Source organism: Macaca thibetana, chromosome 6 (assembly GCF_024542745.1).
Source record: "Macaca thibetana thibetana isolate TM-01 chromosome 6, ASM2454274v1, whole genome shotgun sequence".
Taxonomy (NCBI): Eukaryota; Metazoa; Chordata; class Mammalia; order Primates; family Cercopithecidae; genus Macaca; species Macaca thibetana.
This window is the reverse complement of record NC_065583.1, coordinates 22,553,778-22,995,060: the sequence shown is the minus strand read 5'-3', so window position 1 is coordinate 22,995,060 and position 441,283 is coordinate 22,553,778. Positions and strand designations below refer to the sequence as shown.

The 441,283-nt window shown below is 40.1% G+C and overlaps 1 protein-coding gene across 11 annotated transcripts; it reads right to left on the bottom strand.

Annotated features, from left to right (window-relative positions):
• Nucleotides 1–29,556: 29,556 nt before the first annotated feature.
• On the bottom strand, nucleotides 29,557–441,037 carry EBF1 (EBF transcription factor 1). 11 transcript variants are annotated; one of them, XM_050794789.1, is made up of 16 exons: nucleotides 440,027–441,037; nucleotides 437,660–437,816; nucleotides 437,034–437,097; nucleotides 436,309–436,364; nucleotides 425,534–425,607; nucleotides 414,216–414,284; nucleotides 181,295–181,376; nucleotides 158,891–159,032; nucleotides 131,610–131,743; nucleotides 111,166–111,292; nucleotides 64,590–64,678; nucleotides 47,733–47,798; nucleotides 46,594–46,771; nucleotides 45,759–45,938; nucleotides 41,716–41,910; nucleotides 29,557–32,759 (listed from the first exon to the last, which is right to left on the bottom strand). In XM_050794789.1, exons 1-16 carry the CDS (start codon nucleotides 440,158–440,160, stop codon nucleotides 32,728–32,730), a joined length of 1,779 nt encoding a protein of 592 aa, XP_050650746.1. In that variant the 5' UTR covers nucleotides 440,161–441,037; the 3' UTR covers nucleotides 29,557–32,727. The 11 variants fall into 11 exon arrangements, with proteins under 11 accessions (XP_050650746.1, XP_050650751.1, XP_050650748.1 ...); XM_050794794.1 differs by having other exon boundaries at nucleotides 158,915–159,032; XM_050794791.1 differs by having other exon boundaries at nucleotides 131,610–131,740; nucleotides 440,027–441,036.
• Nucleotides 441,038–441,283: the final 246 nt, after the last annotated feature.

The window sequence follows — 441,283 nt, the reverse complement described above, 5'->3', positions numbered from 1 at the left end:
TGGTGGAGAATAAATTGAAGGTGGTGTCAGGGTGGGTGGCATACAATGTAGCAGCAGGAAGACCACTTTGGAGGCTTTTTTGGTTGTCCAAGCAAGAGGAGATGGTGACTTGAATTAGAATTGTGCCAGTGAAATACAAAAAGTGTGGGCTGATCCAAGATTTAGTTTCTAAGAAACACTAGATACTGGTGATAAATTGGAGTGGATTAGAAAATAAGTGGAGAAATCAACGATTTTGATTTCAGCTTGAGCATTTCAGACACTCATAATGCCATTTGCTGTGATTGGGATGACTGAAGGAGCCACTTGGTAGCAGGAGGGGGCCATGCATTTTAATTTTTTAGGACATGTTACTTTTTAAATGTCTGAGATATCCAAGTTGACATACATAGCAGGTAGTTTTTATAAATGTCTAAAATCAGAGACAGAATTTTTGTAGTTACCATAACTTAGATGGTACTTAAAGAATTTAAAATGGATGTGATCACTATGGAGGAGATTGATAGAGGACAAAAGAAAACCCTGGACCAAATGATGCTAACATTTAGAGTGTCAAGTAGAGGAAGCCAGTGAAGTTGAAGAAAACTAGGAAAATACAGAGAAATGGAAGTTAAGAGACATGTTCAAAAAAAGGCCCAGTCAACTAAGATAAATGCTTCTAAGATGTTTCACTCTTCATGATCCAAAGTGTCACAAGATTGCAAAATATAGTGGTATTTAGCAAATCATGAGTGTGAGGAACCTAATATATATTGAATGTCCACTATGTGCTTTGTATAAATCATTCTTATAGTAATTGCAAAGGAAGTAGTTTCAGAATGAGAAACAGATTCCAAGAAGCTATATAATTTGCTTAGGATCCTACTCTAAGTTTCAGAGAATTCCAACCAAATCCTGTCTATCAAGCTAATACTTTTTTAAAAAACAAAGCATACCGCCCTTCTAAATTGTATTTTACAGTGTACTACTGTCAATTGATTGGTCAATTGTTTCTAGAGAAGCAAATACAGGGATAGCTTTTAACATGCAAAAGAGTTCATTATTTTAATTACAAATTAATGCATACTAGTCACAGAGAAATGCAAATTGCAATCACATTGTAATACCACTACACGTTAACTAGAAGTGCTAAAATGAAAACAATAGAGAAGATCAAGTGTTGATAGAGATATAGAGCAACTGGAACTCTCTTAGGCTAATGTTAGAAAAGAACATTGTTATAACCACTTAAAAGAACTATTTACAGTGTATATTATAGCTGAATGTCCACATAGATTATGGCACAGCAATTCCATTCCTACATATATAACCAACAAATATGAGTACATATATTCACAAAGATGGGTTCTATACTATTTATAACTACAACATTTATTGTAGCCCCAAACAGAACTATACAAATCTCCATCAACATTAAAATGCATAAATAAATTGTGGTATGTTTACCCAATATAGCAGTGAGAAATTGTGGTATGTTTATGCAATACTCTACAACAGTGAGAAAGAATAAATGATAGCTAAAGATAATAAATTGGATTTATCTTATAAACACAATGTTACATGAAAGAAGCTAGGCCCAAAAAATATATACTATACAACATCATTGATTAAAAATATTAAAAACGAAGCAAAAGCATTCTACACTTTCAGAAATCATAGTAGTGACTGCTCTTGGAAGAATTAGTGTCTAGAAGGAGAAAAAAGAGAAATTCTGGGGTACTGATAATTCTGTTTCTTGACCTGAGTGCTGGTTACATAGATTTGATTAATTTCTGAAAATGCATCATGCTGTATACATACATGTGTGCTTTTCTGTATATATGTTATGTATAAATACTTCATTCAAAACCTTTAAAAATAAAAAAGACAAAGAAAATACATATTCTCCCGAAGCTGTTAACCCAAAATTATTATGGTCAATATTTTAGACTATGCTCTTTTATTCAATTTTTTTTTTTTTTTTTTTTTTTTTTTTTGAGACGGAGTCTCACTCTGTCGCCCAGGCTGGAGTGCAGTGGCCGGATCTCAGCTCACTGCAAGCTCCGCCTCCCGGGTTCACGCCATTCTCCGGCCTCAGCCTCCCGAGTAGCTGGGACTACAGGCGCCCGCCACCTCGCCCGGCTAGTTTTTTTTTGTATTTCTTAATAGAGACGGGGTTTCACCGTGTTAGCCAGGATGGTTTCGATCTCCTGACCTCGTGATCCGCCCGTCTCGGCCTCCCAAAGTGCTGGGATTACAGGCTTGAGCCACCGCGCCCGGCCTTATTCAATATTTATATGTATTTGAATACATATATTTTTTCAACAAAAATGTATTGCACTATATTCTCCACTTCATCTGATTCTTTCTTAGCAATATACTATGACCATCTTCCCATATCAGTATACAATGCTCTATTACTTATCATTGGAACAATTCAATCTTGTGAATATAATTTACATAACTAAACCCCTATTGTTGGGCATGAAGGTTGGCTCTAATTTGACCTTTTCTGTGAATTGTTGTAACATGAATCACGGTACTCATCTCTACATTTTTTAAACCTAGGAGTAGAATAGCTGATCAGGAGAAATGCAACTGTAAGCTTTTAGAAATCATCCTCCAAAAATAAAATTGTTCCAAAACTGTACTCCCATCAAATTTGATGGAAGGACCCATTACCCTTGCCACGATTGGGGATTATGATTCTTGTTCATATTTTCCATTTGACTGGGACAAATACATTATATCTTTATTTATTTTGTGTTTTTTTATTACTGCAAGAGTTAAACATTGTTTTCATATGTGCCTCAGCCATTTATATTTCTTCTTTTGTGAATTAGATGTTCATACGTTTTATACACATTTAGAATAGCAGCCCTTTGTCCATTTTATATTTCAGGTATGATTTCTCAGTTTGTTGTTTGCTTGTTGGTTTCTTCATACCATTTTGAGGATACAAGTCAAATCTATCACAATTTTCCTGTAAATCATTTATTTAACTATATTTTCTTAAGTGTTGTTTTTCATTTAAATTGTTATGTCTCGAATTTAACTTGGTATGTAAAATAAGATTCTTTTTATTTCTTATTAACCATTTTTCTTCATATTGAATAATACCTTTTAGGATTAATGTAGTATAAAAAGCATTTGCTTTTTTCAAGGGCCAAGGAATAGAAGTTTTAATACAAGATTTTAGCAAATCCTAAAATTCAAAGAAGTGGGTCTCTAGGAGGATTTAATATTTTATTCAACATACTTGAAACAAAATTTTGCTTATCAGTATTCTAAGTTGCTTACACACTTCTTAGTCCCTTTAAAGTCTTTATCTGTTCAGAAGATAATGTTAACATTGTCTTCCAAGATATGCATCAAACTGTGTTTCAGCTGATTTCTCTCTTCCTGTTTGAGGAATAGTAAATGATTGACAACATTGGTTGGATCTGAGTGTAGCTAAATTTGAACATGCCAAAAGCAAATATAAGAAGTCCTATTGTTCCTTTCCTTCCCAAGTGGAATATCAGCCATGTGCCAAGTATGGTGCTGGATGCTGGGAATACAGTGCTAAAGAAGGTGTATTTCATCCTGCCCTCCCTGAGTTTGCACTTAGATAGGCATACTGGTATAGTGATTGAGTTTTATTTGTAGCTATTGTTATTATGTGAGATCAGGTATATGATGTCCATATGTATATACATATGTCTATGAAGTACTTAAAACAAAGTATACAAACTGAATTCATAACGAATTACTTTGTAACATAATTAATATGTTGCCCATCAAACATTCACTGGACTTAGGAATATGTTTGAGTGTAGCCTTAAAAGTGATTATTATATGCACAGCTTTTTAATTTGTTGCTTATGAACCATGGTCACCAGCCGTTTCTTCATATCAGTCAATATACCACTGTTCTAGGCTTGGCTTCTTTATTGTTAGGTTGGTAATGAAGAAGAGGAAGAGGAAGAAGAGGAAGAGGGAAGATCTCATACTGGATGAGCATAAAAGAAGTTTTATTAACTACTATAGGTGAAAAGTTCATCATGGTCAAACTCATGTACTCAAATAATGCCAGGAACCTATCTCTGTAGTTTTTATCCCTGTTTTCTTTGCTCTTAGATTTTCTTTCAGAGAAAACCTCATTACATGGTAGCAAAGGTGGCTAACAGCTACTCCAGGATTGTAGCTTTCTAGTTTAGCCATCTTCGCAGGAAGTAACAGCACCTCTCTCCTGCTCGTTCTGGGAAATGCCCAGTAGTTCCCCCATCCATCTCCCCGAACTAATGACAATGGCTAGAGAAAAGAGGAATGTTACCCATGGGCGGGTCTGTGTCATATGTCCTTGACAAGGACTGAGAGCAGAAGTGATGTTGTTTCTGTTGTCAGTGTCTGTTCCCAGAATGAGGAAGATGTGTGCAAGCAAAACAGATACTCTAGAAACATCTGAATAGCTGACTTGGACAATCTTGCTTCCCTGTCCACCAACAAAGGAGTGTGCTGCCTATGGTCAAAAATAACAGCCCTCCTATAAAGGAATTTTAGAAAGGGACTTATTTTTAAGTGCTTCTTTTTAAAGAGGAGAGTCATGCCTTCAACTTCCTCCTTAGCTACTAACATTGGAAAACTTGTAACACTGTTTTCTTGCACTCATTTTGTTTTGCCATCTGCCATTGACTGTCACATTTCACAAGTTAAGAAACATGTTATTTCTTTGTTTATTTTGTCAGTCTTTGGTATTCTCTGGAGAGAAATTATGTATCTGTGTTTCAGTGGAATAGATTTAATCTGTTTGTTTTATCTCTAGACTCACCTAACTCCTTGTCTTTCAGTCAAAGGTTTTCTTTTTTTCTCACTTGGTGAACAGGTAAATTTATCCCAGATTCTGGAAAACACAGATTTCTAAGCACATCATGGTGATGGCTGGAAAATACAGATTCCTAAGTAAACCATCTTGAGGAGTTTCCAAAGTAGAAAGAAGTTGGTTTAAAACTTTGTCTCTTACTCCAATCTTTTTTGAAATTGCTGTCATTACAATTATTCAACAACTCTAAAGGAGCCAAGACTTTATACTTTTGACTTTTCGATCATTCCCATTATCCCTTTTCTGCGGCTCCTTTTGTTAACTCTCCCATACATCAAACATCCAGTCTTATAAATTATGTCATATATGTGTATATTGTACCTCTGAGCTTGAGATTCGAGGCAAATCCTTAAAATGTTTGCCTTCCCTAGTAATTTGCCTGATGTTATGGGTTGCCTCCTCCTCAATAATGGGAATTTATTGGGGTATCCTGGTTATATTACAAAAGAGAAAAGCAATTGACCAGTTGGAAGCTTTACTAGATGTGTCACTGATGTGTTTTCCCTGAAAACATTTGATTTCTATCATTCAAAGTCTAAGAAATATTTAGGTGCTCTTCATTAGGCTTAAGTTATTCTTAACTTCAAGTTGCCTAATTATTTATTTGCAGTTTATACCCTATGTATTGGACGTTCTTCTCAGCCAACTACATATAAACATATTATATAGGTATATATTATGTTCAATAGAACATCATTAGAGAAATTAGCACATAAATTTCTTATCACTAATAATTAAATACATTAGCACTTTCACTAGCTGTCTTCAAATTATCTGGCTTCCTTCCCCCTTTTTCTTGTCTTCCAAAGCGTCATTCTCCAAGCACATTCCATGGAGCACTAGTTCTGGAGGATGCTAATGAGTGTTACCAAAAAGAAGTTGGGGTTTCTCATTCAGTTATATTTGGAAAAGACTGGATGACACACATTAAGCCTTTATTACGTCAAGCACACATTGTTATCCTCCAGACAAGTGACTATGTTTCCCACACCAATGGGAAAGTGAGGCAGGTCTGACAATCTCCTAAGACTAATAATCCACCAAATACAAATTGGAAAGTGCATTTTTGAAGCTATATAACCAATGTCAACATTCCCTTGGTTTAATATTTCCATTCTTATCTCTTCTTATTCTGGAAGGGCTAGGAGCTGCCCCTTCAGGATTCACCAAAGGACGTCATGCAGGCTATCAGTGGAGCAAACATTGAGTCCCCTGATTCATAATCTCATAGCTTTTTACCAGGAAATTGCCTGTTTTGGCTCCTATTAAATTCTCCTGGAGTTCATCTAAAAGTACAAAATGATAAGGGCATACACTAGTGGGAAAGAATTTATGGGATATTTAAACCTCACTACTTATACAATTAAATCTAACTTAGTATATTGGAGCACTCTGGAGAAATCCAGTTCTTTGTTTCACCTGTAAGTCATGGTCAAATGGCGTAACAAAATCAGTTATGATGTCTGCCACAAATATGTAGTTATTAATCTCATATTATGGTAGGAGGTCCTTAGAATATTGGTATATAGTGAATTCTTAATACATTATTACTGAGAATAGGTGCTCACATGCACTGAGTTGAGACAGGTGTTGGGAAAAAAAGACAAAAATATGTAAGACATGATTCCTGTCCTCAGGGGAAGATAAGACTAACACAAACAAATGCTTGATATATAAGATAGTATATTGTTAACTGAATACAGAGTAGGCTGTTGACATTCAAAAGGGGCAAGTTCAGAGACCACTTGAATCCCCCAGTATGTACAATGTTATTACAAAATGCATGGGATGAAAACAACAACAACACTGAGTTGAAATGTGAATGCTGATGAGAAGGTTCGGCTCATTCATCAGGTAAAAGAGAGATTCATTCACAGGAGCCCTACTGATTTCCAGCTCAAAGTCTCTGCCTTGGTCAAATGGCCAGTAATTCTGAATTGGACATTTTGGAAAACTAGCAAGTGGTTAAACCAGAATGTAAAACACATGAACGCCGTCGAAAGGGGAAAATTTCCCTTGTCCCATTGCAGGGTGTGCGATGAGAGCATGACTGGCTTCTTCAGTGCCCCACTGCTGGAACCTCTAGGGGAGCATACAGATGGCCAGGCTGTGGGGCTACAACCCCACAGCATGTCTAGGGGTGAATGTTTATAGCTCCTGAAGCCCCAGGGGGCATGTGTTACAGGGTGCTCTTTTGGTTTGCTGTCTATAAGTGGCTTGTGTTAGCTCAATTAGACCCTCTACCTTGTCGCAAGGACATAGGGCTTTTGGTATCTCGGGTTCTTGCCTTGGTGTACTGGAAGAATTGGATCACGTGTGGGCTTGGAGAATGAGTGCAAGGTTTTATTGAGTGGGAGTAGCTCTCAGCCAATGAGAGATCCAGAAGGAAGATGATCTTCCCTTGGAGTTGGACCCCTCCCCAGCCCAGGCTCTCCTCCGATGGCCTGGGCCAAACTCCACTTTGTCCCGCCTCTCAATGACCTGCCAGTGTGACAGTGCCTAGTTGGTGTGCCCTTCTGCCAGCGTGCCTCTTTCGACTACCAGCCACTTGCATCTTCTTCCGCTGATGTGTTTGTTCCTCACGATGTCCAGTCACTTGTGTGTCTGCCTGCTAGGATGTCAGGTTTTTATAGGCACAGGATGGGGGTGTGGCAGGCCAGGGTGATCTTGGGAAATGCAATATTTGGGCAGGAAATGCCTGTCCTCACCTAGGTCCATTGGGGTGGATCCCTAGCCAGGGATCATGCGCTTTTCTACCCAGCACTTCCCTTCCCTGCTTCTGTATTATTTAAAGGGACCACACTCTTCCCTTCCCAGCCACTTCCATATCACCAGCAATCCACTGCAATCATGGCAATGTGTATCTTATGCGTAAGAAATATTTTGAATAGCTTAAAATGGGAGATGGTCATTTGAGGGTAGAAGTATGTGGCTTAAATCATGAAGAACTGAAGTCAGAATGGATAATGAAATATTAGTAGAATTAGGAAATCAGAAGAAAGGTATTTCAGAATAGGATCAAAAGAAAATAGGGCAGGTCTGAGCTCTACCTTAGGCTACAGGCAGTCCTTAGGAATGCACTTATAATAATACAGTTAATCCATGTCCTCTCAAGCTGGAGCCTCTCCTTCGACCTCAGGCCAATTGTATATAGTCTTCTTCCCCATGACAGCTAATCTCCGTATCTTTGTGTCCCATTCATATTCTTCCCCTGGGTACAACACCAGCATATTAATTGTGCAGATTGCATACTGCACAGTATGTCCTATCTAAGGGAACACAGTTCACATAATAGATCTCCTAGATTGGTTAAACTATCATGGCAACTTTTCTGCAGGTGGCAGTAAAGTATCCACTCCAAGTCAATGTGTTATAGTCATTTTCTGATTTATGGAAATAAAGTGTCTTGAAAGAAGAGGTGTCATTTTCTAATTGGCACACGGGTACTGTAAGGGCAATTGGCAGTCTTCAGTATGTTCTTGAATGGTCAGAAATATGGACATGTTAGGGAGGGAAAAGTAGCCTAGACTCTCCAGGCTTGTCAAAGAATATGAAGAAAAGGGAGAACAGCCCTTTGCTTTTACGGATGAGTTAAGACTATTTCCTAATTTTGTGTTTTTAGCAAAAAGGCTAAGAAGGTCAAGCAGCTTGTATAATCATCTTTGCATAAACTTCTATTTTTATATCACAGATAAATATCATGTATTATCTGATCCACTAACATTTTCTGTTGTATAAATTGTATCCAAATGTGTATCTTTTTCTTTTAAATTTAGTACAACTTTGGAATTCCTCTATTCTTTGCTTAGAAGGTATGAAACTTCATAGTGAGGCCGGCTTGTAAAGATCAGCCATATTTTGTTGCTTGCACACCTTTAAAAGAGATGTTACTGGTTACCCTTAACTTATGCTGGTCATCTGTGTTCACCATGGTACACAGATGCATTACATGTCCACTGAGCAGGGTCTAGGTCAGTTTTTCAAATGATTTACTCAGTGACCAATCTGACCAGTTATCAAGTCACTAAAAACTGCCAGTCACATACCTTAACCCAGGTTTATGACAGCCACAGGCGTTTGGCAAGGCCAGTCAAAGTCAGTGTAGTCTATGTTGTCCTGTTCGTTGGGGCCTCTGAATTTTCAGAAGAAAACTCCTTTTCTATTCTAAATTAAAGGCAGGGTGTTTGTTGTTAGTCTAGGTTTTATAAATATTAGGATGGGGTTCTCGTCCAAAACTTCTTTTGTGTGTAGTTTACTGAGTTCCCATCATCTCTTAGTTTGATAATTTGTCAAGGTAGCTTGATTAAATGTGTATTTTGTGAAGTATCCATACTTCAAAAGTCTCACCTATTCATGTACAAAAGGATACAATGCCTTTTATGTGCAGATCTATGCTAATTTGCATCTATTTTTTAAATTTTCATGGCCTTGATTTCCAAATGGTGAGTGTATATGCATGCCAATTTCACCTATCTAGGACTTTCCCTAATTGTTGAAGCTAAAACTTTGAAAAAGCAAATCCTCAAAGACTGTAGAAATCATCTCATGCAATGTGAATTCTGTAAACCTTATAATTTGGCAAATTGGTTATTCCAAATTGCTCATTTAGCAAATTGGGTTTTTTCCCATGAAGAATTTCCCAGAGATTTTTCCAGCCTCTGTATCTCTATCCTAGAACACACATCCTAGTGCCTTCATATGAAAACAAGGCCCTTCCTGGTAAGAGCACTGCAATGTGATACTGGAGGGGACAGCCACAACATGGGTCACTCCGTGTTTACTCTGTGGCTCACCACTCATGTGCCCAATGGTCCCTGACACAATTCTAGTTCCTTTCCTGTGCTTTCCTTGTGTCCTTCCTAGCACCAGCTCCTTCCCAGGTGTTTCTCAGTTCTTGAAAGTTTGAGGGATCCCTGCAGCAAGTTGCAGCTCCTTTAATTCACTTCATAATGAAACAGCTTGTTATAGTGCTTTGTGTCCATTACAATCCTTTATTGCTGGGTGTGCAAGGGCTGAGTTTTCTTTTGACTTCTTTGTCTACATGGGAGTTTGTAACTGTAACAAAGTAACAAAGGAGTCCCAGTAAGCTTGTCTCCACACCAGCTGAAGAATTAATGTGCAATAAAGCCTCTGATGTCTGGTGCTACTGGAGTCATGCTCACTAATCTAGGATTCTGGCTATTTCAGAGTCACCGTAACTATTACCTGTGGATTATCACTCTTCCAAGGCATAAAGAGACAACATGTAATTTCTAGTAAAATTAGATTTAATAATTGCACCTTTTATAGTCCAGAACACGCTTCAAGAATTTATGAGACTTCAAAGTCCTTTTTGCCTCCATCAATTTTGAGTTGACCATAGATGTACAGAAATTGTTAAGAGAGAGTTTTAACTAGTAAGATATTGAGTGATAGAGATTTGCAATACACAGCTTTTCTAAAGGTATCTGATTCTTTAAAATCGCTGGTCTATTTTGTTTGGGAGAAGGACAATGATTAAGGTAGAAATGGAGTGAAAAGGTAGATTTTCTGATTTTTCGCAAGAGTATAAACATGATTACAGTTTCAGGGCCTTTGCTTTGCCTTATTGGGTCACATTCATAAAGGTAGTTATTTTACCTGATACATTTGAAGGTACTCCTATCTTCTGAAGGTAAAAAATTGCAGTCATCTTTCTGGAAGAAGAGTACATGTTTAAGGAAATTCCTGAGATCCTCTGGAAGAAGCCCACACTGGGTAGTTCTTAAAAATTAGATCTTAGCTGGCTTGACTCTTTCTAGAAACTGCACTTTCTCAACCATTGACAGAAACCTGGAGACCCTTTCCCCACCCTTTGGGTGTAACTCCAGCAAAGCTCACTGTGCCTGGGTCTCTCAATGGGCAATCTAGGTTATGTTGCTGTCAGAAATGGCTCGCAGGAAGTGGGGGGCGTGATTAGCTTTAAATGAAGTTCTAAGCCACTGGTACATGAAATGAAACTATTTTTTTTTTTCTCTCTCTCTCTCTCTCCTTCCCCTTCCTTTAACCTGAGTTGCTGATGTAAGTGACTCTAATTTACTTTCCCCTAGAAAACAAAGCAAAATAAAACAGAGAAAGGCGAAAAAGATCCTTTTGTGAAGCGTAGTGCTTCTGCTCCTGATGAAAGGGAGTCATTTGCTGCTTTCATGGTGTCAGTATTAATTTCCAAGCAGTCAAAGCCACCGCTAATTTATTTACAGAACAATCTCCTTGCCCAGGAGCTAGGCTGGTGAGGCAGTGGTTTCCAGCCTCCAGCTTTGTTTGTTGACAGGCTGATTTCCCACAAGGCCGTTTCCACCTGTGTTTCTGTTGTTTTTAGTGTGTGTCTCCCTTTCTTCTCCCCACCGCCACCGCCTCCGCCTCCCCAATGGCTGTTGAAGGCCCTTCTCATCTCCGGTCTCTCTCATCCACTTCCTCCCTCCTGCCCCAAGGACTCCTGGCAGGCCTTTGCAGTCACGCTGCACTTAGAGTCTCTGCTGGTAAAGTCCCAGGGGGCACTGCATTTCTTTCTTTCTTTTTCCCCCCCTTTTTTTGTTTCAAGGACAAGATTCAAAAGAGCCTGCTCCACACAGGTTGTAAGGTGCACCTTCAGATGTGCCTTCAAATAGGGGCTGAGCAATTTGAATATTTGTGCTCCTGGAAATCAGTCTGTAAAATCGTCCCCCAACGCCCATTAAATTCTGCAAAATTGCTCAGCTTTGAGGGCTTCATGGTGGGGTCCAATTTGGGGCCCTGGCACCTCATTGCCAAAGCACTCATCCCCAAAGACACCTATAATGGAAATGGACGGAGTGGCTGATTTAGCCCTAGCTCCTTGCATATCAAAGGCAGGAGGGCGGGAGGGAAGCATCCGCAGAGCAGTCGGGATGCACCCGGTGTGCCAGGTAATATATTGAGATGTTTGTTTAAAGCACACTGCTCGGTATGCACATGTGCCTGTCTCTCTGCTATTTTATACATTATCTGCAGGGTGGCAGGTACAAGAACAAGGCATGTTTTGAAGTCAGTGGCAGTGCCACATGGGCATGGAGTGGGAAATAGGCATTATATAGCCTTTTTTCGTATTACTTATTTGCTATCTCCATAAGGAATACTGTGAGACCAGAAAAGAGGTCACTGCAGTGACATAACCCGCACCAAATCTTGCCACATTGGACCTAGGATGTATTTACTGATTTAAAAAATACCAGAGGTATAATCTTGTCCAGAAAATGTGCCTCGACCCTAACTCCTCAACCACTTCGTAGTATGCACAAATTGTTTTTCTGCATGTTCTTTTACAAATGTTGTCTGTCTGGATTCAGAGATTTTTTATCAGTGTGTTTGTGTTTAAGGGGGCTGTGTTTAAAATACCCCCTCATCTCCAAAGGAAGGCGAAGGGGGAAAAAAAAAGCAGAGAGCTTTGTCCATTTGGAATTGGAGGGTAATCTGGAAAATTACAAAGAACCACAAGCCTGGCAAAGAGAATTTTGTTCTTTTCAGTGGTTAAAAAGAAGTGTAAAAAGGTTAAGACATGGCCTGTGGTTTCCGTCCCTCAGTAATGATACAATTAAACTGAAATAGGTTAACTTGGTTAACAGAATCCACTTTACCTTTCCTCCCATCCACAGACTCCTACATCTTCTCTCTTCTCCCAGTCTCTGAGGTTTGCTTACCAGGGATGTGGGACTCCTAGAGTCTAAGGGTTCAGTCATTTTTTAGTTCTTTTTCCTGAACTCTGTCACCAAACACTCTTCTATTTATTTTGAAAGTGGAAACAATGTCATTTCATTGCCTGCATGTGTAACTCCAAGCTGCCTGAAACAATTCTGCTCAAACTTCCTACCAACTCACCTTTGGGCTGAGACAAAATAGAGAAAGTTTGGGCCCCAAAGGACAATTTTTCAGCGAAGTTGGGAGCAGGTAGAGGCAAAACCGAGTGATGAAACTCATCTGACAATTGTCATCTGCCCTCTTTGCATCTCCGGCCTCATTCTTCCCTGTCTCCTGGGGATGCCTTCCTTTCCTTTCTTTATAATGTTAGCAGTCCCCCATTCCTTTCCCCTAGCCTACTTGTCCTCTGGGATGAAGAAAAGGCTTTAAACCTATAAACTGTATACATTTTCTCCAAAATCAACTTGAAACTCAGTCTAAATTGAATGGAGATGATTTGCCTATGGAAGGAGCAGCTGTGCACCCACACACTGATAGAGAAATCCCTGCTCTCAGAGGGGTTATGATTATGTGGGCTAAAACGCTTCGATGTCTGAAGACTGGAGTTTCTTGTGTATATTTCTATGAAGACTGTTCCCCTACAGAACCATGAGGATGTGGAATGAAGCTGTTTTTCATTCCCCAACCAGTGGCTAATGCAGCTCAGAGACTGTATTTGGGAGCTGAGCCTGCATGTAGCGAATCGTCAGGAGCCCTGTGGAAATGGGCAAAACAGGTGCAGCTTTAAGACCACATTCTCAGAGGTGCAAGAAGCTGAGCTTTCCCTTTCTCTAAGCTCAGTTTTGGTTTCAAGACTGATCCCCACTGATGAGGCAGAAACCTAATGTCTGTCAAAAGGAGGTTTTTTTTTTTTTTTTTTTTTTTTTTTTCCCCAGTTCCTTTTCCCTAAGGGTGAACTTTAATTCCAGACAATCCACATGGTTCCCAGACCTTTGGAAGATCAGCTCTCTGATCCTCCAGACAACCTTTCCTGAGCTGGATGTAGCCTGGCCATCCTTAGTTGCAATCCATGCTGGCTGCTGCTGAGACATTTCTGATTCCATCTTATCCCTCCAGCCCTGGCAATTGACTTGTCTGCTTCTGCACCACCTGTGGGCAGGAGTGCTATTCTGTCACCAGGTTTCTCCCTTGGATATGGATCTCCCGGCTGTCTGTATGCATGATCTTCCCTCATTCCCTGCTGGCCTTGGGGCACTCTGAGGCTCTGCCCCAGGAAGCAGAGAACAGAGCCCTTATCTGAGACCCTTGGTGTTCCTGCCTCACCACCTCTTCTCCACCTCTCTCCTCCTTGAGTCCAGAAGATCTGACTTCCATAGGAAGCCCAACTCTTCCTAAGCCTCCTTGTTGTAGTCCTGATTCCTTTCCCAAACATTTTGTTATTGCCCGCAATCCTCTTTTTTCCCCCAAGGGCACACAAGCCTGAAAGGAACTCCTTTTTTCTCAACTTTGCATCCTCTTGCAGCCATTTTTAAAATATGTGGCACAGAGCACTGTGGGAAACGTTTTGCAGAAGAGAAAATCTGGAAGAAAAAGCATGCACAGATACCATTGAACCAACTATCCATGCTTTTTTGGATTAGCTGCAAAATCCCAGCTTACTTAACCTGTCTTTTGCCCAGAGACTGTTGAAATAACTTTTCTATAGCAGCCAATGAGAACAGTGTACATAGTTAATGCTGGCAATTAGTATTTTTTTACTAAGCAATTCCTTTTAACAGTTTTTTAGATCATGTACACAGGCAGTTGTAGTCTGTGAATTAGCACTGTGATTAAAAACACGAGCTTTGGAATCAGACCCAGTTCTGCTCTCACCTAACAGCTTAGTGGCCTTAGACAAATTAAAGAACTTCTCTAAGCTTCCGGGCCCCTCATGTGTGAACTGCTTTAGTGCTGTTAGAAAGTGTAGATGAACGAATGTGTGCAAAACACCTAGCACCTAGTAAATATTGTGTTTCCTTTACTTGTCTCTTTGACGTTAGCATTCAGCTTGTATTTCCATGAACTGCCACTAGCACATGTTTCTTCTTATGAGAAGAAGTCTGTAACATTACTGCTCAGAAAATGAAGTGGAATGGTCTGAAGTGATAGTTTATAGCCAAAATTAAAAGGTGGCAGAGAGAGAAATTCTTCTGGTCATCTCACTGGAGGAGCAGAACAATTGAGAGGAGAAACAATAGATACATTTTAAGTTAATTTTTCTTTTTCTTTCTTTTCTTTCTTTCTTTCTTTTTTTTTTTTTTTTTTTGAGATGGAGTCTCGCTGTGTCACCAGGCTGGAGTGCAGTGGCATCATCTCAGCTCACTGCAACCTCCACCTCCCAGGTTCAAGAGATTCTCTTGCCTCAGCCTCCTGAGTAGCTGGGACTACAGGCACACACCACCACACCCAGCTAATTTTTGTATTTTTAGCAGAGAAGGGGTTTTACCATGTTGGCCAGGATGGTCTCGATCTCTTGACCTCGTGATCTGCCTGCCTTGGCCTCCCAAAGTGATGGGATTACAGCCACTGCATCCTACCTTTTAAGTTAATTTTTCTATAACTTATATCCAATATATTTTTAAAATTTAAGACAGTTCCCAGTATAGCATATTAATAGGTGTAAGAAGATAAATAAGATAAAGTTTGGAATTATGTGAATTGACAGTGAAGAGGAGATGCTGTTTGCTCAAATTTTGTGGTTAAACTTCAGACTTTCTCCTGAGCTCCCTAGAGGCCAAAGTAAAAAGGAAAACATAATGTGTAGTTTGTATTATTGAAAGGGAGAGGCACATCAAAGAAGGTCAGAATGATATCAGGGAAATGAGAACTTCTTCCTCTTCTTCTTGACCTTGTTATTATGTTGTCAATCTGTGGACTGGAGACACTAAGAGAAATCAGATAGGAAGTGGTATAGAAGACAGACTAGAGAATTAAGTTTCTCTCTATAAATGAACAAAGACTCACTCAGAAAAACTCTCCCTAGATCACTTAAAAGGAAGAGAAAAGAAAAGGAAGTTGCCGGCTTGACAGAGCCTCAGAATATCCCCTGAAAGCTCTGGAGGCCCTATCTGGCATCACGACCTCCATAGCAGCCCTTGCCACTGCCTTTGCATTAGAGGTGCAGCCTCTGGGAAAACCCTGCCAATCACCTTGCAGTACCAGCCAGTCCTGGGAAATTAAATTACAGCTCTTGATCCACCTGGGCAAGTGGTAAGTCTCAATTCCTCTGTGTAATGTAATAATCACAGTCCCTGCTCTTCTCTACTCCCAGAGTAGGTGTTCACACATAGGATCCAGAAACTTAGAGAAGTCTAATTTGCATAAGGCCACTGAGCTGTCAGGTGAGAACAGAATTGTGTCTGATTCCAAAACTCATGTTTTTTTTTGTTGTTGTTTGTTTGTTTTTTGAGACAAGATCTCACACTGTCACCCAGGCTGGAGTGCAGTGGTGCAATCTTGGCTCACTGCAACCTCCATCTCCCAGGTTCAAGTGATTCTCCTGCCTCAGCCTCCCATGTAGCTGAGATTACAGGCATTCACCACCACACTTGTCTAATTTTTTTTTCTTTTGTATTTTCAGTAGAGATGGGGTCTCACAATATTGGCCAGGCTGGTCTTGAACTCCTGGCCTCAAGTGATCCACCCATCTCGGCCTCTCAGAGTGCTGGGATTACAGGCGTGAGCTACCGTGCCCAGTCCAAAGCTCATGTTTTCAATCACAGTGCTAATTTACAGAGTATAACTGGTCATGTAAATGATCTAATAGACTGTTAAAAGGCACTGTTTAGTATGAAAGCACTAATCTTCAGCGTCATTATTCCCCCAAATACTTCCTAAATATCTGTGTCATACCAGGCACTGTATTATGCACTGAGGATATAACTGTGAACAGTATAAACATTGTTTCTACCTTTATCATTACCTGAGTTCTAGCGGGAAGTACAAGTAAACAAGTAAATGGAAAAATAAAATTATCAGAGCTAGAGATAAGTACTAGAAGAAAGAAACACAGGTCTTAGGGTAGAGAATATCTGGATCAGGAAAGGATTTGTGTTTGGGAGATTCAGGAATTGTTCATTTGAGAAACTGACATGTGAGCCAAGACCTGAAGGAGAAGTTACCAGACATACAAAAAAAAGAATAGACCCTTCCGGACAGAGGAAAGAGCATGTGCAAAGGTCCTGAAGTGGGAAAGATCAGGGCATACAGAGGGGACATGAGTAGGTGGGAGAGCGGTATAAGACGTGCTTGGAAAGATAAGCAGGGCTCTTATCATTGAAGGCTTTGTGGCTATGAGGAATGGCAGGTTCTTCATTCTAAGTGTGATGGGAAGCTATTGAAGGAGATGGAGCATTACATAATCTTATTTGTGATTTAGGAAGACCACACTTGCTGATAATGGAGAACAGAACAAGAGATGCAAAGAGGCAGTTAGCAAATGCCATCACCATTTGTGTTTGCTGAGATGGAGGTATTTCCTAGCTTCCAAATTCCTGCAGGACATCTCATTTCATCAGATGGGGAGAATACTAAAAAGAAGGAGTCTAGGTTTGACTGTTTGCTGGTTGCTTTCTCCTAATCCCTCCAGGAAATTCCATACATATATTGCTGGGTGAACCATGAAGTTGACCTCACAAATGAGGAATTACATGAGCTTTCTTAAGATGACATATGCTAATATTTCTTTGCTGTTATTGTAGGAGTACCCCTCAATGAGAAGAGGACATTTGCCTTTTTATTCCACCTCTCAACTTTAAAAATTGCCTTTGCCGATCTTTATTTGCACTGACCCAGAAACTAGAGAAGTACAGAGAGAGAGAAACAGTCAACTCTTGTGCTGGGAATGGGGGTGCTGAGACTTGTGCAAGCTCTGCTCTTGCTGCGTGATGTTAGGCAAGATGCTTCCCCTCCCTGAGTCTGCCTTTTCATCGTGTACGTGAGGGCGTTCGAAAATAATCTCTAAGCTTATACCTTTATCTCCTAAGAGTCTGTAACTCTTTAGTGTTGGGTTAGAGCAACACAGAAGAGGTCAATCATTAGCTGCTGATTTTTCCGAGTGGCAGCCTGGTAGGAAATAGTATTGTGATCCTTTTACTACGTTTTGTGGTTCCTTTACCTGTAAATGCATTTTTCAGTTTAACATGTTGAAAACTCCATTTGGAAGCAGGCAGTTTTCATCTGCTTCCTCTCCACCCCCAGATGGACCGAGCTAAGGTGTCAGAGGGTGATGGCACAGGCCACAGTCACTGCTTGGGTTGCTGCATGGCCTGGCATTCTGAGGCTAAGCATGTCGTTGTGCTGGCTCTCCCCAACACCACATTAGAGTACAGATATCTCTTCAATATACCAATTTCCTTTCTTTTGAGTATATGCCCAGTAGGGGGATTGCTGGGATCATATGGGAACTCAATTGTTAGATTTTGAAGAACCTCTAAACTGTTCTCCATAGTGATTGAACTAATTTACATTCCCACCATTCTGTGTGGGTTGCTGGTTTCTCCGTTCTGCTGGATACCTCCTGGATAATGTGATCAATGGCATGGGTTCTCTTGCTGTTCCCACTGCCCACAAATCAAGCTCTTAATAGCCCAATAAAATCATGAGATTCGGGCTAAAAAAGTGGTTGCATTGCTCAGATGCTAATGAGACACATATATCTGAAACAACTGATTAAAGACTGTGGAAAGGAGGTCTCGGCACAACATGTGGGGTGGCTAATTTACAAAGGCGAGGAGCATTCCAGATAACAGAATGTCAGCCACCTTTACTTCCTAGGAGACGTATTTAAAATAGGCTGATTTTTCTTACATATTTTCCCATGAATGATTGGGACACCAGTGCGGTGAGTAAAAGCAAGATGGCTGAGTGATTCTCCCATCAGGGTCCTTCTGTCTGCCAGGCTATAGCCAACAAATGTTCCAACTTGGCAGGTCAAATGTCTCCAATACATTTCTAGAATGTGTTGTGCAGTCGATAATAAATAAATGCTAAGATGTGTGATTACATAATAATAGCCACATTCATTCACCTGTCTATCAAAGGAGCCATATTTGAGTTTGAGTTCCCTTCCCCTGGGCCCGTGGAGTGAAGATGGAGCATTAGCTTGTCGTCTTCAAGATTCCTAGCAACGCTGGGCTAAGTGCACTGGGGTGGAATGCAGTCCCTTTTGCTTAGTAATCCATTAGCTAATGGGTGTGAGCCCGTCAATTTTCTATTTATTCCTTAAACCATTAAGGTTTACCTGCTGTGTGTGAGACTACACTTGACAAAAAAGAGTGATAGTTGAAATAAAATAAATATCAAGCCTTATGAGGTCTGACGAGTATTGCTTCCACCATAGCAGGCTTCATGGAAAGGTAAAGGTGAACCAATCTCACAAGTTGACACATGGCATTCTGGGCAAAAGGAGGCAAACAGAACTCTGCTATGTTTCAGTCCAGAGGCATTCGCCAGTGGAGAGGTGTTGTTTGAGAACTGCCATCCAAGTGCCCTCAGTATTTGTCAACAATGCCTGCCTGAGTCTCTTGGAAGCTGGTATCTTTCCCCTCTAGATAAAACTCAAACTCCTGACCAGCCTACACAAGGCTCTGCATAGTCTGGGCCTTGCCACGTGTCTGGCTTTATCTTTCACCTCTCTTTCCCTTGCTATACCCACACTGATCTTTTTCAGGTCCTTTGTGTATGATATTCAATCTCCCATTAGTGTTTTTCTTGCCTAACTCATCCTCCAGATCTCAGCTTGAACTCCATTTTCTCCAGGGAAGACATCCTTGATCACCCAAGCAGGGTCAGTCTCTAACTCGATACTCTCTTGGTTTCCTGTCCTCCAAACTAGCCCTCAAAACACCTTAATATACTGTAGTTACGTAAATGTCTGATCAATGTTTGGCTGTCTCACTAGGTGGAAAGTTCCTTGAGGGCAAAATCCACCTCTGGCTTTGCTAGCTATGGTTTTCCCAGCACTTACCATAATACCTGTTGAGTGAAGAAAGGAATCAATCTTGAGAGAGCTCCATGTTGAGGACAAATGTGGAGGGACAATGAGGGCTCCTGAGAACTAAACCTTGGCATTTATTGGGTTTTATTCCTTATAGGTGAGGTTTACTGTGTCGTATTTCCATGATTATTTACAATAAATTTTATTTTACTTGATATAGACAGCATTATCCACAGTGAAAACATTTAAGATAGGTATACTGGAAATAATACTGTAGTACTGCTCATCATAACTCAGGCAGAAAGTATTTTCTGTCTCCTGGATTACTTGGTTACTTAGAGTTACTAAGTTACTCTGAGTTACTCAGAAATGGCTCCACTTGCTGATCTTATTCAGATATAATTAATTGGAGCACATATAGTTTTCCCAATGAGTTGTAACTATCCCAGGTCAAGATGCCCTTTACACAAATTATATCAGTGTTTTGAGGCACTATTGAACGTAAAAATCAAACATTTTCATAATATCCCCAGTACAACCTGTGATTACAAAAATTATAGAATCCTTGAGAGGGAAATCAAAGGGCATCTATTCAGTATTACTAGGTGCAAGAAACAGTTCCAGGTGCTCAGATATGGCAATAAATAAGAATGCTTGCAGATAAGCAAATATGCATATAAAATAATTCCAGAGAGGGAAAAGGGCCATGAAGAAAATAGAAAATGGTGACGTTAAAGAAGGTGACATGAAAGGGACTGTTTTAATTGGGTGTTCAGAGCCAATTATGTTCAGATGGTCCAAATTCTGTCCTAGAGGAAGAATCAGTATGTCAGCTATTACCACAATAATGCTGCCATACCAAAGCCATACTAAGCAAGTCACATGGCTTCCATTCACAGTATATCCATTTTCATTCCATTGGTCCAAGTAAGTCACGTGGCTAGCCTGACATCAGTGGAGTGGGGAACTACATGCTTCACCATAATTCTGCTTCTTTGAAGTGGATCCTTACACAGTTGTTTTCCACAGGTCTTGGCTCTGCCCTCTGGGGACCCTTTCTTTATTTTACCCTTGAGTGAAATAAAATTTTAATTTAGGTACCTCAGGCTCCTACGTGATCTTTCTAGGATCCCTTTGTCCATTTGGAAGAATCGACTAGGCTCTACTTCAGTCCTTTCAGAGGTCTTACCAAAGGGCGTGATGGCCATACTTTTTATTTGGAATATGTTCCTAGGCTGTATCTGAAGGGCCATGTCCTTGTTTTGGTCATTGCCCACAGACTGTATTTTCTTTAAGGATATTTCACTGGATGAAAAGTCTGGAGAGGAGAAACATTATCATTTGCAGGTGTAGTATGTCCCAGATTTTCTGAGTTCTCTATGTACTTTCTAAACTATATTCGTAAACTGGACAGCTCTTTTCTGAGCTCATCTCTTTTATGTAGTACCTTATCAAGTGTGGCTACCTACAGCCAGTTCAGGCTTTTAATATTCCATGTCCAAGTTCAATAGGTACATGTCTTCCTTTCCAGATGAGCACAGGTACTACTTTTACTAAATGTTTCACCATTGAGTGACACAACTCACAATTTTTCTAAACTACTATTGTTTCCTCAACACTCACCACTGAGTTTGAAAACATCTTTTCAGGTTTTTCTTAACAACCATGCCTACTTCTAGGTTTCTATTTCAGTCTCAGTCAGCTATTGCCACAATTATGGCATGCAATATGTCACCTCATAGCTCAAGAATTAACAGTAAGTGTTAATTCTCCAGCTTGCGGATTTGCAGGGCAGTAGGTCTGAGAAATGGCTGATATTGCAGGCATGGCTGGATGATTGCTCCCAGTTGAGGGGCAGCAGAGCTTAGCTCCAGGATGTCACTGTGCTCATATCTGTTTTATGTGTGGACATTTCAGATCTCAGGTTGGAGTTTCAATAGCTTCCATGGGGAAGCCCTTCTCGTGGCTGATCTCTGGAGTGTAAGAACCAGGACAGACTTCACAGTCACATCTAAGACTTTTGTCAGTATCTTACCACCTAGTCCCACAGGCTATAGCAAGTCCATGGCCAATCCCAGCATCAGTAAGATGAGATGTCCAATATCTTGCCAGTTTCTCTCACAGGACTCTTCCCCATGTGTAATTACATGCGAAGTTACTAATTTGCTTTTGGTTTTATACTGGATGATTGTGTACATCCAATGGCTCTCACACTAGCTCCTAAGTCAACAACTGGCAGATAGTAGCCACTTAACTATCTGGGTAAGTGATAAGTTATTTCATGAGATTTTGCATTCTGAATGCAAATGTTGACTCCTAGCAGTCCAACTTGTAAATGAATTCATCATACCTAAATTACACCTAATCTCATTTCACTGAAACCTGTTACATTTATATTTTTTAATTCCGAAGGGGCTTAGTAGGATCTTGCTACTAAGTGATGTTGGCGCATATGAAATATTTCTTTTTTTTTCTCCTTCCCTGTGCCCCTACATTACCCACCTCTCATCTTTATCCTCTTTCCCAACAGCAGTGCTAAGCCTTTGCCCTGCAAATTTATTGCCTAGAATCTGCTTCCTTCAGCACATGACAATATTCAGACTGATTCTTTATTTTATTTTTATTTTTCTTTTGTCTGGAGTTCCCGGGTACCTTCCCTAGTACTATGCAATATAGAAATATAATAAAAATAAATGATTTGAAGGAGAACTGTTGTTTTGCCTGTGCTTATGACAAGCGTCAGCCACAAACCATCTTTTGGATCCATGTGGAAAGTATTGGGCACGTCTCCTCCCCGTGTTAAAGGAGGAGTCTGATCTGATCTTCAGGGTGGCACCGTGAATGTTAGGGATACTATACAGTTAACTTTCAAGAAGCATCAAGAATTTGCAAGAGTTTTTTTTTTTTTAATCAAGAAGTCCATCATAATGTTGAGTACAATATCAAAAAATATGAGACAACCTAATGTCTATTGGTTTGAGATCAGCTGAATGTGTTAGGATACACACACACATGACTTGGAGTTGTGGAATGGAATAACAATTTCTGATATTGACAGAGTGGTTAATATGTCCTGGGCACTGAATCACTCCATATGTGACTTATTTAACATCATCTTCTTAGATACCTTTCCACATAAATACTCTTGTTGTCACTTAAAAAAACGAGATGAGTAACTGAGGGCTATAGAATTTGAGTGATGTAAGTCATTTCCATAGATACAAATTATTGGATCAATGCATTCCATAGATATACTAACTACTGTATTTATAGGCATTAAATAAATGACCTTTAAGTTCCAGCGGGGATCCTCTGTTCTTACGCAGGGTTGGTGAGCAATTCTATTTCAGCAGGAGATGATTTCTCCCATATCACATGGCTACTGTGAGAAGTTAACAAACACGTTTCCATAGTTAATAGTATATCCGCTCATCTAAAAGTAGCTGAGTGTGGTGGCTCATGCCTGTAATCCCAGCACTTTGGGAAGCTGAGGTGGGAAGATCACTTGAGCCCAGGGGTTTGAGACTAGCCTGGCAATATTGTGAGACTCCATCTCCACAAAAAAAAATTGCTTTTTTAATTGCCTGGATATGGTGGTACATGCCGGCAATCCCAGCTACTTAGGGAGCTGAGGTGGGAGGATTGATTGAGCCTGACAGGTTGAGGCTGAAGTGAGACATGATTGTATCATTGCCACTTCAGCCTGGGAGACAGAGTAAGACCCTGTCTCAAAAAATAAAAATAAAATAAATAATAATAATACATAAAAGTAAGCCCTCAATAAGGGATGATAATTGCCATTAGTATTGATTTCCTGCTTAGTTTTACTCTTCTTCTGGGCTCACCTTAAGTTTGATAAAGCGAATTGTCATTGTACTGGACACAAAGATGTTCTATAATATTCTGTGTTTGTGGAGAATAGGAGGCTCACTGTTGCCCTTTTCAGTTGGGCACTTTGAGCTGTAGTGGTTTGTAGGGCATGTGGTTGTGGGGTAGGAATGTTTTCCTTTGGATTCTAAAGAAGCATGTCGGGAGCCCCAACCTTTCCTCTGATTATGGCTATCTAAAGGGTTGAAGAGAAGCTGACTATGTCCCTAAAATTCCATACAATAGATTTATGGGTCAGGTAGGCATTGGGGGAAATGGAAGGAGAGGGGCATTGGAAGAACTAGGATGCTGGCTCTGCTTTGAGAGCTACCAGTGAGCACAATACTCTTCAGCACTGACGCAGAGACAAAAGTGAAGGAAGTGATGATTGAAAGCAGAAAAAGAGGAAATGAGAGAAGGAAGGAGATGAACTGAGAAGGAGAAGAATTCCCCAGGGGAAAATAGATGGTGCCAGCCCTCTAGCCTTCTTTATGTTCTTCCCCTGTGGAGTGACCTGTCATCTCTATCCGGAATACTTGCTCCTCTTCACTCCCAACTTTTCCTTGCTGACTTGACTCACTTTCTCCAGGTCTTCTCTCAAACATAACCAAATCAATGTATTTGCTGTATGTGCTCATGGTTCCCTGTGCTTGCCTCTCAAAGTAGAACAGATCTGGGGTTATTGGTATTACTTATTTTTAGAGACAGGATCTTATTCTGTTGCCCAGGCTGGAGTGCAGTGGCATGATCATAGCTCACTGCATAGCTCAATCAAACTCCTGGACTCAAGTGATCCTCCTGCCTCTGCCTCCTGAGTATCAACAAGGGAATGGACTCTCCCTCCCACAGCCTGCCAAAAGGAATCACAGTTAACCAGTACTGTATCTACCTTTTTTTTCCCCTGCTCTGCTAAAGAGGAAAGATGTTCTTGCTGGGAAAGAGACTTGCTAATGTTGGAGCATAGAGAATGATCCCCCAGAGTATGGTGCTTTGGCATGCTGAACAGGATTTTTAAAATTGTGAAGGCCTTAGAAGCTGCCTCAGAAGCCAAAAGTTTCTAACTTTATCTATTTGTTCCCCTCCCACCCCACATCCCCTACAAGCACAGAGAGGGATTTTCTCTAGAATTTTCTTATCTGACTAAGGAAACTTCTTTCCAAAAGAAATGCAATTGTCTTAAGACCCACCTGTCTAGGAATCTCATCAAATAACCAGGAAAGATTAACCACCAGAGAAGAGAAGAGGCTAAAAGTCATCACCATGCCCAGGCAGATCTTTATCTCCTCTTCTGAGGGCAGCTCAGAGAGATTATCTGGGAGACCTTATCTGCACAGTAAGGCAACCTTTGTTCACAATGCAGTTTTGCCCCTCACCTTCCAGTAAATTGCAGTTTTATAAGACAATCAGTTACAAGATAATGTCTGCCTCCCCAGTCTATTCATTTTCCCTAAAAATTATTTACTGTCCTCATAAGATTACCCATAGTCCTTCATTTCCCTATCCCCTATGAAGAGGGTATTTAAGCTACAGCCATCTGGCCCTTCTTTGAGCCTCATATTTGCAGAGCTCCAGGGTCCCTGTGCAAGTAACTAAGTTTATATGTCTTTTCTCCTATTTGTCTGTCTGTGGTCGGTCATTTCAATGAACCTTCAGAGAAGGTGGAAGAGAAGTTTTCTCTCTGCCCTTACAGTAAAAAATAAAACAATAAGAGAGATGGAAGAAGAGGGAGAAGGCAGAAAGAAAAATCATAGAAACTTGGAATAGAGCAGGGGTTTTTTGGTCAGATGGATTGGAGAAAGTAGTATCTGGCTAAGATGAGAAGTGAGGGAAAAGATAACAGAGGAAAGATCACTTTACTAGGTATTACTGTGGGCTTTATATTTAGATTCCTTTAAGAACTTTTGATGGGTCTAAATAAGGAATTTGGTTCCCTTTTAATTAATTTTGGCTGTTGAGCTAGGCTCGACTTTATGCAGAGATAGAGTCACATGCTCACTCAGATATGTTAGGGTTACAGAGCATTTTATCATAGTATGTAATTATATGTTTGTGCGATTGAGTCATGTCTCTATCCTCCTTAGGCGTAACAATAAAGGAAATAGGTCTATTTAAGACATAAATCATATTCCCAGCCCTTAGCACAGAACTTGACACAAAGATGTTCAGTAAGGAGATACAGTGTAAATAAATGCTTTGGAGAAGGCCATGGGTAATGCCTGTTTCTCATTCATTTCTCCTTGCTTTCCTGGCAGAATCCCATCCATATCAATGTTATTGAATGAATCGCCCTCAATGGGTCTCCTTCCTTTGTGTTGACATTTCATCAGGGTCTTTGTGGAGTACTAAATTTTCCTTATAAGATAATTCCCAGTGCAGGATATTTCCTACAGAAGGCCAACCACCAGGCCTGTGGTTAATGCCAGGGCCCAGAACGTTTGTTCTTAATATAGAATGTGAAAATTCTACAATCAGTGGGAAAAATGTATGCTAAGTAGATAAAAATCAGTCCCACTGCAGCATAACTCTCCAGAGAGAAGAGATAAAACTGCTTGATGCTTAAGTTAAAAAAAAAAAAAAAAAAAAGTAACAAAGTGTTTCCAGCTCCGGAAACTGAATTTCATTCCTAATGTAAATACAGAAGCCTCTGGAGAAGAGGATTATATTTGGAAGAGGGAAGGGAAGCAAAGGCAATTCGAGGAAGGGACTTCTTTATTGAGCGCCAGAGCAAGGAAACAGCTCAAACAGAGACATCAACCATTTCTTTACCAGCAGTCACAAAACTGAGCTTTATCTTGACTTTTTCATCTCCCTCAAACCCAACATTGAATCAGTCACCAAAGCCTGATGGTTCTATTGCCTAAATATTTTTTAATCCTATTTTCCTCCTTTTTCTTCTCCTACTCCAAGCTGTTCATTCCTTGCATGCACAACTGCAATGGCCTCCTAGTGTCCTCTATTTTCCCTCTGTCTCCCTCCGACTTGTTCTTTTTGTAGCAACCAAGACGATACTTCTAAAATATAAATTGAGATCCCTTGTTTACAACATGGAAGACTCTCCACTCTTCATCATTACAATAAACATATATTGTAATATGAATAATGAGAAAGTATAAATGAAGAAGAGAAGATAGCAGACGTAGACAACTCTTTTGAGATTTGCTATTAACAGGAGCAGGAGGACTGTGGCTAGCTTACAAGCCAAGTGAGGTCAAATCTTTTTTTCCTCAATGGGATCACATTTGTAAGCTGGTCTGAATGTAACATTGAGGAAAGAGAATGTAATGGTTCTGGAGAGAGGAGATAATCTTGGGAGCAAAATTCTTGATGACATGAGTGATTTTGGAGCATGCTAGGGCAGGTGTGGCTCTGAGCATGGTGTGTTGGAAAGGGTCCACTTCACTGAAAGTATACTTAAAAATGGATTCATTCATAAGGGTCTTTCTGCAAGGCAAACAGAGTTGTTGTTGTTGTTGTTTTTAAAAACTGACCTATACTTGCACATTGAATACAGCTACTGCAGAAGACGGGATTTTTTTTCACAAGCACACGATTCCAATTTTCCATATTCCTATTTGGATATATGGTAATAATTTTTTTTCTCATAGAGTCAGCTGCCAGGGCATTGACCAGCACCTGCCATGACCTACTTTCCCTTATATGTTTGGAGAACTCTTATCCTGTAGACCACCACTGGAGCATCCTCTTCTTTGCAGTCTTCCTTGATCTTCAGGGAGAGGACACATCATTATGACTCTCAAATCAGGCTGTGTGAACATCACCGTTCGTAACGTATCTTTTGGTCAGAAGTCTGAAACTGACACCCTAGGGGATTCTGGACTTTGGCCAAGCCAGTGTTTTCAAAACACTGTTTTTAGATAAGTTGCCAACATTTTAAAAATGAAAATTTTATGCCAAATTTTTAAATAATCTGGTAACATATCTGGCATTCTTGAGAAATGAAAGATGGGCAACACTGGGTCCGTCCACATTCTCACATGGGAGCAATCGCCTGGAGCAAGTGGGATTCTCACTTTGGACAGAGCATGCACTTGCCAGTGGCCCCAGCCCTCCCACTGTCCAGTTGTTTTTACCTCTAGTTCACTCCCTTGTTTTGTTTTGGTTTTGTTTTTGTTTTTTTTGAGATGGAGTCTCACTCTGTCGCCCAGGCTGGAGTGCAGTGGCACTGTCTCGGCTCACTGCAGGCTCCGCCTCCTGGGTTCACGCCGTTCTCCTATCTCAGCCTCCCCAGTAGCTGGGACTACAGGCGGCTGCCACCACGCCCAGCTAATTTTTTTTGTATTTTTAGTAAAGACGGGTTTTACCCTGTTAGCCAGGATGGTCTCGATCTTCTGAGCTCGTGATCCACCCGCCTCGGCCTCCCTAAGTGGATTACAGGCATGAGCCGCTGCGCCTGGCCCACCCCCTCATTTTTGCGTAGCCCCTATGAACAAATACGGGGCTGTGAGTTTGTAAGCCTCAACAGAGGCCCTACAGGCAGGAACTATGGCCCGTTTGCTTAGTGTACCTGGTAGCTAGTACAGTATCAAGCACATGGTAGGTGCTCAGGACATGTTCTGAATTGAACTCCCAAGCCCCACAAGTCTCATTGTGTACATCCGCACACTCCACTCACATAGTCTTTTTGTTCCTAAATGTACCTTATGTGCCCCAAAGCTCAGTGTTCTTACGCCTCCCTCCTTTCCTCTGCCTAAGGTGCCAGGCCCACCAGGTTAGCTCCTGCTGAGCTTATATACCTCAGCTCAAATGTCACTTTCTCTAGGAGCCTTTCCCAGCACTTCAGGTTAAATCAGATCCTGCTGCAATGTACCTTCAGAGCATTCTAGACACTTTCTTCATTACCATTATTAGTTTGTTACAGGTATTTGAGTGGTTGCTTAACGTTCATTTGCCCCACTCAAGTATGAGCTCCAGGTGGGTATAACATCACCGTGGCCCACTGATGTATCCACCATGTCTTGCCTAGTACCAGAGGCATAGGAACACACAAAGTTTACAGGCATGAGTGAATACATGAACGATCGAGTGAATGAGCACTTCCAAGAGGTAGCCCCTAAAGATCGTAGAGGCCAGCGTGTCAGAGGTATGGACGTCAGCTGTGCTCTGTGGAGCACTGTGGCACACCTGTCACAGCCTGGCCAACCATTCTAGCACAATTTGAATATTAAGTGTGTGTTTTCTGAGATGGTGTGCATCCTGAGGAGAGGGGCCTCTTCAATCTTTATCTTCTGCATCTAATATAGGAAACTATATCAAACACAGAATTCAAAAGAAACATATATTGAATGGCCAAACTTTTCAGCAAGAATTCTGTTTCTTTAAAAATGATGGCAGCTTCTCTAACTTATATATCACACTCTTTCATTACTCAAATCGGGCTTTATTCCAAAGCCGAAACAGTGCTCACCACACTTGACTGTGTTGCTGCCATCCTATCAGCTCTGGCCATCAAGTTTCTGTTGGTCTACAGCCTATTTGCTGAGTTTTTGAGGCATTTTACAAGTATCATTAACCTCATCATGTTCAAAAACTGTAAAAGTAGGAAAATCATTGAGTGTGCATTTAAAGAGATTCATGATTATGATGGAATTCAAAGTGAAACAATTTTACATGAGTATGTACCTATCTGGTATTTGTGGAATGTTTCACTCCTGTCCAATAGGAGAAGTACCTTATTCATGTGGGGTTAAAAAATATTGATCACAGAAGGCTCAGTTCACACATGCCTCCTCCTCAATGAGCCAGGGCACATAATTAGTTGACCAGAAGACTTGCTGGGATTAATTAGCACTGTGTGTGAAAAGCTTGGTTCAGACTTGTAGCACAAAGGATAGGGGTTCTAGAATGGCCGCTTCCTGGATTCACAATTCAATCACGCAGGAGGATCTCAGTGCTTGGCTGCTGAAGTTGGGGGCTCTTGGCTCCTCTGTGGACCAGTGCGGGCATGTGCACGTCCAGCTACCGCCGGCAGAGGGCAGCAGTACGCTGCGCGTGTTTAATTTGCATCCCAGATTAGCAAATCCCCAAGGACCTACATAAGAAAGAGGGTGTCCCAGGACTACCCTAATTCCTTTTCACTGGGTGTCAAGACTGATCTGAGTCATTGCAAACACAGACCTTTTATATTATGTTGGACTTTGGCTCATCTGAAATAGAGAAATGAATACACAACTAGGAGCTGCCATCACAGACAGGAAGTAACTTTAATTAAATATTGTGAAAGTTGAAAAGTTTTTACAGCTTGAATTTTTGCAAAAAAAAAAAAAAAATTATAACAATCTCTACAGTAGTTAGGTTCTCTAACAATTGAACTGTACAGTGTGTGTCTATTCAAAAACTTTTGATAAGAAGGTGAAAGGTTAGTAGATTTAGAGATGACTTCATTTAAGCTGCATCCTAGTACAATGTGAGGCCAGGGCAATGTTATGCAATCCAGTCATCCAGAAGCTGTATTTTTCCCCCAACACTGAAATCTTAATTTAATTCTTCATTTCATTTTCTTCTTAAAGCCATATTCTGTATTTAGGGGAACATCTTTTATTTGTGAAACTTTTCTGGAGAAGAAAGAGGATCAGAGGGCCAGAATGTCTTTTCATCTAATCAATAGAAATAGAAGCAACAAAACACAAATTATACACATTTTAAAGGCTCTTTGGACTTTCAAGAAGAGTTCTAACCACTTCACATGGCTGACAGATGGGTAGCGTCTGTTGTCAAGGTCTAAGCCGGACACCTTCCCGACTGACCGTTCATTCCTTCAGAAACAGCTAAGGGGCTCACCAGACAAAATATGGCTTTAACTTGTGTACATCTTCAGGCCAGCGCTTACTACGCAAATTCAGATAACCTTTCTGAGTACCGAGAAGCAATGCGTCCACCTTGCTTACGTTTTCCAGTTTTTTAATTATTATTAGTCATCATTATTATTTCTCACCATGAAAAATCAGCTTTCCTCCCTCCCTTACCCTCCCACAACTCCCCTCCCCCACCCACCCCAACCCATAAAAATCGCACTCTGACAGTCTAGTGAAAACCATTGCAAAATCCATATGGGGGCATGCACAGTTGCAGCATTGTTGTAAATGATTTCTTGCTCTACTAGAAAAAGTTACATTGTCTTAAGGTAACAAAACAGTTCTTTTGTGCTTTTCGATTTGTTTTTTTTTTTTTTTTTTTTTCTTTTTCTTTTTTCTTAGAATGTTCGTGATGACTGACAGTTCTGGTGCACAGTTACAATGTACAAGTGAAATGAATATGATTTGCATTGTTAAGGCATCCAATCTGCTGGTTTATATTTATGTGAAAGACAGAGGAAATATACAAGCAGACTTAAGAACGAAAGTATGTTCATTGATTTCTATGAAGTTTCTCCCTAGAATTTAATGCACAAAATGCGTCACTCCAAAGGGAGATATTCCATGCATATTAATAGAGTAAAACAGCATTAGGGTTGTTTTGTAAGCTTCCAAAGCAAAGGATACATTTTTTTTTTTAAATCTACTGAACTAAATACTACAAGAATAATATGCTACTATTTTTTTTTTGCCATATATTGGAAAAAACTTCTTAACTTACAAATAATACAAAAATAGACAATGACTTTTGGGTGGAAATTAAAAAAAACTGAAGCATGGTTTATAACAATACTAAAAATAACTATAAATGAAATGTTTAAAAATCACATTGAAACAGCTAATACAAGTGTAGGTGACCAAACAAATACGCACTTTTCACATAGCAAACATACACAATAAAATAAATTGGGGGTGGGAGGAAGAGGAAGAAGGGTAAAGCAATGTACAAATTCGAAAGATAAATACATTATTTATATGGATATTTTACAAAATCCCCTTTAAAACAAAAAGCCTTTTAATTAACTTTGCAAGTATGTGCAAGCTAAAGGTAGTGAGCTTTTTTTTTCTTTGCAAAATATGCAGTAAAATCTTTTTGTGATATTGAAAAAAATGTCTTAAGACATTAAAATGTATAAATAGAACAACAACTTTGGCAAAAAAAAATCACAAAAAAAAATCTACAGTATTTATAACTACATACAAAAACACAAGAGCAAAGAAAAAAATATCAGGCAAATGCATCCTCAGAGCTTTGCTGCATCTTTGCTATTAATTGTTATTTTTAAGAACACTTCCCAGATAACGAGAGCAAAAATTCCCATAGAACAGAAAACTATGTTTTGGAGGTCTCAACCTTCCTTTCCTTTCCCCCGTTCCCTTTAACTCTTAATTCCAAAGCACTTAACCTGTTGTTTTAATCTATTATTTTACAAATGGTAAGGGTCGACTGATAGAGACCGTATCTTGAATGGGAAAATCGAAATACCTGCCACGTTGCTTTTGTCAACTTTTGGAAGATAGGTATGAAGTCGGCATTTAGGAAGAGTAAACTTTAAACTTGCAAATGGGGGAGTGTACATGAGGTTTTGGCTTGTTAACTGGAGGGCAGAGTGTGGAATTCTGTGCCTGGACCCTGTTCCATGAAGTCTCAAAGGAGATTCTCACACAGTATGTGTGCCACCAAGCTCTCAAGAGGCCATCGGCTTCAGAAGAAACTGACTTAAGTAAAAGGAGAGAATGAGATCAGATTTAAATATGCAGTTTTAACAATCTGTCTAGAGGCACTGGATTTTCGAGTAGAGGGAAAAATGTGATCACTTACATCGTGTTTTAACTTTCCAGGCTGCATTTATTTACACAGTTAATTAAGACAACAATACAAAAGAGAGAAATAAGCTTGCACTGCTAAGGGGTGGCATGTTAAGTTAGATATTGAAAATGCACTGTCTGAGCTAACTACCATTTGATATGCTTTAAGGCGCAAAAGCCGACCCTTAGTTTTTCTAAAAAATCTAACTGGCATTCCTATTCTGTCCCATACAAGCTTTTTTTTTTTCTTTTTTTCTTTTCTTTTTTTTACTTTTTTGTAAATATCACCACTTCATTCTTCCTTTACACAGCTTTAAAAACATCATAAATTAAAACATGAAGTCTTATTTATAGTGTCCCTTGTATACAGCTTTATGGTTTATAAAAGACAAATGATTGCAGAATTAAGCTTAAAAAAAAAAGAGAAAAAAGTGGATTTGCTTTTGTCAATACAGAATAAATATATCCCCCAAATACTTGGGAGGTACAACTTTAACCAACACTCTGCACTTGCAGATCCCTCTTCCAATTTCAGTATTTGCAAGGTCGGTGATTTTGTTTAAAAATCTGCAGTTATTGTGATTCCTCTTAAAAAGGCCTGAGTTAAAAGTTCCACTCTGGGACTTGTATCAGATTACTCTCTGTAGCAGAATCCAACCTCTTCATTAATACAATTCTTCAAGGCAATTCTTTCACATAGGAGGAACAATCATGCCAGATATCGCTATGGAAAGAGAAGACAGAAGTCAATGGTTTTTTTTTTTTGCATCCAAACTTCTCACTGAGAAAAGTAATAAAGATTAAAAAAAACAAAACAAACCCCACACACAACTATGTTGTTTAAATATTAACCACAAATTTGCTCTCATCTTCTCTGGAATGAGTTTTCGTTATAAAATATACGTGTGCTTTATTAAAAATTATAATAAATCAGCATGGGCATGTGTCTTTAAAAGAACAAAATATCCTAAACATCCCTCCAAATCTGATTTCAATTTTAAGGCATAACTGGAAAGTTGCATAGTTTGAATACCACTGCGAAAGTTGCAGCTTCGAACCTTGCAAAGTAGTGAGAATTTTCAGTTTGTCATTCTTTTTTCCCTCCCCTTCACATCCAAAATAGAAAGAAGTGGTCCATCCGAACTGCATGCAATTTCTACAAAAAATATGGCTCTCCCTGTCCTCTGTATTAGCACAAAAACTGAGCCACAAAGCAGAAATCTTGAATGCCTTTGCTTAGGTCCTTGAGCTGGGAGAAGGAAATGCCAGCGACAGCAGGCCTTGTTCACTGGGAATATAAAGTTGGGAGAAAGCATAGCTGGGAGGAGAAGACAGGTTTGCATGAAACTACAGAATGTCTTCCATATCACGGCTTCACTCAACGTTTTGGGAATGATCTGACCATATTTCCTAGAAAATTGTAGCCTGGGAAAGCTGGAATGAGATCCTGGGGGAAAAAAAAGGCTGTTTGAGGTAACCAAAAATTGTTGAAAGCATTCAGAGCTAGGAGGTCGCAGATGGTGGTATTTAGAGAACACAGAATCAGATAGGCCTGAGTCCCACCTCTGGTTTTTCTGCTATGAAGCTCAGCTTCTGTAGCTAGAATCACAGCAACACTTAGGGTTATTGGAGAGGTGAATAAAATGATATATGCAAAGTGCTTAGCCTGGGTTCAGCTCCTAGTGAGGACCTGATAGAGGTTAGCTGCTGGGATTTTTAACCCACCACTTCTGCTGCTAAACTAGCTGTGTGACCCTGTGTTAATTGCTTAACTTCTCTGGGCTGTATGTGCTCTTATATCAAATAGGCACCATCCCATGTGGCACACTTTGTGTGATTAGTGGGAAGAATAAAAGGATAACTAAGAAAATTAAAACAGGGTGGCAACTTTGAAACATGTCAAGGTGAGAGAGATGCTGCCATTATAAGCAAGGGGCAGGCGTCCCAATGACGGTTGAGTGTCTTGTCAGGCAGAGTCATTGTTTTCTTTTTATGGCAAATCTAAATGTAAATTAATGTTGTTTTCAGTGATGACTGCGTCTAGGAAGTGGCCCTCTTCGTTTACTAATGATCATGTCTGGAAGAATGTGCCTTTTAAAAACAAAAAACAAAACAAAACAAAACCCCACGAATCCCAGTACCACAAATCCTGCAAGTGGATACAGGGAGGCCACCCGGGGCTCTTAGCCCTGAGACCCCCACGTTCCTCCGGCTTCCCTACCCCCACCCCTGGCATTTTAGATTCAATTAAAACAAAAACCAAAAAGTATTTTGCCAAACACTTTTTCCGTTAATTTTTAAACCCATCTGTATTCACAAGGAAATTCAATCCACATGTTTCTGATTCATTTACACGTAAATCATCCAAATGTTGTTTTGCAAGAGCCGTTTTGCAGCCCAAAAGCTCCTGGAGTCCTTTCCGTAAGCCCTCATAAGCCTTTTTTTCTTAGAAACAGGAAGTTGTCTTTTGCCAAATGCCGACCAACTTAAACCCCCGAAGACTTGGGATCAGTTGGAAATGCAGTCCCCCTAAGATTCAAGTGAGCCCTAGGTTTGACTGAAACCAGGAGCTCAGTATTTCAATCCAAGCCTTAACTGGAGAATTCGAGATGCTGTCGCTCCAAAGACAAGGAGGCGCAAGGGGGGATCTTTGCTGTGGGACAGCCCAGCATGGCTCTGCCTCCCCAGGGATCTTTTCATCCGGGCTGCAGGTAGGTCCAGGCAACTTTACTAAAGGCAGCAGGAGTTTTAAGCCTGTAGCAAAAGGTGCAAGTCTACATTTGCTTTCCACCAAAATCTATTCTGCATGCCTGGCATTGAAGAGCAGTTCCCTATAGTATAGTCACACAACTCAGGCAGTATCAATATGATTCAAAGCAAAGGAAAAAGCTAATTTGGTTGGTGGGTCCAGCCAACATTTATCAGCTGGACTGTGAAAACATCCCATTTGAATGACCAGAATTTAAAAAAAAAAAAAATCAAAGCAGTCTTTTGGTACCCAAATAAGTGTTAGATCAACTAGATTAAGCCTCCACTTAGGGCCACATTAAAAGTTCTAAAGCAAAGCTAACTGATGTGCCAGTTCATAGCTAACAGCACTTTTTATTTTGGACTACTGGGGCTGCAAACTCCAGCACCCCAAGAGCCCAGGCTGTGAACAGGAGTGAGCGAATCCCCTGGGTGGGGAAGTGAGGATGGAGGTGATGATGCCAAGGGCATGCCTGGGCAGTGACTCAGCTCCCACCAAATGCCACTGGGCAGGAATGCCTGCTTGCAGCCACTGATATTCTCAACCGTTTCAAGAGAAGCTGGAGATATAGAATTTGTTTTTTGTTTTTTGTTTTTTTTTTTAATGAAATAGTCAAGTTTATACATGATAGCAAAAAATTGAAATTAATGATATATGGGTCTAGTGGGTGGGTTTGGCCCTCTCCTACTTTCCTACTTCACCTTCATCGGCCCACAGACTTCTCTGAGCATCTGATGGGAGCTATGGAAACTCTCTTCAAAAGAAGTTGTGATGTCTTAGTACAAGGTGCTAAGTGTCCTCATGAGGAATTTTCATGTACCCCACTTGAGCAAGACAGCATGCCACAGCATTTCTGGAACATTCTCAGACCAATGTTGTCCACACCCAGAATTTTGCATGTAACATCAAAGCGTTACGGTTCTCTGAATCCCAATCATGACTTTCTAAACTCCAAGGGCAGAACCCTTGCTGTTGAGTAAATTATGGGAAAAGGTCCCTGCCTGTGGCTTCTAAGCCTAGATACTGCCAAAGAGGCCCTTTTAATAGAGAAACTCACTGCACAACTGCCTGAAGATCTTGAGTTTTAGGAGTTGTTTTTCTTATATCTGTGCTGCAATCTGAAGATTCATTATGTGGGTGAGAGGGATGGGTGTCTGGAGCTTGGAATGTTCCAGAAATGCCATTGGCATGCTTACTTGCCCAAGCGGAGTGCATAAAGATTACCATGAGGACACCACCCTCTCAACACCATGTGCCAGGACATCACAAGACCATGGTGGCTCTGCCATTTTCCCCAGCAGCTGGATGATCATGTTCTCTGACGGAAGCTCGGAAAACTATTGCTTTGAGAGGCAATGCATTTTTCATTACCGTTTCTACATTTTTGATAAAAACAAAGACAAAACAAAGTTCTGCAGAGCTGGGAGGGTTTGGAGAGGGTGGAATGTAGTCTTCCCCAAACCACCACATGTGTAAGAATTATGAGCTAATCACTCGGGAGGCTGAGGCAGGAGAATGGCATGAACCTGGTAGGCGGAGCTTGCAGTGAGCCGAGATCGTGCCACCGCACTCCAGCCTGGGCTACAGAGGGAGACTCCGTCTCAAAAAAAAAAATTATGAGCTAATCAGGAACAGCGGGGTAAGTGAGTGGGTAAATCTTGCACTGACTGAATATGTGCATGGAAAAAATGACAATTCCATAGGATTTGGTCCTGGGCTGCATGATATCTAGGGTTGAGAAGAGCCAACCTGAGCTTCAGCAAGGTGGAAAAGAAAAACATCAGTATATGGATACTATTTTTGTGAAATTACTCTGGCCTTTTTGTTAATTTTTCATGCATAGACTATCCAGGACATGGCTAGGGTTTGGAATCACTACATCAGCGGGGGTTCCAATGGCATGGGACAGCCTTCTTGGGGATGCCTCTCTCTTGAATAATGAAGTCCTTTGAGGCCTCAATTGCCTGAAACCCAAGCTCTAAGCAGCATAAGCTTCAGGAGAAGGGAACAGGACATCTCCATGGACAAAGACTGAGCATAGTTGGTGACTCAAGTCTTTGGCTCTGGAAAACAGACACAGTTAGGTAGTCTGGGACCAGGATTTACCAATTGCTTCACCTGCATAAGAGCAGAAAGAGGTATCTCTGCATTTTTCTTTTTAAATCTAAAATATAGTTGCATTTTCCAAAGTTTTTCATATGACATTAAGTGTTCTTAACATGCAGAAGAGGACTCTGTATGTCAAAATAAGTTTGGCAAACTAAATGAAATAGTCATTTTTATTTAACTGCAGGATGCCCCAGAGACTTTAATTGTGGATGTCCAAGATAGTGATCCAGGGAGCACCACATTCCAAATTGTTTTGACTACCATATTTTTATTTTTTAACAGGACATTTTGTGAGTCTCCAGAAGTCGACACTAGAGTTGCTTTAAAAACAAAAACAAAAACAAAAACAGAAACAAAAACAAACAAACAAAAAAAACCCACAACTCAGATATATGGTAACTTTTTCAAACGTTTTATCTACCTGGGAGAGAAAGCCAGCTGGAATCATGATAGTATCTGTGAATCCTACTGTTCACACCACACGTTATCCAGGACACGTCTGCCTCTGCTTCTTGGCTAAGGTTGTCTTCAGTCCTTCTGCTGAAAGTGCTCCTTGCCCCCATCTCCCTGGGCCTGAATCCCACTTGCTCCTCATGGAGGCAACCTGTTCTGAATTCTCCTTCATCTTTCCTTCCTCTGTACTTCCACAGCTGGGTGCCCAGCCTTTCCCAGACAGATCTTCCTTATTTACTTTGGTGTCATGTCTCCCCTAATACAGGGAAAGATTTTATGGGCAGAATTTTGTAGCCCTTATGGGCCTAACCTAGTGGCTTGAATATAGAAACGTAATATAGCATAGTGGCTTAACATAGTCCAGTCAATCTGTCTGGGCTTAAATCCCAGGCTTCCTTGTTTGCTAGTTGTGTAAATGGGGACAAGCCAACTTAGCTTCAGTCTCAGTTTCCACATCTGTATAAGAGGGACAATAGACAGGCTACCTTAAGGGTGGTTGGGAGCCAGGCTGGGAATAAGCCCTCCTAGTTGGTGGCTGTGTTCACCATTATCACCACCATGTGACATTGCAGTGCTTAGTTCTTGGGGAATAAACATGCATGTAGTAACCACAGGAGACTAAGGGAGCACTGATGGGGAAGAGGTCTTTTAGGAGTCGGCTTTAGAAAAAAGAACCATGTACAATTAACAGAGTGGCAGTTGGAGGTAAATAGGCCTTGAAAACATTTAAATGGCCTAAATGTGGCACCTCTAATCTTGTTTACATGGGCAATTTGCTTAACCAAGACTTCCTAGTCACTTGCCCTGTCTTAATGATCACAATTCTGAACTAGGTGGGTCCCAATGAAGTAGGTGTTACTGTAACATTGAAAAGGAAAAAGGTGGAATAAAACACTTCAGGGATCCTTACACCGATTCCATAACCTGCCTACATCCATTTTTTTTCCTGGTAGAAATAGAGTTTGGAAAGTTAAAGATGAAGTAATTCTCTGAATGTCACCATTCTCAGGGAAAACTTCTGTGGCGCAAGCAAGAGTGCCCTGAAAAACTGGTGCTGTTCATCTAAGACTGGGTCCTCTTTGCCCTGCTGGAGATTGTGTGCAGAGGGTAAAGAGGCAAGTCCCAGAGTGTGAGCCCCACCTGCCAGCCCAGCACCTGGGGTCACAGTGGGCAGAAAGAAGAGCTTAAAGTGAGATGTTTACATTAATTTAACCATTCATATGTCTGTCACTGACATCTCAAAAGTAGTAATATTTGGTATACGACAGTATGAGCAAAACATACTGTAAATATGTTTTTTTCTTTTTTTTCTCACCATGAAAAATCAGCTTTCCTCCCTCCCTTACCCTCCCCCACCCACCCCATTTTTTTTTTCCTTTTTTTCTTTCTTTCTTTTTTTTTTTTTTAAATAGAGTCTTGCTCTGGAGTGCAGTGGCGTGATCTCGGCTCGCTGCAACCTGTGTCCCAGGTTCAAGCGATTCTCCTCCCTCAGTCTCCCTAGTAGCTGGGACTACAGGCCACACCACCAGGCCCGGCTAATTTTTGTATTTTTAGTAGAGACAAGGTTTCGCCATGTTGGCCAGGCTGGTCTCAAACACCTGACCTCAGGTGATCCACCCACCTCCGCCTCCCAAAGTACTGAGACTACAGGTGTGAGCCACCACGCCCAGCCCATTCTTTTTATAATTGTTGTTTCATCATGCTCAATAGTCAGGGCATGGGATAGGGGAAAATTCAGAAAAGTCCCCTTGACATTTGTTCAATCAGAAGGAAAGGGCAATGTCGTCCACAACAGTGAATCCAGCAAGAGGTGTGTCCCTGAGTCAGACCTCAAACCTCCCACGCTGTGGCCTTGTGTTAGGAAAGGTGACCGAGAGGCACAGACTCGGCGGTTATTCAGAGAAATGGGGACAGTCTCTGTACTTTGGGGATCTGTAATTGGGTAAGAAGTGGGTTAGAAAATCCCTGGGAGAACAAATGTACAAACTTTGTCTGAGTCGCTGTCCTGAAGCCACTTCATCATTACTTAAACATGCACATACCCTCATCCAGATCCTGGCTTTCAGGTGATAACCAGATCTCCTGAAACCCGGGAAGTCATAAGATCTGGGCCCAGCCCCTGTTTCCAACCACTTCCTGCTTCCTCCTAGGACCACAGGGCATGAGAAGACATCGGGCCTCCTGGGAGCTGCCCACTTCTGTCACTGTTGGCCTGTGATACAGCCACTGACCTTCCAAGAGCGGGGGCCTGTTCTTCTCTAGTGCTTCCCCTCAACTGCTGATTATAAACCCCATCATATCTGGTTCTGATGTCAAATCTATGTTTAGCAAGGGCTGAGATTGGCAGCTCAAGAATGGTAAATTTCTGCTTTCCATATGTATGATCATTATTTAAACCTATTATAAGTTATGTTCGCTCAAGCATTATATCCCTAGTTTGCCAGCTGGAGGTGTACTGAGGGTGACAAAGCATTATTTTTAGCTGAAAGAGAATCAGATTTGCAGGAATGGGTGGCTCTACTTTGTGGGGGTGGGCATTTTCTATCATGAGTAATATTGCCTGAAATGTAGTTGCACAGGCAGGCTTTTTTTTTTTTTTTTCCTCTTTCCTCTAAGAAGATGGATTTGCCACTGTGTGTCAGAGTGGGGAAGAGCAGCGTGCTCTGTGGGGCACTGAGTCTGGCTGTGCTGGGAAGATTTGCAAGCAGGGTTCTGGGGAGTATTTTGAAGAGTCCTTCTGGAGGCAGAAAGACAATGTGATCGGGTGCTCAGGCTCTGGGGTCACATGGCTTGGGTTCCAGTTTAGCTGTACTATTTACTAGCCATGTGACCTGGATCAAATTGAGCCTCAAGTTTCCCATCTGTACAATGGGACTAGTGCTGACATCATAGGGTCTTCAGGAGAATCACTATATGCTTCCCACAGTGTAAAGCATCCAGCACACAGTATGTGTAGACAAGTGTAAATATGCATGTACTTTTACATAAGAAACAGGGCTGAGACATCCCAGATATGTGCACTGCCGTCCTCACCCCTCCCTGACTTCCAGGCTGACCTCCATCAGTGAGGTGCCGGCCACCAAGGGAAGGCACTGTGGGAACCTTTGTATGGCTGGGCTTAAGGGCACAGACTCTGATGGGACTTACATTCATCTCCACCGTTTAACCGACTATGTCTGTGGTCAGATATTTACCCTCTTTAAGCTTCCATTTTGTCATCTGCACAATGAAGACCATAATAGCTCTCATACTTTAGGAAGATGTGAGGATTAAATGGTATAAAATCTGCTCCGTGCATAGGATGGCTCCAGATACACTGTTCAGTGCTCAATAAATGGTGGTCGACGAGTTTATTAATCTTATCTCCCTACCAGCTGCCTTAGGAATCCTAACTATGTCTCTTTTACCACCACTGAGTAATAAAGTATTTAGGAGATGAATGTTTGAGTCTGAGTTTGAAGCCAGCTTCTGCCGTGTATCAGCTGTTAAAAGTCAGGCAATTTCATGACCTCTCTAACCTTTAGTTTTCTCATCTGTCAAGTAGGAGATATGAGTACCTACCACACAATCCTGCTGGGGGCAATGAATGGGGTTGTGCAGGTCTCAACATATGACACACAACACAGTGCTGAGCTCATAAGAAAAATGTTAGAAATGGTGTGCTCAGTTTTAAAAGGTGGGTAACTTTTTATTCTTAATGAATGAAAAGGCCATCTCAACTCTTAGCAACTATTTTATTTTCCATATGCAATGGTGGGAAAGTGATTTAACAATTTTAGTATGAACCAGAATACTCTAGTGGTATTCTGGGGTTTCTTAATCCCAGTAGGAAGTCTTTGACCTTTGGTTTATGATGCTCTAACTTCAGGGCTCTGATCAAGTTATGGCTCACCCCCTCCCTGTTATCAGCCCCGCACACGTTCACTCTGACACAGGCAACAGGAAGGGAAGGTTGAGCGACCTACTTCAGGAGAAGGCCAGTCCCGGGAGAGACCCTGCACTGGAGAACTTGCTAGAGTCCACAAAAGACTGATCTGATAATGGCGACCACAGGGAGTGAAAGAGGAGAAAAGAGAAATGATGCTGTTAGTCAGTAGAAACAGTATTCCCAAGCAAATCCCGGGCCTGAGCTGAATTGCTGAAGTTGGAAAGAGGACTTCTTGAGCACCTCCAGCAGAGGAGAGATGAGTATGGCCAAGGGCCAGGGCTGAGGAGAGCAAACACAAAGGAACAGAAGAGATGAGGGCAGAGAGAATCAGGCAGGGTCCAAGGCTGATTCCCTCGGCAATGGTGATGTATCTGCTTCAGGCCCTGGGAGGGTGAAGTTAGGGCACTGGATCTGGATTGGCAGGTGGGGCCTGGGGCTTACCTTGCAGGCTGTTCCCGTTGGTGCTGGTGCAGGTGGGAGGCGGGGAGGTCTGGGGTCTGACGACTGGTGCAAAAGCACTCTTCTGTTTCACGGCTGAGACCATGTTGGCTGGTGAAAAGGAGAAGATGCCCGAGGAGCTGCTGCAGTTGGAGGGGAGACTTGTGGAGGAGGCCATGGTGGGGCTGGATGGCACTACTGAGAGGGTCAATGAGAAAGGAGAAATCAGTGCCTCTCATGGCATCCTGAAGCAAAGAAGCTCAGATCCATCCCTCACCCAGCCACCTTGCTCTGTCCTGCTCAGACAATGCTTCCAGCACAAACTTTCCCTGAATTCGCAGGCTCTTGTCTACTTTCGCTATACAGAACTTAGCATGTGCTACCTTTCATTACTGGGGATCTTTTATGTGTTTATTGTGGGGCCACTGTATGCCAGGCAGTGTGCTAGGCACTGGGTCATCAGCAGCAATTGCCACTAAGGGAAAATGACCCCTGGTCATCAGCCCAAGGCACTAACCAATCCACCAAGTGCCTTTATGGGGCAGAACACAGAGCCACCATCCTTAGAGTATTCCAGGCCAGGAAACAAAAGTGCAACACCCTGTTATGAGGGTGAGAGTAGCACAAAACAGTGACAAAGGTGAACGTAGCCATCTCAGTGGAGGCAGGGAAGGGAAATCAGAGAAGGCTTCATAGAAGAGGTGTCAAGGGATGCATCCCAGGTAGAGCCTAAACTAAGGTTCTAGGAAAGGGTCTGGGGTAGGGGGAACAGGAAGAGGCCAGCTTGAGAGGATGGCCACCAGACTGCCACATGCAGCATTTGTGAAAAATGAAGAAAAGTTCCAAATTCTTTATATCTGCCATGGGATATATGTGAATGTTTGGGAATTAATAAGCAGTAGGATCAGAGCCTTACATAAATACTCACAGTTTGGTAGTAGTAGGGATGCAGATAACCAATGATGGGAGAACTCTGGCAACTCAGAGAAAACCCAGCAGTTTGGGGATATGAAAGAGCTTGGTAGATGTACATTCTCTACCGACCAGGATCCTCTTGGCCTGGCCTCTCATCTTTTGCTCCAGGCTAATAATCTCTGGGTTACTTTAGGAGACAGAGATTTCACATACGCTAAGTCAAGACTAATATTTTCATACACTCACTTTCTATTTCCTCCATTTCCTGCAGGAAAGTATGTATCCTAGATATTTCTTCTATTTTATTATTTTTTCACACAACTTAATAAAACATCAGATATTGTTTTATCATTCACAAGAATCTTCACGTCTTTTTCATCTTGTCATGGGCAATGCAATCTTAAGTCGGGGCCCATCACATACTTTTTTTTTTTTTTTTTTTTTTTTTTACAACCGAGGAAGTGAAGCAAGCTGGGACTCACAAAGTAGTGTAGCAGCTAGCCCAAGGGCCATAGCTAGAATGCGCTGAAGCAAGGAATCACGGCCAAATTCAGAGCTCTTTCTGCTAAACTACCCTGCAAAGGAAAAAGATCTCCAGGGGGAAAAGCCTCGTTCCCACAAGCCCACCAGGGTCCAAAGAGCTGTTTGGGTGGCCTTATCCTTTGGAAAGTGGGAATCCAATTGGTCATAGGCAACAGTTGCCATCAGGGGAAAATGACCCCTTCTAATCAGCCTGAGGCACTACCCAATCCACACGCACTCAGAACGCAGAGCCGCCATCCTCAGTTTTCACAAACATTTTCGAAACTGTACTTTTTCTTTTAATGAGGCCAGCATTTTTATACATCTCTTAGGATTTGTAAATGTGAAAATACACTCAATAATAACACCCATTTAAATTGCAAAACTCCTGCACTGGAGGTTTGATTTTTAAATATTCGTAGACTTGAAATCCTGCTGGTTCACTGAGGAAGGCAATTAATCTCATTGGCAAATGCGATCATTATGTGTATTTAGAGGTGGGGAGTTTTGGGGCGGGGAGGGGGAGGTGCAGTTAACAGAGGAAGGGGTAAAATATAGTCAAGCAGCTCCATTTGTTATAACATTATTAGTTATCAGCCACCACACCAGAAAGTGTGTTCACCGGTGAAATGTCTTATTTTTTTATTCCATTGGAATTTTTCAACATGAGTGCTTTATGAATAATTAAATATTACAGAGGCAAAAATTCAAATCAGCTGGGCTTTGTGTTTATTGTTTTATTTGCATTTGTGCAGATAAAACCATCCCATCTGAGAGCCTATTTGAGAATTTAATACTATATTTGTGAGCACTGAGAAAATCAATTAATGGAAATTAAATGTTCAAAGTTTCACAGTCTGACAGATGCAATCTCAGGCTGAAGCGGCTGAGTGTCTGCACAGGCTTGAGGAGAGCAATCCAAGCCCCTAAATTGAATTGCTACCATATAGCAATTAGTTTATTGATTTAATTAAGAATGCCACCTTTTAATTTTCAGGTCATGATCAAAACATTTTCTGATTGAATAAATGGGAGAACACTGAAATGATAGATCTCTATGAGAAACAATCTTTTGATAAATCAAAATCTAATGTGAAACTGATCCTAAACATTGACTCGTGAGTAGACAGACATAACATATGCAGCTTATTTGAGGAGTTGTAAATGTTCAACAAACTGCTGATTCCAAACTAAGTAGAAATGTGTAATTTTGTGGACTTTGAGCAGAAAAATTCACCCAGACAGTAAAAGTCTGTAAGTACATTTTCAGAAATAACTTCTCTTAAAGGGCAAGAATGATCTTTCCTCTTTCAAAGCACTAGAACAATCCATATTTTCACTATGAGAGAGGGCATCATTTGTAGTATTTTTAGCCAAGACTCCGTAAGAAATCATGAATATTCTTTTATTTAATGGCACATCTATCTGTCCTTCTACAAATATCTAAGAGTTTGGCCACATTTTGCACATCAGAAGAGTCACTCGCAATGCCCAAGATGAACTTCAAAGTCAGAGAGAGATCAAGAGATTGTAAGGACATGGGTTATGACACTTTATAGATAAGGAGGGCAGTTCTCTGAGGTTCTTTAGAAGCATATAAACGTACCAACATTTTTTTGTAGGCAAACTTCTTTAAGGCAGGGACAAGGCACCAAAGAATATTTTTTGTATGTGTATGTGGTTTTCTTTTCTTTTTTTAAAATCTTTCCAGATTTCTGGAAAAAAAGTGTTTTAATGTGTTGTTGTTTTAAGTATACACCAAATGCAAACGAAGGGGAAAACTCCAAGCATTAAAAAATAAAGGAGTCATATAACTGAAGGGAGAGAGGTTAAGTTTTAGACTATTGTTACTATGTTATACCACCACCACCACGTGTTATTATCTTTGCATTATTATGATTATTAGATTTACTAAATGTGCCTCCATGTATCAGGAATCAGGACAAGCTCACTGTATGCATTATCTATGTCTTACAACACTGGATGGGGTCGGTGCTAGTTCCTTCTCCATTTTACAGATGAGAAAATTGAGGCTTGGAGAGGAAATGAACTTGCCTCCTTTTATGTAGCTAAAATAATCAGATGAAGTAAGACAAAACTAATAGATGTTTTGGGCTTACGTAGATGACAAATATGGTGTCCTCATTGTTTATAGGGTTTTTTTGGTTTGTTTTTTTCTCTGAGACAGGGTCTTGCTGTCACCCAGGCACTGGAGTGCAGTGGCACAATCATGGCTCACTGTAACCTTGAACTCCTGGGCTCAAGCAAACCTCCTGCCTCAGTTTCCTGAGTAGCTGATGGTAACTGGTAAAAGTGGGAGTTAGTAACTGGTAGAAGTGGGAGTCAACCCATCTTCACCTGACTCGGAGCGTGGGTTCCTGAAGCGACCTCATACAGCTGCTTTGGATGGTAGCAACATTCTGACTGTTAGGGAGACTTTGTAGGAAGGAAGGTGAGCACTGGAGAACGGAGATTCCTGCTGGAGATGGTGCCTTGCAGGATGGAAAGATAGGGGCCCTCAGACTGAGAAGCCCTGCCCACTGGGCCACATGGCACGATGCCAAGTTCTTCTAGCAAAACATGAACACGGGACACACATCTCTACTTACTGGCATAGGGCGAGTTGGCAGCTGAGCCGTTGAGGAAGGTGGGGGAGCCGCCCAAATTGGACATGGCGGCAGAGCCGTATCCATTCATGCTCGTGGTGACGGAGTTATAGTTGGTCTGCTGGGGAGTGGTGCTCGGCACGTACCCGTGTGGTGACACACTGCTTGAGTTGCGGGTGAAACCTAAGGGGTGGGGGCAAAACCAGGGGTGAGGGTGGCATTCGGATGGTGGCAATCCTGGAAGACTCGGGGAAAGAAGGTCTCTGTTTCTGGCCCCATCGCGGCAACCCAGAGGGAAGGGACTGGGTGATTCATGTGCGTGGGTTGGTGGTGCTAGCTCTGTGATTAAAATGGGAAGCGAGCAAAAGACACATTTCTTAGGAGATCATAAATACTTAGCAGGGCCATGAGAAGTGGCAACGCTGGGCCTATAAATTATCATTTTAGAGCAGAAATAAATCCCGATCTAAGAGATGTACCCTGGAGTTAACAGGTTCCTATTCCCTGGGCAAGAATGATGTGCTTTGGGCCCTCAAAACTTTAATTCCATCCCTCTTTGCGATCTGTCATTCATGGTTTATGATGAAAAGTTAAATGTAGAGAGATGGCTAAATGCATGCATCCTTTCTAGTCCCCTATATTAGATTACCAGAATGATAGCTAGGACCAACATTGTACAATAATATCTTATACACACAAACTAAGAATCTCCCTTTTGGGATGAAAATAATTCTTTAAGGTAAAAATTGTTCATGACCAATAAATGAGGAGATGGGGTGCTTAAGGTTGGGGAGGGAGAGGGAAAACGTGTGAGGGAAGAGAAAAGCAAGCTTCTGACCCTGATTGGTGGCTTGTGATGCCTCAGAGACATTCACAGCCAGTTGTCCACTGAACGAATTCACACCCATCATCCCTGCGTGGACCGAGGTGTTAGCAAGGGCCGGGAGTTGGTTGTGGTTGCGGGGAACACTGTACAGGGCCTCGGCAATGTCGGCCGCTCTCTTCAGAATGATTTCCTGAAAAGTCAAAGGAATATCCCCTTTAGCTGTCCCCAGTCATATTCCCAACAATACCATTTTTTCCAGTGCCAGGCACTGTACTCAGGGTTTTCAATGGTCAGCTGCATTAACTTCTGCGACCCTCCTGACAAACCTGTTATATTAGTCTCACCATCATCATGCCATGGGGAAACTGAGGCTTGGAAAGTCAAAAACCTCACCTAAGGACACTCACCTATTTAAGAACAGAGCTGAGATTCATAAGCCCATTTGTCTGATTTTGAAAGTCCATTATCTTAACATGCCTTCATACTACCCTACAGTCCATACAGGTCAGTACCATGAGGTTTTCTATCCTTCCCAATAACGTGTAGGAAGTCTGAGGTTACCCAGGGGGAGACGGAGAGAGGCTGCAATTCATCTCCCCTGTTGATGTTAAGGGAAGGTTGTAGATGACTACCTGCATTCCTGAGTATTAATGGGACTGTGTCCCCCAGACATTGACTCAGGTTACATGAAAAAGGAGTGAATGGTTTGTCGGACTCAGTTTCCTAAGCTATGTGAATCTTATACATGGAGTTCTATGAAATAGAAGCAGGCAGTACTATTCACGCCTTGTTATACTTTTTGGAGAAAAAATTAAACCCTCTTTCTCTTCCTAAATTTGCTTGAAAACCTGAGAGAAATAAAATAAAGCACCAGTAACTCTCCTCTTCAATTAGGAAGTATGTTTCCACTAAAGATTAGTTTTAAATGAACCACCTTTTCTCATACAGACAATGATTCAGTGGAAAGGGCAATAAAAGGTTTACAAAAGAGAGGATTGAAGAGTCTTGCAACATGTTATATCTGAATTACTTATACTCTTAACTCATGCACATGGCTTTAATATTTTCTGTGCTTTCTCATTACGATATGGAATCTGAGATCTTTAATTGCATGTGGCAGTCCACACAGGCTAGAAACCCACAGCGCTCACCTGGTTGTTGTGTGGCATCCCATACAGAGCTTCTACCAGATCCGCAGCCCTTTTAAGTATTACTTCCTGTCAAGAGAAAAGCAGATACAATCCTTTGAGCGAAGGCAGGTTGTCGTTATCTTTAGACATGATCACTTTCCAGTCCCTCTGGCCATACTTTGCCAAGGCACTGCTATAAAGGCCATAGCTTGGGGAACCCCAGAATGGCGTTAAATCACCAATTTGTCCCTGTTCACATACACACTTAATTGAGTCAAAAGGTGAGCATCATTGGTACTGCAAGATAAAATACATCACTCAATAGTCTGCCATAGGCATGATAAAGCACTCATATGTTTATTGCTGAATACAATTCCTAGGTCATTTACTAGATTACTACAATCGATGTCATTCAGTGCGTGGTACGAATCCCTAAGACGTGTTTATTTTGCACTTAATTGCTTATTCCAGGAACCATGACCTTATCAGACAGGTCATTTTCGAGGGATTTCCAATCAATCTTCAGCTACTAGAAGCATGTAGTATTAAACTTCTTTTGTTTATCTCTCTTGGATGGCAAAGCCATAATATAAGCGGGTGATGTAGGAAACCCACATACTGAGGCAATGCACTGTTTGTCAAAAACTCTTATGGAAGGACTCTACTGTCCTCAGAAGCCCCCTCTGCACCAATTTTCATTACTGGCAGTATCTATTTCTTTTACAGCAATTATTTGCTATTTCAGTATTGTTTGTCCCATTTGCTCATTCATTCTCATCCTAGATATATATTTGGCTGCTCATTCCAGTTGAAGAAAAAATATCTCCCTCTTTTTACTTAGGTGGACTTCCATATTTAGCCTGCATGCTTGGTTCTAATAATAGGGAGTACTCTACAAAAGTGAGTATGGTGCTGATATTTTTGGTTCTAACTAAATTTCTTCAAATTCATTTCCACTAGAATGTGAAAAGGAAAGCAAAGTTAAGCTTGATCTATGCAAAAGATAGGCGCTTGTCAGACAACCAAACCTAAGGGTGAGGTATGATCATCAGAGGTGATTTACAGGAAGATATGGTTACCATTTTTGGCTGTGGGTAAAGTTTCAAACAGAAGTATAACTTTAAATGTTTTACACAATAGATTTCTACATGGAGAAGCAGTGCTGTTCAATTTTCATAGACTGCAGTCGCTGATCAGAAAATAGGGAGATAATCGCATTCATTTTGCTGTCACCATAGCCTCTTCAAAAATCCTTGAACAACTCTTGAAATGACAAGCTTTTAGATACATATTAGCATTTTTCAATTTTAAATTCTCTATAATATAAGATAAAGTAGTTGTCATACTACAGTAACTACTTATGACATATCTAATGTCCTAAATTCAAAAATAAGATAGAGGGGTTTTCAGTTCTCAATAAACATTTATGCTTGCCTTAAGCTGATAGACCCCCTTTATAAAACAGTTGTTATTTTTAAAGTAGGGAGTAAAAAATATTATATAATCAAAGGGGTTTGAAACAATACATCTGAAATCATTTCTTTATTTTTTAATGTAAGCTACAAGCTAATTTACCACTTTTTGTTCACTGTATTGTCTGACCAGAGCAGTTAATAATTTACTATGGTACGGGCACACTAAACCCTATCCCCAGATCAAATTCAGCCTGTATTGCCTTCACTAAAACCTCATGGCTTTAAAACAAAACAGGATCAAGTGAGTTTATTTACTAAGATTTGACTTCGCTAGGCCTATGCTCATTTATTTCTCCAAATAAATATTTACGTCAGTGTTAGGGCTTGGCAGGGAAGGTATTTTCCTTTCTTTGCATTTTAGGGGGAAAAAAGCAAGTCTCCTGTTTGTCAAAAGCATGATGAGGCACAGAAAGAAACTACACTTATGAACTTCACTCTTGTAACACTATAATTGGGGACTTAGAACAGTGTACCTTATTTTAATTAATTTCACAGAAGCAGGGAGGAGGGATGTTCGAAATTAAACTCCAAGATCTTTGAAGTTTTCATAAGCCTGAAAAAATACCATCTATCAGTATATATTGTATATCCTTGGTGTTAAGAGTTTTTCAATGACATAATCTACTTTTTTTTTCTCCTTATATCGCTATCCAGAGCTCTCATCCCCATTTAATCCTTTGAAAATAAAACACGTGGATCTTGTTTCCTAAAGGAGCATCCTTCTTTGATCCATGATGCTGTCTTCTTTGATCCACCATGCTGGGGCATGTTTTCCCATTGAGTACATTGCCATAGGTAGGTCATCAGCACAGCATCATTTCAGGCCAGCAGTCTTGGATTTAAGGAGTGTGAACCTGGATTTCTTGTCCTGTGAGGGACACCCTTAAATAATATCTAGCCCATCAAAAAATATCCTTCACTGTAGTATCAACTTGTAAGGATTTAAGAAAGACTTGGTTCAGCTTTGCCCATGTGATTTGGCTTCTATTAGTTATTTCTGCAAATGGGAAGGAGAAAGAAAATTTCTGGGTCGTCTATGAGTTAGTACAATGGACCTGCAAGGTGCTTGGATTTCGGTGACCAGAAAATTGCTCTCACCTCCATGTCATTACGCTCCCAGTGAACTAGCCCCCAAGCGTGTTTGTGTTGGGGATCTAATATATTGCCTTTCAATCAGAGCTGAGAGCCACTGAACACACAGACAGAACATGACGAGCAGGTCAGGAAAGCAATAAAGATTTTACAGAGCTGTCCAAGGTGCTAAATTTACTCAATAATGGGTTTGGCACCATAGTGTTAACCTCTCATTTACTACCAGTTTGAGGGACTAAATTGAAGTAGCTGACTTCATTTACCTTGAAATGTATATTTTATGACATTATGTAAGTAGATTGAAAGGGCACTGCAGTTTTAACAATTTAAAGGCTAAAGCATGTTTAAGATGAAACTTGAATATTTATTGTATATTGCACTTAAAGTATATAGAATGTTAAAATGTATTGATTAAATTTGTAAAAGGCATTATAAAAATGACAGGTAGTATAAAAGATGTATGCCTTTTAAAATCAAATTGATAGTGTATGCCATCTCTTCTGTGGTCACAAGTGTAATTTTTTTGCAGTTTTATATGGTAATTTGAAAAATCTGTAATTTCACATTAGGAAATGATTGAGCCTTGGATGTTAAAAAAAGAAATTTCCCATAAGGGGAAGTGCTGGATGTTTCATATAATCTTTTGTCTCTCAAATTGTTCTTAAATTCTTATTTTTTGTGGCATTAGGCAGGAGCACAGTCTAAGAATCCTTTCATTTTAATATGCAATTTTAATATTTCTGAAAAGAACAAGCACTTGACTAGTACTAATATCTAATGTTTCAAGGAATTTGTCAGGGGAGATTTTCTCTTCTTTTCATAATGTTTAAAACGTCTCCCTGCTTGCAGTTTCAAACGTAAGAGTGGATATTAGACAATTCCAAGATAATTAATTCTATCCTTAGGTTTTTTTTTTTTTTAAAAAAAAAAAAAACCCTTTTGGGAATTAAAAAGACATATACTAGTATCCTAAATATTGAAAAGCCCCAGAGTCTCCTTGTAGAGGTAATGCTTATTCTCCAATCTACATCCTGAGTCAGACAATTTTTCTGTTCATGGCCTTGGATTTCTTCTCTTAAAGATTTAAAAAAAAAAAAAAAAAAAAAAGCTTTACTCCTTAAAAACAACAACTACTTTTCACTGATTGATTTCATCTCACAATCAAAACCTGGCTTCACCTGTCTTGCTATGACCATAGGTTGATGGTTGTGTGAGTAGGGGTCTATGGAGAAAAATGTGGATACATTATTCTTACTCTATTTAGAGTCTACAGAAATGTTAGGGAGACTGAAGGAGGAATGGGGTTCCAAGAAACAGTTCAAATGTAGCTGGCATGAGTTTTACTTATATTTTAGAAGCTTTGTAATAAAAATGCTGAATGGACTACAAATATAAAGGGAAGATTCAGCTTTACTTTCTACTTTGCAACCCAATCAATTAGCAAATATTGTTTGAGCTTTTTGTTGCCCTGTCATCATATGTGGATCTTATTCTCCAGCAACTTTCAGGGCACATTATCTTCCCAGCACTGACCTACAAGGTTTGATGAGAGTCACAAAAGATCGTCACCATCATTTTGTCCTACCATCTTTATCCAATCATCTCTCCCTATGTGTTTGAAGAACTGCTCTCTATGCCTGTCCTCCCCAGCCTAGTAGTAAAACATTTGGCTCCTTTCTATCTCCATACCTTTGCTCCTTTTGCCTTCCCCTTTTTTGGGGGGGGGAATGCTGGCTTCAGTCTGTGCCCATTGACAATGCCTCTCTCCATCCTCTGAAGCCTGGTACCGAAGGGGATTGTGATGGTGCGGTAATGAAGGAGATAACTCTCATTTATTGAAAGTGGAACAAGAATTTATTCAACCTTCATAGAAAGCCTTTTAAGGTATTCTTTCTATTACCCTCTGACAGATGACGAAACTGACACTCAGCGAGGTCAGCTAACTTTCCCAAAGTTTCCACCGCTGACTAGTGGCTGAGCATGGATTCAACCCCAGGCCTGTTAGACATCAGAGCCTGGCTCTTGAAAATCACACTGTTCTATCAGAAATAATTCCTGATACCTCAGCTCCTAATCTGATACCCCAGTTCAGATTCCCCAGCTCCTAATCTCTCTAATTTCTCTGAAAAAGAGTGCTGACCATCTGTGTCACCCAGCACAGCACAGAAGTACATACTGAGAGGTCATTGTACTCTGATCTGAAGCGTGTTAGTCTTCATTCTCCATAGCTAGACTGCAGAGTTTTTGAGGCCAGTGGTAGGTCTTAATCTCCTTCTCTAAGCTCCTACCATAATGTTTAGCAAACCACAAGTCTTGAGAAATTCATGTTGATGTGTTAATCTAAGATATAGTTACTGATTTTTAAAAGTACACAATTTGTATGATGAAATGACAAAAGTCATATTTGGCATGGTTTATAAAAGTAGAAGACTTAAGTTTGTTGTTCCATTTAGCTACAGACTTTTACGTCCAATATATAAATTCCCAAAGGTCAAGTTTTGATCACTGTGAGTTTTTTTTATGTCACTTTTTTATGAATTTGCTCTTTCATTCCTGCTGGCTTGGACTTACACATTTTAATTTTGTGATTAATACAATGAATCATGTCTAGTACAGACAGTATCTCAAGTTATAGGCTGCTAGCAACATGAGGTTGGTCCTTATGTCCTCAGTCTTTTATTAGCTATACTCTTAGGCCCTTGGAAATAGTTAGGTATTTGCACATTCATAGAAAGACACATTGGGAACCAGGCATATCATGACAAATATGCAGACATAGTTAACTCATCTTCTATTTTATGAGTTAAAAATCTTAGGATTATTCACCATCTGTGGGAGTCTTCTCTTTAGCATTTGACCTGAAATCTATAGCTAATAAGCTCAAGTTCACTGGCCAATACTGGGCCGATTTATAAACCCAGTTCAATGTTTTGGGTGACGCAACCCTAGATGAGCAGGAAAGATAGTCTGAACTTTCTTGTGTTCATAGCATGTGTAGGTCAACTCATAAAGCCAATAGATACCCATACATGAACACAACATTAATTTTCATATTTCAGCATTAGATTTTGAGACTCTGGGAACTCCACCCATAAAATTAAAGCCCAGGGATACTTCAGTAATTTGGGAGGATAATCTGTGCTTGGCTTTATGCTTACCCAAATAGGAAATAATGTTTTCAGGGATGTAGATGGAAACAGAAAAAAAAAGAAAAGAAAACTACAAGCATCAATAATCTAAGTCAAGTTGAGTTGGGTGATTTCTGAGAAAGAAGCACAATACTTCTCTGTTGCTGCACATTTCCCTGATACCCATTTATCACCAATCTACTTTGCCTTATCAGGGGATTCAAAATGTAGTGGCCAAATATCAGCAAGATAAAATGAAGTGAAATGACAAAATCACTCTTGATGTAGCGATGATAAGTACCTATCAATGAAATCAGCATTGATTTCACTGCCTTCCTTCATACAGGCTTTACTGCAGGACCCAGATTTTGATGTGTGCATTCAGCTCCTAGACTTTAAGTCCTGGATCTTTCCCCACTGGCTTCTGAAAGCCTGGGTGACATTACTGATTGGAAAGGCTGAATGCTGAAAAATTGATTGGAAGTTTCTTGCAGCCCATTTCTTGCAGAGCTGGATGTACAATGCAATAAATACTAGTTGTCCTGAGATGTATTTCTTTGGAGGGTAGTTTTATGTCCCAACTTCCTTTGTGTTTATTCAGCCAAATGGAAAATTCCACAATGGCAGACTTTGCATTCTAAAACATCAGTATAATGAAGGCAGTGAGGGAAAGAGTAAAACAAACCAAAATAACGCTTGGGCACCGTTTAGTTTCCCATCCTCTGAGACATTCCTCAAATTTTTCATTTTTCTTTTAATATAAACTTCTTAAAATAGAGCTTACTGCAGATCATTAGAAGCCTTTAGTGTCACACTTTAAACACTCTTTACTTAGCAGCCCTATGACTGAGAAGAGTCACTTACATTTAGCATGGATATAATTAAACATGTTTCTGTTGAAAGGGGCATTCTCATTATAGCTAAGGACCACTTTAGAGTAAATTGAAATGGAAAGGAGGAACATAAATGAGGTATAGGTAGCAAGTAGTTATTTCCAGGGAGGCATAAAATGCCAAATGTATAACAATTATATTTTACAACCCCGCATTCTAAAGGCTTCATAGTATCTTAGTATATAAGAAGATTCAGCTGAAGCTTCGACTGCCCCACAGAATATTCTAGCGCATACTTTTTGCCCAGAGTCTTTTTAAAAAATGAAATTCAAACCACAGTAAAAATCTCTAGACATTTCCAGAACAAAGGAATTAAACATTTTGAAAGAGTCTACTGCTATTAATACCAGAGGCCAAGGCACCAAAAGTATTCTAGTCTGGAGAAAATGCAGCAGGAGGACCTCTTCTGAACCTCCTCTAATTTTAAAGTTGATTTTATGTTCAGATTAGATGACAGCCCTCTTACTTCTCAAACATATTATTATGAACCAGCATGCGGTGTGGTTGGAGGAAAACCAGAGAGCCTTGCCTTTGTTAAAAACATGGTGTAGGAGACTCTGAATCATATGAAATTAAACTAGGTTGTAAGCTAACGCCGCTATATCAACGTAAGACATAGTAACTTACGTGATTGACTTTTACAGTGGAAAGAAAAAGGCTGTTTTCAAGCAACTGTTATTGCCTCAATGGAAAAAAAAAAATCAATGAAAGTGAAATGAACAAGAGATTTTGTCTGAGTTGCAGTTAATACCACTGAAGAGCTATGGATATTAAAAGGTCAACAAATAAATTAGCCAGAGTGTTATGAAATGAATGATTTGGCTCATAATTTTATTGAGTGAAAATTGTTCGCTGCCTATTAGACCAGGTAATTTTTATCTGGTGCCTCAATTACTGTCCCGTAAGCAATAATATAGTTGTAAGAGCTGTTGGTTCGATCGTGTGACCTCTGAGAAGCTGGCTAGGACAGCTGACTTTACTATGATGGATAACTAAGCTTGGGCTCCATGAGGTGCCAAGCTTCCCTTTCCTGCAAGGGGATCTCATAAAAGAAACATTACAGCTTGATTCATTTTACCAAAATGTTCAACTTTTCAAGTGTCAGCAGTTAAGTATAAATTGTGAAACCAGGTATTTCTGAGAAGAGTTATGACAATGGCTTTCCCCTCCCTTTTTTTTTGGTCTCCTGGCATTTTCTTCTAAATGGTGTCATGGTAATTGGTGAATGGGAGCCTGGGGTGCTTCCCGCCACAAATACAGTGAAAAATGGTGTCTGCACCCTTGTGACTATGACCTGCTTGGAGGTACAGAGCTGAACTTGGTAACCTCTGGCGGGATCTTCTTATTCCAATTCATTGTACTGGTTTAAGACCAACGCTGTGGGTTAGGTCCTGCTGAGTGCCTTGGAAATCGACTTTCTGATCAGGATAAAAGTCTCTGCTTAAAGAGAAAGCTCTGGACAGAGGTGCCTTTTTCAGGGGTAGGTTGTAAAGTCAGCACATGAAACAAAAACGGCCTAGAGTCAAAATTACCCTTGAAAATCTTTTAAGTCACCTTTAAGTCGCCAAGGCCTGGGCTTTTAGAAAACACAAAAAGCCAAAAATTAACTACTTCTGTTTCTCTTTGTCTTTTGACTGTGGCTTCTCTTTCCCTAGGCCAAGGCTGAATAAATACCGAGCTTAAAAGAAAAAGGACTGCTCAGTAAACAAAGAGATGTATTTGTCATGCACATACGTGGATGTGTTTGTATGTATGTTTGGTGTGTGTGTATACAAATGCATGTGTATATTTCTATTTTTGGATGCATACTATAGGGAAACTTGAGTGATATGTTTCCGTACTATATAGATACATAAAGGAGGCAAAAATATAATTTGCTTTTGCTTCTTAAACTGTTGAGCATGAACATCATCGGTTATTATGTGTATCTCCAGACAAACGATATCTGTAAATGATAATTCTCAAGGCTTTACAGATGGTCCTGAGTATAACTGCAATTAGAATCCACTGCTTCAAGACTGTTGGGGCTTGGTACTTATTACTCCAATGCTCCACTGAAGTGTTACTCAGGGCTGAAAATAGTGAGCAAGACTTAAGACCTCCAAGCATCTCTGTTCCGAAGGGCTTCAGTCTTTAAGGGGAGGATGTTGGGTGGCTGGAGGTAGAAATGAGTTCACCCCTTGGTTCTCCTGTCACCTACCCTTGAACTAATGAGTAATTATGTTCAATGCCCCTGTATGCAGGGTGTGATATGAAGTAGGTTAAACTTAATCCTCCCCATCAAGAACTCAGTGCTAAAAAAGAACTTGAAAGAGTTCCAGCACTGAGCTATTGGATAACGGTTATTGCAAGTCCCTCCCATAATGACTCTGCAGCTAAAAAGGGAAAGCATGGTACCCAGGGTTTGTTTGCATTTACAGGTGAGTTCTTCCTGCCACTTCCACCTAGCTCAGCCCTTTGTGAGCTAACCTCAGGTGTAGGCCACCACTTGCCTCCTTCTCTAACCAGGCTGGAAGGGTTTTAAGATTGATATTGTAAGTTGGCTTTTTTCCTTAAAATTTCTTAATTCTGGGAGGCACTGCTTAGGGATATAGGCTCTGGATCTGGAGTCCAATAGACTTGGCTCAAATCCATGTTCTGCTATGTATTAGCAGTGTAAACACATGCCTCTGTGTTCTCATCTGTAAAACAGCGTTAATACCAACACCTGGTTCAGTAGATTATATTTAGTTAGTGCTTATCAGGCAATAACCAGCAATATTATTAATAATTCCCATTTATTTTCCAAGGAACTCTGGCAAAAATATATGCATTCTTACAGTCAATGTGTATTGAGTGCTATGTTTGAGATGTAATCCTATTTTCAAAACTCTATAAAAGACTCTAAATGGACCACTGGTTAGGAAGTATGGGAAGTTAGGAAACCTCCACTTACTAGCTGCATAAGCTTGAGCAGGTTACTTGTCCTCTATGAACCTCAGTTTCCTCATCTCTAAAATGGGAAGGAAACAATAATGACAAGCAGAAGAATTTGCCACAAAATAAGTCAGCTCAAGATAAATAACCTAAAGAGGTGAGAATTACAATTTTCATGAGGGCCATCGGCCTTTTAAGTGAAGCTACAACTTCTAGCCCTAGGTAAATTACATGTGTAGGCATTTGTGTGTGCATATTCATCACGCACACATGCACGCACACACAGCAATTCTAAATGCAATTTCAGGGGTACACAGATCCAGGCTAAACTCCCTGGATAAAAGAAATATCAGTAGTAGGGGATACCAACCCCCTAAACTGAGCATGTTATCAAATGGGGAAATGGAATCTGCCTGTAAGTTTTCCGGTAGATACAGGGGGAATTGGACCGCATTCCATAGCTTGTGTTTTTGACAAGAGAATACAGAGACAAAATGTTTCCTGGAATCAAACTCAAGCATGTTTTTTTCTAAGAGCTGAATATACCATAAGTTTCGCCATTTGTTTCTGTGTTTTTGTCTGAGGAGGGTCACTTTCACTTCAGGATATAATGTTAATCGAGTTTCCTCAAATTAAAAAAGTAAATAAATGAGAAAGAGAAAGAGAGATAGTGAAAGCGAGAGAGACGCTAGTGTCAGTGTGGAAGATGAAGATGTTAAGTTTTTCTTTATCCCTTGCTGAATCCCTTAGTCATCCCCTTTCTGCTAGGAGGCAATGTGGTTATGCAAAGATTTCTTATTTGTATTTTCACTGATGCAACTGCAGGTTTTGAATTACTGGTAGTCTTTGCATAAAGACTAAAACAATAAAAGCATAATTAGAATACATTGTATACAGCCAACTCCAGTTTTATTTTGCCCCAGCTCTGTATTTATGATAAATCACTAAACATGAACGCTCTTTAGGGAGGGTGATTTTAGGTCTCATCTCTCCACTGAGCAAAAACAGTGCCTGTGACTGGAGCCTGAATTTCAATTTTGCAAGTGTACAGTTGAAGTGAATAATATTTGGCACAATGCAGTGCACAACTGAGCCACTAAATGGCTGATTTACTAAATTATTATTAGATGAGCCCTTGCTGTTCGAAATGAAAGTGCAGTCACTGTCTTCCTTCATGGTGTGTTCAAATTGTTCTGTGTTTAAATATTCAGCATGAGGCTAATGTGAACTGATGAACTGAGACTATAAACATTCACTTTCAATACAGATAGAGCGACAGAGATGCAACATATCATGTGGCCCGCAGAGGTGAAAATGATTTATATTTAAGGATGTTGCTGCCGACTTCCATTACTTTAAGGTACTCTTAATTAGCCTGGTGTTTGAAATGACTAATTCACGTGTACAGGGAGAGCCGCTTCATCTCAGAGGCTGAGATTTTCGAATGCCAGTGAAGGAGTAGCTACCATGAGGATTTGCTACCTCTGTATTTCCAAGGAAGCCTTGAGTTCCTTCATGGCGGGCTGGCCACACAGCACCAGCAGACGAGCATGTCTGCCAGAGATACTATGGGGCTTTGACATTCAATGAGCTTTTGGAGACCCATCAAAAGAGTCCACAATCCTTCCTTCCCACCATCCACCCTCCTGGTGTTCACCTCCCTTATAATCCCAACCTACTACACAGCCAGCCACACTGATATTTCAATCCCCATGTCACCAGCTTCTTTACTGACACCTGCTGGAATGAACAACAACCTTTTGCTCCTTGGACAAATAGGACCCTCCTCTCTCTTCCCCTTTGAGGGCAGTTATAGGCAAGCACTTAAAATACTGTGATCACTTACAGTAGATTAGAATTTTTTATTGGTGCTGTGTTGCCATAACAACATGAAGACAGCAGATGACTTAAGCTAAGCTTGCAAAGCAAAAGGCTGCTCATCTGGCAGTTAAAATGAATACAGTTCATTTCACAAGTTTCCCATATGGACGCTTAGTGTATGGTAATGAGGAGACCATATGGTGAGAGAAAATGCACTGAGAACAATTGGGTTCCACTGGCTGAGTGGGAAGTTGGGAGAGAAAACCCGGGTGAGAGATTCTGGTGTGCTCTCTGGGTTCAAGGTTTGGCGGAGGTTTGTTTGGGACTGTTGTTTTCCACAGGGGTTTCGCGTTTCTTAATCCGTTCCTTAATATGTCGGCTGTGTGAAATGACAAACATCTTGCAAATTTTGCAATATCATTCATCACAAACTGTCAGCAGTGTTTGCAAATCTGACTTGCAAGATCTTTTAAATGTGTTGTTCTTAAAAGGCAACAGTACTAAGTTTTTAGACAAAGTGCAGGAAAATTTAAGCACTTCTGACAAGCAGAAACATTAACAGTAATCATTTTAAAAACACTCGCATCTTTTGCCTGCATGTTTAGCTGTAAATAATGCTAGAATGTATAAAAGCTTTAAAGTAAAAATGTAATAAATACTTTTTATTATGTTTCATAAAGGATAAAAAATGCTTTGAGCTATGTCTACGTGTTATCTATACATGCAGACGTATAGAGATGGATGACTCCCATTCTCCTTACTACTAACCAGATTGGGGACCTGGGAGGACAGCTTGAAAAAGGCTCTGAAGTCAATTCTGTACTATACATGCTTCATAAAAGATGAATATAAATGCATTAGTTAGACACGGTGAGCTAAATTAGAAGGTCAGGCAGGGCTGGGAGGGCTGAAAAATCACACAACCAATGAGTGTAATTACTCTTTTTTAAGTCTATTAAGTGGTGTTGTTCTATCAAGGCTCAGGGGTATAGGACATGAAGAACAAGATAAAGTAATGTGTATTTATTACTCCCACTGGATCAATTTACCAGATATTTTCAGCTCCATAAAGCAAAATACACAAATGCAGCCTTTGTTACTTTCCCCAAACTGCTTTATTTTCTCTAAAAGAGGGGCTGGCTCTTGGAGAAAAGACTCATTTGCCCTGAGAAGGTCCCCAGGCCAAGCCTTCTCAGTAGGGAAATGAGAGAAAGCTGGTGAGAATCTGCATAAGGTTGGGGGCCAGGTGTCTGCAGAGGAGACACCTCAAGGCAGAATTATTGGGGTCTTCATATCTGCAGGAGAACTGGGAACTCAACATAGTGAAGACAGTGAGGCTACCGACCCTGAGGGCCTGAGTTTGAATCGTAGTTTTCCCACTTGCTAGCTGTGACGTCGTAGCAAGTCATTCAGACCTCTGGGCACTCTAACTCCTCATCTGTAAAATGGGGAACACCCATGGTGAGGGGATTAGTGGCCCCCATTTACTGGAGTCTCACTAGATGCCAGGGATGCCGCTTGGCATAAATTATCTCATTAACACCTAACAACAACACCGTGAGGCAGCTGCTTTACAGAGGAGAAACCTGAAGCGTGGGAGGTTGAGTCGTGTGCACCAAGTAGTGGATCTCGTTTCCAAAACGCACATCTTTCTGACTTGAGAGCCCACTCTCTTGGCCTCTGTGCTCTTCGAAAACCTTAATAATGCAGTGCTGGGCTCACAGTAGGCATAAAGTAAACATTCCTTGCTTCCTAGGGTTCACAGCTGACACGCCTGACGCCAGTTAAACTCAGGGTGTGCTCTCACTGCCTTAGGGCTAAGGCTCACTGACCACTCATGAAGGCAACTAACATACTGCAAGGGGGCGGAGATACCTCTGACCTTGAACACAGAGAGCGCTCCTTGCTCAGTGTATCTGGATTGCATCACTGCAGCCATCAGCATCTCAGAATTTCTGATCGACCACGTTCCCCATCCCCTCCACCTCTAAATTACAAGAAGAGTCAACCTTGACCCCAAAGTTGGTCACATGTTCCTCCCCTTCCTGCCAGGATCCAGAGAGAAAGGCGAAACTGTATGAAACAGAACAGAATGCTGTGATTTAAAAACCTTAGCCTGCCCTTTTCTCCCTGTGTATATGAAAAAGGAAACCAAAAAACATCTGGGGTTAGCATAATTACAGTATTTTAAATTTGTGTGTACAGCAACTATCACTGATGGTGACTTTCAGGGACAAAATAATTTACAGAGCAGGATTCCGCCTGCTCCCGTTTTCCTATTTGGTAAATGGGAAAGATGTCTGCTGCCCCAGCTTCTCTCGCAGGAGGGACTCCAATAAAACAAAGCACGTCCAAATTTTTTTGAAAAAGAACAAGCCTGTATACAAAGGCATATTATTATGGAAAGCTGTCTGCTTGGTCTTTGGAGCAGTTTCATTTGACAGAATATGTGGGTGGTTGTATGAATCTAGCTTTGTCTATTCACAAACACATGGGTTTAATAAAGAGGAGTTTGTTTTTTAAGGTGTGTGGTCCATAGCTCACTGAAACACTCCTGTTTGACAAACACTGACCATGATCCTAAGAAAGGCGCAGCCCATTTTTATGCCCCTAACAATGGACAGCAGGAGTATAAATCTCCCCAGTCCACAGGAATACCTTGTGCTGGCTCCATCCGCCGCTTCCTGACCCTGTCCTTGAACTCTCTCCACTTTAACATTCAAAGCCAAGAGGACAGCCACTTGGCTCTGAGTCACACTGAGAGCTTCCTGGGGTGGGCTCCGGCCAGGCCTTGCACGATCAAGTGGCTAGATGCAAGCCGTGGAGTGTTTCCTTAACACACAAATCCATTGTGTCCTTGATTACTCTTTCCAAACCCAGGAAACAAGGGTTGGGAATTTTACCATCAGGGACAAAGTGACACGTGCCTATGCTATTTGTTCAACATTCCTGAACATAACATGCAACCATAAAAGTGTTTTCAAAAGTAAGTACGCAAACTCAACCCTAGATTCCATTTCTCTCCTTTCCTTTCTAATCAGAAAAAGGACTGTCTGGTTTCTGTAGACCTCAACCATTAAACCAGATTTGTCTTCTAGTTCTGTTACGCAGGCTGGAGTGCAGTGGTGGGTATGTCTCACTGCAGCCTTGACCTCCTAGGCTTAAGCAGTCCTCTCACCTCAGCCTCCCAAGTAGCTGGGACTACATGCACACACCACCATACCTGGCTAACTTTTTTCATTTTGCAGAGGTAGGGTCTTGTGATGGTGCCCAGGCTAGTATCGAATTCCTGGCCTCAAGCAATTCTCCCACCTCTGCTTCCCAAATTGCTGGGAATACTGGCATGAGCCACAGCTCACTAAGTATTTTTAAAGTGGCAACTATGGGCCAGATGCTATGCCAAGGACACCCATGAGATGACCTCTCTTTATCCTCACATGATCCTATGATCCCCTATGAGCTAGCATGATTAATTATTCCCATTTTATCAATGAAGAAACTGAGGCACAAAGGAGAAATCACATGTTCAACTGCTCACCAGGATTAGGATTTCCTGTTCTGCCGAGATTGGGTGGAAGAGCTCTCAGAAGCAAGGGTCCCATTGTCACTCAACTGGCAAATCATCATAGCTACCTTTTGTTAGCTCTAAATAAGTCATTGAAATGTAACTTGAAAAGGTACAACATAGCACCGTCCCCATTTAACAGAGGAAGACACTGAGGCACAGAGAGGTAAACAATTTTGACCTAGGATGCATAGCTAGAAAGTGGCCAATGTCTGAATTCCACCTTGTCCAACCTGACTCTCCTCAATACCTCCAGTGGACTCAAGAGATCAAATGGTAAAGCAAGTGCTAAAGTGAATATAGTGCCCAAATGGGAACAATGGGAAGAATCTGGCATGGTACCCCTGCCTTTGTTCTAACACTAAGACAGCTAAGGCACCTACCATTAGTCAGACCCACATCATTTATATCATCGTGCTATAAAATTACCAGTTGTCCCATAGGAAATTCATGGGACCATGTTCTTGCTAGACAGAGGAACCTAATGGTAAATCTCTCCATAGACCATCTATGCCATGGGTGGAGACTGCTGTTTATTATTATATTATTTAATCTACTAAATAATAAACAACCTGTAGATGATGTAATTGCTTATCAAGAATAAATTGGGTTGGAAAAGGAAAGGGAAGGACAGCACTTCAGTGGAAGTGAGGTTGTTCTGGGAAATTGAAGGTTGAAACTGAAGGCATCATCTCTGAAAACTGAAGGTGTTTTCCCCCCTCAGTTAAGATGCAGGACACATGCCCTTGCTCATCACAGTCCTTCCTCTCTTGGAGCAGTTAGCACCCCTCCTCCCCATGCGCCTCACATCTGTGTAGTGACCTGAGGGGTGGGTTTCTCCCGTACAGGGCCAGTTCTGACAGGTGGCCCTGCATACAAGGGCAGCCAGCACAGGTAGGATTTGATGACGAACTGGTCCCCCAAGGAGGTTCACCCAGCTAAGAAGGATGGCAACTTCATTTTCACAAGTGTTTTACAAGGATACCTAGACCTGGAAATGGCATATCTCTAGATTTACTGTGGCAAGAAAGAGTCCTTGAAACTATTTCAATTTAATGCTAATAGTTTTTACCTGTGTGGTAAATGAAGCTTTTTGCTGTCAGTAAACAGTGAATGGAAGCTCAATGAATTCTGTACTTTGAGCTTCCTTCACATTTAACTGCCTGCTTTTGAGTCCTCACAGAATGTTGGTTGCACTTTTCTTTAATGTGCTATTATTTTTGGTTATGATTAGTTGTGTTTGGGACTCTCTCCCACATACAACCCAAGTTCCTGAGGTACAGGGATGGGGACATCCCAAACATTCACAACAGGTATGCAATAGTCAATAAAGGTCAGTTTCCTTCTGTCTGCACTGGCAGTTAATGATGTATTGGTGACATATATGACTCTGTCTTGAATTTTTGTCTAATGTCTCTCATATTTGTGCCTATTTTCCCAACTAGGTAGAATGCCTTAGGAGAAGAGAGGTTGTCTTTGCCCAGTCTCAGGATCTACCAATACATTTGGAGCTCTAACTATTCTCCTCTTGCCAGGACTAAGTACGGATCCTCATAGACAGAAATCTGGTGTTCCTTTTTCTTTTGAGAATTGGTAAGATGTAGCAATTAAGTAGCTCAGACTCTAGGGTCATGCTGCATAGGTTGGAATATCAGTTTAGCAATTTACATGCTATGTGACCTTGGGCAAATTATTATTTAATCTCTCTTTGCTTCATTATTTTCTCTTCTAATATAGGAATGGTAATACTACCAACATCAGAGCGTTGTTGAGAAGATAAAATGGCATAGCAGATATAAAAGTAAGCACGGTGTTGCCTGGCACATAAGTGCTTGCTACTTTTATTATTGCTTACTTTATAGCACCAAACACACAAAACACAAAAATATGAGTTGTTTACCTATGAACTAATTTTTATCAGCAGCAGAGTTTTCTGCAAATCACTCAAGTCTAAATTTTCAGAGACTACAAAAAGGCAGTATCCTCACCTTTGGCAAACGCTCAGGGTCACCAGGGTGCCGAGGAATGACCTTCTGTAACCTCTGGAAACCATAATCGATGGTGGGTTCGTTGAGCGCTGCAATAAAGAAGTCACACGATTAGTACATTTTCAAGAAATAAAGCAGAACATGGCTTGCAACACTAATGGTATGGAAATAACCAGGAAGTCCAAAGTTTAATTGATACTTTTGAACTGGATCAGAAGATGATTACGTGAGTGATCTCTTTGCTGAAATTTCCACCATCTGCTTTATACCACGATGGGGAGTGACCTGGCCAAAAGAACATTAGGAGTAGGTCTTGAACAGTGTTCTTTGGCCAAATTCTACACTCCTTATGTGATCATAAATAGAAAGTAAAATGGTATTTGATGTGAGATTTTTAGGATTCACTTTAATTCAGTTGCTCAGGTAAAAACACTCAAGGGCTTGCCTGGCAGTATCTATATCCTGTAAACAGCAGGAGAATTAAAAGTATCTGCTTAACTGCAAAATCCCTAGCGGACCTCAGCTGATACAATATCTTAGCACAATTAAGCATGCAAGAGGCTGGTGAGAGCAGAGGAGAGTGAATAGAAGTGAATCTTCCAGGTATGGAAAGCCGGTGCCACCCTTGAGAGAGTCTGCAAAGGGGATGGGTATTGAAAATGCCCTGATTCAAAACCCTCACATCTGAAATGATAGATCCTTTCACCAACATTGATATTATTTGGAACCAGCGTCTGAAGTACTAGCTTAGAGCAGCCGAGTCTCCAAAAATAATCCTTGAAAAGACCAAAAGAAGAGCAAATCTGGAATAACATTTGGAGACCATGGACCTTGCTGTGTGCACACTGACCACACACTCTTCAAAGCATGCTTAAATTAAACACAATATTAAGTGGACTCTGGTCTATCATTTTCAAAATTTCTCCCTGGTATATGAAATATCTTCAGGCTGTCTCACGTGAAATAGTGGAGATGCAAAACATGGCAGCTCCTATCCATAGCCTCCACCTCCCTATATTCTCTAAGTAAGGGGTAAGTGGGTGTTTTTAAAATTTCTTTTCTTTTTTAGTGTAATCAAAGTGTTCAACCACATATTTTCTCACATGCTGAATAAAAAAGACAGTCTGTGTAGTTCTGACATTTAGCTATACATTAAAAAACAAGTTGCCACACGCTTTACTTAAAATGCATTTCCATTAACCTAAATTTTAAAAGTAAGATTCATACTAGTACTAACTTTAAAAAAACTGTATTAAATTCAAATAGGTCCCAAGGCTAATGGAAGCAATTTGTATACCAACCCAAACTGACTGGCCCACTTTTCAAAATACAGGTATGATAATCTTGTGGTTTTAAAAGGACATTTAAATTGAAAGACTGTGAATTTAGTACATAATTATACCAATAGAACCCTTTAACTTGTCAACTTGTAAATCTAAAAGGCTATCAATCATTTCTAAAGAGGAAATAAACCTTAAAATTCCTTGATTGACAGTGCTTACTTTTTATGTAAGGAAAAAAAGAAAGGAAAAAAAGGCTGCATAAAGTGGCCAGAAATCCATTTACAAAAGTACATTGTTTTACATAGGTGAGTAAAAAGCCAATAATTACACCTCCAAAAGCACATAAATCAGAGTAAGTACTTTTTCTTCACTTGTATATTTTAAGTTAGATGAACTTTAGGTAACTTTTTATTAAAAAGATTTTTTCCCCAAATGCAATGCTTATTGAAGTCATTAATAGAGTGGCATTTTCATTTAAGATAATGTAATCATTTTTGCAAATATGAGATTTAGTCAACCCTCCCCCCCATTTCCAAACAGTAAACTTTCAACCTGTCTCTTGTGGAAATTAACTAAAATTACACCCAGGTGTACCAAATCTTTCTATCTATACTAGTATATGAGTTAGGACACAATATTTATTATTCTTTCCATTTTATGAATTTCTAAACCCTTGAGAAGAATTCTTTTTTCAAATTAGACTTGTAGAGAAATACCATAGAATTCTTTATTCAGGGAAGCTGTTACTTGTAAAATCCACAGTATTTAATCAAGAAATGCATGAGAGAGACAGGAATCAGCACCAAGGTTTATTTATCATATCCACCCCCCACCCATAATGCTACTTGCCAACAAAAATGTTTAACCATAAATAGTAGCTTTAGACAATTAAATGCATCATTTTAGTATCTGAAAACATAATTCAGCATCCTGAAAATTCTAATTCTTGGTTTTACTTTTCAGTCTAAGTTACCAATAAAATTGGAATTGTTGCCCCACCTCTTCAATCATTAGCATAATGAATTCCTATTGTGTCTAGAAATTCATGGTTGTTAGCTGAATGACTGTCTGATGTATGGCGGGGAGGGATATGTTTCTCCGGCTATATGGCCAACTCACAGAGGAATGACCGACAATATCAGCAATTAAAAGAACCAATTCAAATATCATATGGAACTAATAGCTAAAGAGCTGAGGAGAAGTCATTCTGCTGTCACAGAGTAATTGAATTAGACATATTAAACTCATTATTCAAAGACAAATAAGGATTTACTCCATGGACGTGTACTATGAGAGAGGAAATATTTAAAGAGTAAGGCAAGGGTTTTTAACTTATGTCCCATGCCTTTATGATTTGCTGTCTGTTCATAGTTTTAAACAAGTTAACCGGCCCTCAACACAGGTATTGAATATTACAATGGAATTGTCCAGGGCTGCAGACAAAGCTAACATTAAAGATGCTAGACAAAGCTCACTGTCCTAGATCCAAAGGAACCTGATGATTTATCTGATTGCACTGACTAGAGAAAAAAATTAAACCAATTACTGAGTGCGGGGGAGCCATCTGACAAAGACTGTTATTTTAATTGCCCCCACAAAAAATATATTAAATATCTGGGAAGTGAGGGATGGCTAATTTAAGACACCCTCATGGAATGGAATATGATGCAATCCTCAAAAGCAATGACATAGGAAAAAATATTTACTGATATATTGCTTGGTTAAAAAGTAGATTACAGGAGCACGTATACAATATAGTTACTTTTTTAAACAAGCATATATAGAATAAAGAAAATGTGTCTGTATAAACTGCCAAATAGTAGTTGTTTCTAAGTAGTGGGTCTTAAAGTGCTTTTCTTCCTGCTCTTTTTGCTGTGAATTTTCTAAATTTTCCACAATGAACATGTATTACTTTTATAACCAGAGAAAAAGGTTAAGAGCAAGAGATTGTTGCTGAGATGGAATCTGACCTGCTTGTATAAAGTAATGACATAAGAAACTATGCATTAAAAGGGGTCTGTATACCCTTTAATAACCTTGCATAGGTTATTACAGACCATAAGAAAAATAAGTAGTATACTTTTGGCCAGTTGTATAAATATGTGACTATTCATAAACTCTCTGAAAATCAACAGAGAGAGTAACAGGGAGGAATCATAAAGAATGGTATATTTATTTCATCAGTGGGGGTAGTCATACCTTAGGGACATACATCTACTCTGCAAGAATGTAATATAAAGTTAATCCTTCAACAAAGTGACCTCATTGTACTCAAGCGCAGGTCTTAGGAGGCACCAGAAGAAATGGGACTAACCAATTTTTTTTCCCCTCAAACTTGGGACAATTCCGAGAATCTGGTAGAGCAAGAAAAAAAAAAAACAAAAAAAAAAACTTAATTGGACACAATTAACCACAAATAAAGAAGCATGAGCATCTTAGATTGAAAAAAGAAAAACAGATGAAGCTGTAAACTGCAAGAGGAATGGAATGATGAGAACAGCTTGTGTGGCCCTGCTTCCAAATACCCAGTCCACACACTCTCTGAAAAGGGTTTGAGAGGGCGTCACCCTAAACCAGTTAGGAACGGTAACTGAATAAGAAAGGATCGTAGGTTTAGAAGAATCCGTTATCCCAAATAGAAAAGCCTCAATGTTTATATCATGAGAATAAAATGGGGCCAATGTATGCATTTTAAAAATTCCAGAAGACATTATACATTTATTCAGTAATCATTTTTAGCGCTTACCATATGCTCAAGGAGAGGGGGTGGCATTCGTAGGAATGAACTGTTTAGTGTCACAATACCATCAGCCCTTAAAAACAAACTTTCTGAAAGGTACACATAATCCATCCCCCAAAGACAAATGAAATCCTCTACTTGCAGAGCTGGGACGCAGCTCAGCATCTCACAGTCGGGTCCTCCTCATAGTCACCACCTCTGCTCTGCTCTTCTTTCTGACAAAGTCTAGGGTCACAATACACTTAATGGGGATACATTAAAGAACCATCAGGTTATTGAGGGGCCACAGCAATTGAATTCAAGCTGTCTTCCCCTGACCCCTTCAAACTCATTTACTGGTAGATATTTACTGAACCCACATAGTAGGACTTTGTGGGGTTGTATACAGCTTATGGAGGGGTACATCTGAAACATTTCCTGCAAATGCATAAAAAGCAAGATCAAATGCTCCTGAACAGGAGAGCAAGCTTGCAGGGTGATGTCTCAGCTGAGATTTCAGAAGGATCCCCTCACCCACAGCTATGATGTGATATTGTGGAATGGATATTGGTGGGATGTATCTGTTGTATGCACCAGGATGCCATTTCAACTGTATCAACATTACTACTTTTGAAAAAAAAAGTTTATGAAATGGTTCAAAGAATCAAACTGTTTTATTCTGGCTTTATGTTGGGACTGCTTATAGAGGGGCTTTAGGTTCCTTCCGGATCTCATCATCTAGAGGGCTTTAGGTTCCTTCCAGATCTCATCATCTCAGACCCCTAAAGGCAACCAGTAACTTTTATTCCAACCAGCCTCTCAGCCTTTCTCTTTATGGGCTTCAATCCAGGTGGTGGTCAAGACAGAACAGCTCTGGTTCTACAAAGTTACAATCTCTAATGTCCAAATGTGCATGCAGCATGAAATGCTATACGCAAAGAAAATCGAGATAACACAATTTTTTATGCACTCATACTAATCACCAACTTTACTCTTAATAATGAGTGAATTCTAACCAAACATATATGTGGCCTTTTTTATGCCTATAGTCTCTTTTTCTTTTTTAAAGAAATCCACTTCACAAACACATCAAATAAAGGAAATTCTCTGTAAGGGGGTTTGTTTGCAAATTAAAATCATATAGTCAAGCCAGATGCATTCTCAGTTATGAAAATTGATTTTTCTCTTTTTGGAGTTTCCTTTTAAAGAAGTCACTCCTCTGTCCCCCTTAACTTCTTGAATACTTATTCTTGGAAACAATGGAAATGAGAGGCTGCAGAGTTCTGTTCAGAAACACCAGGGGAAAAGTGCTTTGGGTGCCATTCCAACATTGGCTCACAGAGTTCCCTGCTTTTATAGCTTAGCGACTCACTGCCGTGCTTTCACATATTTCTGGGGTTTTAATTTCCTTTTTTTAATGGTTGTGTGACATGATGTCATTTTGACTGGAAATAAAAAGAAATGCAGATATTAGGAAGGCAATATTAATATTCTATTGCCATTTAATGTCCAAACAAATATCTAGACTCTATGCCAAGTAATAAATAAAACCTCATAGCAGAGGCAATGATAAAACTAGCACCTGGGTCTCCAAGCTTCCCTGGTGACTACTCTATATTTGAACTAAAGGAGTAACAGCAGAGCATTTCCCTCCAAGGCAGATCCATTCTGGGCATGAGAGTTATTACATATGTGTTAGGCAGAGACTTTTTGTTCCATAATGGCCTCATTTTTCCCTCAGTCACTAAATTAACAACCAGAGGTAAACAATAAAACAGCAAGTTATCTTCATGAATCTATCTTTAAGACTGAGTTTAAAATATATAAACCAAAAAATCAACCAGAAACCTAAACAAGGCCAGAAATATTGTTCATGAGGAAATTTGTTGCACTTCCAGCCATTTGGATATTTCATTACCTGCCTAGATGTTTGATGCACAAACGGCACACCAGGTCACCTCTTCGGTGGAAGCGATACACTTCCTAAGAAACCTAACACCAAATTCCTTGCAAGTAGAGCTCCTGCTTTCCCCGTGAAATGCTTTTACAGCTGGGTGCCCCTGCCTCTGGAGCGAGTGAGGCTCAGAAGGGCTTCAGGGGAGGACTCACTGAACCACAGAAAGCTGTAACTTTCTGCAACAAGGGTGTCAAGACGAAGCCAACATAGGCAGACTTCACCAATATAGAAGCCAGAGGAAAATTTCCAAACTGCCTCTGAACACGCCCTGATGTCTTATTTGTAGTCTTCGGGTCTCTTGATGTGTGACAACAACTTTGAGATTCAAAAATCAATCAAAGGAAGCAATACCTCTCTCTACCACAGGCACAATCAGAGATATTAGGTGGCTTGAGTGGCTAAGTCCTTTTTACAAAGAGTATAGCCAGGGCAACATGCAAAGCAAAGGCTGAAGACAGAAGGTCAACTGAAAAGCAAAGAGCCTAGGAGGATGAAACAAAGCAGGGGCACTCGGAGGAAGACTGATGAGGGAAGATCCTCAGGACTGTAGCTTGGAGTGCAAAGAACTTGCATGTGCTTGAAAATTAACAACTCTTGGAGAAGTAAAAGCAATCAAGAAGTGGAACAAAGAATTAGGAGACTTGCTTTTGTTTTTCAAAATGAAATCACCTTACTGGTTTTCTAAAGCTAAAAGTAATGTTTACATAATTATTATATTTAAGAAAATGTTTAAAGGCAGGGAAACCCCCATAATATCCCCATTCATGTAGAAGCATGATTGATATTTTAGTATGCTTTCAAACATTTTCATGATACTATTTTATATATTTTATAAAAATATAGATTATATACATGCTTATACCTATCTCTTTCTTTTTGATGTTTGTAGCTTACCGTATTATACAGATAGACATAATTTATGTAACAAATCCTCCACAAACTAGAATGTAGGGTTTTTTCCCCAAAATTTTCACTGACTTAAGAAGCATTATAATGAGCACTTCTCAGGATAAAATAATATGCACATTTCAAGTCTTTCAGTATACATATCTCCTAACTATCCTTCGTAAAATTTATGCCAATTTACATTTTGACAGGTTACTTTCAAAGGCATCTGCAAAAGAAAACTAATTTTTAGGATTTTGCATCTCGAAGTCAATTATTCTCTAAGTTATAAGAACCTCTGAAGATTGTAGTTGTTAATAGGCAGTCACTATGATTCCTTGTAGAGGTGCCATTTTATTTTATTTTTTTGAGACGGAGTCTCGGTCTGTCGCCCAGGCTGGAGTTCAGTGGCGCAATCTCGGCTCACTGCAAGCTCCGCCTCCCGGGTTCCGCCATTCTCCTGCCTCAGCCTCCCAAGTAGCTGGGACTACAGGCGCCCGCCACCGCGCCCGGCTAATTTTTTCTATTTTTAGTAGAGACGGGGTTTCACCATGGTCTCGATCTCCTGACCTTGTGATCCACCCGCCTCGGCCTCCCAAAGTGCTGGGATTATAGGCGTGAGCCACCGCGCCCGGCCAGAGGTGCCATTTTAAACATACCCTGAGGTCATATAAGACTCTTTTCAGTAATAACAAAGTACTTTCTAGAAATTATCTCCTTGGTTCCTACAATGTGCCTTTGACGTAAATGTTAAAAATTACTCCTAATTCAAAGGTGGGAAACTGAGGCACAGAAAGAGTTGGTTGCATAAATTAGCACAGAAGCCTCATTGTTTATATTTTTGCAGTCCTTTATTCCAAGATGACTATTTTATGTTAATATTGATGAACCTCAATTTGCAGCACATTAACAAGTCCTGATACCAAATAAATTAAACTGCTGTTTTTGCTAAATATCTGTGAAACAAAATCCCAGCACTAACAGGAATCTGTGTGCCTCAGCTCCTGACATTTTACACATGAACAAGCCATTTCGTGGCCTGATTTTATTACGTAAGGCTCACCATGTCAACCAACACAAACCTTTCAGGGAGGCCGCCCTAGTATTTTAAATTTGCCCCCAAATGCTCAAGAAACTGTTTTCTGTCTCATCAAGTTCTTCTTATAGGTCTAAGCCTACAAGGAGCTCTCAAATGCTGATTTGACTTTAGAGAGAGAGAGACACAAATGCTGTCTCTGAGATACATTAAACCAATTTATACTACAACCGGTTGGCATTTTCTGGATGTATGTGAGAAGTTACTGGCAGCAGTGGAGCATCTCTTCATGAACAGACCCCTTTCTTGCCCTGGAGGGCTAACACTCTGTCTAAAATGGGAAGTAGGTGAATCTCCAATAATTAGGAAAAATTGTACTGCTCTCTAAGTGTACTACAGTTGATGAGAAAACCTGCCTGTTACTGTGTATGATGTGCTCTGAACAGCATAGCCTTCCAGGAGCCTTAATTTAGATTCTCAAATTTGATCCAAGTTTAAAACTAAAATTAAATCCCTCGAGTAAACAGAAGTTTAATGTACACAGTTTTTTTTTTTTTTTTTTTTTTGGCCTTCCAATCTTTTTTCATTTTGGTTGTTTTTTTTATTTGGATCATTTATGATTAGGTTTCAAAGCCAAATTTGCTTCTTTAAATGAGAAGAGAAGAATAATTTCCACTGTGTAATGGATGATGGCATTTAAATATTGGAGACCAACATACTCTGTCTTTCTTAACATTTAAGGATACGTCCATAATTCTCTTCCCTACTGGCATAGTTTCTGATATAACTAGAGTAATATTACTTCTATAATTGTTCTTCAGATTTCTTCCCAAGGAGTTTTGACATTAGCTGTTATCGAGGAGGTAAAATCACCCAGCCTGTCTGATAAACATGTTTTCTTACATCCCCACCCCGGCAAGTGCTGTGACACTATACTTTTATCATCCCGTGTGTGTTCAGAATGAGCTTAGAACAGCAATTGCCGGGAATAGGCAGGCGATAAACCGCATTGATTTAACACATCTTGTTTTCAATCATGCTTGGATTTTCTGAGCACGCATTTTTCCTGTACTCTGGCTTGTAGCTTTTATCTGACGAGCTGATCCCTTTTCACTGGAAAATGAAAAGGTCGCACAATAAGACACGGTTTACTGGAACTTGAACACGCACCAGGGAAAGTATTTTAGATAAATACTGTCAGACATAGTGGAGCTGAATTTCAACAACACAATTGCTAAACAACAATACTTATTACTCTCCTAGAACAAGCCTACCAGCGACTTATGGCTCTCAGCAGGGGACAGCACCGAGTCAGGCTCCAAGGCGAAGAAACCCTTCCCTGAGCCTTGTGCTAACCGAACGCGGAGTTCTGGGCTGAAGTACTACTTGTGATTGTTAATATCATGGTTTTATGAGACAACTCAGCAAATGACTCCCACTGTTCACAGAGTCGTTTCCTCCGAACCAGTGGACAGGTTTCAGAAGAGTTGTAACGAAGTTACAACAGAGCTCTGCAGACGGTCCCACTGGGAAGGAAAAAACAAATCCCAAGAATGGTGATAAAAAAGTGACTCCAAATCATCCACTAATTCCACTAATAAGACAGGAAAGTACTTGTAACTGGAAGATATTAGAAGATTAAGTGATTATTTGGTAACATTTTAATGGAATTAAAGAGAACTTATAACAAGTATGCCATGGGGAAGAGCTACAATGGCCTTGCAGATAAGCCTGGAAGTTTTTATCAGCCAAAGCTCCAACTTAAATAGCATCTTGATTTAAAAATAAATGAAATCAGTTTTCTTCAGTATTGACCCAATGTAAGTGATTATTTTTGCTGAGCATCTTGATCCTAAGAAGTCTCCTCCCCCTGACTATTACAGTCTAGAACCCTTTTCTTTTAATACACATTTTGTTTATACATTTATTGTCTACTTTAGAGCTCCTCAAACTTCCTCTGTTCACAATACCCCGAGTATCACAGCAATCTCTTCAAAGCATCCCTAAGCCAAAAGCAATGCCCAACAGTTCTGTTATTAACTACTTAGATGCGAACAGTTTAACCTTTATGCGTTAGCAACTTAGTAGGACATACATATTTGAAAAAATTGACAGAAAAATATAACATTTTGTTTCATTTTAAAATAATCACAATTTACTAGTGAAACGTGTTCCTGGTGGGCACCACACAGCTTTGCACACCTCAGAATCAGACTAAACACAGCCACCCTCATTTTCGATTCCATATTGGTTTTCACATGGCCCTTTTTTTTTAACCATAGTAAATGCTGAAAACCAGCTTTGCAAAGGTATGACACCATCAAAAGAATGCACTATAAGGCTGGGCACAGTGGTTCACACCTGTAATCCTAGCACATTGGGAGATTGAGGCAGAAGGATAGCTGCAGCCCAGGAGTTTGAAACCAGCCTGGTCAATATAGTGAGACCTCATCTCTACAAAAGATTAAAAAATTAGTCAAGCATGGTGGTGTATGAGTGTGGTTCCAGCTACTTGGGAGGCTGAAGTGGGAGAAGAACTTGAGCTGGACAGGTTGAAGCCACTGTGAGCCATGATTTCACTACTGCACTCTAGCCCGGGTGACAGAGCAAGACCTTGTCAAAAAAAAAAAAAAAAAAAAAAAGGCAGTATAATGTAATATTGAGTTTTTAACTACCTTTAGACTGGTAGTTTATCCAGTATCTATCTGATGTACTTGAAGAATCACTGTTTCCCTCAAGTTTCAAATATCTCATAGCATCCCAATAAGTTTGTAGGGACACCTTGGTTGATAAGTTTAGAAAACATGGATTCACTCAGAAGAATAATATGAAGTGCCACAATGAATTACATTCATTCATGTGTATCTCGTCTTCTTTTAATAATTACAACAGCAGAAGCAGCAGCTCACACTTCCTAAGGACTTACTGTGTGCCAAGCACTTTATATGGATTAACATATCCTTCACAACAACTCTACAAGGAGGTACTATCATTATTCCCATTAGACACAGAAGAAAACTGAAGCTTGGGGAGTTAAGACTTTGCCTAAATCCACAGAGCTAATCAATGTAGGGGCTGGGATTCAAACCCAGGCAGTCTGCCTTGATAGCCCTACTCTGAACCTGTTAATTAGAGCAGCAAGTTAGGCCAACCAAGGGCTCTTCAGAGCAGATCTCTAATAATTTTGGCTTCTAGGACTTTTGTGATACTGTTTTTGCTCTTCAGGTATCCTTCTATCTATAATGTTTTAGTCCTTTCCTTTGTCTCAATTAATATTCCATGAAAACACTCTAGAACTCATTTGACTTCCAGTTTCCTAATAACACACTCTTCTTCCCTTTGCCCCAACCCTTTTGGAGTAAGACTGAGCTAGATTGCAGCCAGGCTACATAATTGACCGGATATATGTTCCTTTTGGAAAAGTCACTTACATTCTTTAAGTCTTCCTCAACTATAAAGTAAAGGTTTAATGTGCTATTATTTGTACAGTGATTAGCACATAAATACTCAACAGGCAGTTGTTATTACTATTAATAGAATACAGGCCATGTGTTAGAAACAGGGGCAGGTGCAACGAATACAAGACTAATTAGACATATTTACATATTCTCCACTCTCAAGGAACTCCAGAGTCTAGAGGGGCAGAAAGACACAAACAGAATCCTAAAACAGTGTGGCAAATACAACAGCAGGAAGATGCGGGGTTCTAGAACAGCGGGTGTGTTATACTTGTCTCTGGGACTCAACCTTCCCCCTTCCTTTACGCTAACTTGGAATTACAGTTCAAAGAATTCTACCACCTCTGGTTCTCAAATATTACCCTGAAAATGAGTTCCATCTGGAATAGGACACAACCATTTCAAAACAATGTAAGTTCTGTGAACAAAGAAAAAAATAGGTAGGAGACACTTAATTAAGAAGGGATTCATTTCCAGACTTGGGATGTTTTATACTGTTTAATTAATTAAATAAAATTACAGGCTTGCTGTATATAAGGCCCTATGCTTAAGAAGATAAAAAGAAAAAGATGTACAGCATGCAAGTCCAGTGCCCTGTGCATCCCCAGCTGGAAATGATTCTATTTGAAAAACTCTTCTAGGCACTGTGCCATACCCTTGAGAAGAATATAATCCAGTGGGGAGACAGGCCTGTATTTGGTGAACCAAAAAGATACAAAACTGTAGCATTACTAATATAAAATAGTACACTGCACCCAAGGAGGAAAAACTAATTCTCTGTAGTAGAGTCAGGAAAATACTTAGCTCAGATATCTGAGTTGGGTATGGAAAGATAAATAGGATTTTTCTACTGAAAAGGACAGGAAAAGCATTCCAGGCAATAGGAATAGAACAAGCAAAGGGAAAGAGTTATAGAAAAGATGTGTTCAAGTAGGGTTGGATGCTCCAGTTTGGGGAGAGTACAGCTTAACATGTTGAGAGTGAGGTGTTAAAGGTTAACCATGAGTAACAGTATTGGCCTTGGTGCCTTGCTAAGAGCAGGTAGACAACAAGGAGACATTTAAGATTTTTGAGATCATAGGAGCAACACGATGTGATCAACATTTTAAAGAGCCAAAGAAGTAAAATGAAGGCTGACTCTTAAAGGCAGCATTATTGCAATAATCCAAATGGAAAATAAAAGACCAACTAATGATGGGGTGGTCATGGAGGAAAAAGTAGATTTCAGAGATATTTTAGAATAAAATCTACATGAATTCAGTAATATGCCAGATGTAAGGGGATAGGAAGAATGGGGGATGACTGACATTTCTAATTTATCTGACTGGAAACAGTGGCCATTTTGCAGAAAGAAAACTATATACAGGAGGGAAAAAAATCATGAGTTCAATTTCAGACATGCTGGAATTTAGGTGCCAGAAGAACATCTAGGTAAAAATATTTAGTAGACAGTTGAGAATAAAGAACAGAAGCTCAGACTGGGCACGGTGGCTCACGCCTGCAATCCCAGCACTTTGGGAGGCTAAGGTGGGTGGATCACTTGAGGCCAGGAGTTCAAGACCAGCCTGGCTAACATGGTGAAACCCTGTCTCTACTAAAAATGCAAAAATCAGCCAGGTGTGGTAGTGCTTACTTGTAGTCCCAGCTACTTGGGAGGCTGAGGCAGGAGAATTGCTTGAATCTGGGAGGTGGAGGTCGCAGTGAGCACTACAGCCTGGGCAACAGAGTGAGACACCGTCACAAAAAAACAAAACCCAGAAGCTCAGGAAAAATATCAGTGATGGAGTTAATTCTATAGGGAACACCAAGATATAGGTAATAGCAAAAACCACATGTGAAAAGAGAACCCAGGACAGACAACACTATGGTGAACACAAGCAGGTAAGGAATGGTTAGAGAGAGATTGAGACACAAAACAGGACAAATGCAGGTCAAAAAGGTAGAACACCAGGAGAGAATAGTGTCACTGAAATCAAATGAGGAACTCAGAATATAAGGGGTTGTCAACACCATTTAGTGCAGTCAAGTAACCAACCAGAAGAGGTCTGAGGAGAGGTTGTAAATGTAAGCAAATTTGTAAATTACTATATTTGGAAGTTGTAAATGTTATACTAATATCATTAGCATAAATGGCACACACAGTTTCAGACAACTTGTGGATGCTTTAACCCTAAAGTTCTGGTTTTCTTCAGACTCACTCTGTAACTCCCAGTAAAAAGATATGAACCTAAATGAGTAAGGGTTGGCTAACTTGTTTGCCCAATTGTAGCTTAGCTTATCATAAGAGCCATACAAGAAAGCGTGGAGGACATTCAGTCCCAGATCAGTTCCCAGTCCTAAAGAAAACTGTAGAACTTCAGGTGCCTCAAGACAAAAGCTATGACATTTACCTGAAACAACTATGATGATAAACCTTGAGTTGACTTTTAGATTTGGTTAATCCCTGTTAATATATTTGGAGGAGTGAACATGAGGGGATTTCCATAGTTCTTGATGTTTTCTGCTCACACTCTTAATGCCTGTCTTTTAAGAAGGGAATGGAACTACATTAATGACTTAAGGTATCCAATGAAGTTCTACTTCTTCTAATCTACCCTAGATTTGGGCTTGTGATCTGTCTCCTCACCACAAAATATTGACAAAATACAGTGTACACATAACTAGAATTTAATCTTCCCCTTTGGATGTTGGTGGTCTTAATATTGGTCCCCAGCGTCTCACAATCAATAGATGTTTAGTTAAGCAGTTCACTTGTTTTGGAGTAACAGTTATTGTGTGGGCAATGGGTATGTGGCCACTTCCGCAATAACCCCAGGTCTCCTGACGGAGTGAACATTACAACCACATATTTGTTGCTATTAGCTTGTGAGATGGTGGAAACCAATTTTGAAAAGCAAGTAATAAGGCACCACATAAAAAATAATGGTGTAATTACTTCTTGGTCAGGTAATACCTACTGTGACGATAAAAACCAAAGGGAACACCAAGCATCATAAGTGGGTTTGCTGTAAATTTGACACTGGTTCTGACCTTCAGCAAGGAAAAGGTTTGAACCCACCCACCTCAACCAGGTACACAGAAGACTCTTTGTGTTGTGTATCTTTACCAAGTCTCCGTGTAAAAGCATTTTAATGAATTTGTCTCATTAGTGCCTATGTCAATTCTCAAGAGCTGAAGAGACTGGACCAGTCGCTACATTACTGACCCAAAGGCTTTTATAATCTCATTTGAATTTAGGCCCCAAAGAAAGAGGTCTGGTAACTGCATTAGAAAGAAATTGCCATGTGGATATAATTTGTTGTCTAAATGTAGAGGATAAAGAGGGAGGGTGGGGGTTCTAATTGGAATATGGACTACACTGTCCAGGAGGAAATGAAAATAATGTTGGCCGTTGCTGTTGATTTATAAGCAAACAGCCCGGTAATCCACTAACCTAAGCAGAAGAAACCAATCAGCCTCCATCTTCAGGCTCTGATTCTTTCTTTCGTGTGCCATCCCAAGTGCTAGAGAGGCTTCCCTAATTTCCATGGAATAATGTGGGTGGGTGTAGGGAGTGAAAGAGAGGCTTAGCCAAAGTTATGCCCTGAACTTTTAAGGATAGGATAGCACAGTCCATGTTTCAGGACATCATGATTCAGTTTTTATTACTACTGCTTTGGGTTATTTCCAGCTTGGGGGAAGACTCATAGTTAATATTTCTCTTTAGCTTGTCTAAGAGCTGCAAATGGTTCTCCGAAGGTACACGCATCATTAGAAGACTTTATGACAGGATGCTATTAGAGTATAGCATTTGTCACAGCACAGGATGAAACAAAAGTAGGTTAGCTTTTACTAATAAAAGTGACAATAGGTTAAATTCTCAATGCAGCAACTTGAATGGAGATAATGAGAACTCTTAGACCTGGATGGTTGGTTAGAAATGGGTACAAGCTTTCTGGAGGGCAAATTGACTATTTTGGGTGGGGAGGATGAAATAATTTTAAGCTTAGAGACTGAATCTTTATTAAGTTCAGAGGCATCCCCAAAAGTAGTCCCGGTGGCCACACAAATGATTTTTTGAAGTGGGCAAAGGCCTTTAGAAATGCCATCTAGTGTCACCAAAAGCCCTTGTTCTTGCTAAGATTCCTCTGGACCTCTTTTTCCTTCTAACTGGAATTAAGAGACTAAAGTTCCCCAAACTGAATCTTGCATTTCTCTCTATATTGATGGGTGGAATGGACCTGCTTAAAACCAACAAGGAGAAACAAAGTGACCTTCCTTCTATACTGTCTCTATAATCTTCCTGCTCCTATTGAAGCCTGGTGAATTTAGAGGAAATAAAAATACATATTTAGCTCCATCTGTGGAATTCACTTTGCCTGAGACCAACATGTCAGATATTGTTGCTGGCTTTTTCAGAGGGCTGGGACATATCTACAGGAGCAGAGATCAGCTTGATAAACTGCTGACCTGTTCTCAAATGGAAAATTTTTGTGATTATATTGGGACAATAGGTATTGTGACCCTTTAAGGACATAAATCAAACATACTGGATTGCATTTTTCAAAAGCTACCAAAACAACTTTTAGATACAAATGCATTCTTCTAAGTCTCCTTTCTAACTCTAGATTTAACAGTGTGATCTTGATGTGGTCAGGTAGAGAGGGGCAAAGGCACATCTACTCAATCAACTTCAGAACTTTATTACTGCAAAAATCTTCCTTCAGCAAACACAACCAGGCTTGGAGAGCCTAAGTGACTAGTGCAAAATCAACAGCTAGTCAACAGCTGAATCACAACTAAAACTCAAATGTTGGAACCGAACCCACCCCAGTTCCTCTGCATCATTCCTCCATGTAAGCCTGACTTAAACAGGATCATTTGTTGAGAAGCGGTTCTGAGCATTTCACTTTTGCGAACTTGTTTTTTTCCTTCGGACACCCCAAAAGGTAGGTAATTCCTATTTCACAGATGAGAAAGTGTGACTGCTAGTCTTGGGTGAAGGATTGGTAGGTAAAGAAATGAAATGTGATTGAACTGCACCTATGGAAAAAGATAACATCAAATCTGTCATTCAGATGACATCTTCATATAGATGATCTATCTCCTACTACTGCTGGCCATTTCAAAACCAAATGGACCTGCCATTTTGTAAAACAAACACCAACTAAAAGGAAGACAACAAACGTTCCCAGGACCCTGAAAGTATCCTGGACCATGTCTACAAAGCATCCACATGTTTTAAAGCCATTGCCAAGTTGTCCTTTAAAGGCTGTTTTGCAAAAACCTCCAAGACTAAAAACAACATGCTGTGACTTTACCTACATTCTTGTAATGGAAATGAGATAAGAATAGTAGTTCATAGTAATTGATGCACAATGACCATGTGCCAGCGACCGTGCTAAGCACTATCTTACAAATCGCCAACTCTTAGCTGTCTCTGTGAAGTCTATACTGATATCATCACCATTTTACAGGACAAAGACCTTTAGGACAACAGAGAGATGACGGATCTTGCCCAAGTTGCACAGCAGTAAGAGCTGAACCAGGGCAGGCTGTCACTGTTGTTCACTGGCTCCTCTATGATGGACTGCCCCTGTGGAAGGATTTAGCTAATACATTGGAAGCAATGGTATTATCTTTCCCTTCGGGGCAACACAGGAGAAAACAAATAGTAAAAGATGCCTACAGCAAAAATATCTGTCTTCGACTTGAAAAATATAACTGTATATCCACATATGCTATATAAAGACTTGACTCAGTTAAGACATACGTTTTAAAAGGGAAAGTTGCCAGAATGGATCACACTTAAATACAAAACCACTTTCTATGAGGTGCGTGGTGGTGATGTCACCCACAAAAAGATGGGAAGTGACGCGTGCTTCTCCATGACCATCTTCCAGCTTGTTTAATCTCACCTGGCAAGTTTCCCCTCATCAAGTAAGTTGAAAATGGTTATGGAACCCAGAGGCAACTCTGGATAACATGGGTGGAATTCTGGTATGCCTTCTTCATTAACTGCTCATACCCCAGAAATGAGAAGAAAGCCGCTCTTCCTGGGGAGTCTTTTAACTGAAAAACTAATCTTAATTGAATGCACATATCAGTTAACTATCTTTGGATTCACAAACCATTAATGCCCCATTTTCACAGAGTGTCTTCTTTCTGGCTTGTCTGAAGGCTGACATTCTCAGGGCTGTGCTTAGAGGAATGTGAGATTCAGCAGGAATATGGAAGGGACAGGAGAGAAAAGAAGAGAGCATATTAAGTGCTCATCTTCACAACCAAATGAGCGTTCTGCGGCTGAGCAGCAAGAGCATCAAATAATGCTGCCCTTGCAAAATTGACATCCTCCCATCACCGCTCCAAGTCAGTGGCAAAGGAATCACAAATAATGCCATTCTGCCCTCTGCATACCAGTTAAGCAGGCTTCAAATGTGCCTACTGAGGGAACACGAAGCTTGCAAATAGAGCCTGGCAGATGTAAAAGGATGGTATAATGATCAAAGGAGGGGGGAAGAAAACTAATTGCAGATTTCTCTCTTGAAATATTTGGCCTGTTCGAAAGTTCCATTTTGTCTCCCCAGAGCAGAAAAACCTAAGTAAGAGTTTGAGGTGTGTCCCCAAAGCAATCTTGTCAAGTCGTGACCCATAGCATGGCAATTCCCTATGGAAGAGGGCCTAGATTGACTGCCCTTCTATGCCAGGAGAAGCAAGCTTCTTGAGGAAATACATACCTCTTCCCGAGTACGTGGCCTCTTAAAGTCACAAGGGTGTGAGAGTATGTATCTCTGCTAATAAAGACATCATTTACAATCGGACTTTGTGAAAGATAGAAGCATATTTAAGTTCTTTTGGAATTTGAAACTACTTGGGTCCTATGAAAAACAATTTTCTAATTGTCAAATTGTCATTAAAATATTGGAAATCATGAAGAAGATCCACCTCCCAAAATATGCAATGCCATCTCTTTAGATTTCCTGCTTTTGCTTTGGAAATAAACTCAGAATCTAATAGTCTTCCCCTTGGCCAAGATTCTAAAACCAACAGTGACTATAATCCTCTAATCACAGAAAGAGATTCCTGACTCACTATATTCCTGGCCTTGAAACTTTGTTGTGGAAGGCACCACCAAACCAGGTCACGAGTCTAGGATCAACCATGCTACAGTGAAGTCAACACTTAGTAGAAAACTGTGAAAGTGGGCTCTAGTATACCTCCTAGGAATGGCATTAGTTGTGACATAAGTCAATAAGCTCCTATAGAGTTTAGGATTGGGGGAAAACAGGTAATACTTTTATATTACATGAGGGAGGTGAATATACACTGACTAATAGCAGTGATGAGTTTCTTTTACATAGCAGGAATATTTTCTTGGCTGTGCAATTTAGCATATCAACAAGGGAAGCTGGGCATGCCTTTTCTCAGAGTTTCATTAGCCTGCTAGAATATTTAGAGGTCTGGGCAAGGTAAACTAACTCTCCCATGTTTGTGCTAAAGTAGAGGTACAGGTCCCATTCTGAGTATTGAATTATTTTTTCTCATGATGACATCAACATTGAAACTACAGAGAGCCTCTTTTGTAGTCAACAACACGGGACACTGGATTTTTATCTCCCTTTGGACAATGAGATTGTGGTTAGCATAACACTGGTAAACCTAACATTAATGCTCTGTCAAAAATTGTTTTATGAAGGCTAAAGAGAGGTTGGAGAGAAAGGAGGTTCACCCAGTAATAGACACAAAAACATTGAAAGAGAAACTGAAATCGATTCTGTAAACAGCAGAAGTCAAAGCATCGTAGTTGTCATTAAGTACCTACCATTTTAATATTCAAACAATAAGATACTTCCTGAAATATCAGATCAATTCTTAAAGGAGAGCTGTTCCCAATGGGGTTTACATGTGGTCCTCTGACATCCATTAGACAGGGTCCCTGTCTTTCGTAGCGTGAGTTCAAACAAATGGTAAGAGAGGAAATACATTCCATTTTCTCTGTTTACTTTATTACTATTGATTTCTGAATTCCCTCCAATCTATTTCCTAACTGGGCAGATAATATACATTTAGTACCAAAGGTAATTATCCAAAATGAATCTAGTTTGCAACTGGGTGATAAAAAAAAAGAGGACACTGATAGATTAAATACTTATCATTAAAAAGTATGGCTGATTGTATTAATATATATACAAGAGCTTTAATATTCTCACTTTACGGCTAGATATAATTTCCTAGACTAATCGTCAGTTCATGTGTACACTTGGGCATATTTTATTTCTACTCTATATTTTATAGCATCATTTTATAGTGCAAATAATAAAAGCACTATATGAAAAAATTATTTCAAAAGTTTTTTTAAAAAATCTACCACTTGCAAAAAAAATAGGGCATTAAAAAAAAATCTTCATAAAGGGATAGAACATTTAGTTACCACAAATTACAATGGTTTTTAAAGCATCAAAGTTAGAGAAAACAGCAAACAAATTTCTAGCAATAGTGAATGGATAAATAAATATAGTGAATCCACACCATGGGAGATGATGCAGCCTTTTAACATTATGTTTATGAAGAAATTTTAATGCGTGGGAAAATGCTTATTAGGCTATGTAAAAAAAACAGGATATAAAATTGTGTGTGTAAACACATATACAGTATAACCACAAATATGAAGAAAATGTTCATATATATTACATATAGAAAAATATGAAAGAAATACACAAAAATGTTTTTAGCGGTTATCTCTGGGTGATGGGTATTGGATGATTTTAACTCTTTAAATTCTATCCTGTTTTTCTCTAAATTTTCTAAATTAGCACATATTATTTTTATATCTAAGCAAGTATTAGAGAGATGGGTGAATGAACAACTTAGAATGAATGGAAGGTAGGACACATGTTTCGTTTGCCCCTGGCTCATAATGACCTGAGGGCCTTCACATGCCAGGGACTCCTGTACTGATGCCTCTTTGGAACCTGCCCACTTACAGGCAGAGTAAGCTGTCTGCAGAATCCTACCAGATATGTCTAAGCATCATACACTCAGGGATCATCACACTTTTAAAAGACATACGTAGTTATAGAAATACTGAAGTACTGAGGAAAGAGTACAATGGAGCAGTTAAGAGAATGAATTCTGGAGTCAGACGGTCTGGCTAGGCTCCTCCACTCACTACTTGAGTAACTCTGGCAAATGTCTTAATCTATGTCTCAGTTTCCTTACCTGTTCAATCAGGACAGTCAGGTGCCTTCCTTATAGAAGATGTTCAGGGATTCAATGGGCTAAATATTTGTAAAACACTTAGAAGACTGTGTTATACAATAAGTACTTATCCATTAAATGAATACGTTTTTAAAATTCTGATATATTGATCAGAATAAACTTACAAATCAAGAAATGGACATGGCCAAAATATTTATAAAACATTTGAGCATTTGTAAGTTGCTGCGGCAAGGGTACAATTTCAGTTGAGCTTAAGTCGAGACTCAGGATTGTAGTGGTTTTAGACGGTTTTTTTGTACTGCCAAAGATCTGTCCATCGATACATTTTTATCCAGAATGATGTTGATCATGCTAAGGTTCAAGGGAGTAATTACTATGTGCGGTATTATTTGTAGTGTTTTGTTCCGCACTCTATATTTAGATTCTAACAGAAGACATGAAACTAAATAGATACTCAGTAAACATTTACTGAATGAAAACACAAATGACTTCACCACAGCTGCATCAAGTTGTCTAAATATGAGCATATTTCCACAAAGGAGTCATTGTTAAATGAACTTTCCCTCTATTAAGAACTAGGATTGAAGTACCAAATTTCTTATAATAGTAAAAAGTTTTAGATTCTAACTTAGAAACAATTAGATGGCAAGATTAAAAGGGGAAAAATTATTTATTCCAAGAGAAAAAAATCACAGCTTAGGACTTGAATGTCTTCAAGGATCCATTTCTCAGGAAATCTATAAGGATGCAGACAGCTTTAGAAGTGGAGATACCAAAACAACAATGGCACCACCAATAAACAGAAATAGTTCATCTCGCTAATTCTGTGGTTTTTCTCCTACCTGGTAGAGCGTGACAAGAGAATGTTAAAGTAACTGAAATCAAGAACAATACTGGAAATAAGAACAGTCTACAATGGCAAATTTTTACTGTAATACATTTCATTATTGAGTGAGGGAGGAAAACAACTGTTTTTAGATACTATCCATTGTTTTCTATACATTTCAAAACTCCTCTTCACCCATGTAACTTTTAAACGTTTGACAGTGTAACTTTTAGCATTTTGTGGAGATCTTGGCTCCAATGCAGCAAATAAGAAGTAAAATGTCCCATGGTTGTAAAATCTTGATAAGTTATCCATGTCACTTTTTTCAAATGTGGAACTGCTCACACCACACAGATAATTATAGATGACCAGACTGTAACTGTTTTAGTGCTTCTTTTTCCTCATAAATTTTAATTTTGGAAAGTTAAGTGAAAAATGTGGTTTCAATTTCCTACAAATTGCACACAATTTGGTTTTAACAAGAAAATAGAAAGAAAGGGTATGTTCTTTAGAGTGAATTATGAACTAGAGTTTGTTTTCGTTCGCTCAACACCGCAAAAATAATAAAGCACAAAATTTAGAAAAGATGCCTTACAAAATGGAAATCATGAACTGTAGTAAGAAAGCAGAAAGTAATTTTTTTTTTTTTTTTTTGTCTAAACATGATTTAAGCAATCTAACAGGATAATACAATTGAGCTAGTCTTTCTCCCTCTGGTGAAACAAGCGAAAGCTTAAAAAAAAAAAAAGAGAGAGAGAGAGAGAAAGAAGGAAACAGGAGTAGAAGCCGACAATCTTAATACATGTATAACAGGAAATCTGTTAATAAGAAAAGGCTGTGTGTATCTCCGTCTTACTATCTTCACAACTGTCAGCAACAACAAAAGAACTATTAAAAGCAATCAATTTTGAAACCATTTAAACATATACCTGGAAACAGGACAAAACACAAGAATTTATAAAGGAACTTTTAGTGGAAAGAAATTCTAGCCTTCTGATGGGTTCTGGCTCTAATCTTAGACCAACATGCTTTCTTGATTCAAGGTAGTGGTCTGCTACAACTAGCATAACTAAAGGCAGGAACCCCATGAAGTGTCTCTACCACACCAAAACCACCAGCTGGAAAGCAAATTAAGGAAATCAATCAACTAGATATTTTTTTCTCCTTTCTGCCAAAAACTTCGAGTGAATGCACTTTTCTTCATTAAATTGACCACGGCTTTCACCTTTTTAGCAATGTAGACTGTTAGGCAAAATAAATTATTCATTATTCAGGTAAAAACTATTTCATCAAAGTTGTTGATCTTCATTGATCAAATTCTCCACGGCCTATGTTACTTAATAGCACCACCATAGCTTTCTCAAATTTCTACTTCCAAAAAATGTTTCCTTTCAGACATATTGTGACAACCACAAAGCTTACCTGCATGAGTATCCTATAAACAAAGTTGTTGTAGACCAAATGTTAACATGAGTCCCTGGTAAAATGTTATAGCCCTAGATTTTCTTTTCTGGCCAAAATATAGTATTTGCTAATTTTTTTTTTCTAACTAGGGTTTAAAGTTGCTAGTCTAGAGTGCTTCTGACTGTTAGAACATGAGGCTGGCTTATGAAGGTCCAGTTATAAACTGGGACTTGGCAAACTTGAAGTATTACTCATTGACTAATAATTCTATTAGTCAAAACTGTAAACTTCTGGTCAACTACATATTTTACATATTACTGCATGAAGCTCTAGCAGAAGTTCACCATCCTAAATAGACTTTGAAGGCTTCACGATTAACAAGAGGTGATTTACTCTCTTGAAATATAAAAGCTGACTTTTCCCACACAAAAGTCAATAAATCTTTGGTGTTGGTGAAAGGCCATTCCCTACCTGTAGCAGTCAAGTTATGTAACCCTCAGGCAATGACTTTTCATTGAGCTCAGACCTGGCTGACCACAGCATTCACACACATCTCAGTCCCCAGTGCTCAAATGACAGTGCAGCCTGATTGCCACAATGTTGCAATAGAAAGAAAGGATTTCCTAGCAAAATGCTCCAAAGCTTCAATAATCTAAGAATCCACAGGAGGCCATCTTGAGAGGGAAGCAAGGGATACGGTTTACTCTTAAATCCAGGCTGTAGTATTCTTCATTCATTCATTTATTCTTTCAATATCTTTTCCAACAGAGCGTCTTCAACCTATGCCACCCACCAGCCTTGATTCCAAATCTATGATACCAGATTTGGATTTTTTCTAGTTAGAAAATGTATTAGCATATACTACATTTTGGCCAGATCAAAAGCACCATCCTGACTTGACAAAGACTCCCGAATATTTGACTCATTGTAATAAGCACCTTATTTTGCTCTAAACAAAAGTGTTTAGGTGACAATGGATGAATATTGGAAACGCTACTCAATTCAATGCAAACAATTATAATTGCAAGGAATTTTTCTTACTCAAAATTGAATTCAAGCGAGTGCTCAGGATTTTCCATAGCATGATAAAGAAAATAAAACTATCCTAAGTAACTTCAAATCTCTCATGAGAGGTCAGGGAGATAAGGAATTAAGAGGACAGAGAGGGACAATGCCAACAATGAGTTTGGGAAATCATTTCTATAAGGTCCTGGACTATTGTAGAACATATTATGGCTGAGAAGTAAAATTAAAAGGGGATAGATGATGATGATTATTATTTCTTATAATACCTACTTTTCTTATAAACTAATGGTTTTTTTTCCCACATATAAAGGCTGCACATTGCCCATTTTTAAGAAGATGGAGCTCAGTAATTAGGGAAAAAGTAGAAAACACACATTGAAAGTAATCTTTCCTACTCTGAGCCCCGTGGCCGTATCCCCTCCCCACTTCTCTAGTTCCCTGGACTCCCAGGTCGGGCTGTCTTCTCCCTAGCCATTTACCCAGATTTCTACCAGAGCATTTTGTCACTTTGATTTGCATCATATGCCAGCACAGCCTGCCTCCTGTTCATCCTTGCTCTGCACCTGTCTCCTATTTTAGCGTTTTGCACCACACTTTGCACATAGTTGACATTCAATAAAAGACAGAGAATGAAATTCAAGAGACCAATCGACTTACTTCTACTTTAGGAAGTTCATTTTATTTTCAAGCTCCTAAATCTTTATTGGGATTAACTAGCTGAAGGCCTAAAAGTGGAAAGAAAGACAGGGATTGTGAAGGCATTTTGAGATATTTGATGGACTTGGAACTCCCACAGAATTTTAAAAAAGAAAACAAAGGCTGAGGCCTGCAAGGGCCTTGGTACGAGGCCCTTGGAGGGAGAGGGGCTTTGTGGAAAATGGTTGCCATGAGAGGATTTTGCGAGAACCTCTGTGTTTGAGGGAATTTGGGACAGGGCCTATCAGTGGAAGCGAACACTAGCACCCAAATATTCAAAACGTAATTTGGTGAAAGATCACCTATGATTCTGAATGAAATAGGGTAAAGACATCTGGTAGTTTTCCTATTGAAATAAGCAAAGTGTGAAATCAGATATTTTTGTTTTTAAGGCTCCCTTTCTAAAATTTCCTAACTTGGCCAAAATGTCAGTGGTACTTCAGCAGCTCAAGAGCTCAGCAGCAAACCTTAGTAAGTTCTGTAGTTGGCCCTGAGTGCTAACTTCCTGAATGCGTTGGGCTCTTGAGGTGAGTTCTACTGGCATCTTGGTTGAGCCCCCCAGATTCCAGGCTCTCATTCTGTCAGGCATTTTCCCTCTGGCCAAATCTCAACCACAGATCAACTTTCCCAGCCTCTGGAGATGAAGTGTTTGGGCTGCCTTCTGACCAAGTGTGAGATTTTTTTTTTTTTTTTTTTTCTGTTTATGAGATAGTCTATAGCGCCTTTCCCAGGGTAATCAGTCATCTTGACTGGTGATCACAGGAAGAGGTAGACAAAACTAGGAGAGTCTAGATCAATGGATTTGTTTTGTAAAATCACTGAATCCTGTTGGGACAAATATGATTTTTTCTTTTGCCCCCTTTATTTTTTTTAAATTGAGTAACTTACTCATTCTTCAAAAATTACTTAGAATATTTTACTTGAATCCATTCCTGATTAAAAATAACCTCTTGAAGTATAAATGTAATGGTTTTCGAATTCCCCTTTTATTCCTTCATCAATCCACTTATCTGACAACCATTACAGGACTTTAACTCTCTGCCAGTCATTGTGCTTGTGGTGCTTAACTTGCAAACTCTATCCTTGCAGCTGCCATTTTTTTTTAATTTCCCAGTAAACATTTAATAAAGAAATAGATGAATGAATGAAAGAATGAACAAATGAATTAACTAAATAATGAAGAGGGCAAATTCAAACTGGAGAGACAAGCAGAGCAGTGTGAAATTTATGCATGTGCCATGGTTTGTGTGTGCCTATGGATTTAGGACATTCTGCCACAAATTTAAAATGGGGACACATAGGCACTAATTCCTGTAGCCTTGAAGTTGAGGCACTGAACATAAAGTTAGTGGAGCCTTTCTGTAAAAAAACATGACTTCTGACCCTCATGCTGAAAAAAAAAAAAGACAAAGTGGGCTCATTCCAAATACCCCAACACCCTTCACAGGCTGAGCCACGAGCTTGCCTCCTTGTGGCTAAATTGGAGCAATGCTTTGCTCAGTTTGGACCCGGATGTCCGTGTGGTGGTACAGACGGCAAGACCACACATCTGCTTACAAAATTTGAGAGGGGAAAAGGGCTTCGGTAGCATCCAGGGCTTCAAAAGGCATGTTACATGCATACATCCTATATACTCTAAAGGGAAGGTGGGCTGTATGCTGGGTATCCCGTAATGATTAGTACAATACCACCCTAACTGTCTCCCTTCTAGGCTTACCCCTGCACTCTCCTTCCTGCAAATGTTTATAGCCTCCCTTCTTCTGCATCAAATCAGACTTTAACTGTCTCTCATCACAAGAGTCACTGAGGAAAGTATGGAACAAATTGAAACTTGAGGAAATCAGACCTGTTAGACTATAATTTCTATGAGGGCAGGGATTATGCACATCTTTGCTCATTATGCACATTATGTACGTGGTATCTCCAGTAACTAACATACTGAGGATGATTAATAAATATTTGTTGAATGAATAAATGGGGCAGAGTGCAACATTTCCATTACCTTTGTGCCTAAATACTGAAGATCGTGTTATACGCACAAGAGCCTAGACTCTGAAGCCAGTCTGCCTGTGTAAAAGAACTGCCTCTACCACTTTCTTGTTGCATGACCTTGAGCAAATGCTGAACACCTCTTTGACTCAGTTTCTTCATTTGTAATACAGTGATAATAGTACCTGCCTGGTAGTGTTGCTTTTAAGATTAGATGTCTAAAAGTATGTTGAGTACTTAAAACAGTATGTGGTAGAGTAAGTGCTTTGTGAGTGTTAGCAGCAGTAGCTGTTTGTTATTTATTAATAAGAATCGGGGGCTTTGTTCATTCAGCAAGCACTTTTTGAGCATCTTCTAGACCAGGCATAGTACAAGGCACTGGAAATACACCTGCAAACCAAGTGGAAGTAAACTCTGAGATAATCACAGATTGAGAACTACTTGAAGTCTTTAATAATAACTACCATTTTTTGAGTTCTTCATATGTACCATTTATAATGTGCCAAGTACTTTACTTGTATTATTTCAATCGTCACAACAAACTAGTGAAGAAGATATGCTTATTTATTTTCTCCATTATTGAGGTAAGAAAATAGAGGTTTATGTGATAATGTAATGTGTCTATGGCCAGAGGGCAAGGTCTTGACTCTTGATCCATTCATTGCTCAATATCTACTGGGTACTGCTGAATACAAAGCTCTGGGCTGATGAGAGAGGACTCATACACGTAAGAAAATCACAGTGACGGTCACAAGTTTGTATTTCAATAATCGGCCTGTCTCAAATTAAAGGAAGCACACAACAGAGAAGGATTACAATAGATTAGCTAGGATATGACATTTATCTTCATGAATTTGAGACTACACTATGAAACAACCAGCAGAATGGCCAACAGTTAATTTTTGACAATCTGCCCACAAGGGAAAAACTAGTATTTTAGAACAATTCAAATGTACCTGCCCTTTATAAAACATCAATGATTTAAAAAAAAAAAAACATATGAACTATTAGAAAAGTAATCTTAATGTTCTTTTTAATTCAGGCACTACAGAAACTAAGTAATAATTGTTGCGATTAATTGCTTTCTTGTTGCTTGCCACTTTCTTTTCATTATGAGAAATTAAAAGACAGAAGCAAATTATACAATATATATTTATTCAAACTGAGCTGACTTGACATCATTTATTGTATTTGTACTTCCCAAACATTGCATGGTTATTCTTTTAAAACTAAAATTTCTCTAGCTCCAAACTGACTTAGCATACTCCCCGCAGTGATACACTTGATAATCATGACTCAAAAATGTGGAGCTAGAGAAGGCTGAGATAATATGTTGTCACTCCCATATTTATCACCACATTTTCTGAATCATCCAGCTTCATAATGATGATTTCTTTTCATTCTTTGCACTGTTTGGCAACTACATGTTTTGTGAATACCTAAAACGTTTATAAATATTCTCTTCCCTTGGAACCAATAAATCTTGAAAATTAAAAGACGAAGTTAAAATGACTTGTGCACTTCACCAACGTCTCCACTAAATGTACCATACATCTCACAATTTCAATATTCACAGTTTAAGACTCAGTGATGACTTTCAATCTTACTATGTGGATAAAGAAGGAGGGGTGTGCTTTGCAGTTTATTGAAAGCTGCTTTGGGAGTTAGTCTTGATAGTTAGATGTCTTATTCTTTCTGCTTCTCCATCCTTCCCCCTCTATTCACCTTTATTGACACCAGGTATAAGCCTCTTGTTCCATGGAACTATTTTTTTTTCTTTTAGAGTCAGAAATGGAGAGACAGATATTACAGAAACAACAATTTCAAGGATCTGCTACAATGACATGAATCAATGCTTATTGAAATTTCAGGAAGCTTGATCTGCTGAGAACATAGTCAGCTGGTACAGCTCATATTTCTAGATAATGATCACAGAGTGGCTGGGGGATGGGATAGGGAGAGTGAATCTTCTGGGCAAATGATAGCATAGCATGAGCACTGGGGAAAGTCCACAGATGCTTGGAAATAAAAACAAGTATACCCGGGTGATGCTGTGAGGGCTTACAGTGCTATCCATTTGTATACTGTACAAATTCTAAGGTACACAAGGCTGTCTAAAGAAGTCCTCTAGCTCCTTTCATTGCACTGTACCAGATCATCCTCCCTATTTCTTTCTTAACACTTTTGCCAATCTGATTATTATCTTCTCTGCCTCTTGTGTATTGCCTTCCTTCTCTCACTGGAATATAGGTGTTTTGGGGACAAGAACCTCACCTTTCTGGGTCACAGAACATAGAAAATGCCTGGAACATAATAGCTATGCAAAATGTTTTAAATTGGAATTTGAATATTATTGCACCCTCCCCTCAAAAAAAAAAAAAGTGAGAGCAAAATATTCCTGTTTCTTCAATACTACTTGCAAGAGCATCTTAAAGTCTGAAAAGAACCTAGAATTTTTCGGGAATGAAATAATCTGCCGTTTTAAGGCCTCACTGTGATGATAGTACATTGCCAAGTAGATTTGTTCTTTAAGACTTTAGAAATTATGGGTGAATTAATAAATTCACGTTTATCACAAATCAGAAATTCATGACTTATGAACTTGAATTTCGAAGTTTGAGGCCAAATTTATTTAAATATTTCTCTCAGGAACCATCATAGTCCTGCCGAGTCCAAAAATTGTCTTAAAATGTAAAACAATGCCGCATTAAAGCAAACGCCAACATTTTCCGTGGCCCGAAGTGGCATAAATGTATTGTTTTCAATTTAGTGACTTAACAAGAAATACAACAGCCAAGACAGGAATTCCTTCCAAACACAAGAACCCATTATATAAGATGAAGATCTGTTCAGCCCCTAAATGAACCACACAACATAGGAATTGTCATTAGCTACTGTAAGGCAATGAAGAACTTATAAAACCAGAGCCAATGTGTTATTAAGACCAGGCACGGTGGCTTTAAGGCAATATAGATTTCTGAGCTATTTATTTATTTATTATTATTATTGCAGGTCCCACTCTCCCAGCCGCAACTATTCCAACTCTGCAGGACCCATGTAACAAGGCGATAGTATCTAAGAAATAATGAGCGAAGGAATGCTGTTCTTTCTTTCAGAGCAATCTCAGGTGCGATCTTATACCGTAAAGGACTGGATCAATACTCCCAGCAGCAAGCCGCTCGATACCCCCTGAATTATTGCTTCATTTTTCTTCTTATTATAGATGAGTTGTGTTATTATTTTCCTCAAATCGATATTTTACAACCTTTTTTATCCGTTTCTCCATAAATTTTGTGATTACTTTAAACTGGGAATTCCGGTACACTAAATAAGATGCAGTATCTGAAAGGGACAGAATGTACTGACATGTTTTTTGTTTTTGCTTTTGTTTTACTCTTTTAGACACAATGCCTTGTTTAAAGCACGTCATAATCAATAGCCAAAGAAAAGTTTAACATAACCCTGTGCTTGCAAAATAAAAGTGCAAATCCTTTAAAATAGCAACAGCCCAAACAGCACAAAGCTGAAAAACACAAAAGGAGGCAGGATTGATCAGCACTTTGCATCTGAAATTTCATTCCTAATGCTTTTTCTCCCCTCAGTTAAAGGGCCAATGCAATTCCCTTAAATTGTTTCTCACAAAGGAGATAACTCTATGCACCTTGGAGAGATTTAATTGGCTTCTATAGCTGTCTCCTGCTAAGTGTTTAAAACATCAGCAAATCAAATCATGTAAACTCATATCCTGTTCTGCTGTCGGTTTGCTCCAAGCTTGATTATTTAGATGTTAACATTAGCAGTGCCTACACTCAATGAAAGAGATCAGGAATATACTCTCTCCCTGAGTTCCGGGATGACTTGAGTTAATTCTACGCTTCCTATGAAATAATGTGTGTTATTTGGCAGAGAATGCTCAGTGGTAACTAAATAATCATTACAGTGCAGCCAGTGGTAATTACATGGTAATTCACATTAACTTCATAATAAGCACTGTATTTTTCACTATATCCATCTGAGAATGAGGCAGAATCATAGTCTTTCATTTCTTTTTAATGCCACCCAAAATAAAAATAAAGTAAAATCATTTTAAGGGCAGGAGGACAAGGAGTATAATCCTGGTGAGTTAAGCTAGAGATTTCATTAAAGAAATACTTAAATCCATTAAGTCTAATTAGACATGACATCCCAGGATTCACAAACAGTAGTTCTAATAAACTCATTAAAATTTTTTGGTGATTTCTTCAGAAAATGGGAGAATATTATAGGCTATTTTATTACATTAAGGTTTTATAATTTTATATGGGCTCTTCTCTTTTTATGTAAAAGCCTATGGAACTTTATAAGAATAGTTCTACTTAAATCAATGAGTCTTAAACAACAATGTGCTTCTTGTAACATATATTTAATAATGCAATAAACTATTCTAAGTAGTACAGAATAAAATGGGGAGCACTTGATTCTGATTGGCTGAAAGATAGCAGGATATAGGGGCTCAATTCCTTGTAGCATTGCAGTGCACAATTTATACCCCAATCTCCGTTTACATACATATTATTTAATTTGGGCAATTAGGAAGTCCTGAAAGCACTTTCCTATTACCACCTGGATCCTTAGAAGGATTCACACCATAAATGCATCATATATAAATGTATAAAGCAGCCTTCTGAGAAGAAAGCAGTGGGAACAACTTTAATTGAATACTTATATTAGAGATTAAATTAGGTCTGTTTTTAAATGAGCTACCCTTAATTAGCTGCAGTTGGAAAAGGGGAATAGATATAGTTTAGTTTTTACTCACTACCTGTAGCATCAATGGACAACTGATCCTTTTTGGCTTTTCACCAATAATTGAGTGCCTTTTCAGGAAGGCCTGAAAACAAAATCTTTTATTTGAATCCCAACACAAGCCCCAAATAAGGTTTAGAGCAGAAATCCCTTATGTAATACAATCTTGATTTTTTTTTATGAATTGGGATATGCCACGGATACATTGAATGATACCCTCCTCACCTCTAACTGCAGTACAAGCCTAACAACACTTTCTGGACTCATTCATCGTCAGCCAGTCAACCTGCCTGTCAGGCATCAAACAGTAACCAACACACTTCACTGAGCCAGGCACACAGCACAGATCTCTTCTCAGGCAGGTTTTAATCTTATCCCTGATGACCATCATCTCCAAGTAGTTCTCTCTCATTGGCCCTTGATGGTTTGCTTCTAAACCCACTAAGCAGAAGATCACCAAATAAAGGCTTTTACATCTTATCTCCTCAAGGACCACCAAGGGACTGAGGCACAAAGGAGGGTCCACAGACATTTTGTGGCCAAGAGGGAATTTCACCAAAAGTCTCCACTGGGCATTAGATTATAAAAGTGCAGCAGGGACAGTATATTTGGGTGGACCCCACTAAGTCCTTCCCCAAATGGACCCAGGGAATATGATCCACCAGTTCCAATGAGGTCTTCCAACAATGTGCTGGTGTCCGACATGCCCTGCTCTTAAGCTGGGCTCCCACAAAAAGATGAGATAAAGGACATGCCCTTAAATTGCATAATTCCACTTCACCCACGGTGAAAATGGCACTTGGCTTTTCTGCGGGGCTTTGATTTACTCAGAGATCAAGAAAAGCCCCTTCCTTTTTGTCAACAGACAGAACAGCATGTAAACAGATCAGAATAATGATGTCCATGACACCCTTTATGTAAACATATCACATATTGGAAGGCCCAAGGAATTAAGCATCTATACCACCTCACCCTTTCCTTGAGAGTTTACTCAAAGATTCATGAACTTAGAGAATTTAAGAGAGTTTATCAAATGACCATGGTGATGTTTGCTGATTGATTTTCATATACATTCAAAAATGTTATGTCTTTATATATTTGCATACTTGGGAATTATTCACAAAATAATTAGTAAATCCATTTATATGTTATCTGCTCTGGTTTTTTAAGCAAATTCATCCTGTGTTGGTTTGGGAAAGACCCTTCCCTTATCTAGGCCTCAGTTACCTCCTCTACAAAACGTTAGGGTTGGTCCAGGCTATCTCTGAGGACCTTTCCATTTCTAAAACTCAGAATTACAGGACAATGTTCTCTTGGATACTATTTTGATAAGATCCACCATTAATCAGGCACTTACTATATGCCATACACTGTACTAAGCTTTTTATATGCATGACCTTATCAAATCCTCACAGCAGTCCTGTGATATATTCTCATTCCCATTTTGCAGATGAGAAAACGGAGTCTCAGAATAGTTAAGAAACTAGTAAGAATTTGGGCCAGGATTCAAATTGGGATCTGTCATGATTCTAGAGATCTATAGTCATACAGTTTCTTTATAACTAGTTGAGTCTAAGGAAAATACACGTAGTGTGGACACAAGCTCTTGGCTGATAGGTGGAAGAAAAGGAATCTGGTGTAAATATCTACCACTAACTGAGGGACTTTAGCCAAGTCTCTAAAACTCTTGAAGCCTTGTTTTCACCATATATAAAGACATCAATAATTTGGACAACTAGATTATCTTGAAGACTCACATCCCATATATTTATGGTCAGATTTGTCAATCATTCCTTCACACATTTTTTATGCATTGATTTGACTAATATTTATTGTGTCTCACTCCATGCTGGGCATTGTGAATACATTGGTTGAGAAAGACAAGGAACCGCCTTCAGGAAGCTTATATTCTAGTGAGAGACACAGGCTACATACAATGAAGGAAAGAAATAATTCAGATTGTATCAGCTGGTGATAGTGCTGTCAATAAAATAAAAGAACTACATGTACTCAAAGTGTCAATGCTGGGAAGGTAGCTTGGGGTTCTAGAAGCCCCCAGTCTAATTAGTGAATTATGTTCATAGAAAACTAAAAAGTGGAGTAAAACTGGGGTAAGTCCATTTAGTAGGTGTAAAAATCTAAGATATTGAAAGGTATAATCAACTACCTGGAGGAATACAGATCTGATATCAGACCCATCACTAGATGGCTTAAATGACCATAAATGAACCACTTCACTTCTTTCTACACCTCATTTTTACACCTGAAAATGGGGCTAAAAATACCTGTCTTTCCTCATAAAGAACAAAAAAGAACTGATGAATGAGAAAGGCTTGGTCAACTATAAAAATGCATTTAAGTAAATTTACTTGTTTCTACAAAAATTAAGATGAAGAAGAGACACATAGTGTCAGTAGTCAGGCCTGTACTTTGACCCCCAATATAGAACATTCCAGTAAATCACAATTTTTTTGCTTTGATGCTAGTAATTTTATTAAGGAAAATTTCTAAACCTTTAGATAACCCTCCTATGTCTTCTGAACTAACGAGTGCAAATGTTTCATTTTTCTAGTCTTAAAAAAGTAGAGGCCGGGCGCGGTGGCTCAAGCCTGTAATCCCAGCACTTTGGGAGGCCGAGACGGGCGGATCACGAGTTCAGGAGATCGAGACCATCCTGGCTAACACGGTGAAACCCCGTCTCTACTAAAATACAAAAAAAAAATTAGCCGGGCGAGGTGGCGGGCGCCTGTACTCCCAGCTACTCGGGAGGCTGAGGCAGGAGAATGGCGTGAACCCGGGAGGCGGGGCTTGCAGTGAGCTGAGATCCGGCCACTGCACTCCAGCCTGGGCGACAGAGCTAGACTCCGTCTCAAAAAAAAAAAAAAAAAGTAGAGAATTATAAGCTTGCTGAAAACAGATTATTCAGAGACACCCCTTCATCTAAACCTCCCTACAAGCTCAAAGAGTCATCCTGGCCTCATTGACTATTTTAAAAATCAATTAAAACTAAAAGGAAATGATGAACATGTGTAGAATGGGAAGGCCATATTCTGTGCAGATACTTAAATGTGAATATATTTTTGGCATTAAACAAAGATCTAAATTAATTCCATATTGAATGGGAGTTGGTGCTTCCTGCAGCTAACCACCGAGGTTGATCCCAGGTGGCTCTGCCCAGCAAGTGAGGCCTTCCACCCGTGATGTAAAGAAGTTAACCACAGTTGATGTTAACAGGAAAAAGATGAACAATTACATGTGCCAGGTCAAACAGCAGTGGGTATGAGGGGAAGTCTGCTCTTCTGTTGTTGTTTCTGCTCATGATTTAGGGAGTGCCAGTTTCTGTCTACCTCTCACCATTGAGAGATACTGCAGAAAACCTCAGGTCTGATATTAATGGGATGGTTTCCACCTGCACTTTCAGTACCTTGAATAATATGAGGCCCACGTAAAAGGGTGAGCATACTTTACTCAAGTCAAAAATACTATGTGGTACAGATAATTGAACTCACACCAAGGATTGCACAGGGCTGAGGACCCAGCAACAGGAAAGAAATATCAACATGCTGAACTACATATGGGCAGATCCCCTGCCCTCCAAAAAAGTTCTCTCATTAAATATTTGAGTATTTTTAAATCTCTCCTTTGGCAAGATGCTTTCTCAATTATGTTACTTTAAATTGGTGGGGGCATGAAATAATCATCATCAATGGTGGTTTAATAATGTTTACAGAGGTGCAGGAGTCAGTCAAGACAAAAAGGAGTAGAAAGTTAATATAAATTTAGTAGCTTTTTAAGGAGACTGACCTCTCATCATTATAAATATTCCGCAAAACAAGCCTTTTAAATATCGGTTTTTAAAATATTGCTAATGGTTACGGCTTAGAAAAAAATTTCCAGTGAAAGCACCATGCGTAGATTTAAAAAGAGGTGTATCACAAACAACTTAGAAGAGACTATAATGGGAGAAAAATGGCTCTGACTTTGATTTAAAAAAAAACTGATGGAAAAAATGAGTAGAAAAAGTTTGATTAATGGTGGAAACCCAAAATGCAGAAGTTATATTTGTAAATGTTGTAAATTATGTGATAGTAGATATGTACAAGTAACAAAACTTACATGTGAAATACTGTAAGTAGACATTTGATAATATATTGTTATCTATAAATATGTATATGGTTAACTTGCCCTGGAAGCTCAAAACTTCACTAGAAAAAAGGGAGAACACCTTATATTTAGAATCACACTATATTCTGGCATAAATGATGTTAAAAATTCTTTAAAAAGAAAAGATATGGCTGTCCAATGATAGACGAATGAGGAAGCAAATTATGGTGCAGCCATCAGATGGACTATTATACACCCACTAAAATGCATTCAGGGAGAATTTGAACTAACAGAGGAAATGTTTAGTGTATAATATAAACAACAAAGCAGGATGCAAAACTATATAAACCTATTTTGACTCACTGATAAAAATGTAGGAGTATTATTTAGTACCTTCTCTGAATACCCTTGAATACTTCCAAATAGTTTATTGGCTTTGAAAACCAAATCATGTTATATCATACTAAAAAGATTAGAGGTTCAAAACTTTACAGTGTTGCATTACATTGGCAAGAATACATATACAGCTCAGTTCCTACCTTTATTGTTAATAGTTTTCCAATCCCTTACCAGAAATTTATAGTTTAGAAATGACAACACATCTTAAAGATTAAAGCCATGTGACAAATAGTTCATGTCCTTTAATAACCAAATCTCATGCCTTAGATTGTGAGAGCTTATCTGCCTCTTCCTTCTATATGGTTTCTATATTAGAAGTAAGTACTCAAAAACATTAACAGTGATTATCCCTGAGGGATAGAATAATGGATAATCATTATTTCATACGTTTTTGTATTTTAAAAATCTTCCATATAAGTATGCATTATGTTCACAATTATATAATTTGGTTAAAATATTTAAGGCTCCAGTTCCTGTCAGAACTCAATGTGTCCTATAAATAACCCCCCCTCTCCCATCACCAACAACCTAATTTCAGGGAATCAGGTAATTCCATAAATTAACAAGGTAAAGTAGCATGCCAGGAGGCTTACTCAGCGCAGGCTCTGGTACCCTTCACCAGGGTCCAAGTCCTGGCTCCTCCACTTACTAAATAACCCAGGAAGTCACTTCACCTGAGATTTTTGGTCTTAAAAATAGGCTAATAATAGAGCTTGTCTTTACAGATTCTCAGGGGTGGCACAGGGGGTGGGGGTGGGGAATTCCTTTACATTTAGCAATTGTAGAGAACAAGAAGACTGAGAGAAAAGATAGAGTTCGTGTGAAAAAAAAAGGTGTGGAATAGGAGAGAATAACAGGAGAAAAGTCAACAAATGTCAAAAGCCCACTGAAGTGGAAAACCAGAAGAGCGGGGAGAGAAAGGAGGAACTCAAAGCTCTAGCAGGAAATGCTGCTAGCCACAGAGGATCAGAGAGGGACTTACATTTACCTACATTTTGTTACAATTTTGGATTTGATTACGTTTCAGATATCATTAGGGTTTTAGATGAGTTCCATTTTAACTTATAAAAAGCACAGCACGTGGTGGGTCCCAGGAAGCGGGGCAGCGTGATTATGGAATCCACTTACCTTGGAGGTTGTTCAGCTCGAAAACAGAAGCAGTGCCACACTATATAGCTAAATTCTTTTGGGAGGTGGTCCCAAGCTCTCAGGACATCGGGTCCTTGGAGCAACACACACCCACTCAGTTGGGGATGGCTGATAAATTTCAGATCCTGACCCCAGATAATCCATGTGTAGGACTTATTGACCCTGTGCTGTGGGTTTTTCAGAAAGAAAAAGAGAGGAGAACTCAAATTCCAGGTGGCTATGCTTTAACATGAAGATAATGATATATCTCATTATAAGGTTCTGCTGGGGCATAAGAGGATTATCAATGACTAAAAGTTGTTTTAAATTCATAACTCCCTAATATTTATGTATTTTCAAATGAAAAAACTATGATATAAGATGTAACTCTATTATGGTAATAAGTCAGATATATGCATAGGAAAAATACCGCAAAATATATATCATTAAACAATATTAATAGCTCATGTTTACTGAGTGTTTATGTAGAATAAACTGGTAGGAAGGTAGGCAATTTCAATAATATTTTAATTATGTTTTATTGGTGCTTCCTAAATGATCTGAAATCAATATGTATAACTTTGCAATAAAGACTGAAAAACAAGAGTGAATGCCCTAGTGGGTTCCACGTCTCTCGGTTAACTTTAACAATGAACAGGACTGGCATCCACATCACTGCAAACACAGATAAGAAAAACGAATAGGCCGGGCGCGGTGGCTCAAGCCTGTAATCCCAGCACTTTGGGAGGCCGAGACGGGCGGATCACGAGGTCAGGAGATCAAGACCATCCTGGCTAACACGGTGAAACCCCGTCTCTACTAAAAAAAAATACAAAAAATCTAGCAGGGCGAGGTGGCGGGCGCCTGTAGTCCCAGCTACTCGGGAGGCTGAGGCAGGAGAATGGCGTAAACCCGGGAGGCAGAGCTTGCAGTGAGCTGAGATCCGGCCACTGCACTCCAGCCTGGGCGACAGAGTGAGACTCCGCCTCAAAAAAAAAAAAAAAAAAAAAAAAAAAAAAAAAAAAAGAAAAACGAATAATCCTCCATCAAACATTTGGAATACATCTTAGGAAAAGAGGAAAAGAAATTTAGAGTTCCGCTTCCTCCTCCTATTCCACAATATTAGAGGAAGTTTCAAGATATATAGTCAAACGCTGAAGGGTTAATTTATCATGATGCTCGGTTTAAAAAAAAAAAAAAAAAGCTTGAATACTTCCAAGTAGTTTATTGGCTTTGAAAACCAAATCATGTTATATCATACTAAAAAGATTAGAGGTTCAAAACTTTACAGTGTTGCATTACATTGGCAAGAATACATATACAGCTCAGTTCCTACCTTTATTGTTAATAGCTTTCTAATCCCTTACCAGAAATTTATAGTTTAGAAATGGCAACACATCTTAAAGATTAAAGCCATGTGACAAATAGTTCATGTTCCTTAATAACCAAATCTCATGCCTTAGATTGGGCGAGCTTATCTGCCTCTTCCTACTATACGGTTTCATTGGTAGGAAATACTTTATATCCCTATTACATGAATGATGAATGGCACCGTTGGTTATGGTCTGTTATTTGCTTGGCTGTAGTCAATATGTTTTCTTTGGACAGGGATTTCTGTGATTTATCTCTCTCCTGGCCTTATCACTTATTAACTCTGGGTAGACAGGAAAAAGCCAAGGTTGTATATAAGGCCTCGTGGCTATTTAGACCTCTAATGTCAGTGAAAATATCCCTTTTAATGATCCTGTTATACTAGCTACTCAAGTCCTGATTACACTCCACTCCAAATAGGAAATAAAGGTCATATTTCTTGGAAAGTATATATGTAAAATATGCAAAATAATATGCTTCCTTCAGACCAGCTTTATTCTTTGCAGAAACGGCTCTCATTCTATAGCTGTCACAGAAGTACAATGGTTACTTTCAGTGACTTTGTTGTTGTTGTTGTTGTTCCCATTATGGCACCAACAGTATTTAACTGTACAAATGCCAGCAGATTCAGAATCACTGATCACATCAGCATACATCTCATCAGGAAAAATCATATTTTGTGGGGGGGAAAAAAAAGAAGCTTGGGACCTACCCTTTGTATCACAAAAGCAAAAAGAATAAACACTCCCTCTGCCTTGAATTCTTTTCTTTGTGTGTAAATGGTTCATTTGGAGTCATATTTAAGACATGTGGACAGGAGCAGCCTGTGAATTTTTCTTTCTTGTTGGGTCTATTCCAATTAGGACACTGCTAAGGCAGAGCTGCTAGTCAAGTATTCATTACCCAGCCCTCTTTCGGCTGAATCCTAAGTGAAAACAATCTGACAAAAAAGAAAAACATTCTTGCCTTCCTTTCTCCAATTCTTCCTGAGTTTGCTGAGGCTTGTCTTTATAACAATTAACATATGTATAGAATATTACATTGAGCAAAATATTTTCATGGCCATTTTTTCATTGATACTCACAAGATCCTTGGGATGCACAGAAAATGATGGCCCTACCATTAAGTTGAGGAAGACGAAAATCTAGCAGCTTTAACCCCTCTGTCTCCCTCATCCCCACATCTAACCCATCTCAAAGTCCTTTCCATTTTTCCTCTTAAATTCCTCTTGATTCCTCTCACTCCGTTCCATCTCCACTGATTGCCACCCAAATCAAAGTCACCAAACCTCTTTCCCAGACTACTGCAACGACCTCCTAAGAGGTCTTCCAAGATACATTCTGGTCTCCTATGCTTCTTGAAGCCAGAGTTAGTTTGTTCCCAAAATGTAAACCTGGTCACATCTACCTGTCGTTTCAGACACTTCAAAGCTGTCCATTGTTCTTAAGGTAACAACCAAACTCCTCCCCATGGCTTATAAGGTTTTACATACACGTGTCCCTGCCTACTTCTCGCAGCCTTCTCTCTCACAGTTCTCCTCCTCCCTCTTGATTTGTCAGCCTCATGACAATTCTTACAGTCTTCCAAGGTACCGTGTTTCCTCCCATCTAGGGCCTTTTCATTTGCTCCCTCTGCTGGAAGACTCATTCCCCAACCCCATGCTACCCTCACCCTTCAATGATTGTTGGGTTAGCTCTTTGTCATCCTTCAAACTTCAGCTCATGTGATTTTTTCTGTAGAGAAATATCTCTAACTGACTGGTCAGGGCTCCTTTATTATGTGCTGATCAAAAGCACTATTTCTGTCTTTCTGGACACGTACCAGGTTTGAAATAGTAAACTTATGAACATCCATTTTCCTCTTAGTCTTTAAAATAAAGAAAACAGGGATTGTGTCTGGTTTTGCTCAACACTGTTTTAGGACTTGGCCTAGAACTGCTTTAGAATATTGCCTAGAATAGGACAGGCAATCCACAAACATTTGTGAGGTGAATGAATGAAGTAACAAAAGGAAGTGGTAAAATCAGAACAGGACACAGGTATTTTTATTCCTATTCTTAATGCCTAGAAAGAAACAATGTATTTAATCATAATCAAAGCTGGCACATACATAACATCAAACTCTAATGACTAGGTTTTTAGATTTTCAAAAAAATATATACCCCCTATCTGCTTTTCTCACTTACTTTTGGGGAGCACTCATACTGGACCAGGTACTGTCAGGATTGCATTACATACATTAACCCTTTTACTCCTTAGATGAAGGTACTATTAAAATAGCTCCATTTTACAGAAAAGAAAATGAAAAGTATTTATAAGCCAAATCTCATTTTTTCATTTAAACAAACTATCTTCTATGAATGTAAAACTTCAAGTAGAAAGGGACAGATTCTTAATTAACAGCTCTTATTTACATTCCATATTATCCAGAGCACAAAAATCAATGAAGACCCATTGATCCTGGGCAATATGTCAATCAATTATTAGCACCTATTGCAAGTAAAATGCTGAGCCAAATCGCTTCAACATAGTATGTAAAATAAGATTGAGGAAGAGTTTCTCTTCATGAAGCTTGTGGACTTTTTATGATTTGTCTACAAACAGAACAAGAGAGCTAAGGACAAAAGGAAGTGAATGATGAATGGGATGGTTTTAGCACATGGAGCAAAAGAGATTCAAGGACAGAGACTCTCCCAGTCAATCAAGATGAGTTACAGGGAGGACCAAAGTCAGTTCCGGAGCCTGTAAGCAACTTGTCCTAGGTCTCACAGCCAGTGAGTAGCAAAGCTGGGATACAACGCAAGACTCATTGCTGTCAGCCCAGGGTTCAGTATACTATACCCAGGTGGTCTGAGAACACTTCAGAGAGGTAAGAGTTTGAACTGGATCCTTCAGGTGAATCACCATATCCAAAGTAGCTAAAGTGAGCTGGAGGCACAGCAAGGAAACCGGTTTGACTGGAGCATCATAAGCCCTAGCCCCAGAGCACAGTGAGCCAAACATCGGGACTTGGGCTACATCTTACATACAGTGAGCAAAGAGGGAAGGTTTCTCCACAGGGTAATGACATGAAAGTGGCTTTTCAGAAGTGTACTGTAATGAAGAATTTATGTAAGAAAAGGCTAAATTACAGGAGATCCATTAGGTGCAAACTCTCCACTTCTTCCCTAAAACTGATGACTTTGTTCAAGCCCAAAGTGGCAGCCTTCATTTTGTGGAGGAGGTTTCCAAGAATGAGAAACAGCTTTCTGGTGAAAACTCTGGAAGCTGGAGTTGAAGCTGATTATAACCTAAATACTTTTGAAGAGAGTTGGTGATAGGCTGTACTCCTGTTGCTAGGACCTCCAGAGGAGGGGCTGAGATAGAAATAAGAGAACAAGCATGTGTCATTCTCTAAAAACGTTAACACCAGAGAACTTATTAGCTGTGTGATGCATTCCTGCGAAAATATTTGTTTTAAGCAAGTTATTACATTTACACTTATGCATTTCTTTTTCTTGCTACTTTGTTTACACTTTGCTCCTTTTATTTGGGGTTGATGGGTGTTGTTTCTTTAAACTGATACCTATAGTTGTGTTACTAAAAATCCCAAAAGACATTTCTTAGATTTCTAGGAAGAGGACAAGGATGATAAACAATCCATGGAAAATAGTTATTCCTGGTAGGGGCTCAGAAACAAAGGAATGAATCATAGTGGGCACCATTTATTAATGGAAACTACTAGTATCTAGCCTCATGCTAAATACAGTTCCGTGATCCTAAAACTTTACATATGTTTCCCTGATCCTAAAAACAACCCCAGCAAGGTATATTATTATTTCCTTATAAAGATAAAGTGACTGTGGTTTAGAGGCATCATATGATGTCCCAAGGATAACCTCTCTAGTAAATGGTAGATCTGAGAATTCAATCTATATCCATCATCTTGAACCTAAGCACTCAATCAGTATGCGAGGTACTATCCCCTTAGGAGTGAGGGAGGAAAGGATAAGGGGAGTAAAGAAAAGAGAGAGGAAGGAGTAAGGGAGATAGGAGAGATGGGAGAGCAACAAGAAAGTAAGAGGGATAGGGAGAAAAAAATGGAAAACTTAAGTCATAGTAAAAGCTGTCAAGTTCCACAGAGCATATGCAGACAAAATAGCCCCTCCTATGTGCAAAGCAATGTGTTATGCATTGGCAAGGGATGTGGAGTTATTTTGGGCACAAGGTACAAACAGGAAGTATTTCCACGAAGAATTCTCATTTTGAAGTTAGTTCACAGGCGAATACACAGGAATGTGGGTTAGTCCTTCCACAGGAACAGGAAATTGGGTGAAAAATGTTTAGAATTGGAAAAGTCAGTGGTAGAAAAGATCTGATAAGTGACCTATCCAGACATCTGAGTTGTTAGATGATCATTCATCAGGGTTTTCACCAACTTTTGGGGGGTCAGGTGGTGTACAGCTCTCAGGGTACCCCTAGGCTGCTCAAACCTTGCCCTGGTGGCCCATTCTTCCAGTCACATATTCCTCGAGATACAGAGATGTCTCTTACAGAAAAATAACTAGAATGAAAGCAAAACATGCATTTGAAATTGGCCACTTCTCATCAGGAAAACCAACTACAAAACTTTGAGGAAGCAGCTAAAGGTGCCTAAGAGTCTTTTATTAGCTTCCAAGACTACTTAGGGCCTAGCAGGAGAGATCACGATTCTAAAGGATCCAAGTCACTTAAAGACATAACAACTTCAAGAAAACAAGCTGTGAGAATAATAAAGGTATTAGGGAGAGCCCTTACATGGCAGTGAGGTTATAGTGGATTTAATTCCCACTGGACTGACTGACCAGAAACGATGATAGTGCTTTGAAATCAATCCTGTGATTAGATAGCATTTGTATTTCCTTCTCTTAGAAAGCATTTATTGAAAACTAAAGTCAGCCTTGCCCTACATTTACATAAGAATAACTGGACACAATAAAGTAAGATCTAGAAAGTGCTAGTGAGCTTTTCTGCTTCTAATCCAGTCAGGATTCACTTTCCAGAGTCTGTGACTCTTATCGGACAAACACAGGGGCATGGCACACTAGCAGCTGTGGATTCCTCGTGCATCTCTGGTCTGAAGGACCGATGAGAGAGAGATGTATGCTTGCTTACCATCCTTACAAGTGGAGTCAGCTTGCAGGCAATCTGTGCTTCGTCAGATTCTTCCCTCCCCAACAGGTCTGCCTTTATTAGTATAGATTAGGCCATGCTGTTCCTGCCTTTTTTCTTCTTTTTAATGTTATCGACTTTTAGAGACATTCACATCTACAAATGCCAACTCTCTCTTGCATACTTTAAAAACAGCAATAAGGCTTTAGTTTGGGGTGTTACTTTTCAGCTCAATAATATTTTTCAAGGGAAAAATTCCAAGTGATATTTCACTACGAAATAAGAGAGTTAGCTCACCCAATCCAGAAAACCAAGTCTCACATCTTGAAATACTATGGATGTTAAAGAAAATGAAGTGTGAACTTCTGTGGGTGGACAAAGGAGGGGTGCTGTACATTTACAATGATCCGAGCAGTTGTTTGGATACAAAGAACAGAGAGGTTTTATGAGCCATCTCTATACCCTTACTAGTAAGTGGTGACAGCAGAGGTAAACTGAGTGAATCACAGAGGCCAGTAGCCCCAGCCATGAACAAGTAACGCATGGTGGAGGCATTTAATGCTAATGATCAAAAGGTCCGTGCATAGGTCACCAATGAACACAGATTCCCTTTCGTTAGAAATGATGTGATGTCATAATAACCGTTAACAGCCAAGTAACTATACCAGAGGGGAAATCGTTGTGCCAATTTCTTCAGATTTTTATTTTTCCAATATGGGGAGAGGTTAGAACTCTCTCCTAGAATAATTTAAAAAAAAAAAAGAAAGAAAGGTTTCTTATCTGGTGCCCAGTTTGAGGCCAGATCACCAGAAGCATTTTTTCATACCTTAAATTTCTCACAGATGTACACACGTGCATATGTGCCAACTTATTGCTCTTATCCTTAACTACTTTTCTAGACTTGAAAATCTGACACTTTAATCTTAATTCCAGTGTGCTATAGATTTTCTAAGATGTGATTTCTTAAATTGATGGCAATTTTTTTTTTTTTTTTTTTTTTTTTTAGTGTTTAAAAAAACTCCAAATATTGATGGATCGCTAGCTCTTTTCTTTTGAGAACTTAAGTAATTTAATGAGGGTGGTTTTTTTTTTTTTTTTTTTTTTTTTTTTTTTTCTAACTTTTATGGCCAGGTGGCTCTAGGGGATATTTTGTTGAAGACTGATTAAAAATAATTTCTTCTAAATGAGACCTGACCACAAAATGGAACCATTAATGGGCAGGGACGTTGTCACCAAAGCGGAAACCATGCCTGATTGCCTCCTGTACCTCCCACCACACAAGCATTTTCTTCTTTTTCTTCTCCTTTTCTTGTTCTTAATAGCTGAGTAAATAAGCAGCCAGCGAGGCCTAATGTTTTCGGCCAAAAACAGAGTCCAAACTTCTCAGAGAAAACATTTGGCCTCTGTGGTTTTGAAATATGTTCCAGAACACCGAGTTCAGTGGGGAACATTGTGAAAAACTCCCATCCATTGGAATGATACTGGGGAATGTTACAGTATCAGGAGTTTCAATTGGTCCTTTTCCTGCAGCCCCATAATGAGACTTGTAAAACACACACACACGCGTGCGCGCACACACACACACTGCTATGTGGAAGTTCTCATGGGAAAAATGAATGGCAAGAAATCCTAGCTTTAAAAGAAACAGCTAATCTGCTAGTTTGATTGTTCTTCAAAACTTATGCTGAACCAATGAGCCTAATTAAAAACACTTGGCCTACTTCTATAAAGCATCATAGCTTTCTCTATGCTTCGTTTGTATACACCACAAAACTCCAGATAGACTATTATTTTTTCAAGTGCTCACTAACAAAGTGCTGACTTTGTTGGGATGGCTGAGCTAATTTCTTGAACTCAGTGTGAAACCTTAGCTAAACAAAATTGCGGTAATTTTCCTTAATTTGTAAAAGTGATTGGAGTGCAAACAAAATTTTCCTCTTGGGTCAATCCTATAATTTTCAATTAACTAAAACTAATCGTCAGGCAGGCACCAAACCTGCATTTTGTTTAAAGGGCTGGGAGGCATTTCCAAGGGTCAGGATGCATTAATTGTTTTTATAATTTCAAGGGAGAGAGAGAGAGAGAGAGAGAGAGAGAGAAACTGGGTGACTAAGAAGTACGTTTGGTTTTACTCCTAATATTGAAATACAAGGGAAAGATTCTCTGAAGTAAAATGTTACAGAAAAATAAAAGTCGTCCATTTAATTGTATTGTTATAATTATGATTTGTTAACTGTTATCCCGTCACTGCTCTGTTATCTCTTTGTGTGAAAGCAACTTCCGCTCTGTACTTAGTCTGGCCTTGTGGTCTTTTACTGAATGGAAAAGGAAACCTGGGACCAGTTCGTGGAGACAGTTACCACTATCCAAGGATAACTGACACTAAGCAGAGGACCCAGAACCACACTGCACTTGTGGTTCTTTGACCAGCAGCATCAGCCTCACCTGGGAGCTCTTAAGAACCACAGGATCTCAGGTTCTGCCTAGACCTACTGCAGCAGAATGTGAATTGTAAAAGATCCCTGGGTGTCTGGTTTGCACTTCACAATCTAGGGATCTCTTAGAGTACACATTGGGCATTCAGCCTTTATACTTGATGTAATTCCACAGCGATGCTGCCTGGTTCTGTCTGTCTGATGGGAGGGAATTCACATTCACTCTGAAACCCCAGCTTCTTGCCACAAGGCAGATCCATGTGCCAAGGCTGTTTTGGGAGGACAAAAATGCAGCATACTTGGAAAGAAGGCACCAACCCAGAATTAAACATGAAAACTACCAATTGTATGTAATACAAATGCGGTGAACAGGCTAGAGGAAAGACGTACTGTTCCTGAAAGCACAACCCTACTCCATAAAGCAAACAAACCCTAACAAGGTGGCTTAACATCCAGAAACTCAGGATTATCTACACCTCTTTTCCCCTTCTCTTATTTTTCATGGGGCATCTTTAGGCATCCAACCAGTTATTTCAACAGATCCTGCCATTCAGCATGGACACCTAGATGAAATCTTAATACAATAATAAAAGCACCATGTTTGCTCATACATATGGTAAAATGAAGAAAGCAAGCAGACTTTAACTAGATTGTAAAATAAAATATATGCTTTTAGACATAGAAGACAAGGGGAAAGACCCCATAGGACCAAGGCAGTTCTGTGCTCACCATCTGCAGTGGTTCTTACCTGTGTAAATGAATCTGCCTGGTGTTCCTTTGCAGAACTGCTTAGATTTGTAGGACAGTGTGACTTCCACAACACCAGGGATGTGCCGAGGAGGGGTCTGCACACGGATGGCATGAGGAGTGATCAACTGGAGGAGACATTTGGGGGGAAAAATTGTCATTTCAATATTTAAAACTTCACAGTCTTCCTAACAGCTCTCCATAAACAAAGCTTTAAAACACATAATTAAGCTGTCTATGTTTAAATCCAATCTTGATGGAACCTGCGTGAAAGACACTGACAACAATATTTACAAATGCTCTGAGTACAGCCATAACGACATTATCTGGGTTTGCCTACATGGCCGGCCCTCTGCTTCCTGGTTTGAACAGGGAACCTGGCCTAATGAAATGATTTATCTACTACAGGATATCCTTTGGAAAATCTCTGAAGCAGACCAAATCAGAGCCGAGCTTTGCCATGCCTCTCCAGAAGTTGATAGGCCTGGTGTTTGAACTGAGCCCGTCAACATGTGGAAAACACAGAAGTAGGGAAACAGTAGGCCAAGGCACTCTGATTAGCTGCAGTGTGCACGTATGAAGTACCTCTGAAGACCATTTGGTATATTAACTACCAGAGGCACAATCAAAGAGCTTAACAGGAGAAAGAAAAGAATCTGCCTCCCTGGAATAGCTTATGGATCTGGCAGAACTAAGGACTCTCCATAAAAGGGAAAGGGAAAGGGAAGGCTGAGGAGGCTGCGGAATGATCACTGGTCCATTATGCAACGCCACGTGCACAATGAGAAAGTTCATTTCTGAACTCTGCTGGCAATCAGATTACACTATGAAGCAGAATTTATTTTTTATTACTCTTATCTTTGTTTACATAACTAAAATGTTATTAATGGCCATAAAACTGGCATTATCTGGTTCTTTGAAAAATCCAGCCCTGGTATTTGACTGGTTGACCTCTGATGGTGCTGGATTCTACATGTTCTCTTTCTATGGGATTCTGCAAGTGTCCTCTTTGACTCCTTTCAGATGCAGTTAGCTCAACATTTGCGGTATTGAGTCCACTGCATACAGTGGATAATTTATACGGTATACATGAGTTTAAACTAACATGCTTGTGCTGTTCTCTCATGGGAATAACTTAGAAAGGGCTCCTTATTTCAATGTGCAAACCAGGCCCAGTTCAAGTGTTTTTCCCAGAGAATCACAGATAACACCATGAGAGGCTGGATACAGCCCATGGGTCCCCCAACTGGATAAACCGTTGTAACACCAAGTCCTAGGGAAAATAATTTGAGAAAGTTGTTACTGCTAAAGCCCACAAGTAATTTATATCAAATGTTGCTTTCTGAAACAAAGAAAAAGTCATAGCTGCATAAAACCATTTTAACTTAGCAATTACAAATGCCTTATCCTCTTCCATAGAATACATGGAGCCTTGGCTTATTTGCTGAAGATGCACAAAAGATATTTCAGTAAGGCCATGCTTGTGTGGAACCCCTGAAGACTGAGTTCATCTCCATGGCTTAGTGTTTTCAAAGGCTAAGGTTTTACCCAGCAAAACACACAAAAAGGTTTCTTAAAATTTTGTTCTATACAGGAACAGAAAACCAAATACTGCATGTTCTCACTTATAAGTAGGAGCTAAGTGGGAGGTACTCATGGACATAAACATGGCAACTACAGACACTGGGGACTCCTAGAGTGGGGAAGGAAGGAAAGGAACAAAGATTGAAAAACTATCTGTACATTGCTCACTACCTGGATGACAGGGTCATTCGTATCCCAAACCTCAACATCAATATGCCCACGTTACAAACCTGCGCTTGTACCCCCTAAATCTAAAATAAAAGTTAAAATTATTTAAAAAGTTCTATTCATATTGTTAATTCTTCCAAAATGCATTGTATGCTTTTTAAAATAAGTGTGTATAATTTAACTTACCCTTGGTAAATCAAGATCATCATTTAGAACACCCTATATTCTATCTTGCTGTAATATAAAAAAGCTCTGAATGACTGTTGAGGCATGAAGAGCTATTTATCCCTGTACTAAATGGCTCCAGGTTTCTAAGATTTTGAAATTATTTCTCTTTTATTCTGCTTCTTTGTCTTTTTTTTTTCCTGTTGTTCTTAGCACCTTCTAATTTGCTCATGTAATCTGTAAGCATGGAGATCAGGAAATCGAGTTTAATAATATAGAGAGAATAAGATAAGAAAGAGGCTCTGAAGTGCAGTGAAAGATGATCTTCCCCAAATCAAGAGCATGTTAATTTTTGAGACACTGTTACTGCAATGTTGGGAACTAACACTTGTTGAGTACCCAGGTGGTATCTACCACATTGCTGGATATTTTACATACAAACACTAATGGGTCAGAACAATGACTGTATTTTTATCCTTTTTTTTTCAGGTGAGAAAACAGAATCTTAAAATTAAGTTGCTTGCATAAGCAACTTTACCCTTGTCACAGCAAGTTACAGCAAAAGGTAACACTGATGCAGTTCAAAAAAGTCACGGGACAAACACTTCCTTTGTAATCATAGAGAAAAAATTGTTCATATGGAAACTTTTTAAAGGTAGTAACAAACTCAGTTTTTTTCTGATCCAAGGACTGTGTGTGTGTTTTCTGTACCCATGCTGTCTCCATTTTTCATTTATTGCCTGGTTCTTTGCCATGCTTTTGGTAAAGGATGATCCATGTTGTTATATTTCAAATAGAAGGTATGCTTCTAATTTTAACGTGTACTTGGGATATAGAGTGCCATTAACTCACAATAATACTGATAAGAACTTTCAGCCAGTTAACACTTCACCTGCACTCCTTGTTCTCAGGGGAAATAAATTTTAAAAGATGGAAAGATATTAGTAAATAGATGGATGAAGATTCTTTTTAAGTATAGGGACTTAATATGTATGAATTGCTATACCGAGGAACAAAATTCATGGGCTTTATAAATTGATTAGATATGACTGCAATGAAACTACAGACTGAGAGTGAGGCTTTAGCATAAAGCATTAGGCTCAGGAAATGCAAACAAATTTTCATTTACAATTTCATTTTCAATTTTAATTAATTGCCCTAACTAAAGCAGAAATTCCTTCTAAACAACAATCCTTCACAGATGAGGTAGAATCTGAATCATAATTAGAGAATAAATTTGTTGATGTTTTCCTAGCTGTGCGTATTAGTCTGGGAAGAATCTCTAGCACTGACACGTGATATTGATGCTTATGGAGGAAAAACATTTTAGCTAACTTTGATCAATTTGAAAGCACTGGCTTATTTACTAATCACTCAAAGAACTGTAGAATTTATTGCTGGAAGGAATGTTAGTGATCGTTTAAAGCTAATCTTCTTATTTGACAGCTAAGGACACAAAAATCTAGAAATGTCTAGTGGCTCTGAAAATTGACCCAACATCCTAGAGGAAGGACAGGGTCTAGATCTAGGGTGTAGAACTCAGGACCCACGAATCACAAAATACGTTTCACACATTATTCCAGCCTGGTTGAACCCAAGGCAGCCACTCAAAGCAACAGAAGGAGGGAAGGCTAGTCTAAGTTTTTCGAACTTTTATCATTGGACTATCACTTTCTTAGTTTTGTCATATCTACATACCACCTATACAATCACATACTTAATATTTTAAAAAGTTATTATCTTTTTATTTAAAAATCTTATTTTAAAAGAAAACTTTATGTCACTACCATAATTGGAAAACTGGTATCAACTGCAAAATAAGAAGGTATTATAGCTAGTAACCTTGAAGTTCATATGATATAAATTCTAGCTAGATATTATTGACAACCTGAAAAAATTTATTGAAAAGGGTGATTAGCTAGTGTTAAATGTTAAAGACTTCTTTGCCCTGAGACTTTATCCCTTTAATAAAAATCAGAATTATGGAATAAAACAAAAATTAAAAGAGAAACAAACGGAGTGATTAAAAGAGAAACCAAAAGGAGACTAACTTTCTCACAGTGTGATTCAGTTCTATTTCATGTCTGTGTCAAATCTAAAATTGTCTCCTGTGCTACCAAGGTCCCATGCCCATTACTTTGGTAAATACTGTTCTAAGTGATTAGAGAACAGATTTCATTCTTTGACGTAATTTCCTTAAATTATAAGCCAAACAATTTGGGCTAGAAATAAATATTCTTCTGAAACTCTGTAGCATCTGACACTACACTCTTTCCCTTTTTGGGACTCTCCATTTTCTTATGTGACAATAATCATAAGACGTAAGACTTGCAAAGCGTCTGATGGTTTACCAAAGCACTTTCATGTTCACTAATTTTTAAAACTCATGTTTGTGGTTTATGTATTTCAGATGAGAAAAGTTGATGGTCAGGCAAGTTAACTAAAATTATTTGAAACACTAGGATGAAAACCAGTCTCTTATACCTGTAAAGAAGTGTTTTCCAGAGATCTTCTCTTATTCATTGATTCCTGGTTATTTTGATTTTCTTCATTTGCTCCACTTTCCTGTCAACTTGTTAATTGTAGAAATTTCACAAGTTTTGTCCTTTCTTCCCTTCTATTTGCCTAGCACTTCTTGATTTCACTCATTAGCTCAACCACCTCAGCTAAACTGATTTCCAAATCTACACCTGTAGACTTGATCTCTTTGGCCAAGCATCAAACTTTTATTAGCAACAGAGTAACAGAATCTCCTCCAAATAAGTCTTCTTGCCATCTCAATCTCAACATGACCCAAGCCAAATTTATCATCTTACTACCTCTGAATAAATATTTCTTGTTTTTGTGTCTCCTGTCTCAGTTAAAGGAATGTTAGCCTTTGAATTACTCAAAACAGAAAACTTGAGGTTATCATTATTTCTTTTTCTTCCTTTATTTTTCTTAAGTCATATTGATTCTGCCCCTAACTGGGCCCCAGTGGCTTTTCTGTGCTTCTTGTCTTTCTCCTGTTCAGTCTGTCACTCTTTCTTACACTATTACATAGTAGGAAAAATTGCCTTCTAAATGGTCTCCCTCTACCTCTACTTTTTCCATCATAATTATTTTCTTCAAATACAATCTCATCATATTATGCCCTGCCTCAAACCAAACTCTCATCTGCCCCCTTTGCCTACTACATAGTTCAAACTCCTTGACAGGATAATATTAAGGGTTCACCAAGGCTTGATGGCCAATTTTCCTTCCTAGACACACTTCCCACTTTGCTTTACCACATTCTGGAGTAAAGGGCATGTGGATACATGAAAACACCATTCCCTTGCCCAACAGTTTTGCTTTCTTCATACCATTCTTTCCTAAACATTCTTCTACTGACATTCTACTTATTCTTAAAGACCCCAGTCATATGCTCCCTCTTCCAGTAAGTTTTACCTGATCCTAAGGGTCAAAGTTGCCTGCATTTTTGAGGAATTTATACTATTATGATATTGATACTATAATGCTTAGCAGCCTATTTTGCTTTGTGCCATAAATACTGTCCTATACATCTTTCTCTCATAAGATATTTCCTGAGATCAGGAACACAGTCTAATTCACATTTGTAACCTCTAAAGTAGTTAACTTGGCCTGGTGTGATGGCTCACATCTGTAATCTCAACACTTTGGGAGGCTGAAGCAGGAGGATCACTTGAGCCCAAGAATTTGAGACCAGCCTGAGAAACAAAGCCTCTAAAAAAAAATATTTTTAAATTAACCAAGCATGGCGGCATGTGCCTTTAGTCCCATCTACTTGGGAGGCTGAAGTGGGAGAATTGCTTGAGCCCAGGAAGTCAAGGTTGCAGTGAGTCGTGATTGCACCACTGCTGTCCAGCGTGGGCAACAGAGCAAGACTGTCTCAGAAAAAAATAAAAATAAAAATAAACAAATTAAGTAGTTAATGACTTACATACAGAATATTTTCAAAATATTTCTGGAATATTTACATAAATTGGGCCAGAATTCTACTAAATCATTGACTCCACTGGGTATCGTAATCATTATCCATGAGTCCAGGGGAGTCTACTGTTCTTAACCTGATAGTACTCAACTCTCATTTTCTACCTAAGTTGCTTTTAATATTAGTTATCTGACTGGCTCAGCACTCAGGTCTAAATATGAGCATGAGACCACTGCTTGTATATAAGTGGTAAAAAAGAAAAAGATGTCTAAATGTCTGTAACTCCAGTGAGAAATAAGATGAAATGAAAAAAAAAAAAAGGTTTAAAAATTAATACTTAAAAAGTATGCCACAAAAGATCTTTGCTAAATGGTAAGAGTGTTTATTTCTGGACTGATAACATTTGATGTGATTTGTCTTCTCTGTCTGCCTCTTCCTGCTATGTGTATGTATTTCTGTGTGTGTAAATTCCCCAAACTTGCACCAGATCATGTAAATACTTACGGAATAAACCTATTTGTACATATAAAGCCATTATTTTTATTATGAGAAAAATGTTATTTAAAAAGTGTAATAAGTTTGGGACTATATGTATTACACGTGATTATATAAGAATTAGAGGCCAGGCGCGGTGGCTCACACCTGTAATCCCAGCACTTTGGGAGGCCGAGGCGGGCGGATCGGCCGACGAGATCAGGAGATCGAGACCATCCTGGCTAACATGGTGAAACCCCGTCTCTACTAAAAATGCAAAAAAATAGCCAGGCATAGTGGCGGGTGCCTGTAGTCCCAGCTACTTGGGAGGCTGAGGCAGGAGAATGGCGTGAACCCAGGATGTGGAGCTTGCAGTGAGCTGAGATCGCACCACTGCACTCCAGCCTGGCGACTGAGCAAGACTCCGTCTCAAAAAAAAAAAAAAAAAAAAAAAAAAAAAAAAAAAAAAATTAGATATGTATTTGCATAGAAGAAAAGAAAAACATCAAAATGTTAAACGTTACCTCTAGATGGTAGAGGTATGGGTAATTTTACTTTCTTCTGTATGTCTCTCTGAATTCTCCAATCGCTCAACAATAAAAACGCATTAATACTATATTCAGAAGAAATAATTTTTCCATGTGGCATTGAGATGAAACACACATAATCTCTACAGGGCTCCAGGTGAGGCTGTCAGCATGCCAGGGACCACCAGCAGCAACACTTCTGCTCCCTCTAAGCTGCCTGTGTGAGCATTTTCCCTGCTCCAGACTCAGACCGCAGGACCTGAAGAACCCTGTGGGGGGTTAGCCAGGCAAGATATGCCCACTGTGGCCTCTGGGTACAAAGTAAAGCTGCTGTGGCCATAACAGAGATAGAGCCAGACATGAAGGTGTTTGAATGGGACCTCTCCTTGACAGAAGAGCTGACACCAAGAGAGAGAATGCATGGTAGATCATGCAGCTGTGCATGTTGAACTCCAAAGAGGCAGCCTACACAAAGTCTGGAAGCCCAGAAGAGGGGCAGGGAAGAGGACAATCTTCTACATGGCTTTTAGACAACTTCCCAGCTTATCAAAAGTACGGTCCACATGGTAGGTAAACGAGAGTACCTAGTGTTTAAAAACATGAGTGGAGCCAGGCGCGGTGGCTCACGCCTGCAATCCCAGCACTTTGGGAGGCCAAGACGGGCGGATCATGAGGTCGGGAGATTGAGACCACCTTGGCTAACATGGTGAAACTCTGTCTTTACTAAAAATACAAAAATTAGCCGGGCGCGGTGGCGGGCGCCTGTAGTCCCAGCTACTCGGGAGGCTGAGGCACGAGAACGGCGTGAACCCGGGAGGTGGAGCTTGCAGTGAGCTGAGATCGCGCCACTGCACTCCAGCCTGGGTGACAGAGCGAGACTGCTTCTCAAAAAAAAAAAAAAAAACAAAAAACATGAGTGGAAACATGTTGTAGAATTCCAGGAGGAAAGAGCAACTCTTGGGGACTACTTTCCCCTCTGAGAGCCAGCAGCTTTTATTATTTGTGTTGTTCTAGTTCTCACTAAATTGACGATGGTAATGACATTGATAATGACTTCAACAATAATGACCTTTTGTTATCTTTTTCTCATGTGTCAAGCACTATATTAAACCCTTTTAGTGATTTGCATTCTGTAGTATTAAGGGGTAGGTATGATTATTAGCGGGTTCATAGAGGAGGAAAGTAAGTTTCAGGAAAGTTAAGAAATATGATTAAGGAATCAACTGGAAGTGGCCAGTCAGCAAATTGACCATCATTATACAACAATGACTGTCTCTCCATATGACTGTTTCTTGTTTTTCCATAATTCCTGGTACATGTACTTTGCATCTGACCTCTGCCTTTGAAAGCATGGATTGTATCCTCAGCTTTTCCCACACCTTGAAACATCCTGGGAACATAGTGGCCACTCAAAACAGCTTTCCTCACTGGTGAAAGGCAAGCTGAGAATGATTCCCCAGGAAAACAAAAAAAGCAATTCCAAGATAAGCCTTTACCCCTGTTTTCCAACCAATAGGAGTAGGTAAAATAAATGCAATTTGACGTTCCAAGCCACAAAGCCAAAAAATAACTGGGGTTACTAGAAAACACACCAGCGATTTCTCATTACTAGGTTTAGGACCTAATATTTTAACCGTAATCACCTTCAACACTTAAAAGTTCAAAAAAAAAAAAAAAAAAAAGTCCAAAACAAGCAAAGACACGAAGAGAAGGGATAAAGGGAAGGAAAGGTTTCTTCTCTGGAAAAATAATAAACATCTGTGGCTAGAAAAAGCCTAAAGTGGGCACTGGCAAGGTGGTTTTTAGATGTTACCCATCTAAGGGTCTGCGTTCTAAGGCATGCTAGCCCATTCACTCATTGACACCCTCTGTGCCTCAGTTTACTAATCTTATACTGCACCAGCTCCTGTCTGCTCTGTGGAGGTGCTGATAATAATATTACCTATGCTTTATGTTTGGGTAGAGCTTCTCTGGGGACCCTAAAGCACTTTCCAGATTAATTTTTGAATTTATGTATTAATAATTCTCACAGCATTCTCCCTCCTCCTCATTTAGGATAATAACAGCCATCTCTTTTGAGATAGGCAGGGGGTACTGAGTGATAGACATGAAGCAGACACTTAAATAAGAAAACTGTAATATAAAAGCATAATTAAAGCTCTAAAACCAAATCAAACTATGGATTTTTAAAGAGATACCAAAGTGTTAGGGACCAAACAGGCAAACTTGTTTTCCCTCCACCACTCTGAAACATGGATCTTTTTGGAGTTAGACACGACATTTAAAATATATTATTTGGAGTTCGTAAAGGAAGCTGAAATATGAAAAGTATATATTTTTGGCGACTGCGCTGACTGAACCTCCATATTATCTCTCTATTTCCCTGAAGTGGCTACCACATAAATCAGAGGATGCCAGCTCTTCTTCTGAGTTCCTTGGTGTGTTTTGGTTTGTTCCCTAATCAGAGTTCTCTGGGTTTCATAACACAGATTCTTTCATTCCCAAGAATTGCCTGTCTCAAAAGCAGTGTATGATTTCTCAGGGAACGTGAGAAAAAGCCAGAGGAGGCATTTACTGTTTCACAAACATTCTGGTTTCCTTTTGTCCTTTCAAGAAAAGAACTTTAAACCAATGTTTACCAAAATATGCTGAGTCACATGAATCCTTAAAGATAAACTTCATGTATGAATGTCAAAGGAGACTTTTGAAATTAAAGTTTCAGGAATTGAGTTAAATGGGGGACTTAAAATCTAGCATTTGAATAGTCAGTCATGTTACTTAACACTGAAATTTCTCTCAACATAGGTATCGACATAGACTCAGATGGATAGTAGAGAGATGTAGATGTGCTTTCCTATTCATTGTCTGTGTGTCCCCCTAAGTAGAATATCAGCCCCATAAGGGTATGATCTTGGCCTTCTTTGTTTTTGTTATGTTCCTGGTGTTTATCAAGGCCCTGGAACTAGTAGGCACTCAATAAATACTTGTTGAACATTGAATGGATAAATATTGTGATGCCATTAGCCACCATTAATAATTAAGATAAAGAGTCACTAAAGTTTCTTATGAATCTACAAAAAGAAAATAACACCACTCCATTCCGAATTCTTTTTACTAAAAAATTCCCAAACGACAACAACGAAAAAACTTTTTACTTTGCCACCACAAACTTCCTGGTATCCTCATTAAGCATTCAAAGAAATATACTGCCCAGTTCTTCTGACCAGGAATCTAACCAGGTCCCGAAATCAATGCAGTTAATTGTACAAAACAAAATGGCAACAAGATCATCTTTCAAAATAACAGATTTGGGAGAAAAAAGACTGAAGCAAATACATTATGCTTCCACTACCTCTGGTTTTGTGGGTTATTTATTTATTTATTTTGTAATTTATTTTTTAAATAAACTTTCTCCATCTCTCTTCCCAGGATGTAGATATTATGCCAGTTGGGCCCCATTAAAGACTGGATCCCAGCCTGACCATCTGGGAGCTGGAAAAGCAAGGGTGAGTTCCTGAGACCCAGGGTATTCCAGAAGGAGAGCATCAGACATCAGCAACGCCAGCCCCTGTGGTTTGAGGCTGCACAATGAGCTCTTTCTCAAGGCTTGTTTTTCTAAATTCAGTCAAGAAGGAACATCATTCCCTACACAGGCCTGGCTCAGTGTCCTATGTTTCCTGCTTGTTTGTTTGCAAATTAAAATATAAAAGGAAAAGGAAATCAGAATGCATTTATGGAAGGGGATGAATGCTTGTTATCAACATTGGCAATTCACAAGGCAGAATCTTTGCCTATGGAATTAGTAAAGAAAAATATAAAAGCCAAAAGATTGATAGATAAAGTAGTCAGGGAATAAATTCACCTTTCACTGAAAGACTTGTAGAGTCTCTCCAAGCTTAAAAACAAACAAACAAACAAACAAAAGATGTCAAAGTTTTAAGATACAGAGACTCATTCTAACATTTTTTGTGGTGTTGGTCCTATCTACGTATGGTAATACACTGATACTAGCCCATACAACCAGTAATTCCTCACTTAACATGTTCATTCTGGAACTCAGAGATGTGATAAAAGTAAGCACTACATTAGGAGATATACATTAGGAGATATACCTAATGTAAATGATGAGTTAATGGGTGCAGCACACCAACATGGCACATGTATACATATGTAACAAACCTGCACGTTGTACACATGTACCCTAGAACTTGAAGTATTAAAAAAAAAAAAAGTAGGCACTACAGAAAAACTGAAGCCAAACCCCTTTTAATAATGTGGCTGTACAACTGCTTCTGCTGAAAGTCTTTCAAGGTTACATTATACACATCTTGCTGTTTTAAACAGAATATACTAAATATATTGCCAGCTTTTTTTTTTTTTTTTTATTACTCGGGGCCACCATCATTAATGAACTGCACAGTAATACAATTCTGTGTGTGCTTTTTAGGCTTTCCATTTCTTCCCTAGACATCAGGCCATCAGCTGTCACTGAGCCTGTATCCAGTAGCCCACCTCCATACATGATCTGCCTCTAGTCTGGGCCTTCTAATTTGCTGTGACCTAGGAAAACAGATAACATAGTTTGTGAAGAAGTATTGTTCTCATTAACCCAAAGCTTTTTATTTTATTTACTTTTTTGGCTTGCTTCTGGTTTCATGCTGAATTTTGGAGAGTTGAGGTTATTATAACACATCTCTGGATAAATGAGTTTTATGACATTCATATTAGAGAGTTAAGAGATGGCTATGGAGTCAGGTGGACTTTGATTCAAATCCAAGCTTTGCCAATAATCAGCTGTGGGACCTTTGGAAATTCACTCAACCTCTGTGACCTTCAGTTTCCTTATTGGGGAAAGGGAGAGAGAGTAGGATGGGGGAGAGAGTAGGATGGGGGAGAGAGTAGGATAGGGGAAGAAATAGGATGGGAGTTGTTATCTGATAGTTTATTACAAGGATTAATTGACACAATTCCTGTAACCAGTGTAGGAAAAGGCATCACTTGTATCAATCAGTCAACATGTGTTACTTCTATTACTACTCAATGTTCACCATCACCAATAGTTTTACATTAAGACACTTATGTGCATACTTATTACACAACAATTACATCTATATATAAACTACCTACCCATACAAGCATTAGCAAAACCTGGACCACAATCTGTCTAGTAGTGACACTTTCAAGCATCATCAACTACAACAGTTGCTATTAGGGAGCATTTCTTTGAATGAATGAATGAATGAATGAATGAATGAATGAATGAATGAGGAAGTAATGTCATTCAACAGATTTTCACTAATGCCTCAGACGTGCAAAGCTCTGTGCTGGGCATCACAGAAAATTAAGCTGAATTTATCCTGGATCCTGTCTTCAAGGAAGAGGGTATGCCCTTAAATACGATAATTAAAGATGGAGATGTATAAGGAACATAGTATGGTAGAAATAAGACAACATAAGAATTTAGACAGAAGAGAAAATATTCTATACCTGAGTCATATGGGAAGATTTCAGAGAAAAAGGTGGTATTTCATAGGATCTTAAAGGGCAGAGGGATATGGGCACAGAAAGGAGGGAAAAGGATCCCGGGGGGAGAATGGCATCAGCAAGACAGGGAGAAAAGTTACTGCAGGTACAAGGAGCAGCTAACAAGTCAATGGGTTAGAACATAAATTAAGATGAATGGTGGGTGAGGATGTTGAAAAGAAAGATTGGAGTCAAGGTGGTGTGCTTGAATCCCAGACTAAGAAGTTGTGGCTTTAGTAAAGAGAAAGCCAATAAAAGTTGTATAAGGTAGAAGGCTTTATTTAGTTCAGGGTATCAGGGAGCCATCCCAGCGATTAACAATCAGCAGGAAAGGAATACAGCACTATCTAGATATCCATAAATACTCATTTTCTTCATAAAAGTCACATGACTGCAGCCAGGTGTGAATTCTGTCATTGATTCATATGAAAATTAGAAATTCATCACACTTCTGTGGTTCCTATTTTCAAGTTACAGATACATGTACCTCCTGAGCACACTGTAAATAGCTGAAAATGTCATCTTAAAGTCCTTTTTAACTATTTCATAATTATCAACATAGAAAATAGATTTCAAGTGCCTCAGTCATCAAAAATAAAAATGTAGACTAAGGCATCTTAGGAATAAAGTGAGCATGGCTGTAACTATGTAACTATATTAAAAAGGCCATTAGACCATTTTTATCTTTTTTTTTTTTAATATGCTGGCTCATTTAGAAATGATTTCTCATAAAATTACTTGGGCTTGAAAGTTGTTCTTCAAAGTCATATTCAAAGTTTAATGCAACTAATCCAGACTGCTTTTAAATTTTTTAACAAATAAAGTTTATAATTTTGCATAAAGCACCTTCTATATAATAGATGGTCAATAAACACAGGTTAAATATAGGACATGAAACATTTAGAAAAAAATAGGTAACTATGAGTCATTTTAAATCCACGCATTTAATCAACTTTGAATTAAATTTACACATGGAAGCCTCAATATATGTAAAATAAATGGACACAACTATTTACATCGTATTACATTTCTATCATGACATTTTGAAAGAGGTAATATGTGACATAATGTCTTTCTCCATCTTAATTTTCTTTTTTATTTTAGTGGAGCTGTATCTCACATACAAGCTAGTATATATGTCTTTAGAGTGCTAGGGAAATCATGTATAAAATTTAGGAAGGTTTGGTAAATTTCTGGGAGTATGTTAAAAGCCCATGGAAATTTCATGAGAAAATCTGGTACAACCAAAAGCTGGATGGGGGTGAAGTTGGATGTCAAGAGAACTGGGCTCTGAGCCCAGCATTAAGTAGATAATATGCTCCCAGGACAAGTCACCCTACCACTGTGAAGTTTCTTTTTCCTCACAAAATAAGAAAGCTGTACTTGACTGAAAAAAGGTTTCTCAAGGCCCTTAAAATGTGGTGACTCTACATGCGGTTCAGTAAGAGTCAAGGCCGGGCAAAAAGGCCTGGGAAACTTCCGGTGGAATACATGTATGCATCTTAGTCATCCACTATTGAATATCACAGAGAAGCCAATCCTCTTGTTTATTGACAATCATTCCTCTGAGCTATGTGTACAAAGGAGAACGGAAAGTAGAGATAGATAGGATGAAAGAAATAAATCAAGGACTGCATTTACCACTTGGTTTTCCAATTTTTTGACTTAAGTGGCAAAATTGCTTCTCAGCCACTAAACCACCATTTACCCAACTATATTCATCCACAGGTCTCCCCCAGAGGTTTCTTTTGACTTCATTCCCTATGTCTGGGAATGTAGCTGAAGAAAGCATGCATCTGGACAAAGACAATGAGGAGAACCTGTGTGAGACTAATTGCTTCATACACGAGGAAACTTTGGTTTCTCCCATCTGAACTAAGTGGTACTGGCAACCTTTAAATATAGCTGCCCTGCAAAATCATATAGCATCTAATGCCAAGTGTGTACTGACTAAAACCAGATGCAAAATATGAGGGAAATTTTGTTCAAAGCCTTGCAGCTTTAAAGAATAATGGCTCTAAACATTCCTGGTCTAATCTGAATGATACTCTGCAAATATTTCAGATGGTTTTCTCACATCTATCCCAGTCCAACCACTTTGTGATTGAATTTCATGACTTGGCTCCATTAACATGAAATCAAAATGCACTTCAGCCATCACCAATATATCTCCCTGTAAGGTGATCCTTGGGGGGGGCGGAAAAAAAAAGAGTTCTGCCTTCACAAAAGTTTGGGACATGCTAAATACTGCATCTAAGTATTTGCAGTGCATACTAGTACCTCAAACGTTGTGCAAAGCCCTAGAAGAAAGACCAGTAGAATTTGTTTGACTCAACGTTCCCCAAACTTACCAGGAAAAATCTCCCTCTCTCATCTCCTAAGGGGTATCTATTAATATCCTGAAGAACTAGTCTTCCATAGCACTATCTAGAAGATGAATTTGGCCAACATTGTGGCATAAGTCTCTGATTTATATCAGATACCAAAATCTGAAGCATAGAGAGTAAAAATATTGACTAAAGACATATCAATAGGGAGATCCAGTTTCATGGACAATTAAATTGTTTTGATGAAGTTCAAAGACTCCTTTTGCAAATAAACATCACATCTGTGTATTGTAAGTGTGCTCTGAAAGAAAAGAACAATAGTGGAAGAAAAGGAGCAGTTTCCACATGCCACCACTGTCCCCTTCTGACTGTGGGGGGATTCTCAGGGGAATAAACTCTAGTTAAAAGGAATCACTAGGCTGGGTGCGGTGGCTCATGCCTGTAATCCTAGCACTTCAGGAGGCCGAGGCAGGCGGATCACGATGTCAGGAGTTTGAGACCAGCCTGGCCAACACGGTGAAATCCCGTCTCTACTAAAAATACAAAAATTAGCTGGGTGTGGTGGCACGCGCCTGTAGTCCCAGCTACATGGGAGACTGAGGCAGGAGAATTGCTTGAACCTGGAAGGTGGAGGTTGCAGTGAGCTGAGACCATGCCACTGCACTCCAGCCTGAGCAACAGAGCAAGATTCCGTCTCAAAAAAAAAAAAAAAAAAAAAAAAGGAATCACTAGAATTGTAGCACTGATTTCAAAGAGGTATACTCTAAGCCCTTCATTTTCAGATGAGAAACTGAGGTCCAGCGACCAACAATGACTAAATCTAGATCCTCTGATTGGGCAATGGAAGGACCATCAATACCCAAGTCTCTCAACTGGTTGCTTATCCACTGCTAACCCATGCAGTCTCAACACTTGCCTGGAATATTATTCTCTACTCCCCACTAAACCCACCATTGTACTTTTTTTTTTTAATTGACAGCTTAAATACTTTAAGTTGTGTAAATTCTGTGATAAAATAAAAGGGTTATGAGAGCCTAACGTACCTAGCACAGAGCTGCATCCATACTTAAGAGGAACTTGATTGGTCATTCAAACAATCTACTTCTGACTACACCACTCTCTGCTTTCTAGAACTTTGCCTGGAATTGTAAACTACCAATTTAATACTAGATTATATAAATATATTATGTAACTCTCTAATTTGCTTCATGGAAGCAAGTCATCTTTCCAAATAAAACACCAGATCCCACAAAGCCCGAGTTTAATTACCCATGGTACCTATCCCAGTGCTAGACACCCAGCAGGCAAGCCAACCAGTGCTCACTGTTTAGAAATTGGAGGAATTCAGAGGAGATATTAAAATAACAATTAGTTCTACAAACCAGAAGCAGGAGCCCCTCCCTGCTCCAAATCACTTGTTGGTAGAAAGGCAAAACAATCAAGCGCCGCTCTGGTCAAGAAAAAAATCTCAACCCACATTAAACATTATCACACATCGACCCCGCTAGTTTTCCTAGATTTGTATATAAAACACTAAAACAATTTTTAAAAAGACTTTTAGAGTAGGACAGGGCAAGGAGCACAAGAATAATAGTAAAATAATTTACTTTCTAAAAAGAGGGAGAGGAGAAAGGGCAAGAAACAATAAAGAAAGAGGAAGGGGGCAAATCAAATTCACAAGAAAGCCATGTGAACTTGGGGGCTCGCAGAAGGCAGAACTGAGTTCTGGAGCAATGAAGTGCCTCTTTCTTCTTCCCACCCCTCAGGGGGCGATCCATGAGTTAAACTGAACTACTCATTTGCAGAAGACTGGGTTGTTAGGGGAAGAGCACAAATTGGACTAAATTAAGCCAGCCTGATTTTCTCTGGCTCTTTAAAAAATTCTTTAGCTAAAAAAAGACTCTAAATAATGGCATTAGCTGCTAATCTAAAATGTTATCTACTTGTCCTAGCCTGGCGGCCTGCTTCCTGGGTGTGTTGGGCTATACAGCAAGGAAATGCAGAAGTGATAAAAGTCTACTTAAAATTAGAAGGCCTGGATCTTAGAGATGGCATAAACCTCAAGATCATGTGGTCTGGGGCAAAGACTTTGGATGGACAGGGATCCAGCTCTAAAGATGAGGCTAAACAGGTTAATTGTCTTGCCCTAGCACAGGCATGTATCCTTTACTTCATAAAGATAAATTCCACCTAGAATCCAGTGGCACCAATCACAAACATATACAACTGGAAGATGAAGGGAAGCCCTCTTACCTCTCTGAGTCTGTACATGCCAATTCTACCTGACCTTGGAAGGTAACAGCAACTGTTAAGGCACCCCCAGCACAAGACATCATGGCAATGTGAGCCTATCACCCTGATTGGATAACACCCTAGGATAAAAATGGTGGTATAGGCTAAATTATGGAAGGTTAAGAAGGTAAGCCCTGGGGTTGGACTGTTTGGGTTCAAGTCCCATCTCTCTACCACTTGATAACTGAACCACTTATTTAACTTCCCCAAGCTTCAATTTCCTCATCATGAGAGGAATGATCAAATGAGAACAACATCATACACAATGGTAAGAATCCCACAGGGGTGCTACCAAACATTTATCATATTGCCTGGCAGGAACTAAGTGCTCAGTGAATGAATGTTAGCTAATGTTAGTCACACTCTGCATTTTCTATAGCTTTTTCTTAGATGTCCTCTGATCAAATTCTGATTCTGTACAATGCAGGCCTTGACAAATGGCCTCAAACTTGGTTAATATTTTTCTGCTTCTACAAAAATAAAAGGCACTCATGTAATTTTATTCGATTGAAAACAACCATCATCACTACTACAATTACTATTACTACTTTCTACTACTATACCACCTGGCTTATGAAACCTCTCCTTTTTTTTTTTTCTTTCTTTCCTCTTTCTGTCATTCTTCCCTCTCTCAAGATTGCGTATGCTCTCTTATTAACTAGGACTTTTCCTTCCTTCGTAAAAACAATACGGTATAGTTCAAATCCAATCTCTAGTCCTATCTGGCTGTGTAACCTTGGGCAAGCTTTTTAACCTCTCTGAAACTCATTTACTCATATGCAAAATTAGAATAACAGGAGTATTGAATACAAGGCTATTGTGAGGCTTAAAGCAATACCCATAAAGTGCCTACACATGATGAACCCTTAGCAAGTATGAGCTATTTCTCAATTCTCACATTATACAATGGATTTCTTGATTTGGGGCAGTATCAAATTCTCTCCCTGAATGAAAAGGCAGAGAAAATTGTGTGTGCCAAGTAGTCTGTATGAAAACCTAAATATAGAAGTAGTTTAGAATATTACAAAAAAAGGTTCACTTCCACAAGGCTCATTATTCTGAACATAGAACAGTCATGATAACAGCCCAATTTAAAGTCCACATCCAGGTACCCAACTGCTAATACAGTTGCATTTACTTGTTTTAAAAGAATATCTGCACAAATATTTTGGGAAACAGTTTGCACCAGGACAGGGTCATAGTTGTTTTATGACATAGCTACAACCAAGAGAAGTCTGAAAGCAGGGGCCAGACAATGAAGGAGCATGCATCCTCCACCCTCAGCTCCTGGCTGGACCCCCCTGACTCCTGGGACAGAGTGAAGAGGGGCTCCTGGCACACACAAGGCAGTGGCGCTGGAGGGACAGAGGAGGGAGGAGGACAAAGGTGTTGCATTAATGGTTTTTCCTTCCCATGACTTTCGTCAATTTTGTTATATAGAAACAGATCCTTTAAAGCAATTTGGATAAATCCAAGTTACATGCTAACCTCCCTTTGCTGTTCTCAAAACAGGTCAAGAAAGTAGGAAAGTGAGAAAAAACAGAGGGACCTTGATTAAGTGCAAGGCAGAGGCGCAAATGAATGATTTCCTGATGTGTTCTTATTCCATATTCAACGAAGTACACTTGGATTAAGAAGGCACAAGGTTTTACAGGAAGCATCAGAGCAAACCACCTTCTTCTCACAGGGTCAGTAATATTTAATGCCAATTTTGAGCTCCGCTTTGACTGCAATGACATGAAGCAAGGAGTCCGTATAATATTTACTCTTCCCATCTCCCAACTTCCGAGATAAGCAACAGAAAGAAAGATGGAAAAGGTGGAAGACACAGCCCACAAGACCTGGGACAGGGTGTCCTCGTGAGACTACTGTCTCCAGCAGGATGAAGACACCAGGCTGGCAGCAAAACTTGCCATGAATTTGATGCTTCTAATTTACAACCCAACAGTTTCAACAAAAAATGGAGTACAGGGGGCAAGGGGAACTTAGTCCACCTTTCATACCTGGAATATTCCAACTTGCCTAACAATTAGTTGGGTAGGCTGGGAAGTTCATCTCTGATTCGGCTTTATGAGAACTTTGATTCTATGACCAAATGCATACCCCTTGTTTGCTGCATAGAAAATACCAAGGCAGCAGCAGCACGAGCTAACAAGGGGTTTGTCTGAGTGGGTTACAGGCAGTAAGCAGTATACACAGAAGGCTTACAAGGAAGAAGAGTCTCTGTTCTAGAAAGACAAACACACCCAACTATCACAGTCTTAACTTTCTGCTCATCTGTATGGCCCCTCTAGAGAGAAAACAACACAAAGAAAATATCTAGATGGGTTAAACCAGTGTCATGGGAGCAGAGCTAGAAATGGAAATCTTTGTGTGGCCATATACAAATCAGTTACATTCTATAGGCTTTGGGCAGCTGCTCTCTGGCTATGAGACAAATATGTCTCGAAGTCTCAGTATCCTTATCAAGAAAAGAAATATGCTAAGAGTATCTACTCGTAATGTAGAAAGAAGGGTGCGATGATCTATCTCAAGGTTTAGCACATTGCCTAGTATATGGTAAGTCTCAGTAAGTTAGGATGACTATATGCTTACAAAGCAAATGGGATGAATGAACCCTATGGTACATTGTAGCCCTAACATTGTTTTTATTCTAAACTTTGGTGAAGTGAAAGAGGGTGCTTGGAGCATGCTGGCTAAGAAACTGGGGCTCAGAACTGAGAACACAATGGCAGATTTGCCATGGCATCTATATAACAGGATGCACATGTTTTGTAATCTTGAGCTGATGCTGATGGTTGCCAGACAAGTCAACTGGTAGGTTAAAAGAACAATCACAGTGCTTGTACAGCATTGCACAATTAGAACTTAGTCATTTTTAAGGGGTTGCAGTCACACACAGAGATGCTTGAGAGTTGTAAATTCCTAGAGCTAGAAAAAACCCTTGGTGGTTCTAGGTTCTCCCAGCAAATCACTCTCTCTGGTGAATAGTCATTGAATAAGTCAAGAACCACCTTCACCTGGATTATGCTGCCATTGAATGATGTTCCTCGAAGATCAGGCTACAGTACTCTTTCTACAAAATAGCCACAGATTACACCCTTGCTAAAGTGTGAATAGGCTTTTTCTATACATCTTGTGACTTTGCATCTCCTCTTCAATTCCCAGCATACAATAGGACCTCCACACCATGGCAAGCCCAAGAAGACAAATTTCTAAACAGAAGCTCTCCCATTGCTTATGGGCCAAAGAATGGAAGTCATTCCAGTAGTAACTGTTGCCTCCTGGTAAACCCAAACCATCTCTTCCAGTTTCCCCAAATTCTGTAGACTGAAGCTGGCCCACCCAGAGAGGCACCACTAAAGTCTACACATTCTATTAGAAATTCAAGCATAGACAGTATCTTCAAGTAGATCAAGCTATTAGATATTAATGTTCAGACAACACCTACCTCACTCCAGACCAGCATGGTACCGAATATGACCTGTAACCCATCAAAGAAATTGTCCCCTATGATGATCACAGTCGCGCCTCCCGTCGTCCATCCTTCACTCGGGCTGATGGCTTTGATACAGGGAGTAGCTGCTTTTCAACACACATGAAAAAGAGAAGGAGTCTGCTGTTAGAACCAAACTTTAATGATGAAGACTTGAGAAAAAGGAAAAAAAAAATCTTTTATCTTTTCACTAACAGAAAGTCCCTCAAGATCTCAGCATTTCCTAGCCACATTAGGACCTGAAACTTCAGGGTGCATCTTCAGTTTTTAAAAGCATTCTTTTCATTGTTTCTATTCAGATACATATATTTTACCCAAATCTTTATCAAACCTGAAACTTTATTAAAACACAAAGCAAATTTTAATTTGTGAATTGCTAAGGATTCTTTTTTATTAAAAATGGGTGACTTTCTGGAATATATTGGAAACCTTACAGAATTGCTTCATAGTTAAATATACCTCCTGAAAAGAAAACTTACATTTTTTTAGATAAACATTACCATCCAATAGGAAGCTAAGAAAGAGCGGAGCCTGGAGCAGGAAATGATTCTTGCTCCACGCCTTCTGTCTGAAACACTAACATTGCAACACGTCTCATTAAAAATCATTAAGATTTTTTTTTCAAATAAATGTCATAGATCCCATTTTACAGATGCGAAGAATGCAGGTCACTCGGGGTGAATTATGTAACCAAATAGCTGAGTCAGGGCTCAACCGCAGAGTTTTCCATGACCTTTGCTTTGCTCTCTTTCCCAGGCATAAAACCCTAGAATTGACTTTTTCAAAATTTCATATCTCTTTTCTTTCCATTATAAATGGCCCTTGGAGATGGGAAATAATTTGCAAATACTGTGATTCCAAATAGACTGGAGGTGGTTTGTTTAATGAGCATGGCATACTTTCAACAGAATTGCTGGGCATAAATGTCATTGTTGGATGGTTTTTAAAATCTCTCAGAGAGCACCTTCGTGCCACTGAGGACTTTTAACTCTACAATGTCATGCTCCTGTTCTCATGATTATTTTTATGAACAACAAGAAAGCAAAATCCTAAAGTAAGGGAGATACTGTTCAAGGAGAGAAAATAGGACCTTCATCTTTAATAAAAAATTTATTAAGTATCCAAGACTGACTTTCCGAGCATTGAAGCCAATGAGAGCACTAGTTAATTTTAACGGGAAAAAAACTGGCAAAAAAATATTTGGACTTTGTCAAATTTGGCAAAATGTCACGCTTTAACTTTTGCAAGAAGGAAAGAAAATATTAAGTCCAGCCCGGTGGGACCATTGCTCACGTGCCACCACACAAACAAATAGAATGGGTTTGATTTTGATTCAAATTAATCTTAAAAATTTGCACAGAGAAATTTGGAAATATCCAAACTAAACATTTCATGTTGGCTGAACTCACAGCAATGCATTTACAACTAAAACTGGGCAGTTCAGATGACTTTTCTCTCCTCTACTTTCTCCCAAAAACAAAATAATTAATCAAGAAGATGTAAATGATTCGTGACTTGACTTGACATTTCTTGTCTGATTTTTTAACATACATAGAGGTTGTGATCAGTGTTCCACAAGCATAGGGCTTTTTCTTAAACAAAAGTGACCTTTAAAAGTAAAAAAAGTTTAAATCCATAATTAAGTACTCCCAAACTAGTGATAGAATATGATGTATGATTTGAAGCAAGTTACAAGAGAAATAAACTATATGTAACAACTAAAGTTCTAAAAATATATGCAGTTTGGAAACATTTTGTTAATGTCTCCAAACATCAATTCTTAATTTATAACTCAATCTACTTAGTTGCTGGAATGGAGTACAAAAGGTGTTACAATATCCCTAGTACTTCTGAGAAGAAGAGGATATTGGTTTAACTGAATTGGTCTTGAGAGTCCTGCCTGAGTCAAAGTATGGAATCCAATGGGGTCATTAATTACTGACCCTGAGATTACCCACACAGATTGCAAAATGGTCTTAGTGTTTATTATCAGTTTTAGCTTTGGAATTTCTGGGTTTTTTTTAATCACACATGCATATTTCTTTAGCTAAATATGGTCTCCTGCAGGCTTTCTCATCATTGCACAAACGGAGGTGGAAGGGGGTGTTTCTGCATCTTTGAGAAACCCTCCTACAGGAAAGGCCTTAAAATAGCATGACCAAGACCTGCTAGTTTTGAACTTGACCCCTTCCCTCTTTTTTCCACTTGTTATACGTAGGATACAGAAGTCACATGGGTGTACATGCATGTGTGTGTATGTGCTTTCAAACACTTCCCAAGGAAAGTTGCAATGTTTTCAAATACTGTGAGCAATTTTCCAGAAGCAAAGCTATATGTCAATGCCTCAGAGGCAAGAAAGAGCATCAAGCTTCCAGAAATAACCAGGTGAGGAAACAATATTTGACACCGTCTTCTCAGTTTTAGAGAAATAAAGCCTTGAGGGAAGAAGTACCCCAGGAAGAATGACACACCCCTCAGTCCATCCTACCTCTACACTCAGCACTGTCCACCATCCCTGCTTCGAGACAATATGCTATTCTTAGAGCAGGTAAGTCATTCAGACCTTTCTACGTTTAGACCTCTAAGGGTTCCAAAACTACTCCTATACATTTGTTATAAATATTAGTCTTGAGGGGAAGCTCTGTGGCACCTCCCCACTGGTGAATTTGAAAAAACATGTAAAGGAATCATGAGCTATCCCAGAGAGAGAGGATGAGGAGGGGAAACTAGTACATTTAGTAACCGGAGGTCAAACCAAGTGTAGTGGCTCACACCTATAAACCCAGCACTTTGGGAGGCCAAGGTGAGAGGATCTCTTGTGACCAAGAGTTCAAGACTGGCCCAGGCAACACAGTAAGACTGTATCTATGAAAGGATTTTTAAAAACTAGCCAGGTGCAAGCCTGTCATCCTAGCTACTGGGGAGGCTAAGGCAGAAGGATTACTTGAGCCCAGGAATTCAAGGCTGCAGTGAGCTATGATTACACCACTGTACTCTAGCCTGGGGGACAGAGCGAGACTCTGTCTCTTAAAAAAATTAAATAAATAAAAGAATGCTAAGTATCCAATGATGCATGAATGCATGGGATAGTCCCCATAAATGAAGAACCCCAAAATGTCAATAATGCAATGTAGAAAACACTGTGACCAGGAAAAGAGAATCAGGCCCAAGAGCTATTGTTAAGAATTCACAGACTCATGTAGACCAAGGCAAGACATACAAATGAATGCAGCAGCTCAGCCTGTCAGAACAAGCATGAGATGAATGGCCATTGACTCTCAACATCTATAATGCAACGGGAAGTGCTGGTGAATTGCACATGCCCCAGGGAAAGGTGGCAGCACTGCTCAGCTTCAGCCTTTGGTGGCCCCATAAAAATGTAGGCCTAGCATCGTCTGGGTTTCTAGTGATCTTCCCAAAGAAGCCAGGAAGCCACATTTTCATATCAAATTTTTCAATCTTTAAATGTTGGAAATGAATTCAGTATTTTTTTAACGCGTAGGCCAAACAAAATGTTTGTGGGCTGGCTTTAACTCATGGGCTGCTATTTTACATTGTAACCCTACTCATGACACACCTGCCAGGCTAGAAGCAGACCTGGAAATACTTGCAATTGTGGCTAAAACTATAGGTACCCAAATGTTCACTGCAGTATTGACAGCAAAAAATTCAGATGTCTAGGTGCTCCCAATAGGGGAGTGGTTAAAGAAATTATAGTATATTCATACTATAGAATACTAGGAGTGTCATTAAAATCCACAAAACAATTCTATAAACTGATATGGAAAGATTTCAAAATAGGCTAGAAAGTGAAAAAAAACAATTTGCAAACTAAAGAACAGTATAATTAAGTTTATTTTTAAATAATATATATGAACCTGTGTATGCACTAGTATGTGTATGCATGCAGTTATATGTGAACAAGTATGATGGACAAAGGCCTGGAAGGAAGGATATGCATAACTTTCCCCAGACGGTCCTTATAAAAAGGACTAGACTGCGGTTGACAGAAAAGGAGGACTATTAACATTTATTCCCTATATATCTGTAGGATTTAAATGTTTTCAATGTGTACAAATTAAGGTACTATGTAATAAGAAAAAAATTAAGTAGCAGCAGAACATTTAATTCTATGAGAGAGAACAGTTGTACTTTTTAGAGCAAAATTACATTTTAAAAAAGCAAAATAAAACAAACAAACAAAACAGCTGTGCTGACCCTGAGCCTCCTCTTCTCTCCTCATTTTGGATATGTTTTCTCTGAGAAAGCTCAGACAACATCCAAAGCAGCCAAGGACTTGTTTCTTACATTTGGGATACCCGGAGAGAAACAGAAAGAAGACAGGGGAAAATCACTTTTAATCGTCACAGTGGATGGATTCAGTGGAATTTGACTGTGAAAAGATTTATGTAAGAGTTCAATTCAGCACAGGGATGTGATAATCAATACAACTCTATCTCCAGGAAAATATTATGGAATGTGGGGGCGATATTTGAATAGAAAACCACTTTTACCAGCACATTTTTGATTTAATTAATACAAGATTCTTTCTTCCTCCCCAATGAATTTTCACAATCTTAAGTATCCGCAAGGCCAGTGAGCCAATTTCTGGTTTTAAAACTCATTAAAAATAAAAGTTTAGGGTTGGGGGTGGGGTTTGCCTCTTTTTTTAAATCCCTTCCCCCACCCCTCACCAGCCACGAAAGTAGAGGAGATTTTCCTTCCTTCAAACTATGACAATAACATGATTACCCTACCACAGTTTAGCATAATGGCTCTGAAATGCTCATGGCACATTGCAGAGTTAAAGTGGAAATTATTAGGTAGCTCTTCTTTGTTATAATAATGATCACTCCACAAATAAAAGCTCTTCTCCCAAAGGTACTGCAAGGCACAAAATGCTAATTCTGAAGATTATGTGTGTGCTTTTATTAAATATTACTATGCCCTGCCTGTTTGAGGGCTTCTCTGCTCTGATTGTTTTATGAGTACCATGTTAATGTCATTCCCATCTTGCTAGCAGCAGGCACACATTTTAGCGTTTGTATGAGAGTTGATCAAAGGCCACGTGCTGGGGGAATTGCTGAGAAAACACGGACAAGCGATAAAAATCTAACAGATTAATTGGTTTAAATTTCATTTCAGGGTGTTGAACTTTGGCTCAGGACTCTAATACTACACCATGAGTCAGGGCCTAATTACCAGATTTCCAATTTGCTTCTTGAACAATCGTTGTGGAGAGAAGGAAAAGAGAGGGAAGAATAAAAAAAGAAAGAAAGAAAGAAATCGTTCAGCTCCAGTACGTATTTAACAACGTGCTATGTGCAGACAATTGCACCGGGGGACATTTGCTATCACCTGCTCTATCTCCTGAGCATTTATATTTCCTTCGAATAGCCACAGAAGGCAGAAGAAATCACAGATGCCCTCGGTAGTTTAAAATTTCCTGATTTACAGAATAAGTGTTACATGATTCAAGTGCTGCACACTCGCACTGGGAGCATCAGTCTCTTTATTAGCAAGGTGAATTTATAAGCTGGAATCGCACTTTAGCCTCCAATAGAAATGATCTATTTCATTGATAGAAAGCAAGGGCCAGGAGAGCCATGTTTACCTCGGGGTTTATGGGTGGCCTTGGGAATAAGGGTTAATTGAGCTCAGAGGTGCCTGCCCATTGAGGTGAATTAGTGGTGTGTGCAGCTATCAGCAGGGCCCTAGGGCTGCTCTTATTTTTCCTTCTGAAATCTCTCTGTGCTGTGATCAATACCTCACTTGTTTGGGGTAGCCATATAGATGACCCAGGTTCAGCATTTATCATATCTTATCCCCAAAATGAGGCTTTTGTGACAATCAATGCGACATTATGAAAGACTAATTCGAGATATATTATTTGGCTTCTTTCTCCATTCCTGTATCTGAATACACTGGAGAAACAACACTCTATCCGTTGATAAAACGTGCAAATTTAGAAATGTTCTAATCTAAATCTAAATCTCAGGGTGATATAAGGTTCTTTTCCATTCCCATTACATATGGCGTATGAAAACATGCATACTGTCCTTTTCCAGAATTCTGTTAACCAGAACTCTCTATTAATGAGCATTTCTACAAAGCAGACCACTGACGCTTACGATGGAGGTGAAAATGCTGGCATTCGCCTTTACTGGCTTCTGAGTAAAGACAGAAATGGGAAATTATGTTAAGTTGATTTTAACATTTGGAGTATGACTCTATTTGAAAATGGGCAAAAGCTCCAGTTGTTCAAATTCCACATCTAGCACTCACTGCAGCCTCAAAACAGTCTCTTACCTTCTTTAAGTTGTAGTTTCCATATGGGCACTCACCTCATAGAATTCCAGCAAAATACACAGAAAATGCCTACTTGTGTTTTGTGGTTTTACTGTGCACCACATAGTATGCTAGTTGCTGGTATAATAATTATTATCATCAGCTCCCCATTAACCAGAGTTTATTTATGAGAATACCCTATACTCTCATCAGTTCAGATTATGTAGTTTACTGTAAGACTTTCCTAAGAACTCCCAGTTCAGCTGCTTGCTAACATATCCAGCTAAATGTACTGAGTAGGTGGAACTGGCAACAGTCCCTCCAAAGTAGAATGTTTTTTTTAAGGATCTCATTTGCCTGGAATGAATATTAATGGGAAATTTTTCAGAAATGAGGAATTGACTTTAATGTTATTGTCCCAAATTTTTGAGACTTGGCAGAAAACGTAAAACCCATGAGCTTAGCTCATTTCTACGGGATACTTGTGACCTCGTAAAACTCAGGCTTTTCTCCCTTTTATCTCCTTAATTTTGGTGATGTTGTACTTGGGAGAAACTGTTTGAAAGACTATTGAGGGCACAAAATATTCCACTTGGACTCAGTGCACAGATCTGAATGCTTGTTTTTGCTGGTGTGTGTGTCTGTGTTTTTTGTTTTTGGTTTTGGTTTTGGTTTTTTTTGAGTGAATGATGACCTTCCTGCTCACAGCTCCTTAGCACTACAACCTGCCTTCTTGATGCCTTCTTTGATCCTGAAACTAGCAGCTACTGGACAGAAGGGGACAAACAGAAGGTTTTCTTCCAGCTGGAAGACTGGACCTCTGTATTTTCACCATGCACAGGAGGCAAATCTATTCTTTGTTTATCCATTCTCCAACTGCATGCTTTAGAAATCAGAAGCAGTTAGAATGCCTGACCTGAACTCTGGTACCAGAGTATACAAACTTCACTTTCAGAATGCTAACTCCAAATAAACAAATAAACTCAACCAATAAACAAACAAACAAATTTGACAGCTTCCTCACGCAAGGTATAGCAGTCTTTATAACACTTATGCTGTTGCTTTAACTTGTGTTACTGGGGATTTTTTTCTGCCTTACTTTATTTTCTTCAGTAATTGCATTATGTAGTTAAGCATTTTATTGTTTATTAGGGTTTTTATTTCATTTTGTTATTTGTCTGCACTTATTGCCCTGTCCACTAGCAAAGCTAGATAATACTTGGCAAAGATTCATGTATTATATATGAAAAAGAGTCGTGTGTGTGTGTGTGTGTGTGTGATGTTTGTCACTTTAAGGAGAAATGTAACCCATGATATAGAGATTTCTCCATACTAGATGCAATTAAACCTATTAAATATTAAATGAGGAGATTGAGAATTTCAAGTGTTTTTCATCCTTTATTCCAAAGTGACTTCATTTGGCAAGAATGCCCTTTGCTTTGACAGTATTAATGGCTCTCACAGAAAAGAAGAAAAGGAAGAATTCACAGGCACTATGTGGAAATGTAGCTCCAACGTCCATCTACATTAAGGCAATGTTAGCTTAGTGGTAAATATCTAGATGTACCTAAACTTAGCAAAATAGTGTCTAAGTTCCAATTTATGCCATTTGCTAATTATAGACTAAGCCCAAATTATATTCTCTTCCTATTTTGCAGCTTTCTTATTTTATTCTGAATCAGCAAAATTTCTCAACAATCAATGGACATAGCACCTGAGCAAGGGAAGGACAAAAATGCTGGTGCAACAACTCTAATTCAAAACATTCCAGGCCAAGCGCTTTTGGATTCCTGAGTTTGTCTGTTGGAGATCCGGAACTGTGTGCAGGTTCATTACACAGGGTTATTTGACAATTTAGCAGTAAGAAATCTTGACATTTTGATGTACCTGTAACTTCTAAATTGCACTTGAAAGACTTGTCGAAGGCTTTTTGATTTAATGACACACAACATAGCATTGTTTCATAATATGCAAAAATTGTTTGTTAACTACACTACAGCTCAGAATTCTATAACTCAAAGTGTGACTACACTGTTTTCCACCTCACGTTTGATCTGCCAAATCCAAAATTAAAACGTACAAAATATTAATCCTAGAGCAGCCAAAGGCAAATATTGTCATCAGTTCTTTGGGTTTTTTCCCCCGCTCTTATTCTATGATTGTCAGTCACTCCATTGCAAAGCAATGGGGAAAAATTGTCATGGAGGGTAAGAGAATTTTCAAAATGAATTATTCATGGATCCAATTGTGATATTTGTTGCAACAATAGTAAATTCACTTGCCTCTGATTATACAATAAGTAAATAACTCTCTTCTTCCTGACAAGGAGAACTTTCGTGCACAAAATTATTTTTAGTCCAATTCTCCTTATTGTCCTGTTGTAAGAAAAGTTTGGGAAATGAAAGCCAAGGGGAAAAAAGGAAATGAAAATAACCTTCCAAAAATGGACACCCAATGTTGTGAAAAGGAGAAACAATTTTCAGGTTAAAAAAATATGCAACTGCTTCTTCAAGGACTATTCAAGTCTTTATTCACAAGCAATCTTCCTGGGCCTGGAAAATCATAAAGTCAAATATGAGCAAGTCTAGTGGAAAATCTGTGACGTTAATCTTGGCTGGAGTCGTATTTTTAACAGGCCTTGAATGTGTGTGCCGGATTATCCAGATGGCCATACAGGAATCGGCCTGATAGGATTAAACCTTTATGCTGAACTCTGCTCCATCTGTTCGCCAAGGTTTGCCTTTCCTTATCTGAATATGAAATTTTAGCCTCCTTATGTCTGGAGGCAGGACCAAATTCAGCAATAAAAACATAGATGCATGCAGATAATTTAACATTTCATTAGTTACTCTCAGTTCATATTACCTTGGTCTTTTTCTAGGAAATATTTCTGTTATGAATTTTGCTAAGAAGAAAATTTAAAACATGTAGAATCTACTTTTTTTGTTAGAGGGTTTTGTCTTTCTCTTCCTATTGAATTCTAGGAATCATTCAATTCACTACTATAATAGGGGCTTACACTGATGTTTGCCCACAAAGATAAAAAAGACATGGTATCCTCTTAGCAGAATTTGACTGTAAGATTAGATGATGTATAATTCCAATTGGATGAATGATCCAAGCAGAAGATATTCATGTGTGTTTCTTCTTTTTTTCTATTACAAGAGGATCGGTATTAGTCATCACTTAACAAAATTAGCTACAACACTGTTTCTATCATTTTCATTAAGATTTCTATGTTTTTAAGGAAGCGTGTTTTGTTTTGTTTTGGGGTTTTTTTTTTTTTTTTTTTTGTTTGTTTTTGTTTTGTTTTGTTTTGTTTTTGCTGGGGCAGGGATAGGGCTGTGGAGGCAGAAGCTGTAATTCCAGCTTCAACTGGAGTGAAAAAGGCAGACATTTGTTTTGTCCTCCATGCATATATCCCTAGAAGCAGTGAAGTCACTTATTGATCAGCTGGAAAAGTTGGCTTATGGCAGGCAGGTTTCAGGAAAAAGGCCAGTGAGTTGCCAATAAGCCAGAGCTTGGTAGATGGCTCTGGGTTTCAACTCTATGACAAAGACAAAGTGAGGGCTCTGACTACCAGGCACAGTGGAGAGGGCCAGTGACAAATTTCCCAGGCAAACAAGGTGTGAATGAAAGAAAAAGTTGCATGAGAAGGATCTTTTAGAATCCCTCTTGCGGGCTGGTTTACAGCAATATAATCATTAGATGTGCTCAGTGTGTCCACGATGGAAACCTCAAGAGATGGCCGCCTGTGCGCCCTTGGCCCTAAGAAGAGAAGATCCCTCCAGCAGTCTAGCAGGATTCCATGGGCTTCCTTCTCATAGTACCCTCACTCACACTGGCTCTTGGCTCTATGCTGTCGTGAATGTAGGAGTCAAGCAGCTCATCAAATAATTTAGGCTTTTTTCACTCACAAGTACAGTTATTATACCTAAATAGTACCCTTAACTGAACATTCAGGGGACAGAGAACAGTCAGATTTCCCATGTAAGCTTAAGATGACTTATGCTTATGGCCAAGAATGTGCACATAAACATTTTGTAAAACACACGTTTTAGGCTCCTGAAATTGACAAGAATTCTAGCCAGGTAGTAAGAAGTGGTTCCCGCTTTGGAAGTAGATGAGCTTAGGTGATGAAGCCTACTATAAGTCATCTCTTGTAAGATGGGCAAGTTCACACACACAGCCCTACTGTCTATCCTCTACATTCTATCCTAAATGAGGACAGCTGACTGGATGTGTGATCCCATTACTTAATCTGCTTTTGCTTTGCCCATTACAGTAGCTACTAGCTATATACAGCTATTTACATTTAATTTTCAATTAATTAATATGAAATAAAAATTATTTCCACAGTCATACCAGCCACATTTCAAGTAGTCAATAGTTATAGCGGCTAGTAGCTATCATATTGGACAGCACAGAGATAGGACACTTCCATCATCACAGGAAGTTCAATTGGATACCACTGATCTCAGGATCAAGTTTTCATAACTCAGCCTATAACTGATAAAGACTAATCAGAGCTGCAATATATGGGGTTCCCTCCATAGACTAGGAACTGTGCTAAGAACAACAATTAATTTCTAATCCCTCCAACGAGGATCACAAAATCAAATGCTCACAGGGCTAGGCAGGAAGGTAAGTCAATGAAATGGGATGAGGCAATGCAATGGGATTGGTGGGGATTGTGGCTAAATGTAGAGTATGTGCTTCATCCAAAAGTAAGATGATTTCTGAGTTTGCCCTACCTGTTGCCATTTGAGAATGTGGATCCAGCACTACAAGCTCTTCTGATTATAAGAGACATTTGTAAATCCAGGTTTTCATATAAAATCTCTATTTTTAATTGCCAGCAACTAATACATAATTTCTTTCTTTTCTTTTTTTTTTTTTTTTTTTTTTTGAGATGGAGTTTCGCTCTTTTTGCCCAGGCTGGAGTGCAATGGCGCAATCTTGGCTTACCGCAACCTCCGCCTCCTGGGTTCAAGCAATTCTCCTGCCTCAGCCTCCTGAGTAGCTGGGATTACAGGCATGCGCCATCATGCCTGGCTAATTTTGTATTTTTAGTAGAGATGGGGTTTCTCCATGTTGGTCAGGCTGATCTTGAACTCCCGACCTCAGGTGATCCACCAGCCTCGGCCTCCCAAAGTGCTGGGATTACAGGTGTGAGCCACTGCACCCGGCCTAATACATAATTTCTTAAGGTGCCATGCAACCCAAACCTAAATATGGCTGAAGGCTGGATTCAGTTCATGATCTACCACTGTGCAACTTACATAAATCCTTGGAGGGCTCAGATTTATCTTTTACTGATTAATTATTAACTTCTGCAATCATAGAACTAATACTGTTACTGACTTACCAAACAACAAACACAATCATGGCCAATTTTGCTCCTGATCTTTACGTCTTCTCCCAAAACACATGGAAGTCCCCCAGTTGGCCTTTCTTTGCTATGCAGAAGATTTTCTATATGCAGTTTGGGAGATGAGCTCCCTGTTCCTGAAGGATTTTTATTGTCATCATGCAAGACAGCATAGATAGTGACTTTTTAAGAAAACCATGTTTTGAATGTGAGCAGCATTTTGAAACCAACCTTGCCCAACCTTTAATAATGCACAAGTCCTGCTTTGTGCTTTTCAGAATAGTTCTGCTTATATTTCTCTCCACAACCGAAGCTGCCATTGCTAACGTTATTTCGGTGAGCTTTCATTATTCAGAGCCTTATCATTTTGAGCCAGTTTCCTCTCCTCCCTGACACATTCAGTGACACTGCAATCCAGCGTTTGTTACAGCACAGATGTTTCCGTGGTGATGATCTGTGATGTCATAAGCAAAGGAATATGTATCATTGACTTTGCCCACATAAGCCATGAAAAGAAGAGTGGGAAGTTCACTTTCATCTCAACTCCATGATGTACTGACTCAACTTCCTCAAAAATTACTCTTTGGGGTCTGGGCTGCTCTGTCTGGACATCAAAGAGCAAATACTTACAGTTGCCTGTTTGTGATTCATTTCTACTACATAGTTATTAGTTATATGCAAAGTCCAGTCTACCTATCAAAACTCAGATTAACCTTCCTCAAATACCAGCTTTCAAAACTTAGCCAGCAGGATCAAGTCCACCCTCACGATTCTGGCCCATTCTCCCTTTCCAGTCTCATTTTCAGCCTCAGCAGCAGTTAAGAGCACCAGCTCTGGATTCAGGGGGCCTAAGCTAGCCCACATTTCAGCTTCACCATTTACCAGCTTGGGCAAATTACTTCACTTTTTGAAAGCCTCAGTTTCTACCACTTTAACTGAGGATAATAGTTATAAGATAGCCCACCTTATAGGGTTGTTGTAAGGTTTGAATGAGTTAATCTATGTGAAGAGTTCAGTACAGAGTGGGCAAAAATTGTGAGTTGATAAAGAGGAGGAGGAAGAAGAGAAGTTGCTGTAGGAGAAGGAGAAGGAAAATAGGGAAGAAGAAAAGAAAGATGGTAATGACCAGCTTCCCAAATCCACTGTCTCCAAACAGCCTTTGCATGTTCCCAGCATATTTTTTATGAAGGATATACCACTTACTTCCACCACCCAAATAGTTACTTGCCAAAAAGATCCATCTTTTGCATGAAGGTGTCTCTTTCCATCCGTCTACAAAGCACTAACCCTTTAGCAAACTCTTCCTGTCTTTCCCATTTATTATTTACTGCACTTTTTCTTGAACTCTTATCTTGATATATGTGTGCGTGTGTGTGTGTGTGTGTGTGTGTGTGTGTGTGTGTATCTGGGCATGTGTATACATAGGCAAATCACCCCAACTAGTCAATGCATCCCTTGAAGACAGGTACCTCATTCATTTACAAACTGGGTAGACAGTACTCTGCACTCAACCCATACCTGACAATTCACTAGCATTGTTAAGTTTTTAAAGGGCTTTACCATACATTATCTTAAGTATTCTTAATATCAACCTTGAGCAGTAGGCAAGCAGACCATATTCCTCATTCCACTTTACAAATGACATAGCTGAATCTTGGGGATTCAACTGGACTTGAGACTTTGAGAATCCATGTTGATTGATATAGTCAAATATTTAAAACACCCAAACTACCCTTTAATTTGGTGTTTATCTGAAATTTCTGTTCAGTTTGGCTAAAATATTCACTTCAATCATACAAATACAGCCAAAGTCCCATAAAATATTAAGTTGTGCAATTTCTTATCCCCAAGATAGAGGGTGGATATTTATTAACTTTACAGAATATTACTACTCTATTTCCAAGTAAAGTTATTTTCCCCCTAAGACTCAGACCCTCATATGAATTATAGTAAAATCTCTCTCCACCTTCTTCTATTTCCAAGTTCAGAAAATGGCATCCTAATATAATAGCACAGGTGCCAATTTAAACACAGGAACATCGAAAATACTGCCAAACTTCCAGGCTTAGAAGCTTTTCTATTGTTACATGTTGGGCTGCTAAACACACACTGAGTATGAACATCTAATACAAACGATAGCAACACTATGAGAAACATTTTTAAACTATTGGGCAGTTCCTTTTAACTTTCATTTTTAATCTGGACATTGTCCATTCCAAAGGTCTTCACTATAGAATGTTGCACGTATCATGAAAATAATAAAATTTACTAACAAATAGACTATTCTAAAATAGTACCTTAACACTTTCCCCCAACTTTCTTTTTCTTTTAAACAGCAAGGATTGGATTCCACAGGCCTTTAGCTAACCAAATCAAGGAGAGTTTCTAGGATTCTGCCAAAGTTAAAAGGTAGAGGAATATGAGGTTTGACTTTATAGATTTGTTGCACATAATAGTTACTGGAAAAGCACAGCGGGTTTGATGATTCCGCCAGAAGATTTTGGCAAAGAAAGACCAAAGATATATTTTCCTCCTCTATCAAGAAATGATCCAATACATTGGAACTGGCTGGATAATACACCAACCTACGGATAATACATCCAATGGCATTTGCCTCAGGCCCAGCACATAGTAGGTGCTCAGTGTCTGTTGGCTTCTCCAGCTATGCTCAAAAGAGAAATACACACACACACACACAATAAAGAATTAAATATCTCAATTTGTACCAACCATGTTCATTTTAATCATCATTCTTCTAAATAGCAGCCCAAGTACATCGCTCTCTGTTCATATTCAACATATGCACTATCTTGAAATTTTTATTACTTTGCCCCAAGGTCGATGAAAGAAACTGAAGGGTTGAGAAGAGGCCTCAAATCTGACACTGTCTATGTCCCTGTTCCATGGGTCTCCTGCTGCATTTCTCCCCAGAACTGTGGATGAAAAATGTGGGTTTGAACAACTGGTGTCCTGCTGATTGCAACTGTCAATTAAATAAGCCAGCAACACAGGAGCATATGTTCGCATATAAAATATTGATTAATTTCACAGATTGGGATAAAAATATATTAGTACTTGGGTTCTGCTTTCATGCTTAGTGTTCAGCTAGGCACTCAGTTTATTCAGATCTATTTCTGCACCCTGTGGGCTCAAGAGTGTTACTTTTGTGTTTCGCTTTTTTCTTTTCTTTTCTTTCTCTGGTTACCTATGTTAGTGCTTCTGTTATAACTGACCGGCAGCATACGTTTAAGCAGGATTTTAATTACTAGGTCATCTCCCAGCCGACTTGCCCATGGCAGGCCGGTAGAAAAGCCACAGTCCTGCAATCCATGCCTCAGACTTTCTCTTGTGTCCCTCCAGGTAAATCTCTTTTTTTCGAGGATGCTAAAATCATGCTGATGGCATCATATTCATCTGATAAGAATGATGACCACCTAATTTCTATAAAGTTTCATTTCTGTCCACTGAGTATTTCAAGTTGCAGGGCTGGCACAGGGAGTTTGAGATGGGGTGCCTGATAGTGTGACGTGATACCAGGACTTTTTATCTTAACCCAGAAAAGCACCTTCCCATATATCACTGCACATGCCAACTAACTTACCCTTGGGATTTAGCATAGATCTGGCTTTTCAATTTGCCTTTGAGTAATGTCGTCAATTTGTTTCAATTGAAGCAGGTATTATATTACATGCTCAAATAGCAGGAGAATTTCTCTCCACCTCTGAAGTCCAGTGTGGAGGGGAGATTAGCACTGACTAAACAATAAGAAAAAAAACAGTGGTGAGGACCCCTTGTGTCAGCTACTTGGAGATCCAAAAGCTGTGGATAAAAACCTAACTTTGGCCACGACCAAATCCTTAAAGGATGGCCTCAGTTTCCCAAATGTGTTAAGTAAAATTAATAATACTAGTGCCCTCCCATGGCTGTTAAGAGCATTAAAAGAGATCATACAAAGTACTTAGCACTGAACTTGATGCAGAGCAAGTACTTAACGACCGCTATCATAACAGTAACGCCATCATCACCCAAAACACTGTTCTAAATGCTACCATTTTATGGACAATGAGTTCTATTAGCCCATGATTAAGAAACTGCAATGGAACCACATCTCAAAGAGTAAACAACCTATGGAAATTTTCCAGGTTTAGTTTCTCAAAAATGGATCTCAGACCTAACCTACTTTCCCTATTTGCCCTCCCTACAGCTTCTGATGTTTTATCCCCACATAGAATTTTCAATATGCTTTCCCCTCTCGTGGTCATTCTCATTGAAAATTTTAAAAATTTCCCTGATTCTTCAGACTTGGCTGAGTCCCCCAGTTTTAAGCTCTCTTAGGAGTCTGTATTTGTACCTTATAGCACTTAACCATCATTGCAGTTTAAATCATTCCGTGTGCCATTATTTGTCTAATATCAGCACATAAATACACTCACATGACAGTCTACCTCATAATGCTAACAACTGTCCCTGCCTTATCACCTCTGTAGCCCTATTGTCTGATATAATTGGCAGTCAGTCAATAAACATGTGTTAGTGTTAAATAGATGAATGATTGAATGGATAAGCAAATGAACCAAAGAGGAATCGTTGGTGTTATTAAGATGTTAAGGAACTGTACAGAGTAGCTGAAAAGTTACAAATTCATCCAGAAGTTATGAAAAATTGCCACTACACCCATGATGGGCTTCTTAGGTTGACAACTGGTGGCTATGTGGAGTCCCATTTCCTGGGTCAACCTAGCCCCCATTTCAACAGCAGGCACTCCATTCTCTTGGGGGTTAAAATTAGCACCAGTAAGCTCCCCTTTTAGTGGGCTCTAATCGTGCAAGGACCCAGGTGGATCTTGCTGACAGATGTTAAGGTTAGAAGGAAGGGTAGCAGCCAGATGAGAAAACAGAGCCACCCCCTTCCGGAGGTACCAGGACTTCCTGCCTTTAGGCCTGGTGGTTCCTGCCTGCCTGCCCCTCCCCCATGCATCAGTTTCAACACAGTTGCTGCTCTTTCTGTCATTTGAACTCAAATTGTATCTCAGAAATTGATGGGCGATCCTGCCCTTGACAACACAATGTCAGCCTTGCTCAGTGTCCAGCTGGTTCCGTATATATTATCATAATGTGCTGCCTGGGTGGACCCTGGCTGATTTTCTGTCTTGATGCAAGTCCTCTTTCCAAACTAATTTCTGCTCTCTGACGTGCAGACACCACTTGTTTAAAAATAAAAAACAGCAGCTTGGGAGTTTTATTTTTTTTAATCCTGTTAGGATATTTAAGTCTATTCTAATGGTAAACTGAGCCTAAAGGACTTTCTTTTCGAAATGATTTGACTCAGAAAAAAGAATGTTTCCCAGGCTCCTACACTGTTTCCCGATGACTTGAAAGAATTATTACTTCCCCCAACCCTTACAGCCCTCTCTAACAGCATTTCCCAAACTTCAGTCATGATTTTCCTCTATCCCTGTACCACTTATACTATTATTTACTTAATAGTATGTAGCTACTATGTCTGTTTAGATCAGCTTTTTCTTTAACTTTAGTCTTGCCCTAAGCAATAATAGCTGTGAGATCGATTTTGAAACTGGAGTTATTTTGTTTATGCATTAACATAAACACATAACCATTAAAAATGTTTTAATGTTTTTCCCCTATTTTCTAAAATTATCTCACCTACTGCATGGGAAATAGTGGTCTGAAAGCTCACTGCTAACCATCAAGCCGCTTGTATACAACACACTCCCAGCTGAAGAAATCCGGGGAGAAGAATGCAGGGTGAGAGCTCCCTGAGGTGAAATGGGTGTGTATGCTACATTTCTGTGGCTTTTCCAGAACCCCTAGAACCAACTGTTAACCTCTTGCAGAGATAGCCAAGGTGGAGGGAAATTGGGTCCGTTCCCTAGAATGACCATCACCTGGGCATTTCGGTAGCCACTTTTCCAAGGCTGCAGGTGTGTAGCCCCTTAAGAGATAGAAGAACCTCTCACAGAATTAGTTGAGTTCAAAAAACAAATAATCAGAGCTTGAAGGGCTCTTCCAAGACCCACCTTAACTGATGAGGAAACAGAGGCCCAGGTAAATCAAAGTACATACTCAAAGTCATGTAGTAAGGTAGTGGCAGAGCTTGGTTTTAATTTATTTTTGCATATATGACTGAAAATGGTCAAACATATTTCAAAATCAGAAATCAACCCCTGGCCACTGCTCCTAAATATCTCATCTTAAGAAGGTTTATGAACAGCACATCAAAGCTTTTACTTGCCCATGAACATCATTTGAAGCCTCTAAAATTCTCAAGTGAGAGAAACTCCTGTGACAGATAAATATAGAGACAGCTTGGTTTGAAACAATCAACTAGGCAAATCAATTCAATTGGGATTATGATGCTTTTGTAACCAAATATAAGACAAAAAAAATTAGGCTTAAAAAAGTTCTGACCAGGCTGGCTCATGCCTGTAATCCCAGCACTTTGGGAGACCAAAAGGATGTAATTGCTTAAGCCCAAGCATTCAAGACCAGCCTGGGAAACATAGTGACCCCTGTCTCTACAAAATCAAAACAATTAGCCTGGTGTGGTGGAGTGCACCTGTAGTCCCAGCTACTCGGGAGGCTGAGGTGAGAGGATAGCTTGAGTTCTGGAGTCTGAGGCTAAAGTGAGCTATGATTGCACCACTGCACTTCATAGCCTGGGCAACAGAGCAAGGCCCTGTCTCAAAAAAAAAAAAAAAAAAAAAAAAAAAAGTTTTTAAATAAAGTTCTGTCATTTCTGGCCAAAATATAAGTAGAAAGCAACAATCTTTGCCCCCAAATCCCCCCTACAATACACAACACACCACACTTTGTGCTTATTAAAATAAGTCAGGTGTGATTTACTCATTTATTAGCTCAACCAACCAAATACTGGAAATTTCCCACAGTTTACAGGTTTGTCAAGAAATTCATATAAGAAACTAGCCTCCCTATATCCAAATCAGTTTCACATGTTATTTCTAGCATGAGGTTCCCAAACTCTTCAGTATCCTAACGGCTGCCTAACTCATCATCTCATCATTTTCTCATGGACTCCTTCCTCCACACCTTGTACACGTGCCAGAGAGCCCATATGGCCAACAAATGATTTCTAGGGAGATGAGTTAGAACATTCTTGCAAATAAATAAAATATTACCAGCATCCTTATTATCTTGCCAGCCCCATAGAAAATATACTCGTCATCCAATAAAATCAGCATTTTTTAAAATTTGACTAGCAGAATGTGTCCCAGCCAAAAAATTTCCTTCACGTTTCTGAAGGAAAATAAACTATAAAGTAAATACACATGATGTGCCCCATTTTAAAAAAAAAAGATATGCTCTGGGCTAACTTTTAAAAAGTCTATTTGAGATACCAGCACAATTGCCTTGATTGTGTTAAGAAAAAAATAAGAACAATAGGATAGGAGATGGAAGGAATTTCTCATATTGTAGTGTACCAGAGCAATAGTTGAGAGTACAGACTTCAGCATCAAACTTCCTGGGTTTGAACCCTGGGTCTACTATTTAATTGCTATGTGACTTTAGGCTAGTTATTGACCCTCTTCTTTAGCCTTGGTTTTCTCATCTTTACAACAGGGTACCTATAGCACTCTGTGCCTGCCATAGTAGGGCTCAGGGAATGTTTATGGTTATTACTCTTAGCACTGTTATCAGGCAGACCTAAGGTCAAATTCCAGGTCCAATTCTAATTAGTTCTGCAGCTTTGAGTAAGTTACTGACTCTTTCTAAACCTCGGTTTTCTCATCTGTAAAATGGGGATCATAATTATTATATATCATGAGATTTGTTGGAAGACTTGATAAGTAAAATGGTTACCATGGTGCTGGTATATATAGTAAATGATCCATAAATGCTAATAGTTTAAAAAAACAACAGTAGTGGTAGTAAATAATAATAGAATAATAAAGATTACCACCTGGCCTGGTTACCGTCAAGCATGGCAACAAAGTCTGAGCACTATTTCTCCTTTGTTATCAGTGCTATCGGTGGTGCCATGGTCAAATGAGCAGAACATAGATCACCTGCTCATGAACTCTTCAATCTGTCTGAAGCTGAGATCCTTCTGGCCACCACATCCCCAGTGTTAGGATCTCTGGTGTTACCTGCTTTATGAATTACTTAGGGAATACACTGGAAATCAGTCTTCACTAACATCCTTCTGCATTATCTTGACCACTTACCACATCCTTCCTATTTCAAGGAAAGACAAAAGGCATCTTCTCAACTGCTCAAAGTAAAAGCCCTGATTTGATACCTGAAAATCTGGGGTCTCAGTGCTCTATTTTATGACACACCTCGATATTCTTAACCCTAATGTTCTGCTCTTTCACCTGTCTTCTTTTTTTCAAGTAGGAAAATAAATTGGTAAATTGTAACATGCCACCCTCAGTCACAAAAGATGACATCAGTATTTTCCTACTTAGCCTGGGCCTTTCACCAAGATGATCTTGCCTTAGCGGGCTTGGCTGGGATTCTGCACCAAAACTAGCCACAGAAGGGCTCTTGGCTGTGTGGGAAGCTATGCATCATCCAACATCTGCCCTTGAATGTACATTTCTATCAGGAAGCTGGATTTATTTTACGGACATTCTTCTCAGCATCCTGGGAATCCCAGAAAGACTGGAGGCAAGGCTAGGCCAATATGAAATGTACAGGCATTGGGGTGGACCCCAAATCCCCTGGCATGTTTATCCAGCGACCAGGAAACTATGCAACCCCTGAAATGCACATGGATAAGTACAAAGAGCACTGAATGGATTTTGACAGAAACAAGCTATGTTTAAGTGTGAGCAGATTATATCCACTTTCTGGGTCTCTGTAAAATGAGGGTGAGTGAAAGAAATGACCTTCCATCCTTCAGTGACTTCCCTTAGTGTGAGCTGTCGCTCAGGCATTGCCCCTGGTGGGAGGGGACAGAGAAATTTGGGAGGGTATATTTTTCTCTGTTGTTTTAGTTTATTTTCACTCATTAAGTTTTGTTGTGGTAATATACATTTTAATGGGTCAAATAAGGCAGCAGCCCTCCACTCAAAAGACCTTGAAAAGGTGAGGGTCTCCACACATTTAAAAAGATGTCAAAAGATACACTCTTTCTAAGCCACTTACGAAAAACTAAATCAATAATACAAAGCCATCTGAAAAAAAAAAAAAAGGAAAAAGGACTTAAAATGTTTGACTTTCTATAAAGAACACATGCACTATTGATACAATAAGGAGTAATTAGGGGGACAGCTCCAAAGCACAGCCAACTCCCTGGTGAGTTTCCAAAGTCCAGCAGCGAAGAGTGAAGTTATAAGCAGGTCTGAGCAATCTTGCCCTGGGCTTTCACGGGATCTGAGGAGTCCATGTAATTGAAACTGAGTTCATCAAAGCCCTGCCTGACCTCCCCCTCACTTCACAATTGCCACCGAGACCATGGCCTGACCAGCCCACTTTGGCCTGCATGATGTAGCCCTCACAGCCACCCCAGTCTCATCTCCTGCCACTCCTCCCTTGCCTGGGAGCAACAAGAGCCCTCTCAGTCTCCTTTTGTTCCTGGAATTCACCTAAGCAAAACAACCCTTGCACACAGTTTCCTATACCTGGCAATTTTTTTTGTCCCCTGTGCCTAGTGCTATGGTTTGAATAGATGAATGGTTGAATGTCCCTGCCAAACTTCATGTTGAAATGTAATTGCAGTTTCAACAGTATTAAGAGGTAGGACCTTTAAGAAGTGATTAGATCATGGGGGCTCTACCCTCCTCAACAGACTAATTCCATTATTGCGGGAGTGGGTTAGTTATAAAAGTGAGCTCTCTTTACCTACACTTGCTTGCCCTTCCTCCTTTCCACAATGGGATGATGCAACCTGGAAGCCCTCACCACTACTGGCATCATGACCTTGAACTTCCCAGCCTCCAGAATCGTAAGACATAAACTCCTTTTCCTCAAAAATTACCCAGTCTGTTAAAGCAACAGAAAACAGACTAAGACACCTAGTAAAAACCTACTCATCTCTTTGGTTTTGGCATAAATGAGATTTCCTCAAAGAAAGCTTCCCTGACACTTCATTACTCTCCTCTGCTTTTGTGGTCCTCCTTTGATGTACCACTCTAATTTTGCTTAGTACCTCTCCTCTCTATTTACATTGTCATACACTTTGCTTAGTACCTCTCCTCTCTATTCACATCATATATTCTGTGAAGGCAAGGATTAAGTCTGCATTATCCTACTGCTCCTAGCTTAATGTCTGGCATGTAGTGCATGCTTAGTATGAATGAGCGATTTCAAGTCCACCTTACTGACACCTTATGCCTTGGATGGAGATCCAAAGGAAGGGTTCTATTAGAAAGCACCAGTGGATTTCTCTGTTCCCAGGAAGTCCTATTTCTCCAAAGTCACCTCCTGCAGAAAGTCATGTGCCAATAGCTTCAGTTCAGAGCACCACAAAATAGTGCATGCTAAAAGGAAGCCTAGAGAGAACCCTACCTGACTCTCACTGGACATACAAAACTGAGACCCACAGAAGCAAAGTGACCTTCCCAGGGCCACACAGCTAGTTAATGGCAGTCAGAACTAGAATCCAGCTCTTCAGCCAGACAGCCTGATCCTCCTTCTATCCTCCTGTTAGGACCGTATTATACAGAAGGGAAAAGAGACTGACTCAATTTGGGGTAATCTCTTCAAGCTCAAACCATCTTTCTCCACATTTCCGTAAAAACATAAAAACAAACAAACAAACAAAAAACACATTTAGATGCAGCTGGTCACAGGAAGTTAACGGTGCTGGATACCCAGGGGCAACTGACAGAAGCAAAAACTGCCTCTGTCTGGATCAAAAGGATTACAGAAGGTCATATGCTAAAGATCAAGAACACCTCCATATTGTCAGGGACAGTTGTAAAGCGACACTACAACCAAAAGGTCAGAATTCACTGGTGGTGATGAACACCTGACTCTATTTCTCCAGAGCTGTAATCACAGCCAGGAGATAGGCCCAGTGAGTCTATCATCAGTCTTTATTCTTCAAAATATTTTGAGTGTGAACAAACTCCACTACGGTTTTTATTTATCTTGAGATCTTGGTCCATTTATGTTTTATGTTGCAGTCTTTATTATAACTTTGAAGGGAAATTTAATTGATTTGTATCTGATGCCCACAAAAGCTAAATTTCAATCATTTTTCATTTTTGAAAAGTGAGTATGTTTTAAAGAACCTGCCTTTGATCTAAAACACTAAGTAGGACCTCAGGTCAGAGCTCATGAACACTAACATGTTTATATTCTAAAAACTCTTGATTAATAGGTCCATTTTTTTTCAAATAAATATGAAGGATGTACACATTCAAAACAATAAAAAAAGAAACTAGATCTAAAGAATACCCTATTGGGAACTTAATCCCACTCCTGGAAAGGGCTCCTACTGATGGCTGAGCTCTGGAACGTGCTCACATTTTTCTAGTCACCATGGAGGAGGCAAGTCCTCCAATAGCCCAAAAAGGGGAGAAGGGAAAGAAAAAGAGAGGAAAGGAGAAAAACACATGCACACCAAAATAAAAAAATACATATATCCCCTTTAAAAAATGAGCATTTAAACTGCTTGTCAGATGGTTTCCTGACAAAGCCACTAGAGTGTATTCACACGCATTTGCATAAATGCTGCCAGTGAGTTCACCATAGCTGCAAGCGCTAATGGTACATAAAGTAATTTAGTCACTTCTCCCGGCATTGTATGTCAGAATGATGAGCATGGGCACTTTGCCTTGTTGCATATTAGATCATTAGATAATAAAGTGTTAGCACATGCAAGCTGACAGGGGCTCTGCACCACAGTGCTGTGAGGGCACTGCATTTTGCCACAGGGGGAAGAAACAGAGAAACTGATGCCACAGTTGGCCTTGAATTCAAGTAAACACAACCTGGAACTCAGGGTAACAACAATGCCAACAGCAACACTCCTCAAGCCCCTCAACGACTCCCCAGAACACAGTCTTCATGAACTTGCCCAAATGACTGGAACACAAGGCAAGTACACAGGGTAGCACTGAACTTAGCCTTGTGGCAGCCACTCAGCTCCTTTCATCCCGAGCCCATGCTTTTTCAAAAATTGGAACCGAGAGAGCAGTCACATTTTGAGGCTGCCTCTCTCCACAACTGTATATCTTCCATAAAGCTATTGCTTAAAGAAGAAACCTCACTAGGCTAAATGGTCCCATAAATATCCAGCCAAAGAAAATCTTGGTATTTATGAATGAAGAGAAAGTACAGGGGAAGACCATTTTCCACGATCTATAGCATGCCAGGATTCACTATCTTTGGACCATGCAAGAGTCTATGAAATAAATTTGCCTTTGTCAACTCTCATACTTGAATTACAGGGTCATTTATCAGAGCACAGGGGTTTGCGGGTCCACGGGTCACATAAGAAAGCCCACGCATGAATGTGAAGCACGATCTCTGTCTCTACTTATACGCAGAAAGGTGAGCCACAAAAGGAAACTTCCTCCAATGGTCTGACAAGCAGGATATAAATAGAGATTTGCAGAATAGCCCAAAATAATTCAGGCTACCTGTAAATTAGATGATAAAAAGTCCAGAATGGGGGAAAACGTAGGTTCCCGCAGGTCACAAGAGGAGAACATGCTTTGCGGTCTCACCATGCGGTAGCTATTTGAAGGCTGTTGGGGGTGGGAGCAGAGAGACAGAAGGATGAGGGTGTGTGATTCTCGAAGTCTTTTAAACAGAGCATTTTGAAATAGAACTTTTCAACAGCAAAATAAAGTATTACCCTCACATCAACATGAATTAGCATCTAGGTCCACTCCCACACATTACCAATGAAATAGTTCAATAGTCACCCTTTGCTGAGTAGATATTTATGTGTCAGCCTGAAGTGTCTAAATGAGTGGGTGGTTTTGTGCGGTTAGTTGACTCATTCTGCAGAGAAGCAGATTTCTATGTTATTGTCATTACTAAGAATTTGAACATGTCTACCCTTTCTTTCCACTGGAGAGAAGTGAAGTAAGGCTTAGGTGAAGTCAAGGCCCCTAGATGAGGGAAATAGGACATACCTATGTCCCCAATGATGGCCAACCACTTACACACAGTGAAATGTCACCATTTTTTAAATAATATCTTATAATAATATGGCCACTTGTGGACTCGTAAACTGAAGCAGGTGAATAAAATGCTGTCGTTAAAACTTAGAATAATATGATATCCCAACTGAAATATTAATACTCTTAGAAGAGGGAACATCTGAGCTGGGAAGAAGCTTATAGCTGTGTTGATCCAGAGGTCTCAAACTGTTGGCCTGTGGCTGCATTCTTCTAAGTGGCTTTTTTTCCCCCTCTCCTCCCTTCAGTGTCCAAAAATTTTGTAATTAGTTACCAACAATTAAAAATTCATTGTTGCCAAACTGGAACATCTGGCCCCACTTGGGCTCTCATTCCCCTTAGCAACAACTGGCTGGGGCCGGGGGGCACCAGAGCGTGTACGTGCCTGTCTTCTCAGCCTCCACCCAGCCCACTTCCCTATCTACATTACCTGCCCCCACCCAAAGCACAGATTTTTTTTACTCTCCTACAGATCATCACCTTCATTTTAACAAGGAGGATATCAAGGATCCCAAAAACTAAAGCAACTTGTCCGAGGTCAAATAGAGGCCAGAGTGAAACTAAGGATTGAATTTGGGGTTCCTGGTACCTATTTCATGACTTAGTCCTTTATCATGCTGCAAAATAATGTTACTGATCCTCATTGCCTAGAGGGCTCCTTTAGAGCAGGTTATATTCTATGTTTGCTCTGGGTGTTTTGTTGGAAGGATAATTTGCATGGTGTCAGGAGCTTTTTCACTGGCTTCCCGAGAGCAGAAATAGGAGCTGGGTGTGGCCTAAGCGTATTTTGAAAGTGTGAACTCAGATTTCAAACTGACAGTCAAGTCTGTCACCAGATTGGGCAGTACCTATTGCAACGAACCAGCCACAGTCAAAAACATAACTTCAGTCCTTAAGCAACACTCTCCAAACCATGCCCACTGTATTTCCCTAATTTTTCCTCCTCCTTTCACCTAAACACCTCTAGTCACACAATGCCTTAAGTGACTCCAAGGGTATTATAAAGACAACATTACTGTAAAGTGAGGATCAGAATAATTTTAAGTACAGAAATGGAACTAGGAATGTAATCATGAGCAGGTGTTTGAAATGGCCTCCTGCAAAATGTAATATCAATCCATCTCAGCACTAATGAAACCATAAAGAAGCAGCTTTTGAAAGATGATAGTTTACTTTAAAAAGACTGTAAAACTGGATGTGGTGAAGAATCCCTTCTAAGAGTGTTACATCTGGCTAATTAATAAAAAGTACAGTTCATGTGTTCCATAAGCACAGGGGAAAAAGCCAGGCAAAAATGATGAGAGTGGTGTGTTTATTAAATTGGGATGCTGGCAGAGAAGGGAGTTTTCTACCTTGTGAATTATGGTCAACTCCTGGCCCATGGAAAAAAACAGGCAATCAGGTGATAATTTGTGCGGTAGCGTTCTGAGAAGAATCTTGCTGACCTAGCAAACTGGAAAGGGAAGTGAGGGAAATGGGTTGAGAGTTTGAGGCAATTGAAGAAAGTCTAATATGGTGACTGGTACCCAGTAAAGCCTCAGTCACTCATTCTTGGATGGGTGGGTGGATGGATGGATGGATGGATGGATGGATGGATGGATGGATGGATGGATGAATGGATGGATGGATGGATGGATGGATGGATGGATGGATGGATGAGTGGAGAGGAGGAACAGTGGATACATTACACACACATGCAGGACTGAAAAATTCAGGCGTGCCCCTAACCCAACCCATGGTTCTTCTGAGTGGCATTCACTTTCCTTGATTCAAATTTTTATCTGGTTTCCTTCAGTCCTCTCAAAGGCACTACTGATTAGCCATAATTCTCAAGACAAATGTGATTTCTCCCTACCAAAGTCTACCTACAGAAAGCAAGTTCTATCACGTGGTGAAGAAGTGAGAGTTAGGTACAGGGCACAGGAGGAACATTTGGTCTGGGCTTCATATTCAGAAAGCATCTCCCACCTCGACATTGAACCTGATCTCCAAATGAAGTTCAACAGGTAGTCACTGAGATACACCAGGAGGATGGTAAAGAGGATGGGTTCATTATAAAACCTCAATGGTCAATTACATCACAACTTTTGTGATACCAAATTGTGTGGCCTCTCTTTATTTTTCCCTTGGATTGGCCTTTCCTTATTTTGTAATCCAGTGGGAGCTTAGAATAAAGCAATGGTCCGGGCCTCCTTCTTTCTCTCAACCTGAAAGGAGGCAATATTAGCCATTTCCAGAGTAGAGAGTGGTCCCACAAGAAAGATGGGCCTCAGAGATATTTTCCTGTCTTTAAATATTTGGCATCATATGTTGAAAAGAAAAAACCCTGGAGGACCAATCGTATTCAAAAAGACTTTTGAAATTTGAAACAGAGTAGAACATGTGGTAGAGTGGAAGAAAGAAACCAAATATATTCACAGTTAAAGTAGCAATGCCAACCAATGAAAATGATTCGCCTACCATGTTCCAGATAAGAGGGCGTACCTTCCGAGGGGTCAAGCCTCCGAGCCCTCCGCCCATGCTTGGAATTATTATGGACAAACATGTTATCAGAGACTGCCAGGACATGGCCATCCACATTGACTGTCGTAGACACCACGACCTGGAGACATAAGAAAGAAATGAATGAACATTTTAATATAAAAGCGTGGTGGGTAATAAACTCAAGTTAAATAAATAACAGCTGGGAGCTGAAGAAAATTGCATAGCTATTTCACATAATAACTGGTGCTTATGCTGTACAAGTCTAACAAGAGGAGCTATTGATGAGTGGGTCTTTGGCATGGAACGCTTTTGATACAGTTTTAAGTAAAATTGCACAGTTTATAGTTATACAGCAGAAGGTACACTGTTAACCATAATTTTAACAAGAGGATCTTTATTAGCATATTTTTTACACAAGGGTGGTTGTGTTTCACCTAAATTACCCTTCAGTTTAGACACTGAAGCAGATATCACAGTTGATCATGCAAATAAAAATCTTTTGAATCTTTAAAATATTTCCCCCCCCACTGTGTCAGGGTTAAGAGGATAGAGAAATGAAAAAGATTTCAGTAAGAGCTGGGATGCATTTTCTCTCCTGGGTGTCTTTTTGAGATTTCTTGTACTTTTTTCTTTCCACATTAGTTTGGTTCATCAGACCAAAGTCCCCCTCACTACTATCACCATCACCCCACCCCAAAAAATTCCTGCTAATTAAGGGTCCTAGATCTGTTTCAAATTAAAAAAAAAAAAAAAAAACTGGTGGGACTGGCCCAAGGCATAATTTAGACACTGAAACCATCTCATAAAGTGACTGTGAACCGAGTTTGCCAGAAGAGACACAGGCAAAGATGCTGTCTCAGAGAACTTTGACTAAAACAATGAGAAGAAATGACCTACACTTCTCCTTATATTAAATGGGGAAAGGGATTAAAACTGAAACCCACAGAGAGATGTTTATTCATGCGACCTCTTACAACCAAATATAATAATTGTCTGTAATTGCAGCTTCAGCTCCCACCTCATGCTTTGACACGGGAAACAGCAATCAGCCCGCTCCCGTTTAATCCACCTATTATGTTGACTAATTAACTTTGCTCGACAGTTTATTTCTTCCTCCATTATCAGCCCCTGTCAGCCGCAAGCACCCTGCAGCATAGGGGAAACCTCAGGCTCTTTGATTGATCACCGATAGATTGACATGCAGATTAATTTAATTAGAATCACCTCACTTGAGAAATGAAAGACAATGGCAAGAGGGCTAATAGATCTGCTCTCATAATGAGGTGAGCCTCCAGAGCCAAGGCTGAGGATTTCTGATTTATTTTGCTCAATTCCCCAGTTGCTTGGAAAGACTCTCGCTTTAATTGTTCTTGGTTTTGAGAGGCATTAGCCTCTGAAGAGGTGAACCGCTTACAAGGATTGGCACAGATGGAGGCCTCAGTTTCTGAGGAAGCCTTTTCTCCGAGTTGGCCGAAGCGGGCATCGACTTCTGAAGAGTCTTGTGCAACACTAATGTTTCATCAGCTAAGTTGGGCAGAGGGGAAAACTCTGGGCCCTGGCCTACGCCTGTGAATTGTCAGCTGGGACCCCAGTCCCCACCAGTCTTTCCATACTTAAAAGTTCCACTGTCCTCCTCGTTGACCTAAGTGCATCCTGGCAAAATATGGTGAATTTCCTTTCCCAGAGCCTCAAAGATGCCAACAAATTGCAGGCTATGAACACATCACTCATGCTAGTAGCATAAGGTTGATTTTGTTTTCTGAATCTGCTTTATTAAAATGCATAGGAAACAGTTGAGAGTTCAGTAAGGGAATCAGAGTATTCTCCTTAGCCACTGTGAAACCCCACATTCCATCTAGAACAAATCATTTGGGGGATGACACGTACGTTCGATGCAGAAGTTTGCAGAGTGGTTCTTCTCTTTATTCATGATTGGCCAACCAGATCTGACACAGCCTTATGTGTAAACACAGGTTATGTGTTTACAGGTTAATTTAAAAGAAGGAAGAAAAGAAGAAAACGGTCTACTTACTTTGCCTTCAAAAACTATCATATGTAGTGGCAAAGCCAATATTATTTAAGGCAACAGAAATTCACCTTTCTTTTTAGAGAGATGACTTCTTAGGACTTACAATTACATAACAGAGCTGGGTCTTTCAAAGAAATTTTGATTTACTATGAGACCACAATCGAGCTGTCACTGGAGTCGTTAGCTGAAGAAACTATAAAAGGAATCCCAAACCGTATCTGTTTTCAGTGTCAGGAAATACAGAAAGTGGTTATTCTAGATGTCTGTCTTAGGAAGAAAAAAAACAATGATAATTCACCATGCACCTGTAAGACACAAGCTCTACAAACTTAAGGCTTAAAATACTCAGTATCTTTCAAAGACACTGTCATCTAATCCTACATTGAACAAAAATGTCAAAAACGGTTAAGGAAAAAAAAAACTATACCCCATATGTTTTTCTTTTCTTGGCAAGAGAAGAACCACCAGGGCCACATGTGTGATAGAATCATTTGGCTGAAATGCCAATCAAAATTGGAGAGAAGATAATACAGAGAATCTTCATACTTTTAATTTCTAGAAAATGAGCAGCTAATACATTCCTCCAAAACTCACAGCACAACTTCCCTACCACAAAACAATTTCTCCCATTTCAATTTGGAAATATTCAGGATATATTTAAATAAAACATATGCTAAAATTAATCCACAGAGCAACTTGTAAATTAAAAAAAAAAAAACAACACCGTGAGATGCAAAAGGGGTACTGAAGTGTTCTTTAAAAATAGGCCCATAGTAGGAGGGAAAAGGGCCTTTACAGTTTAACACATTATTAATGAGGTGCTGACACATTCACACAGGCGAGGGGACAGACAGGCCTGCCAAATCTTCAACCTTCCTCAATTTTGTCAATAAAACACAGCCGAAATTTCAGACAGACAAACATTAAAAATGATTTTACCTTTGGACACAACCACCCTTTCCTTCTTTCTCCCCTTCTCCACTCCCTTGCCCAGAGAAACAGATGATGAGAATATGAAGGAAAAGCTATGTTTAGAATTTCATGATATCTGTTATAATTACACCTTTACTTTCTAGAACTGCACTGTCCAATACAGAAGCCAAATGCCTGGCTATTTAAATTTAAACTAAACGACATTTTAGATCCCCTTCCTGAGCCTCAATGGCTGCATTGAGTGTTTCATAGCCATAGGCAACTATTGGCTACTGCACTGGACATGGTGAACAGGGAATTTGTTTTATCATCGCAGAATGTTCTATAGGATGGCACTGCTCTAGAATGGTTTTGAAATAAATTGTGCACTTGATTCTTGAAGATGCCCAAGTTATATCTCCTGAAACAAATATCAGCCTATGTAAACAGGTTTAGATTTATACATATATACTTTATCACTATATTTTTGGGATGAAATTTCTATTAGGGGGCTTTGCTTCTTAATGTGGCAATCTAGAGATATGCTGATTAACACTCAGCATGTTCCAAGGTACTTCTCATCTGGGCCCTCCTTTCCAATTGAGAGTATTTGTTATCAGAGAACGAGAAGGGCAGAAAAGAAGTTTCTAGCTACCCATGGACTTTGGATATTTTACACTGATGTTTTCAATTTCTTGGCTCATATCAGTGGTTCAGAATCTCCTCTGTTATATCCTTTTCTGGATCGATATCCCTAAAAGGTATTATTCCTATCCCCCTCTATTTAGAATTTGAAAGAACTAGACACAGAATTTCATTCTTGGCTCTCAAGCTTTCCTGGTTAATGTGACTTTGGCCAGGTTAACTTCTCTGAGTCCCGGTGTCCCTGACTCTCAATGGGAATAATCACCATACTTAACTCATAAGGTAACTGTGAGGATTAAATTAATTAAAGTGGCCAGCATGGTTCCTGGTTCACATGGAGCACTCAATAAACAGTAGCAGTAACAGAGTAGTAGTTGTCACTTTGTTGCTGATGTTAAACAAGAAGTTCAAAAGAATGTGTCGGGTTGATAATCTGAAGCATCTTAATGACCATAAAGAAGACCCAGCGTACACTGTAATTTTAAATAAAAGGATACGGAAAGTATTTATTCTATGTCCACTGCTCCACACAAACGTACAATTTTAAAGACTTTTGTGCCAGTAACACATTATTATACATTTAGGCCTTGCATGAATTATGGTTTTCATTGGTTTATATAACGTTGCTTTCTAGACCCTCTCTGTGTCTTAGCCTGTTACAGTTGAGGCTTTATTAGAACTAAATGAAACCTTACTATTCTGAAAATAGTCTGTAAATGAGATGTCTCACCATTTCAGTCTAGTTTTCCCAGTATTTCCCATCAACGAGGGTTTCTCAGGAGTTTTGTTATTGGTGAGTACTTCCTCACCATCTCTTCTCGGGCGGCCCCTCTTCCCTTCATGTCATGCAGGAGACCTAGTATGTCCTAACTTTATTATCTAAGATTCATGAAGCACAACCTCTCTCTCATGAGCAGATTTTCAAAAAGATACAAGCAGCTAAATTCGATCATGAGTGGAAGATCACATGAACAAAAGCAGCAGTTTGTCTGGACGAAGGGGTTATGAAAAAAGCAACCAAACACGTTGAAATTTGTATCTTTAAGCGTTTCTCCAACAAACACAGAATCAGAGCAAAGATTAGACCATAAATATATTTTCAAAGTTTAAATTTAGAATATTGTGACAGTGAAGTACCTCCTTCCAAAAAATAAACACTGCCTCATGTTAATTTTGAATGATTATTTAAAAATTCCAAATCTTGGCTTTTAATGCTGATACACGGTAACTCGGTAAAAGGAAATTAGTGTTGAAGTTAGTCTGTTCTATGCTTCCTAACCTCTGTTTTTTGCTTGTTGTACTTTTGCATTAATTTAGGGTACCTAATCACAAGGCTTTAAAAATATTAACTTGAAGTACGTGAAATGAAAAGCACCGGGAAGCATTTCATGGAATAATACTCAGCAATAAAAAGGAACAAACTATTGATATCCTAGGGAATTATGTTAGGGTAAAAAGCCAGTAACCAGGGGATACATACAGCATGTTAAGGACTGAATTGTTCCTTCCCCAGAAATTCATACATTGAAGGCCTGATCCCCAGTGCCTCAGAATGTGACTATATTTTCAGATAGGGCTTTGACTACTTTCAAATGAGGCCATTAGAGAGGTCCCTAATCCAATCCTTACAGGAGGAAGTTTGGACACACAGAGAAGGTGAGTATGATTACTAAAAAAGGACAAGATGAGGCATCCTTGTGCTGATGAAAATTCCCTATATATGGACTGTGGTGTTAGACAAAGCTAGTCACATGATCCAATTTTATAGAACTAAAAATATACCCACACAAGTACTAGTAAAACAAGGGAAAGCTGAATAAGATGGTAGATTACATGAATGCCCATATTCTGGTTGTTATATTGTAAAAATAACTTTGCAAAATGTTACTGAGGAAGACTGGGTAATGGGTACATGGGATCTTTCTGTATTACTTCTATAACTGCATGTAAACCTAAAATTATGTGAATAAAAAACTCAACTAAATAAAAGGCATTGGCAACCAAGATGTCCTTCAACGGACCAATGGATAAACAAACTGGCAATCCATATAATAGAATATCATTTTGCAAATTTAAGGAAATGAGCTATCAAGCCACAGACAGTCATAGAGGGGTCTTAAATGCATGTTACTAAATAAGAAAACATCAATCTCAAGAGACTATATACTGTATGATTCCAACTATACGACATTCTGGAAAAGGCACAACTATGAAGAAAGTGAAAAGATCAGTGGCTGCCAGGAGTCTGGGAGAGGAGAGGGAGGAATGGGTGAAGGATAGGGGATTTTTAGAGCAGTGAAACCATTCTGTATAATACTGTAATGATGCATATGTTCATGTGTTTGTCCAGACCTATAGAATGTACACACAAACAGTGAACTCTAGTGTAAACTATAAATTAATTGATACTGATTTTTGAGACAGGGTCCTGCTGTCACCCAGACTGGAGTGCTGTGGTGTGATCTCAGCTTACTGCAACCTTCGCCTCCTGGGCTCAAGTGGTCCTCCCATCTTAGCTCCTGAGTAGCTGGAACTAGAGGCATGCACCACCACACTCAGCTTTTTTTTTTTTTTTTTTTTTTTTTTTTTTTTTTTTTTTGTGAAAATAGTTTCACCATGTTGCCCAGACTGGTCTCAAACTCCTGGGCTCATGCGATCCACCCACCTCAGCCTCCCAAAGTGCTGGGATTACAGGCATGAGCCACCACACCCGACTCACAAAACTATGGATTTTAATAATATATTAATATTGGCACATCAATTGTAACAAATATATCACACTAATGCAAGATGTTAATAATAAGGGAAACTGGGGAGTAGGGGATGGGGATGGGGTTGAGAGGGTATTATATTTCTGTAAACCTAAAACTGCTCGACAAAATAAACTCTATATATTTTTAAAAGGTACTGATCACACTTCTACCCTCAACCCTCTATAGTCTACATTCTACATTCCACTTGTCAGCTGAACTACTTTGCAGACTCGTCAAATATTAGAGTCACAAGAGACCCCAGAGATCAGCTAATCTAGTGGCTCCCAAATAAGAGTTTTTGACTGTAATAATGGGTGACATTATTGCAGAGAGGGAATCATAAAAGCATCCACAGTAAGTCTGCATACTGAAATATTCAGTTAACTTTCCCTTGTCTGGGACCCTATCAACTCCATATGGAAACTCTGGTTATCTCATCTACATGAGAAGCTCTCAACTAGCAGTTTTACATGACTTTAAAGAACTCTAAAGAGAATGTGATTCTTAATAATGCAATTTGATTGAAAAATATGTCATCATAGAAGGTTCATAGGAGAAAATGATAAAAGGAGTCCTCAGTGTAAGTTATGACAGTCCAAATTTGTCCAACACTTCCTTTTACAGCTTGGAAAACTAAGGTCCAGGAGTTTAAAACAACTTCAAGGTCATAGGACAAATTAAGAAAAAAGGAAGTCTGAAGGGAACCCTGTAGACTCATAGTGCAGTTCTCACCCACTCCCAGTTCTGACCTTTCATTATTATTATTATTATTATTATTTTTTTTTTGAGATAGACTCTTGCTCTGTCGCCAGGCCGGAGTGCAGGGCGCAATCTCGGCTCACTGCAACCTCTGCCTCCCAGGTTCAAGCGATTCTCCTGCCTCAGCCTCCTGACTAGTTGGCACTAGAGGGGCGTACCACCACACCCAGCTAATTTTTGTATTGTCACTAGAGATGGTGTTTCACCACATTGGCTATGATGGTCTTGATCTCTTGACCTCGTTATCCGTCCATCTTGGCCTCCCAAAGTGCTGGGATTACAGGTGTGAGCCAACACAGTTGGCCTCTGGTCTTTCAATACACAGTCCTGGCTTACATCCTCTCCCTGGACTCTCCTCATATCTTCCAGTACAAATCTATGGTGCCTGTGTGACTGACTACAGCTTAAGTATTATTTACATAAAAATGGTCTGCAGCGGTTAGGTCTTTCTTAACTTTGTCCTTTAAAATATCCTTGAGTGATATGGAATGCGATATTCTCAGAAATGTGCCTGATTGCCAGCTTCTATCTGGTTGAAAGATTCCAAATAACTCATTAAAAATTATGGAGGACGTGTGAACCTACAGGATGTCATGGAGTGGAACTGCTGGAGTAAAGGAGTGGTTAATGGAATTACATTCACACTTTAAGGCTTGAGGCAAAACTAGCTCTTAACAGGAAGACAAGAATGGACACTTCTAAATCCTCAGATACATGTGCTAAACTAATTTAAATCTTTGGAAACTAGAATTAGCCTCTGTCTCCTGAACAGTGACACATGATAAACATGAAAAGCTCACAAGTGATCTGAACCTCATTCCTCCCTCTGTGGATCGGGATACTTTTGACAACTCTTTAGGGTGTCATTGGTGTTTAACTGGTGCTCTCTGTGTGTGTGTCCTCACTGGCCATTTTAGGTGGGAATGAGACAAACAGGATTGTCATGTGTGCTCTGTAACGATGGGGCTATGGCATAGGGACATGGAAATCAGGAGCAAGAAAATGGCATATTGGTCAATGGCTCAGATTCCAGAGTCAGATGATCCTGAGTTTGATCCCCAGTCTCACCACTTACTTGCTTATAATCTTAGATGAGTCACTTAGTCATAGGAATAAGTGGTGAGCCCACTATGTACCTGCCATGTGCCAAACATTATTCTACACACTGAAGAAGCAACAATGAACAAAACCAATAAAGCATTTACCAAGCAGGAGTTTAGTTCTTTTTTTTTTTTTTTTTTTTTTTAAATTATTATACTTTAAGTTGTAGGGTACATGTGCATAACGTGCAGGTTTGTTACATATGTATACTTGTGCCATGTTGGTGTGCTGCACCCATCAACTCGTCATTTACATCAGGTATACTCCCAATGCAATCCCTCCCCCCTCCCCCCTCCCCATGATAGGCCCCTGTGTGTGATGTTCCCCTTCCTGAGTCCAAGTGATCTCATTGTTCAGTTCCCACCTATGAGTGAGAACATGCGGTGTTTGGTTTTCTGTTCTTGTGATAGTTTGCTAAGAATGATGGTTTCCAGCTGCATCCATGTCCCTACAAAGGACACAAACTCATCCTTTTTGATGGCTGCATAGTATTCCATGGTGTATATGTGCCACATTTTCTTAATCCAATCTGTCACTGATGGACATTTGGGTTGATTCCAAGTCTTTGCTATTGTGAATAGTGCTGCAATAAACATACGTGTGCATGTGTCTTTATAGCAGCATAATTGATAATCCTTTGGGTATATACCCAGTAATGGGATGGCTGGGTCATATGGTACATCTAGTTCTAGATCCTTGAGGAATCGCCATACTGTTTTCCATAATGGTTGAACTAGTTTACAATCCCACCAACAGTGTAAAAGTGTTCCTATTTCTCCACATCCTCTCCAGCACCTGTTGTTTCCTGACTTTTTAATGATCGCCATTCTAACTGGTGTGAGATGGTATCTCATTGTGGTTTTGATTTGCATTTCTCTGATGGCCAGTGATGATGAGCATTTTTTCATGTGTCTGTTGGCTGTATGAATGTCTTCTTTTGAGAAATGTCTGTTCATATCCTTTGCCCACTTTTTGATGGGGTTGTTTGTTTTTTTCTTGTAAATTTGTTTGAGTTCTTTGTAGGTTCTGGATATTAGCCCTTTGTCAGATGAGTAGATTGCAAAAATTTTCTCCCATTCTGTAGGTTGCCTGTTCACTCTGATGGTAGTTTCTTTTGCTGTGCAGAAGCTCTTTAGTTTAATGAGATCCCATTTGTCAATTTTGGCTTTTGCTGCCGTTGCTTTTGGTGTTTTAGACATGAAGTCTTTGCCCATGCCTATGTCCTGAATGGTACTACCTAGGTTTTCCTCTAGGATTTTTATGGTATTAGATCTAACATTTAAGTCTCTAATCCATCTTGAATTAATTTTCGTATAAGGAGTAAGGAAAGGATCCAGTTTCAGCTTTCTACTTATGGCTAGCCAATTTTCCCAGCACCATTTATTAAATAGGGAATCCTTTCCCCATTTCTTGTTTCTCTCAGGTTTGTCAAAGATCAGATGGCTGTAGATGTGTGGTATTATTTCTGAGGACTCTGTTCTGTTCCATTGGTCTATATCTCTGTTTTGGTACCAGTACCATGCTGTTTTGGTTACTGTAGCCTTGTAGTATAGTTTGAAGTCAGGTAGCGTGATGCCTCCAGCTTTGTTCTTTTGACTTAGGATTGTCTTGGAGATGCGGACTCTTTTTTGGTTCCATATGAACTTTAAAGCAGTTTTTTCCAATTCTGTGAAGAAACTCATTGGTAGCTTGATGGGGATGGCATTGAATCTATAAATTACCTTGGGCAGTATGGCCATTTTCACGATATTGATTCTTCCTATCCATGAGCATGGTATGTTCTTCCATTTGTTTGTGTCCTCTTTGATTTCACTGAGCAGTGGTTTGTAGTTCTCCTTGAAGAGGTCCTTTACATCCCTTGTAAGTTGGATTCCTAGGTATTTTATTCTCTTTGAAGCAATTGTGAATGGAAGTTCATTCATGATTTGGCTCTCTGTTTGTCTGTTACTGGTGTATAAGAATGCTTGTGATTTTGGCACATTAATTTTGTATCCTGAGACTTTGCTGAAGTTGCTTATCAGCTTAAGGAGATTTTGGGCTGAGACAATGGGGTTTTCTAAATATACAATCATGTCATCTGCAAACAGGGACAGTTTGACTTCTTCTTTTCCTAACTGAATACCCTTGATTTCTTTCTCTTGCCTAATTGCCCTAGCCAGAACTTCCAACACTATGTTGAATAGGAGTGGTGAGAGAGGGCATCCCTGTCTTGTGCCAGTTTTCAAAGGGAATTTTTCCAGTTTTTGCCCATTCAGTATGATATTGGCTGTGGGTTTGTCATAAATAGCTCTTATTATTTTGAGGTACGTTCCATCAATACCGAATTTATTGAGCGTTTTTAGCATGAAGGGCTGTTGAATTTTGTCAAAAGCCTTTTCTGCATCTATTGAGATAATCATGTGGTTCTTGTCTTTGGTTCTGTTTATATGCTGGATTATGTTTATTGATTTGCGAATGTTGAACCAGCCTTGCATCCCAGGGATGAAGCCCACTTGATCATGGTGGATAAGCTTTTTGATGTGTTGCTGAATCCGGTTTGCCAGTATTTTATTGAGGATTTTTACATCGATGTTCATCAGGGATATTGGTCTAAAATTCTCTTTTTTTGTTGTGTCTCTGCCAGGCTTTGGTATCAGGATGATGTTGGCCTCATAAAATGAGTTAGGGAGGATTCCCTCTTTTTCTATTGATTGGAATAGTTTCAGAAGGAATGGTACCAACTCCTCCTTGTACCTCTGGTAGAATTCAGCTGTGAATCCATCTGGTCCTGGACTTTTTTTGGTTGGTAGGCTATTAATTATTGCCTCAATTTCAGAGCCTGCTATTGGTCTATTCAGGGATTCAACTTCTTCCTGGTTTAGTCTTGGAAGAGTGTAAGTGTCCAGGAAATTATCCATTTCTTCTAGATTTTCCAGTTTATTTGCGTAGAGGTGTTTATAGTATTCTCTGATGGTAGTTTGTATTTCTGTGGGGTCGGTGGTGATATCCCCTTTATCATTTTTTATTGCGTCGATTTGATTCTTCTCTCTTTTCTTATTAGTCTTGCTAGCGGTCTGTCAATTTTGTTGATCTTTGCAAAAAACCAACTCCTGGATTCATTGATTTTTTGGAGGGTTTTTTGTGTCTCTATCTCCTTCAGTTCTGCTCTGATATTAGTTATTTCTTGCCTTCTGCTAGCTTTTGAATGTGTTTGCTCTTGCTTCTCTAGTTCTTTTAATTGCGATGTTAGAGTGTCAATTTTAGATCTTTCCTGCTTTCTCTTGTGGGCATTTAGTGCTATAAATTTCCCTCTACACACTGCTTTAAATGTGTCCCAGAGATTCTGGTATGTTGTATCTTTGTTCTCATTGATTTCAAAGAACATCTTTATTTCTGCCTTCATTTCGTTATGTACCCAGTAGTCATTCAGGAGCAGGTTGTTCAGTTTCCATGTAGTTGAGCGGTTTTGATTGAGTTTCTTAGTCCTGAGTTCTAGTTTGATTGCACTGTGGTCTGAGAGACAGTTTGTTATAATTTCTGTTCTTGTACATTTGCTGAGGAGTGCTTTACTTCCAATTACGTGGTCGATTTTGGAGTAAGTACGATGTTGTGCTGAGAAGAATGTATATTCTGTTGATTTGGGGTGGAGAGTTCTATAGATGTCTATTAGGTCTGCTTGCTGCAGAGATGAGTTCAATTCCTGGATATCCTTGTTAACTTTCTGTCTCATTGATCTGTCTAATGTTGACAGTGGAGTGTTGAAGTCTCCCATTATTAATGTTTGGGAGTCTAAGTCTCTTTGTAAGTCTCTAAGGACTTGCTTTATGAATCTGGATGCTCCTGTATTAGGTGCATATATATTTAGGATAGTTAGCTCTTCCTGTTGAATTGATCCCTTTACCATTATGTAATGGCCTTCTTTGTCTCTTTTGATCTTTGATGGTTTAAAGTCTGTTTTATCAGAGACTAGTATTGCAACCCCCGCTTTTTTTTGTTCTCCATTTGCTTGGTAAATCTTCCTCCATCCCTTTATTTTGAGCCTATGTATGTCTCTGCGTGTGAGATGGGTCTCCTGAATACAGCAGACTGATGGGTCTTGACTCTTTATCCAGTTTGCCAGTCTGTGTCTTTTAATTGGAGCATTTAGTCCATTTACATTTAAGGTTAATATTGTTATGTGTGAACTTGATCCTGCCATTATGATATTATCTGGTTATTTTGCTCGTTAGTTGATGCAGTTTCTTCCTAGCCTCGATGGTCTTTACATTTTGGCATGTTTTTGCAATGGCTGGTACTGGTTGTTCCTTTCCATGTTTAGTGCTTCCTTCAGGGTCTCTTGTAAGGCAGGCCTAGTGGTGACAAAATCTCTAAGCATTTGCTTATCTGTAAAGGATTTTATTTCTCCTTCACTTATGAAACTTAGTTTGGCTGGATATGAAATTCTGGGTTTAAAATTCTTTTCTTTAAGAATGTTGAATATTGGCCCCCACTCTCTTCTGGCTTGGAGAGTTTCTGCTGAGAGATCTGCTGTTAGTCTGATGGGCTTCCCTTTGTGGGTAACCCGACCTTTCTCTCTGGCTGCCATTAAGATTTTTTCCTTCATTTCAACTTTGGTGAATCTGGCAATTATGTGTCTTGGAGTTGCTCTTCTCGAGGAGTATCTTTGTGGCGTTCTCTGTATTTCCCGGATTTGAATGTTGGCCTGCCCTACTAGGTTGGGGAAGTTCTCCTGGATGATATCCTGAAGAGTGTTTTCCAACTTGGTTCCATTTTCCCCCTCACTTTCAGGCACCCCAATCAGACGTAGATTTGGTCTTTTTACATAATCCCATACTTCTTGCAGGCTTTGTTCATTTCTTTTTCTTCTTTTTTCTTTTGGTTTCTCTTCTCGCTTCATTTCATTCATTTGATCCTCAATCGCAGATACTCTTTCTTCCAGTTGATCGAGTCGGTTACTGAAGCTTGTGCATTTGTCACGTATTTCTCGTGTCATGGTTTTCATCTCTTTCATTTCGTTTATGACCTTCTCTGCATTAATTACTCTAGCCATCAATTCTTCCACTTTTTTTTCAAGATTTTTAGTTTCTTTGCGCTGGGTACGTAATTCCTCCTTTAGCTCTGAGAAATTTGATGGACTGAAGCCTTCTTCTCTCATCTCGTCAAAGTCATTCTCCGTCCAGCTTTGATCCGTTGCTGGCGATGAGCTGCGCTCCTTTGCCGGGGGAGATGCGCTCTTATTTTTTGAATTTCCAGCTTTTCTGCCCTGCTTTTTCCCCATCTTTGTGGTTTTATCTGCCTCTGGTCTTTGATGATGGTGATGTACTGATGGGGTTTTGGTGTAGGTGTCCTTCCTGTTTGATAGTTTTCCTTCTAACAGTCAGGACCCTCAGCTGTAGGTCTGTGGAGATTGCTTGAGGTCCACTCCAGACCCTGTTTGCCTGGGTATCAGCAGCAGAGGCTGCAGAAGATAGAATATTTTCTGAACAGCGAGTGTACCTGTCTGATTTTTGCTTTGGAAGCTTCCTCTCAGGGGTGTACTCCACCCTGTGAGGTGTGGGGTGTCAGACTGCCCCTAGTGGGGGATGTCTCCCAGTTAGGCTACTCAGGGTTCAGGGACCCACTTGAGCAGGGAGTCTGTCCCTTCTCAGATCTCAACCTCCGTGTTGGGAGATCCACTGCTCTCTTCAAAGCTGTCAGACAGAGTCGTTTGCGTCTGCAGAGGTTTGGGCTGTGTTTGTTATTGTTTACTGTGCCCTGTCCCCAGAGGTGGAATCTACAGAGACAGGCAGGTTTCCTTGAGCTGCTGTGAGCTCCACCCAGTTCGAGCTTCCCAGCAGCTTTGTTTACCTACTTAAGCCTCAGCAATGGCGGGCGCCCCTCCCCCAGCCTCGCTGCTGCCTTGCCGGTAGATCACAGACTGCTGTGCTAGCAATGACGGAGGCTCCGTGGGTGTGGGACCCTCCCGGCCAGCTGTGGGATATGATCTCCTGGTGTGCCTGTTTGCTTAAAGCGCAGTATTGGGGTGGGAGTTACCCGATTTTCCAGGTGTTGTAGGAACAGCTCCAGTCTCCAACTCCCAGCGCGAGAGACACAGAAGACCGGTGATTTCTGCATTTTCAACTGAGGTACTGGGTTCATCTCACTGGGGAGTGCCAGATGATCGGTGCTGGTCAGCTGCTGCAGCCCAACCAGCGAGAGCTGAAGCAGGGCGAGGCATTGCCTCACCTGGGAAGCGCAAGGGGGAAGGGAATCCCTTTTCCTAGCCAGGGGAACTGAGACACACAACACCAGGAGTTTAGTTCTTACTGGGGACAGAGAGGGAGTCAGACAGTAAGTAAGCAACAAAAGCAAATTTCAGATTGTGATAAGTTCTAAGAAATAATAAAATATCTTCCACCTAGATGGTTCCTAGGTGGAAGATATTTTTAATCGTGTGATTAGGAAAGGCTTCTGTAAGGAAGTGATGAAAAAAAGGAATTTTTTTGTTTGTTTGTTTTAGAAGAAATGGGGTTTCGCCATGCTGGCCAGGCTGGTCTCAAACTCCTGGCCTCAAGCAATCCACCTGCCTCGTACTCCCAAAATGCTGGACTTACAGGTATGAGCCACCGTGCCCAGCCTGAAATCTGAATAAAAAATATCTGGCCATTCAATGTGTCAGAAGAGTTTTCCAGGGAGACAGAAGAGAAAGTGCAAAGATCCTGAGACAGGAATGAGTTTGGTGTATGTGGGGAAGAAAAATGAAGGAAGGCCAATGTGCTTGACAGGACCAAAGCCAACAAGAAAAAGTGGTAGAAAAATAAGTAAGAGTATACATGTATAACACTTAATACAGTGTCTGACATATAACTAGAGCTCTACAAGTGACAACTTAATAAGTGGAAGAATATAAGGATAGCTTTTGCTGGTAAATCCCAATAACTATAGGTATCTTCAGAGCCAGCATCCATTGGCAATCACTGATCAAACCAAACACTTTTACATTCATCCTTTAATGTATTTTACATTTCCTTCAAAGGCAGCTGTACTTAGTGTAGAAATACATGTTCTCTAAGTGCAGAGCGACCACTCATCAAATGCTGTTTGTAAAGATTCCTTCTCAGTGATGCACACTTTCTGCCAAGGCTCAGCATAAGGCTCATGCCAAGATACATATTTGCCCAATAAGCCATAATGGTTTAATATATCAGGTTGAAAATCCACCATTTGTATTTACCATGTTATGTGAATTAATCCTGTATTCTGAAACTATCATTAGAGCTGCTTTCAGTATAATTAATCAGCATGGAGCCTCTTGAAATTATTCTGTATGAAGAAAGTGATCGCAGCTCAGGCCCCTAGCATTCTGTTGGTAGAGAATTTAATTGCAAGATGTGCTATTTGTCAAAACAATATAACAATGTAAGTACATCCAAGACAGGGGGTGGGAGTCAATGGAGGAGAAATAAAGGAGGGCATATTCTTATCCCTTTTATGTAAGTGTATTTAAAGCAGACAGAAACTGCAGAGGTCAGGCATGTATTTTAAGAATCCTCTAATCATTCCCTATAACATATGGATCCAGAGATACCATGGCTTCTGAAACAAACAGCAAAGATTCTCCAAAATTTCTAGAATTTACTCAAAAAGGCAGGGAGTTGCCTTTTAATGTCATAACTCATGTCATCATTTTAAAAAGCAAGACACATTTTTGGTGGGAATTTGGGATGAATAACCTGGTGATTTCTCCTCTTTACTATCCAAATGACTCAGATGTGAAGGAATATTGTTTGCCTCCTTAGATAAACATGAGGTAAACATGAGTTTTGTGTTTGCTCTTCCCTCTGCTCAGAACCCTCTCTGGCTCTTCCCAGGATGATTTATCCTTATTCTTGATCTCTGAACTTGAATGTCCTCACCTCAGAATGCTTTCTCGGTCACTTACTTTAGGAGAGGTTTTCCCCCTTCTCTACTAAAAAAATACAAAAATTAGCCAGGGGTGCTGGTGCGTGACTGTAGTCCCAACTACTCAGGAGGCTGAGGCAGGAGAATCGCTTGAACCCAGGAGGCAGAGGTTGCAGTGAGCCAAGATGGCGCCAGTGCACTCCAGCCTGGTAACAGAACCAAACTCCGTCTCAAAAAAAAAAAGAGAGAGAGCTTTTCATCTCCCATCCCACACTGTTTTTCTCTCTCATAATGTCCTGTTTAATTTTCTTTATAGCAGAAATTAGAATTTCTAATATTTGTAATTGTTAATTTGTACACGTCTTCATTGTGGCAGCTGATGGTAATTATTCTGCTTACATCCATTTTCTTGTCTTCATGGGCTGCCCAGCTAGACCATGCAAGCCTCCCTGTGGTTGTATATGACCATGTGACTGATTTCTAGCCAATGAAAATGAGCAAATTTGTAAGCCAAGGGTTTTAAAAAGCACATGGCACCCTTCATGTGCCCTTCTCCCATCAGAGGACTTGATAAAGACAGAGGATTTTATAGAATAGGAGAGGCATAAAACAAAAGGATCCCAGGTCCCCAAATAACCTCAAGGACAATACCTGCTCGTCAACAAGGAACACCTGCCTTGTACTATTATATGAGCAAGAAATAACCTTCTGCTGCAGGTGAGCCATTCAATATTATATGGTCTATTTGTTACAAGAGCTAGTATCATCCCAAGAAGAATATAAGTTTCATTAGGGCAAAGACCTTATCTTTCTTGTTCATCATGATAGACTCACCACTTAGCACTTCAATAAATATTACTGAATGCATGCATGCACGTGTGCAGAACTATGTCTTCTACTTACATTCATATATAGTTATAGATCTAATATTTATATGTGAATATAGCTTTATAGCCAATGGAAAAACTTTATTGAAGAGATAAGATGAATTTGGAAATGTATACTTTACTTCAGTCTCCAGGTATTACGGTATCTATTGCAATGACAGCTTGAACCCGATTCTTGTTCTTCCCTTACCACCCTAATTCTGCCAGTCCCCAGAAGTAAAGCTACTGAAAAAGATTTAAATCTTAAGGTTGAATTGTCTGACTCCTGTCAGTTAAAAACCAGACCATGGCATGGTTTTAACATAGTCCTTTGACATTAGCATCTTTTTAGTGTCAAGATGAAGAAATAGGCTCGTTTAGTCATAAGTGAATTTCTCCCTGGGTCATGAGCTATTTCCATCCCCAACTTGCTCCCCTTCTCTGTCCTCCAGCCTTCCTCATACTCACCAGTCCTGAGTAAAGCCAGTATCCACTGTTGCATTTAAGCAAATTTCTTACCCTAACCACAGCCTAGGGATTTCAAAAGAAAGCATCCATTGTAAATTAAAAAAAAAAAAAAAAAAAGATTGGGCCAGATTTTCTACAAGGTTTATTCCATACTGCCTTAAAGTATGAACACAGCCCAGCTCTGCAGAAAGTGATTAATTTCTTGAAAACACTAAGGTCACACTAATTGACATGACCTGTGTAATTAAGCAATCTCTGTTTACACAGCAGAAGCCCAGCCACTGTGAAGCTGAGTTTGCTTGACAGAATGTCTTTCCATGTCAAGAGATCAACAACCTTTCTTATGTCCTCCTCAGTCACCTACACAGGCCTCTGATTGCTGTTCAGAGCAGACGCGCTCCGGCATTGCTATATGAAGATCAGGCTGGCCGGCAAGCATGCAAAGTGAGATGGAGGAAAGCAGCGGCAGTGACCACTGCACAGACCCTGCTTAGGAGGGAAGAGAGGGCGTCTTCAGTCAGATGTGCCAAGACTCAGGTTTTCAGCATAACTGGTAAAAGCCACATGGGCATGTAAGGAAGAGACCAGAGACTTTTTGTGCCAGAAAGACACTCTTTCACTCACCCTCAGAAGCAACAGAGACATAAAAATATTCAAAACCAGCCTCCCAATTAGTGTGCTATGAGAAAAATGCTGAAAAGTGTATATCTTATTCATAAGCAATCTTCAACCAGTATCATTATGACACACACCTCTGTAGCCAGGACAGCTACAGCAAAGACTAATCCTCTCCATCTTGGTTCGGTCTTAAGACTTGGGAAATGTAGTATGATTTCTTAGTAGACTACTCTGAGATGTCTTGGGGGCACTTTATTCATGCCCCATCTAGGTGAGGGGCTCTCTTGCCTTGGAGAACTGACCAAAACCTTTACAGGTTAAGTGAAGCTCACATTGCCTGCTAAATCATAGCTTGTTTTTCTAAAATCCCTGCAAGTGAAAATTGATAAACACTGTAGCTGTACTCTGGAAAAATGTTCATGTTCCCTCACTTCCACACAACTCTACCCTCTGCATGAGGAACTTTGGTTGTGTGTCAATGTTCTTTATGCAGATGGCACCTTTAGGCTCTATTGGGACAAATACCTCTTTTGAAGATCCCTCTAGGCTTTCCTGGGATTCCGGTACATATTTATGGGAGGTCATTATGGCTCTCAGATGTTGCAAGATCTCCTTATAGCCTCACTAAATATCTGCTTACAGACTAGGGACAATTTCTTTTTTGTTCCAAAACATCAGAAAATATCTGAGTCAGACTGCTTGGGTTATACCACTGCCTTACCATTTAGTAGATGTGTGACTTTGGGTAAATTGCTTAACTGTTCTAAATCTGTCTCCTCATTTTTAAAACAGGAATAATCCACATTTCTATATTCTTAACAAGGGTATTTTGAAGATAAACATGATAACTCATGTAAAATACTTTGCACAATGCCTCTCACTAAAGAAGCACCAAATAAATGTTAGCTTTATCATCATCATCGTTACCAATATAAATAGAAGCACATAAAGGTAAACACATGGACACATGCATTTATACACGTGAACATGGAACATGCTGAATATAGACACAGTCATCTTCCCAGCATTCAATGCAGTTAGGAATGAACCAAGACAGAGAACCTAAGAAGCTTGGGATGGAGGCAAAATAAACAAACAGAAAAACACCTGAGGATGACAGTGAGTTCAGTTTGGGGCTGACTGAGTTGAAGTTCCTAGAAATATCCAGCAGACATCTGGACAGTTAGATCTAAACCTGGGTGTCAGGTCTCAGATATTCTGATGCCAGAGTCCTCAATGCATAAATAGTGGTTAAGATGCTGTGAGTGGAGAAGATACTAGAAAGAACCTATAAAATGGGAAAAGATGTGGACCTCAGAAGGAGACTAGGAGAACTCCAACTTTTTTAGAAAGGCAAACAAATAGCATCCCTTGTAGGGAGTTCAGAATGAGCGACTGTTGTTACATAATTCAAGAAAAAAAATGGATTCAAAAAGGGTGTAATGGCTGCCAGCATGAAATAATACAGAGAGAGGTAGGAGTAAATAGTCATGAAAGACAGAAAGACTGAAGAAGAAACAATAAAAGGTTGGGTTAGAGAGATTTGAGGTTTTGCTTTAACTCTCGAGGCAATTCATCCATCCTCTAATTACACAAATATCTATGTCCCTGCATGCATGAAAGCCAATGTTGATTGTGTAAAAATAATAAAGAAATGTATTAATGTATAGGGCTACAAAATAAAATGTGTCCATGTTCATTCTGCCATGGGTTCCTCCATCCTCTTCTAGGCGGCAAAGAGTGGGTGATGGGAAACAAAGCAGGTTACACCTGAGATCTGATAAGGAATTTGTCATTGTTAATAAAGAAAGACATGGCTCATCTTTAACTCAAAAACTGACTCTATGGTGGCCAAGGTAGCTGTCCCTATTGATCTATTTTAGGACCCATTTGAGAATCACAGGCAAGAGCATTGTCAGTGTCAGAGTTCAGATAAATCATATTTATCTGAAAGACAGTATGGACTTTGTGCTGGGCAGCTCTCACACTTAATCAAAGTGTGCACTTTTTGGGACAGTGGCACTGTCACCAGTAAGAGCTTGTCAGAGGTTATTAGATATAGGACTAACTCAGTAGTTCTCAGTCAGGGGCCATTTTGCCTCTTCCCTCTCCACCAGGGGACATTTGACAATGTCCAAGAAACTAGAAACCTCCCCATTCCTGACTGGGCGTGGTGGCTCACACCTGTAATTCCAGCACCTCGGGAGGCCGAGACGAGTGGATCATGAGGTCAGGAGATCGAGACCACCCTGGCTAACATGGTGAAACCCCGTCTCTACTAAAAATACAAAAAAATTAGCCAGGTGTGGTGGCAGGCGCCTGCAGTCCCAGCTACTTGGGAGGCTGAGGCAGGAGAATGGTGTGAACCCGGGAGGCGGAGCTTGCAGTGAGCCGAGATCGCCCCACTGCACTCCAGCCTGGGTGACAGAGTGAGACTCCATCTCAAAAAAAAAAGAAACCTCCCCATTCTTGTGTGTCAAGACAAAAGATGGTGAGGCCAAGATGATGATTTTAGAGAAGTACCTCAGAATCTCAGGAGACATGACTTTTTTTCTACTGCATTTGTTCTTTAATGAGACTAGTAAGTCTCACCTCCTTAAAATAAATCATCTCGGAGACTAAGAGATATTGATATCCCCAATCAATGCTCAAGATCATCTTTTCTTTTTCCCATCAGAGAATGAAGGTGCAGCTAACATTTTTCAAGATCCTCTCAGAGATCATACATTTCAATCTACACTTAAAGCTGACTAAATATACTTAAAAGCATACTTTAAACACCATGCTGTTTCCCTGATGGACCATATGAGCATACATAAATGGATCGTTGCTCTGACAGGGAAACTAACATTGACCGTGCAAATAATTTAGCCATGCCATTAGGTGGAGAGCAGCACAAGGGTCTAAAACTTTGCAACTCAAAATGTGGGCCATGGCTTTGGCATCATACAGCAGCTTGTTAGGAATGCAGAATTCCAGTCCCACCCCAGACCTCTATTAGCATTTTAATAAGATCCTCAGGGGATTTTCAGCGCTTTTAAGTTTGAGAAGCACCACGTCTAGACTCAACAACCTTTCCTAAAATCCAAGAACCATTTTATGTCTTAGAAGTAAATGCGGCTGGGCGCAGTGGCTCACAGGCCAGGCGCAGTGGCTCACGCCTGTAATCCCAGCACTTTGCGAGGACGAGGCGGGCGGATCACAAGGTCAGGAGATTGAGACCATCCTGGCTAACTTGGTGAAACCTCGTCTCTACTAAAAATACAAAAAATTAGCCGGGCGTGGTGGCGGGCGCCTGTAATCCCAGCTACTCGGGAGGCTGAGGCAGGAGAATGGCGTGAACCCGGGAGGCGGAGCTTGCAGTGAGCCGAAATGGCGCCACTGCACTCCAGCCTGGGCGACAAAGCGAGACTCCGTCTCAAAAAAAAAAAAAAAAAAAAAAAAAAAAAAAGAAGAAGAAGTAAATGCATTTGTTTGTGAGTCCTCTTCCTTTAGTAAATGTACAATTAAGGACATTTCTGAAACAGAACTGTTATCCATATCATTTTAGAGATGTTATGCTTCCTAACATCTCTGCCCATTTACGATAGGCAGCTACCACTAACAATTTCCAAGATTGGAAGAGGTGAGCAGAGAGAAGCAAAGGAAGAGAAAACCATAACTGTAAAGCAGAGCAGTTTTACCAGTTGTAATCTTTACTGTTTTTTTGTTTGTTTGTTTGTTTGTTTGTTGTTGTTTTGATTTTTTGGTGGGTGGTATAGGGTCTTACTCCGTTACCCAGGCTGGAGTGCAGTGGCATGATCTCAGCTGCAACCTCCACCTCCTGGGTTCGAGTGATCTTCCTACCTCAGCCTTCTGAGTAGGTGGGACAACAGGCAAATTCACCACATCCAGCTAACTTTTGTATTTTTCTGTAGGGTTGGAGTTTCACCATGTTGGCCAGGCTAGTCTTGAACTCTTAACCTCAATCTGCCCACCTCAGCCTCCCAAAGTGCTGGGATTACAGGCATGAGCCACTGCACCCTGCCTCTTTATTCTTATGTGCTGGTTTTCTACATATAAAATTTTAGTCAAAGAATTAATCATTTCTATTTACTTTAATCTTTGGGGGTTTAGGTGTGTGAGTCCATTCAGGAAGCCAAAACTAGACTCAAAGAACACCACTGTCGCAACCAGTGAGCACAGGTAGTACAGTTTCCACTCTTCTCTCTTCTAGACAACTCCTAGATTGTGGATACCTGGGGGACCCATGGCCTCAGCTGCTCTTTGCCTCTGGGAAAACAACTACATATCTTCTGCCTAAGACTTTTTTATCCTGTCCTGATATTCATGCCATTATTGAGATTCAAGAAAGACAAGTCAGACCCACCTGGAATCTCCGCATGTCACGTGGGTTTCCTGCATTCTTTAGGCAATTTTGGTTACACTTGAGGAAGAATTTCAAGAAGAACCTGTGAAGAAACAAATCATCATGGTTAGCATTTCAGTTTCTGACATGGGAGGGAAAAAAAGAGGTAAGTCACCCCTGGGTTGTGCATTTGATTCTCTTTACATGTTTTCTGAAATATTCAGCATGGTGTTAGAGCCAGTATTTAATCTGTGGCCTTAGCCTTTGTTTTGTATCCACGCTGGACCTTCCTTATGACACAAACACTCTCAGCACTGCCAACAGATCTCACAGAAGAATCAAGCTCCAAGGAAGTATTTTCACTCATACAGAGGAAAGGCTTTCATCATAATTTAAGATAGGTTCCAGTTGGACATAACTGTCTGAGAATTACTCATGGTCCTCAAAAACAACATGGAATTTAAGCCCTATAAACTCACAGATGATGAACTGGCAAATACATGGTGGATGAACACAAGGATTTGGTAAACACTTTTTATCTTAGTCTGTCAAGTAAAATGTTTCAATTAGTAGTACCCATGAGAAATAAGGAAAATTCACAAACTAAACTCCTTTGACTTCTCAAATAGCTCCTGAATGTTTTTTTTTTAACTGTCTGCTGTAGACAAGAGCTAGCTGTGACTGAATAAAGATTTTCCTGCCTCACTGCCACCTTGGTTTCTGAATTGCTTCTATAGTGAGATTCATGGGTTTTACTCGCTAGGGTGACCAAAGGTCCTAATTTGCCAAGAAAAATCCCAGTTTATACCAGCCATACTGGTGTATGTATTAATAGTGCCTACTTTAACTCTCAAAAATGTCTCGGTTTGGGTGATAAATTATATGGTCACCCTATAACTTTCTGAGTTATTTCTTATGTAACCATCACAGTTGTTAAAGTCTATCATGGAAAAGCAGCAGCTACTAAAAGTGTCATATTCGGGCAATCATGTCGGCCACCTGTAATTAAACCTTCTATCTGCCCAGGTTTGGGAAAAGAAGTATTTCCAAAGATACCTAAGTTTTGCCATCTGTTTTACTACCAGGCCTAGATGTGATGTGCTTGTGAATTTCAGGCCCAAATGTTCCCTAAAAATATCAAAATGCATTACAATGCTGGTCAACTGAATTCTTGTTGTAATTCAATTCTCTTCCCCTTTCTTCCACTTCAAGTCCACACTGGAGTAAAATCTCCACCTCAACACAAATAGATTATGAAGAACTATCACCCCATGATGCCTCAGTCTGAATTTGGCTCTGACTGCAATGTCTGTCAATCATGTAACACTGGGGTCCTCTATAACAAGGGCACTACACGAAGATATACAGAGTTCAGCCAATTTCTGAACATGAAACTGAGAGAAGTCCCAGATGAATCCCTCTCCTCCCTGGTCTCTTAGAATCTGCCAAGATGGGAATATGTTGTGGCAATCATTCTTTAGAGACAAACAATGGCTTTTTCAACCAAAAGAGTAACATTTAAACATGCAAACATCTTCCTAAAATGACTTTTGAACACCACACAACATTTGACTGCCCATCAATGAAAGCAGGCCTCTAAATAATCACTTGCCACTACTTCCAGATTCTCTCCACAGAAGCCAAAGTTGATCAACCTTTTGTCCAAGACAAATGGCATACAGACTGCTGAAGCCCAGCTGTGTGAAACAAAATCCGATTTTGAGCTCCCCTTTCCTGGTACCAAGACCCACACTGTCCTTGCACAGGACAATCAGCCAGTCACTGATTCCTGCTCACTTTCAATATGATAGATTTGGTACAGGAAGGGGGATTGAGGGAGTGGCCCAAATCCTAAGTGCCTTTACAATGTCTTATTGATCTGAGCTCTCGGAAGGCAAGTGCTGGGTAGCCCTGCTGATCACGCATGGCTTTCAGAAACTATTTAATACAGTGGAGCTGATAGTTGTGATCCTCATATCTTGATGGGGTTCAATCCTATATCCATAGACACTGAAGACATGAAAACTGGCTGCTGCTTTCTAGAACAACCAGTTAGAAGGGCATATTTCTAAGCTACCTCAAGCCCCAGGAGAGGGCTGATTATCACTAAATTGACAACAAGACTGGGTGTGATATGGTGAAAGGCCACAGTCATTAGAAACACCCAGAATAATGAGATTCATATCCTGACTCTGACAGGTACTACCTGTGTGACTTTGGATAAGGAGCTGAACTTCTCTGCACGACACTTTCCTTATCTATAAACTGGTATAACAACAGGCCTTACTGTATGGGGAAATTGTGAATAAGAGATAAGGCAGAGTAACAGATACATGGTAGATACGCTGGTGGCGGCAGTCATAAGAAATGGCTTCCGTGTATTGGGTGCTTACCTTGTGCTCAGTTCAATGCTAAGAACAAATCCATTTTCTCATACAGCCCTCCTAAGTAACCTCTGCTATTAATCCCATTTTATAGATAAGGAAACTGAGATTCACAGAAGTGAAATAACTTGCCCAAAAGCTAGGAAGGCACCTCTGGACTCCCCAAAAAGGAAAATTAACTGAATTACTCAGCAGGATCTGACTCGTCTATAAGAGGATATAAAATTTTTTAAAAATCATCCCTGCATACATAGTGCCCAGTATAAGACCTAGAACTGAGTGAGTTTTCAGTAAATACTTGCTCAACAAAATGGAGTCTAGGGTCTCCAAGGGGTAGAAATGAGGGCGTTTTTACAGTAAAGGCAGCAGTAGAGTATACTGGGCAAGAGCTTGCATTGGAGCTAAGACAAGCCTGGGTAAATTTCAACAATTCCCTGAACCTCAGTGTTCAATTCAAATTCAGACAGTGTAGCTCCAGAGACTATACTCTTAACCATCATGATGTAGTAGTTTTAGTAATAACAGAAGTAGTGCAGTAATGATGTTAATACTAATTGTACCATTGATAGCAATCGTACTGTAACAGCAATTTTGCTAATAAGAGTAAATAAGACTAATCAAACTACTAAGAGTAATTATTAGTATCATGATTTCCACAAACAACAGCAATGTGAACATTATGGAGGTAGACATCATTGCCATTCTCCCTCCAGAGGGCCCCCCTGCTTGCTTCCCCAGGGTTGGTAATATTTGCCGCCTGTGTGTGTTTAAGCCATTTGAGCCCAGACCCGACAGCCAGATTCAGGTTGTGCTAGAAGGAGCTGTCAGCACACCCTCTGACTTCTTCAAGTCAGACAACTGCTAGCCACCATGAGGGGGTCCATCTGGTGCCAAAATGAATTTTGAAAGACAGGCAAACAGGACACCAGCTCTGCCAGGGAGAAACAGAATCAAGGGAGCAGGGTATCTTCTGCCTCAAAGATGAGCCGGGGCAGGGCGCCTGTCAGCAGCCCATCGTTAGCACAAAAGCTATGCCGGGCACACACCAGATCTCTGTTACCCTAAGCTGGCCTGTCACTTGGCATGCTGGCAGAGTCCCCCGCCTGCCCCCTCAACAGTGGATCACTTGCTGAAATTGAAAGCTTGACCATCTGTCGTGGGGAAGACACGGCCGTCAACTGGTGCCTGAGGCCTCACACAAGCCCTTATGTGGCAAAGACGCTCTGAAGGGCCAATTCTTTTGGGGAAAGCCAACCCTACCCCAGAGGGAGCCTCAGAAATTCTTTCAAAGTTTTCCCCTAAGTAAAAGCCAAGGGCCTGACCCTTTTGGATTACACTTCCTTAAAGGAACTGAGAGGAGTTAGAAGGAGGAGTTAAAAATATCCCCACTGAGAGACAGACATGGCACACGAATTTGGGGGATGACTTATCAGGCTAAGTTTATAAGGCCTTTGTAAACCAGGGGACACGTGCACGTCTGCTGGCCTACGGAGAAGATCTCAGATTCCGAGGGGGCTTTTAACAAAGTGGAGGTTATTGTAACTCAAAACCTCACTTTTGTCTAATGAATTGCCGCATTTTGTGAGGCGGGTGTGTTTGATAAAGTGTTGTCAGGAGAAAAAGTGTGGCAGCCTTACCCCAACTGTGGGAAACTGACCCGCAGCAGGACAAAGCCCCTATTGACCCTGTAGAGTTCCAAGGAGTTCCATAAACTCCAGGAAACAGCCTGACCAGGATCAAACTCCTTTTTAACTCAAGTCTTTTTTTTTTTTTTTTTTTTTTTTTTGAGGGGGGAGGGAAGGAGGTAACGAGAAACTCGACATCTTTCTGTTAACTTTCAGTACGAATAATATCTTGGGTTCATGTGATGCGTTAATTATTCAGAGCACTTATATTCCCAATATCTCACTAAATCCTCATGGAATTTCTATAAATTAGGCACACCAGGAATTATCAAAGCCATTTGAAAGGCAAGAAAACAAAGACAACAAAATTAAGGGATGTATCTACAGTCAACAACCAATCTCGTAAATTGACCAAAAGGACTAGTCATGGTTTGTGTTTTCCATGAACTCTAGGATTTTATAAGTGATCTTAACCATCACTTAGTCTAACCTCATCCTTTTGCCTGTGAGAAAAATGAGATATCAGAAGACATGACAATATTCATGTAGTTAATAATGAATATCAGAGCTGCAACTGTAATCCACATGTCCTGATGTCTAGTTATATGATTTTCCCAACATAATATTAGCTTCTCAAGCCAATCCTGTAAGAGCTGAATGCCTGTGCTCTTAAACTGTTTAGTCTACTACCTCAAATGGGAAAGTGACAGTCATAAAACCAAAAGTGACATCCTATTAAAAGTTGTATTTAGGTTCATCAATCAGGCCAGTGTAGGACATGAGCCCATCATGGAACTAACTGAAGCCAACACAAATATTTGTAGAACAAAATTGCTTATTCAATGACATACCTGTATCACCTTTTACCAACCAACAGATATTAGTATCTAGTTTGACTAGCTTCCATGTGACCAGCATGGTACTCAAGACCAAAAGGCACCTCTGGACTCCCCAAAAAGGAAAATTAACTGAATTACTCAGCAGGATCTGACTCGTCTACAAGAGGATATAAAATTTTTAAAAAATCATCCCTGCATACATAGTGCCCAGCATAAGACCTAGAACCGAGTGGGTTTTCAGTAAATACTTGCTCAACAAAATGGAGTCTAGGGTCTCCAAGGGATAGAAATGAGGGCGTTTTTACAGTAAAGACAGCAGTAGAGTATACTGGGCAAGAGCTTGCATTGGAGCTAAGACAAGCCTGGGTAAATTTCAACAACTCCCTGACCCTCAGTGGCTTCAATAAAACATGAGAATAATAGTACCTCTCTCCTAGGATCACTGTGCAGCTTTCACCATAATTCTAGCTTTACTCCTTAATTAATTGGGTGACTTTAGATAAATTATTTAACCTCTCTGTGCCTCAATTTTCTCATCCGTAAGATGGGAGGAACATTAGAACCTACTTTAAAGAGTTAAGAGAATTAAATGAGCTAACATACATGGAGTGTTGAAATAGAACCTGCCATAGAGGAAGTGATAATTCTTTTCAGCATCATTTATCCCTGGCAACTGCTCACTGCCTAGCACTCAGAGATGTTGAGATTTTCAGACACAAAAAGTATTCTTCTCTCTTTAAATGTTAAGGTCAAGAAAAGAAGCAAAGACCTATGTACCCAATGAGAACTATAGGTTTCATTGAATGACCTACAAAAAGAAGAAAAAAAAAAAGAAGAGGAAGAAACCACCACCAAAGAAAGATAATAATGACTACAGCAGCTTTACCCAAAGGCTAAGACACATAAAGGAAAGGGGTAGTGCCTTAAATCGTGGAGGACTCCAGCTAGTCAGAACTGAAGGGCACACACAGAAAAACTGCCCATTAGGCAACAGCTTGTACATCATTAATTATTATGCAAAGCATTGCAATCAATCTGGGCTGAGCAGGTTGAGTTTTTACCTCCCCCAACCCAAATTCTGAAAAATCACGTTTGGATTTTTGCAGCTGCTCTCATAATGTCCATGCTGGACAGGAAAAGCATCAAGGCACACCTAAACCGAGACATAAAACCCCCATTTGCAATCTTAAGGCTCCTCGAAAGTTTCTCCTGACTTATGCCTGCAGATGGTTATGTGGCAGATGATCCTTCCCGAAGATATTCAGGACACGGAGACTTGCTCTGGCCCAATGCAGGAAACAGCTATGTGGAAACAACTGTGGGATCCTTTCTATGTGAAGTTCAAGCTGTTCCCACCCCACACACTGGAGGGCAGACAGCAAAATGCCTCATGATTAGAAGGACCTCTTTGGAAAAGTTGTTTCCATAGACGGCACCATCACCTTTGCTTTGAAAAAGAAATGCAGAACCTCTTGCCTCCATGACCAAGCCTACTGCCCAGAAATAACCAAGGAAGTCTTTCTAAGAATATAAGGATTCCTTCTCAAATTGAAAATATTGAAGCAAAAAGCACCTATCCCTACCCAGCCCACCTCAGCTGCCAGGGGCTTTCTCTGAAATGTCATCACTACCTCCTGGTAGCCTTCAAAGACACAGAGCTCCATGAAGAGGTAAACAAGAGTTTCACGGCCCTGAAAAATGGATCTCCCTTGCAACAGAGTAGGCCAAAACAGTGAAAAGGAGAAAACTCTATTTTCAATGTCAAAGAAAGCGTTTTGGTTCCTAGCACACAGAAGTAATTGTAGAGTACAGTTCATCCATGTGAAAATCTGATACCCATAAGGCTGCCAAAATCCCAGGATGCCACAAGGGCAGGCTGAGGAGGCCGAACCCATGTAAGGGTAAAGGTTGCTCACTGCCGGGCTGACTTCCTCTCCTTTTCTGATATTAACATGCATTCCCGAGAGAGACCCTCTTTGACTTAAGCACCGATCACTCTGTTTGAGAGGTGGGGTGGGCAGAAAAGGGAGGAATAAGATCCTGGGGGGAATTCTGCACAGATGAAGCAAATTCTCTCCTCTCTCCCAGCAGTGGAGGGTGGAATGGTACCAAGTTGTGGCACTATCTTGGGATCCCAGGGGGAGAGCATGTGGCTGCCCCTATTCTTGGCCACTGACTTCAAGAAGTTTACCTTTTCCGCTGGCCAAGGTCCTTTAGATCTTGGGCATTTCTGGAAAGTGTTCTCAGCCTGAAGGGATGAACATGATCAACCTGAAAAGCATTCATTACCTCAGAGCTCAGAGTATGCCCTTGAGGGAAGGGCATCATTCGTGGCAATAATTAAAAAAAAAAAAAAACAAGATGGTGTTGTCATAGCACAGCAGCCAATGAAATAATTTAAAAATAGTTTTAAGGAAAAGGACCCACTCCACATAGGTCTCCCCATACTAGAAGTCAAATCTGAAAGGCAGGAAAAAGGCTTGAGACAGTGAATAGGTAGAAGACAGGACAACCAACCAGTGCCCAATGGGGAAAGAAAAAATTACAATTTCTTAGAAATGACACAGAGAAGGGAGGTTACAGCAAGGGTGCTGTAGCTTAACACTGACTTCTGGCTATCTAGCCCAACTTACTCCCCTCGCAAGGTCTGACTGGAAATTTAAGAGAGAAAGAATTCTACATTCACGTGTAGTAGAGATGATGTTTATCCTCAGGGATGCTCTTTTACACAGATTACTCAAATGCCAAGTGTTTCTTGCCAAAACATATTAAGGTGCAAACTCTGGCCCTAGGCACACATTTGAAGTCATCCTAGTGCTTTGAAATGTGGCAGGAATGAGGCAGATCACAAAATCAAGTGTCTGTCTGTCCTTCTTGGAACTGGAGACAGACTGAGGACGCATTTGTTTTAAACTGTTTCCATTGCAAGGAACCCAATTTCTACTGGGAATCATGGCCACAGAGTTCCTGCAGACCTAGGGACAGGTTTTGAGCAAAGGTATCAGGCCTTGCACTTCTGGGTTACTGGTGCAAATCTTTCCCCAGGCTGAAAAGGATGCACAGGCAGGTGGCAACTTTGCTTCAGTAACAGCGACCCACCCCACAAAGCCAAGCATAAAAAATGAGGCAGGAGGAGCCTCAGCTCCTCAACTTAGTAGTTAATACAGCAAACACAAGCACTACAACATGTGTAAGGCCCTGTCCTGAGTGCTTTGTATGTATTAATTTATTTACTCTGCACAACAATCCTATGAGATTCTACTTCTTTTCTCATTTTACAGATAATGCTATCGAGAGATAAGGTAATCTGCCCAAGGTTTCACATCTAGTAACAAGTGTTGAACGTAGGCAGTTTGACTCCAAAGCCCACATCCATTAAACTATATTCTTTACATGAGATAGATAGATAGATAGATAGATAGATAGATAGATAGATAGATAGATAGATAGATAGATAGATAGATAGATAGATATATCACATATCACGGGATTGTGGATCATTGACCATATCTGGCTATATTCTTATTATCATCACCAGACTCATTTGAAATTACAACTGAAGCCAGCATAATCATTTCACTAGATATGCCAGCACTTTCACTAGATTATAGCCAGTTATAGATTTTAATATTTTTTGATTTTGCTCCCAACCACTCTCACCCTATTTGTGATCCCTCAAATGCATTTTAACCATAATGAAAGACCAGTGGGTGATCTAGTAACAGAACCAACCCAAATATAGAGAACAGTGGCCAAAACAAAACCAATGTAACCTGGTTCTCTTGGGAAGAGTCAATGAACATCATCATAAGGATTAAATTATACTACATGTAGTTATGATTGTCATCAGTCACTACCTTTGAATGTCTTTCATGCAGACAGAAAGCCAGAGGTTGAAAATGAAAGGCTTTTAATATCTCCTTGTTCAATACACATGTGTTTAGCATTTTAAAGCAGATTCATTTAGAATCTCATGTTAGAATTTCACTTTTCCCTTCTAAGGACTCAGAGGGTTTCGATATTAACTTCCCCTGTGGAGGTGACAGATGTCAGAGAGAGATCAAGCAGTTCAAGTCCACAGTAACTGAGGCATACAGTTCTGCCTGGATGCTCAACTTATGATTCTTTTCAAGACTTCATAAAGTACAAATGTTCATTGTCACACATTCATTCACTTTCTCAACCAACAGACCTTTCCAGAGAGTCCAATATGTACTGCTTCTTCTCACTCAATACCAATTTTACTAAGAGCACCATGACTTTGATTCAAGTTTTTCTCCAAAAGAAAAATAAAAAAAGAAGACAACTCCTTACATTCAAATTCCCAGGAAAACTTTTGACTCTTAGGATGATAGAATACTCGAGTAATTGCCAAAGAAGATTGAAAACTTTTAAAATACTAATCTGTTGTGGGTTGTTCTGGCAGGGGCTGGATCAGTGAATCTTTCAAAGTCCCTAATAATGCCAAGAATGTGCTCTCCTACTCTTCACCTTTCAGCATTCTTTGTTTAAGTCACACTGAGCTACATCCTGTGCCCTGAACATGAAATCTCCTTCCTGCCTTCACCATAGGCTGCCTCCCTGGATCTGAAATGCCTCCCTCACTCCCACACCATCTCAGCTTCCCATTATCCCACTTATCCCTCCAGGTGCGGTATAAATGTACTGAGCCCATGAAACCTTCCCAGATACCCGGAGCTAGAATTAATCCCTGCCACCTACACTCTGTTACAGCACTTGTCGCACTTGGTCTTCACTGCAAGGCCTGCAGTTGCTTGTATAATGATCTGCTCCTCCATGACACCACCAACTTCTGATAGTGCCTTTCCATTCCCGACAGCTCCCTGCACAGCTGTAATACACAGCTGACTTAAACTAGCTGCAAATATTAATGGTGGTTAGCTTTGAATTATAGCACAAAGATTATGTCTTTCTTCTATATTTTCTGAATTTTTTATGAATACGTACTACTTTAATGAAATAAACAACTGCACTGTAAAACTTGAAGTGAATATCATTCAGCACAGAACCTAGGGATGTTGGCCCCATTCTACAAGGAATAAATTAAGAACTAAAGATTACGAGCGGCTTTCTCAAAGTCTCTATGCTCTAAGGTTTACCATTTTACTCAAATGTGAACAGTTAAGAGCTATCCATCTCATACTCTGTAAAATGTAGATCATTTATTCGTTTCATATTGCATAATTCATACATAAGTATCAACTAGGAAGGCTCCACACCATTGGTGTCCTTAACTTCCTACTTAATATTTTAAACTTTGGTGCTGAGAAATTTTTATCTGTAAGTTAAACCTGCCATTGTTTTCCCAACATTCAAGTGTAACCCAAAGGAATAAAAGGCCATGTAACTAAAGTCTGTTTAGTTCCTTCACCAAAATTCTACAGATCATTCTGCTGACTTTTGTTGAAACCCTTAGTTAAAACTCTTAATGATTTACCATTTCTTTATTCAGCCTATTTTCTTAGGTTATCTATTTATTCAGTCTGTCCTTCATTCAATAAGTATTTACTAAGCACCTACTTTGCACCAAAGAGAAGGCATACAACAGATAACCCAGTCCCTTCCCTTGTGAAAATTCACTGAAGTACAGTTCTCAGTCTGTCTTCATCAGAATTACCTGGGAAACTTGCCCTGGTAGAGAGAAACCAGGAACTCTATGCAAATTTCTGTACATACTGTTTTTTGTGGGATGAGTCCACTTGGACCAGAGGGGCATTCGAATAATTTTGATGCACACTAAAGTTTGAAAATTGATAGCTAGTTGATTCTTAAAATTAACAATAATATCAATAGTATATGATAAGTGAAATGATGGAGCTATATACTAGAAATCATGAATTGCCTGGGCATCTCATCATGTGTAATTGAAATTCAGCATAAAAACTTAAGTCAGGGCGGACTCGGTGGCTCACGCCTGTAATCTCAGCATTTTAGGAGGCTGAGGCACCTGGATTGCTTGAGGTCAGGAGTTTGAGACCAGCCTGACCAACATAGTGAAATCCCATCTCAAAAAAACAAAACAAAACAAAACAAAAAAACACCTTTAGTCAAAATATTGCTGAGTAGAAATAACAATAAAATTTCCCTACCCATCCTCTCTTATCCCAGTTCAAGCTGCAGGGAAAGGAAAAGGTTCTTAGCCAGACATGATGGCTCATGCCCATAATCCCCGCAATTTGGGAGGCAGGCGGATCACCTGAGGTCAGGAGTTTGAGACCAGCCTGGCCAACGTGGTGAAACTGAAAATACAAAAATTAGTCTCTACTAAAAATACAAAAATTAGCCAGGCATGGTGGTGCACACCTGTAATCTCAGCTACTCAGGAGGCGGAGGCAGAAGAATCATTTGAACCCAGGAGGTGGAGGTTGCAATGAACCGAGACTGGGTGACAGAGTAAGACTTTGTCAAGAAAGGGAAGAAGGAAAGGGAAGGGAAGGGGAAGGGAAGGGGAAGGGGAGGGGAAGGGGAAGGGGGAGGGGGAAGGGAGAAGGGAACGGAAGAAAAAGGAAGTAAAGGGAAGAAGGGAAGGGAAGAGAAAGGAAGGGAAGGGAAGAAGAGAAAGGGAGAAGAGGGGAGGGGAAGGGTGGGGAAGGGTGTGGAGGGGTGGGGAGGGGAAGGGTGGGGAAGGGTGGGGAGAGGAAGGGAGGGGAAGGGGAGGAAGGGAGGGGAAGGGGAGAGAGGGGAGGGAAGCGGAGGGGAGGGGAGGGGAGGGAAAGGGTGGAGAGAGGAAGGGGAAAGGGGTTCCTGTTTGCCAGAGAAAGCTGATATTTGGAAACTGTGCTTCAAGGAAAATAAATAAACTCACTTTTCAACCAAAAAAAAAAAAAAAAAGTACATATAGACAAAAGGGATCAGCTGAAAAAGCTGTTCCTCAAGGGAAGAAAAAAAAGGCATAGAATCTTGCTAAGTATGAAAGTGTTTTGAAACTATTTTAAATAATCATTACCTTTTTAATATTCACCATATCTGTCTGTTCACTTTTCCCAGCATACCCTCCCTTGTCCCAATCTCAGCATCTTCATGTGTTGCCTGCCATCCCCTGGCCTCACACATCATTGGGGATAATGAATTTAACTTGAGCAATGGATTTCATTGAAAAAAATCTCTGCATCCCAACACGCCACACACAAGCTGAGCTCAGATAAAAACAAGTGACTCCTTAATTTGGATTTAAAGCTCAGAACCAGTCTACAAATAAAAATGACCAGTGAGCATCATGCCCACAGAGCACTGACAATAATCTCCTGTGCTCCAAATTATTCTAGTCTATATTATGGACGATCCAATAAGCCTGTGTGTTCTAGTCCATAAAAATAGAAGAAGAAATTTATCATTTTGAAATCATAATGCAAAATAGAGTCTGACACTTTATTAAGCACTATTTCTCATGATCTCATAAGGATGCTGATGGAAAATGAAACTAAAGCAGTATCAGAGACGAACAATGACAGCATTTAGACTTCCTGAGGGTGCTTTGTAGCTCACAGGTCACTCGCTTGCCCTCCCCATGTGTCACTTTTGAACAGCTTCAGTTTAAACCTGAAACACTGGAAACATAATTCTGAAAAAAACTTTCATTTTATCACAAAATTGGTTGATCATTTACTAAAACGAAAAATGCTAGAATGGGATAAGAAATGATCTAATCCAGATATTCTTAACCTGCAGTCAGTGGGTGGTCTACATGGCATCCATGATCACCCCAACATTGTATGCAAACTTTTGTATACTTGTTTTCCTATGGAATGGGTCCAGAGGCTTCAGAAGATGATGGAAGGAGTCTAAATTGACTGCCAGAATCCTTTTTACTCTGTTTTGATAACAGTTTGCTATTCTCTTTTTAGAGAACATCTTCACCCTCATTCAACAGTCTTTACATTTCAACAGCATAAACACATTCCACACTTGGACCAAAGGGGCACTTGTGGTCTAGACCTGGCCAGTCAGAGCATCATAACCCCCAACTATACAACTGCTTTAGAGACTGGCATGTGACCCATGTCAAACCAATCAGGCCCTATCTGAGCTAGTCTCAGGACTTTTGTTTGGGTGGCTTTAAAAAAAGAGATGAAATTTCCATTTATTAGAGTTGAACCCAAAAAGATGTGCAGCTGGGGTTGCTGGAAAATTCAATACATTTGGGATGAATCTATAATAGAATATAATCCATTCATATTCCACCTAGTAGAAATCACTGGAAAAGTGAGCTTTCATAGGTGGGGAGGAGAGAAGGTAGGAAGAGCTTACATCATACAACGCCCTCCAAGAAAGGTAAGGAGAAGTAGAGAAGGAGATGTGCTGAGAGGGTGGCAGGAGACGAGACAATCTCAAAAATGTAAGAGAGAGAATATTCAGTAGAGTGCTGGTAACTTATAGGCTCCACAACTTCAATATTCTTAAGACTATCACATGCACACACACGCACACACTTACATACACATACATTTATGTATATATTATTTCTCATACAGAATTGCCATTAACTTTCAAAATGATAGAAGCTTTTAAATTCAGAGTCTCAAACTCAGATCCTACAGAGCCCGGGAAGGTTAATCAATGAGTGAACTAGGCTGCATGTAAAACCCCAGAGAGTACTGGGAATTATCAGAACTCAAGTGTCAATGTCTTGTCTTCAGGGACAGCTTGACTCTTCTCCAGCCAACTGACTCCACAGGGCAATATGCGTACAGTGTTATCAGACCCTCCTATTTGAAGAGAAGCTGGAAATACATATTGTTAAGTGTGAAATTTGCCAATCTTCCAAACAACAGAAGGGCCAGACAAAACAAATCTGGTAGAGGGATGCAGTTTGCATCTCCTACCCTAAACTGTAATAACCAAAGTGGCAGCAAGTAATTTGTCTGCAAGACTAGGGCAGGGCCACTTTGTGCCCATTTTTAAATAAAAAAATAACAAAACAAGGACCCCTGTGGCTCCACTAAATGGGACTCATTAAAAAACAAACAGTTCTTGCTCTTGAAGCAATGGCGTGTTTTGTTTTGTTATTTTTAAGGATCCTGTGACTTGAAATTCAGATGTAGTCAAGCTTGATTTTCTCCCAGACCTTTGGCAGCTGACGAGTTGGGTGAAGGGAGACATTGGGAAAAGCATCTGGTCCCAGAAGCAAAAGTGAAGGCAGTGCATATTTACCAGCATGAGGCTGTCCACAGACAGTGAATAGAAACACAGGGAAAACCTCCAATACCCACCTGTTCACAGCTGGATTTCCCAGGGCACTTAATTTAATCAGAAGCAGTAAGTTTTAGTAGCATTTTACAACCAATTAACCATGCAGGAAACAAAACAACTGACTCGGTGCCTTCCTCCCTGCTTCTAAAGAGCCTGTGGCCTCAAAGTCAGCAATTTGGAGCTCTCTGTATGGAAGAAGACGCCATCAAACCCAGCACAAACAAGTTTTTTCCCTTCCTACACTTAATGGGAGGACACTTGAATCTGGCCAGGCCTTGTTGGCATGGGAATCACTCCCACTTTCACATAAAGAGCCCCCATTTTGGTTAGCATGTGCCAGGCACCAGGCATTTACACAATCATTCCAGTGAATCCTTACCACCACACCTTTGTTAGGGCCTACTATACTCCCATCTACAGATGAATGTACTGAGGCAAGGGGAATTGGTAAAAGAGCCCAAGGTCACACGTAAATGAAAGAATCAGGATCTCGGCCCAGAATATATTGTTCATAACAGAGAGCAAAATCTTAGCATAGAACTCACTGATTTCCCCTGCACTGAGTTAAAAGTAAAACCATGTGGTAAGAGCCAGCTCCTGGTATTAATAGGCATAAACTTCCTTGTATCAAAAACAGGTATTCAAACTTATGCTAAATTCTATAGGCAATAATTTTCCACTAAATCAATAATGATTTTTAAAAACAGGCTCTACCCTTTTAAACTGTGCATCACTTTAAAAAAAAATCATTTCTAACTTTTCTTTAATTGATCCTCACAAAAAGTCTTGAAGTATATGACAGGGAGTGGATAAAGTCACTTCCATTTGATAGATGAGTCTACTGAAGCGCCAAGAAGTCAGGTGTCACGGCCAAGGTCACCCAGCTGATTAGTGGCAGCCTCTGCTTGCTACTCGTGAGCACCCCAGCCATGGGAGCTACTTTTCACATCACAGACATGGCAAGCTCTTCCCCACCCTGGGTCCTGGAGGGATCTGGCCCTAGTTCTCTCCCATCCTTCAGGTCTCTGAGACGTCATCTCCCCAGGAATATCTTCCTATATCCTACCTCAGTGGTCCCCCTCTCATTCCCCATCACTGTCACACCCAGATCCTATTATAGTGCTTGGCATCTGGCAGTCAAATATTTGCTAAGTGAATGAGTAAGTAAATTAATGCCTGATGACATCTCAACTTTCTGAATTTTCTAACTCATAATAGTGACTATGCATCAGGCCTTACTCCCCAGCACCTCTGGTCATCTGTAGAGTAACATATGAAAACAAATCCTGCCCCAGCAATACTCAAGGACCTACCTCCTGAAATGAGACCATGGTGAGACACCCTCTGCCCTGCCCCAAACACACACACTTGTTCTTCAATGTCTTTCTCAGTTGACTCCAGGCTAGATTCTTAAGTATGGCAGGAAGAGCCACACAAAGTGGAGGGTATACATAAAATTGGTCATAAAACAATCGTTTATTAGAACAAAGTAGAGAGTCTTCAAAGTTAAGAAGAGAAGAAGCTACAGGCAGGTATAGTAGGCTACAATAGAGGCCCCTAATTCTTCTCTGAGTTTTCATCCCTGTCTCTGGGGTTCTTCTGCTGATGGCTACCAGACGTCAGAGAGGGGCCTTTGAGAGAAACCTGACACAATCCCGCACCCCAGTTTAAGCAAAACGGTGTGCTGAGAGAGCACTGGGTCTGCTTGAATCCAGTATGTGTTCCCTCTCAACCAGTCTACTTCCAAAAACATTCCCTGAACCCTGAGAGTGTTTTGAGTGTTGTTTTTGATATGGAAGGTTCTCTTACAAAGATAATGATGATAAATTGTTCTCAAAGTGAACAGCCTGGGAAAATGTGGGATTTTATGTATTTTTCCTTGAACTATGGAATCAAGTTTGCCTGCACATTCTAGTGGTGTGGTGATTCTTAGCCAAGATGACTCAGAATACCAATTTCCTTTTGATGATGGTTGATTCTTTTAGAGGGAAAGGTTGCTCCAAAGTAGCCTAACTGAATACTTTACCAAGTGCTAGGCTTTAGAAAACTAATGAGTTAAGCATAGCTAATGTTTATACTACATTTAGTACATTTTTTTAGTCCTCACAGCAACCCTATGCTCCCCCGTCCACTCACCCTGCCTCCATTCCTGTCCCAGGGCTCCAGGTAAGAAACCAGCTGAATCACAGGGAGATTAAGTAACGTGCCTGCCAACAGATAGATCATGGCAGCTTCAGACAAGATTCGAATGCAGAGTCTCACTAGACAGCTTGTGCTCAGAAGAACTGCAACCGGGCTGAGAACCTGGGTTCCCTTTACCACTGTAGGGTACAGCAATATGCCTGCACTAGCAGCTACCATAGTTCCCTCAGTCCTTAGACACTACATGGTAAAATCTGGCAACATGCCTCATTTAAAAAAATTGAGAACAAAACAAAACAAAACAGCAACTACAAAAAACCTTTCTTCTGCCCTTGAAGCAATCACTTCCTTCCTTCATGATCTGGAACAAAACTACCTTTGCCATCTTCTCTCTCCTACTCTCTACCTCAGAGAGTATGTTGATCTGAAGACCAACAGGGTTGGTTGGATCTAACCCTGTTATATCCTCTGCATTCCCTCAGCACCCCTTCTACTTGGCCAACTCAGTAGTTTTGCCAGTGCTGTGGCTCTCTCCTTGCAAAGTTTCTCTTCACCTCTCCCATCCCTTCTCATCTGAACAACACATCATCCCATCCATCAAATGTCACATGCACTGGGGCACTCCCCTGGCTGTCCCCCAAAATCTCCCCAAACTCTCTCCTCTGCGCTTCTGCTACAATTAATATGTTGCAAAATATCAAGTTTCATATCTCTGTTGCCCCTAGAAACAAGTTCCTACCCATTCACAATGACATAAGTTTTTCTAAGATTGAAGTCCTGAAGACCAAATTTCACTCACATTCCAAGTATAATCTTTTTGGTGCTGTTAATCATTGGACTAGAGTCCTGCACTGGGCTATTTATACTCTTTGAATTGCTCACATTTCTTCCCTCAGGAACTAAACAAAAAAAAGTAAGCATAAGTGCTTTCGTGCCTCAACTAAGAGAGTCCATTCACTAAGAGTTTCATGATGGTGTTGGGTAGCAGTTTTCCATACTAAACATGGAGAGAGGGGAAAAAATCCATTTTACTTTGATTTCTTGCTTTTCGCTGGAAAGCTTTGTAAGTTGCTTCTTGGTCTCACCTAGTAGAAGGGTCACTGCCTTAGCTGGGATTGTGACAAGCCTCTCCAGAATTAGAGTACTTTATTATCACATTAGTACTGGAAAAAGTCACATAATTAACAGAATTTATCCTCATTTACTCTGTAAAAGCACTAATATTCAATCTCTCTGCCTCTGTTTAATTACTTTCCTTAACACAACTTTTTTTTCCAAGTTGACCCTTCGCGGGCTCATCTGCAGAAACATGTTAGAACTTCTTCTCCCTCTCCTCCATTTAAGTGGCTAGACTTTATTCATTTGAATAAGCATAAAAGGTGCACCATAAGGTCTGTCATAGTTCACACAATGCCTTTGAATTAGCAGCCGTGACGGTGTCATGCTTTTGCTGGAGATCCTCTGTTCGGAAAGTGATGACAGCCACCAGAATTACTGTTAATTGTAATATGACACTGGCATTTCACCGGCTGCATCTAGTGGTAAACTTGCATTAGTTCAGGTTCCTAAGAAATTCAGAAGCTGAGACACGGCAATTCTTCAAAGAAAACAGCAGACCCGCCTGACACATGCTACCTTCTCTGGTACTGCTTCTTCATAACCGCTTGCTCAAAAGAATGGGAAACACACACACACACACACACACACACACACACACACACATCAAAATAAAGCCACCTCTGGATAACAACGTCATCATTAGATAACAAATGTGGAAGGCACTGGCTTGCTCTGAAGACTGCGTTCTCCTTTTAAGCAGCAAAATATAAACTAAAGAAATCAAGGCTTAAGGGACAAACATTCAGTAGGGGCTGAATTTCTACTGCTCTTTTTCTGAAACATACATTTTTAAAATGTACCTCTGTATTTCGCATCGAGGCAGCCTGCTCCAGAAGATGGGGGCTCAGAGGAAAGGAAGAGGGGCTTGGCTTGAACAGATCTTTTGGTGTGGAAGTAGTTGGTTCACTTTTCCGGGAAGGTAAAGCCCTCCTGATGAGGTCAGGGTGGGGCCAGGTGAGTGACAGCGAGACAGTGAATAAAATGGGCAGCTGTCCTGGCTCGTTAGACAGTGAGCTTCAGAAGTAGAGGACTCAGGCAGTTTGCTCCTGCCCGACATCCATGGGTGGTCTAAAAGACTTTCAGGCCGGGCGCGGTGGCTCAAGCCTGTAATCCCAGTACTTTGGGAGGCCGAGGCGGGTGGATCACGAAGTCAGGAGATCGAGACCATCCTGGCTAACATGGTGAAACCCCGTCTCTACTAAAAATACAAAAAAACTAGCCGGGCGTGGTGGCGGGCGCCTGTAGTCCCAGCTACTCGGAGGCTGAGGCAGGAGAATGGCGTAAACCCGGGAGGCGGAGCTTGCAGTGAGCCGAGATCGGGCCACTGCACTCCAGCCTGGGTGACACAGCTAGACTCCGTCTCAAAAAAAAAAAAAAAAAAAAAAAAAAAAACTTTCACCACAATCATTGCCACCCAACAACTTGTTTATCTACCGAAAGAAAAATCAGCCCTTCTCCATTTTGCATACAAGAGACGCATCTCAATGGTAATGTGAAAAAAGGGCCAGTAAGAGTTTTTTCTTATCTGTCCTCCATTTGAGTCAAGTGGTATGCGTTTATATTGGTCTTTAACTCAAATTAGAATCACTTTGTGGACCTCATATATTATATGGCCCATGTTCACCGGAAAATCGGAGCTCTCTCTGACCTCCAGGCTTTAGTTCAATCATTCCTTTTGCCTATAATGCCTTTCTCTCCCTTCCAACGACACCCTATCCTTCCAGGTCTGGTTAAGATTCTCCCTCTCCTCATAAGACTTCCCAGAATTTCACATTTGGAGTTCATATCGCTTCTCCATACAACTGAGATGTCCAAGGTCTGTGAGTGTCTTTCTTACAATACTGAGGTCATTTTATACTTTGTGTATCTGTGCATGAATCTGATGGCTTCATTCGGCTGTGAACACCTAGAAGGGGTCAAGGGGGATGAGGCTTTGCTGAACCTCACTGACCACACCTGGGACTATTTCTGGCTGAAACGAATTCACTTGTACCTCCAAAGCCACCTCTGGATAACAATGTCACTTAACCTGTGGTCAACACTTCATTTTGGCCCCGGAAGTTGGCCACTTCCCACCTTCAAGCCTCTGTGCATACTGTTCCCTCTTTCTGGAAAGCTGTCTGTCTACTGCAAGGTAATTGAGCCCACTCCTCAAGCCAACTCCAAATCCACCTTGATCACACTGGCCAGAACAGTATTATCTAAATTCCCAAGGCTTTTGTTGATATCTCATTGGTCACTTAGTACCTTGTACTCTGCCTGTCTGCATTTACATTTCATATCTGGTCAACCAGATTATAACCATCTATGTGAAGGGAACATATTTTATATGATCCTGTTTCCTCCCCAGTGCTTAGTAGAATCGTGTTTGTACATCACTGTTTGGTGAATAAATGAACATTAGTTTAACATTTCACTTTGGGATCTCCAAAAATATAAGACAAGTATTGATGGATACATTCCCACAGTACTGCCAATAAACTTCTACTTCTGCACTTACTAATGATGCTATCAACATGATTACAATTATTTTTAAAGTTACCATTATTTGAGTGCTTACTATGTGCAAGGTCATTTGCTAAGCACTTTACTAACATAATCTCATTGAATGCTCACAACAACCCTAAGATAGTAACTACTAAGGTAGTCACTATCAATAGTCCACCTGCCTGAGGTCACAAATCTAGTACTTGAGGTACCCTGGATTCAAATCCAGGCATGACTAAGGCCAGTATCTGTGTTCTTGTTCACGACACTATTTGTAGCCCCCTGATCACGATTTGGTAGGTATTCACATATGTGTGAAGAACGCCTACTCACCCTGGCTTCTGACATAGGAATGCAGATCTGGGGTATAAGTGACCCCACTCAGAGTGCAAGCCACCACCATGTGGACAAGAGCCACCTCTCACAATTTGCACTGAGAAAGGACTTGGCTGCTATCTTGGCATGGTTCTCTTCAGTGCCACTGAGCCCTTTTCACTTTTAGAAAGACAAGAAAACCCTCACTGCCTGCTTTTCTGAGCCAATGTGATCAGCTTGAATTTTAAGGGTTGTTGCTTAAGGTTTTGTAAGACAAACAAGTGACAGTTTCTGATGGCTCAGACTCTTTTACTCCTCCTCCCCTTCATTCTGAGTCCATGGTGCATCCTGTGTCTCTGTTGCATGAGTGTTTCAGCGCATAAATCCCTTTTGCCTCAGAACTCTGGTATTGCCATCATGACATCCACCTCCAGCACCCTGCACAGGGGTGAGCATGGGCCTCTAACCATCAGCTGTTTCACCATGTCAGTATCACAGGGAGAAGGACACACATTCCAGAGCTGAGTAGATTAACCTCCAAGATGACACTCAGTTTCAGCTTTAGCCTCCCTAAATCCTCAACAAAAACTTTAACAGCCAGAACTGATTTAGGACCTTAACTGTAAATCTCCTCTCTTCTTGTGCACTCACTAAAGGGGTGATGAGTAAAATCAACTGGGACCTTTTCTGGTCACTTGTCCCCTGTGTCCCCTGGAGGATTCAAGGTGATGGCTAAGAACTCTCATTATCAAGAATCTCACTCAAAGGCAGGCTAAAAAAAAATAAAGGAACTGGAAGCTGAAGAGAAACATTATTAATGCCGTCTATCAAATGGGGATTTGTGAAAATATCTGAAGCAAAATCATTCATGTATAGAAATGAAGCCAACCTAGTAGAATGTTAAAAACAGCAGTAACCGAATGTACACTCAATTTTTAGAGCCTTGCTAATCAGCAACAGAGTCCTGCCATGAGAACACATCTCCTTTTCACTCAAGCGAGGATCTGCAGGGGCATTTTCAAAAGTAAATAAATGTCCACAAAGAACAAAAAAAGATCAGTAGAGAATTAAGTCTCTCAAGAACATCCCTGACAAAATAAACCCCATGTTTATGTACACTCCCTGCATTGGCCTGAGCCAGAAATGTTCCCTGCAACTTGAAACCAATGGCACAGGAGTTGAGAGAAATGTCCGGAATTAGCTTAGTCAAATGCTGCCTTCAATTAATGCTCCTCTGCTGCTTAACAAGATCCCAGGGCCAAAGCAGTTTTGTTTGACTTTAGCAATTCCCACTTGTTTTGGCCATCATGCATCACCTTGCCTTTTCTTTGGTTATGTGGCATCTTACATAGAGACATTCTTTAAAATTCCAGTGGCATATTTTGAAATAGTATCTAGCTTTTTTTTCTTATAAAGGTTTATTGTAAAAAAAAAAAAAGTTTAAAATAGAAAATTCATATAAATAAAAACCACCTGTATCCCATTTTGTATCAATCCCTTCAAGCACATACAAATTTAATAACCATATACAGATACTATATCTTTTTTACGTTATTTCATATCTTCAAAATATTATTTTACCCCATAACATTTCACCACATACAGGAGACATTCAAATGATCTCCTAATGTTTGATTAATTTCAATTTTTTTGTTATGATAAATAATCCCTTGGTGAACATCCTTGTATGTAAAATTTTATCTGAATATCCAAGGATTGCCTTAAAATAATCACCTAGGACAAGAATGTATGAGTCAAAGGTGGCAGATTGCTGGAGATGGAGGGTGAAATAGTTTCATCTGAAAAAAAAATGTTGGCATAGGTCAAGGTAACTTGAGATTCAGCCAAAGTAGCCTGAGAAAACTTCAAAAAGTGGCCCAATGGTGTAAATGGTTTTGATAAGTTGGGTTCCAGGAACATCCAATGTTTATTTAAAAAACAACAACACACAAACAACCAAAAACTGCAGTGAAGCAAGCAGCACATATTGCATATCCATAGTTCCAACCTGTTTTCACCTGACATTCTAGAATGCATTGAAACCCATGACAGTGTAGTTACCATCTTGGGCTAGAAGTAACCACAAAGGAAGGCTGTCTCAGAGAAGCCTCCTACGTGCCACTATGCTTCTCCCACTGTGCCTGCTACAGGGCTGAGAAAAGGACTCAACTACAGCAAAGCCAGTTAATATTGGATACGGTCAGGTTTTCTACTTGGCCCATGCTACCACCAAGATACCATGTCCAAGAATAGGGTGAGAGAAAGCTAATTTTGTAAGTGATCTCTACGTAAAATCTGAATGAAGTTATATCCTCCCAGAGAAACTGCATCCTTTGAAAAGTGGACACCATATTGTGAACTTAGGCTTTAAGGAAAATTCAAAACAAGTGACCTACAATATGATTATCATTGTCTTAAAATTATACCTTGAAATTGTTCAACAAGAACATCTGATTGGGAACAGCCGTCCTTCATTAGACTCACATTCTTGAACGATTGAATTCTACAGACCCTGACTTTGATTTTGAAGACTTTTTGTTTTCCTGAGAGGTCAGCCTCAAATACAACTGCTATTGACTCAAATTGTATGTGATCACTTCTCACTGTCACCTGGCATAAAGTCCACCATTTACAGTTTGACACCAAAAACCCAGTCAGCTAAATCTCTTGCTCCCCATCCCATATCCTTTACATTCCTTTATACTAAAGGTTTGTAACCTTCATGCTTATGGTCTGGAACTCTAACTCACTTGACATTTCCTAAACCCTCTGAGCTCTCTTAAGCCTCTTCAAATGCTATTTCATCCCCCCATGTAAGTCCTCACCCCTGCCCACTCCCGGTCTAAAAAATCCCCTATATTTCAAGAATGATCACAACTCCTAGCTCTCCCTCTAGGAAGCCTTCCCAAGTTCCTCCAGGCAGACATAGAACATCCCACCTCAGTTTTCCATGGCACATTCCTCCAGAACCACATCCGGCACATTGCTCCATGACTGCCACTTACCAATCTCCCCCTAGCTAGACAGTAAGATCCTTGAAGATAAGTATGTTCATTTCTGTATCCTCAGAACCTGAGCTAGAGCTTATAAATATCCGCTTGATTCTGAAACAATAAATGATAAAATGCTACCTACAATTAAGAAATAATTAGGAATCCAAAATAAAGTAACGGAGACCAAGAGCCTGAAAACACTAGCTGTAAACTGTGTGTGTGTGTGTGTGTGTGCAGAGTATCATGGCTTATTGTAAAAGAATCATATGCTGGAATATTTGCAAAACCAAATTATATTAATAAAAAACATCTGCAGCTTTATACTATGTGACCATAATCTTGACTTTTTTTTCATAAAATGCAGAGTATCATTTATAACAATAAATACAAGCTCTGTAAAGTCTCTTTAATATAACTCAAACTTTTTCTTTGGTGTGCTCTAAACATATTTTATGTAAATGATGCCAAAGTCTCATGAAAATACACACAGAAACAGGAAGTTCAATGGCAGCAGATGCAGAGACTCCTCACAGAGTTACTGAGGGGGTATATCAAATCTAACTCAGGGAGCAGGTGTGGTGGCTCACACCTATAATCCCAGCACTTTAGGAGGCCTAGGCAGGTGGATCAGGAGTTTGAGATCAGCCTGGCCAACATGGCGGAACTCCGTCTCTACTAAAAATACAAAAATTAGCTGGTTGTGGTGGTACACGCCAGCTACTAGGGAGGCTGAAGCAGGAGAATCACTTGAACCTGGGAGGCGGAGGTTGCAGTGAGCCGAGAACATGCCACTGCACTCCAGCCTGGGTGACAGAGTAAGACTCCATCTCACACACACACAAAATAATAATAAAAATAAATAAATCTAACTCATGGGTCACCATAGATATGAAGAGATTACTGGTTTTTAAACTAACTAAGATCTGGCACTGGATTTATTTAAAATCTCATATAGTCTTGTCTTTCTTGTCTTTCTGCCAAGCCAAAGCAGCAAGGGAAACTGCTATAAAAATGAGGTACTCATGGACTACAAGAATGAGGAAGAAATACTGGAGTTGTCTAGAGTAGCTTTTTACCCAAAGAAGGGATCCCTTCCCCAGGGTCCCTGACAAATGGTTGCCCCAGTAGTTCTATGCCTATCCTGGTTGCTGGAGTGGATAAGATAGGAGAGCTCTCTCCCTCCATCGACTGACTTTCTAGTGGGGGAAAAAAGACAAAGAATAAGTGAAAGACTCATAAGTTAAAAAAGATAATGTCAGTTACTGACTCCAGCTATTAGAAAAGAAAGGATAACAGATGGGAAGTGATTGCTGCTAGAAAGGGGAGAAGAGATCTTGGAAATTATGCTATGTTGGCTGGGACTTGAAGGGCAAGAAGGAGCCCAGCCATGCCAAAACCCAGAAAAGCATTCCAGTCAGTGCAAAGGTCAGTGTGGCTGCAGCACAGTGAGCAAGGAGGAAGGTGATGCGAAGGCAGTTCCAGGAGAGGCAGGATCATTCCAACTCTAACAGAGAGCAGCCCGTCATCGGGAGGTGGTCCTTCCCTTCGGAGCTGAACAGCTCTGCAAGGAGGTGCCGTCTTCCTGAGAACTGAATTCTGCCCTCGATCATTTACCTTCAGAAACTTCAGTTTTGAGCTCGGGTTCAGATAGCATTACATCTCCTTCTTCCCTGGGACAACCCAAAAATAATTTAAATCAGAGAAACTGGCCACCTTCTCTTCCCAGGACTCTTTTCCAGAATAAGCCTACTTTAGTTTTCCACCCCTTCAAGATAGGAATCACAAACCCTACCCATCCTGTTCAGCCTTTTCCAAATACTCTCTAATTAGATAACAACCCTCCTCAATTATGCCAGAACTAAGCAAGCCTCCAAAATGTTACAGGCAGCACAGCAGGTTGGTTATGACATGAACTTGGTGAAAAAAGTTCCAGTCTGGGCCCTACCACTTATCAGTTGTGTGACCATAACCAAGTCACTTAACCTCTCTAAGCCTCCACCTCCTTATCTGTAAAATGAGAACTATAATATCTACCTTGAAGGATTATTGTGAGAAATAAGTAAGAGAATATATATAAAGTTCCAAGGGCTATGGATGGCATATAGTAAATGCTCAGTAAGGTTAAGCTAGTACTAATTTGATGATAATAATGGTGATAATGGGATCACAATCATTCCCCATCTTGATCTCAAATCTGTATTTGTTCAAATTCAAGTTTAAGATATATTTGTTGTGCTGTGTTGTATTGGGTTTGCTGTAGTAGGGTAGGGGAATAGCAGCCATATACATTTCTACTGAACCTTTTCCCCCAGGTCTTTTGCATATAATACAATCACTCTAATCTGATCATAGTAACAGAGAAAGATCAATAAAGAACTAAACCATAAAATTGGATACTTCTAGGCTCCAATTACTGCAGGAATATAACCATGTCCATATCACACAGATAATGCTGCAAATACTTAAACAATGTTGGCAGATCACCTTCCTGGAGGCAAAAGAAAGGTCTTATCCACCCTTGTTGGAGCAGATACTTAGTCCTCAATAAATACTAGTAAGAGTGGAGAAAGGGGGAAGTTAGAGGTCCCTCTAGGCTAATGGTATCACATTTGATGATCAAATTCACACAATGCTAGATCTCAAAGGGACCCAAATGAAACATATCATAGGCATGAAAATGGAAGCTCAGAAAAGTGAAGGCACTGGCCCAAGGTCACAAAGCTAACTTGGGTCAAAGCTGGGTCTCTTAATCTCTTCCCAGAAGCCATCCTAGGCAAACCAGTTGCAGACCTGAGTCCCTCTGGACCTGCCCTCTTGATCTCCTTCAAAGCCTTCTTGCAGAAATGTCCTCTGAGACAGGAGAGAGTCAGGTTTCCCCATTTCCATGGTTTGTAACCCTAACTCATCTGAACTCAGAGTTCCTTAGGGAGTAGAAAGTCAAGGCTGGCATCTCCAAAGCTGCATAAATCTCTCACCTAAGGAACATCATCATTTTTCTCTTGTCACAACCCTTCCAGCCTAATATTTGACAGCTCTGATCGGGTACTGTCCAAACATTTATTAAAACATTTTAAATGATGAATATATCCAATTATTACTATTAATGTAGCTAATACTGACTAATGAGGGGGAAATGCAGGAGCCGGTGTCCCGCAATTCATTACCCCTGCCTTGTCAACAATTCAAAGCCCGAAACCTAATCATCCATACCGGGCCCTGTTATATTTCACACGTCACTTTTAATAAGTCACTCAGTGCCTATAAATTAATGTAACATGTCGGCGTTTATGAGTGCGGCTTTGTCGCCGTTAACAAATGATGTTCTGGCCCAGTCTACAACAGCTAGGCAGTGACGAATGATGAAAGATGATTTTTTTCCAAACTATAAACTATACACTGGGGACTCCAGATATATATATATGTATATATATAGCGCCACATAGTGCATACATCTAAGCACATACAGACATACCACACAAACTAACAAAGTATGCCAACATACAGAGGCACAAACATGGAATAAATATGATGATGCATAATTTTTCACAAAGAGCTATGCAATATCCCCTGCACTTTCTTCTCTAAAAGGTTAAACATGCAGCACTAGGAACCATGACAGTCCCATAAATGTGGTCAATGTCAATTTCAAATTTGTTGTAAGTTCTGGTCTATTGTGCCTGGCCAGGTTTCAGGGTAGCCTGACATCCCAGCTAATAATGGTGTTGATGAAAGGGGAGGGTTCACATTATGCCTACGATACCAGTAATTAGAGGAAGGGCTTGAATTTTTATGACAAAATTGGTGGTCGTTGGGTGTTGGGTTGGAAGAGGTTACTTATTTGCTTCTAAACAGACCTGAATAATTTATATCTCCTTCTAAGCCATGATTTCATATTTCAAAAAATCATTAGTATGTAATTTGGGCGTAACTCTACCTCTGTATTTTCATCTAACTCAAGGTTCAAGGTGGGATATAGTGTTTCTTTAACTGGTGACTCTTTGTTTCTTTGCCCCTGTCAGAGGCAGCTCTGGAACTGCAGAGACAAGTTGGGTCTTTGCACACCTGGATCAAGCACCATACACAGCAATAAAACTCTAGGGGCAAAGAAGGCCTGAGATTTCTTTGGATATCAATCTGCATGCAAGGCCACAGTTCTGTGGGCTGAGTTCTTGGTGTAGACAACAATTCTCCTCATCTGCCTCAGTTTGGGGGGGAAAAAACCACCTCTCCATTTATTGGAATGTACCACAAGACATCCATCTGGTTAGATATTTTATTATTAATATTTTCTTTCTCCCTGTAATCCTATCTTAGCTTCAGAGCTAATTGTTACAATGGACATAAAAATGAACAACATTTGAAAAACTAGATACTTGAAAAGTTTGAAGTGGATTCTCCAGGGTTGCTATAACGGCTCCTCTTTGATGAGCATTCAACCATTTCAGAGTCTGCCTTCACTTGTTTTTTCTACTTGCCTACAAAACTCAGAAGATAGCATTACCATGTGACTATACAAATCCTACAAAGCTTAAATTTTTTTTTTCTCTAAAGACTGTATATCTACATCTGGAAATTCTTTACGTAGTTCTGACACAAGGATTTCACTCAAATATCGGGGACAGGATTCAAATCAGAGTTCCCCAAGAAACAAACAATATAAAAATGGCTCCTATTCATTTTTTTTGCCATATTCTTCATTCTGTCATTGAATTATCATTAAGAAATAATAGCCTTAGGATTTAAATGTCTAGACAAAGATTCCTGTTTTATAAACCCAGAGTTTATAGAGTTCAATTTTGTGTGTATGTGGCTGAGAGTTTAATTCTTTCAACCTATGTGTTAGAAATGTTAGAGAGCTAAACATGCTGCTTTAAAAAAAATCACTCAAAAATTTAAAGGAAATTAAGACGAGAGCTCCAAACATGTTTTTATTACATGTTTATTAGGAAAGTACTTGCATTGCACTTCATCTGGCAGGGAACATGCTGCCCAGTTTAGTTTTTTTGGGTTTGTTTGTTATTTTCTGGGATCTGTGAATGTCTAGTTCAAGGACTAACACCCTTCACATCCCCTAATACATTAGAGAGAAATTCACAGTGAAGAAAGGCACTGCTTTTTTGTTATTTGAAAATTGAGCAACATCTGATGCTCAAGAAAATGGCTTCAAAGTACAGTCTGGAGTCACATGTCACACAGCCACACATGGTGTGCAACAGTACAGACTAGCAGACCAATAAGTCAAGTGATGACATGGTGCCCCTGTCTCTGGGTGTTTGCACAATTTTCACGCAGTGAAGATGCCGAAAATGCTGCACAGTGGTCAAGAGCCATGGCAATGCTTTGTTGAGGACAGAAGGGTGGGAATGGCATAAGCAAAACTTGAAATGATTTCAACATGGTTGATGTTGAAAGCATTAACTTTTAACCTACTCTTGAAAAGATTCAAAATGACTTCATAGAACCAACTAACAGCAATCGAAGGAAGTCTCAAGTCCTCTTGACAAAGAGGGGCCAAGAAAGAAAAGATGATATGTACTTTTCCTTTGGAATCATGAAATGTGGCATTCAACTTTTTCTCCATCCAGGACTGGTGTTCTCTGCAGTGTGTCAGAGGAAAAAGGCACTTGGTTTGGGGTGTGTACATGTGTGTGTCTGTATGTAAAAGTGAGGCAAAAATGGAAGACACCAGAACTCTGGCCACTGTATGGAAGAAAATGCAGAATGCTGTCTGCTCTTGTTGCTCTATAAAGATATCAACCCAGGAGGAGACAGCTGAAAAGTGCTTTTCCCAGCAGAGAGGGCTTCACAAGGCGCAGTGAGATCCCACTGGGAATAGCAACAATTTGCATAACAATGTGCTGTTGCTTATCCGGGAAGACCCAAAGGATCTGGATACCCTGAGAGAATACACCACACTTTTCAGTCTAGCCCACAAGAGAGAAAGGCATTGCCATTCAGTTTGTGGGGTCACAGGAGGGAAGACCTCCCCCCCCACCTTTTAGTATCATTGTATTGCATGAAATCACTGAGACCCTCCTATTTCCTCTTCTCCAAACATTCTGTTTTGCTATATTGGTAGCGTTCTCTTTTTTTCCCCTAATTGGCCTAGGTCCTAATACACACACGCGCACACACACAAGTTTTGTTGTTTGTTTTGTTTTGTTTTGATCTTTTGGGACCCACCCAAACCCAAGGTCTCCCCATCCCCTTTTCACTTCACTCTGCCTTTTCATCCAGGCCAGTGACTTGGAATCATGCATGACATATTCACTACTTGATCTTGTGAACACTGGAAAGACTGTCTTTATTCTTTCATGAAGATAATTGGAGAGTCTATTCTCTGTGCTCTAGGGGATACCTATTTTGTTTGCCTTTCTTTTGAATGAGAAAGAGGCATGTCTGAGGGTGATATTTATTCCTGCTGTTTTGTTTTGGGGACCAGGTAGGGAGGCTGTTGAAGAAAGCCAAGAAAACCCAGAGAAGGCAAAACTCTAATTCCACAATATGCCAAATACTCATAAAGAGCAAGATTTCATGCTCCAAAGCTGCCACTGTGTATCAACAAGCAGTACACTTCATGCCAAAACAAAGTTTGTTTGCCAAAGCACATTGGCAAGGGCTAGATTTAGAGAGCCTGAAACAGAAGTGTGCATGCCCTCCACTTCAACCAAACACAAAATAGCATTTGGCCATGTTATTAAAACTACACTGTTCAAAACTGAGGTGATGTGAACATTCTGCTCCACTCCTCCAGAAAGGACTGGGCATTTCTGGAGTTCCACCATTTCTAGATGTCATAATTTAGGACAAGAAAATAAAGTTAGTAATAGGAAGCAATAAAATTTCATTTAGCATCTACTATAGACTATGGATGACATTAGGTGTTTCCAAATACTATCACCATCTTCAGAATAAGAAATCTGGCCAGGTGCAATGGCTCAAGCTTGTATTACCAGCACTTTAGGAGGCCAAGGTGGGAAGATCCCTTGAGCTCAGGAGTTCAAGAGCAGCCTGGGCAACATGGCAAAATCCCACCTCTACAAAAAATTAGCTGGGCACGGTGGCACTCACCCATAGTCCCAGCTATTCGGGAGGCTAAGGTAAGAGAATCACCTGAGCCCAAGAGGTCAAGGTTTCAGTGAGCCATGATTGCACCACTGTACTCCAGCCTGGGCAACAGAGTGAGACCCTGTCTCAAAAAGAAAAAGAAAAAAGAATGAGAAATCTGAGGCTTGCCCACCAGCCCACAACCACATAGCAAGGTCTGGAACCTGAACCAACATCTGGTTGACCCAATGCCCTGGCTCTTTGTACTTGTGTATATTTAACATAGAGTGGACAGGGCATCAGAGGACTCTGCAAGAACATGAGGAGAATATTTGAAGGAATATTTAGTCTGATAGAGAGAAGACTTGATGAAACAAGATGGCTGTTTCCAAATATTTGAACTATTTCCTCTTTGTACAAAGCAGCAAACCTACAATGAAAAAGTCTATAGGGTAGACTGGCACCAAAGGGTGAAAAGTCAGTCAAGAAGGAACACTCTAATGCGACAGAAGGGAAAAAAAAGTCTCTAATAGTGAAGGGGCTGCCTTACAAGATGAATTCCCTATCACAGCACACATTCTAGAAAAGACCAGGCACTACTTGGAAGAAATATCAGATAAGTGAGGTGCTCATCTAGCTGCTACTACTTTCCCTTCAAGCCTTAGGGTCTAAGACCAGCATAAGCTTGGAGAGGTTCAACTTCTGACATGCAGATTGCTGCAGAACACAAATTAAGACATTAAAACCAAATGCCAGGTAGTTAGAAAAAACAAAGTTCTGCATGAGAACAATTCTGCATGACCATCCCCTCCTGAGTTAAAAAATAATAATTAAATAATGTTCTAGACACATTTGGGCTCCCTTGGGAAAAAAAATGCCATACAATTGCATTAACACAACTGTTGCTATTAGGAATATTTACCTAATAATAATAATAATAATAATAATATGTAGAACAATCAAACTAGGGAGGAAATAGCCAGAGAGTCATTCTTGCAGATAGGCACGTGTATAGGGAGGCAGAAATAAGAAATGTTAAACAATCAGTCTTCTTTAAGTTATGACAAATGATGTTCTGACTTTATAAAACTCCCTGGCCAAGGATCTGAAGTCCATTCCCACATGTGGAAACAGGAATGATAGAACCATAAAATGTTAGAATGGAGAACCTCTAATTCAGTCATGTCTTTCCACAGATGGGGAGATAGAAGCTCAGATAGCTTAGTGGATTTGCTCAATGACACAGTTCATTCATTGGAGAGTTGGGGCCACAACCTTCCTCAGGTCTAGCCTTATGATCCAGGATCTCTTTCTACAGCAATGGACCAAATTCACTTTGAACTAAAAACAAAACAAAAACCCAGACAGCACCAGCTTGCAAACAGTCAGGACCAATGGGATCAAAGCCTAAAAGAAGGCAGGTAGTCACCACAGCAGGTGCAGAGTACTTGGTGGAATTGCAGCCATGGCTTTTCTAAAAATACAAAAGTCAGTGGAAAGAATTTCACAAAAAATACTTCACAACCTAATTCTGTTGCCAAAACAGACACTAATAAGTAGTCAAGAGGGATGCAGTCATCCCAACCCCATGATGGTCTTAAGCTTCTCTCTGCCTTTAGACAGGACTTTCCTATCTACCCAAGTATAAAAAGTTTTTGTCTTTTCTTTTCTTTCTGTGTTTTTTGTTTGTTTGTTTTTTGTTTTTTTGAGATGGAGCCTCACTGTCTCGCCCAGGCTAGAGTCCAGCACCATCATCTCAGCTCACTGCAACCTCCAACTCCTGGGTTCCATCGATTCTCCTGCCTCAGCCTCCCAAGTAGCTGGGATTACAGGTATGCACTACTATGCCCAGCTAATTTGTGTATTTTTAGTAGAGACAGGGTTTTATCATGTTGTCCAGGCTGGTCTCGAACTCCTGACCCCTTGAACTGATCTGCCAGCCTTGTCATCCCAAAGTGCTGGGAATACAGGCGTGAGCCACCGCACCTAGCCCTGTTTTTGGTCTTTTCTGATTTTGGTGATAGAATAGAAGGAAATGAGAATGCAAGACATTCATATCTGAATTTTAATTTTAAAACCTGCTTAGCACACAATTCACTCTTGTCAAGTGAACTGTCAAAAGCTCCTAAGAACTATATAATTTATTCCTGGGCCACCAACCAGTGTACAAACATAGGCATTTATGCTGTGGGATATACTGGTAGATGAAACAATGATCTTATTTCATCTTCAATCATGCTTCACTTTTCTGTGTGTATAGTTTTTGAGGAACTATTAGTTAATCAGAGCCCTGCTACATAGCATTAATTCAGTTCAATACAATAGGTATGTGCTAAACTCTTACAATATGCCAGGCACTGTCCCTACGTGTAGACCAGAAATCTCCCAGAGCACATTCCCTGTGGATAACAAAACAAGCTAATATTTCGGCTTTATCAAAAACCATACCTTTGTCCACGGCTCTTCAGTCAAGAATGACACTAAATTTTTTTTTACTGCTAATCAACATTACTCTACAAGATCCACAATGGCTTAAAACAACCCGAAAACCTTCATTCATTAATGATAGTCAATTTCTCCCTGGACCCTGACTTACTCTAGTGGAAATGGGACTCCTGTGCTGTTAGAAATGATTTTCATCAATACAAGTGAACCTTCAATTAGAAAAGCTGACTGGGCCAGGCGCTGTGGCTCACGCCTGTAATCCCAGTACTTTGGAGGCCAAGGCGGGCGGATCACGGGTTCAGGAGATTCGACACCATCCTGGCTAACACGGTGAAACCCTGTCTCTACTAAAAATACAAAAAAATTAGCCAGGCGTGGTGGCAGGTGCCTGTAGTCCCAGCTACTCGGGAGGCTGAGGCAGGAGAATGGCGTGAACCCGGGAGGTGGAGCGTGCAGTGAGCCGAGATCGCGCCACTGCACTCCAGCCTGGGCGACAGAGCGAGACTCTGTCTCAAAAAAAAGAAAAGAAAAAAAAAAGAAAAAGAAAAAGACAAGTCCTCTGACCAGAACCCCATTTAGTTAGTAGAGATTTTACTGTCTAAAGGCAAAGATAAGTGAATTGTCCAAAAGTGCATGTCTTTACCCCCACTAGCATCTTAGATTCTACATCCTCTTTTTGCCCATCACTCAGCCCTTCCATTCCCTTTGACTCTATAGAATACACAGCTCTCTAGAGTGATTCGCCACGTTTTGGCATTGCCACAGTGTTCCCTGAACTTCAATCACTCACAACAGCACCTTCAGAGTTCTTGCCATTTTTACCTACAGTATTATTCACTTAATATTTTTATGTATTCTGACTCATTTCCTTTTATCCCTAATAAACTTATTTTTGAATCACACTTTCCGTTCCTACTATGAATGAAAACCCATACTACTTGTCTCAGATAAAAGAAAGCAACATAATTAAAAGTGAATGTAAACAAAATTTTAAAAAAATTTTCCTAGATACTGTTGCCTACCACAGGGTATTCATTGAAAAGGGAGATGAAGCAAATGTGAGGGAGGTGTTAAAGACAGATTTCCACCAAACAAGGACTTTGGCCTAATCAGGAAAACTAAAAGAAATTTTAAATAAGTTGATTTCCTTATCAACTGATTCAGTGTTATTTAAAGTCACCTACAGGTACCATATAAAAGCATCCAGCAGTATGCAGGTAAACAGTGAGAAGCCATGAGTTGGCTAATACAGGTATGGGAAAGCTCACATCACACACACAAGGGAACACAACCTGTATGATGGAAAGAAGGCTAGAGAGAAAATATTGATCAGCCTAAAGAGAGGAGACGGAGGAGGGTTTGTTAGTGGTTTGTATAGAGTTGGAAGTTCCTAGACCAGGGGAAAATTCGTGAGTTTCCACTGGTAGAGGAGAAAACTAGAATATATCAGCAGATTATGAGCTGCCATGGATTTTTCTGTTTTTCCTCTTTAAACATGGATACTGATAATGAAATACCAGAAAAGTACACTCTGTGGTCAATCGGCTTTTGATATTTATTAACATCAACACGGACTTTGGAAACTAAATAACACCAAAAAAAGAGAGAGGAGATACAACTATAGTATGTTCCTATAGCATGTTCCTACCCTCAAATAAATATCAAGAGTATAATGTATGTGGAAGAAAGATCAAGTTGGCAGGAAAAGGAAAGGAGAATTAGGAAAGCAAAATAAATAGGTGCGGAGAAACTGTCACACAAGTGAATTGAGACCCAGTATTTAATTAGGGACAGCAAGCTTGCAAGGCTCTTGGTAAATGTCTACCGAAACCAACCACGTGTTGGTTAACACTGAGACATACAAACCGATCAATAGTACAAAACAAAAGGGCTCAGGTATGCATGTAAAGTCATACATCATTTCAATAAATTATGCTGTGTGTAGACAGGTTTTTTTAGAACGATCATTCTGAGATCAAGAGCTAAATCATCTCAGCCACATCTTCATTTCTGCAAAACTCGGCAGGAATTATGAGGCTTAACAGCATTCTGACAATTAGCATATTATAAATACAAAAATGATATATTAAAGGGAGAGGAGGAAAAAAAGGCCAGCATTTTACACCTACAGTAATATAATTCCACTACTTAATGCAAAGTAACAGGACTCAGAGTGTTTGGGATCCTCTTGTATGGTGTTATCTTCTCTATCAGTAAATGAGACTATGTGAACAGTACAACCTATAAATAATTCAAGCCCTGAGATGGCAATTATAGAACCATGCACAACTAGCATGAATATTTTATGAAGGCTAAAACAGCTCTCAGAATGAATCATGGAGAGATGAACACACACACACACACACACACACACACACACACACACACACACACACACACACACCAGGCAGTTTTGGCCAAATTGTATTTCCAAGACAAGGCCTCTCCTTGATCTCTAGAACACCTTTATTTTATGGAAACAGTGCTGAAAGTTACATATTTTTCTTTTCTTGAATTTATTTCCGAAAATCCAAACAGAGGAATGAAGGCATGAATTTGTCAATAGGGTAGAGGAGCTTGGAACCGAGGAAGAAGGACAAACCATTTCTAACCTGAACTTCTGCAGATAATTCCAAGTGATTTTTCTTAACCTCTCCAAATGGACTCTACAAAAAGTACCAAGTTCCAGTGTATCAAAATTGAAACTGAAACCAGCGTCACTTCTTCATGACTCAAGCAAGAGCACTTCCTACCCAAAAACTTCCCTAATATACATAAGCTTTTATTTCTAATTAGTCCTTGAGGAATACCTGTAATCCCTGCTTTCACTACATTCATAAGACAAAACAAATATTACTGAGCCATAAGCCTGAGCAAACAAGCTACTATATTTAAAAGTAGCAGCCCAGATGTCATACTCTATTAGGAAATTAGCAATGCCTAAGTCCTGAGCTGTTTCTGTAACCAAAAGATGTGCACAGCTGAAAAAAATGAAATCATATGAATTCACGTCTTGATTTCTCTGTGTAATGTACTTGTGCTATCTGAATAAGAGTTAATATTCATTTGAATTTTACAGAGATTAGCATTCATCTTTTTTACCTACCTCTTATTTACATATACCCAGATGCTATCCATGTGGTTATAGAAAACACCATTGTTTTCCTAAAGTCAATTTTAGCATAATTCACTTCCTTAATTACAACCTAAAACTGTGAAGATTTTTCCCAGTCTCTCCACAAAATAATCTTAAATGTATGACCGTTCTGGTATGAATATGTGTGCTTTTCACTGCATTACAACAAGAATGGAACTTGAGAACTCTAGAATCTTAGTACAGGAAGTAACCTGAGATATCTTCCGACCCAACCACTTCATTTTGTGGATGAGAAAAGTTTAGAGGCCAAAAAAACGTTTCATGGCATATTCGGTACCACATGACTAGTTGAAACACTAGGGCCAATAATATAACATAATATTACTAGGAATAAAAATCAGTAACAACTTCAAGTATTTACAGTGAGTTTGCAATAAGGCAGGCACTGTACTTTGCAGGCACTGTCTCCTTTAGCCTCCCAATACCTCTAATAGGTAATATTATTATTGTCTCCGTTTCAGGATATGAAAACTGAGGCTTAGAGAGATTCATGTATCTCCTACCCTCAATCCCACGACCCCTTTTCCCTCTACTGTACTCGTCAGGAAGTTACATTGGAATTCTCTATTGGAGTCTTGGCTAGAAGACTTTTATTACATGGACCCAATTATTACTAGAGATTTCCTAGATGGGAGACACACTCATGTTTTCAGTCTCACTGTGCCTTCTGCTTTGTGAGACCTCCGAGGGCATAGATAAAAAAGGAAGCTCCTACAACCTGTACTGCAAGAACTTCAGGAAAAACAATATCTTTCCGTAAAAGTTTCACGTTGTCCTATTATTCAGTTTAAGAAGTTCAGAGCCACTGTTCCATGGGCCCTGCCTTTTGTGTTGGATTTGGAGGCATGAAAATACTTTTAGAATTTGTAAATCTCAAGGCAACCAAGTGAAACGCCACCTACTGCAGCAGCTGGAGGGCAGGCCAGTGTTATGCTTTGATAGCCCCCTTTCGATTGTATTAATACAAAGGAAATTTAAAAATATCATGATTCTCTCCCTCTCCTCTGGTCACGCCCAGTTTTGGATTTTTGTAACAGGAGGGTAACATATAGAGGTCTTTTACATTTGTGCACTAGCCTGGTATAAATAGAATTATCCTGCTTGCTGTTTTAGGTGCTCCAAAATATTCATGGCTTTAGACCACAAAGTCAGAGAAATACCCTGTTATATTATAAAAGTGTAAAGAACTGAGCAAGTAAACTGGCTTTCGGCATGCATTTTCTTGAAGCCTCTACCTCCACCAACTCCTTTTCCTACACACTCAGATTCACTTCAGAACCTCATCCCACAGTTCCAAGTCCAACTCTGAGAAGGTGCTGAGAAGAGGAAATCCAGTAACTGAATAAAAGCCACTCTCCGGATTCTTGCCCCTATTCTTTTTGTATCCTCTAGGGAGCTACAGTGTCACTTACTAGGTGCATGCACCTGAATGGGTTAATCTTTTCTTTTCCTTATTTCAACAGCCATGTTTACCTTTTGAAAAGGGGAGCAGAGGCACAGTGTGGCACTGGAGTGCTAACTGCTAACACATGGGCTACACTACATCTCTGCAAAAAACTTCTCTCATACTTGTACCAGCGTCCCAGCCAAGATCAACACCATGAGTCTGATTTTCTTCATCATGAATTGACAGCTTATTTATCTCCGTGGAAGAACTTTCTAAGCCCTTTAGGCACCCAGGCAACTTAGAAGGCATTCAGCTGACCGTTCAAAAATATTATTGCTTCATCAAAAATAGAGACTAAATTATTTCATTCCTGTTAGGCTGTTCTCTTTCTAGAGAGACATTTTGGTGACCCTGAGTTATGATAATAGTTTATAACCAAATACTACAAACACACACACACATCCTTTCCAATTGGTACTACATTTTGAAAACCTTTTTAGACCTAATGTTATGCTAACAGTACTAAGTTTTGTGAGGATGCACAATTTCCATGGATTCCCTTTCCAATAAGGCTCGGGAAGCCTCATTAGAATAACTAGGAACGAAGTCATTTCCGGTCGCCATATATTGCTCTGGAAATAATAGCTTCCAGTGCCTGCAAAACCATCAAGGAATAGAATGCATATGCCAACTCCTGAGTCGCAGTGGAAAATAACCTAACTCTATGTTGCTGTATGGAACCTAAACCAACTGCAACTCTGTCAGGTTCTCACGTCCAGAGAAAACTTGTCGCTGCTCATGAGAGAACTTTAAATCAATGTGCAAGCAGAAGACAAGCCAGAAAACACTGAGTATGCAAATGCAGAATCCAAAAAGCATTTTCCCTAGTAATAAATCACCTATGACTTTGCAATGAACAGCAATGAGAATATTGACCTGCTTTGGAGTAAGGACAGGAACTATCAGCAGGAAAAAAAAAAATGTATATAAGCATGAGAAAGTGGCCTGGGAAGACAGAGAGGACAGAGAAAGCTTTACTGATTAGATTGGAGTGACTGGTGGCCACAGAGCCTCCCAAATCAAAGCTAGTGCCCATTTCTCTAAAAGTATCTCTTCAATTAAGGCACTGGTTTCTGGTGTTATGACTTCCACAGTAACAACAAGAGGAAACATTTACTGAATCCTTATTGTGGGCCAGGTGCCCTGCTAAATGCTGTGTCTCATTTAATCTCATTATCTCATTTAACCCCCACAACAATGCTATGATGTGGGTATATACTAGTACTGCCTTCACTTTTCAAGGAGAAAACTGACACTCAGACAAGTAATTTGAGCAATTTGCCCAAGATCACACATTTCTACTTTTAGCCAGCCTAATTTTTTTCTTTTTTCCTGAGATGGAGTCTTGCTGTGTCACCCAGGCTGGAGTGCAGTAGAATGATCTCTGCTCACTGCAACCTCTGCCTCCCGGGTTCAAGCGAGTCTCTTGCCTCAGCCTCCTGAGTAGTTGGGATTACAGGGATGTGCCATGACACCCAGCTACTTTTTTTTATTTTTAGTAGAGATGGAGTTTCACCATGTTGGCCAAGGTGGTTTCAAACTCCTGACCTCAAGTGTTCCACCTGCCTTAGCCTCCCAAAGTGCTTGCTGGGAGTACAGGTGTGAGCCACCACGCCTGGCCTAGCCAGCCTAAATTTGCTTACATAGTCCCAAAGCCCAATACATAGAAAAAGGGAATAGATTCTCTTCATTTCAAATTTGCAACCAAAACTCCAGGATGTTTCTTCTCCTTTGGTCTAGTCTATATCCCTATTTTTCACTCTGCTGATTCCTGCCATCCGCTCTGCCTTATTATCATCCTCTATGCCCAATCTGTTGTCTGAATATTTTGTTTGTAAATATCTGGCATAGGATGGTTGGTTCGGTACAGTATGTAACTGGGCACTTACATGTGATCAATGATCACAATGGTGAACATAGAGACTGGAGGCATCTTATGTGTCTCCAATGTGGCAACATATGATTCTACCATACACAGTGTTTGCAAGCACATATGCTCAAGGAAGAGAGAACATGCATCAAGATGGGTTTGGCAAAGAGGCTGTCCCAAGAAAGAGAAAAGTTCAAGTGGAAACACTCTTGGGTGTTTCTACCTGGAAGATAATGAATGTGAGAAAAGAAAGGCACACAGCAAATATTACAGAAACTCACAAGAAGAAGTTATATAGAAAACAGCATTATGTGGAAGGCAATGCTGAGAAGAATAAAATCATGTTGAAAAGTTAGTTGTAGGCATTGATGGACATTTGGGTTGGTTCCAAGTCTTTGCTATTGTGAATAGTGTGCAATAAACATACATGTGCATGTCAACACGCCAACACGGCACATGTTGGTGCAGAGGTTTTTACATAATGTAACATGTTGTGCACATGTACCCTAGAACTTAAAGTATAATAATAATAAAAAAAAGAAAATTTGTAGGCAATTTGCGTTTATTAGTGAGGAGAGAAGAAACGGACAGGAGGGCACCCCAGCCTGGGAGTAGCCCCGATTTTGAACCTGTTTGGTGACTATTAATCACTCCTATGGTTGAAATACTTGAGAGCAGGAATTGGGCAACACGCCTTTCTGTGTCTGTTTCTCTCTCCTGAACCAGGCTTTCTGGAACATCAGGGCAGGAAGGGTGTTTAGAGATTACCCAGTACAATCACCTCATTTTGTGCACACGGAGATGGAAGTGCAGATGGGTTAAAGGACTGGCCCCAAATCACACAACTAATTAATGGCAAGAAGCCCAGCCAGCACAAGAAACCAGGCTTTTGACTTTTTGCCTTGTGCACTTCTCAGACTGCCCCACGGCCTCTTTTGGGAGGCTCTTGATAAATACTCACAAAGCGCTGTCAAACTCTGGGTGCTCTGAGAAAGGAAGGAAGAGAAGATCCCACAAGTTTCCCACACTCAGACCCCAGGCTCATGCAGATACTCCATCACGCTTCCCCCACCATCCATGACTTGCTCACAAGGGTTATAAACTTGATAACCTGAGAAACCGCAGCTTTAGAAACATGGATAAGGATACCGTGAGAGAGCTCAACATTAATGACGTTTAAATAAGGGTCAGTTGGAAATGTGGAGGAAATAAAATTTTGAAAAATTTGTTCTCATTCTGGCCATAAAGATTATTAGGTAAGATGCATGCTGTCTTATATACACGCTGGTACATTCCCACACTCCTTTGCCCAGCATGGCATTAACATATGTACATATTTGTTCGATAGAATCCTTCAAAGTCCTCTCCCTTAGAGTCATTTGCAGATATTTCTCAAACATGATGCAGATCAAAATGCAATATACAAAGTCAGGTAATGTCCCCAGCATCAAATTAAAATAGCTAACCGGCCAACAGATGGCAGCTGAAGCAAATCACTTGCCGATTTAAATAAGAACGGTGTTCGGTTCAGTTGTGTACATTTTTCTAGACAGAAGTTGACTGCTAAATGAAATCAGCTTCAGAGCCCAGTTGTTTGTAGTGTGAAGGGGAAATTACAAAAAACAAAAATGCCTTCTTTGTTCCTGGAACCCGGGGTGATTCACAAGCACGGACATCCCCTGGTCTTCTGATTTTAAATCACTAAGGTGGAAATGTCATTCACCCAGGAGGTTATTGATTAAAATAAAGAGCAGGAATGTTTTCTGCATGAACCTCACTTCTGCTGGCAATGTTACATCACTTAGAGACTGAAAAGAAGAGGGAAAAAAACAGTAAGGAGAGGAAGGTTCAGAACAGTCACACAGGGAATAAATAACACAAAGAAACTCTCTGGCCTGAGGACAGAAGCAGAGGTTGGCATTATTTTACATTAGAAACACTTCGTATTCAAAACGGTAATTGATAGCAGAGAAGTGTTGGGGGAAAGAGCCACTCGCGTTGAGGCAGGCTGTCCTGCCAATCAAACTCAACCTTTCTTTGAATGAATAAAAGCTTCATTGCCCTATTATGCTGATACAGTCAGACAGGACTAAAGTAGCCTGTTTGTCAAGTTTATGTGAACTGCCCCAAGCTACTTAGATTCTGACGCTTAAATAATCCCCTCAGAATCACCCGTGATTTTGGATACAGTTCTCTTTTTTAGCAACACAGTGTAAATTTTACCCTGGAGTTGCCTGCCCCTGGCTACAGATGGGCAAGAGGGGGCCATACCTCCTCCTCCGTGTTAGTACAAGGAGGGCATTTGGCTGTCCTTTGTTTACGATCTGCTGCGGTGCTGAAGTGCTCTGCACACAGGTCTGCATGTGCCGCGGGCTGTCTGAAGCCTGCAGACATTCACCAGATTCTGTATTCCCAGCTCTACAGGAAATCAGCATAGAGAAGTCTCCATATCACCTCTCTTGTCTTCAGGGATTTGGGCTAAATAGCACCAAGCCTTGCTTGCAACCAAGTGATCAATGAAAACTGAAGAACCTGGGGGCTGTTTGCTTCCTTGGTCCCAATCCTTGTCTGCTTCCAGCAGTAAATCAGTGATTTGGGCTCAGGGAGGACTGGAAGGTTACACTGCACCCCAACCAGCAACGCAGGGATTCTGAGGAGTGACTTCAGGCACTGGGGGCAGCAGGGGCTCAGAAGGGCTGAAAATTAATCTGTCTCCCACCTCCCTTCACAGGGTTACATGTCTTTGACTTCCCTAGTTGCTTCTGCTTAAAAATACATGTGACAAAACTGCTCTGTATTTGCAAAGAAGGAGTCGTGGGTAACAATGAACATGCAATTGGGCTGGAAATAGATTTATCAGGCTTCAAGGATTATTGTTTGCTGAGAGATGGTACACACATTACTATTTCACAGTTCAGCTATGACATTATTAACCTACTGTGCAAGGATTTTATTGCCAGATTGGTCCATTTATCAAAAATAAGAGAAACTCAAAACCCCATAAGGAAGTTAACATTTCAAGCAGGCTTGGCTTTCACTTAACACCATTAATCTATCTATTTACACAAGAGCAAGAAATGTTCATTTAGTAATGTCTCTCCATTTGGTATAAAAGCTGCAAGTCGGTACTGGATGCAAGCATGTGAATGTCACGCTCATTGTCACAGGAAAAATGAGTGTTTTCTCCTTAAAATGAGTTGGCGTCCCCAGAGCCTGCCACATATTCTGGGCTGCAATGTGCTAGATGCCAGGTACTCAACCAGCAAAGGGATAATCCAAGTCCTGGAACATTTACAGACCCAAGCTGGAAAGAGAGGTGTTGGAGAAAGGTATGGAGAAATTAGGAAACTTTCCTAATTATTCTGTGACAATACAAGATAAAAATAAGCAAAGTTTCTAGAAGGAAAAATAATTGTATCCAACCTTATCACAACAAGTCCTTAAAATAAAAAAGGACAGGAAAATAATGGCAAACAACTCAATGTTGTTTGATGCAAGTGATTTGGGACTAGAAAGATAGTAGTCTTTTAACATATCTTCTGCAACGGGAGGTTTCAATAGCGCACGGATATTCATGGAGCAATAAACATTGCTGTGTTACACACCATAGAGCACCTCGCACTGCAGGTGCACCCCGAGACGGTGCAGAGCCCCGCTGTTCATGTGTGGATCTGCATGACTGTGTTAGGAATGTACTTATCTGTGGGTAAAGACACAGGCCTTGCAAGAAAGAAAAAGGGGGTGAAGCATTCCATTTCTATTTGTCAACCTCTCTTGTGTTTCTTCCTTCATTCTTTTGTTTTACTATTTCTTTATGGAAGAGGAGACAATCCCCAAGCCCATAAAATGTCTGCAGCCGTTTTGATCCTTTCAGTCTTTTTTCTTCAAAATATATATGTAATGTTAAAAAAAAAAAAAAGTAAAAGGAAGCTGTCACCAGAGAGGGGTACATTCATTTTGTAAATGTATCTGTGTTTGTGTGTATATACATGTATGCATAGATACAAATGTATGTGTATCTACACACATACATATAAAACATGAATGTTCCTTTTTCTGGTGACAACTTTACAGGAGCATATATATGTACATATACATACACATATCAGTATAAAGAAACACATACCCAGGTGACACAGAGTTAATAACACATCCAGCATGCCCTACCGTGCACTCCCTACTAAAAGGCACTGTACTTGAGTGGTAAGTGCTCCAGAGATGGTAGCCTTGAATCAGCACCAGGAACTATGCTGAGGATGTTACAAACATTACCGTCTCCAAGTCTCACAATCCTACGAGAGTAGTTAGCCCCATTTTACAAGTGGGGAAGTTGAAGCTTTGGCAGATTACGCAGCTTACTCAATTCACAGCTGATAAGCCACTGAGCCTGGGTTCCACCAGGTGCCAAAGCCTGTGTCTCCTTCCCTACTGTTCATAACATTTTACTCTGGCACTGTGTGAAGAATCAAGGCAGATACAAAGATAAAGAAGTGGTCCCTGCCCTGGACGAGCTCACAGTCTAGTATAAGAGCCGTATATGCTACTAACAAGGCAGAAACTAACAAACCTCCCAGCACAGCAAAAGGTTAGGAAGCACATGGCAAACTCAGCACCACCTTGGGAACCGAGATGTCTTCAGGGAAGCTGTGAACTCCAACACACACAGCATCTTTTCTCTGGTATGAATCTGTTACAGCAGGTACACAAACACCCTGCACCCTGTAAAGTTTCTGGCACAATACTATTATTTGCTAACATTTTTCTATCCTGACAGCTTAAGTCACTGTTGTCATATTTTCAGAGACTTATTTTGGTTCAAAGAACAGAATCGCTGCTGTGACACTAAATCAAGTGTCATCCATTTCAATTTGATCAGAATCATCTTAGCAAAATACAGTAAGTGAGGCATAGTGGAATAAATGAGGAGTTGAAAGTCAGGGAGATCTCAGTTTATTCCTGACTCTACCAAGTACTTGATTATACCCTCTTCTGTAGATGAGAAATATGAATCTAGGGAGTTCTGTGAACACTTTGATACACCTCTCAAATTCTTTTTATCTCACTTTTCTCATCTGCAAAATGAGAATAATACATTCAATAAGCATCTATTTAGCATTAATTACTTGCCAAGCACCATGCTCACTGCTGAAGATATAAAAATGACAAAAGGTAAGCAAGGTAGCCCTCAGGACAGGGGAAAGTTGAACAGACTGCTAGAATGCTGTGTGAGAGTGCTTTTAGGCAGAACACAGGACACAACGGGAGGGTGAAAGAGATACACCCAACTCAGCCTTTGGGGGAGATGTCAGAAAAATCATCATGACAGAGTTTAATCCTGAGTGCAATTCTGAAACAGCAGCAAGAACAATACTGACCATCATTATTATACTACTACTATTAAATTAATTGCTTACTCTATGATAGAAAATATCTTAAATAATTTATGTCTCTTCGTCCATTTGTGCTGATTGACAGGAAAAGTAGGTAGTATTATCCATAATTTAAAATGAGGAATTGAGACACAGAGAAATTAAATAGTTTACCCAAAGTCATCCAGCTACTGAGAGGGAGATCCAGGATTCAAATGCAGGTGGCCTAACTCTACGTTCGTGCGCTGAATTTCTGTGCTATTTGTCTCACAAATGGAGAGAAGGGGTGTTCCAGGCAGCAGAGGCAGCTTGAGCAAAAGCACACCTACCTGATATTAGAGGCCCACTCCTGCAACTGCAGGGAGCTCAGTGTGGTAGGAGGCCAGGTCTATGACTGTTGGGGCATGCAGAGGAAGGAGACATAAGCCTAGGCTGACCACTGAAGACACAGGCAATTTGCTTATGCATCTAAAGTTCATCCAGATGACAATGGGAAGACATGGAAAGGTTTCAGCCAGAAGATGAGGTTTTAGAACCATCCCTCTGGCTGTCACGTGGAAGACAAATTAAAATGGAGTCACATAAAAGGAAAGGGGAACAGTGAGAAGACAGTCACAGTTGTCAGAGTGGAAAATAAAGAGGACACAAGAGAAAGAGAAGTGGACTCAGGCAAGAAATGTTAAGTCAGTAATGCGGTCAGGAGTTGATGACAGAGTAAATAAGGGTGACACCCTTGCTTTGGGCTGATGGAGCTGCCTGGGTGGTGGTACTATTGGTTCAGTGATATTGAGAGGATCAGCGAATCATGCACACATTCCAGGGGTATTAGAAGGAGCAGAAGCAGCCCGCACAATCATCATCATATCATTGGAGTTTATCGGGCACCTGCTATGGGCCAGGTACTCCACTACCATGTTGCCCACCTCTGCTCATCAAATCCTCACAATGACTCTGCAGGAAAGATACTGGCTCCATTACAGATGTGGAAACAAGGTCCACAATGTCTGGGCAAGTTATTTAAATGTCATCCTACCAAGTGTCGGAACTAGGACTGAAACCTAGGTCTGCCAAGCACCAAAGCCTATGTCAACCATTATTCTCTGCCATGATATTCTCTGTTGTTTTCAGTTTTCTCTTCCTAGCATAGAAAAATGTCAGAAAATATGTGATCAAATGTAGCAGGTCTATTCTGCAAAATACCTATTGAAATTGCTTCTCTGCCTCTGCCCTCCCTACAACTTCCCCAGGTCTCACTCCAAGCACAGTCTGAAGGAGGTTGTTCTAAGGCAGGAGGAGGAAAGGAGCCTGGCCTTGCTGGCAGTGCTCTGTGTGAATGGGAAGGTGTGCCACTCCCTTTGCCCAACTCTTCTGTCCTAATCCTTAGAGGAACCCATCAATGCCACCTTCCAGATTATCTATAAGGATACAGCTATTGTCTATGCAGCCTGTTAGAAGCAAAGTCATAATTCAAGGCATGCCTGATTCAAAATGTTGCACTGGAAAAATGGTGTGGACCAGCGGCTAAACCACAAGTTTTATAAACCCAACAGACATTCCTTGCATTGGCAAATCAAAAGCTGGTCTGAAGCCAGATGCTCAGTGTCTTCCAGCAATCCTCATCAATAACTGACACATTCCATGCTATTTCTGAAGTATAACATTCCAAGTTAGATAGATAGGCATTTGCTCTGCATTGGTGTTTTCGAGTCCAAAGGATTCACAAATATATTCTTTAGATTAAAGCATTCTGTACAGATTTGGGGGTAAAAGAGGGTTTTCACCACATGAAACTCCAATCCCAAACCCTCTGTCTATCTTAAACTAATATAAAGTAAGTCATGTTTGTTTCTCTTTCAAAATAAAAGAGATTTACTCCTAGCTAGATATCTACATAAGGTAATGCTGCCTATATACTAGGAGATTAACAACATGTAGAGCCACTTTGAGAAAATACATACTTATTTTATATTCAAAACACAGATAGGATGATTATTTTCTTTACAAAAGGAGACTTAGGCCAGGCACAGTGGCTCACGCCTGTAATCCCAGCACTTTGGGAGGCCGAGGCAGGCAGACCACCTGAGGTTAGGAGTTCGAGACCAGCTTGACCAACATGGTCTCCACTACAAACAGAAAAATTAGCTGGGTGTGGTGGCGGGCGCTTGTAATCCCAGCTACTCGGGAAGCTGAGGCAGGAAAATTGCTTGAACCCAGGAGGTGGAGGTTGCAATGAGCCAAGATCATGCCATTGCACTCCAGTCTAGGCAACAAGAATGAAACCTCATCTCAAAAAAAACAAAAAGAGACTGTATGTTAACCAAAGAGGACACCATAGATACAGAAACCTAGCTTTTTCAAAGGCCCCAATTTTAAGTATTCAGTCTTTTTGGGGCACACCGATTGGCAAAAACAAATTGGTAATTAACATTTCTTTTCAATGACTCAGCAAATGAATGGCTTCTGTTCTGTTGTCATAACTTTTTTAGACATATAAGACCATATGTCTCCATTTTCATTTGAAAAATATGGCCAATAAAACCTAACAGGTACAGAGGCATCTGCTGAATTATAACAATCAAGTCGAAGATACATCTTTTCCTTGTCAATAACTTAGAAATTCTTTGATCCTAAAAATAAACCACAAAGTTTACCATCAACCACCTTAGATTTTAAAAATAGGCTTCAATGTATACATCATTTCTTCAGAAACAGCCATTGTAGCTAGTGACCAATGCCTGTAATGTTGTTGCAAAATTCCTAGAATTAGTGAGCTTCATGCCAAGGCTCATCTCTGAAATGTCCTGTATATCAGAAGCAGTTTTAACCTAAATTTCATATTTAATAAATATTAATAATGCATACTATTAAATAAAATTTATAAATTTTGCCAGACAATTCTTAAGAAAAGCATACAGGCAAGGTACCATTTTGAATGACACCCTTCACGGTCAGGTTCTACCTGCATCCTCAACAAGCTTCTCTGTGATTGGAAGCTTCTTTTATACTCCTCTATTTATTTCCACTTTCACCCAGTATTCTAGAAGTGATTTCTACTCCATTTTCTATTGCCTAGTAAGATTCACTTCAGTGGGAGACTGGGTTATGAAACAATATATTGAAAGCATTTCATGTTTATGATTCAAAGAGGGGGGAAAAGCCTAACCCTGAGCTCTGAAAAGTTTGCCAACACATTTCCAGGGTTTAAGGTGAAGAATGATTTCTGTTTTGCCTCAATATGAATTGCAAAATTCAAATGATTAACCTCACCACGGGGCTGTTTCCAGGGGAAACAGGAGAAAGGACTGTTTCTCTGCTTAAACCTCTAAATCAGTTTGCTTGGAGTAAAGTTGGCAGGTGAGGGCTCGGCAGAAGTCACATCCTTTTGTCATCAAAACCTTACAAATTATTTATTTGATTAGGAAAGCGATCCCACAAAAGGCAACATATATTGACAATTACCATTACTAAGTTCTTTTTCCATTTTTCCTAGTTGGTTAAGAAGAGGATCTTAAAATTCGCTCATTTTTTACTTGCATGTTTGTGTGTTTGTGTGTGTGTGTGTGTGTGATTGTTGTGTGTATATTGTGGAATCGATGTCTGACTTAAAATCAAAATATCAGAAAGAATATTGACTATGGATAGCATGTATTATGGATAATAAAATATAACTGCCAAATTGTTCTCAAAGAAAGTTGTGTACATTCCTAAGAGGCAAGAATGTGAACCTAGTATAGAGTCATAAAAGTAATAAATCTACCTAGCTACAGAAAGCTTTCACACCCGATGTGCTAAATTTGTTCAGTGAGTTGTCAAGAAAACATTTTCTATGACTATATCTTCTCAATTTAAAATAAATACCTCCACCAGATCCCAATAAAAATTGAGAAATTATTTGAAAGACCGTGGAACTGGTACTGATACATTTTGAATAGAGGAGAAAAGTCTGCAGTGGGAAAAAGAATAACCAAGAGGGTTTAATTTGTGTCTCTATATGAATTTACTCCTGCATATCCCCACTACTGCCCTATCATCCTTCCCATAATGCAGTTCTACTCAGGCCTCTGCCACTCCAGGAACACTCACTACCACCTCCATCTATGAACCTAGGGTTCTCTTCCTCCTTCTTCCTCTTCATCTTCCCACCAGATTTTCCTCCTGCTCTCCTCCCTATCATAGATGTGTCCTCTCTCAATCAACACAAGCAGAATTTTCTTCCCTTTACTTCTCCCATCAATATGTTGAATAATTCTCCCCCTTTCCTGCTCTCATCCCATCCATGTATTTAGGCATTAAGTTCCCACTGATTGCTTTAGGGTTTTTCCCCAAGTATGTTCCCCTCTGAGAAAGACCTGCTTGTAACACTACCAAAACTACCCTGATTTCCCACAACTTCAAACTCCACCTTTTAGAAAGGCCAGGATTCTATAATGCTAATTTAAACACCTCATACCGTATGCCTGCCCCATGGTAAGCATTCAACAAGTACTTGAGGAACAAACCACATCTATATCAACAGATGGGGACGGCAAGTGGTGAGGACGGGGGGACAGTATTTGCAAGTGGGATATGGCGAGAAGGACCATGGAAAATTTTGCTGAGGACAGTATTTAACCAGATTTTCAGTTGGAGCAGCTAAAGGATCCACTTTGTCATCCTACTTAGATTTCTGGAGGTTAAAATTTTAAAAATAAATTTGTACAAGTCCTAGCAATTCCTCTGCTGCCAGTTATATACAGGAAAAATTAAGAAAAAAACCTCAAAGATGATGGCAAAGCTGAGCAGAAAGCTTGAGAATAAGTACATCTAAGGTATTTATGATGCTGAGCTAAGAGAATGGGATTCTAGCCTCTGTTATCCCTAATTCATTGGTGAAACTGGACAACTAAAAGTTTCTAAAATCTAGAGCAGAAAAGCTTCACAAATTATTTGCTCAGACGTTCCATTCTACAGATTAGACCCAGAGGGATTAAGGAAATATGTGTGAAGACATGGAATGAGCTACCAGCAGAGTCAAAGCCAACATCCAGTTCTTCTCTACTCCTCTTCTGCAGTTGGTCCTCCGTATCTATGGGATTCACACCCACAGATTCAACCAACCACAAATCAAAGATATTCAAACAATAAACAATGATATGAAAATAAAATTGTAAAAATGTTTAAAAATACAGTATGGCAATAATTCAATAGCATTTACATTGATTTGGGTATAAGTAATATAGAGACGATTTAAAGTATACAGGAGAATATGCCTAGGTTATATGCAAATATTATGACATTTTATATAAGGGATTTGAGCATCTGCAGATTTTGGTATCCAAGGGGGCATCCTGGATCCAATCCCCCACAGATACAGAAGGACAACTATAATAATATCAGCATGTCTAATCCCCTAGGTTGTTGTGAGAATGCATAAAATGAAAATATATATGCTAGGTCTAAAAAAATTTTGCAAAGCTAAAACTGTCACACAGGGATATTTTAAGAGTTTTTTCCCTAAATGTTACACTTATTTAATTTTTTAAAAAATGTTTAATTCCTGCTGTCTGGCCACAAGGCCTTTATTCAATGTGGTAATTATGCTTTCCGACAAGGAATGTCAAAGATGATCCATATTTGCTCATTCATTTAACAGCCTTTATCCTCATATATTTAATTCCAAAACAAATAGCCACCAGCCACTTCTACATGCCTCTCAGAACCATGCAAACTTCTCAACGAGCTCCATTAATCTTTTATTTTTCTTTTCTAAAGACACAGACCTTTTTCCTGTCTGAACCATGGGACTCCTATAGCATTATCTTACATACCTCCGTCATTTCTTTCTCATTGTTACAAATGGAGACAAGAACTGAAAGCAGCATTAGAGTAATTTCCTCCAGGTTACTGTATATTCAATACTTCTATTTATACTTTTCATTTTGTCTGCTGCCTTTGTTTTTGGTCCCTCCTCTGAGCCCCCCGCCACCCTGCTGCTAAGCCAGGTATCAAATATACAAGAGTTGTATATACTGAAGCTGAGATGATGCCATTTTCCCTTTACTTGGGAATGGATCACTTTTGAAAGTGTAGGTTTTCTATTTAACATTTTAAAATAAAACTTATTCAGCTTTGATGGCATTAGTTCTACCCTCCTTTCAGCCAAGTACTCAATGAAATGATTTACTGCATCCTGGGCTAGTGTCTACCTTATTATGGGCACTATTTGTTTTCTTCCTCTTGCCTGAAATCAAAGATATATAAAACAACTTGACTGTTGAGCATAAGACCGATTTTCTGTCCACTCAGGAAGTTAACCCACAAGTGAAACTGGTATGTTAGTCTCTTTTCCACAAAAGAATCACAGGTTATCCTGAAGTGAGGAGGTACAGAAGTTCACAATTTCCCACTGCACATACTTAGTTTGAGCACAACAATGCTTTCTGATTTGGGAGGTTGGCATTTTTTAAACCCTATGTCTCTCTCTTGCCACTGCCTTCTTTTGGCTTCAAGACATCATTTCTGTACGTAGCCAACTTCTGCAGTTAGAAAACTAAGTGCAGTAGTCTCTGAGCAATGAAAATTGATTTCAGTGGGAACTGTGTCCCTGTAACTGTAGGAAGGAGCTCATCCTTCTTCTATGGTAACAAAATCCTCTTCCCTTTTTATTGATATATATGTGTATTTTCCCCCTAATGCTCACTTCCCTGCAAGCAAAAAAATAAATCTCTCCAGCAGCTCTCCCCTGTTATTTCCTTTGGATTTGAAGTAGACCCAGATGAGTCTGGCCATTTCCAGACTCATCACTTTCCCAGGTCTCAACTTTGGGCTAATTTTTATTATTAATCTTAATCTCTGATATTTTTCCTTCTTAGAGCCAGCTAAATAGTGTTTATGCATATATGTGTGTGTGTGTGTGTATGTCAATGTGTATATATGTAATTTGTACATTATATTGGTATGTTTATGCATATATATGTGTGTGCTGTAGATACACACAATAATTAGCCATTTATTGGCTCAGTAAAGTTTCCTTGGCAAGGTTTTGAATGTTCAACTCTCTCTTACTCTATAGTTTTCCAGTTCCTATGAACTAGAAATTTATTTTGGTATTTCAGTTTTTGTTCTTCTGGTCTCACTGATAAACAAATGATTCAAAGCTCAATATTGTCTTTATTTTTAAAAAATATTTATTTATTTATTTATTTATTTATTATTTATTTATTTTTGCCAGTGAGCTACCATTCACCCAAGAGCTCCCCTTGTTCTGTATGTAGAGTCAACATAGCCTTTGCGGATTTAATCCACAATTGCTGTGATTATGTAACATACCAGGGAATATTATCTTCCAAAGATATTTCCCTTCATTTTATTCCTATATGCACAAACACACACACATACATACACACACATATTTATAGTCCTTCCTAAGTTTAATATTCTACTCAACAGTATTTCACTCTTCCACCTATATACAGGTTAAGCACCCCAATCCAAAAATCTGAGGCCGGGCACCATGGTTCATGCCTGTAATCCCATCACTTTAGGAGACCGAGGCAGGCAGATCACTTGAGATCAGGAGTTTGAGACCAGCCTGACCAACATGGTGAAACCTCATCTCTACTAAAAATACAAAAATTAGCCAGTCATCGTGGTGCATGCCTGTAACTCCAGCTACTCGGGACGCTGAGGGAGGAGAATTGCTTGAACCCGGGAGGCAGAGCCTTCAGGGAGCTGAGATTGCACCACTGCATTCCAGCCTGGGTGACAAAAAAAACCAAAAATCTAAAATCAAAATGCTCCAAAATATGAGCTTTTTAAGTGCGGACATGACACAAGTGGAAAATTCCACTCCTGGCCTAATGTGATGGTCGCAGTCAAAACTTCGTTTCATGCACAAAAGTATTTAATATATTGTATAAAATTACCTTTAGGCTATAAGTTTAAGACATATATGCATAAAATATATTTTGAACTTAGACATGGGTACAATCCCCAAGATATCTTTGATGCATAAACAAGCTCTTAAAATTCTCCATCCTGATCAGACCTTATGATATGACTTTTCCTGATAAGATACTTTACAAAAAAAGAAAGAAGTGGTGCGCTCAATTTCTATTCTTATGTTTTATTATTTTTAATTTCAAGCCATAATGATTTTGCTCACTCAGACCTACTCCAAGCGCCCCTTTTACTTTTTTTTTTTTCTAACCCTTACTTTATATATAAGGTTACTCCTTTGGTTTTATTTCTGCTAGCCTGACACATTTCTTCTTTGGTGATATTTTCTGAACAATTTATGTCCCACAATATTTATCCTTCTCCCTCACACACCATTCATTTTCATTACTCCTCTCTGATTTGGCTATACCCATCATTTTTGAAATAGAGAATGCCTTAACTTCTTTGAAAATCCACATGTCAAAATGTAATAAAAATGTTTTCATTGTAACATTGTTTTAAGAGAAATGAATGGCTTGCTCAACCACCAGTTCCAAATTTATATTCAATTTTGGGAATGTATATTATTAAGCCTTTATTCTCTTCCCCTGGTTATAAAATACTCAACTTGACTCTGTAGTCTTGCATGGCTGGGATTAGGAGTTAAGGCATTCCTTATAAATCAGTGTAATCTTCACAACAGTACATTGCTGTATTGAGAATTCCTCTCTGTATTGTGCATTTTCAATTATGTTACATGTTTCTACTTAGTAAGCCAGCTTAATTCTATGCTATGTCACAATATTAGAACATGTCCAGGTTAGAAAAAGGGGCAATCTTACTTCTCTTGTAAGTTGTTTAGCCTTTGGCACTTATAAATCCCCCCAAAACACAGGGGAAATCCCTTTTCCTTGCTTTTAATATGTCTTTAGATTTATTACATGAAGAATCTGCTCACTTAATCCTTTGCCGAGGCCAAGGCTCGTCAGTCTTCTAATAAAGGTTCCACGAAGAGAAAGGAAGAAAAAAAAATCACAAAATAGGTGTTCAAGGGATGCTCCAAACTTAAAACATATTTCCAAGTATATTCTCCACAAGACAGACAAGAAGAGGCAGGAGACTTTAAATTACTCTGCATAAATCTAGCCCCATTTATCTTGGGCTTTCTTTCTAGACAGTCCAGTCAGGGCAAGCAAGCAGGGAAGAGGCTGAAGGGCTCTTTGGGGACCAAATTACCGTTTCAAAATGGTTCTTGTGTTCCAGGTATAGGACAATGTTATCTGAGAAATCTTACAAAGATTTGGCGTTCTTTAAAGAGCTCCGTTAAAACATTTAAAATGATCAAAGATTATGTCATTAAAAAAGGAGGGAAGTGAGGTTGAGAAGCTTTATTTAAAATATGTTTTAAGCAGTTCTGGCCCAAATACTAAAACTCCTGCAAATGAAGGAAAAAAGGTCATTAAAAATAAAAAAATTAACATATCCTTTAAAATACCACTTCCAAGTTCCCAGCAAACATGGCAGAGTCCACAGAATATTGATTGTATCATGAAATAATCATTAAATTTCCCTATGCATTTCTGATACCAAAATTTAATACTGGGACAATATTATTCTTTGAATCAAATCTGATTTTGGATCTTTTTTCAAGCTTGAGTTAGGGAAGAGGCCATTGAATTTTTTTTCTTTGGTTCTTAAAAATCTTCTCTATGCACAAACATGAGAAAATAAAAAAATAGAAGGCAGATAAATAAAAAGTAAACTCTTGTAATGCCTAAATATGTCTTTATCCTTTTCAGGTTTATTTTTCTTCCCTTTTTTTACTTATACTCCTGAAACTACCCTGGGTTAAGTTCCATCAAGAGGTAGATTATTTTTCATGATGCTAAAAAGGTCCCAATTACTTGCGGCACGTAGAGTGAGCCATCCTTCAAAACTCAAACCAGATCCCACCTCTTCATGGTTTTACAGGCAAGATTAGTTGTTCTTTTAATCTCAGAGAAGAGCAGAAAGTGTGGCAGAAGAAATATAGGAACTTGGCCATTTACTGTATCACGTGGACAGGTCATCCAACATCCCTGTGTTTCTATTTCCTCATCTGTAAAATGGAGCTCATGCTTGCCCTGCTGATTTCAATGGGCTTTTACAACAATCAGATGGGCCAGTGCACAGAAAAGCTTTATAAAGTGTCAATTTGCCCACATCTCTAAGCCAACAGTCCCTTATCTGGTTTCCTTTAAGAAGCCAGGTATGTTTCAGAATGCAGAACCCTTTAGATTTTAGAAAGTTACTGTTATACATACTATATATACTGTATATAATGTAACAACTCATCAGTGAAATATATAAATGTGAACATTAAATAGGATAAAGATTATAATGAAAGCCAAAACCAACTTCAGTCTATAAGAATCTTGTACAAATTTATTTACCATTGTCCAAATTTATTTACCAATTGAGGAGAACAGATGATCATTTTCCCTTGTAGGACTATGAACATCAATAATAAGTCAGATGCCAGGTAGGAAATGTTGGACATCAATACTGTTATTGAGCATTCATTATGGGCAGAGTACTCAGTACAGCACCTTGAAAAAGAATAAAAATGCAGTAAAAAAATAACTTTTAGCCAGGTTCAACAGCAGATGGATTGCTTGAGCCTGGGAATTTGAGGCCAGCCTGGCAGCATAGCGAGGCCCTGTCTCAAAATAAAATTGTAACAATAATATTTGTTTGGCTATTTTATAATAATAATGGTGATGAAAATAAAGTTAATACTAATATCAGCGAACATTTACAGAGTACTTACTATATGCCCTAAGCATTCTACATGTATTATCTCATTTAATGGTCACAATAATTGATGTCAAATATTACACATAATCAACAGACAAGAGGCTGGGCCAGAAAGAAGGGAAGTCATCTGCCCTAAAGACAATGCTATCATTCTACTGGGGGCACCATCAATAAACAAGACACTTCCCAAGAGGAGAATGGGAAGCAATTCAGATCGGGAGGAGTGACCTGGCCAAAGGAGATTCTGAAGCCTGGTAGCCTAAACTATCTAACCAGTGATCCCTTGAGGCAGAAGTGGAAACTGCTCCCGGCCTGTAAACATATCTAAAGCTTGTTTTCCAACCAGCTGCTGAAATACAACTCAACTTCCAAGTCCTAAAAATAAAACTCCTGAGATCAGCCAAATCATACTTTTGGAACTATTGACATATACAAACATTTCTTCTCCTGAAATGCATTCTTGATTCAGCATAAAGAGAGAGACAAAGAAGAGGAGTGGTTAAAAGATGGAAAGGAAAGGAATTCCAAATTATTCTATACAACAAACAACAAGGAAGAGAAAAATTAAAGGCAAAGGCAGGTTGAACAAGGAAAGGTTCTTTAATCACAATGACAATGAAAGAAGGAAATAATAATATGGATTGTTAACCCTTCACAGAAGGCAAGTTTCAAATCACTTTCAATCAAAATAAAATATTCCTTAATCACTTGAGGATAAAGAGCTTTCAAGGACTATGGTACCATTCGATGTGGAGACCGGATCACAGAATTTCCATTTAATTATCCACTGTTGAATATGATTTGCTATATTGATGGGAAGTTGAGTTTTTTTTCCCTCAACTATTACCGATTAAATTGTAATCTCCAGAGGGCACAAGCTTTGCCCATTTTTTTCTTCTTGTGTCTCCTTTATACACGTTTCTGGAAGATTAAACACTCAGTAAATGGTTCATTCGGTAATAGTAATCACTACCATTTCTGAAGACCTGTAATATACTATGTGCTGATTGTTTTTCATAATTCTCTAATTTAATCTTGTTTTAGGGAAATATTATTACTCATAACTTCCTGATGAAAAAAAATCAAAGCTTAAGTAACTTGCTCAAGACCACACAGCTAAGCGTCAAAGGCTGGGACTCAAATTGTATGATTTCAAAGTTCTTATTTCTCTGATGTTGTACATATGTGTTGTGCATATTTATACACATAGGATAAAGTCACATGGGTGGCTGCTTTATTCTCCATGATCTCACCATCTTCTTTTATTACTCCATCAAAATTGTCTCTGTAGACCAAATGACTCCAATAGCTCTTTAAAACCTTTTGTAAAATAAATACCCAAAGAATTTCCACTGTTGATATTTCATTTTTCTCCTTGGAAGATCAGAAAAAAAAAAAAAAAACTGGTTGCCCCTACCCCTGCCCACCTACCTATCCTATCTCAGTGGCACAAACAGAGTTTCAGAGATGTACCCAGTTCATATAGCTAAGTAGAAATGGAGGTAGAATTTGGGTCCCTTGATTTCAGCCCAAGACACACCGAACATAGAGGCATTTTGAGCAGCCAGTTCATATTTGTTAAGGGTCTATCAGACCTTTAGCATTACTGCAGGACAACTAAAATCATTCTTGCTCTCATTCTATTATAAGGACACATATGCACGTGTATGTTCATTGGAGCACTATTCACAATAGCAAAGACATGGAATCAAGCCAGATGCCCATCAATGATAGACTGGATAAAAAAAAATGTGGTACATACACACCAAGGAATACTATGCAGCTATAAAAAGAATGAGATCATGTCCTTTGCAGGGACATGGATGGAGCTGGAGGCCATTATCCTTAGCAAACTAACACAAAACAGAAAACCAAATACTGCATGTTCTCACTTATAAGTGGGAGCTGCATGATGAGAACACATGGACACATGGAGGGGAACAACACACACTAGCACCTTCTAGAGGGTGGAGGGTTGGAGGAGGGAGAGAATCAGGAAAAATAACTAATGGGTACTACGCTTAATACCTGGATGATGAAATAATCTGCACAACAAACCCCCATGACACACGTTTACCTATTTAACAAACCTGCACATCCTGCACATGTGCCTCTGAACTTAAACGTTTTAAAAAAAACCATTCTTGCTCTCACCTAGTTGCAAGGGACAGCTAACATGCATATGCGATTAAGAAATGAACTGTGCAAGTGAATGATGCTAATTAACCACAAGCAACAAAATTTCATAGAAGCCACCATCCCATGGCAAAAAGAGCCACAAGACTTAGCTTCAAGTAGAAGTTGTGTCACTGCCCCCACAGCTGTTTTGGTGAAGTCACTTTCTCTTCCTCTTACAGGATGATTAGTTTGGAAATGGAGAATTTTGTCTTGTCTCCAACAGTGAAAAGCGGTGTGAGCTTTGACAGTGGAAAATGGGGGATATTAATAGTACCTCCATTGGATTGCCGTGAGGAGGAAATGAGACAATGCACAAAAGGTGCTGGGCGAGGCATCTAGAGGGCTCAACAAATGCTGGCCATCACTATTTACCATTGAAAGGTCATTGCTGATTCCAAAACTGTGTAAAAGGGAATCTTTTGTTGGAGTTTTGTTCCCCAGAAGACCCTAATCTCTTGCTATTTAAGAACCATGACTTTTAAGTTTACCCTTTGTCTTTAAAACATTTTTTTAAATATCAAAAGCAGCACTGTTATTACAGTGTATATACTCAGCGACTGAAGACCAGAGACATCTATCATGGGTCTGAATAGCCCCCGGTCTTTTTTGATATCTCCAGGTGCTCTCCTTTTACCGATATTTGCATTGGCAACTGTTCCACATCATTACTAATCATTTGACATCAGACATAAGAATTTCTGACCCTGGCAGAAAAGTTCTTGTCCCTCACTATCCTTTCTCAGAAATTACTCATTGTAGTCAAATGTGCCCAAGTCCCTGAAGCATATGTAACAAACTACCAACCAGAATCGGAAGTTCTTTCTGCCTTGAAGCAGAAAGCAAAATTTGCCCTAACCTTAGAATGGGATATGTCTTTTTATTTTTGCAATGCAGCTTTTATTTTTCCAAACTACCCAATACCAGAGGTTTTTCTAACTGGAACATTTGTTAACCTAAGAAATATAGAAAACAATTGTTGAGTATGAATTCACATCACATTTTTCATTTCCTTCACTTCTGCTATTTTCAAAACCTCAGACTTTCCACTGGTAGTGTTGCGCTCAGTGTGGCTAGCAGTCACGCAGTGTGGACTGCACTCAGTGTGGCTGGCATCCCAAGCAGGGGATTATCTTTTTTGTCTCTCAGGAACCTCACTTTTTTATTGCAGATGCAACTCTAATAGACAGAAGTTGCAACACAATCCAACAGTGAAGATTTAGGAAGGATCCATGTTACAGGGCAGTGAAAGATTGCCTGAGGTGGTGGTCCCACCAGCCCTGCAAAAAGAAAAGTGGAAACGAAGCTTAAAACAGTCCTCCCTCCCCAACAGTGACAACACAACCTGCTTACAAAGAGCAGCAATAACAAGGTTTCAGCCCAAGATGCCCCAGTCATTCCTCTAATGAATGCAGAGGAACTATCCGTAGCCCAAGATTTTAGACACACAATATGCTGTTCCCAATATTGTTGAATACAGAATGCTTAAGTTATTCAATAATGTATCTGAATAATTACATAATGAAAATTACATATTAAACTATTCCAACAGGTGCCTTTATAAAATAAAACGGTTTCTGCCTTGCATATGCCTAGAAAATATTGCAATTACTTATAAGTTAAAGCACGTACACTAGTGTAAAAATATACCACCACTGGCACTGAAAACAGACCATAACTAAAACCATCCTGGATATCTAAGGATTTAGCATAAAACACATACGATAGTGTAAGAGATAATCCTACTATGTTTACATCTTGCTTGTGTAAGTCTATCTGTCAGTGAGCAATTACGAAGCAGAAAGACATTCCTGAATGGTGGGAATCACATGAAGCAGTAATCTCATCTGGAATTTAATAGTCCTTTTTGTGTGTGTGGTTTTGATCATTTTCCTTTTATGAGTGCCGTATGCACAGACTCTTGATTGTTTCTGCAATGGAAAAGAAGAGGATGTCCCTCTGAATCCCAATGATCTGCTTTGACCAAAATCAGACACCAAAGCTGTTAATAGGAAGAACACTTGCAATATGGGAAATCCTATAATGTAACGACCAATGCAATTGGTTAGAAAATCTTAATACACTCCCAAGTTGACAGAAGATGGCAGCCCCCACTGACAACCGCACAGCCAAGCCTCTTCATCCATTCTATTTAGACCAAAGGAAAATAAAGAGATATTGCATGGAATATTCTAAAAGTTCTGGGTGGTCAGAGCCATGTGTTTCAGGATGGCCGTTTCCATGGGAAAGGTGCGGTTTTGTGGGCAAACTTTTTAACCCTCTTCTCTTCTTCCCACCCCCTACATTACACAATTAAGAACTGTGGGTGGGAGAAGATGGATTGCTCATCGCCCTCCCACTCCGTGGCCCTCTTTTGGATGGCATCATCGAACCCAGATGACAAGCTGGGAGGCAAGAGGCTTCCAGCAGCAGCATCTGGCCCTCTGGCAGATGGTCAGGCCCTCGGGTTCCCGGCTTGGGCTCCCTCCAGATGTGTCTCATGCTTGTCCTGTGTGTGAGCTTCCTCCTACCGCCGTAGGAAATTTTTCACGTGAAGACATTTTGAACCAGAAGAATTGGCAGGTTCTTATCTAAGATGTTCTTGTGTTTTTCCCTCTGGGGTTATATTTTACAAAGATGCCTGGATCCAAGAGGCATATGTGAATGTATTTTCAAGGCCATCTCCCTGGAGAACTGGGGTGCTGGGCGGTGGGAGAGGCAAGTGGAGGGTGCAAAACAAATTACACTATGTCTTCACTCCTCTGTCACTTTCTACTACTTTTCTTTCCTAATGAAATCAAATTTTGATTAACACTAAAGGTAGTTCAGAAGAGGGAAAAATGATAAATGAATTGTCATCTGAGATGGAGGAGGGCTCTCTCTCTAAGCAGTTCTGATTTGGTAATGACATGGGCATGAGGCCCGGAAATTGACAGCATTTGTACAGCTCTGTTTTTTTCAACAAGGCAGTTACCACCTGTTTCCCGCTGACCCCTAACTACTTCCTTGACTTGCTCCCTAGTCACTGTCTCAGCAGGGAGGATCCCCTGAAGCAGAGAACTAAGGCAGCTATTCCCAAATTTTGGTGATAACAACAACGATCATAAAAATATCAACTGCAACAGCAACTACCATTTACTGGGCACCAGGCATTACACTAGGTACTTTACAAGACTCAGTTAATATAATCCTTACCCCGCTCCAAATAAGTCTACCCATTCTACAGAGGAGGAAAGTGAAGTGGAAATAAGTTAAGTCCCGCAGATAGTATTAAGAATTAGACTTGAACCATGGTCTCTCTGATCCCAAAGCCTAAGAGATCTCTTCATTAGTCAATTGCAGAACAGCAAATCCTAGAATCTTTACTCTAGAAAGAACCTTAGAGATTATCCAAAGCAACCTTATATATTACTCAAGAATGTTCCTCAGATTCTGTTTATGTTCTTCTTTTGATAATGAACTCACTGCTCTCAAGGCAGTCAGTCTACTCCTGGACTATTGAGTCAGAAGTATCTTAATTAGCCAGAGTCAAAATCATCTTCCTTGTTAACTTCTACCACATGGATGTTAATCTTGCTCTTTGGAATAGCATAGAACAATTCTTTCTCTCTCTCATACATCTTATCAGACATTTGAACCTACTTTCTGGTCTCCATTGGGTTGACTGTAGGATAAATACCATTAGTTTTCTGTAATTGTCCTCACATTCACCTAGCACTGCTAAAGCTTGCTCTATGAAAAATTGCCTTAATTATTTATTTAATTTTCTTATTATTTGTCTGCCTCCTCTAGGCTTGAAGTCCATGACAGCAGGGATAGTGTTTGTCTTGTTCATGGCTACATCCTCAGCTGCCACTCAATGGGTAGTCAACAATAAATGAATGAATCTATCTGTGCCTTCTGGTTCATTCATTCACTCATTCAATCATTTTTTTCATTCCTTCACTCAACATTCAACACTATGTGAACACTAATTTTGTAACAGCAAAAGTATTTGGTGATAAGTTCAATTAGTCAACAAGCATTTTCCATAATAATAAATATAGCTAACATTTTTTAAGAGTTTACCAAGAAACATTTGGAGTATATGCTAGGCATGTTAGTTATATGAAGTAGGTATTCTTTAATCCCCTTTTTAGAGATATGAAAAGGGAGGTATAGAGAATGCAGTAACTTCCCCCAGTTTACACAGAGGGTGAGTAATGAAGAGGAGACTCAAAACCAAGTTTTTGGCCTGGTATGGTGGCTCATGCCTGTAATACTAGCACTTTGGGAAGCCAAGGCATGTGAATCACTTGAGGCCAGGAGTTCGAGACCAGCCTGACCAACAGAGTGCAACCCTGTCTCTACTAAAAATACAAAAATTAGCTGGGTGTGGTGGCATGCACCTGTAGTCCCAGCTACTCAGGAGGCTGAGGCAGGAGAATCGCTTGAACCAGGGAGGAGGAGGTTGCAATAAGCAGAGACTGCACCACTGCACTCCAGCCTGGGCATGACAGAGCAAGACTCCACCTCAAAAAAAAAAAAGAAAAAAAAAAAAAAAAGAAGTCTTCTGATGCTCTTGACAGTATACTGCTTCCCATCTACTGTGAGTAAGGAATACTTGTTTATGTATTTTTTCACTGCTGTGGAGAAGGAGAGGAAATTCTTAGGAAGCTAATAAGAATGTCTCCCATGAGGCTGTAGAGACACAACCACACAATACAATCAAAACTTCACCCTCAAAATAATTAGCTATCAATTACTGAGCAAGAGTATTGATGAAACTCCATGCCCAAGTCACAAGCTGACTTGATTCATGGAATGATCAAAGTAGGATGAGGCCCAAAAGCCTGTTTCTTTTTCTTTCTTTCTTTTTTTTTCCCTAGAAACAGGGTCTTGCTCTGTGTCCCAGGCTGCAATGCAGTTGCAATGGTGCAATCATAGCTCACTGTAGCCTTGAACTCATGAATCAAGCAACCTTCCTGCCTCAGCCTCCCAAGTAGCTAGGACTACAGGCATGCGCCACCACACCTGAATAATTTTATTTTTATTATTATCGTTATCATTATTATTACTATTAGAGACAAGGTCTCTATAGGTTGCCCAAGCTGGTCCAAACTCCTTGTCTCAAGGGATCCTCCCACATCAGCCTCTCAAAGTGCTGAGATTACAGGTGTGAGTCACAGAGCCCAGCCCAAAGGCTTCTCGTATGGGGACAACAGATTTCAGCATGGTGGCCAAGGACACACAGATGTGGATAGAGAAGAGCAGGCAAGGGTTCTAACGGGGGTGTCCAATCCAAGCCCAGAGACAAGAAAGGTTCTTTGACAGGTGCAGAGACTTCGCTGGGTAGAGCGAAAGGACAGCTCTGGGGAAAGAGGAGAAGGGGAAGCTGGAAAGTGAAGAACAACATCTAGCAGGCACAAAAGATTTTCCTTAAAGTAGATTTTGTAAACTAAAATAACTAGGATCTTCAGTTCACAAAACTTTGGAGGACAAATTAGCACTGCCATTAGGTTGAGACTCCCGTATAAATGGGGAAAAATTCTGCAAGGCTTTGGCTGTCAATGAGGGGAGACTTCTTGAGCGAAGAAGCCTGTCGCATTGGATTGTGATTATAATCCACAAAGCTCCTCTTCCCCAGGTCAGCTCATTCATTTATAAATAAGAAGATTACTCACTGCCTACATGCATAAACAGCTTTCTGCATCATCCTTGGGGTATTTTCCATAAATGTTTTCTGCATGCCCCTTTTTTTCTTTTTCTCTTCAAATGCTCACCGTGTCTGGGTCAGGAAGGTTCCCTCACCAGCCACCTTCAATTAATAGTTCCAAATCAGGTCAGCAATGGCCCCTTTCTCTGGCTTCTCCTAAGGGAAGTCCCTTGATTAGGGGTTACAGAAGGCACCAGCAGTGGGGTGCCCTCATGCTGTCCTCCTGTCAAGAGCCTGGCAGACAATGGGCAGGTCTTTAGGCTGTTAACTTCTGTTTGGAAGGTAGATTTCTTTATCTGCTGTGTTCTTTTTCACTTAAAAAAAAAAACACAGTCTGCTAATCCAGCCACTGGTGGAGGCTGATTAATTTTCAAAGTGAGTTCAGTTTTAGCCACTTCTGCAAATAGACACCTTATTGAGTTGAAGAGTCAAGAAGGGATTGCTATTTAATTGTATTTGATCCAAAGACAATCAGTGGCTTTACTATCTCACCTCTCTGTATTCTCTGATTATGAGCAATATTCCTTCTCCTTGTGTTGACAGAGCACTTCACAATTTTCCACACTCTTCTGCACATATTCCTGAGGTAATCCTCCCCCACCCTGTGAGGTAAATTGGGCAGGTAGTATTATGTCCGCTTGATACAAGGAGAAGTAGAGGCTCAGGGTAAAAGACCCGGTATTCTAGGGGGTGGAGGGTGCAAAACACTTGATCCAGGGAGAAGTAGAGGCTCAGGGTAAAAGACAAGAAGTGGTGGGGGAGGAGGCAGGGAGCTGCAAAACCCAAACCCAAGGCCCTGACTCCAATTCACGTTACTTCCTGTGATGCCACAGCACCAAAGCAAGGGGAACGAATGGTTGAGTGGTGCCTCAGAGCTCACAGAGTCAATCTGAGTTCAAATTCTGCCTGTGCCTTTTGGAGCCTCAGTTTCCACATCTATAAAACAGAGAAGAACTAGTACCTACTCACAGTGCCTACTTGAGAGGGCGACTGAAGACCCAATGAGGTAATGCACCCGGAGCTTAGGACAGAGCCCAGCACACAGCAAGTTCGCAGCCATGTGAGCTGCCACCTTCGCCTCCGCCTCAGGACTAAATGCTACTCATTACAGCCTACTTGTTTTCTCCTGTTGCAAGCCCAAAACTTCAAAGCACAAGTCACAAACTCTAAGTCCATGGCCTTTGTTTTATTTGGGATACAGAGCCTTTCCGTTTTTATTGTCAGCATTTACTAACTGGGAGCATTCACTGAAACATCAAGATGTCCCACATTTCATGAAAATAAAACATCCAGCAATACTGGGTCCATATTCCTGCCTAGCAGCTATTAGTTGGGAATTGAAATTACAAAGGAATTGAATTTGGCTTTCTTCGAAAGGTTATATCCATTTATATGCCTATTTCTAAAGGCCCACTGAGTCTACCTTTACCCTCTCTCCCTGCAGAACCACCTTCCTCTTACGGTAAAGCTGGGACCTGGGTATATTGGAGACTTCCCCTTTATACAAGGCACATGCTCACCAGTTTACCCCAATCCCCACCACTCCCTAATGCATTTCTCAAATCTCACCTCCTCAGTTCATTTATATTACTGCCTGCTCAGGTAGCATTTCAATTTGTCATTCTCCAGCAGTAAGACAACAATGTGCCCTGCTACAGGAAGTGTGTTGTAACATCTTCTAGAACCAGCTGAATGACTTTCAAGAAGGCACTTTCTGGCACTGTGAATTCTCATATTATTCACATCTCACTGCGTTCCGTTCATCACCCCAGCTTCTCACACGCAAATCTGCACCCAGGGAAGAAATACATTCAGCACATTTTGCTAGCAGAAAACTTTAACTGAAATCAAACTGGAATAAGCTCAAGCGAAATGAGGATCATAGAGTTAGGCTAAGAGTGATAGCTTTTACTTTCCGCAAAAACCTTCCCATTTGCACCTATTCACATAAACACTGCTGCCTTGTGACTCTCAACCATCCTCAAAATGTATTTTGTTACTTCGTAATCAAATTTGCTTATGCCATAAAACGCCCTAGCTCCTATGTGAATGTATTTTTTTAAGTCAGAATTGAGGAATATTGACTATTATTGGGAAATTAAAGGGCCTTGCACTCTCTTGATCATGAGATGAGTTTATTAAAGAGGCAGTTTGTTCTCAAGTCCGGACAGTGGCGTTTTGGCATCACGATAGAACTGGGTGAGGATTAAGTCATTTCTCAGCTTTCCTTGGCAGAGTCTTTTATTATTTACAGTATTTACTTCAGGGAAATCTTGGCGTGTGTCATATTTATCTTACTGAAAAATGGACCCATAAATGCATATTACCTTTCGAACAAAGCCAAATGTTTTGGTACTAATTTGGTTCATGAAGTATGTAATTCAGTTCCTTTGCATAGGGGCAACATTTGTCTTCTGCTTTTATTAAACTACCATAAACCAATTTTTCTTGCTCATTATTGAAATATGCATCACTGAAGCTGGGGCAAAGGAGATTTAATGACTGAAGTTCTAAAGGCAACCCAGTGACACCACTCTGTTATGCTGCCTGCCACCAGAAAAATTAAGAAAATAGGGGACCTGAAGGAAAGCCTTGCCCTGGCCCCACTTAGTGGGTAGCAGGAGGGATACAGGGGAATGGAGGAGGGAGCAAAATAAAGCAATCATTTGTATGAGATTATTTCCATGAAACACATGCCTTCATTAACAGGAGTTATTTATAAATAATTGCTCATTTATTTTTCATTTCACTCACGTATGCTTTTAGTCTCTTTGAGGTCAGCAACAGAGAAACGTTGCCACCAATATACCCAGGTCCCAGCTTTACCATGAGGGGAAGGTGGTTCGGTAGGGAGAGAGGGGTATAGGTAGACTCAATATATCACACAACTCCCCCCAAAGCTTCTCTCTTTGCCAGTGTGAGTGCTGTCTTGTGTTCATTCTCCACCAGAACGTTGTAAGTGACAGTTTCACTATCCCACCTGTAACAGATCACTTGCTTGGAAGCAAGCTGCCTGTCTTTCCTACCCTGGCAAGGCAGAGAGACAAAAAGTCAAAGAGACTCCAGGTAAAATGAATGCAACATTTCAGAACCAATCATACATACAAAAAAGCATCCTTTTGCCAGGCAAACCATTCTATACAAAAACAACTCAAAATTCAGTTTAACAAGATGTACCAACAAAAAGGTGCTGTCACTTACCTGAACATGCTCAGTGTTTATTATGTGTGTCAGAAGGAAGAGGCAGGTGCAGGGGAGGAGGAGGAATAGCTTATGCACTTCTCATACTCACCACGAAGCAGAGGCTGTGCGCTGCACTCGGTCTTACTGAATTTTGACGCCACCTCTGTGAGGCAGGTACTATTATTACTCCCATTTTACACATGATAATAATGGAAAAAGATGACAGAGACATGGAGTAACTTGCCCAACCTCAGAGCCAGGAAGGAGTAGAGTCTGGGTTTATACTACAGAACAATTTGCTCTTTGGTTCTATTTCATTTAGCTCTTGATTGAATTCTATCTTGAAAGGTTTACTAGGGCACCGTGAAAAATTCAAAGAAATAGAGGAGACACAGTCCCTGCTCTCACATTCTTTAGTGTTGACCAGGGATCTAAGATGTACACATATGATGCTGACTAATTTTCAATAGAAGTTGAGTTCACTTTTCTCCCGCATAACTCTGTAACCTCCTTACGATGACGTGTTCATTTATTCAGAAAATATTGGTGAGCACCTATGTGCTCAGATAGTCTGGGACTGGGGGACTTTCTGGGGTTGGAACTCAGTTCTAAAACCAGGAAAGTCCCCAGGCAAATCAGGGCAGTTGGTCAGACTAATAGTAATTATGGCTAGATACTGGGAGCATGATAGTGTATAAAACAGACATCATCTCTGCCTTCACGCAGTGGTCACTCTAATGAGGACCCAGACAGATAAACAGTGGAGCGAAGGTGACAAGGAGGGAAGTGTCGTGCACAGCAATACCACATACTCACAGGATGGTATCAGTATGGTGCTCTTAGCTCTAAAAAGCCACCAAAACAAATAAAATCAGAAATAAAGTTCTTTCAAATAATTGAAAACCTACATTTATGAATGAGGTGGAAAAAGATAAGGCCAAAATTACACCAATGGCTTGCAAATATGAGAAAATAGGTATGTATCTTAGCATATTGCTAAATATCCAGTTAACATCTAGGGTAATTCTGTAACACATTAACTCATCACTGAGATGCCTCATATAAAACCATGTAAGTTGTAAAAGCAAAACTTTCAGTTTGGGATGTTAATATGTTACCAGAACCTTCCTATTCTCAAAGGTGTCCTGGTCCCATGAAATGAATTCCTGAGTTATCAGTTTCATTTGTTTTTTAAATGAATAAGAACAGAATCAGTTCTCCTCTTGGACTACTATCACCACCCAAAACATGTATCTTTGAAGCAATTATTACATTATAGTAGCAATTAATGTCAACAGTATAAAAAAATAACAAATGCTCAAAGGTGTAACCAACCAAAACCAGCACGATCATTCCCTGCATTAGTGTTCTCTCTTTTGTTCTCAGCGCATTTATCAAGTATGCAGTAGATTCTAGAAATCACTTCAATGAAAACTGCACCCGACACCACTACAATGACTTAAGTAATTGAGAAATTAGAAGCTGTGTTGACTTTTCAAAAGTGTAACTAATAGCTGTAGAAAAAGGAGTCCAAAAAAAAATTGACCAAATGAGAGGCTAATCTTCTCCCCAACACCCCACCACCGAGTTTTGGCAGACAAGAATTACTGAGCTGGAGTTTGGCAACTGCTGAGCAAGGCATAAATCCTGAAAAACCTTATCAGTCGAAAAAACTTTGTGGCTCCTCTCACTATATCTTCATCTTTACTTAAAAATACACATTACCTGCTGTGCTTGACAATTATTTCCCAAACTGTTGGGGAGGGTGTACACACCCAAACATGCACTATTTATCTTTGTGCACAAACTAAATATCTTTGTGCACAAACTAAATATCTTTGTATACCTTGTCCACATCACCTCTATGTATGTCTACATAGATTTGCACATATCTTTGTTCACAAAAGGTATTGCCACAGATAAATTATCTTAACACGATATCTTGGCTGAGGGGTGTCAATAAGTTGTTTTAATTTTTGTTTATGCTAACAAATCCCTAGGTAAATCGTCATCTCTTTCCTTTCCCATCTTAGCATGCTCCTCTGCAAACAAGGCTCCCATTAACTCCAGTCAAGTCTTTTTTCCAGGCCCCTTAAATTAACCACTTTGATTTTAGAATAAGGAAACAGCCTCATCACAATGCATCATGTATTCCAATCAGGTGTGTGTTGTTACTTCCACTCTGACAGTTCCCAACTTCATTTTAAATATGGCCAAGAGGCCTCAAGAAAAGCAGATTTATAATGGAGGAGATGCGTTTGCACCTCCAAACACAAATTATGTTAATTGGGTGTTCCAGCCGGAGCCAGGAAGAGGTGGCGTGATTACTCTCTGGAAACCTCGGTGATTGGCAGCCAACTCATACTGAGAACCAGAACGGGTTGGCTCTTTGGAGCCATGCAGAGCACATGCCTTCCTCCCCTTAAATAAAGCCTGCTCCACACTCTACCTGTCCAGCAGAGCTGTGGTCAAGCTGCTCCACTTGCCATGCATCAATGCCACTTTGTTCAGACTGACTGGCTCTCAACAGTGCCCCTCCTGCCGTCTGTATTATTTAAAGGAGATTTATGGTTGGGTGTCTTGTGTTGTGAAACATGAGCTGTGACCCCCAGGCCGGGAAACTAGCAGGGAAAAACATTAATATTATGGCACATGGGAAAATGAAACTCATGGGCAGCAGCAAAATAAATAAGAAAGAAAGACAGAAAGACAGAAAGACAGAAAGACAGAAAGACAGAAAGACAGAAAGACAGAAAGACAGAAAGACAGAAAGACAGAAAGAAAGAAAAGAAAGAAAGAAAGAAAGAAAGAAAAAAGAAAGAAAGAAAGAAAGAAAGAAAGAAAGAAAGAAAGAAAGAAAGAAATGTGAGATGTGAAATGCACAGAGGTGTTACGAACTGCACCGAGTGTTTGCATTCTTTCTCTGGTGGAACTGCAATATACACTCTGGTTATGATGGTGGTGGTAGTTTGTTTGTTTGTTTGAATTTTGGTGGGGGTTTTTTTGGAGAGGGGCGCTATTTGGTTTGGTTTGGTTTAGAAGACACAGAAACAAATGCCAAACAATAAGGGCTTATGTTTAAAAATAACCCATGTTAACTAGAGGACCAAGAACCCTGGTCGCATATTAACGAGTACCAGATAATTGTGTCACCATTAGGATCATTTGAAGTTATACATACTAAATTAAGGGGAATCAAAACTCATGCTGCCAGGCACGACTGATCTTTGGTTGTCTCAGGAAGAATTCACCCCTCTTCTAACACAACACTCTCCAAGACAGGGGAACTAGCCATGATGAGAGTTCTTACAGTTACAGATCAGGTCAAGAAGCAGGGGAGGCCAGGCATGGTGGCTGACACCTGTAATCCCAGCACTTTGGGAGGCCGAGGCAGGAGGATCACGAGGTCAGGAGATGGAGACCATCCTGGCCAACATGGTGAAACCCCATCTCTACTAAACATACAAAAATTAGCTGGACATGGTGGCACAGGCCTTTAATCCCAGCTACTCGGGAGGCTGAGGCAGGAGAATCACTTGAACCAGGGAGGCAGAGGTTGAACCAAGGAAGTGGAGGCTGCAGTGAGCCGAGATTGCACCACTGGACTCCAGCCTGGTGACAGAGTGAGACTCCGTCTCAATAAATTAATTAATTAATTAATTAATTTAAAAAGCAGGGGAAAGAACAGAGCTGGAACTAGAAGAGCAGATTTTAACATTTTTAGTACAATCAGATGTATTATTTCCTAATTTCCCAATTGCATACATTTGAAATGAAGAGACATTGCCATCCTCATTGAGCTATGAAATCTGTCTGACATTTTTGTTACTGACTCCAATGCTAGCCAAAAATGATGTATTTGTCCTTTGGTCCTCAGTGTCCCAATCTGTAAAATGGAAACTCACTGTTCCTATCAGAAACAGGGTGACCATCCACCAAGTTGTGGCCCTTCCAAGGATGAAAAAGATGGCACCAGAATCAAGTTATTAAAACGCCCTTCACATGTTGATCTATCTCACAAAAGCGTAACCTTCTGTTAATATTTATCTTAGAGAAAGGTACATTTAATTTCCATTAATGGTACTTAGCAATTCGTGGAAGTAAACCAGCATACAGATATGCTGAGGAAGGTGGGGCACCATTAAATCCTAAACACACCTCTATCTTTGAAAATGTTTCAGAGAACTGTGAAACTCAATTACTTTGGTGAAATTAGATCCTACACCAAAGAACTAGTATGTTGAATCTCCATAGCAAAGATTTTTCTAAACTACATATTCTATGTAGATGTGATTTTCTTTGCTCAATAAAAAATTAATTGATGTATGCCCTCAGACTACTCTCAGAAATACCTAGTAATTTTTCCCCAATCTTTAAGTATTTCTCAGAACAAATAGATTTTATGGTTTATGGAAAAACCTGGAGATCATGAGCCCTATCTTCTCCAGATGCACACGATAATTGGCGCAGGATCTTGGAAAGTATTAGGACACCCCTAAAACAAAGGCTGACTCAAGCCTGTTGCAGTGATTCAGTAGGAAATTATAAAGTCCAATTTGTGACCCCAAAGGGAAACACTGCTGTCCTCGAGTAGTCCACAAAACTCTATTTCCAATTAGCACCTGCTGATTCAGGGTTTCACATTCACAAGAAAAATAAATCCCCTATATTTTAAAGCAGTGTGTGTATGACTTGCAGGGGAGCAAGGCAGTCAGGGGAGAGTACCGAGAGCCCAGCAGAGAGAATTTCCTCCCTCATATACCATAGTATCCTTTCTATCTCTTCAGTCATGGAACGCACATTCTGAAATTGCAGCGCTACTAGAAAACTTCCCTCAACAAGTCACCTATCTGAACAGGGAACGTCTCCAAATCTCCTTCCTTTCATGAAATTGGTGAATGCTAAAACTAAATGTAACACCTATTTTGTACAAAATGCTTAGACCTTCTTTAACGTACTCTTTCAACGTTCAAGGCTTGCTCATTTACCTCTGTGAGCTTTATGCCTAACTCAGTATCACTAACTAAAGCTGTCAGCTCTCAGAGGTCAGAGACATGACCATTTACTTCTGTCTCTAACCAGCCTGGCAGTCCACTAGCTACAAAGAGACAATTAACAAAAAAATGTTTCATGAGGATAGAGGGGTTTTTTTTTTAGTTTAGTTTTGTTTTTAATCATCTATCATCCTCAGGGTGGAGAGGGGAAGAAAAGAAGACCCTTTTTTTTCCCCATCTCATCTAAAACCAAGCTATAATCCATTACCACTGCAAACTGAGACAACAGGGCATTTTCTGCTATGACAGCATACAGTAGAAACGAATCATAACATAATAATCATCATCTCTTAAAAGCCTTACTCACCCCATTTCACCTTGTTTTAGGATGGGGTTCCTTGAGCAGGAGAGTATACCCACCACTCCTGTTACAATCATTGGCTGGAACCACTGTGAGCTGAGAATCTCAGCACCCACCCCACACGCCCTACTTGGCAGCTAAAATGTAACTATTAAGCAACACTAACATTAGATTAGATGATGCTGTCATCCCATTGTTATCCAATTTATTCTTCTCTGACATGGTATGAAGTGGTTCTGCATCAATAATGGTTCATAAATACAGCCATACCTGATCTCTATCACCATTTCCATGTGCTTTCACAGACAAGAAACTGCTCTCTCTTCCATTTCTCCAAGTTCATTTCTTTAGTGGGTGAGTAGTGACAGTTTCACCTCCAGAGTCTATTTAACTATAAAGAACATTCACAGAATGACCTAGATATGTGGTTGAAAAGCACCTGCTGTTGACTCAGGGCTCATCTAAGTAGTGTGGGCTGTACAGGTCTTAGGAGAGTAAGTGCCCTTCCTCATGGACCCTCCTGGTGGACACAAAGATCCCATTTCTGCACAAACATTGCAAGTTTCAGATAGCCATAAGTTTCACCTACAGATCCAAGGGACTTACCTGCCCAAGTTCAAGTTCCAGAATGTGGTGGAGGCTTAGAATTCCTGTAATCCAGAGCTTTGCCCAATTTAAAATGGAGTGATATGCATAGGTGCAGTCTTGAACTACTTTCTAATTACTTCTTGTGCAAGCCTCTTACTTCCTAAGAGTACTGTATCTTGGAGAGCACTAACATACAGTGTACCTATCCCTTCCAAATTTGCTGGATCATAAAAATCACCTGAGAATATTTAAGAATACAGATTCTCAAGCCTCACCCCAGGCCTGCTGAACTAGAATCCCTTGGTAGAAGGGCCTGGAGATGTGTATTTTAACTACTCTCAGGTGATTCTGACAAACAGGAGAATTTGGAAAACAGATGGGTCTCTGGGGATCTTCACAACAGCCCCATGAAAAAGGGAGGGCAAATGTTAGCTCCACTTTGCAGATATAATAAATGAGGCTCAGAGAGGTTAGTTCCCTCCACTATGCCTAATTCCGCCTCATTAGCTCTGTGCCAAGTTTTATACATCACTTGTATTCCTGTCCTTCCTACTCTCTATCAGCCTCAAGAAAAAAAAAATGTAGCACATGAAAAAGGGTTTAGTAGTCATTCTTGCACACAGTATAGATACTGAGCGCAAAGGCAATTCCTGAGATATTGTCCTCAACATTTCCAGAGGATGCCTGCATATCCAGGACCACCTTCTATTCCTGGCACCACTTTTGGGGCACATTCTGATATAATCAACATCCATTCAAGAGGGCCTTTTTCTGCTGAGGAATTCATCACCAGAAATACTGCACATGAGGATATAATATACAAAATATCTGTACAATACAGCTTCTTAAGCAATTATCCTGTACCGCTGGGTCACATTATGCAACTTAATATTTCCCATAACAAAAGTAGAGTTAAGGGATTTTTAAAATGCACTATGTTGTTAAGTTTTACTTTAATCATTTGTGGCATTCTTTTATATTATTTTACTATTGCATGTCAAAGTAATCAGTGACAATTAAATTTTTTAAAACTTGCATTGAAAATTAACTCACATCAGAAATAGGATTAAGATCAGGGCTTCAAGGTTCTAAAGCTGAACTAAGTGGAGGAAAAGATGTTCCACAGGGGGACATTTCGCTTGACTTAACACACGTCACTGGGCTTGAATGATTTCTGAGAATTTTCTATCAGTGTTTTCAGAAATAGCCTTTGGTGGTCTGTTTTCTCGATCCTAGTGATTCTAGCAGAAATGGCTGTACCCCAACAAGGAGGAAGCTGGGTACTGCATGCTCCCACTGAGATTTGGGGAGAGGTTGCATAAACAACTGAAGCATTAATCGGACTCCGCACCAGTTGTGATTTACATATTGCTTGGGAGGAGGGAGGGCAGTGGAAAGGGCCCTAGGTATGGGTTTGGCAAGGCAGGGAGCAGGCCCTCCATCTCTGCCTCTCGGACACCTACCAAGGACACAGTGCCTATTCAGAATTTGAGTTCATGGAGGCTTTTCAATCAATAACATATGGCCACAAGAGCGCGAGTATTATACCAACAGACTGAAATAAATATGCTCCACAAATAAAATATCTGTACATAAAACAACAAAGCCTTTAGTTTAACTGCAGAAAATGAAAAACAAGTCTACTTGAAACCAGGCTAAATGAGCAACCAGTTATTCAATGTGAGTTTTTGGAGATGAATGAGCTGGTAGATGCTTTCTTCAGATCATTAAGACCAGATATCAATAATTTCTGAGGAGGAGAGGCAAAAGTCATCACAAACATCTTGACTTGGTGGGGGCCACACCCTGTCTTTCTCCACTCAGCCTGGTATAGGGAGAGCTGGGACACACCAGCTGTTTCAAAAGCCAAGTGGCTCCTACCACACCAGCTTGTTAACCTTCATCTTACATGCATTTTTTTTCCTCCCAGATTCATGATCTCAGATTAGGTAGGTGGTGGGGGCAGCGCTAAATATACCTTCCTGTTACCCGAGACCTGGATCAGGGAAGGTGCTTATTAATATCATGGAGATATGATTTTTAATGATCTCTGAAAACAGCCTATATGGGTGTGAATAATGGCACTGTCTCATTGCATGCGTGGTTTGTGCTTTTGTCTCAGACAGGTTCATTTTTCACTGGAGGGGAAAGGTTCATGCCGCACGAGGGGGGTAACCAGTTGATGTTACAAGGCTGACTATTAGGCCCCTTGCTGTTCCACATGTCACAGGGAAGGACTCCAGCCGGCAACCTTAATGCCTACTTCAGCATCTTGAAGAAATTAATGAACACAGCTTCTATGGCAAAACATTTCAATCAACCCTTACCAGCTGTGCCTACATTTAAGAAAAAGAAAAGGAGGGGGGGAAATGCCCAGGTTTATCAAAAAAGTTTCTTCGAAAGATCAACCACGGTTTTGGCTGTGTGTGGGGCGGTAGGAGGTGGAGAAAGGAAAGGCAGAAGGAATAAAGGTAGAAGGATGCCAGTACCGAGTGCCAAAAGATGTGCTCTGGCCCCTGTGTTTGTTGAACAAATTAAGCACGTTCTGGTTTTTCACCTGCTGAAGTAGCAGCAGTGCATATGGCCTAGAAGTTAAAAATAAGGAAATATGCATACATTACCATACTTAATGGACGACCCTCTCCATTTAATATGCAAATTTCCTGAAATATTACTGAATGCCGTCTGTTCTAAATGAATAAATTTGAATTGCAATTAGAATAATCCTTTATAATTAATGAAAACTGTCAATTTTAGTTCATAAGTAATTTGATTAACAGGATGATGGGACACTTATCAAGTTCACTGGACTGCTAGGCTATGAGAAAACTGACAGTGGAAATGGGGCGGGCCAGGCACTCAGGCTCCACCGGAGTATTATCCTAAATTATTGATAACACAAGCTAATGAACTTCAGAAAGTGAACTCTGGGGGCCTCATTTAAAGGGACAGCCTCGGAGGGCAATGGGCAGCCGCCGGGATGACGATCTCTCCAAAAGCGTTCTTTGCTGGTACTTCTGACTTGTAGGAAAATAAATGTTTAGAAATGCCAGGGCAAACGAAAACATTGGCTCAACACACAAATTTACCATTTCCAGCTGTTGCTGGAACAAAAGGAAACAATAGTCAGAGGATAAATGTAAGAAGAAACAATGCAAAAACATGTGGAAAGAAGTTGCTGGTAATGCATCCCAGAAGTAGGACATGGCCACAGCAGCGGGGCCATCTCCACTTCCCTTCTTTGTCTCTTCCTTCAGACAGACGAGGAACAAGAACTTTTAACTGGCATTAATTGGACATTTATGTAAAGCAATCGGGGTGGGGCGAATTCCGTGGAGACACACAAGCAACTCTTAGTTATGGCACAAACAGTAAGGAGATCTGTGGCCCTTAAAGCAACAGATGCCTGCTGCCTTTTCACGGAGGAAGACAAGGAGGCAGAGAAGGGGGTTAGTGCTACAAGAGAATGCTGGCATTCTTGGTGGTGGTTGTTGTTAATTAAGATGAAGACAGAGTAAGTAAAAACAAGAAAAGAAGTTATAAAATAAGCTTGCTTTATCTTTTCTAGAAACGGATGACAAAACTCAATGCAATAACGCCAGGCGTATCAAGAGGGGTCCATGTTTGGGGCTTTCACACTTTCTGGCACATGAGAAAGTTTATTAAGAACCTTCATGTGTGGCAGTCTCTGAAGAGCAAAGGTCTGGTTTTCCCGATTCACAATGTCCTGACAGACCTTGCCTTTTCATACCTTCAACACCTGTAGCTCCTGACAAGTGTGGGTGACCTCCTGACTGACAAAGGGGGCTCCAAATTTGGCTGATGTTGGCTAAGTAGACTGCAGTCAGGTCACAGTTCTTTACTTCTTCTTAATCCTCCTGTGCCTACTGAGAAGTGCCTTTATGCCAAGGATGGAAATTATCTGTCCAAAGACTTCTTGTCCTTGAAATCTTAGTCAGGATTCACGTGGCATGACAAGTGACCCTGTCATGGCTACCTCAAGGTCATTAAGTAATGATTTTTCAAGATTAATATTAGTCATAAGAATGCAGCATTACAGAGGCATACAATGGGCACTTCTAGGAAAATGGCAGAGTCTTAGCAATCTCCTTTCCATCTCTATGGGCCACCTATATACTACTTATCTCATTGGATTTGGTAGAATGAAATAATACCATCACATAAAAATAGCACGTACAATTTACTAAAATATTATTCTATATGCCAAACATTGTACAAAGTTCTTTAAGTCATGAAATACTTAAGGTGGCCCTGGAAGTATATATTAGATCCATTTGGCAGGTGAACAAACTAAGGCTCAGAAAGATTAAGCACCTTGTCCAAGCAATCACAACCAGGAAGTGGCAGAGATGGGATTTGAACCCAGGTCTGTCTGTCTCTGAAGCCAAAGTTGTTAACCTAACATGTACTCTGGGCTGACTTCCATGTTATAACTCTGTGCTTCAGTGCTGGCCAAATTCAATCATGCTATAGTTTCCCTCACTTTTCAATTACATTTTTTATTACCTTGCTCTGGACCACCATGACTGCTAGATTGTCTGCGTGCATTTTCCAAGCCAGCTCAGTGGGTATACATTTGGAGCCATTCTCTCCCCTTCCATGCAATAAGCAGGTCATAAACATTGTCTTTCCTTCTGCAATGTGTGCCGCAAGCAAGACTTCAACATCCTCCGCCTCCCACAACGTGTCTCTTGAAACCGTTTATTTAGAGCTCAGTTTTCGAAATATACCAAGGACAGGGTAAGGCTCTTTTCTGAGACTCTTCACTAGCGTCCTGCCTTGCCACTGTCCTAACTAGCCAATTTCAGCCCTGGGAGATCTATAACAAAAACTGTTAGCTCTTTGACACTCAATAAAAGAAACAAACAAGAAACCAATGATGTTCTTGGTTATTAAGCTCCCTATTATACCTAAATAAAATCAAGCAGTTGGTGGCCCTCTGTCTCTACAAAACTAATATTGAAAGTTCTCTTTGAACCATTTAGATCCTTTGTACGTACTCTCCAAGCCTCAAGCTCCCTCATTGTTTCCAGCAATACAAGCAATTCTTGTCCTCCTCTCTCCTTTCATTTGTTTATAACACTCAGAGGATTTCTTTGTTTTTCCCTATAAACTACCCCCATCTGTAAACCCCCGAGGTAATAACAAGACAGAACTACCTGGATACAAGTTCCACTGAATGGAGCAGGAGGTCTTTAGAGACCATCCGGCTTGATGTTTCTCGAGGGTCATGTGCAAACCACTGATTTTAGGTATACACACTTGTTAGTGGTTATGTATTTATCTTCAAGTGTGTTAGGAAAGAAAAACCATAAGTGGCACATCAAACTTTTAATTTTAGAGAGCATTGCTTAACTCAAAACTTAAGTGAATATTTAGCTAAGAAACAGTGAGCAGACTTCTTCTATTATAAAGACAAATATGGAGTAAATATTCCAGGTGGTACTCACCTATAGCAAAAGTCACAGCGAGTCTGTGAATGACGGGACATCCAGAAAAACTGATTTAGCCCAAACTCCCTCTTTTCCCTCAAGGGATGTGCTGAAGGTGAGGAAGATTAAATAAGTTTCCTGAGGCCATGCTGCAAAGAGGAAAGGCTGGAGCTAGAACTCAGACATCCTATAAGGTCATCTTTCCTGTCACAGGGACCCAGGCCTTCATCGTGGGTGCCTTTGGGAAGAAAGGGGGATGTGGACTCTAGAAACACTGCCCAGAACACTGGGGCCATTGAAGATAGAAGAGAGAGAGAAGGCAAGTGGCAGAGCTCCCTAGGCCTCCCTCTCCTTCAGTCAGGGCAGCTTTACTTGGGAAAGGTTGTATTTGCAGGCGTTCTCTATTTCATTTGAAGGAAGAATTTTATGGAGATTTTGTTTAAAGAATTCCACTGATACTAGCAATGATTAAAAAACCATCAAACTACTGGAAACTCTTTCAGTCTTCTTGTATTTTGCAACCTTGCTTATGGTGAAGCAAGTTGGTCTCCATCAGCATCATCTAGCTCCTCCCAAAACATGGCTTAAGGGCCATTTATACTAGCATCTCCTGGGGTGGGGAGGAGGGTTCTATTAAAACACAGGCTTCTCAGGCCCACCCAGCTTTATAGAAACAGACTCTCGGAGTCAAGTCCAAGGAGTTGCACTTTTAACTAGTTTCTTAGGTGATTTCTCTGTGAGCTAAGGCTTGAGAACTGATACTGGGGAAGGACGGATTACCATTAGTGTTATGAGACAGAGACTGGGAGACAGAATTAGTAAGAGATAAGGAGATTGAGACTAAGACAGAAAGATTGAGAAACTGAGATTTAATAATTTACTGATCCCTCAGTGGAATACTGTGTGTATAGTTAAGCCACTTTATGACAAGGTTATCTGAGTGCTCATGTAACTAAACCCATCTCTCACCCAACTCTCTCCATTCCCCACACTTACCCTTACTTTACATTGAGTTCATTTCTGGAGACAATGGACTAACAATGAAGTTATCATTTATTTACCAAATACTCAGAGCAGCATCCTGTGTGCTGGGCAAGGCACACCAAAATTAGGGCAAGTTACTGTCCAATAGGAAGTTCCGTTCTGGTACAAAGTGAGCCCATGCGTTCAGAAATGCATGCTTGCTTTCTTGAAATTTAAGGGCGGGCTTGCATATAGAAATTAGCTGCTGACAGAGTTTGAATGGGCTTTCAACTAAGGCATTCATTATCCATGAAGCCAACCCTCACAATATTCCATGGCCTAGCGTTCTTTGCAAATGGCTGTTAAAAATCACATTTGGTGAAAGAACAGAATTTTCTCCTTGGTAATTCAGCTCTGAACTCACTCCATCTGTTTAGCACTTGCTGGGCCTGCGAGGATGTGCAGACAGTCTCCAGTGCTGACATGGGTGGCCACCTCCCAAAGAGCAAGAAACAAACCTGCTTTCATCAGCTGCTGGCATTTATGAGGGTCTTAGGATGAAATTAAGATTTTTGTGTGTGTGAAATGGCAGTTTGGAATAATAACAACCTTGTAGGGGGAACACGGTACTCATGTTGCTTGGGTAACATGTGGTCTAAGTAGCCAGAGGAGAAAAGCCCTGGAGAGGGTTATCTCACAGATAACATCAACCATAGCTGACAGGCCAGTGAGCACAATCTTGATGCCTGCCATATTTTAATCTGTAACATGGGACGTCACCAAATAATGTGCTGGAAAACAACAGAGCAACATAAAGATACCAAATGAAAAAGCAGATCTCCCTTCAACTTTGAGAATGAGAAGTTACAAATCATCAATGTCTAGTGAAGACGTATTTCAACAACGGTGCTCATTTTTTGGAATAAATAAACACCAGGGAACTAGCCTGGGAAACCTGAAACAGAACTACATCTTCTCTCAACTAAAGGCTTATTAACAGCATATGTAGGGACAAAGTATAGGAATATTCTGGGTGCAAGGACAGTAAGGTTGCATTCATTGATCAAACTCCAACCAAATGCCAAACACCACATGCATCCATTATCTCATTTAACCGTCTCAAAAAACACGACGGTACGTATTATTATCCCAATTTATAGATAGCAATCTGAAGTTTGTCAAGATTAAGCAACTTTCCAACTAAACAGGGCTTTGAAGACAGGACTCGAATTTCTAAGCTGTGTTTTTCTGCTATATGCATTGCACATAGCCCCACAAAAGGACAGAAAGAAAAACCTAGAGGAAAAAAATGAGATCTCTGAAAACTGTCTATAAATTCCCCATAATAAAAATAACAATAGCCATGATATCCTAGCACCTCTTTAGGTATATGTGTATATAACTGGCAACACATATATATGAGAAATTGAAAGATGTATCCAAAACAGGTGCTCATTATATGTGTGTGTATGTGTGTATGTGTGTATACACACACATATACTTAACGTGACCTTCTTAATCCCATCAGGTGTTATGATTGAGGTGAGGACACTGAAGCTGAGTTAGGCACATGCTCAGGTTTACACAGCAACTAAATAACCAAACTGAGATCCAAACCCAGATTTGCCTGGTCCCCAATCCCCTGGACTTCCTATCATATTGTTCTATCTTTTCCATCCCTTTCAACTGGACATGAAGGTGAACCAGAATCTGAAACTTCAGCTCTAAAGAGGCTGAAAAGAATATGTCATTCCCTGCCCTCCAACACCTCTGCTTTGTACCTACTGGACATATGGCAGACCTTGGTGCCAGTGTCCACAGTAAAAGTCTGTGACTTGAAAGGCATGTGCAGCAGGCAACACCAAGGGAATTTTTCTTTCTTTCTTTTTTTAAGAAACACGGTCTTGCTCTGTTGCCCAGCCTGGAGTGCAGTGGTGCAATCTTAGCTCACTGCAGCCTCCAGCCTGCAACTCCTGGGCTCAACTGATCCTCCCTTCTCAGTCTCCCAAGTAACTGGGATTATAGGCATGAGCCGCTGCACCTGGCTCCATTTTTTTTTTTTTTTTAACAGGAACTCTTGTGAGTCAATCACACCTCATAGACATGCTTGCCCCTTTTCCTTTTAGTGCAGGCTCTGGCACCAATGTGACTCCCTGAAACCCATCTGGAGGAAGGGATGACGGCATTGGAGAGGATGCCATGAATATGGAGGTCCTTGTGTTTTAATTTGCCTAAAAATCTGCATGTTGTTAAAACAAATGTAGAAATTAGCCATATGGGAACCTAGCTTGGGTACATATCTTCATCTGTCACCACATTTGGGGATGGAAATAGTACAGGATCATTTGCAGTGCTTAGACTTGTAGAGAGGGAGAAAAGTCCACTTGGAAGCAAGCTAATACTGCACACGTTTATGCATTTGACCTCACAATATGGTAACTAATGATAGTTCTGCAAATAGACTTAGGAAAATAAATGAATGATTGCAGAGGGGAGAACCCAGCAAGGGTGATGAGCTTCATTTCACCTATGTTAGCCCTTAATTCTTAACAGGACAGACAGCACAAATTCTGTACAGCTTGCCTAAATAGATGAAATCTACACCTTATTCTGAATTCAAATCTTAGACCCAGTGCGTACAATACACTGCCTTAATAGCTTTCCAAACTCTCATTTGGCCTCAGTTATACAACCAGCTGACACTGAAAAATAATTAATGCCCTTTAGGACTCGCATCTGCTCCTATGGTTCCAAGTCAAGGTTTTTAATTGGGCTATTTTGGCATTTGGAGACAATGGCAAGGTGAAATAACCTTTCTTTAATATTTTTGAGGTCAGCAGATAGTCCTGCCAAAGGTCATCCTTCAGGTTCACAAATGAGTCATTTGTATCACCTAATGCAATCTGTGACTTGCAAATTGCACTGGGATGTGTTAGCGTGCATTAATTAGTCCACGTGATGAATACTGAATTCATCATTACTAGCCGGAGCTTGTAGAGATGTACCAATACTTGTTTTGGCGGTTTGTGGTTGCTTATTTTTTACTTTGCACTCCACTTCCAACCCTGGTCTGAGATCTTCAACACCCCAAGCCCAATAATTGGCACAGCAGAGTTAACCCTCTCCCTTATGACATGGCCAGAACCTGGGGAAAGATGCCCTGGCACAAACATTTTGCAAAGCAGGAAGCAACCATAGTTGCTCTATCTTTGGTTTCTTGAAGCTGTAAAACTCAGCATCAAAAGATGATTCCCATTTGCGCCCGATCCATAGCATTCCTAACCTTCTAAAAGAGAGAAAGAGACAGACAGAGACAGCGAAAACTCCTATTTCAAACACCTTGCTCAGAGCAGTGCTCTTAGTTGTGCTGGGTTCTCTCAGCTGCTTGGCAGCTACAGCCTATAATGAAGGCATTATTAATTTCAGTTTCAGGGGATAGAAAATCAGGATGTGGACACTGTATGGCTATACCATCTGTGCCGTTGACATATATTGATTCGTACCTTCTTCCCATCTGTCCTTGACATTGTGCAGTAACAGAGGTCACAGTCTTCTCTTTCCTAGAATTCTCCCCAAAAGCAACTTTCTACCCAGTATCCTCTCAGTGATTTGATTTGGTTGCTATTGTGCACTTCTAAGGAAGCTGGTGGCAGAGTGTCTGCATCTGTCATCCCCCAGGTAAGTCCCTTTGACCCAACATAACAATAACCGACCACATCAAAAGGGTGTAGGAAAACAATAGTTCTTCCACTTTGCTAGAAGACAGAGTCAGCGAGGGGCAGACATTTAAAATAGATCTTCCATTTCTCCAGAATTTTGTGGATAACAAAGAGAATTAATGCATCACTCTAGAAATTAGCACATTCATTTTATACAGAAAGGTACAGTAGCCAATTAAATTACACACAGCAGATCTAAGGGTTGGAAAAGTAGATTTACGGAAAGTTAAGAAGCTGAAAAACAGCAGGTGGGTATGTCTTGCTCTACATTAAGGACACTAAGAGAAAAATTAAGTCTCCAGTTACTGGGATATATGTGTGTGTTATGTGTAATATGCATTTTTTTGAAAAAAGAACTGTTCAGGTTATTGTCACTTCAGAATTGAGAAAGCCTGAGCCAGATTTCAGAGGGATTTTATTTCAAGGACTTTTATTTTATTTTACTCTTTTTTCTAACCACTCTCTGTCCAGGTGGAATGAGACACACAAATAACTGAATTCACAAAGGACTTTTTGAGAATTCAAGTGGCCACTTGTATTTGCAAAGTAAGAAGTAAGTGGCTAATTGCAGCCCAAGTGAACGGCTGAGCCTACAATTAGCCAATTAGGTGGTCTATTAGGGGCGATTTGAATGCAGAAAGCCCTTCCATGGAGCCTGAAGGCCTTGGGGCTTTCCTACAGAACCCAGGAAGAGTGTTGGCCTCCTCAGCAAGGCAAAGCTAGACTGCTCAGAATCAGAGAATTGCCAGTTTATTCCTAAAGCTCTAAAATTCTCCATGTCCAGGTGATAAGTACCACCCTTCCAATGGGGGTAAAATTTTTTTAAAGATTTTAACAGCTGCCTGAAAAGCTTCCTATTCAAAGTATATGCCCAAACTTACTTTATCCACAAAAATAATCTCCTCCTGTCTCTCCTTCTCTTAAAATTACAGATTAAAACTTCTCTGGCAATCTCATCCCATATTTAATGATGAAAATGAATCCATCTTTCAGTTATTCCTTAGAGAAAATATTGCCGCTTTCAAAATATTTTAAGAAAATTTCCCTTATTATGGAGGGTGAGTCTCAGATCGCTCCCTCAATTTGATTTCAAAACAGGAAATTTAGTTTTGTTGCAGCCACATAGCTCCACTGAGCTTCTGCAGTGCCGGGCAAAGAATGAAAGTACTGGGTGGGGGGAGGTGGGATTTGAAAAAAGCCACGTTATACCAAAGGGATATACTATTTGCCTTAAGTCTGCTCTAGAGGAAATAGCTTAAATCAAGAAATGGGACAAGTCACGCCTTTCTGGGTGTCAGATTGTACCCATGTGTAAAACCAGGGCCCAGCCCATTTCACCGTAAGGTCCATTTCAGATCCAAGTCTCAATGATTCTGAATCAACAAATCTCAAATTTCGTGACTAGTGATGGATCTGTCAAAAAGAAGATTCAAAAGCAATTACCTCTGAGCTCAAAAGCCAAACCTGGGCATTGTTTACTGCCTCTTTCTTTTTAGCCTTTTTTGGCTACAGCAACATTTTAATGATCTTACTTGAAACTACATTCACACAGAGCTGTACTGTTTTAATCACTAGTTGTAAGCCCTTGAGACATTCTCTGCAGCTCAGATGTGTTATTCACAAAACATTGTCCCTTGTGAGAATGACAAGGCAAAGTTTTTAGTCATCTAACTTTTTATCCCCTAGCATTCCACTCCTGGGTTCACCCTGGGGCTCAGGCGGCCCGTCTACATCAGCTCTGCTCCACACGAGTAAACAATTTGCCAAGAACGTAGACTACTTGGTGGGCTGTTGCTCCATTTCACCTGCGGTCTGTCTGCCTTTTCACTGTGAAAGCTCACGACCTTCCTCATGCCAGATGCTACAGAGAGGAAGGAGGTTTTCCATGCGATTCCCTCTTGCCTCTGTAACATGCAAACCTTTCACTGTGTTGCGAAAGCCACATCATAAGGTCCTGGCAGAACACAAATCCCTGGATGCCACTGGACAAAGAAAATCTCCTTGACGTGTTCAACGTAGACATATATGCAGAGGGCAAATCCCTCTCTCCCTACACCAGCCACAGCTGAGTGAGGCAGCATCATGGGTCTGTTTCCTATCCCTTTCTCCATGTGGCATTCAGAATGATCTTTTAAAAAATGATCAACGGGGCCTGGAGTGGTGGCTCACGCCTGTAATCCCAGCACTTTGGGAGGCCGAGGCGGGCGGATCACAAGGTCAGGAGATCGAGACCATCCTGGCTAACACGGCGAAATCCCGTCTCTACTACAAATACAAAAAAATTAGCCAGGCATGGTGGCGGGAGCCTGTAGTCCCAGCTACTCGGGAGGCTGAGGCGGGAGAATGGCGTGAACACGGGAGGCGGAGTTTGCAGTGAGCCGAGATGGCACCACTGCACTCCAGCCTGGGCAACAGAGTGAGACTTGGTCTCAAAAAAAAAGATAAACTGAATCACGTGCCCATCCTTCCTTTCTGTAGTTTAGCCTCCCCTCCAAATGGTTTTTGCAGCTTTTAGAAGGAAATCCAATCTCTAGCATGGCCCCACTCCTGCCTACTCCTCTACAGCCATCTCATGCCACTTGTGTGCAGCTTACTTTCTGTTCCTGAAATAAACTAAACTCATCCCAATCTCAGGGCCTTTGCACATGCTGTTCCCACTGCCTGAAATAGTTCTCCTCACACCCAAGATCACTGCATTCACTAGTTGGGTCACCTTTCTGGAAAGGGAATCTCTCACTGCCCAATCTAAAGTAATTCCTATCGGTGCCATGAATCACCTCTTCATGAAATCAACTTGCTTTATTTTCCTCAAAGCACATATCATTTTTATCTTATTTATTGTCTAGCTCCCTGCTAGGATGCAAGAGCTAGCAGAATAGGGGCCTTGTCTGCCTGTTCACCTCTTTATTGCCAGGAATAAAGCAAACACAGAGTGAATATACAATAAGTATTTGTTAAGTAAATGAATGGTGCATAATTGGAGAGATAAATGGAAGATTTCCTGGCCTCCCTTGTGGCCACGTGACTAATTCTGATCAATGGATGCGTGGAGAAGTGATAAGTTTAACTTCCTCAAGGATCTCCAAAGGGAAAGGGCTCTCTCTTCTTCTTTCCTTTCTCCTTCCATTGGCCACAATGTGCAGGTAAAGGCTGGAGCTCCAGCAGCAACTGTCTCTGATGGTCAGGTGACCTTGGGAATAGTAGCCATGCACAATGGAAGAACAAAATAGAAACCAGGGCCCCAACATCACAGAGCCACACCCGACACTGCACATCTCCAGACTTCCTAAACAGGAAAACAAACAAATAAGCAAGCTTCTGTTACTTAAGCTACTGTTATTTGGTAGGAGTGTGGTGGGTGGAGATGAGCGTGAATTAATTACAACCTAACTTAACTCTAATTAATATATCAATTGTTTGTAAATTGAGAAGGTCATGCTCTTGGAAGAGAATCAATGTGCTAATACATAGGAACAGAAACAGTCCACAGTATTATTCCCACTACCCATATGTCCAAGAACAAAGTTTGGTGGGCTCTATAAAGAAAATGAATCAAAATGGTACAAGAGGAATTTCTTTCAATAGCTTCAAAGTTGGAGGCTTACTGCAAGGCAAAATTGTAAAAGCAAATAGTGCCTGCTTAATACATTTTATTTACACTTCCACCATTTAAATGTGCCTTTAATACATGGGTTATATTTTTAACCCCCCAAAAAATCCTTCCCATAACTATTTTTCTATAAAAATAATAAAGCCTAGCTATTCATATCTATGTATATTTCAACAAATATACCAAGCACCCTAGCTCATTTCTATTCAGGTCTACTTATAAACAAATGATAGTGCATTTGTTATATATTAATAAATGCATCCCCTGTGATGTCAAAATTTAATATTAACTTTTACATATTGATTCTGAAGGTAACAATAAGAAACAATGACATCACCATACACATTAGGATTATTATACGTCAAAATGTTCCAATCCACTATATCATTAGAAATAACTGTCTGATTGGCCAGGCACGGTGGATTATGCCTGTAATCCCAGCACTTTGGGAGGCCAAAGTGGGTGGATCACGAGGTCAGGAATTCAAGACCAGCCTGGCCAATATGGTGAAACCCCATCTCTACTAAAAACACAAAAATTAGCTGGGCTTGGTGGCGTGCACCTGTAATCCCAGCTACTTGGGAGACTGAGGCAGAAGAATCACTCGAACCTGGGAGGCGGAGGTTGCAGTGAGCCAAGATTGCACCACTGCACTCCAGCCTGGGTGACAGAGAGAGACTCCTTCTAAAAAGAAAGAAATAAAGAAAGAAAAATAAGAAAAGAAAAGAACTATCTTATTTAAATTATTGGTCTACAGCAATGAAAATGCCCAGGATTTATTGTACAAATAATAGCCATCTTAATAAGTTGTCTATACAGAGTTCAGTAATGTATTAATTGCAACTCAATCAATATAACCACAAATAAAGGATGTTATTATTTACAAAGTAATGAGCCAGTGGAAAAGCAAGCCTTCCTTGTTGATGCAATGAATGCCAAGAAATAAAAGTAATTCAGGCCTCTTGACCCCACCTGCCTTCACCCATAACTCAAGGCAAATTTAAGGTGGCTTCACCCCATCTATGCAATGTGGATTAGTAATTGAGGTGAGAGGATGCATAAAAAGATTTGCAGCTGTATTACTTTGGACAAATTACTTCTTTGATGTTCATTTCCCTCAACTATAAGTAGGGATAACACTAGTTCTTATCTGTAGAAATATTGTGAGCATTGAATGTGATAATTTTGCAGAATGGCAAATAGTAAGCACTCATTACATGCCAGTTACCATCATAATCATCATCGATGTTGTCATCATTTTTCTCCATGCTCTTTCCTTAACTAGATCTTCTATCATGAACGCAAGAGGTGTCCTGAGTTTTGTTTCATTTCATGAACCACTGCTTTGTTCTTCTTCCTGTGTACCGGAGCCCTAAACAGCGCCTTAAATTCAGTGCTTTCCTCATATCTATGAGCTGAGCTTGGGCTGACATATATAAAATACATATATAGGCCGGGCGCGGTGGCTCAAGCCTGTAATCCCAGCACTTTGGGAGGCCGAGGCGGGTGGATCACGAGGTCAGGAGATCGAGACCATCCTGGCTAACATGGTGAAACCCCGTCTCTACTAAAAATACAAAAAACTAGCCGGGCGTGGTGGCGGGCGCCTGTAGTCCCAGCTACTCGGAGGCTGAGGCAGGAGAATGGCGTGAACCTGGGAGGCGGAGCTTGCAGTGAGCCGAGATCGCGCCACTGCACTCCAGCCTGGGTGACACAGCGCGAGACTCCGTCTCAAAAAAAAAAAAAAAAATACATATATAATGTACTTGGGTGTATATCATGCTATATACACCAACAAGTACACAGCTTATCATTTTCCAAGTTAGCATCGTGATTCATTCTAATAATACAGGAATTAAAATGGCTTCATAAAAGAAAGGCCTTTTCACATCAATGCCAGCAGGCACAGCCCATATTATGCTAAATGCCATTCCGGGTACTTCCCAGAAAATATTGGCGGCCAAGTTCCCAGAGGCAGTCTGCACCCAATAGATAAGATGAGGCAAAGAAAACTGTACTGGAAGAGATCAATGACCTTGCTGGCTTGTGTTTGGCTATCAGTTATCTTGGCTATCACTTACTATGTTCCAGGCACTGTTCTGAACACTTTACAAAGATTCTCTCATTTAATCTTTGTAACAAATCATATGAAGAAGCCATCATTATTATGCCCTCTTTACAGTTGGAGAAGCTCAGGCTCAGGGTGTTTAAATAGATTGCCTAAAATCAAACACAGCTAGAAATCTGCAGATCTAGGCTTCACACCCGGGCAGCCTGCCTAAAACCCATTTCTCACAACACCATTCTATAATGTCCTAAAAAGTTGGTTTAAACATTTAAACATTTAGGGATCCTACTATCTCCAGCCAGAGGCCTCTGAGGACAACTTGGATAGAAACCATATGATGGTCAATTATGATCTCAGGATGTCAGATATATAAGGGTTCAGATCCCTCCCAGGCCTGCCTCTACTAGCCTGATCTCTCTTTGACTCATTTTTCTCATCTGTGAAACAGGGATGGCAATAGGACCTGCTCCATAGGCTTGTAAAGATCAAATGATAAGTTAGAGTAAAATGCTTAGCACAGTGCAGGGCACATAGTAAGTGCTCAATAAATAACTATGTTAATTCATTGTTCTCTCCTTTCTCGGAAATACATTATTTAAAAAAAAAAACAAAAATAGAAGCCCTGTTACTTATCACATTCAGCTTTAAAAAGCACCCCTCCACCCACATCTGGATGATAAAATGTGATTCTTATGAAAAAAAAACAATTTTTTGGCACCATGCTCCCTATCTGCAATTACATCAAAATCACATTAATTGAGCTATAACACTGTCAGGCTCAGCAGCTGGAAAGCACATCCATACATTCTAAAGAGAAGGCCATTAATTCAGCTCTCTACAGCGCAGCAATGAAATTGGGATGTCCGTTCTTCAGTGTGATTTACTGTCTTTCAAGCCGCTTAAGTGGGAACCTCTACAAAAAGATTTAAGTTAAGTGACTCTTGTGCTGCTCTGAAGCTCATTTATTATTGAATTAAGTTTTCATTTCGTTTAAAGGGAATAAAGAAATATAGTTTTATTTGAAACAAGGTAAAACATTTAAAAGAAATCAGCTATTATGATCCAGGAAGCCAGTTTATATATCTGCAAATGATCTCACTCTGCTTACGCTCTGCTGAAAAGCCAAATTTAAACTCATCAATATTGCTAATATGCATATAATTTGAGACTTTTGCATGACAGCTCGCCCTTACTTTTCATATTTTATCATTCCTCTCTTTTAAAATTTTTTTTATCTTTTTTAAAAATCAAGACAGTTAAGACAATGGGCTAGAGAAAAAACCAGGCAAAAATAAACATCCATTTTTGAAAAGTCTAGATTTTCGTTATGACATGAAGGGAAAAGTAGGAGGGAGAGACAGAGGCAGAGAGATACATGTTATAGGTTATCAGTGTGTGGCAGAAAAATCAAGGCATGACAGACATATAATATTAAAAGATTTAGAGTGTCCTGGTCCATAGATGAATTGCATGTGGCAAGCAAACAGAGAGTAATTCTCTACTAGTAGAGTATGTACAACTTCAGTGCCTAATTTATCAGCTTTTGTATCAGGCATCAGGCGACAAAGCTTCTTTAGAATTAGTGACCCTGTCTGTCCACAGTACAGATAAAAGAAATGGTATATTTCTACATAATGTTTCCTCTTCTAAGTCTCATGCAAAACAGCTAAGAGTAATATTCCCTATACGACGAAGTCCCTAAAGAACTAAGCACTTCTGAACAAACTATATTTTTTAAAAATCTGCTAGGACCCCTATAATGGTGTCATTTACACTCCAGTCACATGTGTCTACAGCACAAGACCCTTCATAATTAGGTATATACACTATACCAGCTCACTGCCTAATTAGCAAATTATGTTGAAAATAGCATCCTGCTAATTAACGGTTATTATGGCATTTCTGAAGCTGAGGCTTTAATTATCACCAACCTAATGCTTGTGTACAGAGAAAAAAAAAGCCCCTCCCCTTTTTAAATGATCAATAAGTGCAAAAGATTATTATAAGGCAAATCTGCTGACAGCTGATTAATTTGTTTGATGCAAAGTTGCTGCGTGTTTCAGATTATTTTATGGGAGTTGCAGGAAAAAGGTACATAATTTGGTTTCATTAGCAACCTCTGCGATTTATCACTAGAAAATGCACCCCCCACACCTTTTTTGTTGTTTGTTCAATTCCCTCTGTGTTTTTGCCTGTACCAGCATCAAAGTCAAGAGCAGGAAGTTTTAATTAAGTGACACTAATGAGGTCGTTGAAAATGATACTTCAGCAATTCAGCATGCTGTTAAATGTGTTTATTCTATAATGTCATCAAAGGTGATTGTTTTCCCTCATAATAGATAAAATTCATTACCATAAGCATTGTACTTTTGAGTGTTAGAAATACGAAATGCAAGTTAGTCAGGTGTATCTGTTACTTTTTTTTTTTCTTTCCCTTTGGCTGCCAATTCAAGTTACTGGACCTAAAACAAAACTTTAGCAAACAAGGCTCGAGCTGTTTTCCAGTTTTTTTTTGGTTAGGTCTCCCATGTTAAGTAATTAACAGACCCTGCCAGAGAGGAACAGAACAAAAACGAGCATGCAAATGACTAATCAAGGAAAGCTGGAATCAACAAGATAGAGGTGAAAAGATGCTCCTCTGAGCCTGGCCATTGTGCGGCAGGTTCTGTGCCTCTGACCACACACAGCTGCCCACCTTCCCATGCCCTGGAGGTAAAGCTATGTAGCCCTACCTTGGTAGCAGAGGCTGTGCCACTACACAATTCAGCATTTGATTTGAATAAGAATGGTGTACTATGGATTTTTTTCTTTAAAATGGTTCCAGCCTCCCAAACACAATTATTGTTGTATGACGCATTTTAGGAATTTATCACATTGTGAATTTCCACACTGCCTTCATAAGAATTCAAACTTCTTGTTCACATTTCTAAGGCATCTAATGAGGGCAGGCATTAAAAATGCCCCCATTTTACACACAAGGTAAACTGAGCAAAGTAATTTATCCCAGGTCAGAGGCAAAGCAAGTATAAACCCTGTTCTAATCTCATCTCACCAAGTCATACCACCTCTGCAATTCAAAATGATGTCCTTCAATTTTCTCAGGTTACTCAAAAAAAAAAAAAAAAAAAAACAAAAAACAGAAAACACCTTTTCATACCTTGCACAAACTAAAAAGCCCTGCAGTGTTTCTATGGCAGCCTGTTTCTTTGTGAATGGGGGGCCAATGTTAGACATTTACATTTTTAATTTTTCATTTTTATAAGCAATGCTTTGATGAGCATCTCTGATTTTCTTATGATGGAAATGATGATACTGTGCACAGCAAACTCTTCATCAAAGCAGCAGGTCCAGTCTCAGATCTTACCTGATTTAGCCAACAGTAATTATTTCCAACGAAGTTGCCCATTTCTAGTTTACTTTTTTTTAATGTCAAAAAAAAAAAAAAGCCATTCTGACCCATCACATGTTATAACTCACAGCAGTCACTATTTTTCCTAGAGCGGTGCTGCTGATTCAGAGTAAGCTCAACATACTCCACACTTATGTACAAACTTCCCAGCCACAGATCAGGAAAAAACAGGCATGTGGGGGATTTGGTCAATACACTTAACTACCGTGAATGAAAGTTGTTTTCCCTCCTCGTGGAAATCATGTTTTGGGCTGGTTTGATCCTGGAGCAGCAAGGGGTTGAATTAGATGACCTCGTGGAGTTTTCCAGAACACTCTCAAAGACTATCTCCATCAAAATTATTAGTCAATTCCCTGAAACATCTCAGGAAATGCAAACATCAGTATCACGGGGCAAATCAAACTTTGACTTAATTTGTCATTTTTAAACTAGTTAGCTGCAGAGGAACCTCACAATGCTCTAATATTATATAAACGGTCACTCGTTTATTGGAGGGTTCAGAATAGGAAAGACATTAGAAATGGCTCAGCAGTTCTAACAAGGTGGTAAATGTTCCAAATCCCTATCTAATGTGCATTAATGCCACATGAGAATATACAGGGAGAGGCTTAGGGGCAGCTAATACTCTAGGAGGCTGTGAAATGTTGGCACAGCCTCCTAGAAATAGGAGATACTCATCTACGAATTAATGGAAGGACGTTTCTAGAAGAACCAGATGCCTTTACCAATTTTCATTTATTGTCTAGAATTTAAACTTCTGCTTCTCTTCAGAGTTTTTTTTGTTTGCCACCTTACCTTTAGCAACCAGCCATATGCTCTTTAATAAAATGGCAAAGATGTCAAGTAATGATAGCACTCAGCACCAGTATGGATACAGCAGATGAGCACTCTCACCCATGGGAGGGGAGGGAGCACACACTGGCACAGCCTCTCTGGGAAGCACTTTGGTATTGCATCAAGAATTTAAAAACATTCATATACTTTGAGCCTGTAATTGCACTTCTACGAATCTATCTTAAGGAAATCAGGGATGCTTATCAAAGCATTATTTATAAAAATGAAAAATTAAGAACATAAATGTCTAACAATGGCAGATTGGTTACATAAATGACGATATATCCACATGATACAATATTATACAGTCATTACAAAACATGTGTTCTTGCAATGCATATTAATAAAAATAGTAATAAAGGAGAGGACTAAAGATGTAACATCAGGTATAACACATATGTCCTCATATTCATAAATTTCAATGCATCTATTTATGTAAGCATTAAAATAAAACAGTAGAGCCGGGCGCGGTGGCTCAAGCCTGTAATCCCAGCACTTTGGGAGGCCGAGGCGGGCGGATCACAAGGTCAGGAGATCGAGACCACAGTGAAACCCCGTCTCTACTAAAAATACAAAAAATTAGCCGGGCGCGGTGGCGGGCGCCTGTAGTCCCAGCTACTCAGGAGGCTGAGGCAGGAGAATGGCGGGAACCCGGGAAGCGGAGCTTGCAGTGAGCCGAGATCGCGCCACTGCACTCCAGCCTGGACAACAGCGTGAGACTCCGTCTCAAAAATAAAATAAAATAAAATAAAATAAAATAAAAAATAAAAATAAATAAAACAGTAGAAAACAGATACCAAAGTGTGAACAGTGGTTATTAAGGGGAAGATAAAGTGAAAGGCAATTTTAATGTTTATCTTTATACTTTGTAAAAATTATTCCTTTTAAATATGAAAATTGTAAAATAATTCAATAATATTTCCTAGAATGTACCCAGTTGTAAAATAATTCAATAATATGTCTTTCTTAGAATGTACCCAGATGTCATTAGAAATTTTATATTATGGTATAATTTATATCATTACGCAATTTATAACATAATCGGTCCAAACGTACATACTTTCTCTATGAACTTCATAACTATTCAGCCACATTCAAGCCCAGAGATTACTGAAATGCTGGAACTGGTATTATGAGATTCTCAGTAGGGCACTCCCAGAACACTCCTTTAAAAGTAGCTCTGTACGTCATACACATAACAGTTACCTCAGTTTGCATAAAGTTTCCTATAGATTCACAGGAGACAAGAGTGTAACATTTGAAGCCCCAGATCATTTCCCAGCACGGTCCAAGATCCTTATGGGTAGATATTTTTCTTGAAGGTTTTATTTACTCACTTTACAGACTGATAGACACCCTGGTCTCTGATCCCTCAGAACTTCTGAAGCCACTTTCCCTTTCAGTGGGCTTAGGATAAATAATTAAATAACTCAGCCAAGGCTCAGTTCGTTTACTCTTGTTTTTTTAATTTTTTTTCTTCCTAATCACCGAGAAACTGTCAATACATCCATATGGCGTATCACTTAAATTTTGAAAACTAAAAATTCAAAGCAAATTGGGGAAAATGTTTTCACATGTAAACTTATTCCCAGAGACTGTTTTTCAAAAACAAACAAACAAACAAAATGTTTGAAATTGCTTTTTCCTAAAGGAAGGGGGGATAGTTCAGCTGCAGGTAGGAAACTTACCACTGTAGGCAACCATCATTCTTACGAAGGATAACATAATTACAACTAAAATGAAGACACCGAAAGAGGTGCACAAAACAAGCCACCTTGTCAGCTGGAGATGAGGGGATCAATAAATTGTTTGCTTAACATTTCCCAATCAAATTCTTAATACAACAGGATTTATGTGGGCTTTGGAGATGCTCAGAAAAATAATATAGATTTTTCCCTATCGGAGAGTAAATAAAATTCAACTACTCATTAAAGGGTTCACTGATTATTTGTTTGAACCTTTTCAAAGCTATGAGGAGGAAGAAAGACAGCTGAGAACAGAGAAACCAAGACTTGCATCTTTGTCCTGTTGCTTAGTAGTTCTGCCACTTCAGGCAAGTGACTTAACCTCCCTGAGCCAGTGGTCACTCACCTTATTTCTCAAAGGGTGTGGAAAAGCTAAGTAACCTAACACAGAGCTGGAAAAATAGTAGGTGTTCAATATAGGTTTCTTATTCACTTTAAAGTAAGCATACAAAAACAAATAAATTAGATCTGCTCACACCCCAAAACAAAAGAATCCAAATGCATAAATTGAAAGCACAGACCTTTCAGTAAACACAGCACCTCCTCTGCTTTGCACTTCCACAGAAGGACAATCTGCATTGATGTCACAATGCTTTAATGACTCTTTTTTGTATTTTGCTCTGTTATTGAATTATACAAAAACGAAACTTGCCCTCATTCAGTATCTATTATACTATTGAAAATAGAATCTCAAAACCATGATAGGGAGCCACGAGCAGATTTCACCATGCCCATTACACACAGGCAAATGAGAATGGTGTGTGTGTGTGTGTGTTGGGTGTAGGAATGTGTTTGTGGTATGATTACCAGGTGAAAGGGATGACACAGACTCTCCTGAACGACTTACGGGAGCCGAATCTCACTTTAGAACCATGTGTCATTTATATGCGTATTAGTTCCTTCCTTCTTTCATTCATTCCACAACCTCTGCAACGCCAGGGTAGTATAGTGCACTCCATACACATACACACACACACACATACACACTCGTACGAGAGCAATCCCACCATCGCCATGCTGGATTGTCTCTTTAAAGTTATCTGGAAGACTGCATGCCATACCACTCTGTAGAGATGAGGGGAGGTCATTTGAAAGAGAGAGAAGCTTCCAGAGTGAAAGATCTTGGGACTGACCTTTTTCTTCCTCTTTCTCCAGCTCTCAAGTTCAAAGGTTTTTGGTAGTTCAAATAAGCCATTCAAATTTCAACTCTCAGACAGACCTTGCAATGGGCAGTGTTGAATATTTGGAAAGAGTACAGACTCTGGCATTGTAGAAGTTACAACACAATCAGCCCAAACATTTTTCCTCTGTTAACTTCATAACGATTTGAGTCAGAATTCTTGCAAGTTATTTAGTCAAATAACTTCAATGTCCTTAGTAGGCTGTTATGAAGATCAAAGGAGACATGTAAAGTGTTCAGCACAGTGCCTGGCACATAATATTCACTAAATGTCATTGCCAGAGGAAGCAGTAAGTAAAAATTATAGCCCGACCCTGAGCTAAATGCTTTATGTACATGATTGCACTCATTACAAGTCTACAAGGTAGATACTATCATTATCCCCATTTTACAGAAAAGGAAACAGATTCATTGAAATTAATTTGTCCAAGATTCAACAAAAATCTGTTAGAGCCAGCCAGGGTACAACCCAGGCAGGCTGGCTCCAGAGCCTAAGATGTTACTGATACACTACATTTTTTAATCTATTAGATTAAAACACATTTAAGAAAAATTGGCACTAGTGTTTATTCTTGTGAAATGGTGGGCCCAGTTTTTGTTTGGCCTCAATGGAGGTGCCTGGGCAGGCAAGTGTCCTTCATCCAGCTCCCTGCCCCTCATCCTATTCCCCTGCCCAAGAGAAGATGAGAACAAGGGGTTTGCCAGAGGCATCTTGGAGGCAGCAGCCAGTCAGAGGCTGTGTTCTGAGGGCACAGTTAAGGTGAACTCAGAGAGCACAGCCCAGAGGCACCAAGAAGCTGAGGACACATTCCGGAGACGCAAATGTGCTGCTACAGCACAGCCACCTCGCTTGCCCAGCAAGCCTCGGGGGAGCCATGGGCACAGGTGCTGCTGTCCCACTCCCAGATTAGCATAAGTGAACTGGGGCAGGCCAGCTGGTAGAACACCCTATATCCACTGCTGCAGACTCACTGCATGTGCCCCCCCACCCCACACACACAGGTGCATACAAATGATTAGAAAACATATACAGAAGGAAAACTAGACCCATCTCCCAAAAAAGGCATTTATCAAAAGGTCAGCACATACAAAAAGACAAACTAACATGATTATTTTCTTCCCTTTAGTGACTCTGTTTAAAATGATCACAGTTCCCATCACTATAACGGGCCATTTCTTGGTTGGAGCACATTTAAGCAACTCTAACACAAAAAAGTGCAAAATGTATCTGAAGTAGGGACTATGTATTCATTTAAGCAAATTCATGACGAACACCTACTCTGTGCTGGGTATATGCCAGAAAAAGACAATATATATATGATTCTAAAAATCTGCCAGGAACCCAGAGGTTTTTCAAATAAGTAGATGATTCATATTTCATTTTTATTCAGCTATCTTTGCACTGGGTGGCCATTTTCTGAGACAGATCCCTCTGCTCAGTAGTCCAAGATAGACTGGTTGAATTAGGTGATGCTACTGGATTAGAAAATATTTTTTAAAAAAAGGAGAAGCTTGGTTTCCCATCCTCTTTCCAATGCAACCAATGAAATGATAAATAAACATCTGTGCATGTTCCCTAGGTGTCTGACCATACAAAATGCCTTGCTACTTCCATTCTTGCTTTTTGCCAAGACCAGCAAAGGGGAGGTGACATGGGATAACACCTGAATATGGTCTTTGATTAGCTACCTTGTGAATCGTATTTCCTGCCTCAGTTTCCCATTTCAGCTGATCATGAATGGATGACCCACATATATAGCACAGAGCACAGGAGAACAGACGCTGCAGGCAAAGGGTCTCAGTTCAAACTCAGCTGCCACCCACCACCTCTGTGACTTCAGGCTCAGGTTTGTTACTTCATATCCTAGAGACGTGGTTTCCTCCTTGCTATGTAAAGGTAATAATAGTACCTAAAGTTGTAAAGACTAAACAACATACACATACAAAGTGCTTAGCACACTGGCTGGCACATATAAGTGCACCATACTAACATCAGCATGTGGATGGCACACGGTAGGCTTTGTAGGCAATACCCAGATAAATCAGTGACTCTTCCCACATTTGTGAGCTCACAATCCACAACAAGAATGAGAATCTATTGTAAGTCACTCTATCGTGACTTGCAGTTTTCCAGCACAATTGTACTCCAGCGTCTGTCTACAGCTATGCACTGGCTTCCTCCTCTGGATGGGAAACTCCTTGAGGGCAAGAATTTTGCCCTATAACCTTAATCTTGTTGATCTTCCACTTCCCCCAATATGAGCCATAATATCATGAACAGAGTAGGCGTGAGATAAATGTTTGTTGGATGGGTAAATGAATAAAATTGAGAATAGGAAGTACCACCAAAGAAAGCCCTGCAAAAGTACTATGGCAAGTCATAGGAAAGAGGGATTGTTTTTATCTGCTTATACCAAAGTAGAGGTTAGGGGAGATCAAAGAGAGGGTCATGGAGGAGGGCAACTGAAAGCTTGGCTTGAAGAATAGGCTGTACTTAGTGCGACTGATTGGGGAGGGTCATTTCAGTCTCTCGGTGGCCTAAATTCATGCTTCCTCTGCCCTCAATAGTACAATGAAGTACAGGTGCATGAATATCAGAAGACTGGGTGGAGGTACTTTTCCTTGCATTCAAACTCATTTTTTTTCTGAAGTGTCCAGAGTCCTTATCACAGGGAGTTCACATCAGCTCCGTCTTTCAAAGAGATTTTTATTTTCCACCCAACCTGGTTTAGCATCATTGAGAAGGTCTTCCATATGAAAGATTAATAAATAATATAGTTAGGAAGCCTCGGATTCATTCTGGGCCCTTCAGTACCCCTGAAAGAAATAGGCAAATTGGACAGAAATCAAAGAAGGGAAGCCACGAGGATTAAAGAGAACAGCAGCAGGAGCTACTTATAAGGGTTCCCGCAGCACCAGCCAGGAATAAGCAAAGCTCAGGGATGACAAAAAGAACCGAGGATCAAATACTCTCCCTGAGCAAGGGTGTAGGCACACCGATGAAGGGAAAGAATTGCTCAGGGTCACGCAAAGGGGTAGAGCAGAGCGGAATGGGATGTAATTACAGAAAGGAAAACTTAGGCTGAATATCAGGGCAACCTTCTTAAGAGCGGGCTCTGTTTGAGTGCGGAATGGCTTCCCAAGGGAGGCGGTGGAAGCCCCATCGCTTGAGGTGCATAAAGCCACTGGACAAAGAGCTGGGAAAGAGAGTGTGAGGAATAATCTGCCTGGGCAGGGGGTGGGACAGGTGACCTCACGGGGCCGCACGGCTCCACACTTCAATGACACGTCAAGATGTATTTCATCAGGCACCCACTGGCGAGAGCCTGAAGCACTGTCCCCCACACCCACCCCTTGGCCATTGTGCTTTCTCAATAAGCCACTCAAGAAACATTCCCATTCACTTCAAGAGCTCCTCCACGGCTCCTGGCTGCCAGTCAGAGCCATGAGAATAATGTCTCACTGTGGACCTGGCATGTTCACACTGTAAGGCAAAATGTACCTTTCTTTGAAGGAGGAATTTTCACTCCGGCTCAAGTGCCTTGGTCTTTGCTCCTGGAATCTTGATATTTTTGTTTTGGTTTTGTTCTTGTTTTGTTTGAGACGTTTTTCAATTCAAAAGAAACTCATTATCCTTACTGCGGAATCTTGAATAACCAACATAAAATTGCGATACTTTAACACAGCCTCTGAACTAATCAATCACCTCCCTTTTGCTCCCAGGGGAGAGTCCAACATTTCTGCCATGAACCCTAGTGCCTTCCAGGCCCTGACCCGGGACAGCCTGTGCAGCTTCACCTTTCACCCTCCTCCTCCCCTCCTCTGCTCCAGCATTATAAGCTATTTAGGGTTTTCCAAACAAGCTATGTTCCCTTCTCCTCCGGGAATTGTCCCAGCTGTTCCCTCTGTCCCAAACACTCTCATGCTCTTCCCATCTTTATTACTGTCTTAGTTGGCTGGGGCTGCCATAACAAAATACCAGATTGTGTGGCTGATAAACAAAGGAAATGTATTTCTCACAGTTCTGAAGGCTGAGAAGTCCAAGATGAGGGTGCTGCAGATTCAATATCTGCTGAGGGCTCTCTTCCCAGTCTGCAGAGGGCTTCCTTCTTGCTGCAACCTCACATGGCACAAAGAACGAGAGAGAGAGAGCTCTCTTTTCCTCTTCTTATGAAGACGGTAATGCCATCATGGGGCGGGGGGAAGGGGCTATACTTTCCTAACTTTCTCTAAAGCTAATTACCTCCCAAAGACCTCACCTCCTAATAATATCACGTTGGTGGTTGCAGCTTTGACATATGAATATTGGAAAAACACAAACATTCAGTCCATAACATTCCAAAGCTCAAAGCTCTTTTTTTAGGACCTAACCTTAAATGTCAGCTTAGGGCCCCTCCAAGAGGCATCTATGACATCCTGGATTTAAGTATGGAATCACTGAACATAACATGGGCTTACTGGTCCAACTTTCCCACCAGTCTCCAGAAGAGTAAGAGCTGTGTCCATATTATTTTCTGCTGTAACTTCAAGACCCGGCACACAAATTGTGCTTTTATGTATCTAAATAAATCAAGGAGGAGCGGCCCATTAAACAGAGCCCACGGGCACTTGGTGCTACTCATAGGCCTCACATGTACCTCAGTGCTTATTATGTGCAGGACAAGGGCTGAATCTTCTGAAAAACACAAAGATGAACTAGAAACTAACCCTCAAAGACTTATGGCCTAGACAGAGAAAATATGTACATAGAAATCACCTGTGCTCCAAAGTACAAAGTTGAAAGTGCCAGAAGACATGGACACATGCTATGGAAATTCAGGGGCAAGACGGGTACTTCCAGCTGGCTTACAGGGAGTTGGAAAGCCTCCTAGAAGAGGCTGGTAGTCAACGTGAAGATGATGACCAGAAAATGGGTATACCAGATGGACAGACCAGAAAAAGCAAGGGCAAGAAAACTGAAAACCTCCAGCACAACTGGCTCAAAACTAGAATTAAGTTGAAACTTAGTTAAAAGGGAAGCTATTTGGTATCTTCAATGTCAAGTTTGGGCCTTATTATGCACATGGGGAATGACATAATCAGATTTTGCTCTGTGGTACGATTTGGGGGAACGTGGACATCTGCACTACAATTGTAGGAAAACCTCTAGTCTGCCACTTTTTAAGAAACCAATCAACGAACATCAATAGTCATGGAGAGTTAACTGTGTCTGCTTTCCAGGTGGGGGTGAGGGTGGGGGAGGCTGTGAGGTAGCTCCTACCTCAGAAATTATCTAAGAAACTGTCATCATGGAAATCTGTCTTTCTTGGACCCACAGAGCCCAGGATCCCACAGAGGCGCACGACTACCAAGCTAACAAACACCATGGAGTCTGAATATTCCAATTTGGAATTCTGAAACAGTCTCAAGGAATACACTCATACCCTCTTACCACTCTCCTCATTAAAGGCTTCACCCAGGGGCTTTCCTACTCTCTTTCCAACTGCAGCACCCAGTACCTCTTTACCTGGCAGGTAGCTGTAGCGCCTTGCCTCGCCCTGCTGTGTTCTGGGAGTTTTCTTGTTCCCAGTTCAATTTAGCAGAATCACCAGCTGCAGCCTTTGCTGGTAAGAGAACCACAAAACAACTAGCCAAGCAGCTGGGTGTGATGGATCCTGCAAACTGCTTCACCTGGGAGAGGGCTGAACAACTTGGAGATTGTGTGCAGGACGGTTTCTTAGTCCACACACCTGCTGAAACCAAAGGGTGGGATTTGCCCAAAAATTGGAGGTCCCACATCAGATGGTGATGAGTCCAGGGAGTATTAATAACTGTGACAACTTCTACTACTGTGTCCAGAACTGTGGTATCCTAGGCCACTTAAATACATCCTCTTTTCTAATGTTCTGAAGGTGAAGTGATTCGTCTGATAAGGCTCAGAAAACAAAAGCTTAGAGAGGTAAAATAACTTCCCCAAGGCTAGACAGCTGGCAAGTGGTGAAGCTGGGATTTGAACCTAGGTTTGTCTGATTCTAGAGCCCAGGATCTTAAGCATTTTGCTATGCTATTTGGTTGCTGTAGTTCTTGGAATGTTCTTGGAACATTCTCGGGGAGACATCAAAGACAGGAAGTTCATACAGGCCACCTTATCCAGTCTTTTACAAGGAGAGAAGATAAAACAGGCTCTTTCCACACAATTAGTCTTCTGACTGCACCCCCCACCCCCACCCCACCACCCCCCACAGGTCAAATGGAGGATGGACTCCAATGGAAAGTGAATCCCCAACAGAGGACACTTCCCGGTGGACTATCTCTGGAATAAAACCACTCCAGATGAAAGGATGGCCTATGTATGAATTGAAACCAATTATGATTATAATCATTATCTGTGTAACATTTGGGTAGGAGACAGCTCCTGACAGCTTTTTGTGAGAAGTTATGTCTGTCTGACTGAGCAGACTTTAATTGAAAATGTCAACCACCCTGAAGATCATTAAGGCAAAGCTCTTAGCCTCAAGAAAAGACACAACTGAAAACAATCATCTGTTGCTGACTACCACCGGCTGTATTGGGGTGGACAGAAAATAAAAAAGATGAACATATGGCACCTGGGGCTTTTCTGTAAGCCATTCAAGCACCTCAGGTTTGCTGTGAGTGAAAGAGACACTCATTCCAGACACACACATTTGAGCAAGAATGATAATGTGAGGGGTTAGACCCAAACAATGCAGACCGGAGAGACTGAATCAGGAACACGTACACATACAGCAAACCTCTCAAGCATAAATTCTTGTAGCAAGAACTCAGCTTTTCAGAGGCAAAGGAACCAATACAGCAGAACCGTCTATAGTCAGAGCCTAATAACACTGCAAGTTTCGAAGGAAGACATTCATTCATCCTGTCTCTGTCCTCCTCCTACACACACTCTATAGGGGCACATGCACACACACTCGTGCACACATTTATCATCAGGATTTCCACTGAATTATCCAAACTTAACTACTTCTTCCAAGGATCCAAAGATCCTTGATCCTAGATTTTGAGATCTAGATGCTAGAACCCAAGATCTTAACCATTTTGTTATGCTATTTGGTTGCTATATTTCTTGGAACAAAGCCTTGGTATAGTGGGGTGTGATAGCACCTGCAAACTGCTTCAACTGTGTGCAGGATGCTTTCTCAGTCCACACCCCTGCTGAAACCAAAGGGCAGGATCTGCCCAAGGATTAGGCATCTCATATCAGAGGGTGATGAGTCCAAGGAGTAGTAATAACAGCAACAACCTCTACTACTGTGTCCAGAACTGTGGTATCCTAGGCCACTTAAATACATCCTCTTTTCTAATGCTCTGAAGATGAAGTGATTCATCGGATGGGAAGGATCAGTAACCAAAAGCCTTGTTATAGTTGTGAATAGTTTCACAGCTGATATGTCTTTAGTATTTTTCTGAGGAAACAAAAAGCATATGACTATTAGAGAAAGATGCATTTTATAAATATGCAATATTCTTTTGACTACAAACACTGAAAACGAGAAAGAAAGGAGTGGGTAAAAATTCAGATATTAACACATATATCATTTAGGGGATTTCTCTGAGAAACTGTGCTTTATAAAATAAAATATATATACAGTACTTATTTTAAATAATTTTATCTAATTGTGAAGCAGTGTCCTAAGATATCATCACATTTAGTATTGTGTCCCTGTATATATGAAACCCCTACTGGTAATACACAAAGAACATCAAATATAATATCGTTAACTAATTGTCAACGGCCCTAGCTCTGAAATCAGACCACCTGCATTCAATCCTAGTTCTATCACTGACTCATCATGTAATCCTGGGCAAGTTACTTCAGCTATTTTAGTTTTAGAAACTTTATTTATAAATTGGGGATAATAATAGTAGCTGGAACCCCATAGGAAAAAAACATTTAGCACCGTGTTTGACATGTGGTAAACCCTCAACAAATGAGAGTTCTTATTAATATTGTATGTTTCTTTGCTTCACTGGACATTAGAATTGGATAAGTGGGACTGGATTACTAGTTATCATGAATTCCAAATAGAGACTTTAATTACATGTACAAGGAAATAGGGATCCAGAGAAGGATTTTGAAGGAGGAATGGTCTAATAAAGCAGCCTTTGAGAAAGTTCCAGCCGGTGGGGTTTAACACACTGTAAGGAGAAATGCTGGAGTACAGTGGCCATCTAGAAAGGCTCTACGATGACTCAGGGCCAGCGCCACACATCTCCAGAGGAGAATAGTAGAAATGGCAAAAGCAAGGCAAGTGTTGTTGCAAGAATGTGGTCAAAGGAGGAGTGGGGGAAGAAGGGTGGGGAGAGGAGAGAAAGAGAAAAGACAGTAGAAGAGGGAGGGGAAGGAGGGAAGGAGGAAGGCAGGAAGTAAGGGAGGGAGGAAGAGAGGGAGGGAGGGAGGGAGGGAGGAAGAAAGGAAGAGAGGGAGGGAAAGTGGAAGGGAGGAAAAGAAAGAGAAAAGACTGTTGCAGGTGACTGATTAGAAAGACTGATCATGAGTCAAAAATGAATCCAAGGCAGTCAATTGACAAATTGAATCTTCTGTCTTTCAGGAGGTCACATTAATACAAACAGTGGCCAGAATGACACATAGGCTAGTCATCATTCTAACTAGACAGTCTTTAGGGAATCTTTAGGGCTGACTTCCAGAGTCTAAAAGTGTACTGATATCCATTCATTCGCTTCATTTAGCAAGTGTTTATTGGATACACACACACGCACACATACACACATTCTGGAGGCACTGTGCTAGGCTCTGAGGACACAACAGAGAACAAAGCAGTGCTCTTTTGGAGCTTAAAATCTAGCAAGGTGAAAGGCTATATAATAATCAATTACAGAAAGAAGTAATTAATTCCAGTTGTGATATATATTATATGTGGCATCCATAACCGGATCCAAATCTCCCCAGAAAACCTTCTAAACAGAACAGATCTCTCATGACATATGCATACAGGACCTCTGACATAACTTCCAGAATCAATCTGGGTTCTAGAATCAGGGAGGTAAGCTGGGCGGATTTTACCTAAGAGCGTGGCAGTGCCTCTTCTAAGCAGAAGTCTGAATTCCTGGGAAAACTGTGAAACATCTCTGATATCTCAACTGAAATGGGAAACAGAATAGTGAGGAGGGCAGGGGGCGGCAGGGACCCTGGAATGGGAAAGAAGGCATTGAAATACTCTATGCAGCACGACTGTTCCATGTTTGGGTCAATCAAGTGACTTATAATCATTTCTCTCATAATCTATAGAAAATAAGATTATTGCAAAATCAGCAGTGGGAAATACCAGACCCTCTTGTGCAAGGAAAGCTTTATCATCACGCTCATTTCCACTGAGCCTGGATTGCGCCTTCTTAGACTTCCCATCAAAGCATTCCAAGTAGCCACAAGCCATCGATTTGCGTAATCAGGAGAGACAAAACCTATTTGAAATTCATCAGTTATTAAGGCCCTTTCTTTTTTTATTATTATACTTTAAGTTCTGGGATACATGTGCAGAACATGCAGGTTTGTTACATAAGTATACATGTGCCATGGTGGTTTGCTGTACCCATCAACCCATTATATACATTAGGTTCTCCTAATGCTGTCCTTCCCCTTGCCCTCCACCCCCCTACAAGCCCCAGCATGTGATGTTCCCCTCCCTGTGCCCATATATTCTCATTGTTCAACTCCCATATATGAGTGAGAACATGCGGTGTTTGGTTTTCTGTTCCTGTGTTAGTTTGCTGAGAATGATGGTTTCCAGCTTTACTTTCCATGTCCTGCAAAGGACATGAACTCATTCTTTTTCATGCCTGCATAGTATTCCATGGTGTATACATGCCACATTTTCTTTATCCAATCTATCATTGATCAGCATTTGTGTTGGTTCCAAGTCTTTGCTATTGTGAATAGTGCTGCAATAAAAACACACACGGGCATGCATCTTTATAGTAGAATGATTTATGATCCTTTGGGTACATACCCAGTAATGGGATTGCTGGGTCAAATGATATTTCTGGTTCTAGATCCTTGACGAATAGACACGCTGTCTTCCACAAAGGTTGAACTAATTTACACTCCCACCAACAGTGTAAAAGTGTTCCTATTTCTCCACATCCTCTCCACCATCTGTTGTTTCCTGACTTTTGAATGATCACCATTCTAACTGGCGTGAGATGGGATCTCATTGTGGTTTTGATTTGCATTTCTCTAATGACCAGTGATGATCAGCTTTTATTCATATGTTTTTTGGCCACATAAATGTCTTCTTTAGAAAAATGTCTGTTCATTTCCTTCACCCACTTTTTGATGGGGTTGTTTGTTTTTTTCTCTTGTAAATTTGTTTAAGTTCCGTGTAGATTCTGGATATCAGCCCTTTGTCAGATGGATAGATTGCAAAAATTTTCTCCCATTCTGTAGGTTGCCTGTTCACTCTGATAATAGTTTATTTTGCTGTGCAGAAGCTCTTTAGTTTAATTAGATCCCATTTGTCAATTTTGGCTTTTGTTGCAATTGCTTTTAATATTTTAGTCATGAAGTCTTTACCCATGCCTATGTCCTAAATGGTATTGCCTAGGTTTTCTTCTAGGGTTTTTATGGTTTTAGGTTTTAGGTTTAAATCTTTAATCCATCTTGAGTTAATTTTTGTATAAGGTGTAAGGAAGGGGTCCAGTTTCAGTTTTCTGCATAGAGCTGGACAGTTTTCCCAACACTATTTATTAAATAGGGAATTCTTTCCCCATTACTTGTTTCTGTCAGGTTTGTCAAAGATCAGATCGTTGTAGACGTGTCATATTATATCTGAGGCCTCTGCTATGTTCCATTGGTCTATATATCTGTTTTGAAATTCTGGGTTGAAAATTCTTTAAGAATGTTGAATATTGGCCCCCACTCTCTTCTGGCTTGTAGGGTTTCTGCAGAGAGATCTGCTGTTAGTCTGATGGGCTTCCCTTTGTGGGTAACCCAACCTTTCTCTCTGGCTGTCCTTAGCATTTTTTCCTTCATTTCAACCTTGGTGAATCTGACAATTATGTGTCTTGGGGCTGCTCTTCTCAAGGAGTATCTTTGTGGTGTTCTCTGTATTTCCTGAATTTGAATGTTGGACTGTCTTGCTAGGTTGGGTAAGTTCTCCTGGATGATATTCTGAAGTGTTTTCCAACTTGGTTCCATTCTCCCCGTCACTTTCAGGTACACCAATCAAATGTAGATTTGGTCTTTTCACATAGTCCCATATTTCTTGGAGACTTTGTTCATTCCTTTTCATTCTTTTTTCTCTAATCTTGTCTTCACGCTTTATTTCATTAAGTTGATCTTCGATCTCTGATATCCTTTCTTCTGCTTGATCAGTTGGGCTATCAATACTTCTGTATGCTTCAGGAAGTTCTCATGCTGTGTTTTTCAGCTCCATCAGGTCATTTATGTTCTTCTCTAAACTGGTTATTGTAGTTAGCAATTCCTCTAACCTTTTATCAAGGTTCTTAGCTTCCTTGCATTGGGTTAGAACATGCTCCTTTAGCTTGAAGGAGTTTGTTATTACCCAACTTCTGAAGCCTACTTCAGTCAATTCGTCAAACTAATTCTCCATCCAGTTTTGTTCCCTTGCTGGCGAGGAGTTATGATCCTTTGGAGGAGAAGAGGCATTCTGGTTTTTGGCATTTTCAGCCTTTTTGCACTGGTTTTTCCTCATCTTCATGGATTTATATACCTTTGGTCTTTGCTGTTGGTGACCTTCAGATGGAGTTTTTGTTTGGTTGTCCTTCTTTTTTATGTTGATACTATTGCTTTCTGTTTGTTGGTTTTCCTTCTAACAGTCAGGCCCCTCTTCTGCAGGTCTGCTGGAGTTTGCTGGGGGTCCACTGCAGACCCAGTTTGCCTGGGTATCACGAGCAGAGACTGCAGACAGCAAAGACTGCTGCCTCTTCCTTCCTCTGGAAGCTTCACCCAGAGGGGCACCCGCCAGATGTCAGCTGGAGCCCTCCTGTATGAGGTGTCTGTTGACCCTTGCTGGGAGGTGTCTCCCTATCAGGAGGCATGGGGATCAGGGACCCACCTGAGGAGTCAGTCTGTCCCTTATCAGAGCTCAAGCACTGTGCTGGGAGATCTGCCGCTCTCTTCAGAGCCAGCAGGCAGGAGCGTTTAAGTCTGCTGAAGCTGCGCCCACAGCTGCCCCTTCACCAAGCTGCTCTGTCCCAGGTAGATGGGACTTTTATCTATAAGCCCCTGACTGGGGCTGCTGCCTTTCTTTCAGAGATGCCCTGCCCAGAGAGGAGGAATCTAGAGAGGCAGCCTGGCTACAGTGGCTTTGTGGCACTGCAGTGGGCTCCTCCTAATTCAAACTTCCCAGCAACTTTATTTACATTGTGAGGGGAAAACCATCTACTCAAGCCTCCGTAATGGCAAACACCCCTCCCCCGCAGCAACCTCAAGCATCCCAGGTCGACTTCAGACTGCTGTACTGGCAGCAAGAATTTCAGGCTAGTGGATCTTAGCTTTCTGGGCTCCATGGGGGTGGGATCCACTGAGCAAAACCACTTGGCTCCCTGGCTTCAGCCCCCTTTCCAGGGTAGTGAGTGGTTCTGTGTCACTGGAGTTCCAGGTGCCACTGGTGTATGGAAACAAAACAAAACAAAACAAAACTCCTGCAGCTAGCTTGGTGTCTGCCCAAAGGGCTGCCCAGTTTTGTGCTTGAAACCCAGGGCCCTTGTGGTATTGGCACCCGAGGGAATCTCCTGGTCTGTGGGTTGCGAAGACCATGGGAAAAACATAGTATCTGGACCAGATAGCACCATCCCTCATAGCAGGGTCCCTCACAGCTTCCCTTGGCTAGGGGAGGGAGTTCCCTGACCCTTGTGCTTTCCAGGTGAGGCAACACCCCAGCCTGCTTCTGCTGGCCCTCCCTGGGCTGCATCCACTGTCTAACCAATCCCAGTGAGATGAACCGGGTATCTCAGTTGGAAATGCAGAAAGCACCTGCCTTCTGCGTTGGTCTTGCTGAGAGGTGCAGACAGGAGCTGTTCCTATTCGGCCATCTTGCCTGGGAACTTCCTTAAGGTTTTTTCTAATCTATGCCATGACAATCTGTAATTCTAGATTCGGGAGGTACACAGAGGGATGGCAGCCAACAGAAATCGTAAAGGAGAAGTAATCATGTCCGGGCAAAGCTAAATATGAAAAGTAAAGAATTGGGAAGAAAATCATTTACCTCCTGTGTAGAAATGGAGGTTGAAGGAGAACAGTAGAAATGTGGAGCTCCCTTTTAAAAATTCCCTCCCTAAATCACCGAAGCATCCTTAATCCATTAACAACCAGCTTTTGCTTTTAAACCACTAGCTCTCTTGATATTTACCTCCAGCACTTCAACAGAAAAAAATTTCAGCAGATTCTGAAGAACTTGTAATGATCTTTAAGACATGAATCCCCCATTCCTAGAGGGTGAGTGTGCTTCCTAAGAACTATTCTGGAAGCAAAATTGACAGACTGTCACAGGAAGAGAGAGATTCCAGTTTTTCCTGCATCGGGGTGGAGGGTATGGGTAGGTGTGTCAAAACATCACTACATTCTCCCAGGTTGGAGCCCTTATTCCTTTCTTTGCTGGGGGAGATCTAGGTTCTTCTCACACACATGCTTGTCTCTGTGATGTAGGGGAGGCCCGAGGGCAGGCCAATGACAGCTGCTGCCCAGCTAAAGGAGAGGAAGCTAGTTTACTACAGGATATAAATAGAGTGACAGAGCCCCTTGCAGAGGGATGTACACTGGAATGCTTAAAAAAAAAAATCATTGTAGCAGGGGCATTATTCAAGTGTACTGTAGAAGGGCCAAAACTGCTTAAAATGGCTTTCAAAAACATAAGTCTGAGATTGCTTCTTGGGTGTGTTATTTCTATCTATTCCACTGGGATTAGGCATGGCCTAGAATCCCAGCTTGAAAGGGGAGAGCCAAATTTGCACTACCTGCTATCTCTCCGTATCATCAGGACTCATCATCAGAAATCTGGACGTGGACACCACTGACACAAAGGAAGCACAATTAAAGCCTGAGAGGAGGCCAGTCTGCACTCTCCCAGAGCCAAATGAACCCTCCCTTGCTTCCTCCAGTCTCCAGCCCTGATCAGCGATTCTGCCTTTGACTGACATGTGGCATTCTTGTCTTCATGGACAGAGAAGCCGAGCTCTCGATGGTTATCGACATTAGAAAATGTCATGTCTGAATATGCTTCAGCCGGACCTTCCTCCCCCACTTCATTCCCTGCCTCTTGCCCCTCAGTTTATTTTAATTATATAATGAAAACTCTCAAGTATGGAATGGCTGCCTGCTGTATCACACAAGCCCTTAATTGTACTCTGGAGTTGGATCGTGGCATTTTATCACCCTGCAATGGTAAAAGGCACATTTGCAACAGGAGTAGGTCATGGAATATTTTCTGGAAATGCCAATGGATTTCAAGGCCCTTCCTTTTTTATACTAGACATTTGTGATTTTTGTCTGTGCATATAGGAGAATAGCAATATATATCCCCTCTTATAACTTTTTCTGTTCTCCTTACAATTCTATATAATTCCCCAACTTATTCTTTACATTGATGTATATTAGTGACCTGATCCATAACCACTTGTCTCTTATCAATCTACAAAAGCATTTGAGCAGATTTAATTTTTTTATTATCATAGTTTTCACACCTTGATGGCATACCCATTTATCATTCTTCTAGTTCTTTTAAAACATTTTCATTATGGGCAAGGTGCAGTGGCTCACATCTGTAATCTCAAGCACTTTGGGAGGTAAAGATAGGAGGATTGCTTGAGGCCAGGGGTTTGAGACCAGCCTGGGCAACATAGTGAGACCCATCTCTATAAACACGACTTTTTAAACTTTTTAAAATTAAAAGCTAAAAATAAAATATGTTCATCAGGAAAAATAACAGATCACAATAGACAAACTATGTTCAGGCTTTTTCCAAAAGAGGCCACTTCAACAAGTAAGATAATTTCCTAGAAGACAAAAAGGTGACCCACAGCCAATCTAGACACGGCTGACCAAGGTGGTACTTTGGTTCAGATGTCTATGTCTTCCCCTTTCAACAAATATAGGCTTTCCCATTTTATCTATTCAATAAATGTTCACAAAGTAAATCTCAGTCATGAACTTCAAGTGTGCACTAAGCCATACACACCCTACCCATCTTTATCCAAGAATTCCCCTGCTCTAGTTGTCTCATGTTAGATATTCGCACCCTAATTCACACTAGCAGAACAAATTCTCTCCTGGTAACCACTGCTCCCTAGCTCAATCCAAACGTCCAGGAAGGACTGTGTTCACACAGTTTATAAGTCATGCTCCCACAGCAGTATTTGTCACTTGACAGATTCACGTTGTATCTCTTTTAAGCAATTCCCAGTGGTGTACAGTGGTGCCTGTTCACAGATGTTTCCCTAATATTGTTAAATAACATGAAAAGTTTCAGGCTGGCTTCCACAGAGGCAGGGTGCTAAGGAGACATGGATTACCCATGCTCTTCTATTTCCTGGCCCAAAGGTCTCTAATTAACACTGATGAAATTGGCTTCTCTTGGCACTCCCGCCTACTTCCCTTAGATGTTATTTACTTCCGGACTTGGGCAGAAACAAGGTTTTATGTAACAACATCATTCATTAATCCTAAGTGAATGTGCCCAAGAAAAGGTACTCAAGGTAGGCTAAAGTCCCAGAGTCAGTAGCTGATGAAGAACAGTAACCTGTTCTTCACACTGCCATTTCTTTCCCAACAGAACTTCACTCCAGGCAAAGCTTCCACTATAGCAGTCCCAGGCTTTCCATTGACTACCACTGGAGTCCAGCCTACACGGGACCAGAAAGAAGTGGATTTGTGTGAGAAGTGCCCTGCCCAGTGTCTAGCACAGAAGAGGGGCTTAATAAAACAAATTCTGAGATCTAAAAAAGAAATACAAGAAGTCTTATGGGTACAATTGGCCTTATTCCGAGGACCATGCAGAAAACCAAAGAAGTATTTCCTCAGTGGCCTGGGAGACAACTTTCTTTATCTGTGACATTTCACGCTGAGAAAGGAAAAGGCTATAAATGAGTGGCGGGAATCATCTGAAATCTCATCATGACTGAATACCACCGGCATGTGGAGAGTGTATTTGGTGGAGTTTGTCCAAAAGTCATCCTTCCCTGTTCACTCTAACCCACAGTCACTCCTACCTCAAATCTCTATTCCAAGGTAGGAAACTTCCAGGCAGGTGAGGTATTCAAATGGAAAATGCAAGCCCAGGCTACTTAGCTCTGGTCAGTTGTTGCCATGTGGGAATGGCCGGCAGCCCGTGTTGGTAGACCTGACTTTTCAAGAGAAGATGGAAAGTCAGATTTCTATATAAATCTCCCAATTTTTAAATATTAACTCCAACTTAGAATGAAAAAGGGTCAAGCCAAGTAAAATGCATCTGACTCTGGGTTAGGCTCAACACATGGTTTGCCACTTTGCAATCCCTGAACTCTCTAATTTGTGTGGCACTAAATCATACACTACTTTTGCATTATTTCACTTTTCACTTTGCAAGCTGTGACTTCCAAATTGACTATAAACACTTTTGACCCTGACACACTTTTGGCTGGGTGGGCCTGTGATGCCATGCGCTTACTAAACAGTGGCTCTATTATATATTGCCATGTTGAACAATGGCTACAGGCAGATGTAGCATTTCCCAAATGAGAGAATGCAATGGCAAAAGAGGGAACTTGGCGTCAACTTGAGTGAATGCCCCTCCTTCCCTAGTCCATTCTTTTTTTTTCCTGGCAGGTGCACGTTCACAATGGTGATTTCTCATTTAATTGCTAAGTATTTCAACAGCACAGTAAAATCCATCATGAACCAGACACGGAGTATGCTAATTCCCCAATCGCTCTGATAATGCACAGATTCAATGGGGTCTTCTTCCCGCCAATGTGCATTCATAAATGCCATTAATAGTAATGGCAGTCAAATGCAAAATATGACTAAGTAGGCCCTAGTGCATGAAATATATTCTCAACCACAAGGACAAGCTGCCACACAGCTCACTGCCTTGTACTAAATTAGGGGCTGGTGATTCTCTGATTGGGACCAAGATGGTGATAATGACAAATAAAAAGAAAAAAGGCCAGTCCTCTTCTCTGAAGAGTATCCCTGACTTACAGGTCAGAGACAATGAGGAGCTTTCAGGCTTGGAAACAGAGACATGGCACAGAAAGATGCAAACTCGCTGTCTTGCAGGGAATTAGTGAAACACATCTAAGCCAGTTCAACACTGTGCCCTTCAGTCATCCCACCCACTAAAAGACACTGTTAAAAACCCGCCAGCTTTTATTAGCAGAAACAAATGAAGTCGACTACCAAGCACTCAGGAGTTTTTCATCCTGAAAGTCCAGGATGGCTTTGGCATAATAAAGGTCATATCTCCTAACCAAGGTAATGTTCACACAGCAACCTGAGCTCCAGGCAGGGCCAGGCCGGCTTCTCAGTATTCCCCCTGTAGAAGGTGTTGCCGATTAAACTATCACATTTCAAAGAGCTCCTTACAGTAAATAGGAAAGAAAGGAAAAAAGAGATCCAGGGCCTTTTGTTAGTCAAAAAGCTAGGGAAAGGCGATAATTAACCCATTTTGTAGAGAAATCATTTGGACAAAAGTCAAGGGATTTACCACCCTGTCAATTGTTAAGTCTAGATAAGGACATTATATTCCATGGCACAAAGGGTGACTGAGATGGTGAATGGAAAGTAGGCCACTACTACTACTTTACCTCGCATCTGAAAAAGGACTTCTTTTTTGTCCTCCTGGTACAGTGATGGACTAAAGAATTTTCTCCCCCTTACACTAAAAACATAACTTCAGAGCCTGGTTTTTGCATTTTGTTAAATATTCAAAGATATTGTGCAATTAGCATGTCATTAATGAATAATTAATTACAGCTAAAGCAGCCTTCAGATTTTTGCAGCTAAATTATTTAAACAGCAAATATAACAATACAATGCAATGCTCTCATTTGGTGTTTTGTTATTGCATTATTTGAAGGGAACAGCAATATTACTTTTCATTAGTTGCAAGAATTATGTGCAACAAAAGCTGTTTTCATTTTTTTTCTAACTTAAAATTTGCTTCGTGTGCCCTAAAAGGGAAAATTAATTCAATTCAGATTAGATTTCCTAAGAATTAATTAGCTGCAAATATCTGAAAACTGTGGCTAGGGACATAAGGCTTAGGTATCTGAACTTAAAAGAAAAAAGTAAGCCTATTTAAGCCTGTCCTTTAAAACAACTCCTGCACTAAAACACCTTTTTTTAGATATTTGGTTACCACTTTTGAAAGAGGAAACTTGTTTAAAAAATCCTTTATAAATCCTTTTTTTTTTTTTAAGTAAGTGAGCATTGCAAAGCTCCCCCTAGCAAACAGTCAAGAGTTAAATAGAAAGTAATTTGTTGCTACTTGCAGACATACATCACTAGTAAGACATGAGTTTATATTTATAAGCTGCACATCTGGGATCAGTTGACTTATCCATCTGCTAACTACACCAGTAAACAGTATGTCTGGGACCGTCAAACCCTTGCATCCATCACAAATTCCTGCTTTAATTGTGTGTTTACGTGGCAAACCTCTGCTTAAGTATATTTGAAGACTGTTTTAAGCAGTTGTAATTGCTCCTTTCTTCTTCATATTAACTTTAACACGTTTTATTTACCATTATGACAGGCTGTGATTTTGCAAGCCTCATAGATAGATAAATGCCAGAGATCATCATGCTGCCCAGGAAAAGGCAGCAGAGGGACAGAAACCTGAGCTGTAACCTGTCTGGTCCGGAGAGTCTGGGCCTCTTTCACAAAATCCAATGCCTTGAGTCACAAGTTCAAATCTCAGTAAGGCCAGTTTAATCCTCCACTGTCTCGAACTCAGAAAATTGACTATCATACGTTTTCTTTTTGAGAAGGAAGCAGAGGAGAGGGAACGGAAGATTTGGGGGGAAGAGGCAAATCACAGTTTGGAAAGATAAGATGATGCCAGTAGTTTTCCATCTTTTTCCTTAATTAATCTGCTGTGTAGGAGAGGTGCATGAAAGCTTGAGAGATTTATAAGGGTAGAGATTTTTCAAGCCAGTGGCAGAGGCTTGGAAGTTTTCAGGAGCCCCAAAATCGAAGAGGAGTATATCCTGTGACCTGACTTAATTTTTAATCCTTGGTTTTATAATTGAGTTTCATAAGCAAGCTGAAAACACAGGCTCAGAAATGAATGAATTCATAAGAAATAAAAGACTACCTTCCATAATTAGGGGAAAAATATGCACTGTTCTCTGCACAAAAGGGGGGATTTTACTGTATTTTTCCCAATCTGCCTTTTACATTTATATGAATAGCAAGATGGCAGATTTCACACAATGTTGTTAAAACTTTTCGCAGATTTAGGGAACTGAAAGTCGTATGTGCCTGTGTAATATTGTGCTGATGCAAATAGTTAAACTTTTCTACACGATTAACCATCATTTTCTCAGAGTATTCTGTTCACAGCTTCCTTCCAGTTTCCTGATACATGTTGAGATCCATGCCAGCGCGGCTGATAGGGGTGGCGTGGGGGTTGTGAGCTGAAGACCCACCGTGAAGCTAAAGAGTCACTCTGACGCAATCTAGTTAAATGACAGTATGGCAGTAGGCCGTTTACCCAGGCCAAGGAAGCTGTGGCTTGTCAAAGACATTAAAATCCAAATGTGCCAGCAACGGTGCCAAATGTACTCTAGGCCTTGCAAACACATAATCCAGACAAACTGAATTAAATTGCAACCAGTTTATAATTAATTTGCTTTTGAAAGTTGTGCCATGAGAACAAATGTGCCAACAATTATTTGCAATGAATTGTTCTTAGGGGTGCCCCCACCTTAATAATGCCTCTGTAAGCAAGAGAGGGTTTGGTATTGGTTACTTGTATTGGCATTGGCTCCTAACCTAATGAGGGGGTAAGGGGAATTCGGAGACAGATTCCAGGAACTTTAACCTTTCTGTCAAACTAACAGTCTGCTACCAATGTGGTCAGCGGTGTGGCCCCGTGGCCTCCCCGACCTCAGATGCCAGCCTCATTCTGCCCGAGATGCTAAGATCAGAAACCTAGTTATCTCGCTGAGACACTGCCTATCTGGACACCATTTTGTAAGCACAAATATTCACAGGAAAGTTAAAAACAGTAAGAGACTAAGGCACTGATGCTTCATGTGAATTCATTTATCATATCATCTTTCTCTAGGACTTACGGAACCAAGCAAAGTGTGAGCCCTGAGTACATATGAACAAAAAAGTAAAATAATGTAAAAAGAAGAAATAATCCTGAAACTTAACATGGAGTGTTATGTGCCAAGCATTCTCTCCCCCCGCCCCCACCCCCCAGCAATCCTCAGGGGAAAAAAATTACAAAGAAGTAATTTGGCCAGGCGCAGTGGCTCACGCCTGTAATCACAGCATTTTGGGAGGTCAAGGCAGGTGGATCACAAGGTCAGGAGTTCAAGACCAACCTGGCCAACATGGTGAAACCCCATCTCTACTAAAAATGCAAAAATCAGCTGGGCATGGTGGCGGACACCTGTAATCCCAGCTACTCAGGAGGCTGAAGCAAGAGAATTGCTTGAATACGGGAAGCAGAGGTTGTAGTGAGCCGAGATTGCACCACTGCACTCCAGAATAGGCAACAAGAGCGAAATTCCGTCCAAAAAAAAAAAAAAAAACAGAGAGAGAGAGAGAGAAGTAATTGCAGAGTAGATGTGTGTAAGACGCCTCAGGACTTAAGAGCTAATAAACAGCAGAGGCAGGATTCAAACTCAGGGCTAACTCAGCAGCCTGGGACCTCCACCTTCTGCTTTTCATATCAACAACGGCCATATCTCACTGCTCCTCGCTTTCCAGAGCACAGTGGCCAGAGGGAGACCTGGAGTGTGACTGACTTTTAGACTAGATCTGGACATCAAAATGAATTCCATCCCACTCTTATCTGTCACTTTGGAAGACTGCTTGAGAGCATTTGCAGCTCTTCTTTAAAATCCAGGCAGAATGCTATGAGTTCATCTCAATAGCTATCATTTTATTGGTAGTAGTCCCCTTACAGGGTATATAGTAGTCCCCTTACAGGGACGCATCATTTCTGATCTAAAATGATCTTTAATTGACTGATGTTTTATACCAGCCTCAGTACCAAATTACTGCTGTTTCTGAAACTCAGATCAACCCTCCAAGAGTAGAAGTGTGCTACCATTGAGGGGAGTCACAAGAAGATGCTGTAGGTTCAGCCAACAGCTGAAAGGAAGAGGAGCAAAGAGATGCTTAGCAATGGCTTACCAAAGGAGGAGCACCTGCAGGCCATTGCTTTGTTCATGCAACAAATACTTATTTCTTACAGTTGTTACTTATTTGTTACAAGTTCCTGCTTGAATATGCCAGGTACTGCATTAATTAAATAAATATAAGTGTGTGTGTGTGTGTGTGTGTGTGTGTGTGTGTGTGTGTCTATTTGCCCAAGGTCACAAAGCTAATAAATGGCAAAGGCAAGATTTGAACTCATGTCAAACTCCAGCAACACACTCCAGTCCACAGTCTTGTAGTACCAAGGAGGCTTCTACTTTGGAGGGACACAGCAGTGGTGTGTCACAGGCTTTTCAGGTCAAGTCCTATGCTGCAGTTTCCTTTCACTGAGATGCAGCCTAATGGTCTCTGAATGTTTTCCGCCAGGAGGAAAATGAGAGCTGAGAGCACCTTTCTCTGAAAGGACATTTGTACCATTAAAAGAAAGAGAACTCAAAAAGAAGTTCAAGAGGCTTTTCAAAACTGGAATTTTAACTGGAAGCTTAATTGCAGGATGTACCTTAAAATGCATGCACACATAGACACACACACACGCACACTTTCAGATATTCCTTCTAGAATAGCGCTTGACAATTTGTTTCAAATCATGAAATCATGACCTTAAGGTCTTCCAAGTTATCTTCAACCATCCAACAATTAATTCTTTGAGAAAGACATACTTACTAAAAGAAAAAAGAAGTTGAAAATACTATAGAAAGATTCCAATGGAATTAACCAGAAGAGAAGGTTCTAGATGTTAAGGAGGTACTACCACTACCACTACCTCTGCCACAGACACTTCTAATGAAAAATGCTAGCAGCTCCCAAATACTAAGTACCTTGTGCCAAGCTCTCTGCTGAGTGCTTTCCATACATTATATCATTCACTCTTCATAAGCGCCCCGTGAAATAGACATTATTATCCCCATTTTACAGATGAGAAAACTGAGGCTTCATAAATTTAAACATTACTTGAGCAGCCAATAGACAGATATTTACCAAACTTTTCTGTAAGGTATTATTAATACAATGCTAAGCACTGTCATGGATGCAAGAAAGTACTGGAATTTAAATGGCAAAGTTCAAGTCACATAAGAAATGAAAATCGATGAGGCAGGTCTAAGCAGGAAGTCCCAAGAGGGCAGGAACCAAATCTGTTTTGTTGAAAGTTGGGTCTGGCATAATATCTGGCCTATAGGAGATGCTGAATCAACAGTTGCAGATAAATGTAGAAAACAATATGTAGCAAGTAAATATATTAGAACTCTCTGAACATTTTATCTCCAGAGCACTTGGTTAATCAAGGTTCAAGAAAAAAATGGTCCTGACTCTGCCACTACCATTTCAAAGTTCCTTGACCCAGGGTGATTCAGGTAAGCCATAGTTCCATTGCATGTGCCTCTTCTTTTTATTTGGGTCTGGCACCAGAGGCTGAATCAGAAAATCTCCATTTCCCTTTGTCCCTATTCTGCCATGGACGCTTCCTCTGCCAAACATTTCACAGTTCCTTTATGGCCGCACGATATTTTTCGAGGGAAATGATTGGCAAACAGCCACTACCCCAATGCAGAAAAAATGCCAACATCACTCCCAGGTTTAAATGCCTTCAAGGAGACCCTCAAATGAAGTAGTCCTTACAACCAATCTGCTTTTTTTCACTCCCTTTTTGTGGGAATATCTTTTACACGAGCCTTAGAGGGAAAAAGGAAAAAATAATAAGAAGAAAACGTAAAGAAAAAGAAAACCTGCCTGAAATGAAAAATTCCAATCTTGCCTTTGTAAAAATCCTTCAAGCCCAGTCAGCTGCCCCTCCCCCTTGATCCAAGCCTCTGTGTTTCCCGGCAAAGAGGTTAGAAAGCTGTTGAAAAACATTCTCCTGCTGAATTGAGACTGACATCTGACAGAGCTCGGTGGTGTCCTAACTTGAGTGAATTTAAATGACAAGCTTGGCTTTATAAGTAAGGGATCCTCTTTTACAATAGAACAGCATGATTGCTTCATGGCAGAGGGGGAAAAGAGGCAGAATCAAAGTTTTCTTCAAATCCCCAGTGGTGCCATTGACCTGTCAGAAGGTTGTGACCCACTCCTGTTAATCCATGCAAATCAGATGCCTCCAATTTGCGGTGCTGATTGGAGTACCACACCTTTAAATTCAGGAAGCGGCCTTAGAGTGAGGTTCTGATCACAGAGTTCAGTTCACCTCTCATTTTTTTCTTCTTCAAAAACATGATGACAGCTGACTTCCTTCCCGCCCTGCCCTTACTCAGTCAGGGAAGACTGTCTGATGGTTTGCTGATTAGCATCAAGGCAAAAGCAGCATGTTTTTCATAGGCTATCGCTATTACCTAAATTATAGGCCTGTTGCTCTCAGCATTTTCCCCCCACAGACAGGTTAATATACACATCCCACTGGTATTATTGCTTTGCTAAGTCACCCAGTCATTTTTATAACATAGAGGGGTGAAGGCCTGGAATTCCCTGTAAGAGGCTTCAGATCCAGATGAGAGGCTCTTACACAACCAGAAACACCGTTTTCTAACCATCCCATTCAAAACTTAACAACACTTCCCACGTTCAATGCTGTGTGCCGCGCATATTTTAAACTGTGGGTGATTTCAAGCTGAAACATTCAGAAAAAGAAAACGAAAAGGCTGGTATTTTGGATATCAACAACATGTGACTGCCCACATGATTCACTCGTTACTCAAGTTGTCCCCAAGTCATCTTCAACTGGCTACTTAAACAATGTAAGTGACCAGAATTTGTGTGTATCATATCAAGGTAATTCAAAATTCTAGTGAGAAGAGGGATTATTTAAAGGACTTCAGTAAATTTGCATTTTCTGAAACTTGGAAAATAACTTTCTTAAAGAACCCCTGAACCATTAACATATTTGAGGAATAAATAATTGTAATAACCATTTGCCCTCATTTTAGAAAATATACTATTCCTAACACCAAAAAAGATGCCAAACATAAAATAAATCGAAATAAACTAAAACAAAACAAAAATATAAAGAAAAACTCCGGAGTCTCACTCTGTCACCCTAGCTGGAGTGCAATGGCTTGATCTCGGCTCACTGCAACCTCAGTCTCCAGGGTTCAAGTGATTCTTCTGCCTCAGCCTCCTGAGTAGCTGGGATTACAGGAGTGTGCCACCACACCTGGCAGATTTTGGTATTTTTTAGTAGAGACAGGGTTTCACCATGTTGACCAGGCTGGTCTGGATCTCCTGACCTCAGGCAATCTGTCTGCTTCAGCCTCCCAAAGTGCTGGGATTACAGGCGTGAGCCACCACGCCTGGTCAAGAGTTTTAAAGACGTAAATAATATATAATTCTTTCAAAATAGGAAGACTTTTAAGATATAAGAATATATATATATATTCTTTCAAGATAGAAAGACTCAATATAGTATCGATGTCAACTTCCCCAGTCTTTAATACATTACTCAACATACTAAAGACATTATTTTAACCAAAAATGTGATTCATTCATTCATATACAAGAATAAATAAGCAATAATAGTTGTGAAAATGGGGGATGACTATATAAATAAAACACATTATACAGCCATAGCAATTAAAATCATGCAGTAAGAGAATCAAACTAGATCGACCAATCAATGGAATAGAACAGAAAGCCATGTGCCTATATATCCTTAGTTAGGGTGGCTATTCAAAATAGCAGAACTGACACCTACATTGTCCCTAGAGCTCCAGTCTGGAAGACACAATACCACACTCACTCCTTTAAATGCACCAGAGAAGACCCTTTAAATTGATAGAGAAGGGTCTGAACTGAGGGGGAAGGAAAGGATGGGATACTTAGAGCAGCAGATATTTACCAATCAGCATGGAAGCATTTTAAGATGGGCTATAGCCATATTGTAAGGGCTATAGCCATAATGTAAGTATCAGTGGAATATCTACCCTATATTTACTGATAATAAATGAGGCATTCTAAATCATTAGGAGAAAGTGAGCTTATTCAAAAATTGCCACTTAAATATTATTCAGCAAAAAATTGCTGCATCTATTTCTAAAAATAAATTCTAGAAACATTAAAGAGGTTACATGTAAAAAGTGAAATCAACAAAGAACTAAACGAAAATATAGGTGAAGATTTATCTGACCCTAGAGTAGAGAAGACATAGTTAAGCACAAAGCAAAAGAAAGACTCTAAAAATGGAAATGATTAATAAAGTACATTAAAATTGTACAACCCTGTAAAAAAAAAATTTAAATTGAAGGGCAAACTGAAGGAAAATGTTTGAAAAATGTTTTTAAAAAATAGGTTCTCTAATGGTTTTTAAATATATCCACAAATTCCTCAAGAGGTGGAACTTAGTTTCCCTCCCCTGAATGTGGGCTAGAGTTAGTGACTTGCTCTTAACAAATAGAAGAAGATGAAAGTGCAATGTGTGACTTCCAAGACTAGGTCAAAAAGGCCTATCAGTTTCCTGGTTGCTCTCTGTAGGCTCACTCAATGTGGGAGAAGCAGCCAGCTTCTGTCATCAGGATACTCAATTAGCCCTGGAAAGGCCGTGTATCAAGAAACTGAGGCCTCAGGCCAATAGCCCTGTGAATGAGCTACCTTGGAAACAAATCTCTCAGCCCCAGTTGAGCCTTCAGATTGCTACATCTGACCTGAAATTCTTGTGAGACAATAGATGTTTATTTTTTAAAACCTAAATAAAAGCCCATAAGGAAAAAAAATAAGGAATAAAATGAATAGGCAATTCATCAAAATATACATATAAATGACTAAAAACACAAAGAAAAATATTCAACCTCAGTATTCAACATCAGCAACAATCACAAAATATAAATACTATATTTCAGTTTACCAAATTGGTACAAGTTTTTAAATGAGGTCCTTTGAGGATGCCAGTGAACTGCACTGTCTGAACACACAGTGAAAGTGTAAATAGTATAACCTTTTGGAGGGCAATTTAGCCACATGTACCAGAAGGCTTAAAAATAGTCATCTCCTTCAATTCAAAAATTACACATGAGGAATTCAGCCTAAAGGAAAAAAAAATTATATTCAACCCAAAGATATATAAGGTGGCTCATTGCTAATTTTAACAATTGCAAAAAATTGAAAACTGACTATAGACTATACAACAGAGTAGTTAAATAAGTTATAGCCATAGGATGTAATGCTGTGCAACTATGTGCTTTAAAAATTATGAGATACACTAAAATATTCACAATAAATTAAAAGAAAAAAGCAAGTCACAAAACAGTATAATTCAATTTTGTAAATACACACCTCTGATATATACAGAGAAAATATTCTGAAAAAAATACAGAAGATGTTAAAAAGATGATTTTTCCAAATTTTTGGATAAAAGGTAATTTTTGCTTTCCTGTCTGTATTCTTTTAAATTATCTACAGAGAATGTAATTTACTCTTTTAATTTATTTCCTAAAAAATAAAAATCATTTTAGGAACAAGAGATAAATTATATGCTTACCACCCACCACTCAGTAAAACTCCCACCAGTGGAGGTCATTTCTATTTTCTCAATAATTATTTCTTTATCTAAGCTTCTGAGGGAAAGAGAGGGAATTTTTTTAGGAAGAGAGAAAAATGAAATTTTGAAATCCTGGAAAGTCTTATTCCAGATGAAACAGGGAAAGCTTGACACTTTTTGTATAAACCTGAGTGGTTAGTGGCACAAATGCAACAACCCCATTTGTTTACACCCTGCATCTGTGCCGACGCACAGGCTGATTAACCATCTTTCCATACAAATGCTGAAGGTTACCAGTTGTCACAGATTTGGACTGCTATCGATGGTAGCATGGGACTGTGTTTAAGTGATCCGATAAAGCTGGTGGCAGCTTGAGGGGCGGTATGCTTCCAAAATATGTAAACAACATTGTCAACAACTAGCCCATCCCATAAATGTAGCCCCCTTCTCAGATGTTTTGAAAATAAAATAGGCATCTCTTACTTACCTTCCTGTAGGCCCCAAACAAAATGATCACATTAAACTCAGAGCTTGCAATTCAAAAGCCTTGGAAACCAAGCCACACTAACATAATGAAGTGAAGCTGCCCAGAGGCTGGGGACCGAGGCAAGCAGAGGACCATATACCCCATCTACAAGGCAACAGCACCGCCCTGGTCAAACTAAATGCTTCCCCAGGTTCAATATAATCACAGCTGCCAGTTTGCAACCTTTGACTCTGCACATTTCCTAGGAAGAGTTCCTAGAATTTTGTGAAGTTTCTCAGTGCTATAAACCAGAGTGTCATTATAGAAAGCTTTGTTTTATCAGAGTACAACTTCTTACATTCTATTCACTTTCCTCAGTTAACTAGCATTGCTTTCTGTACTGGGCTTATAAGAGAAAGAAAGTAAATACTTTCTAAAGCCCACAAAGCTCATATAGGTACTTACAGTTTAGGGTGAAGAACAGTGAATTAGAAGTCTGAGAGCCAGGTATAAATCTCGCCTGTGGAACTAAAAAGGTATAGGACTTCGAGCCATCTCAGCAGCCTCCATTTCCACTTCTTTAAGGACAGGGTTTTATCAGATCATGGGTAAGTTTCACACTGACTCGAAAGGCCCACAATTCCATAATTTAGGAAAACAACTCAGTGACACCCCAAAGTGAGTTCACATCTAGCCCAACCTCCTGTGCCTCCTATAACACTGCCCTATAGCCAGACCACTGTTTGCCAGAAAAGATGATGAAATCCTTTTCTACCAGCAAAGCTGAAGAAAAATCACAGATCACTCCATTTCCCTGGCATTCTGGCCAGTCAAGCTTTTACTACAATCACATATCTCCTTAACTTCTTCGGTGGCTTATGGTTTATATTTTCACTTACAGACTGTGGAGGTCCAGGAATGAATGATATTCACTAAAGAATACTATCCTCAAATGTCTGTTCCACCACTAGACAATTATGGTATCCCACCAGATCTGAATTTCTAAAGAAAGGTTCTCTGCACACTAGAGTCTTAAAAATGTTCAGAGGTTTACCACAAAAAAACAAACATTTTCCAACAGATTTGCAATAGCAACTTCCAATAGCAAGTTGCTATTAACTTTTACGGAATGACAGTATAGGCTTCTTTGAAGGTTTCGTCTCCTACATCAGATGACAGTAAGGACGTCTTCAGAACTGCCCTCTATGACATGACACAACTCAAGCTTGGAGAATACTCCGAAGTCCATGACAAAGGCTTCTCTCTCCAACTGAAAAACAACATTCCTACCTCTACTACCAACTATAGGCCTCTGCCTACATGCAAAACATATCACAAAGCATGCAACATACAATCACAAATGGAACGACCCCAGGGAGCCTGTGCTTTTAAAGGTGCTACTAGGGAAGCTGATGGTCACCTGATCCAACTTGGGTAGGAAAAAAACAAAGATATTAAATTGAAACATTTAAACATGACATAAAAAGGCACCCACCCAGCTATTAATGAATGGCAGTATATACTGGAATATCTAATGTAAGAGCGTTGGAACATTTTCTCTGCACAACTTCTAGTGTAAATTCTCGTTGGGGTTTATTGCTTTCTTTCCTTCCTCTCACATTTATTGATTTCATTCTTGGAGTCAGACATAGTACTTGGAAACAAAAATAAGAAAAAATAATATCCTGCACCCTGCCCTCAAGGAGCTCGCTGCTGAGGGTTGCAGGGAGCTACATGGTAAACTGTTACCAGGCAGTGTGAAAAGTGCTATGATGGAGAGAGACTGCACACTTGTACCCTAAGTTGGTGGGTCCAAGAAGGCCCCTTTGAGGAGCTAATGCTGAATTTAATCCTAAGAATAAGTCAGACACAGCCAGAAGAAAGCTGAGGCAAGGAGATAGCTAAGAAGAGTATACCAGTTATAGGGGAAAACAGGTGCAAAGACAAAACCAAGCTCAGAATTCACGGTGAGTTTGCATCAGTGCAAAGTGGTCCAATGTAAGGAGGGGAGTAGCAAGAAATGAAGCCAGGAAGAACATCGTATGTAACTCTTAAAAGCTTGCACTTTTATTTCTGGGACAATGAGGAGCCAGGCTGTCCAAGTGGGAGCCACTTTAAAGCAGAAGAGTGATGTCAGAAGCATCAGAAAGATCATTCTAGCTGCCGTGTAGACAACAGACCGAGTAGGGTTAAGACTGGAGGCCAGGAGATAGCTAGGAAGTTACACTGGTAATCCGGTGAAAGACAATGGTGAATTCAACTCAGTCAGACAAGCAGGATAAAATGGAGAGGAGAGAACAAACATGGGTGCTGGTTAGAAGGACCCCCAGGTATGGAGGGGCTCGAATTGATAACGATAGTCTGTTAGGGTCTCTTTAAGCACTGCATTCTCTACCTAAGGCTTCCCCAATCCCAGAAATATTATATGATCACCAAAGCCCAGGGAAATTCTCTGAGCTTGGAAGCACCCAAAACACCAACATGTAATCTTTTGAGTTACTTCAACAGGTAGAGGTCCACCTATAACCAAGTGCTCTAATTTTCATTTCTCTTGGTAGAGTGTTTACTCCAGAGGAGCAACTTTCCATTTTCTACTTGACCCATGATGTGACATCTGCCTACAAGTAAAAAAAATAATATGAATTTTCAAGTAGTGGAAACGCAACAGATCCTCAAGGTGTGTAAGAATATATTTCACATTTGTCAAACAGGTCTGACTTCAGTAAACAGAGATACCTTAAGATGCGAAGCATCAAACAAAAAAATCCAACATGTCAAGATATTTGGTAACCAGTCTAGAGATATCATGTTGTTTGTTGAAAACAGCCCTGAACTGTGAGTCAAAACCTTTACTTTTTAGCTCTGGCTTGTCACTAACTTGTTATGCAAGTTTTGTACTCCCTTGCCCGGGAATGAGGGAGATAGAATAAAAGAACTTCAAGGTTCTTTTCAACCCAGATTCTAGGATCCACCTCCATATTTATACGGTGGTTTTCTAACTGTGTGGCCACGGGATCCGTGTGGCCTAACAGCTTTTAAGTGGCAATTCAAATCTCCCATCCTCTTTGCTTTGAGCAATCCCCTTACATCTTTTATACATATTGTTTGTTTAAAGAAAGGTTATTTGGGGAAGAAAAAGAAAAAAAGCTTGTAAACTTGTGCTCAGTGGATTTGCCTTTTTTTCTGAAAGATCCCAATTGTACTTTCATTCCTAGGAAGATTAACGTCATGCAGAAATTTAAGGTTTAACAGGGAGTAGAGACTGCTCTGCAGCTTTGGATCTTTGCAATTGTTTTTGAAAATCCATACAGTTAAATCACGGTGATTCACTTATGCAAATTCTGCATTTATCCCAACCTCTAAGCCTTCTGTGGCATTTGAGTTTATAACAGCTTTTGTAAATGTTGATTTAAGATTTGGGATTAAAGAAGGAACACACCACCTGTCTTAAAGTTGACATAAATGTTATAAAATGGGATGCTACACTTTTTCTAATCCTTGTCTCTAACCAGACCCATATGTAAATTTCACACAGTAGTATTTAGTAGCATAATTAATCCCTACTTTATGTTATGAGTAATATTTCCTATTCCCGACCCTGTAACGTCCTTTAAGAAGATCCATGTTCCAATTAGACTAGCCCATCGGCACTCTTTTAATGAGCAGATTAATCATTCAGATGGGTACAACGGTGTCATCACAGGTTTTAAATATGATAATCTACATCCTAATGGTGCTGCAAAACCTTGGCTTAGAGCAAAAAAGGTAGACAAAATTGGTGAGGGTTTCATTTTGTTCTCTATCTGGGACAAGGCAGGACACAGGAAACCTTGAGTAAGGCAGAGGGTCTGATTTGGGAAAGTAATCTTAATTCAGTTACACCAATTATTTCTAGGAGAAGTAACATTTGTTGCTTCCCTGAAACATTCACTGGTATTTGCGACTCTTGGGAAAATGTTTTATGTTTTCTTGGCCAAAGAGCTTTTCTTTTAGAACTTCACACCCAACCTTCCCTTCTAAGAAAGAGTATAGAAAGGGAACTTCCAAGAAACAACGGCTTTAAAATAAACTTAATTTTGATTAAGCCTGACCCATACTGACCAGAAGATTCTGCTACACAGGTATGGAAGAAGAAAAAGAAAAAGTCCTTCCAATTTGATGACCGTCTTTTCACATGGGGTTATAAAAAGTTATATATTTTTCTGTGCCTTCATTTCCCCTCTCTAGAAAAACAGCATTATAGTCAAATCTCAGAAAGCATCAATTCTCTGGGCAATAGATGGCAAAACCACTGAAAAATAGGCTCACAGAGAGAAATATCAATAAACTGGAATTGGCGATAAATGATTCACCCTGACAAAAAGTACACTCTTAGAAGGCAATTAATAGACCCAAGAAACTCAAACCAAACACATATTCTTTTTCCTGTACCTCCTAGGGCTTTATTGTAACTACCCTGAAAGCAAGTTCGTTTTTGAATTCTTACACTGCTATCCAGCTTCCCCCATGTCAGTTAAACTTGTCCCCATGAAAGACAGCCACCTGGCTGGGTATTGAAAACCAGGTCCAAATCACCTTTTTAGATAAGCAAGTCCTGATTATATTTTTAATACAAATAGCTGAAGGCCAATTCATCTGCATCTACAGCCAAGGGTTAGTTGCCAAGAAATCTCCAAAGAGAACATGGACTGACTTAAGCAGATAGTGAAGGATAGTAACTTAGGGCAGATGTCAAGTATATGATAAAGGAACATAATGGGATGGTGCTGTTAATATGCTCAGGGTAACCCCAGGTTCATCAGAGGCATCTGTAATAACAACCCAAGTTTCTGGATCTACACAGATAAAAAAAAAAAAAGCCCTTTCAGGAAATAGGAGATTTGGGGGAAAGTACTTAAAACGGGGGTGGGGAAGGCTACTCCATAGTGATAACTTCATCCCTTCCACTTAAAAATGCACAGGGAGCTCCCAGGAGTGCTAGGCGCTGTACATGCAGGAGTACAGGAGGGACACAAATCCCTCTCAGATTATTTCGTACAGCTCTGTTTCTGTTTTGAATTATAAGGTGAAAAATATTCTTATTTTGGAAAGGTTAAACTAAAATACAAGTCTCATTCTGGAACTATGGACCAGAATCAATACATATCTTTACTGTAAAATGGAGCCCTTTTCTATGGAACACAAAAGAAGTCTTTATTACCACCAAGATGCTTGTTGTAGGATAAATTTCCTCTTTAATGCTACTCCCATACCCACTGTCTAGCCTTTCAATGCTTTCCCTATCTAAACTGGCTCTTGAGATCATCTAAAACTCATCCATACACGTATCGAGTATGTTTGGAAGAGGGCAGAGATTTATGTAGTTGCTCAGAAGCCAAAGAATCAATATGCTAGGATTTCAGACAGCAGCAGGATTAGGAAGAAAATTTGAGAGAGGGAAAGAACTGTGTGAGGTGGTTTTGGGGAATGGGGAAGTGGGGAGGGATTTCCTGTCTCAATATTCTAGATTTATCACTTTGGAAGTTTCTTTAAGACACATGTTAGTCCTGTTTCTGAACACCCATGAAGTCACCACTGTGAATAAACACGAATTCAACTAGTTTCCCCCTAGGGCAATGATTCAGCCAAAACTACAAAAGGGCTGAAATTTCCCAAACTCAGAAATTTCAAAAAGTTGTGAATGAATTAGACATAGATGCTATTGAGAACGATGGCTTAGTATCTGTCCACAGGAAACATTTTTTAAATCTAGAAGACCTGTCTTGAAATGTGGATTAAAATATGCAACTCAAACATGCTTGTCTCCAGTAGGTTCAACTCATTCCCGTTAAGTACCACATCATGGAAAAACACATGTCAACAACTACAAATAATTGCAAAAAAATAATTATAAATTAGTTCTAGATGTCTAAGTCAGTGCGATTCATTTAATGCTTCCACTGAGATCCCAGTCCAAGAAGAGTTAATCAAGCATAGCGGCTTCCTAATCAGAACAGTGAACTAATGATCCTATTTCTGAGTAATACCAGTCAGATAAAGCTCTCAAAAGGTAGTTAACATCACTTTGGTGGAAAGGAATGACAAGTGCAAGTCCTGGTAGGGGTAATGCATCATTCATGCCCCCTCTCATTCTGACATTTTAACGTTATCTTGTTTTACTGTGTCGGCCTAACGCTGCCACTGCTGGCAAATTAAACTGTGAACTTACAAAGTGGGTGGCAATAAATACAAATTATGAGAGTTCAAAAGATGTCCCTGGAGGTGCACTGCTAGACACAGAATGTCTCTGGTTTTTTGTCACATAGCAATAGATGAGAGACAAAGTGGAACAGGCATTTTTGGAGGCAGGAATAAAAGAGAAAGAATTAACTGGCTGCTGATGAAAAATCAGAGAAAAATGAAGAGAAAACACATACTTAAAAAATTGATTTGGGAAGAACACACCACGAAAAAGAGAAGGGGCCTCAAAACGCTGTGTAAACATCAAAGGGCTTATGATCAACTTGTCTTTTATGAAAACAACTTCAAAGATCAATTTTGAAACTGAGTGGAGTACTTGTAAATTATCAACACTAATAGCTATGTATTCCAAGTAAAATTTACAGTGAGAAAATATGCATTGATGCCACAAAAATCTTGTTCACTGTATAAAGTTGTTGTGAAATGACATCTGAACCCGTGTCCCCACCACCCCGCCAGCCCAGAAAAAGTTAAGAAAAAAAGAAAGGAAATTTGCTTCTTGTAGGTAATTCTGGATGTACCAACCTAGCCTGGATACCACTGAAAATACAAATATCAAGAGTTTCTCAGGATTGGCCAGGCACGGTGGCTCACGCCTATAATCCCAGAATTTTGGGAGGTCGAGGCAGACAGATAACTTGAGGTCAGGAGTTCGAGACCAACCTGGACAACATGGCGAAACCCCGTCTCTACTGAAAATACAAAAATTAGCCCGGCATGGTGGTGTACACCTGTAATCCCAGCTACTCGGGAGGTTGAGGCATGAGACTCACTTGAACCTGGGGGGCAGAGGTTTCAGTAAGCCAAAATTGCACCACTGTGCTCCAGCCTTGGGCAACAGAGCAAGACTCTGTCCCCCCAACCCAAAAGAAGAGCTCCTCAGGAAACATTTGTAGGCCAAGAAAAGAGACTTTCAGGAATCTTAATTTCTGTAGCAATCCCATGTGCCTTCCTGGTCAGCGCATCCTCAAGGGTCAATGGGCAAAGTCAAGGAGAAAAGAATAAAAATTAAAATGTCCCTAGAAAGACTGCTGGGGACCGGGTGCCATGGCTCACGCCTATAATCTCAGCACTCTGGGAGGCTGAGGCAGGAGGATCACTTGAGCCCAGGAGTTTGAGATCAGCCTAGGCAACATGGTGAAACCCCATCTCTACAAAACAAAAAAAAATTCAAAAATTAGTTGACCATGGTGGCAGGCACCTGTAGTCCCAGCTACTCCAGTGGCTGAGGTGGGAGGATCACTTTAACCCTGGAGGGTGAGCCTGCGGTGAGCTGTAATCGTGCCACTGCATTCAAGCTTGGGGGATAGATTGAGACTCTGGAAAGAAAGAGAGAGAGAGAGAGAGAAAGAGAGAAGAAAGAAAGACAGAAAAAGAAGGAAGGAAGGAAGGAAGGAAGGAAGGAAGGAAGGAAGGAAGGAAGGAAGGAAGGAAGGAAGGAAGGAAGGAAGGAAGGAAGGAAGGAAGGAAGGAAGGAAGGGAGGGAGGGAGGGAGGGAGGGAGGGAGGGAGGGAGGGAGGGAGGGTGGGAGGGAGGGAGATAAAAAAGGCTGCTAGAAGCTTTGCAAACTTCAAATGCCTATAATGAAAATCAGAAACACACCCCAAACAAAAGAAATCTGCCCTTTTTTAGGCACATGAAAAATGACAAACCTAACCAGTACTACAGCCAGGGATCAGATTTTTTAATATCACCTAACACTGAGACTTTTTTTTTGCTCTCAATTTGGTCAAGTTCCACTAATGAATCTTATAAAATATTTTATCTGCCTATGCCATGCCCACAAACCACTCACAGGAGACTTGGAAATCATCATTTCTTCCAGAGTGCAGATATCAGTTGGGCCATATGCAACAACGGTCTGTTTATTTTTCCCATAAACCACCGGTTTCATAGAAACTCATTAGCATCACCTGTGTTAATTACACTAGCAAACCAATCAACAGTTCCTTCTTAATTAGGTTTTCTTTATTAAAGCCGGAAATTGCCAAGGAGACAAAAGTCACCTGGGGAAATTATGTGAAAAGGAGTGTTTATGCCAAATTACACACTAAAATAATAATAAAATAACCCAGTTTGCTTACAGGAAAAGGAAACAATATTAATATTCAAGGTCACTGGCACACTCCTTATTAATTATTCTCGTTATATTACATTGTGATCATTTCTGCTTCAAGAGGGTTGGCTTATAGAAAGTCTTTGTACTCAAAGTTGACTCACATCAGATTTTAATGGCTGCGGTCAGCAATTATGACTTTCTTATTCCATAAACACGAGCACCTATGGGTTAAAGCAGTTAAGACTAATTTCATGAGCTCATGTCCCAACTGTAACTCAAAATCCTGTATGTCTGTTAGTAAATCTAGAAAGGCATATAAAAATCTACTATAAAAGGAAAAGATACACATGCGACTCTTGGAATTTATAATTCTCCTAAAAGAGAAAGGAAAAAAGACTTCCAACCATATTCCTCTAACTTCCAAGTGCCTTTCAGCTGTAGGGAGGAGAAGTCGTAGCACTGAGACTACAAAAGTAGCTTTTAGAAGGAGATTCTTTCCCCAAGGTTAGCCTTATAGGGAGGTTCCCCTGGGACATTTAAACCAAGACTGGTCAAAGCACTAGAAAGTAGATTGCAGGAGCTTCTGGTAGCATGAAGGTGAAGAGGGAGGGGCAATATCGGGTAACCTATTAGGTCTTTTCATCTTCAATTTACTATAATGCTAAGTACATTTATCATGGACTCAAAATCTATCTTTGGAATAATGAAATATGGGCATGTGCATCTGTAAAGTGGGGATAAGAATGCTTAACCTGATTCTTGCAAGAAGAATGAGTTCATATTTAGAAAGCACGTGGATGATGAAAGTCACAGAGTGAGTGAGCATTGATCTGATTTCCATGGGTCTCGGAAAATAGCCTGTCCAGGGAGGTCCATGAATTCTGGGTCTGTGTGACCAGCCCAGTGAGTTATGGTAAAAAGTCAACTACATTTGGAAGCTGAACCTTGAAGAAAAGCAAATGGGGACTTTAAACAAGCAAACATAAACAAAATAACTTCCCGGCATCAAGGCCCTGGACCCACCAGTACGGGCTCTCAGGGGACTGCCTTCCTGGAGTCGTGGCTGCTTTTGCTTTGGTTGCCAGATACCTCCCACCCGGGTCCAGGCTGAAGAGATTCCATGACTTTTCACTAAAAATCAAAGAGTGTTTGCCTCAAGACACTGAGAACCTCTGTTTTCTAGAACAAATGCCATAGGAGGAAATTGTCAAGGAGATGACCAAAAGACCACAGGAAAAACATCACAAGCAGTCCCAAAGTGTGAAGAGGTCTAAATATAAGAAGATTTTTACTGTGGCCTCTAAAAAGCTCACAGAACCAACACGCCCATCCAGCACTGTCTTCAAGAGCTAAGCCTAGGGAGTGCTCTCCCTCACCTCCGCCCTGGAAAAGTGCTGAGGACCTGAAGTCTATAACATTGAAATTGCTTCTTAGTGTTCAGAGATTAATATTAAAGATTCATACCAAAGACTATAGCCCTAATGCTAGAAAGGGAACCAGAAGAAGGACCCTCATGTATGGGTAACAAAGCATTTGAATGTGAATAATAAACTATTTCTTCCTCTTGATAATTTTGCAATTTGCCACAGTGAATTTTAACCTTCCTTTTGGAGAACACACTGGCTTCTCTAGAGAATGAAACTTCAGCTGACACAAAAGCTAAGGTGTCCGTGCTGAGTGTCCATGAAGGGCTGATGACCTTTGTGGGAAGGTGCTCATCCTGACAGGCCATTGTCTTGCCTGCCCACCTCAATCTGTGTCCCCAGCTGCTCTTTTTCCCTTCCTGCTCCTTCATCTACCCAGCTGGATACCCTGTCACTCAGCCCTCAGCTGACTTTATTTCAGTCCCCTGCCCATATTACCTACCCCATGTACTGTCTCGCATATTTAGGTACACAGTTGTCACATAAACATAGATGGTTTCGTGGAAACTGAGTTTTGCAATAGGGTTGTCAAAGCAGATAGATGTTTAATAAGTACAATGGATCTGTTCCCAAAATGCATCTTTATGAATCATGATCAGCTGAGCCATACTGTTAGTGGAGCTGACCCAGAAGCCATTCTAAAAACATCAAATCCCTAGTTGTAGTGGTCTTAAGGTTTCACTCAGAAAACGTCAGATGACCTGGAATACCCAAAACCTGTTATTGGAAACGCTTCCTTTTAGTTTAAGACTTCTCAGCTTAATGCTAATGACTGGGTGGATATCTTCTTCATTGCTTGGAAACCTTCTTCTCTATTTGTCCTCCACTTTTGATGGCTTCCAATCTCACTCAGAGTAAAAGCCCAGGGCCTCCATGGTGCCCACGGGACCCAAGAAATGGCCCCAGGATGCCTTGGGCAGTGCCACCTGCTACTTTCTTGCATGCATGTTCTGCTCCTCCCAACTGGCCTCCATAGCCTTCCTCAAACCTGTCAGTCACACTCCCTGCAGGGCCAAGCTATCTGCAAGGCTCTCTCCCTCTGCTCCTTCAGTCTTGGCTCAAAAGCCAACCTATCAGTGAGGCTTTTTCTGATTACTGTATTTAAAATAACAACTTCGGCCCCTCCCCAAATATTTCTCCACCCTATTTCCTAAACTATTTTACCTGCATAATTCATCACCATTTGATGTACTGTATATTTTATTGGTTTGTGTGTTGACTGTCTTGTCTCCCTGCCCTAGAATGTAAGCTCCACGAGGGCAGGGATTTTTTCACTCTTTTATTTGTGCTAATCCCCATTGCTAAGACTGGTGCCTGGATCTTGAAAGGTACTCAATAAATACTTGTTGAAAGAAGGGAAGGGGAGGAGAGGGAAGGATAGTTCCACCCTCTTGATGCATCTTTTTATTTATCCTCCTTCTAGCCTTTTCTCTCTTCATCCCCTATTTCCCTCTCTAGAACATTATTCACTCTCTCCCACCCCAATCCCACCCTTTCACCTACATGACTTCCATTATTCTTTCACCACTTTCTCAGAGGTTTCCCTGACCTTCCTAACCAGCTCAAACCAACACACACACACACAAACACACACACACACACACACACACACACACACACCTGCTGCCTTCATTAGATAGGACCAGCAAATCAGCCAGATATTTGGTGTCCTCCCTTTTGTAAACTTACCATATTACAGATTTCACATTTAGGTGTGTGAATTTTAAATTTAATGTCTGAGCTCCAGAACCCCCAACCTCAGTAACTATAAGTTCCATGGGAGCAGTACCCTATTATCATTATACCCCCAAGTAACTAGCACACAGAAGGCATGCAATAAATATTTCTTGGTCGAATGAGGCAAACATTTATCTTCCAAGGTAAAAATTAATTCACATTCTATTCTTAGCTAAATGTCCCATAAAATCCTCAATAATTCCTGGTAATACTAGTGGTAGTAGCAGCCGTGGTCATTGCCATTGTTGTTATCACCTGAATGCCATCTTTTGGTTCTCACCACCTCTCCCCACCTGGCTCAGCTCCTTCAGTCTTTTGCCACCACCTTGTACCCTGTGGAAATCCACAGACACCTAGGTCTTATGAACAGCAGCTCCGTTCTTATTCCTAAATCATTTTGCTGGTGTTTCGATCCATTCATGCCTCCACTGTAGAATTTGCCACAGTGAACATGTTTGTAGGTCTGCATGCTCCCCAAGGGCATAGATGCAGCTCATCCTCTTAATATCTCTAATTCGTAGCACAATGATACAGTCAATACGTTTGAATAAACCAACAAGTAGTTGCCCTATTTGGACTGATTTCTAGTCCTCCGTGATTGGATGGCAACCTGTGGTTCAGAGAACCCAATATAATCAAAGCCTTCTCTTTTCAAAAAACGCAGGCTTAGGGCAGAAAGTCTGGCAAATTACCTAAACCTTTGGTAACCTATGTTCACAGCCTCAAGGAAGGTAGCCAGCATTTCTGAGCTTTCAATCCTGAAATTTCTCAATTGCCACTTGAGAGGCATTGCAAAAATCCTCAACTCTGAACTGTCTCACTTGGATGATCTGTCTAAATTTCAATTGTTTTGCATATCCTCATTGGAAACATACACGGCTTCGAGATGGAGTATTTTTTTGTAGACAATTTCTTGAATACACACACACATTATCTCCCTGATAGGCAATAATGGCTCTTTAAGGCGCTGTCATGATCAATCGTAAAAATACATATTTAGAACATTTTTTAAAACGTGTGTATTATAAAAATGTTTTAAAATGAAAACTATTTACCCAAAAGACTATAATGGTTCCGAAGAGTATTTTGTAAATCCATATTTGAGACTTTAAGGAGAAAAAACAACAACAATTTCTGACCTGGGAGATTATAAAGACTTCACTGAAGCTATTAACATTTATTGTCTCTCAAAAGCTAAAAACGTTGCTGGGGACATGCTTCCAGGTTGAAGAAAAAACACAGACCATCTTCTAACAAAGGGTCTTCGATGCACCTCTCTGTCCTGCCCCAAAGGCTGACAGACACCAGTCCATTATACTAACTAATGGCACACTTAGAAGAAAATGCCATCCAGAGATGTTAGCCCAGGGACCTTGACTAATGGGTACTGTCTAATGTTCAAAGACCCCATCAGCTCTGGTCACTGATGAGACATTCTAAGAGTAGTGCATTAAGACCTTGGTAGAGAAAGTCACTGTGGGAAATCTGATAGGATAAATTGAATATTTGAGGGGAAAACCCTCTTTATCCCTTTTGTTCCAAGGCTGATTCAGGAGAAAAGAAATGATTAATGATCTCACATTAAAACCCAGTCTCCTGTACCTCCTGTATCTCTTTCCATAGTCCTGACCCCACTCCCCCCAAAAAATATTTGAATAAGACCCCTGAGTCCTAATACTTAGTACATACTGTATGCTGTGTTTACTGAGACAAGAAAATGAAAGACTTTCTGGTTCATAGGAAAAAATTCCAGGTGTGATGAATAGCAGAAAAATAGATCAGATCAGTGCTAAAGTTGTGAATGCTGTGTGGTGTCTTCATATATTTTCCAACTTTTTTAAACAAAAGAGTTTTGGGTGTTGTAAGAAAAAAAGGAGTTGGGAGTGAAATGAAAGAAAGAGACAGGAAAGAAAAAAGAAAGTGAAAGGAAGAAAATAAAAAGAAAGAAAGGTTGAAAGATTGCAGGCATCTGTAATATTATATGCTAAGTGCTGGCCTGAAGCAAAATGTCACAGGCAACCTAGAAACGGAAGTTTAAAATGGAAAGAGGGAGAAACTTAACCACAGCCACATGAGAAACAGTGTTGGACATAAACAACTGGGGGGTCAGAGCTGGAAGGGGCTCACATTGACACATTTTTCACATTTTTATATTGTAGAGTTCACAGATCTCTACTGGGCTTCCTCAAAAACTTTACCTGTTGGGATTGAATGACCAGCTGGGTTTGATTAGGACAGCAAGCACGCCCCCACCCTCTCATTGGAGATCTGGGATGATTGGACTCAGCTTTACACCAAAGGAAGTTAAGTCCCTAATAGTTAATGAAACGAGGAGATTTCCTTTCTTACACCTGAAATAACCTGCCTCCCAGAGCCTGTCCAATAGACTGTCTCCAAAAGCAAATAGACCCGGCAAAGAGTACCTTCAAAGACAAGCTTTCATTTATTGTCAAGACAGAATGAAATTGGTCCTTTTTATGTAACACATGAGTTAGGCTGACCTAGCCATTCATACATAGCAAAGTAGTGGTTCATTGTGTTGGCTTTTTTCCCCTCTCCTGTAATGTTACAAAAAGAATCTAAATACTCAAGGGCTCCCAAGCCTCTTGATGAGAGTACTTAGCTCACATCAATGGTAATGGGACTTAAACCTAGACATTTTAGGCAGAATGGATTTCTTTGTTGGGTACTTTTCCTCCTCCCCTCAATCCCCCTCCAGCTTGATTTCACACCAGTTATGTGTGCAAACCCACAATAAATCACTAGGAATGTAAAACACACTACACTCCCCCTGACCCCCCCACCCCCCACTCCCGCCTCCGCCCCGCCCAAGCTGGCCTAGGTCATTTATCATTCTGTGGATTTCAAAAAGATGGTAGTGTTTTTATTGCAAAGGCCTTGTCATTACAGAAACTAGAAAAGAAAGTATTGATCACAATTAGGTCATATATTAGCAGCCCTGATGCTGGACTGCTAAGGATTTCAACCTAGATCATTCTCCCCTCTGTTAAAATTCTGGACAGCAATTTCTTTTATGTTAGAATAACTAGTATAAACCCATAAAATGTAACCTAAAAATGTAATTATAATTGCCATGCCAAAAGCAAGCCAGTCAATATCTTTGAGATTCTAATAGTTTCAAGCACTATTACCTTAACGGTCTCACATCACAGTACTGATTAAAGAAACATTTTGTCTTTTTATCTGTATGGAATGGCCAGTGTAATCACCGAGGCATAGAGAGCTAAAATATTTATTAGTGAGTATACATCTTGGTTCAGGCAGTGAATGTCAATTTAGGATGGAAAGTTACAGCAGAGCTCTCAGTTCAATTCATTTTCAGGTTCTTCTAATGCTCCTGGGGTAGTCATCCCATGCACAGAAGGAGATCTCAGAATCTGCCCCAACACCCAAATGAACTCCTCCTGCAGATTTTCCAGTAAGAAGCTCTTGTTGGGAAATTTCAAACTGGTCTTAAATGGACAGTGACTATCATGGAATCAGAGTGAACCAACACACCTGAAAGGAGGCAGAGCTGAGTAGATGCAAACCACAAAGTGAGGCCTGCCCGACAGCCAGTTCCCCAATCCACCCTTCTTATCCCTCAAAACAGACAAGCAAGCAAAACTATTCATTTGGACCTTATTGATTAAAAGAAAAAGTAATCTAAAATATATTAATAAAAACCTATCATTCTCTCACAGAACACATAATCTATGATTTATATCTTGCAAACTAAATACCAAACTCAGAATTAGAAAGTACATGTAAAAGGTTTCTTTAAGCTAGACACTTAATACGGTTTCTTTCAACAAACTATGCAATCTCATGATATGGATTTGGAATGTAAGAAATATAAAAAGGTGTTTAAAAATGAACAGAATATTCCTGATCATTTCTCTGAGAACTAAAAATATACATTCTCCCAATTAGTGGCACAGGAAGAAAATTTAGTGTCCTATCAGTTCAGAAACATCAGCACAGTAGCCAAATAAAATTTCTACCATGGGATGTGCACTATTAATTTCACAATTAAACTTATCTGTGTCATGTGCATTTCCACAGCAAGATATGAAAGGGGTGGTTAAAAGTCTGCTTCATTTAGGGAAATATACTCTGTGACTTGGTAAGAATGCCATGGTGCTGACCTCCCAGTGGGCTGCCTGGGAATGCATCCACTTTGACTTTTTACCGATTCTTAAATAAACAGGGTACCAGGCCTCAACCCACCCTGCCTTAGGAGGAGGGACAAGAGAGAAAGAGACATGCACACACACAAAGGCTAAAGGAAGGGAAAATGGGTGATTCTGACTCAAAAATTAAGTGAAAACGCCAACCCTGTCATCCCGGGATGGCCAGACAAAGGGAAGAGGCTGCCTCACACCCACACAGTCTACCCGTGGGTTAACTGGCATTTCTAATACTTTTCACCTAGTCTGACTTGACAGATGCCTAACCTTAGCTACTGAGTGGAGACAGGCTGATGGGCCTTGGCCATACAGGGGGAAAATTTTTGATGCTTCTCACTTATGACATGATTGATTTTCTTTCAGCGGCCCTTCACTTTGGGAAGTGGCGAGGGCTGGCTCACTGCGCCCCGGTGCGCCCTGACCCCCGACATGCGGCCGCTGTGAGGCTGGAAACCGATGACGGCAGAAACCTAAAAAATCAATAGGCCCTGTCAGTCAGGGGCCAGGCGGACGTCTTTTAAAAACCCAATCACGACATGTATTTGCTGCATGGTGTGGATCTACTGCACACTTGAGAACACACTGAATTTCCCCCTTCCCTTATTTATTTATTTGTTTGGCTCTGCTTTACACTTCATTTTGCCTCTTTTTAAGGTTGGAAGGGGCAGAAGCTTTAACCTTTAAGGCAGCAAGGGAAAGGGGCAAACCATGTGGTAAGGTCGGTTCTTCATGATTTTTACAGGAAAAATTCCCTGGAAACTATTTGAATAGTATGAAATAAATAGAGCACCTTGCCGCTGCCAACATAAACAGTGACATCATTTTTTTTTACATTATCTGGAAAGAATTTAGATATAAGACTTTTAAGTCTAAAAACATATGAGGGCAAAGCCACTTAATAGGCTTGATTAAGGAAAGACTATTGTTTGATTTTTCTTTGGGGGTTTCTTGAAGGTAAAAGAATTGAAGATACACACACACACACACACACAGAGAGAGAGAGAGAGAGAGAGAGAGAGAGAGTCTACAGTTCTCTTTTGGGAAAGAACAAGCACTAGGAAAATCACTCAGTTTCCAAGCAGGGTCAGTGTAATATTCTCCATTCGGTGTAGAAGAAAAATCAAATATGCATCCTTTCTTTGAGAGACAGACAATGCAAAAGATGGCATTTAGCTTCTTCCTGATCTGAGGTGGGAAGGATAAATATCAACTATGACAAGCCAAAAAGATAAGAGAAATACCATCAGCTGAAATGTTTCAGCATAAAGAAATCCACACTCACACAAAGAGAAAAGAGAAGAAAGTGAAAAAGGTTTGGAGACTATAGAAAAACGGAGAAGAATGCTATTAGAGACTATTAAAATGTATAAGATCTATAAGAAGTGGATGTCAGAATTTCTGCGACATGCTTTTCTCCTTTCTTTTCAGAGAAATAGATAGGTATATTAGGCATTATCTTAAAATTCACTAAGGTAAATATCATACATTAAAAATAAAAGAAAGAAACAAAATCTGTGCCTGAATTCCCAAACTAAGCCCAATTAAAGGTTTCTTTATGGCTGTAAACCTGACAAGCTACAATTTCCCCCTGTTGCAGTGGGTGTGTGTGTTTTAATGTAATATTAATGAGCCAGGATGGAGGGTCATAAAAAGTGATAGGTTTTTGCGATGGTAAATTATAAATCGGTATTGATTTTTCCCGGCACTAATGCAGCCAGCTTATTGTAAGACACCACAGGCAAAGTGCACTTTATCAGATTAGACTGGGGCCGGTATCAAATATACATGAGAATAAGGATGCATTTGTGAGTTAGACTAGACTTTTCTTCCCTAACAATGCATGAAATTTTTAAGAAAAAAAAAAAAAAGCAGACAAGGATACTGGGAAATTCAACTTTTTTTTTTTTTTTTTCTAAAGCAAAAATTTCCAGAATTGTTGCTCTTGGGATAATTTGATTCAAAAAGGATAGAAGGCAGCAATAATGCTCATCAAATTATAAATAAATAGTTTTCATTAAGGCTGTTCTAAGATTCTCTTATTCATTTGTACTTTAGGATGGTGCCAAAAATGAAAAGGTCATGATCTGGCCCCTTCCCTGCCTTTACTCTCTGGGTGCAGTATCATTGCTTTCCTCTACCCACAAGTCACTGGGAGTGGTTTTTTTTTCCAAATGACTGAGGTTCTTCTCCATTGGTATTTTATAGTCAGAAGGACTTCATTAGACACTTGAGTGGAGATGTTCATCCATAGAGAGAAAAAGAGAAGCCTTTAAAGAAAGAATAACAACAGGAGGAAGAAAAGAAAATGACTAGACCCCATTTCCTTCAACAAAGATATTATTATTTGTCCTCTCTCCAAACCTGGGTCAGCCTCTGACTCACTTCACGTCTCATATGTCAACAGAGAAGAAAAGTCCTCACCCTGAATGTGTGCTTGCCTTTTGTTCTTTGGAGAGACTCCTCCAGCTTTGTTGGGAATGCTAGCAGCCCTGTTTCCAAACACTTCCCGATTTCTTCCTAATAACTGCTGGCACGCTCTCTATCAAAATCTGCCACTTTCCTCCCTGCACAAAAGCTGTGCTTCCACCACGTGACCGCAAGCCGTGCCCAGCTCTGAGGCCAGATCCGCAGCCAAGAGTCCTCTTTCTGTCTCCATGGCGCGAACAGGAATTGGAAACCAGCACACTCACCCCCAATATAGTCTGTTTTTTAAGAAGTCAAGAGAACATGTGTTTATTGACAGTTCATTAACAAACATCAACCCCCCTGCAAGCTGTTTACTAAGGAATGTAGTGAAGTGAAGATGTGTGAATATAAATAACTAACAAAGGAAGAATGGAGAGAAAATATCTCACGGCATTCCCCATTTTAATGTATTTTGAATCTGTTTTATTTTCTGCTAGAAACATGTTGCTACTGAAGGTGTCTCTATGACACCCAGAACAGTAAAAACAGCAGGTGTTTGTGTACTGGATCTAGAACACTTAAATAAAACTCTGAAGAACTGGAGTATGACATTCCTTCTCGTTTTTTTCTCTCCTTGCCTATATCAAGGGATTTAAACAATTATTTTAAAAAGGAAAAAGAAGCTAATAAGTTTCATAATAAGGTTAAGGCTATAATTGTTAATTTCTAAAACACGATGAATATTTAAAACCACCGCAAAGGTTTACAAAAACCAAGCCCAAATCTTGAGGAACATAAGTCTTGTTGGGGGTAGGAGAAACCAGCAAAGAATATATACTGTTCAATAAGGTGTTTCTCATTTGTTACATCAATACTCAAAATGGGCCATATTCAGCAAGGGTAGCTAACCATTTCCAAATGTTAAAAAAAAAAATCTGACTATAATATCCTTGCATCAAAATGACTCCAATAATTACAGAAACAAGGGAAAATGTTTTGAAACAAGAACAAATCAGGTAAAACCTAATAAAGTCAAAAGGAAATTAGAAAAATAGAAGGTTGTTTTCATGGGAGTTTAATCTTTTCCCTGAAAATTGATCTTTATTATATGTCAAATCAACATTTTAAGGTTCTTTTTTATAAAGTTATGAAAGTAGAAGCATACATTTTTACCTATTCTAATTTAACTGTATTAGCGGTGCCAAAACCCTCATTTACATTTTTCATAAAATTGTGAAGGGGTTCTCTCTGCTTTAGGGATAGAGCTAATAAACAAACACATAAATTAGTATATTTTAATTAAACATTATCCCATGAAGTAATATTGTACACCACTGCCTAATACAAGAACAACTTTCTTACTTAAAATCCAGTATAATATTAAAATATTAAAACTCATTAAAAATTAATTTTAAAATACTTTATAAATTCAAGTACTCTGAGTTCTGTATTTTTAAAGGTTTTATTTTGTTGGTTGTGCATATGATATAATCCATAAGCTCCTAGCAAGATGGTTCAAGAAGCTACAGTTATTTTGCAGAACTGCACTGACTGATGTAGAACAGTTACTATTGTTTTATTTTAAATATTTCATCAAAATGGTGCTGCTAGAATCTTACTTAAAAAAAAAAAATTAAAGGTCCAGCGGACACATATAGCAAAACTGCATTGACTAATGACTTCAAATCATTATCGTAAAGATCTGAGACTTGACTCATGATCTAGCCAGATAAGCCTCCCGATAACATTGTTTTAAAATTGCATCCAGTTCACTCAATCAGACTTTGTTTGAATTCCCACTATGTGCTTAAAATGGGATTTCATTGTCAAATTATGGTTTGGGGAAGAGGATTCAAAATAAGTTACAATGGCCTAGACCAAACTACACACTAACTGAAACTCTGTAAAAAAGGTAGATAGGTTTTAAACTTGCCTAAAAATATCTTTAGAAATCCTAGGTCAAATAGATAAATGCCCTGAGACAATGAGCTAATGAATATAAATCATTTGACATTTATTAAATAAACATTAGCTGCCACAGTTGTTACTAATAGTATTATTTGCACAGTAAGGCTCAATCAAAGGTACAGATTGACCAAGGCTTAAAAACACAGATGAAAAGCGTGCACTTGGGCATACTTCACATTCAAGTTAACAGTCATTTATTGAGGGACTATTGCATGTCAGCCACTGTGTCAGGCAACAAGGATATAAAGATTAACAAGATTAAATTACCTGAGGGCCATAACTTTTTAGTCTGCCTTACTTAGTGTTATACATCCAGATCCTAGCATAGCACTTGGCACCTTGAAGATACCTGATACATATTTGTTGAAAAGATGAATTAATAACAAAATAAAAATCCCTGTTGACAAGGCATTCACAGTCTAATTCTTTTTGCTTTACACAGTACTTGAATTTTTCCATCACAAGTCCAGCTTGCTTTTTTTTTTTTTTTGAAAACTCCCTAGCTAAATATAATTTAATAAAGTATCCATGATCGCTTGATTCCGAGAATATAATCCTGTTGGTATTTAAAGCAAAAGATATATATATACTGTGGTCTAAAAAGGGTCAAATTCCCATTCAGCATCCTACGTATGAAACTCTTGATTTAACCAGAATTATCTTGGGAGGAAATCCAGCATAACGAATGGTTAGAAACTATGAATCCTTCTGATCTGTTCCCCTATGAGGAACTGCTTTGTTACCTCATAGGGCAAAGCTATCCCAGGATCCGCTGCCCCTGGCACCAGGCTCCACCTGCCACACTTTATCCTGACTCCCTCAGCCGTTACCCTTTCAGCTCTCTAGTAGATCTCTTGTCAGAAAAATACCAGTTTTTCATTTCAATCAAATTACTGTGATGCATGAAAAAAATGCTCATCATCACTGGCCAGCAGAGAAATGCAAATCAAAACCACAATGAGATACCATCTCACACCAGTTAGAATGGCGATCATTAAAAAGTCAGGAAACAACATGTGCTGGAGAGGATGTGGAGAAACAGGAAAACTTTTATACTGTTGGTGGGACTATAAACTGGTTCAACCACTGTGGAAGACAGTGTGGCGATTCCTCAAGGATCTAGAACTAGAAATGCCATTTGATCCCGTCATCCCATTACTGGGTATATACCCAAAGGATTATAAATCATGCTACTATAAAGACACATGCACACGTATGTTTATTGTGGCACTATTCACAATAGCAAAGACTTGGAACCAACCCAAATGTCCATCAACGATAGACTGGATTAAGAAAATGTGGCACATATACGCCATGAAATACTATGCAGCCATAAAAAAGGATGAGTTCATGTCATTTGTAGGGACATGGATGAAGCTGGAAACCATCATTCTCAGCAAACTATCACAAGGACAAAAAAACAAACACTGCATGTTCTCACTCATAGGTGGGAATTGAACAATGAGAACACTTGGTCACAGGAAGGGGAACATCACACACCAGGGCCTGTTGTGGGGTGGGGGGAGGGGGAAGGGATAGCATTAGGAAATATAACTAATGTAAATAACGAGTTAATGGGTGCAGTACACCAACATGGCACATGTATACATATGTAATAAACCTGCACATTGTGCACATGTGCCCTAGAACTTAAAGTATAAAAATTAAAAAAATTTACTGTGATGTCCCAGAAGGTGGTAAAATAGTATAAGGGTTCTCTTTGGCAGGAACCTTGAAAAAGCTGTATCTTTTATTCAGTTGAAATTTTTACTAACCTGAAGACATGAAAGAAGAAAGGAACAATAGGTCTCAAGGAAGTATGTAGGGTTTTTTCTTTTTTCTGTATATAAAGTGTGTTTTGAAGAGGTATATTCACTTATTAAGTTCTCTGAAAGGATGACTGACTTGATATTTCCAATATGACTGATTTACAATACAATTTGAACTCTGCTGCATCCACTCGTGGAGGCAGGAGGCATCTTTTCCCAGTATCGGTGGAATGTTGTCTAGAGTAGTATTGATTGCACAGTGATGGGAAACTACAGGACAAACCTGAACTAATCAAGCAATAAGCTCAAAGACTACCTACCTTCAGTAGTGTTTGAAGGTACATTTAATTATTGCATGGATGCAACAACATGAAGAACATGCCATTTAGGGAAATGTATCAAAGAGTATTGACCAGATGACTAAGACTCCCTATTGGCTCTAATGTCTTCGGAAAAATCAAAGGGAATACAAAGCAAGTGTTTCAATTTGGAAAATGAATGCTACCACATGGGTGGGAGTGAGATATGGAGGGAGGGAGAAGGTATGACCAAATCTGAGATAATGTGCTCAACCAAAACCTAGAATAGATTCCAGGCCTAGGATAGTAACTTGTATAAGTACCTGAAAGTATGTTAGTAGTTTATCTGGGCAAATTCTTATCCTGCAAGAGTGTGTGTGTGTGTGTGTGTGTGTGTGTGTGTGTGTGTGTGTGTGTGTGTGTATAACCAAATAAAGAATATAGAACTATGTCTCTTCCAGTGGAAATTCCATAATAAAAAATAGAATTAAAATGCTGGTTACTGTTATAATATTTGAGTCCTTTAGTTAGGAGCTTATTTCCCATGAATCTTATAAACTTCCAAATCTTACCTGTAATCTCAAAAGAAAGAGTAAAACAAAATCTCAGGAAACCCGTCTTAAAGTTTTCAGTTCCTCTAAATTCAACTTATTGCTTTAGTTGAGACCACTACCTACAACGTCTGCTAGCAATGATATACCAATGGTGGCCAAAACCATAAATGTTAAGATTCTCACCTGATTTGAAAAATTGATTTCTATGGTCTTGTTCATGATTAGTTCATGTTTCTAACTTCTATTCTCTAAGTTTCTCAAGTCTCTTATTCAATGACCTGAGTTTATACTTCATTTTTCCATTTTGTAGATACTGACCTTGTTTTAGACTGCTTTGCTTATTATATAAGCACTACTATCACTTGTTAAGGGAAATAAAACCGTACAAGTAATGTGCTCAGGACAATTCTAATGGTGCAAGGACATGAGCCTTAAATAGTATAGAATCACATAGTAAGAGTGTCATTTTCGATTTTCTCTTAATTGTTCTGATTACATCAATGACAGAGTCTCAGTTTGGTGCTAGTATTTCTAGAACACCTACCACTTGCCAATCTCCATGTTTAGCAGAGTCATTGGCAGGCAACAGTGTCCAGCTACAATCTAACAACGCTGTTTTTTTCTTTCTTTCTTTCTCTTTTTTGAGATGGAGTCTCACTCTGTCACCCAGGCTGGAGTGCAGTGGTGCAATCTCAGCTCACTGCAGCCTCCGCCTCCTGGGTTCAACTGATTCTCCTGCCTCAGCCTCTAGTAGCTGGGACTACAGGCGTGTGCCCCCACGCTCGGCTAATTTTTTGTATTTTTAGTAGAGATGGGTTTTCACCGTGTTTGCCAAGATGGTCTCTATCTCCTGACCTCGTGATCCGACCACCTCGGCCTCCCAAAGTGCTGGGATTACAGGCATGAGCCACCAAACCCAGCCCAATGCTGCTTTCTTTTCACTGAATTCATCTTGTGGTTACCTTCCATCTACGGCAGGTGAGACTGAACTGCTGCTTACTGAGGCACTGTAGTGTCTTTTCAAATAAATTCAAGTTTAAAGAGTAAATTGATGCAAATACAGTTATTTTTTAAAACAGTACAGATGATATAAAGATATGGCAATAGTCATGAAAGTGATACGAGAATAGTGTTTGCAAGGAAATCCTGTGTAAAATAAACATCTCGGCTGAAAACTGGCAACCTGGATTTTTGGTGGTAGTTCTGCCTAACCAGCTTTGGAACCGTGTGAAAGTCACTGAACATCACCTATCTTGACCACAAGGTGAAAAAATTAGATCAGTGTTTTCAATCTGACTGTGCACTACAATCACCTGAGGAACTTTTAGAAAATGCCAGTGTTGGGCTCTACCCTATACCGATTATTTCAGAATCTCTGGAGGCAAAGACTAGACACCAGTATTTGCTTTAAAGATAGCCAGGAAATTCTAATATAAGTCCAGGGCAGAGAACCATTGGGAGAAATTATCTCTAAAATCTTCTGAGGCTTAATATTGCACTCAAAATAATTTTAAAATGCAAAGATCTTTTTTCTCCCTGCATTTACTTTTTTGTTTGTTTTTAACCTTCCCCTGCTTTTCTTTCAAAGTTCTGGATCCACCTATCCTTTTTGAATTTTGCTGATGTGACATCTCCCAAATCACTATTATCCACAAAAGCCATTAATATGCTATTTGCCTACTTCTCAGATCAGTAATAAAGCCATTAAAGCAGAGGCATCAGAGTCTAAAGTCAGAAAGCCTGGACAGACTCCTAGCTCAGTGTGTGTGAGAAGGGGAGAAGGAAGAAGGTATGATTCCTTGACTTGGGTGCCAAGAAGACCCAAGAAGGTCAGCACTGTGCAACAAAGCTCCTGGAGATGGGGTGCACTGCAGAGGCTGGGAGCGTGGGCTCTGGGGCACATACCACTTAAGCCCCTTCATCAATAACCACTTACCCCAGCAATGGCACATCAGCAAAGCCATTCCGAGCAGCTTGGCTCTCCTGTCCGGCACAGGCCCCGGGTGGAGGGGGGAGTTGCATGATAAATGCTGAGCCATAAGCCATTCCGCTCCCAGCCCCTGTCTCCTTCCCAGCTTAATTAAGAAACACCATGATTCCCGTCCTTCTCTCTCTGGGTTTCCCTTTTATCTCCCCCTTCCTTGGTCTGCAACAAGGGGTGCTGCTCTCTACTTTTTAGTATACTAGGTGGAAGTAAATGCTGATGACAAGTCCTGGATGAAATTGGGAACAGGTACAATTTCAGGACCAGACTTTTTTTAAAATTAAAAAGAGTCGCTTCTATCTCCTCCCCTAGGTTTTCCTAGGCTGACTCTGGTGGTTCTCAGGCAGTGGCCTCAAACTCAAATGCCTACAGGAACACACAGAAGTGCTGCGTCCCCAGGTAAAGAGAGCAGCTATACTCAGCAACAGCTGGGGGTTGCCAGGCAGGCATGTGAGCCCACAATTATACGTTCGCCAGACATACGGATTTGAACGTGAAGCCTGATTTCATGATGTTGGCATCAAATGCAAATTCTTAAAAAATATTCTGCCGACCAGGCCAAATGCATCTGAGGACCAAATTAAGTTAGGAAGCTACCCACATGGGGACTTTTCTCAGTTGTGAGGTTGCGGGAAGGGGAAAGAAAATTCCTAAGAATTTAATCTCTCTCATTTTATTGGGCTTGCCAGATTTATATAATCTTTGCCTGGACCCCAGTTCAGAAATTTAATCACTCTTTCAACCAAATAATAGTAATTATTATTACTGTTTCTATAACTTTTCATTTGCACTTCTGCTAAACTCACCTATAAATAAGGAACTACTATTGCCACCATTTCACATAAGGAATCTGAGGCTCAGAGAGGCTGAATAACTCAACTTCAATCACACAGCTAGGAGGTGTCAGAGACAAATGTGAAGTGAGGTTGTCTAATTTCAGCTTCCACATTTTTAACCCTACATCTACTGTGGAGCTTCCAACCCTAGCACTAAGAGATCTGAGAAATACGAGGGAGTTAGACAGGGACAACATTCATTCATCAGTTGGAGAGAGAAAGTAGACAGGTTTTCATTAAAATCCAGGCTTATGCATATACCGAACCATATGCCCCTGGGCACACTATTTTACTTTTCTGAGACTCAGTTTCTTCATCTGTAAATGGAGATAGCATCAGTATCTCCTATAGCCACTAGTGGGTGAGCATCACAAGCATAGTGCCTGGAGTATAATAAACCCCAGATAAGTTGCACTACTATTGTCATTTTTTTCTTATCTTTACTATGGGGTCATCATTCCTCATGTTAAGCCCTCTAGCCTTCAGCCATAGAATCTTAAGCCCTTGGGGTTTAAGAACACTTTTAATTTTTCAAAGCCTTTTAATACCCATTATTTCATTTGATCCTCCCAACAATACAAGGAGGTAGGCAGGGCAGGGATTACCTTGTATGACAGATAAGAGAATGAAGGCAGGAAAAGGTTCAGAGGATGTCCAAATTCACACAGACATAGGCTCCATAACTCTGTGTTTTCTTGTAGTTACTAGACACTCCAAGGAGGAAGTGGGGGATAGGGAAGACCACTAAAAGTAGAAGCATTACATGTGTCCGTGGGTGCCTAGACATTTCATAGGGATCATAACACAACTAACCGCCCAGGAAAAAGATATAAGAACCCTTCTGGAGAAACATAAATGAACTGGAAGTAATATGTTGCAAATTATGTAGATAAATACTTACAGGAAAAAATTACTAGAAGCAACTGTAACCAAGACTAGATAGTAAAATATGGAGAACTTTCTGAAGGAGGAAAGTCAAAGGCCTAGAGCCCCTTCTATGCATATCCCCCGCTTACTAGGATTGGGAATGGCGTCCCCCCCGGGGCTCACTGGAGCAGCACTGTGGAAAAAACAGGCCACTCTCCCCAGCTCCTCTGTCTCTGCAGCACCATTTACAACACAGACAACTGGATTATTAAATACTGTATTTTCAACATCTAGCACATAATCTGGATCATAGTAGGTGCTTAAAATAGGTGGCATGGATGAGCGAATGAATGAATACCTCTGGTCACAAAGACAGAAGAAACTATGAGCCAGCCATTTGCAATGGAACTAGCCCATTCTGGTGGATGTCTGTTATTTTTCCTGCCCAATGCCTCCTCTTTCTCTTTATAATTGTACTTTTCCTTTGGTAAACTGCCCCTGGTCCATTCTTCATGGTCTTAGGGGAACTGATAACCATGTCAGGCCATTCCCATTCTTTTCCTAGACACTGACTCTTCAGAAGGACCTAGGGGAGGAAGAAGGAGGAGTCCAGGCCTCTGCCAGGCAGCATCCTGAGAGACTACACCATAGCCCCAGAACTGCCTCACATTCTCATCTTCCCAACACCTCCTTATTCAACTCCTCTCACTTCTAAACTCTCCAATAAATCCCCTTCCCTTTGCTTAAGTTGTCAAGAGTCAGTTTCTATTGCTTGTAAACCAAAGGACTCTGCCTAATACACCCACCACCCTATCTTTGAAGGGAAGAGTTGAGGGGATAGGGTTGCTATTGTATCAACTGATGCAATTCCAAGAGGCTTTAAATAGGTCCATTGTTCTTCTGAATCTGCCTCCCAGAACTTATCAATAATAATATAAATATGACAAGAAGTGTATAGACAAGGAGGCTATAGCCTGTTCAGGTGATGCAAAGGAGAGATACCTACTTCAAATATTTTGCTCCTTGTCTCTCCTTCTGGCTTAGATTTTGCAAAGTATAGCCAATGAAATAACACAGAGAGGAGGGAAAAGAATTTTTTAAACCCTCAAAGGGGTCTTCCCTGTTTGCCTCATTCAGCAGTTGGTATCTCCAGTTGAATTAGCTCCTGCATAATTCCAACAAAAAACCCTCTGGCAGCCACTGGTCTTGCCCACCGCAGGCTTAGGCCCTCTTCTTTGCCCCAGAGGAACATCATTGACATGTCCTTCAGTGTCATGCACGCTTCCAGGCCTCTGGTGCATATCAGGAGATGTGTGTTGACTTCCTGGCTGTCTGATACCCAGCAAATCCTCCCACCCATCTCCAACACCTAATTGAGTGACAACCCTCCATATCACAGCAGCTGGACAGCTACAGTCTGTACCTCTCTTGTTCCAGCATGAAACAGAAAAGAACAAATTGGAGAAGGGCTTTCTGCAAAGCCTCCTCTTCAATCCCCAGGCCAGAGAGCTGTGCTTGGTTTTTAATAAAATGCACAATCGGACCTGAAAGGAGGCTGCTAGGGTGGGAGATTGCTGCTCCTGAGCCACATGATGGACAATGTCTTGTCAGACTGGAGAGCAAACACAAACCTCCTCATGTTAAATGATGGATACAAGTGATGGTGAGGCTCTTGGAAAACCTCAGACAAGTGCTTAGTCACAGCCATCAGTGTAATCCACCACCATTTAAAACCAATTGCAGGCATCCCTGTGATCAAGGCAGACAGAAGCCTGGCGGGGACACAGCCTTCCTTACTAAAGCCTTCCTCTGTTTGTGTGCAGCTCCAAACCCAGCTCATGGTCAGAAGAGCACAGTGGCCATGAGAAGAGAGGATCAGCAGTAACGACTTCAAAACTTCCACTCTTTCTCTCCTTTCTCAAATCTGTAAGGGGTCAAGTGCCTATCACAGCCATTCATTCATGTGTTCATTCATTCAAGACATATTAATTTATTATAACAGCATGTCTGACATGCTATAACTCACTCCTTCCCTTATTCCAGACAGTATCCATTGACTGCCTGACCTCCCTGCTAAGTGCTATGGAGTGCATTATTTCTTTTTCTTTTCTTTTCTTTTCTTTTTTTTTTTTTTTTTTGAGACAGAGTCTTGCTGTGTCGCCCAGGCTGGAGTGCAGCGGCGCCATCTCGGCTCACTGCAACCTCCGCCTCCCAGGTTCACGCCATTCTCCTGCCTCAGCCTCCCGAGTAACTGGGACTACAGGTGCCCCCCACCACACCCGGCTAATCTTTTGTATTTTTAGTAGAGAAGGGGTTTCACCGTGTTAGACAGGATGGTCTCAATCTCCTGACCTCATGATCTGCCCACCTCAGCTTCCCAAAGTGCTGGGATTACAGGCGTGAGCCACCGCGCCCGGCCGGAGTGCATTATTTCTATGCAAAACTCTAGATGGTACAGTCCTTCAGGAACCTGCAGTCTTAGCAGGGGGAATAAAACATGGAAAAGGCAACTAGAATAGAAGATGGAAAATGATGAATGTTATGAGACACGCAAACAAAACACAATAGCACTTCAGAGAAACCATTGGAGAGGTTGATTAAGAGACGGATCAGGAAGCTTCAAAGAGGGAGCAAAACATGGACCTCCTGTGGCAGGGTGGAAATGATTCTAAACATGGGAGTGGGGCACCGAGGGGTGCAGTCAAGGTGCAGGTGGGGCAGCATAAAGAACGCAGTCAGAGAAACACCACCCTGATACCAGGACAGCACTCTTCTGCTGGTGATGGAGCACATTGTGGGGACATCCCACGGAAACCAGCCTCTGGGCTCCTACCAGGAAGGCCTTGGAACAACATTCAGCAATCCTGGCTCGTGAAGCCAGCTCAAGCTTCTTCACTGGAGAAAGGCACAACAGAAGAGGCACTTTACAGAAGGTCTCCCTAGCTGCAGTGTGGAGGAATGGATTAGAGGAGGAGACTATTTTAAGCAGGAAATCAAGTTAGAAGGCAACTGCAATAAGACAGGCCTTGAACTAAGGTTGTGGTACCAAAGAGTGATGACACAAAGACCAGCTCTCATTGTGATGTCACTCATACAGTCCCAGAAAATAAGCACTAGGCTTGGCTTTGAGAACCAATGTGATTCCATACAGAACTGGGCTCCAAGTCAGAAAGTCTTGCTTCCAGCCCCAATTCAAGTAAAAACCAGCTGTGTGACCAAGCAAGTCCCTTAGTCTCCCTGTGCCTTGTTGTCCTTTTCTATCCCTATCCACAGTGACTCTTAATGGGAATTGCATAAATGTGTTTTCACTTTTTTTTTTTTTGTAAGAACTATAGAGACAAGGCTCATAACAGAACTCTACTATGCCTATAATGTGATCTGTCGAGGCTCTTTACTCTCTTAGTTTCTATGTCAGAGATAATCTCACTCAAGACATGGGCTAATCTCAATTAAACCCATCAATTTCCATTTTTCTCAGCACTGATGAGCCAATTGATAGCAAGAGATGGTATGTAAGAACGGCACTAATGGATCCCAACACTGAGCTTTAGTCATAGGACCTGCTCAATGTCTCAATGTCCAGTAACTGCAGAAAGAGTAACAGACATCATAGGGAAGGGAGGGAATCATAAAGCCCTGCTCTGCTATGTACTATCTGTGTGATCTTGAGCAATACACTACGGAACTTTAATTTCTACGTCTGTAAAATAGAGTTAATAATCCCTACCCCTGGCACTAATGAGAGAATTAAAGAAATATGTTCCACAGAGCACAATACCTGGCACATAGAAAGCACTTGATAAATAGAGGCTATCATTCATTGTTATTTTTATTATTGATGACATCATAGGCCATTGTTTCATGAATTTCAGACTGCAATATTTTTCACATTCATTCTAGCATACCAGATGGTTGCTTAAAAATATCTGAATCACAAAACAGCTTTAGACATTCCATTGAATAAAGCGAATTTATTTTTTAAATTAAAAAATCTCATATTTTATGCAAGAGATGTCTTTGTAGAGATAGTCTCTTTAAAAACACTACCACATGTTTTGCCACTACTTCTTGACAAAATGTTTTTCAAGAAAAGAAAAAGTGCACACACACACAATTGTTCTACTGTCAAGAAAATATATCAAGCCTGAGATGTTAACATTGCCAAAAGTTGACAGTATTTGGCAGACCTAAAAATGTTTGTCATCTTAAAAGTATTTATGCAAAAGCAAAAAATAAACAATTCAATATTTTAGTCACTTTAGGTGATCATGGCAAGTCATTAGGTTTTTGTTTAAAATGTTCTTGGAAGAAATGCACCCTTCTCGACCTAGCTAGTTTTATCATTTTGCATATAAAATTCAAACCATTTCTTATGTTGTTTCTCTGTTACCTGTGGAGTGTTGGCATTCGCACAATGCAAGGGCTGAACAAATCCCCTCCCTGCCTGCCCATTTCACCCCTCTCCAATGTTTTTGCAACACATTTTAAATTAAAAGCATTTACTAACTGTAAGACCTTCAGCAACTCACCAACTTCTCAAGACTCAGTTTCCTCCTCTATTAAAAAGTTGAGATGGTGGTAGGGTTGAGGGGAGAAGGACTACTAAGTCCTGCCTGGCTCACCACAAGGGACTAAAAGAGAATGGATCTGAAAAATCTTTTTGTTAATGGTGAATCCATTTAAAGGAAAAAAGGAAGTTGGGGAACATTTAAAACATGAAGCAACAGCTTATTCAACTAAGACTTTCCTCAACACTTGCCTTCCAGAATCCTTAAATAAATCCTTGTAAGGAAAAAAAAAAAAAAAAAAAAAAAGTATTCCTCTTACCTAAATGCAAGTCACTGTACTGTGCTCATGTAGCAGTGGAGGCCAAAATGTTCTCAATTGCTTCCCTAATGATTTTTTTTCATCAGAATTGAAGAAATGTATGCCCTTTTGAAACTATTTATGAATGTGTATCTTGTGAAGTTATAAATACATTTAGATCCATTTCTCTTCCCTTCTTATAAAGACATTGATGTGTTTTTTCTGACATGCCTCATGAACTCAGTCAATCACAAGTCTTTCTTAATGGAAACCACATGTCTGCCCAGAACTGTGTAATTATAATGCTAGGATTCTTGGCACTGCCAGGAAAAGGGGCATTGTCAAACCAATTAAAGTTTATTTACTTACATACCATTTCTGGATCAGAATGTTCTTTCTTTTATGCTGATGCTGAGAAAATATATATCTCATCAAGTTGTTGCAATTGTTTTTTTTGGACAGATTTACGTTTCTTACCAATTATATTCCTGGTTTTCAGTTCCTTTGCATGTAACTAAAAATTTCTTTAAAAAGACATCTGGGAACAGCATCATGAGATGTTCTGTAAATAAGACTTTGCACACTTCACACCAAAATTACTGTGCTTGTCTATTTTGCTGCTGAAGTGTAATTTTATAGGATTTATCCCCACTAAGGGGCATATTAAGAGCCCTGCTCTTTCTTTCTTTCTTTTTTTTCTTTTCTTTTTTTTTGAGACGGAGTCTCTGTTGCCCAGGCTAGAGTGCAATGGAGCAATCTCGGCTCACTCCAACCTCCACCTCCTGGGCTCAAGCGATTCTCTTGCCTTAGCCTCCCAAGTAGCTGGGATTACAGGTGCATGCTGCCACACCTGGCTAATTTTTTTGTATTTTAGTAGAGATGTGGTTTCACTGTGTTGCCCAGGCTGGTCTCGAATTCCTGAGCTCAGGCAATCCACCCACCTCAGCCTCCCAAAGTGCTAGGATTACAGGCATGAGCCACCATGCCTGGCTGTTTCTTTTAGACTTGTTAGGGATTGAGTGTGACCTACAAGGAGGTCTCTGCTTGGTATCTGGCACAACTACTGAATCGATGGATTATCAAGGGGAAAAGTTTCTTAAAATCCTAGTGTTTTCCCTCTGAAAATAGGGATAAAAATTCTACCCACAGGCATAGCAATGGTGATGAGAAATACCGTGATTAGTAGAGAAAATAGTGGAATAAATATTTGGAGGCAGACATCAACTAGTCAAAGGGCAAGTCCTTTCACTACTCTGAGCCTTCTTTTCTTGTCTGTAAAATGGAACTAACAATACTCATCCTATGAGTTCAAGGGATTGCTCCCAATTTAAAATGAAACAAGGAGAAAGCACCTTGCAACGTATAAAGATGACCACTGCCACTCTCTCTGGCTATGTCCAGCCTTCCAAGTCTAAGTCGAGAACCAAGATCGCAAACCAGCAAAAGCAAAACCAAGGAACAAACTTCATCTTAGATCATGGTCAGATCTAAAGGATTAAACAGACCAGATGGAACATCCCAAATTCCAGTCCAACTGGGGAGGAAAGGGCAAGTCAAAATGTAAGTCTGTCCTAGGTAAATAGGCAGGCAGATAAGGAATTTGCAAATGCATATGGTTGTCTCTGTCACTTTTAGCATTGTGGATAAATGATCCCAGTTATCATCACAGCAGGTGGGAAGATGGATGAGTTACTTGGGTTCTCTTATCTTATTCTATGCTGATTCCTGCACCTCAGTCAAACCCCCTCATGTGGTGGGTTAATCATTCCCCTTCCTGCAGGTGGGTGTGTCTCAGAAGGAGAACAACATGAGCTACATCTCTATCCCATCAACTTAAATAACTGTGAGATTCCTCTTTAACTTCCCTACCAAGGAAAGACAAATGGGAAACTCCAACAATATGAATAGACCAAAGAACACTCTAATCTTCTATAAATACAATGAGCGATCTGATTCCAGTTATTATTTGGTTATTGTGTCAAATGGCTTTGCCCAAACCCAGCAAGCAAGCCACCCTCAGCCTCTTTTAACTCTTGATCTTAGAGTCAAGAGGCCTTTCAACTTACAAAACCAAGTCTAAATGTGTCTTGTTAAAGGGAGCTGTGAAAACACAACATAAGCAAGAGTGACACAACCTGAGGAGCTGTCACCTGACATCATAATCTACTAATGACAACTCTGGAACATCCCTTGCACGCCTTTTGAATAAAGTATAATATTTCTTCAAGCTCTACCCCTAAGATTTTGCCTGGCTTTAACACTTATAATCATACTGGCCGGAGGCCTCATAACGAGAGTGACTGCTCTTGCATTACCATTTCACACTTTATCATTAGAATAGTTATTTTATCAGAAATTCATTTCAACCTCAAAATCCCAAACATGCCATTACATTAAGAGATCCAGTAGGGCGAAAAACACAGTTTTGCTCAAACTAATATGGCAGAAAATTCATGGATGACTTTTTGCATTAGGCAAGAATTCTACACTCTAGACAATGCTAAACAACAAGGTTCTCCAAGTTCATTTTGATTATCAAAAATTTATTCTGAATTTAACACTTCAGAAATGAATCAATGACATGAGAATCACACTTTCAGACTCCAGCAATACACAGAGAAAGCACTGATCCCTCTGATGGGTTGTCAGCTATCAATCAAGAGAAGCCAGGGCCTTCTAATTGGTTACCCTCTGCTTTGCCCAATAAGGCATCTACTTACATCCTGGCCAAGCTTTGAAGAAAACTCATCTTCTGTCTCAGAGTTCATTTCCTCCTTGATGGGAGAATTTGGGGAATGGGAGTAAGCAGCAGAAAATTGGAGAAAGAGTGTGCCAGGTGCTCAGATTTTCCTTTTTCTACTTCTCCCCAATAACACATTGTCCTTGGATTCTTACTAGTGGCATAAAATCATCTGAACCTAAGTGTCAGTGGTATCTTCCTGGAGTCACATTTTATTTAACAAGAGACAATGGTTTCAGGTGGAATAGTCACTGCAGGGGAAACTTTTAGGCACAGTAGCAGATCAATGCTAGGGGGACGTTCATATGCTTGGCTTAGAACTGCTGTGAAATTGGCAGCAAATGCACAGGTGTCAGAAGGATTCTGTGACTATATAATCTCCAAGGCCCTTCTGAGTCCTGAGTCTAAAAAGCTAAATAATCTTCCAGTGCAAAAGAAGCTCTTGACACCCCTCAGTGTGGTGTCGAGGAAAAAGTCCCAAACAGGGCATCCTGTGGAGAGCAGAATGACTCCAGGATCTGCCATTTGTTAAGCTCTGTGAGCTTGGATATATGCCTTACCCCCTCTGACCTTCTTATAGGGTCACTGTAAGGATTAACTGGATGATTTAAGAAAGAACCCAGCACCCTGCCTGGCACAGGATCACTGCACGATAAAATCTCAGTTCCTTCTTTCTTCATATCACAGTGCACTCTGTGCTACTCCACCTATGGGTAGGGTGGCCCTTGCCTGAAACGATGAGCTAAGAAAGATGATCTCATCTTCGGTCACAGACTCACAATGCAGTTTTATCACATGACGTGCAGAGTCCCCCAAAATGTATTAGTGAAACCTACTAGATTCCAGAGGTGCAATAACGGTGTCAAGTGCTGCATGAAGAGGATTTAGACTCCCTGAGGATCTCGGCCCTGTTTCTAGCTGTCTGGCCTTGGAGAATACAAACAGCTATAACAGATTCTGGGCCCCAAATCCAACTTTAATTTACTGGTGACCTCATGGCTTTCAGGAGCATTACACAGGACTTATCTGGAATTCACTCTTTCCAACACCCTTTCTTTTATTAGAGAAATCTGATAATCATGCTGATTTCTCAGATCTTTTTATCTAGAAAAGAATTTTTCTGGAAGTACTTAGTGTTGTTTTAATCAGATCAACAAACATGTCCGGGATTTTATAAATAACTTGTAAGCATGTAATTTCTTAATATACTTCCTGGGTAAATTAGTGATGGCATTGCTACAACTTTCTCTAATTTTTATGAAATTTTTAACTCTCTCTCACTTTATAGGTTAACCGTAAAGATTGTTGTCTAGATTTGGACAGTTGTGATTTCTGTCTTTTACCCAGAAGTAAGGGGCGAAGGATATTCTTTCACTTTCTTCAAATCTGGTTTCTAAAATTAACTTTAAAATGTGAGCTTATTCTAAATTACTTAATTCAGTTCTGGGTGTGCATTTTTAAGGTTGTGAGGAGGCCAAAGTCATGTAGTATCGGTGGAAAGTGAGGCAAATCTTAACACAATTTCTTGAAAACACTTTATATTTAGTAAAAATCCACTTAAGCAGCCTTACAGGAACTAGACACTTCTACCAATTATTACTGAGTTTCTAGTTTAAAGACAACAAATGCAAAGACTTAGGATACTCAAGCCCATTCCTAATAAAAGAAGGCTCACATCTTACATGTCTAAATTTTCAAAAGCTATAAAACAAGCTAGCAAACTTATAAATGAAATACGTTATACCTCCTATCTTGACAAATACTTCTTTATAACAACCTGGAAGGCCAACTTCGACGATAGAATTTTCAGGTTCTTCAATGTTCCTCTCAAGTAGTCGGTGGCATAGAGAGGCCAGCTCCAACTGCACCCCATCCCCTTCTCTTTTCACCTCTGGCTCTGATCCAGCTCTCAAGGATCCGAACACAGCACACGTATGAACACAGCAGTGCTCACATCCAATCTCCCTCATCATTCTCCACAAAAGCCCTTTGTCTACTCCTCAAGACTCAGGGTGGACACATGAGTACACCCCACAGAACCAAGCCTTGAAAGTGAACTCAGGGCCTTTGGAGCAGTGAATTCCTGGGTCCCAAGAACTCTGAGCAACATCTTATAAGAGTGGGCAGTTTCCAGGTGGCCCCAAGGGTCTCTCACTCCCTGAGGAGTGCCAGACTGGGACCCTCTAAAGAGCAGAGTCCAGGCAGAGGACCCTTGAACTGGGTCTGTGAGCAGTGCTAGACATTCAGCCCCATTCCGAATAAACACTTCACATGCTACATAGCTAAGTATTAAATATTTTGCAGTTTCCAATTATCTAAAAGTTGCTAATCCACATACGTAGAGTTGCTTATCCTCCATCTACTCCTCAATTCCCTAAAATCCAGATTCTCAATGCATAATTTAAGCTGGTTTAAATTCACCAGTGATGCCCACTCTGCCAGATCCAGCTGACTCCCTATAGCTCTTTTCTTCCCATTACTTCTTTCTGGGTCTTCTTGAACCCGTTCCTGATTTCCACTGGTGCTTCTCCTTACGCCATGCAAACTTATTCTCCAAAGTAGCACAATAGTAGTTAATGAATGAAGCACATGTAACACGTCACCCCTCTCGCAAAACCCTCCAGTGGATCCCTGTAGCCCAAAGGAAGAAGTCCAAGCCTCCCAGACACAGGTCTTTGCTAGCTCTACAGCAGGCTCTCCCTCTACTCCTTGCCTCAACGCTCATGTTCCTGCAACATCAAAACACTCCTCACATCATGTTTGCATTCAACAGTAATTTACCAGATGCCTACTATGTGCCCCCCACAAGGAATGTTTTATACCTTTGCATACGCTGTTCTCTCTGCTGTAAATGGCCCTGCCCTGCCACCATTTCCTTCCCCTCCTCTGCTACCTCCTCCTCATTCTGAAAGGCTCAATTCAAGACACTAACCTCCTCCAGGAAATCTTCCATGATATTACCTCCCATCAATTAGGACAGACATTTCCTTCTTCCATGCTCCCAATGTCTCCTCCTTGCATCACTTTCCCTGTACTCCATCTTATTAAATTTTAATGAAGTCCTCCACCCCCAAATTATGAGCTTCTTCTGGCCAGTCTTATCTATATTTGTTTTCCAGAGCCAAACACCCCATGTGTGCTTGAAAAATGAACTAAACCCAATCTGTGTTGCTTTCTGCTCAGATGCAACCTCCTCAACAAGGCTTTCCTCAACCCTTCTCTAAAACTGCCCCTTCTCTGCAAGCTCTAACCCCTAACCCTGCCTTATTTCCTTTATAACACTAACTACCTGACATTATGGCATATATTTATTTCTCTTCCACATTGAGGATGAGAGTTCCAGAAGGCCAGGGACTTTGTTCCCACTATTGACTGCCTGAATCCACAGTAACTGGAATAGACAGTTATTCGATACATAACGTTGAATAAGCAAATGAATGCACTAAATGTCTGAACTACTTCAGCTTCCGAAAACTTCAATCATTTGTCTATCATTTTACCAACCCACCTACCGCCCTTATTGTCATTTACTTAATAACTTTTCTTTAAATTGACTAGCTATTTTCAGTGAAATTATTCTAAAAGGAAACTATATGTAGAAAACCACTCAACTGAAGGGAAGCACAAAAGTAGGCATATAATTATTAAATTCAAAATGTATGTGCATCTCCTGAAATCATCTCACAGGCCAGCATTGGTGCTTTTACTGGTAGCTTACCACACTTCGGGAAGTGCTGTTGACTTGATCAAACAGATCTTTGATTCCCCAACTGTGCCGGATCGCAACGTATATTATGTATGCTTTTCACCTAGTACTGAAAAATACCCACAACCTGAAAAGTTTAGTGCCTACACCCAAAGCATTTCTCTGTCATGGAAGCTTCAAAGGCTCAGTCCAAATACCACACTTCTCAAATTGCAGTGAATGAACCTCAAGCACACACAAGAGTTTTTGTGTTTCATTTTCTCTTTGAAAGAAAAAAAAAATTCTGACAGAAAAAGAAACAGAATGAAAGCCATATTGATGGCTCTTACCCAGAGACTCCACTCTGAGATGAAGCTATGCTGCAGCCTGAGACACCAGTAATTCCTAAGAGTGTATAATGCCCCAAGAACAGAAAATGTGACCAATGGTGATTCCAAGTAATGGAGACATAATTTCAAAAGTATTAGTACTTATAATTAGTTTCCATAAACATCCCAAATTTTCTTTACTTCAACCAAGACAGGTTTCTTCTTTAAGAGGGACTACTTTCGAATAAGTTGTTAAGTTTTTTAGAGAACTCCTTACATCCAGTTAAAGGATCTGTCTTCAAACCTTTCTCTCTCTCTTGGCTAAGCAGGAACATGAGATGTTTTCAGTTAGAGAACAGAAAGCTTTCCAAGCATTCGTGAGAAATTGGTGGGTTTTGCCTCTCAAAATGCTGTAACTATACACAAATATTTTAAATCTATTCCAAGTGGCAAGTTTTCAGGATTATAAACAGAGAATCGATCAGTGTGTTCCAATGTTGACATGGTAAAAATGAAAACTAAGTTCAGCAGTTGCTGATGGTCTCAAAATTATGCTATCCACTGATCCGTAGTGTATTTTTTTCTTTCTTCTTTGAAATGAAGCACAAAGATTCAATAAGAAATAAAAACTTACTGACATTTTAACAAAGCCTCTATCCACCATTACAGACAGACAGACATATATAAAATATGCATTAAAACTTTATTGTAAGAATAATGGTATCCAACTCTTTTCGTACTGTTCACTTTTTCTGCTGTTTTGGTACAGAAAGCTGTTGGTACATCTATCACTGGCATTTCTGAGACACAGTATTGTGTGAAGCAGCAATTCTCAAATGTGCTCCTGCAGAAATCTGAATGTCTCTGAGTCTCTTTTATGGGCCATGGGGTCAAAACAATTTTCCTAATAATACTACTGGGCTGACATTTGTGCTGAAGGTGCAAAAGCAATGATGGATAAAGCAATTCATGCCTTGTGAGAATCAAGGCAATCATGCCAAACCATACTCACTAATCATTGTATTCTTCTCCATCACACACTTTCAGTAAACACACACACACAAACACAAAGTATCAAAGCCACTTCACTTAAGAAATGTTGTTGACTAAAACTAATAATTTTATTAAACTTTTTTAAATATTAAATTTTATTAAATCTTGACCCTCCTTACATGTTTGTACTATTCTTTGAGATAAAATTAGTAATACAGATAAAGCTTTTCGCTGCATACCAAAAAGTGCAATGATCACGTCCAGATAAAGCATTTGTGCAACTGTCTGAGTTGCAAGCTGAAGTACCTGTTTTTGTTTTGTTTTGCTTTTTCCATAGAACAGCATTTTTACTTGAAAGTACAACTGACAAACTATCGCTTTTCAAACTTGCATAATTGCAAACATTTTCTCAAAAAGTGAGACTGTCACTTCAAAGAACACTATTGACAGCAGGTATTGCCAATAATAAAATTCAAGCTTTCAAGTAAAAATTAGAATTTTGGAAAACCTGGGTCCACCACTATGAGATTGACGGCTCTCCAATACCTTTTCTGATGAGATCAATGGTGATATTAATGAATATAAATTGTTGATACTGTCTAACAAAGTATGTCACATAACTCAATGAACATAACTCAGTGAGCCAACATTTTTCAAATGACCAATGCGTGATGTTACAAAATGATGATGGATAAAGGACCTATTCATAGTGAAAGATATACCAATGTATTTTAATGTAAGGAGTTAAAAAATTCATTGATATTGTTTCAGATATCACACCACAACTAACTTTTAAGAAACTTGTTAAGTTTTGGTGTAGTATCAAAGAAGAATAGTCACAGCTATCTGAAAAATAAGTTAAAATACTCCTCTTTTTTTCCAACTATATATATTTATGAAGCTGGGTTTCCTTCATATACTTTAATCAAAATGACATCCAGGAACAGAATGTAGAAGCAAATATGAGAATACTGTATTCTATCAAAAGTCAACGTAAAAATATAAAACCATGCCACTCTTCTAACTAAATGTTTTTGTTTCAGAACATGGAATTATTTTATCATTATAAACCATGTTTATGTTAATATATAATGGGGTTGCTATTATTATTTTTAAATGAGTAAGAAAGAAATCTTTTTTAAATTTCTCATTTTAATTTACAAGACAGTAAATATGGATAGACATAAGCCACATCCACAAAATTTTTTTGGATCTTCAACAATTTTTAAAAGTGTAAAGGAGTCTGAGGCCAAAAGGTTTGAAAAGCACTGGTCTAGCATTGAAGAGACTGGAATCTGTAGTTAAGAAAGATCCACAAATTATGACTCAGCCATTCACTGACTGTGTGACCCCCTGTGCAAGTCATTTCATCCCTCTGAGCCTCAGTTTGCTTATCTGTAAAAGAAATGATATTCCCCCACCTCACAAGGCTGTTATGAGTCCTTAACACATACTACCCCCTTCTAATAATTACTAGCTTCTGATACTACCTTAATCTTGTCCTTTTTGCCCAACTTATTAAGTTGACACTAAAGTTGTTTAGATTTTTAAGGAGAGGATAAAGTGCCCTCCCCAAAACAGATGAAGGTTCCTCCTCTCAGGGGCTATAGGACCACATAGCTGTTAAGCCTGAGTCACAGTTCACCGCAATATTGTCTGACACAGTGATTTCACCAGGGCTTAGCTAATCTCCTTACTAACTTGTTCCTCAGGAGAGTGGAAGCTAACCATGGGAGAAAATTCTATCACTTCCTGAGGCCACCAAAGTAATTTTCATTATCACCCATGTGCGTGTGTTTGTGTGTGTGTGCGCGTGCGTGCACACGCGTGTGTATGTGTTTAAGCTATGGTGGGTGCTCAGAGTAGCATAAAACCAATTGCTTCTAATTCGATTTTGTAATGGTTGCAGGGTTCCAATACAGTTGTACATAATCTCTGAAACTTTTTGCCATGATCTTAGGGAAAGACAACCAGCCCAGCAGAATAAGGTGAGAAATTTAAAAAACCACCCTCCCCACAGCCTTTTTTTTTTTTTTTTTTTTGAACTATTATTTCATTTTCCATTTACTCTTCAAGTCCTGTGGGATAGGTACACAAAGTACAAAAATAATCATTTCTCAATTTTCCCCTATTACTTTTTCCATAATTTGAAAACATAAAGCTCTTTCCACTGGCTGCCTTTCTAATTCTCCTTTCTATTCCTATTCCAGTGCAAAAAGTATTTTGCCAATGAAAGTGCTATAAACAGCCATGCCCTCACTGAAAAAGGCAATATGCCGTTAGCCTGACATATACCTCGCTTTTCCGCTCATTGTCAACACAGTGATTGATGGTGTAGTTCATTAATGTGGGACGATTGTCAGCTTTTCCTGAATAAATATAAAAAGAAACAAAGAAATCTCCACCCTTTTCAAGCCAGAGTGAATTATTTCCTATTTTCCAGGCTTAGGTTTAAAAATCCATAGGGCGTTCATCTTACAGTAAATAATGAACATACCCTTTAATGGAAGAAATTTTAGTTTGGGTTCAGGGCTGACATAGTTTTTATATATATAGAAAAGGAGGAAGGAATGCTATTCAAAGGATGAAGCCATATAGGCACCTAAAATTGTACTTGAAAGCAAAACTTCACCTTTAGTATACATAGTCATGTAAAATGTAAGAAATTATCACCTTTGGAAATCTGTAAAGTAAAAAGGATCTGTCATGTGCTAAACTAAAATGTAACAAGAATCATAAGGAAAGAAAGCAATAGAGTGGACGGAGAACTAGAGGACTAATTTGCACCTGCCTAGGAAAGTTGATTAAAATCAGTGCACATCAAAAGGAAGTTTTGTGAAAATAATCAAAACAGATTTTCCTTTCGATCGCTCTTTACTCATGACGCAAGTTTGGGATGCTTCTACTGCCAGATACATTTACATATATAAGCTCATGCAAGGTAAGATCTTGGTCCCATTTGCCCTTTTATCAAGGGTTATTGCTCCTGTGACTTTTCTCTACACTGGCATCTTTATCTTTCGGTCTGTTTGAACTGCTTTAATTGGCTCTTTGCTAACTCTGTTAGTCACAAGATCAACAAACATCATTGGGTGTGTCTTGCTTTTAGCTTTGGTGTACGAAAAGCAACAGCCGAAACAAAAACATCCTCATACATATGGCACCCACAAGCTGATGAACACGCAGCATCTCACTCTGGGCATTCTGTTCCTGTACAGATTTTCTTGGGTGGTAATGTGCTAATGACAATAATAATTTATTCTGAAGATGTGCTAAATTTCTTGAGTTGAATTGTGAAGTATTTTGAATACCACTAGAAGGCACAGGAAACTGAGAATTGCAGGAAAAAAAAAAAAAACTGGCATTCTGCCACTACTTGAAGATTTAATCTGATTGTAATAGAAGGTGATTATTGAGGACTAACCAGAAGACCTTGGATGATTTCCTCTTAAAATGACAGCTTGCCGGTGTATTGTGCATTCTTAGAGCACATATGCATGGATCTGTTTTCAGGATGTTCTAATTCTTAGCAACACAGGCAGAGGGACTCAAAGAGTGACAATAGCTTACATTCATTGAGCACTGAGCACATGCCTGCAAGCCAGGTGCTCAGACTTCAGGTATCTCACCTGGTTCAATCCACACTCCAGCTCTAGTAGGTGTGATCTATCACTGCTCCTGTTCTAAAGATGAGGAAGATGGAGCTGAGATTACACAAGTGGTTCCTCTGAGATCATAGATGAGTAAGTGGTGTAGTCAGGATTCTCACCCAGCCCTGTCTGACTCCAAAGCCAGAACTGTGAGCCACTGAAATGTTGGGAGAGTTTCTATCAAGGAAAAAGGCAATCGTCATTTGGCTTTAAAATGCTTCTCAGGGGGCTGGGCACGGTGGCTCACAGCTGAAATCCCAGCACTTTGGGAGGCCAAGGTGGGCGGATCACTTGAAGTTGGGAGTTTGAGACCAGCCTGGGCAACATGGTGAAACCCCGTCTCTACTAAAAACGCAAAAATTAGCCAGGCGTGGTGGCGGTTGCCGTAATCACAGCTACGTAGGGGGCTGAGGCAGGAGAATCGCTTGAACCCGGAGGCAGAGGTTGCAGTGATCCGAGATCACACCACTGCACTCCTGCCTGGGTGACAAGAGCGAGACTCCATGTCCAAAACAAAACAAAAAAAAAAACTGCTTCTCAGTGATATCACATTTGATGTCTCATTTCCTCCTCATCTGATTATATTAAGCCAGCAAAGCATATAATATTACATTCCTTTTACAGATAAGAAAAACAAAGTCCAGGGAGGCTACAGGACTATCTTAAGATTCAACAGCTCTGAATTGCAAGACCTGGGACCAGAATTCGGGTCTTCCCAGCACACTATCATTTTTGCTATAAAGTAGCAAACCAAAAAGACAGAGAGGTAGTAGGTAAGTAGGTAGGGAGGTAGGTAGGTAGGTAGATAATCAGTCTTTCAGATTCATTGAGTGGAAAGGTAGTTGTTCCTGCCATATTTCAATTTACAACTGCTTAGCTTGTTCAATAATGAATTCCATGTTTCCCTACTTGCTGCCAAGTAGGGAACTGTGCTCTGGAAGTCTCTAGATCCACTGAATGTCACATTATCTCAATAGCTTCAGGTGATGAGATCCTGGATTCTTTATGGTGAAAGGAAGGCTAAGAGTCTTGATAAGCTTGAGGTGGAAGTGGCAACGCTGCTTGAAATTTACAGCCAGACTTAGCATCATGGGAAACTCTTCCTGTAAGAAGCCAGCCAGCAATATATCTACCCATACTTCTCAAACGGTCATCGCAACATTCCCAGCATGTCACAGAATAATAAAAACCAGTTGTGAGGAATGGAGAATTTGAGAGACAGAAAAGTGCCCTTCAACAAACTAGGCTTTACATGTTACCATGACCCAAAGACTGCAATAGAAAAGTTCCCATAGCTTCACAGCAAATTAAGATGGACAAGCTTTCTGGAATCTGCCGGGGCCAGACCTTGACATTCATCCAGAACATCCCACAAGGGAGGAAACAACCCACAAGAGCAGTAAATTTCTTAATCAAATCTCAAAAGTGCCCCCAATTGATAACACTACTCACTTTTAGAATTTTAATATCAGAGAATGAAGCTCCACTTATGACTGCTTTGACTACAAGAACTCAACTCACAGTAGTTCACAAAGTGTGTGGCCTTCCCCTAAATATTGTCAGTAGGGAAAGTGTATACACTTTTGCCTTTTAAAGATGTGTTGAGTTGTGGGCCAATGAGAATATAATGAACCAACACTGATAATGTACATACAATGAATTTATTCTGTATTCCAAGGGACTCTTCCTATTTTCTCCCCAGCAAATTGAAAATGATATTTGTAACCTGATTTTAAAGCACTCCGAGTGTGCATTTCTCAGAGCTATTAACTGAGTTTGGAGAACATTTTGTATTTCTTTCCTGTACATTTATTATAGGACATCCAGGAGGGGGAAGAAATCAAAGATCATGAAATATCAGAGTTGTACACGGTTTTGTCTTTTCTGCATAAAAAATCAGAATATCAACTTTTGAAAGAAGACAAAAAATTATGATGATAGAATGCAGTGGTTCCTTAATCTTTTATGGGAGTGGACCCTTCTGAGAATTTGATAAAAGCCTCTCCCTGGGAAACTGCCTATGACTTAATAAAAAATGTTACAGCAATTTTAGAAGTTTCACTGTCCCACCCCTGAAATCTAGTCTTAAATTGCCTATAGGTTAAGAATCCGTGAATTGAAATATTCCCAACACCATAAAAAATCAGTTCATCGAATTGACTTTTCCTGTGTGCTAACAGAATCACGGTTCATGTTTTGCTATGGCAAATGCAGTGGCTATTTAAATTTTACTCGAATCTAAACTTCCTGACCCCTCTCATCCTCTCTTCTTCCTTGGATGCATTACTCAAGTTTATGCATAATGGTATAGAGAAGAATTCAATTAGAAACATTGTCTAGAAGGCTGTTTTTGCATCTCTGCCACTTAAAACGCAGACCCTCAGAGAGAGGTTTCCATCAAAACTGTGTGTGTTCCCAGGACAATCAAACTGGAAGAGTTACACTTCCAAGAGATAACTGGGGCTGAAAAGGAAGGCCAGCTCTTTGGGGAGCTGGGTGATACCACAAATAATTAAGTGATAATTTCCACTTGAGTATTTAGTGGGGATGACACCATGAGTCCTTCACCCTTGTCCCAGAGTGGTGGCCACTCTGTCCATTTTTACAATCTAATTTTACAATAGGATAACTCTGGAAAGGCTATAAGGTAAAGAGGCTATAGGGGGCATATGAGTGGAACTGACCAATTTGGTCATTAGCGAGTATTGCACTTTTATTCCTCTCTTAGAGAAATCAAGAATGATAACCATCAAATCACAAAGCAATGTGGGAATCCCTTTCAGGTAATCCCATCTTTGATACTACCCAGATATTAGGTTTGTAACTTCACAAACTCATATAACCAATCATAGCCATGTTAAAATAAATAAATAAATAAATAAATAAAAGCCTGGGAATCTCTTGGGTTCTCACTAATGATGAAATTTAAACACAGAATTGATTGGTCAGACCACACTTAATTATACCCAACTATACCCAAAAATACTCAAAACATAAAAAGTTTGGTCCATAAATAAAGCAGGAAAACAACTCCAATTTCTATTCTCTGTGACAGAAGGTTTCTGTCTAACTTGTTCTGTTCCTTATGAAGCTGTAGAAATGAGTCTGGCTTGAAGAATTCTATTTTTAAAAACTTCCTATTTACATATGCTTTACTTCTCAAAAGAATGTCACCTTCCTATTAATTCAACACTTAACAAAGGCAATGTCAGAAATGTACCGTTGGTGGGGGCTTTGTTTCTCACTTGCCATTTTTTGATTAGAATCTGTGATAATTCATGTGCCCTCACTGTGAGACAACTAAAAATTATCATTGTCAATACAGTTTTCTAACAATCCCAGAACCCAGGCAATTAGTTACAAATAAGTCATTGTTGGCAAAATAAAGAATGTCATCTAATGTCTCAGACGAATTAAAGGAACAGCTGGAAAAGGAAGGGAAGAAGCACAGAGAGAGAAAAAAAGGGGACACAGAACTTCTTTATGGGGTCTCAGTAAAAGGAAAAACTTTATATGCCTAAATAAAGACACCAAAAAAAAATAAACATGCTTGAGAAGTCATTATCCAATACACTTTTAAGCCAACTCCTAAAAACAGCTTTTCTGAAATGCTTTTGGATGACTGTTTATATGTTAAAATCAACATTTAAATTGTGCTACAAAGCTTATTGTGTACTACATAAGCAGTTCTAAGACCTCTAGAACAACATAGCTTTGGGTCTAATCCACTGAAAACACACTCTGTGCACATGAAAATTTGGTTCGTTTTGGTTGGGAAAAAGTGAGGAATGTGCTTGCCTCCAAATTAGAAGAGGGTCAAGAAAGCATTTAAAAAATATATTCCTCCATGAATGACCAAGTAGCCAGGGCCCCTTCATGCACCTGAGAGATTTGCCAGCCAAGATGCAGATCAATTCCTGAAAGAAGCATTCATACCTTAAATATGCATTTATTCTCTCCCCTCCCCACCAAAATGCACAGTTCCAATTTTTTTTTCAAAAATAGGAGTTCAGAAATGAGGGGTGTTAGAAACACATAAGTTCTATTTGTTTAAACCAACGTTAAGTATCATGAGATGCGAAGGAAAGAAAAATCTTAGCAACCAGATAGATCCCAGTTACCCAACAAATGTTAGGATTGATTTTACAAGTTACTTTCTCCAAATTGGAAAGCAGCTTTCTACCATAGCATACAAAGTGGACAATGATCCATTTAATCATGACATGGGAGATAGATTTTATTTGCTAGCATGTAAGAGCTGCTTCACATTCACTACTTTTCAATACTATTTCACCTAACAGTCTGAACAACTCATCATGATTCCATGTATAAGAATAAGAGATTATTTCTACTGAAACAAGTGGTACCAAACAAAAGTAAAATAAAATGAGATCACTAGAAGTTTAAGAAGTCAAACTTTTGACCCAGGAATTCCGTGTCTAGAAATCTATTCTAAGATTGTAATCAGAGCAACAGTTGAAGATTTATATTCAAAGATGTTCATCACACTGGTATTTATAACCATGAAAAACTGGAAATAACTAAAATATCCAATAGCAAGGATCTTTTTAAAAATCACACACACACTTTAGTTAACAAACAGATGAGGAGACTGATACGAAAGAAAACCAAAGAAAAAGCGAAAATATACCTCAAATGCATTTATCTGGGAATTGGTGTAAATAAATTATGGGAATTGGTATGAATAAATTATTTTGGTCTCCTTTTTAAACTTTTTCTTTTTTCTTTCTTTCTTTCTTTTTTTTTTTTTTTTTTTTTTTTTTTTTTGAGACAGAGTCTTGCTCTGTCATGCAGGCAGGCTAGAGTGCAGTGGCACAATCTGGACTCAGTGCAGCCTCAGCCTCTTGGGCTTCAGTGATTCTCCCACCTCAGCCTCCCAAGTAATTGGGATTACAGGCGTGCACCACCACGCCCTGCTAATTTTTTTTGTATTTTTAGTAGAGACAGGGTTTCACCATGTTGGCCAGGCTGATCTCAAACTCCTGACCTCACGTGATCTGCCCACCTTGGCCTGGCAAAGTGCTAGGATTACAGGTGTGAGCCACCTTGTCCAACCTAAACATTTTCGTATTTTCTAAGTCCTCTACAAAAAGTAATATGAGCAGAGGGATATTTTGAAAATGTCAAAATGGCTTTTCTCAGTTTAAATTCTAATTAACATCATCTCCTTTAGACTCGAGGAATATAAGATGCTGGCAGTAGGAGGTGATTTTGACCTTGGCTAAGGGGAAGCTCAGCCAGTGGAAAGCTCCCCCAGCCTCATGCTTTCTTCAACCACAGGAGTTCTGCTTTTATTTACTTAAATTATATTTTTAACTTGATGTCAAGCCAAGTCCTTTTCAATTTATGGAGGAGAAACCCCCCCAGAAAAGTTAAAGGTCTTGCCTAAAGTTACACAGCTGGTTAGCTGAAGATCTCATATTAAAACTCAGATGTCTTCATTCAGATAATCCTGTGTCCACTTTGTGGTTCTGTCTGTCCAACAAAGAGTACGTGTTTTCTGTTAATTGTTTTATGGTGGTAAGATACCCACACAGAACCACCCAAATTGTCTTGCACAGTATTTCCTCCTCCAAAACCTACCCTCAACCTTGTGACTGTGTGGAACTTGATAAAGGAGCCTCGTTTAAGAAAATGCCACTAGAAGCCAGTTAACAATAAAATATCAGACTTTTTTCACTATGCCAACCCTGGTCTTAAAACATCTTTGTAAATGATCACGTCTCCTTAAACTTTAGAGTAACAATTGATACTATGAATATGAAAAAGATGGCTGACCTACTAAGGACAATTTCCTGTTATCCAGGAGATAACTATTTTAGACATCACATATAAAACCAGCAAAAAAAATTAACTGGGCATGGTGGTGCACACCTGTAGTCCCAGTTACTCAGAAGGCTGAGGCAGGAGAATCCCTTGAGCCAAGGAAGTCCAGGCGGCAGTGAGCTGAGATCTGCACTCCAGCCTGGGCAACAGAACAAGACCCCATCTCAAAAAAAAAAGCAAAAATAAATTAAAGATGAAATAGTATGTGATATTAGCATAGCTGACACTTGCTTTCCATGCAAAAGAAACATGTGGAAAACCTCAAAACTATTTCATTTTATCTCTGCATAATTTGTGGTTAAATTTTGAAAGTACATCAGAACTTACTCCCATTGCAATTATGTATTACTTACTCAAAATCTAGAATTCAGGCAATCTTCAAAATATTAACCATTGTACCAAAATACCAAATACAGGCTTGACACTTAAGTACTAAGTTAATGCTGAAATCATATTTGAATGACGATGCCAGGAGAGCATGAAAGCTCTACAGCCTGAAAGAGTACAGTTTAATTATTGAAACAAAAGATTGAACTTATGCCAAGGCATGGGCAAATTTTCAATACTGCATCTGACCAAAAAAAAAAAAGGTCACCATATCCTCACAGATGAGATGGAGATGAGTGGGAGGCTGGATAGACACAGACAGAGGAATGTAGTTTGCAGAATTCAGATCTGGATAAATAACCTTACCTACAGAGGTTACCAAAAGCTCTATGGGCAAATGCAAAACCAATTTCTGCTCTCGCAACACCTTCAGTATATTACCTGTCCACTGCTTACACAATTGCTGCTTCTGTGTTCTATTGTTCCAAAAATTATTTATCTTTTTGCAAACAAAGAGGAAATGGTCTATGCTAGGTTTAAAACCCCGGAAAATACTCCCCCCAGAAGCATGACTAGTTTGCATCTTTTAGACAGCTAAGATCAAAGTGATTTAAAATGTTTATTTTTAAAGTAAACCATTTATACTGATCTTTGAAAAAGCTCTCTCACCCTTTAAGAACTGTATTTGTCTCCACAATTCTTTTAGAGACATACTAAAGTCACACTGCATTCAAGATGGCACTATCAGAATTGTCCTGCCTGATTTATCTGACACCATCTCAATGTCAGCTCCACAGGGAGTGGATCCAAAGGAGGGCAGGGAAGTGCATAAGGCTGGACCTGGACAGCAAGAGCCTCCATGAGCCTGGTAACGAGATGATGTACGCCACAGGGCTCTTTAATTGAAAAAAGCTGCAAAGGAACAATACCAAGGGGAAATCATAAACAGTGTTTTTTTGGGATCACTTAAGAAAGTAGCCTTCGTGAATCTCCAACTTCTGTTTACAGAGAAGGAAGTTACAACTTAAAGTCCAGTTCCTTGCAAATTATAGACACACGCCATAAAACAGTAGATACAAAATGCCACAAAGACTTTGCGGGGAGGGTGAGCCCTGCTCCTTTTCCTTTTCAAATCTGGAGTGTGATTTGAATTGCATCAGGGTCACTGTATCTGGAGGAGTTTTCCCAGCCGCCTAACTTTATTTCACATCTCAAACACAACGCTTCTTTTATGAAAACCCAGCTTAAATATTAATGCGTGTTTTCTTAAGGAAGTTGAAGGCAAATCAACTTCCTGGTACCCAGGGTATCTGATTTCTAAAATGGTCTAACACTGATTGTCACAGCTCCGCCAGATGTGAGGGGTGAAGCTCTGTAAAAAACGGAAAGGCCAGCTTTCAGGCGCTCTGCTGTGCGGGTCCCACGCCTCCCTGAGCTGCATCCTCTGAGAGTATATTTTTGTTAGCTGGCTGCCGGAAGCCCTCAACTGCCTGAGTTGTTTTGCGATCCTATAAGGACCTTCCCAGCCCTGCTGTCAGCCCTGAAATTAAGAGTGTGTTTGTGTTGGTAAGTTTGGGGGACTGGTTAAAATAATAAGTATTTTCATCAACATCGCTGTTTCAGCAGAATGGAAGCGGGTGGGGTACCAGAACAGGGCTCCAAAGTTTGCTAAAAAGCCTATTTTGAGAAAACCTTTGTTCTAAATACTCTTGTTACCTCCTGCATCAAGAAACAATGTCTTTTGTTAGAACCCCCCCTTCTCTGACTGCTGCGTTTGTTTACTGACATTTTCAATACTGGGCAATACAAAGAGCATTTCCTCATATTAACTCCAAATGTCACAAAGAACAAAATCTGGTTCTAAAGAAGCCTGTCTAACCAGATAAGATGGGCTCTGTTAAGAAAAAATATAATGAAAATAAATCTTGCGCTTTAATGTGGCCCACATAGCCTTTGTGGAACCTTTTCTTTGGTTTTCTTGCTGTGTCATTCGGAAGCCACTTGGCTTTGCATCACTCTAACCAGGAGAGACCTGACTGCAATGACCCTGGTCTCTGCTTAGAAAATGCTGACATGTGGCCGGGTGCAGTGGTTCACGCCTGTAATCCCAGCACTTTGGGAGGCTGAGGCAGATGGATCACGAGGTCAGGAGTTCAAGACCAACCTGGCCAACATGGTGAACACTCATCTCTACTAAAAATATAAAAATTAGCTGGGTGTGGTGGCATGTGCTTGTAATCCCAGCTGCTTGGGAGGCTGAGGCAGGAGAATGGCTTAAACCCAGGAAGCGGAGATTGCAGTGAGCTGAGATCGTGCCACTGCATTCTAGCCTGGCAACACAGAGAGCTTCCACCTCAAAATAAAAAAGAAAGTAAAAGAAAAGAAAATGCTGACATGTGATTTGAAGAACATTTGCCTTCCATATTAGTGAAGAGTCTACTGATGGCCACTGCCATGGGCTGAATTGTGTCCTATTCCACCCCAAAATTCATATGTTGAAATCCTAACCCCTAGTACCTCAGAATGTGACTGTATTTGGAGATAAGGTCTTTTTTTTTTTTTTTTAAACAGGGTATCACTCTGTCACCCAGGCTGGACGGAGTACAGTGGTGTGATCTCACCTCACCACAGCCTCGACCTCCCAGGCTCAAGCAATCCTCTCACTTCAGCCTCCTGAGTAGCTGGAACTACAGACAAGCCACTATGCGCTGCTAATTTTTGTACTCTTTTTTTTGGTAGAGTTTTGTAGAGACAGGGTTTCGCCATGTTGGCCAGGTTGGTCTCAAACTCCTAGCCTCAAGCAGTCCTCCTAACTTGGCAACCCAAAGTGCTGGAATTATAAGCATAAGCTACTGCACCCAGCCTTGGAGACAGGGTCTTTAAAGAGGTCATTAAAATTAAATGAGGTCATTGGGGTGGGTCTTCATTCAATATGACTGGTGTCCTTATAAGAGGAAGACATTAGAACACAGACATGCCCAGGGGAAGACCATCCAAAGACACTGGAAGAAGATGGCATCTATGAGCCAAAGGAAGAGGCCCTCAGAAGAAACCAACCCTAACAGCACTTTGATCTCGGACCTCTGGCCTCCAGAAGTGTGAGGAAATAGATTTCTGCTGTTTAGGCCACCTAGTCTGTGGTACTTTGTTATGGCAGCCCTGGCAAACCAGTGCACCCATCATGCAACTGCTAAGCTTGAAATATATATTTATATTAAAGTCCTTTTTGAGCAGCCCTTCTAAGTTACCAGAGGATGATCCATAAGTAATATATGAATTTTCAAATTGGTTTATTCTGCGGATATTTGTGAAGCACCATGCCAAGCACAGGGAACAAGAAGGTCAGCAAAAGCAGACACAGGCCCTGCCCTCAGTGAGCTTACAGACTAAAGGAGGAGGCAGGCATGAATCAAACAGTCCCCTAAGAGGACTCTAGGCATGTCTCTGAAGGACAGAGGCCCAGTAGAATATTAAACTATTAAATAGGTATTAAACTAAATAGATATTAAACTAAATAGATATTAAATTAAGCTATAAGAGTGTAAACAAAGAAGCCTGACAACTCAGGAACTCAGAGAGGCTTTCCTGGAAATAGGATCTGAAGGACAAGGAATATTTGAACAGGCAGAGAGGCAAGGAAGGCACTCCAGGTAGAGGCGTCCAATTGCAGAAGGACCCCACGGTACAGGGAGCATGAATGAGGCTGGAGGGCCCAGAATGCTGTGCCTGAGATCCAGGCTGAGGCTGGTGAGGCAGAAGATCAGACCACTGGAGCCCTACGGTGGTGCAGTAGGGACTGACCCAGATGGGTTCATCCAGTGGGAAACCAATAAGGACTTTGGCTTAACACCACCACCCCTCCCTATCCCCTGCACTAACACCTCAAGACTGATCCAAACTGAAGGCATAACACTCTCTGTCCCATGCACACCTACCTCTCCAGCTCACACTCCTCCCAAGCAAAGGTGTTCAATTTTAATACCAGTCTTCAGCGCTCCAAAGAAGTGTTCCAATTTCTGGCTGAAAAAGTATGCCTCTCTCCTAAGCCAATCTAAAACAGTGGTAACCTGGATAGATATAAATATAGATCCAGATGTGAAATTTCCCAATTAGCCCTCTCCTTTAAAGGGTAAGTTCCAAATTATTTTAAATTATAGTTACATCAACATTGGGCTTCCTAAGCACACAACGTAAAATTGAGTTCTACAGAGAAAGGAACCATCTGTGAGAGTATCAACAGAAAGAGAAAGAAAGTCAACATTATCTTTTATTATTTCTTCCTCAAACTTTTTAAAATTCATGATCAGTGAATCTTACCACCTCAGCCTGACAGAAAAACAGATACTAAACTAAAGTTACATGGTAGGCAGAAGATTCCAAAGTATTATTTAATAGTGAAAACAGATCATGAAGGAGAAAATGTAGAAAGCAAGCATCTTTCTCTAGTGACTACGTTACCATGTACCCAAAATTAACAGAAATAAGGAAGGATTTGCCATGTTTTAATTAAAAAGAGCTATGTTTTGAATGATGGTAACTATAGGACACTATGCTAAATGCTTTCCAAAGTTTCACTTACTCCTCATGACACCCCTAACTAGAGTTATCCTAACTCTAGGGGTGTTACGAGGAACAACTGAGAATAAGTAATCATCATTTTCATTTTATAGATGAAAAAGCAAGAGGAATCTAAGTGACTTGCCCAAAGTCACTATGGTGACCAAAGTCTATTTCTAACCCCAAATATCTCTTTACTATATGAAGTTATAACATCTTCAATGTTTATTTGAGTACATGGCTTCCCATAATAAAAACTGTGTTTCTCAAACTTCCTTAAAGCTAGGTAACCATGTGACTAATTTCTTGCCAATGAGATGAAAGCAGGGTGCTATCTGTAATATGCAAGCAGTATCATTAAGAGGAAGGGTCTGTCCTGCCCCTTTCCTTCCTCCATTCTGCTGCTAGGAATATTGCTGTAATGACTACGGCTTCATCTTGGAGAGCAGGGATGAGACCACCCTCCAAGGATGGCAGAACAATATGCTAGAGGGAACCTGGCTGGAGGGCTTTGAGGAAAAGAACTTCCACCTCAGGTCTAAGCTGCTTACTTCCAGGCTTAATTTATGTAAGAGTAATACATTTCTGCCCTATTTAGGCCACTCTTGTTTTGTTTTGGGTCAGGTCAGGGGCTTCCTCACTTGCAGCCGAATCTAACTATGGCTGATGCAGTCACCTAAAGAAAGGCATGGAACACTGAGCAAATGATTTAATCTCTCTCAATTTTCTAATCTGTGAAAGAGGATGAGTAAAACCTATGTCAGAGTATTGTGTAAATTAAATGTGATAGGATGTAACTTCAATATGTAGTGCAGTCCCTGGCATATCATAAGCCCTCAATGTTAGCTACCGCCACTAAGTTCCTCGCACAACAGAACTCACTGTTAACTCCCACAAAATGGATGAATTTCACTGTATTCTCTGTAACAACCAGGAAGCTCCAACATCCAGCCATACTTAAGGTTGAGGGCCTCATAACTGACACTCTTAGAAGCTGCAGGAACTCAGCTTGGACGTGATCTTGAAGCAACTTCTAGAGATAAGGCGAGCATGGCTGAAGTGAAGCCAAAGCACCTGGAGGACCTAAACCTCGAGCCGGGAGGTCGCCTTGGGCCGGGCTGTCCTCCTTTCCAGGATGCCTGTCTGCTGCCACCTCCATTTCCAAAGAATGCCTCCCCATGCCTGGTCAGACCTCTGCTCCTTAACTTCAGGAACCCTGAGATTATTTAAACTTCAGTGGATTTTCTCCCCAACGCACCAAAGCCCACATGAAGAACACACATTATTCTGTAAGCACTGGGGACCATGGCTATATGGTCCGCATCTTTGTGTCCAACCACCTGGAGTCGTGCTCTTAAGAACTTTTACACATTTAAAGAGTTCCATTTAGCCAAGAAGTCAGGTCCTAGAGTTAGCCTGAAAAGCAAAAATCACTTGTAGTCAAAACTACCCTTGAAAATCACTTAGATTGCTCATAAAATACCACACATGTGGATTTGTGTTTACAGCCTACTAAAATTTGAGCACCACTGAGCTGGACCAAAGAAAGGAACAAAAGGAAAATCCATATGCCCGTATCTGGGCATTCCAACTATCCTGTCTTTAAGAAAAGTATTAAATCCTTAGCATGTCTAGAGGTGGGTAGAGACTGTCAAGTGTTCCTCCTTGCCTCTCTTAAGATTGAGCACATAAAACCTCAGTAGAGGTTACTAGATGTGTTTCATGAGGTGAGAATTAAAAGAGGTGATGTCTGTGCAAACATTCCATACAGAACCTAGTCCCTAGAAAGTAAAGCAATAACATTTCTTGGACTTGAATCTAGAGCTTGCCTGATGAGGTCTACACACACACTGTGTTCTCTGAAAAGCTGGAGAGAAGAACTTGGCCAATAGCTTCCCATCTTTCCAAGTTGTTTTTTTCAGCTATGGCCCCTCTGACTGGCTACCACCCTCTGGCCTTTGGGAATTGCTCTCTCATAAATTAAACTTCTTGAGGTGAGGGTTGAAAGACTTGAATCAAGTAAAATGTGGGCCTCAATTTAACTCAAAATGTGAGTTAAAATGTGACTCCAATGATAACAATGATAGGAAATTTTAAGTGCTTGCTCTTTTTTATCTAATAGAAAATAAGATTTTAAGCAAAATGATAGCAAACAAAAGAAGCATGATTCCCAGGAATTTACCATGCCTTCTGAAGAACCCAGGTGCCAAAGACTCCATGCCCATGACTGCAATGCCAGGTGTCAGGGTCATCATTACTGGGACTTGGGTGAGGACAGCTAGGCACACACTGACTAGCCAATCGAAACCTGAGCTCAAAGCATGAGATCCATCTTTAGCTCTTTCCTTGGATCAAAACTGACCCAGCTGGAGGGTCCCCCAAAAGGCAGACCTTTCTTGACCTTAGGTTGGTCTAAGAAGGAAGAAAGGATAAGTAGATAAGTTCATGGTCCTTCACCCACAGAAAATCACAAATACACTTTGAGAGATGACCTTAGAGGAAAAATCCAGCTCAAATTCTCTAGAGCAGTGAGTCCACTAGAAATATAATGCAAGCCACACATGTAATTCAAAATGTTCTGATAGCTACATTTTAAAAAGAGAAAATAACCAAGTAAAAATTAATTTTAGCAATGTTTTATTTAACCCATGATATCCAAAATATTATTTTGCCATGTAATCAATATTAATGATCGTTGATGCTTTTCATAATATTCCAAAATCAGTGTGTATTTTATACCTAATGCACATCTCAATCTGTGCTGGCCACTTCTCCAGTGCTCAATAACCACATCTAGCTACTCTGCAGCTATAAAAGAAAGTTGACAAACCAGCAACTCACAGACTAATTTTGTTTTGTTTTGCTTTCATAGCGATTTAAATTTTTTAAAATTAGTTGCCATCATTTAAAATCTGATTTCACAATAAAATACCTTCTGGCTTTTGTCAAAAAATCATACCTGATAACCCTGGGTTCAAATTCTCCAATAGTAACAAGCAGAGAGAACTGAGAATGACTCTCAGCTCTTCCCATTAGAAGACACACTGATTTCCAGCTTGCCATCTCTCTTACCCTCCCATTCCTTCAGTACCTTACATTTCCTGCCTGGACATATCCCAGTAGGTCTAATAAATAGCAAAGTCTCAACCTTGTGGAGATAACATCAAAACTATTGGCTTGTTTAATGTGGTAAATTTTGAAAAAGAAATGTATTTATGCATTTGTACTTTATTTGTTTTCCTACCAGTTACCATTTATGTTACCATGAACTCTGTATTTAAATGGGGTCATACACACAAAGAAGAAACAAATCCTTGCTTACTGATTCAGGAAAAGACGGAAATCAGCCTAGGGAAGGAAGCGATGCTATTTACTTTGTTTTTCAAATAACTGAAGACATAAGACTGAGAAGGCTAAGGAGTATTAGGACACCTTTTTATTCAAATGCATCACTGAAAGGACAGTCTCTAAAAATACTAGTGCCTGTATAAACATCTTTCTCCCTGTGTTGCTTATTTCCCACATGGGGCTAAGCACCCAGTCGGTCTCTCTGTGGCTCCCATTACTCAGAGGCCCATTTCCTGTCTCCCCTGTCCCTGCCCCAGCCTCCTGGGCAAGGAGCCATGGCCCCTCCCAACACCTCCCATCGCTAACCCCACCCCCTCTTCCCTCTCTCCCTCACACTGGACATTTAAGGATCTTTTACCACTTCTCCCAACTAACTGTTTTCTCTCCTTATCAAAATCATCCAAGGACATCTAGATCTAATCCAAGGTCTCAACTGTAGCTTCCAGTCATTCCAACAGCTACCCTATTTGTTCTTTCACATCAAGCCAACAGTAACACTATTAACACACCAACAACAGTGGCTTCAACTGTGATCTGGGAGCTAGTGTCTCAAGTCAGGGTATAAGATAAAAACTTCAGAAAGTCTAAAAAATCTTTGCAAATCCCTGAAACTACACATAGAGTGCAGTATTCACGTGTTTGCAACCTTGAGTATTAATATCTACATACAAAGGTCTGATCACCAGCCTGTTTACATTTTGGGTTCACTAGGAGGCAGATACACAGTGAGTGTATGAAGAACATTATTTAAACTTTCTTAGCATTCTTTTCTCTTTTTTTAATTTTTTGTTCCAGGGCACATAGTTAAAATCAGAAGGATAATTGCATGCACAGTGAGAATCGACTGTGATGATAATTTTATAACAGATAACACTGGCTAAGCACTTTATAATGTGCTGGGCCCTGAACCAAACGTTTAATAAACATTCTGTCATTTAATCTTTACAAAAACTCTATGAGGTAAGAATTATTCTTTTTGCCCCCATTTTGCAAGAACAGTCTCGGAGTGGTCAAGTAATTTGCCTCAAATCACGTAGCTAGTAAGTAACAGTGCTAAGAGTTGAACCCGTATCTGTCATGAGTACCCCTTTTCAACAACAAAGCCAAAGTCCACAGCTTCACTTCTCCTGTCTTCTGTCTATAAACTGAAAATATATCTAAAATTGCCATCTACTGAGTCTGAGCATTCACTCACCTCCTCCTCAAAGACTATAAACCGCCCCAGATCTTGGAGCTGTCCTATATTCCCTTTGTTACAAACATGCCTGTGTCTTCTCCAATCATAGTAAGTCCAGTAAGTGTTTACAGATGGCAAATGTTTAGTACCAAAAGTTCAGAAGACACCCAAATCAACCATAATTCCCACGACCAGAGAAAAGTTTTTAAATGTTTATTAAAGTCTACTGGGGGTAAAACTCCTCCCCTTCTCTCCCAAGACTCCATGAGAAAGCACTTTAGTAAGCCACCACATAATTTACATTTTCTTCTGTAAAAATTCTAAATCTCTGTATAATTTCCCACAACATTTAACGGGAGAATATTTAAACTAAGAAATGTCTTGTGGATATAAATGTCGGGCTCATATAACTAAGTGTGTCACATTATATAACTAAATATCCTAGACTTCCTGTGTATACCTGCATAACAGTACTGTAAATATAAATGAAAAATAAGTAATAATTTATGAAAACTGATTTGCATTTCCAAATATAAAATGTGTAAAATCCAACTAATTAGCAAGAGTGAGGGCTGAGGTGTTTCTATAGCAACTATAAAAATGCTAAATTATTTTTTCTCCAAAGTGTTTTATATCTGCCTCATTAATGTTTGTTTTTCCCATTTGTTTTGTGGATATTTCCAAAGTGAAAGGTTTCAAAGATTGCAAAGATTCTCTGCTTTATCACAAAGTTCAAGAAGAGGTTTCTCACTAAGAAGTGTCTCATGTGCCGATAGCAATGTGCATTAAAACTGGATTTGGTAGAGTTTCTTTCATGCCAGTGGCTCCATCCTTTGTTCTTAGCTTCTTCCTAAATTCTCCTTTCCTCTTACTGCTCCGATTGTTCTCGGTACATCTCTGATAAGGAGACGTTAACGTAGGTCAGTTTTTCATCTTGCACCCTTTGTTGCCACCCTAATAATTCCTGAGAAAGTCTGATCCAAGCAGAAAGTGTCCATTAAGCTAAGGATAAAAAAAGAACCCCTAGGAACAACTTGGGGAACAACTTGGGGAGCTTGGGCAGTGACCTCAGCCCTGGGATCTCATTTCCGCCACCTAAGAATGAGGTGGATGGACAATGGCTCATCTCTAACTTTCTCTATAGGTCTTTTCAAAGGCCCCCTATTGCCTCCTATGTCAGTCAAACTCCTTTGCCAGGATTCTAGGTGTCCTTACCTCACCCCTGCAAACCAGCCCACCTTAAACTTATGGCCCACATTCCCATGAGGCAGCAGTTCTTCACCTTGAGTCAGGGGATCAACTGATGGGCTTCAAATGGCCTGAGTTCCTTGAATTCAGTGCAAACAAATTTTTATTCCAGTGGAAAGGTGCATAGGTTGAGAATGGCCACAAGAGGCTCTAAGTCCCCTGAGGGTAGGACAATGTCTTACCCATTTGTGTCCCCAGAGCCTAACACAGGACTTGGCAGAAACAAGGCTCTGCCTCAACCCAGCAGGCCTTTGCAGTACCCACCAAAGCCCACTGCTCAGTCCTCTCTGGGCCTTCACCCTCAATCGAGCGAATGCGGACTCCTCTGCTCTCTTTACTACCTCCTCCCACCTCCTCCCACCTCCTCCTTCCTGCAGTTCTATGTCCAGCTCAAGTCTCATTTCCTCCACACTCTGTGGCCAAAATACCTCACCTACTTTGTCTTTTCTTTAAACTTTTATTATATCATGATTAGTACCATCTAATCTAGCTCTGAATAACTTTCTCTTTTCTGTTAAAGTTGCCTGTTCTTCCCAGCTGGATTGTAAACTCCTTGAGGCAAGAGTCACGTCATATGATTCTTCCCCTCTCCAAAGTGCCTAGTACAGTGGAAGTCATAAAGTAAGTAGATGCTCAGAAAATATATCTGATCTAGGCAAACTATGGGGATAAGTAATAACAATTAATTAGCTATAATTTAATTTACACAATGAAGAGGAGACATAAATAGTATAATAGTTACGAATAATATATGTGAATATACTTAATATGGCAACCTACCTGTTCTTATTTGCAATGAACACCTTCTGAACCTTGACCTCTTCCCGAGAAGACTGGCTCTGGGCTGTGCTTCAGTCTTCTCTCTCTTGCACCCCTGACAATACTGGAGTTATTAATTCATGCCATGTTCATTATTCAAGCTCAGTAGCAACTTTGAATTTATTCTCAAATTTGTCTCTGCAACTTCCTTACTTTAGTAAATTGAAATTGAAGACCCTAGTGCTTAATTATTCCCTAAAGCAGTATCCTGTTGTTTGGGCCTTGGGGGAGCTAAAATAACTTAACAATGCTACCAACCTTGGAGGAAGTTCTGGGAATCTCCCACCCAAAAAAACGGCAACTGCACTCATAAGAGGAAAAAAAATAGGAGACTAATGTATGCTGAGGATTACGAATCGCTCTTCTTTCTTAAAAACGTGGATTCCAAACAGAATTCTCTTTGGATGCCCTAAATTCTGCCAAGTTCCAAATGGAACGATCAGCTCGAACAATCCAAGCAACTCTAATTAACTTACGGGTCCACCTGTGCCTGTGAGGTCAGGCAAAAGTACCCAGCCGCATGCAGCGCATGAACACAGGCTATCCCGTGTGTGAGCCCACGTGCGTGTGTGTGTAAAGACAAGGAGGATTTGCCCAAGAACTACTCAGCTCCACTTAACTCTAAGCCAAGTTTAATCAAACCCTAATTCCCAGTCTTTTTGTCGGATGTTATTTACACCTTCAGTAAAGCTCACGGCAGCACGTCCAAACGATCGTGAACAATAAGGATATCCTTAAAGGACTGTACTGTTGACAAAGAGCATATACAACCAACCCAGCTGGAAGGGATTCACTTATAATGCCCTTTTAGCAATAGCCGTAATAATTTAATACCATTAGTCTCAGTCTCAACTGTAAATGGCCTTAATGGACCCTGTGGTGTTCCTCCAGATTATATACTGATATTGGGACACAGCTTTTATGCCTGCATTACCAGGGCTAATTGTGAAACGCTGTGTTGGATACACTCGAGTGTTGCAATAAGTGTCTTCAGTTAACTTCTTAAGGGCACAGCTTTAAAAGGAACATTTGTCAGCACGATTAAAAAAAAAAAAAAAAGGCAAAAGAACGTTTCATCTGGTTTCAACATCCAGGGGGATCCTGCAAAATCTGATTACCTCGCTCCTGACTTCTTTGCAACAAGCACTGTTGCTTCAAAACTTGTTAGCAGCCATCTCCTCAAAGGATTTATTTTGATAGTTCATGAATGTGTTGTCACACAGCATAATTAAAGCTTACAGAACTATTATCAAAACACAGAGGAAATGTGCTCAGGGAGGCTGATGGCTACCCGGCCGCCTGTGTCTGCCGCTTCCCACAGGATGTGCGCTGACTGACCAGCTGGCTTCCAAGTTCTGACACTAGGCATATGGAGGAAAGTCAGGCCTCGGGGTAAAGTGCGCGGGCAGGCTTCAGTGAGCAATCAATTACAAGTAACAGCCAACCCCTCTCAGTGACTGTATATATTCCCACCATCACACACTGCCAGCTTGCCTCTATTTTGAATGCAATAAAACTTGTGGGGAACCAATGCATGTGCAACTCTTAAAGATATATGGTAGGGATTAACCATAAAAACACTAATTAAGGATGGGCTAAGGAATTAGGGGACAGGCAAAAAGGCTTTCTGCCTTGCAGTTTGTATATAATGAAGAAGAAAAGGGACTGAAAAAGGAGTCTTTTTTTTGAAAGCCAGCCACTGGTATAAGAACACAAGCTATTTAGGCAATGCAACGTCACTCGTTTCTCAAAGTCACTCCTCAACTCAGACATATTCAAAGAGAGACAAATGGACAGATGGACAGAGAGAAAAAAAAAAGAGAAAATGCAAGAAGAGCCTTCAATGCAAGAAAATGCAAGAAGAAGTACTCAAAGTTTTCTCTTCGTTAGCATTTGAATTTTTAAAAAATATTGTCAAGTCATCGAGTCAAATGCTAAAAGAAATTATGAAATTAAATGATTATATTAGTATTTCCAAATGGCCCTGAATTGAGACCTTGCCTTCCCAGTTCTCCCTTCAACGTAGCAAAGATCTTGCGCTTCTTTTTCTGGTTTGGGAATCGTGAAAATTTGGGTCTGTTAACAGTAGTAACAGCTGTGCTTCATTGCAGGAAAGAGAACTCTTAAGCAAATATTAATTTATTTTCTACATCAGATGCCAGAATTTTCTCACTTAAAAAAAAAAAAAAAAAAAGCTGTTTGTGAGACTTATTTTATGCAAATGGCTTCAGACGAAAGAGAATCAAGAGGCTATATCAGATTCTATGATTGTTACATGATAGATATAGTACTAAAAGCCTTATGAAAAAGGAATTGTGCCCATTGTACATATAGGGAAATGAAGTTCAGACAGAACCAAGAAATGCCTTTTGACTGGTAAGGAAAATACAGAAATTTAAACCCAATTTTGTCTGATGCTCACATTATGCTTTTTAAAGTAGTCTCCTCATTTTCCCTGTGCCTCATACTGATAGACTTGACCTCACTGTGTTCCATGTTCTGAAAACACATTTCCAAGGAGTAAAGCCCTTGGAACAGAGGCACCCTTCCACCACCATAGTGTATCGGCAAAGTTACAAATCTACATGGTTTGTAATATGCAGATAGTGATTGGAAAGGAAGATGTTTGTTTAATTTTTATGTTACTTTGCCTTTTACTCGCAAAAACAAAATTCTAGCAGCTAGTTTCCATACCACTCACTCTGTTCAGATTTATAGGGAAAATCTGATGCATCCTAAAAGAATAGTCACAAATGTATTGCTTACCATTAAATAGCATGATATATGACAAAGAAAGCCCCAAAACAATCAGACCTCACTTATACATTTAAGTCAATATTACTCTTTTGAGAAGTTGAGGGCTTATTCCATTGCTTCAAACCTATTTTGACTCCCAACCTGTGGCATATTACTTGGGCTATCTTTGGTTGGGTCAAGTCTCCATCTTTGGGGTTTGTGTTTGGAAAGAGTCTAACATGAGGAGTCAAACGGGTGATCACATTGGGTGATTTTTTTCTTTGTTGCATTAGATTATAATCCTTCTTTAAAAAATAAATACAATCATACGATTCTTCATACTCATGCTTTATAGAATCATCTCTAAGTGAGAGGGACCACTAACCAGAAGCATTCTCCATAGCCATTGAGTCTGGAAGTAGACAAGAAACCATAAAAGTGAGGTCCACAGGTCAGCTCGAATGGCCAGCTATCAACCAGTTAAAACTGAGCTGGAGTCTGGCACTTACACAGCAACGTAGGTGTGCAGAGCCACCTTGCCTGCAAGATTTCCATCTAGGGCACAACAACAAGTGTCTATGGCTGTGAAGGCATTTCAGCTGCAGGGTCATCAAGACTTTCCACTACTTATAGGAAATATACAAATGTACACAATAATCTGCAAAATCCTTTGGCCACCAAAGCCCTGAATTTTCCTGGTCAACAGGGCAAATACAGCCCACACAAAAGGTATCTATCTGACCTCCCTTTCCAGGGTAGAGGTCAAAGGTGACTGAAAGTGAATCACCTACTTGGTGTGGTGGTTTATAACGGCTTTTTCTTTGACATCAGGTGCTAAGCTACCCTGGCTCTGCTCTTCTTATATTTTATGCAATCTGATAGACATTAGAAAATTCTTGTAAAACGGGAGAGAGTAAATGACTTCCAGAGAGAAAAGGGGGCTGTTGATGTGTCCAAGTAAGCATGTAAGATGCTCAAGGAAAGCATCTGGGATGTCCCACTGAAGAATTCCTGCAACTACTGCCTGAGTACATGAGTTATGATTTTTGTTTTTCCCGCACTGTGTATACATGACATGACATGCTTTATTTATTGAAGCTGATTTATCCACACTGCTTTATTGTTGACCAGCTTTTATTTCTTCTTTAACCTTATTAACCCTTGCTGGTATTTGACAGCTTAACACCCTCCATCACTCTGCAACATTCACTCTGAGAACCGATGTGGAACTAATAGCAGCCTTTTTATTTCCAATCTTTGAGGTCACAAGCAGTTGCCCTAGCCTGAACCCTGTAAGATTTTTCTATAGGTAGCTCTCTTTCAGTGGGTCATCTCCTTAATGCATCGCTACAGGTCTGCCTGGATGTTTGAAATGAGATGTGATTCCTACCAACTATTGTCACCACCAACACACACCTCTGAATAGGAGGAATAAGTTTTACCTTTGGAAAAAAGCCCTGGGCAATTCAAGTGAAGCAAAAACTTGGTGATTTTCTTCTTGGGCATTTTATCACCTTTCAAGTTACATCCAAGGAGCATCTATTTGGGGACATGTTTGATTGTCTCAAAAAAATACAACAGCGAAACAAAACTCACAAATGTCTATTACGTGATGGAAGTGTGAATGAAATAGAGTATGGTGGGAGAGATTTCCTAGCTCCGTTTTTCAGCCTGGATTGATTAACTCTAATAAATTCAGGAAGGTGATTTCAGATGATGCCCGTCAAGCTGGATCGTACAGCCCAGTTGTTTATTATTTCACACTGCCCCGGGCTCAGTCTTTGACATTCATAACCCTAAAAGGTCATGAAGTGAAATTCTACAGCTAGACTTAGTCAGTATTTTGGTGAGCAGGCTCTTGTGTTAATGAAGACTGTTTTTTTTAATAAGTTGGACTTAGGGAAGAAAAATTCCAGGTTAAATACAAATAGCCCCAAATCAGGAAATTCATGCTTTTAAACAGCCAGGTCAGTGTAAGAACATTAGAGACTACAGGAGAAGGAAGAGGATACAGAGGGAAGCCAGTCAGTGCTAACAAACCAAGCAAACATAGGAGTTAAGGACTGTGGGGGCAAAAATAACATTTCCCATTAGCAATGCTGGGAAAACTTGAGCTGACACCAACAGAGTCCTAGGCTGGCCACCATTGCTCTTACATCCCAACGAAGTCCAGGCCTTTGTTCCCCAGCACAGAAAAAAATCCACCCCACATGCTGGACTCACAGTTCTCCAGAACTACAGGCCTTAGAAGGCATGCATGTCCTCAAATCAAATTTTTATTTCCCTAAGCTAGATACTGAAATCTACTACATCAGATCAGCAGATAGTTTTTAGACCCTCTACCTGGGAAGGACATGGCCCAATACACAAGCATAGCGTCAATGCTGCTTTATTTTCTAACCATCCAACCTTCCTTTTTCTGCTCCTTGCCCTCCCTGTGTCTCTAAGCTTAGAGAAAAAAGTAGGCCTCCACCTGCAGCATAAACAAATTCCCACTGCGGGGAATCAAACAAACTGAAAAATGAAGAGAAAGAAGAGATACAATCTATTTCGTGTAGTTTGGGCCCTGCCTAATTTCCATTAGCCCCACCCAGTTGGCTTTTCTGGCCCCAGGCATCTATCTGGACCATTAGTGCATATTTTCATGGCCATCCTGGATCCATTCATCCCTCCATTAGAAAACAGGAAGAGGGTATGTCCAGGATTTCAGCAGGGGCAGTGCCACTACATAGCCTGATTTTTTTCATGAGCAAGAAATTCCTGCTTGTACACTACTCCCATTCCTGATGTTGTAGGCACATGGACATTGTGCTAGTTTACACTGATGACTTGAACACTTTTCAGAGAGCTATTAAATTCCTCCTGTTAATCTACCATTTACCCAAGACCAGGCCTAGACCCCATCCCCTCCTAGCTAACCCTTACTCCTCCAAGTCACTAATACAATGTCGCTTCTTCCAGGAGCTTCTTCTAGGAGCTTCTTCCAGACCACTGTTCATCCCCAGACCAGGTTAGGCTGCCCTAACACACCCTCTCCTAACATCTTGCTTAACATTCAGCGCTCAATCATTATTTTCTGTCTTTCTTTCTTACACTACCACACCAGTGTTTCTCAGACCTTACGATGCAAAAGAATCTAAGAGGAGCTTGCTGAAAATGCAAATTCCCAGTCACCTGTCCCTAGATATTCTGATTCTGGCTGAGGCTTGGGAATCTTCATCTGACCAGTTGATCTTCAGGTCACACTATCCCAAAATGTTAGTTCTTTATCACAGTCACTCCCCGACTGCTCAGCACTGTGCCTAGCACGTAGCAGCTGGCATCTGAAAAACACTTACTGGATTGAAACAAGGACATGCTGATTCTGGTTCCTACCTCTCTAGCCTGAATTTTCTAGCTCTGCAACAACTGTCACTCAGCAGGTAGGCCACAGGTGAATTTTGAGTAGATCTTTGCAGCTCCTGAGTTGTACAAAGTACCTGCAAGTTTGTCATGCCCAGGGCTCCCCCAGCTCATATGGATCTTGCATTTACTCTCTTTTGGAAAAATGAACTTTAGCCCATTCATCTTCCAAATAAAGTTTGCAAGGGAAAAAATGACACGGACTTGGTAAATAAGAGTTTCTATTATTAAAAGCAGGTTGAAGTTGGGGCTTTGTGCAACTGCTTCCTACTATCTGAAGTGTCTCTATTTTAAGTGTGTAGACAGTGCTTGAACAATCCCAGCAGGCTCTAGATGAAAGTGCATCCTCCTCATTAACCCTAATGGGAGCTGGGCTCATGCACTAAAGGAAAAATACATCCTTTGGATCAAACCTCATGAGTGGCATGATGGCAATAACAGGACTTGGAGTAGGGATAGAGGAGAGAGGATATTGCCTCATTTCATTCTATCCGGGAACTTCATGACAAGGTAGAGAGAGAAAACCCAATAAATAGACTGTTGGACTAAGAAAATCTAAGCTTCTGAAAAGATGCTATCAACACATCAAGCAATTGTAATGGTACCATACTAGAGGAGGAGATTGCAGAAGGGCTGGGCTTGAAATATTTTTCATCCAGCAAATATTTATTTAGAAAGTATTGGGCTGGAGTGTAATGGTGAACAAGAAGGATAAGGCACCCATTCACATGGAATTGCCATTCTACGGGTGGGGGTGAAGGAGTCACACAATTAAAGAAAGAAACAAATAAGAGTAAGATATTCAACATGAAAATAGAGAGACTTCATCTGTTTTGTTCATAGCTGTATCCCCTGCACCAAGCACAATGCTAGCACAGAGCATGGATTCAACAAATATTTGTTAAAGGATAAATGGAAGACTGGGTGACTGTGTGGCTTGATGGTTGGATGGAAGGTTGGAAGAAGAAGAGCTTCTCTGAGAAGGTGACATTTGAACTAAAAGACAAGGAAGAGCCAGCCATGGTTATTCTGCAGGAAAAGTTCTGGAAAGAAGGAACAATAAGTTCCCAAGGCATTAACAGGTTTGGCATTTCAGAAGAAGGCCAGTGAGGCTGGAGTGTGGCAGAATGGGTACTGGGAATAAAATCACAGTTGTTTGCTTTGCAAACAAATGGAAGAGTCAGTCATATGTGTTTCGCGACCTTAAAATAAATACATTATTTTTGATAGCTATTATCTTTCTTCTGTAAAGGCTTAAACCAGTTGATAAGCAAAATAAGATCTCCATAAAGAATGAATCAATGGGAATGAAATAGAGAAGTCACCAAAAAAGACATAAATAAAAAATGCATATATGGAAAAATGCCCAACCATATTCATAATAAGAGAAATACTCATGTAAGTAAAGCCCAATTTAAATCTATTAAGTTAGGCAAAAGTAAATTTAATGATAGATACATGATGTTGGCAAAGATTTAAGTAAATGGTACTCTCACAAACAACCAATAGAATCGAGCACTGGGGACTCAAGTTGTTGGAAAACAATTTGATATTATGCATTGAGAGCCATGAAAATGTTGAAATGTCTGAAGGAGTAATTCTTCTGAGATTTATCCCAAGGCTTTCAAAGTATTTTCTGCAAAGCCCTAGGATTCTCCAGAGGGGCTTCAAGATTTCTGACAGCAAAGTCCAGGCAATCATTATGAAAGGGGAAGAAAAGGTGGGGCCTTAGGAATTCTACCTCCTGACAATGAGCACAGTTCTGTTGTAGAAATACAGATTCTGTTTCAAGTTTACTTGAAAAAGAAGTTCTAATAACAACAACAACAAAAAATTACCCTACTATCTTAAAGAAATGATCCAAATTATAAAAAATAACTAGGCTGAGCACAATGACTCACGCCTGTAATCCTAACACTTTGGAAGGCCAAGGTTGGTGGATCACTTGAGGTCAGAAGTTCAAGACCAGCCTGGCCAACATGTGAAACCCCTTCTCTACTAAAAATACAAAAATTAGCCAGGTATGGTAGCGTGTGCCTGTAATCCCAGCTACTCAAGAGGCTGAGGCGAGAGTATCATCACTTGAATCTGGGAGGAGGAGGTTGCAGTGAGCCAAGATCACACCACTGCACTCCAGCTTGGCAACAATGAGCAAAACTCCTTCTCAGGAAAAAAAAAAAAAAAAACAAGAAAAACTATAAATACGAATATGCTCATCAGTATTATTTGTAAATAATAGTGAAAATGAAAAAAACCTCAATTTTCAACAATAAGAAGGTAATTTATTATCTATTAAACATAGGCTATATAGAGACACAGAAAAATATATATATACATTTTGTTTTACATATATACGAATATAAAACAAAGAACACAAAATTGTAGTTGCAATATCATAATTTTTTGAAATGTAAAAGTGCACATGAATTAAAAGTGCAATAAGATGAGTATGATTGGATTATGGGGTCCTTCCTTTTTTATTTCTTTTCCAGTTTTTCTGTAATGCAGTTAAATTGCTTTTCTAACTTCTTTTTAATATTGAAAAATAACCCCTGATGGCCAGGGGATGGTGTATTATTATTCATCTCTACATCGCAGCATTAAGCAAAGGAGCTGGCATAAAAGAGATACTCGACAAATATTTGTTGAGTAAATAGATATACTTTTAATTAAAATCTGATCATGAATAAAGCACTAGAGAGGCAGCAGAGATTCCCTCCCGAGAAGCTGGAGAAAGCCTCCTGCAGAGGCGAGCCTTTGTGTGGATCCTTACAGGGCCAACAGGATCCGATCTGAGCAGAGGGCCAGGTGGGAAAGGCAGCCCTGCAGAAGGAGCAAGGGAAGCCAGAAATTGGAGATGGGCAAGTACTGAATGTGTCTGGGAAAGAGGAAGAAGTCTGGGTCGCAGAAGCATGGACACTCCTGAGGACATTAAAGGAATATAAAGCTGAAAAGGTGAATTTAAGCCCACAGGCCAAATAAGTCAAAGGAAGAGGGTTCCAATGGATGTGAGCCACAGTGACATGTTCAGAACAGGACTTTATGGAGACTAGCATGGCTGTAGTGTGCATGATGGGCTGAATGTGGGGCTGTGAAGTGTGAAAAGAGTAGCCGGGCGCGGTGGTTCATGCCTGTAATTCCAGCACTTTGGGAGCCCGAGGCAGGCGGATTACCTGAGGTTGGGAGTTCAAGACCAGCCTGGCCAACAAGGTGAAACCCTGTCTCTACTAAAAATACAAAAAATTAGCCAGATGCAGTGGCACATCCCTGTAATCCCAGCTACTCTGGAGGCTGAGGCAGGAGAATTGCTTGAAATCGCGAGGCGGAGGTTGCGGTGAGCCGAGATCAAGCCACTGCACTCCAACCTGGGCTACAGAGCGAGACTTCGTCAAAAAAAAAAAAAAAAAAAAAAGTAAAGAAAAGCATAGAGCCCAGGGACAGGCTGGGAGGCGGAGAAGAGATTGGGGCCTAAATAACATTTGGAGCTGTAGGAATTTATAAAAGAGGATCACCAACTAGAAAAGGATCCTGTATGTGGAATTCTTTAACAACATGCCTAGAATCCACTAAGACATATAATCTGTCTTGAAGAAATCTGGACGTTTGGGGGCCGGGCGCGGTGGCTCAAGCCTGTAATCCCAGCACTTTGGGAGGCCGAGACGGGCGGATCACGAGGTCAGGAGATCAAGACCATCCTGGCTAACACGGTGAAACCCCGTCTCTACTAAAAAAAAATACAAAAAATCTAGCAGGGCGAGGTGGCGGGCGCCTGTAGTCCCAGCTACTCGGGAGGCTGAGGCAGGAGAATGGCGTAAACCCGGGAGGCAGAGCTTGCAGTGAGCTGAGATCCGGCCACTGCACTCCAGCCTGGGCGACAGAGCGAGACTCCGTCTCAAAAAAAAAAAAAAAAAAAAAAAAAAAGAAAGAAAGAAAAGAAATCTGGACGTTTGGGGGAAGCAGTAACCCCTTCCTCACCTCCCATCTCCACCAGGCTTTCTTTAACACCCAGCATATGCATACGCACCTCCAACAGCGAAAACCTCCTCCTTTCTTACACGTATTTACTAGCAGTTCCAAATGTTTCCTGTGCTATATAAAGTCTACCTTTGACTTCATCTGGGGAAGTGAAGGGTGGAGCTGGGAGAAGGGGAGGAGGCAAAGTCGGTGGCACAGTCACTAGCACATCCCCAGTTTTAAAATCATGCATTCAGTCTGAAGCCCAAATCAAAAGGTCGCAAACTCACATAAAGCACCGATGATTTAGAGCTCGCTCCTATACACAGTTCAGCAATGTGTGGAATGTAAAAATACATGGAAACCACAACACAGCAGGGCTCTCGCTGCGCTGCTGGCAGAAGTCTCTGTTTCCCACACAGGCCCTAAATCTGACCCAGCGATGAAACTTTTAAAATTTGTAAAAATAGAACAGTTGGAAAATCTTGGCCGCTTTTAGTTAAAATATAAAACAAAACCCACCATCTTTTGTGGGTGCAGTTGCAAATCAGCCACACTCCTCCCGTCTTTGAAGGAATTTTAATGATAAAAAATAATAATAATTTTCAAATATTAAACTGTGTTTTTCTTCTAGGTTACCTGGTGAGTACATTCTTGGATGCTCTGGTAAGTGTAGATTGTTTTCAGTTTAGCATCTCCACCAAGAGGAGTCTCAAACTGTCCAGTCAATATCAATGGTTGTAACAAATGCCCTGTTTAATTTTCTGAGGAATAACAGTAGAAAAACTACCACTTATTTATATATTAATTTGTGCCAGAATCATCTCCTGTAATCCTGATTTCTAAATCATCAGTCCAAAATCCTGTGAGTATAGGTACGATTATGTCCGTTGTACAAATGTAAGAAACAGAATAATTTACTTAATTTTTCCAGGTACAAGTGGTAGCCAGGATTACCCAGGGCCATCTGATTTCAAAGACTAGGCCCTTTCCATTATATTTATTGCATAGGAAGGAATTTCCCTCACCCACTCAAAACAGTTATATTTAGAAATCAAGACACACCATTGGCTCCTTGATCAGCTCTTAATTAGTTTCCTTGAACTATTACATAAAGCTGCATAAAACAGAGTGATTATTTCTAGCCTCTTCAATAGCTCTCTTTTCTATACGTTATTATTCTTAAACATAGTCAAATCCTGTGCCTTATGGCAGATTCCACGTTACTTTATAGAAGAATTCTATGGAAACAAAAACCAGAGTCTGTCTGTTTCCCTATGTCTCTGAAACCACCCTCTCCCTTCAAAGCATCTCACTAGTATTTATTTTGGAATTGCCATGAACAGTATTATGACATTAGCTTCCTTAAAAATTTAACGTTCACGATTAGCACTTGAAATGAGTATATCCAAAGAATGTATTTGCTCAGTGCTTACAACCAAATTATCTCAAGAGGCTATCAAGAGCTCTCAAGTCATTTTGTTAACTATGTTCTCCATTTCAAGGAGCCCCACACAGACAGAAGGGAGGGGAAGGAAAGCAAGACTTAAAACCTTGCTTTAAAAAAAAAAAAAAAATCAAGTATTATATTCTCTCTCTTTCCCTCCTCTACCTTCTCCACCCTCCCACATCCGCCCCCACCCCCAAACTAAATATAGTGACCAAACATCAAAACCCAAACTTGAAAATTTCCAAAATGGTCATCAACAAATCATGGTAACATGGAACACAGAAATTGAATGTAATGCCCAAATTCACAGGAGCAGCCGCCTGGAAGTTGAAAGTGGGGTGCACCTGAGCATGCTTTAGGAAGTTCTGCACACGTTGACCCGGCTTTGCAGCCATCTCTTCCTTCCACTCTGCTGCACAGGAAAGGCAGATTCTGAGCATAACTCCAGAGCCCCAGCTTTTCCTACCGTTAATCGTAAGATTAGATCCTGGTTACAGAAATCTAAATGATCAACAAACATAGTTAGCTCTGAACTCAAATGAATGTTTTTTTCCTTTCCCTTTCATTGAAGAGAGGGGAAAAAAAGCTTCACATGGCTTCCTTTCCTTGACCTACAACAAATTCCATTAAACCTCAAAAACAATGCTTTGAGATGCTGGAGGATGCAGACAGGAAACTGAAGAAAGACTTTATACAAAAGTTAAAACGTCTTTTTTGGAGGGAGTTAAGGAAGGGTTGTATCTTGACAGTGAGAGCTCATGGCAATTGAGAACATAATTAGATTTGAATGCCATGTAGTTGTGCCTGGGATGCATAGCACATCAAAACAGATTTACTGCTCAGAGTAACAGAAATGTGCAAATGCCATTGGCCGGTAAATAATTAATGATTGCCCCAAAGTTTACAAATGCAAAAAAATGCCCTACAGATAAAATTCCATCATATTTTCAAGTTACTGGGAATTAGCTTCTTTTCTGGAATAAATATCAATTATCTGTCCAGGATTGATTCCTCTTTAAGACCAAAAAAGTCTTCATCCTACCCAACCACCTCCCACACCCCTTTGTCTCCTGGGACATCTAATTTATGGGTGTTTAATGTAATAGGGTAAGCTTTCCAAAAATAGTGTAATAAAAATGAGCTTAGATGTCATCACTATTATTACATCTGTTATTATAAAATGTAGTGTTTACAGTGAAAACCAGGCTTACATCTATATTTCATTGGCATCCATACATTGAGGCCATCTTGAAATTTGACTCAAAGGACTAAAATTCAACATCAAAAAAATTGCTTCAAAGGGATATTCAGCATTGATTTTATTGGGCTTATTTTGGGGAACACTCAAACCATGCTTTTTTTTGACTTGTTGGCCCTAAAATGCAAGAAGGGTTAATCTTGATTGCAAAATCAAGAAACAAAGATACAGGCCTGTTGTGCAATAATCAGCCCACATTTCAATGAATAAGTAATATTTCTCACAAACCCAAGTTAGATAGTGGATTTATTTAACCTCTTGGGGTCAGGTAATAAATACTAAGTGAATTATTCAGCCCAATGGCTAATCAATACAATTCCATGATATATTTTTTGTGTTTCATAAAAGGTTGTACACTAAAGGCAGTGAGCAATTATGGAAATTGGGCCAGAGCGCCTCTCAATTCCTCTCCCGCTTGAAACCCCAGCAGGCCACCTTGACAGCAAATCGATTAGTGCTCCAGTGAAGCGGCTCAGTGACCCCTGACCTGCTTCCAGCGAGGCCTGACAGAGGAGAGAGTATTTTATATTTATTTTATTGAATTAACTCCATCTTGCCTGTACCATCGCTTTACACATATTAGGCAGCAAGCTACAAGCTACTTCATTGTCGTTGTTTTCCATTGCTTTTGCTAACCAAGCCCCGCCCCTTGCCCTGCAGATTTCTTTGTCCTGGTTTTCCTTTCATTTTTGGTCTCAATGTAAGATATCAATCCACCCTGAGACTCATGATCTCCAGAGCTCCAGGTAATAAAAACCAAGAGCAAGGCACGAGATCCTACTGCCTGATGGTTCCTGCCTACCTGGTCCAACCAGGACAGTGCCCTATCCCCATTTTTTCCCTCATGTTGAGAAACAAAGACCAGTCAATAAAAATCTGGCTTCACATGGTGCTCTTTGGAAAATATATGCAAGAGAACATCAAGGATTAGGGGTATTTCCTACTAGAAAATCAAAAAATAAACTAGAAGCCACTTATATTCTCTATTTTTGTGGCCTAATTACACTATTGACTCATTGAAGCCATCAGAAACGGGGGGGAGAGAGAGAGAGAAAGAGAAGGAGAGAGAGAGAACCAAGACAGCTGAGTTTAGATCACTATTTCATCAGGGGAGCAATAAATCCAAAGGCTCATCAGCCATCAGTGATGGAAAGCTTATGAGAAGGGATACATCTCTAAATCACCAGAAATTTTCTGTTTTACTTCTGCTAAATGGAACATTCGTTTAAAAAAAAGAAAAACAAAACACCAAAATAAGTGAAAAGTGAATGCCAGGAAGAAACCAAGAGTTTTAAAGTCAGAAAATCTATTTGGCAGCTCTAGATATTAAATGATACCAAAGGTTAAGTTATCAGCACAAATTTGACATATAAACCACAGGATTGAAGGATCTTGGACCATATTTGAAGGAGGCAGTACAGACTAATGGTTTCATACATAGAGGCTGAAAGTAAACTACCTGGATTCAAATCCCAGTTTTTCTACAAACCAGTTGCAGACTTTGCACGATTCATCTAACCTCGCTAAGCTTCAGCTCTCCTTATCTATACATAAGGATGCCAACAGTTGTTGTCACACAAGTAATGTTGGCTGACATCATCATTTTTATCAGATCCCAGATTATTTTATATGGATAGGCAAGAAATCACTTTTCAGACTTGTTTTATGAATGGAGAGGCTGGAAAATGTGAGGAACCAGAATTTGCCTTCCAAATTATTGCCCTTCCCAGGTTCATGCATGCACAAAAGTACTGTGATAATCACTCGCTCCCTTAAAATCTCCTTTTGGGGTTCAGAGGACCTTGAACTTTACAATTAAAAGATTCAGTCCTCAGGTTGATCTCCCCAAAGATTTAAAATGGAAGTTCTCCTTTCCTGACCCCCAGTGGTGGGGGACATGAAACTATTTCACTCCATTCATATGACCTTGCCTTGCTCAGGAGAGACTTGGTTCTTAGGGAATATTGGCTTCATGGGTGCAGAATAAGGGATAAACTTTGTGATGCAGGAAAATAAGATTGAAGAAGGCAATTGAGAGGTCAGAAGAGAAGAATTTCAGAGTCGCACTTCAACTGCTCAATTGTCTCATCAGGGATGGGCTGGCACTTTCAGATACCTTGCTTCTGATAAGAAGATTAGCTCCTCTCTCAACCCCTCCAAGCTTCCTTATCAATAAGGACCACTGCCACCATCACATTTGCCACATCAGCCACCCTCTGATCTCCTAGGAAAAGAGGACTGGGGTTCAAGTCAATTTGCAGGGACTGTTTCTGCACAAATACCATACCTAGGTTAGTGGGCAGTGACAGAGTGGCAAGAGAGGCTGGCTGCCAACGCTATTTTTGAAGAACTCACCACACTTCTCTGGGACACTCTGAAGGAAATGTCTTGATTTTGCCCCATGTTTTTCCTTGTCCTTTGCAGTCCCAGGGATTCAAGACCATTTCATTTCTTATCTCGGCAGTCCTTTCTCCCTCAACTCATGGCCCACCATCACTATGACAGACGGCAAAGCAATCTCACCTTTCTCTTTAACCTATAAGCTTTATGGTAAAAAGATAAAACACCATGGGAAACGGTGGAAGGAAAAGAGAGGGGAAACCCACCCTACTCTGACCTTGCCCTCCCTTCTCCATTCTGCATTTAGGTAACAGCCCAGATATTTTACACTTTTAGAACCAATGAAAGAGACCTTTTATGTATACATTCTCCAGTCGAGATGGATCTACCTTCACATATCAAAGGGAGACATCAAGACTCAGGGTCAAAACAACTTAAATAAAATCAAATGCAGGGTGGTGCTAGTATTTCCATACAGGAGGAGAGTATGGGGTGAAAGGAATTAGCAAAGAGGCCATGCCTCACAGCAAGCAAACACAGCATTAACTTAGACTGCATGTTTATTTAAGAAGGCCGGGGGTAGCTGATAGAGACTATGGAGAGTGGGGATCAGACCTCATTCCTAAACCATTCCTTGGTGTAATGCTGAGGACCTCATAATATTTGCGCTGTTTTTGGGCTGCCTTACCTATTAGCAAGACTGTCACCAACACTTTGAAAGTTCCCCTTGATCTAATGTCTGAGCACCTAATTGCTTGTGGAAGTCGCAGAAATTCCACCCTAACTCTTACCAGGAGGGCTAATGGGATGGGGTAGAAAGAGATCCTGGTTCAGACGCCCACTAGCTGTAGGATCTCGGACAAGTAGCCTCTTTCCTGGGACCCCATCTACAAAATGGAGAGGCAATTTCCTTCCAGGATAAACATTCTATGATTCAAAGTGGTGTTTATCTGAATGTGTGAGAAGCCTGAGATGGAATGTTTACTTCCTTTAGAAAATTGGAATTTAACAGCCAAAAGAGTCCTTTTTCCTCTGAAGGAATAAAAAAGAAATCCATTTACTCAATCTTCTAACCCCAAAACCAAAACAAAGAGTCTGTGGTATAAATGAGTTGGCCAAGACGCCTGCACGTGCTGGCTCACAAGTCAGCCCTGTTCCCTGAGTCATTTTGCAAAATGGCACAGCAGACTCCTCCGGGTCCCTCAGAAAAGAAAATCTTTTACACTTTCGCATAACTCTATGCATTAAACCATAAATTATTATTTCCCTCTCTTCTACTTTCAGAATCTATACAAAAGTGATTACCTCAGTCATTTTTCAATATTACTTTCATACTTGGAAAATGCATTTTCAAAAAGTTATTTATTTTTCACAGCATGTCAGGTTGTTATATTGTACTAGTTAAAATAAAACTACTATATAAACTACTGTCTACTTTTGCATGCATTACATTTCCCTACAAATGCTGTGAAGCAAGATTTTCACAGGGCCTAAATATATTTATCTTAAATATTACATTATACTTTATTTTAGCACCATACCAGATTTTAAGAAAGAAAGAAATAGGAAAGCCAGTTGTTAAAGTAACCTCGCTATTAAATAACTTTTTTATTTGAAGTTCCCCATTTCAGAAGAAAAATTATTTAAATATTAAAAGCGGTTTTGCCATGAAACTTAAAACCAACACATACTATTATTCCTTCTCAAGGGCCCTGGGAATAGCTAAAAATGTCCCATTGGATTTGATTCATGCTCACCTAAAAGCAAGACTTGGGCAGGGAGTAAAACAAGTAAGGAATAAAATATCGAATGAGTACAGCCCAGCATTTCTAATAATGAGGTCCCCAGATCCTTGATATATACAGCTAGGTTTAAAATATTTTCTGGAGTAGCTCCAAAAGGTGACAAAACTAAACAAAAGCTTTGCTTGAGGTAATCCTAAATTTTATGTGTAAAATTGTTTTTTGCTCAAATTCTCTAAAGCACTGTGAATTTCTTTAAAATGCCACCTCAAAGACTCCACAAACACAAAGGGACGTAGATGCAAGTATTTTCATTAGCTTTTGTATTTTTAATGGTGAGGGTCCTGCAGCTGTGAGTGAGGGGTGCTTGCTTGAGAATCAGCCAAAACAAAGCTGACCCTGGCCAGTAAACCTAAGGAAGGTGCCACACACCAGCACCGCACTGGGTTTAGAAAATGCTGCTCTCAGGCTCTCTCTGTGGCTGAGTGAGAGGCAGAAAGAGGAAGCGCTTAAATATTTAATAAATGATTCTGCTAAGGCTTTTGAGCCTTGGCATGAAGGGTTTGAAAGCACTATCTACTTTACATCCACTGAGGCCACCACCAACATGGCTATGATCCAGATTACAAGACACTCAAGAAACTAGTTTTCCTCCTCTTTTTCCTCTTCTGAAGCTGAGTTGCCAGTGGCCTATCTTGAAATCTTTCAGAATTGCTTTAATCTTTCATTTTAGTTTCGTCTCAAGGCACATGCATGTCCACCTCAGTGCCCTTGGGATTGCCAGGCCTTGAGTCTTGAAAACGGGGAAAGCATCCCTGAAGAAATATAGAGAACAAGAATGGAGAAAAGAAAACAAAGATTTTTTACATGTGTTTTTAACACAGCCAAATCTAACCAAAGTGTGCTCCCTAGTAGTGCTTTTAACTAACAAGCAGGCAATATATTGCACTGTAAAATGTTTTATTTTAACACCTTACAGGTTTGGCTCTGTGGCTGTTGCAGGTATATCCATTAAAAGCAACACAGACTATAAATCAGAATTCCATACCTTTTCGCAGCATATGAATCTATTCTCCTGCTGGTAAGCACATAGCTTTCATTGATGCCGATGGGGGTGACATATACTTATGCAGGAAGAATAGACCACTCTCTACATGTGAATTTATGCTTTTAGACAGGTGGCTGTATGTAGACAAGAGACACCAATAAACAGATTTTATCGTAGCTGTTTAGAAATGGATTCTGTGCTACATATCTACAGAGGAACAGTCGTCTTTTTCAAAGGGAAATACAGAGGCAAACCCTTGGCAGACTTGCAATCCACAGTTCACTACACAAGTTGGTGCCCATTGTCACACACATCGATGGTCATTTGAACTGAGCTTGACCAATCCCCAATGCCTTAATAAACTAACAGTATTTCTGAAATTCCAGTTATGCTGAATCTAACTCATCCCTGCTATGAAAACGTAACAAACACTGCACGGCAAAGGCAAACATTAACTTTTTAATGTTCTGTGTCATATACATACCTACATGAACACAGGGTGCAGATTCTCAGAGGAATAGGTTTTTTCATGAAGCAGAAATCTTTTAGATCACTGCCAAAGGGACTGATACATTGTCTTTAAGGGAATATATAAACATTTCTTATGTTTAAAAAATAAATACTAAAACAGTCTGTCGCGTATGGATTCTGTGTGGTTATTTTATATATTTCATTTCTTTGAATGATATTTACTTTTTCTTTCTGCATTTTAGTCACTTCCAGAAAGGGATCCCAGGAATAATGCAAATTACAAAAGCAGATGTAGAAAATATTTTTTAAAAGCAGCCTAAATTTCCATAATTTACAATAGATATTCACACCTGCACAGAGGTTGACATTCAGCATATGCATCTAGCTGTGTGTGATGAACACAAAGCTTTCACCAGGATAAAATGTCTATTTCTAGAGAAATCCATAAACTAGAAACAGACCAGCTCCCATATTTAGTTCCTTCCTGTACTTCATTTTAAAGATGCCTCCTAGAAGATATCGGAAGGGTCAGCTCACTGTTATTTACTGCACCAAATATTGCTTATGATTGACACTGTCATGTCCGTGTGTTGCAGAGACTTAAAGGCCATGACGACATTTAACTACTCACTTTTGCTTGCATGGCTGTGGTGGAGGAAACCACAGAATACTGATCTATCCAAAAGAGAAAAAAATTAGAGAGAGTGTCACAGTGGAATTTATGAATGAGAGTGCTTTGGCTGCAAAGCATTCCCATTATAGCCCTCAGCCACCACAAAACTGCTGTGTAATTGGAAGGGAACTTTTTCCCATGCAAAAAAGCTTGCTGTCGATGCCAACCCATCAGAGCCATGGCATGCAGGGACGCACACCTGCAGGTAGCCTCCCTCATTCATGGGGATCCTGGTCCCTGCCTGCATCTTCTGCTCACAAAGGGATGTGGATCTGAGAAGACCAGATCACAGAGGCAGGGGCTGAGGACGTGGCAAACCTTGACAGTCATGTCATCCACTCAATTCATAGGTGAGGAAACTGAAGCCCCCAAAAAGCAAAATAAACAAGTCCCAGGTACATAGCCCATCAAAGGCAAAGCCTGGACCCAAAGCCAGCCTTTCTCTTGCATCCCAGCCCACTCATATGTCTAAAAGCTGACCCTATTTCAGCATTTATTTCCCTAAAACTATGATCAATGAATTCAAATATCCTAAATGTCATTCTGGCTGGGAAACAATAAACTTCCTCCAAACCAGTTTAGACATATTGCTGGTTTCCCCAAGGAAAAAAAAAAAAATCCTTTGCATGTGTGTGTGTATGTGTATGTTTTGGTTCCCCAGCAATGAAAACTATATTACAGCTTAAAATAATTACCTTCTTTTTCAGTTACTTAAAAAAATCCATCTTCTAAAGAGAACTGTACCACAGACCTCCTATTAATATCTTAAATTTTTAAAAGTCTAAGTTCTTAAGCTCTGTAGAGTGTTCACAAGTTTGGATGACTTTATAGCATGTGTAACATATATTTTATTTTTATTTACCAAATAGAAACAGTAAAAAAAATAAAATAAAAAGTTAAATAGGATGTCATGACAAGGAGCTACTAGGTAGCTACTTAAGGTTATGTTTCAGGAAAGATATTTCTTTAAAAATATCTCTGGAAAGGATAAGGCCTGATTCACATAACTTATATTTTATCATAGGTAAAATAATAACAGTAATTGATATTTATGAAGCACCTACTATCTAATTGAATCAGGTACTTATAGAACGTATTGTTTCAACAACACCAAGCAATCCAGGAGGATAGATGTTGCTTTCTCTATTTTGCAGACAAAAACTCTAAGTTCCAAAGATATGAGGTTACTTTTCCAAGGTCATATGGCTAGTTAGGAGCACTGGAGGCTTGGAACCCTTGTCCATCTGATTCCAGCATGTATGCTTGGACTCTAAGGGGAAAATGCAGGCATAAGAGATTTGCTCAGTTTGATCATCACTGCACTGGGGACACATTTCCAGAACCCTTAATAAGCCAGTTTTTCTCCCTGGCATATCACATCATCCTCCTGCCCTTTCCTTCATAGCGCCTAAAACAATTGTAATTTTACCTTTATGTATGTGATTCTTTGAATGACTGTCTCTCCCACTGGACTGTAAAGTCTATGCAAAGTCTACAACAGTCTTCGCTTGGTACATAGTAGGTGTTCACTGAACAAATAAATGACCCACTACTTCAAACTTCAATTTAAGCCAGGAGAATTGATATCACTGTCTTATTATTCTAGCCAGGGCTGATAACCACAATTTAGATTCAAATTATGTCTTTTATTTAAACATCTCAAAGCAAGATAAAAATAAACAGCTGGAAATAGCTTGCAATAAAAGAGAGAGAGAGACCAAAATAAGTTTAGGACTCTGCCAAAGGTCTTAATGGTAGCAACAAAACCATAAATGTCTCACGGCACTTCATACGTCATGAGGGCTTGCAGATGGAAATAATATCAGTATCCATTCTCTGCTTCTGCTTCTGCTTCGGCTCACCAAGACACTACTCCAGAAAAGGTGATGTGATTTATTCTGCATTCTATCATTCTGAATCTTCTATTAACCAGCACTTGTGCAGTCACAGAACAATGATAAATGATAGTCATAATTATGACCCTAATTCACAGCAAGTCACCAAGGTATCCTCTGAATCACAGAAAAATGTCATTAGGTGAGAAGTTCTTTGAGAGAAGAGAACACTTTATACAATTCCCCCAATTCCCCCAGGGACCTTATACAACACCTAATTGTTGAATAAAACTGTATTGATCATAGCTATGTTATTATATCTAAAAATGATGTTCTGTGTATATCATATGAAGAAATTATCCATTAACCAGAATGTTTAACTACATAGAATACCCATTAATGTTTGTTAAGAGAAATTTAATTTATCTTAAGTGAAAGCAATGACAATCTTAGCAGAGGATATTTGGACCCAACCTCCTGTTTACTAAGCAACAAATTACAACATTGGAAACACTGGACTTTTGAAGGACCCTGAGTTAATGCAGGTATTGTGGTGGTTGTTGCTGTTGTTGTTTTCATCTACTAAAAACTATTTTCTGAATACTTAAATTTTGATATAATTAAACAAACCAAAACTATAAAGTTTGTTCTGTCTCACAAGAGAATCCTAGCTGGTGTGTAGGAGTGGAGGAAGGGAATAGAACTCACCCGGACTCAGAACAAATAAAAATTCACTGCATTTTTAACATATAAACTGATCATTCCTCTCTCTTCCCAGTGTAAGTCATGTGGGAGAAAATACATGTGGAGTATGTACATTGCCACAGAGTATTCATGTTACATAAAAAAGTAAAATTATATTCTTCTAATGTGCAGGTCCCCAAGATTTTTATCTATGAGTCAAATAAGTAGCCTATTACTCACTGTTTTTGTCATTTATTCAATTATACCCAGTGTTAACTAAGTCGTGTAATATAAAGAGTATAGTTATTATGACAATATTTCCTTATCTCATCTATTTTGTATCTCCTTTCTCTCATTCATGTATATTTGTACATTTCTAAAGTAACTTCTTAAGCATCATAAGGGAATTTGTTAATTTCTATAAACAAAATCATAGGAAAAAGAGTATCTTCAATGTATCAGAGCTAAAAACAAAGATTCAAAAGAAGGGGAAAATATTAAACAACCTTAAGACCTTACCAAATACATTTAATCCTTTGAATAACTGTATAAATATTTGTGTGTCTTTTATTTATGTTTTCCTCAAAGTAAAATAGGCTTTATGAAGTAGTCCTTAAAAAAAAAAGAAAGAAAGAAAGAAAAAAAGAAACTTTGGTTCATTATTTAACTTCCGAAAAAGCAACATCAAAGGTTAGATTTTTGGCATTCAAGATCAGATCATTTATAATTTCTTCTTTTTTATGTTTTTTAAATTTTTCATGTGGAGAAGAGTCAGAGATCTCAAGAATTCTTATCTGGAGGCCTCTTTTAGATAGGCTGAGCTGATGGGAACTACTCTTTTGTGCCAAAACCCAAAAGAGAAGTTATACACAGTTCCTCCCTCCACTCCTTTTTTCTCCCCCACGCACACCCACTTTCTGACTCAAAATGAAAATTTTTTTTCTCCTTGTATTTAAAAGAAGAAGAAAAAAAGAATCCTAGTTGTATTGGAAGTGTGACGTTACAATTCATTGCATTAAAAAAAAAGATCTGAAACTCCCAAATTTATTTAACAAATCCACAATGTTTATTTAGGACCAAGGTGAGGGGTGCTTCTTATTTGCATATGGTATCCTGTGAATTTACTACATGCATAATTTTTAGGTACTTAATGAATGATTCAAATAGAAACAGAATTAGATGCAGACAATGACAGTCATGACACTCAGGGACAATGAAGTAGGATGGAAGTCCAAAGCTGTTTGGCTAAATCAAATTGTGCATCCTAAAATCCAATTTCTATTGAAACTGCAGGAGCTTGAGATAAAGTTGTCATAAAATCTTATCAAGATCAGTTAAGATAACATGAACATTAGGAAGCCATATTTAGATCGTTTCAATTCTCCCATCTTCCCACCACAAAAAGGACTGGAGGAGAAAATGATCCAGACAGTTCACCTTGACTCTCTTATCCCTCACCTCCCTATAGCCTAACTGACCTATGTTCCCTGCCCACTCCCTTCCAGTCCTGCCATAGTAATGACCAAGACTCTATCATTTCTGGGCCATTACTATCCCAGTAACTTCCCAAATTGATCTTCTTGTATCTGGGCTCTGTTCCCTACAGCTCTCCGTATATTCCTCCAAGTCCAACTCAAATATCCCTTTTCTCTAGCTTTCCATGACCCCCATACAGAATTAATCAGTTCTGATATAGGTGCCCCTGACACTCTCTCCCAGCATTTAACCATCTTATCCGTGACTTTTGGTGTGCATATGACTGTGCCTCTCAGTGCACAGAGCCTCGAGGGCAGAAAATGTCTCTGTTTCACTAGCATATGAACAATAGCATCTCCCACAAAACAGGCTCTCAATAATCTTGTTGAATTGAACCCACTAGGTCTACTGGTGAATTTTAGCTATTCCCTTAATTGTGTCAACTTGTGCAACGACAAAAATCCTACTTATTAAAACATTCTACTGTAACATAAGTGGAATGTGTAAGAGCCATGTGCCTAAGTGGAGTGGTGGAAGGGAAGAGGCCTCAAATAGGCCAAAGCATCATTTCAAAATCCTTTTCTCAAAGAGCACATTAAGCAGAAGAGATAGCGTGCAAGGACTGGAGACTCCAGCTACTAGTGAGTGTCTTTCTTTTTTTAAACAGATGCTTATTGAATTGTACGCTCTGCTACAGATTAACGATTCAGAGACTAATAAGATGTGATCTCTGCCCTCCAGAAAACTGGTGACAAAGACATAGTATGGAGGGTAAATCTGAGAAACATAAGATTGGATAAGATTCATGACTGGCAGGATCAACAGTGTTCTGGGTAAAGTGGGTGGAGGGAGCCCAGCTCTCTACTGTTTGCCAATTTCTATGGTGTAAATACCCCCACTATGAATGACTTCAAGCTACCAATGTGGTATCACTGAACAGAGCTAGGAAAAGATTCACTCAATTGGTTCTCATGAGTCCACACAAGCCAGCTACAGCACACCACTGGACAGAATCCGTACCCTCCACGGCCACAAGCTACATTGCTTTTCACCCAATAACTCATTCAATAGACATTATTGAGTACCGAGTATCTGGCACTGTGCTAGTCAGGAGGAATTGAATAGTAAACAAACAACCACAGCTCCTGGCTGCATGGAGCTTACAGCATCCTATGCCAGGAACTGACCCAGCTGGGTAGTGAAGGTATCTCTGAGAACTGAAGGGAAAGGGGCTAGAATCTCATGGATGAATTGAACTTCTCAGAGAGGAAGGAATGTCCCTGACTGAAGCAATGGGAACAGCAGATGAGTAAGAAAGTTGGCTTTTATCCTAAGAACAATAAGGAGCCACTGATGAATTGAAGGCTATGGAATGTCGTGATCAGTTTTGAAATGTCCAAACCTTACTTTGGCTCCTATAAGGAGACAAGGGTCTCTAGAGAAACCAAAGGATCACAGAGACACCAATCTGGAGTTAAGGCAGGAGTCAGGTGGCAGAGTGGGGGTGGTGCAAAGGGAACAGAGCTGAGAGATAACTAGTATGGCTGACAGAGATGGGGGTGGGGCAACAGCAAGGATCATTTCTCGGTTCCTATAACTGAAGGGACAGGGAAATCTGTCAATAATAAGGAGGAAGATGAATTCGTGTTTTGACATTGAGTTTTCATCCACATGAATTTTATGCTCCCCTTTGTGTAAAAAGACTCCCTACAAAAGAAAACCCACACTTCTTCTCATGCCCTTCAAGGCCCTTCACATACCAGCCCCAACCCTTTTGTACTCATTGCCACATACCCCATTACTGCTACTTCCCTCCCACTGGGGTATAAGCTTTCCAAAACTTTTAGTAAACTCATAGAATCCTATCTGCACTTTCTCTCTCACATCCCCCATCAAAGTCTGCTTTCTGATCCTTACTTCTTGGAAGGACACATGCTCAGCATCTTACAGAACTTCCCACCCCAGAATTGTCTGCATTTCAGACAGAAGACAAACCTCCAATCATGTCTCATTCATCTTTGCATCACCTGGACTTTCAGGAGATAGGCACTATATTTTCCACATGCTGCATGTGGAAATACCATATTCTCCAGAGCAAAACCATAACACCTGATCTGACAACATGAACACTCTTAGGGAAGAAGACAGAATGGTCTCCAGACATACAATGAGCACTCAACAAACATTTGTTGTATATGCATTTGTGCACTTCCTGATAGATTCAATGAAGAATCACCAGATGCCTCCTATACCGAAGTATGCGGTAGGTACTCAGTAAAGAACAAAGGATGGACTATCAAGCTTCCCTCCCCATAGGAACTTTACACTCTATAACAGATGCATCTGGTGCCTACCTCACATCTCTGTGTCCCACCTCTGACTTCAGCCACATGTCTGACCTTGACCACATCCTGCCATGTCGTGGCTTCCTTTCACGTCATGCCAACTCTGAAGGAGATGCCCAGCCTGCACACGAGCACCCTGGGACAGCCCTCAACCAAGAAGGGACAGGAGCCAGGAGATAATGCTCTAGCTTCTTGTACTTCTGGAGCCTGGCTCTAGGAGGCATGTTTTACTCTGTCCCTTAGAAGATTCCAATGGGACCATGCACCAGCACAGCAGTGACTCTGATAATGCATCACTGCCTTACTTTTTCTTCCTTGCCTTTTTCCCCTCCTCTCTCCCTCATTTCCTGCTTCCTAAGATCATGCCCACATAAACTACCTCCATCCAAATCCCTGCTGAAGGTCTAATTTCTGGGGAACGGCAAACTAAGAGAGCCTCTGATCTAAGCCAGTCATTTCAGGATCCACAAGAGACTCTTTCACTGTGGCTGATGAATTCCACACCGAAAACAGGGTGAGGGCCGTTCAGCAACTTTTCAGTTCTGTTGTTCTCTGAGGACATCTGTGGAATGTTTTCAGTGGAAACAGGACACAGTAAGTGCTAAATACATGTCTTCCAAATTAAATCCAGGTAAAAATCCAGCTTCTTCACAGGTAGTAAAAAGGAGGTAATGTACACGGCATCCCAAATTATTCATTTTGTCACACCATTCCCCTGCATTCATCAGGATTTCATTTGGCTCCTTTTTCCAACCTTAGCCCAGCATGCTAGAAGGTATTTATTAATATATTAAATGCTACTTAAACTTCCTAAAATGATCCCAGAACAGCAAAGGGGAAAAAAGCTTCTGATTTAAAGCTAAACATACTCAGCTATCCATTAACATGACAAAGTCTGCATTTTATTTAGACATTGCCATTAATAATGAAATGATGTATGATTTCCACTCCAGCAGCTCTTCCTTCCTTGCATAATCAATTATACATTTAAGAAAATACTTAGTGGATAGAAAGCTCCTCTAATTAAGCATCACTTGAGGGAGCTTGTGAGATTCTTAAAACTAGAAAAGATCTCTCAGAGAAGTAGGATGGTGGAGGGAAAAAAATCCACTCAAAATGTTTGAGTCTTGATTAGACAAACTTTCAGACATTCTGAACCGCTATGTAAGGAAAAACTCACATACAGATACATTTTAACGCAATAGACTTTGAGGTGAACTAAATATTCTGCAAAGTGCAAAAACTCTCTCTCTGTTCCAGCTAAGAAGCCAGGACTAAATTGAAATTAGATCTTTTGGTTGAGACCCAGCCCCAGAATTGCTGTCCCTTTTTTTGTCTTCCCTGTCAAAATCATTGACGAGTTAAGATAATTGGTTCTTCAGAACTCGGGAAATTGTCCAACGTTAGAATCAAATAGAAATAGCATAAGATTTCCCAGAAGGCAAAACAAGGATGGTTTTTCTCACTAAAATTATTACATATCACATCGTGTTCTTGGGAGGGGTACTTATCTGGGGATAATCTCCAGAATGATTTTACATCCTGGTTGTCCTACAAAACTAACTCTCTCCGACACAGCACAGCAAATTCATTCAATTTGGCGGGTCCTAACGCTTTCTCTCCCTCTAGAGGCAGAAAATGAAGCACTAAATAAGGTTTAATTTCAAGGCATTAAAAATAAAACCAAGGATAAGCCACTCTGACAGGAACAGAAAGCAGGCCTTGGAAGAAGGCAAGGAGTATGTCAAGAAAGTGGATACAGGAGAACCAGGGGACAGCAGAGAGAGAAGTAAACAAGAGGTTCGTTTCTCTCTCTCTCTCTCTCTCCTCTCCTCTCTGTCCTCTCTCTCTCTCTCTCTCTCTCTGCATTGCTCTGCCTCTGCCCCTGTATCTATGACTCTGTATCCCTGTCTGTCTCTTCCTCTTGTTCTCTCTTGACTTCTACCCCTCCATGTTTCCCCACCCAGGACCATCAATCCTCCAACCAGGGACTGTCTCCCCTTCTGCCCAGGTGGCTTATCCTACAACAGGAGACATCAATAATTTCCAGGACAATGTACATGGTGTGGGTGTGATAGGCATGTCACCAGAGACAGCAGATGTTCCTTGACTTTATTGACTTGGCCTTCAGAATCCCCTCCTTTCTCCAGCTCCCCTGGGCCCCTGAGTCTCAGTCATAGCTCTTAGAACTTTGTTCAACCGTGCTAGGCCACCAGTTATTTTTCGCACACAGGCCATAAGCATGTTTGTAACATACTTGGGCACAAGCTCACTTCTAAGGGTTGACTGACTCCTGCCTCCGGTTGTCCTGCTAGCCAGTCAGGCCAGGTTCAGTCAGGAGCCCTCCTTCCCCGCCAAGGCTTAGAAGCAAACTGAGAAGAAACCCAGCGGCAAGCAAGAATCGCTCCTGGAGGGAGTAGCGGGGACAAAGCTGGGTGCTTGTGCCCTTTTTAATTCCCCATTCTGGCAAAAAGAAAACCTCAGGTCTGACTTTAGAGCCTTTGACACATAATTGGTAGCCAATTTTCCTAAGTGGTGAGTCAATTTTCTGCTTGTGAAATGTAACTTTACCCTGGTGAACACCAGGCCCCAGGGTTTTCAGTGTGGCTTAACAGCAATTATATGAATGTTAGGAAGGGGGGAAGTGTTAAAGTCCCTACATTTACTTTTTTATGTTTTTACCTCTTAAAGGGATAGGAGAAGTCTCCTAACTAAGTAACCCATGAAAAACTCACCCAAAGATAGGCACAGGATATCCTGGGAAGGAAAACCATTTTGAAGCCGCACCACAAAGGGTACTTTTTTAAAGTTTCATTCTTTCAAATATTCAGACAAGTAGTGAGATGTCACGGGGAGGGCACAACATTTAGAGGTCAAGGCATCCTTTTCCTGGTTTCCCTTGGGCTATTTTCTTTGCTACCACCCTGTCCCCTCCCTCCCCTCCCCAGCCCCCCAAACAAATTCCCCGGTGAGCACTAGGCCCCGCCTCCCTGGCTTGGGGGGAAGGCCGCACTCCTTTCCCCCCCTCTCCTCCCGCAGGGCGGCCGACGGCTCCCGCTCCACATGTGCGACTCGTGTTTCGGCTTTCACTGGCGACAAACTGGAGCCGGGGCCTTTCCGCTTAGGAGGAACTCGCTACGTGTCGCTAACAACAACACAAACACCGCGGGCCCCGCTCGGTGCTCCGCTGCCCACAGTGCGCTCGGCACCAAGGCTGGATTTATAGCAAGGAGCCCCGACTGTAAGAAGTAATTCATGAGTCCCCACAATGCCACTACTGAGAGGCATGCAGAGGGGGGAGCAAGACACGGGGAGTTCCTGCTCCGTGGCCTCCATCCCGGCCGATCCCTCTTTGCAGTTGTGCACAATCACAATTGCAGCCAGCACATGCAGTTTGTCCTTATTCATTTTGCACTTTTTTTAAATAGAGTGGGAGAAAGTCATCTCGGCCACCATCACCTTTTTATCACAATTTGTTGAAACCCCAACAGGTTTAAAAGATGTTCTTTTGCCATTAATAGTTGCAACAGAAAAGTCATATTGCACACAAATGTGTACACAAATCTGCGTGGTGCACACATATGCACAGGCTCATAAGACACATGCAAAAATTATTATTATTATTATTATTATTATTGGTTCTTCTGGAAGATTTAGTGTATTTGTTTCAGAAAGACATAAGAATTTTAATAAAACTTAACCTTATTTGGGAAGTATCTGCCATGAACGCAATTTTGGAAAGGTGCAATAGGAACTAAATAACTGATGTTAAAAATCATTTAGCTGAGAAAAAATATGCATGCTAAGAATTCCACCAAAAAAAATAAGACATTGTATGCCACGTAGGTATATGTATATTGCTTTGCAGCCACAGAAAACCTCCTATCTCAAACCAAAGAGAAAAATACTACACGTGAAAACTATCCTTTGGACAATTAGACTCCATTCCAAAAGATATAGAAAAAAAAAAAAACCGCAGCAAAAATACACACACGGATCTTTGTACCAGATTCTGTATTAAAAGTCTGCTTGTCAGGTCCTATGAATACCTCCCCAAAGCCGCCTCTGTGGTTACAAGGTTTGGTGTTCAGTGCTCTGCAAATCAGTTTGGGGTTTCTCTAAATCTGAGTCACAGCCTGTCAAGATGATCCTTTGCAATACCAGCCTTTTCAATCCCACCCCCTTGTTTTTTCTCCCTCACTCTCAGAGGAATTGTCTTCAAGTTCCTGCCTAGGTCAGCCATTCCAAGCTGGAATTCAGAGACTGGACGGATCCTTTACCATGAGAATTTGGAGCTGCAAACCTTCGGCAGAGCCCTGGGGAGGGATCATTGTTTTAGTGAAGCTCACTGCCTCCTCAGTGGTCTGTGAGACCCTGCTGAGCGTGGCTGCTTACCTTTGGCAGGAACCCAGGGCAGGTTCAGGAAACGGTTCCGTGTTCCTGCCCTTAGCTTTGTGTCAATGAAGCCTGGCACATCTTTTTTGTGGTTGTAATTTAAATGAGACAACCAACTGCACAGCTGTCTCGGTCAAATTATGCAGGGCCATGTGGCCTTTCTTCCATCTTTAAAAAGTCCGGGGCACCTCTGACCATGTTTGAGGGAAGCCCAGGGGAGCAATGACCAACAAAAGGAATAGCGATTACGCCAGCAAAGGATAGAAATTTGCCTAAATGAATATATTAAGGGCTGCGCTTAGAAAATGGAAATGTTAGTTTTTAAATAGAGGCAGAATAGTGTACTGATTAAAACCCTGATGTTTGGGGTCAGACACTGCAAGGCTGGCATCCCAGCTCCATCATTTAATAGCTGTGTTGACGCTGGGCAAGTTATTTAATGAACCAAAGCCCCAGTTTCCTCATCTGTAAAATGGGAGAAATAAGAATACTCATCACATAGAATTGCTGTAAAGATTAAATGAGAGAATACCCAGAATTCAGCTAATATGTGGCTTCATAAATGGTTAGTTATCATCATCATCATCAACAGTAATTACAGTAATGACAATAACACATAGAACATGCAAAACGCCAATGCCAGTCACTGTGCCACACCAGCCATCTGTAACCAAGAAAAGACTAATTTTACTCTGCCTCTGGCCCCTTATTTTACATATTACAGGAATTTATCCTTGCAGGTAAAACTAATGTGACTGAAGTTTCTATCATTCAAGTTTTATTTATTCTGTTGATCTGGCACTGGGTATTTTAACCCTCTACCCCCACACACACACACCAGACACAGGAATGTGAGTATAAGCATCTGCATAGATGCACACTACACCAATACAAGCCAGCAGATATACAGACACAAAATGAGTATATGTACCCCAGAATAAAAGGAACATAATTATCAACTTTATTTTGACAACTCTTTTCAATGATGCCCAATTAGGCATTGCATGGCAAAAATAAACTCTTTAAAATACTGAAAGCACAACCCATTGTATCTTTGCTCCTAAGGGCCCTTTAAAAGCTGAGGTTAAATTACAATCAGATGGCAAGAGGATAAGGACCTCGCCTTGGGGCACTTCCTTGGGATAAATGGCCAGTTCTTGTCCCCGTTGGAAGGGGTTGCTGGCCCAAAGCACCATGGGGCCGGTGACCCCTTGCTGGTCATTAATCGTTACGGAATTCCCTAGAACCAAGGTCATTATTGCTAATATAAACTTAAATAAAAATTCCAGAGACATATGGATTTCTTTTAATAGTTAGTCTTCTTTCTTTGTTTTTTATAGGGCATTTCTATAGAATTAATGTTCTATACATTAGCTCTGTAGTTGGTTTGTCTTAACACTTGATCCTGCTTAAAGTAAAGGTTTATTGGACCTAAAATAAGAAGTGAAGGAAAGCAAACAAAAAACAGGAAATCCTGAAAGGGCCTATTCTGTACCTGGAATTCTGAGAAAAATCATTATCCATGGGACTCACAATTTTATTTCTTTGGAAACCTGTCAAAATATTATAATGTTTATATTTAACGGTTGGATAATGTAACATTTAAAGAATAGAGAGAGAGATCTGGTTCCCATCCTGGACAAGGTTTTCTGTTTCTCAGTCTCTCATCTCTGCACATAGAAAAAAATTTTTTTCAAGATTTTGTGAAATTCTAATTTCTTCAAGCTTAAGGAGTATATACTGTATTGTCACTCACAAGCAAAGGATATTAGCAGAGCATATAATTTCATAGCTTCATTCCAAAGATACTCAGCATTATTTGCCTTAAAAGGAATTATCCACTCTAAAAGTGCAGAAACAAAGTGGATATGCAGAAAATGAACAGTTATTTAATGAGCATGTACTATGTGCAACTCAGTATAGATTATCTGTATGTCAACATTAGGCTGCTTCATCTAGAAGACAAGGCTCAACCAGATTAAGAGACAACTTGAGGATGTTGCATAGGTAACCTCTGCCCACAGCCTTTTGGGGTTACTATCTCACAGAGACAAATGTGTTGGTCCACGTGCCTCACATTTTACAAACCTACAATTTTCTTTTTACTAGATCCCTTCCCCATCTTGCCTAAGTTATACTACCAATAAATTTAAATATAACAACTCAATTAGCCTTGTAAGGTGCATCATCTAAAGATCTCACTCACTAGCTTCCTGCCTTAAGGTAGATTTTAGCAATAGACATGGACTGTGCCTGCTGCCTTATCTTCTTATTACCTGGCTGATCCCTTGGATGAGGTAAGGAAGAATAACTGAAAGTTGATTGAGAATATTGTTGGTTATTCATTTCTGACTGTGAGGTTGCTATTTACCTTATAGTACATGCTACTTAAGTGCATGTTTAATAATAGGTACTGTCCAATGTCAGATATGAGAGGTGACCAGATTTATAAGGGTAGAGAGGATTAAAGTCATTGAGAGAGGTAACCTTAAAGATCCTAAGTGTTTACTTCTTGCATTTTATGAATGAGAAAGCTGAAATCCAGAGAAGTTAAGAGACACACAGACACAGAGGCTCACATATCTAAATAACAGCAGGGGCAGTGTTCAAAACCAGGTCTCCTGTGTCCCAGTTCAGCATTCTACATGAGGTTCCTTCTCATTCCATAATGAATGAGAAGTCCCATATCAGAATGAGCAATTTAACGTGTCGAACCTTTAACAGAACCAAAGCACGTTTTCTCCTTAACAGAAGAATATGCACAAATTTGGGTTAATATTAGAACTATTAGTACCCTGAAGATGAAAATTATTAGCATAGTAGGGAATTAAGCTACACTAAATCTGATGAGTAATAAATTACTTTACATCTCTTTTTGGAGGTGGGACCTTAACCTGGGAATGGCCAGGTAATGACAGGAGAAAGATGAATGGCAATGGATTTGGTGGTGATTTGGAAAAGAGAAAGAAATCCTACACCAAATGCAATTTCCTTAATCGGTGAGTGCCCTGGGAGGACCACAAAGTGCTTCTGGGGCAGTCCCCAATCTGGGATTGAGGGTACAACTTATTTTACATAGCAGATGCTTCATGAACATTTATTGAATAAATTAACATGCTAGTTCCTTTGTTTCTCCTGTCTAAGGTCAATGAATTCAACAGCTGCTTGTCCTCACCACCTCTGTGAATGTAAACAATGGTTTCTAAAGGAGAGACTACCCCTTCATGAAACCATTTTTTAATAGGTTTAGCATGATTATCCTTTCTGGCTTCTGGTATCAAAATATTTGGGAGCAGAAAGGAATCCACCTTGTTGAATGATTTATGACAATTTGGGAAGGGAAAAAGAGAAGAAAATAGTATGCTTAAGTTCAAAATTCCACCTTTTAAAATTAATCTTAGTGGGTTGAAACAGGGAAGAAATATTTAGTTGTTGACTACATTCAGTCACGTCTTTCAATGGAGATGGAAAAATTTAAATTTTTCCAAATCAGCTCAGTCTTTTCAGCCAGATCAGATAGTCAGATAATTCAGAGGTGGAATAATTGTCACTTCCTCCCTTGCCCCATACCCTGAAACAGTACAGAAGCTGCCAACTCCCCACCTCTCCCTCCAGCTTACCAGGCGAATGCCCCTTTGCCTTCTGGAGTCATTCTCCTGCAGTTCAGCATGAGACTATGCCAGGGGCTAATAATTTCTCTCAGCACCATACCCATGACTTCTGCCCTTCCTTGGCAATTCCAAATGTGTGACAAACCTCTTCGGGCTTAGGCAAAACTGTACACAAAAGTGGTTTGAGTAGGAAGAAATACGGTGTACTTTTTTCCCCTTTCACTACAATTTTTTCAGAATTATATTCTGCAACAATGCCTCACTTCCTTTATTATTATTTTTGGAAAGGGTGGTTTCAATTTGTTTAGGTTTAAATATAAGAAAAATTTTTAAATTAAGACTTACTTTGAAAATTGCCAAGGTCAATATTTATGTATGTCGGGACCTTCCAGAGAAAGATAATAGTCAGAGACAACTGCTCATGATGAGACATCTGGAATAGAAAGACCTTTTGTAAAATTCCTACTGAAAGATGACTATTGATGAAATACCTCTGACAAACAAAAACAAAAATTGCAATTTTTCATGCAGTGTTATGACATAGTATGAACAAGCACAGTTGCAAATAAATGAAATATGTGGGCTTTTAAAAATAAAGTAATATTTTATGATGAGATACTCAATTTCTTTCTTTTCTTTTCTTTTCCTTTTTTTTGAGACGGAGTCTTACTCTGTCGCCCAGGCTGAAGTACAATGGTACCATCTTGGCTCACTGCAACCTCCACCTCCTGGGTTCAAGTGATTCTCCTGCCTCAGTTTCCTGAGTTGCTGGGATTACAGGCATGTGCCATCATACCCAGCTTATTTTTGCATTTTTAGTAGAGATGGGGTTTTGCCATTTTGGCCAGGCTGGTCTCGAACTCCTGACCTCAGGTGATCCACCTACCTCAGCCTCTCAAAGTGCTGGGATTACTAAACGTGAGCCATTGCACCGGCAGACTGTGATAATTTCTGAGAAACAATTTAACTTGTGCTCCGAGCACAATGCTAGGCCTTGTTAGAGGTACAGGACTCAGGGGTTTCCTTGGACCCAAACCCAGAAAAGACACGTTGTACCCTTCCCTAAGGCTGATTGCACACAAGGTGAAATGGAGAGCAGAGCAGGACCCAGATGGCCCAGAGTAGTAGCAGAAAAGCCACTGGAACCAGAGCCAGGGACTTGGCTTATGGTCCTGGCTCTGAGACTAATTAGATCTTTGGGCAACGTTGCTGTGCTTCTCTTGGCCTCAGCTTTCTCATCTTTAAAATGAAGGGGTGAATTGTAATCTCTCAGAGTCCATTCAGCTTAAATGGAATCGTGGTCTCTTCCTACAGGAATCTAGATTTTTTTTGAAAACCTGCCTTTAGGAACTAGCTAGGCTATGTATTAGTGTTCTTAAGCTATTCATTCTCCATATTTGTGAAATGGTACAAAAAAATCCTGCTCACCTCACTGTGATGTCATGAAAACTAAAAAGAACTGAACCCATGTGAGATCTTTATTTCATTCCCTCGAAGAGGTCTGTGATTGGTAGAATTAAAGTGCTAGCCTTCCCTAAGTTATGTATGTCTTGGTATACATTGAAGGTTCTTAGCTAAAGGAATGAGATTCTGACAGTGGAATTCCAAGCATCAGCCAAAATTGGGTGGGAAAACCTGTCCTGCATTCTCACAAGCTCCGCAGATAGGCTTTACTGTTTTTAAACCCAGCCGTTTAATCAAACCTCAAGGAGACTTTTCTATCGGAGCTTACAGACTTGTCCAAACTAAAAAGAATATCTAAACCTGGGGGAGGGGGATGTGGGAGGGAGAATGAGTAAGCAAATGTTTTGTTAATGAATAAAGATCCCATATTTCATTCCTGAAAGCTCTCACTTTGCTTTAGGACCATCAGCAGAAGCACAGAGCTAGCTTAATAAGCTGTAGGATGTGAAAAAGTCACTGATAGGTCCAGGGACGTTCTCAGCTGAAGGGGACCCTGGGGAAGTGTCCAGTCCACCCCCAGCCCTACCTTGCAACCAGACAAATGAAGCTGTCTGCTAGAGAATCTGTAGATTCCCTTTCACATTTCCACAATGACAAAGTTGTGTATGGGAGTCCCCAGGAATCATTTATAACTGAAAGAAAAGGAAAAGCCACCTTCAAACTCCAGCTTTAATAAATCTGAGATCTTTCTGGAAACCCAAAGCAACTGCCTCATTTGGTTTTCCCAGAGAATATGAACAACAGATCAAACGAATCCAACCTAGTGGAAGAAGGGTCTATAGAGTTTGGGCTAATTTCTTAGTAATATTCAGCTGCAGCCACTTTCCTTCTGTTTAATTTCCACGTATCTGAGTGCTTGAATTCGTAATTCATACCCTTGTTTTGAATTCCCACTACCAATGGATTCCGTAAGGCCATTCATGTCAAACACCCTCCAAACAGTTCCAAGAAAAGGATTGAGTTAGAATTCTTTTCCCAACAGTCAGAGGGGCTATGGACCTGGTTTATATGAGTAGCGTGTTCTCATAACCCCCAAATCCTTGACAGACGTTCCAGGGACATGGCCACTTCTGCCATGTAGCCACCATTTCAATCAGGCCTCCTCAAACAACTTACTCCTAATTTCTACAATATGTAGGTGGCAACTGTAGCCCAACGGGTGTCCGTAGATACAAACCAAAGCTTGCTAAAACCATGTCTGGAAAGCTGACAAATTTCCAGGCAATCTACCCTGAGCAGCAGACAGAAATAAAAGAGCTAGTAAGAAGAGAAACAGACATATAATATAACAGAGTTTCCTGAAATTCATTATACCAAACTTTCAGGATAGATCAAGGAATCGGACCTAATTCTGCCCTGATTATTTGGGGTATGTCATTATCAATGTCGCAGAAACATTTTTAAGCCACTGTCTATCAACAATTTGATGAAAGAAAAAAAAAAACCTAACATTTCACGAGTAATGTTGAGTGCACAGTGATTTGAAAGAATCACTATTAGTAAACTAAACAGCACTCTAAATAAAGAAAATGACTGCTGTTAAGACATACTGTCTGAGAATTCTCAGGAAGAACACCACAATGCTAACTCTGCTGTATATAAGAAATTATTCAAGTATGCATTTGAGTAATTCTGCATTTTAATTTAACCCTTTGAAACATTAATCAAACCATGGCTAATTATAGGAATTAAGGAATTAAACGATGGAATCTTCTAAAAGATATTATTTAAAAGGCAGTTTATACAATTACTTGTATAGATGTTAGCTTTAAAGAGGAAAACAGTTCTACTGTAATGAAAAGGGTCTTAGAAAATTAAATTAACAAGGGGGGACCAGGCTGATATGAAACTAAATTAGCATCAAATGCAAATTACAGGGTACTTAATGGTAGAAACAGGTGCAGAGAAGAACCCTAAATGAGATAAATGAATAAAACATCCCTCTCCACAAATGTGGAAGCTGACACAAAGTCAATGATATGAATAATTCAGCAGCCTCCACACTGCTGTTGAGGTCAGCCTGCCTTGACCTTTGAAACAGGAAGTAAAATTCAGTTCAAATTTGAGTGACTAGAAATATAACAGTTATTTGTTTTTTATATTAAAAAACCTACGGAAATTTTTAAAAAATACAAATACAGGCAATATACAATAGAATTACAGTTTGAAGTAAAGAGACATTATATAATCAAAGTAGTTGGTAAACAAACAAAATAATTAGATAAGATTTTACCCAAACCATATTTCAATATGGAAATCCTAAAAATAAAGATAATTAAAAACATATATACCAGTGCTCAGCTTATTAATGAAACTCCCTGTAAGAATAAATTTTTAAATCGTTATCCTTTCTTCAAAGTACTTTTTTGTGTTGCTGTCAATGTAAAAAAAAAGCATGTCATAATTTTTAAAGCCACATATTCTTATTAGTAATGCAAAATAATTTCTCATATTTGTAAGATAAAATTTGGTTAAACTAGATTTTTTTAAATCTGTGTAAAGTTGCTATTTTTTAATCCTTCAATTCCTGATTGAATAAACATTGCATCCTCCAAAACTATTCACCTTAGAAAAATGCAACCTAGGTTCTAAAAACAAACCATTCTCATAACTGATTATCTACTGTGGTTTTATGTGTCTTTTATCCTTTTTTTTTCTTTTTTGCATGCTTCAAAAGTATTTTGTACAGTCAAATAGTGAAAGTACTCTCCTCATCTCAAATTGAATTTGGTGCTGTTAGAGATTAACAGGGTATGACAACAAACCAATTTCTACAAGCTTAGAAAGACAGCAAAATATATATGGTATATCACCCTCATTCTTATTTTACAGGATGGCATAAAAGATGTTTGATAATAGCAGTTATCTCTGCCCTCCAATTGGTTCTATTAAGCGGACCTACAGCTTCGCTATCTACCTTTCATCTATCTACTGTGCTTGTCAGATAAAAGATTATGTTGAAAGATGAGCTTAATTTTATTTTCTAGATTTAGAGAGGGTTAAAGCTACACACACACCCCCACACACACACACACACACACCCCCTCAGCCATCTATGAGAGAGCGGTGGTAAACTAGGTCTATGATTATAATTACTGTAGGAAGAAGTTTGAGAAATGTTCCTTCCAAACCAGAGTGTTTAGTTGAGGCAAAATGAAAGATGCAGAGTGTGCTGGGTTTTTCTTAATTGTTATTATTATTATCATATCTGCTAAACCACTCCTCACTCGACATTTAATACAGGGTGATAGACCAAACACTGCTGATTTGGGGTTTGCCATAATGACTGACCTGAGCAAAAGCTTTGTGTACAAAGTGGCTCCCCATTAAATAAGGGCTCTGTGGAACCAGCTGGTTCTCATTTTGAAACAACCGGTTTCTCTATCCCCAAGTGCTAAAGAAAATAATCCCTGCAATCTATGACTGCACACTTTCACAGAGGCAGCAACGAGAATTTGATTGTGGAGATAATTAAAGTCATTCCTGGAACTTCCAAGAAAAAAAAAAAAAAGGTGGAACGAGGTGGGGTAGAAAGAAAGAATAGTCAATGATAGTGTTTAAAATTAAACTATGACAAATCATTTTGAGAGGAGAGGAGGGAGGAGGAGCCCCCACCCTTTATGGAATTCAGTTGAAACAGCTCTGTTTTCTTCTCTGCTCGGCTGCTCCAGAGGGAGGTCCGAGATGCGATTAGTCAGGGCCACAGCCCTTAGTGTCCGGCTCGGAAGCCGAAGAATCGAAACATGGCTCAAGAAGCTACTTATCACTGATGACACATCACAATGAGAATTTTTTTTTTTAAGTTTCAATCTTAAATAAAATAGCCACAGAGGAATCTAACTGGACTCTTCAACCAACATTCTTTCCTAGCTGATCTGAAATGCTGAGGTTAGTTTAATATAATATTAAGAAAAAAAAAAAAAGAGTGTATCAGACATTCAGAGACACTCATCTTTCAATCTGGAGGAGAGCCTATTCCTTTATTATTTTTTGAATGCTACATTGTTCTACAATAAGAATCCATGCTCAAATAGCCTGAATGACATTCAGCTGAACCTACGTTCCCTGCCTGCCTACATTATTTCATAAGCTTTTGGAAAAAACTAAACTAAAATACGTGTAATCTGTCTGTCTGCGCTATCTGCCTTTAACAGGAAGAAGAGATGGGCTCGATGAGGACGACTCACGGCCTCTCAATTAACCTGATTAGTTCAGCACATTGCTCTCATGAATGACACCTTATCTTAAAATAAGGGAGAACTTCCTTCCTCGAGTAGACACAGGAGCCCCCTAAAGCCACAAAGATGCAGTCTATCAAATGTGAGGGCCTCTGCTTCTCCTCCCTCTTCCCAGCTCACAGGTCAGAGACACCGGCAGGCCAGGCGCCTGATTGGATTTTGTGTCCTAAGGACAGAAGGCAAGCTCCCATCTGCCCAGGTGGCCTTGGATAAGGCTGGGGAAAGGGATGCCCTGTGGGCAACTTCAAGCCCCTTCTTTCAGAGTCAACCAGGCACATGATGGGATTGGGGGTGGGGGATAGGAAGATTGGGGAGGGGGGAGGGAGAGAAAGAGAATTAATTAACCCTTCAATCTCCAGAGTACCATGTCAATGCTATACCTGCCTGAAAGAAAAACTGGTGAATTCTGAAGTCTTCTAATAGTATATAAAACAAAGGCACTGCTTGCACATAGGTCCTTCTGACACTGATTTCGCATTTGACATAATAGAGGATGGCTGAATTTTTGCCCTGCAAAAAATCGAGCCTTCCCCCAAACTCTCTGAAACATGCTGGTTTGCAAAGGATGCCACATATATGTGTTTTTAAAAAATGAAAAATTCCCATTATCATGTGTAATACACATAGTTCATAAAATATATTCTTGAAAATATGCTTTGTGAGAATGTCAACAGCAGAGATTTTCACTTGTCTGCTCCATGATTTACTTGATCAATTAAACAGTTAGGCAATGAGGAGATTTGCATGGTAATCGTGTGAAGATTAACATTTTTAAGTGTAACAAATTTAATATTTTATCTTACATTTTCTGTTCCTCATCATTCTTTAATGGCAGTGCCATTTCACTTTATTGTGTAGTTATAACAAGCCTGTCTTTAGACAGAGAGATGAGACCACCAGATTCAACAACTGCATTTCTAGTTCCTGTCATTCTTTCCTTTCACAAAACAAACCCTAAGCATCTAGTACGCAGGAGGGAGGCACTGTGCTGAGCATAGTCACTGCCCTCTTAGCTTACAACCTGCCCTCCAAAGAGCTCGTCTACCTGCCTGTGCTCAGCAATACCACAAACAGCTAAAATTAGAATTCCATAGTTGGAAAGGGTCTTAGAGATCTCTTCCTTCAGTCTTAACCAATGTGTAGACTGCCTCAGAAGAGCACAATAAAGCCATGGAGTTTGCCCAAGTTCGATACCTCTGGGTATGAGCTAAAAGGCAACTTTAACCCGGGGATATTTCTCTTCTACATCATGATCCCAGTCTAAAATGGCATTCTTCTATTTTTAAAACATATATATCAATATATTATTTGTTTATACTTGCTATTACTAGTCCAACTATTTTGGGGGAACTAGGGGCAGAGATCAACCCTGAGACACTGAGAAAGCTCCATGAAGCCAGGAACTATGTTTATCTTTTTCACTGTTATACCCCCAACCCTGAAAACAGTGCATGACGTATAATAGAGACTTAACAAATATTTGTGGAAACAAAACAATGAGTGAGTCTTCATCTAAGGAGATTTAGCTACCATGATTAACTTCAGTAAGGTAATTGTGCTCAAAAGAAAGTCCCATGGCAACAATCACATTAAGAATGAAAATCCACATGGAATATATGACGCTCACATTGCAAGAGCTACCTGATTTTAAGCACCTGATATATGCCAAGCCCAGTGCTAGGTGTTTTAATCCTCACAACGCTTCAAAATAGAAGTGAATTTTCCCATTTTGAAGATGAGAAAACTAATTCCCCTGAGGCTCAGCTACTAATAAGTAGCTGTGGAGAAACTGGATCCCTTAGCCAATGCACTCCAAAATCTATGCCTTTGCCATCATACTGTGCCTCCTCCCAGATTTCTCTATGGATTACTGATGTTTTTCTCAAGGAAATACACAATCAAATTAAATGAGGACATAAGAACTCAAACATTGCTCCAGCAATGAGTACAATAAACAGTGTCATATATGTATATATATGTGTGTGTATATATGTATGTGTATGTGTGTGTGTGTGTGTGCGCGCGTGTATAAAATCCTGAAAGTTAATTGTGACATCAACTAAGAAAGCTGGCTTGGTAAATAGGTTTAGAGTAATAAATGAAAAGGAGCTGTGAATAGCAAGAAAAATGAAATAAAAGAGACATTATGAAATACTGAAAACAGTGTTTTTACCTGAGCAATTGAGAAAAGGGAAAAAAATCAGTCTGGGAGATAGGAGATGTGGAGTTTCTAATCACTTGTTTTATCACCAATAAAGTGGATAGTTCCTTAGGCTGTGTGCCTCAGTTTATAGATCTGTCAAATGGAGTCAATTTGTGCAGAGAATTTTCTGAGATGGTATACCCTGAAGTGCTCTAAAATGCTGGGAGTGCCATTTAGATGTAAGCTACTATTAAACTCACAGTGATCAGGGGTTTTGCTTGCTTTGTTCTAAGGTGCTTATAGACTAGGATTCAGATGCCGGTCTTTATGAGCCAGATCAGGGCACTCTCATTTCTACAGCTACAGAAAGAACAACTCAGTTTCTAAAACCATATTCTGAGACATATCCCATACATCTGACATTAGAATCTGGCTTTAGGAAAACAACAAGACTGTGTAGAGAAACATGGGTTTTCAACACTGTTGGTAACAGCTTCAAAGACAACCAGGTGAACTCTTAACCAACTTTCTTTTCTAAAGAACTTTTTAAAAAATGAAAAAGAGACTGCTCTCTTTTCATGTTTTTTTTTTTTTTTTTTTTGGTCTCTGTAGTGTGTGTGTGTGTGTGTGTGTGTGTGTGTGGGTGGGTGGTATGTAGCCAAACCTGATGCGGGTCCATAGTTCTTCAAACTAACTTTCCATCCTGTGAGGGGACTTCAGCCAATAGTACACTCAAGACTATTAAAAGTGATATTTTCAGATATTACTAATAGATCAGAATACTTATGAATGAGAAGCACATTAAAAACAGGTGGGGAAAATCTCAGTAGCTTACCTCTAGAAAACAATAAATAATTGCCAGCAGCATGACTGTCTGATATTCAGGTGGAGTAAAAAAGAGCTTTAGTCAAATCATGGTTGCTTCAGGAAAGTGGAGGAGGGAACAACCTTTTGACCATTAGAAAAGTTACCCAGCTGGGCTCCTGATTCCTCGGCATGCACCAGCAGAGTCTAAGTCGCGTGCACCACCCGGCACAGGCGGAGAATTCACAGCACTGGCAGGGAGCAGTACCACGTGAAAAAGCAGCAGCTGATGTCTTGAAACAAAATATCCTATCATTTTACTTTGATAATTTTCAATTCATCGATTAAAAAAGAAAAGAGAAAAAGTTATTTCAGCCTTGAAGACGTCATGTCCTGAGCCCCAGTGTTCACACCCTACAGAAGGGCTCTTCCTACCCACACATGGTATCAATATTTAGTCAATTGAGCAGCAAATGAGCAATAAAGTTCTTGAGGGATTCTTGATATTGATTAAAAGGGCATTAAAAAAAAAAAAAAACACCACAACCTTTACATGAACCAAAATTTGAGAATGTTGCCAAAGCCCCATAAAATATGTATAATAGTGACAGTGTCCAGATTAAAAATGTACATGGGCAACTTGATTACTATTTTCTGTTTTTTTCCCTGCCCTGGCTCTGAAAGTGTTAAAGAAAACAATAAAAGAACAAGTGAGTGTACAGGGTAGGATTTACTGGCATTTACTTTTAATCTATGGCCCTTCACTCTGTAGCTTATCGGGCCTCTGTCAGTCCTTTTTCCCCCTTTATATTTCACGAGGAGCCCCCCATGCTGCTACTGAGAGACAGAGCCCAAGTGTCTATGAGCTTTTTGTCAGGTAAAAAGAGAAGAAAAAGGAAAGGAACAAGAGGAAAAGCAAAGCTAAGAGGCATCTATTAGATGTCACTAGGCTTTTGTATTCATGTCAATGATTCAGGATTAGAGTATTTGAAATAATCTTATTGAGAGGAATCAAAAGGCCCACCGAGTGAGAGGCTGCTCTGTAGCATATGGCAAAGGCACGAACAATATCTTATTAAAGATGTGTTGGCTAACACCATTACTTTATATTATATTACAAAACTATTGTGCCTTAAACAGTTAGCAGGATGGTATAGTTACCGAGTGCCATTTTGGAGGTTATTGTGTAGGATCGAGCTATATAATTTGCCAGCTTGTCTAGTTCAGTCATTACAAATAGGGTTCAGGGTTTAGGGCATGTTTGCAACAGGAATGAAGCACTTCACTTTCAAAAATAGAAATTCCCAAAGCACATAGAAGACCACTCTGTTCCCACTGAAAGTAGAGTACACATTTCTTTTTTTTTTTTTTTTTTTTGTTTGAGACGGAGTCTCGCTGTGTCTCCCAGGCTGGAGTGCAGTGGCGTGATCTCGGCTCACTGCAAGCTCCGCCTCCCGGGTTCACGCCATTCTCCCGCCTCAGCCTCCCAAGTAGCTGAGACTACAGGCGCCCGCCACCACGCCCGGCTAGTTTTTTTTTGTATTTTTAGTAGAGACGGGGTTTCACCATGTTAGCCAGGATAGTCTCGATCTCCTGACCTGGTGATCCACCCGCCTCGGCCTCCCAAAGTGCTGGGATTACAGGCTTGAGCCACCGCGCCCGGCCGAGTACACATTTCATAGATGGAACAGGCCAATGGCCTGTTCTTCTCCAGAATCAGTTTAATTAAGTTTGCATCATTTAACATAAATGACACCCCCTGCCCCACCCATGAAAATGTAACAAAGATTTTTTTTTTTTTTTTTGCATGACTCCCCTCGTTTTTAGGAATACATGCGCACACACACACACACACAGTCAGCTTCACACTTTAGCAGGATTAGGACAATTAAAATTCTATTATAATAAGTGCTGTAACATTAAAACCTTCATCTGCTTCTGGACAAAGACTTGTAACTGGAGAAATAGTTTGTAAGGCAGATTTTTCTTCATTTACCCACACCTTTAAAGGCAGGGAGCAATGAAAGACAAACCTGTACTGTTCACCATATTTCATTGATTGCAATAGGGGTATTGAGGTCACTTTTATATTGTCCTGGACAGCATGTAGTTACACGGTTTGTAAAGAGAGGAATGGGATGGGGGGCTGTGAGAAGGAAGAATTAGTGGTCTATTTCAGATAACATCTCATGCAAATTAAAGCAACCAAAATACCATCTCTTTATGCAGGAACCTCTAAATGGAGTTTTTAAAATCTGGTCAATTTTTATTATAGAGTTAACCGGGCACTGGCAGTAGAAGGAAATGAGGAAATGAGGGGAATTTATCAATGGAGAGTTACACGGAGAGAGTTTTTTCCCCCATTCTAAGCAGCTTATTTTAGGAAAGTAAAAGCATGTTTAATATAGTGATATATTCTCATCGCAAAATGATTGTGCATAGTTGCTAATGGGACACACAGGGGACTTTGAACTGCTTTTCTGTATTTATCAAGAACTGTTACAAAAGCAAAGTTATGATGACGTGGGATTAAAAACCTACACCACGGGCTGACACCCGGGCCATGCTACACATACACACTACTGATTCTCTGAAGCTCCGTTAAATACATTTCTTGGAAGTTGCTGCCATTATTTCCTTTACAGGAAAACCACTGTTATTCATTATACAGTGTCTGCAATAGTGTTATACCATGTAAAAGTACTTTGCATTATGATACATTGTCAGCATATTTGAAATGCATTTTAATGTATCCTGGTTGTGTATTTGGGAATAGCTGATAGTGAATGGAATATAGACTGCTATTAGCTTATTGTATTAGTTATTTTCTTATCACAGTAGCAAACTGCACACAAATGTATGGGGCTCATCTCATATTCAGAACGGTATTATCTGATATGTGATAAAATTTAGAATGATACTCATTCACATAAGTCTCATCGCTAATAATCACATGTGAATTCCCACTGAGAAGACAAATGTTTAAACACACTAGGGTTAATAAACAGTCTTAAATTCATGCTTAGTGTCAATGCTGGCTTTTCACTTTTGAAACAATGCAAACCTCTCAAACCAACCAAAAACACAATAATTATCCTGCCTAGGGCAATTTTAGAGAGTGAATTCCTCCTCCTTTTATTTTAACCAAGCAGTCAAGGTTACAAAATCAGATGGTACAAAAGGTTTATCAGAACGCTGAGAAACACATTTACACCTCTGGTTCTTCATGCCCCAGACAGCCATTTGCATATAGTGCAGAATGATTATGCATTGATGGTGGTTGGTCCTTCTGAAAACTGGATGGAAACCAAAATGATAAGAGTTGAAAGGGCATTGAAATGAAATCATGAAACTGACTAAAACCCTCATTTGCAACTTTAATACAAGTATATATTTATGTTCTTGTTAATTGAGGACTTGATGTGGATGACAAAAAATAAATAAATATTGGAATTTACCTCTGATTATAAAAGACAGAAGAAAGCCATTGATTGTTGAAAGACCCAGATGCCTCTACAATCCTTGGCAAATATATACCACGCCCGACCCAATGGTAAAAAGTATGTGGGTGGATGGGTGGATGGATGGATGGATGGATGGATAGTTAGGTAGATAGATCTATTCTAATTCTAAAGTTTTTATATTGTTTTCCTATTATACATATGGGCATATATGTTATATAAATACATTGGGGTCAATTTAATGAAGAAAATTAGCTTGTTGATAAGACAACACTGCACTTTTCTGAGAAGTCTTACCACAGAATTTATACCTCTTAGAAAAAGAATGAATCTTCAATAAACTTGTTTATCCAAGCAACCCTAACATGGTTAAGCTTTTCTGTTCATGTGATGTACATCATATAAAATCAACAGGCAAACAGGCATTCTAATATTTTCATTACTGAACATTCTATTTCAGATAATCATAAAACAAACCCAATTAGTGTTACCTAAATGGAAGTGATCTAGATGTGGAAGATCTTTAGACAAATCTGGAAAAAACAAATATAGGCATTTTTTTCCTTTATAGGAGACCCTTAGATAAGTGTGACCTGAAGTAATTCCAAACAGACTGGGTTTTTCATTTTACAAAATTTGTGTATTTTTTTATGTCACATGTCAAGGCCTAAATCCCATAGCTCTACATATAGATATAGGAATTCTTAAAAATGGGGGAAAAAGGCATGGTAATTCTGTTAACATTACAATAAACAAACTCAAAATTCCTAGAGGCACATAAGTTGACAGGCTTTTAACATCCACATTTTAATTATCAGTTTTGAGGAACCCAAAACTTGTAGGTTACTGGAGCTACATTATATCCTTTAAAAACTAGGTCTAAGTTCACACCAATAGGAGAACATAATTTGAGATAGAATTTCATCCTTTAGTATTTCTATCTACTTAAAAAAAAATCCACTTGTTAACAGTTAAGGATTCATTGCACAAGGAATGACGGTCACGTTGTCACCCTTACTTAATGGTTCATTTCAACAATTGCACTAATTCAAAATTGAAACAAACAAACAAACATCAAGCTGCCCCGGATCCCGCCCCACTGCAAATAAGCAACAGAAATCTAGCCAAAAACTTCAGGAGTCTGTGTGAAAAGAAGCCTCTAGCATACTTTGGAGAAAGAAATGTTTTTATAAGACTATCTGTATTCATCCATGTCGTTGCTCAAAGATAGTTTAGGAAAATAAAGAGTTTTGGGAAGCAAATCAAGAATGAATGGTCATCCTAACTAGATATGGAATAACAGTCTGTATACTTAATATATTCAGTTTCAACATTTATTTAAAAGTTTCCATATAGAAAGTGAAAGATTTTTTAATAGATGCAGAAAAACTGGGTTCCCAATTCAGACTACCCTATGTGATTTTTGTCATTATCATCTTTTCTGATTCTTACAAAGTAAACCTAATTAAGAACCTCCCTCATTAGTCTTCCAGAAAAATTAGCACAACTTATGCTAATTACTCCTGCAAAATTTAATAAACTCGTTGAAATGGGAATAGTCTAATGAGGTTTTATTTATTGAACTAAGATAACTCCAAGTAAAAAGGTTAGGACACAAGGATATCCAATGTGGTAATAAAACTCCTATTTATTCAATTTCTAAACATGAAGTTTATTGCAAACCTTTTAAATTGAAATACTAGTTACTCTGTGAATATGTTAAATCAATCTCCACCTTAATTCAATAACTAGAAGTCATTTTTTGCTTTTTACTTTAACAATAATTACCACACATAGCCCTTTACCTCAAAAATAATGAAATCTGCTGTTATTAGTTCCTGGTCATTTGCTATTGAACATAACACATTTGACTTTTCCCATGTCTACGCAGCTCAAATATCTGGATCACTGAGTGCAGGCTGGGTTATGTGCTTCTTAATCAAGCTATTTGGCATCACACAGAAATGTAACCTGGCATTCAACTCCAGATGTGCGCTTCCTACATTTACAGCATTTTTTCTATAAACTTTTTTGAAGTGACTTGACAAATTGTCATGATTGTAGAAAGAATTGGGGTCATATTTTTCTTAGTCGGTGCATGCCATAAGGATGAAGTATAATAGAAGCCCCTTTTCTAAATCACCGTTTGCAACTGCTGATTTTGTTAATTCTACTTTTTTGATAGGATATGCCAGGCTGATGTCCCAAAGTCACTGGTAGCAAATAATACAGCCAAAATTTAACACAGAAATAGCTTGCCCTGCACGATTGTACTATGACCAGAAAGCCTCTTCTCTCTACCCTATAAATAGTTTTCCTGAATAACCACTGCTAAAAGTCTTTTGACTGATAAAAATAGCAGTGTTCTCCAAAATTCCGAAGGACAAGCAAAGAGAGCTAAAAATTATTGGTGCTCAAAAGTTAACTGCGTGTTAAAACCATGCTAAATCCTAATGCAAAGATTGCCTGTACTCTCAGCTCTGTAATTGCATATAGTATGCATCTGTTGAAAACAGTTTCTATTGCTACTGAAGGCAGGCCTCAAAGCCTATTTTTACAAAATATTCAGAGATTCGCATCCATAAATCTGAAAGCAAATCAAACCCTAAGCACGCAACACAGATATTATGCAATCAGTAATATAGAATCAAATTGGAAACTACGAAATTCAAACACAGTTGCCATCATTTTTTCCCCTTTGCAGCAATATTATGGAATTGAAAAACCTTTTCTATTTTGCCCTTTCTTGCATAAGTTCTTTTCTTGTTGTTATTCTCTTCTCTCATTGTTAAAAATGGAAGTTTCACGTATCAGCACAGACAGGACTGGAGCTTTTAAAACCTTTGGCAGCCTGAACGACAAATAAATTCTGAAAACTCAGATGCAAATAAAAATAGCTAAATGGGGTTTTGCATATCAACTGGCATCATTGCATGAAAAGATAGTTCATCAGAGACAATGGCAACAGCCAGCGAATACACATATGCTGTGGGGCTTGTGCACATACACTGAGTTTCAGCTGTTTTTAAAGTACTTCTATCTGAAGAGACCAAGATTGGATACACACTGTTTTCTACTTTGTCAAACCAAAAGGGAAAAAAAAATGAAAAGGATAAATGTCATGAGTAATATCTCCGAAGCCACCAACAGCATAAAGTGCATACTTATTTTGCCTAAATTGTTTGAACTACCCCAGCCAAGAAAAGGTTTTAAGTACCCTTCTGGGACAGATGCAAGGCGGCAACAATAGAAGCCACACTAATGCAATCCAGGTAACACAATCCTGTTTCAAAAACAGGGGCCAGGCTAATTACAGTGCTGCTGAGTCAAGTTTCTTATGCCATCGCAACCCACAGGAACAGGTCAAAATCAAATGTTATTCAAACCACAGTCATATCAACCTTCTATATCAGAGTCACAGCTTCAAACCAAATGAAGAACTTAAAAGCTTAACCCATTCACAAGCAAAAAAAAAAAAAAGTGTTTTCATTGAGGGTGGCAAGGTAAGGTTCTTGTCATCATCTAAACCAAAAGGAACTGCATGGCAGAACAAAATGTTTATAGTTTCAAAGTTTTTGGGGACTATTTGGGCTGATCCTTTGATCAGTACACTTTCTTTTCAACAGAGGAGTAAGAAAAATGCTTAAAATAACAAATGATATTTTGGAGAGGTAAATTTAAATAAAACAAACCAGCATAAAGGTTAAATTCACTTGTGACCTTATTCATTTGGAGATTTATGTTCAATCACAGAAAAAGCAATTATATGAACAGTATATCTGCTTTTGTAGATAAACATGTTATCCTAATTCTATAGGTAGCACACACATCACCATATGTCAAACTTTCTCATCTTTTAACTTTGAATCAAATATACTAATACTTTTATATGGAGCAAAAATATATATATATTAGTGAATATTAGTGAGGAATATTTAGTTAAAATATCTGATTGAAATGTAACCTTTATAAAGCTACTTGGCAATCAATTGGGTTCAAGCCTGAAGACTCACATAATCCAAAATCGACAATCAATCTTTTGGCATAAATTATGATGAAGCAAAGTAAACATCTTGTTTTTTGTTGTTGTTGTTAACTGAAAAATGATAAAATGAGTCCAAAAAAGATAGAAAAAAAGATTTTTTTTCTTTTGTTGTTGTTGTTGTCAAAAATCAATATTGCTGAAACCCAAAAAGGAACTTTTGTTCAACCGTTAATCTCCTCAATGAGGGATCGGTCAGTCTTATTGGCAAGACTCTTTTTCCAGCTAGTACAAGATGCTAGCTCTTTTCCTAGCTGACAATTGACAGTATCTATAAACCTTTCAGACCATTTAACTCTCAATGAGTAATGCTATGTAACAAATGGTTTATCATACATGTTTCCATACAATGAATTTCAATAATTAAAATGTAAAATGAATATTTGGAATGCGACTTTGCATAATGCGTGCACACTGACTTGAAATTGCACCGAACAACTAAAACAGATTTATTGTTCTACAGTGATTTACTTGGTCATGTCAGATTAGTAATATGGATCTGTTTAAAAACACAATAATTAAGACAAGCAGGATAAATTAATCAACTTACAATATAGTCTCATACTGCAATCAAACCCAGCAAATAACAGTAGAAAATCTTGGTTCACAGATCTCTTTAAACTGCTTTTATGCATAAATAAAACCTTAAAATGTAGATGGATTACGTCCAACAGAACTACTGTAGCTAAAAGTGATAATGATTCAAACATTTTTCAAATAAAAGTTAAATATTTATAAGCACCCAACCACATTTCATAAATCACAAACTATTATTATTTTATTTCTGAAGCTTCCTGGCACAGCATGAGGATTGAGCCACAGAAAGTCAGGAAAGAAAAAATATATTCCTTTAGGAGCATGAATCAGGCAAAAACCGGAGCAATCCAAGGAACAGGCCTCTAAAAGAACATTCCATATGGCTTTCCCAGGAATCAAAATCGCTCAGTGCAGCATAAGTCAAGACCAACAGGCAAATTTCGGCCACATGCATTCCTAACCCTCGCCCATGAGCAACACAAGGGCAGGTGTTTCATTATAATGAGGAATAAGAATCCAGTGAAAGAAGAGTGGTCCCTACCTGTCAATTATCACTGGATCTGAGGGAGTCTCATTTCGGTTGCCACAGCTTTTCTTGTCACAACAGCGGCTATGGAGCAAAAGCGAAAGGATTTAGTACAACCATTACAATGTAAAATCATCATTTAGGCAGACAGAAGGCTCAAATTGCTGGGTTGCAAATGCTAGAATTACCACAAAGCCATACCTGGCAATCAACGGATCCCTGGGACAGAAAATTCTATTTGGGTCACCTATGGGTTAATGGCCAGGCTTAACCTCTCCCTGCTCAGAGAAGGAGGTGGGGGAGAGGGGCTCTCCCAGAGCCAAGATTGAGAGCCCCAAGATGGGGTCTCCCCATCACTGCCCGCGGTGCTGGCAGAGTTCACTGTGAAGTGCACTATTATTACCTCTACCCAATGAGAATATTCGAGGTTGTGGGTGGCTCAAACGTTCTTCCCTCAAGATCACACTAATTGTGTGGAACGCATCAATAATGAAGTATGAGTGATTTCTCCCCCTCCAGTCATTTTGTATTAAATGGATTCCTTTTTCTTCTCTTTTCTTCTTTATGGGCGGCATTTCCTTCAACCACAGCCTTTCCAAAAATCCTACAGCTAGAACTGTTTGCTTTTGAACCATTTTCATGAGAATAAAGGTAAAACACAATAATTAAGACAAGGAAGAGGCAAGATAAAAGAAAGTGGAGATTCACATTCCTCTGGCTATAAAAGCCTGCTCTGGCCCCCACTTCAGTTTTCTGGGGGCATTATGGACATTGGAAGTAAAGATTAGCACAGCTCTGTGAGAGGACGCTCTTTATATTAGAGAAGGAACAGCCTATAGGCTCAAAAAGTACCCACTACTAAAATCTCCCCCGCCAGGTGTGGCTGCCAGTTTTTTAAAAACTGAGATGCCTTCTAAAGGGTGAACATTTTATGTTTTTGAAAAGTACAACGATCAACAGAAAACAATCCATCTGAAACTTGTTTGCAAATAAAAACAAGATCTGCACCAGGGGCACACTTACAAAAGCAGTGAAGTAGATGGGGAGGGAGGTCCTCCAAAAGTTGTATTTCACCAGGCACCACAAGCAAATATGCAGTTCTTGCTCTTACACACACACGCGTACACACAAAGAGATACACGCATACATGCACACTTGCAACTTAGTGAATCATACAGCCTACATTTAGAGGGCCGTTGGAGAGAATCAAATATTGAACTTCATCTTCAGGACCCAGAAATATACCCCTACGTAGGGAGTCCTTCACCAAAATTGGAAGGTCTCTTTTCTTGCCATAACTATGTCTCTGAGAAGAGAATTAGTCTCCACTCTTAGGTGTCTTCTGTTTTTCTTTCATATATTCAGAGAGTAAGAGTAAGAACTGCATCTCCTTTGACAAAGCCTCAGCTAAAACCACTCTGTCTATCTTATAGCCTTTCACCTTCTGACTCAGAGGGAACTATTTCCTCCAGGCCTGAGTTCTGCTATATACTGCTACTTTGGGGATGGAAAACCCAAAGTATCTCGATATCTAAGAGACAGATAAAGTAACAAGTAGCTGAAGCAGTGGAAAATACGAGCAGTTGAAATGCATACCAGAAAATACATAAAAATGTAACTCCTCCATCCCTGAACTCTGATCCCCTATACCTACATATCATGGGCTTCTCAGAATAGTAGAGTGGTTAAGAACACTGGTTCTGAAATCTGACAGAGATGCCTATGTCAACTTGAGCAAGGTAATTCACCTTACAAGATCTCAGTTTCCTCATCTGTAAAATGGAGCGATTTCAGGACCCATCTCTAAATGCCAGGGAACAGGCTTGAGGCAATAAGGGTATAAACACTTGGCTTCATGACTGGCCTCAGTAAAGCCACAATGAAGCATCATTATCACCCCCTGAACCTACCTCCTTCAGTCCCCTCCTCCTTCAAGTCCAAGCAAATCTGCCCTGTGCTCTGCAGAAGCAGCAGGTCTCCAAAAGCAGCCCATCAACAGAGCCCACATCTCCTTTACCCATGGAGGAAAACTGTCAGGTGAGAAAACCTACTTCTCCTTCATTTTCCTTTTCAAAACACCAAGTAGGCAATGCAAGCTGCCCACAGACCTGCCTGGGAGAAACGTCCTCCAGGAATTCCTCCAACCTGCTTGCTGATACCCATGCACAAGGGTCTGTTTTTCAAGCCTATCTGATTTTCTGCTTCCCCACTACACCATCTCCATCCAAGTCCTTGGACTCTGCAGTGGCTGCCTACTTTTCTGTCTCCACTCTGACCGCCTGCAAGAGCCAGAGTGAGCTTTTCCAAATGTCAGTGGTACTGTGCCACCTCACCGCCTGAGACCTTTTAGTGGCTTTCCACTGCACTTAGAACAAATCCATGACATGACATGATACCAGACCACCTCCCAACCTCCTGCCCCCTTCCTCCAACTTGCCAAACTCCTACCTCACTGGCCCATTTCAATCCCTCTCAGTTGTGCCCTGTTCAATCTGACCTCAGGCCCGGACCCTGGCCGACTCTTGCCTGGCGGGCCTCTCCTCCAACCTTTCCCTAGTTAGCCAACCTTTTCTCACCCTCAGAGCTCAGCCTATAGCTCTTTCCCCAGAGAGGTTTGGCCTGACACCCCACCTTTAATCCAAATTAGGTTTTTTCTGTTTTTTTTTCCTTCCAAAAAGCACTTAACACAATGCAAATTATATTTTTACATATATGTTATTGTCTTTCTCCCTCTTCCTATTCTTCTCTTCCTTTAACTCATAGACTTCGTAGAGGAAGAAACTATCAATTTTATTTACCTAATGAGCGGCATAAGGCCTGGGGTAGAACAGAAAAGCTCAAATATTAATTGGTTGAATAAATTAATAATTTTATGAATGAATGTTATATATTAGGGGGCAAATACAATCCAGAAGAATAAAAGGGTGACAGATAAATCCAAACTGACCCTCTGGGCAGGCATTGTCGCTGGAAGGAAGATGCACCCCACCCCACCCCATAGAACAAACCACCTCCCCTAGGCATGCCACACTAGGCCTGAGATTTTTCCTTTTGACTTAAGCACGGTCGTCATCTAAAAATAAAAATGCTCCTGAGAGCAGCCAGACGAATTGAAGCATTCCTTTCTAAGGGACCCAGGGAAATAGGCAGATGCAAGGAGCAGAAGTATAGAAGGAAAGATAGAAATGAAATGGGGAGAATGAAGAAAAGTACAGAAAAAAGAATAAAGGGCTGGTGGTCACTCTCCACTTACAAAAAAACTTTATGCCAAGTACAAAAAATAAGCCCAACATGTTTCCTGTTTCTTGGGTCACATCACTGTATCACATAGTCATTATTCCTGAAATGGGCTATTCCAGCTTCTGTTCTGCACCTCAAAATAGTGTCTGCTACAAAATAATGTCTACAATATGATCCTGTTAAATATATATATATACACACACACACACATATATATGTGTACATACATACATATGGGTGTGTACCTATATATATGGATGGGTGTGTACACATACATGTGTATATGGAATTCTGTGCAGCATTAAAAAGAATGAAGGTAGGGTTAGAAGCACCAGCACGGAAAGAAATCTACAGTATATTGTGAATTGAGAAAACCAAGTCGCAGAATACTATTCAGAGTGTAGTCCCATTTCTGGGAGAAAAATGAAAGCATGAAAGAGAGAAAGGGAGAGAGGGAGGGCAAGAGATGGTTTTTACACGTATGGTTCACTCCCTCACTTCATTCAAGTCTCTGCCTAATGTCATGGCTTTAGAAATGCCTTCCCTGCCGCGCATGGTGGCTTATACCTATAATTCCAGCACTTTGGGAGGCTGAGGTAGGTAGATCACCTGAGGTCAGGAGTTCGAGACCAGCCTGGCCAACATGGTGAAACCCGTCTCTACTAAAAATACGAAAAAAAAAAAAATTAGCTGGGTGTGGTGGTGGGCGCCTGTGATCCCAGCTACTCGGGAGACTGAGGCAGGAGAATCAGTTGAACCTGGAAGATGGAGGTTGCAGTGAGCCTAGATCGCACCATTGCACACCAGCCTGGGCGACAAGGGCGAAACTCCATCTCAAAACAAAAAAAAAAAGAAAGAAAGAAATGTCTTCCCTGACTGCCCTAGAGCACTCTAGCTCCTTATTCTGCTTCACTTTTCCTCATAGCGCTCACCATGTTGCATTTTATATTCATTTCTCTTTTATTGTCTCTGTCACCTGAATATAAGCCCCGCAAAGACAGTCGTAGACCGTTTTGTTCACCCCTGTATCCTTAGCAACTAGAACTAAGCCTGGCACACAGTAGGCCATCAGGAAATATTTCTTAAATGTAGGAACTTCAAAGAGTTAACCTATACAGAGTGGAACAGGCAGTGGGGAAGAATGGAAGATATGCATTTAATTTTTATATTTTTGCAGTGTTTTGCTTTTTTTTTTCTTTTTGTACTCCCAGGCTGGAGTGCAGTGGTGTGATCTCAGCTCAGCTCACGGCAGCCTCGACCTCCTGGGGCTCAAGTGATCCTCCCACCTCGGGCCCTTAAGTAGCTGGGACTACAGGCACATGCCAACATGCCCAGCTAATTTTGTGTATTTTTTTTGTGGAGGCTAGGTCTCACCATGTTGCCCAGGCTGGTCTCAAATTCCTGGGCTCAAGCGATCCACCCAGCTCGGCCTCCCAAAGTGTTGGGATTACAGGCGCAAGGCACCACGCCCAGCCTAGTGTTCTGCTTTATATGGCAATATGTTTTTATATTCAAAATTAAAAATCAACCACAAGTGGTGGAAGGAAAGACTTCTTGTAGACTGAGCTGATATCAAGCCCCCTGTGGCTTCCTAGAGCCGAGCAGAGCAAGGACCTCTCCTTTGTCGCCAGGATCCTCTATCCTGCCCATGTGAGTTTTCCCTTTTCAGGTGGAACTGCCCATAGTTCTTTCTGCTAAGCTCAGAAGGACCAAGAGTGGGCACCAACCTCCACTATACACAGGAGAGGCATTAACCAGGAAGGAAAAGCTGAAAGGAGAATGAATTCACTTATGTTTAAGGCAGAAGAGGGCTCATACTGAAACAATTCCGTAGATGAAACAGATGCAAAAGCACTTAACGGAAAAAGTGACAGTGTTAATAAAAGAAATCACAATGATAATTAGGTCCTCATTACTGCGTGACTGATGGACCTTTATCCATTCAAAGCACGATTTTTTAGGCTCCTACTATGCGTGCTGGGCTCTGTACCAGGCACAGACTTGGGATTTGCTCTCCCACGCTGGCATCTTGCAAGGCTTGGATTTTCCTAATTTGCTTTGTCGCCCAGGTAAGATGTTAAAAGCAGGCCACTGTTTACATCCCTTCCGAACCTGCAATCCCAGTGACAGGAGAACAATGTGGCCAGTCTCGGGCGTAGGTAGCCAGCAACTGGTGTGGTACATACACTGCGGACTGAAATCAGCAGCCCTTTCCTCAGCAGAATTGTATGTCTCCCAAACAATTCTGCGCATCCAGAGAAAAGTGAACTTACGAGTCTCTTTCTCACCAGCCTAACACAGGTGGTGTATTTCTAGAGCTTCATAAACTAGAGCAAGAAACACCTAAATATTCCCAGTCATGGGATCGGCAGATCTTCATTTTAGGGACATGGAACTTTTTCCTACAAATAGTGCCTTTCTCAATGGGAGAAAAGCATCATTTCAAACTTGAAACTTTACAGGAAAAAACAAGATGCTTTACATATTTCCCTAAAGTGGCTAGAGACTGAGATCTATGATTTATCTGAATAGTCTGATTAATAGCTATAAAGATGACTTGATTCTAAAGAATCCATGACATAAATAGGCTCTTCTATCCTCTGTCTTCCTGCTGTGTCTTAAGGTATGTGATCCATCCTCATCACACTAACTCAAGTACCTGAGCTCGCAGGTCCATCTCATCCTGCCTTACCTGGGACCAGCCCCACCAAGGACTCCTCTTCTGTTTTGCATTTGCCATTCCTCCCTCCCTGATTAATTCTTTCCTTCAGTTTACAAATATTATCAAGTTTTCCCATTGTATAAAATTTTAAAAGGACGCTCCTTTTCTCTAAGTTAGTTTCTTCACTGCCGACATCCTTCTTATAAGAGTCCCTGTCACTCCTTGCCACTTCAACCACGTAATACAGGCATCCAGGCCCTCAGCACGTACTTGAATCTCCTCTTAAAGTTTACCAGTGACCGTCTGGTGCTTTCTCAGCCTTCATGTCCATCTGGATCTCTCTAGCACTTGCTATGTGACTCCCCCACTTTGAAACACCCTCCTTTTATCTTTTTTTTTTTTTTTTTTTTTTTTTTTGAGATGGAGTGGATTCTCACTGTGTCACCCAGGATGGAGTGCAGTGGCTCAATTTCTGCTCACTGCAACCTCCACCTCCTGGGTTCAAGTGATTCTCATGCCTCAACCTCGCTGGACCACAGGTTCGCACACCGCAACACCCAGCTGATTTTTGTATTTTTTGGTAGAGATGGGGTTTCACCATGTTGGCCAGACTGGTCTTGAACTCGTGGCCTCAAGTGATCTGCCCACCTCGGCCTCCCAAAATGCTGGGATTGCAGACATGAGCCACTGTGCCTGGCCTCCTCCTTTTATTTCTATGTTCTCTATGCTCAAGCTTCTTTTTCTGAACTCTCTAACACACCCTGCCTTCTTGCCAAGCGTGATTATTCCCCCAAGAATATAACCATAACTTCTCTTTCTATTCTCCCTCCTTTGTCAATCCCATCTAAGCCTGCAGCTTCAACTCTCACCCTTGGGAAACGACCTCTGAAGTCAGTTATCTTTGACCATAACTTTATTTCCAGATCCAGAACTCAGGACCATCCACCTGCAGGACTCTCCACAGAGAAATTTTGGCTGGATTGCAACAGACAAGCCCAAACACTTCATGCACCCTCTAAAATCCCTCTCCCTATTCCTGCTACCCACCTACAAGTACTTCCTCCCTTCTCTGAATAGACATAGCCCTTTGCCTCAAGCTCTCATCACATTCAACCCTTTCTAGAGTGCAGTCTCGTTATCTGCCAACTGATATCATCTCCCAGGCCACACCATAAGCTCCCCTACTGCAGAACCAAGTCTTTTCTGGCTCTCCGTTTTTGAGTGTTTTGCACATAGTAGGTACTAAAAGAATAAATGAAAACATCCTTAACCACCACAACTAGAATGAACAAAGTACATGAATGTTTCAGTAGACATTTCACTTTGATTCAAAGTTCTTTTATCTGCATTCACACTGAACAACTGCGCACTGGGTACTTAGACCCACACTGCAAATATTGCTGCTGCTGCTGCTGCTATTCACACAAATACTCCTACTATTAATAATAACAACAGATATTCAGTACTTACTGTGTGTCAAGGCACTGTGATAAGCATTTATGGGGATTATTGCATTTAATCTTAATCACCATCCTATGAGATAAATAATATTATCCCCCATTTCACAAATAGGACAACTGAAGACAGAGGAACACCCAGTAACTTCCTTGCCTTCAAAAAGCAATCAGTCTGGTAAAGGAAGACAGATTGTGGGCAAAAAGTTACAAGTGTGCTGAGTGCTATGAAAGAAAAGCAAAGCAGATAGTAGTCCCCCTCATCTATGGTTTTGCTTTCCACGGTTTCAGTTACCTGTGGTCCTATACAACATTTTTTTTTGTTTGTGTCGAGATGGGGTCTTGTTCTGTCACCCAAGCTGGAGTGCAGTGGTGCAATCATGGCTCACTGCAGCCTGGATTATCCTCCCACCTCAGCCCCCTGAGTAGGTGGGAATACAGGCGCACACCACAACTGGCTAATTTTTCTTTTAGTTTTTATAGAGATGGGGGATCTCACTATGTTGCCCAGGCCAGTCTTGAACTCCTGGGCTCAAATAATCCTCCCATCTTGGCCTGCCAAAGGGCTGGGATTCTGTACGATATTTGGAGAGAGAGACGACATCCACATAGCTTTTCATACAGTTTGTTGTTATAATTGTTCTATTTTATTACTCATTGTTGTTCATCTCATATTATGTCTAATTTATAAATTAAACATGATCATAGGCATGCATGTATAGGAAAAATATAGCGTATGTAAGGTTCGGTACTATCTGCAGTTTCAGGCATCCACTGTGGGTCACGCAACACATCCTTCATGGATAAAAGGGGACCACTGTTTACAGGACAACATAACAATGGGACTTGACTCAGGCTGAGAGCCAGGGATGCTTCCCTGAAGAAGCCATGCTTAAGTGGGAATCTGAAGGATGGAATCAGAATAAGTCAGTAAAAGAGAAAGGAAGAAAAGGAAACTCAAGGGAGCCCTGAGAGCTCATGGTCCTGTAAGAAACCATACACTGATGAGGGAAAGAGGTCTTCCTCAAACAGAGCCCTGGGAACTAGGTTCACTGACCAAGCATAGTTCCTATTTTCCATCCACATTTAAACACAGGATGTCAGGATGCCCTTTAATCAAATCCCTTTTAGAATCGTGCTTTAGAAAATCACGTGTTGGGCCGTATTATTTTAAGAGCGTAGCCACCAGGTATAGCAAAATGTAATGATGATTGATATGATAGATTTCAGTTTACCAAAAAGGCAGAGACTCTCTCAGAATTTCACAGAAAGGGCTCCATGTCAAGTCAAAGAGGTTTTGTCTCTGAGTGGTAATAACAATTATAATATAATCCAATGGTGGCAAGTCCCTTAGCCAGCCCAGGCAGTGGGGTCACCTTTTAGACAGAACACAATGGATTTTTAAAATTTGCAACCACCTGAGACACAATTCTCTGGTGTTTCTCATTTTTTTCTTTTTTTTTTCCCTTTGCCTGCAACAAAACAGAATCATACCAAGCCTTGTCTTGTCAATCTAAATTCTCTGTGTCTCCTTCACCATAGCCAACATACTATAAATATACAGCTTTCACGACATCAACGCAAAGTTTTATTGTGCCGTTAGCTTTGATAGAAAGCACTGCAGAAAGTTGTTTAGAAATTAAATATCTAAAACAAGCTATTTTAAAATCCAGGGCCCTCACTATTTCATGTCTGCAATGAAGAAATTTCATCTTGGGGAGAGCAAGCTGCCTTTCACACCATATGGCTAATGGTGGTGCATAGCAATTAGCCAGCCTGATTAATGGGGAACAGACTCTAATTTTATGCTTATAATTGAGCCTGCATTTGCACCCCTGGTGCAAATTCAGCACATCCCAACTTCCACTTACAACAGGCAAGAAATCAAGAGAAATAGGATAGTGTGGAAAGTGAGAATTTTTTTCCTAAAGCCCCCTAAAGAGCATCAGATTTGCAATTTAAAAGACTGTTAGCCACACAATAGATGACAGGTTTGTGTAATAGGGTCATGGCGGCCTGGTAAACAAACAGTACCCCTTATACATCTATAGGCAGCCAGGAAAACCCGTAATCTGTAACATTAGCAGGATGACATTTTGAATACGACTTTTCCCTCTTAGCCACGTGGTACAAACATCATCATTTGCCTTCAGTGGCTTGAGGATTTTATTTTTGCTGTTTTTATGTTTCTGAGAAATAGAAAGAACATCAGCAGTAAAGCACACCAACCAGCATAATAAAGTACTTTGGACCAATGAATTTTAAAAACAAGAAAAATATAAACTGCATTAATAGAGGGTAGGCCTATGTGTGAAAGGCATAATATATCTTTAAGTGTTTCAAGAATAGAATGATTTCTAGCATAGTCTAAACATGTGCAGATATGAGATGCAAATCTATGATATATAGATGTTATTTGGCCCATTGGTTGAGATCCATCTTCCTGTCTGTTTCCTATTTTGCTAGAATCACATGTAGTACAACATGGAAAATTCATTCTAATGACATGCTAATTGTAAGAAGCCAAAACAGAGATATAGTCAAAAAGATAGTAAGAAGAAAGAGGTCATGTTTTAATGTTTTCCAAAATGAATTTTACTCACAATTCTGAAAGGTGCAACTCAGCTTTATTGTAGAATTGCTATGTACAATATAACATTAATTTTTGCCTAGTAATATAAAGAAATCTATTGCCGTATCTTGGGGATTCTGCTACTGTTTTAAAATTAGAGACAAATAACCTGTTTTCATAATAATTAACAAGTTTTACAAATCGCTGAAATGAAAACGTGAAACTCCTATATATTTTAGAATAAAATGTTAGAAATATTTTTAAAAGGGAAAAAATGAAAATTGTATAGCCATACACAATTGTAGACATAGAAGAAGTTGGTACTTGGGATTTCACTCAGAAAGCACATTAAATGCTTTTTTCTTTCCACCTGTAGAGTATTAAGGTTGCTTTCCCCCACAAGTCCATGAGCAGCAAATAAAGCCCACCCATGCTGAGGCAGCAGCTGAAGCCCTAAACGGATTGGTCAGTAATAGTCAGCAGCCAGGCCAGCATTGTGCCAGGAAGAGCCTGCATGGTTAACAAAGCAATTAGTAGCCGTTCTCTGATGCACAGTGGCATCTTCATGCTTTATCCAATTATTCAGAATATATTAGGAGCAAAGTGCTGGTGTCATTTTATGCAGAATAAGAACGCAAGTTAAAGGGCTGTTCCCTGGCCTGCTCCCTCACATGTGGAAAGCCTGGCTGAGGCCATGGAAGTTAATTTGGTCTACTTGCCTGTTTTCAAATGTAGCTTCAGTCTGATTACAGGCAAAAATAAAGACACTCATCTATGGGTCATTTTATACCGTTTAGGGACTCATCTTTGCCATCCCTCTGAAAGCTCACTACCTCTGAGAAGTATTAGCTACATTGTCAGAGTTATATATAGGGTAACTAAGAGGTCAGATGCAAGGGAAAAGAAAAAACAAAAACCCACATTCAATTTAAGAAGAAATGATGCCTAAGTGTGGACAGTCATATTTTCAAGTGGGAGAATTAGAAAGGGGAACTATAACTTTCAAGTCTTACCCAAACAGAAGACTCTGCTGACATCAATAGAACTCTTACTCATTTTAGTAGCAACGCAGTTGAGCGCATATATTAACACTAAAAGGGTTATATTGTTTTATTTGATTTTAAGGGAGAAGGGGACAGCAGTGCTTTGTGCCCATTAACAGTGTGATATCAAAATGGAAATGTACGTCTTTCAGGATGAAATCTAATAAATAATTGAGAACTACTGTGATGCCTGACACTTTACTACCGAATACTCACATCTAACAGTTCTTTTTAGATTGTCTATAGAAGCAAGATAAATGTGTACCTCCCCCCAACAAAAAAAGACCAAAGTTCACCAAGATTTGAAATGCAAATCCATCTTCTCTTTGCTAATTAATGGGAGAGACCAAGATATTTCTTACCTGCACATGATCTCATGTGTGAGCAAAACTCGGCACATTTCTGGGTTCTTGTCTTGGCCTTCATACACTATGGCCTAAAAGCAAAAGCACAATTTTAGCTAAGAATGGAAACAAGTAGCAGGAAAAAAAAAAAAAAAAGATCACAATTGAGTTCTTAACCACTTCACCACTACTGAAGGTCAAATTAGCTTTGAAGAGCCAAAGACATCAATGAGCTGATTGTTTGAAGGTATGTCATTTGGGATTAACCCGAAAGGCATGGAACAAGGTATGTTCCTCTCTGCCCCATCAACCACCTTGCCATGATGCACATCTTTGGTTCAGAGTGTGAGATGGGCAAGATAGCCACAATTCTCCTTTTAATACAGAATACAAATAAATCTCATCCATAAGGAGGGAAAACCCAGAAGGCTTAGCAGACTAAGATACTATTTACCGAAAATATAGAAAAGCATTTGGATTTTATTTTTAAATGATATGTATTTGCCTCCTCACTTTACTACTTCCAGGCTCAACACTTAGTCTTCTAGGGGTGAGCAGTAGAAAACAAGTGTAGGTGAACTAAGGAGTCCATTCACTAACTGTGTCATGTTTGCAATGATTCATCAATCAGGAAAAATCCCTTTTCCCGTCAACAGGCTGAGAACATGTGCTCTCACAGGGTGTACACCCACCCAAACAGGAATACTCACTGTCAGATGCTGTGTGTGGAGGTTTAAGTCACAGAGTTATCTCCATAAACTAAGAAGAGTTACATCTGATTCTCAAAATCTGGAGTCCCAAAACACTTCACCAGCCCAGATAGTTTTTTCTGTTTTTTTGTAATGTGTTTGCAAAGCAAACATTTTACTCAAGGACACCAAGAAGGTTCCCTGGGACCTCAGCTTTCATGGATCTACATGTTAATATCTGGTCCAAAGCAATACACTCAGCTATTAGCAGAGCAGGGCTCTGCACTGGGCTACATTTAGCTAATTTAACACTGCATCGCTGCATAATACTAATATCACACGGTTTCAAATTGTTAATAAAATTACTTTCACACATTCCTATAACCCTCAATTTCTTGATGACAAAACTACTTAAATTAGCCAGAGACTATCTTTATATAGTACATAGAGATGCTACAAGACTAACTTGTAGTTGGCTCTAATGTGCTTTGTTTTTGAACCTGGGACTTTCAGAACCTGTAAATCATGAGTATAACTTAAGACCCAGTGTGTATAGATCCTCAGAGAGTACTGTGGTTATGGTATCTGATCCCCTTACAAAATAAACATTGCAATAAAATAAAAAATGAGAAAAGGTACTTACATGAGGAGAAAATACTTCTCCGCCACTGGCCCATCAAAACCACTTTTTACGGCTAACCTATTATACCTTGTATTTTAAAAATGGTTTTACTTTGACATACTTGTAGTCTTACAAAAAACTTTCAAGAATATGTAAAGAATTTCAAGATACTCTTCATCCAGATTTTACCAGATTACCAAAATGTTTATATTTTATTACATTTGCTTTATTCTTTTCTCTGTATTTTTTTCTGAATCATTTATTAAGTAAATTGCACACACGCCCTAAATACTTCAGCCTGTATGTCCTGAAAACAAGGAATTCTCTTACATAACCACAGTACAGTTATCTAAATCAGAAAATTAACATTGATATAATAATCGAATCTACAGACCCTACTGATATTCATCAGTTACCCAATAATGTCCTTTACAGCAAAAGAAAATCCAATGCTGCATTTGGTTGTCACATCTCCTTTAATATGGAACATTTCTGAGTCTTTATATTTCATGACATTGATATTTTTGAAGAATACAAACCAGTTATTTTGTAGAACATCCCTCAATTTGGGTTTGCCTGCGTTTCCTCAGGCTTGGATTAAAGTTATGTACTTCAGGGCAAGGATACCACAGAGGTGATCTTGAGTTCTTCTCAGTGTATCAAATCATGTTGTTGACTAGTTCCACTATTGGCAACATAAATTCTGACCATTTGGTTAAGGTGGTGCTTGCTATCCACCAGAGATCATCAGCCAGGTTTCCCCAGGGTAAAGTTATTACTTTACCCTACGCGATTCATAACTATTTTCTGCGGAGGTAATCTAGATTGTGTTAATATCTTATTATGTGTCAAATTTTCATCCGCTAGTTTCAGCATGCATTGATGATTCTTTCCTGTATTCTTAAAAGACCTTTTCAAAATCCTAAGCATTTGCATTACTCAAGAAAATGCATTAACTAAAAATGTTTTGAAAACCAAAAATTATATCTGCCTCTTTTATTTCCTGCAATCACTGCTGAAAACATTTTTTAAAAACACAGTAAATTACTCATTAGATCTCATACATGATGCTAAAAAAACTCTAATGAAGCATTTCTTCTAAATCCTATTAGCACTATATGGTTTGTGTGTTCTCTAAATACTTGTGATAATCTCTGTTTCAGCTTTAATATTTGTCATGTTTTGGTTCCACCACTCTTTAAAAAATAATATATTTGTCATGCTAAGCTAAAAGAAGTAACCTGGTAAATAAATTCACAGATACTGACGGGGCTTTCCCTACTCTATATATATGTATACTATATATATATTTTGTATACTCTCTATATATACACATATATATACATATATACATATAAACAAAAGCTTGGTTTTTGGAGGCAGGGGGAATTATCAGTTACATCAGATCTTCTCATTTCAATTCTTTCTAGATGATACAAATATTAGTTTTACTAAGACTGCTGGTCCATTGAAATTAGTGGGCCCATGATGATATGCAATGGATGCAATGCTAATACACTCATGGCTTCCCCAAACAGCAGATGACACAGACTACCAGAAATCCTGTGTCACTTCTTTGGTGACTGAATATCATTTGTTTAAGGCCCTGTGCCTCCATGATACATCTCTTCACCAAATACCACGCTGCCACTACGCTTCCAGCAGCACAGTCAAAACAGAATCTTTCTCCAAATCAAGCATAGAAAAATGAAACCATCAGTCTGGATTTGCTCAGAAATAGTTAGGAACTCTAGGGAGGAGCGAAAGCGTGAAGTTTCTTCTCTCCTTCTCCTTGGGGCCTCTATAGAACAATATTTTTCAGCACATAAAGGCAGAGAAAGCAGTGCTGCTTCTGTGACTTCTGAAATAAAAGCAAGTGCAACTCCACCATGGAGTAGGACTAAAATCCTGTAACTAAAGTAAACTAGAAACTCAGTGTAATGAGGTTAGCTCTAGAGCTGAATTCAGTCAAAGAAAGATCCACCTCTAACCTCATCAAAGCAGTTTTTGTTACTGAAAAGTATTGTTAAACACACATACACACATGTACACATATGATACAGAAGGTATGGGCACAGAAATCCACATCCTGATTGGATCCAGTATAGGAATATACAATAAATTCATTTTGATGAATATCTCTGATGCAAAGTGGCAACAATAAGAATTTTCAAAATGCCATGAAGTTCTCCCTGCAGCTTGCACACCCAACTGATAGCCCTGCATCAGTTTTACCATCTACATTTAGCATATACATCAACGCTGGTCCACAGTTCGGTAAACCCAGACTTTAAGCCCCAAAGGACAGGGATCCTGCTAACACCAACTTTGGGAGAAGTTTCTGCATTTCTTCCTAATTTAAATATGTGCCTCTGTGGTGTATGAGTAAAGCTGGTTGGGGTTGGATCAGCTGGGAGATCACAGAAGCATATAAACAGCATTGACTGTTTTAAGTGAAACCATTTTAATAGACAGCTGGTTTAGGGCCCAGACAATGGAACACCAAGAAGAAGGCTTATTTTCATCCTCCATAGTAAATCATGAGTCTGCTCACTGTGAGGAAGGTTGTCTGTTGTGAGAGGGACAAAGACAACACTGGTTTAAATAAATCAATGTGTTTATCAGAAGTGAAGATGGGATGCCTGCTAATAGATGGGTGGGAGGGGGAGAAAAATCATATAAAATGTATTATTTAAGTAAATCAGTTCATAGTGAATCAAGTTGAGGTTTGCAACCTAAGAAACAAAAATGCAATATCAAGTAGAAAACAATGTTTAAATTAATCCTGCCAATGGCAAATAAATCCCTTAAGGGGACAGGAATGCTTGCATAAGAGGAAGAGTTAAATAGTAAACAACATTAACCTCATCTCAACTTTAAAAACCTGGTGAAATTGACAAACAAGCTGTCAAAAGTGGATATATTTGGAACAGATTTATTTTTGTGATATACTAGCCTGCCTTTTCTACTGCCATACTCTAATAAGTAGAAATAAAATATCTCATATTATTTTTTAATACTCTCTTCACTTTGGATTAAGGGGCTTTTAAAGGATATTTAAGATAATTAACTAAAAGAAGAAGAAAACATAGAAACTGTTAAACTTTCACATTCTTATGCAAAAACAACTCTGGAAATTTTACTGTTATGAATAAAATATCATCAATTCCAAACGCTCAATTATAAAGTAACCTGTAACATCTTTGAAAACCAACCAGTCAATCAATATACAAAACCTGCCTCAGTTGCCACTGTTTTGGAAGGCATACTGTGAAGCATAGTTCATTCTAGCTTTTCTTAAATACCTCTAGGTCTTAAAAGTTAATTGAAACTTACTATGGGTAAAGACCACACAGTAAAACGAAAAAATACACGGTGAATGTACACCGGCATCACACTTCAATAGGATGCCAAAGGAAATACAGAGAATTGAACATGGTTTTTCTGTGTTTACTTTTCTAATAGTTTTAACTCTTTGTGTTCCATGCCAAAATAAAGGCAGTGAAGAGAATACTTTTGACTTTGGTTCAGCAAAATCCAAAGGATTTTTAGAAACAAAATATTTTCATTAGGAGCTTTTCTTGATTCATAACCACACAAAAGGAAATCTATCATCATTAGTTGAAGAAGAAGAGGGAAAAGAAAAAAAGAAAAGAAGAAAGAAGGAAAGAAAGGAAAAAGGAAGGAAGGAAAGAAAGGAAAAAGGAAGGAAGGAAAGAAAGGAAAAGAAATTAAGAAAAAGAGAGGAAGGAAGGTAGAAAGGGTTAGAGGGAGGGGAAAGAAAAGATATCAGTAACTAACAAAGACTCCTGATTTTCTATTTAAATCGAAATAATACCCTGAAAATATGTTACTCCTTTTTCCCCTTACAAAATAAAAGGCCAAACCTACTTTGTCACCTAAGAGAGTAAGTTCATGAATATACAAAGTACCTGCTTTAACCACAAGTGAAATGTCTTCTGAATGCAAACTGTCAACAAGCCTTTGGCAGCAAATTACCAAGAATTGAGCTAATCAAAAAATGATATGCAACCTACAATATCAACACACTGTAATAATAATCATTACATTCAACCACCAAGTTCTACTGCTTGTCATTAAAAAATAAAAAAAATAAAAAAAATTTAGAAAAAGGGTGCTAGCTAATCTGGTCCTAGAAATTTCCAGTAGGTGAAGGCACACCAGTTAAAAATTAAACCATGCCAAAGGAAGCACTACAAATCTGACATTTCATAAACAACGTGTCAAACAGCAATCCAACATTAGTAGTGGAATAAAATAAAAAAATAATTTTGCTTCAATTAGCAGCTTGGCTACTGGTGAACAAATTACAAAGATGTAATTTCAGCTCAGCAGCTAAGCAGGCCCGTTTTCAGAAGTGAATTAGGAAAGTTGCGAAGGAATGATATCATATTCAGTATGCTGTTCAGTTACATCACAGCCCTGAATAAAAAGAGAATGTGTACCAAAAGCAGTTAGCTTTAGAATGCATCTTTTATGTCTCAAAGAGCTAAAACCCCTTATATTATTCAAACACCATAAAAAACTAAATCACTCTAACAATCCCATATTGTATTTCTTTTTCTAGCACAAATAAAAGATATTTCACTCCTATGGAAACTACATTTACACCTATATTAGTAAATACAATTGGTTTTGTCAACCCAATGGGGCAATAATGATAATAATAATAATAAAGGCATCTAATTTATTAAGCACTTAATTTGTACCAGTTGCTGTTCTAAGTCCTTAACATGTATGAAGTTATTTAATTCTCACAACAGAGCTTCAAGGTAGGTGCTAACATTATTTCCATTAGTCTGATTCCAAACATTGATGTATTTTAATTGCTCACTAAGACCAGATCATTCTTGCTCAACAACTATGTAGACAATCCACCAATGTCCAAACACTCCTTCGTTGCTCTCAGCAATATAAGACAGAGAGAACAGACTATCTGTACAGTCATACGAGTTCAGTAAATGCATCTCTACTAATATGTTCATTTTTAATGCTGTTCAAACATTCACATGGAAACAGCTCTAGCGTAAATATCCCCGAACAAATGGCTGTATATTATCCAGGAGGGAGCAGTTGGCCCGCCAGACTGGGGAAGTACTAGGCCATCTGGCTCCGGCAATCTCTCCAAAACCATCAGCTTTGTTTTCACCCCCAGACTCCAAACAACACATTTTCCACTGTGATGAGTTTACATTTTCCCAAACACAGGTCCTGATCATGCATAAAAATTCCAAACTTCTTCATTCCTCTATGTGCAAGGAAATTTAAATCACCTGCATTTTTGACATGTTACCAAAGGAGAGAGAAAGCTGTTGAAATATGGCCTCTGACTATAAACTTGCTGTGTCCTTTTTTGTTTGTTTATGTCCCCAAATATATGAAAGAACCTCTCTGCTGGCCTAGTGAATTCCTTGGGAACTTATTGATATACTGAAAATGTGTTTATCTACCAATGAAGAACCATGAACTGAAAGGATTGTTAATCAAATCTATGTAGCCATGGCAGGATATAATGAAACAATCAATAGGAAAAAAATACACTTGCATCAATAACTTAAAGTACTGGGAAGATCAAAACAAATATATAAAGAAGTCTAGCTGGGAAGAGAAACCTGATAACATTTCTGATGATTGTACCTTGGACCCCCCACCGTCCTGGGACCCTTTTCACAGTCTCCTCACTACATCACCTACTTTCAAATCCATACATACAAGGATTATGTGACTACGATCTTCTGCTTCTCAAACAAGCTTTTGCTTAGGGGAAGAGAGTGTTTTGTTTTGATAACTTAATACAATTTGGTATCTTTTCTTTGAATTGTAAAATATCACTCTTTTAAAGCAAGATGGTAAGAGGGGAGATAAGCTAAACTTTAAAAAAAACTATTTAAAGATAAACAACTCACTATAGCAATCACAGAATATAATCGTATTTCAAATACTACATGAAAATCTGACAGGATGCCCACTAAACCTCAGACCTCCCCCACTGGATTCATTTGAGCTTCTGCAGTAGATATTGTTTCTGGATGCAACAGCCATAAACTTCTGGGTCCTACAGGGCATTCTGCATGCTCACTAATGGAATACCAAAAACAGTAATGACACGAAAACAAACTATTTTTAGTCCAGCTAAACTTGGTTTTGAACAACCCTTCCCAAAAGCAAGCCTCTTATTTTCTAGTTGGTGGATGAATTTTTAAAATATTATATCCTGTGTGCTTTACAATGAAGGCATAGGGATAAGGGATCTCAGATTCTTACATATTTATTTCTAATGAAGCTTCATCTTTCCTGGTAGAGTCCAAAAATTAAGAGTCATTACCCAAAATAGTCTAATGAGACACTTTGAAAAGGTGTGAAATACTGTGTCATACCAATACATCTTGGTTGATTGAGTACATTTCTTTTTTATCTCAATGCTGCTAATTCCACTCAAGATCAAGAACAGTCTATGGAAATGTAGAATGCACAAATAGTTTTAATTTTTGCTTGCCCGAAATTCCTTTTGCGTTTTAACCCCACTTTCTAGTCAAGGATATGAAATCACTCACATAAAGCTGTGTCTCTGATAGGAAAAATGTTATATTAAACAGGCAGCTAAGAAAAGACACTTGAACAGTGGCTAGGTATTCCTTCCACAATTGATGTTATCAGAACTTATCACACCAGAAATGTTTCATTCTGTACTCTAAATAATTATCAAAATCCATAGTCTATGAGGAAGAATTTCACAGGAAAGAAATGTAATCATTTAATCAATCAGTTTATATCAAGACTTACATCTGATTTAAGGAGTCACTGTATATTAAACTAAAATCAAAGATTCAAGAAATTTTAAATCAGACTTGGTATTTAATTATGATAGAATAATTTCAAGTTAGATGAAGATTCACTGTTTTACTCATTAAGGCTAAATATAAATTATTTTTATGTCACACCTAGGGAAAGTTAAGCTTCTTCACGCTGATCTATCTGCTTTTTGGAGGCCATTGTATTAACCCTGTAGACAAGAAGCTAACCTACTTCCAAAACTCTTGCAGCACATAATCAAAGAACAAGCAATTGGATAATGAGTAGGAACTGCCTTTCAAAGTGAAAGCTACAAAGAGGTGGTTATTTAAACAATTATTATGAAAGCACACAGGTATGCTTTGAGATATTTCTTTTCGTGATATTTTTTAGACTTAATTATTAAACCTTTTCTCAGGCCACTCCCCACCAAAATATATCATTGTATGCATTTATAATTTTGACTTTTACTGAGATGTCATATTATGGCAAATGACTTTCTCATAAGTGCTATTATCGAAAATAAAACTAATCTTGTTCTTATTCCTCTCTCTCTCTCTTTCTGTCTCTCTTCCTCCCTCTTTCCTGATAGAATTTATGACACCAAGTGGTCAAAGAATGCCTTAAGCTGCAGTTCTTCTTAAGCTCTATGACCTTGTTAGTAAAATGATATTTGATGTATTGCCTTAAAAAAATCAAAAGACGATTCTCCCCCCATTTTTATATGAGTATAAAGTCAGTTCATCCCATAATGGGAAAATCAGTTAGTAGTGGCACTTTTTGACTAAAGAGACTTAAAATAAAATTTTGAGGAGGTTTACATCAGAGAGCGATTAATCACTTCAAAAATGTCTTAATTCTGTGCTTCTTACAATTGTTCATTTCATAGTGCTACCTATAATTTAATATTTCATTGGTCAATGTTGCACAAGCAGACAGGCCATATGCACTGATTTGTGTAGGTGTGCCTTTTATCTTTTACAAAGTAAATCCTAATAAATATATAGAGAATATGTCTTAGAGTTCCTACTTTCCCCCTCTCCCTCCCAACTTTTTTTTTTTTTTTTTTCCTGTAATGAGAATGGCAGGAAAAGATATCCAGGGTATCAAAAGTAATTTTTGAAAACAAAACTCCACTTAAGACATTTTTATTTTGACATCGCAAAAGAAAAAAAAATTATTAAAAATCAAGCTTTTGTGTTTCTGCCTTGGAAGGCAAAAAAAAAAAAAAAAAAAAAAAAAAGGCAGTGTCCAAATGAAAGGGAATTATCCTATGTAATGATTAAATCCATTAAAGAAAATAAAACCCAGACCAAAAGTATAAATGGTGATTTACTCTGAGCAATCAACTGAGAAATAAACAGATTTTTAAGAAAGCCAAATATTTTAGGCAAATAACATGAAACAGAGTTCAATCAATATTTATTTTTATTTTAACAAATAGATTTCATACTCTTGTTTTCTACTTGTGTCACACTGAAATATGAACGTGATCATCAAAAATAGCTGTTACTAAATTGGTTCTTGAATATTAGATTTTTTTTAACACCCAACAGCTTATTAATGTGGCATTTCTACCACATATTTAAGCGTGGTGTATCTAAAAACAATTTTTAAATATGCATATATACCCTAATTTGAAACTTTCTTAGCCAATATCTATGAAAGAAGATCATTTCTCTTATTTTAAAGGAAACATTCTAAAATCACAATCAAGTAAATAAATTCTAATCCTCTTGCTAAATTGCTGGTTAGTACACAATGGATAACTTTTTCTTTGTTCTGATTTCTTTCCCCCACCCAATAAAACTGTCTTCTTTTTTCTGCTACTAACTCCTCCAACTACCTAACCAGCTACTTAATTCTGAAACTAAACTTTTTCTTAAAATTAAGAAGAAGGGGAAAAAGCTCCTGTGCCTCATTAAAACGTCAGGCCTCTTTTCTGACTCGGCTCATAATTGTATCTTTTAAACCATAACTCAACCTTAATGTATACTGCTTGACACCCGCGTGTTGGAAGCTTAAGAAAATGCCGTCTATGTACCTTTAAGACCACAAGCTCACTCATGCTGCCTGGCTTCCTGCCAAACTTGGAGGCAAAAGCAGGAGGGTTTTTGCAAAATATCCTCTAACAATTGTCGCTCCCTCTTTCAACACTACCTTCACCATCATTCCCTTTGAAAACAAATCTGCAGAATGGTCATCTGCCCTCTCAGCCCATCTCATCATTCCTGGGGAAGCCGCCTCTGCCACCCCTCCTCCGCCCCTGCAGGCCCTCGCCCCTCTGCCTTCTGGGGAGGCCTGGCTAGCTTGGGTTTCAGAGGTTCAGCCCACTCCTCACCAGGGTCCCTGGGCACCTTTTGCGCCCTTTGGGGCTCCCTGGCCAGGTCAGAGGAAGTTCAGCCCTTATTCTCGCCACTCAGCACCCTGCAGTCTTAATTCACAAGGCCCGAGTTCCCTTGGAGGGACGGCGCCGTCGAGCCCTCATCCCCACGCGGCGGTACAAGCGCATGAATGGACACTGGAAGGCGGTGCGAGTGTGGTCTGAGCCGCCCCCGCTGGCTTTTAGAGTTAGAGTCCCAGCCCTCCTGCGGTGGAGCAACTAGCTTCTTGACTGTCCTGAATTTTGTGACCTAGAGACCCCCGTGGCCCAAAATTAAGAAACTTACTTGTTTTGTCATGGAGTCAATGAGGCGCACGTAGAAATCCTGCTCCGTCCTTATCCCTAGGGTTGGAAATGGGGGAAGGGAGCAGAATTAAGTGAGAGGCAATGAAGGGTGGGTGGACAATAACTAAACAACAAAAAAATAACAACAAAACCCCCAAACATATCACAAAAGGGGCTCCAAGGCTGATTGGAACTCCCACTGTCCTGGAAAATACAGCCAGGATCTCCCTTCCCCAGAGGGAGTTGCTGAGAGGTGCTGCTGACCTAGCCTTAGCGCTCCCGGAAGCCAGACCCCAAGGTCTGCAGCTGGGACTGGGATGGGGGTACCCCGACTTCTCTATTCTCACAAGAGTCCCTCTGCTCTCGCCTGCAGCCTTCAAGGCCATGACCCTTCCTAGCCCCTAAACTCAAGGGGACTTGGGCCTGGAGCCTGGGCCAAGCCAAAGGAACAGGCCTCAGGATAGGGGAGGAAGAATGAAAGTGGCTCAAGGATGGATGAGGCACTACACCTGGCCCCAGGTAAAAGCGAGACCGGTAAGGCTCTTGGGCCACTCGGAGCCTCCTCAGGTGAAACCTCCTAGGGCGAAATTTAGGAGAGGCTGGTTCACCTCGAATAAGGCGGGTGACTGACCTTCGCTGGAGGATTTCGTCCACCTGGAGCTCCCTGTGCCCCCTGCCCAGACCCGGAGCCCCAGGGTGAGGGCACAGACCCGCCCCGGGACTCACCATTGCTGTAGAGAAGCTGAAGCCGGTAGTGAATTCCGTTATTGGTCTTTTCGCTGTTGGCTTCCTGGGTTGCATCAGGACGCAAAGACACAAGAGATGCAGGAGAGAGGTCTGCGTGAGCGAGTGGACCAACTTTCGAGGCAACTTTCCCCCAGCCGGGACCCCCGCTGGCCAGTCAGCCAGCCACGGTAGCAGCAGAAATTGCGGCCAATTGTGATCCCTCCTCCGCCCCCCGTTTCCTGACTGCTCCCACTCTCCCAAAATTCCATCGGGCGCACACAGGCGATTCTCTTCCCAGGGCCTAGGGGCTAGTGCCCGGACCACCAGAGGCAGGCGGTGCATGATCTGGTAGTGGATGGCGGGTTCATCCCGGGTGCCCAAGGCTGTGGATTGTAGAGCCAGGCTTGTCTCTCTCTAGCTCTGGGGGCTCTGTGCGAACTTTTTTGGAGCAGGAGCCAGTGGACCAAGACCCTGGGTTCGTCCGGGATGGGAAGTGGCTTGGGGACCCCCACACAGAAGTGTGTTATGGATGCTTTGCACTCAAGGAAGGGCGCACCGCCCAAGGCTCCTGGGCCTGCTCCCGAGCCGAGCCGGGGACGAGGGGCGACAGCGCTGCGCCCACTTACTTTTTCCTTCTCCACGAACCCCACAAACGCTGTCCTCTCGATCTCCACGGGCTGGCCCTGTCTGTCGTAGAGGGCCAGGACGAAGTGGAAGAAGTTGGATTTCCGCAGATTGGAAGGTGGCTGCTTCTCAAAGTGAGCCCGGGCCAGACCCACCCCGCTGCGGCCAAAGACACAGAGTTAGATGGCTAAACCGAACGCCGACCCGCGCCCCTTGTCACCCTGTACACACACTCGAACCCTCAAACACCCACCTCCTCTTCCCCCAAAATATCCAGTGGGCGCTCTTCACGCCCCTTCAGGCGACATAGACCCAGCTGACGACGGGACACACATGTCCCCTCTTGTTCTGGTCCTCTCCGCCAAGGACGGGTGCGTCCTCAGAACTCGCTGAAGAAGTGTGAAAGTTTTGTTTGGATTTTGCGCGCAAGATGAAACGCTATAAGCATTTACTCCTACCTGACACGCGCTGCATGGGGAGAAAGAAAAGTGGCGGTGGATGAAGTGAACACACCTTCGCGGAATAGAACCCACAGTTCTATTCCGGCACCCCTCGAATCTCACGTCTCAGCTAGCAGGGCAGGTGGGAATGGATGGAAAACACGCTCGGCGTCTCGCCGCAGCAGCCACCCTCCAGGAACCCCTCGCGCTCCGGCCAACTGCGAGTGCCTGGCCTTGGGAAGCCACATCCCCCCACCACCAAAAAGCATGTGGAGAAGGGTCCGAGGGCGGGGCTCAGAACTGTCGAGGGTGGTCGCTGTGAAAAAGGGAAGAGGGCTGTTTTCTTAAAGACCTGTCCTAACAAAGTTTCGCTGTACCGCAGAAATCCTCATACTCATTCCAGAAATCCTAAAGGCCGGGGCTGCTGGCTCAGTGCGCCGGCCGACGACAGGAGGCTGGAGCGCCTGGGGCGCCAGGCGGCCGCTGACAGCCGGACCTGCCCAACACAAGCGCGCACAGGCACACACATACACATACACATACACGAACACACACGAGCGCCCCGCGCACACACTTTCACTTCCAGCCCAGTTACCCAATTCACTCTCACTACCACCCACCCTCATCCTAATACTCAGTAGGGATGGGAACAGTGTTAGGGACACTTGTCCCCAGCCCAGGGAAACTGGAGATGATGTAATTAGTCATCTTCCTTCTTCCCCTTCCGCACTCTGAGTCCGATAAGGCCTGGGGCCACCAGATCTCCCACTGTCCCAAGCTCAGCTGGTGGCTTAAGGGTGGGGAAAAGGCCATTTTTCACTTGGGACCAGGAGCCTGGGAAAGGGCCTTGGGTGTGCCCAGGAAAGTTCCCTCAGGTCAGCCTCCAAGGGCAATGCCTTCAGGACACACGGTCTAGTGTCTAGGGAGCTGCGAGTGAGAGAGGGGCTGGAAGAGGCCATGGTGACAGGGGGTGGAGAAGACTTTTAGGAGATGTCAGAATTAAAGTTGGGAGTTGCTATTCTACCGGTAGACTGAGAAAAACTGAAAGTCAGAGAGGGAGGGAAGGAGAACCAGATAGCAGAAATAAGAGAAGACTCAGGGGAGAAATGGGACGAGAAAACAGGAGGGACAGAGAGGTAAGGAAAGGAGAAAGAGGAGAAAGGAGGGAAGCTGAAGAAAGAAGAGAAAGAAAAGGGAGAGAGGGAGGAAGGGAGGAAGAGAGTGAGGGAGGAATTAAGGGAAGGTGGGGGAAAGAAACGAGAGAAGGAAATGAAAGAAAGAAGAGAAGAAAGAAGGCAGGAAGAGAGAGAGGAAAGAAGGAAGAACGAAAGAAATGGAAGGAGGGAAGAGAAGGAGAAGAGAAGAAAATAAAGGAGAGAAGAAAGGAAAGAGGGAAGAAAGAAAAGAAGGGCAGGAAGAGAAAAGGGAAAGAAAAAGGAAAAAGAAAAGAAGGAAAGAAAAAAGAAAAAAGAAAGAAAGAAAAGAAAAGAAAGAAAAAGAAAGAAAGAGGAAAAAAGAAAGAAAGAGGAAAAAAAAGAAACAGGGAAAGGAAGAAAGAAAGAAGGGAAAGAAGAAAAGACAGCCGGCCGGAAAAGAAAGAGCAATCACATAGAAACATAAAACACAGATATCCAACATGCTGTGTCGAGACGCCTCTTCTGGGTTAAAACAAAATGAAAACAGTCACAGACGAGGCAGGGGAAAGTGCTGGCAAAGCGTGGGCTCCTCGCAGACAGCTCCGGGTCCTCCGGCCGCAGGCGACGAAGGCACTGCGGCTGGGGAGCGCGGAGCCCCGGCGGAGAGCGGAGCGCAGCGGCTGCGGACGCACCCCACGGCCCGGCCCCGCGGCGGCAGCTACCGCTGCCGCCGCCGCCTCCCGGCTCTCCCGCTCGCGGCTCACCTCGGCCGCAGTCCCCGCGCGGTACCCACCTCTGCGCCGCCGTGTTGGCGTCCAGCACCCCGGCGCCCTGCATCCACGTCCGCACCGCGTTCATGCCGCTGCCCAGCGGCTCTTCCTTCATGCTGCTTCCACTCCGTTGGATGCTTTCCTGAATCCCAAACATGAAAACAACCTTTTCTTGTGGAAAATCTCCTCCCCCTTGAAAAAAAAAATTTAAAAAAAAAAAAAAAAAAAGAAAAGAAAGAAAAAGAAAAGAAACAAAAACGCCAACCAGAGATTTTTTTTTTTCTCGGACGATGAACTCGCACTTAGAAGATCAAGGCGGGCTGGAAAGCAAATTTGTAAAAAATGTAAACCTCTGCTCAAAACTGAGCGATAACCCGAAAAAAAGAAGAAAGGGAAAATCCAACGAAAAGACCAAAATAATAAAATTAGAGATGTATGCTTGGCTGTTGGGGGTTGTTTGGTTGGTTGATTTTTGGTTTGGGTGCTTTTTTTTTTTTTTTTTTGCTTTTTTTTTTTTTTTTTTTTTTTTTTTTTTGTAATGATCACAGGCCGGTGGAGGACAGGAGGGGCTGGAGTTTCCTTTTGTAGAGGTACCTTCACTTGAAGAAGCAGGAAGAAAAAAAAAAAAAAAAAAAAAAAAAAAAAAAAACCCTGATGGCAATTTAAGAAACAATAGACTCAACTCGCGCTGCCGGCTTTGCTACTTCAAGTGTCATTTTCCACAACCAGGCAAGTTTTTTCCTCTCTCTCTCTTTTTTTTTTCCTCCTTCTCTCCCAACCAAAGATGTTTCTTTCCTTTGCGTGTAGATGAGGAGGACGCTGGTTGCCGTAGACAGATACACCAGAGAGGGTGGGGGGAAGGGGAGAGAGGGAGAGAGGAAAGGGGGGGAGGGAAAGAGAGATAGAGAGAGAGGAGAGGGAGAAAGAGAGAGGGGTGGACCCTGCTGGATGGAGATTCTGTTTTCTCCTTGCTAAAATAGAAGTGATTTGCAGGCTTTCCCTATGGAATCCAGTTTGACTCTCCCCAGAGCTAAACACAGGCACACTAACCCCAAAGGGAGGAGGCGGGGCCCGCGCCTCGAGGCCCCGCCCCTTCATTTGCATAACGTCATCTTTCCGCCCCGCCGCAGCCAATCGCGACCCGGGAGCCGGGTAGCTCGCGGCGCCAGGCCACGCTCTCTCATTAACATCCCGCTCCCGGTGGCGCAGGGGAGCCGGCCAAAGTTCCTTGCAAAGTGGCGAGCGAGGGAGCGCTGAGCACTGGCGTCTGGGCTGGGGAG

Excerpts from the sequence above, each read along its gene's own strand:
- EBF1 (XM_050794796.1), bottom strand. The coding sequence starts at position 440,160 with ATGTTTGGGATTCAGGAAAGCATCCAACGGAGTGGAAGCAGCATGAAG. Across the intron at positions 437,817-440,026 it reads GCCAACACGGCGGCGCAGAG|CGGGGTGGGTCTGGCCCGGG; the intron begins GTGGGTACCGCG and ends CTTTGGCCGCAG. Across the intron at positions 131,744-158,890 it reads GCCCTCTTATCTGGAACATG|CAGCTACTCCCTGTATCAAA; the intron begins GTAGGCGAATCA and ends TGTGTTGAAAAG.